Consider the following 576,716-nt stretch of genomic DNA (forward strand, 5'->3'; position numbering starts at 1 on the left):
ATTATATTAGGACCCTGCTTGTTGACTTGATCAAGAGACACACTGAGAGAGATTAGAGAAGGATTTGTGCCTCCTCCACTTCTGCTTCCTCCTTGGAGAAACATTGGTTTATATGTAAATGCTTGTAGCTTTCTGTAATACTGTTGAATAAGTGTGTTTTCTTATGCAGATTAAATTAACTGTTCAGTTAGGCACTCCCACATAACTACTGTACAAATACAGGAAATAGTAAATCTTGGGCCAAAAGAGAGAGAGAGAGTGTGTGTGATAAATTACATTATTTATATAACACACACACACACACACACACACACACACACACACACACACACACACACACGGTTTCTCAAACGAGAAATAATTGAAAGCAGCAAATAACACAAAGCAGAAACAAATACAGTGCGGGACAGAGGCCACAGCCTTAAGAGGTTGGTTCTGTTTCTTTAGGGGGTAACCTTCAATGAAAAGTTCCAGATAATTGAAAAAAATAATTCAGCACATTTTCAGTATGACTTAACTTTATCCTGTTTGACACCCATTTGAAGTAAGTATTAAACAGTCACTTTGCAAAACTGTAAAGCACAAAGACAAGTTTGCTTGAGAGATTTTGTTAGTAGGTGGACCCACAAAAAGTGGCATAACTGAACTGAATATGGGCTGAGTGAACGATGTATACCCTCACACATCAGCATAGATTGGAAAAATGTCATTCCTGCCCACCTTTCCCAGGTGTCTGATGTGATGTTAGTGTGGAAAGGAATTCTGTCTTTTCAAATCCACATGGATCCTCTTTACAGATGTTGCTTGTGCATAATGAGACCAAACTATGTGGAAGCTGCTCCCACACTAGAATAGTTATGTATCAATCTGGCCTCTGCTTGCAATGAAAGGGGCCAGATTTAGGCCAGAGGCTACTTCTTGGTAATCCTAACTTTGAAGTTTACAGTCTCTACTAATACTAGAATACCAGCCGATAAGCAAGGAACTTCACAACAGTTGGTGCTTTAAGTATGTTACTTCCATTTCTAGCTGCAGTTCAGCATCATTGATTGATATGGCCTTGGTCACCTCATTAAACTTACCATGTTCCAACGTAGCTGCACATTTGATTCCGCTATCAGTTAAAGATCTCCACTTCTTAGTGTAGAAAACATTAACAGCATCTGTAGCTTTTCTTTGTAGGCTGTAGTCTTATTTCCCTAAGCTGTTTTGTTCCAGCCTACTGGGTTGGCATATATTATAGCTAAAACAAATCAGTGTTGTGTCAGCTCTTGAGAATCACAAAATGGTTTAGAAAGATCCTTGCCTAATAAAAACTGCCAGGAAAGGTACAGGCAGGTGGTTGGAGGCTATAATCAATGCTTCATTAAGGGAGGGCAGGATGACACCCCCCCACCCACCCCCAAGTCCTGCTATGCTGCCGCCTCATGGTGGCGGGTGGGATGTTCCTGGGAGGGATTAGCGAAGTACGCCAGGAGGTATACTCCCAGTAGGGTCAACCAAAGTGTGAAGATCATCCCAGCTGCCCAGCTAAAGCAAGCAGACACCTATATTGGGCATTAGCGATATAGGAAGGTGCTGGAGGCAGACAATAACTTCAGTGACAATGACAAAGGCATCATTTCATACTGCACAGGAGAAAGCAATGGTAAACCACTCTTGTATTTTACCAAGAAAACCACATGGATAGACAAAATGGAATGACTGTCGAAGTAGTGCCGGATGATGGGCCCCTAAGGTCGGGGGGTACAACATGCTACTGAAGAAGAGCTGAGGATCTCCCAGAGTACCAATGGTGTTCATGACACGGTTAGACTAAAGCCTTTTGGACATCTAGCAGCTGATGTTGCCGTGCGGGAAAAGAAAACACAAAGCTAAGCTACAAAGACAGAATTACAATGGGAACATGGAATGTAAGAAGCATGAACATGGGAAAGCTCGGCACAGTGAAAGATGAAATGAATCAACTACAGATTGACATCTTGGGCATCAGTGAATTAAAATGGACGGGAATGGGATACTTTCAGTCAGAAAATCATACCGTTTACTACCTAGGACATGAAAACCAAAGAAGGAAAGATGTTGCTTTCATAGTCAGGAAGGATATAGCAATGACAGTACTTGGGTACAATGGCGTCAGTGACTGACTAATATCAATTAGATTTCATGGACAACCCTTTAACACGACTGTTCTTCAAGTCTATGCCCCAACAACTGATGCAGAAGAAGAGGAAGTTGATGAGTTTTAGGCTCAAGTTCAGTCTGAAATTTACAGAACATGCAAGCAAGATGTGATGCTGGCGGTTGGAGACTGGAATGCCAAAGGTGGAAAGGCTAAGGAGGAAAACACAGTTAGCCTGTATAGCCTAGGAAATAGAAACAAAGCAGGAGAACAACTTATTAGTTTCTAGAACTTAATAGGGAATTTCAGAAAGCTGTTAGAAGAGACAAGGAGCAATACTACAATGACATCTGTAAAGACATCTGTAAAGACCTTGAGGATGGAAATAGACATGGAAAACAAGGCAAGTTTCCCAAAAGATCTCTGAACCTCAAATTAGTATGTTAAGGGATGCCAAAGGACAGATAGTAACTGATTCAGAGAAGATCAAACGGAGATGGAAGGAGTATACTGAAAATCTGTACAACAGGGACATCAGCATCCAAGATACTCTAGAAGATATTCCCTACTTGCAAGAACCTCTAGTATGGGAAGATGAAGATCAGCACTCCGGTCATTACCAAGTCGGAAGGCTACAGGAATTAATGGAATAACTACAGAAATATGGCAGGCAACAGAAGAAGAATCAGTCAAGGCTCTAACCAAACTATGCCAGCAAATCTGGAGAATGACATAGTGGCCAACTGATTGGAAGAGGTCAGTCTATATCCCTATACCAAAGAAAGGAGACGTAACAAACTGTGCAAACCATCACACAATATCCTTATTTTCACATGCTAGCAAAATAATGCTCAGGATCACCCAATGCAGATTGATGGAAAGGGAAATGCCGGATGTTCAAGCTGGTTTCAGAAAAGGCCGAGGAACAGGAGACACCATTGCTGATGCACACTGGATAATGGAGAAAGCCAAAGAATACCAGAAAGAAGTAAATATGTGCTTTATTGACTACAGAAAAGCCTTCGATTGCATTGACCATGTCAAGTTGTGGAATATCCTTAGGAAAATGGGCATCCCAGAATATCTCATAGTTCTCAAGAGATACCTATACACAGGACAGGAAGCCACAGTCCAGACAGAACATGGTGAAACAGACTGGTTCCAGATCGGCAAACGAATAAGACAAGGCTGTATACGTTCTCCTTTATTCAGTTTATATGCTGAACATATACTGAAAGCAGCTGGATTGGAAGAAGATGAACGTGGTTTTAAAGTTGTTGGAAGAGACATCAATAACCTGCGCTACGCTGATGACACCACTCTGATAGCTGAGAATGAGGATGATCTACAAGCTCTAGTAGTTAAAATCAAGAAGCACAGTGGGGAAAATGGGACTACAATTAAATGTAAAGAAGATTAAACTAATGACATCGGGTACAGCAACCAGCCTCAGAATTGACAATGAAGATATCAAAGTGGTGGATAGCTTCTGCCTTTTAGGATCGACTGTCAACAGTAAAGGATCCAGCAGTCAAGAAATACGTGGCAGACTAGCAGTTGGTAGGGTTACAATGAAGGCCATATTTAGATGCCGTGATGTGTCTACACCTACAAAGATTATAATAGTTCAGACCATGGTTTTCCCCGTGACACTCTATGGATATGAAAACTGGACTTTGAAGAAGCAAGACAGAAAAAGCATTGACACTTTTGAACTTTGGTGCTGGAGAAGACTTTTGAGGATACCATGGGCAGCCAGGAAAACAAACAAATGGATCATAGGACAAATCAATCCAGAATTTTCACTTGAGGCACAAATGACCAGGCTCAAACTATCATATTTCAGATACATTATGCAAAAGACCCAGTTCCCTTGAGAAGTCTATAATGCGGGGGAGAGTTGAAGGAAAGAGAAGAAGACGACGACCAGCAGCAAGGCGGATGTACTCGATTACAACAGCAATGAATTCACCACTGAGAGACCCTAAAGGCCAAGTTGAAGACAGATCATCCTGGAGAGAATCTATCTATGTGGTCGTTAAGAGTCGACACCGACTTGACAGCACTTAATCAATCAATCACGATGCCATTGTGCCTCAAGGAGGCGGTGGTGAGATCACTATTTTAAAAGTCCTCCCTCGATCCCTCCAACCTGAACAATTACAGATCTATTTCTACTCTCCCGTTTTTGGGCAAAACAATAGAGCATGAGGTGGCATCTCAGCTGCAGAGGGTCTTGGATAATACAGGCTATCTAGATCCCTTTCAATCTGGCTTCAGAACTGGATATGGGACTGAAACTGCCTTGGTTGTCCTAGTGGATGACCTATGCTGAGAACTTGACAGGGGCAGTGTGTCCCTGTTAATTCTGTTGGATCTCTCAGCAGCATTCGATACCATTGACCATGGTATTCTTCTGGACCGCCTCTCGAGAATGGGGAATGAGGCACTGCTTTCAAGTGCCTTTGGTCCTTTATTGCGGGGAGGGTCCAGAAGGGGGTACTGGGGGACTACTACATATTACACCCATTCTGAAAGTGCTACACTGGCTACCAGTTTGTTTCTCGGTCCAATTAAAGGTGCTGGTTTTGACCTTTAAAACCCTTAACAGTTTGGTTCCTGGATATCTGCTTGGCTCCTTGGCCACTGGCTTGTGGGGTCCTGCAGGTTTCAGTCTTGTCCCCCATGCAGTTCAACATCTACATGAAACCACTGGGAGAGGTCATTCGGGGACTTGGGCTGAGTTGCCAACAATATGCAGATGACACTCAGCTCTCTCTTAGGCAGTGGATGACCTGAATCAGAGGCTGGAGGATGTGATGGGCTGGATGTGGGCTAGTAAACTGAGATTGAATCCAGACAAGATGGAGATGTTGTTGGTCAGTAAGAGAGCCAATTGGAATTTGACCATTCTGGATGGGGTTGCACTCCATTTCAAAGAGCAAGTGTACAGCTTGGGAGTGCTGCCGGACCTGGCTCTGCTTTTTGATGCTCAGGTGGAGACAGTGGCCAGAGATGATTTTGCATGGCTTCGGCTAGTGCACCAGCTGCATCCCTTTCTCAAGAAGGCAGATCTGACCACAGTTACCCATGCCCTAGTTATGTCACAGCTGGATTACTGTAATACACTCTACATGAGACTTCCCTTGAAGAATATTCGGAAACTGCAGCTAGTGCAAAATGCGGCAGCTATGATTTTATCTGGAGCTGTCTGTAGGGATCATGTTACACCCATTCTGAAAGAGCTGAACTGGCTACCAATTTGTTTCTGGGTCAAATTAAAGGTGCTGGTTTTGACCTTTAAAGCCCCTAAATGTTTGGGTCCTGGATATCTGAAGGACTACCTGCTCCCAAGGGTTTCTGCCTGCTTGACAAGATCATTGGAAGAGGCTCTGCTCCACGTGCCAATGGTGAGAGAGGCTCGACTATCAAGCAGGCAGGACATTGCCCCTAGGCTTTGGAATGGGATCCCGGGTAGCATCCGCTCCTCAGCATCCATCACTTTGTAGAAAACAAGTAGAGACATGGCTCTTCACCCAGGCTTTTAAATGAGAATATAGTTTTTACTGCTGCTGCTCTGCATTTTGTGTGTTACTGTTTTATATAGGTTATTTATTTATTTGATTTCTATACTGCCCTTCCAAAAATGGCTCAGGGCAGTTTACACAGAGAAATAATAAATAAATAAGATGGCTCCCTGTCCCCAAAGGGCTCACAATCTAAAAATAAACATAAGATAGACAACAGCAACCGTCAGTGGAGGTACTGTGCTGGGGGTGGATAGAGCCAGTTACTCTCCCCCTGCTAAATAAAGAGAATCACCACGTTAAAAGGTGCCTCTTTACCAAGTTAAACTTTTAAATAGAGATTTATATATTTATATATTTAATATATGTACTTTTTGTATTTTAATTGTGCATTGTTTTAATTATACTGTAAACCACATTGAGATTATTTTAATGAAAAGCGGTATAGAAATTGTTTTTTTTTTTTTAAAAGGAGATTGCTCAAGAGATGGCAAAGAAGGAAACTTTTAAGTAGGGATGAGCCTGAATGGGCTCGAGCAGATGCAGCCGGGACAGGGAGTGGTTCCCTTAAAAAGCAGGTCCTTGCCTGTTCCTGTGCAGACCCATCGCTTAGCACAGTGCTTGCTCTACAAATGGCTGTAGCACTGCTCCCTGCAGCCTGTGCGTGCCATCGGCATACACATGGCTGCCGCGCATGTGCTGCGGCCATGTACATGGTCAGTATGGTGTTGCTGGCCATGCAAACAGCCGCTGCGCATGTGCATACCAATGCTGTGCATACTGATGCACAAATTTAAGTGAAATTGATCAATTCAAAATTAGGTTAAAAACAGACTAAATGCTTAAGACTACACAAGTAAGCAAATTTATTGTAAGACAGAACAAACAGTGGCAAACAACAATATGCAAATTCAGTAATGGGGCAAGTAGACTTGTCAAACCGACATAAAAATATATATTTTTTCCTCCAAAAAGCAGCTCATTATTTAAAATTTCATCCCAGCAAAATAAAAATACTCTCTAATTAATGAGAATTTAGGAAATCTAATAGAGCAAGGATGTTTGCATCTTTAGCAAGTGCAGCAAGAGAGGAAAAAAGCATCATTTGGGGCTTTTTTTGTTTTAAAATGAGATCTCAGTTTTACTTGTTTACATTTTTTCTTATGCCTGCAAGCTATTTCCCCCCCTTTGTTTAGCTATTTGCCCAGGCACCTCAGGATGAGGAATATATAACTGTACATCATCTTTCACAGAATTAAGAACCACTTTTTTCTACACATGATGCAGAGAGAGGTGGTAGAATCCAGAACTGTATCATTTCAGATTGCAGGTGGGAGTGTATTGAGTGTTCATCTATATAATCTATCATAATAAATCATGCATGTAGTAAACAAGCACATCAGGAAAAATGGTTTGGTATCGCCTTCTCCCTGCTGTGTTAGTTCACTTTATTCACAGCAGTTTTTAAAAATGTGTGGTAGCATTCAAAAACATGACATCCCTCTTGCCATATGCAGTCAAACTATACAGTGTAATTTTTTTATCACTCTCTATCACTTAATTGTACATTATTATTTGCAGAATGGTTCTAACATCACTTGTTTTAATGTACTTCAGAGTAATTTAACCATTTCAGAAGCTATCTTGCGTGATACCATTAAATTTGTACCAGGTCCTGCATAATCTTTCCCCAACATCCACAGACTTGGACCATAATTCCTCTGCTTCTTCCTTGAATTTATCATCAGTGCTTTGCCTGCTGGCTCATTGCATTTCCAAGGCATCAGGAAATTCAGAGTTATCTGCATGCCAGTCTGTCCAACTGACAGGCCAGCCCTGGGCTATTTATAATGTTGAGTGTGTTTTTGTTGTTGTTGTTACAATACTTTACAAATCATCTTCCCCACATTTGGTTTTTAATTTGTCTAAATCCCTAAGTATTGCAATCAACATTTTTATCAATGACTTAGATGAAGGGATAGAGGGAATCCTCATCAAATTTGCTGATGACACAAAGTTGAGAGGGATAGTTAATGCCTGAGGTACACATAACATTCAGCATAACCTAACAGAATGGAAAACTCAAGTTGAAACTAACAACGTGAAATTTGAGAAAGACAAATGCAAAGTTCTGCATTTGATCACAAGTGGAACATGAGTCAACAGTGCAATACTAGTGCAGCCTAAAATTGCATTAACAGAATTACAGTTTCCAAGGGGACTTTGCAGTATTATGTCTATGATAGCCTATATTTGCTTGCTTGACCAAAAACCTGCTTATAAATTTCTTTAACTTCTTCAGTAGTTGGTGTTATTTTAAGACATCTTTGTTGGGGAAGAGGAGAAAGAGGAATGAGGCTAAGCCGTTATGAGAAGCCTTTGGGCAAAAAGGAGCAGTATACTAGTGGCCAGATTACACAATGGGAGAAGGAACCACCTTGTCAACAAATTTGTTTGCTGTCAGTACAACAAACGTATTTGTTGACAACTGTTGTCAGTTGTTTGTTGTCAGTAATTTGTTATCAGCAGAAACCTTACCTGTCAATTTGAAAATTAAGAGTTTGTCATTGTAACCAAGCTGCTGGCCAGACCACACATAGGAAGCTGCCTTATATAATTGGTCCATCTAGTCAGACCATTGGTTCATCTAGCTCAGTATTGTCTATATAGACTGGCAGCAGCTTCTCCAAGGTTGTAAGGCAAGAGTGTCTCTAAGCCCTATCTGGAGAAGCCAGGGAAGGAACTTGGACCCTTCTGCATACAAGCATGCAGATGCTCTTCCCAGAGCAGCACCATTCCCTAAGGGAAATATCTTACAGTGCTCAGATGTCTCCCATTCAAATGCAAGCCAGGGTGAACCCTGCTTAGCAAAGGGGACAATTCATGCTTGCGACCACAAGACCAGATCTCTTCCTTTGAACAACAGGTGTACTGTTGTGAATTATATTTGTGTTTTTTGTTTGTCAAATCTATATTTGTAATAACAATTTTAAAGTTGGTAAGATACAAATACACTTTTAAACTTTATTTTTGAGTCATCTGTGTTTCATCTCCCATTCAGTGGGCAATGAACCTGGACAAGAATCTGGCCCCTACTGCAAGAATCTGGCCCCTACTGCTAAGCTCTGGTCAGATAAGGCTAATCGGGAATTCATCATCATCATCATCATCATCATCAACAACCCCCAGGCAATAAATTCTCCAACGTTGGTAGTAAAAAGTAATAGTTCTACTTTATCTTGAACTAGTCAGACCTCATCTGGAGTACTGTGTCCAATGCTGGGTACTGCATTTTAAGAAGGATGTAGACAAAATGGAAAGAGTTCAAAAAGAGGACAAAGAAGATGGTCAGAGGCAGTGTTCCCTGTAACAGGGATTCCCAGATGTTGTTGACTACAACTCCCACAATCCCTGGCCAAAGGCCATTGCAGCTGGGGATGCTGGGAGTTGTAGCCAACAACATCAAGGAATTGAGCATGTTTGACCTGGAGAAGAGAATGAAGGGGGCATGACAGAACTCTTCAAATACCAAAAGGATTGTCACAAAGAAGAAGACAAGGATTTGTTCTCTGCTGCCCCATAGAGCAGGACTAGATCTAATCAGCTTAAGATAAAGGGGGATAAGATTCCAGCTGAACATTAGGAGAAACTTTTAATGATGAAAACAGTTTGACAATAGAACCAATTTTCAAGAGCTTTCCCTCGCTGGAGATCTTCAAACACAGGCAACAACCACCAGTTGGGAGTGTGCCAGGTCTGGAATTCCTGCATCAAGCAGGGGCTTGGCCTAGGAGGCCCTCTTCAGTCCTTGTAGGCTGAATAGTCTCTCTTATTACAGAACCTAGAATAATAGATTCTATTATTAGTTATGGTGTGATGATTAACTGCAGCTCCCTGCTGATTGTACATGCAGTAACAAACCCACACCTGATTTAGTGCAATCTGTGAAATGGCCCTGTGGTTTATTATAAGCAGGATGATCTGGGCTATCAGGTATGAGATACTGGAATATACAAGATCCTGCTTTTACACAGGTGTTTCAACAAGATCATCACCTTTTCAGGGCCTATGACTGTATGACAAAAGGGCAGAACTTAGTTGACAATTTTTCAAACTGCACAAGCAGGCTTAGGATCCACCTGATTCTAACAGATTCTGGGATAAGCAGTGACTAACAATTAAACATGGATAAACGGTTGCTGGGTGAAATACAGGCTCTTTCAAAGCAGAAATGATGAGAGCTGCTTTTTGAAGAATCAGCTGAAAAATCCAATAAAAAGTACATACATATAAAACACTGGATTGTCAATGGTACCGTGAAACAATTCAAGTTTAAATCACATTTTTGTTTTTGTATTTTTTACTTTTACAAACAGACAAATGAGACTTTTCAACTTCAAGCTTCCCCCCCCAGCATGTCAGCAGTTAGCATCCACAAAAGCACCATTGGATATGGAAGAGTTAGCACCACATAGTTTTAGGATCTAACTGGCAACATGCGTTACTGACAGACTTGGAACGTGGAAATCCGTGTGGTACTTGGTACAGTCTTATTATAAACAATACAAGGCAATCTATGATTATTCATACAGTACAATACAGTCACTGATCAATGAACCTTTGAGTACAGTACATGACAAGTCACATCTGAACACCCTGTTAATACTAGAGAATGCTGTACATTTTAGAAGCATCTTGAGTGTAACACAGGGACTCTGTTGGCAGGATTACTTCATACCTCTCTTTGAAATTCAGGGTCTGATATTTACATGGCCTCAGCAAACACATTCCAAGCATTTTATTGTTGGTTGAGACCACTACTGAATGCTTTGTTTGATCCGTTAAAAAAAACAAAACACTGCACACATTTAGAAGTGAAACTGCAACTTAAAATTGATAACAACCTACTTTTACTTAATAAGGGTCAGAATCTATAAACATTTTCACTTCATTGGCCAACACCCCTATTGCCCTCTAATCTTGCTTGTTCCTTTATCATCTTCCCTTTTATTGCCATTCAACCTTTCTCAGGGCCAAACTGCATATTATATTACATTAAACACACAGCTTTGGCCCTGTGAGCTTTGTTTTCTTTAAAGTTTAAAATCGCTCCTGTGGGGGAAGCTAATCAGGATTGGGCTTCTGGTCCGGTGGGAGGGGATATTTAAACCTTGCACTGCAATCCTGCCAAAGCAGTTATTAGCTCTGGGAGAAAAGTTCCCACTGGTATTAGTCTCCTTACCCACTATCATCTCCATAAGTCCCCATAAAATCTACATGTTCAACACTTCCCTCCTAATCTCGGAAACTATCTTCTTTAGTTCTTTGCCTGCCATTGCCCTCTGACTTGTCTTTGCTATCTATTATGGTCCTTTTCATTGAATTGCTTTGATAAGTGAAAAAGCAGCATTTCATCACTTTGAGGAGTTCACACATACACAAGTCATAACCAGCAGCACTTATTGTAACCACCATCACTGGTCAGACAGATCTTTCATATCACTTGACATTATCTCATACCCAATCTTTCAGTGGAGGCAGTTCACACATTCAAACTGTGTGCCATCACTTGTTGACTAATTCAGAGCTCATCCACATTAAAAAGAAAAGAAAAGAAGAAGAAGCATGTATCACAGTCTTTCTGCAACAATACTACTTCCAAAAGCAGGGACTGGAAGTTTGAATGTGTGGGAAATTCTCTGTTCGTAGAAAATGAGTATATTATGGAAAATACCATGATATAACCCTTTCCCCATGACATGCTAGCTTTCCATAGCCAGCAAGTGTTTTGATGTGAGAGAGCATTCAAACGTGCTCTGTAATGCAATACTGAACTAAGTACTAAGGCTCAATTCTGTACAAGCACAGCCAAAATCTATACAGCAAAATTTACTTATATTATTTCATCTTTGAATCTCCTTCCTCTAACCGATATCCTATACCTGTCCATACCCAGTACCCTGTCTTTGAAAAAATACTTGTCAGTCACCAGTATCTCCAGTCTTCAACATATTGATCTACTTGCATGCACCTTTGCTTCCATCTGTGCGATCATCTTACCTCAAGTCTACAAGGCTTTTGTTCATTTCTTACCCCGAAACAAGAACGGATAGCAAGATATATAATTTAAATTACCCGCTTCAGTGTTGCTATTACTTAGTATACTGCTTGAGAGGTCTCTTCACAAGAGTACACTCTATCTCATCTATTGTTTTGTATGTTTATAATTAGATTATGTGACTTTATTGTGTCGTGCACACTTTCTCAGGGTGAATTTGCATGTGCCTTTAATGTTCAAGTCCATTTTTGTACATATGGTGCACCCCACCATGCAGATCGACACATAAGTGAAGTGTTCATTCATAGTAATGCATGTAGGGATACATTCCAGTGGCATGATATCTCTATGTGTTTTACTATCAAAGATCATTTTCAGATGTGCATCTGTTTGATAGCGTGCATGGGGCCATATCCAAACCCCTATGTTAAAGGCATATGTGAATCCACCCTTCGGCTCAAATCTGAGTTTAAGGGCTCAAATGGATGATCCTACAAATCACCTATGTCTTAGGGTACACTTTTCTTGTAAGGCCAAATTTTGAATTGCATTAGATTTATTTTGGAAAAGAGAACATGTAAAGAGACCCTGAACTTTAAGTTGCTTAGAATTCTGGCACCCTGTAAGGTTATGGTATAGCCAGAGATTGACAGGATAGAAGGGTTTTTTGCACTTAAGATGATGTTTACAAAGATTAGTCTTGCACATCAAGGAAAGCAAAAACCCTAAAGTATTCATGCAGGCATGATTACATATTCCACATCTATGCCATTTCGTACCTCTAGTATAGTGAGAACAGGGTACATAGGAAAAAAGTGCTAAATTACAGTACATTTGCTTTTTTAAAAATATGTTAACTATAGAACAGTAAAACAGATTGTTTGAAAACAGAGTCAGTATCGTACAGTAAGTTCACATTTAATTCTTTACCATGTCTACATTTGTAACATGCATTTTATTTCTATTATTTTTATTCCATAGGACCAACATCCTTCAGAACAGTGATCTACCTTTAAAACAAAAGCTTCCTAAGGAAAATATTAAGCATCACATAAGTTTAAGGAAATTCCTTTAGTTAGCATTACACGTACTCATTTACATTTACGGTTTTTCATGCCATGACTTTAAAACACCTTTTGGTTAAGAATATTCTACTGAAAAATAGTACCATTGGGGAAGAATACACACACTGGATAAACTGCTACCTGCTATGCACATGGTTCTGATTAACCTGACTGTTGTAATGCTGTATTTTGATTATAGGTGCAGCTGTGAAATCACCTTTATACATTTATAATTATGCAAGGAAACAAAAAAGCAAAATTAAAGTGACTACATATGCTTTTAAAAGGAAAAAAAGAAAGAAAAGGCACAGACTATTGTTAAACACTGCCTGTGTGCCAATACAATTTCTTTCTGATTTTTTTTTTATGCAGCAAGTTATTCCAAGAATATTAGCACATTCCTTGGAAATATCTGTACATAAACATTTTACTTGCAGGTTTTAAAAAAGAGAATACTGTATTGGGAAAGAGATATCTAGTTGAAGAGGACTACTAATTCTCTTTATTTCTCTTCTACTAAACCTCCAAAATGAACACACATCCTGCAGACCATTTAACGTACCTCAGACATGATTAAACTATCATGGAGAGGATCCAAAGAGGCCCATACACATCCTCGTCTGGATGCAGCCCTTTGTGTTACATTGAATGCAGCTCTGGAGGGTCCCCTGACTTACAGGAGCAAACCTTTGAGGGGGCTGTGGCTGGACGAGGTCCCCCCAAAGCCTGTGTGCATGCAGAGGATCTCATGTGCTACTCTTTGGATCCTGTCCTTTCAATGTAATGCATCATCTTAAGCTATTTGTGGATCATACTTATTGTGTATTAGCTTTGGGAAGGGGACATTGCTACATTTTAAGACGATATCACACTAAAGCATTTGGCTGTATTATATATGGAGTAGCATCTGTTTTCAAATACCACAGATAGTGAAGCCGCTAAATGTGTGCCCGCGCATGTGTATGTGTATTAAGATAAAGACAATGAGACATAACTGAATGCTCAAAATATGGAAGGAATCTTTAAAAAGGATCGTTTCAAAAGACACCCCTGCTACAAGAGAATCGATGCAACGTATGGCCGATATAATGAATTCAAAATAGAAAAACTTAGGTATTTAAAGCTGTTTCAGAATTATTTCCGCTATGAAAATGTCATGTATAAAAACCAACAAACCTGTTATTTAGATTGAATGTACAACACAGGGCCTATTTAAACATTTTAAGAGTAAGGCTCCAACCAAGCTTTGTTCATAACTGATTATGATAGTCTGCATTCAGTCCGCCTTTATCCCTGAATGAACAAATGGTGCCATCAATAACCACCAATTGATCCCGGCTGCATTCACAGGCTCACATACACGGCGGAACCAGTGTAAGAGTTAGTGCAAGCAACTCTCAGTGCTGCTGCATCCCCTTTAGCATGCCAAAAAGGGGTTGCTGAAGGACAACATGGGGCTGTGTTGCAGGTGGCAACAACATGGGGCTGTGTTGCAGGTGGAGATTCGGAGGATTTGAAGGTGGAGATTCATAGAGGAAAGGGGGAGCTTAGAAACTGTGTGGAGGGCACATTTTGCTAGCAGAGTTTCATCCTGTTACTGGGCTCTCCCATCCATGAAGCCACTGGCAATGTGACCCTCAGAAAGACTTGGCTTAGGGAGCTGCAGCAGCATTCAGGGTCTCTTACAAGAATTCTCTTCCGTTAATGTCACTGTGTATGAGAGCCAATATTTCTCATACAATGGCACGAACTGTACAAGTGGCCTTAAAAGATAGATGCCGCTATGAATCCCACATGATTCTAAATCCAGTGATGCATGCACAGACATCACCTTCTGTATGTGCACTGTGGTAGTTGGATCAAGAGTACATTAAAGGGTATGAAGATTTGAATTCTTGATAAATGCGAATTTGATTATTTAAGGCCTGGAAAAATGAAACCCGGAATTTCACTTTTAAAGTTTTCAAATAATATCATAAATTTGATGGTTTGAAAAAATATCATTTTCAGATTACTTTCTTCTACAGCTGAATGAATACCAATGTTAATTTTTATAGCAGACAGGAATTTAACAATGGAAATTGTACAGAACTACTCCCTGCCTCAGTGAACTGTCCATAAGCTATGACTATTCCACAAATGTAGCAGTATGGATAGTGATTGCCATGTCTATTCGTCTAAATGCACTGCAGTTTTATCCTGCTTAAAAAAACCTTTACAATTGAAACTACAGTGCAGTAATGTCAAACTTTAATTCACAGGCACAATGCTGTGTTTATTGCAATAGCATTGTGATGCAGTGTCTGCACTGATGCAGATACAGAGTGAACTAACTTTTGATTGGTGTTTTCTCCCACCACCATTTTTTGCCTATCCATGAGAAGACCCATGGTAAAAATTTCCATTACCAAAAGTTACATGTACAAGACTCTATTTCTGAAATCATTTTCTGTCAGTCTAATGCTCTTGTGTTGTTCTGGTCAATTTTAAATGTTTTTCCTGTGTCTTTGGTGTTTTTGAAAGCTTGTGCACCTATGGGTGTGCATATGAGTTTGTTTGCTTTTTCAGATCAGATCTGTCTAGATGTCAGTAATTAAACGGTTATTTTTAAATGTCACAAAATATAGCTTGGATTGTTTTTTTCTCTTTTCAGCAGTGTATGAAATTCTTAAAGATATAATGAAGTCAAGAGGCACCAGGCAGTGGTCACATTCATGAAAAGCTCTCTTTATACAGCCACCACCTTTTAAAAACACACCCTGTAAAGACTACACAAAAATGGGGGAGGGACATGTTTTACACTTAGTGCTAGGAGTACTGTATTTATAAAAAGTGCGGTGCTCCATATAGTAAGAAGAAAAGTGACTACGAGTACTTAAAGTGCTTGCTTCGATCATGGTTTAGGTCAGTATCCCAAACCTAATTAGACTGATATGGTACCTAAGAGAGTAGAAGTAAGAACTGAGAGCACAAGTACTACACATGCCATGGAAAGTGTGCTCCACTTTACAATTCACTATGTTTAAATGAATATGCAGTGCTATCTTCCAGATTACAATTATGTACAAACAATTTACATTGCATATAGCTGTACAATACAATACAGGTCCATCAACTTAATTGGCAGAAGACAAATTTGGGAAGTAAAGTACCAGTGCTTATTTCAAGTCTTTCAGAACATGTTTTTTTTCTGAAATTTCTGTTACTATGAAGTCAGAAATTGAGCTGAAGTACGCCTGAACAGCCTGCAAACATGAGCAACAGGCTCTTTATAGGACCAGTCACAGACTGAAATAAACTGTATTCTCCTCTTACAGGCTTTACTGATGCATCAACATGCACTTTGCTGGGGAGTCGGTTTCAAAACAATGCTTCTTAAAACCAGATTCAAGACTATCCTTGCAAAATAGTTATTTGCCTATGTATTAAGCTCTCTTTGCTACGACCAGAGCAACAGAATATAACCTAATGAATTAAGAATATGAATACAGTATTACTGAACTTCATGTTAGATTTTCATTCATAAGAAAAAATGATGCTTTCTTGTATGCAGCTATTTTCTTTACACTTTACACTCTTCACTTCATAAAATGCTGAGAAGCTAAACAGACAATACACAGTAATATAAATTATATGAAGGCTTCAGGAAACCAGGTACTAGAAATGAAATATTTTAAATATTTAATGCTGTTTATGCAGAAACTCTCCACATTTTCATGTTTACTTATTTTGGAAGGAGCAGGGGTGAAAACAGTAGCCCCCTCTCTCCATGGTGGTGCAATGGAGACAAAGGAAGAAAAAAACAACACCCATGCTGCTAGAATCAAGAAGCCAGATTTTTTTTTGGGGGGGGGCTTGTTGATTTCACAGAACACTGTTTCCTAAAAGGGGCAACAAGCCAATGCCTGCTCTACATAAACCAAAGGAGGCTTGGTGCTGCAAAAATGCAATCACAGACTTCCTTCACAAACGGAGAAGGCTGCGATAATGATGCAGACTGCGGATCTATGATTGATGAAGCTGGCAGAAGTGCAGCTTTAATGTGGTGATGCCTGAGCAGAAAAGGCAAACAGCTAGATGAGACTCAGATCTAGGAAACTCAGACCAGCCTCTTCCAGAGACTCTGTCAGCAACAGCGGGGGCAGCTAAATTAAAAAATAATAATTAAAAAAAAAGACCTGCAGAGACTAAGATCAGAATACATCCAAAAAGAAGCAGTGTAGGATGTAGTGTGGATAGGAGAGGGAACATTATCTTACTGCTGAAGAAAAGTCTCTCCTAAGGATTATTGGGCGGTTGGGATCTATTGTTCTGGGTGGCCTGGTTGGACTCTCAGGAGTAGGAAGCAAGGATGTGACACACAACCCTTAACATGTGTACTAGGGCAGGCAGATGTTAGAGAGCATGACCCAATGTTGGCCTTCTTCACTGATGATGCAATGGGGATGCAATTATCTCAGAAGGTGAAGGAAAAGACCCTGCTCCCCTGCAAAACCACAGCTATACACCTGACTGCAATTACTTTCTTTTGCAAAGCCAATGGCTTTTCAGATCCATGCAGGCCCTATTGAATGTTTATGATGCAGGAGGGCTGAAGGTATGTCACCCTGAATAGGCCTGACTGCAAGTGTGCAGCCCTAGATAGGTTCAAAATGGTCTTGATTGACCAGTGCACTAATACAGGAGTTTGAGAACCAATATCAACTGAATATCCAGGTGTCCGGATAACCAAGAAAATGGGGATGCAAGCAAGCAAGCACAGCCAGCATATATTTTAATATACACATGTACTAGATCACATACTACCAAATACTGTAGGTATTATCAAAACTGATGGCTACACACAAGAAGTTCTTAAGCATAAAGACTTACCAGTAACCAACCACCAAAGCCTAAAATGGGAATATTTCAGCAAGCACTACTGCATATATTCTTCTTTTGAGACAGCTCTCTAGTTTGGTTATCCACCAGCAGCCCATCAGAGCTACAAACCTAGAAACTAGGCCTTACAACAAATTCTGGCCTGAACTGTCCCTACATCTACTCAAATGACACAATCATAGGACCAACATTATCAGCCATCAAGGGCTCATTTACGAGCACATCACCTAACATAACGTATAACATTATCTGCCAATAATTCTCTTCTGCCATAATAATAACCAAATAGGTTAGTCTCACCACAAGGGATACATTGATATACATCAGACACTTAGAACAACACTCAAATCCATGGAGGATCAAATCCAGGATATTGTGTAGAAGACTTCAAAAAGTCACTATATTACAATCAAAAAGTGTCAAAGGGAGACTCCAACATTAAGCTGCTAATGGGGAAATAGTTACCACATTTGACACTGTGGATCTTAGTTCCAACAATCCCTAGGAATGGCTAGCTCACTACAGAAAGTGGTTGTCCCTTTGTAGGAGTTCATGTAGCACTTACATTTATATACCGCTCTATAGCCGGAGCTCTCTAAGCGGTTTACAATGATTTTAGCACATTGCCCCCAACATTCTGGGTACTCATTTTACCGACCTCGGAAGGATGGAAGGCTGAGTCAACCTTGAGCCCCTGGTCAGGATCGAACTTGTAACCTTCTGGTTACAGGGCGGCAGTTTTACCACTGCGCCACCAGGGGCTCTTGTAAACTTGTGATCTTGCTATGTCTACTCATCACCAGCGGCTGCTAGTCTGGAATGGTCACACTGATTGGAACTTGTAATAATTTTATTGGATTGTGTAGTCATGTGTGTTCTGTGTAGTACTGTGACACATCTACAGCTATCTCCTCCTTTGGCCTCACTTAGTAAAAGTCAATTTTATAGGCTATCTCTACCTACCCACTGAAGCAACTACTTTTTGCATCTGGTGCAGCTCCATCTCACAAGTTTATACCACAATAAATGTGTTAGTCTTTCAGATACCACAGAATTCTATAACAAATATACAGAGCTACTACTCTGGAACTGTATATATTGACAGGAAGTTGAATTAAGCCTGAATAAAATCAGCACTAGACAAACCACTGTTTCTGGTGTCCAAAATAAAACTGGGGAAAAGGGGGGGAAATTCAGAAAAAAGTTATTCCATCTCTTTGTTTATAGTTCACAATATGAGGAAGGTAATTTTATCAAGAATCCTTAATGAAAAGCTATCTGACATTAGCATTTTCATCTACCATCTAGTGAAAAAAGCACCCCCCACCTAAAATAGCATATTAAAGTTTTTTAAAAATCTTTTTTAAAAGATGGGACATATTTAATAAACTTGCAGTGTGCTTTGCTGAGTCCCTGAAGGTGGTCCTCCACGCCTCTGGCATCAGGAAGACCCATGGCAACCATGTCACATTAAACACCCAGAGGAATGTTGCCACCATCTTCAAATTATTCTGTACAAGGGGGGACAATACATACCTGCAGCCCTTAAATTATTCAAAGTCAAGTTGCTGGCCCAACTCCTCTATGGCGCACAGCAGGGACCCTTCTCCAACTTTGCCCCTCTGGAACTTGCCCATTCCAAGTCCCTAAGAACAACATTTCAAGCACCCCGTTGTGTTTCTAATGCCAGTCTAAGGTGGGCCTGGTGAAAGTGGAGGCCAGAGTATGGCTGACAATACTCCGTTACTGGCTAAGACTATCCTTCCTCCCAATGGGCCTATCCCCGCTAATACTACAGGACAATTACCAATCCACAGGGAAACAAACTCTAGTGGCGAAAATAGCATCACTTGGGCTATTCCCTGCCCACCTCCTCTCCATGGGCCATGACCAGGCCAGAACACTCCTCAAACAGTGTTTAATGGACACAGAGAACCAAGATGGCTTCGGCAGGGTCCTGAACTTCCTTATCTCAAAAAGTCTTAATAGCAACATCTGCTGTTTACTTTACACAGCTTGAGGTCCCCAAGCACAGAAGGGCCTTCACCTTGGTCCACTCTGTGCCCTCCTCTTGGCTGTACTAGATGGAAGATACAGGAAGATCCCTTTCCAGGAACACTTGTGCCCATGCAACATCAGGCAAGTCGAAATCACAGAGCATGTCCTTCTTCATTGCACATTCTACAGAGACTCCAGCAATACCCTCATTCTCCCTGTCTAGGTTACCTGGCCACCCTCATCAATTCTACACCTCCCTATTACTCTCTGACTGCAATCCTTCTACTACAAACATTGCTAAGTTCTGCACAGCTGCGTGCAAGATTCACCAGACTCTGAGCACCAGTAAATGCTAACTAGACCTGATGCAGCACAGAGCCCCACCTATAATCTATGAATGTTTACAATTTTATAGTTTTCCATTTTAATTCTACAGTAACTCTATAGCCTTTACTTACAGATTTTAGCTATCCCACAAGTTTAACAAGTTTTAACCCATACAGTTCTAATCTCTTTTAGCTGCAAAACCTTTTACTCTCCTATAATGTTATACTGTAACTACTGATACAAGGTGCTTATACTTTCTGTGCTCCAGCTGCCATAATACAGTCTTTATAAGCCTTATAGGTTCTAACCATTTAGCAATTTTATAGCTTTCTTACTGTTTATACTCCCTTGATTTTAATAGCCTTCAACAGCTGCCAATGTTATGTTTTCTTGCCTTATGCTGGTCATTTTGGTCAAAGACCATAATGAAGTTATTGACTGATTGTAGGCTTGCTCAAATATCTCAGTAAGATGGTGTAAAATGCCAGGGCTCTGGTGCTTCACTCTCTCTGCCAGCAAGGTGGCTCACAGGGAGACGGACTAGCTGCCTTAAGTCTTGCTGACCCACAGTGTCCAAAAAGAAAGAAAAGAAAGAAAAGAAGCAAGCAGTCAGCAAGAATGACTAGGAAGAATGACTTGGAGAGCCTATAAGGGTCACAGGACCTGGGGAGCCTAATAGGATCCCTGCTGGCCCTATATAAAAAATCCTTTGGGCTTGGCTCCCCAGACTGAGCCTCCCTAGGAGAAGGTGCCAAAGGAACTTGTGTCTTGCTTTGTCCTCTTCTCTGACTGTTCTGGAACCCAATCACCAACCCATCCTTGAGCATATACCACATTCACAGCCCTGTGAATAAGGGGGACGGGGAAGGGAAGCAAATCAACCTCTTGCTTCTCCTACCTTCTGGATTTCACCACTGCCACCAAGTGTAAGTTTTTATTCCCTGGCCACCTCCACTAAACAGCTCACAGCATCCCCCACTCCCCAACAACTCAGGTAGATTAGGATAGCAAGTAAGCATGGATGGGGAACAACACTCAGAGATAACAAGACATCTCAACCAAGTTATGTTTTTACTTAAAAAGGAAAACAAAACAATCCAATGTATATTCTTAGATATTGTTTTCTGAATATTTTATTTTAAAAACCTTATGAGCAAAGGTTATAAACACACCCAGCTTTCTTGTCTAAGACTGTGTCCCTAACGCAGCCAGTCTCATAAGTTCCTTAGGCCTCCAGCAGTTTTCCTTTTTCCTGCCACACCTCTGATCCCTCTTCCTCTGGCTTTATTTTTTCAATCTCCCCCCACCCTCCCCGGTTTTCCAAACACTGCCTTTTATACTCTAAACCGACTCCTCCCTCCTCTAAAGTAACCAATCAGATTTTGCATTCTTGTCCGCAGTTTCCTGGGCTAACCTTTTCACTTCAAGCTGTAAATGATTTCCTAGGCTAACCTTTTGACCTTACACTGCCTTTTTAAAACATACAATACAACCATAACAGAAGACAAAATAGAGGAATTAAATTTCAGTCCCTCACATCATGGTATAAGCCTCTGGCCCTCAGATCCCTCAAAAAGATCCCATGATATGTTGATTACAATTCACACGTGTATCATGCACCACAACAACACACTCATACATTTTCATTATGCTTGCTCTGATGCATTGTTCCTTGGATTTATGTACCATTATATTTACAATCCTATTCAGAATGGGAGAAAATCTTCAAAACTGAGAATTTGACAGCACTAATGCAGAAGACTGTTATTCCTCATATGAACCTTCATATGAACGCTTCACATAAGAATCATGAAATCCAACAAAACTTTATTGGGAGTGATTATTTTAAAAAGAAGCCTAAGATCAAGAGCAGATGCATATACATAATAGAAAGCTCCTGGATCTCAGCTCTCATTTTTCTTAGTAAACAGTCTACATTAGATCCTAGAATAACTAAAAAAAGCCAACCCTTAAAGAAATAATAATCTTTCTACCACATATTCCATATACCAGAGAAGAATGGACCTTAAGCGTGTGGAGAGTTTTGCTCACTGCTGATTTTACTTCTCTCGTCCTACTTCTAGTAGGTCATGAACAACTGGACTACAGAAGCTGGCCAATTGGGGCAGACAGCTAAAGTCTTTTCTTCCTGAAAGCAGTGTCCTCTGCTTGTCTTAAGAGGCACAGAATAGCTTCTACGATAATAGGACTCTCTGGAAACCTTGGGTGTGCTAGACTGTCTGAATTAGCTGCTTTGTTGATTGGAGGGGTGTATGAATGGAGAGGAAAAGGGGATGTGAGAACACAACTTAGCTGTGCCTCTTTTCTGCCAGAAAGAAACATCTGCTAATGCCAATGCAGCTAGCGTCAATATGGTAGAGATGATCCTTGAAAATGTGAGTGGAGGAATCTAGTTATTACAACTCTGCTGATGTTCAAAGACCCTTTCCTCCAGCAAGTCTTATAAGTTCTGGACATCAACAGACAGAGAGAGAGAGAGAGAGAGAGAGAGAGAGAGAGAGAGAGAGAGAGAAAGGGAAATAAGTTTGCATAAACATCCTTAAGCATGATCTACTACAATTTAGATGCAGATTGTCATCAATAACTTTTTACACAAGTTAACATAAAACAACATGACCTGGATTTTTGAACTACACAAATGATCTTCTGGAACTGCACATTTTTTTCCTTGGAAACTGCATATTGTGTGTCTTGGCTGTACATAAAAAAGCCCTGCTTTATTAAATGAATCAAGAACAAATTATCACAGCTAACTAGGGAGCAGAAACAATAGTTAACCAGAGAGAACACCAACAATACATTGAGTCACATTGCTAGTGTTCTTCTATATTGAGTGCATTTCTTCTAATTGGTGCTCTCTGGGTGAACTCAGATTCTTATGCCCAATTCCCCAAGAAGAAAAGAACTGCTCTTCCCACAGGCAGAGCAGGTCTTTTGAGTCCCTGATAGGTGGATGGATTCCTCAGTAATGCATTGACCAGTCTTGTCAATCTGTTCTTCCCTCCCTCCAGTCTCCTCTTTCCCCTCCATCGTTTCTTCATAGACAAGGATTTTCACCTGAAGAGCCTTTCCTGCTTCTTATCTTTAAACACAACAGCAGCAGCTGCAAACAGCCGTGTGCTTTGCTGAGTCCCTATGAAGACAAGTCAGGGACTGACTGATCAAGCTGCCACTCTGTGAGTTTGCTGATACTATCAGGCAGCTGGTGGGGAGCAAGGCCCCCTTGGAAATCCTGGAGGAGGCCTGAGCATCTCTTCCTCCCCAAAGATAACCTCCTTGGCCCAGCCCCCACTGTATCCTGACAGATAGTTTCATTCACCAGTGGTTTGGCTTGACAAAACCACAAACTTAAATATTTTAAATATGAAGTGGCATTACTAGTGGAGTTGATTGTCCCATTATTTGTTACAGTACATCACTAGCATTCTTTACTGAATAGCCCCAAAGCATCACAAATTAACATCTCTTCTCTATCAAGCTGTTCTTCAAACATGAAGGAAAAAATATAAAGGACCCAAGCTTTTAAAATAAAAACTACAAAATGAGTATTTGCTCATTATTCACATCACCACAAGGCATGCCAATCCACGGGAAAGGGGATTAGATATATTGCATTTGTTTATAACAATCTTATATTAATCCCAAATGTGAAAAGTCTTGACAAAAAAACAATCAAAACCCCCATAGAAAATAAAAAACCCACATATTTGACTAAAACTGAAGCAAAAGACAATTTGGAATCTTAAATTTAAGTCTAGGCAGAGTTCAGGCTTCTTATATTTTACAAGCCTGTTGCCATTATGGCCCAACACAGTCATTGCACACTAACTCAGGATTAAGGGACTGGGTTGCAGATCAGCATTTCCTTCTCACATGGAAGCAACCACCCTATTCATTTTAACATCTGACCATTGCCAAACTTGATTAAAATGAAGCTGGGAATGCTAGGAACTCCCTTTCAAAGGATTCTGAAAGGCTGAGAAAATACTGGTTTGCTTAAGGTCATCTGTGTATTGAGATCTGAACTATACTTCCGGTTCACAGCTGGCACTCCTGGAGGTGCCTCCAATATAATTGAAGAAAGAAGAAAATTGGGGAAGCCCATATGTGAAAACTAAATGGCATTTTAACAAAAATGTCCAACTGAAATAAAATGTGTCAAGATATGTTATTGCATCTGACTCAGCGCTGGATGAATGATACTAGCAGCCTCTTCCAGCATTGCAGAAAGAAACAAAAAATGGAAAGCAACATCTGAGCACAAAGAAACTAAGCGACAAAAACAGGAGAGTTAAAGGATTGGATAGTGTGTACTGAACATATAATGGATGCATTCAAGCATTCAAAACAGATAGCACTTTTTCACCGCTCACTACTTTGCCTGATCACTTTACACTGACAAAGGACACCTATTTTCAGGTATCACATACCTACTTTTAGTAAAAACCACTCCCAAACATGTATATATTCTCCTTAGTCTTCACTTTCCTTAACACACTTCAGGTACTTTCTTATCCAGTTAATTTTATTTTAGATATTTTAAGGCTTGCAGAAGTTTGAATGCACGCTGAAACCCATGCTTCCTGGTCACATTCCTGGCCCCTTCGATGTGGAGCTGCCCCCTGTGGGAGTGGGGAGACAGGCTCTCACACACCCACACTTACTTATTAGCTACACAGGATTATAAAGGCACTATCAGTTCTGGAAAGTTGTCTAACTGGACACCAATTGTTTGTAGTTCAGCAAAAAGTGGTACTGTACAATCAGATGGAGGAACTGCAGAGAGTTGGATCAAGTCTGATTCCAGCAAGCATTTAGGAGGAACTCCTTTCATACTTGAAAAGCCATATGTTAAAATTATGCCTACAAATGGAAGAGATTCCATAGCCATTACCATTTATTTTGCCAACTGATCTGTGGAACTCAGTGACACTGGATACAGTAATGACATATTTTTCAATTACATTTGAGACAAAATAAACCGAGGTGGCATCTCTGACAAAAGCAGAGGAACAGAAGGGAATACTGAGTAACCAAGGCAGCAGCAGCCTGTTACTCCAATTGCAGCTAAGCCAAAGGGGTGGGAGCTGAAGAGCACAGTTCACAAACATTTTCAAGTCTTCCCCAGAAGCACCCTGGACATTTGCCATTTTGGGGGGAGGGAACATGTCAGCATGTGCTGAGGCAACCATGCAATGTTCCTGCCTTCTTGTTCTGTATTGGCAAGTATGGAAACGCAATGAAGTGCAGTGCACAAAGCCAGGCTAGAGTTGCAACCTGGTGATCCTTCTCTCCTGCTCCATTCAGGCTGAGGGTCCAGAAAGACCGTATATTGCCAGCAATCTGTAGAAAGGGGGAGAAAGGTTCACGGGAGGAGTGATAGAGGAAGCTGCAGCAGCTGCTGAACTTCTGCCTGGAATTTACTATTGCTATGTTGCATTTTGGGAAAGCACTGTGCATTGTAGAAATGCATCAAGCAGAAGTGTGTCTCTAAGTGATTGGGGAAGCTGCATCTGAAACTTTAACTGGTTGCATCCCTCCACAGCACAATATCGAGAACCAAAGCAAAGTGTGGGTGCATGGAGCCTAATTTGTAAAGTCAGAATAATATGAGACAGTGACCATCTTAACTTGCAATTTCCAAGCTTTTTACAGCACAAATGAACATTGTAAGCATCTTAGCTCTCATCTTAGACTGAAAGTTGATATTTTAATTTCCTTGCGTGTTTTTTTTTTTAAGGCACTAAAGTTTACACGAACAGAATATGTGTGAGTGTGCATGTTACCTTTATAATTTTACAGCTCTTTGAGATATGTAAGACACTTCACCTATATGATCTTGTTTAACATGCACCAGCTTGCATTCTGCAGGTTTAGCTATTTCTCGGACTTAAACAATATCTGGCAAAAGTGGCTAATTCCACTCCTGTATTAGAAAATGAAGACTAATCTTGGAAAATTCATGGATCCCCAAGAGTCCTATTTATGGCTGAATGGTACCTCCATGTTCATAGACAGTATACTTCTCAGTACCCGATGCTGGGGGCATACAATGGGAAGACCATGATCATAATCCTGTCATGCCCTCCAATCTATTCTCAGAAGTTTGCAAATGGAAGGTCAGAGAAAATTAAAGGTGAAAAATGACACTTAGTGAGGGCTAAGAACACTCCAGAAGCATTAGCGGAGCAATTTCTTCCATAGTTCTGCAATGCCGGTCATCAAAGAATCAACAGTTTCTACTTCATTCACACAGAAATCCTACTTCATATATTGCTCTCCTCATTAACTGGATTCAGAGGAATAGTTGGTAGATGCACTGCAGAAAGCTTTCAATGCAAACATGGATTAGTAACCTTTAAGAAGAGATTATAGATACCTCTAGCATATTGATATTAGGTTGCCACCTTTATTGTGTTTTACTAAAGTTGTGGCATATTTAATCATCCTGTTTGGTGTTTTCTCATTTTGGTCTTTCTCTTTCTGCTGTTTACAAAGTGACACATTTTAAAATATGTCAACAGAGATTACAGCCTTTGAGCATACACAGAGTACATATCTCTTCATTAAATCCTATGGGGAACAAGGTTATAAAGAGGTTACACCACTTACTGGTGTCTGTAGACAGCACAGAAAGACACAGAGTACTGTACTATATTGCAAACACTGTCAGAGGTCACAACCACTGAGCATACATAGAGTGTATATCTCTTCATTCAGTGCTAAGGGAGACCAAGTATAAGGAGGCTGCCATTTACAGGTATCTGTAGACAGCACAGGAACACAAAGTACTACACTGAACAAGCTGTCAGAGGGCACATACCAGAATGCATTTATCCTATTCCGTGACGGATGCTGTGGACAGAGCTGCATGAGCACAGTATGTGTTCCAAACCAGAGGGAGTTTATTCTTCTTCCCCCATTTTAAAAAGAAGAATTGCTTAACTAGAATTGCTTCACTATTGCCTCCCCTTTCCATTGTTCCCTCCTCCACATATTGTCAGAAGGATCCTCCTATTATTTCTCCCACATTTTGAACAGGAATCTTTCTATTTACCCCCTTTACATTTTTCAAAAGTATCTTTCCATTATTTCTCCCACTTTCTCTTTTTAATAGAAAATGGGGTCCATTTTCAAATTGTATCTTGATCACTTCTCAGCATATTTGTATCATGGTTGGACTAGTGGTAACACTTGTCACCTAATTACTTCAAGCCAAATTTCATGACAGATGGTTTGGAGCTTATGACCATTCAGAGCTTATAATGGTGAAGTGTCATTTTTATATCTCATCTTAACTATACAGGTATTATCACACGTGTATAATTTGCAAATGAAAATTGGATTCTCAAGCACAGATATCTTCCTGACTGCCACGAGTAATCCTCCCTACGTCCTGATCTAGAGCAAGCAGCTATGTGCTGGAGTACTACCCTCCATTAGGAGACATATCCAAAGCTTGGAGGAAGAGAGATTAAAATATGCCTATGTCAGACCTTTCTTTTTGCTAATCAAGGTGTATGGAACTACATGTATACCAAATTTCAGCCAACAACTTTGAAACCACCACCACCCCATCACTGAATAAGCAAATGAAGCTCAAGCATGTTTTTATACATATATTGATACAAACCATGGGGGTCTAAACTTGAGGCTTCAGACCATAATTTTGACCAATAACATTCACCCCATCAGACCAAATCCCTTCATTCCTGTACTCTACTTGTGCTTTCATTCCTCTTCTAGGCCCACTGTCCTTCTAATCTTCCTCTAGGTCAGGGCTGCTCAACTTCGGCCCTCCTGCAGATGTTGGCCTACAATTCCCGTAATCCCTGGCTATTGGCCACTGTGGCTGAGGATAATGGGAGTTGTAGTTCAAAACTAGTTGGGGGGCCTAAGTTGAGCAGGCCTGCTCTAGGTTCTGTGAAGAACTCTCTCACTCAGTCTTGGTCCTTGGTCACATTTGTGTAGGCCTCATACTATCTCCAATCCTAGGTCCTGCTTCTTCTTCTCTCCATCTTTCCTTAAGTATCTCATCTCTAACTGCCTCTTTTCCCACTTCCAGACCTCCTCCTTCTCCTCTTCCCATTTCCCCAGGATCCTGTTTTATGTCGGTCTACTCTCCTCCTTCCTTGTTAAACAATCCCAACTCAAAGCTCCCTGCTCCAAAATCACCTGTGCTGCTCAGCCTCTGCAACATCAACCCTGCTCAGAAAGTGTAGTGCCAGAGGCTTCATTGCTGCCACAAAACTGTTAGCATATTGTAATATGTATATATTTACTGTGCCTCCAGTGACTGTTGCTGGTGTCTGTCTAATGTTTCTTTTTAGAATGTGAGCCCTTTGGGGACAGGGAGCCATCTTATTTATTTATTATTTCTCTGTGTAAACCGCCCTGAGCCATTTTTGGAAGGGCGGTATAGAAATTGAAATAATAATAATAATAATATCAGTTCAATCACATTTTGCAAGGAGGTGATATTGACCAATGGCTAACAACTGGGAAAACTCATCTCATCATGAAAGACCCAGCAAAAGGTGCAGTTCCAAGTAATTATAGACCGATCACCTGCCTGCCAACCATGTTCAAATTATTAACTGGAATAATAGCAGATGAAGTCATGCAACACTTATTAACTAACAAACAGCTTCCAGTTGAACAGAAAGGAAATTGCCCGAACACCAGAGGCACAAAAGACCAGCTGCTGATTGACAAAATGATTTTAGAAAATTGTAAGAGAAGAAAAACAAATCTAAGTGTTGCATGGATTGACTACAAGAAAGCCTTCGATTCATTGCCTCACACATGGATACTAAAATGTTTAGAAACAACTGGTGTCAGCAAAAACATTCAGATATTTATAAAAAAAGGAATGAGCATGTGGAGTACACAGTTAACAATCAATGGCGAGACACTTGGACAAGTTAGCATTAGAAGAGGCATTTTCCAAGGGGACTCACTATCCCCTCTGTTGTTTGTAATCGCCATGACCCCACTTTCACAAATACTAAACAAAACAGGCCTCGGATACCAAACATCTAAAACATCAAGTCAAATCAACCATCTGCTGTACATGGACGATCTGAAGTTGTATGGAAAGTCCCAGTCAGAAATTGAATCACTGCTAAACACTGTCCATATAGTCAGTAGCGATATAGCAATGGAGTTTGGACTAGACAAGTGTGCTGCATTAATAATGAAAAGAGGAAAAATAACAAAAACAGAAGGAATAGAACTACCCAATGGAAGCAACATCAAGAACCTGGAAGAGAAAGAACATTACAAATACTTGGGCATTCTCCAGGCTGATAACATCGCACACACTGAAGTTAAAAGAAAAATAGGAAGTGAATATATCAGGAGAGTTAGAAAAATCCTAAAGTCCAAACTCAATGGCAGGAACACCATACAAGCCATAAACACCTGGGCTATACCTGTTATCAGATACACTGCAGGAATAATAGACTGGACCCAGGCAGAGCTAGAGACGCTAGATCGTAAGACCAGGAAAATCATGACCATCAATCATGCTCTGCACCCCCGGAGTGATGTATATAGGCTCTACCTCCCTTGCAGCTCAGGTGGAAGAGGAATGCTGCAAGTCCATCAAACAGTAGAGGAGGAGAAAAGAGGCCTTGAAGAATATATACAGTAAGGGACAGTGAAGAAGATGCACTTAAAATGGTCAAGAACGAGAAACTATTCAACACCAATGAAAGAAAGCAGGCCTACAAGAAAGAACAAGTCAAGAACTGAGCAGAAAAATGGAGAAATAAGCCCCTGCATGGTCAATATTTGCACAATATAAGTGGAAAATCAGACATCACCAAGACCTGGCAATGGCTTAAGAATGGCAACTTGAAGAAAGAAACAGAGGGTTTAATACTGGCTGCACAAGAACAGGCACTAAGAACAAATGCAATAAGAGCAAAAGTCAAAAAATCCACAACAAACAGCAAGTGCCGCCTTTGTAAAGAAGCAGATGAAACTGTGGACCACCTAATCAGCTGTTGTAAAAAGATTGCACAGACTGACTACAAACAAAGGCATGACAAGGTAGCAGGGATGATACACTGGAACATCTGCAAAAAATACAAGCTACCTGTAGCCAAGAATTGGTGGGACCATAAAACTGAATAAGTTAAAGAAAATGAAGATGTAAAAATATTATGGGACTTCCGACTACAAACAGACAAACATCTGCCACACAATACACCAGATATAACTGTAGTCGAGAAGAAAGAAAAACAAGTTAAAATAATCAACATAGCAATACCAGGTGATAGCAGAATAGAAAAAGAAATAGAAAAAATCACCAAATACAAAGATCTACAAATTGAAATTGAAAGGCTGTGGCAGAAAAAGACCCAAATAATCCCAGTGGTAATTGGCACCCTGGGTGCAGTTCCAAAAGACCTTGAAGAGCACCTCAACACCATAGGGGCCACAGAAATCACCATCAGCCAATTACAAAAAGCAGCTTTACTGGGAACAGCCTATATTCTGTGACGATATCTATAACAACAGCAACAACATTGACAATAAAATTCAGCCATCCTAGGTCCTTGGGAAGTACTCGATGTCTGGATAAAACAAACCAGTCAATAACACCTGTCTGACTGTGTAAATAAATAATAATACTGTGATCCAAAATGCTACGCACTCTATTGTGCACATGGGACAAAGCTGTGGAAGAATGCATCCAGGTTCATTTCAAAACTCAATTGCTTTCTCTTTTAGTTTTTGAAGTGGGGGAAAGACAGGTGGAAAATTAAGGAGGAGTTACTGTTTTTGCTTCACTGTGGTTTCCATTTATTTTACAAATCTAAGCCAGTATGAATTTGCCACTAAAGTCTTAGTATTTTCACCTTTTGCTCATAATTATTTTAGAATCTAAACTTAAAAGAATCCAGGTACACTGGTATGACACAACAGAGAGGACACTAAGTTCTAGTAACACCTGTTCAAAATGTTTGCTTAAATTGTATAGCCTTTGGTTAAACATGAAAGAAACCTAATCCTACATTATCACATAAGCAAGAAAAGTGCTAGAGGAAATCAGCTACAGACCCTAGCAACAGAAAAGAATATGAGCAGTAGAAAGTTTGTATTCACAACTTCTCCCTTTAAACACAATGACCTGATGTGCTCTCTCCTCCCTTTCCCCATGCAAATTCCTTCTCCACTTCCATGATTTGCCTTAACTATGGGATGTTATAAAGGTTATGTTCAGCTGGGAAATAAACTGCTTTGGAGAACCTTTGTTGAAAAGCAGTACATACAGTCCAAAAGTAATAATTTGAAATAGTTTTGCAAACCTTGGTTAAAAGGGAAGCTGGTTAGAAATAATCATAGTTAGTGCTAATATAGATCTAATGCTATGCTACAGCTAGCAGCAATGCAGATAGAAAAGAATGCCCATGGTTAAAGCAAACCATGGAAGACAGGAACAGAATTAATGCAGGTGAGGTAAGCAAGGGGAGGAGTTTATAAGCCCATCATGTTTCTGATCTCTGAAATATGAACGTTGTAGTTGCAGTAAGGTTTTTTCCATTGCTAATCAACTGCTTGGGTCTACAATTTCACATTACATGTCAAACACAAATGCTCTTTCAAGAATTGTATTAATGTTAAAAACAATAAAGCAACCATGAAAATATATCAGAAGTATAATATATGAATCTATCTTGTAAAGGAGACACACATTTGCCAAGAGCCAGAGTGCACAAACCTACAAAAGCCTTTGTTAAACAAATACAGGGTATAAAGTAACTAAAAACAAACAATATAGGATTGCTAAATTGAACTTTGGTTTCCAAGACTTCTGCAAAAACCAATTCACATAAAAAGCTTGGATGACACTAATAGAATAATTTCAGGAGTTGTGAAAGGAGTGGAAATTCCATGTATATACTGTATAAGAAGATCACTTGATTATCTGTTAAATGAACACATACAGGTCTGGGTAATAATTACTTGTGGAAACTTACTCAAGAATGCCTATTGCTAATAAGTCAAAGACTCTCACTGAAGCACTTAATAGCATCTTCAGCAAGAACCCCAAAATTGCTAAACAGGATCACTTGTTTTGCTGTAAAGTCATTTTAATCGGTTTATGGCCGATTAAAACTTTGCGATGGTTCAAATGAAACATTTCTGATGCTTCAAATTATTTTTGGAAGGATTGAGAACAAGTCACAGTGCCTGCATACTTCTTCCTCTCTTCACATATTTGTTTTAAGAGAGGTACTTCACTGTCTATCTAAAAAACTATAGTTTGTAGCTGCATTGGCACTGAAAAAAATCATGGTTTATATGAGCCTCCCAAACCAGAATCAAACTATTTCCTGAAAAACAGCAAGTTGCCTATTGCCAAGCACACAAGGGGAGCGATAACACATGAGCACAGGGTTTGTTCCTGATCCTCCAAACTATGGTTTGCAGGCTCAAAAAGGTTATCTCTGCATCAAGCCTATCTGCAGCAGGAGAGAAATGCTTAGAAAGAGGCCTACAAGCTAGCATATTATTAGTAACAGTGATGTTATACTGCCACCACAGCAGTGTTTTCCAGCTTGGAAAGTATTCTGGCAGAAATGCCCAAGTACTGTGTGTCACTGCAGTGACTTACTCCCAAAACTGGACCTCATTTGTTTGAGAACTACCGACTCTGTTTTCCGTCTAATTTAACCAAAAAAGATACTTTATTCCAGTTTTTAAAAATCAAATAATGTATTTAAGAAACAAAAGTGATTTTGAAAGCCATGACATGGAAAAACTGAGTTTCATTTCAGACAAATACAACAGAAAATAAAATGCAAAATGCTTAAAGTGCACATATGTATTTGTACCAGCATGGCAGGACTATAAAGAGTCTAATTTATTTTCCCAAACTGCAGGTAATCTACAGTGGAGCTAAACAATAAAATAAACATATTGCTACTGCACAAATTACTATTGTTTCAATTAACAAGGCTGTCACTAAATGAGTATTAGTCCTCTGAACCATGCTGGCTCACTTCCCTATGGAGGTTTTAAACCATTTTAATAACACAAAATAAAAAGCAGATAATTTCACTAACATGCATATAACATCAAAAACCTCCTTCAAACACCTTCGAACACTCACCTCAAGAAATACCACATGGATAATTTATACAAAAGGCCAGTTCTGAATTATTTGATACCGTTTTTGAGGTTAGATTTGTTTTACATAAATATCAGTAGTATTTTGAGACTTGCAATTCAAATATTACATGGAACACCATAGTATTCAATATTACACCTTCATTCTGCACTTTAACCTTTAGTTCACATTTTAAGAAGCCATTTTACTTTGACCTGCTGTTTTTCTTTCAACTCTACTGAGAGGCCTGCCTCTCTATGCTTTATAACAAATCAATAAAAATATTTTTAAATGCATAATTTTGAAAGTGTGGGGTAACTAATAGATTAAATAGCTCAGTGAACTAAACATGTATCTGATAAATCTGATTTTTAGACCCCATTGTTATACTGGGGAAGTCAGATGCTTAATATACAATAATATGAATACATTAAAGATACAGTCATTTAAACATTTATTTCTACATATAATCAAGTATATTAAATCTTAGGATTGGTTCACACTGTCCTTTTTTCCTACATGCAAGCAATCCCAAACTGCCCTGGGGTACACACTAATGTGGAGACAAGTACCATGTAAACAGGCCATACACAGAGTTAAACACAATTCTTGAGGTTATGTGGCTGAAAAAAAGTGATGCTATGAATACTGGCTGTGTTACTTCTCCCTTGGCAAGTACTGGCAGGTGCCAGGATGAGGATGAGTCAGGTGTTACCCATAATCAGCCTGCTTGCAAAAGTCTGAACCCAGCTTCAGCCATTTTCTTTTCCTTGGAGATGGAAGAGCATGCAGCAGATGAGTGGAAGAAGGAACGGTTAACAATTACATTGTGTGGGAACAATAAGGTAAAGGAGATGGTTCCCATAACATAAAGAAATGGCTTCTATAACATCTTAATTTCAAGCCTACCTAAACAGAAAAAATATTACAGAACATTTTCTGGAATATGATTAGTCAATTGCTTGGGCAAAAGAGACAACGCATGGTATAGTGAGCCCTAACTCTTCAGGAAGGAGTATTATAGAAGATTATGCTAATTTAACTTTGTATCCACTTGATGTTTTTAATATGCTATAAAAGTACAATTGCTCATATGTAAGACAAAAGGACAATGTGTACTGGCCCTTAGAAGAGTAGATGGTTAATGTTAAAGCATAGATCTTTTCTTAGTAAAGTACATATGTATGCTATTATTAATCCGAAACAGCATTCTATTTTCAGCTCTAGTTTTTAAACCTGTCAGGTTTTTTCAGCTAAAACTCCCTTGCTCTTCATAAAGTTGGTGTGATGCGCTATATAAGATACTTCCTAATCATTCTAACTGTACTACAGAACTTTCATATCTCTATTCTATTCAATAACTTTCTAAGTTTGTACATTAGCAACAAAACGATTACATTATAGAATCAGCACAAATGGCATATTACCAACTGTGTGCAAGCCACATAAATCCAGTCCCCTAAAACAGCCTTTTAGGAAAGGAGACAGATTATGTGACACCATTGCAAAATTACAGATAAGACAGAGTTATTTAACCGAGTTCTACATCAGTTGCAAGAATAAAATATTTAAGAATCTGTTTAACGTGTTGTAGCTTGAGTTTAAAAAAATGTTGACCACTTTCAATTTGTATTAGATCTGTACTCAACATTTCTGAAAAAGCTGATTTTTGATAACAGGCCTTTGATATTCTTAAATTAATGTCAGCACAGTGCCTGTTCTTCTCCACCATGCCAATGTAATTTGATCTAATTGTTTCAACAGATCACTGACAGACATGAATGCAGAAGGCCTTTTTATACTGATTTAGACTATATGTTATACTGAAACACATTGTACCGGGCCAAAAGCAGAAATGTGCTTCTATTATTTATAAAATATAAAGTGCATTATTATGAAATCACAAAACTGACAGACTTTCCGTCTGGACCATACAGTTTTAAAAGAGAGGTCAGGGCTTTAATGTAAAATTCTCTCATGAGAATAAATAATTCAAGAGGTACAGACTGATTTAATCCACCCTGCCCTCCTAGAATGGTTTTTGGCCACGCTTTTTAGTGCAAATATGCTTGTGTTTTTCTCAAGTTTAAGGGACATGGCATTTGGGGAATGCAAAGAATATTTCTTTACATTATAACAGACCCTTCTGCAAACACTCAACATGTTATTGCCACTCTCCGAAGATGGGAATTCACTGCCAGATGTAAAGAGAAACTCTTTCCCAAATTACCAGTTAAAATCATAGCTTTTTAAGTCTGCACTATATAACCCTTGGATTTGAAGATGTGAAAAAACCACTACTTCCAATGGATAAGCCAAAACCAGTAAATCTACTATACACAGCAGATGGCAACTTTAAGGCTCATGTGTAGTCAGTCTCAGATGCTCACATGTGCATTAGTTTATTTGAAGAATATGACAACCCACACCACATATAGGTGAAACTTGATCTTTTTTGGTGACAGAAATGGTGTGTTTGTGTGTGTGAATAATCACAACTGAATACTGGAAGTCTGGTTAAAAACAAAAAAGTTTTAGGAACAGTAGTGCAAACCTTTTCATGTCAGTGTGTGAACAAATATGCATTCTGACTGAAGTGGTAGAGATACCATTTCACAACTATTTGCTTTTTTAAAAACCTGGGGAGGAACAAATAAATCAATTAGTATACTTTTACTTTCATTACAGATTAATCAGTTAGTATACTTTAACCCATTAAGAGTCAATATGGAGAATGCAGGGTATTTCAGTGAAATACGTTTAGCAAGACAGAGTTACAGTGAAAGTATATGGACTAATACTAATATCACTTTAAAATGAAACATGTTGCATATGAAGGGGGTGGGGAAAATTCCTCTTAGCAAGACAGGAGTTGGGAGAATGTGAGCATCTGGAGTTCCTACATTCATGGATCCCATATTCTGGAACCTGACAATATAATGGTTACTACAGGCATTGGGATATGCAGCAGCAAATCAGCAATATGGTAATCCAGGTGTATTCAATTAATTATACAGGTGGGCCCTCATTACCCATGGTCCCGGCACCCGCAGTTTTGTGTATCCACAGTTGGATCACAGGAACCCAGTTTCATTAGTCACCGGGTGAAAATAGGGTAATTTTTGCCTATCCATGATTCTTGAGTGGCCAGAAATGACTTTTGACATAAATTTCTGCTGCCATTTTGTAGGGCTGAGCCATTTTATGGCTCTTTTCTGCAAAAGAAAAAACCTCAAAAATAAACAAAAATCAGAGGATTTGGAAGTTTGGGGTCATTGCTGGGGAGCAAGGTACTGTGCTTATTTCTGCTTCCCCTGCTTTTTCTTGTGATTTTCAACACACTTCAATGTGTTTAGGAACCTAACCACCCAATCCCCATAGGGTTAAGGTTTCTTTATTTGCAGAAATTGGCGGGAACGGAACCTCCAAATAATGTGGGCCACCTGTAATTATGCTATCAAACCAACAATACACTTTCATTCAAACTCTAATTTTTTTCTTCAGAACATTACTTTAAGTGCCTGAGCCAGAATATTTTGTACCATGATTAACTTATTTTTTCAAAAATGGATCATGGCCCAGTGGGTTATTGGTAATTAAAACAATCAAATAAGAAATCTTAGCTTTACATTAGACATTTTTCATTAATTGTTGTTTCTGGAATTAGACCGAATGCTCAGCAGGTCCAATTCCCTTATACTGGGCAAATCACCTAAAACAGTGAAATTAAAGTCCATACTTCTCTTTTTCATTGTCACAATTGTAACACACCATTCTAACATTCCTTTGGTGATTTTGGTGCAAGATAATGTTTTTTTCTTTTATTTGTAAATAAATATGTTTTGACAACTTTTGGCACAAAACTAATGCTCTCCACCTTCACATACAGCTCTGGGTAATATGAGGGAAAGATCAGACATTTGCTGTGATGTTGAAATAGATGTGATAAATAAAAAAAATTAAAACTAAAGACAATTTTGCTTGGATACCAGGACATGTGGATATGAAAAAATAATCAGCATTTAGTTATAAAAAGGCCAATACACACATGCAGCTTTTCTGATGGAAGGCAACTGTGGAGTGATGTTTCTGCACATGTAAACTAGAAGGCTCAAAAGACAGAAACAGTTACACAGTCTCAAGGACTAAAGCATATGTTATGGTGTTTGGAGACAAAAATCTTGGGCCCCGGATTAAAAACTGATTTAATTGAATGAAAAGCTTTTGCAAGATTAAAAAAACCCAAAATTCATATTCTGTGTCATGTTCAGGCAGTCAGAATGCTCGTCATAATGTTCCACAGCTTCCTCCAGCCATTACTTAAAAACAAAAACTCCCAGTACCTGTAGGTTAATTTTTAAATTAGAGCTCTCGTTTCTAGTTCTATTTCTGTAGATTAAGATGGAGGATTGTGGGTGATTTTTTAATTTATTTTTTAAACAGAAGAGGGACAAAATGGGGACTGTGGCATAGATGATAGTTTGGAATACTAGAAGATTAAAAGGCATTATTATAAAGGAAGCGCCGACAGTCATTACTGAATGCTTCAACTGCACAAATGTGAAAGTAGAGATGCACTCAATACCAATTAAGTGATGCACCAAAATCTCTCAAAGCATTTTCTCAAAAGTATAAAGATTAAAAAAAAGTTAGTCATAATTTCTATCATACACACGTTTAGCCTCTCTCTTTATAACTTCAGTCTCAACCATAACTCACCTATCAAATTCTCACACCACAGCAGCTTGCTGGAACCCCTTAACACCACAAATATAAAAATAGCTTTTGAAATTTCATAACACTATTTAAATAAACTCTCCTCACATGATGCACACTGTCCATAAACAATGGGCGATTAATGATCAACATTAATCTGAAGCAACCTATTAACTTAAACATGGATTGATGTTGTTGGGACACTCAAATTATTGGGTTATCATAAGAATAGGCAACCAGGAAATTAATTACTGGCCAATACATTAGAGGTTTGATTTTCCCCCTCCCTCAAGATATTTACCATAAAGTCACCAGCAGATACTTATTTAAGGTATTGTTCCCAATACAAGCATTTAAAAATTTAAAGATCAGTTTTGGTCATAAATGCTCTGTGGTTAATATTAGAAGATATTAATTCCATCCGGCTTATTTGTATCATGTTACAGTGCAACACAAACCTTATACAGATGCTTTAAAAGGTCACAACAACAGATTTAGTGTTATTATACATAATTCATAGTTTTGTAGAAGTTACGTATCAGACTCATTGGGTGGTTAACTAGAGATGTTGTTGGGTATAATTTAACATGATAACCAGACCCTTCATGTATTATATATATATATGAGTTATTTACTAACAGGGAAGAACTTACAAAAAGAAAGGCAACTTCTTCCAACTACAACATGTCGGTACCTCTAGCCACTTTTCTATTTTGCTTCTTGGTCTGCTGAAAATCAATCTAATCAAGACCCTCTTGTTCTTCACCACTGTCCCCTCTGATATCCATTCTTTTCTCTTTATGGCCGTTGTAAATTCTCCTCATTTCTTCTTCATACTTGATAAAGTTTTCCCCAAATCTTGTCCATGCTTTGTATGGGACAGTGATGGTATTACGGTATGGAGGCCTCACTTCACTTACCTTCAAAAAAATACCATACCTGTTGGACCCCACATCAAAGTAGAATCTCTTGTTGTCCACCCTGAAGGAAGTCCCCTCTGGAAGTTCAGGAGGCTCATCGCCTCCACTCCTCCGTTCTTCTAAATCTCCTTCACCATATTCTTCAATGAGCTGGACTAAAGCATCCCTGAACTCAATCATCCCCTGCGCTGGAAGGACAATAGTCTGTTCCTGTCCCAAACTGTGACCAAAATATCCTATCATGCCAGGTCCTCTAATTAAGGTCTGTCTAATCCTTAAGAAACGCCCACGTTGGTTTTCCTTCAGATCTAGGTAATACTTCCTATTGTCTCTTTCAATATACTCAGTTTTTAAGACGCTGTGAAGATGCTCTTCAGATCCAACTGATGCTGGAGGTGATGGCGGGTGATGGTGTTGCCGCCTTCTTGAATCTTGCTCTTTGCCATTAGTGTGCTCATTCCGATGACTCTGGCTGCCTTTCAAACCCAAATGGGCATAGTGCTCTATGAAATCTCCCAGACAATCCTTCAGCTCAGCAGCTACAGACAAGGAGAGAGTCAGCTTGCTTTTCCTGATATTGTCTTGCCTGCCTCTTCCTATCCAGACCTCTGCTATTTTCAGAAAGCGGCCTCGGGAACTCTGCTTCACATCCAGATAAAACCTCTTTTTTTGGATGTCTACTCTTTTGGAGGCCAGCTCCTGGATCTCCATGCAGCCCGCCTGAGAAGAGGAGGCAGGATAATGATACTGCTGCTGGGACTGGGAGTAAATGTTTCTGTGTAGGCCAGAGCCCCCCACACTCCTTCCTCCTCCTCCTCCTCTGCCTCTCTCCATCTTTACCAATCAACTGAAAACAACAAATATATAACAAAGATGCATAACACCATAGATATCAAATGGGCCTATTCTGCTTTCCCGGCAGTAGCCTCTCTGTATATAATTAGTTTTCCTAGAAAGATGCTCCACTAATGGTCTTGTTTTTTTACACAACAAATACAGGGAGTGGGGGGAAAATAAAGCTGATTCAACCTGTAGTGATTGGGTGTGTTATGGATAGCTGGGAACGTGAAGCTTTTCCTGGCCTGGAGGTTTTGTGGAAAAAGCTTCATCGGATATATTGCGGAGTATCAGACTAATATTAAAATATGCACAAGGGAAATTTTAAAGGGGTAGCTATAATATAGGACTGCCGTAGAAAATAAAAATTGACCATGCTCCTATGCCTTGCATCCCATACATGCTGAAGTTCTGCAGATGAAACCTTTCCTGATGGTAGGGCGTTTGCCTGCGAAGTTTCAGCATGTCAGGATGCCGTTCATGGCACAGGAGCAAGACCAGTAAAAGCATTAGCACTACAGCAGCCCTATATTATTGCCACTTTTTCAAAATTGGCCTTCCTCTTGTGCCTGTAACAGCCGACACGAACATTTAGGAGGTGAAGCTTTCCCCGTTCAGATCCCGCCGCCCCCGCAAACCATCTCCTCGCGCCAAGAAGAGCTTCAGGCTTAATAAATTTCTGCCTGTCAGGCAGCGGCTCAGGGTACTACAGGGTGGCAATCCTAGCGGGATGGGTGGGGAAAGCGAAGGTCAGGTGAGGTGGAATCGGTGCAAGGGGTTGCGAGAGACACACCACCGCCCTTCCCAATCGAGGGCCTTCGCGCCCCTTATAAGCCTGTTCCTATCCAGACCCCGCCACTACAACCCCCCCAGGGTCAAATAACGCCCCCCCCGCCCTGTTAATTTCTGGGAATCGCGTCTTTCTTCATCGCCCCACCCCGCCACCGCCCGACACTTGAGTGACTCTGGTGGCCCTCCCTATCTCTTCTTCAGCCCCATGGAGACAACCCTCTCGCCTTCTTCCTCCCCGCAAATGCTCCCCCTCACAAAGCTTACCACCCCCGCCGCTGCCGCCATGACACTCATGTGGGGCGGGGGAGGAAGAGAGGAAATCTAGAGGAGGAAGAGGGAAGCGGGAGGGAAGCACTTACTCCATCCTTCTCAGATGTCCCTCGCCAACTTCTTTCCTTGCCTGCCTGTCAGCCGCTGCAGCTGCCTGGCCTGGCCTGGCCCCCGCAGCGCTCGCCTTCTCCGCGCTGCCGCCGCCCGCAGGGAGCCGGATAGAGCATCACCGGCCGGGTAGGTCCTACTGCCGTCCGGTTCTGCACCCTCCCCCGGTCTCTTAAGTCCGGTTTTTTCTCAGGGAAGCTACAAAAATACGCGTCTCGCCCGCACGAGCGGGGTAAACGGAGCAGCGATGCGTGGGGAGAGATCAGATTCGTTTTCCGTTATAGGCGGTCAAGAAAAGTCCTCCCCTCCTACCTTTCCTCACAAAAGTACAAACTACAACCCCCAGAATGCCCGGCTGTGCCATCGTCCGACGGGCGCGGAAGCCTCTGTGCGCATGCGCTTCACCTCATTTCACCTTCTAGAGTTGACAGCAGCGGATAAAAAGGGAGAGGGAAGGTCTGAAGTGATGCGGACGCAATTGTAATGCGACGGGTGTTTGGGTTAGGAGTGACGGTTTTCAGGTGCGACTGGCGGGAAGATTTTTCTGAGCGGGGGAGGTGCGCGCTGAGAAGGACCCTGGGTAAAGCTTGTGTCAGGTCAGGTGAGTTTGCCTATGTCGCCCCCATCCTGAGGGGGGGTTGAGCCAGCAGGCTTGTGCTAATCTGCATGTCCTTGAATGTGTAAAGGAGTTTGTAGTAGTTCTTAAAGGGATAACAGCCTATCTCCAGCTCTCTCTGTGTAAAAGTAGTATAGTCTTTTTTCTTCTTCTTCCAGAGAAAGTGTGACTGACTGTACTGTAGAAACCAAAAGCAGAGAGACAGGCCTCAAGCTAGTTAGTGTTTAACTGAACGTTTATTCTAGCAGAATTCTAGCTTAAACAAGTTTCGTATAGAAATAATTTTAGGTGGTGATAGTAAAGAAGAATAAACTATATAAATGTTCAAAAATATCTCACTCATCAACTGAGGTATCTAAGCATTACCACAGCAGTGGAGAGATAAGAGATTTGGATAAGTCCCCCAAGTCTGTTTGCCCACTTGGTCCAAAAGAAAACTAAACAGACCAAGATGTGTGCATGTGCACACACACACACACACACACACACATTCTGTTTGGTTTCTCACCAAAAGATTCCCGTTACAGGAGTCTGCAGAGTAATGCAACTGCTTTTTGTGTTAACTGTTTCTTTTTAGATTGTGAGCCCTTTGGGGACAGGGTTCCATCTTGTTTGTTTGTTTGTTATTTCTCTGTGTAAACTGCCCTGAGCCATTTTTGGAAGGGTGGTATAGAAATTGAATGAATGAACGAATGAACTGAAGGTAACAAGAAAAAGAACACACTCAAGTCTCCTAAGAAGAGCTGGCCACCCCACCATTGTCGGTTTTCCTTTCTTATACCCTGTCCCATTGAACATGATTCCAATGAACTAATCATTGCAATCCACTAAACAGTACCAATGATATCATTATTGGAATTCAATTATTCCACTATACTACCATTGAACAGGATTCCAATAACAGGAATCCTGTTCAATGATGGTATAGTGTTGTTTTTTTAATGATTGGACTCTGTTCTAGGTCTCTGTTTCCAGCATACTTTTCATTGGCCATTTGTAATATCTACCAGCTTGTCTCGTGGTCTTTGTCATGGCCTCCCTTACCCTTGTCCAAATATGTGTAGCCTATCTTTATGTCTTGCTGATCCTTTCTACTTTGGTACCTGTAGGTTTTTATTTTTTTGAAGTGCTGTACAGTAAGACACTACACAATTCTGAGCAACAAATACAGGTGAAACTCGGAAAATTAGAATATCGTGCAAAAGTCCATTAATTTCAGTAATGCAAATTAAAAGGTGAAACTGATATATGAGACAGACGCATTACATGCAAAGCGAGATAAGTCAAGCCTTAATTTGTTATAATTGTGATGATCATGGCGTACAGCTCATGAAAACCCCAAATCCACAATCCCAGAAAATTAGAATATTACATGGAACCAAGAAGACAAGGATTGTAGAATAGAACAATATCGGACCTCCGAAAAGTATACACTGTACTGTGCTTGATTGGCCAGCAACTCGCCTGACCTGACCCCATAGAGAATCTATGGGGCATTGCCAAGAGAAGGATGAGAGACATGAGACCAAACAATGCAGAAGAGCTGAAGGCCGCTAATGAAGCATCCTGGTCTTCCATAACACCTCATCAGTGCCACAGGCTGATAGCATCCATGCCACACCGCATTGAGGCAGTAATTGCTGCAAAAGGGGCCCAAACCAAGTACTGAATACATATGCATGCTTATACTTTTCAGAAGTCCGATATTGTTCTATTCTACAATCCTTGTCTTCTTGGTTCCATGTAATATTCTAATTTCCGGGATTGTGGATTTGGGGTTTTCATGAGCTGTACGCCATGATCATCACAATTATAACAAATTAAGGCTTGACTTATCTCGCTTTGCATGTAATGCGTCTGTCTCATATATCAGTTTCACCTTTTAATTTGCATTACTGAAATTAATGGACTTTTGCACGATATTCTAATTTTTTGAGTTTCACCTGTATACCGCCCAAAACACAAGTTCTCTGGACGGTTTACAAAACAATAAAAATAGCCAATAAAATATTAAAACATTTCTAAAATTAAAATTTTAAACTATTAAAACACAATTAAAACAGTATCTAATTAAAAGCCTGGATGAACAAATGCATCTTGACTGCCCTTTTAAAAGTTGTAAGAGATGGGGAGGCTCTTATTTCAGCAGGAAGTGTGTTCCAAAGCCTCGGGGCAACAATGGAGAAAGCCCGTCCCTGAGTATCCACCATAGTGAGCCGAGCCGGTGGCAACTGCAGATGAACCTCTGCAGTGTTTAGATCACTTAGAAGCACTACGTTTTCCCAGTAATGATTAGCGGCTACAAAAGGGTGATTTAAATTATAAAGAAATAAAATTTGATCTTTACTAGTCTTCAAACAGAGGAATCTCTAGAAATCTTTAGGATTTAGAAGCAGTTCATTAATTCATTGAAGGAGATAGCCTTAAAATTAATACAAGGCAAAAGACAAGAGCCTTGCCTAATCAGGGAAGAACTCCAACTGAGAAACAAGCCCTCCTCAAGCTATTGTGAAGCTGTTAAAGCCAAACTATTCAAGAAAAATCAAATTATGCTCTATGCATTTTTTTACAAAGGGAATCTGGTTAAAAAGAGTGGGGGGAAGGAAGCGGGAAAGGCCTATTAAAAAGCTTTTCTTCTCCCCAGAATTTATTTGTAAAAGCTAAAGTATGCCCTACAGGAAAAGGTAGCTCCCAAATGTAGGCTCCTAGGCTTTTATACACCAACTCTGTTACCCCAACTTTTCAGGCCTCTCATTGATGGCAACCCAGCCGTCTTCATATTAATTAATAAAATAAGTTGTGCATTAGGTAATTATGACTCAGGTAATTTCATACACTACTTTCTAGTGTCATTTGTGCGAGGACTCAAGTAAGCCTGGTTCAGTACGGACAAAGTATCGAGATTACCTGGACCTTGTGATCGCTCCATGGTAGCTTATGTTCTGCTTGCAACAAGATAGCCAAGGCTTTTTCACTGGCTACAGTTGAAGCTTTCAATGTTTTCCATATACCAGTGTTAACCCAAAAGTAATGGATGGATTATATCCATTACTGGCTCCTAAGGACTTCATTCACTCTCGGCAATCTTTGGATTGCATAATATTTTTTAATAGTACTTCTAGATCTTTTCTCAGTTTGGGGTATTGTTAGTTTAAAGGTAAAATGTGTCATCAAGTCGATTTCAACTCCTGGTGCCCACAGAGCCCTGTGGCTTTCTTTGGTAGAATACAGGAAAGGTTTGCCATTGCTGCATCCTGTGCAGTATGAGATAATGACTTTCAGCATCTTCCTCTATCGCTTCTGCCCAATATAGTACCAGTGGAGATTCGAACCGGCTACCTTTTGCTTGTTAGTCAAGCATTTCTCCGCTGTGCCATTAGTTTTTATATATATGAGAGAGAATGAACAAACACTGTCTGTGAGTGACTAAAGGTCACAGACAGCCTTTATATTGTATAGTGTATAACATCAGTTCCTTATTCCTCTTCTAGTTATGTTTGTGACATTACTGAACTGGGGGCTGTGCATTTGGCAGTGTTGTGTTCAATTCCAGTTTTGGTATATGTGCTGCTGAAGCGAGCATGTGTGTTGTGTGCAAAAACAAAGTGTTGGGCTGGACATGATAGCAGTACATTTCTTGGGAGAGGGTCACATATTTCTGTGGGTAAGTGATTTATGGTGAGCCAAAACATATCTTGGGGTATACAGCATGACTTATTTTCTACATATATTTGGCATTCTTGGACTGTGGGCGGCGTGTTTGGCTGTGTTCAAACATGTGTCTAAAAGGTTGTGCAAAAGTCTCTTGATTAGATAGGTTCATGAGCTGAGGTGTCCTGAAGCTTATTTTGTGGTGTAGCATCCCCAGTTCTATATTTGTATGGGTTGTTAATGCGTTTTGTGCAAAAGCCATGTTTTGGGTCATGCTGAACCTTTGTGCATCTCATAGAGGACAGTCTTCTGGTGATGGGGTTATAGAAAATGTGTAACCTAAAGCTTCTTTTGGAGTGCAGTGGCTTCAAAACTTAGTTTCTTATTCAGGCTGCTCATACAGCTCTTTGTCTCTGTGATGAAGAAGGAACTGGGAACTAGGAGCCAGCTTCAGTGTTGTGGACTGCCCTTTGTTTTTAATGACTTTTTAATTGAGTGAATCTGTTAAGAGACTTCTGCAGTTTTGAAGAAAGTTATAAGTGGATAACTTTTAATCATCTCTTTTTTTTAGTTAACATACAAATCCAGATGAATAAATTAATGAGAACATGGTTTCTCCACCAAATAAACTTCCTCAGTGGATGACTGAACAGAACAAAGTGCATGCTCTGGTTGACACAAAGGTAGGGAATAAGAATGCATGTTTTGATTCTTGTATGAGAATAACAAGAACTGAAAAAGAGGTGAAGGGTGAGATGTCAATGCAGGGTGGACTGTGCAATATCTGTGTGTGATTTTCTGCAGCAAGACACATAGGTCAGGTTCACACATAATGTAGCACCTCAGGTTCATGTGAGGTGCTGCAGTCCCAGGACTGTGTACTGCCCCTGCTTCCAGTGTTGGTTCAAATATGCCAAGATTGATTGTATTGTGTGAACTTACCTGTCTTGGCATATCTTCCCCTACTTGCTCCAACCCAACATCTGTAACTTAGATCTGAAGTAAGTTACAGACTTTTCCTGCAGGAAGTAGGGTAGTGTCTGCTGAGATTGGTCGTGTCTTGCGAATCCACCAATCTTGAACCTGCACTGGAAATAGAGGCAGTGTGCACTCCCAGGGCTGCGGCACCATGCGCGAACCTGAGGTACCATATTATGTGTGAACCTGCCTATAGAAGTGTATGGATCCATTGCATGCAGTAGGTTTCCAGGTAGTGTAATGTGCCTAAAGGTGCTGCCATGCTTGCTTTGCAAAATGAAAATGTGCATTTGTTTCTAATTTAAGAGATTACACTCTATATCACTCTGGCCTAATTGTTACTGCACCGTCATACCTTTTCTCTGCCTACCTACAGCAATGAGTGTCTAAGATAATGTTTTTCAATGTGTATGCTGACAAAAGCACTGTGACTTATGCTTGTATGAGTGATCCTTTGAGCAATTTCTTCAATGTGCCTTCTAAAAGCTGTCTTGTACATTTTTATGGCACAGAAGAATCCAGTCCATCGGAGTGTTCTGGAAGACAACCTTCCTTTCTTAGAATTCCATGGTTCCATTGTTTACAGCTATAATGCCAGTGATTGTTCCTTACTCTCTGAAGATATTGTGTAAGAGACTGAAAATTTGCTTTATTCTTTGCAACCCTATCTTAGTATAAAAATAACATGCCTCATGCAAGTTTGCAGCCTGATGCTATGCATGATTACTTGGAAGTATGTTCCATTGAGTTCATTGTGAATTGCTTATGTTTTAAGCCTTAGTGATATTTTGGTATGTTTGAGCAGTCTTTCTGTTTCTCTTTATCTTCAAAAATTTTGTGTTCTTCCTCTTTCTTCTTTATGATTTGAATGGATATTGCAACATTTATAGTAGGTTGGTGATTCTTACATGTTGTGTTTAGGCCATTGTCCTGGTTTACTTGTTTTTGGTGGGCCATCACATTTGGTTTCTTTGTAGCTGCTAAGTGTGAAGCGGTGTTCCCTCTAATAGGTATTCCCAGATGATGTTGACTACGATTCCCAGCATTCCAAGCTGCAATAGCCTTTGCTTGGGGATTATGGGAGTCAACAACATCTGGGAATCCCTGTTAGAGGGAACACTGGTGTGAAGGTGCTGTTGGGGAAATATTCTTTTTTAATTTTTTTTTTAAAGGGAGCAGATTCAAACAGTTATTCTTTGATCCACTTATGTAGTCCTTTTCAGAAGCAAAAAGAGTTCAAAAACTACTTCTCAGTCAGAATTAAAGTTTTCTTGAATAAATTGCCAAGCAATAGCAAATGAATATTAAGTTAAATCTAAACAACCCTGTTGCAGTTTGGTTTCCCTAAACAGGCCAATCCTCAGATACCCAATGGTTGGTTAGGTGCCTTTGGATTTGGGCCAGCTTTCTTTCCAATCTGTAGAATGATCAGCACTCGGGTAAAAGACAGACCTTGACTGACCAGAGGTTTTCCCCTCCATGTTTACACCAAACTCTGGAGCGTTTCCACTGATCACTATCCCTTCTGGGTTTTTTTCCTGAGTCCAGAAGTATTTTCCATTTGATTTTTAAAAAACTATTTCCATAATGCATACATTAACTCCTCTTTATGTAAGATCAGATGTCCTGTTGTACTTGTCAATGTATTTGGTCTACAGCAGATGTTACACTAACTCCTGCAAATCATGGTTTGCAAATTGGGAGCCAGGCAGTTGGAGTCATGTACTCCTTCCCTCTCTGGTGGAAATTCCTCCTTTCTTCTCTTGTCTTAACTATAGTTTAGTGCAATATGTGCAGCAAAACAAATCATGGTTAATTCTAACCAGTTTTAGTTTCATACACAGTTTGCAAACCCACTTCAAATCCTGTTTTAAAACTGATTAAGAGGGGAATCTTGCTTATTAACTATAGCTAATGCAGTTGTAACACCAAACCATGGAGACAGCAAAAAAGGGAGGGAGGGATTTGTTCCAGACAAAGGGGTTGTATATGTCCCTGAGGCTGATTCCTGATTTGTCAACCCTGGTTTATCAGAGTCATTATTATGTTAGCACCAGATCTTCAGGTTAATTTGAAACAAAGCCTGAAATGCATTTTTATCTTTCAGTACAACCTTGCCTGATGGAGTTGTGCTAGGATTTGACATTGAATGGCCACCGTCCTATACAAAAGGGAAGGAAGGGAAAGTTGCTTTAATCCAGCTGTGCGAGTCTGAGAAGAAATGTTACCTGTTTCATGTCTCTTCGATGTCAAGTCAGTGATGTTCTAATTAATCTCTAAACACAATTAACTCATGAGGTTGTCCTTCCATAGAAGTTCTAGGACCATTCATTGCTTTTTCAAACAGATGTTGTTTTGTTCTATAGGAACAAATCTGTGTGTAGGTTTCACTGACAAGATTTAAACTTTGCACTCGGGCAATCCAGAATCAGGCACCAAGAAAAGCTGAATTTTGCAAACTGTTTAAATCATGCTAATTGAGAACCCACTCTTTGACGTGCTAGTCTTCTATGTATAGGGAAGATTTTGCACCATGGAGTAGCAGTCAAATATGCAATCTCCATTACGCTAGAAGAAACTACTTTGTGATATGTTCCATATGTAGATGGTCTACATGTTGAGCACAAGTCAGTGTTGAGCATGCTGCGAGAGTCAAGAGTGAGAAGCAGGAATGGTTGTGACCATATCAAGCTGCAAGTGGTGGCTTTATAAAGGATGACTAATCTTCATGTGTAGCCACCTAATGGCGCAGTGGAGAAACGGCTTGACTAGCAAACCAGAGGTTGCCTGTCCAAATCCTTGCTGGTATGTTTCCCAGACTATGGGAAACACCTATATTAGGCAGCAGCGATATAGGAAGATGCTGTTGGGCATCATCTCATACTACGCAGGAGGAGGCAATGGTAAACCCCTCCTGTATTCTACCACAGAAAACCACTGTGTTCGCCAGGAGTTGACACTGACTTGATGGCACACTTTATCTAATCTCCATGCACAGTAATCTCTTGCTGTAATGCACCTGACCAGGCAGCATGGGTTCTTGTAAAACAAAGTGTCTTTTTTTTTTTTTTGATAACATGAGATGAAAAGGCTGGTGTGTTGGTTTACTGCAGCAACCTGGGACTGGTTTGAACAATACAAACCAGCCCCAGACCACTTACTGAGTGATTAAGGATGATGTCCTGCTCGCAGCGGGAAAATGCTTGACTTAACAAGGAGGAGGTTGCCGGTTTGAATCCCTGCTGGTACTATTTCGGGCAGCAGCAATATAGGAAGATGCTGAAAGGCATCATCTCATACTGCGCGGGAGGAGGCAATGGTAAACCCGTCCTGTAATCTACCAAAGACAACCACAGGGCTCTGTGGGCGCCAGGAGTCAAAATCAACTTGTCGGCACACTTTACCTTTTACCTGCTCCTTCTCCCATTCACTTTCCCTTATTTGGAGTGGGGTGGTGGTGGAATTTAATTAATTAATTAATTAATTAATTAATTAATTAATTAATTAATTAATTATATTCATATACCACCCCAAACCTGCTTCTCCAGGTGGTTTAAAACAAATTCACAACTTTGCACATCTAGTTGAAAGCTTGGATGAACATATGCATTTTAAGAGTCTTTTAAAAAGCTATTGGAGATGGGGAGGCTCTTATTTCCAGCAGGGAGCACATTCCAAAGCCTCAAGGTGGCAATGGAAAAGCCCCATCCTTGAGAAGCCACCAGAGAAGCCAGTGGCAACTGTTGGCGGACTTCCCTGGATGATTTCTGTAGGCAGCAAGGCTCATAACAAAAGTGTTGTTCTCTTAAATATCCTGGACCTAAGCTGTTTAGGGCTTTATAGTTTATAACCAGCACTTTGTATTTTGCCCAGAAACGTATTGGTAGCTAGTGTAATTCTTTTAATATAGGAGTAATATGATCTCTTTGAGGAGACTCAGAAAGAAACCTGGCTACTACGATATGCATTTTGCACCACTTGCAGTTTCTGGACCACGGACAAAGGCAGCCTTGCATGGAGCACGTTTGTTGGAATTGTCCCCCCCCCCTCAGACGCAGTCTAAATACTATAATAACTTAGTACTTAGATTGTGTGCAAGGAGGCGGTTTGGATGAACCACATCTTGGTGAATTTAGGAGAAGGCTATCTGGGAGGGGGAGCAGGACATTCTTGTGCATATTTCTAATTGTGTGGTAGGCAGGCTGACTCAGATGTCTCCTCTGAACCAGCCCCATGATTGTTTAATTCTGGTTGGGAGGAGAAAGGGAAGGAAAATGGAATGTCTTTCTTCAGCCCAGCCATTCCATTCCGGAATTCTGTTTCTCAGCAGAGAAGGAAACACAATGAGAATGTGCTGTTACAGCGAATCTCTACCTGTACATTGCTGCCTCTTTTGAGCTCTCACATCAAAGGAAGTAGTGGCAGTGCATGGATACTTAACGTAGCCTTCTGTCCTTAAGGATAGTAGTGGTCCGCCAGCAACTGTTTTGAGTTCGTCTGGTGGCGATTTGGAGTTGAGCTTTCTCTGTAGCCACTGCTAGGCTCTGGAATGTGCTTCCAGCCAATATACAAGGTTTGCCCTAGCATGGATTTCCCCCACAATTTATAATGCCTCTGGGCCTTGATGCTGCTAAAGGGCTTATAAAACAATGTATAGCAGACACTGAAAAGCAGAGTGACCTGGCACGAATTTCTGCAAGAAACTTTATTGGTAGTTTTATGAATTACCCAAACCAGCCCACTGTTTAATGAATTTAACTACCTTGTCCCAGAGAAGGGCGCCTCTCTCACACAATTTAATGCACTTCCATCTGCTGTACTGGGGGGTAAAGGTAAAGTGTGCCGTCGAGTTGGTGTTGACTCCTGGCAACCACAGAGCCCTGTGGTTGTCTTTGGTAGAATACAGGAGGGGTTTACCATTGCCTCCTCCCATGCAATATGAGATGATGCCTTTCAGCATCTTCCTATATCGCTGCTGCCCAATATAGGTGTTTCCCATAGTGTGGGAAACATGCCAGCAACCTCTGGCTTGCTAGTTGGTACTGTAAAATCCCTGTTACCAGTTGAATCTGTCCTTGTGGGCAGTGTGTCGAAACTATGAAAAAACCCTCATATTTTTCTATATTGCTCGTTGTACAGAGATATTAGTTCTTCTCTTATCTCGCACCCCCCCCACCACATCAAACATCCCTGTTAGAATGGATGGTGGATATGCAACTTTTTAAACTAGTTGATCGCTAACACTGTGTGTGGCCAGCTTTTGTGCAGCCGCATGCAAGATCAGGTCTGAGCTTATTTGAGATCGGTGTTTTGTATTACTGTATTTTAATTGTGTTTTGTGTTGTTTCTGTGATGTTGGATCAATGACCGTAATAAAGCATTCATTCATTCATACAAGGCTTGCCCTCTCTGCAGGTCTTTTACGTGAGTTCGAAAGAGGCATCTCTTTAGCCAGACATTTTGATGGCTGTTTTAATGGTTTTAAACTGCTTTTAATTGGCTGTTTTGATTGATATTTTAATTCTTTGTTCTATTTTATAAACCACCTAGAGAGAAAACTTCACTAGGCAGTGTAAAAATGAAATAACTTACTGCTATGCAGGGAATATCTGCTCAGATTTCCTGCTGCTGCTTTCCTTGGATCTGGGAAACTGGTGGCAGTGGGCAGAGGAGACTTGCAGCTGTTGGTCTGGGCTCTCGGTTGGCTTCTGTCCTTAAGGGTAGAAGACAAAAAGCCCTGTCCACTGTGGCATCTAGGGAAGCTGTACTAGCATTCAGCATCCCCAAGGATGTGCCTGCAAGTCCTGCTCCAAGCATGGGCTTCAGAGCCCCACTCTCCACAGCATTTATTTGCAGAGAGAAATGCTTTACTTGTGGAGGGCTCCTTCCTGTGATGTGGGATGTTAGGGCACCCGGCCCTGCGATCATGGGAAGGATCTCTCCAAGAGTTTAGTGTTTGTCTCTGCAGACTAATGCTGTAATCGTGCAGGGCACAGGGTGGAATTTCAGAGCATATCAGTGTGGGGGTGAAACTTGTGGCCATGTGCAAATCCCTAGGGCTGTTGTATAGCATCCCTAGATTCTGTAACAATTGAACAGGGCTGAAGAGCAAGTGCAGGAAAAGTCACTAAGCTAATGTACCTACCTTCTCGGCTCCTCTCTGTCTTCTGTCTTTGAAAGTGAAAGTGTGCCATCAAGTCTGTTTCGACTCCTTGCGCCCACAGAGCCCTGTGCTTGTCTTTGGTAGAAACACAGGAGGGGTTTACCATTGCCTCCTCCCACACAGTATGAGATGATGGCCTTTCAGCATCTTACTATATCTCTGCTGCCTGATTATAGTACCAGCGGGGATTCAAACTGGCAACCTTCTGCTTGTTAGTCAAGCATTTCCCCGCTGCGCCACTTAAGGTGACCCTTATGGCTTTAGGCACAGAAAATGCAGAGAGGGAGGAGGAATAAGTCATCTAACTCCACAGAGCCAGTGTGGTGTTAACGACAGTGTTGAGTTTGGACCTGTGATACTTGGATTTAAATTCCTTTTCAGCCGTAAGGCTTGCTGGGTGATGTTTGGCGAGTCACTCTCGGTTTAACTTGCCCCATAGAGTTGTTGGAGAGATAACATGAGATACCCTTATGTATGCTACTCTGTGTTTCTTGGTGGAAGTATGGGGCAAAAATCTAATCAAATGTTTCCATTACACAGTGCAGTAGTGATTGTTTTGGTGGAGGGAGGTCACAGAGAGAGGTGCGCTACCACCACTCACTTTAGCAATTGCTTGCAAGACGGCTTGAGCAAAGTATGCTCTCTTGAGGGCTAAGGGCAGCGTTTTCTGTAACAGGGGTCCTCAGGTGTTGTTGACCACAGTACCTGTCTGGGAATCCCTGTTACAGGGAACATAGGTTGAGGGGCACTCTGGATCACTGATACGGGGCATGGGAGGGGAAAACTGGCAGAAATGGGAGGTGGCTACCTTGTGACTATGCCTTTCCATTCTTACAAGGCCTCTGGGATGCAGGCCCATTAGCTGGTTATTAATATTTGCATTTTATGGATCAAGAACTCAGTTGTGGGTTAGAGTGATAGAGCAGGAATTTGAACACAAGTCTTTCTGTTTCACTGACCTCTAGACCTCATTTGGGTCATTAATGCATTTTGCAGTTAGGCTCCTCCCTGCCCCTTTACAGTAGCTGTGTTATTGTTTTATGTTAAAATACATTATTGTATTGTATTGTAATTTTATTTACAGTCATTGACCAAACAGAGAATAAAGACTAATAAGCATTAAAATGTGTATACATATATATACAGTTTAAAATTGGGATGATGTCCCATTATACCTTTTAAAAGCAATATAACTAAACTTAGCTACAGAAATAGAAATTAAAGCATCTTTATCTGAAAGCAGATGTTTTACATTATTATTTTCATTATTTTAAGAAGCCTGCAGTTGATAATAAAACAAGCAGGACACACATTTAACTAAACGCATGTTTGCATGTTTGTTTAATATTTTCAGACTTTCCTGTGGGACTCAGAAGATTGCTGGAAGATAAACGGATTAAGAAGGCTGGGGTTGGTATTGAAGGAGATAAATGGAAGCTAATGCGAGATTTTGAAGTCAAGTTGGAAAACCTTGTCGAGTTGGCTGACCTTGCCAATGAAAAGGTAATGAGACACTCTGCATACTAAAGTGGATGCTCAATGGAGAACTCATAGAAGTTTGGTTGGGAAACAAGCCTCTGCTGGAGATGGAGAAGAGTATTGCTGAGTGATTCTCCTCCAGATACTGATTATATTTAATAATAATAGTACATTTAAACTTTAATAAATATGGTAATGTACATGTAATATATGTTGAAAGGGAAACCAATATCTCATATTGCAGGTTTCTAGGATCAGTGTGTTTGGTCTGATTGTGCCATGTACTTTCTTCTTCACTTTTGTGTCTGCTTATCAGACTTCTTAATTCCATGCTGTATAGCATGAAGCTTTGCAGCTTTAATAACCTGAATATTGAGGAACTGCTATTTGAAGTCAGCACAGAACACCTCCTAGCTTATTGGGCTGCGTGTCACTGACACTGGTGGCTATCAGTGGAAGCATAAATATCCTGTTGACATTTTGAAAAATTTAAGACACTACTTGTATGTCTGCTGAAGCTGGCTCCAGATCAGCCCAGCACACATTATTAATTTCCCAGTCACTGAAATCTATAAGCATTTGGAAAGATAGTAATTGGGCCCTGGTAGCTGAAAATTTAGCTTTCAGAAAATCTCGAATGATACTTCTTGCTTGCCACCTGATCATGTTCTTGCCTAATTTTTATTTTATTTTGCATGATATCCATTAGGATTTCCACTCACCTGCAAAGATACAGAACATGAGCACTCTATGACTACCTTTTTCAGCTAATTATACACATTCACTTGGGTGATAAATACTCATATGTTCAATCTGGCACCCATAGTTAAATTTTTACATACATGTATGTAAAAGGTACCTAAGGAAGTTTTGCATTATGAAACTCTTTCATAGGAGACAGCTCCAGTGAGACTTGGCTTAAACCAGGCTTGCTCAATTTAGGCCCCCCGGCTGTTTTTGGACTACAACTCCAATAACCCCCAGCTATGTGGCCAATAGCCAGGGATTATGGGAGTTGTAGGCCAACATCTGCAGGAGGGTGGAAGTTGAGCAGGCCTGGCTTAAACATTCAGTTTGTGCTTTGAACCCATGAGTCATTCCATCTCCACCCATAATAGATCACTATGAACTGATGCTTTGTAGTTTCAAAAAATAGTTTGTATGTAATTGTTGCAATCTTATTTTTAGCTAAAATGTAAAGAGATATGGAGTCTGAACGATCTAGTAAAGCATTTGTTCCACAATCAGCTTTTGAAAGACAAACAAGTTCGCTGTGGTAACTGGGAACAATTTCCACTTACTGAGGAGCAGAAGCTGTATGCAGCTACAGATGCTTATGTATGTACAAAGAAATGGTATCTTTCTAAGTTACGTCTATCAGTCTGAATTTTGCAAAACGTTTGGTGCTGCTGAAGTGTTCTGATGGTTGTGAGTAGCAACCTCTCCATTTTCTTTCTTTCATGAGCCCATATCCCAGAATTGCAAATTCACACTAGAATGGTACAAGAGATATGGGATTGAGTGTTGCCTCAGGATACTGTATTTGCTGATTGTGTCACACTTTTGTTGTTTAACAGTAGAGACCCCAAGCCAGAGGCTTCTAGGACTAAACTTCCCACTTGGTAGAAACCCAGGGTCCATATCCATATTTTTTCACCAACCACCCAACATTTTAAATGGGGGAAGAGGCCAGTCATTCTGCAAATGCCCCTTGTTATCCAGCCGTAATGTGCCATTCTTCCATATTTTGCCTGTCAAAATTTCCTTCATCAGTACCCTAATTGCCAGCCCCATAGTCCTTGGTATGCACCCATAGCTCGTAATTACACATCATCTAAGCCTTCTTCCCCTGTCTCCCTGCCTGCTTTCTGAAACTCTCTGCACTTTGAGAGATAGCTTGTATTAGCTCTGCATTAATTTTCATTAATGTTCATTCTTATGTGTCATAGGCTGGCTTCCTCATTTATCAAAAACTAGCAGCTATGAGTAGTCCCAAGCAGATGCTGCTCAATGTGGAAAAAGGTGAGCTTCAAAGGAAAGAATATATCCAACTTTTACCCTCTCTTTAATTAATTAATTAATTAATTAAATTAATTAATTAGAAACATTTACTATATTGCCCACTCCGGTATACAAAAGCGTACAGAGCAAGACAGCATTAAAATTACATTCTAAATTAAAGTAACTAACAAAGAGAAAAAACCAAATAGTTAAAGGGTAAAAGCCTGGCGAAAAGGAAAAGTCTTCAATAGAGATTTAAAAATCAATAAGGAAGGAGCTAAATGAATCTGAAGGGGAAGGGAGTTCCAGACAAGTGGGGCAGCAACCGAAAAGGCCCTTTCACGGGTCCTAGCACCCCGAACCTCTCAGAAATCAGGGACCGACCAAAGGGCCATTTGAGAAGATCTGACCAGATGGGATGTAACTGGATAGGAGAGGCGGGTCTGCAGGTAGACAGGTGCCAAACCCCACAAGGCTTTGAAGGTCAAAACCAGGACCTTAAGTTGAACTCGGTAGCGAATAGGCAACCAGTGCAATGACACTAAACTTGAATCTTCTCTTATTGTTTTTTTCTAACATGCACTGGCCTGCATGATAAACAAACCTTGTATGATGTGCTTTCTTGAACTATGGCAAGTTTATATTCTTTTTATCTTGGCTGAAAAAAATACAGTGAGCATGGTCATTTACTTGAGTAAAAAATGGGCTATCTGGTGTATGTACCATTGGTTTGCATGCCTCTAAAGAATGTTTAAGTACTAGTATTTCTTCCTGATAACCATATTTTACAAAGGCATTGGAGAATGTCTTCCAAGAGGCAGTGCATCACTTCTTAACTTCTTAACACTAAAGACTAGTTTCCTGTGGAATATAATCAGGACAGTGCATGGTGGTCCTGTGCATGGATGCATGTGACTCCTTCAGATCCTTGGATCCTGGCTATCTAGGGCTTTAAAGCTTGGCGTCAGTGCTTTGATTTGGGCCCCGAAACAAACTGATAATGGAGTAGCCTCTTTTTGAATAATCTCTTTGACTGGCTCCTTGAAGGAGCCTAATTAACAGCTGCATTTTGGGCAAGCTCTTCATATTTAGTCACTTGGAGATAGCTGCTTGTCTAATTAGTACTGTGATCTGTTCCAGAACTCCTAGGTGCCAGTCCTCTCCCTCAAAATCTCTCCCCAAAATTTACCTTTTCCATGAAACTTTGGGCTTATCTCTTTGTCCTTTTCAGCTATATCAGAGTACAAGTCATGTAACCAAATTGATGCTGTGCTGATTTGGATTGATTTCTGTTCTGTTGATCATATGCATCTTAATTGCTGCTGTGGCTTTATTGTGTCAATGATTGTTGTTAATGCTTGCTAGCTGCCTTGCATTTGCCTTTTTACAAAAAGTAAATCACTTAACTTGCATAATAACTCCCTTGACCCTCCCCTCCCCTCCTTGTTATTTGTGACCCTTCCATCCTCTTCCTTTGTGTCCCACACAGAATGTAGATTGAGGCAGGTACCATCTGTCTTTGCTTGTTTTCCTCTGTAAAGTGACATGTAGGACTGATAGATATAGGGCAGGATCCAGACTAAGTTATTCATGACCCTAATACCACTGAAATTAATGGGACTTTAAACCTAATTTCAGTGGTATTAGGTCATGACAATCTGGATCCAGATCAATAATCTTATTTACTCTTTTTTACCCCACTGAACTTAGCCACTCAGACTCTTGAAGTGACTTACATTAAGTTAAAACTTTCGAATAAAAACAGGATAAAAAACACAGCAAAATCTAATAACTCACCAACAAGAACAAGCAAGTAGTACATTCAAATAACCCTTACAAGTCTACCCCAAAGCTGCCTTAAAATAGCAAGTTCTTTACAAAGCATCCCAAAGATTGAGAAGGAGCCAGGCAGGATGCCCTTTTTGGGGAGGGAAATCCAGTGACAGATGCCACTTCTGGGAAGGCCAAAATTGTGCCAACATCAACCTGAAAAGGAAGGCACATGTGGCAAGAGTGTATAGGGATCTTGGAACGTTGGTGGGAAGCATATAGGAAGATTTCCTCCAGATGTTCCTTCAGATTCCTTTGATTTGGGCCAGGACCTTCAAGGTCAGCACTAGCATTGAATTTAACCTGGAGACAAATTGGCAACTAATGCACCCCCTTCAGACAGATATTTGGCTAGCATCTGAATTTTAGTCAAGTTGCAGTTTGGGGGCACTAGCCCTAGGTAGAGTGCATTGCACTAATCTAACATTGCCACTAAATACTTTTATAACAAATAAAAGGTTATTGGTTGTCATAAAAGGAGGGATATGATGGTTAAAAGTGACCCATGAGGTGTGTATAAAATATATTGGGATTCTTTGCCTATGTGAAAATATCCAAAGCAGTGTACCAATGTCACATCCACTACCTTGATGGCTCCAATCTTGTGAGAAAGCCCAAAATTTAAAAGGAAATTAGTCTTAGATCATAACTAATGAATCCATGATCCGCCCCCTACCTTCTAATTTTGTGCCAGATAACTAGAAGAGGATTGTGATTTGTAAAACACTATTAAGATTTTTTAAAAAAAACTTTTACAGATGGGGCACTAATGCCGAGTAAAATAAAGAAGGAGCTGGCTTCCTTATCAGAGGAGATGATGGATATGGCTAATTGTCTTCCAGGCAAATTTGAACACTCTACAAATATTCAAAGGTTAAGTGCTGCTCATTTTTCATTTCATTTGAAGCTATTCAGTGCAAATAAATAGCGTGTATCTTTCCAAATAGCATTAATAGCTAACCTAGTACATTATTTGTATGTTTATGGAACCGCATACAGTCATCCCTTGTCAACCGCGAGGGTTCCATTCTTGCAAAACCCCGTGGTTGGCAAAAGACTAAGAACTCAATGGGAATCAGGGTTAAGGGAGCTGCAGTTGCGAATGCACCTCAAGAACAAGGGGAGGAAGTTGAAAATCACTAAAAATCACCAGGTATCACTAAGAGTCACCAAGAAGAATGAGCAGATTGAACCTAAGGGAAAATTTGGAACCACCAAAAATTAACTTGAATTCTCCAAGAGTCACCACCACGAACAGATTGAAACTCAGGAAATAAAAAGGGAAAATTTGGAACTACTAGAAATTGCTTAAATTCACTTGAAAACCACCTAAATACAAGAAATCTGAATGAAGAATATAGGAAGCTGCCATATACTGAGTCAGACCATTGGTCTATCTAGCTCAGTATTGTCTTCACAGACTGGCAGCAGCCTCTCCAAAGTTGTAGGCAGAAATCTCTCTCAGCCCTATCTTGGAGATGTGAAAATCAAGGGTGTGTGTGTGTGTGTGTGCATGCGCAAGTGCGAACACCAGTGCTTGAGTGTACACTCGTTACTCTTAATTTTAGCCAGAAAGGAGGCCATCAATGTTATGTAGAGAGATCAAAGAATCAGTTACTTTTGCCCTCTTGGCTAACTTAAAATATGGGATTACATTTTCAAGATTTACAATATATTATATACACCAAGCATCTTTTGAGCTTACTCTGCCATTTCAACATTTTTTTCAACAGAGCTGTAGAAATATTGGCTGATGTATCAGAAAACATTGATGCCCTAAGAAAAGCATTGCATCTTGAGTCTAACTGTCAAGCAGAACCGGGAAATGTTGCCGATCCAGATACGATGTGTAGTAAAGAAGAGTTGCTTTCCGAAATCATGTGTGATTCAAATGATTTCACGGATCGTAATCTAGGTGGTGTTCAGACCAAGATGGAAGATGAAGGTGAAGATGAAGCAGAACTTAATCAGAAAGAACAGATTGATGGTGCTTCAGACAGAGGACCTAACAAAACTGCAGAAAAAGGATTTTTAATGTCACTAGATATAACTGAATATGAACTTCAAATGCTGGAGCATCAGGCTGAGGAAGAGCTGCTAAATGAAAGGACATATATATCTCAGGTAAATGTCTCTGTGGCTAATTAATTTTATTAGGAAAAGTGCTATTGTTCAATCAGCAGCCTGATTTTATCCCACATGTCAGCTGTGTTATGATGGCTAAGGTGGCATTGTATGTGAGGTGGATAGGATCCCTTTGCCTCCAGAAATCTTGAGCAACTCTGCAGTGTTCTTCCTAGGCAAACTGAGGCTACTTTCATGGCTCTTAGGATGTACTACCAGTAAAGCATATCCCCCCCCCACCTTCAAAACCCCTTTGTCCTGCATAAGAGCTTTTTGCTAGTGTTGTCACAGTAGCGCCAGTGGCTCTGGCTGTGGCTGCACAATTCAGTGGCAGCTCCCAGCTCTGGAGCAAGTGGATCAGGCATCTCCTTACAACAGTGCAAGGTCACTAGTCCCTAATCCTGTATTTTTACTTCTGTTGAGTGGTGAACAGGCTGATTTTAAAGTAAAATAAGGGAACAAATGCCCAGTTCTCTAACCAAGACTAAAAAGGAAGCATTACTGTTGAACAACTGCCATGAAATGCATCCTAGTAAGGTATTTATATTTTTAGACTTCCACTTTGTAAGTCATCATCATCAATTTTATTACAGCCATTGGCCAGCAAGTATAGCGGTAGCAAATACGTCCAATGCAACGATCAATAATCAATGCTAAAACACAATAAAACAAAATACAATCATTCATAATAAGTTACTTAAAAACAATAAGCAGCTCCCGCAATTAAGCGCTTAATTGAGATCTTACTTTTTAAATCAAGGACAGTCAGATGGGGACCTAACAGAGCCCCCAGTGGTTCCCCTCAGGCTCCAACTTAGACCTTTCTTCAAAGAATCTCCTTACCCCTTTTTAGTGGTCAACTGTCTTTTCCTGTGCTGATATTAGACTTTTCTCACACATGCATTCATGCACCCCAGTCTGAACAGCAGCAAGGCTGTGATCAAACCTTTATTATGCACCTTAGCCATAATTTCTGAGGTCTGGGCAATGGGACAAAACTTCTGTCGTTGTTGATCCCAAGAAGGGGGGGCGGGGTTTGAGGAGCCCTTTGCCTGTTTTTTGGTGCTGATAGAAATGAATTGATAGGTTGGCTATTTAGCCCTGGGCATTTCAAAATACAGGAGAACCTTATTATACACGGATTCTATATCTTCATTTTTGTGTATTCACGGGTGTCTAACACCCAATTTCAATATTCTGCAATACGAAAGGGTTAAAACTCACGTTTCCATGGTTTCTAGAGGACCAGAAGTGACTTCGGAGGTCACTTATGGTCACTATTTTGTTTGAAGAAGCCATTTTTGGGCTCATTTCAGTTAAAAAAAAAAAGGGGGGGGGCTTTGCAATTTTGGGGACCATTTTAGATTTGGGGATGGCATTGCTGGATGCCAGGAGACCCATGGAGCACAGTAGGGCACAATATTTGGTCCGTTTTGGTGGGTTTTTGGTTGTGTTTTTAGTCTGGAAGCCTAACCTCCACGTTCCCATAGACTAAATTAATCAATGGTTTCATTACCTGCGGTAGTCTGTGGGAATGGAACCCCCCGTGAATAATTAGGTCTGCCTGAATGGCCCTGATCAGAATTCTGTGTGGTTATTCTGACACATTGTTTTTGTTGCTAAAATTCACTAGCAACCTAGGTTCTTGTAATAAGCCCTCTGATATGCTTGCACAACTTTTTTTGGCAGGTTTGCCTGCGGGAAGGAGAACTTGTTCAGTTATTCTTGTGATTGTTGTCCTTTTTTCCAGCTTTTAGAGTGACATTTTTGCAATCTACATGCAAGGAATTTGATTCAGGTCAGGCCTATGTTACTTTCCCCCTCTAAATCTCTGTTATGTTGGGGAGATACTGAGAACATAGTTGCGAAATGTTAATTAAAACAAAGAGGGGGGGAGGAAGGCTCTGCTTTAGTAGTCTTTAAAGCAGGAGGATTAGAGCCATAATGAGAGAGACTAATACTAAAATTTTCCTTTTAGGATTTAAGCTTCACAGAGGATGAAGAGAATCCTCCCTGCACCATTGAAAGTGATGATGAACTTGAAATGGAGATGCTTAAAGTAGGTTTTCTAAGTATTCAGAACACTTAAAATATATAAAGAAGTTGATGTTTTGGGTGTTAATGCATATACAGTTTAGTAAATGATATCACTAATAAGAAGTTCATTGTCGGGGAATAACCCGTTGATATTCTTTGGGAACTACTGCTTTGTATATCAGTCAATTTTTTGTCTTGCAGTGCTATGATATTTTGATTCCCAGGTATTTTGTTTTCTCCTTTCATTCAATCCCTTTCATGTAGGCAAGATCAGCAGTTCCATAAGTTCTTTACTGCTTCTTTGGATGAGGGCAGGGGTGTATGGAGACTCATAGGTGGAACTATGGCACTGATCCAGGTGTTTGTGTACACAGCTGCCAGAGCTCTGCCAGCCTGTCTCTACTCTGGGCAGAGTGCAGAGACAGTGCTCCTTTGTGATCAGCTTTGAGCCTAGCCTAGCTGAGGACTAAAGGCGGACATTTCTTGGTAGTTGCAGAGTGACTTGGTGGCTGCTCTTTCCCATCCTTCTCACCTGCATTCATCTAGAAGTAGCTCCCTGAACCCAGTAGAGTGTATGTTGGTCCTCAGTAGGGGCCAGAGCTGCTCAGTGGCAGAGCACATACTTTGCATGCCCAGATCCAGCCCTTAGCGTTCTCAGCTTTAAAAAAATCTCAGATTGCAGGAGATCTGACTCAAACCTTGGGGAGCTGCTGCTAATCAGAGTCGGCAGTATTGGGCTATATGAACCAGCTCAGTTTAAGGCAACTTTATTGAGTTCAGGAAGTCAGTTATGGTGAAACAGTTGAGATGGGCAGTGTGGGAGGTGGAAATGTTTGGTGGGCAATGGGAAGAAACTGGGGGAGTTGGAAGTCAATATTGCCTACCTACTCAGCCTACCAAATTTGACATCAGTGTGCTAGTTTTTAATATTTTGCTCACTGGGACGTAAACAAAAGCATCTATAGTCTAGGGCCCCCCTTTTTGTTCCTCAGTTGGATGAGAACCAACAGTCAAAAGGTTGGCCCAGGGCATGAGCTGAAGGCCGATGTTGTAGCAACCTTGCTTAAGGTAACAGGCAGGTTTGAGTCTGGTCAGTGCCTGGGTGGGAGACCACATGTGGGCCCTATATCTTCAGCCTTGAGTTCCCTGAAAGGCAGGATAAAAATGTAATAAACAAAATAAACTGTGGCTAGGGACATTGCTTTACTCTTACTTAACTTCCTAGCTATTAGCAGACAAATCCTCGAATCATGTTGTATTGAGCTGAGAAGTTAATGTGCACAGGAGAACCTAGTTATTAGTGGAACTGCTGTTTGCGATTCCACGTATCCGTGGTGTGTCTAATAGACACCCGTTTCCAGTATCCGTGGATACAATAGGGTTAAATTCCATGTATCTATGGTTCCTAGAGGGCCAGAAGTGACCACTGAGATCACTTCAGTCCTCCATTTTGTCTCAAGCTACTTTGTGGCTTGTTGCTTCCAAAAATTGGACTACTTTCCGTGATTTTTTTGAGGCATTTCTTCTTTTGGGGGCCATTCCTGGGCACAAGGGGGACCTGTGGAGCATGCCACAATAAGTTCTGGGCCGTTTTGAGGCTTTTACAATTTTTTTCCCATCCACCCTGGAACCTAACCCCCCTTTCTCCATAGCTGTAGTGCCTTGTTACTCGCAGTTCCGTTACCCATGGTAGTAGGTGAGTAACGGATCCCCTGGGAGTAACAAGATTCTCCTGTACGTAAGAAAGAGAACAACTTGTTATGAGGCAGCTAGCAAAATATTAGTATTAGTACGGATAATAAATTGAAGCTGAATCTAAAAAAGACAGAGGTACTGATGGTGAGGGGTCATAATTCCTGAACTAATAATTTCAGAACTTCCTGTTCTGGATGGGGTTGCACCATCCCCTAAAGGAACAGGAATGTAGTTTGGGAGTGCTTCTGGTCCCAGGCCTCACCCAGGTGTCTCAGCTGGAGGCGATGGCCAGGAGTACTTTCTATTAACTTTGTTTGATATGACAGTTCCTTGAAGATAATGATCTCAAAACTGTGGTGCACTCACTAGTAACTTCTCGGCTTGACTACTGCAATGTGCTGTACGTGGGGCTGCCTTTGTATGTCGTTCGGAAACTTCAGTTAGTTCAAAATGCAGCAGCTGAATTGGTCTCTGGGGTTTCTCGTAGAGACCACATTATGCCTGTTTTAAAACAACTGCACTGGCTGCCAATATGTTTCCAGGCAAAATACAAGCGCTGGTAATTATCTTTAAAGCCCTAAATGGCTTTGGACTGGGTTACCTGGGAGAGCGCCTTCTTCAGTATGATCCCCACCACACTTTAAGGTCATCAGGAGAGGTCCATCTGGGGACCGGGCCTTCTCTGTAGCTGCTCCTGGGGTCCGGAACGCGCTCCCTGTGGATATTAGAGGCTTAAGAGCTTTAGAAGCTTTTAAAAGAGCCCTAAAAACGTATCTTTTAAGACTGGCCTTTAGTGAGTACTGAAATGATTTTAAACTGATTTTAATGAGTTGTTTTTTTTAAATCTGTTTTTGTAATTGTGAACCACCTAGAGCCATCTGGGTGAGGTGGTATACAAATCTAATAAGGATGATGCTCTGAAATTATATCTGGACTTTGAACTGGCTCTAACCTAATCCAGGCATGCGAGTATTGAGCTGAAATAGCGCACAAAAGGTGATGCTTGGGTCAGTGAATGAGACTACCTCTTGCTTTTATTTTCCTTAGAACAGGTTATTCTGACTTTCCTTAATGGAAAGATCATTCTCTCTCATAAATAAGAGCTAGGTGGTATTTCAGTTAAGGTTAAAGTACAGAGGCTCAGACTGCGTTCAGAAGTATATGTTGACCGCTCTGGCTAATCATACTCCATTCAGTTAGGATGACCTGATCCCATCCCTCTTCCTCGTGGTACCATCTGATGTGGTGTTCTTCACTGTAAGGCCTGGGGCCCAGTGGCGGCTGCCATCAACCCCAAGTGTGGCTCCTTGACTAATTGTTTATTGGGCATGTGTGAAGCTTCTGTGCAGTCCCCATGGCACCATGGGGTAGCAATCATTCTCACTGTGCAGTGTTGCACTTTGTCCAACTTTGTGGGGTGGGGGTGGGGGCTCATTTCCAAGAGCCCCTTGAGCCCCTGAACCGTGCACGCAGGCACAGAGTGCTGGGAAACATAATCCCTCCCAGTCCTTTCCTCCTAGAGCTTTTGAGAGAGGGCTCCTTCTCTGCTGGTGTAGGAGGGCACCCATTGTAAGTTATCCCCACCCACTTGCTCCAGAAGGCAGGGCTATTCAAATGACCTTTAAGAAGCCTCTGTTGGGTGGTCCCCTTTAGTCCATTAGTCCTTCCTTTACTCCAGAGAGCCATTCCTTTACTACTGCTTTTATTTGAGGCCTACCTTTTTTATTTGATTTTTCTACTCCAGTTATTCAAGAACTACACTTGATCCCCTTTTCTGTCCCTTCCATCTCCTTTTTCTCCTTTCAGCTAGCACTTATTTCTAATTTTTTAAAAAAAACCCTAAAACGTTCACTTGTCTGTCTTCTATTCTCCCCTTTTCCATTCTGGCCCCACCCCCATGGCTTCTGATCAGCATAGGCAGAGTGCTAGGAAGTCTAGCCCTTTCCAGTCCTTTCTTCCTAGAGCTCATAAGAGAGGGCTCTGTCTCTCTTAAATGGCCCTCCCAGCACTGACACAAGCACAGGACTCTGTGGAGGTCAGCACAATGGGAAATGGCCCCACTGTGCTAAAGTGGCCCCTGCTTGAAAAATAGTGCAGATCACTGGTTTAATGTATCTTTTGTGTTTTTAAATGGCTGTTATACACTCAGCTTTCATTATAGGGCAAAATAAAAAGGACAGCTTTGCTGATATAATCTCCCCACCCCCACCTCTGCTTCCGCCCTCCCCTCTCCCTCTTTTTTCCTTTGTGGAAGCAAGTTATTTTTTCTTAAAAGAAGAACAAAAGCAAAGGGCATAATCCATATCCTCCACAGGCACACCTAAGAATTGATGTAGGTCTTAATGAGCCCTTTTTCATGTGCAGGAGGCTGCCTTCTTTTTAATGAGATGCCCATGTGTGCTTCTCCTCTCCAGGACTCCAGCACTCCAAATGGACAAAATAATCAAACATGGGGTTTATAAAAGAGAGATTTGTGGGCAAATCTTAGCTTGTGTGTTTAATGTTTATGTGTATGCATGCACTGAAGTAGTAATTAACTTCCAGCAAGCAATACTGAGGAAAGGTGCTGTAGCATGATTCCAGTGTAGGCATCTGTTAATGAGACTAAAGCTGGGTGCTGGATCACTCTTTTTAAACCAAGCCTGGAACTTTTCTTCTTGTTTGCTTTGTTACCAATTGTCTGCATTTCTCTGGGAGATACCTTGTCACTGATGGGAATTGACATATCGTTTGAATTTAGATTGATTCACCACTTCCGTTCAGTAAAACCAGTGGTACTTGAGGGAGTATTCTGTTTCAATCATCCCATTTGGTATAAGATCGCATTAAAACTACTGTCTCTTCTCTTTCTGTTTCTTTACTTATACATACACACTTATATCCAACTCCTGCTCCTTTTAGACAGCTGAGAGCAGCTTACAGGGAGTTTTCAGCAGTCTCTTGTGTGGGCAGTGATCAATCTGCATCCATGTTGTTTCAACAAAGTTACAACACTGTGCTTCCCCACTATATTTCTGTGATTTTTATTACTTAGGTATTATAAACAACTAGATCAGACTCCTGAAAGAGGGAGGAATTAAAAATATACTAGTAGTTCAAGTGCTCCTTTATATCATTTTCCTCCATTGAAGAAATCTAGTATTTGGTATAGTCAGCGTGGTGTAGTGGTTAGAGTGCTGGACTAGGACCGGGGAGACCCGAGTTCAAATCCCCATTCAGCCATGAGACTTGCTGGGTGACTCTGGTCCAGTCACTTCTCTCTCAGCCTAACCTATTTCACAGGGTTGTTGTGGGGAGAGACCTAAGTATGTAGTACACCACTCTGGGCTCCTTGGAGGGAGAGCAGGATATAAAATGTTGATGATGATAATAATAATAATAATGTGGGTGTTTAAAAGGTGCCAGTACTCTTGCCTCAGTGGCATACTGGTGCTTTCAGAGCCTGGCTATGCCCCCCACGCATGTGATGCAAAGCAGCATGCGACATTGCTGTGATCCCTGGCAGGGGGTGAGTTTCTGGGTGCGGTGCTGGGTGTGTTAGAAGCTTGGTGACACTCCCTGTGCGTCGCGCACACACAGGGGACATGGCCAAGCTCTGAAAGTGGCCAGTGCGGCACTCAGAAACTCACTCCCCACCTGAGATTGCTGCTTCAGGACAAGGTGACAGTACTCGGTATCAGTACATACCGTTGCAAAAAAAGAACTGGGTATAGTACATTTTAACCGATCATCTGAAGAAAGGCTATAGAATAATGTGTTTGACAAGGAAGAATACACCATTAAAAATATACATACTGGTATTTTAAGTGAAAACAATTGAACGTTTTCCTCTTAAGTGGCTTTGCTAAATAGAGTTGCCACTTTTACTGACCCTGATCCTCTGTCCTTAAAAGTAATGTGACCCAAAGAAGCTTTTTCTGGCAAGATGATGAAGTGGTTGGTTTAATGGCAATTTTTCATAAGTTTGTTTTACATGTTCTATGCATTTAAAAAAGTAAGCTTAATTTACTATGGGACAGTACTTGCTTCTAATAACTTTTCTATGGACCTAAACATACAGTAATTCAATATCTCATCTCTCTCTCTCTCTCTCTCAGTCTTTAGAAGGTTTAGACAAGTGCAAGATGGGTTTGACTGATTCTAGTCTGCATAAAGCAAAGAGGCAAGATGACCTCATTGCAGATGACGAGGATGAAGATGAAGGCATTGAGGAGGAAGAGGAGCATTGGGGTAAATACTGAATTGTGAACTGAGGTTTGCTAACATTCATCCAAAAATCTTCTCTTAATTCTGCATGCCCAAGGAACTGATGTCTCTCAAATAGCAATCCCACCTGTCACAGGACAAATGTCTTTTGAAAGGAGAGGATTTCAAAAGTAATTTGTTATATGACATGAGGGAATATGTTGTTCAGGGAGTGATGGATGGTAGGTGGCCAAGCATGCAGATGCTGTTCCCAGAGTGGTCCCATTTCCTAAGCGGAATATCTTATAGTGCTCACACGTAGTTTTCCATTCAAATGCAAACCATGGCAGTCCCTGCTTAGCAAAGGGGAGCATTCATGCTTGCTATCACAAGACTAGCGCTCTTCCCATATCACTGATGTGACTAAAAGTTAATTTGATCCTACATAGCCCCCAGATTACAGATTATTTCACCCAGTTTGGGTGAAAATTATGGGAGCATAGTAGGTTATTAGCTATTCTACTCTCAAATAACTACCCACAGAAACTATTTCTTAGGGATTCCGTTATTTTTCCAACTTAAGTTAACATTAAATATTTATTTCCTGTTTCCTTAAAGATTCCTTTTTGCCTGGACCTAATGCTGAACAAATAGCATGCCTAAAGATGTATTTTGGCCATTCATGTTTTAAACCGTAAGTTTAGTTATATTTTGTATGTGTGGCAATAGGATAGAATAGTCAGTTGAAATCCTAAAATACCAAACATAAGGATCAGTCTGTTAATTTATCACATGTGTTGGCATTCCTGTGGTGAGTCCTTTGCCCCAACTGTATTGTTTAGATAAGTTCAGTAACTCCTGCTAACTGGGCAAAGAGGCACCTTCTGAAAGTGGTGATTCTCTGTATATTTAGCAGGGGGAGAGCAACTGTCCCTGTTCATCCCCAGCACAGCATTCCTTCCAGTGACTGTTGCTGGTTTGTTTGTTAGATTGTGAACCTTTTGAGGACAGGGAACCGTCGTCTTATACTTTTTCTGTGTGAACTGTTTGAAAACGTTATTTTGAAATGTAATTATAAATGGTGGTAGTAGTTGGCCACTGAATTAAGGCCATTGTGCATAGTGTGGTGGCTTTCAGATTCTATGCTTATGAGGAGTTCTGTAATGTCAAGAGTAGCAGTGGTGGAGAAATGTCCTTGGAAGACAACTTGCTCACCATTGCAACCATCTCCTGCAATGCACAGCCCCAAGGGGGTGTTGTGAGGTGTGTTCTAGGACATACTCTTGATCCAAATGAGGTGATAGTTGCTTGGCTGGTGCCCCATGTAAGCTGCCTGGGTGCCCTGTGAGAGGAAGCTTATAAAGGATAAATTAAGGTTGATATCTTTAAAAAATGTAGTCCACAAAGAACTAGAAATTGCATAGAGAAAGCAATCTGAGGAAGTAAATAGGAAGATTTTAGGGCTCATAAGATCTCAGTTTCTGTAAAAAGAAACCTGTATGTAGTACATGAGAGTTTGTATGTTGATTTGACTAAAAGCCAGTTATTGTCAGACCTTAGAGGTGAAATGGGATATTTTGTATTATGTTTTTTCTTTAATTACAAGGGTCCAGTGGAAAGTGATATCTTCAGTTTTGCAAGACAGAAGGGACAATCTTGTTGTGATGGCAACGGGTGAGTTCAATGTATTTATTGTGAACTATTGTTTAAGTGACTTCTAATAAACTCATGCAAGATGGTTTGCATGGTGGTGGAGGCCATTGTTGCTGTTTTGAACTCTGATAAAGAACTGGGAAATGGTTAGGATATCTGGTTGGACTAGGAGTATATAATAATAAAATACATATTTATACTATTCCATAAGTATAGTGTTTGGATAGTCAAATAAGCGTAGTGGAGATTTGAGGAAATTTAGGGGATGGGAGGGCATTCTCAAAACTTGAAACTACATAAAGAGCAGAGCCGGAAACCTGGAATGTAAATCTGAAAGACTAGAACTGGGAGTGGGAAACTGAAGATTGAAAGAGCAATCTCCTCACCACCACCACCACCACCACCCAAATTAAAGCAGAGGAAAAACCTGTATCCCTTGTCATTCCTTTCTGAGATTATTCTTGTGAGTGCAACTCTTTAGTTTTTTCTTTGACTTTCTCAAAGTTCCTTTTTTTTTTAAACTTAGTTGGATTTGGTGGCAGGTTGAAGCAATATCTAATAGATATTTGAGGTGATCCATGTTACCTCAAAACTTTTGTTCTGTGCCTGTGCAGTAACCCCTGCAGAAGAATTCCATCTCCATGAGGCCAGTGTTCTCTCTAATTTTTTTCATCTGTGTGCGGACTAAGTTTTGTTCTGGGCGGCAGTATCAAGGCAGTGTATGCGCATATGTATTCAGAGTGGGGCCTTCCTGATTCAACCTGAGTGGGATCTAAAATTTACTGAGCGGACATCAAAAAACTTGTGAGTGTGTGCACGACTTAGAGGGACCACTGCATGAGGCTCTCTTCGGCTCTGCCAAATCGTGCATGTGGCACGGCCGTTACTTTTGGTGGAAGAGTGCCTTTCTCCTCAGCTCCTTCTTGACGGCTGCACTGCTCGCATCGTGAAGGATTTGCTCTCATCCCAGTTCCTGTGTTCAAAAACTTTTCCTCTTGATTCTTTGGCTTGACTATGGACAGTTTTACGGCTGCTTCTTTGGATTTTGTTTCGGCTTTGTTCCTCTCTGTGACTTTTCTGGCTTCGGCAATGGTCTTTTTTTTTTTTTGTTTCCCCTTCATCTCACCCCTCTCTATTGGTCTGATGGACATTAGAAAAACCTTTAATAAGTGTGCCTCTTGGAGGTGTACTCTGCCGTCCTTTGAGAGGAACAACAAATGCTTAATTTGCCTAGTAGAGGAACATAAGGTGAAAGCCTGCAAAACGTGTTTAGCCTTTTCAAGGCAAACAAAAAACAGAGAACTTCATCTTAGAGTGGTACTCTACAAAACCACTCTCAGACCCCTGACTCTGATGCCAAAGCCTCCATTTCCATCAATGTTGATGGTATCGATGTCAGCCAACACCGCCCCTCGGGATCGAGGGTGACTTTGGGGGATTCCAATGCCTTTGCATCTTGAGCTTCTTTGAATAAAGAAGAAGGATACTTAAGCCTTTAAAAGCTGGATGCCCAACATTGACGCCATTAGAAACACAAATGTAATGGTCTGTCAGACTAAAATTTGTTGTGAGTACAATATCGAGGGCATCATTGACCAGTAAAGCGGACACCCCTTTTAAGAGTGTACCACTAGTCACATCACCTATTGTAATAGACCTTTCCAGACTCTTCAGCCCAATCTGTGCATTCCATCTCTAGCAAGGAAGGGCACCTCTCTTCTAGAGAGGCTTCCTCAATACCACAGGACAAATGGTCTCCACTGCTAGTACCCCATGAGGTTCTCCCTTTAAAGGTTTCCCTTTGCATGGATTAGACAAGGGTGATGATTTGGAATCTGTTCCAGTGCCATCGGCATCCCCTGCAAAGGTAATTCCATGTTGCTCTCCATCTTACCTCACAGAGAGAGATTTCATCACTGCGCTCCACACGTTGCATCCATGACATGACCAATGGACTACCGGAGCTCTCCAGGGGCCCTTGACCTGGGCTACATTAGGGGTCTCAGGCGTTAGAGGAATCCGTATTACTTGCCTTTTGCCTGTGTTACCATATTACTTTGCTAAATACAGGCTATGGAAATCTGTGAAATTCAAAGGTGATCCAGAAAAAGCCCCTGTAAAAGAACATGAGCTTATTCAGAGACTGGTGACAGCATCTCCTTGCAAGAAGCCAAAAGCTCCTTGCACCCCCACTGAAAGGTATTGTCTCCAGCTCCTACCCACCCAACTGAAACAGACCTGGAGGTCATCCACCATTCTCCTGTTCCACACAAATCTTCTGAAAGAGGAAAAGAGCACTCTGAGGGGGAATACAACTTTGGCTACTCTTCTGAGGGGAACCATTCGGAGAACCTTTCGGATCATTCCCCTGATGAAACTGGCACATCCTTCATCTAACCCGTCTACAGAGGAGACTAAGTCATACCGAATTCAAGTGGCAGACATGGCAAAAGCTTTAGGCTTGGAATGGCAAGTACCAATGCCTGAGATTAAGGACCTTGTGTATGACTTCATGGTCACTTCCTCAGCTGCCCAACCAGCATCTCTGCCAATGCTGCCTGTCCTTGCCAGTTCCACAAAAGGGTGCTGGAACGCTCCATCTCAGTCTCTATGACAACACCAAAGAGTGGGAAGTTTCTATAGGATACAAGAGGAGCCCTGCCCCTTCCTCTTTAAGCACTCTCCACCAAATTCACTGGTTGTACTGTTAGCAGTAAATCAAGAAGAATGCACTCGGCTCCAGTGGATAAGGAAGAGAAGAAACTGGATGCAGTGGGGTGCAGATTTTACTCTACATCATATTGGACATTAAAATATCCAGCTACATGGCTTGCATGGTGAAGTACCATTACTCCATCTGGAACACTCTTAAGGAGTTCTTAAAGGACATCCCAGAGGAGTACTGTGAGAAATTCAGAACAGCACTAGCTAAATCTGCCGCTGTCATCCTGCAACGTTTAAGCACGACAAAGCACCTAGAAAAGACAATCCATTGCAGGTGATGTGCCTCTCCAGAGACACTCTTGGTTGCGTTCTACATCTCTACGACATGGCATGAAGGATAAAGTCTAGAATCTGCCATTTGAAGGGGATGGTATGTTTAGTACACAGACAGACAAAACTATGGAGAAGATGAAGTCCCGTTATACGGCGAAGACCAATTCAAGCAGTCAGAGCGGAAAGACGATAAGAAGTCTTTTTTTTTTTTTTAGATACACACCTAAATGACAATACAACCCTAGACAAAGGCAATAGCAAAGGACCAAGCCCCAAGACTATTCCCAGAGGTGGTCTTACCCCTGGACTTCTGGACTGAAGACCAAATCCAAAACTTCTTTAGTCTGTCCCAGGTGGTGTGGTGCTGTGCTGCCAGCCTGTGCTGTGCTGTGTGGCCAAGTGTGACCTTTGCTTTAGAGATGGCGGGGGAGTGGGGGGGGATATGTGGGATGGGAATATGTTAAGTTGTGTTTTGAAATGTTTTTGCTAATGCATATTTGCATAAATATATCTATTTTATATTGTTATGTTCTTGTGAGTTCAGTTGCTGTTTATGCCCTACAGAACCCACATGTTAAAAATACTGCATGTGTCACAGGGGGATGGTGCTTAACTTGTGGTGGGTCGGGATGGAACTCCAAAGGCCTTTAGGTACAGGCTCCAAAATTACCTGAGTTCACCTCTGACCATGTCAAGCAGACTATCTGACGCTTTGGACCAGGAAGTGTCTTGAACGCAACTCCCTTCTCCCATACAACTTGCCACTTTTTCCTAAAGTGGAGGCCTCTGTCCCATTATGGACCTACGCAACCTAAACAAATTTGTAAAAGCCAAGAAATTCAGAATGACCTCCTCTCAAGGCATTCTTCCCCTGCCAACGAGGGAAGAATGGTTTGTGATGCTAGACCTGAAAGATGCCCATTTCCATGTTGGAATATGGACAGAACACAGGAAGTACTTAAGATTCACACTGGGTCCACGAATTACCAGTATTTGATCCTGGTGTTACGACTATCAACAGCACCCATTGTCCTTATGAAACGTGTCAGTGCCATCTAGCACACCTGAGGATATGGGCATCTCAATTTACTCTTATCTGGATGACTGGTTGCCAACTTCAAAATGCAAGTATACCCTAGTCTCTTAGGTTCAGTACATGATAGACCTGTAAGCAGAACTAGGAATCATAGTTAAAGAAATCAGTCCTAACATCACAAACATGAATCCAGTTTATCAGTGTGGTTCTGGACTCTCAAACAAAGAGATCATACCTTCTGAAAGACAGGAGACAGTTAATCTTAGATCTGAACTCCTCATTCTCCCTCAATCTGAAGCAAAGAGCTCGGACAGTGCAAAGACTGCTTGGCCTCATGCACAGCTACCATGCCCCATGCAAGACTTCAAATGCACAGACTCCAAAACTGGTTTCTACTAGTGTTCAAACCAAACTCTGACAGTCAGACTATGTGGCTGACACTTCCATCATTTGTACTAAAATCTCTACATTGCTGGGCCAGGATGGATTCCCTTCTCACTAAGTATGCCTTTCAAGCTTCCAACTCAGTCTTGAACAGTGACATCAGATGCCTCCCTAAAAGATTGGGGAGCCCACTGCAGAGGGTTCCGTGTCCAAGGCAAATGGGCACTACAAGAGTCTCTTCATATAAAATTCCTGGAAATACTAGCAGCACCCTTCATCAAGGGTACAGACAGTTCCCTGGTGGATGCACTCAGCAGAGACTTTCAACCCCTTCTAACAACACACGTGGGAGATAAACCCAGAACTTCTCCAAAACATCTTTTGGGACCTCTTTGCGACTCAGCGCGCACACACACACACACACACACACACACACACACAGAGAGAGAGAGAGAGAGAGAGAGAGAGAGAGAGAGAAAACTATACTGCTCCAGGGCAGGCATAGGAAAGAACTCCATTGGAGACACCTTCCAGATGCCCTGGACAAAGCAGTTCTACCTCTTCCCTCCCCTTCCCCCCCACCCCCAAGATCATGAGCAAAATCCTGCAGGAAAGGACTCAGCGCAGCCTACTCCCACTATGGCAGCCCCGACAGCTGTGGTTCCCTGTCCTTCTGCGTCTGTCTCAGGGTCATCATAATTAACACTTCCTGCTCTGCCAAAACCTTCTTTCACAGGGAGCAGGCCGTGTCTTCTACCCCAATCTCCAAGTGTTGAACCTGATGGCCTCGAAGCTCAACTTTTAGATACTATCCTCCTGAATGAAAGAATTGAGTCAACAGGGAGGATTGCATCCAAGGGCTTTGACCCTTACCATGTGTCAGTCCATCAGATCCTTCTATACCTAATTAGCAGTGCTCTCTGCAAGACACCAAGCAGTGCTCTTAGCACTTAGCACTTAACACTTAGCAGTGCTCTCTGCAAGCCACCAAGGCTGGGGCAGACACACAGTGTTCTCCCGTCCTCAAAGGAATAAATAACCTCTTGCCACCTGTCAGAGAACCCATTGAGCCATGGAATCTCTCAATGGTCTGGTCTTCTCTTACCGAAGCTTCATTTGAATCTCTCGTCTCTGCTTCCCTCAAATATTTGTCCTTAAAAGTTGCCATCCTTGTTGCCATAACATTGGCAAGGAGAGTCAGCTCTTTGTGCTGACTCTCCTTACAGCAAATTCTATCCAGACAAAGTCATTCTGAGGATACACCCCACCTTTAGACCAAAAGTAGTTTCTGAATGTCACCTAAATCAGGACATTGTACTACCTATCTTCTTCTTAAATCCATCCACTCCTCTGGAGAAATCCATGGATAGGACAACACTGTTTAGATAAACCAACAAACAGTTTGTCTCAACCTATTTCAAGATACAGACTATCCCAGTGGCTCATAGAACTCATCTTCATGTGCTGTAACCAGCAAGCGGTAAAGCTTCTCTCAGAGATCAAGGCACATTCTATTAGAACCATGGCCACATCATTGGCTCACTTGTCAGGCATCAGCATGAAAGACCTCTGTAAAGCAGCCACCTGGTCTACAGACCTTCCCTTCATCAGATACTATGCTATGGACATCTGTGCAGAACTGGAGGCCAACTTTGGTTAGGCAGTTCTTAAAAAGGTGCTCTAAACATATCCTAGCACCCACCACCTTTAAGTAGAGCTTGCTAATCACCCAGGTTGTGAGGGAACATGGATCATCTTGGAGATAAACGGGTTGCTTACCTGTAACAGGTGATCCATGTTCATTCACAACATTTGCCCCATCTATCCCACTCCTAGGATATTTCTACAGTAATAAAGACTTACCTGACTCCGTCAATCTACAGTCTTTGCTTATCACAGGGGCCAGTTGGGAACTGAGGAGAAAGGTGGTCTCCCGCCAAAAATAATGGTTGCACCACATGCACAATTTGGTGGTGCCAAAGAGTGCCTCATGGAGCTTGGAATTCTTCCGTGGGGGTTACTGGGTGCAGAACCCAAGTGGTGAGTGAACATGGATCACCAGAAAGATCACCTGTTACAGGTAAGCAACCTGTTTTTTTGGTATCTTGGACATCACCCAAGGAATTAAGTGTGTGTGTGTGTGTGTGTGTGTGTGAGAGAGAGAGAGAGAGAGAGAGAGAGAGAGAGAGAGAGAGAGAGAGAGAGAGAGTTTATTGAAGGGAGATGTCAGTTTTAGCCTTGATGTGACTTCCTTCATATCTTCAAAATCTAAATTTGACACATCACAAGGACATGCCTTAATGTGGTATCTTCACTGAGCTGGGAAGTTCCTTATTAGTATGTAGACAGACAGACACACACCTTTCATTAGAGATGTGCTTCTTTTCAGGATATGGGAAGAGTTTGTGCTTTCAATTTCCACCCATATACACTGGAGGTACTGGAATAGTGATCTCTCCTCTTATTTCTTTGATGGAGGACCAAGTACTGCAGCTTGAGTAAGTCTGAATTTGTCATGGGGTTGTGGCTTGTCCTAAAAGACTTTTGACTTTTTCTAGTCCCATGACAGCTTTGAGTATATGTTAATCTCCATATTGTTAACAGAAGCCCACAGAATGCAAAAACATCTCCTGTCCATGTATAAGAAACTTCACAGAAGTCTTGTTTAAGAAATACACTTGGAGCCAAACATATAGATGTTGCTTCTGGTAACCGATTCATCTTTTCATTTCATTTTTTAAAAAAAATTTACATTCTATATACCGCTCTTCCTCCAAGGAGCCCAGAGTGGTGTACTACATACTTAGGTTTCTCCTCACAACAACCTATAGTAGTGAAGTAGATTAGGCTGCGAGAGAAGTGACTGGCCCAGAATCACCCAGCAAGTCTCATGGCTGAACGGGGATTTGAACTTGGGTCTCCCCAGTCCTAGTCCAGCACTCTAACCACTACACCACGCTGGCTAACAGTTGGTGTACTGTTTTGGGGAACTGTTGGATGACACTTCCATCATTCTTAGATAATAATTTAGTTTTCTGAAGTCAGCTGAGAAGTTGATGCTGTAGAGAGAGGCTTGTTTTATGCTTGCACTTTATAGCTTGCACTATGCTTTTATAACTTTGCCAAATTACTGATCTGCCTTCTGCTGCTGCTGTTTGTAAATGCCTGTAGGCAAATGATACAAGTTTTTTTTAAAGTATTTATGAAGCACAAATGAATATACTTAGATGATGTGTTACATTTAGTTCATTATATTTCTTTAAGACCAAAGATACTATAAAATGGGCCATCGCAAATACATAGAATTCACAAATTGTCTAACACAGGGTTCACAAATTCCACGCACTTATACTAAATGACAATTTTCAGACTGTAGTTATGTGGGTCTGCTGCTGCAGAAGCAACAAAGAGTCTTGGGGTATCTTAAAACTCACAGATTTATTGTGGCATAAGCTTCCATGAGCTCAAGCCCAGTTCATTATGCTCAGTTGGCTGATTCTTGCTTTTTATACATAGAGGCATTTCAGTTCTGGTTAATGTAATGTTGCAGATTAGATTCAGGCTACATAGATGGTGCTATTCATTTATCCTTCATTTATTTGAAGTTCCATCAGTGTACATGGTATTTTTTGAAGTAACTTATACCAAAATGTCAGGTTCTTTCCCCAAGGACCTGTTTCAAAAATGGAGAGATGCAAGGGAAGGGAGGCAAAAGTAACAAGGCATAAATATGAGCAAATGCTGTTGCAGGTATTTAGGCTTGCTTTGTTTCTCTTTGTGTGTATCTCTAGGTGGTGCACACAGTTTTAAAACAGAGTAAAAACAACTAAAACCCATTTCACAGAATAAAAAGTTAAAACAATTTTATGGGATAAAAACAATTAAACAGATTAAAATGAATTTCAGCTAAAAGATCTTTCTAAAATCTTTCTAAAGGATCTTTCTAAAAGCAATCAGAGGTGGAGATGCTCTTATTTTGACAGAGAGCATGTTCCAAAGCCCCGGGGCAGTCACAGAGAAGGCCTGGTCCCGAGTGGCCATCAAACTGCTTGTTGTTTGCCATTGAGAATGAGGGAAAGCTGTTAAACTTGATTATTGTCAATACAGTATGTAAGCTGAGAGAGGGAGTGACAAAGATGGTTCCAAATCCCATTTAAATTTATACTAATACTTGTTAGCGCAAACTTAACAATATAGCACACTACTGAGGCACTCGTATATGTCAGCTGACTATAGGTGGCAGTTCTTAAAAGCTTTTCCTTTATTTCTCCTGGAGAAAAAGTCATGCAAAATGTAGTGAATTGTACACTTGTTCTCATAGTTTATATATATGCTCTTCTTAAAATGTGTGTGACCAAAGAATATTAGTCTTTGGAAAGACCAGTAGTAAAACTACCCTATACTGTAAAACAGATGCTGTACTTTATCAGCTAGTAGAGCTCTTATTTATTTATGGTAATGAAAAGTCCTTGGTTCTTTGCAAGTTTACTTGAAGGAGAATCAAAAGGGAATCAATAGAAAATCTGATATATTTGTGGCAATGGTGAAGAAAGCAAAAGACGCTTTCTGAATTAGAGTGGATATGGATGTCTTAAAGACCTTATTGGAGTGAAAGTGCACTTCCTCTTTGCATGCTTTAGGTGTAACATACAAATAGGGATTTGCATGCTAGGAATGTGTCTGTTGTTTCCACATCTAGAAACTGCCCGCTCACCCTCCCATCCTACTCCTAAATTCCTCTTTAGGTGTGAGCTTGGAACTTTGGTAAGAGGGAACAGTTTACATGTACATCCTTTCCAGTCATTTATTTAGAACATCCAAGGCCACACTGAGATGGGTGATGAGGCGGGGTCGGGGTGGGGGAAGTTGAATAAAACATTACTCACTTAAATAAAACAAGTTACTCAAATAAATAAAAGTTACTCAAATAAAACAAGTTGAATAAAACAAGTTACTCACTTTTGTAGTGAATTTCATGGTGAGGATCATAAAGAACAATGTTTAGTTTTGATGAACGTTGCTTTTGGTATTTCTTGCAGGATGTCAGGAATTAAAGCTTGCCTACTTGGATCAGCACAGTCAAAAAATGTCAGGGGGGAAATCAAAGCGTAAGCAACATCTCTTCTTAAAATAAAATATAAACACTATCATATTGTGAATGTACACACTGATCTTGTATGAATCTCTGGCTATTTTCAAAGAAGGTAATTTAGGCTGGCCAGTTTCCAAAGAGCTGCTTAGATTGTGCCTGATACCCTGGCTGTGCAAGTCCTGATGCTGTAGTCACTTCAAAGGATACAGGTACATCTGGGGATACAGCCCTCTGCAGTCTGTAGCACTCACAGACTGCATAGCAGAGTGAGAATCTTAAGGGGAAGGATTTCAAGAATGGAAGGTACCCACTGAGTGCTTCTCTGTCTGCCTTTGATTGTTCTGTGCTTGCCTGATCTCCAGAAATCAGAATGGGATACTTGAGAGTAGTGGTCCCTCTAATTTTTTTTCCATCTCTGTGGAATGAGTTTTGTTCTGGGCGGCAGTATCAAGGCAGTGTGTGCACATGTGCATCCAGAATGGGGCCTTCCTGATTCAACCTGAGTGGGATCTAAAATTAACTGAGTGGACATAAAAACAACAACAACAACAACTTGTGAGCATGTGCATGTGCACACACCTTAGATTATTGAGAGTTATATAGCTTAAGACCAGTGCCTTGAACTGTGCTTGAAATAGAATAGGGGATCTGTAGTGTGCTTCTGGTGATTCTTTGCTATTAGGAGGTGAGGTGCTTCATTCTGCAGTAGCTGCAGCTTCCTAGTATTTTGCAAGTATCTTCCTAGTATCTTGTTTAGCTGAGACTCAAAGCTATCCTCTTAAGCTTTTAAGTAAACATTAAGGTGTAGGAATAAAGTACATTTATATTTGAAAGAAAACATCAAAACGTCCAGTTTATATATGATGAATTCTTTGGTACTACTTCAGTTCTGGAGTAATGATGCTACTTTCTTTCATTTTTCAAAGGGGCCATTATAGAGTTATCTACATAACTCCAGAATTCTGTTCAGGAAACTTGTCATGGCTTGAAGAACTTGACCAAACAATTGGTATGTGGAAATAGTTAACAGCATGAAAATGCTCCGTAATCTTGTAGTTTTTCCAGTTGCTGGGGATTTTATCTATTCTAGGCCTTCCAAGTTGTGCTTCATATTTCTGTGCTTTTCTTGATAATTGCCAGGCAGTAAAAGCTGGAGGAGGTGGCATAGCAGTTCAGGGTTGAGGTCACATTTTTCCTGTGTATCTTTCTCTCCCCACAAATACCAAGATAAATCTGCAGTGAAATTGCAGGTGTTTGGATGAGTACCAACAAATCTATGTCAACATCAGTTCGCTAAAGGGAATTCTCATGGGAGATATGCTAACCCAAATTCTGTGACAAGAAGTGCTGAATTTTGCAATCTGTATGAATCTGCAGATTTGCACAACTGCTTTTATTTTGGTTCTGTTGTAAGAGCCAGAAACGTGCTTCAAAAAAATGGGGCCACCCATAGAGACCACATTACTCCTGTTTTAAAAGAACTACACTGACTGCCAATTTAGTTTCTGGGCAAAATACAAAGTGTTCGTTATTACCTATAAAGCCCTGGATGGCTTGGGCCCAGGGTATTCAAGAATAAGCGCCTTATTCATGAACCCTGCTACCTATTAAGATCTCCAGGAGAGGTCCAGTTGTGGTTTCCACCAGCTCACTTGGTGGTGACCCCAAACTGGGCCTTCTCTAGGGTTGCCTCGAGGCTCCAGAACACACTCCTTAATGAAATCAGAATCTTCCCATCTCTGGTAGTTTTTAAACAACTTTTGAAAACACACCTTTTATCAGGCTTTTAATTTATGGTTTTAATTTTTTTAAAAAAGTTTTATTTTTGGTAATTTTAATCTGTTTATATGGTTTTTAGGTTTTGGTGGTTGTTTGGATTGTAAACCGTGCTGAGGTTTTATATAGGGTGGTATATAAATGCAACAAATAAATATGCAAGGAAACAAAGTAAAAAGTGACCCTGATAACCCTAGTGTTGCAAAAGCATTGCGATCATATGGATCTGTTTTAATTTCCTCTTAGGTATCACACTGATAGCTGTTGATGAAGCTCACTGTATTTCTGAATGGGGACATGACTTCAGGAATTCATTCAGGTCTTTGGGATTGTTAAAGAAAACACTTCCTAAGGTAAAGTGGTGTTCTGTCTACAAAAACAGTTTAGGGATATAATCATTTTTGTGTGTTGCATTGGTACCCATCATGTGAGCAATACTTATTCAAAGGTTTTTAAGAGCTACTTCATAGGACTTGTAATGAAAAAGGCAGAAGAAAAAGAATTCTCTGAATGTGGTTCCTTTTTATTAGAATTTATCTATAAAAGTGGGCATGGTATACTGGCTGATCTCTTTTAGGGCTAGAACTGTTTCATTTTATCAGCAGTAATGAAGATTTGAAACTTAAAATTTTCATGAAGAGTGATGTTTTCAAAATTCTCACAGATCCAAGGGGCACACAGAAGAGTCATGGGCCACATACTGACTCATAACTTACCAAGGAGGTTAAACAATTATATTACTCTCGTACACAAGAACATACTTTATGTATGCACATCTGGGTGTACACACACACGGACACCTCCCCCTCCCACAATCAACAGTGATTGGTTATCCATTTTTTCCTTCATTCATTCCTTTCTCTCTCCATTTCCATGGTAGTATTCTGTTTTTTATTTTAAATTTCAGGTTCCTATTGTTGCATTAACTGCAACAGCAAGCCCATCCATCAGGGAGGACATAGTAGATTGTCTACATCTGAAGACTCCTCAGGTCACATGTACTAGTTTTGACCGGCCTAACCTATACTTGGAAGTTCAGTGGAAAAGTGGAAATATCATTCGGGATTTGCAGCAGTTTCTTTTGAAAAAGGATAGGTGAGTGTCTTCTGGCTTATTCTACCTATGGGCTACTTGTTCCAAAGCTCTTCCTTGAAAGAAATGTGTATAAACATTTATTTAAGTTCATAGCCTCCCTCTTCCTAAAGCCTAGGCCCTAGGGGATGGCAGCAACTTTGATGCATTTAGAAATTCAATTAAAGCTCATTAAAACAATATGATTTAAATACCAGAAGGAGTTTCCACTACCTACCTGAGCATGAACACCAAACATTTAAGTCTCTCAACAGGGCGGAGTTGGGGAAAGATACTCTTGGCCACCACTGCCACATGCTTTGAGAAGCATCCCAAAGTTGTGAACTATAGAGTGATGGGATGGGAATAGTCAAGGGCCAGTTCAGTCTTTAATGGGAGTTCTTGGCCCTTCCAGGTTAGATGCCACCTTCCAATCAGCCATAATTACTTCATTTTTGTAAAGATACAACTTCTGTTTGGGGGAAAGTGCTGTTGTGCTTCTCAAAAGCACCAGTAGCTTGCAAAAGAGTAGATCATATTTTTCCAAATGTTTTCAAACAAGCTGTTAGTTAAATAAAGCCAATTTTAAAGAAGGAAACTTTACAAGGGAAAATTGTCATAAATATAGCATAGTTCTAACTTTTTTATTTGCGCCATCAAATGTTCAAATCAGATATTTCACACACAGATGCTTTTTCTTTATTTTTGCAATTCTTAGATCTTATGAATTTGAAGGCCCCACTATTATTTACTGCCCTTCAAGGAAGACCACTGAACATGTAGCCAGAGAGCTGACAAAATTAAACCTTTCTTGCGGTACATATCATGCTGGCATGGGAATCAAAGCAAGGCGAGATGTCCACCATAGATTCATGAGAGATGAAATTCAGGTATGAGGGAAATTTAATTTGCATAGGATGATACATGGTGATTTTTATGCATATGCAAAAAATATGGAGAGGACTTTGCATATTATTCACTAATATACTGCAGGGTTTTTTTGAAGCACCTTCTGTGTTCATGCCTATACACAGTAGCCACAATCCAACAAAATTATGAAAGTTGCAGTGGTCCCTCTAATTTTTTCCATCTCTGTGCAGAATGAGTTTTGTTCTGGGCAGCAGTATCAAGACATGCATTCAAAATGGGGCCTTCTAGATTAAACCTAAGTGGGATCTAAAATGAACTGAGCGGACATCCAAAAACTTTTGAGTGTGCGCATGCCTAAAAGGGAACAGTGGTTGCAATCCTGAACACATAATAGAGTGTAAACCCCTTCAGTTCAATGAACCTTAATTATGAGTAAAGTTGCTTAAGGATTGCATAGTCACTTCCATTGAAATAAATGGGTTTTAATTTAAACAAAGGCTGTGATCCCCTACACAATTAATGGGATTAAATTCCGTTGAATTCAGACTAAGTACCACTGAGTACACACACAAGGTCTGGCTGCATATTTCAAGTTATTGCTTTCAATGGGACTTATCTATATTATTAATTCTCTAAGATGGGCCATGCTTGGGGACGTGGCAGAAAGGAGGCGATTGGCTGACAGAGGGGGTGGAGGTGATTGGCTGACAGAGTTCGCAAGCAGAAGCACCTGATTGGGCAGTGGGGATTCCATATGCAGATAGGGAAAAGGAGCCTGTGAGAGCAGAAGCACCATGGTGATTGGGCAGTGGGTATTTCCATATGCAGATAAGGAGGAGGAGCCTGTGATAGTTAAAGTCAGTTGTAATGCAACTGTTACTGGTCAGAAGATATTCTTGACTGTAGAGGAGAGGAATCTCTCTCTATATATAAAAGGATAGCAGGCAGGGGTCTGCAAAAAGACAAAAAGGAAAGAGCCCCTTCAGGTGAAGGAGGCTGCTGTTGTGTGAATTAGATGAGGAAACAAGATGAACAAAATCTGTTAACTCAGGCCTGTCAGTGGCCTGAGGGGAACAAGCGGCCATGGTGTTGGCAGCAGTGAGGAATGGCCCAGTCAACCATTGCTGCTGCTGCTCCTGGTGGGAGGAGCAGGAGTGGGGCTTGGGTAAGGGTGGGGAGATCTCTGGGGATAGGGGGCTGCAGCTTGGCCAATAGGCGGCAGCAATGCTGCAGCCACGACCAAGAAGAGTGAGGGGGATGGAAGCAACGAGATGGATGAGGAGCAGGAGTGCAGCTCAGGTGAGGGTGGGGAGATCTCTGAGGTGAGGGGAGCAATCAAGTACTAACGCGCAGATGCTCTAGAGCGCGCAAGAGTTCCAGCATTGGAGTGGAGAGAAATAATGGCGACGGCCAGGAAGCAGAGGTGGAGGGTTGGCGGGTGGACAGTGGGCAAAGCCCCACTGGCCAGGAAGAGGAGGCAGCGGGGAGAAATAATGGTGGCAGCGAGGAGGTGGGTGGACGGCAGGCAGTGCCCCACCACCTGGGAGGAGGAGGTGGGAGGCGGCGGGGGGGTGGCCTGGCCCTGGCCTGCCCACTGGGGTGAGGCGGTGGCAGCGCACCCTGGTCCGGCCGCATGGAGGAAGCGGCAGTGGGCCAGGCTAGTCTGGCCGGTGGCAGTGGGATGGCCTGGCCCAGGGGGGGCGGCGGTGGGGTGGGGAACGGCCGGTTGGCCAGCCAGAAAGCCAGGCATGCCAGCATGGGGAGGATGGCTGGGCCCAACTAGAGGCTCAGATGCTCTGTGTCCGGGCCCACTAGTTTACAACTATTGTAATATTTATTTGCTTGTAGTCAAAGGCACTATGAGAATAAAATACACGTCTCAACAGCGATGGAGAAAATAAAGCTGTTCAGAAAATATAAAATCCTTTGTACTTGCCAATATAAACCATGAAATAACACTTACTATAATAACATAAAATACAGGTAACAGAAAATAGAATATGAGCAAGACATCAAATGTGCCCAGCACCTTTACAGTTCATTGCAATCTTAATAAAGGTAGCCAGTACATAATTTCTGAGCAGCCACAGTGAACAACCAAACCAGGAAGATTCTGCATTTGAATGTGGGATATTCTTGACTCTGTATGATAGAGTGGGATCTGTCTTGCAGGTTCAGGGAGATCTCATGTACAGATAAATGTTAGATCTTCTCTCTTTTGGTGGGGAGAAGGGGAGATTACTTAAACACAAGACCTGTTTGTGATCTCACTATGGTTCGAATATTGGGGGCCAAGAAACAAGTGAACAGACCCACAGTTGAATGTTACAAGTTATTTTTACAACATTGCACTGTTCACAGTACAACAGTGAAAGCTTTTACAGTACTTTCAGTCCCCCTCACAACAAACCTGGGTTGTGCCTTGCTTTTCCTGTTTTACAGTTAGGAGTTGTGTGCTAAAGAGGAGATTTGAATCCTAGTCTCCAATGTCCAGATTTGGTGCTCACTATCATTGCTTTCCATTCAAATTCACTTTCACTTTCCTTTTCAGTTCAATATGGGTATCATGCCACCTTTGGATATTAGCAGAATTGTTAGCAGTGACAGGCTGCTACTTATGTTTGCAAGAAGAGATTTTGCCAATCTGGATCAAGATCCGTCGAGATCCATAAGAATGGGTTCTGTAGCCATGCCGTAGCTTGTCGAGGGGTCCTAGCCCCGCCCCTATGTTCTGAGCGTGCTATATAAAGGCGGGCTGGACACGACGTTCCTTAGTTCTTTTCTGACCGCTTTTGCATTTGGACCTTGGTCTGCCGCTAGTCGGGAAGTTCTTTGTGAGTTTTGTGAGTTCTCTTACTGTTTCGCTATCTTAGCGGACTGATTTTACGGTTTTGACCCATTTTGATGATTGACTCGAGTATTGGACGCATGTTTGATGGCTTTTAACGATTTTCAGATGCAGACCAGCTGATGAACATTCCCTCGTGGTTTTTTTTTTACCTCGGAACGGCTACTGACCCTTGACTAGCTCTGACCCCCGAAACGGACTTGACTATTCTGCTGTTGGTGTAATGGCTGAGGGAAAGAAGTCCTTCAAGAGATGTGAAGGCTGTACTGCCAAACTTCCCTCTAAGGACCTCCATGACCTGTGCCTGATCTGTTTGGGGGAGGAACACAATGTGTTCTCATGTAAAATTTGCCTATCGTTCTCCAAACAGACACGGAAGAATCGGGCACTTCGTCTTTGAGCAGCAGTTTACAATGATATGCTGAGCCCCTCGACACTGGGGATGCTGCGTCCTTCAAGTTTGGCAGCAAGAATTCTGCCTAAATCCGCCTCAGCTTCTACGTCGACCCCGCATAGGTCGAAGTCAATGTGTTGGACATTGAGACCAGCCTTGGCTCCAGTTTCTAAGAGTGGCTCGACATCAACCACTAAGCAAGACTTGTCATTGACCTCCAAATCTCCCTCGACATTGAGCATCAATCAGGGCACAGCATTGACCCCAACACATGGCTCTACATCGAAGTCGACATCGACTCATCCCAAGTCTCGGGGGCACTCTTCAGAGAAGTCGCCTCACTTGAAAGTTTCGGCATTGATGTCCTCTTCGGCATCCAAGTCTACATCGAAGCCATCGAGGCAGTCTACTGTGTTGACTCAGTTGAAGCGTCAGGGGTCTGAACCTCTCTCGACTCCTGTTGAAAAGTGCCAAGATTGTTGATCTGATTGAGGAACACACTCCTTCTCAATCTGCGGTGCAGCTTCCTCCTCCTCGGTCGGCTCCCTTGCGCTACCGACGGTCGAGGTTCCCTTGGCTTCACACACCCGCCCTTCCTCTGCTCTCTTGGCGGCTCATCTGCAAACCCCTCTCTCTTGGCATACATGTGGCTTCACCCATACTACGTCTGGCCAGGCTATAGGCTCCTCTTCACCTGCAGTACCTTATGTTTGCGACTCAGCCAGACCTTGGAAACACATTTCACCAGTTCCAGCGCCGGTGACGCTAGCGACTGTAACCCTTCCTTTGTATGTCTCTGCTTCCACTCAGACCAGTTCTCCATTTCTTGAACATCAAGCGTCTCAAACCAAGCCTACTGCGACACATTCGGTGGCTACCCAGACAGGGAAGACTGCGTCTTATGCTGCCACGGTAGAGACCCAAACAGTGGTTCCCACATCACCTTCTGATCTGTCTCTGAGCATTATGGCTCTTCAGATTTCAAATCTGATCCTGAGGAAGAGGACACCATTGTGGAGCCTTTGGCTGACGTGGCCCCTCCTACCTATGTGTCACCCAACGAGGAGATGAAGGCATATCACAGGCATGTCCATACCATGGTGGAAGCACTGGGCCTTGATCTTCGATCTGAACTAGCCACAATAGATGACCCCATCTATAACTTTATGATTAAGACTCAATCCACGGTACCAGTGGCCCTACCTATGCTCTCAGTTATAACGAGGGTGACTAAGTGCACCTGGGAGGTCTTACATACCTTCACCCCTACATCTAAGCGCCTCGAAAGCCTGTACTATATCCAGGACAAAGAACGCCTATCTCCTGAAACATCCTGCTCCCAACTCCTTGGTGATAGACTGCACCAACACCTCCACGTCTGGGAAACATCATACAGTACCACCTGAAAAAGGAGGTTGCAAACTGGATCTCCTTGGGATCAACCTCGTGTCTTTCCATCGCCAACTACTTCACCTGTACGGCCAAGTATAGTCATGGTCTCTGGGAAAATTTGCTTTTTGACCTCGATACTCTGTCTCCAGAGGAGTTTAAGAAGAAATTTCATCACACCTTGGAGAGGTCAGGAGACCTGACCAGACAACTGCTCAGCATCACCAAGCATTTCGCTGAGAGTGAGTCTCTGGCAATGACAGCTGCAGTTACTCTGCATAGGCATGCTTGATTGCGGTCTACCAATTTGCAATCTGATAGGAAGGACAAAATAGAGGGTCTTGCCTTTGGTGGCTCTGGGTTCTTCAGTGAAGCTACTGATACGACCATGAAGCAACTTAAGTCAAAATTCATAGCAAAGACTTTTACATCGCAGACTTTTACATTCACCAGCCCCTGGTGGCGCAGTGGTAAAACTGCCGCCCTGTAACCAGAAGGTTGCAAGTTCGATCCTGACCAGGGGCTCAAGGTTGACTCAGCCTTCCATCCTTCCGAGGTCGGTAAAATGAGTACCCAGAATGTTGGGGGCAATATGCTAAAAAAAAAAATCATTGTAAACTGCTTAGAGAGCTCCGGCTATAAAGCGGTATATAAATGTAAGTGCTATTGCTATTGCTATTGCTATTCTACTTTTTCCTCTTACCAGTCTAGATATCACTCCACTTATGCTAGGCAACAACCATCATTCCACTGCCAAGATCACAGTATTTCAGGAAGTCTTATCCAAATTATCAGAGGCAACCCTTCTAGGCCAAATCTAAATCAGTGCAGTCCCAGCATCTCAAGACCACGGACTCCCAGAAGCAGATCCTGAGACATCTGTCCGCTCACCGGCACCACCTCTCTCCCCATTCCTGCCAGCTGGGGTTCTACCATCTCTGCCAATGGATCGTCTCAACCATCTGTCTCCACCACCAAATTCCATCAAGCTTTCACGCCATGCCCTCGCATGGCACCGTATAACATCAGATTGCTCGGTCTTGAAGATCATATCTTCAGGATACACCATCAAATTCAAGTCGACCCCTGCGGTTCACAGGAATGAGGTTCATCCCTCCATTGGTTGCCTTACAGGAGGAGGTGAAGGAACTGTTAGAAAAGGGGGCGATTGCCCCGGTGCCGTGGGCGGGCAGGTGGGACGGGTCCTATTCCCACTACTTTTAAATCCCGAAGCGGGATGAGGGCATCCGCCCCATTATGGACCTGCACCACTTAAACAAGTTTATCCGCATCAAAAAGTTTCACATGATGGCATTGCAACAGATTCTTCCACTTCTCCAAGGGGAGAAGTGGCTTGCGACGCTGGATCTCAAAGACGCCTACTTTCATGTCAATATCAGGCCACAACACCAAAAGTTTCTGCGTTTCACCGTAGACCGCCAAGTATTCTAATACAATGTCTTGCCCTTCAGACTGTCTACCACCCCAAGGGTCTTCACAAAGTGTATGGTGGCAGTGATTGCACATTTGAGGACACTGGGTATTTCCATCTACCTCCTCCTACTTGGATGATTGGCTCCTGACCTCAAAAGACAAAGACGAGTTACTTTCACACATCCACTGTATGTTGGACATTCTTCAGGACCTGGGCATCCAGGTGAACTGGAAAAAATCACACCTGGAACCGGTTCTGGTCACCACCTACATAGGAGCAGTTCTGGACACAGAGAACCAAAGAGCATTCTTGCCAGAGGAGAGGTATGTTCGCATTCCAGATCTGGTGCAACTCTTCCAACTACACCCGGTACAGCCAGCGCTCGCAATTCAACGCCTTTTAGGCCTCATGGCCTCTTGTAATACATTCATCTGCTACAGTCTCCTGAAGATGAGGAAGCGGCAGATGTGGTTTCTGTCTGTTTTCCATCCTGTCTGGCACAGTCAGAGGAGGTGTCTAGAAATCCCGCTGAGATCACTCTCTTGGTGGGCAGAACTCAGGAATTTCCTTGAAGGAGTGCCTTTCCGGACCCAAGTCCCATCGGTCTGGTTGACATAGGCGTAACGATAGGGGGGGCAGGGGGGCACGTGCCCTGGGCGCCACCCTGTTCGATCACGTGGGGGGGGGGGCGCCAAAAGTGCCCCTGCCAAGCCCCTCCCTTCCGGAAAAAAAAATTTTTTGTTCGAAAAAAAATTTTTTTGGTGCACAGCAGCAGGCAGTGCGGGACGCATTGAGTCCCCCTCCCCCTCCCTGGGTCCCGGCGCCCCCCCCATTGCTCCTGGGCACCGCGGTGCGGACACCTAAAGTTGCAACTTGCAGTGCCTGCCTGCTCAGCGAATCGTCGTCGTCAACAGACCGTCATTCTTGATCATATATCACTCCGCTGCCTCTGAGCTCACTCCCCGCCCGCGGCGCCGCCCCCCCACCAGTCGCGCATGCGTGTCTGGCCTGGCGAGGAGGCCGCGCCTGGGGCACAGCCACAGGACAGGAGAATTTCCATCTCTCCCGGAGGAAGCGGAGGCGGGCAGGTTGGAGGTTGGTACTGCTTTAGCAGGGATCGGAGGATGCAGGCGGGGCCGGGCAGTTGCTGGCAGCAGATCTGGTTCCTTCCTTCACGCCCCCTCCCCACATTAGGAACCTTTTCATTGTTCTTTCTCGTGGCACCACAGCGTTCTCCCTGCCTTACCCCTTTTGCAGGTGGCGGGTGCTCAGCTGAACTGCCGTTTCCCTGGGCACTTTCTCCTCCTTTAGTCCCCCCAAACCCATCCATGCAGTCCTTTCCCTAGTGTCTCCACTCCCTCCTTTTTTTTGCAATCCGCTTTCCCAAGCTGCCAGCTTCTTTCTGCTCACTTCCCTTTTTTTCTCTCTGTGTGTAAGTAACCGTAATGGATTAGTGTGATCCGCCTCCCCGCTCCCCTTCCCCATAACACTGCATTGTGAGAGCTGTTGTCTTGCATTGGTGGCTACGGATAGTGTACCTCCGCCCGGCCATCGTACAGCCGCCGCCAGCCAAACACCCAGCAGCGGCAGCTCATGCCTCCCCAGCACACCTTGCGTCGCCGGCGGCGGCAAGGACCGGGCGGTGAGCGAACGGGAGCAACACAGGCATGGAGGATGCCGAAGAAACAAGCGTGCAAGCTGGGATTGGAAGGAAGAGAGGCCGGGCCTCTTTGTCTGCTCCCTGGCAGCGCTGGGTCGAGTGGGAGCCAGCCGACTCCAGCGGCCACTCTCTCGCCCCCTGGCGGAGGTGATCGCCTCAGCGAAACGAGGCCTGGCTCTACTAGGGAAGGTTCGGATGAACTGGGCTACCTGCTCTGCACACGTGGCACGGCTGAGCTTGAATAGTGTGGAAGTATCCCCCCACCCCCATCCACTGGCAGAAATGCAAACAGGTGTCACCTTTCGGGGGAGAGGGGCTAGTGGCAACATGTCCACTGTTGGATTACTGTGTGTCATGCAGCCGCTTAGGCACAGGAACCCTACCAGAAAACCATGCGGGTGCACACAAAAGAGTCTTAAGTTGTGGCACCTTAAAGTCTAGCAGATTTAGTAGTGTCCACTTTGCTTCGTCTGATGTAGGAAGTGTTAGTTCAGTTTACACACACGTGTACACGTGCATTTGCAGGGGTGCATATCCTCTTGTCCGTCCTTTAATTTCGCCAGTTTTCTGAATTATTTCGGTGCGGTGGTAGCGACGAGCAGGGGTGACAGCCTCTAGGTCTGTCTGTAGTGAGTGTCTTACTTCTGCATTGACTTCCCCTTTAATTTGACAGCAGTGGGTTTGCCCTGCATTACTGAAGGAGCTCCTTGTCTGGGGGTGGAGCCAACATGACCGAAGGATAGTTTGATTCCTCTCAGCTCCTCCTTGTCTCCTTACACACACCCTTATCATTCATCATGTCCCCTTTTGCTTTCACTAAAGACTAAAACTGTAGCTTTGCTGTCTGTTCTTGTGCATTACTGCTTTGCATGATTGCAAAGTGATCGGGCGGAGGCGCCTGCCGCTGCTCTTGCTTTCTGTGTTGTTGTTGTTGCTGCCGCTGCTTTGGGCAGACATTGCTGCCAAAGGAGAGGATCTACATGCCTGCAAAGAGGTACCGGGACAGAGTTTCATCTTCTTGTGTGGGCAGGGGGCATCCATGTCCTGTTAAGCAGGATCGGATCAGAGGACCCACATTTTAAACGCCCCCCCCCAATATCATTGCCTAATAATTGTATTTACTGTTCAAACTCCACGCCGAAGTAATTTAGACTGCTTGTAGGGCAAAAGGTACGTTTGAAGAACCCTTTACTCGCCTTCACATGAATGTAGACAGACAGGCAGAATCAATGGAAAGGTTTTGATCAAGGCAGGCAGGCAGAAACACCCCCTCTCCACCACCACCACTACAAAAGCACTTACCTGCCTTTTGCTCAGGTGTCTTGGTACCAGTACATTTGGCAAGCTGAAAACAGCAGGGATTGGAAGGCTGTCCTGTTATGATCAAAACCTACTTGGTTGGCTAGCAAACCTCTTGAGAAAATATGCTATTGGGGGGGAGGGAAAACTAACTTCAGGCTACTGCCTCAACTGATAAGGTTGGGGGAATAAGTAACATTTTAGAGCTGGAAGGAATTTTCTGCACCAGGCTAAAACAAGTGATGGGCTGATTTTCTAAACTCCTGCCCTCTTGGTTCCCTATACATTGGACCTGCTAATTGGTTTGTGGCTTGATGAGTGTTGCTTGTGCTCTGTAGTGCTAGATTCCAGAGGATAGACTTGTAGCAAAAACAATCGTACAGCACCTCAAGGAATCATAGGCTGATGCCACAATAAACTTGTCTGTTTTTAAGCTATCACAAGAGAGTATATATATTGTTTTACTGCCCCTTTTGCTGGTGACAGTCACTGCTGTATGTGCTAGTTTCAAAGTTGTCTTAAGCCCCTCCATCTGCACCACCCCCTTGCCTTGGCTTTAAGCAAGGGTAATAGTAAAGGACACGTTTCACAAAGCAGAAGAGAGACCCTGTTTGGTCTTTTAATTGGAGGAGCAGTGTTGCCCTACCTTCTGCTATTGTAATATTTGCTTTCTGCTGCCCCCTCGCCCCATTAACGGTTGACTGCAATCTACCATGGGGGAAAGTGTGCATGTGTGTGTTCTATGTAACGTGGCAGGTTGCCTGTGGGTCAGATGCCAGTAACTTTCTAATAGGTCAACAAGGAGTGACTTTAATTTCTTCTGGGCTTCTCTAGTGTTTGTTGTTGTTGTTAAACAAGTGGAAACTGGTATGAATAATATAGTTGATGGGAACAAAAATCAGACAATGAAACAAAACATAGAGAGATTGTCTTTTAAAGAGCTGCCAGGTACATGGGAGTTAACACTTTTGATCTCTGTTCACTGTGCGGACCATTGTTCCAATTCATGAGCTGAAATGGGCAAGGCAGTCCACATCTCTTAGGGTGAGACAAGATGTCAGTCCTTTAAAAAGGCGGGGGGGGCGCAATTTCAGTGTTTGCCCTGGGCGCCGTTTTCCCTAGTTACGCCTCTGTTGGTTGACAACCGATGCCTCCCTTGTAGGCTGGGGAGCACATTGCAGACATCACCAGGCCCAAGGGAAGGGGACTCCACAACAAGCTCAACTCCACATCAATTTCCTGGAGTTGTTGGCTGTCTTTTGTGCACTACAAGCCTTCCTGTCAGTTGTTCAGAACAGATCCGCCCAGATACGACTAGACAATACGACAGCTCTGGCGTACATCAACTGCCAGGGCAGAACTGTATCCCGCAGTCTATGTGCCCTAAGTCTTCAGATGTGGCACTGGTGCATCCATCACCAAGTCTCACCAGTGGCTGTGCACGTCAAAGGCCTGGTCAACATCCTGGCGGATGACCTCAGCCGGGTTTTCCTCTAAGACACACAACACGAGTGGGAGCTAAAGTCAAAATACACAACTTCCTTCTTCAACCACTGGATTCAACCATCAGTGGACCTGTTTGCAATCTCATCAAACTTGAAATGTGCCCGCTTCTGCTCCAGAGCGGGGCACAACCCCCGATCCTTAGGGGATGCTTTTCAAACGAACTGGACACAGGAAATACCATATATGTTCCCTCCTCAGCCGATAATCGCCAGGGTGGTGGCTCATCTTCTTTCAAATCTGATAGCCTGCGTCCTGGTAATGCCATGGTGGCCAAGGCAACCTTGGTTTCCACAGGTACACAAACTGTTCAGGAATCAATACCAACATCTGTCTCAGAAACTGGACCTTCTATCCCAGGACGACAGTCATGTCCTTCACCCAGACGTCCAGGCCCTCTGACTGACCACGTGACGAATAGGCTTCTAAATCATATTCTACTCAACCAGAGAAAAGCCTCGACCAGGCACAATTATGCGAGCAAGTGGCTCCGCTTCAAAGCCTATGCCAAGGACAGAGGATTTCTGCCTCGCCAAGTGTCTGTCTGGCAGGTGTTATCTCTCCATCTTAAAGTCACAAGGTCTGGCTAATGTTTCGCTACGAGTCCACCTGGCAGCTCTTTCATCAAAGCATCCAGGTTGTGATGGTAAAGCTTTATTTTCTCATCCAAAGAGTAAAGCCTTTTTGAAGGGCCTCACAAATGTCTATCCTCCAGTTAAAGCCCCAGTGGAGCCCTGGAGTCTCTCTTTAGTACTTTCGCCGCTCACCCAGGCGCCGTTTGAACCCATGACAACAGCATCGTTGAAGCTAGTCTCTTTGAAAACAGCCTTCTTAAGCACCATCACCACGGCTTGCCGAGTAAGTGAGCTCGCGGCTCTCAGGATCGACTTTTCATACACAAGTTTCTTCCAGGATAAAGTCCTGGTGCGCCTGGACCATTCCTTTCTGCCAAAAGTAGTGTCTAGCTTTCACCTAAATCAAGACATCATTCTTCCAACCAGGATCCCTTCTTCTGCTCTGGAAAGATCCATGAACTCACTCGATGTGCGCAGAGCACTCTTATTTTACCTGGTGCGCACGAAGGACTTCCGATCCTCCACACATGGTTTTTTGTGGCCTACAAAGGCCCCGCCAAGGGCTCATGTATATCATGACAATGCTTATCAAGATGGTTAGTAGAGCTCATCTTGTTCACCTATAAGCTTCAGAACAAGACCCCATTAAGGCCCATTCTACCAGGGCACATGCTTCCTCTTCTGCACATCTCTCCGGAGTGACCTTCATGGACATCTGCAAGGCAGCAACCTGGTCCTTGGAGTCTCCCTTTATAAGACAGTACTCAATAGACGTGCTCTCTGCTGCTGAGGCTAGCTTTGGGAGGAGTGTTTTGAAAAGGATGTTGCAATAACCACTACTGTACCTTCCTCCTTAAGGAGCTTGCTAAACACCCATTCTTATGTATCTCGACAGATCTCAATTCAGATAAACAGGTTGCCCACCTGTAACTGATGATCTGGTAGAGATCCGTCGACATCCATAAGACCCTCCCATCCTTCCCTCTGCAGTAGTGCTCTACTATGTGCGTAGCTATGTGTGCAGCTATGTGTGCATGCCATGGCCCTTGGCACTCTCTGTTGGACGTGAAAGAACTCATCTGCTCGACTGGATGGTCGTCCTCCACGGTGGACGTCCAAGAACTAGGGAATGTCGCGTCCAGCCCGCCTTTATATAGCACGCTCAGAGCGTGGGGGCAGGGCTAGGATGCCTCGACAAGATATGGCATGGCTACTGTGTGGTCCCTGCGCAGGCGCAGAACCCATTCTTATGGATGTTGGTGGATCTGTACCAGATTATCAGTTATAGGTGAGCAACCTGGTTTTTATTTCATTGCCTAATTGAGACTCTTGTGCACAGCAAACAGCTGAGAGAACTTGGTACTTCTGACAGATGTTATGTGCTGAGATGGGTAAACTAGACAAATCCACAGTATAAAATACTGAATGCAGTTGGACACATTAATACCTTTGGATGCTATCATTTAAAGTGCATTTAAACATTGATAGTATGTTATGGTTATTTTTCAGTGTGTAGTAGCAACTGTAGCCTTTGGAATGGGCATCAATAAAGCAGACATCCGGACAGTTATTCATTATGGAGCTCCAAAGGAAATGGAATCATACTACCAGGAAATTGGAAGGGCTGGTCGTGATGGGCTTCCTGCCTTTTGCTATGTATTGTGGACCCAGGCTGACATGAGTTTCAACAGGTATGACTGAATGAATGCTTTATTACGGTCATTGACCCAAGATCACAGCAACAAAACAAAACACAATAAAAATAGCACAAGTAATGCAAAACACTGATACTCAAATCAACTCAGATCTGATCTTACATGCGGCCGCACAAAATTTGGCCACACAGTGTTGTAGATACACAGCGATCAGCTAAAAAGGTTGTATATCCATCATCCATTCTAACAGGAATGTTTGACAGAAGGGGGAGTTTCAACAGGTAAACAAAAGTATTGGCCTATCTTAAAGGTAGAATTGCTCTTAAAGGTAGATGTAACTGCTCTCTGAATACTTGAGAATGTACCATATAAATATGTAGTCGTGGTGATTGTTACTAATATTATTTTGAGGCCCATGTATTATAAGTCCGGATGTTGTTGTGTAGGCTTTAGATAGGATCATTGTACATTGCTGAAGCTAGGAGCATATGTTAGAGCCCCTGGTGGCGCAGTGGTAAAACTGCCGCCCTGTAACCAGAAGGTTGCAAGTTCGATCCTGACCAGGGGCTCAAGGTTGACTCAGCCTTCCATCCTTCCGAGGTCGGTAAAATGAGTACCCAGAATGTTGGGGGCAATATGCTAAATCATTGTAAACCGCTTAGAGAGCTCCGGCTATAGAGCGGTATATAAATGTAAGTGCTATTGCTATTGCTATTGCTAGAGGCATTGTTGAATAGTGACAGGCTTAATGGCAAAATATAAAAGCTAACTGTCTAAGATTTGATCATGCAGTTCCTAGCATTTCTTTAGTGACTAAGTCTATAGTTATAGCAAATTTACACTGTGTGTTTATATGTGTATAGAATTCTGGGATGGGGCAAATTTGATAGTTCACTTCACTATTTGGCTTGATGAAAGTTTAGGCTTTGGGGCCTGTAAGAAAGTAGGCTCTCTTCTCTGTGTGTTTTTTACTGAACTGTCAGTTGACAGGAAGATGTATAGAACAGGTGTGGTTGAATGTATCAAGATAATTCGGGAAACATGCCCACCACAAAGCCCCAGTGTTGGGAGTAGATAGGCAATTGTTACTAAAGTGTTCTAAAAACAATGGCACAAGATACAGTAAAACTACAATGTGCGTAATTGTGACCCAAATTTTATGGGGTGATGTATCTGAACCACTGAGAGGGGCAACTTGGGGGGTACCAACCAATCATCGGAAAATAAACAAGGGGGTAGGTAATTAGGTGAAAGGTTACCCAAGATGGGGTACAATAATAAAGTGAAGGTTATACACGGGGCTTCTTGTTGCTCCTTTCTCTCTTTTCCTTGTGCCTCGTTAACTAACTTGCCGATACTTCAGTCAACCTGTGTGTTTCACTCAAGAGACTTGTTGGTGCCGACCTCAGGTTAATCTTGAGTGGTCATGAGACTGCCGTGGTGTTATCTGCTCCTGTCAAGTCTGATGAGAATACAATTCTTGTATTGATAACATGTGGATTGCCTTGCTTCCTTGGGTCAGTGGGCAACAAATGAGCACCCTAGACTTCTGATTCCATGTGGGATAAATTCCCTAAAAATGCCTTACATCTGTATAAATCAGTATACTTTATATTGTCTTGGAAGAGACAGGGAGAGAATGGGAAATGGTCAACATTTCAGCTTAAGGGTTTTCTTTTCTTTTTGTCTCCTTAAGACACTTGCTCAATGAGATACATAATGAAAGGTTTCGCTTGTACAAACTGAAGATGATGGCCAAGATTGAGAAGTACTTGAGCCTGAACAGCTGCCGGCGAAAGTGAGTGTTAGATTGTTTGTTTATTTTAGAAAATAAAAAACAGCAGCAAACACACATGAACATCTTTCAAAGCTGAGATCAATATTTTGAGAAATGTCACTTGAGTTCTAGGACATTTTTGTATCTGCATTAGGAATTTCATACTTAGAAAAAAATATGTCTGTCTCAGGATGATTCAAGGCTAGATAATTAGTTCCCTGGTGAATCAATTAATGATGATGATTTCAACTCATTGTTTTCTTCAATCAATTTAACATGTAAATGCTTGTTCTTTTATTTAATTCCCAATGTTCCCCTGGGTAGAATCATCTTGTCTCATTTTGAAGACAAACAACTCCGAAAGGCCTCGTTGGGCATCATGGGAACAGAAAAATGTTGTGATAATTGCAGATCCAGGTAAATGTTCCTTCCCAAAGATTAAAGGTTTAGAAGAACTATCTTCCCACCGCTTACATGACAAGTAACAATAAGTCTCTAATGGGTTTCTGCTAATGAAGTATTCTTAAAATGTTGTTGTACTTCTAATATGAAGTGTCTGTTGTGTGGTATGCCGTTGAGTAATTCTCAATCAAAAGTTAACTCTCAGAATGTAATCTTTGTTTGATGATAATAATAAACATTGGTATGCAAAGACTTTAGGGTGATGTGCCTGTGCTTAGCCCGTTTTATCTTCATTGCAGCGCTTTGCTGTAGCTTGGGCTGGGAAACAGAGAATGGCCCAGGGTCACTCGGTGAGCTTCCTATCAATTTGAATCCAGGTCTTTCCAGTCTAAGTCAAGCACTCTACCACTTTGGGAACTTTTGTTGAAAAGCGGTATATAAATATTTGTTGTCTACCACATGCCCCAAAAGATTTACCACTTCATGTTGAAATGATGATGCCTAGATAACGCTGCGTGACAATGACTCTTGTAGAATGTGAAATAAAATGTGAGACACTTCTAAAACTCTCTTATGAAGCATGAAGTAATGTCTTTAAATTCATCCTTAAAACATAAAGTAATAAAAATGAAAGGAACATCTTTCAATTTGTATCAGAATGTGACTGTGAGCATCAAATTCTGTTTGAAGATTTCCTGGGTTGCAGAGACAATTTTACATCTCCTTACATCCTTGTATCCTTGACAAAACAATAACTTTTTCTATAGTTCATGGGTAGACAGCTCACAGCATGGATGCTATAAGTGGCACAGGCACCAGTGGTTGGTGCACAGGCCTATCCTCCTGCCTGCCCTCCCTGTGTTGCTCTACACCCTGGCTCAGTAGTCAAAATTGTAGCCAGGGACAAGGGAAACTACTCATGCTCTGTCAAGCATGCTGTAGCATCACTAGTGCGTTGGTGTCACACTTGCCAATTTCACTTGATTTTTGGAACGCTTGCTAGAAAATTGGCCACTACAGTCAGAGTTGGTGCATGATGTGAGCAACATCCAGACTACGTTTGTCATGACTAAGTCTCACTGAAACACTAGTCCACATATAGATATTGGGGAGCTACTTGGAGTTGAACCTTTTTGTATTGCATGATTGCTTGGCCATGTACCTTAAGCAGTAGATATTTATCTTTAAGATATATAATGATACACAAGTATTAGAAAGGATTACTGTAATTCTAGAGGAGTGCCTGTCAATTTGGCATTCTGAATTTAGCCTACCTTTGCAAGAGAGTCCCCAGTTCCTCCTGCAGTAGAACCTGGAGCCTTCCAATAGCAGAGCAGAGCATTGGGGAGCAGTGATGGAAACGATTTTGACATGTGGGTAGAAGGTATGATGTGAACATTAGAAGAGCCTTGCTGGATCAGGCCCAAGGCCTATCTAGCCCAGTGACCCACCAAATGCTTTGGGAAGCCACACAACCAGGAGATGGAGGTATTCTTTCTCTCCAGCTGCTCCTCCTCTGCAACTGGTATTCAGAGGCATCCTGCCTCTGAACATGGAAATAGCTTATTGCCATCAAGACTAGTAGCCATTGATAGACTTGTCCTCCATGAATTTGTCTAAACCCCACTTAAAGCCTTCCAGGCTGGTGGCCATCGCCACTTCCTGTGAGCGTTTTTAGCTGCTGCCACTCACTGCAGTAATTCTGCCTAAGCCTGCTGAGTTACACATGGAGTAGAGAACTGGGCAGGCAGCTCAGGGATGTGATGGGTACATAGAGAGACCATTGCCTACCCCTCTACAGGGTCCTTGTCACGATCTTCTGGTGTGTGCACATCCCTTGCAGGAGAGAAGGGCACACTGCAACAGGGGAGACACTGAACAATGGAGGGAGAAATTACTTGCCAAATGCTTGTAATGATGAATGGGGGACAGAGTGGGTGTACTGCAGGAATGTGTATAGATACAAACTGCAGCCCCTTCATCATGTTCCTGTCAGTGGAGGTGGGCCCTCCAGTGCCAGGAGAGGAGTGGAGGCAAGTCTTGCTTCAGAGAAAGAGTTGGGAAGCCAAGTGCAGCACTTTCCTTTCTCAAATAGGAGTGAGGGTCAACCAGTCACTGATGTGTGGGATTCAAGGGTACTGCGTCCTTGGTGATCCCTGTTCTTTCAAAGGAATATCTTTTGAGCTTGCTCCTTTCATAGCCTAACGTTTTGGTTCTGTAAGCTGTGTGTAGAGGGAGGGCTTCTATGTTGCAAGGAATTGCTGAGAATGTTGCACATCTCTGTGTGCATACATGCACATTATGCTCTCTGTGGGATGCTGGTCAGAACAGACAGGGCCACCCATTGTTTTGGGGTTAATGGCAGGTTTTGTCCTCAGTCCTACAGTGTCAGCATGTGAAAGACTTTATCTCCTCTCCACCCCCTTGAGATGCATTTGGAGACATCCTTGAGATGTGGGCTAAACCTGATTCTCAGGGACCTCAGCTACTGGAAATTAAGCTTCATGGGATCAAGTTTAGCAGTCATGGGATAAGGGGAAAGGCACAGTTGTGGATTGGTAACTGGTTGAAGCATAAGGAACAGAGGGTAGGACCAAATGGACAGCTTTCAAAATGGAGGGAAGTAAGAAGTGGGTTCCCTCTGAGTGCTCAGAGTGGGACCAGTGCTCTTTTTAACTTGTTAATAAATGATCTAGGGGTAAAAAGCGAAGTGGCCAAATTTGTAGTGAGGAGCTCTAAAAGGATCTCTCTAAACTGGATGAGTGGCCAGTTCAATGTAAGCTAGTGTAAGGTGATGTATATAGAGGCAAAATACCCCAACTTCACATATACATTGATGGGGTCTGAGCTGTTGGCGATGGACCAGGAAAGAGAGGGTCATAGTGGACAGCTTGTTGAAAGTGTCAACTCAGTCACAGCAGCTGTGAAAAAGACAAATTCCATGCTTGGGATCCTTAGGAAGGAGACTGAAAAATAAAAATGCTAATGCCCTTATACAAATCTATGGTGTAGTCACATTTGGAGTATTGTGTGCAGTTCTGGTTACTGTATCTTAAGAAGGACACTGTAGAACTAGAAAAGGTGCAGAAGAGGGCAGCCAAGATGATCAGGGGCCTGGAGCACCTTATGAGGCAAGGCTACAGCATCTGAGGCTTTTTAGTTTGGAAAAGAGGCGACTACAGGGAGACATGGTAGAGGTTTATAAAATTATGCATGCTGTAGAGAGAGTGAAATTTTTCTTCCTCTCTCACAGCACTAGAACCAGGGTAATCCCATGAAACTGATGGCCAGGAAATTTAGGATCAACAAAAGGAAGTAGTTCTTCACACAGTGCATAATTAATCTGTGGAATTCTGTCATAGGATGTAGTGGTGGTCTCTAGGTTGGATGACTTTAGACAAATTCATGGAGGACAGGTCTATTAGTGGCTAGTAGTCTGGTGGTTATAGGCCACCTCCAGCCTCAGAGGCAAGATGCCTCTAAATACCAGTTGTAGGGGAGCGACAGCAGGAGAGAGGGCATGCACATACCTCTTGCCTGTGGGCTTCTCAGAGGCATCTGGTGGGCCATAGTGGGAAACAGGATGTTGGACTAGGTAGGCCTTGGGCCTGATACAGCAGGGTTGTTTTTATGCTCATCTTGGATTCTGTATATTGGTCACACTAAAATGTAATGCAAAAGTGTGAAGGAGTCTGCTCTTTATAAATATACAGCAATTAATGAATGAATGATGAATATTTATATACCACTTTTCAACAAAAGTTCCCAATGTGGTTTCTTACGCATTTGTGTGTGTGTGTGTTCACTTCTAGGAACATTCACAGTACTCCTGTGATTGACAAAGAAGATAGTTTGCAGGATTTTGGTCAGCAAGCATACCAACTGATGTCTGCAATATATGCCTTAAATGAGAAGTTTGGCATGGGTGTTCCAGTGCTGTTTCTCAGAGGATCTGTAAGTGCTAGTTTTATGGGCTGGATTGATAGAAGTTAAGTAATGCTTTCAGTGTGTGTGTGTGTGTGTGTTTGTGTGTGTGTGTGTTCCAGTGCCTTCTGGTTCTCATTGCAGAAATCAAGCTCTGTACCACTACTTATAAACCTTGGAGATTTCACTGTTTGACTATAGTTTATACCATGCCTTGACAAATTTTCTTTGGTATGCCTAACTTGTCCTTTTAATTTAATCGGGACTTTCTAGAGTAAATTTAATCAGGGTGTCGGTCATTGATTTTAAAATTCTTTGGCTGCTCTTTTGTAATTTACAGGTTGCTCTTACTTTATAACATATAGAGTTTATGTGGAAATTGAAGATTAATTCAAATCCAGTAGTATTCCAGCTGTAAATCTTAACTTGGCAGCTGTGTAATTTTTACTTTTGCATGAAAAGTGCTGAAGAGTTTGGCTGTATTGTACTATGGTTAGAAACAACTTTTGCCCTATTGCAGTTAAATAGATAAGATTGTATAAATATGCCATTTACAGTAAACAATTATGGAAGTTTTACCCATAGTTTATGAAGAATTATGTTATCTTCAGTTTTGTTCACCTGGCAGACTCTTTTGGTAACAAATAAGCACAGCTGTGCTCCTAGACAGGTTTCAGATGAATCGCAGGAGAGATCAGATTTCACCTGTTGTTTGAAATCTGAGTCCGTGTTCAGTGGTGAACAAGTTCTCCTGGGAGTTTTCAAATTAAGAAGTTGCCTTGGCTGAAATCTTATACTACCCCTGTTAAGACAAAGAAAGATACAAAACCTCTCATACATGCCTGCTGCAATTGTAGAGAGTGGTGCCTCCCGCTTCTTCTTTTTTTACACTTGCCAGATTTCTTTTTGGTTACATTTGAATCTCTATTTAAGATAACTATAATGACTTCTGATTTAAAAGGCCCTCAAGATAGCTTAATGTGTTTAAATGTATTTAAAACACAATCAAAATAAGAACTATAAAATAAGGCAGCAGGAAACAACATAACTGTAGTCCATGATCACCACCTAGAGATGTACATATCAGGTGGTATAAAAATATGATAGATACATAAATAAATAAAAACAGCAGCACGAGTGGTATAAAAACCAAGTACATGGGATCTTAAATGTTACTAAAAGCATACTTCTGCCCGGTGCCTAAAATATAAACATGATGGTGCCAGCTGAACCAGTCTAGGGAGATAATTCCATAATTTAGATGTTGCCACAAAAGAAGCCCTCTCTCCAGTAACCATCTAACTAACCTCAAAATGCAGGGACATTCAGAGATCAGCCTCTTAAAAACTCTCTTAGTTGGCAGGCAGGTTCAAAAGGAAGAAGGCAGTCCTTCTAGTATAGGGCTTTAAAAACCAGACCAGTCCTTTGAAATGAGAACACGTGAAGTTGCCTTATACTGAGTCTGAACACTGGTGTATCTGGCTCAGTCATGTCTGCACATTGCTACACCATTAATTGTGATTTGAAAATTGTCTTAATGGTTTTGTTATGCTGTATTTATTTATTATGTTGTATTTATTGTAAAATGCCCAAAGGCATACATTTGGGGTGTTATAGAAATACCCAAACTAAACTAAGATTAAACAGTATACTGACTAGCAGCATCTCTTCAGGGTTTCAGATAGTTCATCTTTCCTGGCCCTACCTCGAGATGCCAAGGATTGAACTTGAGAGGTTCTGCATGTGAAACATGTGCTCTGCTACTGAGTTACAATCCCTGTCCACTCATCAATTCAGACATATAACACTACCTTATACTGAGTCTGAACATTGGTTCGTCTAGCTCAGTATTGTCTACACAGACTGGCAGCGGCTTCTCCAAGGTTGCAGGCAGGAGTCTCTCTCTGCCCTAGCTTGGAGATGCCAGGGAGAGAACTTAAAACCTTCTGCATGCAAGCAGGCAGGTGCTCTTCTCAGAACGGCCTCATCTCCTAAGGGGAATATCTTACAGTGCTCACATGTAGACTCCCATTCAAATGCAACCAGGTGGACCCTGCTTAGCAAAGGGGACAATGCATGCTTGCTACCACAAGTCCAGCTCTTCTCCCCTCAGATGGGCATCTTTCCCAGCCCTTTCTGGAGATACAAGGGATTAAACTTGGGATCTTCCACACGCAAGGGATGGCCTGTCTCCATGAACAGCCTGAAAACAGTTTCCTTATTTGGTGTTCAGACCTAGGCTAAGGGAGTGATGAACAATGTAACTATTAACCACTGAGAACTGTGTGTGAGGGAATTCACAGTCCAGGATAGGGGGGACTTGGCAGGGGGATGAGTGCATGTTCATGTGGCAGGGTTATATTTGTACTAGCCATGGGTTGCCATGGGATATTGAGTTGCCATGGGATATTTCCTTTCCCTGCAGATGTGGTGTAATGAAAGAGATGATTTAGGTGTACTGTATGTAGTAACCATCTTATGGATTCATATTTTTTTTAATTGGAACTGGTTATTAGATAGAAATAGGCTTGCAGCCATGTATAACCTGCTCAGATATATCTTTGTGCCCCCGCTCCCCACTTCCCAGTAAAATAGTTTCTTCTTGGTCGATGCAGTCATGCTCAAAGCTGCCACCCCATTAAGAACATGCACAACTTGGGAGGAGAGATAAGAATCTGTTTTTCAAAAGCAACATTGTCATGCAGGAACAGGAGACACAGGGAACTATTCTTGAGTTGTTATATTTGTGAGATTATTTTTAATTTCAGAATTCTCAACGCCTCCCAGACAAATATCGAAATCATGCTCTCTATGGCAGTGGAAAGGACTGGCCAGAGAACTCATGGAAAGCATTGGGTCGACAGCTTATCATGGAGGGCTTTCTTAAAGAGGTTTCTGGTCAAAGCAAATTTGCAACCACAATCATGCTTACTAAGAAGGTAACTTTGCAACCAAAAAAGCTGCTTCTCTATTGGAGAGAGATTTTTGGAAACACAATATTAAATAACATTATTTGTCCCTCTCAGGGTAATGATTGGTTTAGTAACGCTAGAAAGGCGTCAGGACGAAGACTTCTGCTTCCGTCTGAGGAACTGTATGTAAGGAAATCTGTTGTAAGGTAATTATTATTCCTACTCCTGAAGGTACAGTGCTGTGAGGCAACAAAACATGATGAGTAGCATCCACACTGGTGCTCACAAAAGAACATCATGTTGTATGAAGAGTTCCCCATTTGAATGTGTAACAGTTGTGCAACAGTTTGCACAAGAACTAGCCTGGAACAGAAGTGAATGTTCTCGTGCAATTATTACATCTTTATGCAAGTTTGGTTGCTACCCTAGGTCTGTTTTGTTTAAGAACTTTCTATGGTAGTTTCTCATGTCAAAACTGAACATACTTATAGCCACTGGTGTAGAAAGGGTCGGAATACTAACCCTGGTTACGATGAGACTCTTTAATCCCCAAGGCAGGGAATCCAAATGGCACTCCTCTCCTCCCACAAATTAATATGAGTCACAGTCTACTAGGAAGTTCTCCTGCGCAAGCAAAGTTGAAATGAATGGGAGCTGTGCAAGAGCATCCCAGTTCCTTTAAATGAGGGGTTGCACTGTAGAACTTCAGACTATTCTTAAGGCTGTTAAGGAGATCTGAACATTCAAGAGCCAGTGGGCCATTTCACACATTAGCATGTTCTACGTAGAAACATTTTTCATGTCAGAAATTTCTTAATGTGTGAAGCAGCTTTTAGCAGTGCCTTAACTAGGGTTCTCTTTTCTTTACTTCCACTGTGACTCAGACATTTAACTTGTTGTATTGCCAATACCAGTGTGGCAGATAATTAGGTGTGTGTCTGTCTGCCTGCCTGCCTGCCTGCCTGCCTGCCTTGAGATCTTGGAGAGAGGAGCTGTTATGTATCACCTCACCCTGTAAAGCCTGGCCAGTAGTGACCTGTCAAGGGCTTCCCTACAATAGTACCTTCTTCAAGGAAAATGTGGCTAGGCAACTCACTTGAAGTATTTTAAAAAACACACCAAACTATTCTATAAAAACCAAACTTTTCTTGTTAGCTTTGACTGGGATGGGGGAGGACTTGTTTTAAAACACCATTATTTGTGTGCATTTTATTCGTTGTCTTTGCTGTTCTTTACTTTGTATCTGTTAAGCTGTCATATTCTAAGCGAGTCATTTTAGTTGTGGAATTCAGTAAATTCAGTTTTAATAGATGCTGTCATAAAAGTAAGAAAATGAAGAAATGATAAAAGGAACCAAAAGGATTCCTACTCTGGCCTTATAAAACTGTTAAATCTGACCTGCCTCCTCAGTCTGCCCATCATCCAACTGCAGCGTGAGCTACTCCTGGACTACTGCTCCTCATTCTCCTGCTTGGCCTCCTGCTTACCCCAGGCAACCCCTTGACTATAGACATGAGCCTCCTAAGTCTCAGTCAATGGCATATCCAAACTAACCCTGTGCCAACACATCAGGGTTTCCCATCCCAGAAGAGGCAGTGATTTTAGGTGATCCCCCTATCTTCTGCAGCCCACTCTGTCTCCTAAAACTATGTCCTTAAGGGCTAGGGGATCCTCAGGGACAGAATTTCTGGAAGAACAAAAGGCTACAAAGGGAAGGAGAAATTTCCAAAAATCATCCCATGTGGGATGAAAAATTTCTGGTGCATCAGTACAGGATTAGTTTGGACTTTGGCCAATGTTACATTTTCATGTCTATAGTCAAGGGGTTGCCTGGGAATGGCTTTTGATTTCAGTAAGGCTGAACTTTCTTTCCACCTCTTTCCAGCCATAAACAGACACCTTCAGCCACAGGACATTTCTCCAACACAACATTACCCAAGTTAACACCAGAAAAGCAGGTCTGTATTACAGAAAAATAACTTGTCATCACAAAGTTTTGGTATCATGAGTTTTGCTTTCCCTTCAAAGACAGTGGCCTGGTTTGAACAAATATCTAGGTGCTTAGAGGCTATATGCGGGGGGCATGGAAGGGACCAGTATTTTATCTGCTTGCCTGGTCCACTGGTCATCTCTGGCCTTCCTCTGGCACTGCTGGACGTAAAACATTTGCATAAGCCTACATGTATAAAATCCAGTGTGCATAACCCAGATCACACTGCCTTTGTATTGGCTATAGAATTTGGGGCTTATGTACATTGAACTTTATGCATGTAAGTCTTTGTGCAAATGTGCAGTCTGCATGTAATTGGTGGGTGGCATGATCTCTCTTCCTCAAGCATGCAACTTCTGCCCTTCTTGAAGGTCACCTGAACTGGTCCAGTCACTATTTTGAACTTTGAAGCAATCTTGAGTGAAACAGTAAAGCAACTGTTTTTTCATGTATTTTTATATGGTGATGAAAAGGTGTTTCTATTAAAATTTCTATTATGGTGTTTCTATTAAACAGTTCCAGATACTGAAAACTAAAGGTTTCTTGTGATGAGATGTATTCAGTTACATTCCTAGTTTCCCTATTATTATTTTAAAAGATGGGAGTCTTTTACTACTTGTAATTGTTCAAAGTAAATTTTGATATGTATATTAATTTAATTCTTCTGTCCTTATGATTTTGTATTTCTGAAGACATCTCTGAAAGAAACGTTCTCCTATAGAGAAGCAAGTAAAGTCTCTAAAGGGAGGACACTCTCAGATAAAAGGTGGTATTTCTTAAAGTTATCTTACTTCTCTCTTTCTGTATCTCTTCATGACTGTTCCATCCATTTTTCATATAATCTCTTGGGAGAATATTGGTTGGGACAGCAGTTAAGTGGAATTCTGCAGTTGTAAGAACTAGGGATGTGCATGAGTGGCTCGTGTGGGTGGGGCGGGGAGTGATTCCCTTAAGAAGCAGGTAAGCAGGTCCTTACCTACTCCGCTGCCACCCTGATATTTTTCCAGGCACGGTGCTCACACTAGCAAAGGCCATGGTAGCTGTGGCGCTGTTCCCTGCAGCCTGCGCATGCGGCATTGGCGCACATATGGTGCGGCAGCCATGTGTGTCCGGTTCGGCTGCAAATGCCCAAGCTGGTTTGGGCACTTTCCTTCGAAATGAGGTGCCAAACTGGCTTGTGCACATCCCTAGTAAGAGTGCTAGAATTGCTATTGTCATCAGATTTGTGTTTAATAGATTAATCTGCCTTTTTAAATTATTAATTGATTTAGTGACAAAATAAATGCATGTTACTAAAGGGTTAATATAAGTGTACTAATGAGAGATGGAAGCAAACATAAGATAATGTGAAGTATTTGAGGGAAAGTAGCTTTTTCTGTCTCTCAGTTGTTAGATATATTGCCCGAACATAAATTGGAACACCCTTTCCCCCCCCTCTTCTTTTAATAGTGCCATAGTGCAGTCACCATCTAAACTACTTCCTGTGCCCCTGAACCCTGAAGAATCTGCTGTATCGCGAAGGGAGAAAGAATTGCAAGTTAGTATGTCAGTTGAAGTGATTCAATATTTGATTTTGTGGCCTGGTTAGGATAATTCACAAAAACCATAGTTTATTGGCTTGTGAAAAAGCCATATGCCTGCATGCTTTTTCCTCCTTCCCTCACACACCTGGCTGAATTCAAAGTTGCTTGGTTCATTAAATCACCATTTCCTTCTCTGGGTGTCACAGGAAATTGTGGTTTAAACTATTCTAACAAACCAGGATTGCAAACCATAGTTTGATCCTGGTTTGCAATCCTGGTATGTAAGGATTCTTTAAACTACAGTTTCAGTTTGGACATCATGGGAAACTGGCTTAACAAATCAAGAAGCTTTTAATTCATCTAGATGGGCTAGAGGTGAGCGAATGGGAAGTGTGCAGGCATATGTTTTGTTCGCAATCCAACAAACTGGTTTGATTGTTTGAACCAAACCTATATGTTTATGAGGCCTGTAATTCAACTAACTAAATCTGAATCAGTGTATTGTATGAGTTTTATTCAATCTATTAATAAATAAAATTTGCATATATTTTGCATGTAATAAAATAAATCAGAAAGAAAAAGCATGTCTTTGTTTTTAGGTGTTACAGAAGACAGAGGTGTAACCAGGGTGGGGCAGGCAGGGCACGTGCCCTAGGCACCAGTTGCAGGGGGGCGCCAAGTACCTGCCATGCCCCACCCCCGCCCCAACCACCACAGTTGATTTTTTTTTTAAAATGAAAATTGCCCCCCCCCGGCGCCCGCTGCCATCCTCTCTGAGTCGGGGGACAGAGCACGCGCCCCCCAGGAGCCTCCCTGAGCACTGACTTTCCAATTAGTTTCAGGGAGCGTTTGCTGCCTGAAAGCGTCTATTCCGCTTTCTCTCCCTCCAGTTATCTGAAAGATGGGTGTCAGATATTTGGGGGGTGGGGAGCGCAATTTCAGTGCTTTCCCTAGGCGCTGTTTTCCCTAGATACGCCTCTGACAGAAGGTGCTATCTTAGGAGAGAGATACACTTCTGTGTGAGGGATGAGGAAGACTGCCTCTTCTAAGATGGTGCCTGTCACCTATGTTTTCCCCCAATATTTTGTATTAAAAATTATAAAACATACACACTGCCCAGTTAATCAGTGACATGTTTTAAATTGGACAAAGTCTTTTTGATCTCTTGTGACAGTACAGCTCTAATATTTACCTATGCTCTTTAAAATTAGGTCTGCATCCATCTGAAAATGTTAATCAGAGGGTAAGGTATTCAATGAAATAATTCTAAAAAATTATCTTTGCCTTTAACAGACAGTGCTGTACGGTAAATTGGTTGCAGCCAGGCAGAAGCTAGCCAATGAGAAGGACATCCCTCCAGCTGTATTAGCAACAAACAAAGTGCTGGTCAATATGACTATGACAAGGTAAATTTTTCAATTTGAATAAGTAGTACACCTAAGCTGATTATTTGCTTCTTGTCAGCAAGACTGGGGCTGGAGAGTGACAGTAGGTAGGGTTTTCAGAGTGCTAGGTGGCATGATGATAAAAATTGCCCTATAGTGTATAAACTCCAAAGTCGTGTGAGTTGAAGCACTACAAAATCCTGCAAAATTTTCTTAAGCAGAGACAGCAGTGGGACAGAAGGTGTGGTACACAAGCGATGATGGCACTTTCATGAGACAGATTACTTAGAATTCTATATTTATATTTGAATATGCCATTATAACTTAATTATTAGCAGAATGGCAGAACATAACTTGAAGGTTCTGGATGGGAAAACAAGAGTAGATACTAATGTTTTACATAAAGCAACAGAAGCAGGATGCAACAGAAGCCAGGACTTGACAAATCCCAGGTACCAGGGAGCCATGGAGCCTAGAAATTTAACTGTGACTCAACACAATATTCAGAGGTACAGTTGCCAATGTTGGGTTCCCTCCACCACTCCGCATTCCAGATATACAAATGGGCAAATGCCATGTGGCAGAGAGAACCTGTCATTGGCAACGCAACATTTCCGGGTTCAGACAGTAAGGAAAAGGTGGTAGTACCAGCAGTGCGCACTTGCTGGAAACCAGCGGTTCCCTTTGACTTACGTGTGTCCATTATGTATGAAGCTGCCCATACCACTTTCAAGATATTTTTTATTTGGGGGGAAGGATCCACTTCCAGCCTGGAAATTAAAAACTACAAGGATGCAATATTTCCCAAGAACAGTGATTTTTTTCCTGTGTTATAATAAGGTATAATTTCTCAATTCCTTCCTTTAATTGCTTTCAGCTAGTAAACATCTACATCCACATCTCTTCATTAGCTATAAATTTGAAGAACTGCCAACAAAACTGTCTTTTGATATATCCCCCATGCTAGCAAGATTTATATATTAAGATATACCCAAATGGGAAAGAGACTTGGAAGTACAATTCTCTGTGTGTGTGTGTGTGTGAGAGAGAGAGAGAGAGAGAGAGAACTGTCATTGTTTCGTTAAGCAAATGTCCTTTAAACTGATAGCCTTGAATTTGCACCAGCGATGTTTCACAGCCTGAATATGCTAAAATTGGATTAAACTTTTGCGGTAACTTTGTGAGAGGAATGGAGGTCAATTAAGGAGACTCAGCTGGGCCCAAGCACAGTTCAGTTGCTTCATTCTCACAACTTCTGCTGTTTAGACAAGCAAATGTGCAAAGTTGCCTATCGTTGCCTAACTGGGACAGATTCGATATAGGTTTTTTCTCAAGTATGGTCTAATGATAGACCATACCTTGTCTCCTTGTCGAAAGGAGGCATCTTTCCCTTCCAGAGAAGCATTTATGTTTACCAGACCCTCTCTCATAATCTGATAAAATAAGCCACGTTTGGCAAGGGTCAAGAGGACAGGTGGTAGGATGCACAGTCCAAAACAGCGTGTCCACATGCTTAGGAGTCACAGACTGAAAGTGATCCAATTTGACCACATAAGAGGAGTGGCTGGATACCTTCATAACAATCTCTGCCCTAATGGTAGAATCCAGTTCAGCCTAAATATGTGAGATTTTGTCCACGAAAAAAATCATTAGAAAAGTCAGTGGGTAACTGATGGTTCCAAATTCAAGGGGGAAGGGGCTCGTACTAGCCCTCTCACAACACTAGACAACTCTGCTGGATGTGAACCTGTGGATGCAAAGTGAGCAGAAAAGAAGAGCTTCTTTACTGTGTGCATTGCCAGAGCATAGATCTTCAGATGTGTTCTATATTGTAACCTGTCAGATTCGAGTCGAGTCTTTCTCCATTTGCGCTCTAGTAGTCTACCTTGTCACTTCAGCTCCCGTAATTCTTCTGACCACCATGGGGCTAATTTTGAAGCAGTTCAGAGAGGACACTTAGGAGTGATTGTGTCTAGTGTTGTAGTGAGTTTGTTGTTAAATCTGGATAAACTAAACTGAGCTCACCAATGCTTTCTCTTTTTCCTGTTCATATCCTTATGCTTTGGGGGGAAACACTGAGCAGCATCTAAATTAAGTCAAGTCCATTATTAATGGGGCTTTAGTCCTGACTAACGTGTCATTAGTTCCTGTGGTGCTTAGTCATGACTGGCGAGTCTGTAAGCCCCTAAAATTCCTTGGGCAGACTCCATCCATAGACTTTTGAGAGAAATTAAATAACTCTTAGCTATGATCGTAGTAATTTTGTGTACTTTTATTAGCTAAAACCAGAGGTATCTGCATATCCATAAAGCACCAGTAGCCAAGTCTGTACATTTACCAGTTGTTAAATCCCAGAATGACTTCACTATTTTTTTTCAGGCCTACAACTGTGGAAAATGTTAAGAGTGTTGATGGTGTTTCGGAAGCAAAATCTGTGATGTTGGTTCCCCTCCTGAACACAATCAAGGAGTTCTGCCAAGCAAATGGCCTGCAGGTCAGATTCAATTCAATATGTGTTGTTTCCCTCCTTAATTTAGCCCTTAAAAGATGATCCAGCATCTTCCATAGTCATCACATGATTTGCTTAGGTACTATAGCAATAGCAATAGCAATAGCACTTACATTTACGTATATACCGCTTTATAGCTGGAAGCTCTCTAAGCGGTTTACAATGATTTAGCATATTGCCCCCCAACATTCTGGGTACTCATTTTACCGACCTCGGAAGGATGGAAGGCTGAGTCAACCTTGAGCCCTTGGTCAGGATCGAACTTGCAACCTTCTGGTTACAGGGTGGCAGTTTTACCACTGCGCCACCAGGGCACTGGTACTGGCATCCCTTAGACTTAAATATTGCTTTTTGTTTATAATACCATAATAATAATAAGATAAAATATTGCTTGTTATATAGATGGATATCATCAAGACTTCCAGATCTAGAGATCATCCACAAATAGGTCTCCAGAAGGATGGTGGATGCGGCACCTTAACAGATTCAGAGCACATAACTTACACATTGTTTCAAGAAAAGAATATGTCCTTGGTAAGCTCTTGAACCTGCAGCTATAGTTCACGGCTGCACAACTTTAATGGATTATGACTTATGTAGATGATTTTATTTAGAGGAATAAAAGTTTATCAGAGCTGCTGCTGAATTGCATGCTACAGAATACAGGAATGGGTGAGCCCTATAGCTGGAGGAGAATTTTGAGTTTGGAATTGAGCTGAATATGTTGTTAGAGAGACAGATCACTAGGCTAAACAAGGTTTTGATTCTAAGTATTGCTTATCTGGAAGTGTAAACTCCCCTTAGTGCGACTGCATGTTACTTGACTGTTACCTATTTTCCAGGCAGGGTGGTGATTGGGTGAGAAAGATTCATGGAATTGACTTCACTCACATGGATGGTGTGGCAGATGCATACTGCAGCTATGTAGGAGTACTGCATAGGGAATTGGCTCCCACCTGGATCTGTATTTGTGTAAGAGGGAGAGAGAAAAGAGGAACTGTTCTACTGAAATGAGTGAGACTTGCTTCCAAGCAGATGTATTTGGGATGTACTAGGTTTACCACCTTTTTATGGGTCAAAGATCTAGAACCTTCATTGCTGAAGGCAGAAATCACCGGGTGAAGCATTTCCTAGCATTGTATCTTCATATAAGGAAAATAAGTAGCACTTGATAATTTACTAACATGCACCAGTTAAAGGCAGAAAGCCTCGATCCATGATTAAGGTGGCAAACCTAGAGTCATGTGTCTGAAGCATGCCATCTAATGCTTGGCCATATTAGTCTGTTGTAGCAACAGCTACAAAGAAGGTTAACAAATATATTTTGACATGAACGATTATAAAGTGGGCTTTGGCTCATGAAAGCTTATAATAGATTTTATTATCATTATGGTGCTATCAAATTGTATTTACTGCTAAATACTATACAGGCAAACCTCGGTATTCGCGGTTCTGCATATCCGTGGTTGAGTAATTGACACCTGACTATGGCATATGCTGGGGGTGGGGTTTAACAAAGGGTTAATTTCTGGTGGGTTTGGGGTGACTGGAAATGACCTCTGAGATAATTTCTGGTCATCATTTTGAGGAGAGGAGCCATTTGTTAAAATGTGTTTGTTTGTTTTTAACCCATGGTTTTTCACTTAAAAACTCTGGATTTAGCACTATTGGAGGGCATTGCTGGACACCAGGAGACCCATGGAGCATGGGTTTTTTGGGCCCTTTTTTGTCATTTGCCAAGACAACTCCCCGAGTCGCAGTGATTCAATGACTTACCATCCACGGTTCCATTTTCCTTGGTGTAGAGGCAAACGGAATTCCCTCAGAAAATGGGGCTCATCTGTATTTCTTAAACGGTTTTAAAATATATTTTTTTCTTAGGATTACATTGAATGCTTGTTGATTTTGTGTTGTGGAGAGGCTGAAATAGCGCCCCCCCCCCGAATAACATGAATGTTTGCCTTTTTTCATTACCAGTTTGCTGCCATTTCCCCTCCCTACTGCTTTGATACCATTTTTCTGGGTCTTTGTTTTTCTGGAAGCAGTCACTAGAATTCCAGCTAGTTGGGGAATATGACAGCATTATTATACTATGTAGCCAAGTGGGTTGGCTGTGTGAGGGCAAATGGACAAACAAAGCCAGCTGTGAGTAAGGGTAATACTTCTATTGGTCAGCATTGCACTCATTCTGAATAGGCAAACATGTCTGTCCCATTTCAGAACAACCTCTCAAAAATCACTAGAAAAGGGGGTGTACTTTTTGCCTCTGCCAAAAGTATTCACGAAAAGCACCTCTGCCCCCCCCCCTTGGGCTCAGTCCTATATTTTATTTTCCTAATTTTCACAGAGTGATTCAGTGCAATGATGCTGAGTTTGCTTCTTGTTCGACCCCCTCCTCTCAGGAGTATTTCTTGTTAGACAGCCAACAAATTTAAAATGCCCAAGGACCAATTAACAAGGAGCAATAATACAATTAGGTGTAGGTAATTTGATGCCTTGTATCAAATAACCATTGATTACCGTGTGTACCCTTGTGTCTACTGTCTGGTGGAGAGTCAGCAAACATAACATACAGCTATCTACTTTATAGGAAGAAAAAAATTGTCCAAGTGTACATAGGCAATGCATAAAAGATGACTCAATATGTGTAGTATGGAAAAGTTAAAAGAACTGAAATTGAATTCGTTCAGTAGCTTGAGCACTAATCTATAACCTGCAGTAAACTCAACATTTAGCTTTTGGATAACATTCCAGTGTTATGAGATGCTAACATGATTAATGTATTCCATACTTTTGGCCCACAAAATTAAACACAGCTGAACAGCCACTTATGGTAGTACACCAAATGTTAGACAGATCTGCTTTTGTTGTGTTCTTGGGACTATAAAAGTACAAGGGCTGTCAAACACTTGGGAAAGACCACAATACTTGGTTGGTGACCTGAGTTTGGCTTGGTGGGTCACAATTTCTGCTGGGCTGATGTAGTAAATATTTATTGAAATGGTCACTCAGTTTATAGTCCCAAGGTTATCATGAAACTGTCAGATGTTGCTGGCAGATCATTTAAGTTAGGGCTGTGTGTTCCTTTCTACACAGTGGCCCAACACTGTGGGAAGCCCAGAGGCAAGAGGTGAATCCATGCCTTTTCTCCTGCTGTTGCTCCCCTGAAACTGGTATCTGGAGGCAACCTGCCTCTGAACCTGGAGGTACCCTTTAGCCATCAAGACTAGTATCCATTGATAGACCTGTCCTCTATGAATTTGTTTAAGCCTCTTTTAAGGCCATCGAAGCTGGTGGCCATCCCCACATCCCATTGCAGAGAATTCTGTAGATTAATCATGCATTGTGTGAAAAACTACTTCGTTTTGTCAGTCCTAAACTTCTTGGCATTCATTTTCATGGGATGATCCCCTGGTTCTAGAGTTGTGAGAGAAAGAGAAAAAAATTCTCTCTCCATACCATGTGTAATTTATAGACTTCTATCATATCTCCCGCTATTGGTATTTTTTTCTAACTAAAAAGCCCCAAATGTGGTCTTTCTTCATAAGGAAGGTGCTCCAAGCCTGATCTTGGTTGCTCTTCTTTGCACACTTTCCAGTTCTGCAATGTCCCTTCTGAGATATGGTGTCCAGAACTGTACACAGTACTCCAAATGTGGCCACACCATATATTTGTGTAAGAGCATTATGATATTAGCAACTTTATTTTCAATCCCCTTTCTAATAATCCTGAACACAGAATTTGCCTTTTTCTCAGCTCTTGTACACTGAATTCAATGTATTAAATGAGCTGTTCACCACAGCCCCAAGATCCCTCTCTTGGTCAGTCGCTGACAGCTTAGACCCCTATTTACTAAACTGACAACATTGGGGTTGCTTCCGCTTACCCTGCTCAAAATGGAAGTATCACAAGCCCGTGCCTTGGTGAAACAGAAAATATTAGACATGGAGCGGCAGGAAGATTTATCTAAGTCTCTGGGTTTCTACTGTAACGATACCACAAGTTACCTTGTGGTACCTTGTTGCTCCTTTATCTTATCTGCAACAATTAGACATCCCCAGATATAGGTTGGCTTTTACACAGGCCAGATGTAGATGCCTTCCCTCTGCTGTCCTTGAAGGACTCGTTATGCGGAGCGTCTGTGCCCCTGTGGTGATGGGGAAGTTGAAACAATCGAACATGTTTTGCTTTATTGCTCCTTTTATAGGGACTTACGTTTAGAACTAATATCTCCACTGTTGGCTCGTTTCCCAGGAAATTCGCCTAGCCAACAAGTGGCTTTCCTGCTTGAGGACAGCATACCTGCTATTACTCGGAAAGTGGCGGGCTTTTGTGCAGCAGCTTGAAGAGTGCACCAGTTTTTAATTAACAGTCCTAGTGCTGCTCTATAACCTTTCAGTTATAATATTGTTGATGGGTTAGACTGTTGACTTTTCCCCCCTTTCAATTATTTATATTTTAATTGTATCCCCCCCCCTTGTTGTGCTGGTCATAGACCGTAATAAGCTTTGAATGAATGAAGACCCCATCAGTGCATATGTGAAGTTGGGTTATTTTGCCCCAATGTGCATCGCTTTGCACTTACTTACACTGAACTACATTTGCCATTTAGTTGCCCACTCACCCAGTTTGGAGACATCCTTTTGGAGCTTCTCACAATCAGTTTTCGATTTTACTACCCTAAATAGTATATGGGTTTGCCAGAGTGTACACATAACAGGGAGGTGCAGCTCATTCTGACTGATTAGTGTACCTGACTAATGGACATGTTTCCAAACGCAGTTGTGGTGTTCACACATTTTTGTTTTTAGTGTACACTTAAAAACATAATGTTTGAAGCAATGTTGAGAATGTTAAAAATAAATAAATTATTGTTGCTGTTTCCATGAAAGCAGATTTCAAGGGCAACTGGCTCTATCCAACCCCAGCACAGAATTCCTCCAGTAGCTGTTGCTGGTATCTGACTTACGTTTCTTTTTAGATTGTGAGCCCTTTTGGGGACAGGCAACCATCTTACTTATTTTTCTATGTAAACCGCTTTGAAAACTTTGAGCGGCATATAAATGTTCTTCATCATCATCAATGTTGTAAAATTCAGCATGCTAACTAGGAAAAGTCAGGCATATTGGTCTTTATTGATCTCTCTTCTTCTTGCTTCCCTAGAAAAGTATAAGTGAGAGTCGGTCTTTACCTCTTTCAGTGGTTGGAACACATTTATTTCAAGCTTTGAAAGCTGGATACCCAGTTAATTTAGAACGTGCTGGTCTGACTCATGAGGTACAAGAGATGATAACTAAAGTAATTCAAAATCCTCCCATCAACTCTGGTAAGATATTCAGCCTAACTCTGTAACCTTTAATGTAAGGAAGATACAAATAATAAAACTTACTTGTCAGTGAAAGGACCTTGTTCTTGGGCAAAGAGGTGCAATATCTAATTATGTTTGACATATATTGGAGGAGTATTGTCTTGAGTTTAAACAAACATATCTTGAGTATAAATGGGAAACAAGACAAATGGTTCTCTCTGTAGAAATTGCAGGCTTACCCGCCTGCTTGCTCTCCCCCTCCCCACCCGTGGGGGTTGGCAGGGAGAATTATGAATTTGAAAATGAGTGTAGCAGCTTCAAAGTCATATTTCCAATTCAGAAAACAATTATTTTCTTTTTCCCTCCAAGATATAACAAGAATACAAGATATTAGAACCCTGCTCCCAGCAAACATAGAACTGTATCATGTAAGAATGACAATTGCGCAGCTGGAGAAAGTGTACAGAAGTCAGCAGCTGGGCCAGCAGAATTATTCAGAGAAGCAAGGACCACCTCAAGAATCTGGATGTCTACAGCCAAGTACAGGATCCTCACAGAAGAACAGAGAAATCCTGTGGATTGAAACAAAGGTTTGTAAACCAAGTTGTTCTAGTAAGAACTAATCAGCCTACTTTCCTTTCACTGTCTCTACATCTGGACTAAATTTGGTGCAAATCGAGGTCCATAAGTTAGATCTCTTGCTCCTCTATTGTTCAAGTGTCCACCATCTTGGATCGGAGTGGGTGACATCATCACAAACTACACCATTGGGGCATGCCTACGTGTCCATTTAGCTGTAGCAAATTTGGTTCAAATCAGTTAGACTGTCCACAAGTTAGTGCACTTGCGCCTCTAAAGTTTATGTCCACCATCTTGAATTGGGGTGGATGATATCGTCACAATCTTCGCCGTTGAGGTTTCCCTATGTGTCCCTACAGCTGTAGCAAATTTGGTTCAAATTGATTAAGCAGTTCACAAGTTAGCTCACTTGCGCCTCAAAGGTTTATGCTTCTGCCATGAATCAGGGTGGATGACATCACGAACTACACCACTGAGGTGTCCCTGTGTGTCACTCATTGCAACTGTACCTAATCTTCTATATAATTAATTCCTGTAGATGGACTAGAGGGATGCGTGGGGGTGTGGCAAGCCCCATCCCTGCTGCCAGGGAGAAAGGAGAAAGGAAGGAGGAGGCAAAAAGGGCGGCGGGTGAAGCCCAGCTGTCCAGAGGAGGAGGAAGGGCGACGGGAGAAGGACAGGTGGCAAGGACGGGTGGCGGGCAAACCCCGCCACCCTCAGGAGGACGATGGGCGGTGGAGGGGGAGAAAAAGCGGCAGCAGGTGAGATAAAGTAGTGGCCGGAGGGGAGAGTAAGCAGTGGCTGGTGGGGGAGAGAACACCATGGGTCTTGAGAAAACGCCCAAATGGAAGCCCCACCGACCTTTGGAGGTGGGGTCGGCTAGTTTGGTTCAAATTGTGTAGACAGTCCACAAATTAGCTTGCTTGTGCCTCAGATGTTCGTGTGGCTGCCATCTTGAATTGGAGTGGATGACATCATCACACATCATGCCATTTGGGCATCCCTATGTGTATCTACAGCTGTAGCAAATTTGGTTCAAATCGGTTAGTTGGTTCACAAGTGAGCCCCCTTGCACCTCTAAAGTTTATGCATCCACCATCTTGGACTGGGGTGGATGACATCATCACAAACTATGCCATTGAGGTGTCTCTATGTGTCCCTACAACTGTACCCAATTTGATTCATATTGGTCCAGGCAATGTGAAGTTAATGTGGGGGACACATACTTGGACAGACACACACACAGAATGCCGGGTGATCTCATAAGCCTACTGGAAAGGAGGCTAAAAATGGGAAATTGTCAGTCTAACCTTGCAAGAAAATAATGGAAAGTATAATCCATTTGGGTTTTCAGTGTTCTCTTTCTTCCGTTCTTTGGTCAGTAGTCTTTTGACTTATTCTCATTGACTTATTCTTCACTGCAGCAAACTGTTATTAAATCCTCTTTGAGGGAGAATAGTGTTGGCCAAAATTACCCTATTCTTATGCTGTACATTCCTTGTGTACAGTGGCACAGGGATCATGCTGGGCTGCTATATCATATTTATGTTTGGAGCACCGTTGGTCACTGCAGGGAGCCTGCAGGTCAGGTAGTGATTTTCTGCTTCCTGCTCTGTTGGGGTTGCTAGTTGGAGAAGGCTGTGCTTCAAGCCAGGATACTAACATCACAGATTGGGATCCTTCTGATCTTAGGAGTCAGGTGATCCCAGAGAGTCGGTCCTATGCCACTGCCCACTACACAGTATCTATCTATCTATCTATCTATCTATCTATCATAGTTATGCCCCGTCCCTCAAATACATTACTGCTCGGAGCGGCTCACAACAATAAAATAGATACAATATACAATAGAAGTAATAAAATTAACCAAATCACGTAAACAAGTTAAAAGTCAGGTTAAAAACCAAAATTGGTATAAAGTTCAAATTAAAAACATTTTTAAAAGCTAAAATTAAAGAGAGTTATAAAAATTAAAGAATCTACCCGATATAACCAAAAATAGAGAACTAAAAAGTCTTCTTAAAAAGGTGTGTTTTTAAAAAAAAAACTGAGGGAGGGAGCATAGCAAAGCTCTTCAGGGAGGATGTTCCAAAGCCAAGGGGACATAGCTGAGGCCCTGTCTCTAGTCCCCACCAACCGGTTCTGTTAGTGGCGGGGCCATAAGCAAGGCCCGAGACAATGAACGGAGGGCCCTGGCAGATTCATATGGGCGAATGTCATCCGACAGGTACCCTGGCCCCAAGCCGTGTGGAGCTTTAAAGATCAAGACCAGCACCTTGAATCTAGCCTGGAAGTGGACCTGTAACTAATGCAGCTGCTGCAGGATGGGTGTGATACTCATGAAATGACTTTCACCCACTAGCATCCTTGCAGCAGCATTCTGGACCAGCTGAAGCTTCTGAACAATCTTCAAGGGCAGCCCCACGTAGAGCGCATTGCACTAGTCCAATCTGGATGTTACCAACGCATGAGTGACTGAGGTCAGGTCCGACTTCTCCAAGCAGAGTCACAGCTGGCGTACCAGCTGTAGTTGGTAAAAGGCGCTTTTGCACACTGCCGCCACCTGCGCCTCTAAGGACAACGTTGGGTCCAGAACTACCCCCAAGCTGCGGACTTTGTCTTTCAGAGGGAATGTGACCCCGTCCAAGACCAGATTTACCTTATTATTCAGATGATCAGTTCCACCAACCTAGAGCACTTCCATCTTATCTAGATTAAGTTTCACCTTGTTTGCCCCTATCCAGTCCAGCACAGCCTCCAAGCCCCGGTTCAGAGCATCCACTGCCTCCCTGGTGTCTGCTGACTTTAAAAGATAGGTAGAGCTGGATGTCATGAGCGTATTGATGGCACCGCAGCCCACACGGATGACCTCTCCCAAGGGATTCCTGTAAATGTTAAACAACATGGGGGACAGACTTGATCCTTGTGGCACCCCATAGGCCAAAGGCCAAGCGGTGGAGCAAGCATCACCCAGCACCACCTTCTGAGTATGATCCTCCAGGTAGGAGCGGAGCCACCATATAACCATGCCCCCAAGTCCCAACCTGGAGAGACGTCCCAGAAGGATACAATGGTTGATGGTATCGAAAGCCGCTGAGAGGTCCAGGAGGATCAACAGAGTCACACTTCCTCTGTCTATCTCCCAGTGTAGGTCATCCACCAGGGCGATCAAGGCAGTTTCAGTCCCATATCAAGGTCTGAAGCCAGATGTTTTGCATTCCTCTCCATTTGGGCAACTCATTACGAAGGGAAACCATTAGACTGTGCTTCCAGACCATTTTCTTGCCTGCTTTCCTGCTGCCTCCCTGCTTTCCTGTGGCCTCATCAGACTTCAAACCTCCAGTTTGTTGGTTTATTGGATTTATAAACCACATCTCCAGGCACTTTACACTAAAAAACAAAACAAAAACCAATTAAAACAAACACTTTTAAAAACTCTGTGTGTTTGTGTGTGTGTAGGTGCAAGCGCAAGCTAATTTAATAAACAAGAGCTGGCATTTCATGCTAGAAGGAATTGCCCTCTTTAATATTTCTTTTCCTAATTACTAAGACTGCAACTTTTAGTTGGTCAACTAGATATATTGATTTTAAAAACTTCTGATTAGAAAGATTGAGCAGCAGACTTCTAAAATATTTAATAGAAGTAGTTATAAAAACCACAGGTGACAGGAATGGTTTCTCTGTCTTAGAAGGAGTATTCTTCATTCTCTTGCACAGGAGTGAGGTGCTTGCTGTGACACATGGACATATCTTTTTTTAAAAGGGAAATCATTTTTCCAGAACAATTGTTCTATTTATATGGAAATTTATGCAGAATTAATCAGTTAAAATTCAAATAACTAAGATTTCTTTCTGTGACAGTCTTGCTTATTATTACAATATAGCAGAACCAAAATAGGGTCAAAAAATAAACAAGTATGCCTTTACCTTGTAGTTCCACTGATTAAAACTGGCTTTCATCGATTGATTAGCAAAAACTTTGTTTAAACAATCTACAGTTTGCTTACAGCCTATTTATGCATATGAAACACAAATGTGATCTTGTTTATACCTTCAGGGCATTAGGGAAGTGTGATTGCACTCCTGTTGCATTATTGGATTTATCACATTTTTAATGGATAAGCATATCAATGCGTATGTTCATGTTTATTTCACATAAAGCTAGTGTGAAATAGTGAATAGAGCATGGGCACACACGGGAGCACTTGGGTCAAATTCCAGTTTAGTCCCTGTGCGAACTTGGGCCACTCACATTCTCATAGGATTGCTGCAATGATAAAATGGTAAGGGGAGCATATATGCAAGAAGGCTGTAATCCACATTTAATAATGAAAAACAATAATGGTCTTCTAGAACGATTCCACAGCAGCATCTAGTGGTAGAAAAGAGGAGATACCAATTACTACTCTTCTTTAAAGTGGCCAATCAAGGGTGAGAAGAAGAAGAAAAATCTCACTTTACCAATCATACTTATGGATCTAATGCTTGAAGTACAATAACTACATAGTGCTGAGTACATAAGAAAAATACCTCACATATTTGAAAAAAGCTCTATTTATCCATATACACTCAAACTATCTTTTGTTCTTTGACATGCTATTTGCACGAAGACCTTGGAGAGCTGGTCTTGTGGTAGCAAGCATGACTTGTCACCTTAGCTAAGCAGGGTCTGCCCTGTTTGTATATGAATGGGAGACTTGATGTTTGAGCACTATAAGATATTCCCCTCAGGGGATAGAGCCACTCTGGGAAGAGCAGAAGGTTCCAGGCTTCCTCCCTGGCATCTCCAAGATAGCGCTGTGCAAGACTCCTGCCTGCAACCTTGGAGAAGCTGCTGCCAGTCTGTGTAGACATTACAATACTAAGCTGGAAGGACCTATTGTCCAACTCAGTATATGGCAGCCTCCTATGTTCCAATCATGTACACTCTAACAGCTGTTAAAATCAATATATTACTAGAATTCATGTTACTTTTCTAGGGAGATTCAATCAAGACAGCTATACATAAACCTGATTCTGGGTCCAATGAAAGTATAAAGCAAGATACCTCCTATACAGATTCTTCATCTTTGGTAACTATCTGTTAAATTATAGCATTGTATGTGATGGAAATGCAGGCGACCTAAATAGCCTAACTGTTTTTTTGTCATTAGCCCCTCACCTGTGCATCTTTCTACTATTTGGGAATACAACCAGTGTGCTTTTCCCTCCCCCCCACCCTCTGCTTTTCACTCTGTGTAGCTGAAATCTGGTGGGTAGGGGGAACTGACTGATGAAAGTATACTAGAAGTCTGGATGGAAGTCCTTTGGTCCAGTGGTCATCGTTTATGGAGACTAGTGCTAGAGGAGAATGTCACAGTGGTTGATGCCCATTGGGGCTGGTGGGGTTCAGTAAGTCCATATTTTTTTTAAAACCCATAACCATTTACTGATATGTCACTATAGGTAACACATAGTAAATAAATAATGCTAAGGTATATGTCACCCACCTTAAGTGGCGCAGCAGGGAAATGCTTGACTAACAAGCAGAAAGCTGCCAGTTTGAATAACCGCTGATACTACATCAGGTAGCAGCAATATAAGAAGATGCTGAAAGGCATCATCTCATACTGTGCAGGAAGAAGCAACGGTAAATCCCTCCTGTATTCTACCAAAGAAAACCACACGGCTCTGTGGGTGCCAGGAGTCGAAATTGACTTGACGGCACACTTCACCTTTAAGGTATATAGCTAATATTACAGAGGTAGAAATTTAGAACCTGGCAGATAAGAACATAAGAAAAGCCCTGCTAGATCAGACCCAAGGCCCATCTAGTCCAGCATCCTGCTTCACACAGTGGCCTACCACATGTGTCTGGGAAACCCACAGGCAAGAGCTAAGGGCTCTTGCAATTAATAAGTTCAGGGCTCAACACCCCCATTTCCTTTGCTCATATACATACAGTCTGTTTGCTTGTATTTCATCTTAAGCCATTTGCCTATATACACAGCATAAACAAGTTTTTTAAAAGTCTAATTAGCTAAGAAGAGAAAAATTGAAAGACTTGATGCTTGTCCACTTTCTGATGTCTAGTAATGAGAATTGTGAAGGGGAGGGAAAAAACTTATTTCTAAAAAGCCAATAAATTTAGCTCAAAGTTCAGGTAATTAAATATGCTTTCAAGTAGAGTCTCTCATTGACCTAATAAAGCAAGTTTTATGGAGATTCATTAGGGAGAGATTTTCTTATTAAAATGCTAGTTTTGAGGAGATGGTTTTAATGCACAATTTCTTGAACTAATAGTTCTAAAACCAAAGAGGTTTTGTACATATAAACATTTTAATTTCAATTTATCACTTCGCCACTCCCCAGTAAAACCTGTTAAAAACAGTGGAGAGTGAACGATGTTCTTTATTCCCTCTGGCTCTCCAGTTGGAAAGAGTGTGTGGAGAAGGCAAACTAGAAATATTGGCATTATTTTGCTGTTCACTAAAAGCTAGTCTAATGAAAGCTGAATGGAAAATAAAAAGATAAGAGAATGCTGTCAGTAAATATTTTGCCTCAGCAATGACCAGAACACACCACAAGCCGAGCTCAAAGGCAAACACTTCTTAGGCTTTTTCTTTCTCTGTAGCCAGGAAGAAGTGAGGAGAGAAGTGACATTGAAGGGATTTCTTTTTCTTCCCTTCTGTCTTTTCTCCTCAGCCAGTAATGAGTGTCTGAGCCTTTGAACTTTGGCGCTCAAGATGCTCATTACTGCACAGTGTTTTTCAGTCAGTTCACACATTCAGCTGGGAGTTAAGTGCTGAGACTTCAGCTGAGACTTCAAGTGACATACATGCGTGTGCAAACTGGCCTTGCATAATTACCACTCAAAAGATCAATGCATTTGTGTTTTGCCAAATAAACTATAATTTGAAAAGTAGGGAAGTAATGTGTGCGGGGTTAGAGGCAGTGTGGTATAGTGGTTAGTGTTGCACTGGGATAGGGAGACCTGGATTCAAATAGCTGTTCAGCCCAGAAGTTCACTGAAGTGACCTTGGACTAGTCAAATTCTCTCAGATTAACTCTACTTCACAAAGTTATTGTGAAAATAGAATGGGAGAGAGAGGAGCGAGCCATGGTATTCTGCATGAGCTCCTTGAAGGAAGGGCAGGATAAACATGCCATATATAAATAAAATAAAATGCCAAGATTGGCTTTAGTTTTATATTAAAGCATTTTCTACTTACACAATGTTTGTTTATCCAGCCCACGGAAGTATATTTGTAATTTTTAAAAATATTCGTTTAATATTTGTATTTAATTGTATAATATTTGTAAAGTATATTTTTGCTTCTTTAGAAGGCAAAGATCACAAAAAGCAATAGTGAAGAGCATTTCTCTGGTGCCAAACAGGATGTCCGGAGCCATCAGACCTCCATCAAATTGGCTTCTTGGAATCAGCCTTCACTTAGTCCCGAGGAAGAAGAACTCTTTACTGATTTTCAGTCACAGGTATTATTGGTCCATGAATAATCTGTAAGAGGTCAGGCAAGCCATATTTGGTATTCTAGAAATGTTCATTGGTGACTCTCATAAACCAGATGCTGCTACATTTGGTCCAGAATGCTCCTACAAGAATGGGTATGCAGAGCAAGATATTACTTGAGTATTGACACCCATCCTGTGGTAGTTTCACTGGCTACCAGTTTGTTCAGAACCAGATTCAAAGTGCTGGAATATATAGCCTGAGGCTGGTGCACCTGAAGGTATGCACCTTTAGCACATGGTCCTATATCTGTCTGAACCCTAAGATCATTGTCCACCATTGCCTTAAACTTGATAGCTATAATCGGATAGAGACATCTTGCCATTATAATGCTCTTCCTGACGAGAGCCATAAAGCTGTGTCCTAGCAGTGTTCAAAAGAACTTTAAAGGACCTCCTCGTTTGAGAAACCATTGACCTCTAGCTGGACTGTTTAAACCTTCTGCTTGGCTTTTATGTTTCCATCTGCTACTGTTTTCAAAAAGCTTATCTGCTGTATTAATAGTTTTAACAATATTTTAATTTTTTTAGTTTTTTATAACACTTTGTCAAGTATTGTATTTGTAAGGCGGGATATAAATTTGTTTGTTCAATAGCTATTATTATCTGCTTGTTTTTTTAGATGTCATAGCTCTTAGACCTCCATTATATATTAAATATGTTATCAACTGTTTCTTCATCAACCTAATCAAATATGTTTCTGAACTCCAGGTTTTCTTTGGAATAGCATTTGACTTGGCTGTGTTATGCTACCAGCTTTGTATAAGAGGGAACTATGGAAGCTTCTATTTCTAGGTTGCTGGGGGGAAACCCACTGGATTCCAAATAAATTTGGGAAAGATTGCCTTCGATCTTTGAGTGCTTCCTTTGGGAGAGCACCAGCTGGGGGAAAGTGGCGGGGCAGGTAAGGGCACCCTCCCTGCATCTTAAAGGAACTCCTGCCCCTGGCCTTCGAACTGGCTCGAATGCCGGACTTTTGAACCAGTTAGGCGCTCCATAAAAGGAGCGCCTAATATATAAATATAAAATACTGGTTTGTGCACATCCCTAGTAAAAGGTCAGGTGAATAAGAATCCAAACAGTTCTTAATGCAAGTACAAGACTCTGTGTGGGGGGGAAAATAATTGTTTTTCTTTTCCTTTCTAGACTTTATCACAGCCTTCAAAGAGAAAGTTACCAGAGTGGTTTGAAACTTCTAAGGGAACTGTTCCTCATGTTAATACTTCCAAGAAGTCCAAGGGTGGAGGAAGCAAAGGTCTCTTTGGTTGAATTTGGGAGGAGATACATAAAAAACTCTGGATCTACTCTTTTGAAGTTCATTTGCCAATTTTATTGAAACTCACGGAAATGTACAATATATTAAATGTATAACATATTGTACAATATATTAATACCTTTTTCAAAATAGAGATAATTGGCATGGGGGAAGGAAGCCTTTAGGTTTGGTTTTTTTTTTCATGTAAAAGCATTACTGGATAGAAGCTTTAAAAGTAGCTCTGAGCATCCAGTTCATATACATGTTGCATCAAGGCCTGAAACTTGAGCCCAAGCAAAGAAAGAAGCAAAAAGGAAAAGAAAAGATCAATAGACTGTCTGGTTATATTGTGTTGCAAGGTTTCTGTTAACCTGAGGTAAAGGACATTGTCTGAATATACTTTCAGTTATAGCTAAAGTCCAGGGAAGGTGAATGTATCATTTCATTCTTCCTCAGCTGCACTGCTGACAGGACTGTAGCTCCACATAGTTGTTCGTTGTTCTTTAAAGAAGCCATTCCTATGGAAAATATGATCAACAATAGGATATTGTAATTCATATGTAAACTGTCATTTTTCTTATTATGATTATGATTATTATTAACATTAGTTTCTTTAATTTCAATTGCTTTTGGCACCTTTAAAAATAAAAAATAAACTTGTTTATAATTAAAAGTTGTAGTTCAGTTGTTTTCAGTCATGCTTTATCATGGTTTGGTTTATAATGAGAAGTAGATAAGTCAAATAAGAATTTCAGGTAGCTCCTAAGAATTGCCTCTTAAAATGCAAGCCTGGATATTTTCTGTAGAACAAAGAAATAATTTCTTCCCTCACATCAAAACATACCAGCTCTGACTTTTTCTCTCATTATTCCCCAAACAGTTAATGGATATTTAAAGTAATGTATTTAAAACATGTACACTGCCTTAAACAGGTCTCTGTGGCAGCTGAACACAATTACAATAACATTAGTTTTGTTAGTCATGACTAAGCGCCATGGAAATCAATGAGGCGGGTTAAATTTATTTCACTGGAACTTAATTGTGATAGAACAACTTGTTTTGGATGAGGTTACACTCCCTCAGAAAGAACAGATTTGTAGCTTGGGAGTGCTCTTGGACCCGGGTCTCACCCTGTTGCCTCAGGTTGAGGCTGTGGCCAGGAGCGCATTCTACCACCTGTGATTGATTCAACAACTCTGCCTGTTCCTTGAGAATGACCTGAAAACAGTGGTACACCAGCTGGTAATCTCCAGGTTGGTCTACTGCTATATGTTCTATGTAGGGCTGCCTTTGTACATAGTTTGGAAACTTCAGTTGGTCCAAAATGCGGCAGCCAGATTGGTCTCAGGTATCCCGGAGAGAACACATTATGCCTGTTCTTTAAACAGTTGAGAGGCACCTTTTTAAAGTGGTTATTCTCTTCTATTTAGCAGGGGGAGAGCAATTTGCCCTGTTCAACCCCAGCACAGCATCCCTTCAGTGGCTGTTTCTGGTGTCAACCTTATGTTTCTTTTTAGATTGTGAGCCCTTTGGGGACAGGGGACCATCTTATTTACACACGTGGACACATCTGTTGGTACCCTTACAGCTCATTGAAAAAGTGTTTTATACCTCCTGAAAAGCAATTAAATGAAAAGCAATTGTCCCATTTATACTTGCATGCCTTTGATATATCATCGAGTAAAGCAAAGCAAGGGTGAAAAGAAATAAAGTATTGCTTATTCTACAAAGATATTCTAAAGTGGCCTGGACACATTTGTTGGTACCCCTAGAAAAGATCATAAATAATTGGATTAGAGTAATTTTTCAAATTAGCTGTTTTCTTTAATTAGTATCACACATGTCTCCAATCGTGCAATCAGTCATTCAGCCTATTGAAATGGAGAAAAGTGGTCACTCTGCTGTTTGGTATCATTGTGTGTCCCACAATGAACATGGACCAGAGAAAGCAAAGGAGAGAGTCGTCTGGGGAGATCAGAAAGAAATTATAGACAAGCATGTTCAAGGCAAAGGCTATAAGACCATCTCCAAGCAGTTTGATGTTCCTGTGACAACAGTTGCAAATATTATTTAAAAGTTTAAGGTCCATGGGATTGTATCCAACCTCCCTGGACGCAGCTGCAAGAGGAAAATTGACCCCAGAATGGGCAGAAGGATAGTGAGAATGGTAGACAAAAAGCCAAGGGCAATTTCCAAAGAGATACAAGCTGAACTCCAAGGTCAAGGTCCATCAGTGTCTGATCGCACTATCTGTCGCTTTTGGAGTGACAGTGGGCTCAATGGAAGAGGACCCAGGAGGACTCCACTGTTGGTAGGAAAACATTAAAAAGCCAGACTGGAATTTGTTGACAAGCCACAATGCTTCTGGCAGAATGTCCTTTGGACAGATGAGACAAAACTGGAACTTTTTGGCAAGTCACATCAGCTCTATGTCCAGACAAAAAAAATGAAGCTTTCCAAGAAAAGAACACCATACCTATTGTGAAACATGGAGGAGGCTCGGTTATGTTTTGGGGCTGCTTTGCTGCGTCTGGCACGGGGTGCCTTGAGTCTGCGCAGGGAACAATGAAATCTCAAAACTATCAAGACATTCTGGAGCGAAACGTACTGCCCAGTGTCAGAAAGCTCTGTCTCAGCCGCAGGTCATGGATCCTCCAACAGGATAATGACCCAAAATGCACAGCTAAAAGCACCCAAGAATGGCTAAGGACAAAACATTGGACTATTCTGAAGTGGCCTTCTATGAGCCCTGATTTGAATACTATCGAACATCTATGGAAAGAACTGAAACATGCAGTCTGGAGAAGGCACCCTTCAAACCTGACACAGCTGGAGCAGTTTGCTCAGGAAGAGTGGCCCAAACTACCTGTTGAGAGGCGCAGAAGTCTCACTGGGAGCTACAGGAATCGCTTGTTTGCAGTGATTGCCTCTAAAGGTTGTGCAACAAAATATTAGGTTAAGTGTCCCATCACTTTTGTCCATGCCATTTTCATTTGTGTTATTATTTGAAATATTTTGTTGCATCAAAACTCTGAAGCAAAGTCTGATTTTTGTTCAATGTGGAATAATCAATGATGAGTGCCCGTTATGTTTGTCAGTTTCAAGTTATTTCAGAGATAATTGTGGGTGGTTCTTCTTTTTGTGGAGGGCTACCAACACATTTGTCCCTCTGTGTGTGTGTGTGTGTGTGTATTTTTCTATGTAAACCGCTATGAGAACTTTGGCTGAAGAGTGGTGTATAAAAATTCGTCGTAGTAGTAGTTGCACTGGCTGCCAATATGTCTCTGGGCAAAATACAAAGTACTGGTTATTACCTTTTTAAAGCCTTGAATGGCTTAGGTCTGGGCCTTTCTCTAAAAGATTCCCTCACTCACTAAGATCATCAGGAGGAGTGCTACTCGTTCAGCTGATGGCATCTGAGAATGAGCCTTCTCACTTGTCGCCCCTAGGTTGTGGAATGCGCTCCCTGTGGATAAAATAATTCTCTTCCTTGGAGGCCTTCAAGAGAGCCTTGAAGGACCCATCTTTTTAGCCTGACTTGTAAGGTTATCTAGTTTTAATTTTAATCTGGTTTAAATATTTTCATTTTATTTTAATTGTTTTATGTGTGTTTGATTTTAATGTAAACTGCCCTGAGCCACTTTAGCCACTTTTCTCAAACAAATTATTAATTTGGGCTGAATGAAGAGTGCCATCAAGTCGGTTTTGACTCCTAGCAACCAGAGAGCCCTGTGGTTGTCTTTGGTAGAATACAGGAGGGGTTTACCATTGCCTCCTCCCTCTCAGTATGAGACGATGCTTTTTAGCATCTTCCTATATCGCTGCTGCCTAATATATTTCCCATAGTCTGGGGAACATACCAGCAGGGCTTCAAACTGGCAACCTCTGGCTTGATAATCAAGTCATTTCTGCACTGTGCCATTAGGTGGCTGGGTTTAGGCTGAATACTGCCCAAATATAATCTCAGTTCCTATTGTCATATTGGATCTGATTAGTATGGCATTTCTCCTCACGTGGGTAGGTTTGTTCAGAATTATAGCAACAGAGCAATCTTGTAGATAAAAGTTTCAGACACTACATAGGGAAGATTCCAGAGACAATGAGCTGACGGTCAGGACCAATCTGGTTGCTCTTCCAGAAATTAATGGAAACCTCCCCAAATGGTGCCTCTAACATCTGCCAGCTCCTACAATTACCTCATTTAATAAGTTGTAGACTATCCACTATATTTTATGTTTTGTTTAAATGTTTGTCCCAGTGGGGATCCTATAGAGTGTGTGGTGGGAGATTCAGAAAGGGAAAGGTAGGAGAAGGAGAAAATTGAGTTGTTTCTGAACAAACAAATATATACAAAATTACTTGGTATTTGTGAGAGAAGCAGCTAAAAAGCTATCCTAGAGATGCCAGGGAGGGAACTTGGAACCTTCTGCTCTTCCCAGAGCAGCTCCATCCCCTAAAGAGAATATCTTACAGTGCTCACACTTCTAGTCTCCCATTCATATGCAACTAAGGCAGACCCTGCTTCGCTAAGGAGACAAGTCATAGGAACATAGGAAGCTGCCATATACTGAGTCAGACCATTGGTCTGTCTACCCAGCTCTCCTCTCCTAGGATCTAGATCAAATAAAGGGAAGGGGGTATGTAGCACAGCCTGCGGTGTACAATGCTGATGTTTTAGGGATTTTTCGTAATGGGATTTTAAAAAATGGGTTTTAATGCAGTATCGGTCTTCTGCCTAACTCGCTTTAAGAGGGCTCTTAGTGTAGTGGAGTGTAACAGAGTAGAAACTAAAGCATACTAAGTTTATTGAACAAAGTTCCTAAGGTTACCAAATCAAACAATCTTACTCTGAGTGAAAGATCATCCTAAGGAAGGATAAGAGTCACAAGCGTCCAGTAAGAAACACAAACTGACCAATCAGTCTACAGGGCTGATGATTGACGCGAACATTCTAAACTATTCCAAGCCTATTCCTCCGTCACAGATATACATACATCAGCGGCAAGAACGAAGACAATGAATATACACATAAATCCCAACACTTAAGACGGTAGGGTTTTGCCCCTCTACTTCCTTTGGAAAAGAGCGTCTTACCATTGGTCTCAATCCTAACCAATAAGCTTCCCCATATATCATAGATACAGGGGAAAGGAACCTTTTGCGCATGCTCTCTTCAAAGGATGCTTCTTAAGTCGTTCTTTTCTCTCCGTTGCCGTAGTAACGGAGACCTGAACTTCCGGATTTTTTTTGTCTGTGACGCAAAATCGCGTCGACGAGCGACGGGAAGGATGGGAAATGTGGAAGCCCTGCCGTAGGAAGCTGAGCCAATAGGGAAGTAGGAGCCTCAGGGCTCCGCTGATTCTCCCACCCCTTTGCCCCTCGCCGTTGGAGTGGCCTCGTGCGCGAGGTGAGTGAGTGGGTGCGCGCGCGCGCGCAGCCCCGGGACGGGACGGGATTGGCGGGAGCAGGCAGGTTCCCTGTGGGGAGGGCGACGGTACTGTCGCGAGGAAGCTGCTGCCCCGTTCCAGGGGAAGGGGCTGTTCCCAGGCTCGGCCATTACAGGCAGACGGGACAGTCAGCCTCCCCCCGCAGACAGGAGAACACCCTTCCTCACGACCCCCCGGGGAAGAATTCCGGGTACTAGAAAGAGCCCGTTTGAGAGTGCAGACTTTGAACGGGAAGCCGTAGTTTTGTGAGGGGGGACACGACGCCAAGGACTGAGACTCTTAACAGACTGCTCAGCAGCTTCACCGAACCCCCGTTCCCAGGATTATTTAGGAAGAGGCTAAAGTAGTATAGAACTGATCTAAGGTTGCCGCGTGGGCATCTTTCCAGGAGCTTTGTTATGTCTTAAGAGCTGATGGAACGGTGCTCCCTTCAATATAAGCAACTTTCAGAGTTCACATGGAAATCGACCTTCTCCCATTCCTTGGAGCTTGTATATACGATCAGAGATTCTTCTTATGAGAATATTGATACTTTTGTGGCATGTCTACTCCATAGAACTAAAATGGTGTAAGCATTGTTTCCTCTCTCCTGGAAGTCCTGGGAAATGTAGTAGTTCTGGGATGAGAGCTGGGGATCACCAAAAGAAAGTTTTCAGCACTCAATAAACTAGGTTTCTTTGAGGGAGGCCATGGTAGATTTTACACTATTGTAAAACTGATATCAGTTTGTCGTGTAGGTACACCTTTGGTAACTTCAAAGCTGTTCACATATATTAGCTAAGATAATGTTTACTAGCCCTGTATGGTAGGCTACTACCATATTGCCCCATATTGTGGAAGAATGTTGAAGCGGTGAGAATATTTAACTTTTTTTAGCCCACTTTTCCTCCATGTAATGGGACTTTCTTTTTGTCCTCAACTCTGAGATAGAATAGTTCAAGCGGCAGTGATCGGTCCAAGCAGGCTTCATGGCTGAGTAGGGATTTGAACCCAGGTTGTCCTAGTCCAGTGCTCTACCCACTGCACCCTCCTGCAGCAGGATGCTGGATGCCTGCCTCTTACTGGTTTGTAAGGCCACTACATTAGATTTAGAGACATCTGTTTATGCTAATATTACAAGATGTTTCAGTCACTTGCCATGCCTAATCTTGTGGTGAAGTTAACTGTATAGGTTTTATATTAGAAAACATGCACTTAACTGTTGCCTGAAAGTGTGAGACCCTGGTGATCTAGAGAGTTGAATCTCACTATTCTGTTTATGCTAATATTACAAGATGTTTCAGTCACTTGCCATGCCTAACCTTGTGGTGAAGTTAACTGTATAGGTTTTATATTAGTAAACATGCACTTAACTGTTGCCTGAAAGTGTGAGACCCTGGTGATCTAGAGAGTTGAATCTCACTATATAATCTGCCTCACTCACTAGATGATCTCATGAAAAGAGAGTATCAGCCTCACACCTGCAATATGGGGATAATACTGATCGGATGATTGAGATAATGTACCTGTATATGAAGCATTTTGAACACTAAAGCTACAGTATATGAACAAAGCTATATGAAGTACTTCAAATACTAAATGCTATATGTTGTTATAAATTTCTCACTTTTCTTTGAAGAGTGTTTTAGGGTTTTTAATGTTCATATACTTTGATGTTCATATACTGTAGCTTTAGTGTTCAAAGTGCTTCATATACAGGTACATTATCTCAATCATCCAATCAGTATTATCCCCATATTGCAGGTGTGAGGCCGATACTCTTTTTAGCTGCTTCTGTATAATGCATTGCCATTTCCTGATACAGTCTAGTTCTTTATTCTCTTCCTAAGAGCTTGATAATGTAATGTTTTTGTTTTTGTTTTAAGATTTTCTAGCAGCAGCAACTTGACAAGAGCAATGTTCCCTCTAACAGGGATTCCCAGATGTTGATTACAACTCCCATAATCCCCAAGCAAAAGCCATTGCAGCTGGAGATTCTGGGAGTTGTAGTCAACAACATCTGGGAATCCCTGTTAGAGGGAACACTGGACAAGTGTATTATGTTTCTGTACCCCCACCCCACCTGCTTTTTTTGAAACCCCTGCATTGTTGTCTAGAGATGTTCTAATCCACAAGCTGTTGAAGGGTTAATGAATATGCCCTTTAATAGGCTGGTACAATTTAAAGAGAAAGTTCTGTATGTAGAAACAATATCCCAAAGTATGAGCCCCAACTATAGCTATTAATGTAATGAAAATACCCTTTCAAGGGTTTAACCTGACCACCTATTTCATTTTATGGTCATAAGTAAGAGCTGTTGCCTAGAAAGTAGTGACTGAAGAGTGTCACCAAATGCTTACTGAGAAAGACCAAGGAGACGGCAGGAAATTCTGCCTGAATAATCCTCTCATTATGTGGAAACCATGTTATTTCTGTTTCTAGTTCTTAATGTGATTTAATTGTTAGGATCTTTTGTAAGCCACTTTGAAAGCCCTTTGAGCTATAAAGCGGGGTATATGTTTCTTTCTTTTTTAAAGGGGTGTTTTTTTTGTCCCGTCCTCCTCTGAGCAAGGAAAAGAATGCTGGGCATTTGCTAATAAATTTGTACCTGATGTAGCCCAGTTTAAGAACGCTGGGATCCATTTACAGTAAGTACCTCTCTGTAAATCCTGCCCAAATGAAGAGCTATAATGCAGAAATTAAAATTAGCCTTAACCTGAACTTCTTCAAAATTTAAGTAGTAAAGTTTAAGCTAAGCAGTACTTTGGCCTACTAATGTGCATATCCCACCCCCCTTTATTTTTGCTTGGCAGAATTATGGATCCAAACTTGTTAAGAGAAAGAGAACTTTTCAAAAAACGAGCACTCTCTACTCCTGCTGTAGAAAAACGTCCCACACCTTCTTCTGATTCCTCATCTTCTAAAAAGAAGAAAGCAAAGGTAGAGCAGAGTGGATCATCAAGCTCAAAACAAAATGCAGGTTGGTGGGGGAAAATGTGGTTTTGGGGTTTGAGTGCACTCCTGTGTTTCTCCTTATGTCTTTGCTTTCCAGTGTATGGCCTCTAGTTATCCTCAGATGTGATTTTATTAGTTGATGTATTTTTCTCCAGTGGGACAAATAGCAGCTTTGGGATGGAAAATGGCATGAGAGAAAGGGTTATAGCCTGCTCCTGTGCTGTTCCCCTGATTCAATTCAAGGGCCCCTGCAACCACTAAGTAGAAATCTAACTAAAATTAGAAATCTCAGTCATGAATCTCCTGCATCTTGTGTAGTTTAGCTCTAAGAACATCACCCTAAGATCTTGGCTGCCTTGATGATATTGATAGAAGAGGGTTTTTTAAATCAAGATATGAACAATTAACTCTTGATAACAGCAATTGAGCAAATATGCTATTTTCCCCATATATTTTTCTAGAATTGTAGGCTTTTTTCCTGCAAGAATAACTAACCTTTTCTTAAGTTGTCATGCAGCACATCTGTCACTTAAGCAGTTCTAGCTTTCTTCCAGCACTCTTGGTGTGTTCTGGTCTCATACAGGCATTTATGAATATATAGTGAATATAATATATGAGAGCTGGTGTACATAGGTCAAACTAGATGGAGTAATGGCTACCCGTGTAAGCTAAGAAATCCTTGGTTAAAATATCATTTCAACCAAAATCTCACTAGGTGATCTTAGTGAAGCCACTATCTTTCTGCATCAGCCCCCATCTTTAATATGACAATTTGATTTAATACTGACTTACCTTACAGGGTTGTTGTGAGGATTATTGGGAGAATGTGTGTGAAGCATTTTGAATATTCCAAAATGCAAAGTATTAAACAACACAGTGCAAACCTGCTGTTTAAAATAACTTTACTTCCTAGAACCCATTTTTTGAAAGGGTGCTCTATGCTTTGCTGTAATTGTTTGAAAATAGTTGTCTGTCTTAAATGGCTAGGGAATGCTTTATAAATTGTATGTGGTATTGTTTATCAGCAAAAACTTGGGAAATGTGTTCGAGATTTCACAGAAATGTGCTTTTGGCTGTTGTTTTTGTAAAATGAGAGCATTTGATTTCTAGATTGGTGCCACTGGATCATATATCAATGTAGTTTTCTCTCTCTAGTCCAGATTACTACAAAACTGGGCTAACAGCACACTGTCATTTACTCTGGTACTATAGTTTTCAAAGTTTCCTTGCCTTTTGTGTACAATTTGGAGCATTTGCAAACTCAGCAGAAGAGGATGCTTCTGCATTGTCTGTTCCTTTGGATCTGCTGAAAAGATCTAGTTGTATGAATCTGACTACTGCGAATTTCTACTCTTGGAAGAAAATGTTTCTTTAGTATGAAGCCCATATCCTGCTTCTGGATTCTTATACTATTTGTTAAATCAAAGCACTGCTCAGAAATTAGAGATAACGAAGAAGTCCTTGAAGGAAAAGGTTTCTGTGATGCTCTCTCTCTCTCTTCTGGAGCTACCTAATCTGGAGATTTCTGGATTTGGGATGAGGATTTTTTGGAGCTGGTGGTAGGAGCCCAGGCAAACAGTATAGAAGCAGAGAGGCAAAGAATTCAGATGGATGCTCAGAATTGCACAAAGGGGTTGAGTAGCACTGTTGTGTCATATAACACAACGATAAAACAGTCTTTGGTATTCAGTCATTGTCTATTGAATAATTACGCTTTCTTTCTTCTTCCCCAACTCCCTTCTTCAAGCTAGTCATTATACACTTTCAGTGCTCTTAGCAAAAGAAGCACTGTAGGTGCTGCAGTTAATGGAGAAATCTATCAGCCCTCTGGATGGTTAACTCTACGCAGAGCTCAGCTGTGATTAGAAGATTGCTGCACCACTCAGCCTTTTTTTTCAGAACTAGCTCAGTTTTTGTCCCTCCAGTTCTGCCTCCCTAAGCCAAAGGGTGGAAGAAAATGTTAAATGGGAAAATGTTAAATGGCGATCTTGACACAGGATTGGCAATTTGGGTGGCAGCCCCTTGTTTCTTTTAATATTTATTTCTACCCAAAGTCAGAGGCAGGAAATGGGTTTTCTTTCATGTTAGCAGAGTTTGTCCCTTGTCTGTATTACACATGGAGAAATGTTTGCCTGAAAAACAAGGCACATGCTGTTACTTTTAACAAATTTAGACTCTTGCCTGTTCCTTAGTTCAGCTGACTTGTCAGCACCATGGTTGATAAATCTTGCTGTGATGCAGAGTTGATAAATATTGCTGTGATGATCCCTGAGAGCTAAGAATGCAAAGACTATCCTGAGTCAGAATGAATGTGAAGTGGTAGGGATGGGGCCTAGCTCGGTGGTAGAACACATGCCTTGCATGCAGGTACCAGGGTCAGTCTTTGGCATCTCCAGGTAGGCTGACAAAGACTTCTGTCTGAAATGCTAGAGAGTTGCTGCCCTGCAGAGTGAACTATACTGTACTAGATGGACTAATTGTCTAACTTGATATGACTGTTTCATACGTTCATATAGATGCTAGAATTGTGCTCTGTAACTGATAAGGATTATTATTATTGCATATCTATGTGATCAGGAGTGTGTAATTATTGTAAAAGTTCTGTGTTGATGTAGGGGGTTTTTTGGTTTGGGTTTGATAGACTGGCAAACAACTGTTATGACAATCAAATAGCAGGTAAATTAGTCAGAAGAGCAATGTTTTACTTGAGTAATTAGTTCTGATCAACAGCGATTTATGTAAAAACAAAAAATAACAATTTTCACATAACACTGTTACTGATAATCCATTTTAAGTGTTTTGTGAACTGTTCAAATTTCTATCCACCCGTGAACAAAAAATGGTGCTAATGATGATATTTAAGGCTAAGCAGGATCTGACTTGCTTGGTCCTAGGATGCAAGAGGCTTCATTATGATGTTGAACATTTGGATGTGGTGCTACTGATCAGTCCATCACTATACCTCTTCTGTTCCACGTTTCCTGAAGCTGTCCAGCATAGATCTAACAGGATTAGGTTCATTCTCCAAGTCTTTCATCGTCTTGTTTTTTGCACAACAGCAACAGTCAAGTAGCTCATATAAGAAAGCTAGCACCACCAAACATACTACAGTAAATATAAATATGATCAGAATGACAAAACAAGCAGTATTCCAATTGTCATGGAAAGGGTAAATCTTCTGGACTTGAAAACCAAGGATGGATGTAGTTTCATTCCAGTGACTAATATTCAAAGTTGCCATGTTTGGAGAGTCCTTTGTGTTCTTTCTGTAGCTCTATGTTGAAATACACAAACAGAAAAATAAAGCTGGTAATTTTCCTTTTGTTTTTAAAATTGCCTGCCTTTTCTTCCACCAACAAAATACAACTATTGCTTTGCAAAGTAATTCGTTTGAATTGGGCCATGTTCTTTACTTGGCTGGTTGTCACTGGGTACTTATTTTTTATAAGGATTTTTTTTTTTACAAAGACTTCCAGCTGAGGCTGCAATGTCAGTGACTGATCCAGAGAACTGCGAGAGTTATGTCATCCACAGAATGGGCTTTCTCATTACCTTTTCTATCTTGCAGCCCCCAGTTCTTCTCTGAGAAGCCAATCCTAAGAGCTGGGGACCCTCAGAAATAATGTAGAGTATGGTGTGAGCCATCTGTGTAGCCACCCAATGGTGCAGTGGGGAAATGACTTGACTAGCAAGCCAGAGGTTGCTGGTTCGAATCCCCACAGGTATGGGAAACACCTATATTGGGCAGCAGCAATACAGAAAGATGCTGAAAGGCATCATCACATACTGCACAGGAGATGACAATGGTAAATCCCTCCTGTATTCTACCAAAGACAACCACAGGGCTCAGTGGTTAGGAGTCAACACTGACTTGACAGCACACTTAGCCTTTACGGTGTGGTTAGCTTCCTATGGAAGGGGAAATCACATAAATCCCTTCCCTCACCTTTACTTGAGTGGCTGTGTTCTGCTCATGCTATGCTAGTTGGGATTCTGCCCAATTTTTCAGTTTCACTTCAATAAAATAAAGTTTTGTGCTGTAGTATTTCTTCATACTGCATTATATGCCTCATCTGTCGTCCCTTGATGTAGTGCTAGTTCATTTCTAGTTAAGAATATCATTCTTTGGCCTTAATTCAGAGAGCTCTTTTAGGTGCACACAAAAATTTATTCATGTTTAGTAAGATTCTTGATTTGTTTTAAAGAAAATGTCGGGTCCTCAGCTCTCTGGATTGAGCCAGTTCTTTGGTTAGAAAAATCTTATAGAAGCATATATGGATTGGTACAAACTTGATGCAGCAAACTTCTTAACCATCTGGCAATAAGCCATTAAAAAAAGGGTTCAGGGTTCCAAGCCAAAAAAAGAGTGAGACACCACTAAGAGTACATCTCTCTCTCTCACACACACACACTTTAAAGGTGTTGCTATGTTTGTAACTATCAAACTTTTGCATCCCATAACTCTTGTTAAGGGAATGGGAACAGGCTGTGGGGTTGCATGTTCTTGCCTTCTTATTCCTCATCTCTGTGACACAAATCTCTCTCTCCTTCTCTTTTTAGACCTTTAAATATGGTTAAACATTATGATTAAGAATAACCATAGGTAACACTAACCAGGGCATTGAAGCTTTAGCCTTAACCATGCTTAGCACACCCCCAACATTACCTCTCCTCTGGCCAAAAATGGCTTTTGAAACATTGTTTTTTATTCCAACTAGTATTTCTATAAATGGAAGACATTCTATTTGCACGGGGGTGGGGGTGGTGGATGGGGGGCAGGTTTAACTAATCCTGCCTTACTCTACTTCTTCCTGCATCTCCCCAGTATCTGTTTCTGAGCATCCCCGAACACTCAGTGATATATTTTTCCAACAGGCAGCTGTAGAGGGAAGGGGAGATAACTGAAAATTGCTCCTCTCTCCTTGTGTGAACAGAATTTATTCCATTCACAGAAGTACAAGTTGGGATCAAGCCCAATACTTTTTTTTTTAATGTTTAGATTTAGATTAGTTTAGAACACCATGCTGCTCATTGGAGACCCTCCATATGAACCTAAAGCATCTTTTGGAGCGTAGCAAAGTGTTACTAAATGTTGATCACTTATATAGCTCTAAGTGAAATTGCAACAAAGTAACTGCCTAGCATCAAAATCAGAGGGAACTCTTGTAGGTAATAGTCCTTTGAGCATAAAAGAAGGAATTACAGTACTTTGTATGTTGAACATTTATTGGAGATCTAGCAATAAAAATGTCACTTGTTTTTTCCAAAGAGCAAAACAATTTTCAAATGGATTCTAGAACATGTTTTTTACCTATAGAGTACTATTGTCTCAGCAGGGCCATTAAGGAGAATTTTATTTTAAGCTATTAGATTTTGATAGGCACAAGGGTTTGATAGGTACAAACATAGCAAAACAATTTTTAATACTTTCATATTCTTAATGGTGCCTCACCCTTTTTATTGCTTAGAATGCTTTAATTCTTTTATGACCTATTGCTAGAGCTAATGAGAGAAAAGTTAGAAAAGGTAACATAAATTACAAAAAAGCCTCTGTCAATTATTAAATAAGACTGTATTCTCAAGGGGAAGAAGACAGCTAATATGGGGAAATGCTTAACCCCCTGGGGCTAGGAAGGCAAGCTCTAGAACTGATCTGGACTGGAGGAGTGGATCCGTTCCACTCAGTGCTGTGAAACGTTCTACTTCCTTTGTGAGAGGCAGACTTCTATTGGGCACTGCTGCTCCACTTCCAGTGGTAGTGCCAGAGTGGGCACTGGGCAGAACAGGAAAAACCCCTTTCAACTCTTACTACACTGCAGTATATCGTTCCCCTAGCCCTTGGCTATCATACTCAATGGAAAGGACCTAAGAGAGTTCACTTGGGCTGCTATCACATTAGGGACATCTCCCAGCACTTTTCTAGCTCTGCTTCATCATCGTTGCCCCCACAAAAGGCAGGAAATGCCATGGACTCCAACCCTCCAGATTACCTCTTTCCAGCAAAGGGTTGGAAAAGGTTCCAGTCAATGTCTTGGGAAACATATGGCCTCTTGAGCTGCAGGTCAGCCCAACCATTGCAGGAAGTCTGATAATACCTGCAAAGGAGCCTCAGGCCACTACTGAGAGCTACCTATGTGCCTGATGCCTCTCCTCACTGGATGAACAAAGGGCCCAATGTCCTCCAAATTTGCCTCCCTGCTGAAGAAGGGTACAGTATCTATACTATCTTCATGATTTGGATTAAGACAGTACTGAACTACAGATTAGCCATGGTCCAATCAGCAACCTCAATCAGAATATCCCCCCCCCCCACAAAGGTGAGTGGACTTTGGAGAAACCTCACACTTAAGATAAAGCAACACCCAGCCGCTACTGCCATGTTAGATCATGCACTTACTTCAGGGGAAGGAGCCACCACTGGTGCTACTTACCATTTGTTTGCAAATGTAGGTACTGGGGGCAGCACACTATGGAAGCATAACTGTTACTATGTTTGCTCCTATTCCTGTTCCAAACATGACCAACCCATGGGTAGATGTCATCAGAGGGAGCCAGGCAGATCTCCCAAGAAGGAAAGGGACCCTATTCTTGGCAGTAGACAGATTCCCAAGAGGCCAAACTAGACCTTTCTCATAGTAGCAACTCTGGCTCTCAGCTATAATTAGTGATAGCTTAAGGAACCTGCCCCCAGCCCCACATATAATACCCAACTCTGTTTCCCAGCAATCTTCCTCACAGCTCAGAGCAACTTAGCCTCCTTCACTGGCTAGATCTGGCTACCACATCCTTTAACAAGGATGGAGAGCTTTCAGAGAAGGATACAAACAGGGAGAAAAACAATTTAGGAAAGACTTTCCTCCCAGCAGTGTTATCCTACGGTAGTTTCTTAACTAGAGCCATGAAAAGTCTACATTTGGGCCAAGAGGATGAACAGCAAATCCTCATTGCATTGTCAAGTCAAAGGCAGGTTCTTGACCGAGGGGAGAGATCCCATCTCTTTCAGATTAGTCCTGAAGTCTGCCACCCCAGGTCTTTCCCTTGCTTCCTGCCCTCCTTCCCTTGAGAACATCATTTTCTTGTCCTGTGAACATACTTGTGGGAGTGAGGCCAGAAAGAGAAGCACATAAAATAAGCAGAATATGGGGTTTTCAAAGAGAGCAGATGAGTCAGAATGGCCAAAGATTAAAGCAAATGGGAAGTCAGGCTTTGCAGGTATTATCATGTTATAAAGAGTAGGGAGCAGTGCAGTGGGCCTATTTGCAGCTAGTAGCCCTTTGCCAAATATATCAAAGGGGTGGGAATCATGAGGATTGCATTCCCAGAGCAGTTATTCACCCTCCAGAAATTTTATCTCACAGTGGATGTTCTTGCTATGTGAGAAATGACCTTTCCCCCCTGCTAACCCCCCTGCTAACTTGGCAAAGAGGCACCTTTTAACGTGGTGATTCTCTTTATTTAGCAGGGGGAGAGTAACTGGCCCTCTCCACCTCCAGTGCAATACCTTCAATGACTGTTGCTGGTGTTGATCTTATGTTTCTTTTAGATTGTGAGCCCTTTGGGGACAGGGATCCATCTTATTTATTTATTATTTCTCTGTGTAAACCGCCCTGAGACATTTTTGGAAGGGTGGTATAGAAATTGAATTATTATTATTATTTTCCACCTCAATGGCAACATTTTACGATTTGAGTATGGCGAAAATACAGTTTCCTTGTTAGGTTCAATAAGTTTATTGTTTAACTCATATGGTCATCGTAAAGAAAAATCAATATAACAGAAAGACAAAAAATTCAGATGTGTGTTCAACTGAACAATAAAGTGTGATTTATTTTTCGAGACAAGATATTAATATGTATATTTTGTTCAATGTATTTGCAACAACCAATGTGGAATATTGAACAGAGTGCAGGAGTTGGACCAATAAGACATATTCTACCATGAAAGTCACTGGATGATTCTGGCCAGTCACTGTTCCTTATTTCAAACTGCCTCATAGGTTGGCTGTGATTCTAAAATAGGATAAGCCCATATATACCACCCTGAATTCTTTGGAGAAAGGGTAGGATTCAAATGTGATAAAAGATGTCTGGATCAATTAACATGTGCAGAATTATTGCAAGAAATTGACTTTTAAGTGACCCCAATGGCACCTTGTGTGTTATTTATAATATGCATTGTTTTTATGTAACAGGGAGGTGTCCCTCCACCTTCCAAAATCAGTTGCAGCTGTTGAGATAATAAAAATCTTTTAGGTAGCAATCTGTTGTATTCTTTTGTTGTGGAGAATGTACACTGGCAGTCTAACAGGGAGGAACCAAAAGGTTGAAGATTTAATATGTTAATTGTAACTGCTTTGTTTTAAAACAATCCACAATATAGACAGGCACTCTTTCTATTTTTGAAGATGATGCCAGCTTTTGATATATTTATGCTAGAAGGTTTGTCATCTCGCCTGTCTTTGACTGAGTTTGTTTCGGTGCCTAAGAATCTATATTGCGCACCCTAGGGGTAATCTGCAAATTCAAAAAACTAATGAGTTGGGATTCACTGAGTTGTTTGGAAAGAATCACCATTATTTTAATTTTTAAACAGAGCCTCCCTATAATGTGCTTTAAATTTCAAGAGAAGAGGAAATAAACAAGGGCCACAGGAATTAGAGCATTTGGACTGCTATACACTCTAGTCCTGTTGAGTAACAGGAGTTGATATGGGGAAGGATCAGAACCCCTTTTGCGCGTTGCCCCTCTCAAGTTGTATCTTTGTCCAGTGCTTTCAATGGAATATGGTGAAGAAGTTTGGGCCATGCTTCCATAAACTAACGTTTAGCCTTAGGATTTGGTGCATTTGCTTTGTTTCTCTCAGGACATGAATATAGTATTGACACATAGGTAAATAAACTCAGGATGTCCTCCCCCCCCCAGTTAATTCAGGCAATGCTGAATGTTGAAATGGGTTGAGATGGAGTATATTTGAAGGGAGGAGAGTTGGGATACAAACTGAGCAAAATGTACAACCCAAATTATTAAAGAAATCTACCTTGTCAGATTTCTGCAGAGGAATTGTTGCCTATTCAGTTCTTTTCTGGGGAAGGAATCCCTGAGTGTTAAACATATAGTTGTCAAGGGCTTCCTTTTCTTTCTTTCTTTATTTAACCAGGCTGGAGGAATCAACATCCTGAAGTGTCCTTTGGGGGCATGGTTTAAAATTGAAACTGCATTTCATCTTAATTTATAGGTGGTCCATTGGTTTCTTGGGTTTGTGTGTATTTTTTCTGATTGGAATCAGATAATTGCATATTGAGGCAGGAGGGTTAGACCTAGTAGAATGCAATATTCACTTCTGATGATACAGTTCTTAATTATCAAATAACTGGTAAAATAATTAAGTGGATTTTTTTCCCACCTTAGCACAGATTAGGTTAACAAAAGTTATATGTATATACATGTATGCAATTATGCTTTGGAGGGGGCTCATGCTCTTAACTTGAAATTAGAATTTAGAAAGGAATGTTTTACTTTTTCAGTAAGATTAATGTATATGCATCTCATTGTATGCCCACACATCAAATGGCTGTTAAATATTTCATTATTTTGAGAGAGAGAGAGAATTAAAATGAATGAATTTAAAAACTGCTTTCTGCTTGGATTATGGCAATTAAATTTTGCGTAGCTATATGGAGAACAGAAAAAGCACATGACTTGCAAATTAGGTTCTCAGAGCCATATCAAAGAAGTTCAATAAGGAATAATGACAACTCAGTTTTGAGTAAGATCCAGAATCTTCTTATAGTTATTTTTTTAAAAATCAGCTAGTACAAGACAAACAGCCCATGTGCTGTAAGCACCACTGTTTTCAGTGGCATTACTCCTGAGTAAATGTACATAGGTTTGCAGCCCAAGGCAATAATCACTTAACTGACAGAGTCCCATTGACTTCAGTTAAGCTGTATTCATGTTAACAAATAACTTGATTCAGCCCTAAGATGTACAATTGCCAGATGTTGAGGTTTAGGTCTAGAGGGTTTTGTTAATAGCATTTTTCATGTGCAATTTAACCTTGTATTTAAATTTAGAGACACACAAATCCTGTTACGACTTCTGCATTAAAAAAAATCATATTTTAGTTTTTGCCTTACTACATTAGATTAACTATTAGGTTGCACAAAACATCAAGGAATTTGTTGACAGAACATTATCTGGGTGTATTGGGCTCCCTGTAAGATGGATGGTCATCAATTCTTCATGAATGCACATATGGTAATATTCTCTGTTAGCACAAGACAGACGTCTCTGCATTTAAGCAGCATACAGCCGAGCTTCATATAGGGGAAACTCTACTATTTTTAATATTTTTGAAAGGTGGAGGTCTTGCATGTTCTGATTCCTTAAAAAACAAACAAACAGCTTTCCTTTCAGATAATAATGGTAAGACAATTAAAAAAAAAAAAAGGTACAGACCTACCTCTTTTCAGAAACGATGCTGGAACAGTGCTGATCTGCTGTTTAATACAGCCTCTGGTACAGCTAAGATGGAGCTCTGCTGCTATTGGCTGAAGCAAAATGCAGCTGACAACTTCCTTTATGCTCATTTGCATCAGACCCCTACCCGAGGAGTAAATCATTCATACATTTGAAATGTATTGTATAGGATAGTAAACCAGAGCTTCCCCTTTTGTGCTAGGAGCTCTTTTAATAGTGAGATATATTTATAAATAATGCGACCCTTTGTGTTTTGATCTGGCAAACAGTCTGATTATGGTGGTAGTTGTATTAATACATCAGGTTTCTCACTCTTTCAGTAGTATGTTAAATTGCCATGAGCCATGTATAACTAGTCAGCTTCTTAATAAAACAGAATTACTGGCTTTGATTGAATTATATATTGTACATGAAAATATATGCACCTTTTTGACTTCCTGTTCTTTTTTGTCAACCATTTGTGGTATGAGCCACTGAAAGCAACTAAACTCTAGCAGTGAGTGGTTGTGAATTACCTCCATAAGGTTTCTTTTCCTATTTTTTACGGTCTTCTGGCCCATCTCCATGACTGTAGTAAGCAAGGGAATTGAGAAATAGTAATAAGAATAATTATATGTTTTGAGGTCTTGAAATTGTTTTGATTTTATTTTGCTTATTTATGTAAAATATGTATATGCTGCTTTTCCAGGAGCTCAAAGTGGCCAACAAAAGATCAAACATGAAGTGTAAAACATTTTGAAAAAACCCTTTAAAATAAACCAAAAACAGAATAGCCACTGAAAAACCGGAAAACCAGATTTGATCATTATTTTAAAAAAATAATTTTGAATATTCTGCTTTAATGGAACTCTCTTCTTCAGTAGTTAGGCAAGAAAATTTTATTTTTCCTTTCCCCTTTTTATTTTTCCTTTCCCCTGCTAACTGGTCAAAGAGGCACCTTTTACCGTGGTGATTCTCTTTACTTAACAGGGGGAGAGTAACTGGCCCTATCCACCCCCAGCACAGTACTTCCAGTGACTGTTGCTGGTGTCTATCTTATGTTTCGTTTTAGAATGTGAGCCCTTTGGGGACAGGGAGCCGTCTTATTTATTTATTGTTTCTCTTTGTAAACTGCCCTGAGCTATTTTTGGAAGGGCAGTATAGAAATCAAAATAATAATAATTATTATTGTTGTTGTTATTGTTATTGTTATAGATATCGTAGCAGAATATAGGCTGTTCCCAGTAAAGCTGCTTTTTGTAATTAGCTGATGGTGTTTTCTGTGACCCCTATGGTGTTGAGGTGCTCTTCAAGGTCTTTTGGAAAATTCAGCCATCCCAGGTCCTTCGGAAGGACTCGATGTCTGGATAAAACAAACCAGTCAATAACACCTGTCTGACTGTGTAAACAAGATGATGATGATGATAATAATAATAATAATAATAATAATAATAATAATAATTTTTGTCCGTTTGTCAATCTTAATTAGAATTTATTTGAAAGCCATTCTATGAGGTAGATGTGGCAATAAATTTTGACTTTCCTCCTTATATACAATGAACTCAAGGACAATGAAGATGAGTGACTTAATAGTTCTAGTCCAGAAAAGCTAATTTTTAATTTTCATTTGGAAAGAGCAACACTGGCCAATCACAATTAAAACAAATGTAGTTCCCTACACTCTTCCCAACATTTTCTCCACAATAAATACTGTACTGGAGATTTTTCTTTTTTTTCTTTTTAAATATTTTAAAATGGGCATTCTGAGTTAAGCTTTTCCCAAATGCCATTTGAAGCTCTTCCCCTGCCTGGACACAGTAAGTGGCTACTGACAGAAGTTGCATATTTTGTCTAGAAAGCAAATGGAAATGTGTTTACTTTCCACATTTTCATGCACATCCAGTCACTTCTTATTCATACAAAAGAGAGTTCTCTGGTTCTTCAGAAGTGGTGGTTGGTGCAGAACTGTTGTGAATTTCCATGGCTTTTGTATGGTGCAGTTCTGGCAAGATTATTTTAGTGACAGTCCCTTTCTCGCACATGAATCTAGATGAGCCTCTGTTAATGTGCTTTTTAGTGAATGGCTTTTTTTGATCTGAAAACTAGGGCAAGGGGTGTGTTGCACTGGCAGAAACCTTGTGGGCTGGATTTGTGAGTTTGGGGGGTATAAAGTGGACTGAAGAGTAGAGTAGAAATGAGTAGAGGGCTGTGTGTGCGTACGCGCGTGTGTGCACGCACACACACACACACACAGAGTATATGGCAGTTTCCTATGTTCCTATATATAAGTCAGACCGTTGGCCCATCTAGTTCATTATTGTCTACACAGACTGGCAGCGCCTTCTCCAAGGTTTCAGGCAGTATGTATGCATGTGCTGCTAAAATATATGGTCAGATGGTCAACAGCTGGATGATTCTTAAGCTGGCCAATTGCCAAATAGGTCTATCGGAGAAATCAGAAGGCAATTCAAGTCAATGTTTAGTGTTGATAGGGCATGTGACTCTTTGGGAGTCATGCAGATATGAGGAATACAGTCAGATTCACTGTTTATTTATTAATTTGATTTATTTACCGCCCTTCCAAAAATGGCTTAGGGTGGTTTACATCAAATAAACTGGCTGACTGAATCCTTTCTTGTTTGAGGTTTCTTCACATGCATTCGTGTGCCATGTGTGAGAAATAAGCTAATATGTGCATTTGATCCCAGTTGGCCCTGCCCACAAGGTTGCTTTATTCTCAGAAGCATGGTATTGCACTATGGGGAAGCAGCATGTGTACAGCTTCATATGCTGGGAGTCTTATTCATACAGTCTGTAAGGCCAGAGACTTCAGTCTAGTATTGTCTAAATATTTAGATTATCTCATTAACACTGACTACCAGATTTTTAAGAACTCCAAATGTGACACCATTTGTAAACAGATGCTATTCACACACAGTATGTAAATTAGAGTGCTCCTTTGATAGTTAATTGTGCTTTACAAAACAACTTTGCTGAGATGTCATGACACCTAGAAGAGCATGTGAAGATTGCTAGGTATTGTTGACAGCTTTTTGTTTGTGGTTAGGGTAAAAGAGGTCTGTGTCTGAAACTGATACCTGAGTGCAGAAGCAAATGTCTGTGTGAGAACTTGTTTTTTTTCCTTAACAGACCACAACAATGGATCTTTTAACTTGAAAGTCCTTTCTGGAGGCTCTGGTTACAAATTTGGAGTTCTTGCAAAGATAGTGAATTATATGAAGGTATAGTCATTTTGTTTCAAATGTCTAGAAAACCAAAGTATGCATTTTATATTACCATAATTTTAGCAGTGATAAAGGAAAGATGACAAGAAAAATTGTTGGATGCAAAAAACAGCTAATATTTCAGGCCTGTCTTCTGCCAGCTGGTGTCCATTGTTTTCTGCTTGATATTTTTTGGAGTGGAGGATGGGAGTAAAATTTCACTTAAGCTCTGCCTTGAACGCTTCTAATTTGAGCCCCAAACAGCTGACCATACCTGTCATCACACAGAAATAATCTATCATTATTTTTTGGTGATAGTTGGTGATCTGGGGATCTCATACCCTGCACAAAAATGACTGTCGAAAATGAAAGGATGTGATTTGTTTGTAGGCCCCTCCTGACCAATTAAAAATTGGATTTAAAGCATTGGCTTTAATGAGGAATAAGCTGGGAAATTATGTGGGCCATTTTACATTGGCTAATCGATCATGCCAAAAATTTAACAGCTTTGCAAATGTGAAGCATTGAAGTCAAAATTTAGACTCTTACATAGTCATAAATATTAAATATACTACTCACTGAAAAGGTACTATATTCTTACATAAGCACAGCACTTAAGATATAAATAGCCTATTATTCCTTTGTGACCTCATTGTTTACAGTATACACAAATATTATTGTAATGCTTGGCCTAGAATAATAATGGTATGCTAGTTAATTTATGGTGAGGACATTATTCATCCAAATTTATATATGCACCTTTGTTTATTACTTATGACTGACTGAACAACTGACTGACATTGTTGTGAGTGGAGGAGGTCTAGTCCCCAGTGGCCCAGGTGTAACCCAGAACACACTGCATCTGTATTTAGATGTTATGTTCTTTGATCCCCCTCTTCAAACCATCGTTTAGAGGATTGAGAACAAGCCTGGTACTCCCTCCTCCACTCACTCAATTACTTGGCTTAATAGAATACTTCATAACAACCTTTGATGCATCAAGCAGTATGGGTCTGCAATGACGGTGAACATAATAAACTGTATAATCGGTACACTTCTGGCAGAAAGCCTTGTCCAAGTTGTTTGGTACGATGACATCACAGCTCAGAATGATTGGGACTGTCTGCCCAAATGTGAACTTTGATGGGGTTAATCAAACTCAGTTCTGGCAAAAAAAACCCTGCCCATGTTGTATAGGAAGATAGCATCATGGTGCAGGATGCTTAGAGCTACTTGAGAATTTGCGCCCATTCCCACGAACTTAACTAGATCTTGGCTTCCTTCCTTATAAGCACGGGCATCATTTCAGGTTTGAGAGCAGTAGGGAGCCCCCAACAAAGATCAAAAGGCTAGCAATTAGCTCCTCTAATGGCAATGTAGTGTTGCTTCAAGGCTGGTGTAACACATCTGTGACACCTCACTACTATATTTGTTGGTGTACACAATCCTCTGCATTTACCTGCTGATATAAATAATCTTAGGTTCTACCATGGGCCAAATATGTAAATTGCTGGAGCTGTTATGCTATATGTCAGCTCTTTAATGAGTTTTCTGGGAAATTTCAAATTTAAATTTTTTTCAGAGCATTTCCCAATAAACATTTTCTCAGTTGCATAACATTTGAAATTTTTTCCAGAAAATGTTACAATGTGAATTTTTCTTATGCCCTAAATAGATTGTGATTTGATTTGGCCTATGTTATTTGACGCATTTATGTAATAACACCCCCCCAACCATATTAATTTCCCATACTTTATTTCAAAAGTTTTTCAAGTAGCCAAGTAGTTGAACTGAAATATTTTGTGAGTGGAGATGGCCATGGGAAATCAGTCAAAACTCTTAATGTGGTTCAGATGTTATACTGAAACAAATTCAGAGCTTTATGTGGAAAGAAGTTGTTTATTTTTGCATAGTAAATAAATTAATGAAAGATATTCACACACTTCCTATGGATAAGATATTATTTATTTACCATATTTTTATAGCACCTGATATGTACATCTCTAAGCGGTGTACAAAATTTACATTTAAAAGTCAAAACAGATTAAAATACATGACACAATACAAACAACATGAAATTTATTAAAACAATTTTTTAAAATGATTTAAAATTAATTCTAATTAAAAACCTGCAAAACACAGGAGAGTCTTGAGAGTTTTCCTGAAAACAAACAGAGAAGGAGATGCTCTTATTTCAGCAGGGAGAATATTCCAAAACCCTGGGGCAGCCACAGAGAAGGCCCAGTCCTGAGTTGCCACCAAACGGGATGGTGGCAACCATAACCGGACCTCTCCAGAAGATCGTAACTGGTGGCAGGGTTCGTGACAAAGGAGGCGCTCTCTTAAATAGCCTAGACCCAAGCCATTAAGGCCTTTATAGATAATGACCAGCACTTTGTATTTCACCCAGAAACATATCGGGGGCTAGTGCAATTCTTTGTGTTGTGTGGTCCCTTTGTGTTGTCCCAGAGACCATTCTGGCTACTGCATTCTGTTCCGGACTATGTACAAAGGCAGCCCCACATAGAGTGGATTACAGTAGTCAAGCCTGGAGGTCATCAGCATATGTACCACTGTTTTAAGGTCATTCACCTCAAATGGACGTAGCTGACATATCAGCTGAAGCTGATAAAAAGCGCTCCTGGCCACTGCCTCAACCTGAGAAACCAGGGAGAGTTTTGGGTCCAGGAGTACTCCCAAGCTACGTTCCTGATCTTTCAGTGGGAGTGTGACACCATCCATAACAGGCAGATCTAAATCTTCTCTTGGGTCCTGGACCCCCACAGTCAGTACCTCCATCTTATTTGGATTCAACTTCAGTTTGTTATCCCTCATTCAGCCCAGTAGCACTTCCAGGCAGGCATTTAGGGAAAATATGCCATTTCCTGATGAGATCAACATGGAGAAGTAGATCTGGGTGTCATCAGCATATTGATGACACCCAGCACCAAACCTCCTGATGATCACTCCCAGCGGTTTCATGTAGACAATAAAGAACATTGGAGACAGTATGGAACCTTGTAGAACTCCACACTTTAGTTCTCACTTAGCAGAACACCAGTCTCCAAGCGAAACAATCTGGAATCTACCGGAGAGGTAGGAGCAGAATCACTGTAAAACAGTGCCACCCAATCCCACCTCCCTCAGGCGGTCCAGAAGGATACCATGGTCAAAGGTATTGAAAGCCACAGAGAGATCCAAGGGGATCAGCAGAGTCACACTTCCTCTGTCCATAGCCAATTGGAGATCATTCATCAGGCCGACCAAGGCAGTCTCAACCCCATAGCCTACACGAAAGCCAGTTTGAAATGGGTCTAGATAATCTGCATCATCCATAACTGGAGCTGAGAGGCCACCACCTGCTCATTCACCTTGCCCAACCACCTTGCCTTCTCTGAGGGAGGGCAGGATGCCTCCTTGCCTTAAGGAGGCAATTATTAGACCACATCTGAAGAAGTCTGTCAGATTCCTCAGAGTTGAGCAACTATAGGCCTGTCTTTCCTTCCGTGGTTGGGCAAGGTAATTGAGAGGGTGATGGCTTCCCTACTCCATGCAGCCTTGGATGAAACTGATTATCTAGACCCGTTTCAGACTGACTTTCGGGTGGGCTATGGGGTGGATACTGCCTTGGTCGGCCTGATGGATGATCTCCAATTGGGAATTGACAGAGGGAGTGTGACTCTGTTGGTCCTTTTTGACCTCTCGGCGGCTTTCGATACTATCGACCATAGTATCCTTCTGGAGCATCTGTGGGGGTTGGGGATGGGGTGCACTGCTTTGTAGTGGTTCCATTCTTACCTCTCAGGCAGATTCCAGATGGTGTACCTCGGGAACTGTTGTTCTTCAAAAGCTGGACTTCAGTATGGTGTCCCTCAGGGCTCCATATTGTCTCTGGTGTTAAACATCTACATGAAACCACTGGGAGAGATCGTCAGGAGATTTGGTGCAGGGTGTTATCAGTATGCTGATGACACCCAAATCTTTTTCTCCATGTCAGCATCATCAGGAGAAGGCATAACCTCCCTAAATGCCTACCTGGAGGCAGTGATGGGCTGGATGAGAGGTAACAAGCTGAAGCTGAGTCCAGATAAGACGGAGGTACTTATTGTGTGGGATCAGGAGATGATTTTGATCTGCCAGTTCTGAATGAAGTCACACTTCCCCAGAAGGAACAGGTACGGAGTCTGGGGGTGGTTCTGCGTACAAACCTCTCCCTGGTGTCCCAGGTTGAGGCAGTGGCCAGAAGTGCCTTTTATCAGCTTCGGCTGATATGCCAGCTGCGTCAATTTCTTGAGTTAAATGACCTCAGAACAGTAGCACATTTGCTAGTCACCTCCAGACGTGACTACTGCAATGCACTCTATGTGGGGCTGCCTTTGTATGTAGTCCGGAAACTGCAGTTGGTACATAATGCTGCAGCCAGGTTGGTCTCTGGGTCATCTCGGGAGAGACCATATCACTCCTCTCTTAAAAGATCTACACTGGCTGTCGATAGGTTTCCAGGCAAAATACAAGGTCTTGATTATAACCTATAAAGCCCTAAACAGCTTGGGCCCTGGGTATTTAAGATAACTTCTTCTGCGCTATGAACCACACTGTCCATTGAGATCACCTGGACAGGTTCATCTGCAGTTGCCACTGGCTCGTCTGGTGGCTACTCAGGGATAGGTCTTCTCCATTGCTGCCCCAAGGCTTTTGAACACACTTCCTGCTGAAATAAGAGCCGCCTCATCTCTTACAGCTTCTAAAAAGGCAGTCAGGACCTATTTGTTCACTCAGGCTTTTAGTTAGGTATTGCTTTAATTGTGTTTTTAATAGTTTTAGCACTTTAAATTTTAATTGTTGTAATGTTTTAATGTTTAAATTTTTATTGTTTTGTTGTAAACCACCCAGAGACTTGCGTTTTGGGCAGTATACAAATGTGTTAGTTAAACAAACAAACAAACCAACAAACCATGGAAGATTAGAAACAGGTCTGTAATTAGCTAAATCTGAGGGATCCAGTGCAGCATTCTTCAAAAGTGGTCTAATAATAGTCTCCTTAAGACAAGGAGGCATCCTGCCCTCCCTCAGAGAAGCATTTATAATATTTACCAGACCCTCTCTGATAATATAATTATCAGATGAGATAAGCCAAGTTGGGCAAGGGCCAAAAGAACAGGTTGTAGGGCATACAGTCCGAAGCAGTTTGTCCACTTCCTCAGGAGCCACAAACTGATAATGATCCAATCTAATCTCATAAGAGGAGTTGTTGGACACCTCCACAGCAGACTCTGCAGTAACTGTGGAATCCAACTTGGCCTGAATATGAGAAATCTTATCTGCACAAAAGTCGTTAAAAACGTCACAGCGAGTAACCGATGGATCTGGATAGTGATCCAGTGACAGCCACAAAAGTGGGTTCTGCCCCTGCGCAAACCAACTTTGGGATAGATTCATTAGCTCCTTGATACGCCCTTCCCCACTGAATGCACATGCTCCATACCCAGTATTTTTGGCGGTTGGGCGCTATTTCCCTGCCAGTGTGATTGCTTCGGTGTTTTTGGTTCCTCAGAAAGTTAGTTTGGATGGTTCCCTCGTTACGGCTTGACCTAGGATTGGACTTACGACTACTCTTCTAATTGTAAAGTATTTTTGACTAAAATTTGTGGACTATTGTCATGGAATGGTTTAAGGAATATTCTTTAGTGTTTTTGGACTGCTTTTGTTAGCATCGGTAGATTATTTTGTAAGGGACTTCGAAAGATTGACTCAATATTCTTTGTTTAATGGACAAATTGTTGTAACTTATTGACGCTCATGAGTGGGAACTCCCCCAGAGGGGGAAAACCCACCTTTAAAAGGTCTGCTGACTGCAACAGCAAATTCCCATCGAGGAACAGACACGATATCTGTTTATCCTGTATGGAAGAGGGGCATAACACAGTTCGATCTGCTCTTCGTTTTCTAAGCAGACTTTAAAGAACCGCACAACAATTAAAAAGTGGCTCTCTGGAAGACACTTTAGCCCCCCCAAAATCAACCCAGTTTCTGTTGACGTCCAGTTCAGTATCAAGATCGAAGCTGGGAACTGCTCTGCCAATGCATTCTCAATCTCCAGCACCAAAGCCATCGTGTCGACCTTGGTGTTCAAGAAGCCGGAGTAGAGGTCTAGACACAAGACCTCTTACCGGGAGAAGGAGAAGCATAGAGCGGAGGAAGGGGCTACGGATTCTCCACCCACTAAAAAACACAAGGACAAGTCAGTGAAGCCCCATTGTCATTCCAGATCGAGTGAAACGATACCCTCCCCTACAGGGCTCCAGCGCTACTCTCCTCCTTTGACATCGACGCTTCGAGATTAGGCGACCTCACTCTCTCTGACATGGACTCATAGTTGTTCTTCGCCTGAGGCTCCATTGGATCTTTGACATTGAGCTGTGCCCTTGTCTCCCACTCCCATGCTTCGGGAATCGCCTTCGACACCGAGATCACTTTGGACCCAAAGTCGACTTAGAATATATTGGCCCTACTACTAGCGCACCCCAACCTTGTCCCAGTAGCAGACCCTGCATGATACGTCCAGACTTTATGACGTCCATGCAGGGTCTGCTACTGGGACGTGGTTAGGGTGCGGCTACAGCAGTCCCGTCTCCTGTTTACTTGGAGGACTATTTAGCGTATAGGGCCTGGAAAGTGAGGTGACAGGAGACTCTGCAGGTAGTACAAATGGCAACGAAAGTCTCCCCACCTCTGGTTCCCATACAAGATATGGTGGTACAAACTATTGTGCAATGAGCTGTGCCTCCTCAGCGTACTATCCCACACTTTGGACTTCAGGATGCAGCTGTTCAGGCTTACGTACCTACGCTGATTGCTCCTTCTGCTGTAACTAAATCTGTGTGTACTCAATCAGTCAACCAATATCCATGGCTACACAAACACGTTCTTCTATTACACTGGACAAGGCTATACCATTTTCAGAGTCTGGGACTTTGTCTGGTACGTTGACAAATGTGGACAAGCATCACCGTACTGTGAAGGCAAGAACTTCAAGTGCAGCACGCACTCCTATTAAAGTGGTCAGCCCTTCAACTGGAGTAAGGTCTTCGGAACTGGTCTCCTCTGATGACTATGAATCTGTCTCTTCGGAATCCGAATCTACTGGAAAGGCTTCAGAACCTGACTAAATATACTAGCTACTCCCTCCATATCTCCAAACAAGGAGATGCACTCCTACCATCAACAAGTAGTGGAGATGGCTACGGTGTTGGGTTTGGATCTGAAACAAAAAACTACAGACTTAGATGACCCAGTTTATAATTTTATGAAAAAGACTATGACTATTCAACCTGTGTACCTCTCCATGCTTCTGGTAATAACTAAGGCCACGAAGTCAATATGGGACATGCTGGTGACATTGATGCCTACTGCGAAGTGCCTGGAAACACTCTATAGGGTACAAGAGGAATAAAATGAATATCTGTTAAAGCACCCGATACCAAACTCCATCATTATCAACTGTGCCTCTTCTTCAAAAGGGGGCAGGAGGCATACTGCTCCAGCCGATAATGAGGGTCGCAAATTGGACCTTTTGGGACACAAGACATATGCTACAGCATGTCTATCGACAAAAGTAGCCAATTATATGGCATGTTTGTCCAAATATACTCACACGTTTTGGGACAGCCTTTTTGAGGAACGTATGAATTTGTCTTCGGCAGAATTCCTGAAGAAATTTGAAGAGATGTTTGCAAAGACAACTACGGCAATGAGGCAACAATTAAGTAAAGCCAAACATCTCACAGAATCAGAATCATGCTTACATCAGCCATAACACTCTGCCAATATACTTGGTTATGCTCCACCAGCCTTCAGCAAGACATGCACAACAGAATGGAGGCGTTACCTTTTGATGACAAAGGTCTGTTCTGTGATGACATAGACTCCATAATTGAGAAGTGGGAAAAATCGAAATATACTGCAAAGACTTTTACTACCATGACCTAGTGGTACTCTAATATTGGATAACAGCCTTATGGACGCCGTCAAGGCAGTTTTTGTCAAACACCAGAAGGACTATCACCGACCCTTCCAACGCTATAACAAAAAGCCTTTCAACATCAGGGCTAAAGGCAATCAAGCGACACAAAATAAGACAGCACAAACAACAAAACAGCACCTTTGATTGGTGTGCCAGCCCATTTGTACATTCAAGAGAGTTTCTACTGACACTTCCACCTGTCAGGGCCAGGACCACCATCTCCCTGGCCACAGCCAGCAATACCATCAAACTGGTGAGTCATGCTCAAGCATGGAGCCACATAACATCAGACTAGTGGGTTTTGAGGATTGTATAAAGTGGATATGTGATAGAATTCAATACCCTACTGGTTTACATGGGGGTGAAGTACACTCCTGCCTCAGAAACACTGATGGAAGAAATTCTCACATTGCTTGAAAAGGGAGCAATATCTCTGGTACAATGGGTATGCAGACACAATGGATTCTACTCCTGCTACTTTCACATCCCAAAGCGGGATGGAGGGATCAGACCCATAATGGATCTAAGGTGGCTTAACATGTATGTTGATGTGAAAATCTACTGGAGAACTACAGGAAGTTCCTTCGATTCATAGTGGGGCAGAGGATTCATCAGTACAACATACTGCCTTTCAGACACTCTGTGGTGCCAAGAGTGTTCATGAAGCGTATGGCAGTGGTGGTTGCATACCTTTGCGCAAAGGGCTTAGCCCTCTTCCTGTATTTGGATGACTGGCTGATGACCGCAAAGTCAAAAGGACAATTACTTTCTCAGATCAGCTGTGTCATGGATCTCCTGGAGGACCTAGGAATCCAAATCCTCCAGAAGGAGAAGTCGCACTCGACACCAATGAGGCGGCTGCAGTACATAGGGGCTGTGCTAGACATGGACCATCAAAAGGCATTCTTGCCAGAAGAACATTTTGACTGCCTGGTTCAGTTGGTGTGCACGTTCCAAGCGAATCCACTTCAACGAGCACAGACTGTTGAAGTGCTCTTGGGCCTCATGGCTTCATGTACTTCAGTTGTACAATATGCCAGACTGCGAATGTGCAAACTACAACTCTGTTATCTGTCCGCATTCAGACCGAATGGGACAGCCAGAACATGAGGCTGACTGTTCCAGAAACTGTGCTCCAGTCCCTAACCTGGTGGACTTGGGGAGGGCATCTTTTACAAGGGATGCCATTCAAGATACCACTGCCCACTCTGATGGTCATGACAGATGCCTCCCTCCTGGGCTGGGGGGCACACATGTTGGGACTCAAGGTGCAAGGTCTATGGACTGCACAGCAGCAAAAATATCATATCAGCTGGAACTGCTTGCAGTCTGTCTGGCCTTGAAATGGTTCCAAAATCAGCTGCTCGGGAGAGTGATTCAAATCCAAATAGACAAAATGACTTCAATGGCTTACATAAACAAGCAAGGTGGGATGGTATCCCAGTCCTAATGTCACTTGAGCCAGCAGATATGGAACTGGTGTATCGTCCGCGGGATCCACATGATGGTGATACATATCAAAGGCAAGGACAACACTCTGGCAGACGTGCTAAGCAGGTCACAAATCCTGATACAGCAGCATGAATGGGAATTGAACCCCCGCTACCTAGACACGATATTCGCGATATGGGGCACCCCATCGGTGGATTTGTTCACAACACAAGAAAACAGAAAGTGTGTGAGTAGAGCAGCAGTGGGAAAAGGCACCAAGGGCAATGCTTTCCAATATCAATGTACAGAGTGTTTATTTTACTTATACCCACCTTATCCACTACTCATAGGAACATAAGAAGCTGCCATATACTGAGTCAGACCATAGGTCCATCTAGCTCAGTATTGTTTACACAGACTGGCAGTGGCTTCTCCAAGGTTGCAGGCAGGAATTTCTCTCAGCCCTATCTTGGAGAAGCCAGGGAGGGAACTTGGAAGCTTCTGCTCTTCCCAGAGCAGCTCCATCCCCTAAGGGGAATATCTTACAGTACTCAACAGAGTGGTAGAAAAGGTGCTACAGAATGGGACCAGGTGCATTATGATTATGCCATGGTGGCCAAGGCAACCTTGATTTCTGCGGCTACTCAGACTGTCTAGAGAGAATCACAGGCGCCTCCTGATGCAGCCCAATCTACTCTGTCAGGAGGAGGGCAAACTAAAGGTAAAGTTGTGCCCTCTAGTGACTCTTGGTGACCACAGAGCGTTTTCTTTGGTGGAATACAGAGCGGTTTACCATTGCCTCCTCCCACGCAGTGTGAGATGATGCCTTTCAGCACCTTCCTATATTGCTGTTGCCCGATATAGGCTGTTCCACCCAAATTTAAACACACTAAACCTCACAGCTTGGAGGATAAGTTACTAAACAAAATCCTCCTGAACTACAAGAAAACCTCTGCTAGAAGGACCTATTTGGCTAAATGGAGGAGGTTTTGTGCGTTTGCTGGGTCTGAACCTTTTCATCCACATAAGGCCTCTATTCATGAGGTGCTTCTTTATCTTACTAGCCTGAAACAAGCTGGGGTAGCAGATGCATCTTTCAAGGTCCTCTTAGCTGTGATCTCATCGCATCACTCTGGTTGGAATAGGAAGATGGTGTTCTCTCATCCGACCTGTAAGAAATTTCTAAAAGGCATAAACAACTTGTTTCCTCTGGTGCGGAGATCTTTTGATAAATTGGTCCTTTCTACCTTGCCTGAAAAGCCCTTTGAGCCTATGGCTACAGTCTCTTTGAAACTAGTAGTTCTAAAGACAGTATTCTTCATAGCAATAACTATAGCAAAATGAGTCAGTGAGCTTAATGTGCTACGTATTGATGAGACTTATACTAAGTTCTACCAGGATAGACTGGTTATGAGTTTTGACCTGGATTTTCAACCCCAAAAAGTATCTGATTTTCACGTGAACAAGGATGTTGTACTCCCAAGTTTCTTCTGGGCTCCAACAATGCTGCTGGAAAAGTCTGGATGTCAGACGCGCTCTGCTGTTGTACTTGAAAAGGACAGCCAGGCTCAGAAAGATGAAAATACTTTTTTTGTGTTATAAAAGCAAGACTAAAGGTTTATCACCTTCAAGCCAACGGCTAGCCCACTGGCTGGTCGAAGTTATCTTTCTCGCCTATACGCTGCAAAAAGGGGATCCTCCGTCATCTGTTAAAGCCCATTCAACGGGGGCCTATGCGACATCTGCGGCCCGTCTTTTGGGCATTACATTTAGAGACATTTGCATGGCTGCCACTTGGGCCTCAAATCAAACTTTTGTGAAACACTATGCACTGGACCTCGGTTCAGCTGCTACAGCTTCTTTTGGACAGGCAGTACTTAAACGGGTGCTTCAGTTGCTTTCTTCTCCTGCCTCCATTCAGGGGAGTGAACTTTTGTGCCTGGCACTGGATCACTATCCAAATAAACAGTTTACTTACCTGTAACAGATGATCTGGTAGTGATCCACTGACAGTCACAAAACCCACCCATCCATCCCTGCTTCAAGAAGCAAGCATTGAGAAGCTTATCTTATTTGGACTGGAATAATACAACATTGTCAGCCTACAGAAACTGAGGGAAATGGTGGCCAACCGCCAAAAATAATGGGTGCGAAGCACGCACACTTGGTGGAGAGGGGTGCATCAAGGAGCTAACCAATCTATCACACAGTTGGTCTGTGCAGATGCAGAATCCACTTTTGTGACTGTCAGTGGATCACTACCAGATCATCTGTTACAGGTAAGCAACCTGTTTTTCCAAGTTTAAATTCAAGGGGGAGGGGGTACATACTAGCCCCCTCACACCCCAGACAACTCAGCTGGATGTAAATTTGTGGAAGCAATATGGGCAAGAAAGAACTGCTTCATTGCCACGTGCACTGCCAGAGCATAGCTCTTCAGATGTGCTCTGTGTTGTCCCCGATCAGACTCATGCTGAGTCTTCCTCCACTTGTGCTCTAGTCGTCTACTTCACCACTTCATCTCCCGTAGTTCATCTGAATACCACAGGGCTGTCTTTAAAGCAAGTCGGAGAGGATCCTTAGGAGCAATTGTGTCTACTGCTCTAGTGAGTTCATTATTCCATCTTTGTACCAGAACATCGACAGAATCATTAGCAAAGCCAATCTTAAACCCTTCCAAGGCTTCTTGGAATCCTATTGGATCCAATAACCTCCTCCCGTGGACCAATCTAATAGGTCCTTCACCCCTGCAGAGGTGGGCTGTGTCTGTATGTTCTACCTTAACCAGATGGTGATCCGTCCATGACAATGGGGAGATGGCAGGAGTCCCCACCCCAGGAACACCACCCTGATCAGAGCAAAAGACCAAATCAAGCAGGCCCACAGTCATTATGGTCGCTATGAACTTTTTAGCTGCTCCTTACAACCCAGTCCCAAAATGAACATTGAAGTCCCCCAACAACAACAACCTGGGCCACTCCAATGCCAACTCAGCAACCAGGTCCGTCAGCTCAATTAGGTACTCCACTGGTCAGCAGGGTGATCAGTACACCAGCAGAAGTCCCAGCCTCTCCCTGTTCCTTAGACTTAGGTACACACATTCAGTATAGGCAAAATCCCTGACAGGGATCTTGGTAAGGGAGATGGTATTCTTAGAAACCACAGTCACCCCACCTCCCCACCTACATCCTCTCACCTGCTCCACCATGGAGTAACCTTCTGGGAGAAGCTGGGACCAAAACTGGACCACTAGCCTTTCTGGACCAGGTCTCTGTGATACATACCAGGTCAGCTCCTTCATCCATAATCAAATTATGGACTACCTCAGATTTATTTTGAACTGACCTGGCATTACAGAGTAATAAGGTGAGGTTCTGTGGGTGGGTGGCATTGCTCTCCAGAATCAAAGAGGTGGTAAGCCTGCTGGAAGGGGAAACAGCAATTAAACTTCTGAATCCCCTTCCCCTATAATGGCCTGCTGGCCTACCAATGCCATATCTTTGTCGATTCCCCACCACCACTGGTATAGTTGCCCCAGGGTCATCTCCCACCTCCCCGTCTCTGTTCAGCCCAAAACACATATCTGTAGCAGGCCTAACTAAGTACTAGGCAACAATAAAGTGAGCAGGAGTCTTTTTTCCAGCCAATCCAAAAGCAGTAAGTCGGCCCTAGCCCTCAGTCCCACCCTTTAAGTCCCACCAAAAGCCATCCCCCTTCGGCAGCCACCTGCAGGCGACCTGTGCCAGTAGCTGCACCACTGGTTGCTTCCCACCCGAATAAGGGCCAGGAGATCAGAAGCCCAACGGGTTCGGCTCTCACCCCCACCAGTCAAGTAGCTTGGCCCAGGTGCAGGATATCAAAACACAATTAGAGTGAGCTCAGCCCCACATAACAAACAGGGTAAGTTCTAGACAATTGCTGCACTGTTGCTTGAGCAGGGGAAGGTGTGATTTTCACCAATCTCCCTTTCCCTCTGAAGCCCACTGTGTGTCGCCAAAATATGTCGCTGAAGGTCATGCAACCCTCAGGGAAATATTTTGGTGATACACAGTGTGCTTCATTTGAGTGACTATGTGACTATGCTACACATGCATAGTTCTGATTTCAGTGTCAACCAGTGAATTTTTAGAAATAATTTTTTTTTCACTGACAAGCAAAGTGGGGGAAATCTCTGGAAATTTTTCATTCCCACAGAAAATTTTCTACCTCACAACTCTGGCACCACGGCATGTTTAAAAAAAATTCACAATGATTATTATTTCTTTCCCTAGACACGACATCAGCGTGGAGATACACATCCATTAACTCTAGAAGAAATATTGGATGAAACACAACACCTAGATATTGGACTGAAACAGAAACAATGGTTGATGAGCGAGGTAGCATAAACAGCTTTTTAGTTCAAATAAAGTTTTATTAAGTATTAAGTGATCATTTGGTCATAAAAACCTACTATCAGCTTTCATACATAGAACTTTAATGCTGTACCAGTTGAAACAAACTTGTCAAGTGATAAGCTAATGGTTGCCTCAACTGATTGTATTTTAAGCTTTATGTAACTTTTGATATGCATGTTGATTTCCCTTCCCCATTACATTCTGAAAATAGGTTTTATGGGAGTAAATCACATGAAGAAAATATGGAAAACCCTAATACATTGGCTATATTCATGTTGTTTGTGCTAACTATGGAATGAATCTTATATTAATAAAAGCTCAGAAGATCAGAATTTATTTAAATGTCTACATTTTGTGGATTATAATAATAATAAAACAAGGTTATGGCAGTGGTTGAAATCCAGACTAACCTTATGCATATCAAATTACATTTTGTGCATGCAAATGGAGGAATGGTGACTTTTGCCATTCCCTCTGCAGCCCCCCCGTGCCTCTCAGAAATATGTCCCTGAAGCTCCTGCAGTCCACTAGGCCAAATGTTTGGGGAGATACAGGGGGCTGCAGAGGGATGGGGCAGATTTGGTAAAATTGCCCGTCCCTCATTGTATGTGCAAAATGTTGGTCTGGATGGCAACAAATACTTTTCTAAACTTTGGATAGCTGCAGCACACCTCCCCCCGCCCAGCCCCGAATTAAAATTGGAGGTGTACTTCACTCTTTATCTATAGCCTCTTGACATTTAAATGTGAAGGAAGCAACCATTTTAGATTATTAAATAACAATGAATTAATTTTGCAAAATCTGCCTATAAAAACACACTTTTAAAAGAGTGTCAGTGTGAAGGATGAGCTTGAAGTTGCATATATAAGAGGTGAAAGAGGTCTTTGTCAAATACAATATTGTCCATAGAACGCTCATGTTTGGTATTTTTATATAGTCTGCGGTGGATTGAAGTATTGTAAGGAGCAGAACCAGTACTAACACTTTTTGTTTCTTCATTTTGTTTTGTTTTTACTAAGAGTACATTTTGGTATGTTACAGACTGATCTGATCCTTTCCCCCTCAGTGCATTTTCCATAACTGGTGATGAGAAGTGCAGATGCAGCAGAATACCCTCAAAGGAACTCACCTTCTGTGTTCCTGCATGACTGGAAAAAGACAAGCCCAGAACAATAATTAATGCAGAAACACAACAGGCAACCTTCTCTGGAGACAGGTAATTCTACTATATCTCTGCACCAGGAGTGTTTGCCTGCTCCAGTTATACTTGATGCAGAGATATGGCATAGTTACCACACTCCAGGAGGAACTGCTTGGAAGTGAATTACGCAGGTTCCTACTTTGAGCCTTTTATCTTCTTGCGGCAGTTTGACAGGTGATATTTTATGGTACAGTAGTATGTCCTGGCACTCAGTTCAGCAATTACTGGTTTAGCAAAATGTATACATGGCAAATACATATCTTCTTCTATAAGCTGAGAACTTTTGTTTGTATTACAGGCCCTTGTCAACAATCCTAAAATAGAAGTTATAGATGGAAAATATGCATTCAAACCTAAATACAATTTGAAAGATAAAAAGGCCCTGCTCAGGCTTTTGGATAAACATGATCAGCGAGGGTTGGGAGGAATTCTTCTGGAAGATATTGAGGAAGGATTACCTAATGCACAGAAAGCCATAAAGGTAAACACTCATAGTTTCATATTATAGGAATTTGTAATCATTATTGCTTCCACGAAAGCAAGCTTGTTAATTGTTTATAAGGCACTTTGATGTCCACATTATTTTTCAGTAATCAGCTACAATCCAAAGAGACTAATACACACCATCTGTACATATATCCAATTTCTTCTAAGAGGTAAATGCTCTGAAGCTGCCTGCACAGTACCCCTCAAACTGTTCTTTCAATTCCCTTGAGTTCAAAAAGCAGTTTGGACTTTGGATGCAAGACCCATTTGAAGGGGGAAATGGAATAGAGTCGTGTGCACTCATGCCTTTTTCCTTTTAAGAAGCTTGGGTACAAAATCACCTCCTGCCTTTTCGAACTTTAAAGAACCATCTGGTGGCTTTGTGCTGGCAGCTTCTGAGATCTCGTGCTCTGAAAAAACAAAAAAACAAAAACAAAAAAACCCAGCTGTGTGTACACCTCTCTGAATTGTAGCTTTCATCTTATTCAAGATTATAGCAACTCTTGTTGCTTTAATGTGCCCCTTTTATAGATCCGGACTGATGCTGAGAAATAGCAGCTTCCTTGGGGTTACTATAATCACATCACAGTTGTGCTTGTGGTGAGAAGGGATTCTAAGTCTGGCTTTCCATGTCTAAGAATATGTTGGTACTTTTAATGGCAAAGCCACTGGATTAGCACACACTATTTTATTCACAAAATTCCATTAAGAAGTTGCACTGGAGATAAAAATAGAATTTTGATATTATTTATTTAATTTATTCGGTTGAGACCATGCTCCATCCTAAAGGCCCTGAGTAATTTGCATAGTATTTAAAATTTTACAATAAAAATTTTTTAAATGGGGGACCTCCCGCCCTGCCAAGAAATTGATTTCAAACAAACACCTGTTAACAACTCCACAAGTGTTCTTGCTCTGTGGCAATATTTGGACAGCCACTTATGAATATCTATACCTGTATGTGATTCAGCCGTGAAAGGTGCCAGTTTGTCCTTTTTTTTCCTCTGGAGCCACATGGCAACAAATTAGACACCTTAAAACTTACATTTCAAATGCAGAACCACTCTCCCTTCCCTTACTTGCAAGGGAGATGATAATTTGGAAATATGGATAAATAATGCATAATCTTTCAAAAACATGTATTAGAGTTCAAGATATTTTGCCTAGTCCCAAAATACTTTTGAACTATCTACATATTATGTTAATTATGTAACAGCACATGGAACTTAATGATAGGCCTCCATCTCATTTTGATACCAAAGAGGTTCTAGTGCTGGACATACTTCATGCTCTCACAAAACATTACCCTTTAGACAACTTAAGTAATCTCATATTTGTGTGTTTCCATTTGAGGCTTTAGGGGACCAGATCATCTTCATTACACGTCCGGATAAGAAGAAAATTCTTTTCTACAATGATAAGAGCTGTCAGTTTACAATGGATGAAGGTTGGTTTTTTTCGTTATCATTCTAAGAGCTCTCCAGAGAGCTTGCCTCGCCCTCCACTGTCTCTTACCTCCCTTCCACAGCCCCGTCAATTACTAGCCCCTTGTTTACAATCTGGCTCTGCAGCAGGGATGATTCCCTAACGCGTGTCACAAGTGGGGTTGAAGATAGGTCAAAGGGCTCACAAATTAATAAGAAAAGCACAAAGGAGACACCAGCAACACTGGGAGGGATACATACTGGGCTGGACAGTTGCTCTCCCCCTGTTAAATGTAAGAGAGCAACCACTTGAAAAGGTGCCTCCTTGCCCAGTTAGCAGGAGTAACTCATTCCCTGTCCCCTAGGGTATCACAATCTAAAAAGAAAAGTACACAGGAGAAACCAGCAACAACCACTTGGAGGAAAGCTGCTATGCTGGGCTGAACAGTGCTCCCTCTGCTAAACATGAGAGGGTCACTCACTGCTTCAAAGGCACCCCTATGATGCTGAAAGGCATCATCTCATACTGCATCGGAGGAGGCAATGGTAAACCTCTCCTATATGCTACCAAAAGAAAACCACGGGCTCTGTGGGCGCCAGGAGTCAAAATCGACTTGACGGCACACTTTATTTTATGCCAGTTAATAGGCGTGACTGCAGCAAATCATACTGCTGCTGAAGGGTTAAAAAATTGGCAACCTTAATTGCCTGTTCCTAGGCACAGTGACAGTTCTTCAGAGAGAGTGGCTTCCCATTTGGCCATCTAAAGAGTTCAACCAAGTGAGTTGCAATTCCTGGACAAGCCTGTGGGAATGAATGGATTGGAGGAGGAAGAGGAGGAGGGGGAAGTCCAGAGGGAAGGTGGATCCTTCCAGCCTTGAATGATTGAAGTTGCTTCATCAGAAAAAGTTAGGCTGGCGGAGACAGCATGTGGGGAAGCGGCTAAGTTCAAGAGGGGGCGGGAGCACTGATTCTGCAAAGAAAGCAAACACCATGACTGTTTTCTATGCTTTCCTCCCACGCCACTTCCAGCACCAGCTGCATTTGATCCGGGATGGAAAGACTTGGAGAGGCTGGAGACAGCCATGAAGCTGCCAAGCCTCTTTGAAGAGAGAGACTTTGCTTCTCACACTTCCCCAGCCAGCACGCATGGTGGCTGCTGGGAGCCGAGGCGGGCGCGTGGTGGCGCAAGGCTGCTGAGCAAGCGGAGAGACAGGCCGCTCGCTCGGCCACTGCTTGTGTGCTGTGTGTGTCGCCATTTCTCCCCCCAGCACACATGGCAGCTAGTTGCCGTGCCGCCGGCAGCCGAGGCAGGCCCTGCAGTGGTGGCCAGCAGTGGCGCCACTGTGAGCAGTGAGCATGCACGTGGCATGAAGCTGCCAAACAAGCAAGTGCTCGCTGCTCACAGTGGCGCCGCTGCCGCCACCATGGGGCCCGTCCAAGCATCGGGCCCAGGGCCATCGCACCAGTCGTCCCGCCCTAAGGATGGGCCTGTCCCTGAGTTTAAAAAGGTTCAGAAATGGTTGGAGCACCTACCTGATGAGACGCTAAAGCATTTGGGATTTCTTAATTAAAAAAAAAAAGACTGGATGCAAGGAGGAAATGATATGATTATTAAAATATGTATAGTGTAAAGAAGTGGCTAGAGAACTTCTTCATCTAATACTAGAACTAATACTCGAACCATTGTAGTTGATTATTTGTGGATTGAGCTCAGACAAGAAAAAAAGTACATCACACAATGCATAATATTTGAGATTTTCTGCCATGAGATATGGTGAGGGCTGCTAGCTTAATTAGCAATAGAGAATTAGTCAGACATGGAGAATAGGTCTGTGGATGTTCATCATGATGGCTATGGAACCTCCATTTAGAAAGAGTATGCCACTGAATGCCAGTTACTGGAGAGTGACAGCACGGAGCTGGGAAAAGGCTTCATGGCCTGCATCTGGCTGGCCACTGTGGGAAATAGGACTAGAATCAGAAGCACCTTCCAAGTTTGATGATTTTCTAGGAAAGGTCCCAGTTTGTCAACTAGGAATTCTTGCCATCTGTAGCTGAACCAGCATGCTTTCTGGAAGCCATAGGATAGTCTCCCTTAATAAACTCTGTCTCCAAATCAGAGCAAATTTGGGTTGTAACAAAATCCAAATAGTTCCAAACTTCATTTTGTAAGCCTTTTCTGATAAGTTTTTAGTTTTTAGATGATTAGAAGGTCATGGGCTTTTGTTCACCATATTACTAGGGATGTGTAGAATCTTTTGAGCTCAAAACTTTCCGAATCGAAACAGGCCATTTCGAGTGTTTCGAGCTCAAAACAGAACACCTTTCAAATGAAGAGCCTATTTCAAGCTCGGAATGACACAACTCCATTCTGAGTCAGAACGTTCTGAGTGTTCCAAACATCATTTTGGAGGCCTGTTTTTGCCTTGCTGACTGGTTTTGGCTCTTACTTAAGATTGGCTTGCGATCTCCTTGCTTCTTGGTTGATTTATTATTTGTATGATAACAAGCCAACCAAGAAGTAAGCAGATTACAAGCCATTTGGAAGCCAGTGCCAAAACCAGTCAGCAAGGGGAAAACAGGCCTCCAAAATGGTGCTTGGAACACTCAGAATGCTCCGAGCTTGTACCATTGGAACAACCAGCTTGAATGGTTGTTCCGACGGAATATTCCAGGGAATCCTGTTCCATGTACATCCCTAGAATTTACCTGAATCCAAGACTAGGGTCCCCCCACCAAGTTTTCTGACATTAGAAATCAGGAGGTAGTCTTAAATAAGTATTTCTGTGGATGAAAGGACACCAAGAAGCCTTTCCTAAATATATTAATGGTTGGTAGCTTCTCCAAAAAGCATTTTTTTCAGAAAGGTGTATAGGGTGAAAGTATAGCACTTTTGTTTAAAGTGAAAGAGGAAGTTTTATTGGAAGGTAAGGTCACCAAGAGTCAATGCTGACTCGGCCGCACACTTTACCTTTTAAGAGGATTCTTAGTTCATTCTGTAGATGGCAGTGTAATCTCACATTTGTAGTTTGCTTGCTCTGTTAATAATATTGTATATAAACTTTATTTTGATATCTAGATGGCAGGTTAATGAGTTCCACTTTATGAGTTGCCTTTTTTTAACCTGCTAAAAAGGCATACCTATATTATTTATTTACACAGTCAGACAGGTGTTATTGACTGGTTTTTTTCATCCAGACATCAAGTCCTTCTCAAAGACATGGGATAGCTGAATTTTATTGTCAATGTTGTTGCTGTTATAGATATCGTCGAAGAATATAAGCTGTTCCCAGTAAAGTTGCTTTTTGTAATTGGCTGATGGTGATTTCTGTGGCCCCTATGGTGTTGAGGTGCTCTTCAAGGTCTTTTGGAACTGCACCCAGGGCACCAATTACCACTGGGATTATTTTGGTCTTTTTCTGCCACAGCCTTTCAGTTTCAATTTGTAGATCTTTGTATTTTGTTGTGTCTTCTTCTATTTCTTTTTCTTCTATTCTGCTATCCCCTGGTATTACTATGTCTATTATTTTAACTTGTTTTTCTTTCTTCTCAACTACAGTTATATCTGGTGTATTGTGTGGCAGATGTTTGTCTGTTTGTAGTCGGAAGTCCCATAATATTTTTACATTTTCATTTTCTACCACTTTTTAAATTTTATGGTCCCACCAATTTTTGGCTACAGGTAGCTTGTATTTTTTTGCAGATGTTCCAGTGTATCATCCCTGCTACCTTGTCATGCTTTTGTTTGTAGTCACTCTGTGCAATCTTTTTACAATAGCTGATTAGGTGGTCCACGGTTTCATCTGCTTCTTTACAAAGGCGGCACTTGCTGTTTGTTGTGGATTTTTCAACTTTTGCTCTTATTGCATTTGTTCTTAGTGCCTGTTCTTGTGCAACCAGTATTAAACCCTCTGTTTCTTTCTTCAAGTTGCCATTCTTAAGCCATTGCCAGGTCTTGGTGATGTCTGATTTTCCACTTATATTGTGCAAATATTGACCATGCAGTGGCTTTTTCCCCCACCTTTCTGCTCGGTTCTTGACTTGTTCTTTCTTGTAGGCCTGCTTTGTTTCATTGGTGTTGAATAGTTTCTCGTTATTGACCATTTAAAGTGCATCTTCTTCGCTGTCCTTGATATATTCTTCAAGGCCTCTTTTCTCCTCCTCTACTGATGGACTTGCAGCATTCCTCTTCCACCTGAGCTGCGAGGGAGGTATAGCCTATCGACATCACTGCGGGGGTGCAGAGCATGACTGATAGTGGTTATTTTCCTGGTCTTCTGGAATCTCTAGCTCTGCCTGGGTCCAGTCTATTATTCCTGCAGTGTATCTGATAACAGGTATAGCCCAGGTGTTTATGGCTTGTATGGTGTTCCCGCCATTGAGTTTGGACTTTAGGATTTTTCTAACTCTCCTGATGTATTCACTTCCCATTTTTCTTTTAACTTCAGCATGTGCAATGTTATCAGCCTGGAGAATGCCCAAAGTTTTTGTAATGTTCTTTCTCTTCCAGGTTCTTGATCTTGCTTCCATTGGGCAGTTCTATTCCTTCTGTTTTTTTAATTTTTCCTCTGTTCATTATTAATGCAGCACACTTGTCTAGTCCAAACTCCATTGCTATATCGCTGCTGAATATACAGACAGTGTTTAGCAGTGATTCGATTTCTGACTGGGACTTTCCATACAACTTCAGATCGTCCATGTACAGCAGATGGTTGATTTGACTTGATGTTTTAGATGTTTGGTATCCGAGGCCTGTTTTGTTTAGTATTTGTGAAAGTGGGATCATGGCAATTACAAACAACAGAGGGGATAGTGAGTCCCCTTGGAAAATGCCTCTTCTAAAGCTAACCTGTCCAAGTGTCTCGCCATTGATTGTTAACTGTGTACTCCACATGCTCATTGCTTTTTAAATAAATATCTGAATGTTTTTGCTGACACCAGTTGTTTCTAAACATTTTAGTATCCATGTGTGAGGCAATGAATCGAAGGCTTTCTTGTAGTCAATCCATGCAACGCTTAGATTTGTTTTTCTTCTCTTGCAATTTTCTAAAATCATTTTGTCAATCAGCAGCTGGTCTTTTGTGCCTCTGGTGTTTGGGCAATTTCCTTTCTGTTCAACTATATTATGTTCACACCTATATTATTATTATTATTATTATTATTATTATTATTATTATTTTAATAAGATAAAACTAAATAGTCATTATTATTATTATTCTAAGAGCAAATGCTTCAGTAACCTACTCCTTTAGACCATTACAGAATATATAGATATTGATGGGTCTTGAGCATCCACAACTTTTGCACACTAGTATTCAAACAATATAATGCCACATGTGAATAATAACTATTTATAATTACTAAAATAATAACTGGGACCAGGTAAGCAGGACTAATGAGAACTTACTGAGGAAGTGGGACCTCTCCCAAGATCTCCAGATTTTCTTGCCTCCTTTTTGCTAAAACAAAGGAGGAAAGAAAAGACACAGCAGACCAGTAGTGAGAAAACAGTGTAAAACCCCAGCCAGAAGCTGGATGCCTTCTCTCTCCCTGCTCTTCATTTTGTTTGGCCTAGTTTTCAGGAAGGAACAGGGAGGTGACAAATGGGGAAACTATCGCTTGAGGGTTCCTTCTGCTGTTATCCCAGGAAAAATCCAACATCTTCAAAGTTCCCTTTGTCCATTGAATATCTTTCTATTGCTTGCCACTGGGGCCACAGTTGTTATATTCAAGTTTAGATGGGTGTGAAAAAAGACAGCCTGTGTCAAATGCCTTAATTTTCAAGCTAAATTTGTGAATGGTAATTTGAGAGTCATTTTCCCTTTTTTTGGTCATTTATTCTTCAATAGCTTTCCAAATGATTAAAGTGTCATTGGTATAGTTTTGGTGGAAGTGAGGCATTAGGGGGAAATTGCTGAGGAAATGGTGTTTAAATCAGCCATAAAATTGCTGGTGTGTTAAATAACTATGGATAGTTATGTAGGTTCCAATAGCAGTATCGTTGACCTGAAGATGTAGACTTTCTCAAAACTGAAACAGTTGTGACTAAGGACCACTTGGCATCCAGGTATGCTGTAGCATGTTCAGGGATGTGAAGTTTGGCTCACAAAAGCTTGTGCCATAATACATCTTAATCTTTGAGATGCCACAGGATCCTTTGTGTGTTTATCTCAACAGACTATATGCCTTTCCTCTAAAATTCTTCTTTAACAATAATACTTTGCATTTTTGTAGCAGTTCCGAGTGTTCAAAGTGCTTCATGCGTATAATCATCGTGTATGCTGTAAGATACGTAAGTATCTTCATATTGCAGCCAGGAGCTGAGGCTGAGAGCAAGTGGCTTGCTCAAGCCACCTAGTGAGTTTATGACAGAGGCAAGATTTGAACTGGGAACTCCTTTATAGTTGTAGAGTTACACCATATTTTCTCATTTCACTACCTCAAGTGAAATGTGAGTCACTTTTCTTTCTCATGTTTCAGCCATCTCTCAGACTTTGATTTTTTCCTTGGCTAAGAGGCCAACCCATTTAATCTCGCTGTATATGGCACATTCTCCATTTCTGTTCCAGTTTGAATTCATTTCTCTTGAAGAGGAATGACTAGAAGTGTACACAGGCATGACCCCTCTTATTAGCTTGTGCTAAACAGGGGTTCCCAACCTGTGGTACTCCAGATGTTGCTGAACTACAATTCCCATCATCCCCAGCAATAATAAATTTTAGCTGTGGTGATGGGAGTTGTAGTTCAGCAACATCTGGAGTACCACAGGTTGGGAACCCCTGCTTTAGATGATGCACACACCTCTTGCAGGCGGCACTGTTCGAAAAGAGGCTTTCCCTAGCTGTCATTTTTGTAAGTACTTGTATTAAAATGAACTAGCTGACCTGGCGCAGAGCATCTGTGCCCCTAGTTCTCCCTGTCTCTCCTCCCCCATCTTCATTTCTCCCCCCCACCGGCTTCAGCCCCATTTCTTTCTCTCCCCCGCAGCCCATTTTCCCTCGGCAGCCAGGCTGCTTTTCCTCAGTGGCTGGCCACTGCTTCTCTTCAGCCAGCCATCTGCCGCCCCGGCGGTGGCCGCTTCCCCTGCGCAGCTGCTTGCCATCCTGGCGGCAGCCACTTTTCCTGCACGGCTGGCCAGACTGGCGGCCGACACTTCTCCTCTGCGCCCGCTTCTCCCGTCCCCGTCACTAATCTGCAGCTCTCTCGCGAGAGCTGCCATACATGGGATTAGCGACCGGTACATTTAAGAGGTGAGCCACCTAATGGCACAGCAGAGAAATGCTTGTCTAAGAAGCAGAAGGTTGCCTGTTCAAATCCCTGCTGGTACTATATTGGGCAGCAGCGATATAGGAAGGTGCTGAAAGGCATCATCTCATGCTACGCAGGAGGAGGCAATGGTAAACACCTCCTGTATTCTACCAAAGACAACCACAGGGCTCTGTGGGCGCCAGGAGTCGAAATCGACTCGACTGCACACTTTACTTACTTACGTTTAAGAGAATTAAATAAATAGATAAATATAGAGATTTTTAAGTTTCAGGCAGATTAATTTGGAAGGGCCTTTCCAATCCATCAGAAGGTTCTTCACCAAGACAATTATTGGATTAATCTAACCCAGGGCTGCACAACTTGGGCCCTCCAGCTGTTGTGTCCAATAGCCACAGTGACCAATAGGGATGATGGGCATTGTAGTTCAACAGTGGGAGGGCTGAAGTTGTGCGGCCCTCATCTAACCAATTAAAGTGGCTATCTTAGGCACACATACCAGAGAGTAAGTTCCATGGAAGAAAGTGGCACTTACTTCTGAGTAAACATGCATAGGCTTGGGTTGTACAATACTGTACTGGATCAGTAGTGTACTGGAAGGGCGGGGCATAAATGTTTTAAATAAATAAAAAATCCTATGCCAATTGACAAGGGTGTAAGCCCTATTTGACTTGTTGGGCCTAAGCAAACATGGGCAGGATTGTACTCTAAATTGGGGGTTCCCAACCTTGGGTCCCATAATGTTGCTGGACTACAGTTCCCATCATCCACAGTGGCCAGGTCTAGGGAAACATGGGCAGGATTGTGCTCCACATTGGAGGTTTCCAACTTCTGGTCCCCAGATGTTGTTGGATTGCAATTCTCATCACAGCCACAATAGCGCATTGTTTCTTGGGATGATGGGAATTGTAGTCCAACAACATCTGGAGATGCAAGGTTGGTAACCCTTGTGCTAAAGTACCAGTATTTCCCTTTTCTTCAAAATAGTGTCTCCAGAAACAGATCCAATGATTGCACTGAGCATCTTTGCAGCTGCATGACCTTGTACTCTGCACTCTTGAATGTCATTCCCATTTCTTATTCCAATTCATGAGGTCATCTAGTTCTTCCTGCACAATGTCTCTATCCTTCTCTGCATATACATTACCTCCTTAATTGCTTGTGTGTGCAGAATGTATTAATACACTCCTTTTCGGCCTAGATTGCTAATCAAAATAGTATAAAACAAATGGAGACACTTTTTCTGCAAAAACCCTGCAGAATGCATTCTCTGCAGCATTCCCCCCCCCTCTCTCTCTCTCTCACACACACACAAGCACACACACATGCACACACACCCTCTATGTATTTGTTGAAAGTGTTTCTACCTTGTATTTTGGTCTGGGGATCCCCAAGGTGTCTTACGGTCAAATCGTACCTCAGTTACTCATGTATTGGTGACATCCAGATTGGATTACTGCAGTGTGTTTCACATGGAGCTAGAGAAGGATGGTTCAGAAGTTTCAGCTGGTCCAGAATAAGAACACAAGCATACTTGTAGGCACTAGTTGCTTCACTTCACTACACCCATCCTGTAGCAGTTTCACTGGTTACCAGTTTGCTTTTGGGCAAGATTTAAAGCACTGGTCTTCTCCTTTATCCTACACAGTTTGGGACTAGGGTATCTGTTAGACCACATTCGTACGTATGAACCTGCCAGGGCTCTTCATTCCACAACTTGGGGCCTGCTTGTGACCCCATTCTTGACTGAGATTCAGCTGGTGGGGGCCAGGGAGAGGGCCTTTTTGACCGTGGCCCCTTGGCTCTGGAATGTCCTCCCACAAGAGCTTTGCTATGCTCCCTCTCTTAGGGTTTTCAAGAGACGCTTGATGAAGATGCATTTCTTTAGGAAGACTTTTTAACTGTTATTTTTGTATCTGTTGGTTTTAAACTTCTGTAAATGTGGTTTTTAGCTGGGTTTTGTTCTTAATTGAATTTTGTAAGTCGAATCTTAGTAATTTTATTTGTTTTATTCTCCATGAGCTGCCCCAAGCTGTACTATATTAGAGGAGTGGAATATACATATTTTGAATAAAAATAAATGATATTTGCCTGGCAATTAGTTTGCCATCAGTGAAATGAAAAGCTTACACACATTAAAGTACTAGTTGGGCCAGTAAAACACTTACTTAGTGTATTTTAGTTACTCTATTTATCATATTTTCTTAATGAAATTCATATTTCACATTTGTAAGTGAGATATAAATATATTAAACATCAGCATCTTCTTCATCTCTTTCCTGTGGAATCAGCATGGCTATCAGTGTTGTGATTTATTTTTTGAGGAATATTCTCCCTAATTCAGTGCCTAGGAATAGTTGCTACTTTTCTTCCTATTTTTCAGGGAAATACAGCAATAATTTAATGTTGCTGAAGAGACCATAAATAGAAATGAAGTTTTGTACTGCTGCATTTAATTAAAACATGGACTGGGGAGATGTGTCTTGGAGAGCAGAAGAGTTGGGATGGTCTGTGGGTGGTGATTTCATGTGTAGTGGGCAGAGGGAGATATGGCAGTGGGAGCTGGGCAGGCCATTACAGGGGGAAACGGTCCAGGCAATTGAAGCTTGTTGCTTTTTCTGGCTCTTCTCCCAAACCTGTGGCCCCAGGGAGCTCTGGGAATACTCACTCTAGGATAGGGTGCTGCTGTTGAATACCAGGTCAGTAAATGGCAAAACATCTCTCATCCATGATCTGATTGGGGATGAGCATGCTGACCTGGTATGTGTGATGGAGACCTGATTGGATGAGCTGGGGGCGGGGGTTGGTCTGTCTCAGCTTTGCCCAGGCTTCTCCAGGTTTTCTGATCCTGCAGAAGCCCCGCCTTGAGGGTTGGGCGCGGGCATTGAGGTCATCTATCCTTAGACCTTTCCCTCTTCTAGGTGCCCGGATAGGCAATCTCAGAATTTTGAATGTTTGGCCTCCGAGATGGGCTGTGGATTCTCTTAGTGTACTGACCACCCTGCTGCACTTCAGTCTCCCTACCTGAGCTAGAGGGGGTGGTCTCGGAGGTGGCTTTGGGTTGCCCCAAGCTTATAGTCTTGGGGGACTTTGATGTCCATGCTGAGGCCCCCTTTGTAGGAGCAGCTCAGGATTTCATGGCCTTAGTGGCAATCATGGGCCTGTCTCAGCTGGTATTGGGCCCTACCCATGTGGCAGGGCATACTTTGGATCTGGTTTTTGCTGACCAAGGAATAAATGATCTGGAGGTGGGGGAGTTTGAGATATCTTCCTTGTCATGAACAAGTCATCATCTGGTGGGGTTTAGTTTCATTGCTTTGTCTACCCTCTGCAGGGGTAGTGGGCCAATTAGAATGCTCCACGCCCAGAGGCTTATGGATCTGCTCGGTTTCTAGACAGCCCTCAGGGAGTTTCCAGTGTCCAGAGCTGGCAACTCTGTCAAGACCATAGTGAATCTTGGGACTGTGGAGACAGCCTGGGCTATTGACACAGTTGCTCCTAAACGCCCTCTCCGGCTTGATGGAGCCTGTTCTGCTCCTTGGTTTTCTTCAGAGCTTAGGGCAATGAAACAACTTGGACGTCAGCTGGAACGATGCTGGAGGAAGAGTCATGATGAATCTGATTGAACACAGGCTAGAGCCCATTTTATGGACTATGTGGCAGTGTGCGCGGTGAAGAAACACTTTTTCTCCACCTCCATTGCATCTGCTCAGTGCAGACCAATGGAGCTGTCCAATGTAGCAAAGACATTGCTCTGCACTTCCCCCCTAGGTAATAGGGGAGGAGCCATCTACAGCCTGTTGTGATCAGTTTGCATGTCACTTTGCAGATAAAGTCGCTCTCATCCGTGTTGATCTGGACTCCAGGATTTTGGCAGTTCCATGCGTCAGGTACCATCTGGTACTATTGTGTTGTATTATTTTCAATTAATTCAGCCTGAGGATGTGGACAAGATTCTGGGCAGTGTATGAGCAACATCTTGTGCTCTTGACCCTTGTCCTCTGTGGCTAATAAAATCTGCCAGGGAGGATACAGGCAGGTGAACATAAGAACAGCCTTGCTGGATCAGGCCCACAGCTCATCTAGTCCAGCATCTTGTTTCACACAGTGGCCCACCAGATGCCATTGGGAGCCTACAGGCAGGAGTTGAGGGCATGCCCTCTCTCCTACTATTCCCCTGCAACTGGTATTCAGAGGCATCCTCTGATTGGTTGGAGGCTATCAGTACCTCATTAAGAGAAGGCAAGCTATCACCATGCCTCAAGGAGGCAATGGTAAGACCATTATTTTAAAAGCCCTCCCTTGATTCCTTCAACCTAGACAACTATAAACCAGTTTCTAACCTTCCCTTCTTGGGCAAGGTGATAGAGTGTGTGGTGGCGTCCCAGCCGCAGAGGGTTTCGGATGATACAAATTATCTAGACACTTTTCAATCTGGCTTCCATGAAGGAAGGCTTCCTTGACGGAGCAAGTATGCAGTTTGAGGGTATTGCTAGACTTGGCTCTGCTTTTGGAAGCTCGGGTTGAGGTGGTGGCCAGGGGTGCCTTTGCATGGCTTCAACAAATGTGCTAGCTGCGTCCCTTTCTCGAGAAGGCAAATCTGGCCACTGTTACCCATGCCTTAGTCACGTCACAGCTGGATTACTGTAATGCGCTCTATGTGCGGCTGCTCTGGAAGAGTATTCAGAAATGCAAAATGTGGCAGCTAGGATGTTATCTGGAGCTGCCCACTGGGACCATTTTGAAAGAGCTGCACTGGCTGCCAATCTGTTTCCGGGTCCAATTCAGGGTTCTCGTTTTGAGCTTTAAAGTCCTAAACAGTTTGGGCCCTGGATTCCTGAGGGAATGCCTGCTCCCAAGGGTTTCTACCCACTTGTTGAGGTCATCAGAGAGGGCCCTGTTCCCTGTGCCGACAATGAGGGAGGCTTGGCTGTCGTGTACAAGGGGCAGGGCCTTCTCAGTCATTGCCCCCAGACTTTGGAATGTTCTCCCGGTGGGTCTTCACTCCACAGTCTCCATCACAGTTTTTAGAAAGCAAGTAAAATTTTGGCTTTTTACCCAGGCTTTTAAATGACTGTTTTGTTTGCTGCTTCTTTGTATCTTATGGTTATATTCTATATGTTTTTTAAACTTGTAATCAGATTTGTATTTTTATATTCCATTTTAATTTATTGTGTAGCTTTAGGGTATATTTTGTTTTGTGTGTTGTAAACACTCTTGAGATTATTTTAATGAAAGGTGGTATAAAAATTTAGCAGTAAATTAATAAAATAAAATGTGCCTGCTACATAATATAGTAAATAATTAATTTAGAAATGCTACCTTTGCAGTTATTTATACACTCATATGTTGTACATGCCATTGTACTGTACAGAGTTTTACAGAAAAATAACAAATCCTTGCCCTGAAAATGTAAAATTGGCAGAGAGAAAGAATGGAGGGGAGGGAGAGAGGAGGGTTGTGAGGGATGACTGAGCCATGTTTATTAGGTCTTGGTTGCAGTTGGGGCTGAAGATTATGGCACTTGCTATGGTGGCCCCTTGAGTCTACTCAGTCACCCTCCAAAGTAATGGCCATGGATCTGCAGAATTCGCTTGCCAGATCTATCACCAGAGATGCTTTTACAGGTGATGCTGATGGATTCTTGAGTATTCTACATACAAAGCACATGATGTGTCAAGATTTAGATTTAGACAATAATGCTGTTAGTGCACCCATATTTTTTCCTGCATTGGATGTGAAATAATTACTTATTATTCAAAAACACCTTTGATTTTTATTTGGCAAAAAGTATAAAACAGATGTATTTGTATGAATGGAGGAAAAATATTAAAAGGACGGCAGCTCGGGGCATGGGGCATTCAACAAAAAGCCTTTTAATAAAATCAATGTCACCAGTGAACTTTCCAAAAGATAGTATCAGGCTTCAGCAGTTTTTCATAAATCAAGTCATGTTGCTAGGCTGAAACAGTGGTGCTACTGGAACCAGTTTGTCCCAAGGAGGAAATGTCATGGAGTATTCACTTGGTTAAGAGCACACTGCACAAATTATTTCTTGAATACATGAGAATTGCTGGAATACTTGGTGTACATGAGAATACCTTAAAAGGTTTCCTTGCTCTGTGTTCGTAGAGCTTTATTTATGGGTTGTGAGCCAGGCCTGTTGACAGGCTCCATCTCATTTAATGACTGTGGAATGAAGGGAAGTGGGATTGTACCAGTCGCAGCCTTGATAAAGGCATTCCAGGAAAACACTTAAAACGATAGCTGGAGGCAGGCTGCCTGCCGGTTATCGGACTGTTGATGCTCTTTTGAAGTGTTGGGCCTCTTCTTCATTTTAGGTGCCCAGTAGGCAAGACAGTTTTTGCCTTTGAAGCATTTAGGAGGGTTTTGTTTAAACATTGCTATATATTATAGTGCTGTTTTTAAGACTGGGTAGGAGCCTGCTGAAATCTTTGCATTAATGCATTAATAACATCTGAGGCCCAAACCAGACATATTGGGGATGGCTGTTGCTAGCCAATGTCTTCCCCAACAACATCTAGTGAAATGTGAGGTTATTTTGCTCGTTATTTCCTCGCTCCGCTGCCCCTCATTAGCTGCCGTTTGTGGGAGGTAGGGAAATGCTTAGTGTGCTAACATCACATCAAGTCATGTGTTGTCTTTCACTGTTACTGGGGTGACACTGGGAGATATAATTGGTAGTAGCGATCTAGCTTAGGTCTTGGCGCACTTAGAAATGTCAGGTGTGGTGGGTGTTTTATACCAGTCAACAGAGCATATTGAACTGATGTTCACAAAGCATTATAGAGTTCACATGAAGAACTGCACTGATCTCCAGGTAGGGTTGGGATAGACCCCTGTCTGGAACCCTGGCTAGCTGCAGCCATTAATGGAGTCAGACCATGGACTAATGGTCCAACCCAGTATAAGGCAGCTTCTTATCTATGATAAGGAATAGGAAAGCCCTGCAAGTTTGGAGTTCCTTTTCTGAAAGGGAATATGCTGCCATCAGTCTAACACAGGCCTTTCAGCTCACTGCTAGAATAGAACATCTGCCCTTGCAGTAGTTTTACTGGAATGTCCACAATTGTTGACACTATTTACTTTTTGTGGTGGTGTCATCATTTGGGCATATCAGTTTTCCACACTTAAAACTCTGTAGGCGGTCTCCAATGTGAAGTGCCATTGTGAATGCAATTAGGAATTTTTCATATGTGTATGTTCAGTGCTATCTCTCTCTCTATATATATATCTAATTAGTAAGTCTTTGGGCATTTTAGAGTTTCAGAAACTTTGGAGGAGTGTTCCTGTGGATTCCATGGATGAAGAGAAGATAGAAGAATATCTGAGGCGCCAGGGCATTTCTTCCATGCAGGAGGCTGGACCAAAGAAAAAAGTAAGACAACCCATTCATTTCGCCAGCTTTCTTTTGTTTAGTTTTGGTAGCTGACATCCTGACTACTCAAGTGTGCACATAAGCAGGGACTGGATGGACACCCCGGGGGCCTCCCTGCCACTCCCTCAGCCTCCCAGTGCGCATGCGCTCTTGTGCAAAAGCCATTCGAGTCCACTTCAGAGCCCTCTCTGTGTGCTCCGGGAATGCTTTGTAAGATCAGAAACACCTTGCTGACCAGCTGCCCTTCTCCTCCACCTACCACGGTGCCATTAGAAGCCTTTATGTGCCACTCTGCCATCAGTAGAGATTCCCTCTTGCTCATTCCTTCTGGATTGAGGAGGCTTCCAAGACCAGCAGTAGCCATGGTCAGCCCATGTTGGCTGCATGTGCAACTGACCACCCAGAAATCCATTTGTGTTCAAAGCTCTGTCTCTCCTTCCTCTCTTTAAAAAAAAAGAATTATCCTGGCATCCTGGAAATTGGTTTAATCCCTTAAGGAGCTGCTATACAGGCAACATTTTCCAATGAGGAGCTCTGTTGTTTGGCTTCCTTTCCAAATAGTGGAAATACTAGGGATGTGCAAAAAATTTTGGGCACAGAACGATCTGTGCCCGAAACGAACAATTTCGGGTGATTCGGGGCTGAACCGAATCACCCCCGATGTCCCCCGATATTTTTCGGGCACGAGCCAAATCACCTGAATTTCAGACCCGAAAAATTCGGGTGATTCGGTTCATGGTTGATTTTTGGCGATTTTTTAAAGTTTTCGTGACTTTGGGGCAGTTCGGGGGCATAGCATGGGATCTGGGCAAAAGGAGTGGGGTGGGGTGGTAGTGCCTAATGGGTGGAGGCTACCACCCCAATTTAAGGGGGATTGGACAAAGGGCTGATTTTTTGAGAATTTTTGAAGTTTTAGTGACTTTGGGGCAGTTTGGGGGCAGAAAGTGGATCTGCCCCAAAAGAGTGGGGTGGGGTGGTAGTGCCTAATGGGTGGAGGCTACCACCCCAATTTAAGGGGGATTGGACAAAGGGCTGATTTTTTGAGAATTTTTGAAGTTTTAGTGACTTTGGGGCAGTTTGGGGGCAGAAAGTGGATCTGCCCCAAAAGAGTGGGGTGGGGTGGTAGTGCCTAATGGGTGGAGGCTACCACCCCAATTTCAGGGGGATTGGGCAGAGGGCTGATTTTTTGGGAATATTTGAAGTTTGGGTGTCTTTGGGGCAGATTGGGGGCAGTAAGTGGATCTGCCCCAAAGGAGTGGGGTGGGCTGGTAGATAGTGCCTAATGGGTGGAGGCTACCACCCGTCCCCAATTTCAGAGTGATTGGGCAGAGGGGTGAATTTTGGTGAATTTATGAGGTTTGTCTTCATAAGGTGAAGTGTGCTAAATTGATTACTTCCTCATATTATTCATAGTAATTGAGGTGTGAAAAAGTGAAAGTGGGGTCATGAGAGTTGTTTAATTGAAAAAAATCTCATTTGCTATGATAGAATGAGAATTCACACCTCAGAAGTTTTTTTTGAGGTGTGAATTCTCATTCTATCATAGCAAATGAGATTTTTTTCAATTAAACAACTCTCATGACCCCACTTTCACTTTTTCACACCTCAATTACTATGAATAATATGAGGAAGTAATCAATTTAGCACACTTCACCTTATGAAGACAAACCTCATAAATTCACCAAAATTCACCCCTCTGCCCAATCACTCTGAAATTGGGGACGGGTGGTAGCCTCCACCCATTAGGCACTATCTACCAGCCCACCCCACTCCTTTGGGGCAGATCCACTTTCTGCCCCCAAACTGCCCCAAAGTCACTAAAACTTCAAAAATTCTCAAAAAATCAGCCCTTTGTCCAATCCCCCTGAAATTGGGGTGGTAGCCTCCACCCATTGGGCACTACCACCCCACCCCAAAATTTTGCCCCTGGGCCCCTTTTTACCCACCTGAATCGATTCAGATTCGGATTAAATCCGAATCCGAACCGAATCAAGGGTGATTCGGGTGACCCAGATTCGGGCACAAAACAGAACAGGGGTGATTCGGTTCGGGTCCGAGCCGAATCACCCGAAAACTCGAATTGCACACCCCTAGGAAATACTGTGAATAATCTGGCTCTTCTCTCTTTCTCTCAAACGGCACATGCAGCTGCCTTGGCTTCTCCTGGCCAAACTAGATGTTATGTGAGAAACACAAGTTTCCCAACCCCGTGTTTCCCTTGTAATGCTATTGTGGGGCGTTTGGATAGAAGCAGTATGTACCCCACCTGCTGATTCTCTCCTGCAAATGTTCCACATGCCTCTCCCAGACCAGGCTCCAAAACCAAAAGTGAGATCAGCTAGGGTGATATCTTTGCTGAGATGATGTCTAGTGCAGTCCTCCGTCATGTCGCATTAAAGAGCTATAAACCCTTTGGAGATGATGGAGGGAACAACTGCAAGTTGTTCAACTTCAATTCAGGGCAGAGCTGAGCAACCACATGGCTTGGTTTCACCCTCTTAAAGCACCAGTAGCATGCCAGCTTCACAATGAAGCCAAAATAGCACTGCAGAATTGTCAACTCAGGAGTGGCAAATGGCAAAGCTGGAATAGTAGCCTTGCAATTGGTGATGTCTATCCTCCCTCTGGCTTCTGTGCCTTCAGTAGATACTACTCACAATCTTCTCTGTGCAACCATGAAAGCTAGAAGCTTGGTTAACTTTTAAAATAAAAGCTGAATATTTCAGGATGTCATTTTAGATCAGGTTTTAGATTGTATGCATATGCAGTAATCAGTAGACATGAGTAACCCTAACAGTTTTGGTTTGCCTTTCCTTAGAAAGTTAGTTTGCCTTGCAAAAGCTGCTAGCAGTTTTTGCACACAAGCTCAAAAGGAGCTTCAGCTCCATTATCCTGCATTTATCAGGGAACAGGACTGATCCTTCTGGCGATCCAAGATCATTCCCAGCATGGGCAATGTGCCTGTGTAGTAGCCCCGCAGAAGGATTTCATAGCTCCTCTGAGCGCTCTGAAGCTCCGCCTTTCAGGGCCTGAGCGACAGGTGCTCTGCTGCCCAAGATACTGAGCGTGCCCCACACACCAAGGGCAGAGCTGCAGAGCACCTAGAGGAGCTATGAAATCCTTCCATGGGGCTACTGCGCAAGTGCGTTACCCATGTTGGGAATGATCCTGGATCACCCAAAGAACATCTGTTACAGATAAGCAACATATTTAACTCATGCACATCGTTTATAACCACCACATTTGGACAATATGAAGTTATCCAAAGAGGGGTTTGGATAACTTCATGGAGGAGAGGTCTACCAACGGCTACTAGTTGGAGAGCTATAGGCCACCTGCAGGCTCAAAGGCAGGATGCCTCTGAGTACCAGTTGCAGGGGAGCAACAGCAGGAGAGAGGGCATGCCCTCAACTCCTGCCTGTGGCTTCCAGCGGCATCTGGTGAGCCACTGTGCGAAACAGGATGCTGGACTAGATGGGCCTTCTTGGGCCTGATCCAGCAGGGCTGTTCTTATCTCTTTTCTCCTACTCATAAGCCATTTGTGGGAGGATTTGACTGTCTTTCGGGCAGGGGCCATGGTTTCATTCTAATGTCTGCTGGTCCATTGCAGGTAGTAAGTTTCATTCATTTTGCATGATGCAGTGACATCATATAGTCTGAGGGGTTATGGTTAGGCCTGCTGCTGGAAGCACGTCTTAGAGGATAGTTCTGGAAATATGCAGGCTGATCGGACACAAAGGAGTTTACTGTAGCAGGCTCAAAATGGGGCATTTGGTTCTTACACACACACACACACACACACACACACACACACCTCATTATAATAAAAATAAAGGTGAATTCACATTACGAGCTGAAACAGCCATTATGAAGCAGTATATTTTTGCTTTCATATTGCCCCTATTAATATGTGTTCACCTGATAAAGCTGCATTTATCTGTGATTGCTTATCTGTGATTGCTTTTTCACATAAAGTATTATTTATGCAGATTGGGCTTGTGTTGGGCTTGTATATTTGAGAGTGCATGCTGCTTAAGTTTTTTTTTTAAGCATTATTTCCCTTTCTGATATTTTTCATGTAGAATGTGTGTTGAATGTGGAACTTGGCTGTTTCAACAGGCACAATTAATGTATGGAATTCATTGGCACAAGATACGTGTATGGCCACCAACTTAGATATGAATATGACTAATATTTATATACAACTTTTCAACAAAAGTTCCCAAAGCAGTTTGCATAGAAATAAATAAATAAAATAGTTTTTCAAAAAGAATTATGAAGATTCATGGAGGGTTGATCCAGCAACACTTGTTAACCGTAACAGTGAAAAACACTGGCTGATATGATGGGGGGAATTACTCAAAGTAGTCCCATTGAAATTAAAAAGACAAGTTAGGCAATGCTTTACTTGTCTTTTTAATTTCACTGGGACTACTTTGAGTAATTCCCCCCATCATATCAGCCAGTATTCCATTCCAACTGTAGGTACCCTTCCAGTTATCAGGAGCTGGGTATAAGGGGATAGCTGTCACCATGGTCTTTTTCAGTGGTGGTCTCTAGTCCTTGGAATTGGTTACCAAGTCCAGTGACACAGATTCAGAAGACTGGCCATTTCAAACAAACTGCCAAGACCATTCTCTTTGAGCAAGCCTTTTATGGCTATGGTGATGATTTACTGCTGGCTCTTCTCTCCTCCCCCTGCCCCCCTTTCATCTTTCCTTCTGTGTTTTGTTGTTGCTGCAATTTTACTGACATTTTAGCCCTGTTCATACTAGGGGGTGATGGAAAAGGAATGCTCTACCCATGTACAGCATTCCTGAGCATGCCTCTTTCCTCTGGCAGTGATGTGCTGGGAAGCATCATCTTTGCCATGCAGGTCATAGTACTGGCATCTGTCTGAAGAGGCCGATGCCTTAAGTGTGGTGGTGAGCTTTTCTCTGTTTAGCAGGTTGGCCTTTACAGGCACCTCATGGCCGGGGGCGGGACATCTGGGCATGCATGGGAATGCTGTAGTTGGGCACAGTATTCCTCCTCCCACCCCCCCACCCCGTCCCAACAGGGCTTTTGTTTTTCTTAGTTGCAACCCACTGTTGAAAAGCAGGCTATACGTTTGCGAGAGAAAGAAACGATGAGCTTCTCACAGGCATTTGCCTAGTCACTGTTGTGGAACAACATGCTGGACTTGATGAACTCTTGGTCTGATCCTACAAGGCAGTTGTTAATGGCTTAGTTTTTAAAAACTTGGATGCAATCACCCATTGTTTTTTCCATTTAGGCTCCTATTCAGAGGAGAAAGAAACCTGCTTCTCAGAAGAAACGGCGGTTCAAGACTCACAATGATCATTTGGCTGGAGTGTTGAAGGATTATTCTGATGTGGTTCCTAGCAAATAGTGAGCCTTCCAGGCGGAACTGTTATGAGCTGTGATGCAGATGCTCAGTAGCTCTGAAGGACAAGTGTCCTTTGTACAATGTGATGTGGTTCTCCTCTCTCCCAGCCCTGCAGCGGCTGAAAAGAAACAGCTTTTGAGAGCAAAGATAAACTGTTCCTCTGAATACTTGTTTTATTGGCTAATGTGAACTTGGATCAGAACTGTTCACTGTCAGTAGACCTTTGATATTGGAGTAAAATATATTCAGCATGTAATGCCGAAGTCCTTATTCAAGTGTTTAAATATTCTTTGAACTGGGGTTTTGTGGGTATTTTCTTTTATTCATTGGGTGTTAACTTGAGATAAAACTGAGTCTTTGTTTTATCTATGTCAAGACAACATGTTTATAATAAAAATCATACTAGAAAGTTGAGATCTTTCTGCATGGGTATATCTCCTTGCCTGTCAGCTGAATTGTAATGAAAGCTGATGCTTTCTTTCTTGCAGAAATAGAAGAAAAAGTAGAGGTGAGGGGAAGGTGCTAGGAAGCATTTAACATGAGCTCCATATATTTTGAGTGTCAACCTCATCTTCAGGGGCAACTCTTCCTTGTTTAATTCTTTCACTGTTCTAGAGACCTTCATTAGTTTCAATGGAGCTGACATTTGGTGGATTGTGTCATTTATAGTAACATATTTCTTTGCCTGTGTTGAGAATCTGCAGCTTTGATCCCAGACATAATCACTGAAAGCACTTTTTCTATAGTGCCTCTCCTGGCCACATCCTTTGTAGTAATTATACATCCTTACATAAGGGCAATACAGTTCTAGGGTAACGCTTTGGGATGCTGATTCTCTCAGGCCTTGTTGGTGCCTGTTTTTTCCTTCCTTGGACTTGACCAAACAAAGAAAAAAGTTTGACAAGTTGACTTTATTTTTTATTGACCTATCCAAGGTCCAAGCAAAAATGTGCACACGCATGTATATGGAGAAGGAATCAGGTGGCATTTTGCCTTCCCTCACAATTGTTCTCACCACCTCAGAAAGGTGGTATGGAAGGAAGCTCTGCTGAGGATAGTATAAGGACAGTCACTCTCCCTCTGCTAAACATAAGAGAGTCCTCACATTAAAAGGTGAAATTTATTCCTTAACAGTGTGTTATTTAGGATTCAAAAAGAATTATTTTGATTTAGTCTTTTACAGCTTAGGATGTTGTACATGACTTTCTCAGAAGAGCCTGGTCTCTTTTCTGATTGATCAACATCTGGCCTTACTCCAGTTCTGGAACAGCTCCCTGATGGCTATGTAGGAACCATTTTTTTAAAAAGGGGTGTGTGTGTGTGTTCTCTTAATAATTTAAAAGTGGTGGGTAAAAATTAATGGGAATAAACTATGTGTGGGGCCCTTTTAAAACACACACACACACACACACACACACACACACACACACACATTAAAAGCAATGAGGCAAAACCTTCTCCATTCCAGAAGTGGTGTTTGTCATTGATAATGATGGTGATACTATCAATGTGTGTGATGTTTTACAACTTAATGTCATTCCTAGTGGGCCAGAAGGCAGCTTTGGTTTTGGCTTGTGGCCATGAGGAATTTCAGGTGTGTATTTGTGGGTGTACAATGACAGTTGACGCAGAATTCTAATTCTGTTTAAAACAATGTGAGGTATGTATCATAAACGGAACTACTTTGGAGCAATATCTCTTGAAACCAGTAGAACCTACTTCTGACTTAAATATTTTTGCAGCCTTTAGGTTCAGTGATTCAGCACATGGAGGAATTGAGATATGTTTTTCTGAGGGTTTTGAGGGTACATGCACTCCTGCGGCTTAAAATAAACCTATCTTATCCCTTTTCAAGGCAAGTGATGACAAATTGGGAACATTAGCTTATAAAAATATTTTAAATTGTGTGTTTATGAAACTTCTGATCCCCAATACATGGCTCAATAGAGTCTTAGGGAAGCTACAAAGTTTTCACTACCACAACCAAAAACAAATCAACCAGCAGCAACAAATAAAATAAGCCATTAATATCATTTGGGCCCAAGGCCTGATGCAGCAAAACATTCTTCAGAATCTTGAAGGGTCTGCAAGGACTGGGCATGTTAGGCTTCTCTTGGGAATTACACAAATATGGCAATACCCCTCAAAAGATCCAGTAGTTGCCAGTCGGGATGTGCACGGAACTGGCGACGACCAGTTCGGCGGTAGGGGGCAGGCTGCTCTTACCCTCTCCTGCCGCGTTTCCCTCACTAGCACTGTGATTAAAAAATGGTCCAGCGGGGCAGCAACATACCTCTTTGCCGCCTCAGTGCACATTGGACTGGAAGTGTGTGATGTGCATGCGTGCTGGGCACTTCCAGTCCAATGTGCTCTGGGGTGGCAAGGAGGTACGCTGCTGCCCCTTGGGACCGTTATTAATCACAGCACCAGCCGGTGGGGGGGGGAGCACCCTCTTGGCTCCTTAAATGTAACACACACACCCCACCCGCCATCAAAGCAGCCAAACCACTGGACCTTCGAACCGGTCCGGAGGTCCATAAAAGGGCCGGTTTGTGCACATCCTTAGTTGCCAGCCTAGCAGTAAGCAAAGATGAGAGACACACAGCAAGGCCTTTCTGGTTGTTTTTAGCATGAGGAGATTCATACCAGGTATGCTATGTCTAAGGTATGCAGCACCCAAGCCGTTTAGGGCTTTAACGGCTTCAGTTGTGCCTGGAAACAGATCTGCATTCCGTGGACCTATTTTAATGCAAGTGCCACATGCAGTCTATGGCTAGCACCACTTAAAAGCCTGGCTACCACAAACTGAGTAGTTTCTTTACTTTATCAGGTTGGCCCTAGAAATACAAACCTGTTGGATGTTGCTCTACAGATTGGTATAACAGAAGAATAATTTAATTTCTTCCCCTGATATTTATTACTATGGGCTGAGGGGAGGGGAATGAAAAGGAAGTACCAGCAGGATTTTGCATGGTTGCCTGAGAGAACTGACATGAAGCAGTTTGTAGTGCGTTTGATCTATAATTCATTACGATCCTTCCAGGCTTTTAGAGCATGGCGAAGAAAAAGGCAACTGAGCTTAGACAAATTGGGTAAAGAATGCCCATTTGGCCTTCCTTGTCACTTCCTATAAGTGCAGGCAGATGGTGGGAGGGCACTGGGGAGTGCAAGGCTCTTGATACCTGCTGATGGGAAGTGATTCAAAGGTAGGGATAACTGTGGAGAAAATGATGGCAATGACATCCAATTACTTCCAGCTTTGTGGGTCACATTCAGGTAGCTGCTAACATTATCGACTGGATTCCACGACATGCTGTTGTCTAGAGTTGACCAGCAGCAGACCTATTTTTGGCAGTTTAAAAAAATGTTTTTTCTTCCATCACTGGAACTTCAGTCAAATTTATGGGATTCCTCTTTCTACTACTAGCCATGCCAAGTAGTAGTACTGGCTTGCCTGTTAGTTTCAGATCTTGGAAATGGGAACCTTCATAATGGTTATCCTTGATTAAGATTGGTACAGCCATTTCCCTTCAGGATGCTTAAGCAGGAAGGAGGAATTCACTCCTGTGATGGCAGGAGGGACATATCCTACATCTGGTTCTCAGCGTCTTAAACAATGTGAAGAGGGAACAAATATTTTTACGTATGCACCAGCCCAGAAAGTGAATGTTCCCAAGACAGGGAGAAGCAAAGCGGCTGGCTTCAGCTAGAGCTTCACAGAATGTAGCAAGTTCCACTCGGTTAGGCTTGCACAACCTGTGACCCTAATGTCACCTCTGTGCTGCCCTACACTTGGGAACTGGGTATTAGTACTGTCCATAAGAGATTTGTGTGCTATTTGATAGGTTATTCTAACAGATTATTCATTACTATGGAAGAACTAATTCTACAAGAAATTGAGTATGTTGTTAAATTATTAATATTGAGCAGTTTGCACTGCAGACTAGTTTTCAGTTTGCAGAATATGTTCTGCCTGTGCAAGGGAGGAGAGATGGTCTGCTGGGCTCAATAAGGGCAATTGCTAAATTTATTTATTTTTAAACCCTTGCTAAATATATATATTTTTTAAACCCACCACTTTAAAAGATGCCTTGTTGAAATGTGGATGCAGAATTGGGAGGATTTGTCCTAATAGCTGTGAATGTTTTGTTCTTGGTATGTCTCATAAACAAGATGTCGTATACTTTGCTGATGAGACCTAGGAAGAAAGGTGCAGAGAGAAAGTTAAGTTGATACGATCAAGCTGGGGACAAAACTCTGAATAAAAGCTGGCAAAAGCAGATGGTGTGCATGGGCATCCACAGAAAATGTTCAGGGGGGAAGTGGCCAGCCAAGTATATACATACATAAAAGATGTAAATAGACTTCTAATTCAGCCATCAGGTCTGGGGCAGGGGGGACTGCCCTCCACCCGACCCTGAGACCAATGTTGTGAACTGCAGGTTGCTTACCTGTAACTGTAGTTCTTCTGGTGGTCATCTGTCCAGTCACACAGATAGGCTTCTCACATGTGGGAAGGACAGTCCGGAAAACTATCAAGCTGATTAGATATTTTCTGTCTGCCTTGACTAGGTAGCTAGGCACCTCCCCCCATGCACTTCCCCCCCATGTACCCATGTACCAGATGACTCAGACCCCCTCTCCTCAGTTCTGGAGTCCGCCGAGAAAAAACAGCTCTGGCAAGGGGCTAGATGGGCGGGTGTGTGACTGGACAGATGACCACCAGAAGAACTACAGTTACAGGTAAGCAAGCTGCAGTTCTTCTAAGTGGTCTCTGTCCATCACACAGATGGGCGCATAACAAGCTCAAGAACCAAGGAGGAGGGTCAGAGCCGTGGACCAAGGGGTTAACCCTAGTATTAGCCATTCACAATACCCAAAGGAATACAGAAAGCTTACAACCGAAGAAAAAACATTTATTAAAGTGGCAAAAACATACATTCATTGAACGTTCCAGAAAAATCGAAAAACACAACACGGGGAACAAGGGCTGGTTCGGAAGAATAAAACCGAATATCTAAGTTAGCCAAGTACTGACTGCAAAATTGACCTTCCAAATGAGGCATCTTGTCTAGCCCTAACATTCAAGGCAAATGCCGTAGAGGCAGCAACAGACCTGGTGGAATGGGCCTTCAAGGGGGCCGGCGGGGGATGGCCGGCAAGCTGGTAGGCCAGTTTAATAGTTTGAACCACCCACAAGGAAATGGACTGAGAGGAGGCCCCTCTGCCACTTGAAGGCATGCCATATGTAACGAACAAGGCTTTAGTCACCCTGAAAGGGGCAGTACGATCAACATAAAATGCTAAGGCCCGTCGAACATCGAGCCAATGTAAGGTGCATTCCAAAGGAATAGAAAGGTTACTGAAAAAGGGTTAGCGAGATGGGTTGGGATCTATGAAAGGAGGACACAACCTTGGGAAGAAAGGAAACATCAGTATGTAAAACAACTTTTTCCTTATAAAACTTAAGGAAAGGAGGGTCACATCTTAGAGCCCACAATTCTCCCACCCTCCTGGCCGATGTAATAGCAACTAAGAAAAACGTTTTAAAAGTTAAACGTCTCAAGTCGCAGGTGGCCATAGGTTCAAAGGGTTTCTGCATCAGGGCAGTCAAGACACACTGCACGTCCCAGGAGAGAGACATCACAGGCAGGTCCGGGTACAGGTAGGATAAGCCCTTCAAAAATGGTTTAACTTCCTTGTTTGCAAAAAGGGAAGAAGTAGAAATCTTATTGTCCCGGAATGCAGAGATCGCCACCAGGTGTACCCGAATGGATGAAAAAGATAGTCCAGATTGCTTCAAGGAGAGCAAATAAGATAATATCATGGGTAGAGGGGCATGGGTAGGGAGAGATTCACCGTGCGATAATACATAAGAGGAGAACCTCTTCCACTTAGAATCGTAAGACTTGGCCATGGACGGCTTCCTAGATGCCACTAATACGTCTCTTAAGTCCTAAGCCCAGAAAGTTGAATCTTCCATGCTGTTAGCCGCAGCATTTTGATGTCGGGGTGTAGGATCCAGCCTTCCTGCAGCGATAGAAGGGACAGTGATAAAGGGAGACACAGGAAAAGGTTGCCGGAGAGGATTCGAAGGCGAGGGAACCAGGGTCTCCTTGGCCACCAAGGGGCTATCAGGATGCCATTCGCTGATTCCTTCACCATCTTTTGGAGGACTCGTGCCATTAGAGGTACAGGAGGGAAGAGATATAAGAACTCTCCGGTTCAGGGAGTCGCAAAACATCCCTTTGGGACCCTCGTCCGACACCTGCCCTGGAACAAAAGCAGGGGCATTGGCAATTGGTTTCGCTGGCAAAAATGTCTATGGTCACATCTCCCCACTTGTCGAAGAGATGACAAACTATCAGAGGGTCCAGTCTCCACTCGTGGGAGACACTGTGCGTTTGACTCAGTTTGTCGGCCTGAATGTTGGAGAGGCCTCTGATGTGGATGGCTGACAGGTCCAAATGATGAGATAGGGCCCAGTGCCAAAGGCAAAGGGACAAGGAGTGAAGGGCTCGAGACCCAGTTCCACCCTGCCTGTTGATATAGGCCTTGGCTGTTGTATTGTCGGTTATAATTTGGATATGTTTTCCCCCAGAGTTCCGGGAGGAAGGCCCTTAGAGCTTTGTGTACAGCAAGGAGCTCTAGATAATTGATATGGTTTAAGGCCTCTTCACTGGACCAGTTACTGTTTACTTGTAGGGTGCCCATATGCGCTCCCCAACCTCTCTCTGATGCATCTGTAGTCACTCGTATCTGAGGCATGGATCGCTGGAACAGGGTTGATCGTCCCAAGTTTGAGAGAGATGCCCACCATCTCAGAGTTGTGCGAATTTCCAGTGGTATATGAAGTGTCTTGGAATTGTGGTCCCGGTGAGGGTGGAAAACATCTAGGAACCAACGTTGTAGGGGTCTCATATGTAGCCTGGCTGTGGAGAGGACCACAGTGGTTGAAGCCATGTAGCCCAACATGTGCTGTATCATCCTTGCAGAATGGGCAGGGCCCCTGAGCAGCACTTTTGCTAGCTGTTGCACATTGAGGATCCTGTTGTCTGGGGGTTTCACTACATCAGTGACTGAGTTGAACATCACTCCCCGGAACCGTATGCATTGGGTGGGAAGAAGGTGAGACTTTTTGTAATTGACATTCAATCTGAGATCTCCCAAGAGGTCTAAGGTAATGTGTAGATGAGCCGGCAGTGTCTGTGGAGAATCTGCTGCCAAAAGCCAGTCGTCTAAATACGGAAATTTGGATTCCCTTTTCCTGCAGGTGCCCCAACCACCACGATAATGCATTTTGTAAAAACTCATGGGGCCGAAGAAAGACCAAAGGGCATGGCCCGAAACTGGTATGAGACGTCTCCTAGCTGGAATCTGAGGTACTTTCTGTGCTGAGGCCGGATTGAGATATGATAGTAAGTGTCCTGCAAATCTATTGAGGTGAACCACATATCGTGAGACAGAAGGGCCATAATTTCCATAATGGTGAGCATCTTGAAGCAACGGTAGCGTACATAATCGTTCAGAAGACGGAGGTCCAAGATGGGTCTTAGCCCTCCGTCCCTCTTTGGTATGGTGAAGTACCTTGAATACAGTCTGTCCCCTAGGTGTGGGTGGACTCGCTCGATGGCACCTTTGGAGAGTAGGTTTGTCCCAGACTGAAGCAGGTTTGTCCCAGAAGCCCTTGACTATGTCTAGGAGGGCCTGGTTCATAGGAAGTGCAACAGATGTTGCAGACGTATCTGCCAGTACGTCAAATAAAGGGTTAGCTTTTGGGGTAGATGCCCAGAGCCTTGGCCATCATAGACACATAAGCAGAAAAAGACTTGAGATCTGCAGCAGGTGAGGATGGGAGTCTGTCCTTGTCCTTTTTCCTGCGTTTAGCTGCTGGAGTAGCTGGGCAGGAAGAAGTTATGGTGAAAGAATTAGAGTCAGAGTCCGATGAAGAATCTGAAGAGGCAGAGGATGCCAAGATCTTATTCGGAGGAGCTGTTCCCAGCAGGTCCAAAGGAGAGGGGGGAGCCGCAGGTTGAGCAGGTTGGGCTGGTGCCCTCTAAAGTTCACAGCCCTCTGTAGAGATGGGCACATCAGACGGTGGTGGCTGTGGCACAATCACAGGCTGCTTCCCACCATAGCCCCCACGGTCCTGAGCGGGGGTGGCACTGGGGACAGCATGGGTTTGAGTATGGAATCTGGCTTTGTGCCTGGGCATTGATTTATTGCTCACTGGGTGGGTGTAAGAAGAACGAACATATCTTTCCTCCCAACTCCGATATGGCCGATGGGGTGGGTGAGAGTAGTAGCGCTGGGGCAGTCCATAGCCCCTTACAATCTGAATACCTTGACGAGGAGCGAGACTGACGATGGTGATTTTGATCCAGCTCATAAGGGTCACGATCATATGGCCATTCATCAAAGAACTCAACATTGGAGTCTTCAGAAGGCGCGCACCCATAGGGGTAGTAAGACCCTGCCCTGTGTGGAGAATACGGTGACCACAGGGAGTGGTCGCGGTGGGCACTGTCCAGATCAGAGTCTTCTGATAAGGATTCATCTGGTTCAGAAGTATCAATGTGGGCAGAGCATCTTGTCTCGTCGCCCATGCTGACATCCAGGTCTGGACTGCAAGCCATGCTGGGCACCGGTTGGAGAGTTGAGCACTGCTTCCGAGTCCGGGAGCGCTGTGAAGGAACTTCCGACCGTGGCGGTGCCGGGGAGTTGGAGGGAGCTTGCCCAGGAGCCGATGCAGCAGGCTCTGAGTTTTGTTTTGTGTTTAGCTTTGGCGGGAAGTGCAGGCAGCTCCGAGAGAGAGGAAGAAGCAGAGGGACGGTGTGCATGCGTTGGAGCTAAAGTACTGCCGCTTGCGTTTGGTACCACCAGGGGTTGCGGTGCCGAGCGTGTTTGAGCCTTATCTTTCTTTGCTTTCTTCTTTTTAGACGCTGGGGGAGTCGGGGCTGTAGCGGATGAAGCAGGCAAAGCCCCAGAAGTAGTAGGCTGTGCCGGAATGGAGGATTTCAGTAGGGATGGGTCCGGACCGGTCCGGAGGCCATTGTAAAGGCCATTGTAAAGGCCTCCGGACCGGTTTGGACCTGGCCGCTCCGGTCCGGGTGGAGGGGGTTCCTTTAAGGGCGGGGAGGGTTTGCTTACCCCTCCCGCCGCTTTGCCCCCTCCAGCGCTTGTATTTACTGTAGAAATGCTCCTATAGAAATGCTCCTTGAAATGAAATGTAGAAATACTGTAGAAATGCTCCTTACTGCTCCTCAATGCAAAAGGCTCCGACAAGCCTTCTGCGCACGCGCACGCGGCGCACAAGTTTTACGTCTCCCCAACGCCGGAGGCCTGGTCTACCTGCCAGGACGACCGCAGCTGTGCGGTTCCGTGCACACCCCTAGATTTCAGGGCCGGTCCCTCTGAGGTAATCTCTAAAACAATTGGAGCGGATGGCACAACGGAGGCAGAGGGAGTCCTCAGGGGAGCTCCAGGCCCTCCTGGTGGCGGGGGAACCGCCATAGACAACTGCCCTGCCATAGTGAAAGTTTCTGAGGGCGTGTTTGGGCGCTCCATTGCCACCGCTGACAAGGCTCGTTCCAAGAGGAAATTTTGTAAGTGAGACTGCCTGTCATGCTGAGCCCGTCTGGAGAGCTTCTGGCATGTGGGCAAGAGGCTGAGAAATGGGTTTCTCCCAGGCAAAAAAGGCAGTGGGAATGCCCGTCCGAAGACAGCAAGGCTGAGCGGCAGGTCAGACAACGTTTGAAGGGCAGCATGCTGGCTGTAAAAGAAGAGAACAGCCTGAGAGCAGCGTGGGTAGCTCTAATGAGGTGAGGGAAGGAGCGACTTTGCTCCCCCTGAATTGCTCTTTCACTGTTGTCTCCTCTTTTTTTTTTTTTTAACTTAAACTGAGGAAAAGAAAATCGCAAAATGAGAAATAAATAAATATATGAATAAGGTGAGTCAGAATAAGAAATAAACAAGTAAAGGAAGCTAAAGAACAGCTTGACAGATTTCCTGGAGGATTACTTCTCTGGAGGACAAAAAATAACTGAGGAGAGGGGGTCTGAGTCATGTGACTAGGTACATGGGTGGGAGGTGCCTAGCTACCTAGTCAAGGCAGACAGAAAATATCTAATCAGCTTGATAGTTTTCCGGACTGTCCTTCCTGCATGCGAGAAGCCCATCTGTGTGATGGACAGAGACCACTTAGAAGAACAATGTTCCTATATAGCAGACCTACACACGTGGACAAGTTTGTTAGTACCCTTACAGCTCATTGAAAAAGTGTTTTATGCTTCCTGAAAAGCGATTGTCCTACGTATAACTGCATACTTTTGATATGTCATTGAGTAAAGCAAGGCAAGTGTGAAAAGAGATAAAGTAGCAGGGGGAGAGTAACTGGCCCTATCCACCCCCAGCACAGTACTTCCAGTGACTGTTGCTGGTGTGTGTCTTATGTTTCTTTTTAGAATGTGAGCCCTTTGGGGACAGGGAGCCATCTTATTTGTTTGTTATTTCTCTTTGTAAACTGCCCTGAGCCATCTTTGGAAGGGTGGTATAGAAATCGAATTATTATTATTATTAATAATAATAATAATAATATCACCAAGACCATCACCAAGACCTGGCAATGGCTTAAGAATGGCAACTTGAAGAAAAAAACAGAGGGTTTAATACTGGCTGCACAAGAGCAGGCACCAAGAACAAATGCAATAAGAGCCAAAGTCGAAAAATCCAACACAAACAGCAAGTGCCGCCTTTGTAAAGAAGCAGATGAAACCGTGGACCACCTGATCAGCTGTTGTAAAAAGATCGCACAGACTGACTACAAACAAAGGCATGACAAAGTAGCAGGGATGATACACTGGAACATCTGCAAAAAAATACAAGCTACCTGTAGCCAAATATTGGTGGGACCATAAAATTGAAAAAGTTGAAGAAAATGAAGATGTAAAAATATTATGGGACTTCTGACTACAAACAGACAAACATCTGCCACACAATACACCAGATATAACTGTAGTCGAGAAGAAAGAAAAACAAGTGAAAATAATCGACATAGCAATACCAGGGGATAGCAGAATAGAAGAAAAAGAAATAGAAAAAATCACCAAATACAAAGATCTACAAATTGAAATTGAAAGGCTGTGGTAGAAAAAGACCCAAATAATCCCAGTGGTCATTGGCGCCCTGGGTGCAGTTCCAAAAGACCTTGAAGAGCACCTCAACACCATAGGGGCCACAGAAATCACCATCAGCCAATTACAAAAAGCAGCTTTACTGGGAACAGCCTATATTCTGCGACGATATCTATAACAATTGACAATAAAATTCTGGCATCCCAGGTCCTTGGGAAGGACTCAATGTCTGGATAAAACAAACCAGTCAATAACACTTGTCTGACTGTGTAAACAAGAGATAATAATAATAATAATAATAATAATAATAATAATAATAATAATAATAATAATAATAATAAAGTATTGCTTATTCTACAAGATATTCTAAAGTGGCCTGGACACAATTGTTGGTACCCCTAGAAAAGATCATAAATAATTGGATTAGAGTAATTTTTCAAATTAGCTGTTTTCTTTAATTAGTATCAAACATGTCTCCAATCGTGCAATCAGTCATTCAGCCTATTGAAATGGAGAAAAGTGGTCACTCTGCTATGTGGTATCATCGTGTGTCCCCCAATGAACATGGAACAGAGAAAGCAAAGGAGAGAGTTGTCTGAGGAGATCAGAAAGAAAATGATAGACAAGCATGTTAAAGGCTATAAGACCATCTCCAAGCAGTTTGATGTTCCTGTGACAACAGTTGCAAATATTATTAAAAAGTTCAAGATCCATGGGACTGTATCCAACCTCCCTGCACATGGCTGCAAGAGGAAAATTGACCCCAGAATGGGCAGAAGGATAGTGAGAATGGTAGACAAAAAGCCAAGGGCAACTTCCAAAAAGATACAAGCTGAACTCCAAGGTCAAGGTCCATCAGTGTCTGATTGCACCATCCATCGCTTTTGGAATGACAGTGGGCTCAATGAAAGAGGACCCAGGAGGACTCCACTGTTGGTAGGAAAACATTAAAGAGCCAGACTGGAATTTGTTGACAAGCCACAATGCTTCTGGCAGAATGTCCTTTGGACAGATGAGACAAAACGAGCTTTTTGGCAAGTCACATCAGCTCTATGTCCACATATGAAAAAGTGAAGCTTTCCAAGAAAAGAACACCATACCTATTGTGAAACATGGAGGAGGCTCGGTTATGTTTGGGGCTGCTTTGCTGCGTCTGGCACGGGGTGCCTTGAGTCTGCGCAGGGAACAATGAAATCTCAAAACTATCAAGACATTCTGGAGCGAAACGTACTGCCCAGTGTCAGAAAGCTCTGTCTCAGCCGCAGGTCATGGATCCTCCAACAGGATAATGACCCAAAATGCACAGCTAAAAGCACCCAAGAATGGCTAAGGACAAAACATTGGACTATTCTGAAGTGGCCTTCTATGAGCCCTGATTTGAATACTATCGAACATCTATGGAAAGAACTGAAACATGCAGCCTGGAGAAGGCACCCTTCAAACCTGACACAGCTGGAGCAGTTTGCTCAGGAAGAGTGGGCCAAACTACCTGTTGACAGGCGCAGAAGTCTCACTGGGAGCTACAGGAATCGCTTGTTTGCAGTGATTGCCTCTAAAGGTTGTGCAACAAAATATTAGGTTAAGTGTCCCATCACTTTTGTCCATGCCATTTTCATTTGTGTTATTATTTGAAATATTCTGTTGCATCAAAACTCTGAAGCAAAGTCTGATTTTTGTTCAATGTGGAATAATCAATGATGGGTGCCAATTACGTTTGTCAGTTTCAAGTTATTTCAAAGACAATTGTGGGTGGTTCTTTTTTCATGGAGGGCTACCAACACATTTGTCCATGTGTGTAAACATGAGGCCTGGTGCTCCAGATCCAGCCCAGAAGATCTTTTTTTGCTGGCCCCGAGGTAGAAATTACCTGCAGCAACAGTAGGAGTCATGAGGAGCTCTTGGTTTGTCCCACTGACAAGCAGCAGTGGCAACCAGATGAGATGCATGGGGCAGCGATGGGCCAGTGAGAAAGTGAGCCTGCTGCTGCTGCTGGAGGAGGAGGAGGAGGAAGAGCAGCAGCAGCAGCAATGGATGGCGTGAGTAGGAGCAGTGATGGCAGCAGCAGCATCACGCGGTCACAGGCAAAGCACACCCCAGAAAGCCAGAAGGTAACTTTTTAGGTCAGTTTATTATCCTCTCAGGGGCCTATTCTCTGTTCTGCCCAGAAACTGCCTTACAGCACCATCCTGGGCACATTTACTCAGAGAAACTTCCCACAGTGTACCCAGTAAGGCTTACTCCCAATGGTAGTTTCTGTACTACATACAAAGGCAGCCCCATGTACAGTGCATTACAGTAGTCAAGTCTGGAGGTTACCAGCATATGTACCACCGTTTTAAGGTCACTTGTCTCCAGAAATGGATGTATCTGGTGTATCAGCTGAAGCTGATAAAAAGCACTCCTAGCCACAGCCTCAACCTGAGAAACCAAGGAGAGTTTGGGATCTAAGAGCACTCCCAGACTACGAACCTGATCTCTCTCTCTCTCTTTGTGTGTGTGTGTGTGGGGGGGGGTGTAACCCCATTCAGAAAAGGCAGATCTAAACCATCTCTTGTATCCCAATCCCCTAAAGACAGTACCCCCTTCTTGTTTAGGTTCAACTTCAGCCTGTTATCACTCATCCAGCCCACTATCACCTCCAGGCAGGCACTTGGGGGAGGGGGTCATGCCATTTCCTGATGAAGTTGGCATGGAGAAATAGATCTGGGTGACATTAGCATATTGATAGCATCCCAGACCAAACTTCCTGACAATCTCCCCCAGTGGTTTCATGTAGATGTTAAAAAGCATTGGAGACAGTATGGAGCCCTGTGGAACACCACACTTCATCCCTCGTTTTTCAGTCTCCAAGCGACACCATCTGGAATCTGCCAGACAGGTAAGAACAGAACCACTGTAAAACCATGCCATCCATTCCCACCTCCTTCAAGCTACCCATCAGGATACCATGGTCAATGGTATTGAAAGCCGCTGAGAGATCCAAAAGGATCAGCAGAGTCACACTCCCTCTGTCGATCGCCAATTGGAGATCATCCATCAGGCCAACCAAGGCAGTCTCAACCAATTATGGTGCAATGAACAGTGGAGGACCTGTCAGTTCTATTAGTTTCTATACCTGACTGTGCAGTAGTGTTGTTGCTTCCAACTGTATGTGGAGATGCATTATAACGGAGTTTCAAGCATTGCACACATGTTGCAATCAGTGTTCTAATTTTTTTCATCTGTGTGCCGAATATGAGTTTTGTTCTGGGCGGCAGTATCAAGGCAGTGTGCGTGCACATGCATTCAGAATAGGGCCTTCCTGATTAAACCTGAGCAGGATCTAAAATTAACTGAATGTACATCAAAAAACTTGTGGGCGCAGGCATGTGCACATGCCTTAGAGGGAACACTGAGCAATGTGTGTCATCAGAAGCAGAAATGGTTCATAGAAGTGCTTTGGGAGCTCCTGAAGTGTAGGAGTGCCAGAATGTGGTACTCCGCTTACGTCAGATTCATGCTTAGCAGATGGTGGTTTCAGATGTCCGTTAGGTGATTGCTCTGTGCCTAATGTTTCAATGGGAGAGAACCAGAACTCAATAGCGTTCTTAAAATTATATTTCCCCTACACCATGAGCTGTATTTTATTTCTTTTGATGTTGGTGTGTGCTCTTCATTAACTAAAGTACAGTGCAATCCAGACATCAGACTTTGACTAGAAAGAAAGCTGTCCCCATATGTATGTATGTATGTATGTTTGTTAAATTTATACCCCGCCCAAACTTAAGTCTCTGGGCGGCTGTTGATGGGACGGACGTTTTTGCAGTGTGACATTCCAAGGCTGCTGCTTGCTTCTTCACTGTGTTTGCTCCTTCTTAGTGGAAACTTTATGGAGAAGACCTACCATCTTGGTTCACTTTGACTTTGCATGGATGCAGTTTACATAAAATAGTTTTGGCCATGGCTGGTAGGCCTTAACATTTACCACAATCTAATTCACTTCCATTTCTGCCAACACATCAGTTGTTCCAATCCATTTGTAGCACAGCATCCATCCAGTGGCTGTTGCTGGTGTCTCCCTTGTTTTCCTTTTTAGACTGTGAGCCCTTTTAGGACAGGGCACCATCATTGTTGTTGTGTACACTACTTTGAGAATTTGAAAAACAGTATATAAATATTTGTAGTAGCAGTTAGGGATGTGCAGAATGTTTCACTGGCGAAACATTTTGACTCAAAACGGGCCATTTCAAGTGTTTAGAGCTTGAAACAGAATACCCTTTACATAAAGGGACTGTTTTGCACTCAGAACAGAACCCGTTTCGATCAAAATGTTCTGATGTTCCAAGAGCCATTTTGGAGGTCTGTTTTCCCCTTGCTGATTGGCTTTCTGGCACTGGCTTCCGATTGGCTTGCAATCTCCTTGCTTGGCTTGTTATACCAATCAAGTGTTGTCATGGGAAATATACCCCCATTGGCTGGAGGGAGGGAGGAGGGAATTTCAAATTCAAAATATATTCGAAGGGACTGGGAGGCAGAGAGAGCCCTTCTGCCTCTCTTGAAAACGATACAGCAGGAGAAGTGGTTTGATTCTGTGGCTTTCTTTTCTCAGCACTGAGTATAATATGCTGTGCCTATTGCTGCTAGAGTTATCTGGTTTTGATGGATCTCAGATTGACAAAGGCAGAACTTGGGTGCCCTCCTTACTTGAGTTGTGGTTTATTTAGTTTGTGAGATAAGTGTTGTGAGAAATGGACAGTGGCAGCTCAGTGTGTGTGTGTGTGTGTTGGTGATTGCTGTAATGAGTTGCATGTCTGGCCTTGAGACCAAGTTGTGTATCTGCTCTGCCATCTGTATAGCAAGATATACTTAGTCAAAATGTAGCTGAAGTTGCTCTAGTTGTGCTTATGACTATGCATGTTGCTAAGTAAGGGTGCTGCTGTGGAAACAGTAGTAAGTAACGTAAGCAATCATAATTGTGTGTGAGAGAGCAGCTTGTGCCAGTGATGTTACTGCAGTGTAGGCACTGTGGCTGGCAGTGGATTCTGGGTCAGTGATTCTTTTTTGACCACTTTTGGACTATGTTTGAGATGTGTTCTGTGTTGAGAGGGACAGATTCTCATTTACTGTGTGCTTCTGCAGTGTTTTTCAAGACAAGGTTGCAAATTGCAATGCAAAACTTGTTTGTGAATTCTGTGAATGCAGCTTGTTCCGGCCATAGGCAACAATGGGGAAGCCCGAAACACCCCACTGACCCCCATGGGTAGCTCCTAGGGGCATCGAAGTGGGTTGGGTGGTAGGGCATGATGGGTGCTACCACCTAACCCACAAAATAAATGGGCAAGTGGGCAATTTTTAACAAGTTTTTAACTTTCCCCCCAAACCCTCATAGGATTGGGGGGGGGTCCTATGAAAAATAAGTTGTCTTTAAATGAAAGCAACATTTACCTTTATCACTATGAAAAAACAAGCATAAAGCTTAGTAACTCAGTTGGCTAGGTTTTTCCTTTGTAACAGTGTATGTCTTTGAATATGCAATTGTATTATGCAAAGTCTTTCCTTCTCCCGCCGCCGCCGCAAAAAAAGAAAAGAACCACTTAGCCCCCAAATAAGTATCAAATTCAGGGTAGTATGAGTGTCTTGGCAAAAGGAAAAGGAAAAAATGGAATGACTCTTGTATAGGAGTTTTGTTATAAAAAGGGGTTTTACAAAAAAACCAAAAAAAACCCCAACCCCTAGCTAAAGAGAAGCATTAAAGAGACAAGTCTTAATAGCTTGACATTTCAGAGTGTCAGCACAGGATTATTCTACATAATTTGTATGCTGCTTTTTGGTTCACAATACCAGCTTTATAGGTGGATGATACTGCTCCCCCACACTGACAGAGCCGGAATACCAGGTACAGTTGATGGTATGCATCAGTGTAACGGTGGTGAAGGGGGTACGCGGCAGGGAATCTGGTCTCTCCCCATTCCACCACTGTTCTTGCCACTGCTGCTCCGAGTACCCTGAGCTCTTAGTATCCAGACACAACTGTTGGGGCCACTTTGGGGACAGAGGTGTATAAACTTGCCTTCCCAGTTGTGTTGCTGGTATTGCTGCCTCACCAGCTCCACAGTATTCACCATATTGAATGAGGTCTTCCCCCAGAGAATAGGCTAGCAGGCTTAGGTTTTTAATCGGCATCTTGTTTACGTGGCAAGGAGCCCAGGGGTAGGCACCCTCCTGTTCTGTCTTGGCCCCTGATGTGTGCTCATGCCAAGTGTTGACAGCTGACTGCTATACATCTAAGGTAATGGCCAAGAGCAGAGGTGAGAGAACAGGATTCTATGACCATTTTACAGGGACATGTCTCCTGTGCATGTTGCCTCAGCAAGTGATGGCTTGAGAATGGAAATGGGCCATCGCAGATGAATCACCATGGAGCGGGAGATTCGTCTGAGTGTCACCTGGTGCCGGGTCCGATACTTTTCAGCAGTGCATTCTCCAGTGCTGAATAACCAAGTGATGGCACATGAAGTTATGCACATGCCTGTGTGAGCCAGCCCAAAGATGAGATTTGGGTTTGCTGTTTTGAATTCCAGCCCGCATATGGCTCCACCAGTCACATGGCCACCAATCCTGACAAGCTTTTTTGTTCCCGCAAGACAATTATTCTTCAAGTGGGTGCAGTCAGACAACACACAGTAGCATGTAGGCAAGTTATAATCCATTGCTTTTATTTTTAGAAAACTACAATAGAAAAGTACCTGTTGAACAATTAAAAAAAAAGCATAGACAGTCGAAGCATCTTCTGTTTCTGCTATAGCCAACAGAAGGAGATACAGAAAAAATTTCTGCAGAATGAATCTCATTTCAGTACAGCTCTTTCTAGTGTTTAACCACATATCACATTTTAATTTTGTTCAAGTCACTGATTTATTTTTGGTTTTGTTTTAAAAGATGGCTATTTTTTTGTCCCATTTGTTCTGCCTCGTGCAAATTTTAAAGCCTTTGATCTCTTGAAAATTACTGTCTTCTACAACATACTGTATTCTCATTAAAAACACTGAAGTCACACCCTGAGCAGAAGCATAACCGTATTTGGTGGAGAAGCCTATGCATTAGCCATATTAAAATAGTTGGCCTTCTTGTTGAGCAAGCCAGCATAGTCAGACCTACTAGTGTCTTATGGAAGGAGTGACTTCTTTTCTATAGGAGAAACACCAATTGGGAAATAAAAAGATTGTAAGTGGAGAAAATAATCTAGTTTGGGGAAATAAAACAATAAATATTAGCAACACTGGCTTACGGTGATGGTTTCATTAAATGTATTCCCATTTGTAGGGACAGATGGAGAAGTTTCGGGGTCTTCCACCTGAGCATTTAGCTTCTATCAGGGGCCTTGCTGATGGTACTCAGCACCCTGGGAAGAGCAACAGTAGGCATCCGGCTCTACCAGGGTAACTCACATACTCTTCTTTAAGTTGCAAAAATCCATCTCAAGAAGGATGGACACGCCAAGTGGTTGAGTCCAGACCTCTCCAACCTTAGCTGTACAAGTGACCCAAGCAGCCACTCAGGCCATCAATGAAAGGAGCATCCCAGGGACGTCTGCCATGGCTGCTCAGCCGCAACTCACTCATGTGGTGGTCAAAGATGGCATCTCACCCCAGGTGCAATACAGCCTCTTAGGTCAGCAAAAGGGTTCCAGCCAGAGCTGTAGTTTCCTCTAGCCCACTGCCAGCCCCACAATGCCAAATGAGGTGCACAAGGACCATGGTACACCAGTGTTCACACCTGGGAAGGCAGTCCCAAATGGCAATGGTGTTGCCTTGGTTCTTTGGGGGGGAGGGCCTTCAGAGCCCAAATAGGCACCTTTACATGGACACAGTGGGGGCATTTGAAAAGCAGGACCTACCAGTAGGTAACTGTTTCACCTTTATTTGAGACTTCCTCTGGGAAGCAGTACATTTTGTAGCAAGGAGTTGGAAAGACGTTATTCATCTGAAAATCTGAGTTGAGCAAAAGGCTCTGGTTTGAATATGTACAGGGGGTGTTGGTATCAACTGAACTTAAGCTTTATTGATCAACAGTCCAGCCAGCCTTCTGCCTTCCCAACAAATATTAAGTTATGTTATTAAGCAGGTACTGGAACCAGTCCTCTGTCTATGTGGCGCAAAGCCATACCACCTAGGAATGCAACATATTACATGTCAAGTACACACCAATATATAGAGCTCTCTTTTTAAAATCATATTTCTTTTAAAGGTCTATTGCAGGGATGTGTATAAACTTGCTTTACAGACATTTCTGCATAGCTCTGACATTCAAGACTGGTTTTCATATACAAGTAGTTGCTTTTTCATTTTCTTTGTTGCCCAGTAAACTTATAATAGGGTGCACAACTGCATGTGAAGAAATGCTGAGTGAATGAAAGTGATAGGCAGAGAGAGCCACAGTCATTTTCTTAATTGTGGCTGTGCTTTCTTCAGCTATGGCAGTAACAAAAATGAATTTGGCTACCTCTATGGGCCCCTTTCCTTCAAACTATTGCTTCTCCGTGTGGTTATGCACCCAAATATATATGATCACATAGAGAAGATACAGCCACTCTGACAATATGCACTACAGCAAACTCGTAGAGTATTCCAAGAAGTTAAAGATTGTCTTTCTGATTGTCTTGCTCAATATAATTTGGCACAAAGGGAAGAAACATGTACCACAGGAACACTTCATATGTTCAACACACATCATCTCCGGCTCCCAGCCAGGATGACCAAAAATGTCTATAAACTTTAAACAATACACTTTTAAGAATTTCAACAAGATTCAAAAACATGCCTTGAACATGCAGCTTAAAAGGATGGAAAAAAGAAACCTTAATTACACTCATTCAAAAGTCAAGCACATAACCAGGGATCCAACCCAGTGTAAGATCCTTCTACTTGCAATGCTTGGTATAAAAATACTTGTTCTCTGTTGCTTGGTTTGAAAATACCTTTTCAAACCAGATGTTCATCCATGCTTTTCAGAAGTCACACACACTCTTCCTTACAATTTGTATACAGTGTAGAAGAGGAAAACATTATTCAATATTATTTTTATTTCTAGGAGAGCAGATGTGTGATAGAGGCTGTGGCAAAGTCTTGAAGGAATCCAAGCTTGTGTGAGGTTTTTCAAGCCTGTAAGACAGAGGAAGATGTACCAGTCAGGAAAAACAAACACACACGTTCTTGGAAAGGAGAGAGGGCAGCGTGTCTCTGGCTCCTCTATCTGCAACAGCTTAGCTTATGTGCCTGAGGTCTGTCACGTACACAGAAAGCAAGTCGATTAATCCTCTGGGCCAAAAGTGTCAATCTTATTTATTTATTTTTTATTTTATTTATTTAATACATTTCTATACCGCCCAAAACGCAAGTTCTCTGGGCAGTTTACAAACAATAAAATCAGCCAATAAAAGATTAAAACATTTCAGCAATTAAAATTAAAAAGTTAAAACTATTAAAACACAATTAGATCTTAAGGTTTGAGGGCCTCATCCTCTCACTAACCCAAGAAGAGCCTTGCGGAAATGAGATCAAGGCAATGTACGTCTCCTGGGGAATCTGGCACTTATAACATAAGATACCCCCCTCCCCCTTCTCTAGGCCTCCAAGAAGACAACAAACTCAGGCAATGTGTGAGCAGGTGGTGTGTGTGTAAACCCTACGTATGCATGTGCGCACACACTGTCAGTCCATATCAAAGATGGTAAATGTTACTGCACTGTGAACCTCTATTCCAATGTGTTTACATTTGGTTATATGGCCACTATATAAAATGCCATTCGAAAAGCTTCCAAATTAAATAATTTATTCTGCAGACTGGTGCAACTGTACCATGTGCTCCATCCAAAAATGTATGTGTGTATACACTCACTCATTCACACACACACACACACACACACACACACTCTCTCTCTCTGAGAAGTAAACAAATAGAATCAGCCTACTGGGGTGGGAGGAGAAGAAGTGTTGCTCTCAGAAGGTAGGCTGTGTTAGGGTTGCTTTACTGCCACCTTCACAAATTGCCATCAGAAGTCCTGCTGGATCAATTCAAGGGTCCATCTAATCCAGCATCCTGTTTCAAAGAGCAGCCCACCAAAATTTCTCACAGGCTCTGAGATCTGTAGGGAATTCTCTCTCAGACCATTTTGTACTTGTATCTTACCAGGCATATTTGCCCTTGGAGATCCACGGAACCACAGCATTCAGTGGCACATAGAGTGTGCATGTTGTTCATACATGATGGGTTTCCAGGATCTGTGGCTTTAAGAGAATGGTGCCTTAACCGTGGCTCCACTCACACCTGTCGCACTACAAGAATAACGCCCTGTAGACACAATCCTGGTGGCTGCATCCCTCCCCCACAGCGTTGGCAGTGAGAGACATGCCCCTCTCTTCATTCTCAATGAAGAGTGACACTGGGAGGGAGCAGCTTGCTCATTCAATAAGCTCCACTTCAGCTCAAGCCTAAGGCATGCTCTTAAGTCGGCCAAACCGAGGGGTTTTCAGGAGAGGTTGCAGGACCAACAAGTTTCAGTTTTTTCAGACTGAAGCAATGTTCTCTGTTAATAGCCAGCTGGTGGTGCACAATGCCTCTGGCAGAATGTCCTAATGCATGGCGCTCCTGACTAGCATGGCCACCTTGATTTGTGTAAAAAAATATACATACAGGCATCAGTGCCTCAGCAGTGGTGCCTGGATCAAAGACCTGAGCCGGGTGAAAATGGAGGGCTCAAGGCCTTTGGTTGCGCTGCTGAGCTACTAAGACATTGACAGCAGATATTTAAGTGACTCTCTTGACTTACCACACTGTACTGTTGCAGATGAAGGTAAGACACCAGTAGCGACTTAGGAAGAATGCATTAATACCCACAAGACAGATTGTAGCCGCCATCACACACCTGGTACCTGTGACAGGAAGAGACATGCACCCAAAGCCTTAATGGGGGATGAAATGGGCAATATGACCAGGAACAACTGCAAGGCTTTCAAAAGTAGATATGGAATAATTTATTTCAAATGGGAATAGGGTAGGTGCGTAACACAGGAAGGTTTATGTTGTCAAAAATATTTCTTTATTTTATTATTTTATTAGAAACATTTAATATACTGCCCACTCCAAAGACTCTGGGCGGTGTACAAAAACATGCAAAGCAAGACAGCATTAAAGTTACATTCTAAATTAAAAACTAAAGTAACTAACAAAAAAGAAAAAACCAAATACGTAAACTACAGGGCAAAAGCCTGGCAAAAAAAATAAATACTACCACACACAGCTTAATGCCCAAGAAAATGCCACTAAATACTATGTGCAGCAATTTTAGTATTTGCATTGACCTGTGGGAGGCTGCCTCTGAATACCAGTTGCAGGGCAGTAACAGCAAGAGAGAGGGCAGGCCCTCAGCTCCTGCCTGTGGGCTTCCCAGCAGCGTCCTGAAACAGGACGCTGGACTAGATGGGCCTTGGGCCTGAAACAGCAGGGCTGTTCTTATGTTCTTAAGCGTTGCCATCTCTCATAACTGAGACCATGAGAGTGAATTGCTGAATGCCATTCAGTAGGGGCCGCTTCATACATGAGATTTCTCTTCACACTGGAATGACTTCATAGGGAAAAAGTGGTAGATAACTCATGAAAGACCCTGCAAGGCTTTACTTTCTTTGAGTAAACACACTAGGAAACAGATACGTATACAGCTGACTCATCTATGTACCCACAATGAAATTAGCTCCACACACCATGCTGCTTGCTTGCTTGTGTACTCATTATGTGAAGGCTATCTCCATCTGGGGAACAAACTTATGCATGATTGTGCCAGAGGTTGGACTCAGAAGTTGCAGACACGTCTCTGAAATGACAACAGCTGTAGCTCAACTAGTTCTGTGTCGGAAGTGTAAGCACTGGCTTGTCTTGGAGACTAACTGCTTGTGAGCTACTATGATTTGGGGGACCAGGTCATTGTTTGGGACAATGGTTTCTGACAGTTCTGTCTTCGGACAATTCCTCCCCTTGGCTTTTCCATATTTTCCTTTCTTGTTCTCTTTGACTACATTACCCCTTTAGCGGTGTTCTGTTTTATTCTAACTTGAAAAGTACCAGGTGTACCCAATCATAGTAGCAGCAGTCCAGTCTTATGTGGGGCAGGACATAAGCGTTCAAAGTTCTGCTTAAGCTTGGCCTCATCTAATCCCTTACGCCATCTGGTGTTTCCAACCAACTGCAGGGTACCTTTGGTAACTCATCTTGCTTTAATGTTCCCTCCCATTTCCATGACCAGCCGCCCAATGGCGCAGTGGGAAATGACTTGGCTACCAAGCCAGAGGGTGCCGGTTTGAATCCCCGCTGTGGGAAACTCCTATATCGGGCAGCAGCGATATAGGAAGAAGCTGAAAGGCATCATCTCATACTGCACGGGAGATGGCAATGGTAAACCCCTCCTGTATTCTACCAAAGACAACCCCAGGGCTCTGTGGGCACCAGGAGTCGACACCGACTCGACAGCACACTCTACCCATTGCCACTAAAGCTAAGCCTGACTCCTAAAATCCCTCTTAAAAAAAAAAAAGGAAATTAGACACCACCCTTTACCCATCTGACTAGGAGCACACCACCACCACCACCACCACCACCACCACCACCAGTCTGTTTAGTCCAGCAATTTGTTTCCAACAATGGCCACCTCGATACTTCTGGAAAGCTCACAAGCAAGGTGTTAAGGCAATAGCCTTTCCCTATGGTTGGCCTCCTGCATCTGGAATTCAAAGATATTCTGTTTCTGAACACGGAGAGTTGCCATTTCCTGGCCATAGCTATTGATGAAATTCTCCTCTACAAATGTGTCTCGGCTTTCTAACTGATTCTCTCAGAGCGAAGACAGGAAGCTTGCTAAGGGCCATGCTGAACTGAGAGGCAAGGCTCCTGTCCCAACTGGTGGGTAATTCTGTCTTGCATGTCCTACCCTTTCTTTAGCTTCTCACGGTCGTCTGACACAGTGAGCCCAATCAAGCCAAAGTAAGAAGAACATTGCTGGGTCAGAGGAGAGGAGGTCCATCTAGCCCAGCATCCGGTTTCACACACTGCCAACCCCATGGGGCCTCTGGGAAGCCCAGAGCGCAACATCGAGGCAAACAGCCCTCTCCCACTGTTGCTTCTAGCCACTGCCTCTGAACCTGGAGGCACCACACGACTAGAAGCCCTTGATCGATGTGTCTTCCACATATGCCTTTAATCCTCCTTTAAAGCCATCTAGGCTATTGGCCATTGCCATATTCTGTGGCAATAAATTCCATAAACCAAAGGTGTTCTGTGGGAAGAAGTATTTCTGCGCCCCACACCTTTTAAGGAAGGAGCCTTAAAGTCAAAGCAGCAGCAACGCAACAGACACAGACACCGTGCTTGCCTGTGCCCTTGTTTGATGACTCAGCATGCTAACTCTGGTAAGTGCCCGCGTGTGTGTTGGGGCATGTGCAGAATGCTTACACCAGCAGGCACTGTACGCATCACATCTGTCTCGGCTCTTAAAAAAAGACCTTTGTTTTTTTTCCTATCCTTTGGCTCTTGCAGAACAGTGGGAAGTGACCTTTGGCTAGGAATGCTTATTTCGAAGCCATGGTTTTGCTCTTGCAGCAGCTAAGATCTATCTGTCTATCTAACATATTTATATACTGCCCCAAATGCAAGTCTCTGGGTGGTTTACAACAATACAATAAAAACAACAAATAAAAAGGTTAAAACCTGACAACAATTTAAAAACCTCAACACAATCCACAACATTGTATTACTATCCATGCACACTGTGGTCATGATTTTCTAATGCGATAAGACTAAATTAAAACGGATGTGATGAGGGGAGGAGAAGAGGCAGCTAAAAACAGAGAGCTGTCCCCGCTCGAAGGCCTCTTCTGCTTTCTTTGACATACCAACGATTGTCCTATGAAGTTAAACAATTGCACAATGTTCCCTTTGCGGGGCAGAGGTTCTGTTGTTATTGCTCAACTTAGACTGAGACGCAGGGCAGCTTGAGGCAGGCTGGATTAGCTATTATTCAACAACATCAACACAGTGCTGCAGTTAGTTGTCAGGCATCGCATGCACGTAGAATCTCTCTCTCTCCCTCTCCCCCCCCCCCCTCTGTTCTAGAGCCCTTTATCACACCACAGGATATCAGGAATTGCCATGATGCATAAAACTAAGGGCCATCTAATCTAGCATTCCATTTTCACGACAGCTAGGCAAAGGCCTCTAAGTGCTCACAAACATGGCATGAGGAAGGCGAGGGCTTCTCTATGTTTGTCTCTAACAACTGATATTCAAAGAAATACTACCTTTGCACATGGGGGCTCCATTGAGCCATCACTGGTAATTCCATAAGATGCAGTAGATACATTGTCACATAACTGGGAAGAGGTGGACAAATTCTTAGCTGTAGAAAAACAGAAAGTGATGGCCTACCAAGACAAGGATAACCATACTCTCCACCTTGTGGTAGATTTCAGATACAGACATACACAAGGGAAGGGCAGTATTAGACCCTGCTACTAAAGGCAGAGCCAACTAATGGTGCAGCGGGGAAACGATTTGACTAGCAAGCCAGAGCTTGCCGGTTCGAATCCCCGCTGGTATGTTTCCCAGACTATATGTTTCCCAGACTATGTTTCCCAGACTATGGGAAACACCTATATTGGGCAGCAGAGATATAGTAAGATGCCGAAAGGCATCATCTCAGACTGCATGGGAGGAGGCAATGATAAACCCCTCCTGTATTCTACCAAAGACAACCACAGGGCTTTGTGGGCGCCAGGAGTCGACACCAACTCGACGGCACACTTTACCTTACTAGAGGCAGAAAGTGAACCTTGTACCTGAAGACTAGCCTTTAGTGGCATAGACCATAATGGCTGGCCTTAACTGTAACAAGAGGAGGTGCCATGTATAAGAAATGGCAGAAGAGAGATAAGGCAAGAGTAAGAAAGGAAAACAACAACTTCAGAAAGATTTCCAAATGTTTCATCAGCTTATTAACAGGGATCTTGGAAGGTACAGTGGATGGGTTTGGAGAGGGACCATATAAGGTCAAATCTCAACTCGGCCATGAAGTCTGGGTCTTGGGCCAGTCATCATAACCCTGTTCAGGCAATCAAAGCCACTGTTGGAGTTGACGAAGCCTGCCTTGCTTGCCTTTGAACCTTCAGCCAGAGACCTTCTCTCAGCCTAGCCAACCTGACAGGGTTGTGAGAATAAAATGGGGGTGGGAACAATCATGTACATTGCCCTAAAAGAAATCGATAACTAGCTTGTGGCTAAGCAGAAGCTACATGAAAAATGCCCTCTCTCCCGTTCGTTCCAGGAGTCCCGGGGTTCTGTGGAAACTTGCCAGGGACTCCTCAATGAGAAGGCAGGGCACACTCTTCCATGAAAAAGCCAGCTCGCCTCCCCCTACAACAGGGAGGTGCAGACCGGTGTTGTGCCCGTTCTGAAGTCCATTCAATTCACACCGTCAAAGTGCAGCAAGTTCAACTCGTGCCCCAAGTCAAGAGAGTATACAACAGAGTACACGCCCCAGAAGCCTCTCATGTGGCTCCTGAACGAAGCCTTGCCTAAGCTGGGTCCAGCATACGGCAGAAGAACCAACTCCCTAGTTCCTTCCAGTTTTTGCGGCCACACAGCTTCTGTCTTTGCTAGCTCTATTTTTTTAAATTGCCACCCATCATCTGCAGCATTAGGCCCAGCATGCCCCTTTCTTGCCTTCTCCACCCCGTCCTTTAATCACCCTGTGTGTGCGCATACGCGATTCACAACTCTCTAACCTTGATCTGAGGCTGGCGGAAAAACTCCTCCTCTTCATCATTTAAAAAGGCAGATTTGTTTTATTGGGTTAAGAATGCCAAAAAGTGGGGAAGGAAGAGGATTCATGGCTTGCTCTGCTTTTAAAAAAAAAAGCAACAAGACGTTGGTTGCTTTTAGCTCCCGTGTCAGTATGGACCAGTCTGAGCATGAACCTCAGGCAAGGTCTGGAACGATCCACTCAGATTCCGGGCCAGTTCAGATGATGTTGGAAGAACCCTCAAACAGCACAGAGTCCCTGGCTATCACACATCCGTCCCCAAAATCACAAGAGGGGAAGTAACAAATGAACTGGGCTCTATACTGTGAAGGAACTCTCTTCCTGTTCAATTTGCCCTACTTTTTTAAAATGTCTCATTTTGCTGCATTCAACATGTATAATTTCACTGCATTATCCCTGTCAGACTCTATAGCCTGTCAATTATTCTAAGAAATAAATAGCTAAATAAGGTATGGCCCTGTTTCCCAGCTATTTTCTTCCCGCAGGGGAACCCAGACACATTTCCAAGGCACTCTCTCAAAAGTGGGGCAGACCCCAAGCTCACCTGAAGAGTTACTCAAGTGTAGCCGATGCTCACATGCACTTTGAAGACAGCTCTTGCCAAAAGGGGTTGAAGTGTTCATGTGAACACGGCCAGAAAGTTGAAAAATCTCCCTCATAAAACCACAAAGATCTCAGAGCTTTGGGGACAGCTGTTAATGACCTGAAAATAATTTCTTAAAGTATAGCCCAGGTGAGCATCGGCTGCTCTTTTTAGGAAAGAGAAGCTTGCAAACAAAGCCAAGGCACTAAAAGGCCCCTGCTGCTCGGTCTGAAGTTTAGAGTCCTCACACAGGAGTCAGTTGGGGGGGGTCCTAAAAAAGAAGAGGTGCAGACAGCACCCACCACACTGGTCCCACAAATCTGCAAAGCAGAGGGTCAGCAGGCTAAAACTTGCCACATGTGGACTAGCACTGTAAAAGAGAATCCCTGTAGACACACATCAATTCAATCCTAGGACAAGATTATCAGGCTGCCCACATAAGGGTCCTTAGGACAACAGACTTGCTTCAAACTCCTCACAGCCAGCTGGAGTGGATTCTACGCTCTTGGAAGTGCAACACTAAGAATATACAGAGACTTTTGGGGGCAAGGGGGTCAACCCAGGACCCTCTGTGTTTTCTTATTATACCAACTCAAATAGGCTGAAAAATTAAAAATTAGAACATCTAGACTAGAGTTGCCATATTCTGGCTTTCCAAATCCAGGTGCTTAATTTGCATATTATGTAAATAGGCTGGAAAATAATTTCTGAGCAGAGTAGTGACTGCACATTCTGCTCCATAACTCCGCTTCTACAAGGGCTAGAGCGTAGCTTTTTTCTTTTTCTTTTTTAAAAAGAAAGCTAGAATCTGGGTGGACTAAGCAAGCTGGGTGAGATGCTTAAAATCCGGGTGAAACCTGGAATTTCGGGGGACATGGCAACTCTAATCTAGACCCATCACCTTTGTTTTGAACCCAGCATGTCCTGGCTGAGAAGAAAAGGCACAACTAAGCTACCAACAGCAAAGTAGTGAGACCCAGACGTGAAACACTGCCTGTTTCAAGAGTGCATTTTAGGGAAAAGGTACATGCTCAGCAGAAAATGAGAACTCCAACAACCATGGGGACCAGGGCTGCCTCTCGAGCTGTAGGCAGTGTTCCTTGTGACACGGATGGCCCAGGTGTGGTGGGGAGGAGGAGGACGACATTGAGCAACCCGTCCAGAACAGCTAGACTGGGCCAAGTGGCGAAACCAGCCGAGGATGAAAGTAGTCACAAGCTTTCCGTCCCACAGCACAAAAAACAGAATGGCTCCTGCACTCCTGCTAGCAATAATCTGGAGCAGTGGTACGAGGGGCGTTTCCCATCGACTTACACAGTATTCAGCAGAACTGACGGGACTTCCAGCCCTGAGAAGTAGCCTCTGAGGGAGGGAGCCAGCGCATCTGAAAGAGAGAAAAGACACAAAATCCCGGAGGTGAGACAAGAACTGGAATGCACCAACGCCCTTAAGAACTGTGATCTTCTCCCTTTTCAGGTCTAGGACTCACCTTCCAATCCCAAACAGCAACGAAGAAGTCACTCTTGTTTTATAGTTTATACCCGTCTTTCCGCTCCTCTCTCTAGTGTGACCAGAGGCAAAGGAGGACAGGCCACCTTTAGGAGATACAGAGCAGAGAGAACTTCTGACAGATTTACCCTTGCCATGCAGGGGTGAAGGAAGCTACTGAAAGTCTCTCTTCTCTATAACCTAAGACAGGTTAAGGAGCCAATGTATGCTACTTCAAAGCTCAACAGAGCAAGAAGCCACACCTGGAATGCAAAAGAAAATGCAGGAACGGAAGAGAAACAGAATGTACTGGGGGTGGGGAGGGGACTCCAGAACTATTATGTTGTTTAACTTTCTATCCTACCCCACTCCAATCATCTTTGCGGCAGTCACTGCACCATTTCAAATGAGGTAAATGTTTCTTGTGAGAAATTTTGCCTCCCTAATTTTGTCAATCCCCCCTGCTGCATAAAAGTTGCTTCACGAGTTTCCGAAAGCTAGACTACACCATAGAATTAGTTCTAGCACAAGGCGATTAATTCCATTAAAAAAACAACAACTGAACTGAGTGGATTTCCTTTGAGCACAACTAAAAGCAAAGAGAAATTTGTTGATAGCAAATGAAGACTGTAGAGTTGTGCCTAGCTCTGCTTATCCCAGGAGGTCACTGTTCTATAATTGATGTGGAGTTCATAATTATGGAAAATTTCAGAATCGGAAGTGCAATCTTGCATATGTGATTTGCACTCCCCAGTTAAGATCACTGGGCACGCACAAGCACGTGCCTCCTCTCTAACGTCTGAGAGAGGAAAGTGCCTCAGGATACAATCTACCAAGTTGGAAATCAAGAGATGGTACAAAATTTGCCCATGGTTTCACTCATCAAACAAGCGTGTTTTAAATAGAAATTGAAAGATTCCATACTTTCTTTACATATAAAATCCAAAAGGAACATGTCATATTAATATTCTAGCTATAGATGGGAAGAGATGGCACCAATGTTTATAAGGGAACCACCCCACTTTGCAGCAAAATATGCTTCTGATCCACTGTCAGGAGAACAGAGTGGCCCTTGAGAATACAGACATTGGTATCTTTGGCCAAGACCATCTATCCCAATTGCCTGATAGCCCATCTGTGACTCAAATGGCACTTTCAATTACAGCATTTTACAGCAACTAAAATCAAATTTTCCATCAAAATAGTGTGGGAGTGTTGTTTTAAGTGAGAAAACAGATAAGATAAAATCAAGCCCTGGAGGCTACCCTGGTGGCGGTGATATGGCTATGCTAACATCAAAGTATGCTCATTTCTACCACCTACAAGGCATGTTATTTCTGCACACTCATCCATGTCCCGTCCTCCTCCCCCAGCATGGAAGTGGGTTTGGGCAAATGTACACTGAAATGTACACACATGCAAGGATTCCCCTCTTAATGACTGCAACACGAACCAAGGGGTTCGTTTTAATTTGCACGAGTGTGTTCATTCACAAATTCATCTGGATCAAACTGTGCATTCCTCTCTTCTCATAATAATCTCTCCATTCCAGTCAATATCTATGACTTTCTTCAACAATTCCAGAACAATTACACTTACTTGAAAAGTTAGTGCTCATCTGACTGAATGTTCAACAGTGTACTCTTCTAATTCCCCAGAATAGGGTGGGGAGAATGGGTGACAAATGTTTGGATTCTGAGAATCCAACTCCATGCCATGAGAACACAAGCAACAAAACTGCAGGCAGCTGCCTTAAGTCGAGCCTACTCAGTTCCTGCCCTTCAGGTCAATGCCTAGAACACCAAGCAAAAGCCGGGTCTCTACCTCCTGTGGCCTCTTCTCCCTCCCAATAGAGCAGCTGTCCAGTTCAGAGCTCAGTGGGCAAGTGAAAAGGACTAAAGCCAGGCAAAGGCAGGAATGAACGGTTGCTAAGATGACCTTCATTATCCTGTTGTGTGCAGCCCCCACGTCTTAGTAGTAAGGAAGTCTGGGATGCAACATTACTTGAATTCTAGCTTTCTCTGAAGGAGAGATCAACAGAGGCTTGTAATGTACATTTGGTCATCTACAAATGTACAAATTGAGCACTAGATTATATTTTATTTATTTAAAATATTTCTATATTGCCCAAAACTTGCGTCTCTGGGGTTCGTCTGCAGTAGATGGGGTTTGTCTGCGGTTGCCGCCAACTTGTTTGGTGGCTACTCGGGGACGGGCCTTCTCCATTGCTGCCCCTGGCCTTTGGAATGCGCTCCCTGTCGAAGTAAGAGCCACCCCATCTCTGGCAACTTTTTAAAAGGCACTGAAGATACATTTATTCACTCAGGCATTTAATTAGATTTATAACTTTATTTTTAAAAATGTTTTAAATTATTTTAATTGTTAATTGATTTGATGCTTTAAATGATTTTAATTGTAAACCGCCCAGAGACGCAAGTTTTGGGTGGTATAGAAATATTTTAAGTAAGTAAGTAAATAAAATAGCAGAGCAATCCTACAAAACGGAACAGATCCTCTGAGAAGAAACCCTGCATCCTAAAGTGCATCCAAGCAGTCTGCCCAGATCCTCCATTTCAGTGTCTTCAAAACTCAATCTATTTCTCTCTCTGGCTCACACAGAAGCTGACACTCCGCCGGGCCCACCCCCGGGTGGGAAAGGGCCATTTTACAGGGCTCTCGTGGCTTCTCCCTCCAGGGCAATAACCACTGGTTCAACTTAAGAAACATCTCCTGGCTTTCTGAACTACTATCCAGTGATCTGTCTTACAAAAGACTAGGCCAGCGAGCATTCCTGACTGCAAACCCCCTTTAGCCCGGTCCACAGATTATCATGCACACCCGTGAGATGCACACAGCACTGCACTAAACAGCCGTTGGGAGGACATTTAGAAAGGGCAGAGTTCAAAAGACTTGAGAAACACCACTATACTCTCAAACCTCCACAAAACCAAACATCTGAGCATTTCTTGCTCTGAAGCGGTAATGACAGAGCCCCTATAGATTTGTGACTGAATGTCTCAAACACACAGCATGAAGTTCAGCTCAAAATACCCTAGACCAGTCGTTCCCAAGCTGGCTTCCTCCAGATGTTGCTGAACTACAACTCCCAGTATCGTCAGCCATAATAAATTGTAGCTGGGGATGCTGGGAGTTGTAGTTCCGCAACACCTGGAGGAAGCCAGCTTGGGAAGCACTGTCTTAGACAAATGCAATACAAGTGGGCAAAAGAGAGCCCTCCTCCATCCTCAAAAAAGACAGGAAAAGGAAGAAGGGGGAGGAGGAGAAAGAAGAAGAAGAGGAGGAGGAGGAGGAGGAGGAAGAAGAGGAGGAGGAAGAGGAAGAAGAGGAAGAGAAGGAGAAGAGGAAGAGAAGGAGAAGAACAAAGACAGCAAGGATCTTAAATATTAACAACTTGGGTAAATGGGATAGATTGACGGGGAGCCTAAAAGAGAACAGAGGAGCAATGCACCAGGTGTGTCTCAGGAAAGTGTCCCCCAACTGGTTCTGAACATCCTGCAGCCCCTCCATCCTGACTTCACCCCCCACATCCTCCTTCTGCTGACAACCACACTCCTCAGAAAAAGCACATGGCACCACCTCTCCCTTTCCGACTGTAGGAGGCCACTCCCAATAGGCCTGCCAAACAACAAGCTTGAGCACCCAGGGGCCAAATGGCAGCAGGAAGACACAACGGCAGGTGAGCTGAAAAGCAAACCCATCCTTGACACACGGGTTGCGGGCTGCACTTCCACAACTCTGCTGCTTAGCAGGCCACGCTGGCTTGGGAGAGCAACAACAGGCTTTACTCCACAGAGAATGCAACCAATTGACTGAAACTGAACTTTAAAAAGAAATGAAGAAAGAGGAGACTTCTTCACCATGGTGGCAAAGCTTCTCCCAAAATTGGCAGATGGAACTGTACTTTGCATGCAGGAAGTGCCATGTTCAGTCCCTGTCATCTCCTTGAGCTTTTCCAGACGACTTTACCATAACTTTACCATAACTTTCCCAGGCGACTTTACCATAACTTTACTTGGGGAGGGTGGGTGTGCATTCACAGAGCAGCCAGATGTACCCCAAAGTCCGTGCAATATTTCAGAGAGCACTTCACACACGATTTGGGTTTCCCTCTCCATATTTCCATAGACCAATCTATGTCCGGGGTCAAAGCATCCTCTTTTTGCATGGGAGTATCTGTTATGCCCCAAACTCACAGTAAAGCCTTGGAGTAAAGTCACAGTAAAGCCTGCTGCCTGAAAAGGCTCCAGGTAGGGCTGGAAAAGACACACTCTCCTCCACCACCCCGCTCCCCGCTCTCACCTGAAACCCTGAAGAGTCACTGCCAGTCAGTGAAGACAATACTAAGGTTGAGGAAGCAATAGCCGGACTCCATATAAGGCGGCTTCATAGCGTGCCTTGACTTGCTCCAGACTAACAGGTTGTACAGAACCCAAATAACTCCCCAAAGGGAGGATGCTGCAACAAACCCAGGTTTGCCACTGAGCATACACTCAACTGAGAACTACATCTAATCCTGGCTCTCTGTTGAATGTATTGGCACGATACAAGTGTTCTAAAACATCCGTTTGCTGCATTCATATGGGCGGGGCGGTGGGGAGATAGTCAGTTTTTAATGTGTGTGAATCCATGCTGGCAGAAACGAAGCCTCCTCACCCAGCTAACCCTTTCCCCACCCAGTTTCACTGCAGAGAAGTAGAAGAAATAGAAAAAAGGAGCCACCTACCCCTTGCTCACAGCTTTGCGCCTCTGTGTCCGTCAGGCCATGACTGAAAAAGCAGTGCTGGTGCTGCCTGCCTCCTGGGGCTGGGTAATGGAGGAGAGGAGAGGAGGAAGGGGCAGCGCTTCTGGAGGAGGAGGAGGCGGGGTGAAGGGAGAACCGAGAGAGCAGAGTCACACTGGTACTACTTGGGTAGAACTGGTGTCAGAGTGTGGCACATGGAAATTGGTGCATCTGGTGGATCAGATGTGTGCGCTCAGTACTCTCTCTTGCCCCTGCCCAACAACTTAAGATATGCAATGGGGCTCTCACCCAGCTGAAGAAATCTTAGCCAATTTAATTGGATTAAATTGGAATAAATCCGTGTGTGAATAAAAACAGCTGTGAAAAATAATGCACACTTTGCTTTTAGGTTACACAGGTACATGTCATAGGCACCATTCTTAAAGAGGCATTCACTCCTGTGTGTGAAAAAGTGTGTGTGTTCGGGGTAGGGGACGGGGGGGGAATGCCTCTCGTAAGATGGCACATGTGGTTTTCGTAAGTGCCTGGACTGAAAATAATTAACATTTTTTAAATGTTGCCTGATTCAGCGGGGCACCTTTTCAGTCAATCAAAAGGTTTCCAACTAATCAACTAAACACTGCACACTCAATAATCTAGAGTTCTTTTTGTGGAAGAGAGGAGATAATATCAGAAGAGAAATAGGAAGGAGGCAGAAAGCAGCATGTCTGCTGGATCTGGAGTGAATCCTCATGCTTACTCATTAACCTGTCTAATTTCTTACAAGCTCAAAGCACACACTTCCACAGTCTCTGTTCTCCCTTTTTCCAAACTCATCCCTTTGCACCTGAGTCGCATCCCATAATGATGCATAAAGAACTAACCAATTAGTCAACTCTATTCATCAAGGCATAAACTGAATGATTCCAAGGAGCTGGCTCACACTTACATGTGCATCAAAGCACAGGATGGGTCATCTCAGATAGAACACCCAGACAGAATGCTCATGTCATCTCAAATACAAAGGATTTGGGTTCACACATTCAGATGCCAGCCCTCAAGGGTGGAGAATACAAATTACGTACCTGCACATGTGAACCAGCCCTAGACCTCTGCCAACGCAGTAAATGGACCATTCTGCTATATATCCTCTTGCTACTTTTCACTAGCAGAAACATAATTGTGCAAAATAAGAGTGCACCATGCAATTGGCTTACATCATATACTTTATACTGGTCAAAGAACGGAGTGTTACTGTCACTGGATTTGGGTTACCACAAGAACATAAGAGCCCTGCTAAATCAGACCAAGCATCCATCGAGATCAGTGTTCTGTTTCTAGCAGTGGCCAGCCACTCGCTGCCCAGAAGCAAAGTATGACGGCGACTGCCCTTGCCTCAATAGGGGTATGCTGCCCCTGAACCTGGAAGTTCTACTTAGCTAGCATGGCTAAGAGCTGTTAATGGACCTACCCTCTGTGATTCTGTGTAATCTACACTTAAAACCATTTAAGCCAATGGACATCATTGTATCTTGTGGCAGTTTATGCAGTACATAAGGTACTCTCTTTTCTCTGTCCTGAATCGAATGCTAAACAAATCAGTTCCACTGAACGACTCCATTCTAATACAAGAGTAGGAGAAATTGCTCTATCCACTTTCTCAACCGCATTCATAATTGTATGGTCTTCTATTATGCACCCCCTGCCCCTCAGTCATCTATTTTAAACTTTTTTTAAAAATCCCAAACATTTTCACTTTTCCTCACAAGGAAGGTGATCTCACCCTCTCATCATTAGGTTAAACTTTACTTGCGCTTTCTCCAGCTCCACAATACCCTTTTTGAAGTAGGGTGACCAGAACTGTACAAAAGATTCCAAATGTGGCCACACCCTAGATTTAAATAAGGGCATTATGACCCTGGCAATTTTCTTCTCAATCGGTTTCCTACTAATCCCTAGCAAGAAATTTGCTGCTCTACACCAAATACAGAGATCCATCACAACCCTTCCGGTTCTAGCCCTATCAGCACATACATTGTTTCCTGCGAGCACACGAGCCGCCCATGCGGCTATGACTTACTGGCTAACTTGGTGCAAGTCAAACCCTTCCTAACCTAAGTCTCCCACAGCGCTGTGGTAAGGATGCATAAGGGAAGAAGGGGGTGGAGGCCTACAAAGCATCTTGGGTCAGTGGGATGAAATATGTATGTACAGTATATGGCATGCAAAGCAATGCCTTTTACAGACCACTTTCAGCTCCCTTAACAATCAGCATCTCTAGCATATGTTAACTAGACTATAGTACTGTATTAGGATACACAAACCTTCATGGACAAAGAAGTGAAAATTCTCTAGCTGGAAAAGTCTGTTACTTGTTTTTAAGAGACCAGCAGAGTAAAATCAGAAAAACACTTATTCACATGATTTGTTTTGACTTTTTAAAAAAGAGACATCAGAATGCACATCTGTACTTTGATATGCTCAAACATCTGTTATTTGGGTTTCTCTACTCCTGCTTTTAGCTCCTTCTCTTGCATCCCTTCAGTGTCTCAGCTGCCTCCTGTCAGAAAGTGCTATGGGCGCCATTATTTGAATGCAGTTTTGAATCACTGAGTGACTGACCCTTCAATCCCGAACAGGCTTGCTCAGAAGTAAGTCCTACTACATTTGACAATATCTGCACAGGACTGCAGCCTTAGAAGATTAAAACAGACCAAACAGTCCTGTGGAAACTGCTGGAGATACATTCTTCCTGGACAGAGTTTCCAGAGGAGAGTTTGTCTAGAACTGCCAGCCACTCCTCAATGGCTCAGGAGCACTCAAGTAGCAGCATCCACATGCAACAGTGATCTCTGGTGGGAGAACTGTTACACACACACACACACTTGATATTTATATGTATTTATTTCCAAGGGCCTTCCTTGAGGTGGCTCCCAAGATGTGAATGCCATACTCAAAGGACCCACTTGACACTTGTCAAAGCCTGTTATTTCAGCACTCCTTAGAGATTAGTGGATCTGGAGTCCCGCCTGTTTGCTGGCTCTCTGGGGTGGTTTTTAGTTTTTCTGACTTTTAAAAACATTTTAAGGCCGTGCACAGGGACCATAACAGCTGGCAGGGCAGAGGCCTGGTGGCACGACAGGCTCCCCGCACGCCTGATCGTCGTGGTTCTTTTTTTTGCAGGCTCTGCTGCTCGCCACAGCACGTAAGCAGCAAGCTGGAGGAAGCCCTCCAGCATCCCTCAATGCCCCATGCCAGGAGGGATCCTTCCTCAGCCGGGCGCTCTTGCCACCCGGCTCTGTGTGTGCGTGGGCTGCCTGGAGCCACTGACCTGGGATAAATTCACGGGCTTGGAGCCGAGGCAGCGCCAGGATTGGGCTCGATCCCAGCACTTCACACGGGCAGCCACGCTTCAGCTGGGCAGCCCAAGCCTAGGCTTTGTTGCTCGTGTGAACAGACTCTTTATCTTGTATATTTAATTTTGTTTTATATCTTTTTGGAAATAGCCTTGAACTTTCTTTTGAAGCTAAAAAAGGGGATAAAAAGTAAATGTGTCTCTCTTCCACAATGATACCATATCTAAGCAGGCTAATTGAATACGTACTTTGATTACAGGAAGAGAGGACAGATCTCCCTGGGGGGACACTCCGACAAAGTGGCCCTATCTCTCCTATTCTCCCACGCTATATGACGGCTTGATGCCTCAGCAATACTCCAAAGCCCAAGTTAAGGCAAGAACAGGTTCATATGGGGGAAGGTGTTTCTTACAAAAGTACTTCACCAAAGGCTCTTTAGCGATGGGACAAGAGGGCAGGTCCTTTCGTGGACTCGCAATTGTTTAAACAACAGGAAGCATCGAGGAGGAATAAACGGATAATTTTCACAGTGGGAGGAAGAAAGAAGTGGGGTCCCTCTGTATTGATCTGGTGTCATGGGTTAGCAGCAAGGTGATCAAATTTGCAGATAATACCAAACTACTCTGGGTGACAAAAATCAAAACTGATTGTGAGAGGCTCCAGAAGGGCATCTCCAAACTGGGCGAATGGACAATAATATGGTAAATGTAGTTCATGCAAATAAATGTAAAGTGATGCAGACTGGAGCAAAAAATTTCAACTTCACATATTTACTGATGGGGTCTGAACTATCCGTGGCTAACCAGGAAAGAGAGCTTGGGGTTATGCTGGATGCCTCAATGGAAACATAGACCCAGTGTGCAGACAGAAAATAAGACTGATGTTTTTAAGGTATCCAAGCCCTAGGCCATTAGGGCTTGAAAAGGCCAATGCTGTCACTTTGAAATGAGCCTGAAAACAAACTGGTGGCCAACAGATTGGAGTTGTCTGGTCACCACATCTTAAAAAGGACATTGTTGAACTGGAGAACTTACAGAAGAGGGCAACCAAGATGATCAGGGGCCTAGAGCACCTTTCTTATGAGGCAAAACTACAACACCTGGGGCTTTTTAGTTTAGAAAAAAGACGACTGTGGGGAGACATGATAGAGGTCTATAAAATCATGCATAGTGTGGAGAAAGTGGAGAGAGAGAAATTCTTTTCCCTCTCACACAACACTAGAACCAGGGGTCACTCCATGAAATTGATTGCCAGGAGGTCTAGGACCAACAGACGGAAGTACTTTTTCACACAACGCGTGATCCACTTGTGGAACTCTCTGCCACAGGATGTGGTGACAGCCAGCAACCTGGATGGCTTTAAAAGGGGTTTGGATAACTTCATGGAGGAGAGGTCTATCAATGGCTACTAGTCGGAGGGCTGTGGGCCACCTCCAGCCTCAAAGGCAGGATGCCTCTGAGTACCAGTTGCAGGAGAGTAACAGCAGGAGAGAGGGCACGCCCTCAACTCCTGTCTGTGGCTTCCAGCGGCATCTGGTGGGCCACTGTGCGAAACAGGATGCTGGACTAGATGGGCCTTGGGCCTGATCCAGCAGGGCTGTTCTTATGTCTGGTCACAAATATTGGGGTGGTGTTAAAAAAGAGCAAAGAAGAATAATGAAGTACAAACCTACCTAAAGTATGGTATGTGTGTTAACTGCTACTATTCTGATTTTATCCCTGTGAAGAAAGTCTCATGTAGAATGGGCTCACCCCATTTGCACTTCTTACTAACATGCACATTATCTTCTGATATTTCTGACTCCTCCGGCTATCAATGTTTTTAGAACAAAATCTTTATCCCAGTTACCATTTGGTATCCCAATTTAGTGTAATCAAATCAATCATGTAAGAAAAGTACAGAATTTGAAATGTTTTCGAAGCACCTAAATGTGTGGCCAACCTTTTTCTGGGCTTAGAAGGGCTTACCAACTGTTGAGACTCAAGCATGGTTGGCTTTTTAAAGTTACTGGCTGCATTTATTAAGTTTAACACCCCAAAGATTATTACCTTTACTATTTGCTGACTCTTATGTGTCTCCTTTGACGAAAAGTTGGCAACTAAAGTTGAATACCATTGGTCCTCTCCAAGATTTGATGCTTTCTTTGAGATACCATAAAGCCAGAATATGTCAAAGGCAAAGGCTTCTAGATATAGCTAAACAATACACATTGGCCTCTGTCAGAAAATGATGTTCTCCTCTTTGTCCCAATTTTCCTTCTTCCTTATTCCCAGCACCTTATCTATCAAATCCAACAGAGATCAGACTTAGGAAAGCTTTTTTACTTGCTAGATTTAATGTTTTACCATTTGCTGTGTTGACAGGCCATATGGCTGGAATTCCTATTGCAGAACGTTTGTGTCCGTGTGGGTCTGGGGAAGTGGAAGATCTGATGCATGAATTTTCTGTTGTAACTTCTGTAACGGTTTATGTGATGTATTCATTCGGCCAGTACTTATGGTTTATCCTGGGAGGTCTTTGGGGTTCTATGCAAATATTGTACTAGCCGACACCAGCCCCATGCTACTAGAAAAGTAGCCAGCATTTTATTATTTATTTATTTATTCATTCATTCATTCATTCAATTTCTATACCGCCTTTCCAAAAATGGTTCAGGGCGGTTTACATAGAGAAATAATAAACAAATAAGATGGATCCCTGTCCCCAAAGGCCTCAGAAACTAAAAAGAAACATAAGATAGACACCAGCAACAGTCACTGGAGGTACTGTGCTGGGGGTGGATAGGGCCAGTTAGTTTCTGCCTTCAAAGTACATAGCAAACGGATATCATCCATACTGAATTATTCTGAGTCAACCTTTGCATTTCTGAGTGTCCTGTGATTTTCTTATATTGTTTTAACAACCCAATTTTTGAATCAAACATTTTTGTGACGGCTGTGCGTAAACAAATAATTGGGATTGATATTTCTGACTTGGGCCTTCATGCTGCATCCAGGTGAGCTCCCTGAGCACAACACCTTAGCACTTCTTCTACTTAAAACATTTCAGTCCAGGAGCTGGTGTTGTACACAGTGGTGATTCTCTTTATTTAGCAGGGGGAGAACACATTGGGACGAAAAAACCCATCTTCAAGTATATGCTGATGAGTGACTGACCATATGCTGTCGGTGACTGACCAGGAGAGGGATCTTGGGGTTGTGGTGGACAGTTAGTTGAAAGTGTTGACTCAATGTGCGGCAGCTGTGAAAAAGGCCAATTCCATGCTAGGGATCCTTAGGAAGGGGATTGAAAACAAAACTGCTAATATTATAATGCCTTTATACAAAACGATGGTGCGGTCACACCTGGAGTAGTGCATACAATTCTGGTCACCACATCTAGAAAAGGAACTGGAACCGGAAAAGGTGCAGAAGAGGGCAACCAAGATGGTCAGGGGCCTAGAGCACCTTCCTTATGAGGCAAGGCTAAAACACCTGGGGCTATTTAGTTTAGAAAAAAGGCGACTGCGGGAAGACATGATAAAATCAATGTCACCCCCCCCCCCAATAAATAAAATCAAGTCTATAAAATTATGCATGGTGTGGAGAAAGTAGACAGAGAGACATTCTTATCCCTCTCACATAACACTAGAACCAAGGGTCATCCAATGAAATTGATTCCCAGGAAATCTAGGACCAACAAACGGACGTACTTTTTCACACAACACATAATCAACTTGTGGAATTGTCTGCCACAAGATGTGGTGACAGCCAACAACCTGGATGGCTTTAAGAGGGGTTTGGATAACTTCATGGAGAAATCTATCAACGGCTACCAGTCAGAGGGCTAAAGGCCACCTCCAGCCTCGGAGGCAGGATGCTTCTGAGTACCAGTTGCATGGGAGTAACATGCATGCCCTCAACTCCTGCCTGTGGCTTCCAGCGGCAACTGGTGGGCCACTGTGCGAAACAGGATGCTGGACTAGATGGGCCTTGGGCCTGATCCAGCAGGGCTGTTCTTATGTTCTAAGTGGCCCTATCCATAGTATCCCTCCAGTGGCTGTTGCTGCTATATATTTCTTTTTAGATTGTGGGCCCTTTGGGGACAGGGAGCCATTATATTTTATCTATCTATCTATCTATCTATCTATCTATCTATCTTTATGTAAACGGCTTTGGAAACGTTTGTTGAAATGCAGTATATATTATACTATATAAATATTTGTTGTAGTTTATTGTGGACAGAAGTCTAATGCCCGGAAGCGACAGTGTTCAACTTGCTCACTATTATTTATTATTTATTTTTTACATTTATATCCCGCTCTTCCTCCAAGGAGCCCAGAGCGGTGTACTACATACTCGCGTTTCTCCTCACTACAACCCTGTGAGGTAGGTTAGGCTGAGAGATAAGTGACTGGCCCAGAGTCACCCAGCTAGTATCATGGCTGAATGGGGATTTGAACTTGGGTCTCCCCGGTCCTAATCCGGCACTCTAACCACTACACCACGCTGGCTCCGATATTAGGAGGGTGCAGGTAAGATGTAGCTAGCATACTGCTCACAGCAAAACTCCACGGGGATCCTTTCTTAGGTGCTAAAGTTGACGTTTACCCAGGTGCAAACACTGCTCAGCCAGCCAGATTCTTTGTCAGCTCTGCAAACCTGGGATGGGGGAAATTTGCCACCCAAAATATCCTGTATGCTGGCCTGTGGAAATCAGAAATACTAAACACAGTCATAGATGCTCTACATCACCTGGATACTTTGGAGTCCTTACAAACTGCAGGTTATGATCTAGATTTGTTAGCTTCTCTATCCATAATTATATTTTAAACTAGGGTTCAAATTCCTGCACCGCCATGAAGCTCAATGGGTGATTGTGGACCATTCACATCAGACTACAACTCACAGGGTTGTGGTAAGGATAAAAATGGGCTTGGGGAAAAGATGAATGAATGCCACCAAGGCTATTCACACAACTGGGTGGTGGGGACGGTGGGGGGGGGGAAGGCTGTGTAAAACATACTGCTCCCCACTCCCGCCAGATGATCCTCCCACAGTGGTGGGAAGTGCAGACTGTGTTCCCACATAATCTGTGCTTCTGCAGCACAGATCTCCGGAAGCTGGGACAATACTTCCTGGCCTCCACGTATCTCACAATACACTGCATGACCAGTGAGGTGCATTTGGGGGATATCCCCTGTGTGATGGGCACAGAGGCGCCCATCTCTGTGTCCACTGGGGCTGCAAGCAGCCCGTATACACACACACACACACACACACACACACACACACACACACACACACACACCCCAACCCCAGCACCAGGGTTAAGAGCGCACTCACACTCTTAACCTCGGCTAAAGGTTGGCATAAAAAGCTTGGCTGGGCAAGCATGCAGCACTGGGCAGCACTTCACACACACAGGCTAACCCAGGCTGGGCTGCCCAAGCTCGGGTTAGGCTGTGCATGTGAATGCCCTTACCCTCTGCTCCTGGGGGGGGAAGCGTGGGATAAAAATGAAATTTTAAATCAGATTTTTTTTTTAAAGATCTATTTCAAAAAGGGGAAAGAGTACAGGAAGAAAACAAGTCCACCACAAGGAAGCAAGGATCTGCAAGAGGGAGCTTTTAAACCCTCCAACAGGAGGAGTGTTTGCAACAAAAAAACAACCCTCTAATTGGAAACCACACATTCCCAAGATATGAAAGGGCTGTATTAAAAATAGCGGCAGGATCACCAAGGGGATCAGCCTAGGGTTTGCAATACCTCCGAGAGAATCCTTGCTTTGTGCCAAATGATGCAAAGGAGGGCTAGGCCTTTAATTCTGACTTCCTGCTCCATGATCCCCAACCCGCCTGCCACGACACACCAGCCAATGCCACAGGTGTCTCAACAAGTCCCCCTCTGAAAGCTCAGGCCATCCTGCATGTGCCCATTTCTACCGACAGCAGCCGCACAGCTGCCCTCCCCAAAGCTTCGCTAGGGCAACGCTTCCAGAGAAGCTGGCCACAAGCGTTTTTTCTGTACTTGCAGGATGCACCGCGTTACACGGGAGCGCCCAAGCGTGCAACGGTTCAGGCCAGACACAGTCCTCAGCGATTATTGCCATCCATATTTAATTACTTCTTTCCCTTTGTTTGTTAATTTTTAACAAGAGTGCGCCTGCTCTCAGGGGCCATTAGGAATCCCAGGCAGCAGGGTTCAGTGAGCAGAAAAAGTACTTGTGACAGGACATACATTACTTGGCATTCTTGCCTCCCACTTTGCCAGAGAGGTGTGGAGCTTTGGGGGATTATTTGCAGCCTGTCGCTCACAGTCCACCCCGCTGCAAGTCGTGAATAAAAGATAGCGTTCCATTTGAAGCTAATTTCCCTTTTCCTCCCTGTCAGAAGTGGTTTCCCTCAAGCTTTGGTTCATGTTCTCATTTATTTTGCCCAACTTTCCTGGCAGTAACTTTTATTTCTTTTAAAAGGGGGAAGCACAGCTCCATTCACTCCGGAATACCATCACACGCTCTTCTTCATGTCCAGCCCTGTGTCAGCAGGATAAACATCATGCTACCTCTGCAATGGCCAGGGCAACTGACTAGATCCCTAGAAGTCTTGTCCTCCAGCCCATCTCACTTCAGAGGCAACCTGGCCTATTCACTGTGTCAGCAAATCCAAGGCTAACCTCACTACGTGTGTACTATAGGCCAGGGGTGGTTAAAACTGTGGCAGTTAAAACGTGGATGACCAAAGGGCCTCTTATGCCTGTTTACGTCTCTGAAGCCACAATTAAATAAAGGATGCTGAAGAGGTAAGCTGCTGTATACATTTAAAACAAACGGGAAAGCGGTTTTACTCATCAGCAATGCAAGTAGCTTTCAAACAATGGAAGGATTGTGAATGGAAAGCATTTAGGAAGAGACAATTCAAGCATCCTGCTAGCTGATACCCAAATGACAAGAAGATGTGGCAGCCAACAAGAAAGAAGAAAACTAGAACAGTGATCCTCAATTTCAGCAAGCATGCAGAATCACTGCCGTAGATAATTTAAAAAAGAAAAAAAGATTAACTACTTCGGGGGCCAAACAGCAAAGGATTGAGAAGATTTGAAACAAAACCCTCACCCACATGCCCTGGCCCAGGCCTAGATTCCCAGGGACAATACCCAAAGGGCGAGCTCTTGGCTGTCAGGTGGTACACTGATTCAACAAAATGTGACACCCCAAAGCTACGAAGACACAATACCAATCCTCACCAAGCCACCAGGGGACTCGCCAGTGAAGTATGGGTGGCACCGTCAAGGCAGACAGAGAGCTCTTCCTCATGATGGCGGGAGAAGGCTTGAGGGCGGGTGAGGCAGCAGAAGCAGACAATCTGGCTGCTGGGTCAGGACACGCAGATTGCACACTCAGACAGTCTGCTGCTGCCCCAGGTAGCGTGGCAGTGTGGGGGTCAGGACGTGTTGCCCCAGCCCCCAGAAAGCCCACAATGCACTGCCCAAGTGTGCGGTCCATTGTGGGGATCCCCCTGGCCATGGCCGGGAGCCCAGTCCTATGCCAGCACCCGCTGGGAGCAGCTGGCACTCACATACGAGCAGTTAGCCCAAGTTAAAGGTGCACTCATGTCCTTAACCTCAGCTAACGGGAGGGCTCTGCAGGTGGTTTTGTGATTTCCCAAAACATGGCAGAGCTCGCAAAAGTATGACCTAATTTTTGCCAGTAAGAGTCAGAAAGGCAGCATTTTATATACTGGATAGTCACAAAGACAAAATCTCTCTTGTTTGTAATTGAATGTGGTCTACTAGAGTAGGCTAGTTGAGCAAAGCCTCCATTCCAGGCTTTTAAAATTATTATTTCTGAGAGCTCAGACTAGCTTATATGGACCTCCCAATCCAGGTCAAGAATATTATAGTACCGGGTGGTTCCAAACCATTCACAGATGATAGACCTGAGACAAGAAGTCTGCCTTGGATTAAAGGATGCACCACTCGATATTATACTTGCCTGTACAGTGGTCCCTCGACTTACAAACTACTCGACATAAGTATTTTTCGAGTTACAAACGGCAGTTTTAGATCCGGTTTTAGATGGGGTTTCCTCGACTTACAAATTTTTAGATGGGGTTTCCTAGACTTACGAATTTTACATGCGGTTTCCTTGACTTGCCTGCCTGTTTACTGCCTGTTTATTCTTGAAAAGAAATGTTCCTGTGCAGTTTGCAAGCCTTACTGAGGGTCTGGGTCTTTTTTCTAGGCTCCGGAACGCATTAATCCGTTCCCAATGCATTCCTATGGGAAACCGCTTTTCTACTTACGAATTTTTCGACTTACAAATGTGCATTCGGAACGGATTAATTTCGTAAGTAGAGGGACCACTGTACCAGAGGAGATCAGGCCAACTGATCATGATTTTTGTGGCCATAAAACACAAGGGTCCCTGAATCCAACCACTACAGAATTCAGAGCAGGCCATCCCTCCTGAGCCTAGAAGATACTATGACAATTATTTAGCCTAGATAAAGTGGATGTAATATTTATTTCAGTTCGCTTAATTTTTCTTTCAAATACAATATTTAATCCCTGTCTGAAAAGCTGCCCATTCCCCCTAGCTTCCGCTGTAAAACAATGCTGTACCCTATTCCTCTAAACTGGCCTAACATCTCACTACTGGTACTTAAAACTACCAGACTGGAGGGGGGAAAGTTCAATTTCCTTACAACAATCTACATATAGTTTTCCTCTGATCCATACACCATCTCTATAATTTGTCTAATGCTTATCTCAGGCTCCGTTTTTCATCAGATGTGTGACTGGTTCCTGCATTTGCAAAAACTGGAGTGTGAATGCACAACTGTTCCCTGATGGGTGAATGCAGGTAATTATTCATCAAATGGGCATTTACCACAGTGCACACATAATCTCTTGGCAAGATGTTACAAATAACTGCCTTACCAAGTAGCAATGAGGTTCCACTCCTGCTGTTTCCCCGACTTCTGTCTGGCTATGGCTCTGTGATAAAGTTGTCACACTTGGCAGGGCAGTTGTTTAAAAAAGTTATACTCTGCTTCATCAACCCTATCAGGTCCTTAAGTCATCACTGCAACACACACCAAGTAACAACAACAAACAGCAGTAGACTTAAAACAAACAGATCAGACCACTATGCAGGGAAAGACCACTATGCATTTCCGCTTCTACTCCAAGAAGCTCAAAGGCCTACCTAAAACAGGAAGGTTTTAAGAAGTTTTCTAAAAGCTGAAAGAGAGAGAGTGTGTGTGTGTGTCAGCCAGGTAGACCTCCCTGTAAGGAAACTCCAGTACCATGGTCCACGCCACCACCAGCTGAGATGGTACATAGAAGCAAGGCTTCTTCTGCAGTTATTAGGACACTGGGAAAGCATACAGGAGACTGTGCTCTTCCGAATATCCTGGGTCCAGGACATTTGGGCCTTTAAAAGGTTAGTAACAGCATTCTGACCTGAGTTTTGAAAGACTGGCAGCTTCTGAATAGGTGTAATATTAGGTGTTATCCCCCTGCTCGGTGAGCAAACGTGGGCAGCAAAGTGAATCACCTCTTAAAGTGGTGATTCACTTATATTTTCCAGGAGGAAGAGTAATCCCTGAACAGCCTCAGCACAGTGTATCTCCTCCAGTGGCTGTTTCTGGCATCTAACTTATGTTTCTGTCCCCTTTGGAGGCAGAGAACCCTCTTTATGTATTATTTCCCCCGCTCTGTAAGACACTTTAAGAACTTTGTTGAAAAGCAGTAAACACATTTCCGTAGTTGTTGTAGTGGTAGTGGTAGTAGTAGTAATAGACTCCTATCCAGTGTAAACTGAAGGAGAGTTATCTGCTGCATTCTGGACTCACTGTAATTCTCAAGTATTTGTCAAAAAGGCAGCCCCATGCAATCACGGCAGCAGCCATGATGAGAGCCAATTCTCTATTGCTGAGAAAACAGCACAGCTGGTGCAGCATCCAGCTGGGAAGAGGCAGCTCTTTTTTTGCCGCCACTTGAGAATCTAGTAGCAAAGGTAGGATCAAGCAGGATTTGCAAGCTGTGAACCTGCTCTTTCAGGGGGAGAGTGTAATCCATATCTGAAAAAGGTTGAACACCCATTCCTAAATCAACTGGCCCACTGTTAACACCTCTGTATTATCTGGATTCAGTATCCATTTGCAATCTCTCTTGCTGCCCATCATTACCTCCCAGCAGCCATCCATGGGATTTACGGATTCACCAGAACAAAGACAGATTCAGGCAATGGACTCAGTAAATGGCTACATGCACATCGCACTAAGTTGCCACTTGAGAATGGTCACCTGTATTCCTCCGATGACTGCTTCAAAGTATGCCGTCACTCATAAAGCAAGCATTCCCCATGACTCCCTTCCAGAATATGAAGACCTTGAATTTGTCCTTAGATGCGATCATTTGGTCTCCCTCTCTCTTCACTGGCTTCAGGCACACACTTGAAGACAAACACACCCTCACACACCCTATACTTATCCACTCCGAGACAATTTAGTCTTAGAGGTTAAACAAAAACATTGCAGAGGCAAGTCTCAGAAGCAGAGTTCATATATACAAGGGGGTATATATGCGTACAAAGACTCAGCAGGTATTTCTAACTGCCTCGTGTGAATGGAAGTGAAATTACTCAGGAAGAGAAAAGGTGTTCAGGGGTCTGTCAGGCAGTGGGGTGCTGTAATTTTTCGTAAGCCTGTCCCCAGTAGTCCCAGGAGGTTGTGTCAGCTTCATCGAGGTGTGATCATTAATTTCTCTCTGGTGTGCCTGTTAGCCAGACAGGTGTTAGTTGTACGGTGTGCACTGGAGAGGATCAGGTGGTAACGTGGGTGAAGTGGTGACTGATTGGTATCAATTACCTGGGCATGCAGTGAAGCGGGGTAGGTGAAAGCAGGCGGAGGTAGAGCAGGTGCTAACTCCGCTGGGTAGAGAGGGTACGGCGCCCACACTTCAGGGCTACTGGGGTAAAGTGCAGGCACTGTGAGCTCATCTGCAAGAGAAGAATAAGGAGAGTTCATGGTTATAAAAACAGCAAATGTACAGCACAAAAATGACCAGTACTTTCTCCCAAACCAAGCTATCCTGACCCCTCTGACCCATTCCACTGCATCCTGAAAGAAAGAAAAAGAAAAGTAGGAGAGAGCAGGCACATCATTCTGCTATGAAGCAGGATATGAGAAGAACAAGGTTATACAGCTGGAACTGGGTTTGGGGGCAGGAGGGAATGCAAACTCTCCGCCCCCCAGGAGTCGACTGCCATCATTAACAGAGGGAAACTGGATCACTGGGATAACAGCTAATGCGCCTTGTGGGTTAAGGAACCAGTTCTGAAACTACATTTCGGGGGGTGGGGTGGTCAAGAGCTCCACAGCAGAGATTCAAAAGCCAAATTTACACACAAAAAAGCCCAAACAAAACCTAAACAAAAACACCCAGCCAATCACTGTTTTAAGAGAACTGGTTGGGGTTATTTCATAATAACCATTTTTGTCATTGGACAATAAATCTGCATCTTCAGCTGATGCTAGAAGAGAGGCACAGATCAAGAGCCCTAGACGACTTGTTCTTGGCAAGATAGCTGCTACTGCTACGGAAGGTGGAAACAAGACAGTTATGCCTATAACTAGATGATACCTACAGGAATAACCAATAGTCAGCTGCGACAGGAAAAACATATAACAACCCTTGACTTGACACTCTCCTCACTTGGTGCAATCATGATGGTCCTTATTAAGGCCCAAACCAGAATTGTTTAGGTCAAAATAGACAAGATGCTCAGCGAGTGAATTTTCTCTCCAACACTTCCCTCTCTTACAAAATGCAGATGTGGATTTTCTGCACTACAAAATGCAGGCCACAGTCTGCAGCAAAAGACTCGTATGAGGCCGAGGAGAGGGAGAACAGATGGGTGGGATTTTTAGCCGGAAAAGCAAAATGGAGACACTACCCACAACTGAGCGCCACATGTAGTTTGGTCGCGAGGTGCTGAGACAGAAGCCTCAACCAGCTGGATCAACTTACAACCAGGGGCGTATCTATAATTGGATGGATGTGTTCAAATAACGCGTTGCCCCAGGGCCCCTAGAAGAGGGGTGCTGAGGGACCCTCACCTGCCTGCCTCCCTATCGCTGCTACCCTGCATGCCTCCCCCCACCCCAATTATCTGCCACTGCCACCAACTGCCAGCATGCCCCTGCTGCTGCCAGCCGCCTGTCCCTCTCCCTCCCTGGCACTGTTCGCCCACCCTGGTCAGATGACATCTCTTTGCCAGTGCCAATGAGGGAGGGGCAGGAGGTATGCGTGGGGGTGGGTGCCTGGCAGCAATGGAGCATGCAGGCAGCCATTGGTGGCGGGGCACACAAATGGCTGGCAGGAGCCACCAAGAAAATTAAGTGGAAAATTTTCAGCAGCACCTATAGTGCCGCAAAAAAAGAAAAGGGGGCAGTATTCAATTATGGAGCACAGGCCCCACCAGACCTTTTTACACCACTGCTTAGAAATAAGGGTTTCAACTTCCAGCCAGTGGATCAGGAAACCTCAACGTTAAGATCAGTAATGGCAGAGGAGATTCCCTGGGTGGATGGGGAATTGTTTACCATCACCGACTCTTCCTACAGTGTGGTTGTTTGAGTCTGGGATGCATTCGCAGCACATGTAGACACTCAGAAGACTCTGGAACGAATAAGCCCTAAATCATAGGAGATGAGCTTTTATAAACGTGGATGCAAAAAGTGACATTTTTCGCAATGGCAGAGAGGGTTAATTTGAATTCTACTGCAGTCTTACAGGATTCCTTTCTTAGAGAATTTCATACTGACAAATTCAAAGCCAGAGCGGAGGATTTTCTGTCACAGCTATTCTACCCTAACTTTGCCCTACAGTGTGGTAGTAGCTACTGAATCAAGTTGGTTACTCACTGACAGCCTCTTAAGCAATGATTTCCTAATTGTATGTCAGTGAACAAACTGTTACTGTGCCATGAGAAAGTAAGTTAAGAGTCCCAAGGGTCCAAAGGACACACTCTCAGAGGATTCTGCCCACTACAGCTCTGCGTGATCCTCTGGTCTGGCCTTCTTCCAAACAGCATCCACTGCGGACAGAGAGTTGCCTTACTTTTAACCTTTTCAAATTAGAAGAGTAAAGTGTGCCTTCAGTTTTAATTAAAAATAAATAAATAGGTATGCTTCAACCATGAGAAACCTGGAATAACTGCTCTATAAGAGATCAGTGGAAAAGAAAGGGAAATCCCTTTACAGCCATAAAGCCCTAGCAATTTATTCAAGTGTGAATTAAGGTCCTCAATCACATAAACACAACAGATTCAGCAAGCCATCCAGCAGAGGCACCTCTTTATTGGACTGCCTCACCGGAGGATGCATGGAGAGGAATGATAGCTTAGGACCCCCACATCAAGGCCTTCCAGCGCATGGAAAGGCTGAGCTACATGGCTATTCATATGGCATATGCACAGGCACAGAAGATGCCACCCCTGCTTCCCACAGCATCTTTAGGAAAGGTGGCACAGCCCCCTCATCAATTCTGAGCTGGTTCTCTCTGTTTAAGCTCCATGTTTCTCTTGATGCATGAAATCAGCATTATATTCCAGATCTGAAAAGTTTAATGTATTTTACAGCCAGAAACATAAAATTTACTTTCAACTACCACCTATATTTATCATGGCCAGGATCCAAAGAAATTGGTTTGTGGACTGCATAAGCACTTCAGAGCACAGTCCAAAGACTCCCTGATTTCTGCATAGAGACATGCAGTCAGGATGACAGTAGTGGGGGAATGCTCAGAGGCTGTGGCACTTTATTTCGGATCCTGGAGAGGAAAGAGGATCCTGCCCCCTCACCAGTTTTGGCATCATTCAGACATATGTTTATTCGTGGGTATATCCATGCTTCATTATAACATGCATATTGGAAATGCTTTGCACAGCTACAGGTCGAGAATCCTTCATCCGGACTGCTTGGGACCAGAGGTGTTCCGGATTTCAGATTCTTCTGGATTTTGGAATATGTTCATAAATGAGATATCTTGGGCATGAAGCGTTACCGTTTCCCCCCCTCTAACAACCCCTGAAGTTCCTTCCCGCCTTCCAGCCAAGCTCCTTCCTGCTTCCCCTCCTTCCCCTCTTGCAGACCGGAGTGGCAGTGCAATCCCATTCACAAAACTGGCTTGGCTCCGCCCCGGAGGAGGGCTCTACCTCCATTCGGAGCACCATTGCAGATGGAGACCCGGGTGCTGCTTTGCCTCCCTGGCCCCTGCCCTGCCTGCAAGTGCCCTTAAATGGCGCCAGCAAAGTGCCCGCCCATGCGGGAAGCGAAGAGGAGCTGAGGCTGAGGAGGGGCTGGGCAACCGCCATCGCAGACGGAGCCATGGGTGCTGCTTTGCCTCTCTGTGAGTTGCGGGTGCTGCTTAGTTTGGGGGCTTTTTGCTGCTTTGCCACTGCTAGCTGCTGAGTTGGGGCTGCGATTGGTTTGGGGGATTTGTGAGTAGTTGAAGCTACAGGTCGAGAATCCAAGTGGAAAATACAAGCGGGGTTTGGGTTTTTTCTCGGTGTGGTGTCTGCATTTTGGGAGTCCGGATAAAGGATTCTCGACCTGTATTGCATCTGGCCACATGAAGGGAAGAGGGATAATAAGGCGGTATGAATGATTCTGATCTGAAGGGGGGGCAGCGATTCTCAAAGGTGATGAGGAGTTTTCATAAACTGATTTATTCAGTATTGCCTGATGTGTTTCAAGCATGTATGTTAACTGACGTAACATTAATCAAAGTATCTTCTGCTTACTTTTGATTAATGTTATTTACTTAAGTTGCGCCTCTGAAGAAGAACGTTTACACTCGAAACACGTCAGGCAATATTGAATAAATCAATGTATGAAAACTCCCCCCACCCTCTTTGGTTCTGATGTGTTGGTGCTGCATCATTTTTATCTCCTCCCCCCAACTCTCGGTATTAATGACTCTCCAGTGAGTTCCAACAATCATGCATCCCACATGAAGATGCAACTGCTGATGTCATGTGTTCTTTTCTCTGCACCCTCTGAAAAAGCCATACTAAAGTTGTCAATGGGGAAGAGGAAGAAAATCACAGAAAGTATAGAATGAACTGGTTTAACACTAAAGAATATTAAAGACCATGAAAGCTAGAAATACATACTAGGATATATATTTTATTTATTTTTCCATTTATATCCCGCTCTTCCTCCAAGGAGCCCGGAGCCGTGTACATGGTTATGTCTATTCACACAACAACCCTGTGAGGTAGGTTAGGCTGAGAGATACGTGACTGGCCCAGAGTCTAACACTCTGACCACTACACATTACTGGCTGAACGGATACATGCCATTCAAAAGATTCTTCAACTATAACATGTAACATTTATCAAGTGCTTTGAAGCATTCAAAATGTTTCATATACACTAAGGCTGTCCTCTTACCCAGGCGGTGGGGAGGGGGTGGGTGGGCGGAGCGCCAGGCTCCTCCCTGCCTCCCCACAGACGATCGGAGGTTTCTGACCCCTCCGCTGCTCACATGCCCACACAGAGCTCAGGGCCGCGCTGGGTCTTCCAACAGACCCAGAAAAAGGCAGCGCGCGAGCAGAGGAGCAGCTGCTCTTAGTATTGCAGCCGCTCCACTCTTCATGGTCTCTCCTTCTGCCCGGCTTGCGGCCCAGGGCGATCGTCCACACGTGGTCGCCTACCAGCGTAGAACCAACTGGCAGTTCATTTCACTTCAGGAAAGAGCCAGGTAGCAAAGTCGGGCTCGGAAGGTCTGGAGCAGCTGGGACCGGAGGGCTCCCGGTGCTCCAGACAAAACTAGCTGCCTGGGGTAACCCACGTAGCTCATGTTTCTGTTGAAAACCGCCCAGAGACGTGAGTTTGGGCAGGACAGAAATATGTTAAATAAAATAAATATATAAATACATGTCATGAGGACAAGTCTACTGTCTTCTTGTAATCCTTAGAACCACCCGAAAAGGTAGACCAGCACGATGATGCCAACAGACCAGGGGAGGGGGCCGAGACAGAGAGAGGCTGGCCTAAGATCACCTGTTGAGTGTTTGGCAGAGCCAAGACCCTAACCAGGGACTTTCTGGTGTATAGTCCGATCTCAGGAGAGAGAAAGAAACTCCTCTTCTGAGAGAGGGAGGCACAGCATCCCATTCTGCGCAGCCCCTTTCAAAAAACGTTATGGAGCCCTGGAGATTACTCTCTCCCCCTCCGCTTCTGCAGCAGTTGCAAAGCCCTCCTGCACCTCCAAGGACAAGCACCTTACGAAAGTGGCTGCTCACAACTTCAGAGGACTCATCATCACACCAACAAGCTTCCCCACCTGCCTTCCTGCAGCGGGCAGCTGCTTCCCCAGAGGAAGCAGCAAAGGCAGCGGAGCCTCTACTAGGACCGCTCCCCTCCTCCCAGCTCTTTCAAGGGCAGCCAAGCATCCATCTGTGGCAGCCCGGCCGCTCCGCTCCTCTCCTAGACAACACTGACCTTGCTCCATAAGCCCCTGTTCCTCCTCTTTGCAGTCAGTGGTACTGTCCCCACAGAGAGAGACAGGGGGTGTCAGCACCCCTTGTGGCAGGGGTCTGTCTGTCTCGGATGTGCGAGGGGGTCGAGTGCTCACTCATCGGGAGGAAAGCCCAGTGTAGGTCTCCTGCCCGGAGCTGGCACCTGTTTCACTGCACCTTCCATCCCTTGGTAGGTTTTTAAATCCTCTCCTTCCCCTTTTCCACACCCTAGTCCAAGACACAATAGCAGAATAGACTCAAGAAAAGCCACCCCAAGAGTTAAACCTCAGCTGAGCTGAAAGGGGACGCATTCTAATTACACTGAGATTAAGTGTTTATACTGTCGATTTTAAAACTAAGAAAAACAGTCAAACTTGGCAAGCGCTAATGCAAACAACCCTCCCTTGTGCCATTCATTCCTAAGATTTGTGGTCATTCTCGGGGAAAGCAACAGGACTCTAAATGCGCACAGAGCATCCTAACCTCACTTGAAAGATGCATACCCGGAGGAGTCTGGTGAGAACACAAAGCCAAGGGATGTTTTCACAAAGCCAGGATCTCTCTCGGTCATCCACTCACCCTACCCAAATAAAGCTTTCTGGAAACAGCCTTACTGGTAATTTCACAACGCACAACTGCATTTGCACGTATTCTCCCATCTGTGCATCAGGCATTTCATCCACTCCACTTCCTCTATGGTCTCCCCTCTGCTGCCATGTAGGCTGTAAGCTCTTTGGGAGCAGGAACCCCATATTTTTGCTTACTGCTCTGCAAAGTGTCATGTGCATGATGGAATATTATAAAAATAACTATTGCCTCTGGTGCAATTTGGGGCAATTTTCCAACACAGAGAACATGTAAGCCAAAGGGAAACAAGGGGGCTGATGAACAAGATCATTTTGGGAAATTTGTATTGGCCCAGATAAAAAAATCACCACCTCGAGATCAATAAGCATGACCCACCATTATTATTATTATTATTATTATTATTATTATTATTATTATTATTATTATTATACACCATGTGAAGACATTGGAGACAATCATTTTTAAGATGCCCTAAGTTGGTATATTATAAAGCCATCTTCATTTGTGACATGTACACTTGCTTCTTTTGGCCCACTACTATCTCTGGTACATTCAATTTTCCAGATTTTTGAGGCACTAAAAACTGCAAGAGCAGTTTAAATAGAGACAATACTGTAAAAAAGAAACGAGTGTACATACTATGTGCAAAAATCATTGTCCAACTGCATCATTACAAATATGATAATCACATATATGCCCTTGTAAGACTGCAAATTTCCAATGTTTTACATTTCCATTATTTTTTCCAAAATACGCTTTTCATTATTTTAACTAACATGTAACATTGAAAAAATGCAAACTAATTGTACATAGCAAATATTACTTTTTCTCTACAAGACAGACACTTTTACCTCACCCCATCAAAACTAGGGAGATCAAGTCTGCTTTATAATATTCCAGCTAAGAGTAAGCCAAGACAAATATAGGATGTTATTTTATTGTTCTATCATGAACTTTATGGTTCTATAAGCAGGGCAGCAGAATAGGGACATCCACAGACAATGGAGGGGTTTCTGCACCGTTGGGGGTCTCCACAGATATGCAGAAAAAGGTTTGTAATTGAAAAAAACCAAAACACCAAGAGAGCTCAGTGAGAACTAAGCATGTTCTTTGCCTTTTAGAAGGCACAGAAAACAGGACAAGAGAGCATCAGTGGAAAGAAAAACAAACACACAAGAAAAAAACAGACAGGGGAATGAGTGAAAACTGGCCTACCCATCGCACCCATTCCAAATGACTTTTCCTGTTCAAAATAGGTCTGCCATGTTACTGTTATGTGCATTTGAGTGAAACATGTAGTCTGGGTCTCACCATGAATTTTATTAAGAGTGCCTTCATGCAACAACCTGAATTTGTGCCTGTACAGAATGCACTCACCCTCGGGAAGTATATGCAGCAAGATCAGAACCAGGTCTCTGACCCGCACATCCATCCACACATCCTGGGTGGGGGGCAGGTAGAGGCACCTGAATGAGACCCCCTTCCTATCTTGATGCACACACAGATTCCAGGTCTGTGGCGACAGAGAAGGAATTTAAGCTAAACAGGCCCCATCTGTCACAACTGGGTGCTTTCAAATTAACGTTTATTTTTTGGGGGGAGGGGGAACTCTCGAGGAATTGATGTGTTAGAAACGATGCCACATTTAATGGGATGCCACAATACATATCTTTCTGGCCTCAAAATCTGTGGCTTGTGTGTCACAGTCTGCTGCTTCAATAATTAATATTCCCCACAATTTTGAATATTTATAGTCTCCTATTTCCTTTCCTTAACCTGCTTTCACCATCCAATAAGGAACTCCCCCCCCCACCAGAGAATTTACGTTCCATTCATTAGAATTCAAAATACATCTAACCTAAAGCCTTAGGACAGCAACTAGTTAGCTGGAAGGTAGACCAAATGCTCTCCTTTTTCTTTACTAGATAGGAAAAGAGAAAGCGATGCACCTGGACGCCTTCTCATCCTGGCACTTTCTCTAATGCAATGCACACGGACTCTCCTCATCCCCAGCCCATGGCAGCTTGAAATTACAGTAAGGAATATGGGAGCAGAAAACAATATAGGAAGCTACCATATACTGAGTCAGACCTCTGGTCCATCTAGCTCAGTATTGTCTACACAGACTGGCAGCGGCTTCTCCAAGCTTGCAAGCAGGAATCTCTCTCAGCCCTATCTTGGAGAAGCCAGGGAGGGAACTTGAAACCTAGATGCTCTTCCCAGAGTGGCTCCATCCCCTAAGGGGACTATCTTACAGTGCGCACACTTCTAGTCTCCCATTCATATGCAACCAAGGCAGACCCTGCTTAGCTAAGGGGACAAGTCATGCTTGTTACCATAGGACCAGCTTGTCTCCTGTGGACAAGCAATCCAAAGGAGGAGAGGATGTACAATGCTACACATTCATGGACAAACCTCCCTGCCCAGTCCCTTAAACAGTCCTGGCAAACCAAGGAAGTGGAGCAGGAGACTTGTGCTGACCACTGAGAGCCCAGGCAGCATTCCCTCACAAGGCTGGATTTGATCCAAAGGGTGTCAGCCACTGACCCACATTCTGCGAGTATAGGGAGTCGCTCCTGAGTGCAGAAGGAACATAGGAAACTGTCATATACTGAGTCAGACCACTGGTCTATCTAGCTCAGTATTGTCTTCACAGACTGGCAGCGGCTTCTCCATGGTTGCAGGCAGGAGTCTCTCTCAGCCCACTCACATTTCTTAAGAGTGTGTTATAGCCAAAAGAGTGTGGCAGGGAGTAAGCAAGCTGTTAGAGTGGCCTGATTTGGAAAAACAGACTTGGGAAGAACTAACCTCGGGTTTGAGCGATAGAACCTCCTTTCGAGGTCCCAGAAAGAAATCTTCAAGGAAACGGGACGGAACGGGTGCCCTCATACTAGGGAATTGGAACGTTCCCCTTCTCGTAATCAGGTTAGTAAACCTGTATGTCATTTATGCAATGCTCGTGCATAGGAATAGGGAGGGAAGACACAACCAAGAGGTTCACGCAGATGAGACAGTAAATCTCTTCTGGAAAAGTTTGTATGGTTATGTGCAAAAAGACAAGAGTATCTCTTCTAAATAGCAATGGGACAAATTATGGAAATGGACGTTGGATGTAACCCCCCACCCCCCGATTACCTGATGTGCCTTGAAATCCCCCACCCCCGGGTTGCAGTACTACCTGCATATACCTCATAACCTTGTGCGTTTCCAAATCCTTGTGTGTAAATTTTTGTAGATATATCATGTACAAACAACCACTTTGTATACAATTGTGCTTTGGCAATGTACTGTATGCTTTGGTAGTTTGTTGGTTCAATAAAAAAATCTTGTCCTATTTTTTTTTTTTTTTTAATTCTTGTCCTATCTTCGAGAAGCCAGGGAGGGAACTTGAAACCTTCTGCTCTTCCCAGGGCGGCTCCATCCCCTGAGGGGAATATCTTCCAGGGCTCACACTTCTAGTCTCCCATTCATAGGCAACCAGGGTGGACCTTACTTAGCTAAGGGGACATGTCATGCTTGCTACCACAAGACCAGCTCTCCTCTCCTAACTAGGACAAGCCACGGACCCATCTCTTATCCAACAGTTGCAGTTCTTTGCCAAACAGCACAGAGCATGGACAGGCAAAGAGGAGGGTGGCTGCCCAATTCAAGAGTTCTTAGCTGACCAACCATTATTAGTTTCAGTCGAGAGGCTGATTAAAAGCTATGCAATTTTTGCACATTAAAAAAAACAATATAGTTCTGATGAAGAAAAAACAACACTTTCCTTCTTAGATGATGTAAGAATGTGTTGCGGTAGACACCATCTCAGAAGAGGCACTTCTGGGAAATGGGTGCCTCTTCTAAAATGCGGCTTGTCACACCCAGGCGTTTGTAAGTTCTTGTATTTTTTATTTTAAGCGTTTGTGAGTTCTTGGTTTTTTTTGTATTAAATGTGTTGCCTGATTAATCCGGGGCATTTTTTTTTAGTCAAACAGAAGTTTTTTCATTGATCAACAAACTAGATAACTGCTGCCCAGCAAAGGGGGAACTCGCATTGTCAATACTGGATTAAAGAACCAAGAGCAGCCCTGATGCAGGAGGCACATGGAAGTACGGACTTTTTAGCTCAACACTAATGTGGGCTCAGGGTGCGTTTGTGCAGGCAGCTTACGTGAGTGGCTTCTCTCGTAACAGATTCATAACAGATTTGTTCATAACAGACTTGTTATGGGGCGGCTAACAAATAAAGTTGTTTATTATTCATTCATTATTATTAATATCATCATCATCATCATCACCATTTTACTGCTAGATCCACGCTTACCGCTGTAGGGTTCACAACTAGCCGTCACTGCAGAAAGGCCTGGCTGTATTTTACTGCTATTTTCCTTCGAGTCCTTGAAAGAGACAGTATGGCGTGTCTGGAGAAGGACGTGCTCCTTCTGTCCTCTTGGACAGCAGCACGTGCTTTCAAAGGCAGGCTCCCCTACCCGCCCTCATTTATTGTAAGGGCCGCCATTACTTTTTGTAAGAAGACAAAGCAGAGAGGAAGACCAGTAGTGTACTCCCACCGAAGGGCTCGTATGGACATGACATGAGGATTCTGCTGCTGAAGTGACTCCTCGAGTAAAATTACTGCTGCCTAGAAACTCTCCTTTCTAAGGAAGACTCTGGAAGGCACATTCCTTAGCTTGCTTATCTATAATAACACACACACACACACAGAGAGACTTACAAGGCTCCCTGGTAATGAACTGAGGTACAGTGTTGGCGGTGGCAGGAGTGCTCGGATTTGGTGTCCCCACTAGTTTGCTCTTCGCCATCTTCGTGTTGGCTTTAGCAAACTCTAATCGAAGCGTCTGAGGGATTTCAGGGTCAAAGCGGATTCCCTTTTGCAAAGAGAAAAAAAGAAAAAGAATGAGTGTCAGTTTTGGCACAACTGTGAAACAGCAGGCAGGTTACACTCAAAACGGACAAGACTGCACACAGGTTCAGAGCGTAGTAGCAGACTCAAACAAAGCAAAGTAGTCCAGGAAGGAGGACCTGTCCCTCTCCTGAGAATTACAAACTAAGCGGGGGAGGGGGGGACACAGTGTAACAGACATACAATTGGGTGAAAATATGCATTCAAAATCTTAGTAAGACAATCCTCCCCAAAGAGAATGGTTCAGTAAATAATGTAGACAGTGCATATAGTAGGTTTTGTTTTGTTTGTTTTTAAATACTACAAATCAGAAAGGGTTTGCAAACATTGGGGATAGAGGACAAATAATATACATGCTATTTACACAGACAAAACCACTGTTAGCCAATGGGTGCTTTTATCCTTGTGTAGCTGGTCCATGCTGTGGTACAGGGAGGAGGATGGATCTGGATTTGGACCACAGCAGGATGTAAGGTTGAAGCCCTCCTGCCCCTCTGCCACAGACCCAATCCAGGTTGCATCTCCTGTGTTATTTGCACCAGAAAATACAAGCATGGTGTGACTGACATCCCATGTAGCTTGGCCCTGTTATAAATGGGGGGGAAATCAGCTTAACCAGAGAAGATGACTGTGGGAACAAAAGAAAACTTTGAAAAAGATAATTTGAAATAACAAACAGATAAAGTAAAGTAAAGTTGTGCCATCAAGTCGGTGTCGACTCCTGGCGCCCACAGAGCCCTGTGGTTGTCTTTGGTAGAATACAGGAGAGGTTTACCATTGCCATCTCCCACGCAATGTGAGATAATGCTTTTCAGCATCTTCCTACAACACTGCAGCCCGATATAGATGTTTCCCATAGTCTGGGAAACATACCAGTGGGGATTCGAACCAGCAACCTCTTGCTCCCCAGGCAAGTTACTTCCCCGCAGCGCCATTAGGTAGCTAACAAACAGATAAGAACCACACACATAGCTAGCCAGACAAGGGCACCTGATAAAGTGTTAGTTATTATTAGGTTTCTTACCCCACCTTTCAGACTGTGAGGGCTCACAAAATCACTTTTAAGTTTTAAAGAGGTACAACTTAACACATGGAAATAAAAACAAACCAGGTAAAAGCCAGCTAAAACAGCAGCCTGAAAACAACCTTAAAACAGCCTCCAGGAGAGTTACCACTACAAGAGCAGCAAGAGCCAACTAGCACCTCTTGGCAAAAGCCTGGCAAAACAGGAAGGCCTTAACAATTGCCAGTGTGGGAGCCTGGCATGTTTTCACGGATGGGCCTTCTACAGTTGTGGTGCCATCACAAAAAAGGCCCTGGTCACTGCCAAACAAGTGAGACAATTGGGTCAGATTGCAGGGCCTGTGGGGCTATTCTCAAAGCCTGGCCAGGTTCACGTGGACACGGGTAACCCCTAAGGTACCCTAATCTCAGGCCATACATGTTTTTTAAAAATTAAAACCAACACTTGGAATTGGGTTCCGAAATACACTGGTTTCAAATGGATATTATGTTGTCATGTTGTTGCATACCCACAAACGTTCTGACAACAGCATTCTGCACCAGCTGAAACTTCCAGACTATATTCAAAGGCAGCCTCACACACAAAGCATTACAGCAGTGCAGCTGGGAGGTAAGCAATGACAGGTTGACAGAGGTCAATTTGGTTTTCTCTGCATAGGATCCAGAAATACTCCCAAGGAGCAAACCTGGTCTTTCAGGCAGAGCACAATCCTATCCAGAACAAGTCCAGATCAGTATTCCTACCAACCCACACCATACACATGACACATTATCTTTATCTATCTATCTATCCATCCATCCATCTAATTCTCTAAGGCATACCCGTGGCTAATCCCATGCGTGGCAGCTCTCGTGAGATTTCCTGGCAGGGCAGAACAGAGCAGAGTACAACAGGGGGAGCCTCTCTCCGAGCCAGCCTGCCGAGGAGGGAGGGAGATTGAGGAGGAGGAGGAGGCGGTGCCAATGCTGTGCTGGCAGGAGAGCGCAGGTCGCTCCAACCACCAGCCTCCTCGCAAAGAGGACAACCAAACAGGCGGCACATGGGCAGGGGGAGAACGAACTGGCTGAAAGGATGTGCAGAGGGGGAGAATGAACTGGCCGAAGGGGTGGGTGGGTGGGGAAACTGAACTGACTGAAGGGATGTGGGGGGAGAATGAACTGACAAGGGATGGAGAAAAAATGAAGTCGGGGCAGGGAGCCAGATCAGTTGCGGGGCAGGTGGGGGGAGAGACAGGGAGAACTAGGGGTGCAGATGCTCTGCGCTGGATCAGCTAGTTACTATTATATATACTGTATACCCCACCTTCTTCCATGAGGAAACTAAAAGCATTAGTTTAGAGGAGTCCCCAGACACTCTCCCACGCAGACACTGTCAGGACCCAGACTTGTTTAAGTTCAGCAAGATGGTTGCTGCACCAAGCACCTTCAGACTATTAGAAAGCAGCAGCATTAACGCAGCTTAAAGCTCTTCATGTTCATTATTTCAAATACCCTTCCAACAACGCTGTAAGATAGGTCAGTATTAGTCCAAACTGCAGATGGCAAGGCCAAGAGAAGTAGCTAGTCTAGGCCACCTGGCAAGTTCACGGTCAGGACAGGATTTGAACCAGAACAGTCCCAGATCATATTCTTATCATCATGTCCACATTACAAACTTGTAGCAGTTTTATTTTGGGAAGATATTTACCATTTTTAAAAACAAAACAAAACACCAATCAGTCTTCATACTATCTCCCCCTTTCTCCCCAAAACTTATATTCTAGTGACATATGAATAAAGCCCATATTTCAACAAATTAATCTTGTGGTACTCCTTCTCTGAGCCACCTAACGGTACAATGGGGAAGTGACTTGACTAGCAAACCAGAGATTGCCAGTTCGAATCCCCACTGGTATGTTTCCCAGGCTATGGGGAACACCTATATTGGGCAGCAGCGATATAGGAAGATGCTGAAGGCATCATCTCACACTGCGCGGGAGGCGGCAATGGTAGACCCCTCCTGTATTCTACCAAAGAAAACCACAGGGCTCTGTGGGCACCAGGATTCAACACCGACTCGACACACACTTTACTCCTTCTCTAGCTTGGTTTCATATGCAAGTGACGTTAGATGTGCTTTAGGCCAAATCTGGCTATGCTAGTCACACATGGGTGGCAATGATCATGATTTCCATGAGGCACTCCTCAGCATGTTCTTGCTGAAGCAAGCAAAGAAGTTAATAAGTCAAGATCTTCATTCAAAATATGCCAAGGATCCTGGAAACTGTAGTGAGAGATGCTGGTAAAAAATTCCCTGCTTAGAGACCCTTAGCTTCATCTTACGGAACTAGAATTCCCTGGGAAGAGGTTATGTCTGTTAAAGCAGCGTTTAAATCTGAGGTATTAATATACCCCTGTACCTCTCCCTCATCCATCCTACTCCCTTTATTATATACCATAAGAGTCACCTTATGCTCTCACATCAGCCCCTTCCATCAAGTGAGATGTTACCATCAGGCACCATTTTACCCCGATGTTGATGGCTTTCCCATTTGGGTACTTCATGGCCATTAACATTCTCATTCAAATACATCCAGAATTCTGCCAAAGAAAGAGAGGGCCAAGTAGCCATTACTTAATCCGTAACAACTTGTTGACAAAGAATAGAAGTATACTTGGCAAATATAAGTATACATCCATCTGGTGTGCAGACTGGGATGGAATCAGAGTTAAATGCTATCGTCAGTATGTCTGTCCTAAACATAAAATGCAGAGGGCAATTATCAACTCGTATGTTTCAATTTATAATTTCAGAGGTTTATTTACGTTGGGCCCAGGAACAATGAACTACTAATGACATAAAGGTGGTGTTTGGATCCACTGTTTCCATGTGTTACTTTGCAGTGTTACCACAGGACTCTGGATCCTGATGTGGATGGGTAAGGAAGAATAGCACTGATCAATGTCAGGAATTCAATTAATAGGAGATGGGAGGAAGATAAACAAAGAGCTATAAAAATGTGAACCCTTAGCAGGGAGGGAGTCTTGGAAATTAAATATTTAGAGAAACTGTGTGTGTAGGGGGGAGGCAATAAATTAAACTTGAACACTCCACTCTCATTTTTAATTAAAAGCACCCACATTTCCGTCATCTAGGTTTTCAAATTCCTGAAATGAGCTAGAGACAAAAAGTCAGGGTCCAGTAAGGTGGAGGAAAAAATGCCAAGCGTAAGCTTTGAATTTCACGAAACAAAGAGAAAGAAAGAGTCAGAAGCCAAAGGTTCAGCTACAAAAGCTCAAACCCACATGTCTGTGTCCCTAACTCTGGAGAATTCTGCAACTGATCTGTGTTTTGTAGGCATGAGTAGTTTAAACAGGGTTCTGGAGTACATGTAGAGGGGTGATTTAGATGAACACCCCCCTCATGTGATTCAAGGATGCCCCATCAGGATGTCCTGCAGTGATGTCAGGGCAGGCACACTCTTGGTGTGTCCCTGTCCTGACTGTCCGAACCAGTCCAGTGTAAATCTATGCTTTTACAGAAGAAGAACCAGAAGTGGATCCTTGCTGCAGTTTGCGATTAAAGGTCGTCAGGTCTGAATAGGTGGACAGCTACGGCTCATGACACAAAAAGAACAAAAGAAGAAAATAAGCAATCCTAGGACAGTTTATGTACTATTCAGATGCAAAGACCAGCACTGGTGGGGGAGTATAATCCATTTGGGTTTTTGAAGTGCGAAGTGAAACCAATCTTTTAAAAAAAGAATCTTCACACTAGTTCTCCCACTAGTTGGCTATTACTCGGTTCAAGGATTTTTCAATGAGAGCCAGCATAGCATAGTGTTTAGAATGTTGGGATAGGAGTGGGAAGACCTGAGTTTGAATCCCCATTCAACCATGGAACACACTGGGTGACTCTGAGCCAGTCATGTATCTCTCAGCCTAACCTACCTCACAGGGTTGTTATGAGGATAAAAATAACCATGTATACCCCTCTGAGCTCCTCGGAGGAAGAGTGGGATATGTAAATGAATGGATGAATGAATGCATGAATGGCCATTAACAGAGTGCACTTTAGGAGTGAGGAGTCCAGTGGCAGGAGGTTCCAAGCAGGGAACCTGACCAAGGGGGAATCTTGATTTTGCCTCTCCCTCCAATGGCTAGCAGAGTAGCTTCTTCACTGGAATACTACCTCGCTAGATGCAGAGTTATTCCTCCCCTCCTGCTGTGTGCGCACATGCACACATACACAAAATGGGGAAGCATTCAAACATGCAATTGCCAGCGAATTTAGCTGAATTTGTGAGTGGTTCTCAGTCCTGGGCAAAAGTCCCAGAGCAGCAACAAATGTGCTGGAAAATTAGCCTGTCACAGCATAACTTCAACAGCACAACCTACCCTGAGTTGTATGGTGTACACACAGTAGAGCTGTGGGTGTCACTTGCATTGTATCCTAGGGCTAGTAATACTTTTAAGTGAGTCCCAAACTGATGTGATCCTTAGTAAACCTTCCCCAATCAACTCACATTTTCCTATTGATTTCAGTGGGGTAAAGATTGTACCCGGAAACTGGCAAGTACCGTCAAAAGCCAGAAACACTACAAGTCTATACTCCCTGGGACTCTCAGCCAGGGAACAAAAACAACACCACTTTTTTGTTCCAAATTAAAGTTCCAACATCCTTTTAAAACCTCAGAAGTTTAAATGACCTAATTTGTTTGGCAGAAAAATCTGGGGCCATAGGCTTTAGAGCAAGCCACATTCCTAAAACATCTTTAACATCAGCACCATATAAGGTAGTCTGTATCCTGCTCTGCTCTACTCTTATCCCTAGAGATTAGCAGAGCCAAAAATACATTGTACATAAAAAAATGAAGGCAGAAAAACAGAGTACTTGCTGCATGCTTTTATTCCAGCCTGAAAGGAACAATCCCTGAACTCAATTTCCAGAGGGGTAGCCATGTTACTCGGGGGCAGCAAGAACCTTAAAGACAAACCTCCCCGCAAAAAAACCAACAACAACAAAAGGATGCACATCTGACACAGTGAACTGTAATCCTTGAAAGGTTATGTTGAAAGAATTTGTTAGTCTTTTAAGGTAGCATGTAACACAGTGTTTTTCTGTGACCTCAAGATATTTTCACTCAGATTCCTCAGTAATAAGCTTAAACGCAGTACACATAGAGCCCGTTCTCATGACCAGCCGTACCTGGGCTAGCCCTGTCCGACCCAGATAGGGCTGGTTGTCTGGGCCCCCAGGATTGCTCCCTATCCCACCACTCTGCCCTTGGGTAGCCCTCATTGGCTACCGAGGCTTAAAGTGAGGTAGGAGGACAAGCACACGCTTCCAGCCTCCCTCACGGGTTGCCTGGAGTGCCAGCAGCCATCTTTATAATAGAGCCCCGGAGGTGGGGGGGGGGCTTGAAGGAGCAGCCAGGCAGCACAGTACACACCTGGCGGCCAGGGCTTGCTGCTCCCCTGGTCATCGCTGGGCTTGTTGCTGTGGTGCCCGTGTGGCAGAGCCCAGTGGAGGCTCCGATCATGCGAGAGGAATCAGGCAGGTTCCTGCCTCCCCTTTAGCCCACCCCCGTTGGTTCATGTGAAGGGGCTCATCGAAGACAACTGTACTAGGAACATAGGCAGCTGCAATATACCGAGTCAGACCATTGGTCTATCTAGCTCAGTATTGTCTTCACAGACTGGCAGCGGCTTCTCCAAGGCTGCAGGCAGGAGTCTCTCTCAGCCCTATCTTGGAGGTTCCCCCAAGGGGGGAACTTGGAATCTTTTGCATGTAAGTTATTTCCAGAACAGCCCCATCCCTTCAGGAGAATACCTTACAGTGCTCGCATGTGGTCTCCCATTCAAATGCAACCAGGGTGGACCTGCTTAGCAAAGGGGACAATGCATGCTTGCTACCACAAGACCAGCTCTCCTCCCATAATAAAGTTGTGCCCTCGAGTCAATGTCGACTCCTGGTGACCACAGAGCCATGTGGTTCTCTGGTAGAATACCGGAGGGATTTACCATTGCCACCCCCCACACAGTGCGAGTCGATGCCTTTCAGCACCTTCCTATAGTGCTGCTGCCCAATATAGGTGTTTCCCATATTCTGGGAAACTTACCAGTGGGGATTCGAACCAACAACCAACTCCCCAAGCAAGTCATTTCCCCACTGCGCCATTAGGTGGCTAGCTATATGAAACTAGTATGGCAGATATGGTGGGACTTCCTACTCTGAACGCTACTGCCCCTGTAGTACACAGGCCAGGATGTGGGTCATGTTTTATTATATTGTAACTTTTACAGGGATTCGCATGAATCATTAATTTTACCCTTGATTAAGGATCTACTAGGCAGAGGAGATGAAGAATACGTTTTATTTCTTTTATCAGATCATCAAGCCCATGTTACCCATAACGTGGCTAAATTTTGTTTAATAGCAATGAATATACGACAACAACTAATGACCACTGTAGTGGAATAATTTATCATGCCACTGTATATTCATAAAGCTACGCTGTTGTTATACTGCACATGTATGACACTGTGTTTTTTCTTCATGCTTCTGTACTGGTCAAAGACTGCAATGAAGTTTATCGATCTAACTAGTACATGTTTTTCCCCCCTTTTAGGGTATGAGAACTAAAACACCCTCCGTGCTAGAAATGCTTCTCCCTAGTGCCAGGTGTGGGAAGGCTAATAATGAAGAACATTCGTTCTACATTTGTTCAGAGGCAAACATGGGACTAACTGATGTCTTGGTACATCAGGTACCTGATAAAACAGGGTCTGGGCTAAGCCTTGGTACAAAACTGAAGAGCTGGGAATAAGCAATACCAATTTCCTTTAAGTCATATGGTGAGGATAAATATGCCTTATCATAACTTGATTGCAGCCACAGCAACGGAATGTTTTCACATGATACATCCACGACAGAGCTTTCACTCATACCCTCTTACACCTCAAATACACATTTTAATTGAGAAAATTTGCATATCAATTGTGCAGTCGAATAAGCAATCAAGTGACAAGATACCAAGTGACGTGGACACATGTGTGAATTAGTCCATAATCTGTAAACACATAAGAGGATTTTTTTTTCAATGCAAGGCTGCACTGCACCCATCAATGACCTGATAGTGACAAGATCAATATGACAACATATTTTATTTTCAACTCCAAATCAGGCAAAACAAGCAAACAAAACACACACCTTACATGGCAGCCTAGACAGTGGAACAAAAGCTTCTAGCAGTTCACAGACATGAAGCCATCTGTGCTTTTCATATGAAATCCTGAGCCAGAGAATGTAAGTACACATAAGACCTATTCAAAACAATGGCTTGGATCCAAAAGAACAGCAAGCAGCACGCTACTTGCAGAATGGGGCTTTCTTACCCCTCCTCTATCCTGCAACCTCCAGCGTCCCCGAAAAGCCAATCTTGAGGGACTGGGACCCCCAGAAATAGTGTGGGGCACAGGTGGGCTGCCAATGAGAGGCGATTCAGGGAAAATCCTGCCCACTCCCTGCACAAGTGGAAGTGCCATTCCATTTCCACAAATGCTAGCTGGTATTCATCCCAGAGAGACCAATCACATGGTAAACCTGTCTCATGTATTGTACTTGTGGTGATGAATCCTTGCCATGGACACCATGAGAGCCAGCGATGTGGAGGCCAGACTAATGGACAATGCATATATGGCAAGGCGGAGGAAGAGGGGGTAACACTCAGAACATGCACCAGAGGGAGACACACAGGAGCGCAAACCATATTCTCCTACAGTCAGCTGGTTGGGTAGCCAAGGAAGAGAGTTGTGCGCATTGGAATATATGTGCCAGAACTTTGGCTGAAGGCCCCTAGGGACTTAGCTGTGATTAACTACCTCCTGATCAGTGCCACTGTCTCTCTTCTCTTCTTCCTCCCCTCCCCACTTTAGTATTTTTTCTTTAATACAGCCTATTTAATACAGCTATTGCTATTGCTATTTAATACAGCCTACAAGCAGACAAAAGCTACTCGTGAACAAACATTTTTACTGGGCCTGCTTTTCCATACATACCTATATTAGTCATTTGTGGCATTCAAGAGAGGAGAACTAAAGAACAATCAACTTCAGAAATTTTTACCTGCCACAGGCAGTTAGCCAAATGGCTATTTTACAAGTGGGCTTTAGCATCATCGGTTTTGGAATGTAAACACGCAATTTCAAATGAAAGCAAGGCACAGGACCCGCCCTCTCCTCATACAGCAAAACTGACATGTGCGCAACTAGGTACTAATGCCGTGTACTCAGCTCCTAGTGGCAATGCCTACTATATTCAAAGCTGAAAGGAATTAAAAGGTCATCCAACCCAGCCTGCACTGCCTAAAAGCACTCACCTACCATTACACCGGAGACAGCACAATTCAGGAATTGTTCCTATTTACTCCTTAAGCAAGTCAAATTTACTCCTCAAATTTACTCTATTTACTCCTTAAGCATGTTGCAGGGGAAGTCAACCCTCCCCAAGCACATGATCCAATGCATAAAAGCAGTGGTCTAGCTGTAAACTAGTATGTCACGATGGGAAAGCAACAATGCAGAAAGAAGAGTCCAATTTTCAGCCCCATGGAGACATAGAGGTCATTGACACAATCAAAAACTCTGTTCTACCCGGGTTTGGGAGGTGTGTGTGCTCCCAATTTTTGGCTGTGTGGAAGCAAGGTAGGAGGAAAACCTGGGCAGAACTGATTGTGTGGAAGCAAGGTAGGAGGAAAACCTGGGTAGTTTTTCCTCCTACCTTGCTTCCATACAATCACTTCTACCCAGGTTTTCCTCCTACCTTGCTTCCACACAAATGAAAATCGGGAGCACACACAGCTCTCAAACACAGGTAGAACACAGTTTTCGATTATGTGCATGACCTCTAGATTTGCTTTGTTTAGCAGAGCACACCAGATCTGTGGGTATGCAAACTTGAAGGTGGCCCCACAAATCTTGACTAATTCAAAGCCATTTCAAAACATGATCATCATATTGTTATGACAGGGCAGTCTAGAAAGTGCGGTGCAGTAGTCTGGTAGCCAAATGGCAAGCAACTTCAGGCAAAATATGACTAGCGATTGTGACCTTATACCTGTTCTTGTCTGTCTGGAGGTACTTTCTGTGACTGCAAACATGCTATTTAGATTTGGGCCAATGTCTTGAGAGATTCTCTGTGAAAACATGTGCACCTCTCATAGATGGAAAGATGGTTCTCCCAACTCTGTGGTGCACCGCAGTTTGGGAAGTTTCACTATAAAGACTTCCGAAGTATGCTAAAAAAGAATCCCTTGCTAGAATATTTTGTACATTACAAGTTCAATGGAAACAAACACCATAAGGGACAGCATGTTCTTATCTTTACAGTTAACATCAGTCAGATATGAATCTTGACTTAACCCCTTTCTTTTGGAAAGCCACAAAAAGTATAAAGAGAATTAAACAGATCACCTGGCACAGGCTGCCACTGTACACCTTATTTTCTGCAACACACGCCTAATACAATATATATTAAGCCAAGATCAGGTGCTCTATAGAAGTATATACATACAGAAGCCAGTTCCTTAGCAGGGACTAGTTCAGGGACTCTCTTGGGGAACCCCTTCTATATTTATTTATCTGCTAAGGATGCCTTTGCATCTGAGGAGGAGTCCTCTGCACCAGATTCTGAGGCATGTTCTAAGACAGATTTAAGGCTTCTAGGAGCTACTCTGTTGGTTCTTTGCTTGCTAGCTAGGGCCTTGTGAGCTACCAGCATGAAACAGTGGCTTGGGGAGATGGAGCCAGTCAAAATAACAGCATGTACAAAAAGTTACAATTGACATGGGAAGAGATTTTAACAACAAAACTCCTGAATTCCAAGGGAATTTTGCTGTAGGACAGGAGGAGAACAAGAGGGGCTGCTTTGCTGGGGAAGAAACTGGACAGCAATTAATGGCACAGAAAATAAAAGCAACCCTGAGAGGGGGGAGAGGGGGGGAGAGAGAGAGAGAATGGTGTGGCCATGCGCCCCCATTAGGATTTGCAGTGATGGTTAGAAAGTAAGGGAAGGAGACGCAAAGCACAAAGTTTGGAGAGCTGCTTGTGATAAGTTGGGAGCTGCCGAATGCCCACCCCTAGCCTAAAAGGTACACTCTCCTGTTTACTAGCCCGACACTTTAGGCTTTTTAATTGTTCCACTCAAATTGAGAGTGCAGCCTAAAGCGTGTCCACCACTGCTCTGCAACCAAGCATAGTAGGGAAAGATTTCGTAATGGTGAGCATCAGTGAAGCTTGTCCTCTGTTACTGATCTTCTCGTGGAGGAGCCTATCGGAAGCCTCCAAGGAACCCCCAGGATTTCCCCGAACTGTCTGAAAACCACTCATCTGCGGTGTTCTTATAAGGGGCTTCCCAGAAGCATCCAACTGGCCATTACTGGAAGCAGAGTTAGCAAAACACAGTAAAAGTTGCCAACCAGAAATTCAAAGCAAAGCTTCCACGTCTCTTCCCATGGTTAGGATTTTATCTGGATGAACAGGCAGTCTGTAAAGCTTTTAGCCAAGGGTAGTAACCTATTTTTCTTCCCCACACTTAGGGTATCACACAGGCATCAGCAGGGGAAACACCTCAGCATAATGCACAGGGAGAGGCAAGCAGGACCACTAGGCAATCCGCTATATTTCTCCACTTAAGGTTCAGGAGCAAAATATTCACTCACTCCTACAGGAGAGAAAAGTGACTTCGCCCTACAGAAGGGACCATTCCATTTCTTAAACTAGGTTAGCCCATTTCTGAAGGAACGTGACACCTTTTTGCACGGAGTACCTAAAAACTCTCTAAGGCTGTTCATGTGACCTTCTGCTGGCTTGGGAAGGGTGGGTGGGAAAAAGGCAGGAGAGCACCGACCTTCCTCCCAGACGATCCAACGCCAATCCCAGCGGCCTGGTTCACACACCCAGAGCTGCATGCCGTGCGGCATTCTGGAGGCCAGGAAAATGCACCCTGGCCTCCAGGTATCACACCATGGACTGCCTGACAAGCGCAGTGCATCGGGGGATTCCCCCATGAATCGGATGCTCTAGCCCGGGCAGTCACACGACTAGGCAGCTGGGTAAAAGGACACACTCACATCCTTTAACCCAGGTAAAAGCCCAAGATAAATTCCTGGGCTACCTGGGGAGGCAGCAGCAGGATCGGCCTCGATTCCAACGCTTCACGTGAGCAGCCCTAACCAGGTAGGGCTGCCGAGCCTGGGTAGGGGCTGCTTGTGGGAAGAGCCTCTCTGTATTCCCAGTACAGAGATAACTGTGGGTTCTGTGTAACTGGACACTAAACTCCGCTGAACGTCCCATGCACCAATCTTCCTGGCACAAATGCAAAAGACGTCTGCTCCACTAATACCACCCGAAGACATGGGCGCTTATGTAACAGCACGACTGAAAGGGGACAGTGTGGGAGGAATACCCCTGCTCCTCAATCCTAGAATGGGAAGAGGTGTTTCTTCCTGCCCTTTTAAACCCTTCCCTTGGAAAATGGCCATCACTAGGATGCGCAGAGGGTGGAAGGAGGACAAGCTATTACAGGCAACAGTGGACCCCCTTGCAAGAGCCCCCTTTTCAGGGCCACCAAGCCGTTCAGTAGAAGGAGTGAAGGCAGAGGCTTTATTTCTCCCCATGGGAGCCAAAGCCACTCATTCACTGATAAAGGTGAAAGTATAGGTAAGCACTCGGGATGGCATGCGGCTTAAACCTTCCCCACTCCTTTGTCGCCACGATGTCTAAGGTGAGATTTCATCCCATCGCAACCCATTTCCTTTCTTCCGTGGGGCTCAATGGATCCACTGAGAACTAAGCCAGCCCCCCCATATCAGCCACAGTCCCATCCTGGGTTCTGTTCTTCTCCCTGACCTCCTGCTTTTCCAAAGTGCAGGGAGATTTTTATCCAAGACATTCACAGACAGGACTCTCACCTGCAGTCTCAAGTGACAGACAGAGAACACAAGCTGTGCCACACAGCTCTGCTGCTCTGTAACAAGCCAATACCTTTCCAGACAGCACGCATGTACTTACATTCAAAGCATTCTTAGCAGCTTCCGCTTCTGAGCGACTGTCAAAACTAACAAAGCCCACAGGCTGGAAGAAAAGAGAAAAAGGAAAGTTTGGGGTTTGTGAAGGATTGCAACAAGATTTAGGAACAGGAATATACGCATTAAATAATCAAATTTATTTTAAATAATCAAAATTTCAATCTTACTACAGCCGCAAATTTAATCCATCAATTAAACAGATCATTTATTCATGGGCGAGGGCCAATTTTAATTGGTGGATTACAAGTTAAAGATGAAACTTTTTTTTTTTTAGGCTTTTTTGTTTCTGGTGCATTTAAAGGAAATGAAAATGGACACATTCAAGCTGGCTTCTACTTCTGATAAAGAGCAGTTGCTTTTTGTTTATTAAGCTGGTAAGTTCTCTTACATTTCATTCAGTATCACAAAAAGGTACTTACAACACAGGACACCAGTTAATGCTTGTAGAACAGCTTATAAAGTCCATGGCCAGCCTCATTATAGCCCAGCCCTTCACTTTTTTGAAATTCTAGGACAGTGACCTTTACTGTTTTTCAAATGGGGCACTTTTTGCAAAAAACAAACACAAACAAAAATTCTATGTAAATATCAGTTCCCACCAAGCTGACTTCCATACAGTGCTGTGGTTTCCCTAGCCCCAGGCAGGATGTGTGTGCGTGTATGTGTGCGCGCGCTTAAGAGAAACGGAGCCCTGTTGAGCCCCAGCAGCACCACCTGGAAGGCGCGCACAGAGCACACTAGGAAATATCATCTTCCTAGTGCTTTCCCCACTGAGCTTTATGGAGCAAAATGCAGCTCTGTGTGGCAGGAATGATTGCCTCTACATTGTGCTGGGGGAACTATGCAGAGTATTCAGCTTTGCCTGGAGCTTTGCACAAACCTAAAAAAACCATTAGTCAAGGAGCCACACTTTAGGTCAATGGGAGCCACCACTGGCTTATGAGCCTTGCAATGAAGAACATTGTTTTAAGAGATTCTACCTCAATTCCATTTTAATATAGCCCTAAAGTACTGCAAGATATCAGGGGCATAATGAGGGTGGGGCAGGCAGGGCACATGCCCTGGGTGCCATTGCAGGGGCATAAAGTGCCTGCCATGCCCCCCCCCCCCGCCCCAACTGCAGTCCAGAGAGGCGCCCCTTTCCCAGCACTTGCCGTTTATTTCAGGCAGCATTTGCTGCCTGAAAGCGTCTAATCCCCGTTCTCTCCCTCCAGAGAAGGAGAGAAAGGAAGAATAGATGCTTTCAGGCAGAAAGCGCTGCCTGAAATGACGCCGAAGATCTTGCTCAGGCTCTTCGCAGCTCAAGGCCACGCCCTTTCTGCATGTGATGTCTGGGGGGGCAAGTGCTCACTGGGGGGGATGTGGATTGGGCAATCAGGTGTGGATTGGGCAATCAGGTGCTGGTGCAAGCACCTAATGTGTTGGTTTTTCCCATTGATATCCTGCTTTTACTCCAAGAAGCTCAGAGGACTGCATGGTTATGTTTATCCTTGCAACAACCCCATGAGAGAGGTTAGGCTGAGAGATAAGTGGCTGACACAGAGTGGCTTGAATGGGGATCTGAACTTGGGTCTCCCCAGCCCAATCCAACCCTCTAAGCACTACACGCAACCATTTTCCTCAACCACCTTCCTCCCCCACCCACACTGCTCCTGGGTAAATTAAAAGAATTTTTTTTTCAACTGTTTTTTTTTCAACTGAGAGCCCCTGGTGGCGCAGTGGTAAAACTGCCGCCCTGTAACCAGAAGGTTGCAAGTTCGATCCTGACCAGGGGCTCAAGGTTGACTCAGCCTTCCATCCTTCCGAGGTCGGTAAAATGAGTACCCAGAATGTTGGGGGCAATATGCTACATCATTGTAAACCGCTTAGAGAGCTCCGGCTATAGAGCGGTATATAAATGTAAGTGCTATTGCTATTGCTATTGCTATTGTATCAGTTGATCTGCTACAACATGGATGGGGATACTGACTGTTCATTTGCAAAAGAAATATTCAATTTATTATTATTATTTCTTGTTTACACAGTCAGACAGGTGCCACCGACTGGTTTGTTTTATCCAGACATTGAGTCCTTCCCAAGGACCTGGGATGGCTGAATTTTATCATCAATACTGCTGGTTATTATAGATATCGTCGCAAAATATAGGCTGTTCCCAGTAAAGCTGCTTTTTGTAATTGGCTGATGGTGATTTCTGTGGCCCTGATGGTGTTGAGTTGCTCTTCAAGGTCTTTTGAAACTGCACCCAGGGCACCAATGACCACTGGGATTATTTTGGTCTTTTTCTGCCACAGCCTTTCAATTTCAATTTGTAGATCTTTGTATTTTGTGATTTTTTCTATTTCTTTTTCTTCTATTCTGCTATCCCCTGGTATTGCTATGTCGATTATTTTAACTTGTTTTTCTTTCTTCTCCACTACAGTTATATCTGGTGTATTGTGTGGCAGATGTTTGTCTGTTTGTAGTCAGAAGTCCCACAATATTTTTACATCTTCATTTTCTTCTTCATTTTCTTATTTATTATTATTATTATTATATTTATTTATTTATTTATTTTACATTTATATCCTGCTCTTCCTCCAAGGAGCCCAGAGTGGTGTACTACATACTTGAGTTTCTCCTCACAACAACCCTGTGAAGTAGGTTAGGATGAGAGAGAAGTGACTGGCCCAGAGTCACCCAGCTAGTATCATGGCTGAATGGGGATTTGAACTCAGGTCTCCCCGGTCCAAGTCCAGCACTCTAACCACTACACCACGCTGGCTCTCTTCACCGAGAAGCCATATAATAGTGAACAGAAATCAATATTTCTTTTGTAATGGATGTACTCATGCCTGATAAATCTTTACTCTGTACTCATGCCTGATAAATCTTTAACACAATACAAGTATTTCACCTTCCATTGAAAGATGGGTGTCAGATGTTTGGATGGGGCGGGGGGCGCAATTTCAGTGCTTGCCCTAGGCGCTATTTTCCCTAGATACGCCCCTGCAAGGCATTTGTCACAATTCCTGAGAGTCTAGAACCCATCAAAAGAACAAACATAACAGAAGAGGTTAAAAAAAACCCACAGTGGGCAGATTATCCAACTTTTCCCAAGTGCCAGTGTTAAATGTGACTGGGATGGAATATAATCCTTAGGGGGGGAGGGCACCATGCCATTGTTTCATTCTCATTGTAGAATCAATAGAACAAGGGAAATGCAACATTTGTACCACTAAAATAACTAGAATTCAAATCAATCACTAGAAATCAAAATCACTAGAATAAAATCACTAGTAGCAGCCCACCCTTACTTGCAGGGATTTTAACATATAAACATACACACACACCCGGTAAAGTTATACAATCAGATCTGTGGACCAGTGTTTGTTAAAGAGCAATTTCAAATACCTCTTTATCAAGCATGACCGGTGTTTGTTAAAGAGCAATTTCAAATAGCTCTGTGTGTGCGTGCGGAGGCCATTTGAAGGGACAGCTCAGTGTTTCTTTGCTTACACATAGGTGCTTCTGCACAAAAGCACCATTGTGTAAGCAAAGAAACACCAGGCTATCCCTTCAAATAGCCTCCATGTCCATGCATGGAGGCCATTTAAAGGATAGCCTGGTCCCAACGCGAGCACTGAGTGGCTGCTGGTCTCAGGGAGGGATGACAGTTCAGGTTGCTGTCACCACCTCCCCACCACCCCCACTGCACACTCTCCAGTTATTGCTCTGATGAGCGGTTCAAGGGTGCCTCTGCACCTCTTCTTTTGGGAAAAAGAGTGGTCAAGTGCAGTCATGACCCAGCCAAGCAATGGCAAGTGCAGAAGCCTCCAAAATGGCCTCCACCAGTGCAGAAAGAGCCAAAATGACTATCTGTAGACCAGGGGTGGGGAGGCCGGCAGGGGGAGAAGGAACTGCCAGAGAGCCCCCATGGCCACAGCAGTACCCCCAGAGGCGGTAATTTAAAAGAAATATTTGCAGAACCCCCGAACCAGCCCCGAGCCAGTCCAGGGGGTTTAGCTCAACCTCGAGCTGAACTGGGCCCAGCTCAAGGGCGAGCCCTGGAACTGAGTAAGCTCGATGTCAAACTGGCTCGAGGTCAAGCCAGTTCACACATCCCTATTCACTAGAAGCACAGGAGAGAGGGAATGAAATCATCCTCCAATTCCCACATACTCAGTAGAAGTGCAAACAGAGCCCTATGAGCTTATAACAGTATGCATATAAGCCTTTTCACATGACCTAAGCAAAAGGCAACCCTCTCATCCAAAGATGCACACAATGGTAGCTGCACAAGGCTCCATTCACACCATGCAGGTCAGGGTAGGGTGAATAGGTACAATCCTACTCCTTCCAGGATGTTCAATGGATGAATTTTATTTTATTTTATTTATTTATTCGATTTCTATACCGCCTCCCAAAAATGGCTCAGGGAAATTTACACAGAGAAATAATAAATAAATAAATAAATAAATAAGATAAGATGGAACCCTGCCCCCAAAGGGCTCACAATCTAAAAGAAACATAAGATAGATACCAGCAACAGTCACTGGAGGTACTGTGCTGGGGGTGAATAGGACCAGTTACTCTCCCCCAGCTAAATAAATGGAACACCACATTAAAAGGTGCCTCTTTGTCAAGTTAGCAGGTGTGAACAGGACTTGAAATATTTACACTATATTACACACTTCCAAAGCTATAGAGGCTTTAGTAGTATATGGATTTATTCATTCACTGCATTGGTTAAAAGGCAGAGATAATAAGAAAATAAAACCTAAAGGGTTAGTGATTTATATGTTGACAGCGGCCAGAATGGTGATAACAAAAAATTTGTTTAGAGGGTGCCCCGCTTTCCAACCGTTATTCTAAAGATAAATTCATCAACCCATCAGGAGCACGACTGCTATATTTATCTAAGAAACATGAGCTGACCATTTTAAACGGTACTATATCCCCGGATATTCCTGGGGAATTTACGTTTCTTTCCTCGCGGGGAAATAGTGTTGTGGATTATGCTATTGCTTCTAAATATATTCTTCCCTATGTATCTTTTTTTGAAGTGGGTGAGCAAATTTTTAGCGATCACCTTCCTATCAACATTCATTTAGATCTTCCTCAGGAAAGGAAGGGTAATCTGTTCCCCTGTGATTTTGAGGACAGTTCTGCCAATCCATGCTGCAAAATAAAATGGTCAAGGATGGTAGAAAATGAGATATCCAGGTTTTATTATTCTCCCGAAGGTAGAGTCTTATTTAATTCCATTGTGCAAGCACACCTGGGACAGCATATAATTGTGGCCTATGAAAAATTAGAAACTGCTCTTATGCAAAAGTTTTTATACTGTAGTAAGCTGCACTCTTTACATGCCTACCATAAAAGAGCAGCTAATAATTGGTTTGATTTGCGTTGCAAATCAAGTGCTTAACTGTGGGAGCTGTTTATGCTTTTTAAACTATTTTTTTTAATGAATGACTGTATTTTGTTTTATTGTGTTTTAGTATTGTTGTATTGGATATGTATGTTGTTTCTATTTCTGCTGGCCAATGGCTGTAATAAAGATGATGATGATAACAAAAAATTGGAAGCATGGAACATTATCTGTAGATAAATTATTATTATTATTATTATTATTACATATATATCCCGCTCTTCCTCCAAGGAACCCAGAGCGGTGTACTACATACTTGAGTTTCTCTTTCACAACAACCCTGTGAAGTAGGTTAGGCTGAGAGAGAAGTGACTGGCCCAGAGTCACCCAGCTAGTTTTATGGCTGAATGGGGATTTGAACTCGGGTCTCCCCAGTCCTAGTCCAGCACTCTAACCACTACACCACGCTGGCTCTCAATAAATGGTACAAGCAGCTTTGGTTTATTGCTACTGCAGAGAGATTAACCCATTTGTTGTATCTTAGAAAAGGACAATCAAAACTACATTCTTTCTTTGAGATCTGGCAAGATTTAATACTTTTTATCCATCAAAGAAATTATGGTGAAGTATTACCTGCTTGTTACACTCAGATATGGAAAGATGTGTATTATTCATACAGTGCTCAGATTTGTTTGGGTTAATGTTTTGGATTGGTAACGTCTTTAATAATAATTGAGAACTGATCTCTGGGAAAATAAAGTGTAAGAGGTTTTTTTAATGTATTGTGTTCTGTGAAATACTATGTATTGTTCTGCCTTTATTAATTAATAAATACATTTTTAAAAAGAAGAAAAAGGCAGAGATCAATCAACTATAAATTCTTTAATCTATTGACAGACATGTAACATCATAAAGGGCAATGTCCAGACTGAGAAGTGTGCAAATGGAATTATTTGCTAATCCTCTATTCCTGAGGGTAAGAGTACCCTCAGGAGCAGATTTCTAGGGGCACGAGGGACTGCAGAAGGAAGTGACTGAAAAAACTCCCCCCACCCTCTTGCACTGGGTAGCACTGTGGAAGAATTCCATTTTGAAAACTCGAGTCTAGATACTACCCAGTGGGGCTGTTCACACAAGCAGTCCTACCCAGGCCTGAACAGCTGTACCTGGGTAGGGCTGCTCATGTGGAGTGTTGGCATCGATCCTGATCCCAATGCTGCCCCACCAAGTAGCCCAGGATTTTTCCCCAGTCGTGTGGCAGCACAGACTGCCTGCAGACCTGTTTGGCTGCTGGCAGCTCATCCTACCATAGAGGCTGGGGGAAGGAGCACCCCAGCCTCTAGACTGCCTTTAAAGCACTAGCATGAGCAGTGTATTGTGGGATTTCTGGAGGCCAGGCTTCCTTCCCCTGGCCTCCCTGTTGTTGCGCCACTTGCTGAAGCGGCAATTGTGTGGCCATGCAGCATGGCAAGAGTCAAACTAACAGCCAGTCGTGTGGGGGGAAGTAAGAATGCTCTTGCTTCCCTCCCCCACTCTCCCATCCTCCCTGATCCCAAAATTTACAGTTGTGTAGATGACCTCAGTATGCTACTTTTGAAAATCATTATGTGGTAGAAATCAAGATGTAGCAGCATCTTCCACTTGACTTTGCCAACATTCTTCAACTCCAACCCTAAACATTACTGACCTCTTTGGACACTGCCTGTATGAGAGGTTTCAAAACTGCAAAAATGTGCACAGGTACAAAGAGTTGCTGAAAGATTTTCTTATCCTTGGCTACTATGATAATGTTGACCTGTGGATGGCCCATCCACAGGTCCATCAACGGCTACTAGTCTGAGGGCTACAAGCCACCTCCAGCCTCAAAGGCAGGATGCCTCTGAGTACCAGTTGCACGGGAGTAGCAGCAGGAGAGAGGGCATGCCCTCAACTCCTGCCTGTGGGCTTCCAGCAGCATCTGGTGGGCCACTTTGTGAAACAGGATGTTGGACTAGATGGGCCTTGGGCCTGATCCCGCAGGGCTGTTCTTCTGTTCATATCAGAGGGTGCTAATCAAGTGAGTCTTTCCTTCCCAGTGGGAAGCCACTTCCATGCTTAGGACCCGTGCAATCATCTCCACCCATGCATGGGCGTCGGCGGGGGGAGGGGAGGTAATTGCCCCCCCCCCATTGAGCCAGTCTCATTGAATTCAATGAGGCTTAATCCCAGGCAAGTGAGTACGGTATAAGATTTCTGCCTCCCCCACCCCAACTCGCAGAAAAAGTCCTGTAGAAGCCATGTACCCATACAGCTGCTTCATTAAACATTCTCCCTACTGCATGGGAACCACTCATGCATAATCTGATTCCAGGCTGTTGGACAAATGTCTAAACTGTACCTACATTTGTGGTATAACCACAAGACAATCTGATGGCACACAAAGGCTCTTCCCTCAACTCGTGCTCTAGCTCCAGCGACTATACATTCACATACCCTGTTCTGCCACCAGCACCAATTTTTTCCACTCTTCAACTTGGACACCTTCAGTCCCATGGTTTCTTTGTCCTTGCTTTTTTTCTCCCTATTATTATTATTATTATTATTATTATTATTATTATTATTATTATTATTTCTTGTTTACACAGTCAAACAGGTGTTATTGACTGGTTAGTTTTATCCAGACATCGAGTCCTTCCCAAGGGCCCGGGATGCCAGAATTTTATCATCAATACTGTTGGTTATTATAGATATCGTCGCAAAATATAGGCTCTTCCCAGTAAAGCTGCTTTTTGTAATTGGCTGATGGTGATTTCTGTGGCCCCTATGGTGTTGAGGTGCTCTTCAAGGTCTTTTGGAACTGCACCCAGGGCGCCAATGACCACTGGGATTATTTTGGTCTTTTTCTGCCACAGCCTTTCAATTTCAATTTGTAGATCTTTGTATTTGGTGGTTTTTTCTATTTCTTTTTCTTCTATTCTGCTAACCCCTGGTATTGCTATGTTGATTATTTTAACTTGTTTTTCTTTCTTCTCGACTACAGTTATATCTGGTGTATTGTGTGGCAGATGTTTGTCTGTTTCTAGTCGGAAGTCCCATAATATTTTTGCATCTTTGTTTTCTACCACTTTTTCAATGTTATGGTCCCACCAATTTTTGGCTACAGGTAGCTTGTATTTTTTGCAAATGTTCCAGTGTATCATCCCTGCTACCTTGTCATGCCTTTGTAGTCAGTTTGTGCAATCTTTTTACAACAGCTGATTAGGTGGTCCACGGTTTCATCTGCTTCTTTACAAAGGCGGCACTTGCTGTTTGTGGTGGATTTTTTGACTTTTGCTCTTATTGCATTTGTTCTTAGTGCCTGTTCTTGTGCAGCCAGTATTAAACCCTCTGTTACTTTCTTCAAGTTGCCATTCTTAAGCCATTGCCAGGTCTTGGTGATGTCTGATTTTCCACTTATATTGTGCAAATATTGACCATGCAGTGGCTTCTTTTTCCATTTTTCTGCTCAGTTCTTGACTTGTTCTTTCTTGTAGGCCTGCTTTGTTTCATTGGTGTTGAATAGTTTCTCGTTATTGACCATTTAAAGTGCATCTTCTTCACTGTCCTTGATATATTCTTCAAGGCCTCTTTTCTCCTCCTCTACTGCTTGATGGACTTGCAGCATTCCTCTTCCACCTGAGCTGCGAGGGAGGTATAGCCTATCTACATCACTGCGGAGATGCAGAGCATGATTGATAGTCATTATTTTCCTGGTCTTACGATCTAGCATCTCTAGCTCTGCCTGGGTCCAGTCTATTATTCCTGCAGTGTATCTGATAACAGGTATAGCCCAAGTGTTTATGGCTTTGTATGGTGTTCCCACCATTGAGTTTGGACTTTAGGATTTTTCTAACTCTCCTGATGTATTCACTTCCAATTTTTCTTTTAACTGCAGCGTGTACAATGTTATCAGCCTGGAGAATGCCCAAGTATTTGTAATGTTCTTTCTCTTCCAGGTTCTTGATATTGCTTTTTGCTGACACCAGTTGTTTCTAAACATTTCAGTATCCATGTGTGAGGCAATGAGTCGAAGGCTTTCTTGTAGTCAATCCATGCAACACTTAGATTTGTTTTTCTTCTCTTGCAATTTTCTAAAATCATTTTGTCAATCAGCAGCTGGTCTTTTGTGCCTCTGGTGTTTGGACAATTTCCTTTCTGTTCAACTGGAAGCAGTTTGTTAGTTAATAAGTGTTGCCTCACTTCATCTGCTATTATTCCAGTTAATAATTTGAACATGGTTGGCAGACAGGTTATCGGTCTATAATTACTTGGAACTGGACCTTTGGCTGGGTCTTTCATGATGAGATGAGTTTTCCCAGTTGTTAGCCATTGTTCAATATCACCTCCTTGCAACATGTGATCGAACTGTTTTGACAGTTGTTTATGAAGGCTTGTTAGGTGTTTAAGCCAAAAGCCATGCAGTTCATCGTCACCTGGTGCAGTCCAATTTTTAATTTTCTTTGCTCTTTCACTTATTAATTCTGGTGTTATTATTAGATCTTGCATTTGTTGGTTACATTTTTTGACCTCTTTCATCCAGCCTGCTTTTTAAATTATAATCTATTGGATTGTCCCATAATTTTCCCCAGAACTGCACTGTTTCTTCTTTATTTGGTGTTTCTATGTTTCTTGCAGTTTCTCCTTCTATGCTTTGGTAGAAATGTCTCTGATTTGACTGGAACTGGAGATTCTGCCTGTGTTGTGCGATTCTGGCTTCGTATCTGTTAATCTTCTTTGACACTGCTGTTATTTGCTGTTTTATTATTTCCAGGAAGTCTCTAATTTTCCTTGAATCTAGGTGGTATTTTTGGATCAAATACTGTTTGGTGTTTTCATTCTTCAGCTTCTTGTCTTTCATATCTTTCAATTAACTAGCATCTGATCTAAGCCTGGAGATTTTATTTTCTAATCTAATCTTCCATTTAGGTGATGTACTACTTTCTTTTTTACAGGTCCATTGATCTTATATCCGAGCTCTTGTGTTGTTATTGTTGCTGCACTGTACATTAGTTGGTTTGTTTCTTGCAAATTATTGGTTGTTATTTCTGCAAGTGCAGCATTGACATCTTTTAATGCCTGAGCAAGTTGTTTTTTGGCAACTGTTTTTAGTGCTGGAAGTCGAACCCTGGTGGTTGTTTGGTTCATGTGGTCAGTTATTTTTTGCTTTAGTTCTTGTTGCTTTTCTGTTAAATGGCATTTGAGTTTTTGAGGTGAAGGCAAAGGGGAGGTTGCCTGGTTTTGATTTTGAAACAGTTCAGCAACAGTGGCATCCTCTATTATTATTATTACTATTATTATTATTTATTCGATTTCTATACTGCCCTTTCAAAAATGGCTCAGGGTGGTTTACACAGAGAAATAATAAATAAATAAGATGGATCCCTGTCCCCAAAGGGCTCACAATCTAAAAAGAAACACAAGATAGACACCAGCAACAGTCACTGGAGGGATGCTGTGCCGGGAGTGGATAGGGCTAGTTGCTCTGCCCCACTCAATAAAGAGAACCACCACTTTTTAAAGGGTGCCTCTTTGCCCAGTGAGCAGGGGCCCAAACCAGAGCTTAGCTACATCTGCATTCACTTCTCCCAGTTCCCAAGCCTAGAAAGAGAGAGGAGGAGAAAGAAGGAAAGCAGAAAGGTGGGCCAGATATGGTCTTCAACCAATATCAGAGAGAAGAATTCAAACTTTGCTTTTTCCTTTCCGTGTTAACTTTCTCCTGCACAGACACATACCTTCACTGCTGCCCTCTACTTTGTCTCCATTGGACAATCTACACAGGACTCACAAGGGTGCCAATTTGAACTCCTAACATCCTAATTTTAATAATGCTATACCAGATATGCTGCACCTCATGTAGGGGAACGGGATCAACAAATTTGATATGGGGCATGATGCATGCAAGGTAACCAATCTGTTATCTGCAACATCTGAACTGTAAACATCACATGGCTAAGTGTTAATTCAAGTTTCAGAAAAAAATCATTTTGCCAAGTTAAAACAGGATAAGCTGAACTCCACATAAATCCAAATGATGTACCGTATTTTTCGGACCATAAGACGCACCGGACCATAAGACGCACCCAGTTTTTAGACTGACCGCCCGCCCGCCCGGATTAGGGGCCGAATCGGCCCAAGCTACTGTACTGCTGCTGTGGCCGCCACCGCCGGCCCGCCCAAATTGGGGGCCGAATCAGCCCAAGCTACCGTACTGCTGCTGCGGCCGCCGCCGCCAACCGCCCGCCCACCCTCCCAGCTGCCCGAGTCCTCACCACCACGTGGGCCGATCAGGGACCCGCAATTGGAGAAGGAGAGAGGAGCTCGCAAACAGAGCTCCTCTCTCTGCAAAGCCTCGGTCCAAACTGCCGCTTTAGGCGCAAAGGACGCCTGGGAGTTCCCAGGCGTCCTTTGCGCCCAAAGCGCCTGGGAGTTCCCAGGCGTCCTTTGCGCCCAAAGCGCCAGTTCGGGCCGAGGCTTTGCAGAGAGAGGAGCTCTGTTTGTGAGCTCCTCTCTCCTTCTCCAATTGCGGGTCCCTGATCGGCCCGCGTGGTGGTGAGGACTCGGGCAGCTGGGAGGGCGGGTGGCGGCAGTACGGTAGCTTGGGCCGATTCGGCCCCCAATCCGGGCGGGCGGGCGACAGCATTCGGACCATAAGACGCACCCTCATTTCCCCCCCACTTTTTTTGGGGGGGGGGAGTGCGTCTTATGGTCTGAAAAATACGGTATATCAGGGCCACAAACTGGTAAGAGATGAATCAAGATTGAGAACTATCAAGAGATTTGTGGTGCTTGAAGCTTTGCACCAAAGTTTCACACTAGCCCCACTGATCAACATCCTGACTAATGGTGTGCACATGTAGACACCCCCTCCCCCCAAAAAGTGCACATATAGTACTAGTGTCCACACTTCTAAAATGTAGATGCTCAAACAGGTGAGGGGGATGCTTTTCGTCGATCCCACTGCCGTCACCCCACAAGTAGGTCCCTCAAAGGTGCACAACCCTCAGGGACTTACTTCTGGGTCAACAGAGAGTTTCTGGGGGATACGGGGGGGGCGGTTTCCAGCAAAAATCACCTTCTCACACCTGCGCAAGCACCCATGCTTCAGATTCATGGATGATAGCACAGCATGTACGCTTTGTTAGTGAAGAAGTTGGCCATTGTTTATAAAATGTCTCATATTTATTTATTATATCTCTCTCATATTCTTCCTTCAGAGAGCTCAGTATAAATGCACATGGTTATCCACGTAACCATGATTTTAGCCTCGCAACTATTCTGTGAAGTAGATGAGGCTGAATGTGTGTGAGTGGCCCAAAGTCATTCAGTAAGCTTCACAGATGAGTGGAAATTTGAAACTACATCTTCTAGTCTGATATTGTAGTCACTATACAATACTGTATATTTTAGTCACTATATAACACTATATATGCCTGCAAATATATTTTGGAGAGGCTTCTATATTCAAGTTTTGAATGCAGATTAGACTTACCTGCTTAGACGTGAGTTTAATAAGAGAACCTTCATACCCCTGCATGAAGAAATAAAAAAGTTATACTCTGGTCAAGATTTGCACACTAGCAGCCACTTCAGATAATTAGGTTTTCTTGACCCATCAAATGTCCCTATGCCAAATCTTCAATCAGAGGCTCAAGTGCTGCCAAATATACCATGAAGGCAAGATTACCACCACATAGGTGGCAGCTTTCCTCTTTTTAATTTCAGTATTGTGTCATTTGTTCATGCAGGCTATTTGCCCGCTACCCCTATAGCAGTTGGGGCAAACCTAGCAGAACCACTGCAAGCATCTCCAACCAGAGCAGAACACAAGCGGATCACTGTCTAGGACTGCTTATGATGACTCTATTTTGCTTGCTGCAGTAACCAGGGCATATCCCTTCCATGCAATCTGGCTCTTTGCTCTGAAACCTGCAGTAAGAGTCTAGAAAAACATAGCCATTCCAAGAACGGAAAGCTCTGGGCGGTTTACAATGAAACAAAAACTGGGAAAGATGTAAAAAATGTCAAAAAAAAAAACCATTAATTTTTTCAAAAGAAAGAAAGAAAAAGTTAACACATTACAACAATTTAAAATTTAAAAACAATGTTAAAATGATTAAAACAGTATTTAATTAAAAGCCTGGGTAAACAAATGTGTCTTTAAAAACTTTTTTAAAGTTGTCAGAGATGCAGAGGTTCTTATTTCAGCAGGGAACGCATTCCAAAGCTTCGGGGCAGCAGCAGAGAAGGACCGTTCCTGAGTAGCCACCAGACAAAATGGGGGCAACTGCAGACAGACCTCTCCTGATAATCTCAATGGGCGGTGGGGTTCATGACTGTAGTGACCAGCCTCCCCTCCTCCTAAAGAGTTAACAGGAAGTGAACCCTGTCTTGACTGAGAGGCTGGTGAACTCCAGGGCTCAGCCAATTAGCATAGTAGGTGGGTGGGACCTAGAGAATTGTTGCCAGGAAGAAGAGAGTTCTTTATTAGAAGAAACTAGGCTGGCGGTGCACAGGAAGACATGTGGTCATGGAGATTGGCTGCAGGAGAATAACTCTGCAGGTCCTTGAAAGACAGAAAGGCAGGAAGCTTGAATTCTCATCAGGCATCTGGTGAGTTCAAGGCAAGGAGCCAGGGCTTATGGTTTCGAGAAGGTTAGCATAGGGAAAAGTTTGTTTAGTCAGACTTTGCATTAGGGATGTTATATTTCTTTGGTGTGTGTGCTTTTGCATATTCCGGATACTGTTCTATTATAGTTTACCTGCAACATAATTGAAATAAGAAACACTAGCCTATCCTACCTAGGGCACTGCAAAAGCTTCTGTAAACATTTAAGAGTGCATTAAGAGAACCTATTTTTGTAATCTTACTAAGTATTCTTAACTGTATCTAAAAGCTGAGAAAGCCTCAGATGGAAGCAATCTGTAGTAAATGAATAAAACCGTTTGGGTTTTTTTTAGTTCTTTTCTTTTTACAAGCCTCTCTGAGTTAGTTTTTAACTTAGGAAAAGGGACGGGCGAAAGGGGATTTATCTGGTGCAAACATATCCTCAAATGTTCAGCAGCTATCAGTTTTCTCACCATGTGTAGGCTTGCACATGGAAGATTTTTGTACTTATCCAAGAGCCAAATTAAGAGAGGTTTTTTCTGGGTTATCCCAACCGAAGCCCAGAAAGTTTCTGTAAACAAGAGGGGTGGTGGCAGCAGCATTTTGAACCTTCCAATAATACAGAATAGTTTTAGGAAAAGCCTAGCCAGGCAGCTCAGCAAGGACAATTCAGCATTTCTTTCCCTCACGTAAGTTTGCTCTGAGACAAAGGCTTTAATCCGCTACAATGATGAAGAAGGAATTCTCTTAAATAACCAAGCCCAAGCCATTTAAAGCTTCATAGGTTATAACCAGACCTTGTATTTTGCCCAGAAACCTACTGAAAGAGCTACACTGGCTGGTGATAAGGGAGTAATATGGTCTCTCCGAGATGACCCAGAGACTAACCTGGCTGCCGCATTCTGGACCAACTGTAGATTCTGGACTACATGCAAAGGCAGCCCCACATAGAGCGCATTGCAGCAATCCGGTCTGGAGGTTACCAGCATACAGGTGAAACTCAAAAAATTAGAATATCGTGCAAAAGTTCATTAATTTCAGTAATGCAAATTAAAAGGTGAAACTGATATATGAGATAGACGCATTACATGCAAAGCGAGATAAGTCAAGCCTTAATTTGTTATAATTGTGATGATCATGGCGTACAGCTCATGAGAACCCCAAATCCACAATCCCAGAAAATTAGAATATTACATGAGACCAATAAAACAAGGATTGTAAATAGAACAATATTGGACCTCTGAAAAGTATAAGCATGCATATGTATTCAGTACTTGGTTTGGGCCCCTTTTGCAGCAATTACTGCCTCAATGCGGCGTGGCATGGATGCTATCAGCCTGTGGCACTGCTGAGGTGTTATGGAAGACCAGGATGCTTCAATAGCGGCCTTCAGCTCTTCTGCATTGTTTGGTCTCATGTCTCTCATCCTTCTCTTGGCAATGCCCCATAGATTCTCTATGGGGTTCAGGTCAGGCGAGTTTGCTGGCCAGTCAAGCACAGTAATCCCATGGTCACTGAACCAGGTTTTGGTACTTTTGGCAGTGTGGGCAGGTGCCAAGTCCTGCTGGAAAATGAAGTCAACATCCCCATACAGCTCGTCTGCGGAAGGAAGCATGAAGTGCTCCAAAATCTCCTGATAGACGGCTGCGTTGACCCTGGACTTAATGAAGCACAGTGGACCAACACCAGCAGATGACATGGCTCCCCAAATCAACACAGACTGTGGAAACTTCACACTGGACTTCAAGCATCTTGCATTGTGTGCCTCTCCATTCTTCCTCCAGACTCTGGGTCCTTGGTTTCCAAATGAGATGCAAAAGTTGCTCTCACCAGAAAAGAGGACTTTGGACCACTGAGCAACAGACCAGTTCTTTTTTTCTTGAGCCCAGGTAAGACGCTTCTGACGTTGTTTGTTGTTCAGGAGCGGCTTGACAAGAGGAATACGACATTTGAAGCCCATGTCCAGGATCCGTCTGTGTGTGGTGGCTCTTGATGCACTAACTCCAGCCTCAGTCCACTCCTTGTGAAAGTCCCCAACACTTTTGAATGGCCTTTTCCTGACAATCCTCTCCAGGCTGTGGTCATCCCTGCTGCTTGTGCACCTTTTTCTTCCACACTTTCCCCTTCCACATAACTTTCTATTGATGTGCTTTGATACAGCACTTTGGGAACATCCAACTTCTTTTGCAATTACCTTTTGAGGCTTTCCCTCCTTATGGAGGGTGTCAATGATGGTTTTCTGCACAACTGTCAAGTCAGCAGTCTTTCCCATGATTGTGATTCCTAATGAACCAGACTGAGAGACCATTTAAAGGCTCAGGAACCCTTTGCAGGTGTTATGGATTGATTAGCTGATTGGAGTGAGACACCTGGAGCCTAGACTGTTGAACCTTTTCACAATATTCTAATTTTCTGGGATTGTGGATTTGGGGTTCTCATGAGCTGTACGCCATGATCATCACAATTATAACAAATTAAGGCTTGACTTATCTCGCTTTGCATGTAATGCGTCTATCTCATATATCAGTTTCACCTTTTAATTTGCATTACTGAAATTAATGAACTTTTGCACGATATTCTAATTTTTTGAGTTTCACCTATATGTGCCACTGTTCTGAGGTCATTTATCTCAAGAAACAGACGCAGCTGGCGTATCGGCCCAAGCTGATAGAAGGCATTCTGGCCACAACCTCAACCTGGGACATCAGGGAGAGGTTTGTGTCCAGAAGCACCCCCAGACTTCGTACCTGTTCCTTCTGGGCAAGTGTGACCCTATCCAGAACCAGCAGATCAAACTCATCTCCTGAGTACCAACCCCACACAATGAGCACCTCCAACTTATCTGGATTCAGTTTCAGTTTGTTATCCCTCATCCAGCCCATCACCACCTCCAGGCAGGCATTTAGGGAAGTTATGCCTTCTCCTAATGATGTTGACATGGAAAAAAAGATTTGGGTGTCATCAGCAAACTGATAGCACCCTTCACCAAATCTCCTGATGATCTCTCCAAGAGGTTTCATGTAGATGTTAAACAACATCGGATACAATATGGAGCCCTGAGGGACACCACACAAAAGTTAAGATTTTGAATAACAGTCTCCAAGGGACATAATACTGAAGCTGCCTGAGAAGTAGGAGTGGGACTGTTGCAAAGCAGTGCCTCCCACTCCCAACTCCTTGAGACGCTCCAGAAGGATACTATAGTTGATAGTATCAAAAACCACTGAGAGGTCCAAAAGGACCAACAGAATCACACTTCCTCTGTCAATTGCCAGTTGGAGATCATCCATCAGGCCCATCAAGGCAGTCGCCTACCCAGAAATCAGTCTGAAAGGAATCTAGATAACCAGTTTCCTCCAAGACTGTTTGCCACTGAGGTGCCACCACCCTCTCAATTATGTATGACCACATTCATTCCTGACTTTTGCTTCTAGACCTGCTAAAAACATGGCAAGCTCTCCTCCTTTGCTTATGAAGAGGTGCATTTCTTGCAAATATTTCTGAGAGGGAGGGTGGAGACTAGAACGATGGTTGATGTCACAAAGACACTGATTTTTCCTTAAAGTGGTGTGGATGGGACATATATGCCACTCTAAGTGCTAACAGATGAGTAAATAAAAATTAAAAATTAAATTAAATTAAATTAAATTAGGGAAAAGCTTTATTTCCTTATACAATTCTGTGAGGAGGAACATTTAGGGGTCCCAGGAAGTAAAAATAAATAGACTCACTCACAGTTATGGTTATGTCCACATGACCTAGAAAGTTCAAATTTGGTATATCTCAACTATTGGAAGCATCTGAACATGGGCTATGTACACCTCTTAAATAGGGATATATACTTGTTCTCCAAGGTAGTTAAAAGAGATCACCAAGAAAGTTGGAACTTTGCTATGTGCCCTGATTTTTGGAAAGGTGTAAAAGGGGAACAAATATTTGCACTTTTCTTCTCAAAAAGGGGCTTATGGTAGTTAAGACACTTCAACTTTAGCTAGAAAGCTGGACTTTGGTACACATCTAGGTCAAGATATCCTGAGCCTTTTCTCACGATCCATTAGAAGGGCTCGAAGGGGTTAGGGGAGGAAACCACAAAAAGCTTACCTCTCCCGCAGACAATCCTTTTCTTGTTGCTGGGTGGCCAGATTGGCCTCCCAGACAATTTCCGGCTTCTGCTGGCAGCTCCGAGTGTTGGGGTGCCTGGACGTGTCATCCCATCCCCGGAACTCCTATAATGCACCACCTGAGCATGTGGTGCATTATGGGGATCCTCCCTCCCCTCCTGGAAGCCATCTAGGAGCCCGGAGTCTGTCAGTCCCAGCCAGCAGGCAGACGATCAGTAAAACAGGGTTATGAGGGCTGCTGGGATTGGGCACGAACACACACACACACACACACACACACACACACACACACACACACAAAGCCGGGCTGGGCTTCCTTAGCCCGGTTTTGCCCACGCGTGTGAATAGCTTCTAGGGAAGTCTGAAGATGGAACGTTTTATATCTAATGGCTAACCTTGAGACATGTTATGTCCTTAGTTTATGTCCTTAGGATGACCAGGGCACAGCAAACCAAGTTCACATGGGAAGGGATGCTGGGCTAGGGCTGTTCAATGGCCTCTACTCAAGGACCTTCAGTCCTGTAAAGATAGATGTATGCCCCTGATTCGTTATGCATCTATCTTTACAGGATGCAAGTGTGTGGTGTGTACGATTAAGTCTACACACATCACCCAAAGGTTATATGAATCCTACTCCAAGTCTATATCATAATTAAAAGGTTAGTATTTATAACTTTCAGCCTTGATCACATCACAATGTTATTTATAATCACTCTCTAGTCAGGCTCTTGGCCAAATTTCAGTTCATGGGAAAGTCCTCCTAGCCAAGTTTTTATTTCAAATTAGATATCATGATAGACTGCATCCTAATGTTTTTAAAAATCTGGATACTGGGAATATCTTCTGAACTTCTGTCTAACTTTCCAGAAGAGCCAGTCACATATCATTGTGGCAACAGCAACAGAAACCAAACACATTCATATAAATGAAGCACATTGGCACATCAATCCCAGCATTTTTGCAGAACTAGTCAATGTAGGCAGACTACCTTGAATGGTCTGAACAAGAGATAGAGCTCCCGAGGTTTGATGTCCAGAGGTAGGCCACTGACAAAGAGCGTCCGTACCTTTAAAAGAAAAAGAAAAGAGCCATCTGTCAAGAAAATGAAGGTAATTTTGAGTGTTCAGCACTCCCACTCACATCCCAAATAGCCTTATAAATAAGTCCACAAAAATTACTAGACTACCTATACACACATATAGATGTATTACAAATGGTTAACAGTCAGCCTAAAAGGAGATACGGTAAACGCTCTCCCAATTTATAAAAGCTTCCTGGTTTGCTTACCTAAAATCAATTCTTGCACAGTCACTAGTGACTAGATATGTATAAACCTGAGCTTCTTTTTAGCACACATTACAAAAATCACAACACTGCCGACATTTTATTTAGTACTAGTATTTTTCAGCCTGTTAAATTAACGGGCGCTAGTAGCCTTCTCCGCCCTCCCGCAAATAACTTTCAGGGGGGGGGGGGGCTGCTCCCTGGGTGGTGCTGGGAGGGAGTTGACCTGAATTGGACATGACCACCAGCAAAAGAAGGGCAGAAGGGAAAGCAGGAACCCTTCACTTCCTGCAAAGCGCATGCCCAGAAGTGGCGTGCACGCTCATAAAAGCAAAGCGCTCCGCTTTGCTTGTTCTTCTTGCCTGGCAGCAGCTCCCTGCTGGGCCCGATGCTGCTGCTTGAGGGAGGTGGAATGCTCCGAGTGTGCCAGGATGGGCGGGGTGAAGGGAGTAGGGGGGAGGCGGGGCCTGTGCAGGGAGGGGGGGCCTTTAAGTTGGCGGCGGCAGCGACGGCGGCCAGGCCAGGATGTGCTTGGCATCGTCCTGCGGTGGCAGCAGCTGCGGCACCAGCAGGACAGGAGGCAATCGCAGCAGCACCAGGGACTTGCCCGCCTCCTCCTCCCTGTTCCTGCCACAGCCGCGCTAGCACCTGCCGCTCATCCCACCGCCGCACTCCGTCTCGCCGCCTGCCTGGCTCTGCCGCCGGCCCCTCCTCTCTCGCCCGCAGAGGGTCCAGGCTGCTGCTGAGCCTCGCGGTCCCCTCCCTTCAGTCCTTGCTTCTTTCTCCTTCGCGGCGGCGGCTGCGCTTCCTCTTGGGCTTCCACGGCGGCCCCGGGCAACATCGTGTCCGTTATGGCGAGCAAAACCAAGACCAAGAAGAAGCATTTCGTGGCCCAGGAAGTCATTCCCCTCCTCTGGCTGAGGCCGCGGCTCCGCCGCTGCCTGACCCCCCCCCACCTCGGCCGTTCTGTGTCTTCTGGCCGAGGCCGCGGCTCCGCCGCCGCCTCGGCCACACCGCATCCTGTGGTCGAGGCCGCGGCTCCGCTGCCACCTCAGCCGGCTTCCCTTGCCGCCTCCTCTCCCTGCCCGGCTTCGGCGGCAGCTGCTTCTCCTCAGCCCGCCACTTCTCCTCCTCCTGGCCAACATGGCCGCCTGGTGCCTGCGGTCGTGTCTCCCTCGGCATGTTCTGGGCATGCACTCCGCACATGCCCAGAACAGCCGAGGGAGACACGGACGCAGACACCAGAGACACGGGCGCACACTCTAGGGCTTTATTATATAGGATGGTTTTGAAAGTCTCTATACCAAGATCTAAATATGCCCCACCCTATACATTAATTTTAGTACAGTGGCTGTTTCATTCGAGTTCACAAACACTATCCTGATACCTAAAGAGGTGTTTCTCTTGCAAAGCACATAGATAATACCAGAGCAAACAGTGAGGATCATGGTCTAAGCTTTTATAATACACTGCAGCTATTATTTCAAGCTTCTCTCAACAGGCATTAAGCCAGAAAGAAAGTCATTTTAAGTGCTTACAAGTGAAAGTGATGTCAACTCTCAACCTTAAACAGCTGACTCCAAACCCATCACAAAAACTGGCTTCCCTCCAATTGCATATGAAGCAATGCAGACTTTTGCAAATCCAGAAAATGTATACCTATAACAATGCAAAGAGTTTCCCCAATATCTATGGATTAGGTTGTGGGGTGGGGGGGAATCACTTAAAAGTTGTGCAGGAAGAAACAGAACACTCACACCATACACTCCATTAACGAATGGCCTGAGGCTGAGCTCAGTATATCTGCGGGAACATCTACATCAACCTCCCTGTGGCCTCAGAACATCTGGGGAGGCACTGCTCCAGGTGTACATCTTTGTGTTGCCAAGTTTATGGGCCGAGATAGGGCTCTTTCGGACGCGATGACAGAATTGTGGCATTTCTCTCCAGAGAGGTTAGTCAAATTACATCATTATTGGAATTTAGGCGGCCAGTGAAAACCTACCTATTCTATCAATGTTTAAATGTAGGGTTAATTCAGGATTGTAAGGATATTTGTATCACATGATGTATAAGCAGATCCTCTGAAGAAACTATTCTGTTACCCCGAAAAGTCTCCAAACTATGTTAGGCCCAAATGAATGGAGGCATTGTTGCCAGAATGGGTATACTCATGGGTCAAATGGGCCGTAACCCAGAATTTGGCTTTTAAAAAGCCAAATCTGGCAACAGAGGCTCCCCTGCACCTTTGATCCCTCCTCTTCTCCCCCCCCCCCGCTAATTTGGCCTTATTTGCAAGACTGAGTTGATTACATTAAGATACCATTTTAAAATGAACATTTAACAGGATTGTTTGGTTTGTATTTTAGTAATTCTTTCGTTGAATGACACCTTGAGCATTGCTTGTCACACAAGAGCGACTCTCAGTATTTTTACATCACTTCCTTCTCCTCCTACCTTGTTTTTTACTCACAGACCACTGGAAAAGAGGAGTGTGAACAGTTCCTAAACTTGGGTAGGATGCATCCCCTACCCTAATGAGAATTGTGAGTATGGCCCTCAAGGGAGTACTTATTTTAGGGCTGATCTATGCATCATGCTGAATGTTTTCACCTCACTGGTAGGGCTTCCCATGCAAGATGTACAGCTTTCTGGAGGGAAGCAGCACCAAAAGGTTGCTTATTTCAACTCCCTACAGGGAAGCAGGCAGTGCAGAACTCATGCAATGCTTTTGATTCAGATGGCTACCTCACAGGAAGTGAGTGCCTCCTTCCACTTTCTATGAACCTACCTCATAAAAGGAGGAGAAGCAGCAACACATTCCCTTTGCTAACAGACCTTAAGGCCTCTACACAGTCATTGACCCAAAGCTATCGGGGGCGGGGGGGGGATCGATTACTGAGAAGAGTCCTATATGCCTTCTTTGCATGTTATTGTATTTCTTACATTAAATGTACTTGTGTGCATGGAGAAGCTCCACCACGCCCACAATGTACTAAGCATGTACACTTTGCACCTGTGCAGGCGAATGCCTGCGCAGCAGGAGTAGAACTGGACACCACAATGCTACCCTAATGTATTCAGTGCACAAGGAAAGCGTCAACATTGAAGAGGGCTATAGACGCTCAACCCCTCTAGAAACCCTCTTGCACACACACTTTTCACATTGTCAACTACTCTGCCTTTCGCAAAACCGAGGACCCAGGTCACCACAAAAAAGCAATCTGGTGGCTCAAGGCAGACTTTTGTCCTCCCCCTTCCCAGAGCTGGAAGTGGTCTGAAAGAGTGACTCTTTCAGTATGTACACACTTATTCTGCCTGCACCTCTGGTAAACAGGTTTGGCAAGTATTTGTAATTTTCTTAAAAAAAAAAAAAAAAAGTGTTCGACCCCAAGAGAATTGTGTGTCACCAGCCCTGCAATCAGCAGGGCCCTTTCAAGTCAGGTATAATCCAAATATGCAAACAGTGGATCAAAACCAGTTCTTTCTAAGAGGAAACTCCAAAGATAAGGACTTGCAGTTTTCAGTTGGGAGCTTTCATCTTCTCTCTTATTTTCTGTGCTAGTTAAACAGGATATTTGCATTTAACCCAAGCCCATATTTCAGTCAAATAATGGGTAGAGCCCTTAAACGGAGTGACAAATGGTCCCTTCTGATTTGAAGTAATCATGGTCCAAAAGAGCAACCTAAGTAACGGAGACATTCTGTTCTCTGTAAATAAATTATACAGTGCAAAGGTGAAATTCAAGCTTAACCTCGCTTTAAAGAAAAAGAAAAAGAAGAAAAAGAAAGAAACCCTGAGAGTTTAATGGCAGAATATCAAAAGAGATGAGAACAGCAATTAAGAGTCTTTCTATGTGATGAAAACCACTGCCCTTCTTCTCCTTAGAGCTTTACTTATGCACTGCCCAGGTTTTTATATTTGATGAATATTCAAAGAACTGCGCTGAATCATATCAAGGAACCATCTGGTCTAGGATTCTGTTTCCAACAGCGGCCAGCTTCTGGGAAGGTTGTGAACAAAGACAACATACTTCTCCTGTTGCTGGTCCCCAAGCATTTGGCATCTAGGAAGTACATGGACGCTCCATTAGGTCTCATGGTGGTGGACTGGTATTGATAGATCTTTCTTCCATTAATTTGTCTAACAATTATTTTCAGGCCATCTAGGGGGGGTGTTGTTCATCCAAATCATCCCTTTATGCCTGCTCCAAGTGCCTGTTTACACAGGTATCTGGAGCACACATCCCTCCCTCATGTGATAAAGAGATGTACCAGGAGGGTATCAGGACATCCACAAAGGATGTTCTGATCGCATACGAAGTGTGTAGTGTTGTCCAAACCCACCGCTGGTTTAAACTAAAAAAAACTAGTGGTAAAAATTATGTGGGACTGCAAGGTCTATAGTCTTGAATCCCCAGTACTCCACACTCTAAGAATCAAGGCACACAGATCATGAGGTTACTTCTACAAACTCGAAGTGTATCCTCAGAAATACACCTGCCCTTCCTGTTGGAGCCGCAGGCAAGTAATTTCAAACTGTAATCGGAGGTTTGCCAGCAACTGAAACCCACCTCATGACTTGATTCCCCCACTGAGTTAATTTCATAGTGTTCAACATTATTTATGACAAGGTGGGGATGGAGCCTGTCACAAATTCCTCAATTAGTGGAGGGAAGAACAACAGAGAATTCAAAACCCTCCAAATACTAATACCCTTTCCTGCAACTTAAAGCATTCTTGCTCTTCACTCTCTACCCTCCCTCATCTCATATTATACTTTCTGGTATACATGTAGTACTCTGGCCAAGGGCAGCACTCTGCCCTCCATACCTAGCACCACAATAGTCCAGAACACATTTTTCAATATGTTGTTTTCTAGAAAGCAATAACAGAGTGACAGAAACAAGGAGTTACAATGCCTTTGGTCATTTCCAATGATGTCTTCTTTAAAAGGAAATTCTCCTTGTTATCATAACAAATTTTACTTCAATGAAAACACCGAAGGACTTGCCTGGCCTGCATTATATGAATGACAGTTTCAGAAATTGCCCTGGATTTTACTCACTATGTCAAGATGCCTCAAACCCCACATTCACCTGTATGCTTCCACCAAATCAAAAATGAAAAACTAACAATTTGGTGTACAGGCGATTGTTCGTAAACAAGCCATAGAGGTTTAACAACAGACTCTCTTCAGTTCAATGATTTACCTCAATTCAGAACACATCAGCTAATTTTTAAACTCTAGTCAATAATTAACTGCTGTCAGCAAGTCCAAATAACCCAGCATGAGCTTGATGGATGGCGAAGATTCAAAGACTATTTCTAAGTTTGGTACTTTTCAGAGAGCAGTGCACACACCCTTCACCTAGAGGGCAACACAGGGAACAAAGAATGTTTTCATCTCATCTGCCTCTCCCACTACTTGATGGGACTTTGTTGTTGTTAATTATCTTCTCAAAATTAAAACTTACATCATGTTGACAAAAAGAAAAAGGAAATGGAATCAGTTTTTTTGCTACAGAATCACAACAATAAGACATGGTCTAGTACATAACATCTCAGTTCATTTCAATAAGATACAAAAAAGGCAGAATTCTTTTTATCAAATGACTGCTTTGTGTTTCTTGACACATATGAATATTTTCATTCTGTCATCTACATAAAACTGGGTTTGACAATTCCCAGGTGCCAGGGTGCCTAGAATTTAACATAAGCACCTAGCCTAGGATATTCAGAGGTAGAATTACTTAATAAAATATGTATTTGTTCCAGATAGCCCTGTTTCTGTTCTAAGTGTGTTATCTGTAAAGGGGAGAAATAGAAGCCCATTTACTCTCCTCCAGCTCCTCTACAATGCCCATAACTTAGTCTGGTAATTTTGTTAAGTGTACATTGTCTGGTTCCCAAAATTGGGGGCTGGCTCCTAGATCCAAAGAAAATCTGTCGAGGCCTAACATAAAACCATGATGGTGGATGCCATTTGTGTGATCAGCAACACCAGGCTGACCATACAAATGGCACCTGTGCAGATGCCATGTGCATGCTGATGGCACACAGAGCTTTTTGAGACACGCACCACCCTAGCAGGAAGCTGGAAGGGGCGGTGGAAAGCAGGTAAGCACCTGCTCTCCATTTTCTTAAAATTCCCTTTCTAATTTCCTTTAAAGTGCTCAAACAGTGCTTCGAACCGCAGTTTGGGCACATCCCTATTGTGAGGGAGTTGGAGAGAAACAACTGGGAAATTCCCTGCCTCCAAATAAGCAGAGTGTGGCCTCCATCATCCAGCTCTTGCAGGATGACAGATCAGCCCTCACCAGGTTGTTTGTGGTCCCCCACTTTGTCAAGTTTGCCATGCAGCAAACTTATGCAATGCCGAGCGAGAGCGAGAGAGAGCGCAATGAAGTAAGAGGTCAAGAACACAAATCTCACCCCTGCCATGATCTCAGTAGCTGATCTGAGCAAGCTTCTCCCAGCCCCATTCCTAATGTTGACCCACCTTTTGTGGCTGTTGTAAAGATTAATGTATAGTGGAGAGAGGTAACAGTTTTTAAGGAAGTTGCAAGGGGCTTAAGAGGCAAGCCCATGATGAACATAGAAGACTCTGGTTTTGCTTCCCATAATGAACATACAAGACTCTGGTTTCAAACTCTCACCACATCTATTTACAGAGATTAAAGTGGAATGAGTGCACACCCCATAATATCACCATCACCATCTATATAGCACTTTTTGAGTTTTTAAGGCGCTTCACAAATATTATACGTCAGGAGTGGTCTCCGGCTGAACTCCTGGCCGTCATCTCTCTCAATTGATTGAGGTCGGGGATGATGGGATTTGTAGTCCAACAACAGCTGGAGAGCCTCAGGTTGGCCACCCCTCCTGTTATATGTGAATGTGCTCAAAGAATTTGTCTCCTCATGACCGAGGCAATCGTAGCTAAGGAGTTAACTAAGATTGGTGAGCCAGGAATGCGCCAGTGAAATGTGATGCCGATCATAGTCCCGGTGCGCCGGCAAACTAGGATTAAACTACAACTGTTAAGTACGAATGGATTGAAATTTACTGGTTGTAGTTTAATCCTAGCTAACCATGGTGGCAGGACTACAATCAGCACTAAAACATGGGTTCCTCCCCACATCACTTTCTGCAGGAGCACACCCAGCCCCAGCTCGCTGATCATAGTTGACCCTTTAGCTACAATGGTGCAGGTTATGAGAACACAGAGTTATAGTCATGATGTAATCCTTATAGTCATGATGTAATCCTTACAACAACCCTGAAAGTAAAGTAAAGTTATGGCCCCCCATCTCACAGAGAGGGACTGAGAGGGAGTGGCTTGCCTAAGGCTACATAGCAAGTTCATAGCAGAGGCAAGATTTAGCCTGAGAAGGTCCTGATTCACAGCTCAATCCCCTAGCCACTACACGACACCAACTCTCTGAGCAACAATTCTTCTTTCAAACTGCCTTCAGCTCTCTGAAAAAGCTAAAATATATCTCCATACAAGTGCCTTGAATGCTCTGAAGTGCTAAATAGATGCTATTAATATTATGATTATTATTTATTGGTATTTATAGATCAGTTTATTGATATAAAACCAGCATATTACTAGACTAAATATGCCGTACATATGGAGGCCTGAGCCAGCTCTGTCCATATATGATTAGAAACATAAATGAGCACGTCCCACTTCTCTCCCTCTGGCCTGCTGTTCTGGTTTTAATAACTGAGTGGGAGGGTAGTTCATCTAAACACTGGATTAACTGCCCCCCCGCCACCAATTATTAATTCATGTCCTCAATAGCATGTGGGCAGGGCCGGCTTGGAAGTATCCTCTGAACCAGTTTTCCATTTAAGGTATGCGCATGCGTGCATGCTCACAAGTTTTTTAATGTCCACTCAGTTAATTTTGGATCCCGCTCAGGTTGAATCAGAAAGGCCACATTCTGAATACACATGTGCACACACTGCCTTGATGCTTTCCAGAACAAAACTCATTCTGCACACAGATGAAAAAAAATTAGAGAGGACACTGCTCTGAACTGCCCCACTATCATTTCCTCCAGTACTGGGTACTGTTCTCTATGCAAACCTTAATCAAGTGCAGTACACAAAGCTAAAACGAAGCGTCAGAACTACTTGTCCATGGCTGCCAAAGTGAGCCAATTGCAAAGATCTCCATTAAAGTTCACCAGGGGACAGTGGAAACAAACCCCTAGCAGAGAGATTCCTGAGACTAAGGGAAGCTGGAGCCATGTAATCTCTTATAATTTCTTTGGCCAGGTTCCAGAACCTTAGGACAAGATGTCAAAATCCCCTTAAATGGAGAAAGGAGCCGATGCCAGTGCATCTGTATCAGTGCTGATCTGGATGTTGTGTTTCCAAGGGCTATGCACACTGAGCCAAGTCATTTTAACCTGCATTTCGACCCCCATCCCCACGTCAGCTACCCAACACTATGACATACAATGCCTGGGGCCTCTGTTTATTTGCAATATTTCAATGTGGTTTCTGTTTCCACTAATGCGCTTATGTACATGAAAGTTAGTTTTACAAACAATTCCCTTAATGATCTGCACTACAGTATTTGACAGAGAGCCCTGAGCCGCAGACTTCACTGAAAACCAGCTTGTGTGTGCCTGAATAAAACCAGAGACATATCCCGCTAACATGAAATCGGCATACATACAGGAACTAGTTTCATGTGCTGCAGTAAATATGGAAGCTAAATATTAACTAGGCAACAAGCACTCCTGATATTAATGCTCACTGATAGGCTGCACAGCTCAATGCAGGTGGAGAGGAGAGCTGGTCTTGTGGTAGCAAGCATGACTTGTCCCCATAGCTAAGCAGGGTCTGCCCTGGTTGCATATGAATGGGAGACTTGATGTGTGAACACTGCAAGATATTCCCCTCAGGGGATGAAGCAGCTCTGGGAAGAGCAGAAGGTTTCAAGTTCCCTCCCTGGCTTCTCCAAGATAGGGCCTAGAGAGATTCCTGCCTGCAACCTTGGAGAAGCCGCTGCCAGTCTGTGAAGACAATACTGAGCTAGATAGACCAATGGTCTGACTCAGTACATGGCAGTTTCCTATGTTCCTATGGTTGGGGTGCCATTCGTGCTGCTGTGTATATGTCAATGCCACCAATGGCGCTGTGGAACAAGGCAGTTCTGCCCCATCTCAAAGTTGCACAGATGCAGTTATGCGATGAGACACTCACTGGAAATAATGGTTGTCACGCCACGCAACTGCATTTGTGCAACTTTAAGAAAGAGTCAGACTGCCCTGATCCACAACACCATTGGCCATGTTTACTTACACACATGCTGCAGTGTGGGTGTTGCTCCAACTGCTGCACAGTATGTCAGCAGCTGTTTAATGCTTTTTGTTAAATGGATCCAAGATAGCTTTGCAAAAGAGGCCACAAAAATTATTAATCTGCAAAAGCTTTTGCTAGCCTGGCTTCCCTTACATACCTATCAGTCATTTTTGGTCTCAAAGGGGCGGGGGGGGGGGATGGAACAGAAGTTCTCTGCCTGATTGATTGCCAAATTCAAACAACTGAAGTAGCAAGTAGCGATTTAAAAGCCAATTTTAAGAGTTTGCCACACTGCAAGCATTCTAAAGCAAGAAATGTTAGAAAGCCACCATACTCTTTCAGGGACAACTCACATACAGTGGAGGAAAAAGTCATAGTTGACAAAACATAGCAACTTCAATTGTTGCTCATTTCAGAATGCCACATCAGAACCACTTGAAATATGGGCAAATTCAATTGCTGATGAAAGAGAATAGAGGTTAAGTCAGCAGGAGGCTTTACACCCAGGGCTTTTGCCCCAAATCTCCTTCAGAAGGGAATGTGTGCATTCACCAACCAACCTTACCTTGAAGTCGGTTGGAGAATTTTGGACCCACTCTACTCACAAACTAGGCTTTGTGATGCGAATTCTAGCTTATCTCAAGGTATGTCAGGTAAGAGGCATGCTCTCTTCAGAAATGCAGATCTATCTCTGCAGGAACTCCCACCGCCCCCAACTGGCTCCGCCCCCAAAGGAAAACACAGAGCATGCCACGTGGACTTGTTCCAAAAGAAAACCGAGAGCAGAGGGGAGGGGCTGCTTCCCTCAATGCCACGAGTGTACTTCAAAGTGGCTTCACTCAGCATTTACCCCAAAGCCTGAAGCCAAGTGCGAATAACTCCCAGGTCAAGCTCAGTCCACTTTTATTTACAGGGCACATACCTCATCTCAAAAATCCTTACATCAGACCTGTAAGCTGCATCAGGATTCTTCCCCCCACATTACAGACTGGGAGGCTGGGAGAGAGGGGCTTGCCTAAGGTCTTTTATAAGTTCAGGTCTGAGGTGAGACTTTCTGACTCACACACTTAGGGGATGTACTCGACATGATAACGCGCACACACAACCACTACCCAAAATAACGACCCCATGTCAAGTTTCCCCTCATCTTGCCTGCAACATGTGGCAACAGAAATGTGAAGTCACCCATTATGCATTTTCCCACCTACAGCCCAATGGTAGTCAATAGTAGCCAACGGTAACATGTGGGGAAAGAGGAATGAATGATCAATCAAACATGTCATGCATTTTTATAACTACACTTTATGGGATGAAGAGTTGGAAATGAACAAAAGGTTGCCATTTTTAACACCACCCCTACTGGTTGCCACAACTAGTTCCAACCTTGACTACTACACTAAGATTTCACCCCAATGCCCACCTACGCCACATGATAGGTTTCAGTTATGTTCATAACTCAGTGAACAAACATAGCAACCGGTGTACATGTAGACACAACCACAGCAATAGAATGAGACTGCAATGGTTTGCTTTGCATTAATGCAACGTTCAAGAACCTGCCTTACTGGAACCATTCCCCAAATACTCAGAGAGTATGAGCAGCTGTTGCGTCACATGAGATTGTGAGTACAATTAATATACTGCACTAATTCTGTACTTAAAAGTACCTTTGCACCTACAGTAAATCTGACTTTCATGTCTCCGTATCATACAATGTCAAAACATGTGCATGTTTTTTCAAAGTATTCATTTTCCCTTGGCAGATGCTGTAGATGGCAGCAGTTTCTAAATGGCCATCTATTTCATTATCCCACCAGTTTCTAAGCCATCTCAAGTTATACTAAGTTCTAGAAGGCATCATCCAACATTGGTCCCCACTCCATGTCTCTGCACAACGTAATACTACCATCTTCTATACTGGATTGCAAGTCAACAATGTTTGGTGCATATTCAGTGGCAGACCTAGGTCTTAGAAAGCAGCTCTCCACAAAACTCCTGTAAAATGGGGTGGGAGCGGAGAGAGGTTTCAAATGGAGAAGTGTTGGGCAGAAAAGGGGTGCTAAATCCCAATTCCAACTGCTGCTCCCCCTGTCCAACCACTTTCTTCCTGCTGCTTCTCTCCTGAGTTCTCAAATCAGAAGTGAGCCCATCAAGAGTGGGGTGCAATAAAGCAAGGAGAGAGGAAGGAATGAGTTTCTCTCTCCTGCCCACTGCTTCTCTGCTAGAATCCTCACTGCTTTGCTTTACAGCTACTGAGTGCAGAGTCTGGGGTCCACCCCATCACATCCTCCTCAGTCTTCACTCTCATCCACACAGGGTATTTTGCACACTGATTGGTCCTAATGAAGGTATCTGGCAGACTCTGGATTTTATTCTAACAGCTCAACACTTTTGATCTCAGTTTCTTTATCACCACCGCACTGATTGCTAATTATGCACCCCAAATAATCAGACGTTCAATCTCTCTGCCTTTTGGCCAACCACAATAGGACATTTTGAGCCTCTCTCCTAGAAATGTCCACTATCGTATTTCATTACCTCAGACACCTTGCTGAGGTAAAAGTGAAACATTTCTCCACCTCCAACTAGATTCTTTGCCCTAGTGCTTATACAGTCTGCACTACACAGTCCAATTCTTTATTCTGTTTTTATTCTTTGCAAGAGGAAAGCTTTTATTGACTTGCATTTCAATCAAACATTTACTTGAATAAAGGCTCATATAGGCAGTTTTCCACATGACTGGTTCAATGGTTTTCATGCTGTCTTCCTAAGACCCACAGGGTTCTTCAGAGGCTGGTTAGGGATTTGTGAATGAGAAGATCAATAAAAAGACAGCTTGCCCATTATTTCCGCTCTCCCCCTGCAATATGCAGCTCCAGTGATGTGGGCACCTTCTAGAATCATGGAATGTTAGAGTTCGAAGGGATTTTAGGGGTCTTCTAATCCAGGCCCCTGCTGCTCCATGCAGGAAACGTCTGCAGCCTCCATGACAGATAATCATCCAGTCTCCATTGGAAAACCTCTAGAAAAGGGAAGCCCACCACTGCGTGAAACAGACTGTTTCACAGTTTAAATTTTTAAAAATCCAAGGTGATCGGGTTTGCACATGGCAAGAGCTATGCTCAACAGCCTAGCCAGTGGGTCCATGAGTACTGGGAATACATCCTAAAATGCACCAAAGAACCATCAACTGCAGACAGTCCCAACCTTGGGTTATCAGATGTTGTTAGACAATCCTCATCATCCCTATCCACAATGACTAAACCCACTGCAGCTGGGGACGATGGGAGATATAGTCTAGCAACGTCTGGGGACCAAAGTTGGGCACCCCCTGCTCTACTGCACACACAGCTTCCATGCAAGATGCTCCCTGGCAGGTAAATAGATGTGAAAAGAAGTTATAGAGGGCGGGTTTGCACACTAATATTGTAGCACAATCAAAGCGGATAGAAGCCCTATTCTTCTTCTTCTTCTTCTTCATCATCATCATCATCATCATCATCCTCATACGATTTCTATACCGCCCTTCTAAAAATGGCTCAGGGCGGTTTACACAGAGAAATAACAAACAAATAAGATGGCTCCCTGTCCCCAAAGGGCTCACATTCTAAAAACAAAAAACAAGATAGACCCCAGCAACAGTCACTGGAGGTACTGTGCTGGGGGTGGATAGGGCCAGTTACTCTCCCCCTGCTAAATAAAGAGAATCACCACGGTAAAAGGTGCCTCTTTGCCCAGTTAGCAGGGGTAGTTATGTTCAACACGTGTACAGTCTTGTACAGTGTACACAGGTAGTTCTGTACACAGGGAATGTTACTGGCATGTTATACTGAACACAGCTGCAGCAGTACACTTCCTATCTGTACCCTGCATTTCAGAGGACCTCTACCCAGGTTCCCTTTTAAAATGAACACATGTACAGTCATTCACAGAGGAATTTAATGGCACAGTGGGGAAATGACTTGACTAGCAAGCCAGAAGTTGCCGGTTCGAATCCCCGCTGGTAAGTTTGCCAGACTATGGGAAATACACCTATATCGGGCAGCAGTGATATGGGAAGATGCTGAAAGGCATTATCACATACTGCGTGGGAGGAGGCAATGGCAAACCCCTCCTGTATTCTACCAAAGACAACCACAGGACTCTGTGGGCGCCAGGAGTTGACACCGACTCGATGGCACACTTTACCTTTACAGTCATTCACACAAAACATGTGCATGTGTGCAGACATCTGAATGCAGGCACAGCATTCTGAAGAGGGCTATATGTCTGAAGAGGGCTATAATGTCAAAGAGAGGCAGGTTATCTTTGCCCCACAACACCTTTGAACAGCTCAGTGACCACACAACAAGCACTGGTCCCTTGCCTGCTCCTGTCAGCCATAGACTGGTGAAGATCTGCACAGGCAGAAGCAATCCACACATCCAGACTGCAGAAGTCAGGAGCTCAGACACCATGCTCTCCATTGACAAAATCAGAGCCAAGCTACACCTTCAGCAAATCACAAGGTGCAGCTCTTCACAGAATCACTTCAGACTATACACTGTAGGTGTAAATAACGGGAAGAGCATTCAAAACCCACTGCATTTAGAGACCTAGTACATCAGAGATAAGGGTTCTACACTTAGCTTTCTCGCTGAAACGAAACATTTCTATGTAGAAAGAATTTTGTCTGGTGGGGGAATGCTGTGTACTGTCTTTTGAAGATGCATAACCAGAAAGCCTCTGGTTGAGACAGGTCATGTGAGAGGAACTGAAGGAAACAGTTCAACATTTGCAGCAGAGGTCTGTGTGAGTGGTTGGGCCTGCTTCATCTTTTCAGGTGAGGCCCAGATGGGCCAATAAAATGAGATAGCCCTCAGTCAGATAAGTTATATACTTATAAAACAAATCTGAGTTTTTCTGCCCTGATCCTTTCCTGTGAGTTGCAATGAACAAACAGTCGAGTGATTAGGGGTCTGGAGTGTGCTGCTGTTCTCACATATTCAATAGGGTGCATTCAAATATGCAATCCTCATCTATACTATGAAGTAATGCACCACACGAGCTCAAAATCTGTAAACCCTCCACCACCACAATGCAAAACACAAGACATGTTCTTCGGCCTCAGTCAAGTAAAAAAAAAAAAGCCCTAGAAGTGCGTGCTTAATTTAGAAATATTCTGACATTCAAGTACCAATTTTTAAAAATAAAATGTTGGGGGAAGGGAAGAGGAAAGGACGAACACGACAATGAGACCACAGGTACTGAACATAAATGACCTGAGGGGGTGAACTGAAAGCAGGACTTGAAGAGAGAAATGTCATCTCTTTAAGAAATTACTCTTGTTTTCTTTAGAGGTTCAACCTTAGGTCAGCCAACCTTAAAACTGTAAAACATTACTCTTGTTTTAGTCGTCAAGAGTGAGTTGAGGCATGAGCTGGGGAGGGGCATTCCCCCAAGAATCCTCTTATTTGGTTTTGATATTGAAAGACAAGTTCTATTTTTGCGTCACATGAATAGGAGAGGACAAATACGAACAACCAATTTTTAAACATCTCTTCAAGTTTCCCTCTGTGGAGGCTCATGAAGGTGTCAGGCCAAACCAAAGACTTCAGGGAGTCTTCCAGTGGTTTTACGAAGCCTTCAAGATAGGAAAATGCATCAGAGGCAATAAAAAAATATGTGAGGACTGAAGAATTAGCTATGCCTCTTGTTAGTCTTGAACAGCAGACAAGGAATATTGTACTACAACAATATTCCAAGAAGAAGCACAACAGAGTGATAATAAAAAGATTAAGCAGCATTTTTAAGAGTCACCCTTTTCCCCCCAGCTCTCAGATCCCAGTAAACCAGAAGTAAACACCAAAATCACACAACCCCCTACCTCGAGGCCAATTTCCACATTCCCACACTCCAGCCGACCTTCTCAGGCATTGCCACAGACTAAAAGGCAGCTGAGGAAACTTGGACTAAAGCCTCTCAAAAGCCTCTTCCTGTTCTTCTGGAAAAAGAGAAGACGACGAAAAAAAGGTCTACCCAAAAACGTGGGACCCACCAAGCAGAACACAGCCCATCAGTGACTCAATGAATCTTCCTTGTTTTGCTGCCTGCCTCAGATTCCAAAACAAAGCGGAAGGAGGGGGTCAAATATCTGGTAGGTCACAAGCCTTGTAGATCTGTCCTAACATGAAAGAAACCAAGTCTTTCTCTGACAGCCAATAAAGAGGTTCACAAGGGCTCTCATATCCCCTTATTAGGATCAACCAATGTTCACAATGTGGTATGGCAGCTTTTGAGTTCCAGAACTCCTCCTTCTGGAAGCTAAACATTTTAAAACATAGGGTAGGGGAAAAGAGAGATTTCTGGGTGAAGGTTCATTTCAGTCTTAAACTGGCAGAGGAAGGAAATCCTTGCAGGCTCATTTGGTGAGAACTGCCATCTTGTACTACTGCAAGGCACTGGGGGAAGAGGTCTCAACTGGGGGCTCCAGCAGCCAGGCTCCAACGGCTTACTTCTGTACCATCAAGCCACATTTCTGTCACAGGTTTTGTAGACTGAACTGCATTCCCCAGCAGCACTATCTGAGTCAGGCAGTATGAACAGATTCAGAACTTAGACCCCCACAAACCAGGCTCCACCATGCCTTATAAAATCTCAGCCTCAGAAGACCAGTCTCAGTAACGTGTCGCACGGAAGAGGGTCCTAGTCAGGCTTGATGGAGAATTCAGCCTCAATTGGAGTAACTGCTTGGAGGGTGGGCCTCTATAAATAAGGAAGGCAGCCCAGGAGAATCAAATCCCTGTGGCCCAGTCCAGAGTGAGGGGCAGGGTTTACTGGACAACAGCCTATAGAGGAGTAGGGGAGGGGTGTGTTCAGTTCTTCCCTGGAAGCCTCCGAAGGAGGTCTGATCAGCAGCTACTGTAGGAAAAAGGGAATCTAACAGCCTTGGGCTGGAAATCAACTGGGAGTTCCTTACCTGGAAATACGTAGGAAGGATAGGGACCAGTTTATCTAGATGCGTAAATAAAAACAGAATTTATTTTTGTTTAGGTGCTTGAATCCGACTGCATGGTGGGGAAGGGTTTTACAGGAGAACCTCGTTACTTGTAGGGGTTCCATTCCTCACCTACTGCCACGACTAACAGAACCACAAGTAATGACGACTTACAGCTATGGGGAAAGGGGGGTTAGGTTCCAGGGTGGAGGGGAAAAGCCAAGAAAGCAACCCAAAACACTGAAAATACTTACAGTGAAGTGCTCTACTAGTCCCCCATGTGCCCAGGAATGCCTCCTGAAGGATGAAATGGCTACAAACCCTGTGAAAAATTGCAGGGGAAAGTCCAATTTTTTGAAGAAACGAGCCACAAAATGGCTCCTTTAAACAAAATGGAGGGCGGAAGTCACTTCTGGCTCTCTAGGGACCGCAGATACATGGGTTTTTAACCCTACCACATCCATGGATACTGAAAATGGGTATCTATTAGAGACCGCACGGATATGCGGAACCGTGAATAGCGGTTCCGCAAATAACAATGTTCTCTTGTACTTGAACAGAAGCAGCAATTGTCAATGCCTCTATAACTTTCCTTATCATCCAATTATTAATAAATCCTTTTTGCTGTTATAGAGTGTCACTCCTTATTGGGTCCTGCCCTAGTCACATGCTTCTGAAAGCCTAAGACTGCTCAAGCTTTACTTTAGGGAGGGGACTTCCCTACAGAAGTTCCACTTTACCCTCCCAAAATAACCCCTTTGAAGGGTGAATCTGCTCATATTAAAAAGTGGATTGTGACAACCTACTTGGGACTCATCAGAGCTAGAGGAGCCTGTTCTTACGACCAGCCTAAGCCAGCCTGGGGCAGCCCAGATGCCAGAACAACAAGTTCTGGCCCCAGATCCCTCCACCCTGCCTCATACTTCACGGAGCAGGGCTGCTCATGTGGGAGCATGAAGTGCACTCCCTCCACCAAGCCTTGGATAGTCTGCGGGGAAAGGAAGCTTTTTGGAGCCTTCCCCACCACCCGCTCTCGGCGATCGTGAGAATCGCCCCACTGGAGGGAGTTTGTATTTCCCTCCGCCCCTTTTGACTGTTACACAACCTCAGAAGATCAGTCCCAGTAACTTGTCTCATGGAAAAAGGTCCTGCCTGAGCAGGCCAGCCCTAACATGCAGTCAATTCAGGTGGTGAATTTGGAGAAGTGACAGTTTTAGAGCCGTTATTCCTCGACTCACTCACCTTTGCTGTAGCCAGTAGAAACAGAGCCACTGGCCTCACTCCTGGCCCCACTCTCAGCAGTCAGATTCTATGGTGGTACCACTCTAGCCCAACTCTAGAGGCAGAAATCCTTCCTCCTCAGCCTGTCTCCTTTTCCTATTCCATGACTGCTGCTGGGCACAGCAGGCTTCTAATTCACCACCAACCTAGCAGCAAAGCACAGGGGCAGCATGGCAGGAACAACCAGGTAAGAGAGCAGGGGAGGAATGTTCATATGGGGGCAGCATTTGACACCCCACTTCTGGAGTCAAAAGGTCTTGGGCTTAGCTGTCTGGTCCTTTCCTCCACACAGATGACTTTAAAATTTGACCTCCCGCTTGTCTGGCCCTTCTGATCTTCAGCTGCTGCTTTTGAACACTGACCCTTGTCTGCTCTGAACTGTGCCATTTGTCTCTCTGGCTGACAGTCAGCTATCTCCTGGACCCTGAAGGCTGCCTGCTTGGAGACCAAAGCTGGGCTTTAATAGCAAAAGATCTCAAGTTACACAAATGCTGGGATGGAGGAGCAAGATGAGGACTCGCTTTTGTAAACAGAAAACAACCCCAAATACATAGTAGACAGACTAGGCTTGCTCTCATGCTAAATAAAGCACACACACACACACACACACACACACACACACATTGAGGTCTTTATATTACTAAAGGTAAAAATTAAATTTTGGAAAGTATGCCAGGTACAGAATCACAATACAGCAAATTTGTATACTGTGGCCCTGTGGTTGAAAGCATACATGCCTCATACGTGGAAAGACTTTACTGTTAGGTTGGAGCTTGGCCACCAATGAGAGAGAGATTGCCCATCATCTGCTAACAATGGCAGGGGCAAAGGGCCCCTTTCTCCTCAGCTTACAAGAGCGAGTCACACAGACACAGACAGTCCTCCTTTAGGATCTCGCAACTCCATAGAGCTTCTGCTCTTTCCTCTCCCAACCGCCACATGGCCTAAGTCCTCCAAACTGGAACACAAGATACACACACACACACACACACACACAGTGAATGGGAGGAGGTGAGGAGAAGGACCTCTGCAACCAGGCAAATGGGGTTGCACCCTCTTCCCACCCAGAAAGACCACTACGGCAAGGAGAAGACCAGCCAGCCTGGCCCCCAGCTATCAGCCTGAAAATAAGCAGGGAACTTGCTTCTCTCTCTACCCAAAAATAATGCTCTGCTCCAGATGCCAGCTGCCCTGGACTTCAGGAGCAAGGGAAAGAGCGCACGGGTCTCTGCCACTGGTCAGAGGATTGAAGGCCTCTGAAGAGTTGCTCTACTTCTGTCAAATCAAGAACACCAGCAAGGGAAGGGAAAGGCAGCTCAGCTCTTGCATACAAAATCCAAATGTTAGCCAAATTTGACGTAAACAGGTAACTTGATGCTTGCTAAAACTTAAAACTTGCTTAAAATCTGCACTTTAACACACATACTTCTTACTTTAAAGCAGAACTCAGAGTTTTAAATGTGTTAAGATATTGTTTTGATGCATTTTCCCCTAGAGTGTTTTTTTGCTATTTTTTAATGCAGATAAATCTGCAAACCCAGAGTAGAGCCCAAGCCTCTCTCCTTCAGTCAAATGATTCCCTGCCTCTCACAGGCAGTGAAATAAATAAACAAACAAACAAAGAAACAAACAAACTTGATTGATTTCTATACTGCCCTTCCAAAAATGGCTCAGGGCAGTTTACGCAGAGAAATAGTAAATAAGTAAGATGGATCCCTGTCCCCAAAGGGCTCACAATGGCCTAAAATAAATGGCCTAAATAGGGCAGGCTATGGTACAGGGAACTATTATACTTCAGACACATTATGCGAAGATCCAGCTCCCTTGAGAAGTCCATAATGCTGGGGAAAGTTGAAGGAAAGAGAAGAAGATGACGACCAGCAGCAAGGTGGATGGACTCAATTACGACAGCAATGAATGAACCACTGAGCGATCTTAAAGGCCAAGTTGAAGACAGATCATCCTGGAGAGAATCTATCTATCTATGTGGTCGCTAAGAGTCGACACCGACTTGACGGCACTTAATCAATCAATCAATCAATCAATGGTACAGGGCAGCAACAGATATGACAATCTATGGTTGGGCAAGGGACCAAGGCACTCTGCTCAGGTTCTTATACATTGTGAGATATTTCTATTAGAATACACATGCTCAAAGGCAGCTGGCCCTAGGTGCCAGAACTTTTGTAAACAAAAGGGGGCAACCATAAACAAGTCGCATAAGTCGCATAGGAACATAGGAAGCTGCCATATACTGAGTCAGACCATTGGTCTATCTAGCTCAGCATTGTCTTCACAGACTGGCAGCGGCTTCTCCAAGGTTGCAGGCAGGAGTCTCTCTCAGCCCTATCTTGGTGTGTAAATCTTTGTAGATATATCATGTACAAACAACCACTTTGTATATAATTGTGCTTTGGCATCGTACTGTATGCTTTGGTAGTTTGTTGGTTCAATAAAAAAATCTTGTCCTATCTTGGAGAAGCCAGGGAGGGAACTTGAAACCTAGATGCTCTTCCCAGAGTGGCTCCATCCCCTAAGGGGACTATCTTACAGTGCGCACACTTCTAGTCTCCCTTTCATATGCAACCAGGGCAGACCCTGCTTAGCTAAGGGGACAAAAGTCATGCTTGCTACCACAAGACCAGCTCTCCTCTCCCTAGGAATCAGAATTATTAATGTAATTTAATATTCCTAATGCGGAGGGGCCTCCATGTTTTGTAAAACTTGTGGGAGGGGTAAAATTTTGAAGGCTTTTAGAAAACAATAGTTTATATAATTTATAATAATCCTCTGCCTTGCTTTAAATGCTTGACCAATATTTGACCGGTCAAAGACCATTTCCACAATGAATAGCTACTTAACAACTGTAACCTTCTTGCTAGAGAAGCACTGAAGCTACTTCTAGCATAAGCATACTGTCACTTGCAAGACAGAGCAGGTTCTCATTAATGAATCCCTTACAGAAGGAAAAAGACAACACTCCTCGGGCTTAAACACTCAATATGACTAAATAAAAATAGTTTACAGTAAGTTTTCTTTAATGCCTCATTCACTTATTTGCCTTCATCAAGGAGTATTTTACAGTAGCTAGGGGAGAGCACCTGTGACAAACGGAGACCTCCCATCATCTTGAAGGGAGAGTTCACCAATTTCCTAATCTGATCTGACACAGGAGATAGGGCCACTTTGCATCTCACCACCCAGAGGGAAGGAAATTAGCATACTCTTTGAACTACGGACTGTTGTGAAACGGACTGTGTGTGTGACACCCACAGTTGCTGAAGCCAGACCACCCCCTCCCTCATGGCTTTAAAGCTAGAAGGCAAAGGCCTGGCCAGTGTTCACCTTTTTGCATCTGCAAATGGGTGTTCCATAGAGCCCTGTGGTTGTCTTTGGTAGAATACAGGAGGGGTTTACCATTGCCATCTCCCGCGCAGTAGGAGATGATGCCTTTCAACATCTTCCCATATTGCTGCTGCCCAATATAGGTGATTCCCATAGTCTGGGAAACATACCAGCGGGGATTTGAACCGGCAACCTCTGGCTTGCTAGTCAAGTCATTTCCCTGCTGTGCCACTTAAGGTGATGCTAGTCAGTTAGTAAATGCCCTTTTGTATTTTCTTTTGAATTCCTGTATTCCTTTCTTTACTCCCAGTTTCACCCTATTTTCCCCCAATTCCTTATTCTGTGTGCAACCCCTGTTTCTTAATAATGTTCATACACTTCGAAGTGGCTTCAGTTTGATTTAACAGGTTCTGGGGGGTTACTTGCAAAATTCTTCCCCATGTGCCACGTAAGGTTAGTCACTACTGTTGAGTTGTTTTCAGAATAAAATCTTGTTGTCTAAGCTGGGTTGTGCGGACTCTGGCTGCACAGTGCCTGTAAGTCCCAAGCCAGACAGTTTTAGGTTGTTGAAGCCATGTCTAAGCCTGGTCAGTGGCTTTAGATCAGTCTTCAACTGGTGGCAGCCTACTTTGAAGGAGCAGCATGCTCCTAGATTTGGGATCAGAGCAATCTCTCTACTGAGGGTAGATCCCAGGCAAGCATAGAGGCACCCCTGTTTCATCACAGCACCACTCCAAGGGTGGCAGTGAGGATGGGGAAATACAACTTTAAATGGTGGCAAACGTACCCATCACTGGTGCCCAGTATGCTCTACACAGCGGCGTCAGCCAATTAAGCAACCCGCGTGGAGGCTGCCCCGCCCCTCGGTTGTGCTGTGCTAACCCCTCAAATGGCTTCTGCACATACGCTGAGGTGGGACAGCCTCTCCGTGGGGTGCTCGATTGGCCCAACTGCCGTGTAGGGGAAACCAGGTACTGGCAGCAGGTAAGTTTGCCGCTGTTTAAAGCTTTATTCCCCTGCCCTCACCACCATAAAAACATAAAAACAGCCCTGCTGGATCAAGCTCATGGCCCATCTAGTCCAGCATCCTGTTTCAAACAGTGGCCCATCAGATGCCGCTGGAAGCCACAGGCAGGAGTTGAGGGCATGCCCTCTCTTCTGCTGTTACTCCCCTGCAACTGGTACTCAGAGGAATCCTGCCTTTGAGGCTGGAGGTGGCCTATAGCCCTCCGACTAGTAGCTGACGATAGACCTCTACTCCATGAAGTTATCCAAACCCCTCTAAAAGCCACCCAGGTTGTTGGCTGTCACCACATCTTGTGGCAGAGAATTCAACAAGTTGGTAATGGTTTGTGTGAAAAAGTACTTCCGTTTGTAGGTTCTAAATTTCTTGGCAATCAATTTCATGAGATGACTGCTGGTTCTAGAATTATGTGAGGGAGAAAGATTTATCTCCCTCCACTTCCTCCACACCACGCATGCTTTTATAGACCTCTATCATGTCTCCCCACAGTCGTCTTTTTTCTAAACTAAATAGCCCAGGTGTAATAGCCCAGGTGTTGTAGTCTTGCCTCATAAGGAAGGTGCTCTAGGCCCCTGATCATCTTGGGTGCCCTCTTCTGACCTTTTCCAGTTCCTACAAGGTCCTTTAGATGTGGTGACCAGAATAGTACACAATACTCCAAGTGTGGCCACACCATAGTTTTGCATAAGGGCATTATAATATTATCAGTTTAATTTCCAATCCCCTTCCTAATGATCCCTAGCACGGAATTGGCCTTTTTCACAGCGGCCGCACATTGAGTCAACACTTTCAACGAGCTGTCCACCACGACCCCAAGATCCCTCTCCTGGTCAGTCACCGACAGCTCAGATCTCATCAGCGTATTTTCATCCCAATGTGCATCACTTTACACTTGCCAACACTGAACCTCATTTGCCATTTTGTCGCCCACTCACCAAGTCAGGAGAGATCCTTCTGGAGCTGCTCACAATCCGTTTTGGATTTTGCTACCCAAAAGAATTTGGTATCATCTGCAAATCTGGGCACATTGCTGCTTACACCCCTACTTCTAGATCATTTATGAATAAATTAAAAGTTTCTTGTCCCAGTACAGATCCTTGGGGGACCCCAATTCTTACTTCCCTCCATTGTGAAAACTCTCCATTTATCTCTACCCTCTGTTTCCTGTCTTTCAACCAGTTAGCAATCCACACATGTACTTGTCCCCTTATCCCATGACTGCTAAGTTTCCTCAGGAGTCTTTGATGAGGAACTTTGTCGAAAGCTTTTTGGAAGTCCAGGTAAACTATGTCAACTGGATCACCCTGATCCACACACTTGTTGACACTCACAAAAAACTCCAAAAGGTTCATGAGGCAAGATTTCCCTTTGCCAAAGCCATGCTAGTTCTCTCCTAGCATGGCCTGTTGTTCTATGTGCTTTACAGTTTTATCATTTTATCCTTAACTACCCCTGGAGCAGGTAGGGGGCTACTGGCTACACAGCATGGAGTACAGGGTTTGCTGGTGCACTCCCATGGGTGCAGTACCTGCATGCAGCATTCATACTTTTCACAACATCTGAAGGAGGTTTGCGTGAAACGGGTTTCTTTATCACCTGCTCTAAAGCACACAGAAGTTCTACATATTCAGCAACAAGACATCAACTTTACAGATCAACTTTATAAAACAAGCCTGCAGCCTAAATGTGTGATTGATTCAGCCTGCCTCACTAAAGTTGTTGTTTTTAGTGCACATTGATTAGGATTTCAAAATATGGTCTGTTTACGCAGAATTTTTTATTCTCTAAAGATGCAGGAGTGGTCTACAATACAATTGAATATCTGCAAGGTAACTGGCCAAGGTTTCATTGCCCTAGATATATCATCACATAACTAAAATGAAATTCACTGTCACAAGACATTAAATGGCTACTAGCATAGACAGCTGCTGATGGGGGATAAATCTTTGGATCTGTCCAAGGTTCCTGCCCCCACCCGCCCCTTGAAAACTATCAGCCATCATAGTTAGATGGAACTTCCAGATTCTGGGGGCAGGTGCCCAGCCTATAAGCTTCCTAAAGGTATCTGGCTGGACATTATTAGAAACAGAATGCTAGATTACCTGGAACTTTGGTCTGATCCAGAAAAATTCTTCTTATGTTATCATTACTGTAGAAGCAATTAAACAACGAGGCGAGTCTCACGATTGGTGAGACTCTTCTGAAATGAGGTCAGCAGGGAGAGCGGACTTAGCCCGCTCTTCCCGCAGATGATTGCCCACGGAGCCCAGGGCAGCCGGACTGGCCACCCACATGACTGCCGGCTCCGTCACAGAGCTGGCGGGGGCTGTGGGGATTGGGGGCCACGTGGTCCCCGGAAGTTCCAGGATACCCCGCGCAAGCATGCACAGCATCCTGGAGAGACCCCTGGGGCTGGGAGGCTTGTTCCGGCCTCCCGGCGGGGGTCTCCTCATGTGTTGCCACGGGGCAGAGGCACACCGTGGCAACACACAATCAAAAAGACGAGGTTAACGGAGCACTCACTCAGTTAACCTCGGCTAAGGGGAGGGGTACTTTAGGAGGTTTGCTACTGGGAGCCGTGTAGCTCCCGTTGCAGCACATGATCGGCAAAAAATGGGCTAGGCTCCCTTAGCCCATTTTCCCCTGATCATGAGAATCTCCTCAACATCTGTATTCCCTTCACTGTAGGCCTACTGCCTGGGCTTATTTTTTTAGGTCCTATAGCATTCATCTGAAACAGGATTCTGGATGTTCATAGTATTCATATCTTTCTGCACCAAAACCTCAAAGACCGGAGGGGACAGTATTCACACAAAGTGCTCTCTCTGTGCACCAAAACTTTTTCCTTCAACTTTGTTCCAAACATCTGGCCACTCCTATGCACATATCTACCCTATTTCCCCTCCACCATACAGTGCTATATTCCATGCAACAACATGAATAGTTTTACCACGGGCATTAAGTATCTTTCTCAAATGTGGCCAATTGCACAAGGCTGTCTTCCTACATTAATGTAGGAATGTTCCTACACTGGTGTGACTGCACACAGACCATGAATGAATAAGATGAAATCAATCAATCAATACTTTATGGCGGTCTTTGACCAGCTAAAACAATAGTACAGTACATCACAGCTAAGAAGTATACAGAACCAAGCTCAGAATAGCACAAATAATTCAAAGTTACCAGCAGTCTTACAGTCCAAACTTAACTGCAGTTAACTCATGCAGAGGCACAACATTTGGCATCACTAAATGTAATGGTTGGGTTCTGATCAGAAAGTTCAGAAGGTGGGTGATATAAAATTCATCAGACCTATCTGGGAAGGTCAATAAAAAAGTATTACCGGTATCCCCAAAGAAGATGCAATACAAAAGGACATGAGCCACTGTCTCAGCTTCGCCTGATCCACATGGATAGGTACCCTGAAGAAGAATAAGAACTTCATCTCTGTATATAATTATAACCTAGCAGCTTGGTCTTAAAGGCTTTTTAAAACACACATTCCATGTGTTCTTTCCGAAATAAAAGTACATGGCAAAATCAAGTTGCACCTAATCAGACTTGATACACTTCCTCCAATGCAACTGCTTGATTACTCTGCATTTTTACATCCTTCTCCACTTGTACCAAAATCCTCATTCAATTGCCAGAGACATCCCTACACCTGAGGTCACCAAGTGTACAGATGTTTATATCCTTACCCCACAGTGCCCATGTTATTCCAATTATCCACTTTTGAACACCTATGCAAATTACCTAAAAGTGAGGATCAAAGTAGATCCTCTAGACCAGAGATTCTCAACGTTGGGTCCCCAGATGTTATTGGACTTCAACTCCCATGATCCCCAACCAAAGGCCACTGGGACTGGGGATTATGGGAGTTGAAGTTCAATAACGTCTGGGGACCCAAAATTGAGAATCCCTGCTCTAGACTCCTCTGGAGTTGCTGCATTGTAGTAAATGAGGATAGAATTCAATGTCTAGAATCCAACCCATTATGCTATTTTAAAAGGGCGAATTAGAAACTATGCCGAAAAAAAGTACCTACCCTCTTGGCATGGGAAACCAAGAGGGCAGAGCGAAACATTTCCAGAAGATACTCAAAATAGAAAAATGTATTGACTCTGCCTACAGCAAACCCATTCCACATTCCATGCCATAGAACCCTTGCATGTCAGTCAGGGAACTGCAGCACAGTGCAGAGAATCTAGATCAGCTTTTAGGGTTCACACAATGTAGCGGGGCTAGCCAGGCCTTTGGGGCCTCACTGCTTGCTTGTGCAAATAAACCGTGTCCTAGGCCTAGACACTCTCAACAAACTCTGTGGCTACATACTGCAGAGGAATACAGATAGTGGCGGGCAAGCTGGTCAGTCATTGCTGAGCTTCTCAGCAAAAGTCCCTAGTAACCTTCCAAGGAGCCCTGGCATTTCCTGAAGCACAGTCTGAAAACATAGATTTAGAGCAGGCCTGCTCAACTTTGCCCCACCCCCATTAGCTGTTTTTGAACCACAACTCCCATAATCCCCAGCCACAGTGACCAATAGTCAGGGATTGTGGGAGTTGTAGGCCACCATCTGTAGGAGGGCCAAAGTTGAGCATGCCTGGTCTAGACTAATTGAGGGTAATATGAAGGAACTGCACATTAGAGGAAGAAGTTTGAATCTTGGAGCAATGTGTGTGCTTCACTTTCCACAGCTTTCCCCCTTGAGCTTGTGCCATCTTGGCAGAGGCGTAACTAGGGAAAACGGCGCCCGGGGCAAGAACTGAAATGGCGCCCCCCCCGCGCCCCCGCCCCCCCCCAACATACTATATTATACTTAGGTTTTTCCTCACAAGCGCCCGCTGCTACCGCCAAGCCAGGCCACTGACTGGCCGCCAGGTGCCAGCAAAGCAATGGGGGGGCCCGCGGGCGGCGCGGAAGGGACTGCTCGTGGGGGAGGGGGCACCTACGCGCTCCCTTGACTGCTGCAGCGCTGCTGCACTGAGCAGGAAACATTTGTATTAACAAAAATTTTTAAAAAAAATTGTCATGGCGGCGCCCCCACGTGACCAGAAAAGATGGCGCCCGGGGCATGTGCCCCCCCTGCCCCCCCTATAGTTACGCCTCTGCATCTTGGCTCCTAACAAATCAAGCAAATTTATATGCAGCAATAAAGCATAATCAATTACACACTAGGTTGAAATAGGTTGAATTTGGGGAATCGGATGTATTTGTGGCAATCGTATATTTACAAATGGGGCCAATTCATACACACTGGGGACTCATTGATTTGAGGCAGTATGGAAGTTCTACAATAGCTGTTTCACACATGCAAGTCATCACCTGCTATTGCCATCATCAAGAGATGGACATGCATGGGTGGATAAACCCACAGCGGCACAAGAACATGAAACACGAACTTTTTGATTTAAGCTGAGGCACTATTTGGACTGTTTGATTAATAAGTTAATGAAGCTGCAATTTAACAGCTCAGCTCTCAAGGAAGAAGTTGCAAGCATCAGGCCTCCTTGGCATCAGAGCTTTCCTCAGCACATTCTGAGCCAAAAGTAAGCAATGGCAAGTATTCTAATGTCCTTGGCAAAACACATTTGACACCTGATTGACCGCATGGTTAACTCCCTTCTTATAGACTATTCTGCATTTTTTTAAACCTACGAGAATATTTCCGTTTAGATACACTCTTGTCGAGCTTTTTCAAATTTATTGTCTTCTGAAGGTTCCCAGTACAAAAGACAAGATCAAATCAAGAGGTCATTTTTGCTCCCTAATGTTTCTCCATAGGATCAGTCTATAAACAACAAGGCAGCCACCTCAGGTGGTTGACTGGCAGAAGTGATAGATTGGCGCTGGTGTTTCACATCTGCCTCTGCTCACTGTGTTATCACTTCAGTGCTCCCTTTATCCAGCAATGTAAGGAGAACATAAGAACAGCCCTGATGGATCAGGCCCAAGGCCCATCTAGTCCAGCATCCTGTTTCACACAGTGGCCCACCAGATGCCGTTGGAAGTCTACAGGCAGGAGTTGAGGGTATGCCCTCTCTCCTGCTGTTACTCCCCTAAAACTGGTACTCAGAGGCATCCTGCCTTTGAGGCTGGAGGTGGCCCTCCGACTAGTAGCTGTTGACAGACCACTCCTCCATGAAGTCATCCAAACCCCTCTTGAAGCCATCCAGGTTGTTGGCTGTCACTACATCTCGTGGCAGGTAATTCCACAAGTTGATTATGTGTTGTGTGAAAAGGTACTTCCGTTTGTTGGACCTAAATTTCATAGAATGACCCCTGGTTCTAGTGGTATGTGTGAGAAATTTCTATCCACTTTCTCTACACCATGCATGATTTTTATACCTCTATCATGTCTCTCCACAGTAATCTTTTGCTAAACTAAAAAGCCTCAGGTGTTGTAGTCTTGCCTCATAAGAAAGGTGCTCTAGGCCCCTGATCATCTTGGGTGCCCTCTTCTGCACCTTTTCCAGTTCTATAATGTCCTTCTTTAGATGTGGCAGCCAGAATTGTACACAGTACTCCAAGTGTGGCCACACCATAGTTTTGTATAAGGGCATTATAATATTATCAGTTTAATTTCCAGTCCCCTTCCTAATGATCCCTAGCATGGAACTGGCCTTTTTCACAGCTGCCGCACACTGAGTCAACACTTTCAATGAGCTGTCCATTATGACCCCAAGATCCCTCTCCTGGTCAGTCACTGACAGCTCAGATCCCATCAATGTATACTTGAAGTTGGAAATTTTCATCCCAATGTGCATCACTTTACACTTGCCAACACTGAACCGCATATGCCACTTTGTCGCCCACTCCCCCAGTTTGGAGAGATCCTCTTGGAGCTCCTCACAATCTGTTTTGGATTTCACTACCCGAAAGAGTTTGGTATCATCTGCAACTCTGGCCATCTCACTGCTTACCCCTACTTCTAGATCATTTATGAAGAAATTAAAAAGCACCAGTCCCAATACAGACCCCTGGGGGACCCCACTTCTTACTTCCCTACATTGTAAAAACTTTCAGTTTATACCTACCCTCTGTTTCCTGTCCTTCAACCAGTTAGCAATCCACACATGTACTTGTCCCCTTATCCCATGACTGCTAAGGAGCATGTAGCTCTTTTCACCACCCAAAGCTGGTGGGGAAATTCTAGCTTAGTACTCTGCTCTCCTCCACGCTTCCTTCTGTTCTGATTGTTTTTCTCTGCCTTGAAAGGTTAGTGAATGGAAGGAGGAGGAATAGGAGTAGCTGGCATACCACCAGGAGCTTTCCCAAACAGCAGGCTTTACCGCAGGCTTATTCCAAGGCTTTACAGCAAACTCCAAGTTGTCCCAAAAACCAAGACACAAAATGTGGATTTTTTAACCCTGGATCAGGGGTATAGCTATAATTGAGCAAATGGGTTCAATGAACCTGGGGCCCCCAGCTCCTGAGGGCCCAGCAGTTCCACCCCTCCCTAGCGTGGTGTAGTGGTTAGAGTGCTGGACTAGGACCGGGGAGACCCGAGTTCAAATCCCCATTCATCCATAAAACTAGCTGGGTGACTCTGGGCCAGTCACTTCTCTCTCAGCCTAACCTACTTCACAGGGTTGTTGTGAAAGAGAAACTCAAGTATGTAGTACACCGCTCTGGGCTCCTCGGAGGAAGAGTGGGATATAAATGTTTTTTTTAAAAAATGTAAATGTAAAAATAATTTTCTTCATTATCTCCCTCAGTCTGAGGGGATATAAATTTATATCCTGCCCCAGATGTAAATCACTCTTAATGCGCAGTGAAAAACCCGAATTGTGCATGAAGTTCTCTCCGACAGCTCTCAGGGACTTTGGGGTAAATCTGCCTGATATGTGAACACACATCCTCCATTTCAGAGGAGATGTGAGCTAAGGGGCTTAGCCCTGTGTGGGGGGAAAAACCCAGGTAAGCATTTGTGGGAAGTGATGCGCCCTGTGAGGAGAAGAGTAGCAAGTGGCATGTTCTGCCTGTTACGGGGAACTGGAGGGGCACCTCATGGCTAAGGTGCCCGGGGGGGGGGGGGGGGACGGGACCAAGTCAGCCCCTATTTTCCAAAAAAAAACTATTTGCTTAGCAACTTTTAAAAGGTAAAGTGTGCCTTCGAGTCAACGTCGACTCCTGGTGACCACAGAACCCTGTGGTTTTTATTTGGTAAAATACAGGAGAGGTTTACCATTGCCATCTCCTGCGCAGTAGGAGATGATGCCCTTTCAGCATCTTCCTATATTGCTGCTGCCCAATATAGGTGTTTCCCATAGTCTGGGAAACATACCAGTGGGGATTCAAACCAGCAACTTCTTGGCTTGCTATTTACCAAGCACTTAATAACTAACTCTGGGTTCATACTGAAAAAGTCTTCGCTATTCCCAATGCTCCATAGAGTTTGCTCAGTTTTCCATTAGAAGATCAAAAGGGGGCTTAACATAGTCCAAATTTTGGTTTGGTAGTGAACTATTGTTGGTACTAAACTACTGTTTCACAAGAAACAATGAAGAAACCTTCATTCTGTATTACCCTTACCTCTCCCATTCCTCCTCTCTCACCTAGCACTAAAGCTCATCCCTTTCCAAGCAAACATTGCAAAGACAGGGATGCACATGGAAAGTACAATGAAAGCTTATGAAGATCTGCCTTGTTTCACTGGAATGCCCAAAGTGAGTAGGAAAAAACACAGGATTTAAAAGAGGGAGAAGTTTAAAAGTTCAGGAAATATCTGTTGTGGTTGAGGAACGGGAAGAGTGAAAGGATACAACAGAATCATCAAGGATAAAACAGAAACACACACACACACACACACACACAGAGTGTGCGGGCATGAAGCATGAACTCCCAAGTAGTGCCAAATTACTTCTTGAGGAAAATGGAATTTTACCACAAAAGCCAAACAACGCACAACATACCATAACACAAGCAGCATGGGAGGTAAATAAAATAGCTGTGTGTGTCATTGCTTTCTTCAAGCAGGGTACATTCCGTTTCTTTTGGAATACATCCACATAAATACTCTCTATTAATGGAGGGTTCCCCCCACCCTCTCGTTCGTTTAGATTATCAAGATCTGTTTATGCTTGCTGGAAACCCACAAATCCACTTGACGCAAACAAAAACCCCTAATCAAAGGACGCTGACAAGACCACCAACATAACGTCATCATCACAAGCCTCCCTTTTTGGTCCCTCACCATCTCTTCACCATGACCACAAATGTTTTGTACCAAGCATTCACCCATGTTTAAAAAGCAGTTTTTCCAAATTTCTGCCTGTAGGTATTAAGAAAGTTAAAAGACAATGGGGTGACAAACATATTTTATGTCATCAGGCAGTCTGGGAAGATATGTCAGATATCACTGGTTTTTAGGCCCAACTTACTGGTTTCAATTTATATCCTGTCTCTTCCAAAGATTCAAGACAGCTAAAGTAACTTTTTAAAAAATCAATTCTTGACAATTTTCAGGTGCCAAGTAGCCATGGTGCCAAGAAATGTATAACCATGGTGCCTAGATGAGGATATTAAGTAGTACAGTTATTTAATACTTAATATTTATTGGTCCCGGGCAGCCCTTTTTCTGTCCTAAGTATATTATTTGTAAAGGAGATAAAGAAAAGCCCATTCACCCACCCCTCCCACAGTGCCTGTCACAAAGTTCTGAAATGTTGCCAAGTGTCCATTGTCTGGCTCCTAAATTTTTGAGTTGGCTCCTAGATTTGAAGAAAAATTGTCAAGGCCTGTTTTAAACAGTGTTCATGTATGTATACACACACACACACACATTTCATGTCAAATTGTATGGAATTATTTTACTGTCAAGATTTACAAAATAAAATATTTTAAGAAGCATTTACCCTTGCTTTCTTAACACAGTCTAAATGGCAGAGGCATATCTAGGGAAAATGGCACCAAGGGCAAGCACTGAAATTGCGCCCCTGTCCAAACATCTGACACCCATCTTTCAGATAACTTTACCATAATATCAGCTCAAAAATACAAGTTCTGACACTTTCAGGAGAAACAGGTTGTAAGCAACACACACATGCATACACACACACACAACCACACATGTGGCACATCTGTGCCAATCGCCTTCCCAAGGAAACACAGCACATCCATGTGCTGGGCATGCCTCCACAGAGCTAAGCAGTGAAAGCTCTCTTTAGCAAATGCTCTGCCACCTCAGCACACCGCACTACAGGTTACTGCCTCCAAGAAATGCAGGGATGGGTTTTTTTCTGTCCAAACAGCTTTTGCCTTAAAGGGAGATAGTTGCAATGGGAAATCCCAGGGGCCTCAAACAATCTGAAATTATCCAGCAGCTTACAATAGGCTTGGATCCAGCAGCCTGATCAGGAAGAAGGTGGAAGTTGCAGCTAGCCACAGAACAGCAAAACGGTGTGATACTCAGTTGTTGTTTTTCAAAGCACCACACAAGTTAAAGGCAGGCACTTTCCAAGTTTGAAATCCCACAAACCTTATATAATCAGATTGCTTGACAAATATTCAGATAAAGATAGAGCTCTGTATAGAGAATTAAACAGCATGTGAGTGAATATTTCCATTTTATTCCTTGCCTCTCCCCCACATCCTTCAGTTTTGCCAGCTTACAAGGTATTAAACTAAAATTTTCTTTTTAAGGGATGTTTTGTCCACTTGCTTTTGTGACATTTATATCTGTTTTTTAAATGCTCGGGTCCCTTGCCAACAGGGTGGATTTGATTTAAATCAAACTGATTTAAATCACGATTTAAATCACCAGCAGGGTGGATAAAAATAAAAAAAATCCAATTTAAATCAAAAAAATCTGATTTAAATTTAAAAAATCCAATTTTTTTGATTTAAATCAGATTTTTTTTATTTTTATCCACCCTGCTAGTGATTTAAATTGTGATTTAAATCAGTTTGATTTAAATCAAATCCACCCTGCTTGCCAACAACTTTGCATTCTTTTGACTCCCTAGATCAAGGAAAAATCTAGACTTGGGTCTTGCAGAGGCCATTTGAGCATGTGCAGTGGCCATTTTTGTTTTCAGCAACCTTTTTTTTATTTTTTAAAAATGGCCGCCACACATGTACAAATGGTCCCTGGGAGGTCCTATGCCTTGCCAGTGGCCACCGCACTAATCTTTGTATGCCTAAACAGGCCTGAAAATCAGCCTGGGACAGGCTGCAGCAATGATTTAAGAGGCCAGCGGTGGGAGGGGAAACCTTTGCAGACCCCCCCCCCACGGCCCTTAGAAATCCCCCCGAAGGGGTTACAGGCTAATAAACAAACAAACAAACAAATAAATAATGGGGGGGGAATTAAAAATCTGCGATTTGGGAAGGGGGTGGGAGGGCAGCATGGCATTGCCCCCCCCCAGTGGTGCCTAGGGCACATGCCCTGGCTGCCCCTCATAGTTTCGCCTATGCTAAATGGGAAGTTCTTACAGCATTTCAGGAGGAAGTGCACAGATCTAGACTTCATAGATCAATGAAGAGCAAGGGGAGGAGAGCTGATTTGTGGTAGCAAGCGTGAATTGTCCCCTTTGCTAAGCAGGGTCCGCCCTCATTGCATTTGAATGGGCAACTACATGTGAACACTGTAAGGTATGGATGGGGCTGCTCTGGGAAGAGCATCTGCATGCTTGCATGCAGAAGATTCCAAGTTCCCTCCCTGGCATCTCCAAAATAGGGCTAAGAGAGACTCCTGCCTGCAACCTTGGAGAACCTGCTGCCAGTTTGTGTAGACAATATTGCAGTAGATGGACCAATGGTCTGACTTGGTATATGGCAGCTGCCCAGGTGCGGAGCCAGCTGAGCGGCGGCCTGCATCCAGCCCCGCTCAGCGGTCCCCTCCAATACGCTTGTGTGCGTGACATCACACACACCGGGGCATGGCTTGGGCTCCGGAGGAGCCCATAGCGAACTCCCCCCTCCCATGCGCGGGCCGCCAAGAGGCTCCCCCTCCCACACCCCGGCGGCCAAAAGCCCGGGCGAACTCTTCGCCAATTATTTCAGGCAGTTCTGCCTGCCCAATAGAACGTTTTCAACAGCAGCCCAGGCCACGCCCCCTTGTCACATGCAAAGGGGACGTGGCCTGGGCTGCCGAGAGCCCGAATGAGCTCTCCCCTCGTCATTTAAGGCAGCATCAGCTGCCCGATAGGACGTTTCCCCCTTTCTCTTCCTCGAGAGAGGGAGAGGAAGGGGAAAACGTTATATCAGGCAATCAGAACTGCCTGAAGTAATTGACGAAGAGTTCGCCCGGGCTCTTGGCGGCCGGGGTGTGGGAGGGGGAGGCTTTTGGCGGCCCGCGCGTGGGAAATTCACTATGGGCTCCTATGGCGCCCGAGTCATGGGGCTCGGTGGCCTTTTCCCTTTGGCAGCTTGGGTTCTTTGAACCCGTTCGCCCAATGGTGGCTCCGCCCCTGCAGCTGCCTATGTCTCTTCACAATGCCAGGGCATAGAGAGAATCAATTCAATTCATTATGCCAATAAAGGAAATTATTTGGCACCTCCTTTTGTTTTTCTGTTGTTCTGGTCTTGAATACACTCAGCTAAAGAAATGGCTTAGTCATTTACACATGTCCTTAAGAGCAGTACTATTACAGAGCACATAACGGTGGAGTAATTCCAAAACTGGTCTCCGAAACTCTTCCCATGAGAGCCCTCCAGTGTTACCACATCTGTCTGCATCTTTTCCTCTCGTTCATTTTAACAGCTATAATCCTGTATCCATAAATCTTAGCAACTCCTATCATGTGTATGAGCTGAATCGTAGTTTTTTAAAGTTTACACATAAGCAAACAGGCCACATTGTGAAACAAAAGAGAAGTAGTGCCTTTTTAATCCCAAGTAGCACCGCCCCCCAACTCTCCACATGAGCAGAGGAGCTAAATTAGTTGAATTCTTCAGAAGCAGCAATGCGTGTCCTGTACCACTGGTGCTTCTTTGGTATGGATGTCAGTCAGTGGCTTTAATGGACTTACTACCATATATATCCACAACCCTACAATATAGATGAGCAAGCCTCATTTTGAATAAGTAATCATTGAATATGTCATACTATCTAAAATACTAGCATGCAGCATTTGTCTTCTATATACTTATTTCTCGTGCTGGAAAAAATCCATGGCAGAAATCTCGCAAGAGCTCCGGACAGAGCTCTCATGCATTGGATGGGCAAGCGGTGAAGTCGCACGGTGGCTGGTGGAGCCGTGCCAGCAGGCAGAGGGGGCCAACGGGCAGAGGCACACCGGTGGGCAGAGGCAGCCAGCTGGCGGGAGGAGCCAGCAGCAAAGCCACGCCGGCGGGAGGAGGCAGCCAGCCAGCAGAGCCGCACCGGCCGACTGGAGAAGGAGGCAGGCGAGCAGGAGGAAACGGGCCAACTGGATGAGGAGGCAGTCGGCCGGTGGCTGACAGGCAGCTGGGCCAAACTAGGGGTGCAGATGCCAGTTGGCAGGGACAACTAGTTATATCTATTGTCTAAAGAATTGAAAATGTTGTGATCCTTATCTACGCATAGAGGGAGCACCTGCGGGTGAGAGATAGGCAGCAGCAAGCTTGGGGTAACCTGCAGAGACATCAGTCTCACAGAAATCTGAAGGAAAAAAACCCCACCCAAACTGTCCCAACGTTAACTCAGTGGAGCAGAATGCTTGCAGAGTCAGAGGGCACTCAACAGACAACCAGATGGGCAAAGCTAATGCAACTCAGTGGCGAGGAGTGTGGGGAGGAGGGCCTGAACAAGAAGAATGGGAAATTTCTCAGCCTTGGTGTAGGCAAGTGTGTAAGTATGCAGCTGGCCTCAGATAACTAGAGAAGCCAAGATAATTATATCTAGACAGGGGTGTAACTATAATTAGGCAGGGGGAGGCAATTGTCTGGGGGGCCCCCCAAAGACAAGTCACATGACTCCCCCTAGCCTTTCATTCATTATTTGTTTGTTCAACAAAAATACTGATCAATTTTCCTTTAATTTTACCCGTCAGTGTCGTCCTTCTCCCTCCTTCCACCACCCTTTTGCCGCTGCATCCAATCAGCAGTAGGCTCCTCTCCTCCTCCCTTTCCAGAGAGAGGCTCTCTCATTGGCTGGCTGGGAGCACATGTGCTACAGGGGCCGGAGTGGGAACGAGCAACAGAACAGAGTCTGAGAAAGAGATCACCACCGCAGCCTCTGAGTCTGAGCCTCTCAAGTCTGCCCAACCACTCGTGTTCCCTCCCGGCTGCACTGTAGTTTTAACGGGGTGGGGGTGTTGGCTCAGCGGCACTGCCGCTGGCACCTAACCTTCCTTGCTGTGCTGCTGCATGCTGCCCATGGGGTATGTGTGTGTGTATTGTTGGTAACAAACTTAGCCACGGCGCGCCGCTCCCCAACTTAGTGCTGCAACAGGCTTTTGCTCGGCTGCTGCTGCCCCCAGCACCGGCACTGGCCATGACCACATGGTCCACCATGGTGCGCCCCCTCTCCTCTCTCAAGTGTGTGTGTTTGGTGGCAGCCCTCCCCAACTGCTGCTGTTGTTTCTTGCTTGGCCACGCGGGCTCCTGGTCCCCCCACTGGTTCAGCCGCCAGCCCTGGGCATGACTGCATGGTCCGCAGAGACGCACTCCTTGCCTCTCCTATTTCCTCAAGAGTGCGTGTGTGGCACTCAACTTTAGTGCTGTTGCTTGCTCAGCTCCTTCTGCTGCCCCCGGCGCAGATGCGAGCCCCAGCCATGACCACATGTTCAGCAGCAGCATGCCATGCACCCCCTCTTCTCTCTCCTCAAGTGTGCCCAATTAGTGCTGTTGCTTGCTCGGCTCCTGCTGCCCCTGGCGCAGCTGCCACACATCATGTAAAAATCCAGGAAATGGGGGCTGGCAGTCGGTGGCACTCAGTGCCCTGAAAACTTCCCTGCCCCCTGTTTTTGGGGGCCGATTTTAAAATGTTGTCTCTGGGCCCACTCCAACCTTGTTATGCCCCTGTATCTAGAAGAAATCAGGGTAAGATCACTCTGCTTTTCTATGTCTCTTCCTCTCTGTGTAATGATTTATTTTGCCAGGTCATAATTTAATAATTGTGTATATTGCTCCGAAAAGCCACAATTACCCAAGGTATCATGTACATTTCTCCGCCAAGTGGAACGAAAATCATCCCTCAAAGTTTGTGGATCTAGCCTTTGGAGACAGCTGTTAAGTTTAAGCCAGTATAGAACCACTTGCATGCAAGCCTGGGCAGTTAATCTAATAACGCCTGATTCCATACACAAAACTGCATTCGGGACGCAGCTGAGCAGTTGGAAGACGTTCCATATAAACCTTGACTGAACAACTTCAAGTGATTGTAAGTTCCCAGCTGAAAAAATCTGGGCACCCTACAGCATCTGAGCCCGAGGTTTCGCCTGATATACCGTTAGCGCTGCCAGGATGTTCTGAGCGCCTTTAGAGTAGAACATTTTTTAATAGCTACAATAGATCTTTGAGCATTTGCAGTCACAAACTCACAATGTGGTCTCCAGGAATTTCTCTAGTGAAATGTGAGGCCAAGATACTTATATGTTTGGACTTGCTGAAGGCTCCTACCATTGATTGACCATTTGTTAGATCTCCTATGCTTACTAAAAACCATCATTTTTGTTTTTTGAATATTAATGGACAGCGCCTCCGCTTCACAAAACTTAGCAAGAGCTCTTAAAGCACGTCTCATTCCTACTGGCGTGAGGGATACAATCGCTGCATCATCAGTGTACAATAAAATAGAAATGGTTCTTCCGGCTATTCTTGGTTGATGGAAAGTAGGGTCATCAAGGCAGAAAAAACTAAAACGTTTATATAAAAATTAAACAAAAAGGGGGCCAAAATACAACCCTGCTTTACCACCCACCACCACCCCGTGAAGAGACCAGATTTGAAAGATGTCCTTGGATGTCACGTTTAATTCTTTAAAAAGTATTTTCATATAATGAACGAATCAAGAATAGCAGATGGGGATCTAATGAAGTTTTAGCGAGTTTACACCATAGACAGGTTCTGGGTATTGAATCGAATGCAGCCTTAAAATCTATAAAGGCTACATATACGGGCACATTCCTACTGAAGTGTTTGTCTACTAGATGTGAAAGCATCAAAATCTGATCCAACGTGGACCGGCCTGAGCAAAAGTCAGCTTGTTCATCCCTTATGATAGCATTTTGTTTTGCCCAGTCTATTAATTTATGGCATAAATGCCTCGCGTACAATTTGCTGATGACACACAAGAGGCTGATTGGTCGATAATTGGCTGGGTCTGACCGTAATCCATTTTTATATATTGGAACAATTATGGCCATGTACCAATCCTTCGGGATGCAACCCGCATGGTCTATGTAGGTGAAAAGCTTGGCCAGAACCAGGGCCCACCAATCAGACTCCGCTTTCAGTAATTCCCCAGAAATCAGATCTATGCCAGGAGCCTTACCAGGTCGTAATTGGGAGATTAATTTATAAATTTCACATTCTGTGACCAGAGGCCATGGGGGAAGACAGTCTAAATGATGTAAGCAAGGGGAAGGGTCCGGCACAGCAGCTGTATATAATAATTTAAAATGGGCCACTCAGCAATCCACAGTAATATAACTATCCAAGGGGGGGTGCATAAGAACATAAGAACAGCCCTGCTGGATCAGGCCCAAGGCCCATCTAGTCCAGCATCCTGTTTCGCACAGTGGCCCACCAGATGCCGCTGGAAGCCACAGACAGGAGTTGAGGGCATGCCCTCTCTCCTGCCATTACTCCCCTGCAACTGATATTCAGAGGCATCCTGCCTTTGAGGCTGGAGGTGGCCCACAGCCCTCCGACTAGTAGCCATTGATAGACCTCTCCTCCATGAAGTTATCCAAACCCCTCTTAAAGCCATCCAGGTTGTTGGCTGTCACCACATCCTGTGGCAGAGAGTTCCACAAGTGGATCACGCGTTGTGTGAAAAAGTACTTCCGTCTGTTGGTCCTAGACCTCCTGGCAATCAATTTCATGGAGTGACCCCTGGTTCTAGTGTTGTGTGAGAGGGAAAAGAAATTCTCTCTCTCCACTTTCTCCACACCATGCATGATTTTATAGACCTCTATCATGTCTCCCCGCAGTCGTCTTTTTTCTAAACTAAAAAGCCCCAGGTGTTGTAGTTTTGCCTCATAAGAAAGGTGCTCTAGGCCCCTGATCATCTTGGTTGCCCTCTTCTGTACCTTCTCCAGTTCAACAATGTCCTTTTTAAGATGTGGTGACCAGAATTGTACGCAGTACTCCAAGTGTGGTCACACCATAGTTTTGTATAAGGGCATTATAATGTTAGCCGTTTTATTTTCAATCCCATTCCTAATGATCCCTAGCATGGAATTGGCCTTTTTAACAGCTGCTGCACATTGAGTCGCACATTGAGGAGTTCTTTCATACCAGATGCCAAATTCATGCCAAATTCCCAAATTCATGCCAAATTCCCAAAATAATCTAGAATCCTTTTGTTTAGCTGCAGCAAGAAAGCGTTCCCATGCTCCTCTCATCATCTCCCGTTTCTTCACTTTAATAAGCTTTTTATATTCTTTCTTAAGCTCTATTAGTTCTTGGGCTAATTCAACATCTAAGTTGAGTCTATACTGGTTAGGTTTTGCGACCAACAGCTTCTTAGCTGTAATACAGTCATGGTCAGACCAATTGCGGGATCTATGTCTCCTGGTCACCTTCATCTGGATGTTGCCTCAAAAGGGGTTGGAATACCTGAATAAGGTTCTCAAATTTAATGTATCTGGCAGATCTCCTTGCTCTAAAACAGTAGCACGAAGAGAGGAAACTTCCTCTGATCTCAGGAGTGTTCTAATTTGATTTGCCAGACATGGTGACCATTTCATTCTCTTATAGCTGGCTTCATCCTGAGAGGAGGATCTCATACTCAGTGACTTCAGAGAAAGTGAGAGTGGGAGGTGATCGCTCTCTATACGGCCCTCTACATCGAAGCATAAGAAGATTTTGAGTACCACTCAGGAAACATAAATGTAATCCAACACACTTGTTCTTGCACCCGACCAACGAGTAAATTCCCCTTCCATATCATCGGGAGTTGTCCCATTCAAGCCAAATAAATCTAATGAATACATCATTTGATCCAGTAAAAATCCAGCCAGATTATAACCACAATCTTTAGATCGTCGCAAATGTACGCCATTTCGCACCTCTGTGTTCCTGAAAGGGAAGGGGTTTGACAGATTTAAACTCTTGGTGTGAGGGGTCAACCTTTCCAAAATAACATAAAATCAACTGTATATGTGTGGATTCTCCTGAGGAATGAAATTATGCACTAAATCTGTTAATCTCCTGATCATTGTATGTATTCACACTCACACAGAGTATCATGATAAACTCACAACATTCACCTTTTCCCCCACACCAGGAATATACTGCAACATTTTGTTGTGGGTCCGTACCTGTTTTACCTGAATTGCTGTTGAACAGCAATGTGTATCAAGGCACTTATTCCAATATGAATAATATTTCTCCCTCAAATGCCAATATGAAAAGTTTTGGCATAGCAGCTCAAAATATACCAAGAGCAAACATGCAGGTAAGTCAGAAAGCATTTTGAAAAGGGACTGGGATAAGAGAAGAGAAAACAGTGTATGCCAGCAAAAAGATGCACACTCTAAATGTCTAACAAAAACACAAAAGCATAACAAAAATTCAAGAGGAAAATATCCAAAAGGTGGGGTAAAAGGAGAGTTTAATTGGGCTGATGCATTTAATTAATTAATTAATTAATTAAGCATATTTGTATATCACCGACTACCAAAGTCTCTAGGTGGTTTACAGCATGTCAAGCTTCATTTATTTTAAAATATTTCCCCCTGCCTTTCACACAGGTTCAAGGTGGCTTTCATAAAGCACAGCCATGTAAAAAACAATTAAAACCCCCAATCACTTGCAATTTTCCCTCAAAAATAGTTCCCATTAACAAACAGAAAAAGGAAGAGTCATTTCTCTTCCCCCCCCCATTTACTCTGGTTGCAATCCTATGCACACTTATCCCGAAGTAAGTCACATTGAATAAAGTAGAGCTTGCTTCCGAATAAGCCTCCACAAGATTACAGTGTTAGTCTTTTAGGAAATTTTTATTTTATTCTCAAACTTTTACAGTATCTTTGGATATTTCCGTTTTTGTCATGGAGAGGCATAGCTTTCTAGAACATATGATCAGAGTTGCTCTTAACCCTGGACTTGCGGACTGAAGTCCAGGGCCTTGACAGCCCTTGCTCCTCCCCCCCAATCCTCTTTCGTCTGTCCCATGTGGTGTGATCACCCGGCCAAGCATGATGATGCTTCATTTTGCAGGGGAGGGGGGCCTCCAAAGGCCTTTAGGTCCAGGCTCCAAAATTATCAAGGTGCACTTCTGCATATGATAAGGTTTGGGAACTAGAGGGCAGCTCAGTTGTTTCTAACAAACTATATTTAGTTCACAAATGCTTTTCCTGAAGTTGGAGTTCTACTTACAGAACACAATGCCACCTACGTTTTACTCATGCAGTTGCTAAGAGCAGGAGCCAGGAAGTCTCCCATTTAAACCTTAAAGGTAAAGTGTGCCGTTGAGTTGGTGTCGACTCCTGGCAACCACAGAGCCCTGGGGTTGTCTTTGGTAAAATACAGGAGGGGTTTACCATTGCCATCTCCCGCGCAGTATGAGATGATGCCTTTCAGCATCTTCCTATATCACTGCTGCTCGATATAGGGGTTTCCCATAGTCTGGGAAACATACTAGTGGGGATTCAAACTGGCAACCTCTGGCTTGTTAGTCAAGTCATTTCCCCACTGTTCAAACCTTACCTCCAACATAAAAACCTCACTTGATGGCTTTAGGCAAGCGAGTTTCCTCTCAGCCTCAGCCCTTCTATCTGCAACATGGAGATAATACTCACCTTCCTTATAGGGCACCAGATAACTGAGATAATATTTGTGCCTTAAATGCCAAGTATTATTTTTTGATGTGCATTTAATATAATACACATTTAATACACATTGACCACCCAAAAAGGTAAATACCGAATGGCAAAAAGCTACATTTTTAAAAAAAATCTTTATAATCGATTGTCATGTACAGCATGAAAAATGTGGGGAAAAGTCTAAACAAAGCCAAAAAAACCCTCACGGACAGCTTTTATTCCGCTCTACTGGATAAGTACAAGTCTTATCTGGTCACTGTCTTCACAGCATCCAAAGAGAGGGATAGAATTAAACTGGTTTTAGGTCAATTATTTGTAGAATGAAGTTTTCTGCTGCTTAGTTTTATTACGTTGAATACTCTCATGTGGCAATTTAACAGAGAATAGAGATAACCCTTGTTAAAGCAAGATCTGCAATTCTGCAGCTTGAAAATGTCACACTGTAAAACATTAAACAGTCTCCTGCATCTGGTATGAGATTCTTAATCATCATCAACTATTGTTTCTCCTCAGTCATCCAAAGTAAACTAAAACTTTAAACATGCATACAAGTGCAAAGCAAACTTTCAGCATTCTTTGAGTTCAGGGAGGAAGTTTACATCTTATCTCTGGAAGAATTTTGTCAACCTGTTTCTGCAACAACATTATGTAAGAACCAGATAAAAGTCTGAAGAAGTAATCTAATGCCACCTAGAGCTCAGACACTACCATCCAACCTATTCTTTTTAAAAGAAGAGCTATGAGCTAATGTCCATATGTAGGCTTTGTGGATGATCTCTTTGTTAAAAAAACAAAAAAAAGATACTCATGGAACGGCCTTTTTGCAACAAGCTACAAGGTATGCATCCGGAGTGTACATCCTACGCAATGCAAAATTATGTTAAGGCATTAAAATCACGATAAAATATTTATTATAAATGCATTTCCCCAAAGCTATTAAGAGTCCCAAATACACGAAACCATATACAGTCCCAACTGCCTTGCAATCTTAAGTTCTTTGGAAGTAAATGATTTGCAAGGCTGAATTGTGAGATCTGGTAACATTAGACATACAGTGCAGCTAATAAGAATAGTAAAGGCTTGTGTATCCTCAGCATGCATAGCGTGGGTAGAAGGGGTGACACCCCTACTCTCACACCCCACCACATGCCATCTGCTCCTGAGACCACATGCCTTGCAGCACCCAAACGTTATGGGGGGGTGGGGTGCAGAAGGGAGAAATTAGTTTTAAAAACATCAAAAAACCTGACCCTCCTCCTTCCATGAGCGGAATTTCATTTATGCACACTACAGTACAGTCATCAAAGAAACAACCTAATAACCGCAGCAGCTACCATGTAGTTATGTGCCATAATTGGTACTGCTACTGAACATGAATACAAGTTCTCCTTTCTTCACACCCGTTTCTGAAATAATTTTTCAGTTGCCAGGGCCAGCCCAAGACATTTCAGTACGTTCTACACATATTATTACTTTTTGTCTTCAGGAGGTTGGCTTTGCTCTGGGTCCTTTTCTTTCAGAGGATAAACTGCTGGGGATCCAAAGCAAGGCCTGCCCAGCAACCACATCAGCTCTTTGGAACTCCCTGCCCAAAGAAATTTGTTTTACAGCATCTGTACATACTTTTCCTTCTATAATTATAACCTGACTGTTTGAGAAAGCTTTGCTTGGGGCTAACGGGTGTTATTTTTGTGTGACTGTTGCTGTCAAGCAACATTTATTTTGTGGCTGAACTGTTGCTTTTATTTTTTTATGGTGTTTGATTTTACTGGGAGAAACTTGGGAGTCTAAATGACTGCCTTCTCTCATTGAGGCCTTTCTTTAGGTCCCACCAACATGAGGCACATTTGGTTGGGACACAGAGAGGGCCTTCTCAGCGGCTGTGCCTTGACTATGGAACTCCCTACCAAGGGAGGACCCACTTTGCTCCTTCTCTATCACCAGGTAAAAACTGCTGTCCCATTTCTGGTTTTGATATTACTTATATCAGGCCTTGATCAACTTTCTTTAGATCTAGGAGCCAGTCCAAAAATTTAGGAGCCAGACACTCCTAAATTGAGCTGATACTTGACAAATCTGCCGGACCAAGTGACAGACACTGTGGAGGGGGAGAGTTAATAGGCTTCTCTTTATCTCCTTTACAAGAAACAGAGAACACAAACAGGGCTGCTTGGGACAAATAAAGATTGTGTACGCGCACAGAGAGCCCCCAAATGGCCCGAAAATGGCCCGACCTGTCATTTGGAATAAATGACTTTGGAGACCCGAATCCAAATCCCCATTCAGCCATGAAACTAGCTGGGTGGCTCTGGGCCAGTCACTTCTCTCTCAGGGTTGTTGTGAGGAGAAACCTAAGTATGTAGTACACCGCTCTGGGCTCCTTGGAGGAAGAGCGGGGTATAAAATGTATAAATAAATAAATAAATAAATAAAGAAGCTTCCCGCTGAAAATAAGAGCATCTCCTTCTCTGCTTGTTTCCAGGAAGAATCTCAAGACCCTCCTGTTCTTTCAGGCTTTTAATTAGAATTAATTTTGATAATTTTACTATATTGTTTTTTGTCATATATTTTAATTTGTGACTTTTAAATATGTAAACCGCCTAGAGATATGCATATCAGGCGGTATAAACATATGATTGATTGATTGATTGATAGATAGATTTGGGTGGCAGATGGGCCCATGGAAGAAGCTTTCGCCGCCTCCACCACCATTCCCACCTCGGTTTCCCCTCTCCGTCACCAGCACCATGGCCCACCAGCCACATTCCCCACCTCAGTCTCCCTTCTCTGCTTTCCACGCCACTGGAGCATCGCGCCCCGCCAGCCGCATCTCCACCGCTGCCATCCCACCCACTGTGGCTGCTTGCTATCTGTGTCTCCTCCTCCAGGCACAGGCCCCCATTTTCACTGGTTGCGGCTGTGGCGGGGCTCGCCATATACAGCCTAAGCCTTTACACACACACATAAATGTATGACCCATCTCGCCTAGTCCTGCCTTCTTGACCGGGAGCAGCTACCCAGGTTCTCAGACAGAGGTCTTTCCCCATCTTGTCCCTACAGGACCACATAACAGGAGATTCTGGGAATTAAACCCAGGACCTTGAACGTGTGTTCTACACCACTGAGCTCTGCTCCTTCTCCTAGTTTATCTCCCTTCAGTGGGGAAAACAAAAGGGCAGGGGGTTGTACCCTGTACCCACTTTTCATTCAAGCTCCCCTCGCTGCCTAACACACACTCAAACAGCTTTAAAGAACAGCCCTACCTGGAAAAACTGTGAAGGGGATTCCCAAAGTCATTAAGTTACCAAGTAAGGCAGCTGCAAAGTCATTCAAATGTCATTACAAATCTGCAGTTGAGCATTTTCAGTCTCAAAGAGTTAACTTCTAGAGATCTTCACACTGCATTTCTTGCTGGAGGGCCGGCTGCCTCAGCCAAATATTAATTGCAGCCACAAGGTCTCCAAAACAAGCAAACAAACAAACCACACACAAAACTACTACAAATATTTATAGCATCTTTATAATTATAAATATAGTTATATTTATACAAGCCACCGAATGACCTTAGCCAACAAAAACCTTAGGGGTGGACAACCCTACCTGATGGGGACATTGAGCTGAGCTTGGTGACTTGTCGTTGTTGAGCATAGTGTCTGGACTGAGCTGGGGGGGGGAAGCAGAACCAGGAAATAACTTTCTCTGCCTAATTTCTTTCTTATGGTAAGAGTGAGAGAGAGCTACGTTGCAAAAAGGACAGAGGGAAAGACCTAGAGCAGGCCTGCTTGTCTTCAGCTCTCCTGTAGATCTTGGCCTACAACTCCCATAATCCCTGGCTACTGGCCACTGTGGCTGGGGATTATGGGAGTTGTAGTCCAAAAACAGCTGGGGGGGCCAAAGTTGAGCAGGCCTGACCTAGATAGAGGAAAGGAGATAGAAGAAGACGCTGCAGAAAGGCCTGTGAGGCTTCAGCAGGATCCCAGAACTGGAGCAGGAGAGCACTGGCAGCAAACTGATAACTGCAAAGGGTTCAAGCACCTGGTACGACGACGCCAATTGGGTCCTTTTCATAGGCATTGCCAGGAAAGGCAGGGAACAAGAGGGCCTGTTACACTATAGCGTTTACAATCCTGCACAAGCCACACAACTTGTGGCAACACTGATAAACTAATCATGGGGTTGGGTGTGGGGTACTGAAGGCACTCCTTGCCCAGGGCATTATTTCTCCCAGGGACAGCCTTGGATGTAGATGTCAAAAAGCATGAGACACAAGAGGGAACCTTGTGACATCCCACAACCAAAGGCCATAGAGTGCATTAGCGGTCTCCCAAACCTCCTTCTGGGATCAACCTTCTAAGAATGACTGGAACCTCTGAAGAACAATGCCCCATCCCTACAAGGCAAACCTGAAGGATACCATGGTCAATGTTATCAGAACTACCACTTCACGATACTAAACTTCTCAGTGGCAAATCTACCATGCCTAAGTGAACAATGAGATGTAGTGAGGCCAGATGAAAAAGGACTGTCACCCTAGTCGTGCTCCCATGCCTTTAACAGTAGGACACACACAAATTCCCCACTCTTATCTCCATGTTGAGGAAAGATCCATATGCTTAATTTCTGTCTATCGCGCTGTTGTTAAAAAGCAATCTTGCAAACAAACAAACAAATGTTATTAGCCCCTCACCCACCCTTCCAAAAAACCACCAGCCCAGAAATATTTATCTGAGCAATATTTATCTGAGCAGGGAAGAATCAATACTTCCTATTATTTATTTATTTAGTAGACCGCCCCAAACGTCCGTCTCTGGGCAGTTATCAAATTTATCAAAGTTTCCATATTTGATTGTTCAAAGGAAATTCTTACTTGCCACAGGCCTGTCTTGATACCAGATCTCACTTGTTGCCACAAGAAGAGACTCACAAAAAGAGGTGCTCACATGCGGTCCCCAGATACTGTTCCTCAATCAAAAGAACAAAAGGATTATGTGGGCCACTACCACTCAATCTCTGTATGTACCAACCAAGAAGTGAGCTCAGCTATACAATGTCTACTACATGACTGTAATAGTGGCAGGAGAAATGCATGCACACTATAAAGTTATGACATCAAACCCATACCACTAACAGATGACCAACATTTTGATACAGTATTGCTTTGTACTCCTTTAGACCTACAGGACACAACCTCATTCTAGCCCTACATCTTCCGTACTGATTTCATTAAACTTCCAAGCAGTTTTAAATGTTCTTATATGTTCTCTAACAGCAGCCAAAACTATGACTACTTCAATATACTGACACCAGAGTTCTTACAGACAAGAGCAATGGAGGTTTCAAAACTGCAACCATTGATTACCGCAGGGTTCTACTCTGTCCCCTACTTTTTAGAGTTTCTAATTTGGGGGATGAATTTATTTATTTATTTATTTGTTTGTTTGATTGATTTTTATGCCGCCTTCCAAAATTGGCTCAATTTACAAATTGGGCGGTTTACAAATAAAACAGAAAATTAAAATCAATTAAAAATTAAAAGGTATAAAATACCATAAAACAGTTAAACAATAAAACAGTTTAAAAACCCTGAAAAACAGGTACACTTAAAACCCTTTACAACAATTTAAAAACCCTGGAAGGCCAGGCCAAACAGATAGGTCTTTAGGGCTCTCCTAAAAACCAATAAAGAGTTCAAATTACGGATTTCTGCCGGGAGTCCTTTCTACAGTCCAGGAGTGGCTACAGAGAAGGCCCACCTCTGAGTCGCCACCAGACATACTGGGTAACTGGAGACGGACCTCCTCAGATTACCTTAACGTGTGGTGGGGATCATACAGAAGAAGGCACTCTCTAAGGTAATTGACAAAAGTTGTCAATAAGAACATGTAGACTTATAAGTCTACATGTTCTGTGATTAAACCTCTCATTTGTCTTTCTCCAAACATAGGAAGCTACTTACTAAATCATCATCTGAAGTTGACTTTATTTCAAAAACAGATAACCAGTGGCATTCTGTTTTTGGAGAACTTAGCTCAAGTTTCTGTACTAAGGAATGTTAAGGCAGGGCTTGACAAATCCCAGGTTCCAAGGAATCTAGAAATTTAGGCAGAGGCAAAGTTGTTTTTTTAAATCTTCATTTGTCACAAGCAGCCCTTTTTCTGTTCTAAGTATGTCACTTGTAAGAGAAGCCCATTTACCTTCCTTTCCACAATGTCCGGGACTATGGCTGGTAATCTTGTCAAGTGTCTATTGTCTGGCTCCTACATCCAAAGAAAATTTGTCAAGGCCTATGTTAAGGGACTTAACATTTCATACTAAGATCATTCATTACCTGTTCAGCTCTGCTAGGCAGAGTTGAAGAAACCTCCACAGGGGCTAGACACATTTCAAACTGCCTTTCAGGCAGGCTATGTGGTGGAGACTGCCTTGGTCAGCCTGATGGATGATCCTCAACTGGGAATTGACATAGGGAGTGTAACTCTGTTGGTCCTTTTGGATCTCTCGGCAGCTTTCAATGCTATTGACCACAGTATCCTCCTGGAAAGTCTGGGGGGCACTGGGGGTGGGAGGGACTGCTTTGCTGTGGTTCTGCTCCTACCTCTCAGGCAGATTCCAGATGGTGTCTCTTGGAGACTGTTGTTCTTCAAAATCTGAACTTTCCTATGGTGTCCCTCAGGGCTCCATATTGTCTCCGATGTTGTTTAACATCTACATGAAACCGCTGGGAAAGATCATCAGGAGATTTGGTGCAGGGTGATATCAGTATGTTGATGACACCCAAATTTATTTCTCCATGTCAACATCATCAGGAGAAGGTATAATCTACCTAAATGCCTGCCTGGAAGCAGTAATGGGCTGGATAAGGGATAACAAACAGAAGCTGAATCCAAATAAGATGGAGGTACTTATTGTACTGGGTCAGAACTCGGGAGACGATTTTGATCTGCCGGTTCTGGATGGGGTCACGCTCCCTCGGAAGGAACAGGAACGCAGTCTGGGGAGCTTCTGGATCTGAATCTCTCCCTGGTATCCCAGGTTGAGGCGGTGGCCAGAGGTGCTTTTTATTGGCTTCGGCTGATATGCCATCTGCATACATTTCTTGAGATGAACAGCCTCAAAACGGTAGTACATAGGCTGGAAACCTCTAGGCTGGATTACTGTAATGTGCTCTATGTGGGGCTGCCTTTATATGTAGTCCAAAAACTGCAGTTGGTTCAAAATGCGGCAGCCAGGTTGGTCTCTGGGTCATCTAGGAGAGACCATATTACTCCTGTGTTGAAAGAACTACACTGGCTGCCGATACATTTGCAGGCAAAATACAAGGTGAGGGTTATTACCTATAAAGCCCTAAAAAGCTGAGGTCCTGGGTATTTGATAACATCTTCTTCGCCATGAGCCCCACCGCCTGTTAAGATCATCTGGAGAGGTTCGTCTGCGGATGCCGCCAACCCATCTGGCAGCTACTTGGGAACGGGCCTTCTCCATTGCTGCGCCTGGACTTTGGAATGCACTCCCTGTTGAGATCAGAGCCTCCTCATCTCTGGCAACTTTTAAAAAGGCACTGAAGACGCATTTATTCATCCTTATTAATTACGAGAAGACAAAGGTCTTAATGTTTGCCAGGAAACCCACCATGTATAAATGGCAAATTAATGGGGTTAGTGTAGCACAGACAATGCAGTATAAAAACTTGGGGGTCATCTTCCAGGCTACAGGTAGCTGGAAAGAGCAAACTAACTCCATTGTAACAAATGCACAGAGATCAACTATTGCAATTTTGAGATTTTTCTTCTCCTCGGGGGGTAGATATGTTCCAGCTGCCATTAAGGTCTTTCAAACTAAGGTGATTGTACAGCTTCTTTATGGCTCCCAGATTTAGTGGCTTTCGACCACTTGAGAGGGTCCAATCTAAATTTAGAGGGCTATTTTCTCAACCCACTCTTGTGTGTCTAATGCAAAGTTGCGTCTGGAAGTGGGCCTGTTAAGTTTGGAGATCTGTGCCTGGACCTATACCTTCAACTTCTGGTTGACGCTGATCTATTTTCCTTCTGGCCTAGCTCCCTTAATTTTTAAGGATGAATATCCCTCTGATTGGATGAATCTAATAACCGAAAAGTTAAAATTATTTGGGTTATTGATGGACTATCTGCTCCCTTTTGGTTATGACAACGCCAAGGTGATCCTCAAGCTGTGTATCATTGATATGGAACACCAAGTTGATCTAAGCAGGACAAGTTTTGGAGCTGTTAAATCTTTACAAAAACCAGCCAAATATTTGTATAACCTGACAAACCTAATGCACAAAAGTGCCCCGATACTGGCTCGGCTGGATGTACTGCCCTCTACAGTAATTAATGGAGGGAAGGTTCAGGAGAGCCCACAATCTGGTGAGGTTGTGCCCCTGTGGGAATGGGGATGTTGAGACAGTTGGCCATGTGTTCCTTTACTGCTCTTTTTCTTGTGATCTCCGTTTTAGTTATATTACCCCTTTTGTTTTAAGATATCCAAATAACTCTGATGAGTTTTACATAAATTTACTTCTTTCTGACATTCACACCGCTGTTTTGCAACAGGTAGTACGGCTGCAATTAAGATCTGCACATGGTGTGTTGGTAATGGTTAATTTAGGTCTAGAGGTTGTCTCACCTTCTTTTATTCTTCTGTAATAGCTTCTATATATGTATTCTTATATATCTGTATTAATATTTACTCTTAAGGTTTTTTTAATCTGGGTCTTAGTTGTAATCTGTTTTTCTGGTCAAAGATCGTAATAAGCTGTTAACTATCAGCTACGCCAATTTCTGGAGGAAGATGACCTTAAAACAATGGTACACATGATGTTAATCTCCAGGCTTGACTACTGTAATGCACCCTATGTGGGGCTGCCTTTGTATGTAGTCCAAAAACTACAGCTGGTGCAGAATGCAGCAGCCAGACTGGTCTCCGAGATAACCCGAAGGGACCATATAAGCTGCAATGCACATTTTCTTACACCAGAACATGCTCAAGGAAAGCTAGAAATTTTTTTCTGGTATTCTTAGAAGAAATTCTGAATAAGATACTTTCCACTGACGTGCACATACCACATTCTGCATGGACAGATCTGCCACTTAAATTAGCTGAATGAACTATTATTTACACCAGAACATAATCAGGGGAAGCTGGAAACGTGGTTTTTTTAAAAAAGAAGAAATTATTAATACTTCCCATTAGCCTGCACATGCCTTAGCTGCTGCAGAAGCAGGCTGCTACAGGATGGCCACAAGCAGGCCTGCTCAGCCTCAGCAACCCCCAGCTGTGCACAACAGGAGTTCAGTGGGTAGGCTGTGAGCAGGCCACAGGCTGGCCACAGCTACCCTCAGAGTCACCTGCTTGGCCGCCCACTGCAAGCCAGCAGCGTGGCCCCCTGGTGTGGAGGACTGGACTTCTGCCCAGAAGTCTGGTCCAAATGGTGCCACTGGAACCGCACTAGCTGCCGATATGTTTCTGAGCAAAATACAAAGTGCTGGTTATTACATATAAATCCCTGAACAGCTTGAATCCAGGTTATTTAAGAGAGTGCCTTCTTTATCGTGAACCCTCCCCACCTATTAAGATCATCTGGGGAGGTCCAGTTACAGATACCACCAGCTTGTTTGGTGGCTACTCAGAACCAGGTCTTCTCTGTGGCTGCTCTGGGGCTCTAGAACACACTCCATGTTAAAATCAAAGTTTCTCCATCTCTAGTTTTTTTTAAAAGACCCTTAAGAAGCACCCTTCCTCTCAGGCTTTTAATTAATTTTTAATTGGTTTTATATAATAATTGTTTTAATAATGTTATTCTGTTTTTATATTGTATTTTAACTTATGTACACCACCTAGGGAGGCATATGTCATATTTGACATGTTTCAAATATGCAGGGCTGCAGAAGTCCACCTGTATATTCATCTGAGACAAGCGAAAAATGTTCCCCAAGTAGAAAAATCAGAGCCGAGCGCCCCTCCTTGCGTACACATCCAGCACCTTATCCCTGCCGCCTTTCCCCTCCCGCCGCCACCTTATCCCTGCCCCAGGGCCCGCGCAGCTCCTTCCTCCAGCCCTCTGACCTTCCTTCCTTCTATCTGCCCGGCTGCACTGCTCCTTCCTTGCCCCTCCTCCCATCTTGCACTGAAGTGTCAAAGCACCAGCCAGCTTCCTTCCCCACAACATTCACAAATAGCATTGTGCCTCCCTCCCTCCAGCCATCTAATCGGTAGCATCCAAAGTGCCGGCCAGCTTCCTTCTTCCCCTCGAGTCGCTCCTTCCTTTCCCCTCATCCCCCACTGCACACTGAAGCACCAGTCAGCTTCCTTGTTTCCCCCACTGCCACCAGTATTTATTTCCCCCTCTTCCATCCCTTTCCCCAGAATCTCTCTCACTCTCACTTACTCTCATCAAGCCTGCCACATCACCTTCCCCCCACTCTTTCCCTCCCTCCCTCATCAAGCCTCCTCATCCCCTTTCTCTTTCTCTTGTCTCCCACACTTGTACGGTTCGGTTCGTGGTGAAGGATAAAAAGTGTGTGGATCCATTGGAATGCTGGCAATTGTACTCCTCCTCCTGCATCCTCATGGCAGACTCTTCAACACAGAAAGTGCTAGCCCAGGAGATGAAGAGGGGAAAGAAAGCAGAGAGAGGAGGAAGTCAAAGTCAGTAGATGGAGGGAGAAAGAAGGGAGGGAGGGTGTGAGAGAAAGAAAGTGGAGGAGGAGGAGGAAGAGGAAGAAAGAAGGGTTAGTGGAGGGTAACGGATGAGGGAAGAGGGGTTCTGCTTTCCTTGGGATAGTGGACATAACTCCTAAAAGTTTAAAATCTGTTGAGAACAATAACAGTTAAAATATGATGGTTATGTTCAGAATTACTTCTTAAATTTAAAAAAAAAATTATTTCCCTGAGCATATTCTGGTGATTGGGAAGGATATACAGAATTTCTTCCAAAAACTATCCAAGAATAATTTAAAATTTTCCTGAGCATATAATGGAGTAAAGAGTAGTGCATTCTGGTATCTGCAGCTCTGTGGGAAGCATGTTTAGAATTTTGTCTAAAAGTACCACCCCACCCCAAAAAATCCACCTTTCCCTGAGCATATTCTGGAGCAAAGTGTAGGGCATTCAACTAATATATTTGACAGGATTGTCCATGCAAAAGCTGGTCTGCTGGTCTTGTGGTAGCGAGCATGACTTGTCCCCTTAGCTAAGCAGGGTCTACCCTGGTTGCATATGAATGGGAGACTAGAAGTGTGAGGACTGTCAAATATTCCCCTCGGGGGGTGGAGCCGCTCTGGGAAATGCAGAAAGTTTCAAGTTCCCTCCCTGTCTTCTCCAAGATAGGGTTGAGAGAGATTCCTACCTGCAACCATGGAGAAGCCGCTGTCAGGCTGTGAAGACAATACTGAGCTAGATAGACCAATGGTCTGACTCAGTATATGGCAGCTTTCGATCTTCCTATGTACATAAAACATGATGTTGGGTCATTTTATAAGAAGTCTTGAGAAACATAATAATTATGCATGTGTATGCATGTATAATCATCACTGATTGTATTTATACAATGTGGCAGACTGGTGTAACTTCTTTTCAATAGCAAGTGTACTGCCATAGCTCGAGGAGTCATCAGAGATCTGACTAGTAAAAAAATTTTCCGGCTGGTGAACTGATCCAACATTTCTGCACCCCTAGAAATATGATGAATCCATAAATAAATAGCAGTATTTAAACAGCTAATGTAACAAAAGCAACCACTTCTACAACACCCCCAGCAATTCACCAATCAAAACATTTCCTGACAAAACCTCCATATTTTCCAGAAATGAAAGGCACCAATCAACACATAGCAATGATAGCAATGCAAAGATAACACGATATAACCCAGTGGTTCCCAAACTGGGAGCCTCCAGAAGTTGCTGAACTATAACTCCCATCAGCCCCAGCTACAATTTATTGTGGCTGGGGATTATGGAAGCAGTAGTTCAGTAACATCTGGAGGCTCCCAGTTTGGGAACCACTGATATAAGCCATTCCATAACCATGATGTATACTCCCATATACAACATACAATCAGGCTGCCAGGAAAAACTCACAGCATCCCCACCATCACAGATTTCCACAGCTGAGGAGACAGAAGGCTTACACATAGGACCATAGGCAACTGCTTCCTAGGAGAGGGGTTAAAGTCCTTTCACGATACCAATGCTTTCCCAAAGACAATAGTCACATAACTGCACCGAAACGGTCTGTACTGGTATTTGTGTAAAGGGGAATGTTTTGCAAGGGTAGGGAATGGGAGCCAGGTACACTAAAGAGCAAGGTCACAGTAAGCAAGACCGGCCAACATTCAGATTAATGTCACACTAGTGCAACAGCGTTTTCCAATGTGTGAGTGGTGGGCCACAGTTTTCAGCAATCACCCCTTCCTGCTGCAGTCTTCGGCCTCCTGAAAATATGTCCCTGAGGATCCCCAGCCCTCAGCGACCTGTTTTCAGGAAACACCACTGGCTGTACATGAAAGGGGGCATCACTGGAAACTGCTCAGCCCACTGCGGAAAGGAAAACACTCTTGCACCAGCATTGCACTGACATGGATGCCTGCCACTATGGCCAGGGTAGTAGCTCAATGAGCTACCATACAAAATTGCAAGGGATTGCAAACACGCTGGAGGAGAGACTAAAAATTCAAAAATATTGCTATGAGCCAAGAAATAGAAAGGGACCAAATGAAATTCAACAAGGTCAAAAGTAAAGTCTTACACAGAGGAAGGACTCCAAGTGCACAAGTATAAAACTGGGGAAGATAATAATTGATGAGACAACAGCCATTCAAGAAAGATTTCGAAGCAATGGTAAAATGACACTAGGCTGTGGCCCAGTGCCATTTCAGATTGTATCAACAGGAAGATTGATACCAACCCTGGCATCCATATCTTGAAGCACTGAGTTCTGTTCCAAACACAGTTTAAGAAGAATGTCAACAAGAGCTTCAGCAATTGTGAAAGCTGAATACAAACCCAATGGCAGCAGTCTAAAAGACCTGGATACATCAGCCCAAAGAGTAGGTTAAAAAGGGACATGCTGTACTGACATTAAAAAAGAAGCTCAAAGAATGGGAAGTCAGGATAGAGCAAAAGGCAATGCCTTTGAAGTACATCAGCCTTGAAAACAGCCACTTGTGGCCACCCATGGAGAGCAAGAATTGGCAAGGGAAGGGAACCTTTACAGATGTTGGTTCTTTCACAACAAATGCTTCAGTCTTAAGCACATTTGCCTGAAAGTAAGCCCTATTGAACACAGTGAGGGTATTCACACACGGAGCCTGATCCCAGTGCTACCCTGCACCAAGCCTGAGTTTTTTACCCAGGCCTGCTCAACTGAGCACCCCTCACAGCTGTTTTTGAACTACAACTCCCATCATTCCCAGCCACAGTGGCCAACAGTCAGGAATTATGGGAGTTGTAGGCCAACATCCGCAGGAGGGCCAAAGTTGAGCAGCCCTGTTTTAACCCGACATTTAGACGAGGTTAAGTGAACCTATGGTATGCTTAACCTCGGCTGGCCGTCATCCTAGTGATAGCCTCCTGATTTAACAGTTCCCCCCCAGCGCGGCCCCATTTCCGGCAGCAAGCTGGGGGGAGGGAGGAGCAGCTGCACAGAGAGCGGCGGCTGCTCTAACAAGAGCAGCCGCCACACTTGTGCCCCAGGGCACCCTGGGATGCGGGAATGGGGAGGTTTTCCTGCTCCCAGCATCTCCCTCTGTGTCACTGCTGCTCATGTGGGCACACGGTGTAGAGGACAGTGGTTGCTTGTCTGTTGGGGAAGGCAGGCAAGCTCCTGTCTTCCCTGCAGCTCACCCGCCCACCCCAGCAAGGTCATGTGCATGACCTCATTTTAAGCAAGTATACTGGGCTGTAACACAGATACAAGTGGCCAGGTAAAGATTTGTGAACTGATTAATTTTCTTGACATAGAGCCTTTCCAGATGTGAGTAAAGTTCAGGCTTTTCAAAAGCTTCTGCACAAGTTTCTATCTCACTCACGTTCCAGCCTCTTTCACAGAAAGCTGTAGGCTCTCCTGCTTCCTCACAGCACATTTTGACTCTGTGGCCACAACCCGAGCAGAGCACTCACAGGATTTTGACAGCACCACCTGCTGGCCAGTGCTTGCAAACAGGGTTTGCAAGTGCTGGCCAGCAGGTGGCGCTGTCAAAATCCCATGAGCTCCATGCTGTGTGAGTGGCCACAGAATCAAATCGCGCTGCAAGGGAGCATGAGAACTTAAGAGCTTTCTACTTAAAAGTCTGGACTGTGAGTGAGCTGTCAGTGACTGACCTGGAGAAGGATCTTTGGGGTTGTGGTGAATAGCTCATTGAAAATGCTGACTCAGTGCACAGTAGCTATGAAAAGGGCAATTCCATGCTAGGGATTATGAGGAAGGAGCCGGAAAATACAGCTGTTAATATTATAATGCCCTTATAAAAATCTATGATGCAACCACATTTGGAGGATTGTGTGCAGTTCTGGTCACTATATCTTAAGAAGGATATCCCCACCCTGGCTGCCTCGTTCTGCCTCATTTTGCCCACTGCCACATTAACCCTAAGCACACAGGCTGGTTATTAACTCAGTCGGGGAACTGGGCAAACAACCTGCATGGCTGGCATTAACTCCGTGATGGGCAAAATGAGGCAGAGCAAGGCAGCTGGGGAGAGGAGAGTGCACATGAGCCACACCTGCAGCTGGTTTACCACCAGCACCCACCTCACTCGTACGGGTCGGTCCTGTTATACAACTGGGAAAGGTGCAGAAGAGGGCAACCGAAACCATCAGGGGTCTAAAGCACCTTCCTTACCAAGAACGCCCCACTGCTGCCACTCCATATCTCCCTCCTCTCCCCTGGCAACATAAACATACTGGGTGATGTGAGTGTGCTCTGATTGCCTTGTCTCTACTCAGCATTATTAGCTGGTTTCAAAATGACGTATTTATTTTTCTATTGAAATATAATCATGTTTTTATTTTTAATCCGTATCACGTGCCCCCGGCCACCTGGGGCTAGAGTTTCTCATAGCCAAAGGGGGCGACTGGTCACTTCCCCAGAGCCCCCTTATCCAAGTCCCAGGGCTCACACCAACAGATGACCTCCTCGGTAAAAGGCCCCCCATCACTGGCCGGTCTGTCCTTATATAGGACAGCCTGGGCTAGTCTCACAAAATTTCAGGCCGAGCCAAGATCTCAACCGGAGATCCTGCGAAAGTCCCCAGGGACCACACAAGACTTCACAATCACCCGAAATGGCAGGCAATCTTCCCTGCCCAGGTCACAATGGCCCCATATCCACTGCGACAGCAGCGCCACCTCCACAAAGGTGGGATGCCAGGCAAAGCACATGATGCACCACCCGGGCACATCTCGATCTTGGGGTAAGTATGGCCCCATCCCCTTCCCCGTCTCCCACCATATCCCGACAATCACTTTCATAGTTTCAGCAACCTCTCTCTCTCTCTCTCTCTTAATTTGAAGTAATAAGTTTTGAGGGTTTGATTGTTTTCATTCTTTAAATTTAAAAAAATAGTATTTTTAAAAGACAGAGAAGTCTGGGGTCCCCTCCCCCCACTCAGATCTGCTTCCTATGGTATTGATTAAAACTGCTTTATGATCATGGGTTCACCATTAATATTAGCTCTCAAAGTACCAGTAGAAAATAATCAGAATTCACAGATATCAACCATCTCGCTAGCTCCTCCGCCGCCGCCGCCACTTTGGTGGCGCGTCCCCTACACTCACCCTGGGCAGCTCCTGCCACCCTCGCTGATGCTCCTACCACGCTCAGCTCTCCTGCTGCCTTCAGCATCGCTTGCCAGTGGCTCTCCAGGCCTCTCAGAAGCAGGAAGGCCCCATTCATGTCTGTAGAAACGAACGGGGCCTTTTCCACTTCTGAGAGGCCAAAGAGCGACTGGAAAATGGCAGCGAGGGCAGCAAGAGCTGCAGTGTGTAGGGGCAGGCTAGTGAGATGGCCCCAGATGGCACTCATTTGAGCATTTTGACTCATGTGGGGCACTCTTACAAATGTTTACCACTTATGTGAATCCCTGTTTATGTTCTTGTTGATAAGACATGTTTGCCGTAGTACTGATGAGTTTCGGTGCATTATTATATACTAGTAAAGGGGTTGCAAGCATTCCTCCTGTACCACAAAATGACCACACACTCTCCTTTAACTCTTTGCTAGTTGAGCACCAGAAGAGCTGTTTTGTTCTGAGCATGTAATAAGTGTTGCTGCCGGGAATCCCTAAAAGGACAAGTTCTAGGAGATTGAATGAGACAGACAAAGGTAAGCAGTACAAAATTTTTCATGTTTTTCCATTTCTTAAGCGGGTTTCGTGGAAATCTGACACAGACAGTGAACTGAAACATTATAACTTGTTTGTTTCTTCATCATTCTGTAAAAGTCCAGACTTAGTCTGGAAAAGCACCCGAAAAGATTGCCAAAGTTTGTCAGAAGGCATCATTTCCCATGCATTTCCAACGGGAGAAATTTTCAGCATTTCTGAAAAATTAATGAATTTTTCTAGGGTTTTTTAATTTTCTGCTAGTGTGGGCGAGATCTGGAATCTACCTGTAAAAGGAGGGGTGGAAGATGTCTATATAAAATGTAGTGGCTCAATGTGCATCCAACTGATGCCTGTTCTTGCTTATCCAGTTAAGAAGACCCTTAGCTGGACTGGAACCCATTATCTTTCCTTTGCACCTTGCTGAATTATTAAAACACATATCCCCCTATACCACAACTGAGAACGTATTTGTTTTCTTATTTTTAAAAGCTCCACACGGACAAATCCATGCATGTGTACACATGCATGCACACACACCCAAATACCCTAAACAAAACTGCAAATATTGAGATCACTTCAACTCAGGGCCGGTGCAAGGTACTGCTGTGCCTGAGGCAAAGTGTAAAATGCTATCTTATCCCACATCTCCGGTGGGGGACAGGATCCTTTCAAAACCAACTCTTGCAAGCTTTTTAAGTGCATGGGGAGCAGGGAGGATGGAAGGTTGTTAACAGCCTCCTCGTCTCTCTTCATGCTTCTTGCAAGCTTTGCAAGGAGCGTGAGGAGAGGTGCTCCTTGAAAAGTTTGCAAGGGTTAGATCAGTCCCAAAGAGCGGCTCTGATATCAACAGCAGGGGACACCAATAAATTGCCACCTGAGGTCAATGCCTTGCCTCATGAAAGGGCTGTCTCTGCTTCAAATATTAATGGAACTTGAAATTCTAAAAAATCCAACACCATTAACCACAGTTTGGCAACACAGACAATCATCCCACCATATCGAAAATGCAGAGAATTCTTACCACTTGGAACACAACCCCTCACTATACAGCAAAATACACCACATGTAAAGAAATACACCACACATAGTAATATAGATAGCAAAGTAATCTAGTGATAGAAAATGTGAATATATGAGTAAGTAAGTAATAATTTATTATGGTCAGTGACCAGTCAACATACACACCAAAATACAAATCAGCATAAAACAAAACAAAATCAACTCAGTAAAACTAAATAACAAAGCACCAAGGTATACAAAAATCTCAGTTACAGCTACTCAGTTGTTTGTTAAGATATATATATATGATAAAGCTGTTAACCTGTACTGATAGGCAGACCTTAGGCCTGCAGGATCTACTTTGGCTTTTACTAGGCTCCCAAGTCCACCAGCCAGAGTCAAGTGCAAAATAGTGGCCCAGTTCAGACATAATGGTAAACTACAGTTTACTGCTATATGAATGAGCCTCTACAAACAAGGGGTCCTTCCCCCAATCTTCCTTTCCCTTGAACATGAGGTTTCAAACCTCCATTTTTATTTCCACAACCATAGTTTATGTTGCATATGAACTCAGAACTGTGGTTTGTTGGAACTATAGCTAATGAAAACAAACTACAATCAAATTGTAGTTTGATATCCTGGTTCATCAGCAATCCACAATTCTCCAAGTTCATACATCACACACAACTGCAGCTTGCTCTAAAGTTAGGTGGAAGCTTTAAATCTCCTCTTCTCACGTGCAGAAGGTTGGGGGGAGAAGAGTATGCAAGTGGGTTGCGCTTGGCCCCTGGGGCAGAAGACTATACCAGACCTACCCATCCCAACTCCCAGGCTACCAGGCAGAGGAAATGGAATTCCCAATCTCTGGGAGTGAACAAACTCATCATCAAACAATTGGGAACTGCAATGACAACTCTTTTCTCTCTCAAAGGCCTCCCACATACATTTCTCCCATAGGCTCCCTCCTACCAGGGCCTTTGGAAGCAAGCCTATATACCCGTGGAGAGGGTGGATGAAGCTGTCACATGGGTCTCTTGCAAACTGGTGCCAGGGGCGGAGCCACCATTGGGTGAACAGGTTCAAAGAACTTGGGCCACGCCCAATCAGGGGCCACAAGCACGGACCCAGACACGCCCCTGTGTCTGACGTCAGACGCGGGGGTGTTACTTTGAGCCGAAATTTGCCGAGATGCGTTGGCAGCATGGCCAGAGCGACTCTCCAGGGAGCAGCAGCAGCAGTGGGGAGGCGGCGGGGACTGCTGCTTGTTGCTTGTAGCAGACGCACCGCCTTGGCGGAGAAGCACCAGAACAGCAGCAGCAGCCCGCAGGGTGGCAGTCTCCTCGGGAGAAGCAGGCTGGCGTGGCTCGGAAGTCCAGTGAATAAGTGGCGGTGGAGGGATGTTTGGGGGGAGGGCAGAGAGAGGCAAGCAGGCTGGGCACCCACACGGCCCATCTCCAATTCAAACGGGCTGTGCGGCCCCAGGGAGACCAGGCCCCCGTGTCCGACGTCAGACACGGGGGGCGGGGCCAAGGGACCACAGCAGTGGCCGCACACAGGCCGCTGACAGCCTGGTTCTACTCCTGACTGGTGCAGTGGCTCCTTCTCTCATACTTCCCTTCAGACAATGGGAGTGTCTCTCGGGCTCCGCAATGACACAGGGGCCTGGGAGATGCTCCTATTAAACTATGGGGAGTGCCCAGCTGCAGAAGAGGCAGCGGCCGTGCAACTTGATCAGCCAGCACTATTGCCAGCACAAAGGAGTCAGCCAGGTGGGAGGGGGCCATCAGGCCTAAGCCCAACTTGGTCCACTCATGACGCTGGCCCTACATGTGAGTCTATGGCTTGTAGAGGCCCGCAACTTTGGCCCTCCAGCTATTTTTGGACTACAACTCCATCATCTCCAGTCACAATGGCCAATAGTCAGGGATGATGGGAGTTGCAGTCCAGCTGAGGGCCAAGGTTGTGCAGTGCAGATGTAGAATTAAACCATGGTTTGGCATTACATCTTCACCGGGTCACTATTTTGCACCTGGTTGCAGTTGGTGGACTTTGGAATTCACAGAGCTGGTGGCTCAAAGTGGTGCACATTTAGAATTAAGGAATAGGGTGCCTCTAATCACATGCTCATCCCAGGAATTTTTCAGTACCAGAACTGAGTTCACAGTCCTTTCACACAAAAATCCACTCCTATTCCCCCCACCGCAAGCTTTCTTTATGTCAGCATTCTAATCTGGAATACAAAAAAACATGTTGCAGCTAGTGTTAAACAACTGGGAGTCAGAAACTCTTAGCGATCTACTATACCATCCAGATATCTATAAGTAGATTCCAATCTACCTTCTGCTCATCCCTGCATTAGAAAACAGCGAGGCTGTTCTAACGTGCAGGCTAAGGAAGCCCAGCCCAGTTTTGCCTGTGCGTGAGAAACGCCAGGAATCACGTGGCTCCCAGTGGCAGCAAATCTACAAAAGAGCCCCGGCTGTTAGCCTGGGTTAAGAGTGCAAATGCACCATTAGCCCAGGCTAACTGATCGTGTGACGGTGCCATGTGACTCCATGCGGCACTCACACACCAGGAGCCTCCAAGCCAGCGTACGCGCACCATGCATTATGGGAGTGCGGAAGGCCTCCTAGCCCCGAAACCTCCCTGCTGCTGGCAGAAGCCGGCGATCATCTGGACAGGTGATCCGCCCACCCGCCCAGCAATAAGGAGAGGATCGTCTGCGGGGGAGGTAGGCTTTTCGAGGCTTCCTCCCCTCGCCCCCTCAAGCCTTTCTCACAGATTGTGAGAAAGGGCTCAGTGAGTTTGCCCAGACACCACAAGAATCAGTTCATCGTAAGATCTGCCTTCTTCAGATATTCTAAAACAAAGGGACGCTGTATTGCACACAGCAGCCAGAGAGTACACCTCAAGCCCTGCTTCCATAAAGACACACTCAGAAGCCCCACCAGCCTCCTGCCCATGCTTACAGCATTTGTCTGAAGAGACCAGTGCTGTAACCATAGGCAGTTTCTTTCCATAACCGGAAGGCTGGGTCACTTGTCTCTTCACATGAACGCTGTGAGTGTGGATAGTGGGCAAGTGGGGCGTCTGAGTGTGTCAGTGTGGGAGCAGTGCTTGCTTCTTCTCTTAATGACATTATTTATTTATTTATTATTATTATTATTATTATTATTAATATCCCAATCTTCCTCCAAGGAGCCCAGAGCAGTGTACTACATTCTTAGGTTTCTCCTCACAACAACAACCCTGTGAAGTAGGCTAGGCTGAGAGAGAAGTGACTGGCCCAGAGTCACCCAGCTAGTTTCATGGCTGAATGGGGATTTGAACTCGGGTCTCCCCGGTCCTAGTCCAGCACTCTAACCACTACACCATGCTGGCCCTCTGAAGAGGGTTCTGGTCTTTCTGCTAAGTAAGCATGCAATCCAAACCGCCACAAATTACTAAATCAGTTCCCTCAAGGAATGGTCAGTCAACACTTTTCCTTCTGACACAACCCTCTACTTACTGATATAGTTAACAGAAATGACCAGTCTCTTCTTGAGTCAGACCGAGAGGGCTTTAGAACACAGTAAGGAGGTGCACACGAGCAGCCCTACCCAGGCTAACGCAGCCTACCCGGGTAGGTTTGCTTGTGTGGACCACCAGGATTAGTCCCAATCCTGGTGCTCTTCACTGGGGTAGCCCAGCTTTTGTACCTGGGCTTATAAATGAGGTAGAAGGGCACGGACACGCTCTTCCAACCCACCCCCTGGTTCTGTGGATGCTTGGGCTACCTGCAGCCCAGAAAGCTGGGCAGTCCACAGAGCTGGGCAGCAGTGGGGAGTGCTCAGCAGCAGGGATATCCCCCAATGCACCACACTCCTGCCACAGCGCATTGTGGGATGCTGGAGGTCTTCCTCCTCTGGCTCCCGGCTCTGCCACTCACGGGGGCACTGCTCTTGTGCTGCACGAGCGGCACAGCCTACCGCAATTGTGTGCAGGGAGGCAGGTCCCGTTGGTCACGCGGACAGCCTTAGTGTCTGAAATACATCTCAAATGAATTTGGGGAATTTCATGGATGATCATCATAACACTCATGTGTCATTCAAATCTAATCTTAGGCACGGACTCATGGAGTAGTCTTTGTAAGAGCTACAGCCAAGCTAGGCAAGTTGTAGGAGATCAGTGACTGGATTGTACAAGCGTCTTTTTCTTGCTTGATAGCAGCCACAGGGGACTTCTAGTCTGATCAGGGAAACAGCGCTGCAGGAGGTGGTCTTTAACCTACAGATTAGGAGCCCCCTCTCCAAGCTGATATGAAGTGAAGAAAAAGACATTGAGAGATCCAGATCTCCTGTGTCACATGTAGTTTAGCCCTCAACCTCCATCACCATCTGTTAAACAGAAGTAGTAACGATTGACCTGACAGTCTTTTAAAATGAATATTTTTTAAAAAAAAACAAGCCTCAGACAATTAACTATTATTAATGTTTTAATGGTTTTTATATTGTGAACTGCCCAGGGACTTTTTTATATTTAGTACAAATGTACTAAATAAAATAAATAAATAAATTCTGTATAAAGTAAATGATAAAGTATGTCAATACATTAAAATAATAAATGCATGTGAATTACAGTATAGAAGCATAGCATGGAAGCATGCATATGAATGAAACCAACTGGTCTGCATATCAGAGAAAGAGTTAGCAAGAATCCAGTCCCTTGTTAACAATATTCCTGAATTTTACTTTCACTGACTCCACTTCCAATAATTTCTATTTACTATGAATTAACATCAGATTGCCTTCAATCTACAAAGTTAAGTATGAACACATGCTTCACTTTACAAGTAAAACTTAGAATATGACAGTGCAGAATTTAAGACAGAATTCGGATATGGTATAGTGAACATTTACAGAAAGCCTGAAGCACCACTCACTTTCTGCATGGCTACCATCAAATTTCAGACTGGAAATTCCTTTCAACAAAGACGTATCCATTTTTGTAGTTTATGCTGCAAAAAGCCACGCACATAGAGACAGTACTGAAATAGCTGACTGATCCATGGTCGCACTGCAATACATCTCAAATGGAGAATTGAAGATGCCAAGATTCAAGTCAAGCTTATGTAAACCAACTGTGAATTGTAGGGTTGGAAAGGGGCCTGAAGGTTAGCTAGTATAATCCTACACATCTGTGCCTGACACTCCTAACTGGCCCTTATAATATTAATTTTAGCACACAAGTGGCAAACAGGTGGTAGTAAGGTACACAGAAGTGTCTGCAGGCTCCTTTTCCTTGCTTCTCCCCTCAAATTATCTTCCCACCCACTTGCTCCCTACTGCTAAGGAAGTGGTAAGGACCCGTGTTCAGGTAGGAGAACCTCTCTTACTCCAGTCAGGAGGAGAGCTGGTCTCGTGGTAGCATACATGAATTGTCCCCTTTGCTAAGCAGGGTCCGCCCTAGTTGCATTTGAATGGGAGACTAGAAGTGTGAGCACTGCAAGATATTCCCCTTAGGGGATGGGGCCACTCTGGGAAGAGCACCCGCATACTTGCATGCAGAAGGCTCCAAGTCCCCTCCCTGGCATCTCCAAGATAGGGCTGAGAGAGATCCCTGCCTGCAACCTTGGAGAAGCCGCTGCCTGTCTGTGTAGACAATCCTGAGCTAGATGGACCAATGGTCTGATTTGGTATATGTCAGCTCCCTATGTTCCTAAGATAGTTCTTGGAGAAGCTGGTGTGCTTCTGCCCTGATTAGGGTTACCAATGGTCTCTTAATGGCAGGGATGTCTTTATTTCAGCCCCAAATTGTCCCTTACAAGATGCCATTTGTCCCTTATTTTCAGCTAGTGGGAAGAACCTATGGCTTAGATCAAACCAGTTATTTTCACTAAAATAATTAATGAGCACCAACTCTTTTCCCTTCTTCCTCCCTACCAGAGTACTCTGACGTTCTGAAGGGCTGCAGGCGTAAGATTCCTAACAGTCCCATATTGGGGACATCAACAAAAACATTAACATTAACAGCTATCAATGATTGACTACCTTAGCATTATCCAGGTATCTGGATCATGAAAATCATGCAGGCGATGACTACTAGATAGTGCTCATGTGGGAAACCTATTTTTAATGGCTAACAATGCTTCTCTTAATGGAAAACAAATTTACATCACACCCAGTTGGGCTAATAATGGTTATATCAATAAGCAGAGGAGAAGCAACTGAAGTTGTAACTTATACTGTAGTTTAAGCTGAAAGTGGTAGAAACACACAAAGTACTCAGGCTCCCAATGACTCCCGTATCATCCCTGCCTCATGTCCCTTATTGGGGCAGTGAGATGTTGGCAACCCTAGCCCTGATCCTAGGCTCTATGAAAGAGTTTTTCCACTTGCACTCCGAAAGCCAAAGCACGCTTGACACCAAAGCCATGTGTGAATGCAACTGCTACAATATCTCACTGCATAAGTGCACAGGACTGAGTGTTTCACATTCAAATCTCCCCAGAGTCACTAGACTTCCCCATACTATAACGAAATTCTATAAAACTTTATATCAAATGAAAAAAGGAAAGATTCTCAATGACCTACTCCCAAAACATATGACGTGCCCCCTGCCACATCTGAAACATTTCCTTTACCTGTAGTTTTAAAGTGTTACAGAGATACATATCTCATTTTCTGTATTATATATACTACCTGGTTAGTACTTACCATTTGCATTGTTTCTCATATTGCTGTAAGTATTAACCATCTAATGGTGCAGCGGGAAATGATTTGCCTAGCAAGCATGAGGTTGACGGTTCGAATTCCTGCTGTTATGTTTCCCAGACTATGGGGAAAACCTATTATCAGGCAGCAGCGATATAGGAAGATGCTGAGAGGCATCATCTCCTACTGCGCGGGAGATGGCAATGGTAAACCCCTCCTGTATTATACCAAAGAAAAAGGCTGTGTGGTCGCCAGGAGTCAACACCAACTCGAAGGCACACACACACATAATAGTTCACTCTTCCTTAAACAAAGACATGATAGCTGGTTAATGCTTAGAAATCCATCTTAACAGATGAAGACGCCTACAGATTAATTTTTCTAAAGTTTTTTTTTAAAACAAATGGCAGAAAAGATTCCCTCAGACAGGGTGAACTCCAATATACAGGAAACAATTTTTCTTTCTAGGAAAGACTTATGGGTTTGATTCCAGTCAATATGCAAACATCATTCATCCAGTAAGATCTGCATATCAGTAGTGTTTGGTGGATCATGACCACATCATTAAATCTGAGCAGTTACTAAAAACTACCTTAAGTATTCCCAAAATATACACTCAAAAACAGAAGTTTTGATTCCCTCTACATGGTCCCAAGGAAAAATAAGGTTTCTCCAACCCAGTGCCTTCAGTTTCACATCCTATTACATTGGAATTTTGAACATTTATCACCTACAAAGTTTCAACAACACTGTGTTTTTAGCAGTCAGGTACCTACCCTGATTTTTCAGTGGGGTTGTATGATCTACACACTTACACACACACATGGATTTCAGTTTCAGAGTGTACACAAAACTATAAAAGTCATGAAGTATAAAAGTTTTGAGTTCAGCATCTTAAAGTAAAATAAATAAAATTGTTTGGACTCCACATACTGCAACAATATTAAGTGGAAAACATAATATGTTGGACCCTGGAAACTACTTGCATAGTTTTATAATGGTCTCTGAAACCATTAAAGTATTGCTAAACCATAGCTGCGTTTGGACAGCTATCCCTGCAGGGCAGGAATCCCATGCTGCCTCCCAGTTACTTAACTTGCTAAAAAAAAAAGTAAGACGTTTAGAAAAATCTCAAAGTCACACTTGACTAGCACTCTCCCCACCTCGCATCTTTTATTAGGACCTTTTCTGAATGGTGGCCCCGAACGAAGATTCATCCACATTACTGTACAAGCGAATGCTATCCGCATCTTAACTCATCGGAGAAGAATGCGCTCGATACGTTATCTATTAATCTGAATGCCTGACTTTTTAAAGGAGTCTGCTGTTTTTATGGGTGGTTTAAACTGAGGGATACAGTAGGCTTGGAGAAGACGGGGGTGGGGGAGAGACAGACACACACACTCAGGGCTGCTTTAAAAAATAAAAAAATCAAGTCTTCAATATTTCGCCCCTCTCCAGCTAACTTTTGAGATTCAGACAGAGGCCAACTTAAGCGATGCTTCTGAGACGCGTCCGAAACTCCTTTCCTTTTCCACGCGTTGCGCAATCTCTCTCGCCCTAAAGCGGACCGAGGGCGCCAAGAATCAACGCACTTCGAGGGAGGGTGTCGCAACGCGCCCCGTCTCCTCGGCTGCCTGCTTGGAAGAGCTGCTCTCTTTCTCCCCCGTCCCCCCAAACTGTCCGAGGGGGCTTCCCTCCCTGCCCAAGGCGCGCGGAAAGGCGCTCAGCAGGGCTCGGCAGAGGAGGAGGGCGGTGGCGGCGGGGTGGGGGAGCCCTGGAGGCAACAACCACGGAGCCGCCTCCTTCCCTTGGCCAGGTACCTCTTCCTCCTGCAGGTTCGGCTCAGCCGGGCTGTGCTCCTGCTCGCTCTTCGCGCTGTTGTTCATGGTCTCCTCTGCCTGTCCGCAGCGCTCCCCTCGCCTCTCTGCGGCGCGTCTGAGCTAAGGTGGTCGCACTCGCAGGCAGGCAGGCGCGCCAGCAGGGAGGCGCGAGGCGAGGCGAGGGAGGGGAAGCCGCGGCGGGGCTCTCGCCCTGGGCACCAGCAGCAGCCTCAGCGGCATGCAGCGCCGCGGTCTCCGGGAGGGGCCACGCGAGACGACCCCGAGCGAGGGACGGAGGAGAGCGGCGGCAGCAGCAGCTTCTTCCTCGCCTGCAAGGAGACGGCGAGGTGGGGAAGAGTCCCTCCCGAAGCCTTGCCTGCGCGCCCGGCTCTGGTTGGCGGGGAAGGCAACTCCCTCACCAGGCGCCCTGTCCCTGGGACGACGGGGGAGGGAGCAGCTCTCCGGAGGGGACTAGGGCGGGGGGGGGGAGAGAACCCACGAGGGGGGGGGAAGGACGCCCCTCTGAAGCCGGAGCACGTGAATGGGGGCGGGCAGAAAGGCGACATCCAGAGTCTGGAAGGGAACATGGGTGGGTGGAGCTTAGAGGGGTGAGAACTGAACTCCCTGAAGCTGGGAAAGGGGTTATGGGGCATTTAGGGTTATTGTCTGCTTAGTGGAACAAAACTTTTGGCGGAAGCACCGTTTCTTTCGCAACTGCTAGGAGGGTTAGACGTTCAGCCGCCTCCCCGCCCCCCCCCCATCTCTGCAGCTGTGTTAATGGCTGTTAGTGGTGACAGCTAATCGAACCTCCATGTACAGAGCTAGTATACCTCTGAACACCAGAGTCCAGAGATATCCTGTTGACCGTGACGTTTGAAAGGAATACTGCCATTAGGACCCGTCCGGATTGTATCCTTGGAGCTTAACTGAGCGTCGGGGCAACTAGTGGAAGGGCGCATGCTTTGCATGCGTATGTTTCGGGTCCTCCAATCCCCAGCAGCGTCGACAAGGATCGCGAGTGATCAGTCAGTCAGTTCTTCATTATGGTCTATGATCAGCAACAAACAAAAAATAAACAATGAGGCAAGTGATAGGACTTGCCAGACCCTTTGGAGAACTGCTTGTGGTCAGACTAGGCAGTAGCTTCGCTCTGGGGAAAGCATGAGCCTTTGTTTAAAAAAAAAATGTAGGCAGGTCCATACAAAGAGTGTCCTTCACAATTTTATTATGGTACATGAAGAGATCTATATAATTTACTAGTAAACTCAGCTTGCATATACCCTTAGGTTCTGCTGGTGCAGCGCCTCATTCTGTTAAGGTATTACCAATGTCTTCGTCTGCTGCTCTCAAAGTTATTTGAAAGAAGTTGAGGGGTACCTTTCTTGACTGCCAACAATAATCTTTCCTCTTCATCTGCTAACTGAGCAAAGAGGCACCTTTTTAAAGTGATGACTCTTTTTATTGAGCAGGGGGAGAGCAGCTGACCCTATCCATCCCCAGCACAGCGTCCCTCCAGTGGTGTCTATCTTATGTTTTTTTTTAGCTTGTGAGCCCTTTGGGGACAGGGAGCCATTTTATTTATTTCTATCTATCTGTCTATCTACAGGTGAAACTCAAAAAATTAGGATATCGTGCAAAAGTTCATTAATTTCAGTAATGCAAATTAAAAGGTGAAACTGATATATGAGATAGACGCATTACATGCAAAGCGAGATAAGTCAAGCCTTAATTTGTTATAATTGTGATGATCATGGCGTACAGCTCATGAGAACCCCAAATCCACAATCCCAGAAAATTAGAATATTGTGAAAAGGTTCAACAGTCTAGGCTCCAGGTGTCTCACTCCAATCAGCTAATCAATCCATAACACCTGCAAAGGGTTCCTGAGCCTTTAAATGGTCTCTCAGTCTGGTTCATTAGGAATCACAATCATGGGAAAGACTGCTGACTTGACAGTTGTGCAGAAAACCATCATTGACACCCTCCATAAGGAGGGAAAGCCTCAAAAGGTAATTGCAAAAGAAGTTGGATGTTCCCAAAGTGCTGTATCAAAGCACATTAATAGAAAGTTAAGTGGAAGGGAAAAGTGTGGAAGAAAAAGGTGCACAAGCAGCAGGGATGACCACAGCCTGGAGAGGATTGTCAGGAAAAGGCCATTCAAAAGTGTTGGGGACTTTCACAAGGAGTGGACTGAGGCTGGAGTTAGTGCATCAAGAGCCACCACACACAGACGGATCCTGGACATGGGCTTCAAATGTCGTATTCCTCTTGTCAAGCCGCTCCTGAACAACAAACAACGTCAGAAGCGTCTTACCTGGGCTCAAGAAAAAAAGAACTGGTCTGTTGCTCAGTGGTCCAAAGTCCTCTTTTCTGGTGAGAGCAACCTTTGCATCTCATTTGGAAACCAAGGACCCAGAGTCTGGAGGAAGAATGGAGAGGCACACAATGCAAGATGCTTGAAGTCCAGTGTGAAGTTTCCACAGTCTGTGTTGATTTGGGGAGCCATGTCATCTGCTGGTGTTGGTCCACTGTGCTTCATTAAGTCTAGGGTCAACGCAGCCGTCTATCAGGAGATTTTGGAGCACTTCATGCTTCCTTCCGCAGACGAGCTGTATGGGGATGCTGACTTCATTTTCCAGCAGGACTTGGCACCTGCCCACACTGCCAAAAGTACCAAAACCTGGTTCAATGACCATGGGATTGCTGTGCTTGATTGGCCAGCAAACTCGCCTGACCTGAACCCCATAGAGAATCTATGGGGCATTGCCAAGAGAAGGATGAGAGACATGAGACCAAACAATGCAGAAGAGCTGAAGGCCGCTATTGAAGCATCCTGGTCTTCCATAACACCTCAGCAGTGCCACAGGCTGATAGCATCCATGCCACGCCGCATTGAGGCAGTAATTGCTGCAAAAGGGGCCCAAACCAAGTACTGAATACATATGCATGCTTATGCTTTTCAGAGGTCCGATATTGTTCTATTTACAATCCTTGTTTTATTGGTTTCATGTAATATTCTGATTTTCTGGGATTGTGGATTTGGGGTTCTCATGAGCTGTATGCCATGATCATCACAATTATAACAAATTAAGGCTTGACTTATCTCGCTTTGCATGTAATGCGTCTATCTCATATATCAGTTTCACCTTTTAATTTGCATTACTGAAATTAATGAACTTTTGCACGATATTCTAATTTTTCGAGTTTCACCTGTATGTAAACCACTTTGTGAACTTTTGTTGAATGGTGGTATATAAATATTCCTATTCGTATTCATCTGAACCATGCTTGAGTCAGAAAGTCAGTCAGTCAGCTGGTGCCCTTGACTGTGATTGTGAGATAATCTGTTATGAGATTAGTGTGAAAATATTCTAACCATGTTGATTAACTTTGTGTTCCACATGTTGAGGGTGAGATATACAAATTAAGTCTTTGGAGAGTTTTCTTAGGATCTCTGACTAATACATACCACATCTCATGTTTCTAGAATATGTGGAGGTGTCAGTACTGGGTCTGGGTGCCTTGTGAGAATATACAGGTGAAACTCGGAAAATTAGAATATCGTGCAAAAGTCCATTAATTTCAGTAATGCAAATTAAAAGGTGAAACTGATATATGAGACAGACGCATTACATGCAAAGCGAGATAAGTCAAGCCTTAATTTGTTATAATTGTGATGATCATGGCGTACAGCTCATGAAAACCCCAAATCCACAATCCCAGAAAATTAGAATATTACATGGAACCAAGAAGACAAAGATTGTAGAATAGAACAATATCGGACCTCTGAAAAGTATACAGTGTACTGTGCTTGATTGGCCAGCAAACTTGCCTGACCTGAACCCCATAGAGAATCTATGGGGCATTGCCAAGAGAAGGATGAGAGACATGAGACCAAACAATGCAGAAGAGCTGAAGGCCGCTTTTGAAGCATCCTGGTCTTCCATAATACCTCATCAGTGCCACAGGCTGATAGCATCCATGCCACGCCGCATTGAGGCAGTAATTGCTGCAAAAGGGGCCCAAACCAAGTACTGAATACATATGCATGCTTATACTTTTCAGAGGTCCGATATTGTTCTATTCTACAATCCTTGTCTTCTTGGTTCCATGTAATATTCTAATTTTCTGAGATTGTGGATTTGGGGTTTTCATGAGCTGTACGCCATGATCATCACAATTATAACAAATTAAGGCTTGACTTATCTCGCTTTGCATGTAATGCGTCTGTCTCATATATCAGTTTCACCTTTTAATTTGCATTACTGAAATTAATGGACTTTTGCACGATATTCTAATTTTCCGAGTTTCACCTGTATTTCAGGGTGCAGACTGATAGTTGTATAGAAGTGGGCTAGTAAATATGTTTATAAATTAGTAACTTTTGTGGACTTAATTGTAAAGTTGGTATTCTGATTAATATATCTCACGCTCATCCTTAAAAGAAGCAGCAACATGTCTGCCTCAAATACTAGCATGACTTCATTATGTAAGACAGAGGTTCTCATTGTAAGGGGGTCATACCTGAAGGATGGGATAGAACTTCCTGTTCTGGATGGGTTATGCTCACTTTCCCAGAAAGAACAGGTACACAGTTTGGGAGTGCTCTTGGATCCTGGTCTCACCCTGGTACCTCAGGTGGAGGCTACAGCTAAGAGCTCTTTTTATCAACTTCCACTGATAGCTGTGCTCAACCGCTCATTCCTTGAAAAGAATGACTTCAAATCAGTGTTGCATCAGCTGGTTACCTCCAGGTTTGACTACTGAAATGCGCTCTATGTGGAACTGCCTTTGTGTCATCTGGAAACCTCTCTCTCTCTCTCTCTCTCTCTCTCTCTCTCTCTCTCTTCATGTGTCTTCTCCAATTGGGGGGTTAGTGGCCAGCTAAAAGCATAGATCGCGGTCCCTAGACTTGTGGATGATATATTCTGTGTCCAGTTCTAGCCATTCTTTCAGGTCAGCAATCCATCCCTTCTTTCTCCTTCCTCTTGCCCTTTTTCCTTCTAGCATTAGTTGTGGTATTTGGTAATTTACTTCTCTGAGGATATGTCCACAACACGCCAGTTTATGTTTTTTGATTGTGTGTATTATTTGTTTATGTGTTTTTGCTTTTCAAAGTACTTCTTCCTTTAAACTTCAGTTAGTTCAAAACGCAAAAGCTGGATTGGTCTCCAAGATAACCCAGAGGGACCTATTAAGCTGATTCTGAAGCTGTTGTACTGACTGCCAATATGTTTTCAGGTGCTGTGCCAGTTGGTCTGATGGTGACTCGAGGTCGGGTCTTCTTAGTAGCCACTTCTGGGTTATGGATCACACTCATACTCCCAGTGGAAATATGAGGTTTGTCGTCTCTAGATATGTTCAAGAGACCCATAAAGACTGATTTTTAAGCTTGACTTTTACCAGTATTTAAATGGATTTTAATGGGTTTTAATGAGTTATATATACTTTTGAAAATTGTAATTGTTTTAATTTTGACTGTGAGCCACCCTTGGCCATTTTTGATTGGTCTGTATATAAATAAATTAAATACATACATACATACATACATACATACATACATAAAAGTATTTATGATATTTTCATTGATATGTTCCATAACTAAGCACTAAACATTTGGTATTATTTGTAATGGAGTATTTATTGCTCATGTAGGAAGTCGTGGAAAATAACAGACAATTTTTAAAGATCAAATTAGAGACCAAAGCTAGCGGTGTAGATTTCTCAGCTCCGTTAATGTGCTGCTTTTTCTTACAGGTAAATACAGTGCCAAATCCAAGTGAAGCATACATCAAAAAATGATCTAATGTAGTGATTTTCAAAACTCTGTGTGAGGCACACAAAACTAGTGTGCCATTAAGAGTATATTAAACAATTAAGGCTGCTGTGAACCTGGCCGCACAGATTATGCCACCCACCGCATCTCTGCATGAGTTACTGCTCTGACCTTGCTTCCTACCAATCAGCTTCCAGTGGGGATGGGTAATTCTGCTGAGTCTCTGCATCAGTTGTAAATGGTTCATTCAAATCTTTTGCAATGCAAAGACAGAGTACAATTACTCACCCTCAGAGGAGGCTGTCCGTTGGATCACTGTTTGAGCCCCTGTTCTGGTCATGCTTCTGTGGGTGCATCTTAACTTTGCACATTATAAATGTAAACCTTTTCAGGGGTGAGAATGAAGTGTGACTCCAATTTTAATTTAGAAAAATAACAAATATACTTCCAAGTTTGGAAAACACTGATTTGATTACACCTAATAGTTTATACAAAGGATTTCCCATCTTATCTTAATCTTTATTATTGTTTCTATAAACACAGATAAATAAATAACTTCATCAATTTGCATCAAGAGCAGAAGTCTTTAGATCTGGGTAGACCTCATGCTGAGATTCATCAACATGATACCTGCCTCCTCTCTGTCACTAAAAATAAGTCTGATGATCAGAAAGGATTTATAATGGTTCTTCATTTCTAAGGGACTCCCTAAAGCAAGGCACACTGACAGCCCAGAACACAGGCAGCTCCTTTGAAGCTGCTACAGTCAGTTGATTCTGGGGGGTGTGGTGGGGGGGGGCGGGCTGATTCTTAATATCTTTTGACTTCTTTTTTTTAAAACAGCAGCCGTTAATGTTCAAGATCTACATTCCCAAATGAAATCATTTGGATATCTATGTTAACATTAAACAAAACAGAACAAAACTCTGCAATATTTTGACATTATGGACCCAAAAAGTTTTAAAATAAGCTATTTTAGGCTGTGTTCTGGAGTGCTTGTTGTGATGATGTGAGTTAAGGAAAACACATTATGTTCAAAAGCGCAGGGGGGAAGGAATAGAAAGTACAGTGTAAACTTTGACTCAAACCAGAGTAGGCATGCTCGAGGCATGCACACTGCAGAAAGGAATTTGCAGTAGAATATAGAACAGACTCTGTTAGGATAGAATAGAATAGTGTCTAGTCTGCAGTTTAAACAGAGGCCATTTTTTATCTTGAGAAAGGACTGAAAGGGCATAAACATCAACGCTGTTCATTGGGGGTGACAGAGAAAGGGTGTGAGTAACTAAGATGGTTCTGATGTGACATAACATCTGATGATGATGACACTGGAGAGGGAGGGGTTAAAGAACTCTTTGTGTCTGGTCCAGATAAGGAGCCCATCACATGATAAAACTGTTCTCGGAGAGTCAAAACGTGTCTGTCCATACGTTTTGCCCTCTCTGAGAGCAGACGGCTTGCCCTTCAGCTCCCATCCTCCATTGCAATATGCAGATACTAGATGTGTGTGAGGCCATGCTCTCAGTTTATGTGGCTCAATGGTGAGGCCCGATAGGCCAGCTTCCTCTAATCCCATGCAGTACGATGTGTGAGGAATCTATGGCAAATGTTCCTTAGAAGGCAGTTTTATGTAAACAGTGTTATCTTGAGGTGGAATTTTGTAGGTATCACATTATTGTTGTTGTCATTCCATGGATGTTGAAGACAAGCCTTTTTTCTTATACGTGCGTCTCAGTGTAAATGGAGCTTTATAAATGAGTGTAAATGAGCAAAAAAAGAGGCAAGTCTCTATGCCGTTCATCTAAATTTTCACAGTGAAAGGAGGAAAGAAAAAGGAGAGGTAGGAGTAACATGGGCTGTGTGAGCAAATGCTGTTACACATAGTTTGGCTTCATTTTGGTTGAGGATGTACCCAAGGGATTAGTCCAAAGGTTTCTTAGGAAAGCAGGGTGGAGTCCACATGAAACTGGGTAGAAGGTGTGAAATAAACTCTGGGACCACCATGCTGTCAACAAGCAAGTTTTCTTGAGCTTATGAAGTGTTGTGGGTTTCCTTCAGACGAGCCACTTCTTCCACATAAACCTGCACAGCAAATGTAACATGCATCACAACACATGTCACACACTCAGTGCTGTGGTTTCAGCACAGCAGGACAGAATAACAGAGGGCTTAAGTGTGTGGAGGCAGGAAAGACTTTGACCATCAGTGAGGAGCAACTGAGTGGCTTCTGGAAATGACGCTGAAGACTGAACAGCAACAACAGGCCCTGCTGGGTGGGTGGGTGCGTGCACTGCACACACATGAAGTAAGAAATGACTGGCTCCTCCTGGTCACCTGATTCCCAGGGCAAAAACTTAAGGATTCTGCCCAGAGATTTCTGCAAGCTTTAAAGGCCAGCAGTTCTCCCTTTTCTGATTAGCGACCCTGGGAGTACAATCCATAAAGACAAAGTGCCTGGCAAGATGATGTGAAAAAAAAAGCATATCATTCCACTGTTAGCAAGGAGGGGAGATCCCCGCCACTGCACATGTAATTTTTCTTTTCAGGAATGAGATGTGGCATTCTGGAAAGCAAACAGCAATCTTGAGGAGTAGTCCATATAAGGCAGTAAAGACCAGAAAGAGGCAGGGGGTTTTCTTAATAGCTGTAAGGCAACTTCTCTCCATTCTAAGTTGTTAGGTCTGCTTAGCTATTGCCAATATTTATATAATTGCCAAACACTTGTCTAGTAAGTTATGGTATTTACCTTAAAAGAACTGGGAAACTTTCCAGGCTTTCTCGGAACAAACGTCCACTCAATCTACTTTCCTCATCTCCCTGCAGCTGTGCTGCTTGATTAGGTGCTAGTGGTACCCTGTATCCATGCCCTCCCCTAATCGCAGCTACAAATGCAACAGCAGTTGAGATATGGGGTAAGGCCCACCTGCATACGGCACTCACCAGAGTTTCTAGAGTAGGAGTGGTGCCTGGTGCAGTAATTTCCAGAGGGGTACAAGACTAAAGTGGAATAAGATTATTGGTGAGGCCGTGATTCTCAGTATTGCTGTTTTAATTATTTAAGCATTTATTAGACTTTCATTTATTACACTCTCTGCCCCAACACCCCCCAAAAATGGTCCCCGGAGCATTGCACATAGTAAGACAAAGATTCTAAGACCACTAGTGACACAAAAAAGCAACAAAACTACAGAAAACATCAATAAAACCCACAATCAGTACATCCGGATAAGATACCCACACCAGATTAGAACAAATACAGCTGTTAAAGCACATCCAGTGAGCTGGCAGGAAACGCCTATTGAAAAAGCCAATTTTTAACATGGCACTGAAAGTGAAAGGTATTGGTGTGGTGTGGTGGGGGTCAGCCAAACCCCATGAAAGGAGGACATTCTTTAATGTAGGTGTCTCTCTGGGAAAAGCCCAGCTTCGTGCACCCACAGTCGTCCCTTCTCCAGTGGTTGAGACACAGAGCAGAGCCCCTTCCATGAATCTCAGAAGGAGTAGGAAAGTACTTATGAGTTGCTATTTCTCTCTCCTTTCTTTTCGTCCCACCAGTGTACAGCCTGCCCTACACCATAGGGCAAGTTCAGGATGGATAACACAAGAAAATTCTGTAGAACAGAATAAGATTTTATCTAAATCAATAACATGTTCCTCCTCTTTCCCAGCTTAATGAGCTGAGCCTTACAGGCCAAACCAAACAGGTAGGCCTCAGAACACATTCAAAATATCCTCAGGTTGGACTTCAGCAGGTCTGCAGTGGGAGAGGGGTCCTGTGTGGAGAGTGTCCCCAAGAACACCTCCCTCCTTACCCTCGCGGACTGAACCTGGCACACACTGATTGAATGAGAGGTCATGTTCTGAAAGAAGGAGAGAGTTTGTCACATAAGAAGCACCTTGCTGGATCGGCCCAAGGCCTATCTCGTCCAGAATTCCGTTTCCCACAGTGGCCCATTGTGGCCTCTGGGTAGGTTGGCCCTAGACTTTTAGAACTCTGCCGGTTGAAACCACACCTTGAATCGTGCCAACAGGGATCCGGTGCTGCAAACGTCAGACTGCTGTGATGCATTCCCTGTGTCCCATCCTCATCAGGGAATTATATATTTGGGGGAGAGGTGCAGGAAGGGCCTGTCACGGTGGCAGTTGCTAGCCTACAAAAATGGAGCTACTCATAGGAAGCTGCCATATACCGAGTCAGACCATTGGTCCATCTAGCTCAGTACTGTCTGCACAGACTGGCTGCAGCTTTTCCAAGGTTACAGGCAGGAGTCTCTCTCAGCCCTATCTTGGAGATGTCAGGGAGGGAACTTGGAACCTGGAAGCTCTTCCAGAGCAGCCCCATCCCTAAGGATAATATCTTACAGTGTGCACATGTAGTCTCCCATTCAAACGTAAACCAGGGTGGACCCTGCTTAGCAAAGGGAACAATGCATGCTTGCTACCACAAGTCCAGCTCTCCTCCATCCCTTCCTCTTGCTTTCTGTCTGGTCCGCTGAAAAGATTCTAGTCCACATTGGGAGGTTGGCCTCCCAAAACCTAAAGCATACTTTGTGTGAATCAGCCCTTGCACTTTCATCTGAGCAACGTCTCTCCACAGCAGTCAGGATTTTTCTGCAAAGTATTGCTGCTTAAGAAGGGAGCTTTATTCTTCTCATGTGCCTATGAGTAGGTGATGACAGATAGGCTCTTTGTACAAGCAGACTCATTTCAGGTTTCCAACTGGATCGCTCTAGTTTTGCTTATCTGTGCCCCAAGTTCAAGGAGATGCTAGGGAGGATTCTATTTAAGTTTGGAAACTGAGTGGGGAACATTTTCCTTCTTTCCTTGTCTGGTTTTGCTGATTGTTTTGCTTTTTAAAGTTGAGTCCGTCTTTCAATCCTTATTGCCTCGGGTAGGAAGTTGGGGAGTTACTATACAGACATATTCCTAGAATAAGGGATAGGAGGGAGGAGTTAATGCTGTTGGAAGGGTTCAGGCCGTGGGAGGTATGGTGGTGGGAAGAAAATGGACCTTTACAGGGGATGGTCATCCAGTTATGGCTGTCCCTGATCAGATTCTCTTTCTAACCAGCGGATTCTTGTAGCTGTATTGTAAGCCCCTATGGATTGAAGGTGATGCTCCCTTTAATGCCAGATTGTCCTATACTAAATATCTAGCCATCCAGGACTTGATGCTGGATGAGCAAGGCAAACTGTCTTGTATCACTGAGACCTGTTCAGATGGAGCAGGAAGGATTGCTGTTTCTCAGTTCTGTCCATTGGATTTTGGAACACTTCAGCAAGGACGGAGAGGGGGAGTCGTAATTGTCTAGCATGAGTCCACTCCCCATCAAGGTGTCCTGTTTCGCTGTCCCTTGATCTGAAGTGTCTGCTTTTGAAGGTGGATGCACAAAATGGGACAGGTAATCTGTTGATATACTGCCAACCCTACTGCTGCCCAGCAGTCTCCCTGCCTGGGCTGACAAAGGCGATTGCTGATATGGCCGTTGAAGAAAAGGGTCTTGGAAGATTTCAGTGTCCATGTTGAGGTGCTTGCCTTTGGGGTGGCCCAAGGATTTCATGACCATCTTGAGAACAATGAGCCTGTCTCTCAGCTTATATCTGCACCCACGCATACAGCAGGACACACACTTGATTTGGTATTTACTGCTGGGCTGGGATATGAGAATCTGGAGGCGAAGGAGATGAACATCGGTCATGACCAGCTCCAGGGGGGTCGGGAGCTTGGCCATAGCTGGAGGAAAAGGTCCTTCAGCGGCTCCCCCATCCCCGAGGCTTCACAATCACATGCACAAAGCGTGCTTTCGAAGCCGTGAGTGCCTGCCTCTGGCGTCAGACACAAGTGGTGGGGCCAATCCTGAGGTTGGGGCCCATCAGCCCTGGCAGAGCTTCCCTTCCCCAGTCAGCAATTCCAGGAACCACTGACTGGGGAAGGGAAGCTCTTCTGGGGCTGATGCATGGGGCAGGGCCACTGTCCAGGAAAGAATCCATTTGGACCCTCTCCCATCCCTCCCCAGTCAGCATTTCATTGAAGAGCTGGCTGGCTGGGCTTTCCCCCCAGCACAGCCAGTGTTTCAGTGAAACTCTGGCTGGGGAGGAGAAGGGTGTGCTACGCGCTTCCAGCCAGTGAGCGCTTCATTCACCTGCTGAGTGCAGGAGGGGGCAAGGGGGCACCCTGGCCAAGAGCAAGGAGGTGACTTGGTGCCCACCCCCGGATCCTGGTGTCCGGGTAGGGGGATTTCCCCGCTTGCTCCACGGTCCCTACACCCCTGGTCAGATCATTACCTGATAGAGTTTAGACTTATCCTTACCTCGGCAAAGATGCTGGGACCTCTTAGGATGGTCTGCTCCCAGAAACATATGGGTCCAGATAGATTCTTGGGCACTGGACAGAGCCTCAGGCACCAATCCCCAGATATACTTTACAAAGTTAAAAATATTTCAGGGGTTCTTTTGCTTGTGTGTTTTATAAAGGGGAAGATGAGCATTAAAGCAAATCTATGACACTTTACAAATACTAGTAGTAAGACAGTCAAAGCCTGAAGCATGGCAGGAGGAGCAAGACTGAAATCTGAGCTGGTGTTCCGATTGATAGGATGCCCATGTGTCATGCAAGCTGTGAAGTACTCGCTGTGAATTAACTTTCCACATTTTGTCTGACTTCATCCTTAAATATTGAATTTCCTAACGAGAGAGAGATTGGATACAGATGACCATTTACCAAGTGGCAACTTATCATGCTGGGTGCAAAACCATTGGGTAAGCGAGCTGTCTGTGTCATCCTGCTGCATGATTAGGATCAGTTCACACTCTCCTTACCACTCGACAGAATGATGGACTTCTTCTATGAACATATGAAGGGTACCATCAGACCCATCTAGCTGAGTATCATCTGGTAGCAGCTGTCCAGAATCTCCCAGCCTTACCTGGAGGTGCCAGGGATTGCACTTGGGACTTTCGGCAAGCAAAGCACGCGTGCTCTACCAGCAAGTGATGGTCTTTTCCCTATTCATGATAGAGAGGAAGGTCTTGCCAGAACGTTGCAGTGAACAGTGTGGCAAGAGGCAGCTTGGTCAACTGTTGCCTGTATTCATCCCGAGAGAAGCAGCAGAAAAGACAGCTCCCGCATGTTTAAAAATACATTTCCAAACAACCAGATCGCACAGATTCACAGAATATGATGAGGTTTTGCTGAAGCTGGGTTCAGGTGGTAGATTCCAGGAAACCACTTATCCAGGGAGCTCCTGATGAACACATAATAGTAGGTATTTAAAGCAGAGACTCCAAATCCTCTTTAAAATGTATAGAGATATTCCAATGGATGGTGTTATCAACAATATGGAAAGACCAAACTCAAAAAGGATGATGGCATAAGGAGAGCCCAAGAGTGGCTTTCGATAGGGCTACCAATCTTTTATCAGCAACTCTGGCTAGGCCAGCCATTCCCAAATCGTGTGTCAGAAGAGGCCTGAGGTGTGCTTTGAAAATGTAAGCCAAGATGTTGGAAGCATCGACCACTCTATGCCCCTCCGAGCGAGGAGACTCCCTGCAGCATTGCTCCCTCATCTCTCTATCGATATATTTCAATTAATTAATTAATTACTTCAATTTCTATACTGCCTTTCCAAAAATGGCTCAGGGCAGTTTTCACAGAGAAATAACAAACAAATAAGATGGATCCCTGTCCCCAAAGGGCTCACAATCTAAAAAGAAACATAAGACACACACCAGCAACAGTCACTGGAGGTACTGTGCTGGCGGTGGATAGGGCCAGTTACTCTCCCCCTGCTAAATAAAGAGAATCACCACATTAAAAGGTTCCTCTTTGCCAAGTTAGCAGGGGATATAGTAGCAGGGGTGGCCCTTTCAGGAGACTGGGCGTGGTGGTGTGGGGAGGGGTACAGAGGATATCAAGGGCTGGGCCCCTACCACCAAAGCCACACCGCGGCCAACTGTTGCTGCTGCTGCTGCTGGAGCACACACCATGGAGCACCACTGCTTAGCTTTCATGGCATATTCTGAGAGTGCTTGCACGTCACTGCCTCAGTGGCACGGCCTGGGAATACTGAGCACCCACCTGCAGGGAAGGGGGCATCATATTGTCCTTCACGCCAGGCAGCAAAATGTCTCGGATGGCCCATGGTGCCCAGTGTTCCCTCTAAGAGGGATTCCCAAAGGTTGTCAACGACAACTCCCATAATCCCCAAGCAAAAACCACTGCAGCTGTGGATTCTAGGAGTTGTAGTCAACAACATCTGGGAATCCCTCTTAGAGGGAACAGTGCTGGTGACATGATTCTGAGGAAGGGTAGAAGGATGCACCAGGATTCCCTGGCGGCACAGCCAGCAGTACAACAGGAAGGCCCCAGGGAATCACAGAAGCAACGTCAGCTGGGCAAATGGAAGGATGGAGTGTTGAGAGGAAACAGTATTTGCCAGGATGACTGTCCCTATCCTTTTTAAAATGTATTGCAGCTGGGGATTATGGGAACTGTAGTCCAACAACGGCTGGAGAGCCTCAGGAGTGAAGTGATTGGAAAACTGCTCCAACGAGCAACATTTGGGAAATGCTAGCCAGAGGTATGATTCCTATTATACAGCAGTTTCCTTACAATCAAAAGCACTTGCTGAAGCAATGATGTTTGGTTACTCCATTCACTGCTGCACAGTCCTCATGGGAGGACGCGACAGAGAGGCGCTACAGGAATTTGGCTAATGGCAGCAAGCTTCTATTTCTGAGAATAATCAGGGTAGCGGAATGGAAATCCATGCATGGAGACGGTCCCCTACCCCCGCCCCCCAAAATGGGTGGGGATGGAGACTCTTCTTAGTTGCCAGAGACATTTCTGACACACACTGCTGCACACTCTTGTTTTCTTGAAGAGAGAGTCCAGAGGCACAATTCATCTCCAGTGGAGATACAGGCTTGGGAAGCCATGGGTCTGCTTGCCTCAAGACGCCGGCCTGAAGACAGTAACAGAGACAGAGGAGCACTGAGTGCAAGAGGTTGCAGGAGTCGATAAGGGAGATGAAAAGCAGCTGTTGGCTGCCTCACTGGAGAGCAGCTTGCTGCTAGGGGGAGGCTGATGGTGCATCATGTCCAACTCTCCAGCTGGGTCCAACGACAGGGCCTCTTAGTTGGGGGGGGCAGGGGGCGGGGGGGCAGGGGGTAAGTGTTGGTATAGTAGACAAAGGTGGACTTCATCTGTCCATCTGCACAACAATTGCCGTCCTCTTGCTACATTGATATTGCAAAAGGGGGAATCTACACACAGCTCAGCAACACGACAAAGCAGCACCAGTAAGTTAATAATGATGATGTGAGGGATATTCACATAAAATAAATAATTATGTGAGGAGTATTTCACCCCGAGTGCTGAAGCTGGCTTGTCACAGCCAAGATCAGATGAGGTTTTATTTATTTTAATGTAACGTTTTGTGAAAACATATCCTGCTCTTGCCCTTTGACTAATCGTTTGAAAATGATGGGTGACAGGGAGATGTTGAAAGCCCGTGGGCAAGGCACCCTCAGTAGGAGCATCTTTACCCTGCTGTTCCTCCTCCTTCTCAGTGCCACAGTCAGAGGGCTGTTGGGTTTTGTATCTGCCTCCCGTATAAACACAAAGCATCTGTCTTAGGTTTAATTAAGAACCTTGTTGAGGAACATTTCACTCCTCTCCTCCTCTGTCCCTCTGCACTTCTGACTTCCCCACACAGGATCCCACACTACGACAAACTTCAGTGGTGAAGAAGATAAGATTCAACGGAGGGATTGCAGGAGAAGGAAGAAGAGCAAAGGTAGCTGATGCGGCATGCTTCCTTGACCAACATTTTAATCAGGGATATTTGTTTTCTTGTAAGGGTCTACGAAAATCTCCCATAATAACACCATCCCAGCAGGAGAGAGTGGGTGAGTGGCTGGCAGCTGCTGCTGAGTATTCCTCCTCCTCACCACTAGTACAATATCAGAGGCTGCATCAAGTGGGGGGTGGCCCGCTGGAGCTGGGCTGTAGCACATACCCAATCATCACACCACCAGCCATTGACGCCCAGTGATCTATTTTCTGGGCGATCTATTCTCTTCAGGGTACTTCACACATTACAATTTGTAAGTATACAATACACCCAAGTTTTTCAAAGTATAAATTGAAAACGTAATCTGTGGATGAAATAAGTGTTTGGTACACATAGTGTAAGCCACCTAATGGTGCAGCAGGGAAATGACTTGACTAGCAAGCCAGAGGTTGCTGGTTCAAATCCTCGCTGGTATGTTTCCCAGACTATGGGAAACTCCTATATCGGGCACCAGCGATATTGGAAGATGCTGAAAGGCATCATCTCATACTGTGCGAGAGGAGGTAATAAATGGTAAACCCCTCCTGTATTCTACCAAAGAAAACTTCAGGGCTCTGTGGGTGCCAGGAGTCGACACCGACTCAACGGCACACTCTACCTTACCTTCTTCACCATGAGCCCCATCATCCATTGAGACCGTTCAGAGAGGTTCGTCTACAGTTGCCACCTGTCTGGTGGCTACACAGGGACGGGCCTTCTCCATTGCTACCCCAAGACTCTAGAATGTGCTCCCTGCTTCAATAAGCGCCTCTGCATCTATGAGAACTTTAAAAAATCCTTAAAGACTTATTTTTTCACCCAAGCTTTTAAACTTTATTGTGGTTTTAAATTGTTTTAAGATTTTCATGTTTGTCTTAATTTGTTTTATGTTGTTGTAAAGTGTCCAGAGACGGAGGTTTGGGGAAGTCTACAAATTTGATAAATAAAATAAATACATAATAAAATAAATTGAACACAGTGGGATTTACTTCCAAGTAGACATGCATAGGACTGCATTGCAAAGTGTTCACAGATCACCGGGGATCTAGCTATAGTTATGGGAAATTAGTTACATGTTAACAACTGATGGTCCTAGGTACTGATGCACATCTCCATCTTGTTAGCAGAGTTGGTTCTGAAGAATCCAGAGTGTGTAGCTGCAAGTTTATGTAAGCTCACATAAAATAAGAAAAATTTAGACTGGGTACACATTATCTCAAGGATCCTGGTTAAAAAGGTAATCAGGATTAGTGAACCCTATGGAACTGGTTGTGAGAACCCAGAATTCCAAGGCAATCCTGGTCAAACCACTCCAGTTAGCCAGCATTTAACTTGATTACCTACCCTGGTTAAATGCTAGTTAACTGGAGTGGTTTAACCAGGATTGTCCTGAAAAGCTTCTAGCCAGTTCAGTAGGACTTGGATGAGCATTGCTATGAAGATGGGGACAGGCAACACACAGGGGCATAGCTAGGGGAGAAGGGGCCGTGTTCATCCCTGTCTCTGCCCTCTCCCCCAAGCAAGGGAGATAATGAAGATAATAGGGAGGGATGGAGCTGGAGGACCCTCAAGAGCTGGGGGCCCGTATTCTTTGAACCTTTTTGCTCAATTATAGCTACGCCCCTGCCCCCCCCCCCCACACACCAGGTTGCTCTCACATATGAATATTGCTTGTTTCTAATAATAATAATAATTATTATTATTAATTTGATTTCTATACTGCCCTTCCAAAAATGGCTCAGGGCGGTTTACACAGAGAAATAACAAATAAATAAGATGGATCCCTGTCCCCAAAGGGTTCACAATCTAAAAAAGAAACATAAGATAGACATCAGCAACAGTCACTGGATGTACTGTGCTGGGGCTGGATAGGGCCAGTTACTCTCCCCTTGCTAAATAAAGAGAAACACCACATTAAAAGGTGCCTCTTTGCCAAGTTAACAGGGGTAACATATGCCCTCCCATTCACACTAAGACCAAGACACAATGTAGTACACAACCAGCAGCTTCTATGTTGCAACTGGTACAGTTAATTATGATGTGTTGGGACAATTATGTTTTTTCGGAGTATAGCTTTACATTTAAAAAAACAAAAACAAATGTTCTTTGCTTCTAAATCAGTGCAGGAGACAGGACAGGCTGCTGCAAAGAAAATGGATACAGCATACAACTGGCTGGGATGTAGTGTGCATGTGTGTGCACATGTGCCTTTGCTCAAGCAGTGATCCTCCATGCAATAATGAGGGTGTGCCAAAGAGGAAGGTCAGGTATCATCAAACCAGATGGGAAAGCTTGGGCCAAAAGTTGCAGTGACCGAGAAGATAGTTGTTTTGCATAGAATGAGTGTATGCATATGAAAGGACTTTCATTGTGACATACAGAAACTTGAACTATCACCCCAAATGCTAGCTGTGTAATAAACTTTCATTTGGCTGAACTGTCCATTTCCCGACAGCATTTCCCTCCCTTGTTATTCTAGCTACTGTAGTACTGTTCTCTTTCCAGTGGGGAATGGGCCTCCCGCTGGTATGTATAGAAGATAAACAATTGAGGAATTGAGCTGTTAATCATAGCAGCTCTGAGACACAGAGACCTTGGGTTGAGAGCTGAAGGAGTGGACCCTGAAGAGCATGGGCTGCATAGCTGGGAAGAAGAAAACAAAAAACAAAAAACTGCCACATTGTCATCAACCCTAGATTTGTTCAGCTTCAGGAAGGGACCATAGTTCAGTGTCAGAGCACATGCTACGAACACAGAGGAGCCCAGGTTCAATCCTATCTTCAGGAGCTTTTTCAGACGGCCACTTTACTGCAACTTTATTTTTGGGGGGTGGGCATGCGTTCACATATCAGCCAGATTTATATGGAATAATTCATTTATCCCATGTGATATTTCAGAGAGCACTTCACACACGATTCGAGTTTTCTTCTCCGTATTGGAACCTAGCCTAGTTTATGTCCAGGGTAAATAAATCCTTTCCCCCCTTTTTTTCTTTTTGTATTGGATTATCTGTTATGCCTTGAACTCGCAGTAAAGCCTCGCAGTAAACCTGTGATAAAGTCTGTTATCTGAAGAGCTTCCAGGCAGGGCTGAGAAATACCTCTCCGAAACCCTGGAGAGCAGCTGCCTGTCAGTATAGACCAGGGATTCTCAACATTGGGTCCCCAAGATGTTATTGGACTTCAACTCCCATAATTCCCGGCCAAACACCACTGGGCCTGGGGATTATGGGAGCTGAAGTCCAATAACATCTGGGAACCCAACGTTGAGAATCCCTGGTGTAGACAATACTGAGCTAGATGGACCAATGGTCTGACTTGATATAAGGCAGCTTCCTATGTCACTTTTTATTTCAACAATTTGGGTCAGGGAAGAGAGTCGTGGACAGATTAAATCAGGGCAGAATCTGGCAGGTCGTGGTTGAACCAGGGTGGGACCTGAAAAGAGATTGGTGGAGTCTTGCACTTGGTGGCTCACCTGGCAGTATCTGGAGTTTGCTAGGTTTTAAAATCCCAATACTACTGATTTTACATGGTTTCCACTTCCCAGTATGAACAGAACATGATTGTATTGGTTGGATGAGTAAATTACAAGTTGACCGGCACTCCTAGCTAGGTTCTGCAGTAATTAACAGATTTCCCCATCCTTTCTTCTTCTTCATCATGAGGTTCTCATGTCATCATGCTGCTGCTGGGGAGGCCTGCAGGGAAGACAGAAGCTCTCCTGCCTTCCCTGGCAGACAAGTGCTGCCATCTTGCCTTCGCCGCACTTGCCCACACGAGCACCAGCGCGGTGAAGGCAAAAGCTGGGAGCGGGAGGACTTTCCCCTCCCACATCCCAGAGTGCCTCACGCCACGAGCACCGCTGCCCGTCTCATTAGAGCGGCCCCACACTCCGTGCAGCCGCTCTTCTCTCCCAGTTCACTGTCAGAAATGGTGGTGGGCCGGGCAGAAGCCTTTTGACCTGGGGACAACGGTTCACATGCTGGGTTACCCTCTTTTGGAGCAGTCAAGAGCCTTCTGCTCCTGGTGCTCCAGATGACCTGAGCTACTTGGGATAACCTAGGCAGCTCGTGTTGTGCGAACAGCCTCAATATATAAATGACTAACACTTGATAACGGGCATAGTCATCTGCCTATGCAAATATCAAGCAACAGAACTATGGGAAGGGCAATGCCTTAACTGGGCACACTTATTTTGGTAAAGGAGTATCACAACCTTTTAAGTTACACAGAACTCTTCATCAGGCAAAACGAGAATAGATTTGTACAGAGAACAAAGGTGGTTACAAATAGGGATTTGCAGAATCCTCCTGAGAATTTTTATAAGGCATATTGAAAACCTTTTGGCTTTTCTTTAAATCTCTCAGATGTACTTGAGGAAGGAAGAAACCCCTGTATTCACTTAAAATTTTGCTTTTTAATCTGCCTCCCCGCCCCTCACATTTTTGGTGGCATCTCTATTTACAAACACCAGCATTTTACTCAGGACAGATAGTGGCCTAATTATAACATTTCCAGCACTTCAACACATAATACAGAAAGGTCATTCACATGACCGCTGGGCCTGGGGCTGGGGAGCAATGGCGGGGGGAGGCAGGAGGCTATCTCCCTTCCCCCGCATGACCCATGTAGCTCCCAGGCTCTGCTCATTGCGGACCCATATGATCAGCACTGCGGCGAGCCCAACGGCAATAGGGAGCTGGGGGGAAGGAAGCTGGGCCGCCGGGTATCCCACAATGCACCACATGAGAAGCATGGTGCACTGGGATGCCTCCATGTTGCCAGGCAGCTCCTTCCCCACAGCTCTATGGGTAAGATGTCTGCCACTAACCCACACGACTGGACATTGGGTTAGGAGGTACACATGCATCCTACTCCTACCTCACATTTAGCCCAGGTTTCAAATCTGGGCAGCTACCTGGTGGAGGTGTGCCAGGATTGGGAGTGATACCTGCGGTTCTCACAACCAGCCCTACCTGAGCTAGTATTGCCTTACCCAGGTAGGGCTGGTCATGAGAACAACCTCAGTGAGTAACAGACTCTTAAGATTGTTATAAGGACCTAGGAAGCAAGGCAGACTGGATTCAATTCCATTATCCAACTTGTTCCCAGTCTGTAGATTCCACGGTCACAACTTGAATTTAAATCAATATGATTTAAAATTCTCTGTGGGATCATGGCCATGTGAACAAAGTACAAACTAACATGAATAAAGCCAGAGCAAAGGAAAATGGCACCAGTTCGCCTTCAGGCAAGCATATTCTCCCTTGATTGATGATGTTCAGAACTATAAGCCTCTGCAGCAAATTTCATTTCCTATGTGGCAATAGCATTCTGTAAGAAACAATACTATGGGACCTTGTCATCCATACTAAATTTTACACAAGAAAAGCAAAAAAAAAATTAAATTTAGTTTTATCTTGACCATAGCTCTTTGCAGAAATAAAAAACATAGCCAGAGGTAAAGAAATATACCATCAAATTACTTCTCTGTATAAAATAATATGCAGTCAGAAAGGAAAACACATGGCCAAATTCCCAGTTATCGATCTGGCAATATATTACATGAGTTTTGTCAACACAAAAGCACTTTTTCTGTTGTTATCCTGTTACTACCGGCAAGCAGAAGTTCAGTTTTAGTTGACTGGACCAACAATTGTCCAGCTAAAACTAAGCCCAATGTTTAGATCTTGGTTCCTTGTAAATGCAGCAATTAAACAAGAAGATGAAAAGTATCCAGTTCTGGTCACTTCATTCATACAAAGATACCATAGAGCTGGAAGAGGTGTAGAAGAGGGCAACCAAAACGATCACGGAGACACAGGACCAGCCTTCCTGTAATTCCCGGTGAGATGATCACCTCAGGCAGTAGGACAGCCCCTGCTGCTATCACCTCCCCTGCTTTACCTAACCCCCCTTTGGCTGCTGCCTGCTGCCTTTCACTAACACTCCTCATAGGGACATAGGAAGCTGCCATATACTGAGTCAGACCATAGGTTCATCTAGCTCAGTATTGTCTACACAGACTGGCAGCGGCTTCTCCAAGGTTGCAGGCAGGAATTTCTCTCAGCCCTATCTTGGAGATGCTGCCAGGGAGGGAACTTGGAACCTTCTTCTGCTCTTCCCAGAGCGTCTCCCTCCCCTGAGGAGAATATCTTAGAGTGCTCACACTTCTAGTATCCCATTCATAGATATGCAACCAGGCCAGACCCTGTTTAGCTCAGGGGACAAGTCATGCTTGCTACCACAAGACCTCCATCCCCCACCTCCTCTGTGGCAGTGGTAGCCTCTGCCTGTCCCAGTGCATGCCTCCTCCTTTTTTGCATCTGCCACCTGTGGTGTTTTTGGTTAATCCTTTTCTTGACCCATTCCTTGATCCATTCCATTCCTTGATCCAGGCCAGCTTTTGAATGGGGCTTTCGTTATTTGCATTACAGTGCCGGAGTAGAGGCGGGGCTAACAATCAGCCAGCAGCAAGAGCACTGAAATCAGGCTGCACTCGCCTCTCTGTAAATAATATCTATTTAAATAAACCATTAATATTCCTGATTCTACTCCACTGCCTTGTCCTTGCAGGCCACAAGTCCTTCCTCTGGGCGCTACACCACCACCCATGAAAAGGGGGAGGGAGCAGAAGAGAACATGAGAGGAGAGGAGAGGAGGAGAGGAGAGGAGCGGACTGAAAGATGCTCCACCTCCTCTCCGCTTCACATTTTCTCTTCCTCTCCTTCCTTCTTTTCAACACTGGCGGTCATCACGGAGGAGGAGGTAGAGAAGGGTGTGTGCTGAGTCCAGTGGCTGATGCTGCAAAGGAGGTCGAGGAAGAGGACACACACCACATCAGCTGGTAGCAGCTAATGCCACTGTTGCCACCAATTAAAAGGAGAAGGGCATGTGTGAGAAAGATGGAGAGGTGGCAGAAGGCCTTTGTGGCTGAGGATGATGGGAACTGTAGTCCAACAACATCTGAGTATCCAAGTTTGAGAACCTCTGGATGAACCGGTCTTCTGCCCTCATAACTCATCAGAAACAGTGGCTCAAAAGTCCCCTGGTGCCGTCCAACATAAAAACAGATCAACAGGTCTCTCTTTCTCTCTAGTTCGAGAACAGGGCTTCCATTGTTTTAGGATTCCTTAGAGCGACACAGCTTCTGCTGGGCACATTCCTTTCTCTTCTACAGTGAGGTGCCTGGGAACTCCTCTGCTTGAAGGCAGAAAGGGCAACCTTAAAAAAAATTAAACTAGCAAAAGCCATCTTGATGCCCAAGGGGCACCTGTAGTTCTAGCTACCATTCTTTTTATGGCTTCTGGCACTTTTGTCTGGAGGCGTCCTGTTTAAGACCAACTCCTTTCCCTCTCAATAGCTCTGGTCTCTTGGCTGTCCTCCTGCTGTCTGGATATAAGCCCAGTTGCCTTAATCCACTTTGGCCACAGTCTCTCCAACTGGCAGGCACAAGCAAGCACACTAACTTCCACTGACTGAAAAATTTGCTTTTTCTGTTCTAGGAGACAGTAGTCACCTAACCGCAGGTCTTTGAGGGTAACCCATTTAAAGTGTTAGGCCTTATCTGCAACACAGCTTAATATGAGGGGTTTTTAAATGCCCCCTTAACCATCATGGCTTCCTGCAAATAATCCTAGGAACTGTATTTTAGTGAGGAGCTGAGAACTCTGTTAGCATGGGCAGCATTCCTGAATCATCCCTTCATTAGTTAGTTCCTGTTACCCGTTAGGGTTGCCAATTCTGACTGAGGCTATTCCTGGATACTTGCTGGTTTGCTTTCAATTTTTGTCCACAGTATCAAGCCATTAAAATCTCCAGGTTTGCATTCAATAGTCTCCTGGAGATGGATGTCTATTTCTGGATACTATTTTTAAAGTGGTGATTCTCTAATATCTAGCAGGGGGAGAGCAACTGGCCCTATCCAGACCCAGCACAGCATCCCTCCAGGGGCTGTTGTTGGTATCTGCCTCATGTTTCTTTTTAAAGTGTGAGCCCTTTGGGGACAGAAGACTATCTTATTTATGTATTATTTATTTTTCTATGTAAACTGTTTTGAGAGCTTTGGTTGAAGAGCGGTAAATAAATATCTGTAGTAGTAGTACAGGCCAATCCTAGTAGTAGTAGTACAGGCCTAGCAACCCTATCCCCAGTGTGCATGTTAGTTATTAATGGTATCCTTTTGCAGCCGCAGCAATTATTAATTTATCTTTATCTTCATCATCATCTTCATCATGTCAGTTGTGCAAGAAGAAGAAAATACTAATGAGCAATTGCTCTGGCTGCAAAAGGAAACCTTAAAGCTCCCCACAATTCCAAGAACAGGAACTGATCAATTAAATGCCGGTTCGAGAATGATGATCCTGTCAGGAAACAAGAAACAAATAATTATTGTTGTGGCAGAAGTTGTGATGCAAGAAAGGGACAAGGAGGAAAAGTAAAGAGATAATAGCCCTGGAGAACCTTTATAGCACTTTGCCAGTCCACACTGGACAGGCTGGCACCACAGTCATGTTTTGATTTAAAACCACCACCACCACCACGTGCTCTAAAACAGGACAAAAAGATGTATAATAAATGGACAATTTATTCAAATGTTAATGTAAAATTACAGGTTCTTTCCACTGTAATAATTGCTTTCTGAAAACAAACAGGTATTACAGTGGGGAGAACTTGTTGATATATTTATGTATTTATTCGATTTCTATACTGCCCTTCCAAAAATGGCTCAATATATACACTGTTAAAAAATGTGATTATTGAAAGGAAAGCAGTTGTTACAGTGAACTGGATGCAAGGAGTGAGGTTTGTTGGATACAAACCCAAAGCAGAGGAGGGGTGTTTGTAGATTCCTATCCGGATCATTAATTGGGCCACTGAGGAAGACTGGGAGAGATTGAAATGTGTCTGAATGAGTTTTTTAAATCACTGGCAAACAAGCCTACCTGGGGTTTGGATCGGACCTTTCCATTTTCTTATATTTATTCATCATCTTCAGGTCTTGTAGTTTTATACATCGTATATGTGATATTTTATATTATATGTTCTGAAAAAAATGTTTTTGCTCTTGTGAATTTAGAGCAACTTTATTCCATCTAATTGTTCTTGAATATTTCACTATGTCATTTGAATAAATATCATTGTCTATTTATTATACATCTTTTTGTCCTGGTTTAGAGCACTTCATTCATTGTATTAAGCTAGGTTGGTACTGCTATTGCTCTTAATTGTTTAAAATCACCACAAATCAGGTCTGAAAAAAAGATGGGCAGGGGACAAGACAGAAGATATGGGAATGCAACCAGCTGGCAATAATGTTATTTGGATTATTCATAAAAACTGAATGAATAAATAATGCCCATTCCAGATGAAACAGTTAAGTATGGGAGCAACCAGTGTTTGAGTGGCTGCCCCCACTCCTACACTTTAAGCTATGTGCCCAGTGTGTGTAGTTTAATGGCTGGCTAAACATGTCATAATATAGCCAACCAATGCCCAGAGAAAGAATATTAATATAACTGTGTGAGATGAAGGAGGAGTGTACAAGATACCAGTGCTAACAAAGCCCAGCCTTTGATAGCTTAGGAGGCAGTAGCAGAAAGGCCAATGAGCAGCCTAGCAGGGCAGCCTATTCAGGTTGCCCAGATTCCATGAGTGCAGTGGGTTTTGAACTTTTGCGAATAGCATGGAATTGGCTCTCCAGGATCACTTCTAACAGGGATTCCCAGATGATGTTGACTACAACTCCCAGAATCCCCAATTGCAATGGCTTTTGCTTGCCTCAGAATTGATAATGAAGACATTGAAGTGGTGGATAGCTTCTGCCTTTTAGGATCAACCATCAACAGTAAAGGATCCAGCAGTCAAGAAATACGCCACAGACTAGCTCTTGGTAGGGTTGCAATGAAGGCCTTGGAAAGGATATTTAGATGCCATTACGTGTCTATACCTACAAAGATTAGAAGCGTTCGGACAATGTTTTTTCCCATGACACTCTATGGATGCGAAAGCTGGACTTTGAAGAAACAAGATAGATAAAGTATTGACGCTTTTGAACTTTGGTGCTGGAGAATACTTTTGAGGATAACGTGGACAACCAGGAAAGCAAATAAATGGATCATAGAACAAATCAATCCAGAATTTTCGTTTGAGGCACAAATTACCAGGCTCAAATTATCATACTTTGGACACATTATGCGAAAACCCAGCTCCCTTGAGAAGCCCATAATGCTGGGGAAAGTTGAAGGAAAGAGAAGAAGAGGACAACCAGCAGCAAGGTGGATGGACTCGATTTCGACAACAATGAATGCACCACTGAGAGACCTTAAAGGCCAAGTTGATCATCCTGGAGAGAATCTACAGTATCTATGTGGTTGCTAAGAGTCGACAATGACTTGACAGCACTTAATCAATCAATCAATCAATCAATCAAGTCAACAACATCTGGGAATCACTCTTAGAAATAACACTGAATGGGACTAGGAAGATTCTGGACCAAGGTGTTAGTATCCTGGCTTGAACTGCCTGCAGTTTCCTCTTCTGATCAGCCATATGATGCCAGAGAGAACAGAGAATTGGTTGGTGGCCCATGGTGCTTCTGGTATGAGCCCTGTGGTGTTTGACAAGGCGATCCAAAGAGCGGCAAGCTGTTTAGCTTTGTAAAGGAAGTCAACCACATAAACAGCATGTTGAGATGTCCCAAATCAAGCCAATTTAGACCAAAAAAGGGAAAAAAAATCAGATAGCGCAGGGATGAAAAGCCTTCTTGGCAGGCAGACAAGCTGTCAATGTGACGCGGAACACACCAGAACTCTGGCAGTGGGCTGGTAAAAGTTAAGATTACTAATGATAGTGCAGCAAGTAATATCAGCAACAGGCAGCTGGATGTAACAACAGACCAGTGGGAACACCCCAGAGATCTTCCTTTGAAGGGGGACCAAAATGTCTAGGCTGCCCCCCCTCAGCTTGTATACAGACCATACCCTTTCAAAGACATCAAGTTGGTATGATAGAGTCATAGTTGCCTGCATGCACACATCCCCCCCCCCATCCCATCCCACTATGGTCTCTGTTCAAATAGACTCCGTTCAAGTCTGCAAAATCAATTTAACCAGGAAGAACACAGATGAGAAACTGTCTGAGACAGCATAGTTGAATCTACTTCTAAGTAAACATGCACAAGATTCTGCTGTCAATATTTGTTGTAGACAATTCATATTTTACATTGGTTTTACAGAGAGATTTAACCCAAACTCATGGTCTTGTGGTAGCAAGCATGACATGTCCCCTTAGCTAAGCAGGGTCTGCCCTGGTTGCATATGAATGGGAGACTTGATGTGTGAGCACTGCAAGATATTCCCCTCAGGGGATGAAGCCATTCTGGGAAGAGCAGAAGGTTTCAAGTTCCCTCCCTGGCTTCTCCAAGATAGGGCTGGGAGAGAGATTCCTGCCTGCAACCTTGGAAAAGCTGCTGCCAGTCTGTGAAGACAATAATGAGCTAGATAGACCAATGGTCTGACTCAGTATATGGCAGTTTCCCATGTTCCTATGTTCTAGCAAGAATGGACGACCCACACTTTGCCTTGATCTTTCAGCTGGACATTGGATTGGGGAGGGATGCATCCAGGCAGACATTTAACAGGTACAGTTTCCCTAATCACTTGCTAGATATGCCCTGATGAACTTCTGCCTGATGCATCTCTGATCAAGGCAAAGTGTGGGTGCATGGAGCCTCATTTCTAAAGCCATCATCATATACCAGACTGTACAAAGTTTTTACAGCTTATATGGCGTGGAGGTTCAGATGGGCACTTTGATTTGCAATTTCTGTTCTTTTTAGAGCACGAGTGAAAATGAAAAGCATCAACTCTCATCTTAAACCGGAGGTTTTTGGATTGCTGAATTTTTTTAATTAACTGGGAGATTATATATAAAGGAATTAGAATAACTAACAGGAATTATCCTCCAGAGTGTACCCCTTCCATGAGGAGTGATTGGTAAAATCTTGGATGAATTAAAACTGGATGTGGGTCTTTCAGTGTACAAGTGCAGAAATCCCAAGTTTCCACTGCTCTGCAATGAGTAATCTCAGAAGCTGTTGTGCCAAAAACTCTGCTGCTGCTGCTGCTGCTGTCCAATCAGCAATAGCTGGTGCTGGTCAGAGTCAAATGACTCCATTTTCTCATCCCACCTGAGCAGCAGTATTCAATGGATGACGTGCATTAGTATGTTAGCCTGCAGGCCCAAAGACAATGAGAAGAAATCGGGCCACTGTCTCAATAGTTTCCTCACTAAACCTCTGTGCAAACTGACAGCTGGCTTTTCACTGATCACCTTGAAACATACATAATTGTTCCAAGAAGAAGAAGAAAATGTGACATAATTTAGTATGGTATTAATAAATGTAAATGTATTACATGGTATTTATGCTCAGTTTCCATTCCACCCCACACCTCAGGTAGCACCCAGGGCAGCTGCTCTCCTCTCCCCACCCGTTCTCCCTACCCCCTCTTCCCACCCCAAACCCTTAATAGTTTAGGCCCTGGATACCTGAGGGACTGCTTGTTCCCAAGGGTTTCTGCCCACTTGACAAGGTCATTGGAGGGGGCACTGCTCCACGTGCCGACAATGAGGGAGGCTCAGCTGTCTTGCACACGGGACAAGGCCTTCTCAGTCATGGCCCCGAGGCTTTGGAATGCTCTCCCGGTGGGCTTCTGCTCCTCCGTCTCCGTCCATTTTTAGAAAGCCAGTGAAATCTTGGCTTCTCACCCAGGCTTTTATATGAGAGTGCAGTTTTTGTTGCTGCTGCTCTATATCTTGTGGTCCTATTGTGTATGCTCTTTTAATTAGATTTGAATTTTTATATTCCAATTTAATATTTCTGTTGTGTTTTATAATCTTATATCGTTTTAAATGTTTTGTAAACTGCCTTCCGATTGCTTTAATGAAAGGCAGCATAAAAATTTAACGACGGATAATCAAATAAATAAAGAATGCTCTGAGCACCTCAGAGCCAGGCTAGGCCAGGCTAGTCTTAGGAAAGGCTTTTCGGGCCCCCAGGCCATTCCTATGGCATCTCAGGGCTACTCCATTGCAGTCTAATTTCCTGAGCTTTGCTCAGCATTGTTTAATATATTTACCTCTGTCTTTTCTAAGCTCTTGGGCCTCTCAAGGGTCCAGCTATACCAGCTCTCTTATCAGAGCAATTTTGACTCATTAGCCTTTCCTCTAATGACTTTTTACCATTGGAATGCAGGGAGGGAGATGTTACCCTGTGCTCATTTGATAACTCCGAACCATTGTTGCAAGCCTTAACAAGTTCCTTGAGAAATCATTAAGATTAATGGGCAAGTGGGGTTGTTGGAAAGATAAAATGAGGTCACTGCAGAGAGAGAGTGAGTGTGTGTGTGTGTTTGGCTATTGCTGTTTTGAGGAAGTATTTGCTTGTGTCCCTAAAGAATGTGGCCAGGCGCCAAAGAACCACACAACTAGTTTCATGCAGTCAAGGGAGCTTTGAGATTGCATTGCTCAGTCAGAAGCCTCTGTCCTGGGCCACATCAGGAAAACCCTGCTGAATCTGTCCATGGGTCCATTTAGCCCAGCATCCTATTTCAAATCATGGCCATTCAACTGCCTCTGCAAGGTCACAAGCAGGACATCAAGTTGTTGCCTGTCCCTTGTTTTTCTTACAGGAAGGGTTCCCAACCTTTGGTTTGGTCCCCAACCTTCAGTTTCAAGGGTTCCTGTCATTTGGTCCCCAGCGACAACTCCTATAATGACCACATCTGGAAACCCAAATTTAGAAACCCTGTCTTATAACAGAGAGAGGAGTTTTAAAAATGTATGTTATGGCATAGGGGTCCACTCTTCACATATGGAAGTAAAAATGTCACTGGAATCTGGGTGTAACTAAAGCAGCTCTTGGAACCTACTTGGTATTATTGTTTACAACAGTGGCCTATATATTTTTACGAGTAGATTTCATAGTAAAGACATTGTTTTCCTCATCTCCTCCTCACCTGACCCAAGAATTAAAAACTAATGTAGCACTCCTGTCTTGTGAGGAGAGCTGGTCTTGTGGTAGCAAGCATGACTTGTCCCCTTAGCTAAGCAGGGTCTGCCCTGGTTGCATAAGAATGGGAGACGTGTGAGCACTGTAAGATATTCCCCTCAGGGGATGGGGGCCTCTCTGGGAAGAGCATCTAGGTTCCAAGTTCCCTCCCTGGCACCTCCCAGATAGGGCAAAGAGAGACTCCTGCCTACAGCCTTGGAGAAGCCGCTGCCAGTCTGTGTAGACAACCCTGAGCTAGATGGACCAATGGTCTGATTCAGTAGAAGGCAGCTTCCTATGTTCCTGTGTTCCCTACAACATACAGACTGTCTTTAAGAAGTGCTGTGAGGTTTCTTCTTAACTATCTCTAACCTCAGTGTCTTTTCTCTTCTGCTCTTTTTCTCATTTACCTTGTTCTCAGTTAATTGCCTACTTTGGACCATTCCTTCAGCCACCTTCCTTCTGGGCTCTCAGAGTCCACTCCTTACCTATTGGAAATTCTACCCAATCCTCAGCATGCCTCACGAAGTTACTCCTGTGTAGGACCTGTATAGGTCCTGTATGAGGTTTTACTTCCAGTCAGAGTGACAACTCTCCCTTCACAGGATCTGGACTGCAAACCCTCTAACAAACTCTGTTCCAGTAGTTGAAATATTTGGGAACAGAGTCTCATGCCATCACACAGCACAGCCAATCAGCCTCAGAGATTATGCATGTGCAAAACAATGTAGATGAAACTGCTATGTTGCTTTGTTGGCAAAGATTCTGTCATATTTAACATGTCCGACGATGACTAATATTTATATACCGCTTTTCAACAAAAGTCCCCAAAGTGGTTTCCATAGAAATAAATGGAAAATATCCATCTGCTGTTATCCCTTCCAGATACATTTCCCATATTACTAAAAAAAAAAAAATAATCCCAGTAAAAGCTTGTATTACTGATATTAATTTATCGTTTGTATTCTGCCATTCTTCCATGGACCTCAGGGTGACATACATGATGGGACTAGGTTCTTGCTAGGGTTGAATCGGGTTACTGGACCTGTATTATAAAGGTTTGGTTAAAACTGGTTTTTGCCAATGTAGGCCTGGCTCCTTTGGTAATGACTGATGACTTTAATTATAAGTGGAAGACCTTGGTTAAAAATAAACTTCTTCAATTTGGGTTCTCCCATGAGGAAATTCTTAGATTAGGACATGATCAGGCCTGGCAGGTTATTAAGCAGCGTATTTCCGATACAGAATTACAAGTGGATACAGCCTTTCTAAGGAGTGGATTCTATCTGGGGAAACAACTTTTTAATTCCAAACCAGTAGCATATTTAGATAATATTCTTATCCCTAAATGTAGGCGTCCATTTACTCTTGTCCACCTAAACGCCCTTCCAATGGCTGTTAGGGATGGTAGATATAAAGGGATTCAGTTTAATTTAAGGATTTGCCCCTGTGGAATGGGTGCCCTAGAAACTACCCCTCATGTTATTTTATATTGTAAATTTTATGGTGATGTCCGTTTAAAACTAATTACTCCCCTTTTGGGGAAGTTTCCAGGTTACTCCGATGAATTTTATTTAGAGTTTTTGTTATCCAACTTTTGTAAAGATATCACTTTCAAGGTGGCTAGGTTTTGCTACATTGTTTGTATTATACGCTCTAGTCTTATGTAATGTTTTTTGTTGTACAGTCTGATCTACGATCATAATAAAGTTTATCTATCTATCTGGGACTATCTCATTTTATCCTCAGTGTGCCTCATGAACTCAGGGAAATATTTAATAGGTTCTAGAGTGCAACACAATACAACTTAGGAATGGTGCAAACTATATTAACTGAACTTTTTAAACATTAGAACTTATGGGAAAATACTAGTCTAACTTTCTAAAAGTTTCTGCCCTAACAACCATGTGTTGGAGGCTTGTAGTGCGTTAGGAGGAAACAGAAATAGTGAGAAAAATCCAGGATTGGATTTGCCAAACTGTGCATGACCAAATTTTAGGATTCTTCAGCTTAGCCCGTTTTAGGGGTCCAAGCCTATTGCCCAAACTTTCTCCACCAAAAACGGTTAATGGAACTGGCCCTGGGGTGTTTGGTCCTCACCGCAATGTCCAGGTTGTGGGAGGAAGTAACTCTTTAAGGGGGCCAGCTCCACCAGTTTTAATTTGTGCAAACAAAATTTTCTTGGACTCAGGAAATTACTGGATTGAGACAAGGGCTATAGTTTCAAAATATTATAGAAAAATCTATTTTAGTGTGAGGTATACAGGAAGAGAATTGTATGGTTAAAGCAATTAAAATATGTTTCTAGATAAGTCTACTACTATGAGGCATTTTAAATATGTATTTCCAGGTAAACCAACTGCAATGAGGTGTTTTAGCTTAAAGTCTCGTTTGTATGAGATCCCATGTGGGCAAGAGAACAGAGGCTTGAGAGATTAATGTGGATGGGGTTGGATTTAAGAAAGGGGAGCAGAGAGAGTTTTGGGGCCCAAGGAGGGGCAAAGGCTCATATTCACCTGATCTGGATGACGAAACCCAGGGGCTCCTGCAGGGACTGCAGAGTCTTGCTCCTCAGCATGATGGGAAGCAGGAAGGGTGTAGAGATTAATAGAGGGAGAGATGCCCACAAGAAATGTTTCACCATGGGTCTAACTTCCTATGGGTCTAAGGCAAGCTGGATGGATTGGCACAAGGACCGATCCAGATAGTGATTTCTTTAAGCTCTTTGTTGCTTGCAGGAGGGCAAAAGCAGTGCCCAATGGAATCCCAAGTATAGCATACGAGAGAGCACGAAGGTTGCTGGTTGGAGTCCCCAGTATAGAACACGATGGAGTATAGAAGGAAGCACGAAGACTGCTTGCTGGGGTCCTTAGAGTCTCCAGTGTATAGCACGGGAGAGCACACTGGGTCACGGAACTGGGGAGACTTATATCCCAAAACGTGATTTGGGGCACATTCCTGCTGTCGTACTTTGCTAATCAGAAGGGCCAGGGTGTACCTGGATGGAATGCATTGTCTGATCGTTCTTCGTGACAATGTGGGGATCGCCTTTTGTGTGCAAGGCTGATTGTGATGAAAATCAGAATACGCAGGTACGCCAGAGAGTATCTGTGCCAGGATGGGCTCTCCAGTAGTCCTATCAATAATTTTAATGGGTACACCTCTAGGTCTATGTCACTGACTCATCTCCTTTGTGATGGGGAGAACGTTGTCTCACTGCCTTATTTACTTTTCTTCCTGGTTGGCATAATTGGCTCCTTAGTGTGTGATTATCTCCTGTGAAAGGAGAGAGGGGAGTGAGGTAGTTCACCCTAAGTTTAGAGTGGCCTTGGATGTTAACTCGCTATAGTTAACTCTTGAGCCTACTTAGCTGGGGCTCCCACATGGGGAGAGTGGGTGCATCTTATCCCTTCTAATTCACTTTGTTTGCAGCAAAATCAAGAGGCGACTAGTCCACTGCCAACTAAATGAAATGTCCCCATGTGTACCATAAACTGAGAGATCACATTGCAGTGCAGCTCCTGAGCATACCCAAAGTGCAATCCCCAAGCCTGGAGATGCAGCTGCAAACAGGGAGGCTCCTGGGAGCTGGGTAGAATACATGTAGGTGGTAACATTAACTCCAGGGTTCCCTGGAGCATAGTTTGAAAACTGCTGGACCTGGACTTTGAATCTGTGGTCTTTAGCTAAATAATGTTAGACAAATCTGGTTGATGATCTCAAGGAAGTTAGAGGATGTTGCTGGATAAGGCATTAATGGCCTTACCCACTGAGGGGGAAGCCATCAGGAATCTTACACTGGTTGAGGGGAGGGCTTGGTGTGAGGTGATGTAACTCCTCCCCTCCCCGTGTGTGTGTGTGTGTGTGTGTGTGTGTGTGTGCTGAGTAAGTGGGGTGGGGGGGGAGGCCGCTTTTGTATGTGAAACAGACAAGAGATTTTAGGAACTGCAATGATGCTGGCAGGAGCTGTATCATCTTAAGATGCAAGGGCTGCTCTCTGGGAACTGATGTAACATTTTCCATTCCTGACTCTTAGGAATGCTCTGCTAACTTCATCCAGTGCTCAGCCTGTGTGTGTGTGTGTGTGTGTGTATACATTTTATTTTATTTTATTTTATTACATTTTATATCCCACTCTTCCTCCAAGGAACCCAGAAGTTTCTCCTCACAACAACCCTGTGAAGTAGGTTAGGCATGGACAAAATTATCAGATCTGATTCTGATCCAATGCAAGTGATTATTAAATCATATGGCCAATAATTGTACCAGCCTGGATCAGATAGTTTAATGCATTGTTATTGGGTCGATGCATTGTCCCATTCTAAAAGATATTCCCTTCTGGCAAGAACCTCTAGTACGGGAAGATGAAGTTAGATCAGCACTCCGGTCATTACCAAGTCGGAAGGCTATAGGAATTGATGGAATAGCTACAGAAATATGGCAGGCAACAGAAGAAGAATCAGTCAAGGCTCTAACCAAACTATGCCAGCAAATTTGGAGAATGACACAGTGGCCAAGAGATTAGAAGAGGCCAGTCTACATACCCATACCAAAGAAAGGAGACTTAAAAGATTGTACAAACCATTGCACAATATCCTTAATTTCACATGCTAGCAAAAAAATGCTCAGGATCATCCAATGCAGATTAGAGCCCTACGTGGAAAGGGAAATGCCAGATGTTCAAGCTAGTTTCAGGAAAGGCCGAGGAACAAGAGACATGATTGCTGATGCACACTGGATAACAGAGAAAGCCAAAGAATACCAGAAAAAAGTCAATATGTGCTTCATTGACTACAAAAAGGCCTTTGATTACGTCGACCATGGCAAGTTGTGGAATATCCTTAGGAAAATGGGCATCCCAGAACATCTCATTCTTCTCATGAGAAACCTATACACAGGACAGAAAGCCACAGTCCAGCTGGAACATGGTGAAACAGACTGGTTCCAGATCGGAAAGGAGTAAGACAAGGCTGTATACGTTCTCCTTATTTATTCCATTTATATGCTGAACATAAACTGAGAGTAGTGAATTGGAAGAAGATAAGTGTGGTTTTAAAGTTGGAGGAAGAAACATCAATAACCTGCGCTATGCTGATGACACCACTCTGATAGCTGAGAATGCAGATGATCTGAAAACTCTAGTAATGAAAGTCAAGGAGCACAGTGGAAAAAAATGGGACTACGACGAAATGTAAAGACTAAACTAATGACAACTGGTACAGCAACCTGCCTCAGAATTGACAATGAAGACACTGAAGTGGTGGATAGCTTGTGCCTTTTAGGATCGACCATCAACAGTAAAGGATCCAGCAGTCAAGAAGTACACCGCAGACTAGCTCTTGGTAGGGTTGCAAAGAAGGCCTTGGAAAGGATATTTAAATGTTCTGACATGTTTAGATGTTGTGACTGATCTACAAAGATCAGAATCATTCAGACAATGGTTTTCCCCATGACATTCTATGGATGCGAAAGCTGGGCTTTGAAGAAGCAAGATAGAAAAAGTATTGACACTTTTGAACTCTGGTGCTGGAGAAGACTTTTGAGGATACCATGGACAGCCAGGAAAACAAACAAATGGATCATAGAACAAATCAATCCAGAATTTCAACTCGAGGCACAAATGACCAGGCTCAAACTATCATACTTCGGACACATTATGCGAAAACCCAGCTCCCTTGAGAAGCCCATAATGCTGGGGCAAGTTGAAGGAAAGAGAAGAAGAGGACGACCAACCAGCAGCAAGGTGGATGGACTCGATTATGACAGCAGTGAATGCACCACTGAGAGACCTTAAAGGCCAAGTTGAAGATAGATCATCCTGGAGAGAATCTATCTATGTGGTCGCTAAGAATCGACACTGACGTGACAGAACTTAATCAATCCATCAATCGGCCCATTGGATAAAATGGCAAAACACAAAATATCTATAAAGATGCTATTGTAAGTCAGAATGGGATGAAACTTTAACGCATGGTAGAATTGATGACAGACCTTTGTTAGGACTTGATATCATCCCCCTTTCATGCAGAACTGTTAGGGTTTCAGGGAAGCAGGGAGACCTCCCCTGCATTACTACCAGTACATATACATATAGCTGTTCAATAATTTTCACACCTATGCTTTGAATGTATACATTCAGGTGAGGCCAACAATTTTCAATGCAATCTCCTTTGGCATATAGTACTTTCCCAATTACATTCCTCTGCTCTGTAGACTTGCTCACAGAAGAGAGAAGTTTTGGTGCCCTTATAATATACAATTTTACGTCCATCTCCTCAAGCACTCTGTCTGAAAGGGAGATAAACCAATTGCAGCATGCCTGGAACAGCTGCAAGCCTAAGGTGTTGAAGCAGAGATGTCAGTCACACTATTGCTCTCTTCCGGGCTGCCTGCTCAGTGTTTTCCATATATGGCACATCACCAGATCTGACGATGACAAGCAAGTTTTGTGATTTCATCAGCAACAGAAAAAAGCACGCAAACAGCCATCTGATCATTGGATGGAGTTCAATACAGACTGATAAGATACAGAAAGTATTATACTAGGTGTTGCCAATATTAGCAATTTTGCATCAAAAACAATACGATGAAAATATTGCCTATAGAGTCTGTATGGAATTGGATCCAATTTGATACACAGCTCTAGTATATCTGTGTAAAGAAGCCAAATACTACAAAGATACCATAAATCTCCAGTAATCTTCCTTCAAAGGAATCCAGAAGATTACTGGAGATTTATGGTATCTTTGTAGTATTTGGCTTCTTTACACAGATATACTAGAGCTGTGCATCAAAGTGCATCAAGTAATGCAATACCCCTGAATGTCACAGTCTCACTGCTCAGAGAAGTGGTTTGTAGGGTGTGTTACAATCCTCTCTCTTTTTCTTTTCCAGAGAAACAAAAAAACAGGCTGCCCACTAGATGGCAGTGAAATATTATCAGGCAGAGGTTTTGCCAGCAGGAGGGAGCCCTACATTTTAACCATTGTCTGTTCAGTTGTGGTTGGAATTGACATAAAGAAAATAAAATTGAACAAGACTCATTAGGCTAAAACCCATCCTTGTTCAACTAAAACCAAGGAAATGTCAAGGAGAATGTCAGCCCACAGGCAACTGTGGTTTGGTGTATGAGTATCTGTGCTTTGTGACTCAAGGCCATTAATCTGCATGCCTCCCCCCCCCACCCCCGCCCTTCATGTTGGTTAGATTGTGAAACTAGAAATTGCCTTTTGGAGTGGTGGTGAAGATGTGCCACTTCAGCTTGAATACTATCATATGTTTTTAGACTGAATCTCAGTAATTCCAAGCCTAAACATTAGGCTTGTGCTTCTCAAAATGTTGTGGTGGTCTGCTAGCATAGAGATAAGTAGATGTTGTGGACTTAACTTGTGCTGAGTTAATAAAGTTTGTTGACTAGGCAGTGCAAAATATATGTGGCAAAAGGCACATGCTGATGAATGTGAAAGGATACTTGAGAGAGATTCAACCTTAATTTTTCAGTTAAAACAGTGCCCCCCCCCCCCGCGCCACTGTCGTGGGTAACTTGTAATCCTCAACAGCATTACCAGTTAGAAAAGCTGGATTGGAGACCTGCTATGTTTCTTCCTGGCTTCTCTAATGTGGCCTTCTTCCATCTCTCTGTAAGCCTATTGGTAATATTATATACTAGTGGGCCCGGGCACAGAGCATCTGTGCCTCTAGTGCGGCCGGGCCCACTGCCGCCTGCGCTTGGCCGCCACCACGGCCGGTCCCGAGGGTGCCGCCGCTGCCGGGCCCGCCACCTCGCCTCCGCGGCCGGGCCCGCCTGGCTCCCCGGCCATGGCCGCCGCCGTTCTCCTGGGTGCGCCAGGACCAATCAGGCGCCCCCGCAGCCCAGCCAATCAGCTGGGCTGCCGGGACGCATTTCTCCTGGGCACACCCAGGAGAAATATATATATAGATAAAACACTTTATTTCAGATTCATGCCACCTAATTGCGCAGTGGAAGTAACTTGCCTAGAGAGCAAGAGGTTGCTGGTTTGAATCCCCACTGGTCACCTATATCGGGCAGCAGAGATATAGGAAGATCCTGAAAGGCATAATCTCATACCTTATAGGAGATGGCCATGGTAAACCCCTCCTGTATTCTACCAAAGACAACCACAGGGTTCTGTGGGCGCCAGGAACTGACACCTACTTGACAGCACAACTTTACTTACTCCAGATTCAGAGTAAAGCATAGTACAATAGTAGTTCCCCAATTGTCGGCCACGAGGGAACTGCTAGAGTAAATAATAATAAAAATATCCAGCTCCTGTGAGCCCAACGTTCCAACCACAGAGGGGTTGCCTGGTGTGTCTCTGCATGCTTTGCCTAACCTTTCAATCAGCTTCTAATGCAGGGTGAGTAATTCTGGTGAGATTCCAGTGAATTCCTACCTGTGTTTTAAACCCAGTCTAGACACTGCAAGTGCTCAAGGGATCGGCATCTCCTCCCTATCATCGTCTCCCGCTCCACCTGCTGTATTCGATCTTACAACATGGATTCTACAGATCACAAAATAGGTTTCCCTGTCAGCAGCTGACAAAAGTGGAGGCTCCTAGAGCTGCGAGTGGAGGAAAGGAAGCTCACTATATGATGGGCAAGATCCATGTTGTGAGCTCTACTGAATGAAAGAGTAGGGTTGGGAATGTGCCATCTGGATGCTGATTCAAGCAGTGAGTGAAATGTCTAGTCTGGCTCGTAGTTAAGGCAGAACGCCCCAGAGCAGACCACCTTTGCTCCAGCATGGGCAAAGCACAATCCTAAGCATGTTTGTTTTTAATTTTGTGGATGTATATTCCACCTCAACTTGTGTCTTGGGGGTTTCTATCTTAAAATGTTTACTCAGAAGTACCTCTCAATGAGTTCAGTGAGGGTTACTCCTAAGTAAGGGCCAGTGTACACATGACATTTAAAGCACTATTAGCCCCAACAGCAGGAGCAGCTCATCCTAGCGGCATGTGGTGTGTGTGTACGTGTACAGTTGCTTCTCCTTCCCAGAGCTCTGTTTGCTTCTCTCTCTCCCATCCCACTAGGGTTGCCAACTGTCCCTCATTTCAAGGATGAAATGTTGGTCCCTATAGGGAGAGCATTTGTCCCTCATTTATTCAGTAGCATATAATTCAATTACATATACATCAATGATACTCAGGCTCTTGATTACCACTGCATACACCTCCCAGCCCCTCCCCCCCAGCCAGCCCCCACAAATTTGTGTCCCTCATTCTGGCAATGAAATGTTGGCAACCCTACATCCCACCCCGTCTCAGTGTTAACGAGAGCCACACAGCATCATTAACGCCGAGATGGTTAACCACACAACTCTACCTAAGGAATGGCCACCCTGAAGGCTGCACAGTGGGATGACGGTAAAAGGTACAGCTGTGCTGACTCCTGGCGCCCAGAGCCCTGTGCTTGTCTTTGGTAGAATACAGAAGCGGTTTACCATTGCCATCTCCCCCCCGCAGTATGAGATGCCTTTCAGCATCTTCCTATATTGCTGCTGCCCAATATAGGTGTTCCCCATAGTCTGGAAAACATACCAGCAGGGATACAAACTGAGGTTTATGCAAAAACAATTAAAATTAGCTTCTATGAGGTGCAAGACAGATTTGCATTTGTAACTCGCTGCTTTATTTTCATTTTACTTCAAAAGACACAGTATAAGCAGTCATTCAGATGTGTCTCCACCACACAGATTCCTTGAGAGACAGAGAGCAGCAGCAATAGTTTCAGCAGTGCTGCAACTCCAGGAGCTCCCAGACACTGGGCCGTTTAATCCAGAGGAATTTAAGCACACACAATTAAGAGCTCAAGTCCTTTACAAGCAACAGGTTTAAGGATGCTTAGCTTTTTCCAGGCTGCACTTTTTGTGCCACTGAAAGAAACTGAGATAAGAGACTTATGGGCTTACTATCACTTTACACACCCTTTCACTAGAGCAAAAGTGTTTTTAACTAAGTTATCTAGAGTATATACAATGGATATCTGGAGAGAGCCTGCAAGATGCCACAATAAAAGCAAGGAGAGATAAGCAATTCCAGCTGGTTTATTTAGGGGCTTAACCTTACAGGACAGACTAGTACCTTTACATTACAGTTCTAATACACATGCAACACAATGCTGGCAAAGTTAAGCATGTTTAAATATCTTCCATTGATTTCAGCAGCACAAGCCACAGTCAGACACATGATTACTTGGGAGTAAGCTGAATTGAGCACAGTAGGACTTGCTCAGAAGTGCTTAATTTTGCCTGGATTGCACCCAGTGTATCTAGATACTACTGGAAGCCTTTCCTCTTGTGTAATGTGTAAGACACATTATCTAGGAATAATAATAGATACAGATAACCAAGTCAACTGAAAGGAATATAAGCAGTTTTTATTATTTCTAAGTTTAATAAATAAAAATTAAATTGTGCAATGGAATGAATGAGCTCGTAAATTAAACAGAACAAATTACTTCTTGCTATCATGAAGTATAAGGGAACACCTCCACAGCAATTTTAATACTTGTGCAGAGAGGTCCTTCAGCTTTTTACAGGAGTAGAAGTAGAAGGTGCTTTCATGGTCTTCTTAAGATGGTGGTAGTTGGGCAGGATTTTCATGAGGAAGTCCAATTGCAGCGTTTGTGGCTAAGAAGACAGCATAGTGTTGGGAAAAGCACAAGACCGGAGAGAACACTGGCAGTCTGAGCCCATGCACTGCTCTATTAGCAACAGGACACACTGATCAAGAACCACAGCACTGCTGAAGACCCTGGGTATGGAAAGGCAGTGGGTGGCCCAGCCTAGCCTCCAGAAGCTTCCGGTCCAGTCCCTCCACCTCCTACACAGCCCTCAATCATGCACACTGGTAGTTTCACCATTCTCACGTGAGAGTTTTTCAAATCTGAACTACAATGGAGGCTTTAGCAGCATGCTCTCCTTCTGCGCCACTCCCATGCATAAGTGAAGACAAAGTCACTGTGTTCATGCCAAGGAGGAAGGGATTCAAGAGTCCCTTGCTGGCATCAATACTTGAATTGAGTCAGCCATTCACTACTGCTGGCCTTCAACAAGCCCTAGTTTGAATCAACTGGCAAACCAGATTAAGAAAAGAGCCATGGTTTCAAGCAAGTTTCGTTTGGCACGTCTGAAATGACAAACCATTGTTAGGGCAGTCCATTTACTTCCAGAGACCCCTGCTGAGCAGACAGGAAACCAGAAGTAGGCAGACAAGCATGAGATGGCTTTATGTTCCGAGGCACAAGCTGCAGCTTGGTGCTGTGTCTGAACTGGTACAACTTAGCAGATTGTGTGTGGCATCTTCACAGGGAATATCAGATTGACTGATTAGTAGTCTACAAAAATGTGGTGAGCTGAAGAGCAAACTGAGGTGACTGAGCCCTCTTCTGACCCAGCTGGAACCTCAGACCAGAGTACTAGATCACAGCCTCCTCTCTCAGGAGCAAAGGCAACCAAAGGCAGAGTTCCTCCTTTAGCTGAACTGCTTCCCCGGTTTAACTTTTACACTTGGGACTCAGGCAGGCAGCTAGCCATCCCTCATCAAGCAGATGCAACTTTTATGCAGATCTATATATTTTTCAGAGCTCCCCATTCTGACAGGCTAGCTGACCCATGCCATCTTCACAGAGAAGATTGGGTTGCACTGTTGCAAAGGAAGGACAGAATGGTGATAAGTCATGGGTTGACCTCTGCTCATACACCCACCTGTGGCCGCTCTGTCTGCACTCGACGAAGACAGTCTGCTCCATAGATTACAGTGTTCTCAGGGATGACTTCATAGGTGTTGACATTGCAACAGGCTCCAATGATGCAGCCACTGGTCAAGAACACATTTCTTCCCACAAATGCTAGAGAACACACAAGAAGATCTTTAAGACTACATTACCAAATAGAGGGAAAAAATTAACATCATCAAGAGAGAGATAGGGCCCTGCCTCAAGGAACTTGCAATCTAAATTTCAAATGGGGGGCGGGGGAGGCCGAGGGAGGGAAGAAGTGTAGAGGGGGAAGGGTAACAAGGGATGAATGTAGCCAACACAGTTCCATGTACTTAGGCTTCAACTTGTGCATTAAAATGTTAAGTCACTCCTGTGTCTGAAAATGCTGTATTAAAGTGGTTTTTCAAGTGTCTGACTCTTCTGCAGAGAAACCACGGCCACAGAAGCCCAGCACACTGCAGAGGATTCAGGGTCATCCTGGATCTCACTGTTACTTCACATGAAGCAGCAGCACAGAATACACCACCCAGTACTCTCTCCATGGCTGTGTATTTCAGGGGAAGATCAGCAGGGCGGGGGGAGATGTCCGAGTTCCCTTAACATTCTAGAGCACAGCTGGAAGAGCACTGTTTTACTGGAATGCAGACCTCCAAGGCAGCAATCCTGAATGTGCTGCTAAAGACTTACTTCCAAGTATACAGGTTTGAGGCTGGACTGGAAGCAAGATGTGTGGTACAGAGCTACTGCCAAGTCTTACATTATCTGCAGACAAAGCCAGATTTATAGAAACTATTCCAATATTATCAGGGAAGGGAATGGGGCAAGCAAACATTGAGCACAGAGCACAATGCAAGAGAGGGCAACAAAATACTCAGTTATGAGATTTTCCACCTAACCATCACACTTACCTTTGGACTCAATTACATTGTTGTCTCCAATTTTCATTGCCTGTGAACCTACGGAGTCAGTGTTAAGATGATTACTTCAAGTTTTGTTCCCACAGCCTGGATCCCTCCTAAAGAGTCCTTTGCAGCATTCCCATATCCAGAAAATGCACCCTGGGCAAGTACACTGCTGTTCTTAATAGCACTGGGGAAGCATGCAAGAACTTGACTGCTTGTCAAGAGTTAAATGCAGATCTTACTTTATAAGCACTGAGTGAAGTCTATCCCTTTTGGCAAGACACTCTGAGTGCAAATAAAATTGGGAAGTCCCCAGAACATACATACAGTGTAGTTTAGCTAAAATCAGCCCCTAGAGTACACAGATTCAAAGTCTTCCCCATTGCCTCAAGGCACTCAGCTGTGTGGCTCTGGGCTGGCCAGGCCATGGCGCCACAGAAGCCAAACCAATGGCAGCCAGAAGGTGCCAAATCTGGGCAGCTGACTCACTTCCAAGAATAATCACCAACTCCGGTTGTCAAGTCTGTGACATCAGGAGCTGGTTGGGGAGCGCAAGTGATTTCAAAACAGATTAAGTGTACTTAGGAACTGGAGAAAGAGAAGACCATCAGGGAAGTAGTGCTCTTCCTGGGATGATGTGTATACCCCAAGTCAGGTCAAAAACAAAAAAGGCTGCCAAAGAAGAGACATGATGCACTGAATAACTCCCAGCAAGTCAGCTAAAGATATTGGCTGAGAAGTTATTTATGAAAAGATAGAAAATGGCCAATCCCTTCCACAATTGCAAAAAAATCCAAAAGCTTATTTATCTCAGTGATGTAAGCAGTTCTAAAATGTGGTTAAAATAGGCAGAAGAGGGAGATCCGGTATATAGACTCAGAGCTCATCATACAAAGAAGCCCTCAGTCTCCATGCACGATACGAGGATCAGAACCAATGAATAAAATACTACTTTGTTAAAAGACTGTATACCATCCCTAGGTTTTGTTACTTGAGTCTGGAACACAACTAACAAATAATCTCCTCTGTCTCAATAGAACAAATCTATAGACCTTTTAATTCAGGAAACAGAATAAGATAGAGACTACTAGCCACAATTTCTGTTTCTCTTCACACTAGGGAATCCAGCATGTTTGCTATTCTTTTTGTTGTTAAGTCTGCCACACACTAAGCAAACACACATATTTCACTGCAGAATTCACATGCATAATTAGATGATGTGGCATGTTTTTGCAGCTGAATAAGTGGATATAGTGATCTCAGATGCCACTAGTTTTCACTGTAAACATCCACCATTATTAGGAAGATCTACTGAATGTAAATAATAACCACTAGTGGAAGTTTATGCCTAAAAAACCCAAGATATGAGGAATCACACTCCATGCACTGAAACTTTTTTTTAAAAACTATTCTTGCTATTTTAATTATGCAATCAAAGCCATTTCTAACTCCTCATACATGTGTATTATGGCATCCTTGATATGTTCAAAGCAACTGTTTGGATGGGTTTTTTTGTGTGAAGTCTAGCCTGGAACACTTGTCCTTGCCATTTTAGCAAAGATGGCATTTGAAGGAATAGCAAGCCTTCAAGAGCAATATTTCAAAAAGAACAGTATTTCTAAACAGAATTTAGCAACTTGCCACAAGAACTGTGGCTGATAAAAGCAAACACAAAACAAGATGCTGTTTTTGCAGGTGCAATGTCTAAAATGGCAAGTATAAAACTAACTGCACTTTGACCTGTTGTAGATCGTCCATGTTATGAAGAAGTGAGTTTGCGGGCAAGAACAAAAATAGTTTATTCTATCTATTTATTGTTCCAATTTTCTTCCACCTTTCATAAGATACCCCAAGGCATTTTATAAAAATTAAAATACAATAAAACTCCATAAAACTCACATTTAATACTTTAAAATCAGTTAAACAGTAGAAGCCATAGCACACCAAAAACAATTTTAAAAAAAAGAAAACAGAAGCAGGAAAGCTGAGAGACATGGTAGTCTAAGGGGTAAAAGCCTGAAAAAAATGTTTTTAAAGGGTCCTTAATTGTTTGTTTATGAATAGTCAAAAGTCAGCGAAAGAAGTTAAAAGGGAATTACTAAAGTTGGGAGTAAATTATTATATCTTTGAAGATTTCTGGTGCCTGAGGACAACTAAGCCCGGCTGCAACATGCTAGAAAACTGGGATATAGAAGATCTTACCACTGCTGGAAAAATTCATTTATGCAGCATCCTGAGCAAGGATTCCAGGCAATGTTCAACAACAGAACAATGTTCAACAATATATTCAAAGGATATATAAAGGATATATACCATGGAATGACTCTTTGTGAAATGCATGTTGCGACAGTATTTGTTTCTAAACTGGGAACTAAATGCGGCAGCCAGGTTGGTCTCTGGGTCATCTCGGAGAGACCATATTACTCCTATACTAAGAGAGCTATACTGGCTACCAATATGTTTCCAGGCAAAATACAAGATGCTGGTTATAACCTATAAAACCCTAAACAGCTTAGACCCCGAGTATTGAGGAGAATGTCTTATCTGCCATGTGCCCCACCGCCCATTGAGATCATCCAGAGAGGTTCATCTGCAGTTGCCAACAGCTCATCTGGTGGCTACACAGGGACAGGACTTCTCTGTTGCTGCCCTGAGACTCTGGAATGAAATAAGAGCCTCCCTATCTCTGACAACTTTTAAAGAGCCCTTAAAGACTAATTTTTTCACCCAAGATTTTTAAATGGACTGTGGTTTTAAGATAGTTTAAGATTTTCATAATCCGTTTTATGTTGTAAACCACCCAGAAGTGGAAGTTTGGGGCAGTCTACACATTTGAATAAAATAAACTTTTTAAAGCATCTCTCTGAATTTCTTGTTCAAATATTAAAAATTTGATATTTGTACTGTTTAACTGTTTAGTAGTTTTATATTGTTTTAAATTTTTGGAAACTGCTTTGGGGTTGTTTTATACTGCCTTTCATTAAAACAAGCAGTTATTAGCAATACATGTGCAATTGTGGAAAAGGCATGCATCCCAGATAACTCCGCCTTGAGCAAAACAGGGGTGTAAAGAATTGCTTTAACAGGATTGAAGTTTCCAGTACTTCAGTATCCCAAGCCTTACTTGTCCTGGGTGAACATACAACTTTCTGATATTTAAATACTGTTTTTCAGAAGGATACAACAGCCAACTTCAAATACGTTGTTGGTGCCAATAATCATTGGCTTGGCTCCCACATCCTCTGTATCAGGGGTAATATTTTCAGGATAGCTGTAGAAGGAAATGTTTTTACATTAGAAAAAGACATACACTTGTGAAGAGCTTGAAAACTGCCTTTATCTTTGTTTGTTTTTCTTTTCTTCTAATTATGTATTCTTTACTTATTAATCAGTGCTACAATTTCCTCTGACATTTAACATACATACATTATTTTCATTCATTCCACAAGTTAGTAATTCACTGTATCACTATACACATGGCAAAGACATTGCAAATGTAAATAAAATGTAGGCATATCGGGTTTAACCTCTGCTCTCAGAAATCTCTTTTTGAATGTGGTATAACTTGTAATCAAACCGAATGTCATCACAACCTCAGAGAGAATGGGCAAGTTTTCATACAAAATAAAAAAATTCACACCCACACCCCTCCAAAATCCTGGCATTTGTGCAAAAATAATGAAGTCTCCAAAACTACAGAAAGAGGAATGCAACTAATAACTGTATTTATGTTCTTATGTGCAGCTTTTCATTGACTCAGAATAGCATGGCTATTAAATAAATATACTAATTGGCCCTTGCAGATGCAAGTTTCAAAAACAATATTTAATGCTGAATAAGATGCATTACAAGAAACAGCTTTGCAGATGCACTGACTAAGAGTTTAGTTATAAATTCAGATGTGTTGAACAGGTTGGCATAATTTCAGGTACCAGTGGATTTAGGAGGTTTGCCAAACTGTGAGAAGTGCAGGAATATTCAAAGAGCATTGTTCTTAAGTGTTTTTCTCCCCTTTCACGTATTCCCGCCTTTATCTTTGGTGGTTGCAGAGCTTTCACAATTAAGCTTCAGTATTGGCACAGATGGCACAGACTCCATTTGTCTTTCCTTGCCACAGTCCTACTGCTAGAAAACAACTCTGGAGGGGGGAGGGGGGGGAAAGAGTACTGGAACAGATGAAAGCACTTGTAAGAAGAATGTTTTGGCAAAACGTGTGATAAAATGCATTTTCATCCTACAGGTAACTGGGGGAAATTCTCACATTTGTAATTTTTTGGATCTGAACTCTGGAGCTATTCCTAACCCCATCTACTTGTTTTTTCATATTTTAGAATCAGATTACTCAAATTCAGCTGGCCTCATCCCCACTAGGAACAGAGCCAGGAAAACTGTTCGTATGCCAAGGTCTAAGCCACTGTCTTTTGCAAAAGCTAGCTGACCAAGAGCACACAGCTTATAGCAGATGCCAGGCAAATATTTCCAGAAGCTTCAGGACCCTAGAGGGTGGTGGTAAACAGAGAAAAGGTGTAGAAGGGAATGTGCCGTTTTTTGTCTTTGAGATTTCCCTTTGTTTCTTCTCGTCATGAGAATGGAGAGGCAGCCTCCAGGACAAGAATTTCTGAGAATTCCTAGGAATGCACAGACACATCCAGGCTTCATTAAGGCTGGCCAGGTTCAAATCCTGAATGAACGGTAACAAGGGGTCTACTTCTGGAAACATCTATGGATATATTAGTATGGGACAAAAAGAACACACATCCAGTCTTTCACTCACAAGCTTATAAACTATAGCTCTTTTAATTATTTTGTAGTCTTAGTGCAAGCATTTACACAGTAAGTTGTTTTTTTTTAAAGGACAGACATCCAGTTTGTAGAATTCATTCAATTTTATGCTCTTCCCTAAATAAGCCATGTGTATACATAAAGCTACTCTATGAAAAGGCGAAAGTAATGCTTGTGTTGTAATTGCTTTAGCCTGGTGAAGCCTCCAGGAGCTGGAGCTTTGTCTAGAGACTACCTAGTATCATTTAGGAGGTGATTATATTTACATGATAATTTAATTGGGAACACCTCTAATATCCTGCTAGGAATAGAAGCTCTGATCTTTAGTTGGCTAATAAGGAATGCCTGGGGGGCGGGGGATGGAAAGCGGAGAAAATCCTGCTTGGTGAAATCTAGCAATTTGTGACTTCTACCTGATGAGGGAAATGCCAGACACATTGAACTTATTTTACTGCCACACACAAAATTTATATAGCACCTTAAAAGTGTTCAAATGTATGCCAGAAGATTAAAGGCATGTCTGCAGAACAGCTTCCAACAATATCCGCTAATACCACTCTTAATTTCACCCAAAGAGAGAGGGAGCCATCTTAACAGAAGTGCAGGTGAATCACTGTCAGAGTGAAAAAAGAAGGTGGCCTAGAGGTCTGAGGAAGATTTAGCAGCTTTGGGAATATGGCCCTAGGGAGCTGCCTTGTACAGAGTTAAATCAAAAAGGCATCTAGCCCAATACTACTTTCTATGACATCAGCTTGTCACAGTGCCAGGCAAGGGCTTTTCCCAGGCCCACCAGAAGCTCTCTTACTGGAAATGCAGGGAATCAAAACTGGGGTTTTCTGCATGCAAGGGATATGCTCTTTACATTGAACTATGGCCCTTCTGCAGTCACATATATGGAATATGGTGAATCTGCAAGGGCAGGAAATTATGACACGTATACAAGGGAGACACTATATACAAGCTTCTCTTTATATTTCAAAAGTTGGTTGCAATTTTAATCTGCTAAGCAGCGGAAGCCAAGTTGATTGGTGAAAGACGTTTTTGATCAGCAGAGCTGCAAATTAAGGGCATTTATTTATTTATTGACACTACTTTGGTTCTGGTGTGTTGAGGTAAACACCACCACTAGAAGATTAACTTCCCTACTAACAGTGAGCGATAGCTTTTAAGATAGTGAGGCTGTTCTCATGGGCAGCTGAGCCTGGGCTTGGCTGCCCATGAGAATGGTCGGGATCTGCACAGATCCCAATGGTGCTGCAGTGCTAAGTCCAACACTCAACAGAGGTTAAGGGTGCAAATGTGCCCTGAACCCCGGCTCCGGGATCGTGCGTCAGTGACACAGAGACGGGCGCCTAGAGTGCCCACCCCCTGGGGGAATCCCCCAGTGCACTGCACTTGGCACACTGTGGGATTCTTGGAGGGTGGGGCAACGAGTTTACCTACATTGTTGGGGGTAATGCGGATAGACATCTGCACTGCTCCTGGCAGTGCTGGTCGTGTGGGCATGCGGCTTGCATGCCACCCAGGCTCAGAGTGGTCGTCTGGGGGAAGGTAAGTTGAACCCTGCCTTCTCCCCACCTGCACATGCAGTCACGTGAGTAGCCCCATGGTATCTCAAAAAGGCACCAATATTGAGATTTTGGTATTAAGCAAAATATAAACATAATGGTTAAAAGGCAAATTATCAACGAAGAACTCCTAACTGGTAAGTAGTCCTATTAAAAAAAATAAGTGTTATCAGTTACAGCAGTATACTGATGTAGCCCTACAGCCCTCAGGAGCAATTCCTGCATCAAAACTGGTTCCTTGGCAATGCCCTATATCATGCCACCAATGCACAACATATTGGTCAAAGAAAGCTCAGTGTACTGAATCACACTAACACGTTTTTGATAGTTGCCTGTTCTTCGATGAGGTTACCTTCCCCAATCACAATTGGTCCAGCTTCTGCAATGATTCGGGCTTTGGGGTGAATAACTGTCCTCGGCCCTGTGAAGACAACAAAAGTTTCCTATTAGCACACTAATATGATTCAATCCCCCCCATCCCGGAGCATCATCTGAAGACACCAAATTGTCTCCATCAGTACATGGTATACGGAGTCAGACTATAAGTCCATCTTGCTCAGTATTGTCCATAGACTAGCAGCGTCTCCAAGGTTGCAGGCAGGAATCTCTCTCAGCCCTATCTTGGGGATGCTGCCAGGGAGGGAACTTGGAACATAGATGCTCTTCCCAGAGTGGCTCCATCCCCTGAGGGGAATATCTTACAGAAGTGCTCAGACTTCTAGTTTCCATTTCATACGCAACTAGGGCAGACTCTGCTTAGCTAAGGGGACAAAGTCATGCTTGTTCCCACAAGACCAGCTCTCTTCCATATTCATTATTGTACATTAAACCAAGAGCAAGTTCTGCAGATTTTTCATTGCAGCACCCCAAAGAAATAAATTATACTCAAGCAGTGGACCAACTATCTAGAACTCATTCAGCGCTTCTGCAGGGGAACAGCAGGGGGTATTTCATACCCCATATGATTATTTCCATCAAAAACACCATTATTTCTAATCAACTCCCTGTTTCTAACTACTGAGTGATTACTGGTCTGTTCAGATCTTCTCTTGGGGAGCATAAAGTGCAATGAGGGAACAAGACTTTACCTTCCCACCCTGCCCATTGGACTTGTCTGCCCCCCAACCTTTGTAATTGAGCCTAAACACCACAAGTGATTCCCAAATAGTATTAGGATATCAACTATATTATTTTAAGTCAATGCTTATTGGATTTTGAACCCATACACACACCTATTTGAGAGTTATAGCCATGTGCAGATGGCAGTGGGCAGGCATGAACTTGCTCTCACTGCATGTAGGAAGATCATCATCCAATCTGCCCAGTGAAAAGGGGCCACTGTACTGCTTTCTTTCAGTTTTGTCTTTAAATTTAATCTTGGACATGTTATAGTGTTGCTGGAAATCTTTTACCTTGACATCTCAAATATAATTCCTGCCCCTACTCAGCTTATGCATTCAACTAATCTGGAGACATTTTAAAGATATTTCCTAGTATCCATGACATGCTCAGTTCTAGTTGGTCTATAGCAGGGCTGCTCAACTTCGGCCCTCTTGCAGATCAGTGTTCTCTAATTTTTTTCATCTGTGTGTGGAATGAGTTTTGTTCTGGGCGACAGTATCAAGGAAGTGTGTGTGCACACATGCATTCAGAGTGGGGCCTTCCTGATTCAACCTGAGCAGGATCTAAACTTAACTGAGCGGACATCAGGAAATGTGTGAGCGTGTGCACACCTTAGAGGGAACTGTGCTGCAGATGTTGGCCTACGGCAGATGTTGGCCTACAACTCCCATAATCCCTAACTATTGGCCACTATGGTTGGGGATTATGGGAGCTGTAGTCCAAAAAGAACTGGAGGGCCTAAATTGAGCAGCCCTGGTCTATAGCAATAAGTGGAATTAAGAGAGTCCAGTAGATTAACTTCCAGGTTCAAATTGACCCTCAAAGTGAGCCAACAGTTACAGTGGCACACAATAGGTTCTCTTAAATAACAATAACAATAACAATACTTACCAATTGTTACATCTCCCTTGATTTCACTCTCCACACAGACAACTGCTCCAGGAGCAATCTTTACACTGGAAAAAGAGAACATTATCAAAAATAATGCCTTGCATCTCCATCCACATATATGTGAAAGTAAAGTTGTGTCGTTGAGTCCATGTCGACCCCTGGCAACCACAGAATCATGTAAGCCCAACTTATTTCAAGGGAGCATACTTTCAAGCAACTGTGCTTAGAATACTTAAGCTGTATGGAAGATAATTTTTAGAAAACTACAAGTAGTTGTCCATGTCCCAATTTTAAGTGGATCATCTCATAAGAAGCCTCACAAACATGTTCAGTATACTAAACACTGCAGTAAAACAGAAAGCAGCTGACAGCAAAAAATAAAAAATAAAAAATTAGCAGCAGCACACATTCACTTGGTTTTCCTTTTCACACTTGCAGCAAAGGTTTGAGGAAGATCAGAACAGAACCAGGCAGTAATAACTAACTTTGCAAAATGACAAAAAAGTTGTTTTCAATATCATTTTAGTACATGTAGGCAAAACTATATAAGGGCAGAAGCGATATAGGAAGATGCTGAAAGGCATCATCTCACACTGCACGGAAGGAGGCAATGGTAACTCCTTCTGTAGTCTACCAAAGAAAACCACAGGGCGCCAGGAGTCAAAATAGACTTGATGGTACACTTTACCTAGGCAAAAATTAACAACAACCTGACCAGCAGCCTATCCACATAACCAATAATACTTAGAACCAAAGTGTTCAAAACAAGTTACAAACATTTTCCAGGGCCACATCACATGCTACATGTTTTAGGAGCACAGTTAAGATTTTTATTATATGTGGGTCTCATCTACACATTTGGAAATATATGCACCACTGAGATACATTCATAAAATAGTCAGATGTGGCTGTGGCTTCCTAGCAAACCAGGTAAAGTGTCTGTGTGTGTGTTTGTGTGCATATGTGTATATAAGTGTCTGTGCGCGCGCATACACTTGGTTTTCAAATCTCTCCCAATTCATCCTCCCAAGATAAAAGGGAGGAAATGGAAGGAGTGGCAGTGTTATTCAAAGCTATAAAGAAAAAACTTCCAGATGTTGACTTTCAAGCTTGGCTCCCCTCCCCACACATTATTTATTAAAACCCGCATGAAAGCTAGAACACAAAGGCTTGTAAAGTGTGCCATTGAGTCAGTATTGACATACTTTTTTTAAAAAAGCATAGGCTTTTGCAGACTAAAGCCAACTTTATCAAGTGCATGAAGTGTTACCCTCAGTTGGCAGAAACTGCACATAAAATTACATTAACAGCGGGGCCAGAAGTCCATAATACGGAAGAGGCAGCAGTGCGCCTGTGTCACTCCTATGCAGAGTCAAACCACATAGAAAAAGAAGAACAGACTGACTCTACACACAACCAGAGAGCCAGCATGGTATAGTGGTTAAGAGTGCTGGACTAGGACCGGGGAAACCCAAGTTCAAATCCCCTTTCAGCCATGAAACTAGCTGGGTGACTCTGGGCCAGTCACTTCTCTCTCAGCCTAACCTACTTCACAGGGCTGTTGTGAGGAGAAACTCAAGTATGTATACACTGCTCTGGGCTCCTTGGAGGAAGAGCAGGATGTAAAATGTAAATGTAAATATAAATCACAGAAATGGTTGAAAGACCCTCTTAATCACTAGGCTAGTTTAACTTCTGTGATGAGCAAGAAAGCTAGGCGCTTTGTGCAACCAGGAGTGTAGCTATAATTAAGCAGATGAGTTCATAGAACCCAGACCCCCCCCCCAGCTCCACCCCTATTTTCTTCATTATGTCTCTCACTCCGAGGGGCCGCCAAGGAAAGGAGCAAACACAGACCCCCCCCCCCTCTTCCCTAGCTACGCCCCTGTGTGCAACTGATAAGAGACAGGAGCTCGGACTCAACACTTTCAATCTCACAGCCGCCCACGCAGCTTCCCAGCCCAAAGCCTAAGCCTCAGGCCAGGCCGTCCTCCCTCCAAAAGCTGAGTTCAACACAAGACAGCCTGGCCTGGCCCACCTCACCTCTTCTGGACTTTTTCCGCCATCTTCTCCATCCCTTCATCCATTGCTCGGTCTGCGACGCTGCAGGCTGCTTATCAAGCCGAGTCAAAGAACGAGCGAAAAGGGGAGGAGGGGCCGACCAGTCCATCCGGAATATGGCATCCATTCCTCAGCCTCGCACTCGATTGGGGAAGCCTGGAGCCAACCTGTAGAACCCGGGCTTGGTGTGGAGCTGGGCGGACCCGCGCGCTCTTCGGAGCCAATGACAACAGGAGGGCGGGACTCTCGAGCGAGATTTCGGCTTCCCCGCGGGAAAATGGGCTAACCTGGAAGATATCGCGGTGTTTCCAGGCAGTTTCATTCTTACGGTGACGGCGGGGGATTGGAAACCGCAAAGCGGTTGCAAGGTTGTTGTGATCATTGCTAGACCACTAATTATATAACAATATCCGCCTGAAACGGAGACCTTTGTGGGGCAAGTCATTATCAACCCGTGCAGATTCTTTTGGCGTAGAGGAGCAACGCTGGGGAAGGATGCCTCTGTTGGATTTCGACCTGTCACATTACAGCCAGTCCTACCTGCGATGCCATGTGTTTCCATATAACATACGCGTTCTAGTTCTCCCCAAACGAGTATTTTCGATAAAATAATGAGAGCTGTAGTGAGACGACTGCTGGACCTGAACCAACAAGACCTGGGTTTGAATGCCTGCCTACTGGTTGGCCTTGGGCTAGTCGCTTCTACTCAGCCTAACCTATAGGCTTGGTACGAGGATACCATAAGAGACCCCCCTAAGTATGATTTCTTGAGTTCCTTGGAGGAATGATGTGATCAATACATAGTGAAACATTAAATACACAAGGAGCAGTTATTCCACAAATGTGGGCTCTGAATCTACTTTAATGAAAAGAATAAGAAGCAACAGCTGCTGCTGCCTTTGATCAGGACTTCCCTCAGGTCCATGAGATGCTCCAACTATTATTGCCATATTGTCCTGTTTGGAGGGGAAGGAAAATATCCCCCTATTTTCAACCCGTAAATAGAGGCTCACTTACTATACAAACAAGTGTTTGCCACCCTTTTAAAAACTCAGCACCAACCAACAGTGAAATCAAAGAGCGTGATACCCCAGGACACCAGGATATCAATTCCATGTACTCCAACAGTCTCTGTATTCTAGGGACATATTCTGTCACCTGTAACCTATCCCTGAAATCCAATGTTTCTCTTTTGTCCCTGTTTTTGCAAAACAGAGGCAACAAACATTGCAACAAATGTTTAGTGTGCAGAACAATACATTAGACTTTATTCTTCTTGAGGTTTCACACACATACACACACACACACGTCTGTAGAAGTTAAATATGAGTGGGAGACCAATGCATCTTGACTCTTATGCACATGCTTGGACACTAAGGGGTTAACTGCACATTGCATGGAAACATGTATGATAGTCCTGACACCACACACACAGACAGAGAGAGAATTTGGAATGGAGAAGTGACAAAGGGAGGAAAAATCCAACCCTTCCTTTGCTCACAGCTCTGCTCCAAATTTCCCCCCCCTCAAATTGCTTTTCCCCTTTCAGTGTCAAAATGCATGTTTGCTATTTTTCTTTAAAATGCAACAGTTAATTCTGACGGCGCTGTCCAATGCACAATTGAAATGTTTCACTGTTTGCAGATGAGGTTCATTTGAACTGTTAGCATCCTAGGAAAATATTGATTTTTTTTCCACCTGGCACAACACACTTTTCTTTTTACATGATGTTGCCAGATTAAGGTGCTAGTGGATAGGTTATCTCTTCTCTAAACACAACATGCTGCACACTGCTTCCTCTGTATCCCCTGGAAGTTTTTCACACAGGGCTTTTAAAGCCCTTTAGCTTGTATCTCTTCCAGAATGGAGGGAGTGCATTCACATATAGGGCAACTTTACCCCAAAGTCCCTGCAAGCTATCAGGGAGCACTTCGCACACAATTTGAGTTTTTCACTGCATGTTGGAGTGTAGCCCGATTTATATCCAAGGTTAAAAAATCCACTTTTTGCATCGGGCTTTTGGGATATCTTTTAGTTTGCAGTAAAGCCTTGCAGAAAACTCAAGGTAGAGCCTGCTGTGTGGTAAACTCCCTGCATAACGACCTACCAAGACACTATATGTTACTGTGTGTTTCAGTTGCAGCCATTACTATAATTACTACCAACATTTACATACTGCTTTTCAACAAAAGTTCTCAAAACAGTTTACTTAGAAAAATCAATAAATAAGATGGTTCCCTGTCGGAGGGCTCAAAATCTTAAAAAAACAAAATAGAACAAAAAAACCACAAGGTCACCTTAAGTGGCGCAGCGGGGAAATGCTTGACTAACATGCAGAAGGTTGCCCGTTCTAATCCTTGCTGGTACAATACTGGGCAGCAACGATATAGGAAGATGCTGAAAGGCATCATCTCATACTGCGCGAGAGGAGGCAATGGTAAGCCCCTCCTGTATTCTACCAAAGACAACCACAGGGCTCTGTGGGCACCAGGAGTTGAAATCAATTTGACAGCACACTTTACCTTTTCCTAGAGGTTGCCACTAGCAACAATCACAAGGGAATGCTGTGCTGGGGTTTGATAGGAATAGTTGCTCTCCTGCTAAATATAAGACAATCACCACTTTAAAAAAATGCTTCATAGGAACATAGGAAGCTGCCATATACTGAGTCAGACCATAGGTCCATCTCTCTCAGTATTGTCTACACAGGCAGGAATCTCTGCATCCCCGAGTTACAGTACTGCCTGCATATACTTTATAACCCTGTGGGTTTCCAAATCCTTGTGTGTAAATCTTTGTAGATATATGATGTACAAACAACCACTTTGTATATAATTGTGCTTTGGCAACGTACTGTATGCTTTGGTAGTTTGTTGGTTCAATAAAAAAATCTTGTCCTATCTTGGAAAAGCCAGGGAAGGAACTTGGAGCCTAGATGCTCTTCCCAGAGCGGCTCCATCCCCTAAGGGGTATATCTTACAGTGCTCACGCTTCTAGTCTCCCTTTCATATGCAATCAGGGCAGATCCTGCTTGGCTTAAGGGGACAAGTCATGCTTGCTACCACAAGACCAGCTCTCTTCCCAAACCCCTGCCTCTTTGCTCAGTTAGCAGAGGTTCTAATTCAGTTTGGTCCTAATCAGGTGCGGCTCGTGAACTCTCCTGCGGGGGGCGGGCTGCTTCTTTAAGGTAAACGGAGCTCTCTGATCAGTAGCATCTCATTGAGCAGAGTTTCTGATCAATAGCATCTCTAATCAGTAGCATCAGTAGCATTTCATTGAGCAGAGTTTCTGATCAATAGCATCTCTGATCAGTAGCATCAGTAGCATCTCATCGAGCAGAGTTTCTGATCAGTAGCATCTCATACCTTCCAGTACTTCACAAGGGAACATAGGACCACTTGTTACTGGTGATGTACATTTGAGACAGGAAAAACCTGTCCTATCTATCAGCTACATAATGAACAGGTAGGGAGAGAGAGAGATGTTTCTATCTTCTCTCTAGGAGGAAAAGGAAGAGGACTGACTCACAACAGGAAGTACCTGAGGAGGAGTCAAGGCAGGGGTCATAGAGCAGAGACAAGCAGGTACAGGTAAAGAGACCCTCACTAACTACCTCTACTCCCAATGCCCCTAGTGGACATTAGGATAGTTGGTGCAAAAGATCGATGCACTGGAACTCCATCTCCAACAGTTCTCACGACCTTAGTTGTGGGGCTGGAGAGGGCTGGGGCTGGAGGGAAGGGAGCAGCTTACCTTTCTTCCCGAGTCCACACAAGTGGCAGCCATACCACACTCCCACACGGTCAGTGTTCAGCAGCATCTGTCTGGATAGGCAGCTATGAGGATGGATGGAGAGGAAAGAGTCCACTTGACTGATTCTGTGCCTGTATTTACATAGGCAGAGTCTAGATGCGTCTGCCCCTAATATTTAATGGGTAGGAATGCGGGAAATTCAAAGGAGGCTAAAACCTCCAGTGCATGTGTATTTCTGTGCACACTAGGACATTTTTAAAAGCATTCCCAGCATCTCACCAAAGACAACATAAGGGCAAAATAGGAACTATGGCCAACATGACATGCAGCCTAATGCTGGCATTTCACATGCTATGCATGTAAAGTGAAGTAAATGGAGTTGTGCAAGAGTGCAGTTGTGCTATGCTTCGGAAATGCACACCCGCACTTGCACAACATAGCTTTCATTGTTTTCAATGGAAGCTCTCTGTCATTGTGCAGCTGCACTCTTGCACAATTCTGTCAGGGCTAGATTTTATGTACATGGCAGTCCTGGCAGAAAGGAAGCACCAGCGTTAGGTTACGTATCATTTTGGCTGGTGGCTTATTAGGGTGAGTACCAAAAAATCTTTGACAGCTTCAAAGAGTCTGAAGAGACGTACAGCATCCACAGCCACAATTGTTGGGTGCTTTTCAGAATACTGTGCCAAAATGAGAAGAAAGCAACAGTTGTTTTACAGCTGCAAACACAGATTTGCCAGATTTGCCTAAAATAAATATTAAATTAAATTATTACATCAAATTAATAATTATTAGCTTTAATTAATTTTAATTAATGATCATTAAATCTGATTAATAATTAATTAAATAATTAAATAGTCTGCTTGGAAAGCACACTGCTGTGCCAATACATCCAGACAGAGGCGTAACTATAGGGGGGGCAGGGGGGGCATGTGCCCCGGGCACCATCTTTTCTGGTCACGTGGGGGGCGCCGCCATGACCAATTTTTAATTTTTTTTTAAATTTTTTGTTAATACAAATGTTTCCTGCTCAGTGCAGCAGCGCTGCAGCAGTCAAGGGAGCACGTTGGTGCCCCCTTCCCCATGAGCGGTCCCTTCCGCGCCGCCTGCGCCCCCCCCTTGCTTTGCTGGCGCCTGGCGGCCAGTCAGTGGCCTGGCTTGGCGGCGGGCGCTTGTGAGGAAAAAACCTAAGTATAATGTAGTATGTTGGGGGGGGGGGCGGGGGGGCACGGGGGGGCGCCATTTCAGTGCTTGCCCCGGGCGCTGTTTTCCCTAGTTACGCCTCTGCATCCAGAGGCTCTGGTAGATTAAAAAGTGCAGGGACCTTATCTGGATTGGGTTGGATTCCCTTGTCACTAATGTTATGGCCTACAAACTTGAGGCTTGTTTTCCCAAAAGGTTTGGGTGGCACTCACAGATTGGGGATGTGGGGAGATGCATTGGCTTTTTGTGCAGCTGCGGGAGTGGACTTAGAAAAACCGTGTGTGTGTGTATGTGGTATTTGACTGATTATGTATTTGACCTCTATATACACAGCCAATAAATATACAAAGATAATTTTCCATGCCTACCACATATGCCATTATTTATGCTGTACTGTGTGTACTCCTCATACAACCAGCATTTCAACATGATGGTAACTGCTGGGGAAAGTACATAAGAACAAGCTTCTGCTCCTTTCATTCTTTCAAAGTGTGACAATTGTTGAAGCCATTTCCTGTGTCACTGAGGTAGGAATATAGCTGGTATTTAGGCTCTTATCTCTGCATTCACTTGTTCATGTCATCGGTATTCAGAAGGAACTCAGCAGAACAAGCATGTAATGTGTCAGTCCAAGTCTCATGGCAGAGAAGCTCAGCAGAAATGGCATTTGGGCAAACAAAGAATATATTTTAATGTGTCTTTGATAGTACCTTTCAGGAAACCCGGGACAGATAGCCAGGTTTCCTTAGCACACTTGCTTTCAGCTCTGAAAGACTGACTGACCTTGGTTATCAAGGTTATTGATTATTCAGCTCTGAAAGACTGACTGACTGACCTAGGTGACCTCTGCTACTGACACACCCCAATATAGAGGAAAGGCAGTTGTATGGGGAAGATCTTGATTTAGGTAAGACAGGAGCAGAAGACCACCAGCAAACCAGCCTTTTGACGAGCCTCAATGGATTGGGAAGCCCCAGTCTTATTTCATGCTACGGCTTTATATCAGCTGGCTGCTTTCCCTTTTGCCATTTTGTTTCAATATCTGTGCACCTTCAGGTATCTATCTATACATGCAAGGTATGTATGCTTATTTTATACTATGCTTATATTTGTGAGGCTCTTTTCTTCACTGAGGAGCATCCCAAGCAGCAAGGCTTTAAAAAGCTAAAATAAAACAATGGCATTGTTAAAAACAGATAATATAATACATGTGTGTGTGTGTACACACGCACACAAATTTTGTCAGTATATATGTATACCTGAATTTTTTCAGGTGTGTGTGTGTGTGTGTGTGTGTGTGTGTGTGTGTGTACACATGCACACAATTGTGTGCATGTGTACACACACATATATACCTGAAAAAATTCAGAAACACATGATCTGATCTTGTATTAAGGCCTAGGAATAGCCTTTGAGAGTGTCCTGCTGATGGGAAGGAGAATAGGGAACTGGAACGTAGGAAGCTGCCATATACGGTACCAAGTCAGACCTTTAGTCTATCTAGCTCACAGACTAGACAGACTGGCAGCGGCTTCTTCAAGGTTGCAGGCAGCAGTCTCTCTCAGCCCTATCTTGGAGAAGCCAGGGAGGGAACTTGGAACCTTCTGCTCTTCCCAGACCGGCTCCATCCCGAGGGGAATATCTTACAGTGCTCACACTTCTAGTCTCCCATTCAAATGCAACCAGGGTGGACCCTGCTTAGGTAAGGGGACAATTCATGCGTGCTATCACAAGACCAGCTCTCCTCTCTGGCAGGTCTCCTTAGTAGAAAGGAGATCCAAACTGATTCAGTGCCATTGTGAAGAAATCCCTGCTCTATAACTGAACCACTCTCTTCTCGATAGAAGAGTTGTGTATATGAAGTAGGGCCTCTTCTCCTGATCCAAAAGGAAAGGGAGATGGGCATTCCTTGAGATAAGCAATGCCTGGGCATTTATGGCTTTAAAGTCCACCACTTTGAATGAGCTGAAAAGCAAACAGGAAGTAGGATTGGAGCTATATGTCTGCATCCTGTTCTCCCTCTGAGAACAGTGAACTTGTGTTCTGTTCTGTAATTTCACAGCTACTTTGGAGCCTCCATAAGAAATATTAGCCATGTATCCTGAAATGTACTACAGCACAAAAGTTCACACATTAAAAGACTGCCTAATTGACTCTGGAAAATGTCTGGTTCCTTGCAGATACACTTTCCTCCTGATAGGAGGTATCCTCCTGGCCTGTGCTGCTATGGGGTGTTATGCCCTGCTGATATTCATATCTGTCTTCTGCACCGTCACTATAATATGTGTAGCCAGCCCACAGCAAGTCCACAAATGGGTATTCTTCTTTCAGATGACCTGGCAGACACTGTGCCACCTTGGGCTACAGTATAAAGAATATTATCTACAGGAAGATGCATGTGTCGGGTAAGGTGTGATTGTTCCAGTTTTTTAACCTGCAACACAGCTGACATAGCCAATTATATAATACACACTTTTTAGAGCAGTTTGTTTCGGGGCTATTTACTTTGCCTAATTTTAATACGCATAGGAAGAGCAGACACAATATACAGGATGCTTTGCAAGTTAGTTTCATGTTTCAGCATAATCCAGACCAACAGTGACCTTTCTTAGGCTACAGATTCTGTCTTAAATGTTATTGTAAATGTTTGTGTGTTTGTTTTGTGGTGCCAATCCGAGATCAGTGAAAAATCTTGAGTTCTCCGCACAATTCAAGCCAGCATGGTTAGAGTGCTGGACTAGGACCAGGGAGACCCGAGTTCAAATCCCCATTCAGCCATGAGACTTGCTGGGTGACTCTGGGCCAGTCACCTTTCTCTCAGCCTAACCTACTTCACAGGGTTGTTGTGAGGAGAAACATAAGTATGTCGTACACTGCTCTGGGCTCCTTAGAGGAAGAGCGGGATATAAAAAATGATTGTATATTTTTTAAAAGTCCATGTACCACCTGGATCTCTGGTTTTTGTTTACTGGACATTAGATCGATCATGTGAACCAGGCCTTATCTATTGTCATCGATCGGCATGACTCTTTACTGAATAACAACAAATCGTCAGTTCTCTGTCAAGAGCTGCTTACAATCTAAAGTTCAGCAAAGAGGATTGCTGAAGGAGAACTACAAGGAGGAAAGAAAAGGGAGGGTAAACCGGAAGAATATGAGGCTATTCTTACCAGCAGCTTAACTCCGGCTAGGGCAGCCCAGCCTGGATTAGGCTGCTCATGTGGAGCATCGGGATCGATTCAAGGCCAATCCCAGTGCTGCTGACATTGGTAAATCCGGAGGGTCTGGTGCACGACGATATCCAATTAGCCCGACGTCAGAGAGACCTTTAAAAAAGTGCTATTTTACTTCTGCCGAGTAAAAATTAGCGTGGACTCCCCTGGGAATCAATTCGTGGCAGGGAAGTCACAAGATGGGGAATTCCCAGGGTTTATATAACAAACAGATACAAAATGAATGCCTAGGCGTAGTTAACAACAACCTGGCTAGGTAGTCCACAATACATCATTGTATTAGTGCATTAGGAATACAACCCTACATTGTTAGAGACCTAAACTGTTAGCTTGTCTTCTAGACTACCCTTATCAGAAGTTTTCCCATCTCTAATCAACCAATAGGGTGAGAGAGGCTCACTGTGGTGGTGGTTGAAAGTATCTCAAGGATAAGGTAGGAGGGAGTGAAGAGAGAATTATTGCTGACAAACATTGTTTTACAGCCTACCTAAAAGGGCAGACTAATTCCTGCCCTAAGCAGGGATCTAAAATGGCGTGACTATTGCCAAGTATTACTGATTTTCAGAGATCACTGCCACCCTTCCTAACCCACCTTTTAACCCCAGCCTTTAGCCAGGGTTAAGGGCGTGAGAGCGCCCTTAACCCCAACACCAGCGCTTCAGGCAGCCCGAGCACACACAGAGTTGGACAGCAAGAGTGCCTGACTGAGGGAGGATCCCTCGATGCACTGCATACCTGGAATGGTGCATTGAGGGATGCTGGAGGACTTCCTCCTCTGGTTCCCTGCTTTGCCGGAGGCAGGCAGAAGCCTTTCTCCCCATCAGCCCTCCGCCCCGCCAGCATTTTTGGTCATGTGAACAACCTTGATGTGCTTAGTTCAGTTATACACATGTAAGCTTGAAACTGTAGGAGGGGTGAGGACTTAGGGGGCTGGAGATTTAACACTGCAATCCTAAATTTGTTTACTAAGAAGTAAGCCCCACTCACTTCAGTAGAGAGAGTACAGTACTCTTTAGTAATGGTATTCATGATTACAGCCTAATTGTTTCCTGTGTAAGAGATCACAGGTTGCATCAAGATATTCTGGGGAAAGAAGCAAAGGTTTTTCTTTTAATTTTTTCTAATGGATCAACATAAGCTGTGTTCATGACCTGAGCAACTGCAGTTAAAGAGTTAACTACATTTGGCAAGCCAGGCACCTTCCCGTGGAGTGTGATGTGAGAACCTGCACTTAATTGTGAACCTGCACTTAATTGTGATTAAGCTAATTGGTTGTTATGATCTGATCATAGTTACTGATTGTACTGTTGTTTAACCCTAGTTAACTGCAGCAGACTATGACCAGCACTAAAGCATGGGTTATCACATCAAGCTCCACAATAGTGTTCCCAGCTCGCTGATCATAGCTAACCTTTTAACTACAATTAAGTGAGTTGTAAGGACATAGGGACATAGGAAGCTGCCATATACTGAGTCAGACTATTGGTCTATCTAGCTCAGTATTGTCTGCACAAACTGGCAGCGGCTTCTCCAAGGTTGGCCAAAACTGTCTGAATTTTTTGTCGGCATCTCATATAGGCTGCATTATACATAACATTGGATTGAGTACATAGTGAATGATGTCCAGGCTAAAAGTTGCAGGTGGGGAGCACTTCTGTTCGTTCGCGGAGGGGAGGCATGATTTCTGAGGACTCCATCTTTCCAGCTGCAGCTCCCTGTGACTTCCAAATGTATGTCTTTGGATGCGGCAGTTTATAAATGTAATAAAGAATAAATAAATAAATAATAAAATGTCCCTGAGGGTTGGCTGCAGAGTGAAGGGGAGGTTGACCAGAAGTGTTTTCCATGCACAGCACTCACTCTGGATGTTGACCAGTGTTACTTCTGTGTATACCTTAACACACTAAAAAGGCTGTCTCAAAGGAGAACCCTTGAAAACTTGTCTGTGCCAGACAGACTGGTTTAATAGACATTGGGTTTAAGATCAATTTTCCCCTTCTGGGGCTGATTCCCCTTGTGTTGTCTGATGGGTTTCAGTCTTCCTGGACACAAGCACTGCTGGTCAAACTTTCATCACTTGGCTTCTCTCTAGAATATCTGTCCCTATCGGAATATAGTCAAACCAACAGGGGTGTAACTATAATAGGGCAAGGGGAGACAGTTGTCTGGGGGCCCACTGCCTTGGGGGGCCCCCAGAGGCAAGTCACATGACAGACTCCCCCAGCCACGCACCCGCCCAGGCTTCCTTCAGTTGGATTTATCCTCCGAAATTGATGTGAGTGTAAGACCTGGAGCTACCAGAACAGCATGTCTTTATCTAGTACCATTAAATGACTTTCATTGTCCATCTCTCTCTCTCTCTCTCTCTCTCTCTCTCTCTCTCTCTCTCTCTCTCTCTCTCTTCTGCCTTCAGATCTGCCTTTGTGGTTCAAGTGAGGTTGAATCTGTTCACCATGTGCTGCTATATTGTCCTTTTTATAATGATAGTCAACATAGTCTTATTACTCTTGCCCTGGCCGAAATGATGAATTTTATGTCACACTTCTCCTTGCTGATAAGAAAGCTTCTATCGCATACAAGGTTGCTAAATTTTGTGCAGCTGCTGTTAAGATCCGTCAACAATTAACTTCTACTCTCTAGATCTCACCATAAAATGTTTACTTTGTTGGTGTACAGTATGATAGATCTCTTACCTGAATGCTGTATAGTTGGTTTTGTTTATGTCTGATCTATGATCATATTAAAGCTATTCATTCATTCATTCTTTCATTCATAGTCATTGGGCCAGTTCGACAATATGTCTGACAGGCTCCAGAATGCAATGAGGGATGTGAGTGTGCATGTCCCTCCCTCCTAGCACACTGTCCCACAACGACAAAATCTGAACCACCCTTCAGATGTGATTTAAATTCTGCTTTAATGTCATATGTGGGAGTGGCTCAGCTTTATTTAATTATTGTTAAATTTGTATACCGCCTTTCATTAAAACAATCCCAAGGCAGTTCACACAAAACTTAAAACAAGACTATAAAAATTACACAATTACAATATTAATCTAAAATACAAAAACATAGATCTGACTTAAAAGATTTAAAATTTAAGCACAAGCATAAGATAAACTGCCCTGCCATGCAATTATGAGGCAATAGGAGGATGTGCCGGTAAGTGGGTAGCAGAATGTTCTTGTTCATCTCCCACATCATGTGGTGGGTATGGCCGGTTAGACCAATCATCTGAACCAACCCATTCCTGCTTTCTAGAGAACTCTGCGGACTGTAATTCTTTGAGAGGGCTAGGGATCTCAAACAGATAATTTACTATGAATGTTTATATATTGCTCTTCAAGCAAAGTTCTCAAAGCGGTTTACATAGAAAAATAAATAATACATAAATAGGATGGTCCCGTGTCCCCAAAGGACTCACAGCCTAAAAAGAAACATAAGGTAGAAACCAGCAACAGCTCCTGAAGGAATGCTCTGTTGGGATTGGATAGGGCCAGCTGCTCTCCCCCTGCTAAATATAAGAGAATCACAACGATAAAAGATGCCTTTTTTTGTTCAGTTAGCAGGGGTTCCGCATCTTCACCAAACTCCATTTCCCAAGATTCTTTTGTACAGTTAAACTATTGTAATGTAAAAACAGTTAATGTAAAATAATATATACACTTCTAGACTGAAACTAGGGTCTCATAGATGTAAGGTTCCTCCACTGAACCGCTCTCTTTCTGCTCTGTTTCAGATTTTCCATCACCGTTTCTGCCCTCATGCTGATGACACAGAAGGTCACCTCACTGGCTTTGGATATCCATGAAAGAAAAGTGAGGATGGGGTTGCCGAGTGACGGGAGGAGGAGCCTCTGGCGCCATCTGCTCCAGGCCCTGCCATTTTGTGCTTATCTGCTGTCTTTTCCTACCTTGCTGGGAGGGCCCCTGTGCTCTTTCTACAGATTCCAGGCATGGCTAAAGCGCACCAGTTCTCCATCTCCTGCAAGCCCCCTTTGGACTGCCACACAAAAAGCCTTAGGTGCTCTGATGGTGGGCTTCTTGAAACCTATTGTGAGGGTATGCCTTTGCCCTCAGGACGATCTGTTTACTTGCACTCACTCTGGCTGCATTTATGTGGTGTGGACTTCAGCCCTGCTCTTCAGGCTGACTTATTACTCTCACTGGATGCTGGATGAGTCGCTCTTCCTTGCAGCTGGTTTGGGGCTGGCGCTTGGTCACGGTCAATATGAAGGAGCTGCTGATGTCCTCCTGGACACAGACATTTGGACACTGGAAACAACTCACCGGCTTGCTGTCTTCACCCGGTCATGGAACAAGAGTACGGCTCAGTGGCTGAGAAGGCTCATATTCCAACGGAGCAGTTTCCACCCACTGCTGGCCACCTTTGCTTTCTCCGCTTGGTGGCATGGCCTCTATCCAGGCCAAGTTTTTGGTTTCCTGTGCTGGGCTGTGGGGGTGGAAGCCGACTACCGTATTCACCACTTTTTTAGTTCCACTGTGAAGTCTCCATCTCAGAGACTGCTGTATCAAACCCTGACGTGGTGCCATACCCAGCTAATTATGGCATACATTATGATTGCTATTGAAATGAGGAGTCTCTGCATGGTCTGCTGTCTGTCCTCTTCGTACAATAGCTTCTTCCCACTAGTCTATGCCCTTTCACTCCTACTGTTAAAGAAGAAAGAGAGAGAGAGAAGAGAAAGAGAAAAGTGAGCATTGCACACCTTCTATCCATAGGAACATCACAGTACCCTGTTATGAATCACTGACAAGTTGCGGGGCAGGAAGATGAGGGATTCTAAAGTGTCACAGTGGGTTCTTCAGCTGCAGTACAAGCTGTACAATTTGAAAGCTTTACAGTTTGCTCTGAGGCCACCTCCAGCCTCAGAGGCAAGATGCCTCTATATACCAGTTGCCAGGAAGCAACAGCAAGAGAGAGGGCATGCCCTCACCTCTTGCCTGTAGACTTCTCAGAGGCATCTAGTGGGCCACTGTGTGAAACAGGATGCTGGACTAAAACAGGATGATAGGCCTTTGGCCTGATCCAGCTGGGCTGTTCTTGTGTTCTTATGCAATACAGACATCCATCATCAGCAATTTGAAAATTGAATGTAGGTCAGTCTTTTGCCTTGGTTCTTTCCTAATGCCTCAGATGGGCTGTCTGTCTTTAAAAAATTGCACTAGTACATGTATTCATATCGACATTAACCTTTTGCCTATGTATGTATGTACGTGTGTGTGTGTGTGTGTGTGTGTTTGTACACACACACACACACCTCTCTCCCTAGAAAACAGTTGACTGCTCCAAGGACTGGGAATGAAGAAGCTGAGTTAGTGATATTATGGGCACTAGCTAGTAGGTGCCTTCCATAGTTGCCTTTTCCCTATTCAAGCTGAACTATTCTGATTACCTGCAGAACCTGTTGACTGACAAACTGTGCAATGGTACAACAGCCCAGTAATGTTGTATGCTGGCAAACTGTGCAAAATTTCACACATGATTTACATAGGAGTAAGCTAATTATTTCCAGTTAGCTTGCTCTTGTGTAACATCATTTGTGCGAATGTTGCATTTGTGCGAATTCCATAACTTCCATGTATCAACATTACTGAGCTGACATATCCTTGCGTGGTATGTCAGCTACCATTTCCCAGAATTTGCACGAGATTGGAACTAAGTGGTATATAAATACTCGTCATATTCGTATTCGTATTACAACAAAGCAATAGAGGCGCTATCACACACCTTTCACCACTCATAAGATGTTGTATCTATCTTCACTCTAAACATGTCCAGTTAAGGATTAATGCCTGGTTATGACAAGTAAGCAACCTGTACCTCTCATAAGACTCCATTACCATTATTAGTTTTCAACTTTGCATTCAATATAAGCACAAGGATTCTCTCCCAAGCACATTGGCACAAATATTTTCAGTCCGTATTTGAGAGTTCCAAGTTAGTACCTACCACAGCTCTCCTTAATATGTTCCAGCGTCACCTTGTTATAAAACACTGGCTGCCAATCCTATACAGAATTAGATGCACCTGGACCAGCCCTGCACGACATAAGGCCTAGGGGCCAGATCTGGCCCACAGGGACATGTTTGATGGCCCAGGTAGCCAGCAACAGCTGGAGCCCCAAAATCTGGCATTTGTGTGGGGCTCAAGCAGTCAGGTGCTCACTGAATGAGCCAGGACAGGGCTTATTTTCTGTCCACTCAGAAAATTTTGGGCCCGTGGGAGGGAGGGAAGGACACCACTTACTAGTAATTGCTGTAATACCAATTAATTAGACATTGTTTTAATTGTGTTTTTAATAGTTTTTAGATTTTAATGGTTGTAATCTTTTTATCTGCTGTTTTTATGGTTTTGTTGTAAACCGCCCAGAGACTTGCATTTTGGGCAGTATACAAATGTGTTAAACAAATAAATAATAAATACATACATATTTATCTTTACGATTAATTTTACTGCAATAATCAATGCACTGAAAATTGACTTTGCCCCTGCCCCCCATACATCATCATGGTTGTTTCTGGCCTATTGGGACATTTGAGTTGTGTACCCCTGACCTAGAATCATTTATTTCAATGGACTTCGGTACATCCAACTCTACATTGGAGCGGGCTGAGGTTTTATGTGGACACAACACACTAAGGCTGTTCTCACGAGCAGCCTAGCCAAGCTAGGGCAGCCTAGCTGGACTAGGCTGCTAGTGTGGAGCACCGGGATCCATGCGGGTCCCGGCACTCCCACCCAGCCTAACCCCAAGCCCAGCTGAGCCGGCTCTTAGCTGAGGTTAAGGGTGCAAGCACACCCTTAACCCGGCTCGGGTCGTGTGTCTCCTCGGGCTGCAGAGACAGGCACCTAAAGCGTCCTGATGGGGGAATCCTCCAAGGCACTGCCTTGTGGGATATCCAGAGGCCGGGAATAATGAATCCCGGTTTCTGTTGATCGGTGCTGCTGGGAGCAGCATGAATAGTGATCTGCGCTGCTCCCAGCATTGTGGATTAGAGTTGTCATGCCCCCCGGAATTCTGGGTTTCATATAGATTTGAAGCATCTCACCTGTATTACTTAGTCCCCCCAGATTCACCAGGATTTCAGCTTTCATAAAAAAAAAAAAAAGAGTGATGGAGCAAAACGTGCAGACACTATTCTGCTCAACTGCGGGACTTGGCTAAAGAGAGGTAACACAGGAGGCTTGCTTGGAGAGTTTCACTTTCACAAGTACAGGAATCCCCTGAGGAATGTTGCCTTTAAAAAAAAAAATCAGCAGAGGATCTCTATTGGGCAGTTGAGATGATAGTTTGCTTTTGATGTAAATCACTGCCTGCCTACCAGGCTGTGTATTGTAATGTTTAAGGCTTTACATTCAATGCATGCCTACTTAGAAGTAAGCACCGTTGGTTTCAATCAGAGCTTCTCTCAAATAAGTGTGTACAGAATTGCAGCCTGAATTAAAAAGCTGTGCTTTTTTTGTTGTTGTTCTATTGCTGCTAACATGTCAAGCAAAATGGTCAGGCAAAGATATCTCCCCCAACGATTGTTGCTAGATATCCAGAGCAAATACAAGTCAACTGGAAAGTGCAGCAGCTAATTCGCATATGCAAAATGATTTTCAAACCAATTTACATAATATGCAAATTAGACACCTGGATTTGGAAAGCCAGAATACGGCAACCCTATTGTGGATCATGTGGGCGTGCGGCTCTCTCATTGAAGACATTCAGACCGATCATCTGGAGGAAGGTAGGTTGAACCCTGCCTTCTCCCCCGCTCTGGTTTTGGCCAAGAGAATGGCCTCATAGATTTTTTTAAACATACAAAAAAGGGAAATTGTGTTTTTTTTACTGGACATTTGGCCTGTGGACCTCACGCCAACAGAGAAGCTTGCTTTGCTTAGCTGCTGGGTGCCAGCTGTCTGGATAGAGCAAGAGTTGTTTTTCTGTTGGTTTGCAAACATTGTTTTAGAAGAGAAACAGCCGCATGATGCAGGAGACGTAGTCCAGGCAGGCCTGCCTCTAGGTCTCAGCGAGACCTATAAGCCCTCCTGCTCCCGACTAGATGTGCCACACACTCTTGTTGCCTGCACCACAGCAGGCTATCCATCTCAGCTTTAAAGCTGCAAATTCTTTTAAGATCAGCCTGGAGTCTCTAGGGATTGGCATCCATTTTCAGAGGGCTACTAAAAGCCATCCTGGAGATTTTAATGGCTTGATATTGGGAAAATATTGGAACAAATATGGGGTGGAGGCGAGGCAAGAAATCTCCATGAATCGCTTCAGAAAGAATTGAGAAGCCCAAGTAAGGACATCCTGATCCTGACTCTGATAGCATCTTTAGAAAAATGGCTGGCTGTATTCTATTAAAATTTCACAAGATGGCAGCATCGTCCAATGTTACAACTCAGTCCTGCATTGGTGTCCAGATATCATTTATCTGGGCCTGGTATACACTTCTAACAATATGGATCTCACACACACCTTTTTGGCACTATTCCCTGTCCCTGGTATCTACTGTTCTTTTGTGTACTCTGGAGACTAAAGGCTTAGCTCATTGAGTCATCCTGGGATCTGTAGATCCTATCAGCAGCACTGGGTCTCACTGTCCCCAGTTATTATGGTGCTTATCTTATCCTCTTACTTTCGTCTGTATGCCACACCCTGTTGGTTCCTCTGGTATATGCACAGAAAATGTCAGCATGTACTATGGCACTCTGGGACTTATGGTTCTTGAGTGAATATGTCAAGTAGAGTGGCACCCTTTTCTCTGTCTCTCATACTGATGTCTCTGCAGAGCATTAAACCAAGCCTCTAATTGATTCCCACTGTGTCTGTTTGATTGGCTTAAGGCGGACCCAGGGACGAACTGAATTCACATCAATACTACAAGCCCTAGAGTTCCTTGAAGAAGAAGTGCTCTCTCTCTCTCTCTTCCCTCACACTCTCCACACTCACACAAGGAGGGTCTGACCTGGCTGGCACCTCAGAATCCTCCATGTTCACTTTCAACACTGCTTGTGATCAGCTCCAGCAAGTCCTACAAGGTCTGGACAGTTCAGCTAAGCTTCACATAAACATTCTCAAGCATGATCTACAACTTAATCTTATTTCCTCCCTTCATAGTACTGGCTGGTCCTCCCTGGACCCCTGGACCCTAAAAGGATGCATTTGTTTCTCCCCAAAGTGGCCTCCATATTTGAAGGGCAGTGGCTGAGTGTCAGTAGCATCTGTGCTAGAAGCTAAGTAAGTTAGGAAGAAACCCTAACCCTAATTATTGTCGTGGAGTGTAAGAGATGTTCCCTCTTTTTCCTCCTCACTGAGTGTACATAATTGTAGCATTTGTACGCAAAACCTTGTCAATAGATTTATGTCCATATAAAGCTGCACTCATGCCCTTATGTGCCTTTGAAGGCTTTGTGTTATTGCCCCCCCCCATCAACAGGCATTTTAAAATGTCATGATAAACAAAACTATGAGGCTATTCTCACGATCAAAGAAAATCGGGCTAGTCTTCGCTAGCCCGATTTTCTTTGATCGTGAGAACCACAGGGCTTGGCTGCGAGCCCGGTGGTTCTAGAGCGGGTAACCCGCTCAAAACCCCTTGCCCTAAAACCAGGTTTGCGGCCGCCCAGGGCTCTGTCTCCACTCATGTGTGGGGAGAGCAGGCTTAGCCCACTCTCCCCGCTCACCGCCCCAAACCGGGTCTCACTGATCGTGAGACCCGGTCCCCCGTCTTTAAAGAAAACGACTAAAAGAAACACTTTTAAATCATCAGGCTCATCTTTAGCTATAATGGTTGGGAAAGCAATGCAAAAGATGTGTTGATGGCCACTAGCTTGGATGGGTTTAAAAAGGGATTGGACACGTTTATGGAGGACTGGTCTATCTAGGGCTTTCGGGTGAGCTAATGTTTCCCAGACTATGGGAAACACCTATATCAGGCCACAGCGATAATAGGAAGATGCTGAAAGGCATCTCATACTGCATGGGAGGAGGCAATGGTAAGCCCCTCCCAGTTGGGAGCTCTGAGCAGAACTACGACCCCCCCCCAGATGCCTGCCTGTCCTCCCAGCCGCTGCACGGGCTTCCCAGGTTGCCCAGCATCACTCCCTGCCTGCCCCTGAAGCTCCTGGGAATTGCCACGCTGCCCAGCCACCCCCTACCAGCACTGAGTGGGCAGTTAAAGGGCCACCACAACCACCCATGGCACTTGCCTCACATTCTGCTGCCTCCCGGTAGTGGGGGCAGGGATTCCCTTCATAAGAAATCTGATTTGATCAGAGCACAGTCCTGAGGGGAGGCCCCTTTGCCATCATTACTGGCTTGTCAGCGTTCCAAAAATAAATGGCAGGCTATTTTGGGGGGGCAGGATGCGGGACCCTTCCTCTCATCTAGAAGGGCTCTTCTTACAGTCTTTTCTCCACTGCTCCTCTGCCCAAAATCATTGTGTGATTTCTTTTATTTAAAGAAAAGAAAGACAGAAGCAAAACAACCCCCCCAACAGACAGCTCCATTGCACACATGACATTTCTTCCTAAGTAGGAAAAAATGTAGGTGCTGTCTGTGGACCTTGGCTTGTATAGACTTGTCCTCTTATAACTACACTCATTCAGACCACTCCCTCCCATTTTCGGTCATGCCCCTTTTGATAGAAATAGATATTAATAAATAAATAAAATCACTTCCAAACATGTATAGAGTGCTTTCCCTTACCATCCAATATTTGCAGCATGTCCTTGCACACAAACAGTGGAAGAGTTTTAGGATGCTAAAAGGCACCAGGCCACGTGTAGGATGTTTTAGATTCTGAATCAGCTGTGGAAGGAGCCAGAGATGAATCCTGCTTGCAAAGCAGTATGGCCCTCAGCTGACAATTCAGAGCTGAGTGTGTGGAGGGAGTGACAACGGAGTTTGTTGGCAGTCCACTCTGGGCAATGGGGGAACCTGGCACTCTACTCTCTATTCCCTCCTCAAAGGGTCTCTTCATATGTTCAGGGGTGGAGCCACCAATTGTGCAAATGGGTTGAAAGAACCCGGGCCACCAATGAAAAAGGCCACCGCCCACAGGAGGGCGTGGCTCGGGCTCCAGAAGAGCCCCAAGAGAACTCTCCCCCATCCATTTCAGGCAGTGTTTGTTGTCTAACAGCCTTCATTTCCCTTTCTCTCCCTCCAGCGAGGGAGAGAAAGAGAAATAAATGCTGTCAAATACTATGCAGCTGAGATAGTTTCCTATAAGTAAATTCTTGGTGTCCAGCAACTGTGCAATATATATATATTAAAAAAAGAGCCCAGGACAATCCTCCTGAAAAAGCGGTTGCTAATCGGGGACTCTAAGGAAGGGAGAGATGCCCTTCTTCCCATCTCCATGCCCCCTAAAGCACACAGAAAAAAGCAGCTTAGGAATGGTAGGGACATGTCCAGACTGCCTACTGCCAGGGGATATGTGCAAAAGGGTGTGTCATGGTCCTCGTTCTTGGCATGGGTTGGATCAAGCAAGTTGTTGTAACACAGAAATCTGTCCCAGCAGTTGTTTATCTCCCACTGGTTCTCCTTTAGCCTGCAGGGAGAGACCTTTGGTAAGGATGTTGTGCAACTATTTGAACTTTGCCCGACGATCAGAGTGAATACAATCGCTACCTTTTTTGTGTCCCATCCAAATATTTCCTTTGAGAACAATATGACTCGCCCATTTCTAATTACTTCCTATGCTAAGTTATGTGAGCAAACAACATCTATCCGCACACAGCCTAGATATCAGGTTCCCAGCTGTCGCCAGACTGGGTAAACTGTAACCATGTTGATTTCCTAACAACCTTCCATTAAATATTAATGTACACCAGTTGTCACTGCACGGTGTAGGAGGTCAAAGAGAAAGTCTTTCAGTGGGGTCTCTTTTGGATAGTTCCTGGCTCAAAACCCGCCAGATCCATTGTGGGCAGTATCTTGGTCTGAAAGGATAACACAAACCAGTTTTTATGTCCTTCCCAGCAACAGAGAACTACTTCATTGTCTGGGACGCCATGACTTGAACTAAGGATCCTGTCCCCAGCAGAATGGCTTCAAAGAGCTCTGATACAGTGATATAGTTGTTTTGCATAGCTTTCATCTTCCCCAAGTCAGGTGACTGACCCCACCTGGGTATAGAAGCTTCAGTCCAGCCTGCAGATGGAGCAGCAACTTAGCCAAGTCTTCAATTCCTGATTTATTATGTCTCAATCTAAGGCTGGTCAACCAAGTGGCAGTGCCACCATGTTCTTGTTAATGTGTTTAAAGATAAGAGGGGGGAAATGGAGAGTGTGGCCTGATGTAAAGGAGATTGGGCGCCTGTGCATGTAGACAGCATTTCATCAGGTGCAGCTGGTCTCCATTCTGCATAACAAGTGACATCTGCTGAAATCACCTTGTCTCTGCAGCTGTTACAGTACAGGAACCCTGTCCTTTCCTGTGACTACACATTACCCTGAGGTTCTTGGGAAATGTGGGATACAAATATGATGGACAGGTACTGGCTTGGCTCCTGTAACTCTAAAGTAAAGTGTGCCATCGAGTCGGTGTCAGCTCCTGGCAGCCACAGAGCCGTGGTTGTCTTTGGTAGAACACAGGAGGGGTTTACCATTGCCATCTCCATCCCATCATCTGTATGATACCTTTCAGCACTTTCCTATATTGCTGAGGCCCAATATAGGTGTTTTCCATACTCTGGGAAACATACCAGCAAGGATTTGAACCTGCAACCTCTGGCTTGCTAGTCAAGCCATTTCCCCCGCTGTGCCATACGGGGAAATGTTACAGGCTTTCCTGTAACTCTAACATGGGGCAATTTAGGCAGTGAAGATACTCCCCACCCTGTCCCCCAGTTGTATCTCCATGCCAGAAAAAGCTTAACTGGGTGCTTTCCAGACTAGACCCTACAAAGGATCAGGATGAATCTCGAAAGTGTGCTTCCACACTTCCTGTGTCATGACGCCGCAGTCCCTACGTGGACAGCAGGGTGCTGTTCACATTTCCAATGCCTTGTTGCGAATTTAATCGCTGCAATATAGAGCAAGGGCATCGTATATCCGGCGTGAAAAAGTTGCTGGTTTTTTCGGGTTGTTAGTTGCTGTGTGACTGCTCCCCCTGCTGTTTATGTCCTGAATGCGATTTACCCGAACGGAAGCATTTTGCTGCTGATGAGCAGCTAGTCTGGAAAGTGCCCGGGCTAAATTTACATTAGGTTGGCTTCTATTGAAGGCATGGGAAGCTGGGTCAGTAATAATTGGTAAACTTACATATATCCAGTGACTACAGTCTCTTTTCAGAAGCAAAATAGGGACGCTGTAGTTGGTAAAGTTGGTAGGAAAGAAAAAAATGAATGGGCTGGTGGAACAGCATGGGCATGGATTTAACACTGCTTGACACACCCAGGATTAGCACCAAATACGATATGTGGTATACGCTGAAACTCTATCGGTAAATCTTTCCCCATTTTATTTCCATACCAGGAAAAGCTTCACCTGTTTAATTTCAAAGTGCCAAGCTGTTAGCTTAGGAACAGGGCCAGAAAGACCTGGCAACTCTGCTGAGGAACTGCTCTCAATTCTTTCAACTCACTGCATTTTTTCATTCATCGGTGTTAAGTTAAAACAAATAGAAGGTTGAGCTAAGTTAAGGGGTTAGGATGCGGGCACAAGTCATCATGTAAAGCAGGAGTCAGCACCAACGGCTTCTGGGCTCAATCCAACCCATATAGTGCCATCTATCCCCACAATTTCAACCTCAGGGGTTGCAAGAGGGTTGTGAACGAGCAGCCCTTATGGCAACAGGTCTTGGCAGCAGGCCGCTTGGGAAGGGGATTAGGCACACAGTGAAACTGAATATTAAATCTCTCCTACAAATCTCTCCAATCTGGCAGCTTTCCCCAGTTTCTTCCAGTGCTGAATTCTTTAAGAACATCCACCTCCCTTTGGCTATCAGCTTTGTATGGGAAAGTGGAAAGATAGCCAAGCCAGTTATCAGATGACTAAATAAGCCAGATGCTGCTGCTCTTATGCATGGCACAAAGCCTGTAATGTAAAGGCTCAATTGTTCTGCTCCTTCCGCTACAGACAATTTGGCTGGTAGGATTTTAACACTTCCTTGATTGCCCCAATGCGAGTTTAGTGGAAGGAAGGGATGTTTATCAGATCAGGGGCCCTACCTCACTCCAGAGTGCCAAGGTTTTCACGTTATTCATATTAGTCACAGCACACACACACACACCTACCTTTGCTCATTATGAAATACATGCATTTTCCAGCATGGAGGATCATCTCTTTAAAAAGCCCTTTATAAAGCAGCTCTCATGAATTTAGGAACATAGGAAGCTGCCATATACTGAGTCAGACCATTGGTCGGTTTGGTCCATCCTGCTCAGTATTGTCTCCACAGACTGGCAGTGGCTCCTCTAAGTTTGCGGGCAGGAATCTCAGAGTGTGGCAGGGAGTAAGCAAGCTGTTAGAGTGGCCTGATTTGGAAAAACAGACTTGGGAAGAACTAACCTCGGGTTTGAGCGATAGAACCTCCTTTCGAGGTCCCAGAAAGAAATCTTCAAGGAAACGGGACGGAACGGGTGCCCTCATACTAGGGAATTAGAACGTTCCCCTTCTCGTAATCAGGTTAGTAAACCTGTATGTCATTTATGCAATGCTCCTGCATAGGAATAGGGAGGGAAGACGCGACCAAGAGGTTCACGCAGATGAGACAGTAAATCTTTTCTGGAAAAGTTTGTATGGTTATGTGCAAAAAGACAAGCGTATCTCTTCTAAACAGCAATGGGACAAATTATGGAAATGGATGTTGGACGTAAACCCCCCCCCCCGCCCGATTACCTGATGTGCCTTGTAATCCCCCACCCCCGAGTTACAGTACTACCTGCATATACCTCATAACCTTGTGGGTTTCCAAATCCTTGTGTGTAAATCTTTGTAGATATATCATGTACAAACAACCACTTTGTATATAATTGTGCGTTGGAAACGTACTGTATGCTTTGGTAGTTTGTTGGTTCAATAAAAAAAATCTTGCCCTATTAAAAATAAAATAAAAAATCTTGTCCTATCTTGGAGAAGCCAGGGAGGGAACTTGGAACCTTCTGCTCTTATTCATCCCCTAAGGAGAATATCTTACAGTGCTCACACATCAAGTCTCCCATTCATATGCCACCAGGGTGGACCCTGCTTAGCTAAGGGGACGTCATGCTTGCTACCACAAGACCAGCTCTCCTCTCCTTTCCTGTAAATGTTATAGGGTAGAATGAAGGGAGGGAGAAGCTTACTTGAGCCACTAAGCTTTGCTGCAGATGCTGTTGTCCATGGAAAAGCTCCTAACCTTTCCTGAAAGCAATCTTGAAAAGTTTCTGGAAGACAGCAAACTGCTGCTCACTGCATAGAAAATGATTCAAATTATTATGCATGGTGATGATCTAGGCTATTCATATTCTTGGGGGTAAACCACATATTACATGCTGAGACATGTAAAGGTACTCCAGTGCCTTTTTAGAAAGAAAGGTTGATCAGGGAGTGGGGTAAGAAAGTGGCTGTGGAAGGAGGGTGCTTAAACACTCCCCCATGCCAAAGAGCCCAGGTAGCTTCTCCCCACCCTGTAGGGTTTCCAATCTATCCTTGCCCTTGGGAGGGTGGAGTGATGGGAGGGAGGGATTTGAACTGTAAAACAGGCGAGGAAAGGGTTAAGTGCCTCCTCCTCCCCCTACAACTTCCCACTCTCAATCCCTTCCCTGCTAACACAGCTTTGCTTTTTCCTTCTTCTTTCTGCCTTTTAAAAGTGTAGTTTGCTCTGCCCACTCAACAGCTATGTGCAAAGATCGGGGAAATTTCTAGTGGAAATGCCACTTTCTCCCAATCAGTTCTAGAGTTTCTTGGTTGCTTTAAAACATGAAAACTGATTGAAAGTCTCAACTGCCGTATCTATCATGTCTGCAAAGAAGAGGAGGTCACCTAGTCAGAGGGGAAGGGGCGAAGGGAGAAAAGCGTGCACAGTACTTTTTCCTGAAAGCATGAAGGACATTCTAGTAGAGCTTCAAAAGCCACCCTGCTAACTGAGCAAAGAGGCACCTTTTAAAGTGCAGACGCCCCACAGCGCAGCATGATCCCTCCGTAATGGTGTGCATCATGTCAGCCATTCGTTTTCTTTACAACCCTGTAATGAAAGTTCCAAGAGGGATCATAGCAATCCTGAAAGTAAGAAAAACATCTAACCAGAGAAAAATGACCCATATTAGGAAACTCACATTTGTTTTAATTTACTCCAAGAGTCACTCAGAAAGCAAAACAGTGGCGGTTGGATCCCAAATACTCTTACCATTTGCAGCACGCACAATGACATTCACCCTGAAATGTACACGGCGTTTGATCTGCTTTAATGTGTTTGTATGTTAAACTTGGAAATGTAGTTATTCTTAATTCATCATGATTTTACAAAGGAAATTGTGATGGGCACCATTTTCTATAAATACCTCTCCCTCTCTCAACCCCCCGCCCCCAAATTTCATTTTCCTTAGAACCTGTGACATGTTTTAAATGCTATAGATCTTAAAGGAGCTGAAGAAGCTTCAAAGACTTTGAGAGAGAAGTGGGATCGGCAGAGGCTAAATACTGACAGCAGAGCCAGTCCTCCAGCTCAACGTTTCGCTCTGCATCCACTGCCCTCTCTGCAAATTTCATCATTAGCAATGCCCGCTTCATGTCAATCCAGTTGTGAAGGACATTGTGAAGAGCTTCCTCGTGGTTTAGAGGCTGATCTATTAAGTCCTTCCTGGGACCCCAGAGCAGGCACTGTAGGATCCGCTTTGCCTCTGTGATGCCGATGCGTTTGATGGGGTCTGCTTCTAGCAGCAAGTGAGCAAGCTGCTGGAGCCCCCGAGAATAAATGGAAAGGTGGGGGAGTGGGGGAAGGTCGTCCTGACTATATTCCTGTTCTCGGAGGTGGGACTTCACTTCAAATGGGTTGGGCTGGTGTAGAAGCTCGTAGATGAGGATGCCGGTTTGGAATTCGTCAAACTTCTTGTACTGGGAAGCAGACACAATCTCAGGAGCCAGCCGGGCCTGGTTCTTTCTCACTTTGGACTCAGCGGTGCCAGACTTCTGCTTGGCTTTCAAGAAGTTGCTGATGATGAGCCTGGGCAGGTGCTTGTCCTCTTTGGTTTTACTGCAGGTGGCTGGAGGTCTGCAGTGTACCAGTAGCAAGTTCTCTAGGCAAAGATCTCTGTGAATGATGCTATGCTCCTTGAGGTGCTCCAGCCCATTGCAGAGCTGCAGGAGCAGGAAACACACCCGCCTCTCATACAGCTCTGGCTTGGCTTTGTGGGAAGGCCCAGCGTCCCTCACAAAGTCGGCGGCAGTCTGGTGTGGCACCTCCCGGGTGATGACGACCACACAGTCTTGTTCGGTAGCTGTGCGGGAAGGGCACTGGCCCTCCACAGAAGCATTTCTCAACATGCTGGAGGGCACCGAGGCGACAAAGTGCCCACAGTCCTGCTGGATGTTGAAGTGGACAGGAACAGAAGGGCTGCAGCAGGATGTGGCGGCTTTAGTGTCTTGGGACTTGCAAATCTGTGAACAGAAAAGCAGGAGAATGACAGGAAGAGCAAGAGCCGAGAGGGCAATTTCATTTGGGGAACGGGGCAAGGGGAGACGGGCAGCCAAGAATGGTCTCTGGAGAAGTATGGACCAGCAGCTTCGTAGCAAGCAGGTACTGACCAGGCAGGCAGTCAAGCAGTTGGCTAATCAAGCTCCTCAGTGGGGAGGAAGAGGAATAGAGGGGCTCAGTTGCTGCTATACTATAAGGAAGCAAAATGAACATTATCCAGCAGCAAGAGCTCCGGAGAGTTGGTCAAAATTGTTTTTTGGGGGGTGCCTGGGGGTGGGGTTGAGAGTGAGGGGGGCGACCCCCTTGCTAATTGCTGGTCCGGGAAACTGCGCACGAATAATGTACCGGTCCATGACTCCAAAAACGTTGAGAAACACTGCTTTACATGACCAAGCAGAATGTTATTGGTCCTTTAAATCACCTGACTCCTGCTTAGCTGGTAACTGCAATATTACTCTCTCTGGCCATTTGCAGAGGCAATACTTAGTAAGGCATCAAGGTCAAATTTCTCTTATAATCCCCCTAAGAATAAGATGGATTTCATCAAATACCTTTGGGCAGTTGCTTTCATTGCTTTTTACACTCTCCTTCAAATGCACATCAACGAATTGCTTTGTTCTGTTTTTCAAAGTTGCATAATGTGACTTTTATTACCTTTAAATTCCAACCTTTTCGCCAGGAAAAGCTCTCAGAGGGACTTACAATTTAGAATAATAATGTTAAGTTAGTAAAATATATATTAGGTGGATGTGTCTATGGGAGTCTGGCTACAGATGGACTTGGGGGCTAGCTGGTGTTAGATGCTATCCCAAAGAAAGAGCCCCTTCACTGCTCTGATGAGTCTTTGGGAGCATTTGCAGAAAAACAGGCTTGTTCTATTAGAAACCCATTCGGTCAGCTACACCACAACTCCTCTCGACATTCTCTTTACAAATGCTTTTACTAGAGGATTTATTTATACCTGATCCTGGGCTGGAAATTAGCCCAACGACAAATCAGCCTTGCTGTTAGCAAAAAGAAATACAAGAGAGAGAGAAACAGCCTTCTTTGCATACTTTGTCATCCAGGTCATTAACTGTCCTGGACTGAATATTAGGAAAGAAAGAAATTTTGTTTAAGACAGAAAAGGGAGATCAAATATTAAGTGGGATGACCTGACACCCCTTGAGCATTTATTTCTCTCTCCATGTAAAATAAATTAAATTGTTTAAATAAAGCAACAGAGAGAATCTGAAGAAGTTAAAAAACAACAACAACCCAGTGAGCAAAGACTTATATAAAGTGATCTATATCTGAAGTCAATGTTATTTCTCTCGGAGTCATAAAACATCATCCCTCAGAGGCTGGGCAGGAGCAAAGGGCTGTTTGAATGCATCTCCGAATGGCAGAGGTTTTAAAACTATTTTATATTGAAATTTTATTTATTAATGGTTTCTAAATGCTATTGCCTGCTTGGAGATTTTGTGAATGGGGTGCTTCAAGGCATCTGAATATTATACAAAGTGCTATCTGCTATTGTTCTCTAGGGCTAACACTCCATGCACAGTTAGGCAGTTAAAAGCCCATTGATTTCAATGGGACAAAGAGCTAAACTGTGCACAAGAGTCCAGTCCAAATTTCCTACCCAGTGTTGCGAAGAAATAACAAATCAAAACAAAATTAGGGGCTGATCTTGCAATCAAATTACAGGTGCGCTTATATGGCTACTATGAGAAATATCTCTGACTAGGGGTTCTGCACCAGACTGGGGGCGTTTACCAACAAAACTGCACAGTGGGAGAGATTTGGGGGCAGCCAGAAGAGTAGGCCCCACCTACTGTTCCTGCCAGTTTTAATTAATTAATTTTACACGTATATCTGCCCTGCTAACTGGGCAAAGAGGCACCTTTTACCATGGTGATTCTCTTTATTTAGCAGGGAGAGAGTAACTGGCCCTCTCCACCCCCAGCACAATACCTCCAGTGACTGTGGCTGGTGTCTATCTTGTGTTTTTTAGAATGTGAGCCCTTTGGGGACAGGGAGCCATCTTATTTATTTATTATTTCTCTGTGTAAACCACCCTGAGCCATTTTTGGAAGGGCAGTATAGAAATCGAATTAATAATAATAATAATAATAATAATAATAATAATAATAATAATAATAATATCCCGCTCTTCCTACGAGGAGCTTAGAGCAGTGTACATGCTTATTTTTTATCCTCACAACAACCCTGTGAGGTAGGTTAGGTTGAGAGATACATGACTGGCCCAGAGTCACCCAGTGAGTTTCATGGCTGAATGGGGATTTGAACCAGGGTCTTCCCGATCCTAGTCCAACACTCTAACCACTACGCTATGCTGGTTCTAGAGAAACAAGGAGGCAATTGTGAAAGGGCAGAAATAGCAGGCTGGAAAGGAGTTAAACCTTCCTCCCCTGCCTTCCACTTCCCCCCTCCAAATCATGCCTTCCCCCGTCTCTTATTAAGAGTCTTTTTTCCTGGTGAAGGTTCATGTTCTCAACCTTGTTCTGCACATCCTCCCCTGGTCCAGTCATGAGTAGGAGGGATGGAAGCAAGACTGTTTTAACGACTCCGCCTTCAATTATGCTCCTCGTTCTGTGTGAGAGAAGGATGGCTAGCAGCATCTTGGCTCTGACAGGATCCTCGTCTTAGCTCAAACTTTCAAAGTCAAGCCTGTTGAAGCCTGTCTTTAGGCAACTATCTGATCTATAACTGCTTTCATGTCTGAAACCCATATCAAAGTTCTGGGGGAGAAGAAGAAGAAAAAGAGAGATTATTCCACTGCTAAGCCCCGAAACTATTGTCTATCAAAAATATTCCAACAATGAAAATGAAAGCATTCCTGAACATTGCCTAGCTACACTTCTCCACTGAGAACTTGTGCACAGCAGCCAGGCTTGTATCTTCGTTCTTTGGCTCAGCTTCAATGTGCCACAGTCTGCCAGCATCAGACAAAGGCACATTTTGTAATGGATGGACACACATGTGCTCTGCAATTGGGGAAACTGGGGGGGGGAGACGGTGTTCCATCCCTGGCAGTCACTCCTTTCTGTAGTAAGTGTCTACTCAGAGTCCAAACGCAGTAAAAAGTAACCCAAGCGACGAGGAGGCAGGCCTCCTTTTGTGAGTCCGTGTCAGTGCAGACGGCCCTCCGTGCGATGCATTGGAAATGAGTGCCCCAGCTCACAGAGGGTCGATAAAGAGATGGTGGAACTAAGAATTGTGCAGGTTTCCGACACCCCAAGCTACAGCGAGGGTTTATTGAAAGGAATCTGCAGCCATGTGTAGTCTCTCAAATTATCTCAAAAGGCAAGGGGTGGGCAAATACAGTCACTGGGGCAATTGGTATTGTCCCACTCAATCTTCTTAATATCCTGAAAAGGTCAGATTTTTTTTTGAAAGGAATAAGTTTCTAGCCCTCATTACGGAAGCAAAGCAAGAAAAACTGATGGCCAAAACATCACGCCCTAAAGGTTCACAGAAACGAAGGCTGTAATTCCACACACACTGAACTCAGTAGGATTTACTTCCAACTAAACATGCATAGAATTGGGCGGCAATTATATTGTGTGTTGTGAACATGCAAAAGGCTCATTAACTAGTATTAAAGGGTATCTTTATAAGGAGAGTTCAGGGATGCCCTGGCTGTTCCTCAGTGAAAACAGACATGAGAGATGTGGATCAACTGGAAATTTCTCCTGCACGAGTGAAATGAATGGGAGCTGCAAAAGGACTCAACAGATTAACCACTTTCCCCCTTTTTTTGAATTGACCCTGTTCTTGTGCCTTTAACAGCAGCCCTGCACACAGGAAGCAGTGGAAGCTTTTCTCATCAATTATCTCAGCCTTGCAAACACATCTACAAGGGTTACTATGCTAAGAAAAGTTCTCTTCTTTTAAATTTTGGTAGATCACGCTGCTTTTAAAAAGGGACAGGAGCATGGCTGAGGGGTGGGGGAAGGCACTAACTTTATGTGCAGTGCCCATTTTGGTGGGGCTTGTGTGAAGGAAATCTCTAGTGACACATCCTGTGTGTCACAACATTATTTTGCTAGTGATTTGTGCCCACATGACACCCCATGGATTACAGGGAGATACATCTTGCCCGATGTTGGCACTTCTTCGATAGGGAGGATACACAAGTGACAAGAGTCACTTCCAGCCTGTCGCTACTATACCTCCGGCTGCAATGGTCACCATGGCAACCAGGCACAGCCGCACCCTATTGGCTCAGTTCCAGTCTCCCAGCAGTCCAATGGAAGGGAAGGAGGCTGCCAGCACGTTGGAAGATGTTGAAAACTTTGATTTTCTTACTTGGTAACTTTTAGACACAGTGACTCCTGGCTTGATTTTGGATTTCTGCTTGCTTTGACTAGACAGATGTATCTGACTGGTTTCATTTATAGAATGCGACCTCGAATATTTCTAGGCAACTCCCTTCTGTATTGGTTCCTGCAAGGTGCTACTAAAAATTTCCCTGCAGTGGAATTTAGAGTGAATTTGTTTTGCTCCTCAGGCAAAACATCTAAGAAGTTTCCATAGAAGTAAAAACATTTGTTGATCAGACTAGCAACATTTCTCTCTCTCTCTCTCTTTCTGTTCTCAAATGTTAAGCACATTTCCCCTAAAGTGAACCTTGAGAAGGTCCCTGCTCAAGCAAAACAAAAACTTCAAAGGAATTTTGGAGAAAGCAAAAATAAAATTAAAAACATTGGCTGACATGATGAGGAAAATCATTCAGAGTAATCACACTGCATTAAAAAAAAGACCACCAGTCAGGGGTTGGGGGGAGACCACCATCAGGGGAACTCGGCTCTTCTCTAGCTTGACCTAGATTTCACCAAAAGCAAATGAGGAGGTGGTTCCTCAGATAACGTATCAAAAGAATTTTTTGAGGGAAGAGTTTCCGTAAGAATTATGAAATTTCTCAGAGACAGATAGGTTGTGGATCCCTGTGAGGAGCCTTAGTTGGCCTGGTTTCTGACAGCAGATCAGGGAAAAGTTGGAGCAAGTCATCATGAAAGGTGTTCTGCAACTACATACCTTCACTGCATAGGAGCTGCAGGGATCCTTGGAGCAGGTCGCACAGTAATAAATGGCATCCCCCGAATCACAACAGGGCTTGTTGCATGTCAGTTTGAAGAAAGACCAGCTGTTTTCGCTGAAATGCAACTCACTCTTCTGGTCGCGCATAAAGCAATCTTCACATTTTGAAACCAGGCGGCGTAGGGATTCTGCATAGAGCCCTCCTAATTTGGCATATACCCCCTCCTTGTTGTCAATGTTGCTGAGGAGGTTGTGGAGCTGAAGGCTGGATCCTGAGGAAACCTGGGCGGACATATTATGCTGGGAAAAAGAACGAGGGGGCAAGTTTTTGTTCTGGGTGCAGACGCTGCCGTTCTTACCAGAATGCAGAAATGGGGAAGGGGATCCTTTGAAGGCCTTTTCTAGAGATTCGGAGGAAGAAAATGTCCGGTGGTTAAGTCCCAAAGTGGTGCCAAATGGAGGCTCCTCACGGATACATACGTTACTTTCTGACTGACTGAAGTTCAACTTGGGGCTTGTGGGAATGGCTACTCTAGCTGGAGAGGCTGGGCCCCAGTAAAAACCATCTGGGGAGGACACAGCTCTGCTGACCGTTTTCTTTTGCGGCAGAGGGGGTGGCTGCAAAGGTGTGCAGTGTGGCCTGTCTTTGTTGGAACATGCAGGGAAATTAGCCAAAGGAAAGACAGGCCTCCCAGTTTTGGGGGGAGAATGAGCACTCGTTTTGCTTGACTGTCCTGAAACACACAAAGATAGCAAGCAGATGACAAGTCAGAGAGAGCCAAACACCCAGCCAGCATGGATAAAAAAAGGACATTTTACAACATGAGGCCTAGTATCAAGTTCCATCTAAACAGGTAAGCATACAAGCAAGGGATAATGAAACTTATTAAGGACTGAGGACCTTGTGTCTGAGGGCTGAGCCAAATGTGGCATGGGAGCAGCTGTGCCAAGGTCTCATAACATTCATAAAGAAGGGCCATGTCTATTCAGAAATAGTTGAGTTCAGCTGAACTGACTTGCTCCCTAGTGAGCTTTTTAAAGAATTAAAATGTATATTAAGCCTTTCTTGTGACAATAAGTGCCATTTCCCTCAGAATTCTCTCCAGCCATTGCATTCTAAGGCTCAGGGGTGTAGTGGAGCGGGGGATGCATAGAGATGAAGAACTGGTACTTCTCAGCTTCTCTGGCTGTTAGGGTGGACATGGCCATGGGGGCTGTCATGGAGAGCACCCTCTGCACTTCTGAACTGGCAACGACATCACTGCTAAGGACTATCACCTTGACTGCTACTACCCGTTTTGAAATCTAACAACTCTGTGTTACTGATGAAAGCAGAAGCTAAAATGTAGAAATCCATAATTTGATGCTGGTATGTGTTGTTGGTCAGTTAAACTGAAATCTTAAGCACACTTATTAGGGAGTAAATCCCACTGAACTCAGTAGAACTTCCTTCTAAACAGACATGCAGAGTATCACAGTTATTTATTTACAAATGTGTGGCTGACATCCAGTAGTGTGGGCAGGAAGACGTGCCTGCATGCATGATGGAGAACTTTCCTGGCTTGCTCTGGATGCACAGCAGAAGGGAGCAAATTCTGATGCTTTACACTTCCACCAGAAGTGCCCCGTATCACCTGAAAATATGTCCCTGACCCATGTAGCCCTCAGGGATATATATATATATTTAATGACACAAGGCACTTCTGGAGGCAGTGCGAAGCGTTAAAATTCACTCACCCCTGCTGCACTGAGGCTGCACGGTGGGAGCGCTGGTGGGGAAGCTCTCCATCCTCCTGCTGCATTACCAATGGGCTGCGCTGGATGTCAGCCACTGAATCCTACTAAAGGTTCAGAGCCCAGTTTAATGCAGTGCTGCTCAGCTGTTCTTCACATTGTTTCAGTGTATATGAGTGTGACAGAAATGGGCTGAGACCTTATGGTTTATTTACCTTAACTTGACAAGCACTTTATTTCTAAGGTCTAAACCTCTTGTTGTAAATAGCTTGCTTGATTATCAGGGAAGATGTTTAATTCCTTTCTGCATCAGAGACTGTCAGAGGGCTGCATGATGACCTCAGGGACATAAGTGTGCGCTGTGCAGAGTGCTTCTGGTGAAGGGGGAGCTCGGGAAAAATCGCCCACCTCCCGCATACAATGTGGGCATGAAGCCACTGTATGTTTACTTCTTCTGCTGCACACATGCAGTGTTAGTCAGGATGTCGGTCTATGATGGTGCAGAATGCAGCAGCCAGACTGATACCTGGAGCAGCTCATTGTGTGCACATTACACCTATCTTGAAGACACTGCACTGGTTTGCCAATCAGTTCCAAGTACAATTAAAGGTGCTGGCCATCACCTTTAAAGCTCTAAACAACTTGGACCCCAGGTTCCTTAAGGGCTGCCTGCTCCCAGCTGCATCTACCCAATCAGCTAGGAGGGCTCTGCTCCATATGCCAACACACCGACACCCATGTGCTGATACCCTGCTGCAGCTCACTTGCCAAGCAAATGGACAGAGCCTTCTCGGTCACTGCCCCCAGGTTGTGGAACTTGCTCTTAGATGTGATTTGCAGGGCTCCACCATCTTTTGGTGGAGACTGAGGACTGCCCTTGTCACTCAAGCCTGAGGTAAATGAGTACATTTGTTTTAATGTAAACCACCCTGAGCCATTTTTGGAAGGGTAGTATAGAAATTGAATGAATGAATGAATGAATGAATGAATGAATGAATGAATGAATGAATGAATAGCTGTTCTCTGATCCCCCCATAGTTGTAGCTATGTTTGTTTGTTTTTAGTGTAGTTAAATTTTGTGCTTGTTTTATTAGTTTGTCGTTTTTAATATTTTGTTCACCACTCTGGGGTCCCAGGACAAAGGGGGTGTTTGTGTGAATAAAAATGTAAATAATAAATAAATAATCAGAAGGAACCCTCAAACTGAACATAACACAGTTTAAGACTTGGACCTAGACACTAGAAACTAAGCACAATGCAACCTGTATATCTATGCTGTAAATGAATCCTTCCAGTTAGGTAAAGAATGTTATTGGAAGATTGTTATTGGAAGATGGAGTCAATGTTGCACAGTGTTATGAAGAAAACATGGCTGTCTTCCATGGTACTGGGTGGGCACTGGTTGCCAAAGAGTTGTGAAGCTGGTACAGAGTAAATATTTAAGCAGTGTGGTAAGCCCTGCAAGGACTGAAGGGGGGGGGGGGGGGCGGGGAAGCATACTTCCTAGGAAACAAATATGAGAAAGAATGCTTGTTTAGCTGCAGTATGGCAATCTTTAACAGGATAAGCAAGATTCTCCTGAGCAGGGTTTCCCAAAATGAAATACGTATTCTCAACGAGGTTCTCAGTCTGCAACCGCGAGGCCCAACAGGCCTGTGAGTGGCACTCTGCATGAACTGTTTGTGTACCCTAGGACATGCCCCCCAGTGCTCTGCAACAGGGCAGGAATTGGATGCTTTTGCGTTTATAATCCCTTTCCCAACACTGAGTTAGCCTTTTTCACTGCTGCCTGCAGCACACTCGATAAGGCAAAGAGACCTGTTCAAGGGACAGCTGCTGATTTTTCTGTGGCTCACTTGATTCCCAGCAAATCACCCTGGCTAATTTCTGCAGCTCTTGCCTGAAAGGGGCCTGCTCTCAGTAGCTACTGATAATCACAGGAAATGGGCTCTGCATTTCAGTGACTGCAAAGGGACTAGGCCAGGGCTGCTCAACTTCGACCCTCCTGCAGATTTCGGCCTACAGTTCCCATAATCCCTAGCTACTGGGCACTGTGGCAGGGGATTATGGGAGTTGTGGTACAGCTGGTAGGGCCTAAATTGAGCAGGCCTGGACTAGACGCTATACTAGATTCCCCTAGTGAGCTGTTCATTCTATAGTTAATCCACAAACCAACAAGTTTGTGAATGTTCAATCAACAGATTACTGTTCTGGGCTGGGCGCTCCTATGATTCAAACCTTCCCTTTAGCTTTGGAATGGTCTGGCCACTCAAAACAAACACTAATTCATTCCCACTTTGAGCTTTTTCTTTTTAAGTGGACAGGCAGGCTATAAACACTAATCCTAACAAAATAATTAATGGGCAATCAAAGCAGTGGACCACCATGGGCATTCAAGACAGGTCACATCCACCTCATGTGTGTGCGGGGCAGAAATGTAACACTGCTGTTTGTGGTTTTAAATGAATGGGAATTTGTCATTGCATCCAAGCCTGGCAAATTCCAGCTCATTCTAACTGCAGTTTGTGAACATGTCAGGATAGCAAACCGAGAGTAGATCCTGAAACAAGCTGGGATTTTCTGGTTTTGGGTGCAAAGGCAATTCCTCATTTGTTTAATCCACAAAGAGAAGCAGCAAATTTCCTGCCCGCGGCTGCGTGCTTTAAGGGAAGCCGGGCAGGTGAGCCCAAAATGTGTGCTAGTAGCACTAAAAACCATGGTTAAGCATTATGTCTGAATGTGGCCATTACAGAACATGGGTTGCTTCTTACGCAAGCACAGCAATCACACACTAATAGACAAAACTTAACTACCTCCATTGCTGAACGTCTTTGTGTCCACATTTAAACTGTCCGCAGAGCCGGTTGTGAAAGTAACGTGGATCCCCTGGAAAGGTGGGATGAGATTTTCTCTAGAGTCACTGTTGAGCTTCTCCAACTCAGAATTACTCTTGTTCATTTTTAAAAAATGCCTAGAGGTTGGAAAAACAACAACAACATGAGAATGCAGTGAATGCATACAAGAGACACATTGCAGCAGGCTTTGAAGATGGTGGGTGGATGTCTACACCATAGCCCCTGTAATCCAGTTAATTTTGTTTCAGTGTGTTCTTCCCCTTTTCTCTTATCCCTATATGGTTTTGGGGGGTACATTTGGAATACATACATGCAATGTGTTGTATAGGAGCAACAAGGAGAGAGAGGAGAAAAGGCAAATCATAAAGTGGTGTAAGCACATTAAGGGGCTGAGTTGTCTGTCTGTCCTAAGCAGGTCTCAACACAATCACTGTCCGTAAAGGTGAACACCCAGAAGAACTATGTAAGTTGCTCTGAGCATTCTAAAAGAAAAGCAGGAATGTGTACAAAATAAAGAACACAATTTATTTCTGAGTAGGCAAACCAGCACACCACTTCTGGTGAGAAGTTGGCACTCTTACTTCTAAGTATCCCCCCTGCTGCCACCCCACCCCCGCAACTACAGCAATGAAAATTAGCATTTGGAATGCATGTTGAACTGTCTACTTGCAAGTAAAGGTAAAGTGTGCCATCGAGTTGGTGTCGACTCCTGGTGCCCACAGAGCCCTGTGGTTGTCTTTGGTAGAATACAGGAGGGGTTTACCATTGCCATCTCCCATGCAGTTTGAGATGATGCTTTTCAGCATCTTCCTATATTGCTGCTGCCCGATATAGGTGCTTCCTGTAGTCTGGGAAACTACCAGCGGGGATTTGAACTGGAAACCTCTGGCTTGCTAGTCACGTCATTTCCCCACTGCGTCATTAGGTGGCATGTAAGTACATTCACTCAAAGGCAGATTTCCAAGTTGCCTCAAGGTTGGGACAATGGCCCACATCTTCCACAGTGCTACGAGGGTGCAAAAAGGGGCAGCACACACACCAAATGGCTGGAGAATAACTCAGTTAAAGAATTATTCTGGAGCCCAGTGCAGACAGAAGAGAAAGCAATCTTTGCTTCTCTCCCTTCTCCAGAAGGCCCTTCTGTCACCAGGAATATGCCCCTGAGAGCTGCATGACTATCAGGGACATATTTCTACAAGTGAAAAGGACTTTTGGGAGGGAGGGAAAAAAAGCAAAAATCATTTCCTCTCCCATCTGTTCTGGGCCAACGTGATGTGTCTGATGTGTGAACATGTGGGCCAACGTGATGTTTGTCCACTGTTAATTTAGAGATATGCATTCACTCCTGCATTGTTCGCTGTTTGCATGTCATCTGCATTATGCTCATTTCAACATATGCAACAAAACTGAGCTGCAGATCCAATCTATCAATCCACACAGGATTTCTCCATTTCCTGAATGGTTTTTTGTACATGTAGAAGGCAGACCAATGGACTTGTGTTTCTTCCCCCACATACAGCATAACAGTCTTCCTGTTTGCAGAAGGTGACTAGAGCAGCAGGCTGATAACTTGTGAAAGAAGAATTATTTCAAAGACGCAAGCTGCCTTATTAAAAACAAACTTTTATCTATCAAACTTTTCTTTATCTGGCAGCTGAAGATCATAACAAAAGCTTGCATGAATTACATTCCTACCAAGTTGCTGTTCACTGAGACAATGATTGGAATTCCATTTTTCCACTCCACCAACAATGCAATCACAGGAGATTGCAATGCTATTTTCTTACATTATGTCTCTTCAGTTATGAATTGTTCTTTATGAAAGAACTTATTTCCCAGTCTCAAACACATTTATGCCAGACTTGTTTATTTCAGTGGAACTTACTTCCAAGTAAATACGCTGTGAATTGCAGCCTCAGACTTGCTGGGTATCGCTACAGCAGGCCTGCTCAACTTTGGGGCCCCCAACTGTTTTTGGACTACAACTCCCATAATCCTCAGACACAGTGGCCAATAGCCAGGGATTATGGGAGTTGTAGGCCAACATCTTCAGGAGGGCCGAAGTTGAGCAGGCCTGTGCTACAGTAATAGGCAATATTTTTACGGCACTCTTCCAAATGCTCCAAGCATTTCAAATCAGTAATCCACACAACTCCTCTGTAAGGTAGACTAGTATAATACTCACATTAGAAATGGGAGGTGAGGAAGCAGCTAAGACTGAGAGAATAGTGGCTTGCTATTACAACACAATGAATTCATGTCAGAGGCAATATTTGAACTCAGGACTTCTGAGCTTACAGTTCATTTTCTTAACTGCTACACTGCAGCTAGCCGTCTGATCTTCTACCTGTAGATCTTCTTGGCCAATCAAAACAATCTAAATAAAAACTATTAGCCTGGTTGTGTTCTTTTGCTTGTTTATTTCTCTCTCCTTGCTGAGAGAAGGTAGGAACACCCCAGATCCTTCTCTTCATTCAACTCTGCTGAGAGGAGAGTAAGGAAAATGTGGCAAGATAGGTGCTCCATCTTTCACGGGTAGGCACATTTACCCCCCTCCCCCAAGAGTCACAAACAAAATGTTAGAATCAGGGGCCAATTCCGCACAGCCAAATGCCAGCATTAAGAACCTGCTGGGGTTGCTATGCAATGTGAAAGGCAGCCCCAGTGATGCTGTGGAAGCAGGAAGTTGTGCAATAGGGATCTTCATGAATGGGTTTGGTGCTCCCTTTCTGGAGTGCTGAACCTGTTCAAATGCCAGCGTTCAAGCCAGCTCGACGGCCTTTAAAAAAACAGGTAAGGCGCTCCTTACCTGTTTGCCCCTTCCCTGCCGCTTTCCCCCCGCTGGCGCTCAATTTTGAAAGAGACATGCAGGGCTGCAGCGTTCCTCCTTGCAGCGCCACTTGGTGTCGGCACGCACATGGCTGGCGTGTGTGGGCACCAGCCATTTGCATGGTCAGCAGACCATGCATATGCGCCGGCCATGTGTGTGCCGTCACTGATCGAGGCTGCAGGAAGGAAAACCACAGCCCCGCATGTCTCTTTCAAAATGGAGCGCCAGTGGGGGTAAAGCGGCAGGGAGGGGGCGAACAGGTAAGGAGCGTCCATACCTGCTCACTTAAAAGGCACACACACCCCTCGCTGCCCCAGGGAATGCACAAACTGTCTGTGCACATCCCTATTGTGCAATAACCTAAAACAGCTCATGGGCACTTCCTCAGTGCTCAGGACAAAATGGAAGTAGGATGACACAAATGTCCATGCGCTGTTTTCGGTCCTGTTGCACAGCAGCCCTGGCGGGTCCCTAGCACCAGTGTTCTGCTGTGCAGAACGTTGGCCGGAGTGCAGAGTGACTCACAGAGACAAATTCACAGAAGACACTGAAATGCTCCCTCATCGGTTTCATCGTTTGGCACTATCATAGACTATTTCATGTAACCCCCGCCCCCCGGCTTAACTTCTGCGTATTTTCCCTTTCATCTGCACCCCACTCCCAATGTGCAGTTCTCAAGGCTTCTGACCCATAAAGCAGCTTCTTTGCGCTGTGATGGGGCACTTAGGGGGCTGCAGCTGGGAGATGGGAGCAAAAATATATTTTGCGTAAGCATCATTCTGCTCCTTCAAGTCTGTATCCAAGCCATTGATTCCAAAGGGGTGGGGCGGGGGACATGACACTGAGTCAAGGATTGTTGTTTTATAATACGTGGTACAACTGTACAGGGGAGGCATTTTGTATCAATACTGTGAATTCCTATGGAGTCTTATAAATCCTTATACATGCACATTTTCCCCCAGCTCAAAACCTCCTGGATGTCTGAATGAAAAACATTTTTAATGATTAATATTTACTTATCCTAATTGCTACATTGATATAAAGTAGCTATTTCATTGATATATAAGAGTTTTCTCCACGCTGGGATCATTAGACCCCTCTACCCATATCTAAGACATGAAGTGCTTTGTTTTCCTCCATTCATTTTAGTTTAATTCACGGTGCTTACACAAGTCTGGATTCAATATACTGGCGAATACACTTCATGTTTCTTTTTCAAAAATTATGACTAAATTTGAGTATATGTGAACCCAGTATCTGATTACTAAAGTGCTTCTTACAAATACAGGTGGGTTATGATAGAGATGTCGGTTATCTGCATAGGACACACACACACACACTCAATATCCAATAACACTTCCCCTTTCACACACACAAATCACTATTTTAAAACTAATTCACAGAAATTATTTTAAAGTCCAAAAACACGTTATCTGCTGATTTTTAAGGAGTTAATATAAACATTGAAGTCATTTTGTCAAAACTTATTCACCCAGGGACTACTTAAGCCACTAAACTTCCACTGATTTGTGCAGAAACATTACAATATGTTGTTGTTCTGGCCTTTTGATCTAAAGGCAGCTAACAATTTCACAATACATATTTTTAAGAAGTGTAGTAACAAAAGCAATACAAACATCAACAACTAATCAAGCAGCAGAAACCAGCAGTAGCACAAACATGGTATAGCCATAGGTTCCTTACCATCCTACCAAACGGTGTAAAACCAGAAGATCAAACTTTTGTTCAGAAGGGTCTGACATCCTAACAGTCAGGGTAATAGTGGCAGAATATAAGCATTTGGTGGCATCATTTCAGGACTGGGAACTCTTTTCAAAAGCTAGCTAGATGCATTTGCAAAATGCAGCATTGATTGCTGGGAAGTCATATGTGAGGAGAGTTCTCTCTTTATTCCCACTGCCCGTGTGCATTATGCAAAATGCACTTTCTGAATAGGGAAAAAACTGAAAGAGAAATCATGGTTGCTTAGCGAAAAGTAGCTCGGTCTCAGAAATTACTGCCATGCCAGAGAATAACCTCCAGCGCTCTCTGCAAACAGTATTTATTTTTTAAAGAACAGCACCATCAATGCACATGGCACTTCACAGAGTAACGTGAGTGAGAGCACAGTCAGGTCCTTGCCCAGAGGAACTTGCAGCCTAAAATTTGACAGTGGGGGAGACAATGAAAGGAGGGGAGGGAGAAAACTGAAAGGCAAAGAATGAAGGCAAGCAAATGCAGTTGTACATATTTGGATTTCCTTTTAGTTGGGGATGTGCACTAAGGAGTTAAGCCAAAAAGCTTCAGGGGGAAAATGGGCTGAAGATGTATTTGAAGAAAGGGAAAGAAGAGTCATTATGCAGGCATTCTGGGAGAGAATTCTAGCCATGAGGGGCAGCAAAGAAGCATGTTTAAGAGACAAGAAGATCTCTGGGAGAATGAAGGTGGTAGAGTTGGAGGCTTGAAAGTAATTGGCAGGAAGACACAAGGCCAGAGAGACAGAGAGGTCATTCACAAGACCTCACACTACTGCTTGAGAGGGCTATGGGGAAGGCAGGAGAATGCCTGCCTTCCCTGGCAGATCAGCAGCGGCCATCTTTGCCTTCACTGCACACCCATCCAAGAGGCGGCACAGGGGAAGGCCAAAGCTGCGATCGGGAGGAGGAAGTCCCCCCGCCACCCAGAGAGGGATGCAGGAGCACAACGGCTGCTTTCATTGGGGCAGCCACTGCATTCGGCATGGCCAATCCTCCCCACCCCACCTGACTCACTGCATAAAACGGTGGCAGGTCGGGGGGAAGCCATCTACCCGGCGTCAGTCACCCAGACGATACCTGTTGAGATAGCATGAACCCACGGTTTGTTCTACCTTGGTAAAATGTGGAGTAGAAGAACAGGGCTACTCTCAGCTGGAGCAGAAGGCTCCTGGCGCTCCAGACAACATGGCTCATTTGGTGAGAATAGCCTCAGCGTGTGGCACAGTCGTGTTGAGCCTTAAGAGAAGGACACCGAATTTGTGATGGATGCAGAATGGGAAGGGAAGAGAGGAAGGGCATCAACTCCTTCGAGTGCTGAGAGGTGACTGATTTTGGTAGGGAGTTTCGGATAGCAGGGAGAAGACTGAAAGCTGGAAGGGAAGATGAGAAGAGAAGACTGAAGTAGTTAAAGCTGAGCTTGGAAATGAACAGAGCATGAAGTGTGCTTGTCAAGGTGTGGAAAAGAAGGGTCAATGAAGTACATCTGTACCTTTTTATACTGGGATTGAAAATAGGAAACATCAAATAATACATGAGCTGTCTCTGGCCCATGAAGCAATTTTACGTACTCCCTAGTGGCCATTCCAAATTTTAATCACGTGGTCAGATTTTTGCTCATGGGTTTATTGTAGGGAAAGGAAACTGATTTCAAGAGTTGTCTGATATGTATTCTACACTGGAATGTTGATGCTCCACGCAAAACCACATTTCCAGTACCAGGACCACTGTGTGGAGAACTAAGTGACTCCTCGACACTACAGAAGCTGGCTATCCCTAGCATAATCTATACAAATGTACTTGGCAAGAAACTTCATGCTTAATGTAATTGTTATTTGGGACTGAGCTCCATCATGGACACAAACCTGTGCACAGGTGACAGAAAATGCAATAAGAGAGTGGGGGGAGAAGAGAGAAATAAAGATTCTCTATGGTCTCCTGACTTGGTGGGATGAGAGGTGAGGCACTGTGATCTGACAGCCAAAATGCTGGTCACCGGCCTCATCTACTTCTCACAATGATATATATGAAGAAGCTCAGCATCTCATTTCGACTGTGTGCTCTTTTAGGACAGGGAACAATTTTCTCTTTCCCTTTGCTATGTAAACAGCTTTGAAAACATTTTTGTTGAAAAGTGGTACATCCATTTATATCTTTATATAGAAAAGCCTTAGGATGGATGTAGCAAATCACGTGGTATGTGGCACATCTTGCAAGAGCTGAGATAGAGAGTTGTCAAGAGGACAGAGATGGCATGGAGTAGGGCTGAGTGGCGGACGGAGGGGCAAGGCTATCAAGGAGGTGGTGGCAAAGGGGGAGAAAAAAAACACTGAGCAGCGGCATCCATCACCCCACTGAGCCTTCTCACTAGGAGGGCGGCTGAGCTGGGGCGGAAGAGCGAACCGAGGGCTATCCGTGCAGGCCAGAAGGGAAGTACCAGCTCAGCTGTTCTCCTCGCAAGGAGACTCAGCAGGCTGATGGAGGCTGTCCTCCTTGTGAGGAGACTGGGCAGGCTGACGTGACAGAGCCTGGTGGTAGCAGCCAACTTATGCCGCCGATGCCACTCTGGCTGGTGGGGGGGGAGAACTGACTGAGTGCGGGGGCGGGATGGAGACCGACTGACTGAGCGCGGGACGGGGGGGAGACTGGCTGAGTGAGGGGAGAGAATGGGAGAGGTTTTGCTGCCTCCGCTGCCATCCCAGATGGAAGGGGGTGGCCTAAGGCGGGGGTGGGAGACAGGGCAGGAAGCTGGATTATCCAGGGACAGGTGAGAGATGGAGAACTAGGACACAGATGTTCTGTGCAGGGCCAGCTAGTGTATGTGTGATATAACTTGTCTCCAAGTTTTACACAGTTCTTCTTTCTTCATTTAAGGAAAATGTTCCTTCCCATATCTGGAAAAGAATGTAAAAACATCTACATCTGCAGCAGGGAGTAAGTCCAACAGATGAGGATCTTGTATTACAAACCTAACTTCAAAAGAATGCAATGAAACTAACAGCAGCCCTTAGTCTCTTTGTCATAGCCACTAAAAGAAATGACGCACTCAGCTAAGAAATCTTTCTCACCTCAAAACATTAACAGTTTTCTTAGGTTACAATCAACAGAAGTGTATAACCTATTTAAAGAGCAGAAACCAAAATAAAATAGGTTTCTTTCTACCAATTTGCTTCCCTTTGCTCCCGCATTTTTCTGACTTCAAATGCGGTGGAGAGGTGCACTGCATGTTTTACCTATAAAGCAAAAATTAGAACAATGTACATTTTGTTTGCTCAGCGTGGAGACAAAGATTTCAGTCAACTATGATTCTTGAAACAGGCAGAGCTGCTGGCAGCTTTTAAGTGAGGCAGGTGCAAATTATAAAATGCGCCTAATTTGGATTCATAACCTCCACCCGCAACCTTCCACACCAATGGATGGAAGTACAACATTGCTCCAGATCAAAATGTGGAAAGTGTGCTAAATTTTCCTGTTACATTTATAATTGCATTCAGAAGGAAGACAGAAGACATGCCAAATATATACAGCCTGAGGGTGTCCAGGAAAATCTGGAAGAGACGGTGCCAGGTCTAACACTTTTGCAGAGCCTAAGAAACCTGCACAATTACATTCCTACATTTTCCAAAGTACATAAGAGAACCAGTCCCCACTAACCAAGGCCAATTATTTTACACAAATATGGACATTTCTAGACCAAACTATTTTTACATATGAATAAAGCAAAAGTCCATTTCGAAAGTACAGAGCCCTCATTTGGCAAGAAAGCAAAAATCGAACTATAGTTGCCACTGAAAGACATTCTTTACCCTTTCTGAAAAGTTCTAGCCTGTGGGGTTTCACAAAATTGAACAATCCAGAAATTTGCTTTATACACAGCTATTTACTAGGGATAGTAAATGCCAAACAAAAATTTAAGATGTGTATATAATAAAACAGAACCCCCAAAATTACAATCTCCACATCTCAGATTTCAGTAAAAACAGAGAGAACACAATTAAATATTAATACTTTAATACAGTTCTAGTTTCAATGACTTAAAACAACTATAAGGCTCGATATGAAGGATTGCTGTGAAAGGATTCAGATGAACAACTTCATAAACAGAAACTAGGTTTGGACAAGAAGATATTCAGGTGTCCTTGCAAGGGCCAATGGACATAATCCCATAGTGCACTGGTGGATGATGGAACTGAAAAGCAGTTACTGTTGCACTAGGCATCAAATTCTTTTACAGGCCCAAACTGCAGAGTATCTCTGTTAAGGAACAAGGCCTAGACCTCTTGGGTTTCTGTAAATAAGCCCTTTTATTGTATCATGTATTAATATTCCCAAACCTCTTCTTGTAAATAAAGGTAAAGTGTGCCATCAAGTCAATTTCAGCTCCCGGTGCCCACAGAGCCCTTTTGGTAGAATACAGGAGGGGTTTGCCATTGCCTGCTCCCATGCAGTATGAGATGATGCCTTTCAGCATCTTCCTATATCGCTGCTGCCCGATATAGTATCAGCGGGGATTCAAACCGGCAACCTTCTGCTTGTTAGTCAAGCATAAATAAGCCCTGATTAATGAATTGTGTTATATTATATTTTAAAAAAACTCTGCAGTATTGTAAATAGGATTTCTGTGCTTGCAAATCCCTGTACATGGAGAAGGACGGCATGGCAAAAAGTTCATTCTTAGTTTTCTGTAGTTTCACTTTTGGTTTAGCATTCTGACAGTGGATTTTGGAGGGAAAGGAGATTTCAAGAAATGGAGGGAATTTTTGTTTGTTCTGATGTGTTTAGAAAACCAAAGAAACTCCATTTTTGCCTAGAAGACCTCATTCTAACTTAAAGTAACCTAGCCCAAACTCAGGGACATCACTGCCTCTCATGATTAACGTCATTATCTCTCTCCAGATAAATTGTATCTATGAAACTTGCTACTGTGTTTCCCCGAAAATAAGACAGTGTCTTATATTAATTTTAGCCTCAAAAAATGCACTAGGGCAATTAGTGGTACATCAGAAATTACTGCTAGGTCTTACTTTCAGGGTAGGTCTTACTTTCAGGGAAACAGTGCTAAGGTTCCCACTGCTAGAAAACAGGATCTAACCAAATAAGGATTAATCACCCGATGAACAATGAATCAGGCATTCGCATCCGTACTAGATACCTAGACCACCATACTGTGTCTAGGGTGTCAGCACCATTTAGATTGTTTGTATAAATGTAAGGTGCAACTGTAACCAAACTGTAATCAGTTTGAGAGCATGAGCCTACTGATTTCCTATTGCTATCTGCAGAAGCAATAAACCTCAATTAATAATTCCCAATCTTTGTGTCTGACTGATTGGTTAAGCAGACCCAGGAACGAGTCCCATCCACATAAGTTCCAATTGGATGGCTTAAAAAATTGTTGGGCCAGAGAATCTGTATATATTGGGAGTGTTTTGAGAGGGAAGGGAGTGAAGTCAACAGAGTCCTAAGAGTCAGAGTCCTGGAAGGAGAAGTCAAGAAAGTCTGCTGGAGTAAGTCTGAGCTGGAGGTTGCAGAAGGAGGAAGAGAGTCTGGAAGTCTGCTAGAGTGAATCTATGCAGAGAGTGAGCAGCTAGCAAGAAGAGCAGCTTTCTAGCTGAAATCGCTGGAAGAAAAAGAAGAGCCCAGCCGGATTGAGCCCCAGACCTGTGCTGTAATCAGAACAAAGAGTCTGCCCAGCAAGCCTGAAGCTGAAAAGAAAGTACAAGAGGACTCTGAGTAGGCACCAGTATAAAGCCAGGTAGTGATTATGTTTCTTTGGCTTTTTATTTTCCGTGACCTGCTGTGTAAGTAACTGTTATGAGTATGGGTTTTTCCCCCTGTAAAAGAAATGTTTTAATTGAACAGATTTTCCCCCAAAAGTAAACTTTCTTGTTAAAAAAAATTAAAAGCTTGTTGTTGATTTGTCTCCACCCCACACCTATAAGCCTTTCCACACTACTGAGGTTTCTTTTTGGTAATTTTTGATAAACGTGAAGGGTTGTTGTAGCGGGTCTAACCACACCAAAAGTCCACTTGATGGCAGTGGTAAAAAGGTTAGGAGGAATAGAGGGCTGTTCTTCCACAATCTCATAACCTTTGGCAAATCTCTCTGCTGGGACTGTACAAATCCTTACTCATTGCTGCTGTGGTATTCACATGCAAGCTGCAAAGATGAAGGTATGCTATGCAGCATTTGATAAGGTCCATTTAAGCAGAGACCAAATTTAGGCTATGGAAAGTTAAGACATTATAAACATAGCCTCAAAAATATAACAAAATGGTCACCCAATATAGCTGGCCACTACACATTATTATTATTATTATTTAATTCGATTTCTATACCGCTCTTCCAAAAATGGCTCAGGGCGGTTTACAAAGAGATATAACAAACAAATAAGATGGCTCCCTGTCCCAAAAGGGCTCACATTCTAAAAAGAAACATAAGATAGACACCAGCAACAGTCACTGGAGGTACTGTGCTGGGGGTGGATAGGGCCAGTTACTCTCCCCCTGCTCAATAAAGAGAATCACCACATTAAAAGGTGCCTCTTTGCCCAGTTAGCAGGAAGACATTTTTTAAAACCCAACCACCTTAAACACAAGCTTCCTGTCAATGAAAGAAATACCAAATCAGAACACTAGATCAGAAAAGGAGATAAAACAGTACATGAAATCTTGCAAGTCCTCTTTTTCTTGGTTGAGGGGCTCTTTACTGATCTAAACAGATGTTCAGTCTACTCTGTTTATCTTTCTTGTCTGAAAAATAAAAGAGAGGACCCCTGCTACAGCAGTTCTTTTACTTGCATGTATAGACACTCCAACGTCATGCAGATAGGGTGACCAAATGCAAAGGAGACCAATGCTCACATACGTTAATATTCTGCTTTAATACTATAATACTTTAATGTTCTAAGCAACTGCCTTTTAGGGAGTTAGATTTTGGGTTGGTCCAGCTTGGCACTTTCTATTATGACTGGTAGCAGTTTTCCAAGGTCCCAGGGAGAGGTCTTTCCTAGCAACAACAACAAAAAAGGAGAGATCAAAGCAGTTGCAACGCTGAAGAAAAAGAACAGCTGCTAGAACTGTCACAGAACTAGTCTATTAAACATTTTCATATTCTCTTGAAAATTTTTTTCATTCAAAACTAATTGGGAACATCAATAAAAGGAATCACAGAGGCAAGTCTCACGATTGCCCAAAAGTGGGCTAAGGAAACCTAGCCCGCTTTGGGGGCAATCGTGTGCTGCAACGGGAGTTGTGTGGCTCCTGGCAGCTAACTGCCCTAAGTACCCCACCCCTAAGACGAGGTTAACAGAGCCATCCGTTTTGCTTGTGTGTCGCCGCGGTGTGTGGCGACACACAGGTAGAACCCCGACCGAGAGGCTGCAAGCAGGCTCCCGGGCTTGGGGGTCTCTCCAGGATACCCCACGCACTCGTGTGGGGGATCCTGGAACTTCCAAGGGCTGCGCAGCCCCCAATCCCCGCAGCCCCTGCCACTTCCCCGCAAACCCCCTTATGGCTCTTCTCACTGATCGTGAGAAGAGCTTCATACGTTCCTACCAGGGTGCTCTCCTAGGCCCAGAGTTCATTTGCCAGTAGTGGCCAGGGATTTGAAGATGTGCCCTTATTTTGTCCAAACTAGACATTCTTCAAAGGAAATGGTTTCCAGACCCCTCACCATCTTTGTTGCCCTCTTCATAAGGACAGCCCAGCTGGATCAGGCCCAAGGCCAATCGAGTTCAGCATCCTGTTTCACATGCCCGCACTTCAGACCACAGGCAAGAGGTGAGGGTTTGCTCTCTCTCCCGGTGTTGCTTCCCTGCAACTGGGATTGGGACTGAGCCTGTTCTAGCTTATCAGTGTTTTTATTAAAATGTGGTGCCCCACACTGGACACAGTATTCCAAGAGAAGTTTAACCCAGTGCAGAACAGGGTGGAATAATTATTTCTCATGAACTGAGCACTGTGCCTCTGTTAATGCAGCTTTTTTTTTAGCAGCTGCATCACACTGCTAGATCATGTTTAACTTGTGATCCACTGAGATCCTTTTTCTAATGTATTGCTGCCGAGCCAGGTGCCCCATCCTATACTTGTGCAGCATTTGATTTTTCTTGCTCAAATGTAAGACTTTACATGTTTTGAATGTCATCTTGTTGGCTTTGGACCAATGTATCCTGATCTGGACAGTGGATACATTGGTCCAAAGCCAACAAGATTGAATCTTCTTTCTGTCTTCTAAGTTAAACGCTAAAGACATCCTATGTTGGCAACTATTATGATTTTATATGGCAGTTCTAGAATTCCCTTTTCAGAGGGGTCATGGCTTTACGCAAAAAAAGCAAGAACAAAAAAACCTAAAATGACAGTCAATTGTGGTTGCCTCTCTTAGTCAACTCTCTTTCTCCACTTTTAAGTGTTGCCTGCAGCATGTTTCTGGGTAATAAGCAAAGGCCTGTTTCCCCCACATAACACAAAGTAGATGATCACATTTTGTGAGGTAACTTGCTCACTGACCATTAATGGAAATAAACATTCTTTCACAACACCCCCTCTGCTGCTCCATCACGACGCGACAGTTTAGAAAATCAGAACTATTCCGTTATATTATAGACACTAGAAATGCAGGCTATAATTTCAATTGAGTCAAATGCCCCTGGAATTCACTTTGGAGGAGACAGAAGTGGCAACCCATCAGCTCAGACAGAACATGTGGAGCCCAGCTTGCACGTAGGCAGTAAGACTAAATACTGTAATAGTTTCTCCTTTTTAGTCGCCTTTTCAGCCGGCTTATGAGATCACCTGGCATTCCATGTGTCCGTGTGTGTGTCCCCCTATCAACTTCACAATGCCTGGACCAATATGAACCAACCAAATTGGGTACAGTTGTAGGGACACCTCAATGGCATAGTTTGTGATGATGTCATCCACCCCAATTCAAGATGGCAGACATGTAAACATTTGAGACGCAAGTGGGCTAACTTGTCAACTGCCTAACCAATTTGAACCAAATTTGCTACAGCTGTAGGGGCACATGGGGAAAACTCAATGGCATAGTTTGTGATGATCTCATCTACCCCAGTCCAAGATGGCAGATGCATTAATGTTTGAGGGACAAGTGGGCTAACTTGTGAACTGTCTAACTGATTTGAACCAAATTAGGTACAGTTGCAGTGACTGACACACAGGGACACCTCAATGGCATAGTTTGTGATTATGTCATCCACCCTGATTCAAGATGGCAGACATGTGAACTTTGGAGGCACAAGTGGGTTAACTTGTGAATCGCTTAACCAATTTGAACCAAATTTGCTACAGCTGTAGGGACACATAGGGACACCTGAACTACATAGTTTGTGACAATGTCATCCACCCTGATTCAAGATGGTAGACACACAAACTTTTGAGGCACAAATGGGCTAACTTGTAAACGACCTAACAGACTTGGAACAAATTTGCTACAGCTGTAGGGACACATAGGGATGCCCCAATGGTGTAGTTTGTGATGATGCCTTCTACCCCGATCCAAGATGGTGGACGTGTGAACCTTTGAGGCACAAGTGCACTAACTTGAGGACTGTAACCGGTGTGGACCAAATTTGGTACAGTTGTAATGAGTGATACACAGGGACACCTCAATGGTGTAGTTAGTAGGGATGTCATCCACCCTGCTCCAAGATGGCAGATGCATGAACATTTGAGGTACAAGAGATCTAACTTGTGGACCTCGATTTGAACCAAATTTAGTTCAGCTGTAGAGTTAGTGAAAGGTAAGTAGCCAGATTAGTTTTCACTAGAACAACTTGTTAAAGTGGGCCAGTGCACATGCAATGCGATGGGGTGGGATTGAGCTTTCTCTCCCCATATTCTCTCTCATCAGGGGCATATCTACCATTGTGTGGCCACGTTCAAACAACATGGGCTGCCGGGATTGCAGAATTCCAAAGGAATTCCCATAGGAAACAAAGAAGAGCAGAATTTGTGTGCAAATGTAGCATATTCATTCTTCTCAGTCATATTCACTTCTCTCCCCCAAGAACAACATCCTTTTAATCACAGTTTATCTTTGATCTCCCAAATAAATAACCACAGGCCTTTCACGATGACCTCTCCCTAGCCTCTGGAGATGAAGGAGCTCAGCAGGATCAGTGTTTTAAATGGCTGTCTTCAGAGAAGTGTAATGACGTTCTTGTTAGAGCACTGAGGGTTTTAGATACACATCTGTTTTTTTCCTGACCAACAATGTGTTTTTGCTTTCACTGGAGGGAGTGTATTCCGGAAAAAGTTATTGATTCACTGCTAAGTCATTTAAAGCAGCCGTTTTATCTATCAGCTACACTGAAAAGAAAGATGCAGAATCCACACAACTGAGGCTTGACTCAAACATTACAAATGCAGCATAGAACACTATGGACACGGTTTGATGTGCAATTCTGTCAACCACTACCCTGTGGAGTCCTTCCGGATGGCATTAAGCTGCATGACGTGAGAAGCTTGCCTCTCTCCACACATTCCCGCAGTCTTCTTTCTTCCCAGTGTTAATTAATGCGCTGTTCAGATGTGGACTACAGTCTTCACACGATTTCTGTCACTCCACCTGCTGACAAGTGCCTGTTTTCCAGCAAATGGAGAAGAAAGGCTGGTTCTTTTTGGAAAGCAAGAGCTGGATGGCAGGCGGCACTGCAAAAATTGCACAAGGACCATGCTCAGCATCTGAACGCAGAACACATTCACACTGGGAAGGAGGATGGTATCCTATGGGTGTGTGTGGGAGGTGAGTAGACTCATTGGAACTTACACACAAGTGTCGGACATCACACCACTTATTGCCATCTGGAAAGACCTGTGGTGTTGGAGAGAATTGTGATGGCTTGGTTAAAATTGGTGGAGGAAACCAGAGAGGAGACTAGCTTGACAAGGACAGATTTGTATTTGTAAACCACAATGAACTATTTACAGTGTGTTCTCATTTGGGGGGGGGGGCTCAAAGCTTAGCAGGGCTGAGTGTATGTGCTAAAAATACATACAGGTTTATGAAACTCTAGCCCTATTCAGACATTATACTGTACAAGTGTACACTCATACATGCTTGTGTGTGAATGACTATACCTGCATTTGTTTGAAAAGTGAACCTAGGTACAGGTCCCTTGAATTGCAAAGTACAGACAGGAAGTGTACTGCTGTACCTGTGTTCACCATAACATGTGAATAACTGTACTTGTGTACACTGTACACCCACTGGGCTTCAGTGTCAAGGCAGTCTAGGTTCTGCCCCATGGAAAAGCTGAGTTCTGCAACTGGTATCAACTATGCAAATGAAACATATCTGCATAATATTATTTTAAGCTGAATAATACACCTGCAGTTTTGCATTAATCATTCTGTTTTTGTCAGTGTGCTGAAATCTCAAAGTAGAAGGATGCCTACAAGTAAAATATCTTGTTACTGAGGGCCTGGCTTCCCTACCCCAGATATCTCTCACCCTTCCCTCAACTGGGGCAGGAAAATCAATTCCCCAACAACTAGTCACCCCTCTACTTTGAAATTTCAGCACATATTACCTGCACACTCTTAAGCCTATCTTGGCAGCCTTAAGCCTATCTTGGCAGCCATAAAGCCTAGAAATTTGCTTCTTGTTTTCAAATGAAACCTGAGATTTTCAGTAAGCTGAATTATGTGCCTGATATTACATTATTTGCTTCTGCAGAATCACAGCATTCATACTGTTTATTAGTTGCAGATTGTATTCCTTTTCACTACTATTCCTCCCTGCAAAAAGCATGACGAAACATATCCAGATCTGCTTGATCTGGAACAAATATTTTGGAAGCATAACTATCCAGAATCTTGTGCCTAGCTCTGAATCTGTGCTCAGTAAAATAATCTACATTTGCTTCAGTAGCTTTTCTACCTATTGATTCATACTGGCTGTCATTTACTACTTTAAAGGGCCAGGCCTGTTCTTAACATCCTCAGGCTGGGCTTCAGAGGTGATTTCAGTTAGGGCTACATATACTTACTGGTTTAATCAGTTAGATTACTGTAATGCCCACTATGTGGAGATACCCTTGAAGAGTGTTTGGAAGCTCCAACTGGTTCAAAATGCAGTTTCCAGGGTTCTGACGAGCACTCATCAGTTGGCTCACATCACACAGATCCTCTATCAATTTTGCTGGTTTCCATCTTGCTTCCGAGCTCCATTCAAAGTGCTGGCTCTAACCTTCAAAACCCTAAATGTGTGGGACCAGAATACCTCAAGAATTGTATCCCCACATAGAAGCCTGCCTTTGAACACTGCTGTACATTGGAAGCTCTTATTTTGCTCCACCTGCCATTATGCGGCAAGTGGTACTCTAGAGGGGGACTTCCAGTTGCAGTGCCCAAGATTTGGAACAGGCATCACTTTCTGTTTAGTAGGTCTTCTTAGATCTGTGTTTTAATCAAATCTAGAACTGTTGTCTGGCCTGACATGTTTCATGCTGCTGTATAGTTCTTATAATTTTTGTTCTGATTTTTTATTTTCCGTATATTGTTTATTGGAAACTGGGTGTTTTTTTAAACTGATTGTTAGCCATCTTTAATACTTTGTGGAAAGGCAAAATATAAATGAGTAATATTAGCAATAAATCAATCAAAGCTTCAGTTAATTAGTTGCAGGGGGAATTGTAATCTATGAGCTCAGATTGAAGTACATACTCGTGTATTTTGCTTTTATTGAGAGCTGATGTGGCATAATGGCTAAGAGAATAAGCTGTGGGCTAGAACCGAGATTCTCAACGTTGGGTCCCCAGATGTTACTGGACTTCAGTTCCCATAATCCCCAGTCCCAGTGGCCTTTGGTTGGGGATTAAGGGAGTTGAGCCAGCGTGGTGTAGTGGATAGAGTGCTGGTCTAGGACCGGGGAGACCCGAGTTCAAATCCCCATTCAGCCATGATACTTGCTGGGTGACTCTGGGCCAGTCACTTCTCTCTCAGCCTAACCTACTTCACAAGGTTGTTGTGAAAGAGAAACTCAAGTATGTAGTACACCGCTCTGGGCTCCTTGGAGGAAGAGCAGGACATAAATGTAAAAATAATAATAACAAAAATAATAACAACAACGTTGAGAATCCCTGGGTTAGAATGCCCCCTGCGGTTCAAATTTTGCCTCAGGTGTGAACTCACTAGGTAAGGTAAAGTGTGCCGTCGAGTTGGTGTCGACTCCTGGCGACCACAGAGCCCTATGGTTGTCTGGTAGAATACAGGAGCAGTTTACCATTGCCTCCTCCTGCGCACTGTGAGATGATGCTTTTCAGCATCTTCCTATATTGCTGCCGCCGGATATAGGTGTTTCCCATAGTCTGGGAAACAAACCAGCGGGGATTCAAACCGTCAACCTCTGGCTTTCTAGTCAAGTCATTTCCCCACTGCACCATTAGGTGGCTGAACTCACTAGGAAGCATTAGGCAAATCACTCTTGCCTCAGCCCAGTACTCCCCACCCCCCACCAACTCCCTCATTGTGGGAACAATACAGGGCTCTTGTAACCATTGTATGTTAAACACTTTGAACACATGAAACAAGTATATAAATGCTAAGGACTATTATTACTGAGGCTGTTTTGGCTCTGGTGGGTTATGGCAGCAGAAAACAAAATATTAAAGATAGCGTTTTCTTTTTAAAAGCAACAATGATATTTGCTTTTTAATTAACTTATACTTTCTTCAATATACTCAAAAGGATAAATTATAAGGCTATGGGGAAATGCAAATTTGGTTAAAAGGAAGAAGATTAACCAACTAAAAGACTTTAATTAGAAGATAGCCCTTGTTCTGGCAAATGAGTACACATGAAAACATTTTGTCAGAATCAGTCATCTATGCAATTTGCTTAAAGGCAATTCCACAAACTGGATAGGGTTTTTTAAAAAATTACTGCTATTATTTTAAATCTAGCTTCAGGTCATGGAAGTGAAAAAGCTGTGTCTTTGAGCCAGTTGCCTGGATGCCTGAGGGCCAAACGAATTCCCAGTCCGCCCCCACCCCCCTTTCAAAAAGCATCCACAGCACAGGAGGGATTCAGACTGGAACCACTGCATGAGGCTGCGTCTGGGTGTTTAACCCTTTACAACTGTGCTGATTCCCCAACTTAAATTGCTTCTCAGAGCTAGTACTATTAGCCTCGGAAGGGAGAACTTGGGGATGTGTAATCTTCTCTTCTATGACTAATAGCAGCAGCTAGGGGCTATTTGGATCAGGACTGGAGCACAGGGAGGAAGGAAGGGAGGGAGGGAGGGAGGGAGACCTCCTCCTCCCCTGAGCTCCTCATCCACCCCTACCCCCCCCCCCCCCGCCCGCTGCAGCTGCTTTTTGAAAAAGACAAAAGATATCTGGTCACAGCATATCATAAGCATGGAATGAGTTGGGCCCTCATTCCAGCTATACAATTTTCACATGTGTGTATCAGGTGTCACTCCAAAGGCATGAGGTTACATCTGACTCTCAGCTGAGTATTGATTTGTAAATAGTTTATTATGCCCTAGAATGGGGAGATAGATGAGCACCAGCAAGCTGGTCAACTGAAAGATCAAGTAAAAGGGGAAGATGCCAAGGACAGCTGATGCAATTGTGTGCACAATCACATGCTCAAACACAAAAAATGTGCCATTTCTTAATGCACACAGGAACTTGTGCGCATGGCTTAGCTGAAGGGGGAAAGCCCTGTGATTAATAGGGGGTGGGGGGGACACAGAAAGCTATGGCCAGAGCACTAGGAATGCACAGCAGTCTTTACAAATCCCAGAAATTGAGGCTGGGCAGATGGCAGAAAGCAAATTAACTGGTGCTGCTCTGTAAGAAAGAAGAGAAATATCAAGATCAATAATCCAAATTTCTTAAATCCAGAGGGAAATTTGGAGGCAGGGAATTTGGAAGGCAATTCCAGCAGTGACTAAAGAATTATTTTCCGTTGTGACCCAATTCCTGACTCTACTCCTTCTTCCACTTCCTGCAAGTTCATAGGACAAATTATAAACTGCAGGATTTATGAACAGACACAGTGGAATTCAGTGCCTCTGGTCCTCTAGGACAGAGATGCTCAACGTTGGGTCCCCAGATGTGATTGGACTTCAGCTCCCATAATCCCCAGCCCCAGTGGCCTTTGGTTGGGGATTATGGGAGTTGAAGTCCAATAACATCTGGGGACCCAACGTTGAGAATCCCTGCTCTAGGAAGACACAAGCCTCAGAGTCAGACAACAAAATGTTCTTTAATCTCCTTCAACTTGCACCTGACTATGTGGCAAAGTTATTATCTGACTGCTCCTTCACACAGCCAGATCAATTTGCAGCATTTTATGACAGGGTAATTTTTACAGCGTATCCCACTACACCCTGAAAACTGATCAGGTCACATAACAGAGCAATTAAGATGACCGTGTCACGACCATTTGCAAAACACACCAGATACATTACGTGCCCTCAAGGCTACTTTACGTTGCATGAACTGTCTTGCTCATGAATAAATAAATATTGCTTCTCATGTTAATTTTTAACAACATTCTAGTGTGTTGGCCCTTGCTTATCTCTAGGGACTGGTAAAGATTAAAATGAAGAAAGCTTGCTTTGAATTTTGTCTCTCTGGTCATGGGTCTTCTGGAGTCAGATGTGTATACTTTTCATATCAACACTTCCACAGGTCTGAAGACAAGGGCTCCTCTGCACTTTCACAAACAGCACCAAGAACCATTTCACACATTATATTGTAGAATGAGGCAGGAGAATGACGTGGTAGAGATCGGGACTGCAAGAAGGGGAGGGTCATATTTCTGAAGACTCCCATATGAAAATATCCCTGCATGTAGCAAGTCAGGACATCACAGAGAAAGGTTTTGTATAATCTTGTTGTGCAATATATAGACTAGCATATCTGGAGAGATTAACAGATCGTATAGCAGGGTTTATTTTTTAATGTGCAACCAGACGCAAAATGTGCAGTTCCCCCCAAAAGTGAAGTTATTCAGTTCAAAAATTCAAGTCATGCAAAAGTTGTATTATGTTAGTTGATGTAAACAGTGACTGATAATGAGAAAAACAAAATGAATAGGTACAGGCTTCTCTAGAACCCAGGCCCTGATCAGGCACACCCATTTCTCTCCCTGCTGCCAAAGATGCTTCCTGCAGTAACACTCTTCTCCAATAGTGCTGTCAAATTTCCAGTTCTGACGACTCATCCCCACTCTATGTAAACTTCTAAATGTCATGGAACATGACTCTAGGCAAAGTATATGCGCCTAGACAAAGCAAATTGATGTAAAACATGGGTCTGTTTTAGAGATGCACACGTGTACAAATTACCTGTATATACCATTGTGCAGTTTTGAATTTCCCTAAGAAGAAAAAGAAGAAAAAGCAGCAGCCCTGCTGTACAGCTACATCGACACAAATTTCAACCAATTTGAAAGTGGTATAACTATCACTGCTAAATTATTACTTGCAAACAACTGGAAGCAGCCACAAGTTCCACCAGTTCACACTTGGTCAATAAAGGTTTGGGACACAGCCAATGTAATTAAACTGTCATATCTGATTAGACTGTGGGAACAAAAAGTTAAGAATATAGATGTACCAAGACAATGGAAAAAAATTATGATTTCTGTGCTGAGTACAAGGTGACTAATGTCTGAAACTTCAGTATAATAAATTGGTCAGCTTCATAACTGTGCTTTCCATAAGATCAAGGCCATTGAGTATAGATTCTTAGGAAAGATAATAAAATGGAAAGAAAGAGGCATAATAAATCATAGTTCCTGCTAGGAACTCTGGGAACTAGCTTGTAAGAATGCTGAAAATGTCCTGCTAGCACCCCTTACAGCACTGTCAGTTCTGTAACTGACAGTTCAACTCACACTGGCTGAAGGTTCCATACCTAAACTGGTTGAAGTCTGTGATGTAGATAATCCCCTGGAGTCAATCGGTGGTGGTAGTAGTATTTTGCCGCTCTCAAACTGTTCATTTAGCACAAATGCTCAAATCTCCATTTCCATTACATGAAAATTTTTCAGCCTAAAGAATGTGTCATCGGGCAGAAAATTAGACTCCTAAAATGAAACTTCCACTGAGGGAACAAATTTATTTCTGCCAGAGGACAGGGAAGTGGCATTGGATGTAATACGTCTTAATGGTGTAACACTGCAAATGGGATTTGAAATGTTATATCCATCTACTTACCTATGGCTACATACAAGCAAGCACACAAAACATGCATTTCTGTACCTGGATTGTTTCTTTGGAGGAGGAGGAGGTGGAGGCGAGAATTCCTCAATCCCATTCCTGTCTTTAGGGAACTCAAAGGCAAAAGATGCCGATTTGCTCATTCCTCCAGTCTTGTTCTCTTGACCGGAGCCTTTTTTCCCCTGGTGGTGACTGGATGTACTTGGAGGACTGACTGTCCCATTCTCCAGTTCTGTCTCCTGTGTACGTTTCAGAAGTCCCTGCTCTTCTTCCTCTTCCTCCTCTATCCTGCACTGCCTGCTCCAGGCCAGATTGTAGTATTTGTGTCTTCTCTCAGAACTAGAGGATGCTGGGCCCCTGATGGACTCCTCTGGAGAGTTTCTATTCACATGAGAACCCAGGAAGGATGAGGGCCCAAAGACAGTGCTGTCTGTACCATTCCTTGGAATGTCATCATCCTCGTGGCCATCAGAGATCCCTGCCACAGGACAACTGATCGATTGTGTGAGAGACTTCTCACCTGTAGGAGAGCTCCCTTTGGACAACTTTGGGGGAATAGCAGGACTCTCACCCATCACATTCCTGCTAGCTGTCTGAAGACTGGATCCATTCCCCCTTGAACCGGTCTCAACCTTGGCTTGTGGCCCCTCTACATGCTCAAAGAAAGGCGAGGGTTTTCCATTCTCTGGATGAGAGGCGGGGCTAACACACGGCCACTGAACCCCAACGGCCGAGTCTGGGCTGCTAAGAAAGATTGTCCGGTTGTCGTCTTCTGTGTGGGTTGCCATAATGGTAATAGTTGTTGATGTCCGTGCAGCAGAATCGTGAAGCTCCCTTTCACAACTCAAGTGGGTCACCCCCTCTCTCCAGAGGCCATCCGCTTGATCTTTACAGGGGCTATATGCTAAGACATCACTCCTTGCATGTGTGCTGGAATGACTTAGCGGCCCTTTTTTCCTCTTTGTGCTCTCAGCATAAATAGGCTCATCCTGAGAAGGGCCCATGGGACCGGCAAGCTGTGGCTCTGCAGAACTGCTGAAGTTTTCTGTTGGCTTGCTTTCAATTGGATTCGATTCCCTGACCAGAAGACAGCAATAATTTCCCTGGGCCACACCAAAGGGGCTGCTGCTATTTACCACAGCATCTGATGAAAATGTTAATGTTTCAGTCTCAGAGCATAAGTGGTTATATACAAAATCATGTGGAGAATGCTTCTCCCTTTGAAAAACTGAATCTGAATTCAAAACGCTACTATCTCCATCACTGAAATTCACACCCCTGGACTTGGTTCTTACATTCCCTGCCACATCCTGCCCCAGAAATTTGGGAATGGTGTTTTCACTCTCAGGCCATGCCACTTTGGTTCTGGTATTGCCCGAGTCCTGGTGAAGAGGAGTATCACCACAGTAATCTGCAATGGAGCAGTATTCCCCACCTTCACTTTCCAAGTCAGAAGAGTGGGATAAACTGGCGGTCTCTGAAAGCGAGGCCTTCCCCTTTTGGTGGATGGAAGGGCATCCTACAGAGTCTATGGCACAGCCAACATGTCTGTCACTAAAAGTGGGTGACTTGTGACAAAGGCTTAAAAGGGGCAAAGTCAGCTTCTCCTTGCTGGGCATTGCAGTGCCTTTATCCTCCTGTGCAACCACATCACCTGTATATGTCATATTAGTGAAGGAGACATTTCTCTCCCCCCTGCTTTCAACCCCAAAGGGGCCAACCAATGAAGGATCCTGAGGACTGTGCCGAGTACAATCATTTGGAGTATTCCGAATGAGAGGCTTCCTTACAATGTTGTTGCTGAAACTGTCACTGCATGTTCTTTGTTCTTCTGCAGATTTCATCAAGACATGCTTTCCAGATGCTGTCCTCTTGCTGATCTGCATTGGTTAAAGATAATAAGTACGTATGTACATACGTATATTTATACATACATACATAGACAGACACACACTTTCTATACTGCAGATTAAAATGTTCTAAAAGGCACAATACCTTGCCACCATCATGCTGCTGCTCCAGCAGCCATGGCGGCCTCACTCACTTGCCTACCCACTGCTCTTTGGCTGGCCCAGTTCCCCAGCAGCACCAGCACCACACGTGTCCACTTCAGCCAGAAAGTGGCTGGCTAGTTTGCTTAGCTGAGTCTGCTGCTCTTTGGCTGTCCCTGTCTCCCCAACAGGGAGACCGAGTGGAAAAGGGCAGTGCTGCTGGGGGCGGCCGCCACCAGAGAGTGGAGGGTGAGCAAGGCAATGGTGTGAGCTGATGAAGCGGCAGCTTAGTGGCAGTGAGGGGCCCCAGGGGTGAAGCCCAATGTATACTACAGTAGCAGCCAGTGACAGGGCTGTGGTGACGTAGGGCCACTGAAGCAAGGTGAGGTGAGGCTGCAAATTGTCCCTTGTCTCAGCTCTTTGAGCTGCCTCAGCACGTGCATGACAGAGAAAGAGAGGACAGGTCCCTGTCATAGGTGTTTTGCAATCCAGATATCAACACAAGGAAGGGGAGGGAAATGTAGGCAGGGCAATCATTCATTCATTCATTCATGCAATTTCTATACCGCCCTTCCAAAAATGGCTCAGGGCAGTTTACACAGAGAAATAATAAATAAATAAGATGGATCCCTGTCCCCAAAGGCCTCACAATTATGGATATGGAATTATTTCAGTAAAACAAAATTTAAGCTTAGGAGAGAAATCGGTTGTGCCAAATACTCAGGGGACTCCTAGGTATAAGAAAAGCATATTTCTTTGTAAATTAAGAGAGGAACTATCCAAATAACTCAAAACAATCTTGTACACTTCCAGGATCTGATGGAATGTTGAGAGAAGAGGGATTTTAAAAAATACGAGAGCAACTTGTCTCTCTTTCCCTTTGGAAAAAGAGACAGAGAGTACAACCCATCTCATTGTTGAGGAGGGAGAACTCTTGACTTTGCTGCTACCTTTTGTGTGTGCAGAGTGGGGCGGGGATATGCCGCTGCTGCTCATTCACAGCTATGCTAAAATGCTGGATTCCTCCACTCTTTTCTACAGATAGCTATCACTTCTACTGGGGGGGGGAGGTGGCTAAAGGAACCAGAAGGGCAAGCTATCAATAGCTGAGAAGTGAACAATGGAGACACACAAAATGCTGAACATGTCAGCTGGAAAACAACAGAGGAACAAAGGATAGGAGGGAGAACTGGCCTACTCAACCCCTAACTGCTTCTATTAAGTATTCCAGAGGAGGGGTATAAGGGTTAGGGGATACATAAAGGTAAAGTGTGCTGTTGAGTCAGTGTCCACTCCTGGCACCCACACAACCCTGTGGTTTTCTTTGGTAGAATACAGGAGGGGTTTACCATTGCCTCCTCCCATGCAGTATGAGATGATGCCTTTCAGCATCTTCCTATATTGCTGCTGCCTGATTTAAAGGCATTGAATCTGAATACCAGCGGGGATTTGAACCGGCACCCTTCTGCTTGTTAGTCAAGCATTTCCCTGCTGCGCCACTTAAGGTGACTTGCGGGATGCATACCATGAGTTGAAGTCCCCTCCCTGCATTATAGAGGGATGCTTCTAGAGCAGGGCTGCACAACTCAAATGCCCTAGTGGGCTGGAACCATCCACAGCTTGGCATGCAGGCGCCAAGGTCAATTTTTCGCACATTATTACATTAAATTTAAATATATCATTAGTTACTTGTGGATCTGTTCCTCCTATCAATGGACTCATAGTTTTAAACAAGGATAGTGGCCAGAAAATAGGTCCTGTCCCTGCTCAATCAGTGGAGCCCCTAGAGTGCACGCTAGCCCCAAACAAATGCCAAGTCCTCTCCTCTCCCTGAATTGTCGTTGCTTTCAGGCTGCAATCCTAGGCATGCTTACAGGGAGTAAAGCTCACTGGGTACACCATGGAACATATTTCTGAGAAAACATGCTTAGGATTGCGCTATAAGGCAGTTTCCAGCTCCTGTGTTGCTGCAGGATACTTAAAGGTAAAGTGTGCCATCAAGTCGGTTTTGACTCCTGGCGCCCACAGAGCCCTGTGGTTTTCTTTTGGTAGAATACAGGAGGGGTTTACCATTGCCTCCTCCCATGCAGTATGAGATGATGCCTTTCAGCATCTTCCTATATTGCTGCTGCCCGATATAGTACCTGCAGGGATTCGAACGGGCAACCTTCTGCTTGCTAGTCAAGCATTTCCCCGCTGCGTCGCCCAAGGTGCTCACGGGATACCTGGGGACCAGTAAAATAGTCCCTGTGGGCCAAATCTGGGACATGACAGAGGTGCTACTGGTCAGCAGAAAAGCCAATCAGGACAGGGTGATTCAACCAGCTCTGGATGGGGTTGTACTTCCCTTGAAAGAGCAAGTGCGCAGCTTGGTGTTGCTGGACCCAGCTCTGCTTTTAGATGCTCAGGTGGAGGTGGTGGCCAGGGATGCCTTTGCACAGCTTCAGCTAGTACGCCAGTTGCATCCCTTTCTTAAAAAGCAGATCTGGCCATGCCTTATTTAGCAGGGGGAGAGTAACTGGCCCTATCCACCTCCAGCTCAGTACTTCCAGTAATTGTTGCTGGTGTCTATCTTCTGTTTCTTTTTAGATTGTGAGCCCTTTGGGGTCAGGGATCCATCTTATTTCTTTGTTATTTCTCTATGTAAACCGCTTAGGAAAGGTTTGTTGAAAAGCAGTATATAAATAGTTGTTGTTGTTAGTCACATCACAACTGGATTACTGCACTGCACTTTACACAGAGCTGCCCTTGAAGAATATTGGGAAACTTCCATTGGTGTAGAATGCAGCTGCCAGGGTTCTTTCTGGAACTGCTTGCTTGGAGCATATTACATCTATTTTGAAAGAGCTGCACTGGCTGCCAAATTTCCCCCCAGGTCCAATTCACGGTGTTGGTTATTACCTTTAAAGCCTTTAATGGTTTGTGCCCTGGATACATGAAGGACCCCCTGCTCTCAAAGGCTTCTGCTGACCAGTGGTCCCTCTAATTTTTTTCATCTGTGTGCAGAATGAGTTTTCTTCTGGGCAGCAGTATCAAGGCAGTGTGTGCACATGTGCATTCAGAATGGGGCCTTCCCAATTCAACCTGAGCGGGATCTAAATTAACTGAGTGGATATCAAAAAACGTGCGAGTGTGTGCATGTGCACATGCCTTAGAAGGAACACCGCTGCCCACCCAACAAGGTCCCTGCTAGGGGTGTGCACGGATCCGTCTGGCCCGGTTCGGTTCGAGGCTGGACCGGCCTCGAACGGAACCGGGCCAGTTTGGTCCAGCCCCCCATCAACCCCCCCCCCCGGTCTGGTCCCGGACCGGTCCGTGAACTTAATTTTTTTTTATTTTTTTTAGAAGTCAAGGAAGTACCTGTAGCCCCTTTGGGGGGCTTGCTGAAGCTGTGTGTGTGTGTGTGTGTGTGTGTGTGTGTGTGTGTGTGTGTGTGTCCACGCAGGTTCCCTCTCCCCCCGCCGGCCTTCCTCAACACTGCCGCGGCTGGGTAAGTGAAGCCTTTTGGTCCTTTCGGGCCTCCGTAAGGCTGTGGCCTGGCAGAGGGCATTTGCGCATGTGCGACAGCCGCCAAAATGGCAGCTGCTCACTCTTATGGAGGCCCAAAAGGGCCAAAAAGGCTTCACTTACCCGGCAGCGGCAGTGATGAGGAAGGCTGGCGGGGGGAGAGGGAACCCGCGTGGACACATACCCCCCCGCCCCCGCGGCTTCAGCAAGCCCCCCGAAGGGGCTACAGGTACTTCCTTGACTAAAAAAAAAATTCTTAAAAAAAGTTCGTGGACCTGCCGGACTGTACCCGGCGCTCTGGTTCCGGTCCGACAGAACCAGGGGGTGGTTCGGTTCAACCATGAACCCACGAACCGAACCCCTGGACCAGTCCGCACATCCCTAGTCCCTGCTAACTTGGCAAAGAGTCACCTTTTAAATGTGGTGATTCTCTTTATTTAGCAGGGGGAGAGTAACTGGCCCTATCCACCCCCAACACAATACCACCAGTGACTGTTGCTGGTGTCTATTTTGTGTTTCTTTTTAGATTGTGAGCCCTTTGGGGACAGGGTTCCATCTTATTTGTTTGTTATTTCTTTGTGTAAACCGCCCTGAGCCATTTTTTGAAGGGCGGTATAGAAATCAAATGAATGAATGAATGAATGGATGGATGAAGGTCATTAGGGGGCCTTTGCTCCGTGTGCCGACATTGAGAGAGGCTAAATTGTCCTACACGTGGGACAGGGCCTTCTCTGTTGTTGCTCCCAAGCTCTGGAATGCTCTCCTAGTGAAATGTCTGCTCGTTGACATTGTATCTATCTATCTATCACATTTTTATACCACCCAAAACACGAGTTCTCTGGGCAGTTAACAAAACATCTGTGGCTGCTTTAAAAAAACAACTAAAGACCTTTTTGTTTGTTCAGGCTTTTACCCCTTAGGGGTTGCCAGGCCTCTCAGCTCTCCTGCTTCTGTTTTATTTATTATTTATTTATTGTCTTTTTATGATGCTTTTATGTTTTGTTGTCTTTTTATGGTGGTTGTTTTTTCAAGTATACCATCTTATGGTTTTTATTGTTTAACAGATTTTAAGATTTTAAATGATTTTCTTGGAATCTTTCCATATTTTAACTTTTGTAAAAAGTTAATGGGATGTTTTATGAAAGGCGGTATAAAAATGGAACAATAAAATAAATAAATATAGCACAGCAGAGGAAAGCCTCAAGAGAATGGGAAAGAAATAAAAGTATTCGTTTCCCTTCACCTCTGCTCCACAAGGCCTGAACAGCACTATAAGGCTCTTGTTCCAGGCTGTCTGGTGTACTTAATGAGTTCATCTCTCAGGGAATGAGAATACACAGCAACATTTTGCTGCTGGCTCAGCTTGTACAATAAAATAGTTATTCTTCTAGGTACATGAGCGGTTCAGGTTTACTATATTGGTCCTTTCCAAAGTATTTGCAATAATTTTATATGAGACATGAGCCAACCAAAGCTAAGCACATTTACATTTCAGTTATTTCAAGGGAATTAAACATGTGCTTAAATCTCTCTCACTGAAAACAGTGAGATTTAACAATGCCTAAATTTGGCTGGATGAGCCTAAGTATATTGTATAAGCTAGGCATTATCTTGTCTCAAGATTGCTAACAATCAGGTATCTTGCCCGGTCTACTCAGCAATTTGGGCTAAAGTTCTATTTCAGATAGTCTTTTGAATATACTAGGCATTTTGAGACAGATTTTACTCCCCCTGCACTCTACTGATCCCACACCTGATCTACTAAACTCTGCCCCTGATGTGCCAAATTCAGTTAAACTCTACCAGCCTGACCCACCAAAGCCTAAAAAGCTTTGCCCCGGCTTGCCCCAAGCTGCCAGGTTTCACCCTCTAACCAGGTAGTTTTAAATTCATAAGTTGGCAACCCTATCTCTTCCTCATCCTTGGTCTCGAGGCAATCTTGAAAACAAGTCACACCTAGATTTCTCATAATTCAAGGTACATTCAGGTTCAAGTCATCTAATGGAGGCATAAAGTACTCACCGAGGAAATGTAAGAAGGTTGCACATTATGGGAAGTTATTTATTATTATTTCTTGTTTACACAGTCAGACAGGTGTTATTGACTGGTTTGTTTTATCCAGACATCGAGTCCTTCCCAAGGACCTGGAATGGCTGAATTTTATTGCCAATGTTGCTGCTGCTGCTGTTGCTGTTATTATTATTATTTCAATTTCTATACCGCCTTTCCAAAAATAGCTCAGGGCAGTTTATACAGAGAAATAATAAATAAATAAATAAGATGGCTCCCTGTCCCCAAAAGGCTCACATTCTAAAATGAAACATAAGATGGACACCAGCAACAGTCACTGGAAGTACTGTGCTGGGGGTGGATAGGGCCAGTTACTCTCCCCCTGCTAAATAAACTAAATAAAGTTTTCCAAGTAAAGAATTAAATGCCCTCTTCCTGTGCACCAGGGTCCCAATAACCCCTTCTCCATGGTTAATTTCAGTGGGAAAAAACAAAACAAAGATTAATTTAGCAGCACAATCTGGTTTGATCTTGAAGTAGTACAGTCCAGAATTCCACCACCTCAATCTATCCTCTCGTTCTGCATCATAGGTAGAACTGCTCCGAGTGTATTTACAACTTAAGCCTAATTCTTACTGAGGTGGTATACTTGAATCTGTACTGTACCACTGGAGATGCAGGCTCAAGCGACTGAATCACCATCCATGCCCCCACCCCTAAAATCCCTGCACATAGACATTAAAGAGATGGGTTCTAGCTTTAGCCTTCTCCCCGATATACTATTATTCTATACAAAGCAATTTTTTTAGCATACTTTCAAGTAGGCTTATGAGATCACCAAATATTCCATGCATCTGTCTGTGTGTCCATCTCTGTGTGTGTGTCCCCCATCCCGCCATCAACTTCGCAGTGCCGGGACCAATATGAACCAAATTGAGTTGTAGGGACACCTCAACAGTATAATTTGTGGTGATGTCATCCACACCAATTCAAGATGGTGGGTGCGTAAATGTTTCAGGCACGTGGGCTAACCTGTGGACTGTCTAACCGATATGAACCAAATTTGGTACAGTTGTAGTCAGTGACAGAAGGGACACCTCAACGGCATGGTTTGTGATGATGTCATCCACCCTGATTCAAGATGGCGGACACGTGAACTTTTAATGTGCAATTGGGCTAACTTGTGAACTGCCTAACTGATTTGAACCAAATTTGCTATAGCTGTAGGGACATATAGGGACACCTCAACAGCGTAGATTGTGACAATGTCATCCAATCCAATTCAAGATGGCAGACACAAACTTTTGAGGCACATGTGGGCTAACTTGTGAACTTCCTAACCCATTTGGACCAAATTTAGTCCAGTTGTAGGGATAGTGAAAGGAAAGTAGGCAGATTAATTCTTACTAGAATTTGTTCCTGTATGGAAGAGCATTCAATTATGTGAACCCCCATCTGCAGCCTGAACTGGTATCGTCCATGCACAGATTTACCACCTGTGAGAACTCTGCCTAAATAAAGGGGATTAAACTGAATACAGTTAAGTGGGGAAGGAAGAGTGGAGGAGACAGTACAATAGCTTAGCAAAAAAGAAATTGTGCACTTTGTGGTAAAAGTACACATCTTGGTACAGGCACTCCCTGACTTACAAAGCAAGCTCCATAACATATTACATTAAGCAAGTCCCCAGTTTACAAATGCCAACCCACACATACGAACAAGTCATCCCTCTTGGGAACTATATATGTTCCAAGTTATGAACATCCAATTTACGAAAGCGCACTGGAACACAACCAGTTTTTAAGTGTGGGACTTCCTGTATATTTAAAGGGTACCTTATGAAGCTCAGATTAAAGATGGAAGCATTCCTAATACTTTTGGAAGTCTCAGAGTTCAGTGGGGCAGACTCCCGCATCAGTTTGCTTATCTAAGTGTTAGCTCCATTGACTTGCTTCTGAAATTATTAGCAAGGCTTACTTCCAAGAATATAAGAAATGCCTCCCTATTTTAACTTCAGCTTCATAGGGTACCCCTGGAATTTACCAAGTTCTGTGCTTTTATGATGAAGTGCATAGTTTTCTTTATCAAGGCTTAGCAACTGCACTCATGAGAGGAAAAGCATTCATTGAAGGAACTGATCAGATACAGGCCATTTTTATTTAATCACTGTGGTAAGGAACTTTCCCCTGAGTTCAGGGTGATTAATAATTTCCTCTCTCTCTCTATGTTATAAAATGGAGTATCCTTATCACTGCTCTCATCTGTTATGAGCATTACAAGGGCGTGGGTGTCATTCTCTGTAAAGGGGCATATGGTTTATTCAGAAGCAAATAACAACATTCAGAAGCCTAGCCTCAACATAAATAGTTCCCATTAAGGAAAACCTATGCCTCAGAAAAAAGTTAAAGAAGAATAGTGGCCATCTTCCTATGAATTACAGCAATTATTGACTGTGCCTTGAAAATATAATAATTGATCAGTAATTGGTCATTTCGCTCTCACCGCTGACAACAAAGGAGACATCCACTGTTAATGAACACATTCATCCATGTTTACAACTTTTGCATCCAAAACAACATTATAATCCTGCTCACACTTAGTTGGGAGCAAGTTCCATTAACTCTAAAGTTCCATTCTCTAGAAAGATGAAGAGAATCAGTTTGTTAGACTGATGGGACAGTTTATTTTCTTTGTGCAAGTATTTCAATGAGTAAAACAGAGCACCTCGGTGGGAAATGTATTCATTGCCACTTGGAAATTACTGGCTAAACAGAAAATGGCTAGAGAGAATAATGAGGCCAGAAACATTGGCATACTTGGCTTATGAACAAGTTGATTATTTTAAGCATCTTTGAGACAGAATGAAGTATGCAGGAGAAGACTCTCTTTCGGAGCAATGGTACCTTTTCCTTTTGTTCCAGAATTAGGTCAGACCAAACAGAAATGTTAGACAAGAAACATTAGCTATGGTTTGAATATGTTATATTACCTACCGTACTATTATTCCTATTTTTCTTATATTATTTACTACATTTAAAATCATTTACTAATTTAAATTATTGTTTACTACATTTAAATTCAGAAGGGAATTAATTCTTTGATATTTGACGCTATCTCCTCCCTTTATTGTCACATAGTGTGCCGTCATAACATTCAGTGGCTGAACACTAGAGGCAATGTGAAAAACCTGTCAGCCGTGAAAAGACAGCAACTAATTTGCATATTTATCTAACCGACTTCATATTTCATTAACGCATAATTAACATATTTTGCATAAAATCCAGACTTGATTGACACTAGGCTACAGCCGGTAGACATACAGCACTGCAGCAAGGCCATTCAGGCAATGTGTGAGATTAAACGTGCAAAATGTTGGGGTATATATTACAGTTGAAGAAGGCCTGTCAACTGATTGAGAGATTTTGTTCACGAATTGTCTGCCTTTTAAGTGATCAATTACATTTAATTGAATTATTACCAAAATCTCAATATTGGCGTCATTTCAAGGAAATAAAGGTGGTGTGCCACACTGACTGAGTCTGCGCCAAAATAAGGGAATTTCCTGGCCTTTCCAAGTGAGTCACCCTGTAATAATTCACCAGGAGTGCCCCGTACCTCCCAGTACATAACAACCAAATAAAAATTCCACAGCCACTCAAAGCAAAAAACAAAAAACAAAAACAAAAGAGGTGTGTGTATGTATCTGTATTGTCCCCTGCTAACTGGGCAAAGAGGCACCTTTTTAACATGGTGGCTCTCTTTATTTAGCAGGGGGAGAGTAATTGGCCCTATCCACCCTCAGCACAGTACCTCCAGTGACTGTTGCTGGTGTCTATCTTGTGTTTCTTTTTAGATTGTGAGCCCTTTGGGGACAGGGAGCCATCTTATTTATTTATTATTTCTCTGTGTAAACAGATTTGGAAACTTTTGCTGAACAGCGGTATATTATAAATAGTTGTTGTTGTTGCTACTGGGGGTGGGGCTAGGGAAGGCAATGTCAATTTTCTTTCTTTCTTTTGTTTAAAGTGTGCCTCAGTCAAAAAAAATAGCTTGGGAAACTCTGCCTTATTATACCATCACATCAGGACGCAATAGCTGTGAGAAGTAAGTCAAACCCCCACCAATTCCTATTGGCCCTCACCAGTTAATCAACTAAAAATGTCCATTGATTAATCTGCTGGATCAAAACTTACAGCTCTAATTCCTTGATTCAAACTGAGCAGAGAAAATGGCCGTGCTTACTTTTGGGGTGGGGGTGGGGAATTTCATGTATGCTGAAAAGCGTGACAACTCCCTGCCTGAGCTACTCATCCTAGAAGTGCAAAATCACAGGCCACGCTTCCACAAACATCGAAGAGATTTCAAAATCATGATATCTGAAAGCATAATATATGGAGAGCCCTGTATATATCTCCTTTTTCTCTTTCAGTTTTTTGTGGCTTTGGGGCAGACGGCTGTCACAGTTTCCCATTCTCTCTACAACAAAAAGGGCCAGAGAATTGCTTTTAAAAATGAATGGGAGAAAGAAATCTCTTGGATTCTAGAAGAAGCCCTTAGGCAGCACAAAACCATTTCCCCCCTCTCTACTCCACACTATCCAATATGATTAATTCACTGACTGCCTGAAAAGCCATTCAGTTACACATGTAGATGAAGTTTCACAAGACACCAAACTCTGTTTTAACTGATTCCGATTAAATTCTGCTCATTAGTAACTGACCGAAATTAGTGACACTAGTACTCTCAACTTAGCAAATGAAATAAATTGCTAGTTCTGGTATTTTCTGTACTTAAATAGTCTTATCTAAAACATTAGAGTTGCCTTCAAATTTTGCCTAATGCAAACACCGAAAGTTAAATTGGATGTTCCTGATCCTGCAATACACCCAGGAAACTACACGTAAAGTGAAAAAAGGAGTTTTGAGAAAACTAGCACAATGTATTGGAGCTGGGTCGAGGGATTATGCACCTCGCTTTGAAATCTTTCTTGCCACCAACTGTAGCCTCCTTTGCATCGTAAGGGATGTTTGCACCGATTTTTCTAACCCAGCATATGGCAAGTGGTGACACTGACTAGTACGCCACTCCCAGGCCTACTTATGGGATATCAAGTTCTATGCAATGTCTGCATGCACGTTGCAAGGAACAACTCCTTGCCAGCAGATCTGAGGAGCACCCTCTTGCAGTTCCTTACCCTCACTGTCATGTCACTGTCCAGGGTTATCCTGGGTTTTGAGGAGTTTAACTCATGCTCCTTCTGTTTTAAATCTGCCCCGTGACTATATTCTGCTGTGAGAGCCAGCGTGGTGTAGTGGTTAGAGTGCTGGACTAGGACCGGGGAGACCCGAGTTCAAATCCCCATTCAGCCATGAGACTAGCTGGGTGACTCTGGGCCAGTCACTTCTCTCTCAGCCTAGCCTACTTCACAGGGTTGTTGTGAAAGAGAAACTTAAGTATGTAGTACACCGCTCTGGGCTCCTTGGAGGAAGAGCGGCATATAAATATAACAATAACAATAATGCTTTAAATGGATTATTTTCATATAAAATCTCTTGTATCCAGACTGACTTGGATTCAACTATTTCTGCAGAGCCTATTAAGCGGGTGTCTAGCAATTCCTCTTGCAGTATTAGACTGGATCAGTTTCAATCCCAAGGATGTGGACAAGCTGTGGCCTACCACTTGTTCTTTGGATCCTTGCCCAACTTGGCTGCTTTCATCTTGTAGGGAAATGTTGGAGGCAGCCTAATTGACATCATTAATGCATCGTTGAGGGAGGGCAGAATGCCTCCTTGTTTGAAGGAGGCAATGGTTAGACTACTTCTTAAAGAAGCCTACTTTGGATGATGGATAGTTATAGGCCTGCCTCCAATCTCCCATGGTTGGGCAAGGTGATAGAAAGTGGTAGCTAATCAACTCCAAGTGGTTTTGGAGGAAATGGATTATCTAGACCCATTTCAAACTGGCTTTAGAGCTGGCTATGGGGTTGAGATGGCCTTGGTCTGCCTAATGGATGACCTCTACTGGGGAATCGACAGAGGGAGTGTGACTCTACTCGTTCTTTTGGATCTCTTGGCAGATTTTACCATTGACCATGGTATCCTTCTGGATCGCCTAGGGGACTTGAGGACTGGAAGCACTGCTTTGCATTGGTTCCGCTGCTATATCTCAGGTAGATTCCATATGGTGGCACTTGGTGAAAGTTGCTCTTCCAAACAGGAGCTATTATATGGGAGTCCCTCAGGGCTCCCTGTCACCAATGCTTTTTAATATCTACATGAAACCGCTGGGTGAGGTCATCAGGTGATTTGGTGCAGGGTGTTATCAGTATGCTGACGACACGCAAATCTATTTCTCCTTATCAGCAGGTAATGATATTCATTCCCTAAACGTAGGCAGTAAAGGGCTGGATGAGGGATAACAAATTGAAGCTGAATCCAAACAAGACGGAAGTACTCATTGTCTGGGATTGGAATTTGAGGGATGGGATAGATCTTCCTGTTATGGACGGGGTTACCCTCCCCCAGAAGGAACAGATACGCAGCTTGGGAGTACTCTTGGATCCAGGCCTCACCCTGGTATCTCAGGTGGAGACTGTGACCTGGAGCCACAGCTTTGGCTAATTCGACAGCTGCTTGAAGAGAACAATCTCAAAACAGTGGTGCACCAGCCGGTAACCTCCAGGCTTGACTACTGCAATGCGCTCTATGTGGGGCTGCCTTTGTACGTAGTTTACAAATGAGTTAGTTCAAAATGTGGCAGCCAGATTGGTCTCTGGGGTAACCCGGAGGGACCATATTATGTCTGTACTTAAACAGCTGCACTTGCTGCCAATATATTTCTGGGCAAAATACAAAGTGTTGGTTATTACCTTTAAAGCCCTGAATGGCTTAGGTTCAGGTTACCTTATAGAACACCTTTTTCTGTATGATCCCCACCACATGTTGAGGTCATCTGGAGAGGTCGGTCTCCAGCTGCCACTGGTGCATAAGGTGGCCACTCGGGACTGGGCTCTCTCTGTAGCTGGTCCTGAGTTGTGGAATGCACTCTGCACAGCCTTTAGGAGAGCCCTTAAAACTGCTTTTGGTCTGGCCTTCCAGAGGTTTTTAATTGTTTCCATCGTTTTATCTGTTTTAAACTGTGTTTGAATTGTTTAGATTTTATATGGTTTTAAATTTGATTTTTAAAATGATTGTATTTTGTTTGGTTTTGTAATGAAGAGGTATAGAAATGTAATAATCAATCTCCATCTTTTCTTGCCTTTTAGTTTCACCTCGCATACTGACATTAAAACAAGTGACCCGATCACACACAGTCCTAGTAAGGTATTTACCTGCTACAATTGTCAGTCATAATGGATCTACTGATAGATAGATGGATGAGAAATATATAGAGAAGCCTTTAGGGTGTGGTTAAACAACAACAACATTTGCTTTAAGTTATTAACTTAGCAATTGCCGGGGGTAGGCACAGTGGCCACCTGGACTGGGAATGCTGCAGATGATGTAGCAATAGAGTAAGGATTTGGAAACCTTTCCATTTCTTCTAAACAGGCAGAGATTTATTTGAAATCAGCAGGGTTTTGCCCACCATGAATGCCTAGGAACATGTCTTGAAATTGTGCGACTGTTTCCAGTGTCACCAATAAGCAGGAGAATGCCAGGCATTCAATGTGCAGCAGCTGTGAAAAAGGCCAATTCCATGCTAGGGATCATTAGGAAGGGGACTCAAAAGAAAACTGCTAATATTATAATGCCCTTATACAAAACTACAGTGCGGCTACACCTGGAATACCGTGTACAAGTCTGGTCACCACATCTAAAAAAGGACATTGTAGAACTGGAAAAGGTGCAGAAGAAAGCAACCAAGATGATCAGGGGCCTAGAGCACCTTTCTTATGAGGCAAGGCTACAACACCTGGGGCTATTTAGTTTAGAAAAAAGTCGACTGCGGGGAGACATGATAGAGGTCTATTAAATCATGCATGGTGTGGAGAAAGTGGATAGAGAGAAATTCTTCTCCCTCTCACTTAACACTAGAACCAGGGGTCATCCCATGAAATTGATTGCCAGGAAATCTAGGACCAACAAACAGAAGTATTTTTTCACAAAACGCATAATCAACTTGTGGAATTCTCTGCCACAAGATGCAGTGACAGCCAATAACGTGGATTTCTTTAAAAGGGGTTTGGATAACTGCATGGAGGAGAGGTCTATCATCGGCTACTAGTTGGAGGGCTATAGGCCACCTCCAGCCTCAAAAGGCAGGATGCCTCTGAGTATTTGCAGGGGAGTGACAGCAGGAGAGAGGGCAACCCCTCAGCTCCTGCCTGTAGGCTCCCAGCAGCATCTGGTGGGCCACTGTGTGAAACAGGATGCTGGACTAGATGGGTCTTGGGCGTGATCCAGCAGGGCTGTTCTTAGGTTCTTATTCACAAAATGAAGAGAAACACATTTACAGGAGTCTTACTGTAATGAACAGCAGGACTGCTCCAAGGGAAATGCAAATGTTACAACAGAAGAAATCTTGTAAAATATACCACACCCTTTGTTAATCATTACCTGTGGGGTTTCTGCACTCAGGTTCCCATCCGCCCACAAATCAGAAGCATCCGAGTTTATCATTGTTGGCTTCACAGCAATCGTTGGCTTTGAGTAAGGCAAGGAAATTACGCCGTCATCCTCCAGGGGTGTATTGTCAGCTTTGGCTCCAAGCCCACTGCTGCCTCCCAGGTCAAGGGCCTGCGTCTGCAGGTGGTGGAAGTTTCTGGGGCAGAAGCAGTTCTTGCAGGAGCCAGGCTTCCAGATGTGTTCCACAAAGTCACTGCACGCAGACATTTTCAAGCCCTCTCGCTTCACTTCCACTGCCCTCTGCATCTTGCGAATTGAGCGTCGCTGCTCATTTTGCGCCCCTCTTCTTTGTCACTGGTCTTACCAATCGGGCTTGTCCTGTAACTGAGCTATCTGGAAAGACAGAACTGCTATTAATTGTAGACACGAGGATGGACCTGAAGGTGTACTTCACACTAGGCACAGCTTTCAGACTTTGTGAATTCCAGCCCTTCTCCAAATGGGACCCCTTCAGTTCTTAGCCAACCACAAGGGAAGAGCAATGCCACTTACAGTCATGTCTGCTGCAAATGGGACAGTGCTGAGCTACGTATTCCCACTGCAAGCATATGAAATATGTAAACAACAAATAACGAGAGTTCTTAAACAGTCATGAGCACGTACCAAGGATGCATCTCTTTCATTCACAGTCTGTGTTTGCTGTAGGAAACCCATAAGTAGGGATGTGCACGAGCTGGTTTGGCGCCTCCTCTGGGAAGCGCCGAACCAGTTTGGGGCCTGGCATTCGATGGGGCGGGGAGTGGTTCCCTTAAAAGGCAGGTAAGGAGCTCCTTCCCTGCTTGTCTTTGCCCTGCTGCTTTTCTGCCAGTGACGCGCATCCTAGCACCAGCTGGGTGGGGCTGTGGCGCTGATCCCTGCAGCCTCCATGCAGCATTGGCATGCACATGGCCGGCGCGCATGTGCCACAGTCCCACACGGCCGTTGCTAGGTCAGCGCCACTGCCAGAAAGAGAAGTGCTCCCTACCCTAACAGCTCATGCACATCTCTAGCCATAAGCACATAAAGCATGGAGGTGCCCTGAGTGCACTGTTCCCTCTAAGGCGTGTGCACATGTGCGTGCTCACACTTTTTTCTGATGTCCGCTTAGTTACTTTAAGATCCCGCTCAGGTTGAATTAGGAAGGTTCCACTCTGAATGCAGGTGCACACACAGTGCCTAGATACTGCCGCCCAGAACAAAACTCATTCTGCACAGAGATGAAAAAAATTAGAGGGACCACTGCCTGAGTGCATGGAAATTCTTTCTGTACATCAATGTGCACCCTGCTGTTGCATAAGAGAATCTACAGATCAAGGTGATCAGATATTAAAGATGATCCTAGTATGAGTGCTGCCCACCTCTTCATTGCTCCTGTCAACTTCACTCTCTTGCAACCTGGCTGATCTAGGCACTGACCCGAAGGACAGAAGTGAAGAAATTCCTTCTTCTAGAAGCTGCTTGCAGAGTTCCTACTCAAGGTTTCAAAGGAAAGGAGAAAAAGGACGCTACAGCTGCTATTTGTCTTAGAAACATAGGAACATAGGAAACTCCCATATACTGAGTCAGACCATTGGTCTATCTAGCTCAGTATTGTCTTCACAGACTGGCAGCAGCTTCTCCAAGGTTGCAGGCAGGAATCTCTCTCAGCCCTACCTTGGAGAAGCCAGGGAGGGAACTTGGAACCTTCTGCTCTTCCCAGAGCAGCTTCATCCCCTGAGGGGAATACCTTGCAGTGCTCACACATCAAGTCTCCCATTCAGATGCAACCAGGGCAGACCCTGCTTAGCTATGGGGACAAGTCATGCTTGCTACCACAAGACCAGCTCTCCTCTCCTTGATGCAGCAGCAAATCAAGCCACAGAATTCGAGCACTCTCAGGTATCTCAAGTAATAACCCCACCACAGACATCCCAATTGACAGTCTGAGAAACTATTTCAGGGGTGGCCAGTCTGAGGCTCTCCAGCTGTCACTGGGGACTACAGCTCTCATAGTCTCCAGTCAAAATGTGTCTGGGAGTGATGTGAGTTGAGAGTCTGCAACACTAAAGACCTTCAAATTGGCCACCACGGGCTGAACTAGAGACTATGCCCTAATTAGAAAGGTTCACTGTTCACAATGCTTTTTCAGGACATTTATAAAAGACACATGGTGCAATCCATCCTTTTAGGGCCTATTGAAATCAAGGGGTGGGGGAGCTAAGCACATAGTTAAGGGTGTGTGTGTGTGTGTGTGTGTGTGTGTGTGTGTGTGTGTGTGTGTGTAACGAGTTACCAACATTTCATCTTACTCCTGCACAACTTTGGCCCTCCAGATGTTTTTGGGACTACAACTCCCATAATCCCCAGACACCATGGCCAATAGTCAGGGATGATGGGAATTGTAGACCAACATCTACAGGAGGGCCAAAGTTGTGCAGCCCTCCTCTAGTGTGACAGGACACAGAACCTAGGATAGGGCTATGCAGACAGGAGTAGCCTTGATAATCATGTGGTGCCGGAGGGATGCAAGGGGCTTTGGCTCCCCATCCAACCACCACTGCTGGACCTGTTGCTGAATCACAGACTAGAAGTAAATATAAGGCTGAAATCCTAAGCATGCTGACATGAACGTTAACCCTATTAAAATCAATACCAGAAATGACCTCTGTCCTTTCTGTGTCTCTCCACTCAGTATTCCCCACCCCCACCCCGGTGCTATCAGAGTCCCTGAAGTTCTCTAAATCGGAACACAGTTAAGCGGAGATAAAACTTGCTCCTTTCCTCTGGACCAGATGTTATCATCCTTGGTCCCCAGATGTGGTTGAACAACAACTCCCATCATCCCCTTTTGGCTGCTGCATGGAGAGGAGCAAGTTCTGAGCTGCACAGGGGTGGAGCCACCAATGAGCGAACAGGTTCAAAGAACCCAGGCAGCCAATGAAAAGGGCTGCTGGAGCCTCCACTGCACGTGATGCAGTGGCGGCGTGGCCCATGCAATGGAGGCGTGGCCCAATTGCCAGAAGCTCCCCTCTCATTTCCAGGCAGTGCTTGCTGCCTGCATGCATTTATTTCCCTTCCTCCCCAGCGAAGGAGGGAAAGGGAAATAAACGCTGTCAGGCAGCAAACGCTGCCTGAAATGAGAGGAGGAAAGCTTGCTTGAGGCCCTCCAGAGCCCAGGAATGCCCACATGCATGTGATGTCACAATCACAGGGCATCACTGGCGGGCCACCGGGCAGGGTGGGACACAGGCCGCCGTTCGGCTGACTCCGCCACTGGAGCTGTGTGTTCTTTCCACACTCGGAAATGGCTTCTGCCCCTTTCTTTCCTGCCTCTGCGGTGTGCTCTGGCAATTATCATTGCTGCTACTCCAGGTTGCACACCATGACCCATGGGTACAGGCCAGTGTTCCCTCTAAGGCGTGCGCATGTGCATGCGCTGACAAGCTTTTTGATGTCCACTCAGTAAATTTCAGATCCCGCTCAGGTTGAATCAGGAAGGCCCCACTCCAAACGCATGTGTGCACGCACAGCCTTGATACTGCCGCCCAGAACAAAACTCCTTCTGCACACAGACACTGGTGCAGGCACCACTGCCGTCTGCTCACAGGACTGTGTCCTGCTACCGCCATCTTCCCAGCAACACAGTTCCCTGGTGGGCTGGTTTGTTTCCAGCCAGGAAAGGCACTGTTGGGTGGTAAGGTGTGTGAAGCTGGAACAGCAAGAGCTGCAATGGCAGTAATGGCAACAGTTGTCCGGAAGGAGGGATAAGCAGGAAGGAAAAAGGAGGGAGATTTCTTAACTAAGATGCAATAATTCTTTTGCTGAAGCTGAGTCAGACATGTGAACACTTTCCCCCATGGATAGAAGATGCTTTCCCCTAACCTTTCCCAGGGTGGTGGTGTTTTTTAAAGCTTTCTGAGGGAGGGAGGCTTAAATATGATATATATTTATAGAACTATGAGGCTTTTCTCACAACTTGAGTCATGTTCCCAACCTGCAGAGCCTGACGTCTCTACCCAGCTGTTTCCTGAGCTTGAACGAACTGACAGTTTGCTCTACCTTGGCTCTGCTGTCGCCCCCAAAGCCCACCGCCATTTTAGGCTGCAAAGGGGTGGGCGGGGTGGGAGTGGCTGTGCAGAGTGGAGAAGCAGCTTTACTGAGAGAGCAGCCCCTCCACGGCTCCTGCAGTGCACTCTGGGATGCGGGACTCTGCTTGGGACTTTGTTGCCACACTGACCATGTAGACGGACAGCACAGCAGAGTCTGAGAGGGCAGCTGCTTGCGGGGGCGGAAGGCAAGTAAGCACCTCCCTTCTCCCCAGCCCCACAGCTAAGGTCATGAGAACAACCCTTTTATATACACGATACATATTTATCTAAATATGACATGTAGTTTCGAACTTCTCCAAGATAGGGCTGATTCCTGCCTGCAACCTTGGAGAAGCCGCTGCCAGTCTGGGAAGACAATACTGAGCAAGATGGACCTATGGTCTGACTCAGTATATGGCAGCTTCCTATGTTCCTATATAAATTCTTATGTTGTTAAAAAAGCATGAAGAGAGGTGTGTGTATGTGTCCCCCGCCCTCAACCTTTCTTCATATGGAATGTGCTAACACTAGTACTCCTGACTAGGAGATTCAGAGGCAGAGTTACTTAATAAAATCTTTATTTGCCCCAGGCAGCTGTGCTTCTGTTCCAAATTGGTTACTTGTAAATGGAATAGAGAAAAGCCCATTTACTAACTCCCCCCCTGCTACAATGTCCATCACTAAGTCTAGTAATTTTGTCCAGTGTCCACTGTTCATTGTGAATTTTTGGACTGGCTCCTAGATCCAAAGAATATGTGTTACAGCCTGGTCTAAGTATGCATAACTCCCATTCCTACCTTCTCTTTGTTGTGGGTTATCCTTGTCTGTCCCTCCTCCTCCTCCTGTCTCCACCCACTGTCTTAACTCACTGTAGGGTCATTGGAATAGGGCCTGTTTTTCAATGGGAAAGATTTGAGTATGGGCTTAACTTTTCTATTCAAATAAATGGGACCTCTAAGTGCTTAACTTCAATGGAAATGTGCTCAAAGCATTTAGATTATTTTAAAATAAAACTCCACAACTATGACCTTCAACAATGAGTATCTGGAACATACAAGGCCTATTGTCAATTTGGAGATAAGTTTCATATCTCCCGGTTCTCCACCCCCAATACAAAATATTTCATTCTGGGAACTGCTCATGCTGCCTTTATAAATATAGTGGAAAAGAAAAGAGCATGCAGGAATGGGTGGGGTGACTGAAGAAATAGCTCTCGAATGAATCAAGCAAGAACTTGATACACATAAGCGTTACTGCCACTAAAGAAAGCCAGTTTACCAATGGGTTAAAACACCCAGCAACCATCAGAAAAATCAGTTATGAGCATGATATATGCATGTACACACTCCACATCCACCAGCACCCTTCATCTGGCCAGAACTTATTCCCAGACATTCACGACCATTTAACATAGGATGCAGGAAAAATAAAATCTTTTTTAAAAATTAAATTTGGATTTTTAAAAAGTTAGCTAGATTTTTTTAACAACTCCAGGATATATTAAATATCCACAGGGCGGGGGAAACAGTGTAACCTATGTAACACAATATATCATGTATTATTTTGGCAAATTACATAGGAATATAGGAAGCTGCCATATACTGAGTCTGACCATAGGTCTATCTAGCTCAGTATTATCTACACAGACAAATATGTAGAACTAGCTGGCCCTGCGCAGAACATTTGCTCACTCTCCTTAAAGTCTCACCACAGCCCCTGCTTTATTGCTCAGTGTCAGCCACCCCACTTGCAGCCACCCCCACCACTCCCCTCCCCCACTCTCAAGCCACTCCCCTATCAGCCAGCCTCCCCTCCCCCACTCTCTACCACCTCATTCACAGTCACCCCTCTCCTCCCCTCTCCCACACCATCTCCACGCTCCCACTTTCAGCCACCCCACTCGCAGCCCCTCTCTCTTCCTCTCCACCACTTTCAGCCACCCCACTCGCTGCCGCCCCATCCCCTCCACTCCATTCCCCCACTCTCAGCCACCCCTCTCCTCCCCACCACTTTCAGCCACCCTTCACGCAACCACCCCCTCTCCTCCACTCTCAGCCACCCCTCCCCTCCACCACCCCTCTGACAGCCACCCCTCCCCTTCACTCCCCCACTCTCTCAGCTCAGCCAACCACCGCTCCCTCCCTCAGCTCCAACCACCCCGGCCTCTGACACCCTGCCCGCCCTGCTGAGTCTCCTCACAAGGAGGGTAGCCAAGCTGGGGCGGGAGAGTACCGAGGGCCACCCGTGCAGGCTGGATGGGAAGCCCTGGCTCAGCTGTCCTCCTTGTGAGGAGACTCGGCAAGGTGTCAGAGGCCGGCGGTTGGAGCTGAGGGGGTGAGCTGCGGCTGAGTGAGCTGAAGGAGGAAGGGAGCGATGTTGCTGCTCTTTCTTCAGCCCTCCTGCTCCTCCTTGGCAGCAGCTGCTCCTCCATCTGCTCCTCAGTCGCCACCTCCGTGCATGCCTTCTCTCTCTCTCTCCCCAGAGGTGTCTCGCGAGGTGTGTCTCGCGAGGTGTGTCACGTACCACAGGATTTGCTACATACCTCCTAAGGCTTTTATATATAAAGAAGATTCTGTCAACCAAGCATCTAGGCATTTGCTTTCGATCTCATAAACAAGCCCTGTACTAACCAGTGACTACTAGTCTTGGTTTGGGTACTTGGGGCAGGTCCAGACGTTGTGCAGAACCTCAGCTGCCAAAATGATGGCAACCTCCTGAGATTGGTCACAACGTCCAAACCCAACAATCTCAGCTTATTCTAACCTAGAAAGGAAGTGGGCACTCCTGTGAGGATGGGAGGAGGAAGCACATGCTCCCGGGGCTGAGGGCAGTCCTATCCTAACTAAGAAAGGAAATAGGACTCTCGTGCAGGGATGGGAAGGAGGAGCAAACACTCCCAGGAGGTTGCACTGAGCCTGGCTGCAACCTATGTTCTGCCTGACATCTGAACCCATCCTCTATCTTCTTACATCTTTTTGTGGCCATTCTTCAGAGGAACTCAAGATAATCTTCCCCACCACCATCTAATCCCCATTCAGCCATGATACTAGCTGGGTGACTCTGGGCCAGTCACTTCTCTCTCAGCCTAATCTATTTCACAGGGTTGTTGTGAGGAGAAACCTAAGTATGTAGTACAACCGCTCTGGGCTCCTTGGAGGAAGAGCGGGATAGAAAAATGTAAAATAAAATCATCATCATCATCATCATCATCATCTTATCAGCACAGCAATCCTATGAAGCAGATTAGACTGAGAGATAGCAACTGATCCAAAGTCACCTAGTGACGCTTATGGCAAGCAAAGATTAGAACCCAGATCTCCCAATTTGCAGTCCGACACCCTAAGTCTATTCACACGAGCACCTAGTCCAGGTTAGGCAGCCCAGTCTGGGCTAGGCTGCTCATTTGCAGCACTCAGATCGTGGCTGATGCCGGCATTGCCAGCCTGCCTAATCCTGCTTTTAACCCTGGCCTTTAGCCAGGGTTAAGGGTACGAACACATCCTTAACCCCAGCCCCAGGATCATGTGGGTGCTTGGGCTGCCTGTAGCCTGAGCATGCGCAGAGTCAAGTGCCTAGTGTGCCTGACCCCCGCATGATTCCCTCAATGCACCATGCTCGTTGTGCAATGCATTGTGGGATATGTGGGGCCTATCCACTACTTGTTTCTGTGCAATGTGCAGTGCAAACCTATGAATGTTTACTCCAAAGTAAATCCTACTATATTCAATGGGGCTAACTCCCAAAGTGATCTTATTTAGCATTCTTGCGTGTGTATAAAGAGAAATCCATTAATGAATTACCCATGGTTTCCAAGCACATAATTTTGTAGTATGGGCTGCTGGTTCAAAGGCTTTACTTTATCGTTCTGGGCAGTATAAAGGCTTTTATAGCTGCAACACTATTGTTACAGCAACCTATTACTATTCATGCTCGTTCAGGAAATAATGTGAATGACAAAGCAGGAAACCTTATTTAAATCTGCTTTGGGCCATCCCAACAAGAAGCAAGAGTGCAGTATAAGTTATATTACAAGAAAATAAATGTGATATAGTATAAATGAAAAGTTAATTTTTGCTTTAGTTTCTTAAGCATAGAAATACTGGATCTAGGCAACACATAGAGCAGTCGGAGAACATTTTCTCTTTCTCATCATTCTCAGTTCAAGAAATCACTGTTTGATTTAGGTTATATATGTGGGAAATTCTCCTTTTTACTTCTAAATTTCTAATTTAGCTTATTTTGGATGCATTCCAAACATAGTAAATAAGGGGAAAGCTACAATTTTAATTAAGAAGGGGGTGGTATAGTGCCACAGTTATATTTTACAAAGCTCTCTAAAATATTCTTTGTTTGCTTTTGCTCCCTTCAGTTTCCCCCCCCCCCAATATTAAGCTCTTGGTCCACAGTCTAGCAGTTAATTATTTTACATTTTTGACAGTCTGTGGCCTCAGCAGGGTCAAAATTCTCTTTTTATACTAATAATTGGATCAAAAAGCAGACAAAAGGATTATAATGGAAAATGTTAATTGCCCTCATTTAAAAAACTAGCCACACTGCTAATAATAAAATCACATGATGATTAATAAGAAAAATAATGTACTGACACTACTGCACAAAGAAAGAGTAAAAAAGAAGGGGCAAAAAAGGTAATCAATTTATTTTCCAACTGAGCTAATCCACTGTAAAATAAGGAGATAGATGGATTATCTATTTGGAATTAAATTTCACTTGTTACCACCATTATTCTGGAATAAGTGTTCTAAAGCCTGCGGTCTCCAATTTCTACTTGCAAATCGTTTAAGAATTTTAGACCACTCTTCAAAGAACAGAGCATAAGTGATTGCCAACCACACACCCCATGTCTGTCTCCCAGGATCTCTGCTGTACGGAATACACAGATTTCCCCTTAATATTATTGTGTGTGTACAAACATACATTAGGGGAGTGGCAGGCCCATAGCAGAATTTCCCACTGCGGTTTGTCCAAACATACAATCTTCTCAAGGAAACTGAACGCTGCAAAGCCAATTCTGTATGTATGCAGTAGAACTTCACTGCACCACAATGCTAATTGAATGGTAGACACTTACAGTGTCACAAAAGTACATAATCACCCCACCTGCGGAGGAATTTTACAACTTTTTTTTTTAAAGTATGTATATCTGTGTTTTAAATAAGGAGATGAATGAACTTTAAATTGCACAAAAATAGTTTTTTTGAGAGGCAGAAAGCCTACCGAAGCATGGGGGAGAGGGAAACTAATGACTAAATTAGTATATGATCTGGATTTGCATGCATTGTGAAGGCAGAGGGAAGGTGGGCTAATTCAGCTGAAGAAACCACAGTGATTACTTAGGCAAGTTTGGCCATATTCGAAAATAATATTGTATGTACTTTTGAATATCTGAAAGATCAAAAAAATTCCCAAACAAATAATATTGTTATAATTATATTAATAAAATATTATATTTATGTTATTATTAATATAAAAAATAAACCGCCCTGAGCCATTTTTGGAAGGGCGGTATAGAAATAGAATGAATGAATGAATTGAATCAATCCATCAGGTTCTGAGACACCAACTCACTCTTAAGAACTAAGGTTAGGCCTTTCTGAACCACTGAAAGCTACAACTGACTTTCCACCCAGGGCTCCATTAGAAACGCTTCCCTTTGAAGAAAATTCACCCTCCAAATCTACTTCTCTGCTCTGTTTTTAAAAATCCATTCAGTATAGCAGAGGTGACTAACCCGAGACACTCCAGATATTGTTGGACTACAACTCCCATCATCCCACAGGAAGCTGCCTTATACCAAGTCAGACCATTGGTCCCTCTAGCTCAGCACTGTCTACTCTGACTGGCAGTGGCTGTCCAAGGTTTCAGACAGGAGTCTTTCCCTGTCCTATCTGGGCGCTTTCCAGTTTAGTGGCTCAGCAAATTGCATTTGAAACGTAAAGAGCAGGGGGAGCAGTCTCGCGGAAACTAACAACCCGAAAACACAGCAACCTTTTTACGCTGGACACACAACGTCACAGCACTATAGTGCAGTGGTTAAATCCGAAACAAGGCATCGGAAATGTGAACGGCACCCTGCTGTCAGCATAGGGACTGCGGTGTCACAACACAGGAAGTGTGGAAGACCCTTCAGAGATCTGCCGTGACCCCGTTGCAGGCTGTAATCTGGAAAGCGCCCTGGAGATGCCACCAGGGATTGAACCTGTGGACTTTCTGCATGCTCTACCACTGAGCTACAGCCATATCCCCAGTAGCTATGCGTTGCAATTTATTTGTTTTATGGGAGCTGGAGTCCAACAACTGGAGAGTCTCAGCCCTATAATATAGGATTTACTGCAGGCCTGCATACAAGTCATCCAGGATTACAGGCCCACAGACATTGAACCAGCCCACTCATCCTCATACTAGCCATTGTGACCGAAATAGAAAAAGGAAACCAACTTTTGAAAAGCTTTCCTGCCTAGTTGCCCAGAGGCAATTCTTCCTCCCCACAGATGATGTGTAAGTTACTATTACAAACCTGATTTATTGCTATTGTGTAGTGTCAATCATTTCCCTAACAATATATATCACATATTACATCAGTCCGATCTGGTCCGAACCACCTGCATCAGGGCATCCATCTGTAATTAACAGCATATTGTTGCTGCAATGCCAACACAGCTTCATGCTCTGATAAATACCTGTACCTATGCAATGTGTACATGATGTCTTTGTACCACCTTTCTATGAAACATTCAAAGTACCGTACAGTAAACCACTACAGCATGCTGAACCTTAGGCGTTTATTTATATTATTATTATTATTATTACATTTACATTTTTACATTTACATTGTTATTTTTTACATTTACAGTTTACATGCTGGTGTAGCCTTAAGACCTGGTTGCCAAGATAAGACGACTAGAGCTCATAAAAGGTTTTTGCTATGTACCGAAGGAGTTTCATATTGATTATTTCAGTATTGTATTCATAACCACGACCCTGCAAGGTAGACCAGTAGAATCAAATCCTGTGGCTGCAGATGCAAGGCGGTGGATATTAAGTGGTGAGTTGCCAACAGTCATGAGTGAGTTCCTAATGGGCAAGGTAAGATTTGAAGCAGGGACCTTTTGGCTCCCAGCTGGTGGAAAGCAGTGTTTAAAACAGGCCTGCACAACATAAGGCCCAGGGGCCAGATTTGGCCCACAAGGACTATTTTACTCGCCCCCAGGTCTCCTGCAGCAACACAGGAGCTGGAAACTGCCTTATAGTGCCATCCAATGCATGTTTTCTCAGAAATATGTTCCATGGTGCACCCAGTGAGGTTTACTCCCATATAAGCATGCCTAGGACTGCAGCCTGAAAGCAACAACAATTTAGGAAGAGGAGAGGACTTGGCATTTGTTTGGGACTGGCATGCACTCTAGGGGCCCCACTGATTGAGCAGGGACAGGACCTATTTTCTGGCCACTATTCTTGGTTGAAACTATGAGTCCATTGATAGGAGGAACAGATCCACAAGTAACTAATACTTTTTAAAATTTTAATGTTATGTGCTAAAAATTGACCTCAGCCCCCACATGACAAGTTGTGGATGGTTCCGCCCCACTAGGGCATTGGAGTTGTGCAGCCCTGGGTTAAAAGCGTGACCAAGGAAGATGCTCGTACCAACAGCAATTCTAATCATTTTGGGTCTTTATGTATTTCTTGTTCTAGGTGCTCAAAGCGCTTCACACACATTCACTTAGGAATCTTTGCAAGAACTCAGTGCTGCAGGTCAGTGGGGTTATCCCAGTGTCACAGATGGGGGAGGAAGCTGAGGCCAGGAGGCGGTGGTCAGGAGGAGGTGGAGGCCGTGACCAGGAGTGCTTTTGATCAGCTTTGACCGGTTTGCCAACTGCACCCTTTCCTGGAAGTGAGTGACCTTAAGACAGTGGTGCACATGCTGGTAACCACCAGGCTTGACGATTGCAATGCACTCTACGTAGGGCTGCCTTTGCACATAGTCCGGAAGCTGCAATTGGTGCAGAATGCTGCTGCCAGATTGGGTCTCCAAGATGACCCTAAAGACCATATTACTCCGATTCTAAAAGATCTACACTGGTTACCAATAGGTTTCCGGGCAAAATACAAAGTGCTAATTATTACCTATAAAGCCCTTATCAGCTTGGGCCCACGGTATTTAAGAGAACGCCTTCTTCGTTATGAACCCTGCTGCCTATAAAGATCTTCTAGGGAGGTTTGTCTGAGGGTACTGCCAGCTCATCTGGTGGTGACTCAAAGGCATGCCTTCTCTGTAGTTTCCCCAGGACTGTGGAATGCCGATTCGGAGGCCCTTTATAGGCCTCCGAACTGGGTCAAATGACCGGTGGTTTGGCCGGCTCGAAGGCAGTGGGCATACCTTTAAGGGTGGTGGAGGGTGTCCTTACCCCTCCTGCCACTTCCCCCACCCCCCAACGGCACTCCATTTAAAAAGTGTCCATCAGGGCAGCAGTGTACCTCCCTGCCACTCTGGTGCCCTCCTCAACCGGAAGTACCTAGAAGTACCTTGCATGTGCACACACCGCGCTCACTCACACACCCAAATGACGTGCATGTGCACTGGGTTCTTCTGGCTGAGGAGGACACCGTGGTGGCAGGGAGGTACACCGCCGCCCTGATGGACACTTTTTAAACGGAGCGCCAGCGGGGGGAAAGTGGTGAGGGGGGGAAGTGGTGAGAGAGGTAAGGGCACCCTCCCCCACCCTTAAAGGTATGCCCCCCCTCCTTCAAACCTCCCCCCCCGCCACTGGTTCCATGCACATCCCTAGTATGTACTTCCTGCTGAGCTTAGAGCTGCTCCATCCCTGTTGGCTTTTAGGAAACTGAAGACACATCTCTTCAGCCAAGCTAGTTGGTGTGTTTTTATGGGTATTTTAATCTGGTTTTTATATGTTTTGACGGTTAAATTCTTGGTTTGTTATATTTTGTATACTGCCTAGAGACTTTGGCAGTGGGTGGCATACAAATTTATTAAATAAATAATAAATAAGAGAAAGTCCCTTTTCCTAAGGCCATCCTGTGAGTTTGGGGCTGAGCTGCTATTGGTTCAACCAGGTCTTAAGGACACACCAGCAAGTAAATGTCTAGGATCTGGTATGCCATGATTTACTGTACAGTACTTTAAATATCTGATAGAAGTATGGTACAAAAACTTCATAAACAAACGCTTATCAAGACCTGTTTCCCATCAAATAGTGGTTCACACTGGATCACATTACTTTACTCACTTCTGAATGAGTGAACTGACTCCATTTAAAAGTACTGCATTAGAGCTTACATCAGGTGATATGGAAGGTCCATGGGTGGTGTTGGATCTGTTGAAGCTCATTCACACAATGCGAATCACCACTTGATGTTCCAGTCATCAGGTAAAAAATACAACTGTGCAAACCAACCCTAAAGTGACTAACAATAATACTAATCTTTAGAACCCATTTTAGTTTTTATGCCATTCTTTATTTTATTTATTTATTAAAAATATGTATACCCCACCCCTCTGGTACAATACTGCTTGGGGCGGCTCTCAACAGTAAAAGTAGCATAAAGTTTAAAACAACAAAACACATAAAACACAGCATAGAATAAAACCAATCAAAACAAACTCAGTTAAAAGCAAGTGAATGAAAATTAAAAGTCCATCAATTTATCATTAACGTATTTTTAAAGCCTCTCTAAACAGATGGGTTTTAAGATATATATATGTTTTTAAAAACACCCTAAGGGAGGGAATGTGGCAAAGTTATTCTTGGGAGGGCATTCCATAGCAGAGGGGCCACAACCGAGAAGGCCCCATCTCTTGCCCCTGCCAACTGAATCTCAGTCACGCAGGGCTCAAGATGATGAATGAAGGGCGAATGCGGTCTGACAGATACCCTGGCCCCAAGCTGTGTAGGCTTTATTGCTCTCAGGATTGAGCTCAGGCTATCTGACTTTTCATTACCGGGTCATCTTGCCTACCATCACTAAATTCCAACCCTCCTTTTCAAGGTTTGTTAAAATCAGCATCAAGAAGCCAGAGATTATCCCAGTCTGCTCTCTTACGACATCTGTTATACAGACCTATTGATTTTAAAACATGCATTTCATTAGTGCATGCAATTTAATGTTTTTGGATCCTCCTTACACAATGTCCATACACTCTGAAAGCCAGTGGCGAAGTTGCCAATGATCTGAATTAATCAAGGATGTTCACCTCGGAAAAGCTAATGCAATTCATCTTTCTGTTTTCTTCCAAATACAGAACAGAAGCATTCACTCATTGTAAGAACATGCAACAGGATTGCACTGCTGGGGGGAAATCATGATCCGGCATTCAGCACCAGCCAGCCAGATGCCTCTGAAAGCTGACAAAGAGAGCATGAGGATGATAGCCACATCCAGATTATCCCTAGCATCTGACACACTCAGACCTACTGCCTTTGTACATGGAAGTTCTATCTAGCTATTTAGGCCAGGGGTTCCCAAACTGTGGTATTCCAGATGTTGCTGAACTATAACACCCATCATCCCCAGCTGTTGGGGATGATGGGAGTTGTAGTTCAGCAACATCTGCGTGCCACAGGTTGGGAACCCCTGATTTAGTCTAATAGCCACTCATCACTAGTTTCTTCTATATACCATTAAATATTTTATCACCTTTGCCCAGCAACCAAACTTTCCCGATTGTTCTTAATTCCATCATATATTATGATCCACTCATGGAGGCCCAGTGAAAATTACCACTTTTCTATACATAGAGATTCATTTCTGATTGTTGACAACCTCTGCTTGTGTTAATGTTATTTGTCTTGGCCCACATCTTGCATTTTAACTGTAATAATCTATATGCCAAATCTGCACAATCAGGATATTTTGGAGTCGATAATAAAATGAAACCCATACTTTACATGTAAATTTATGCTGTTTCAAAATATAGATTATGCAGTGGGTAATATGTAATTGAGACGCTAGCTCCATTTCTGTCCCTGCAGTTTAATTAAACTCACATCCTGCAGAAAACAGAATTTTTGAATCATTTGGGAGGTTCTGAACTCCCACACAGAGCATCTTCCATAACCAGCCTATAATGCAACCACAAACAACTCATTAGTTCCTAAAGACTGAATATTTAAAAGTCAGTCAAAACTAGTGACGTTTGTAAAGTAAATGATCCATCAACATCACAAGTTCAGCATAATATCACAAGAAGTGCAATTCTCAAGGAAACTCTTTGGCATATGTTGCATGGAAATTAATGGGAACTGCACAAGTGCATATGTGTGTGTCTTGCATAGCTTCCATTCATTTCAATGAGGCACGCACAGGAGAACTTCACAGAGGATTGTGCTTGCCTATGCCTGGTAGTACGAAGAATCAGAAGGTGCAGACCATGCTAGATTTTATGCGAAGCGGCAAGATCCACTGTGGAACTTGAACTTGAATCTTAAGCATTCTGCTCAGGAATATCTAGCCAACAGGTGGTCTTCTCAGGTAGGACACCAGAACTAAGAGCTGACATTCAGACTATATTATGCAACAGAGTAATTCCTGAGTAGTACTATTGCATAACATAGTCTGATTACTCAATTTGATCACTCAGTTTCAGTAGGGCTTCTGACAAGTAATTTAGTCAGAATATCAGCCACTGTTAAGGAACATTAGCCAACCAAACTTCCAGAGCATTCTTCTTGGAAGGAAGCCCCACTGGGTTCAATGGGGACTGCTCCCAGCTAAGTACAGTATGTATGAACATCTCAATATAATAATAATAATAATAATAATAATTATTATTATTATTATTATTATTATTCAATTTCTATACCGCCCTTCCAAAAATGCCTCAGGGCAGTTTACAAAGAGAAATAACAAATAAGATTCCCTGTCCCCAAAGGGCTCACATTCTAAAAAGAAACATAAGACACACACCAGCAACAGTCACTGGAAGTACTGTGCTGGGGGTGGATAGGGCCAGTTACTCTCCCCCTGCTAAATAAAGAGAATCACCATGGTAAAAGGTGCCTCTTTGCCCAGTTAGCAGGGGTATTATCCATTAAACACAGTGGGACTTACTTCCAAAGAGATATTATTATTATTTATTCGTTTTCTATACCGCCCTTTCAAATATGGCTCAGGGCGGTTTACACAGAGAAATAATACATAAATAAGATGGATCCCTGTCCCCAAAGGGCTCACAATCTAAAAAGAAACATGATAGACACCAGCAACAGTCACTGGAGGTACTGTGCTGGGGGTGCATAGGGCTAGTTACTCTCTAGATATGCATAAGATTGCTTTGTAACAGTGATTTTTGTCCTTATTAACAATTTACTCATAAATATGTTTCCAATTACATTTTAAATTGTTAATTGCCTGTGCAAGAAATAAAACAATACACAGAATAATTTACAGAGAAACGTAATCATGATTAAGTGCCACTGAACCATCTAACTTAAGCCTCACTGATTTCAATGGGACATAAGCAGGACTAATTTTTGTTGGGCTGGAGACACAGTGTAAAAAATTAAGTCCAGAATCAAAATGCATACTCAGTTAAACAGATAACATCTGGATCCTAAACATATGGACGCATCCTCGCCAAAGCTAAGGAATTCAATTGAGTTCAACAGAAGAAATTTAAGCATATGCTTAATTGATTGATTCTTCCACTGAAATAACTGAAAGTCTTAGCATCGGCTAGACCATGCCCATTGATGAAACTGACAGAAATATAGACACACACACACATCATTAGGATCAGTGTACCTACTTCAAAGCACTGGATTTCAGATCAAAGTGTAGCACAGGCTTGCACAACCAGTTGACTCTCCCACCCAAAGGGGGTCCACCAGCCATGCACTGTAGCCTGCCAGATGCTTAACCTCACTCCCAGGCAGACAGCAAAAACAAGGTCGATCAGGCCCCGGTTAAAGTAAAATGTGCCGTGGAGTCAGTGTCGACCACAGGGCCCTGTGATTGTCTTTGACAGAATACAGGAGGGCTTTACCATTGCCTCCTCCTGTGCAGTATGAGATTATGTCTTTCAGCATCTTCTTATACTAGGCCACCTTATATGAAATCCATACATGGTGGACTCCATTTGGCTTGGTGAGTTGTAAACTGAAAAGGCCTACTGCAAGATGAAACACTGACATCTAGCTCTTCTTTGACAATTGACATCTTGACAATTTATCATAATGAACAGGAGCGGAGGAAAGACTTGCAAACAAGTCGACAAAAGTGACCAGCCCTCTTTTACTAGTCTGCTTCCCTGAACATAGCAGTGTGAGTAATTTCTCGGGAGCCCAAAGAAATAAAGAACCGACTTTTGTAAAGTACCTTGAACAATTCTTTATGATTTCAGAAACAGATTTAACACTACAGCTGCAATCCTACGCACATTTTCCTGGGAGTAAACCCCACTGAACATTGCGGAACCTACTTCTGAGTATACACATCAGGACTGGGCTGCAGAGCTGCAGTCATATGCACACTTACCAAGGAGAAAACCCCATTAAACAGAGCGGGAATTGCTCTCAAGGAAAAGGCATAGAGTTCAGCTGTACAGCAATGACAGACACAACATCGCAAGATGTGTCTAGAACAACTATACAGAGTTTTAAGGACAACAGACAACTTTAAAATGACTAAATCAGCAAGGAGTTGTATATCCAGTCCAAAGTGAACGTATATACTATAAACCAGCATATTACAGGCAAAAGCATCAAGGTTTGAAATCTTGCCTAGGCTAAAGCAACATGGAAAATGGTTATTTAATTACACTCAAGACTAGTTGCCCAGCTTTTAAGTAAAATTCCCTCCTGTTGCCTTTTACATAGCTTATGTAGGTATCTGGAGACATCTGGCTTTAAAAGCTCGGAAAACTGAAAAGATCAAGGTCCAGTAGGGAGCCGGGGCAGTGCTATGATGACTCTTTGCTTTGTAAGAAGCCATGTGCTTCCGTGAGAACGATTATGTCCTACTCATCCCAGTAAAAGGGCCACAATCGAACAGCTGATCCGTGTCAGTCTCGCACATTCCAACTCACAAGGAATGTCCTGGAACTTCTTTTGGTGAACTGTGAACACACACTGCTGCTGCAGGCGACGTTTAATTAAAGCGCGTTGCACTGAGTTCACTTCAATGCAATTCTCTGGAAGCCAAACAAAGAATACCATTTGATCGCTCGCTCTTTTTTTTTTTTTTTTTTAAGTATACGTTTGCACCGTTAACCTCACACACGCACGGACTCGAGTTACTACTGAGCACCACATGTGTGCATGGGATGGCGCACAAGCTAGAGCAAGCGTCCATTTCCTATACCAATCTTTACAAAAAGAGATCGGTATTGCCAATTCCATTCACATACTGCTTTTGCAGTAAGGGAAATCAGGAGGTCCGGCCGCTTCTTTTGTACAAGCCGCCGAGTTCCTGGCCGCTCTCACGCGTTCTCGGCCTCTAATGGGCGCTCAGAGCGGCCGATTTCCCAGTCCAGATCAGCTGCGGGGAGTTTTGCCCTCTTGGCGGCTTGGTTTCGGTACCAAGCGGAAGCACACACACACACACACCACGCAACCCCCTGTATCTGCACAGAATGAATGAGCGTCTGTAGTTGTCTTGCAAACGTCACTTTGGGAAACAACCCCCGACCACTAACCAGTGCACGGAGAGACGACTCCGTTTTACCTTCGCACTGCCGCAGCCGGATCGCGCAGATGCTTGCGCTGCTCACTCTGCGCCCCACCAGGATGGATTAAAGCAGCGATAGCCAGGAAGGAAACTTACCTCCCAGGCTCTTCGCCGCAGCGCCATGAACCAATCATCCCCGGTGGCAGGCAGGCAAGCAAGCGAGACGGACCTCCTTCCTTTTCCTCCACCAGCTAGAGATCAGCAAGCAGGCAGGAGACAAGGAACCCGCGCAAGCCCCGGCAGGCAGCGCGACGCCGCTGCAAGCTTTGTGTGTATGTGCAAGCAAGGCTTGCGCGGCTGCAGCCTCCGTCCCGGCAGCGGCAGCAACGGCTCCAGCTCCGCCTCCTCCTGCCGCAAAATTGAACCTCCTTCCAGTGGCCTGCCCCCTCCCCTTCTCTCCCTAGATATCCCACAGTCCAGAGCAGGGGTGTTCCACTCCAAGCCCTCTGAAGGCCACGCTGGCATTCAGCAAGGCCACAGAGGCATCGCTGCATTGACACTCGGAAGGCACGTTTGTTACCGTTTTAACTCGGTGCTTTCTTTTTAACCTGTTTTCTGTGACCCTCCTTCGCTCTCTCTCTGCTGCACCATCACAGGTCTCTCTGGAGAGAGAGAGAGTCTGAATATATATATATATACTATATATATATATATATAGTCTCTTTTTCTCCACCCCACCACTCTCATACTTCTTTTCTGCATGCTCCTCTGTTACCTCCTCTTCCCCCCCCCCCATTCCACAGGTCATAGGAACATAGGAAGCTGCCATATACTGAGTCAGACCATTGGTCTATCTAGCTCAGCATTGTCTTCCCAGACTGGCAGCGGCTTCTCCAAGGTTGCAGGCAGGAATCTCTCTCAGCCCTATCCTGGAGATGCCAGGAAGGGAACGTGGAACCTAGATGCTCTTCCCAGAGTGGCTCCATCCCCTGAGAGGAATATCTTACAGTGCTGACACTTCTAGTCTCCCATTCATATGCAACCAGGATGGACCCTGCTTAGCTAAGGAGACAAGTCATGCTTGAAAGACCAGCTCTCCTTTCCTGCATCTTCATCTCTCGGTGCCCCATTTTTTTCTTCCTTTCGTCTCTGTTTTTTGCCATTTTCTTCACTCCAGTTGGCAGCAAGAGTGCACAAGGCTTTCATCCTCCCAGCAACTCACACAGTCTGGTCAGGGAGTCTCGAGGACAAACCAGACATCTTTGCAATTGTTTCAGAGCGGCCCCCACCTCAGATGAAATCTGAAACGGCATTTCTGCTCACAGGTGACTAGAAGACCAATAGACATGTGTGTGCACAGCCCAACTGGGTGCACAGGCTATAAAAATATGCCAGTCTTTTCATTATTAAGGGGCAAATTTCTAAAGTGGCAGTGCCTAACTGTGTGTGCATGTATGCACTGTATTTGAGCAAAGGGGCACATGAGTGAAAGCAGGTATCTACAAGTCCACTTGCCAGCTCACCAGGGAGTGGGACAAGTGCCTCCAGCCCAGAGGCAGAGGGGGCTTACCTGAGGCTGGGGCAGGGGCGGAGCCACCGTGGGGCAAACAGGTTCAAAGAATCCGGGCTGCTGCCAATCAGGGGCCATGCCTCGCGGCTCCGACACCTCCCCCCCAGCATCTGACGTCAGACGTGGGGGTGCTGGTTTAGCTCCCGAGTGGGGGCCGCGCGGCCCCCGTTCGGGAGTGAAATGGCCGCTGCGTTTACGGTGTGGCCAGGAGTGGCTTTCCCCTGCCTTTCCCCGACTTTGTCCTTCAGCTCAGGCGTGGAGCCAGACCGCCAGTGGCCTGTGTCTGGCTGCAGCGGCCCTCTCATCCCGCCCCGCCCCCCGTGTCAGATGTCAGACGTGGGGGCATGGCTAGTCCCCACGTCTGATGTCAGATGCGGGGGCGGGGTGAGAGGGTATGCCGCTGCAGCCAGACACTGGCGGTCAGGCTCCACGCCTGAGCTGGAGGACAAAGTCCTGCTGGAGGCTCCCCTGCCGCTTTTGATTTTTAACCACACCCACAAAATGTCTGTGCACCCCAAGCCACGCCCCCAGCATCTGATACCAGATGCAGGGGGTGTGGCCAATACCAGGGGGTGTGGCCAGGCAGCCCCTGCAGAGTTCCCCCAGTCAGTGGAATTGCTGATTAGGAGCTCCTTTCCCTGCCTCAGCAACCGCTGACTGGGGAAACTCTGCATGCGCTGACTGGCCATGCCCCCGGGCATTTGACTTCGCACTCAGTGGGCATGGCTATTGCCTGGGAGGGGGTCTGTTCAGACCGTCTCCCAAGTCAACGTTTCACTGAAGCGATTCCATGAAACACTGACTGGCTGGTCTTCCCCGCCCCCCAACCCAGCCAGTGTTTCCTTGAAATACTGGCCGGGGAGGAGAGGGGCGCACCTCATGCTCCCAGCCAGTGAGCACTTTGTTCGCTGGCTGGGTGTGGGAGGGGGCAAGGGAGTACCTTGGCCAAAGGCGAGGAGATGCCGTGGCGGTGCCCCCCCCGATCCTGGTGGCCAAGAAACAGTTGTCCCCCTCTTTCTCCGTTGCCCCCACGCCCCTTCTCCAGCCCTCTGGCCAACCGAGCAAGACCCCCAGCACAATGCAGCTCTCCTCACTTGAGGTCTCATTTCAACTGCCACTTTTGAGAGGGTAGGAAACAGCAGGAATCCTTTCTGAACAGTAGGAGAAGGTTCCCTGCTGTTTCTGGCCATCTCCCTATCCCCGTGCAAGCGACAGGAGTCCCCCTTCTCTCCCGCCTGTGGCCCAGAAAAAAAAATATGAGGGAAGAAAGGACATTAGTGGTGACCACAAATGATGGCTGACTTGTGAGCTAAGCCTAAGTTTGTAGATCCCTAAGGAGCAGGGCTGTCCTAAGAGAGAGTCCTGGAGGGGTGCAGGGCCTGGGGCAAATCAGCTCGTGCAGCCCCCCCCCCACTCCAGGTAATTTTAATAGGGGTTAAAAGAGTGGGGCCTGGGCCTGTCACCTTGCTTGCCCTGCCCTAAGCTTCTCCAAACCTGACTGAATCTTCTTCATAGCTGCTGCTTTCCCAGGGGCATAGCAAGGTTGGAGTGGGCCCAGATTTTAAAATGCCCCCCCTCACTGAAGCTCAGCTCATAAAGTAAAGAAATCTTATTTATTTTATTTTATTTTATTTTATTTCTATACCGCCCTTCCAAAATGGCTCAGGGCAGTTTACAATTAAATGAGGCTGTTTTTAAAAAGGTTTTAAAATTGTGGACGATGCAAGTCATTTAATGGTACTAGAGAAAGACATACTGACCTGGTAGCTCCGGGTCTTAACACTCACATCAATTTCGCCGGATGAATACAACTGAAGGAAGCCCGGGCAGGGGCCCCAGGTGGGGAGTCAGTCATGTGACTTGCCTCTGGGGCCCCCCCCAAGGCAGTGGGCCCCCAGACAACTGTCTCCCCTTGCCCTATTATCATTATGCCCCCGTACTTTCCTCCTTGTAGCCTCTCCCCTACCAGCACGTTTCTCCCAACTGAGATCACTTCTGGTGAAGAGAAAAGTGTCAGGGGCAGCTTGCCGAATTGTAAACTGCAGGATGTGGGGAAAGCATTCCCTTGGGCTTTAAACCTTTGACACACACAGTGCTTTATACATGACTGGAGTAGACTCAGGTGTAAACAAACAGCTCTGCCCCTATCACATTTACTTTGGCTCTAAAAAGAGTTACAGTAAACACCTTTACACGAATAAACCTGTAAATAAGAAAAATAACCAGAGAATCAAAATAGACCCTCACATCAAAGACCATCAAACCAAAGAAGAATATTGGACTCCTCTGATATAGCACTGACTGCACTCGCAATTAGGCCCCCCTCACATGAGCAGTTATTGGCACGAGTGGACCTGCTACTGAATTGGCTGTCAGTCGGTGCCAGAGGCTTCATCACCGCATCTGCCACAAAACCCCCTAGCCCATTATAATATAGATGTAGGGAGACAGGACATCCTGCATTTCCGTGGAAATCTGGTTGCTCAATTTGCTTCCTGTATGACACACTGACAGTCCAGATGTCCTCTTTCTGTACTGCTGGTGGTGTGATGACCTTGATGATATCACCACTGGTTTTGCCAGGGTTGCACTCTAACTCACGCAAGCGTGAAGCATTTTTAAGGTGTTGAAGGCAATGGGAGACCACATTCAACAGATTTGCAGACAACTTTAACTGGGTGTCATTTCCAGAAGGCCCTGAAATTAAGCTTAGTTCTCTCAGGCAGCCTGGAGGAGTCTGAAGTTAGCCAGCAATTCTCTCCCCCCTGAAAATTGAGGGCAGTTTAAGGGATTGCAGCTCATAGTGTGTACATTCATACCACTTGCACTTCTAGTAAAAAGTTTTGGAGGGGTTTTATGTTTTTTCAAAGCCCTGGAAAAACATTTTGACCAGAGGCAACAAACAACGGGACAAAGGAAATGGTGTGTGTGTGTGTGTATGTGTGTGTGTGTGAGACCTCCTTTCAAACCACTTCCAACACTCTTGTCAATTAATCCAGGAGTTCTCAAACTTGGGTCCCCAGATGTTGTATGAAGGCCATTGTTTGAGAAGTTTGAGAAACCCAGGATTAGCAATTGCGGCTGGGGATGGGTGGGAGCTGTAGTCCAACAATAGCTGGAGAGAATCAAGTTGGCCACTTCAGACCTAATTTTTCACATCTAAATGGCAGCAGCACCCTACACTCTCAAGTTGTAACAAATGTCCCAGGAAAAGGCAGGTACTTGGCTTGAGAACAAGTGAGGTTGGCACAGCCGCCAACATTTTTCAGATGAAAATAGACACTCTCTTTTGTAACCACACTCATCCTAAGGATTACTGCCTGAGCAATCCCTCCCGGATACTATTACCCATGGCTGAAGGCTCTTTCCTGCCTGCCATATGCTGCATTCATCTATCTAGGCTGATCTGTACTGGCTTCTGAAACAGGTATGTCAGTAAACTGACCACAACCATTTGCATTTTAAAAACTTAAGTATCTTTACTGATCCCTAGTTGCCCTTATGCTGCAACTCAAACATATTCAGCAATATTTACAGTCTCTAGATAGGCAGTTATGAGAGGAATAGAAGGGAAGTTAGTCGTGCACACTAGCGACAATTTTGAAACAAAAGCACAGAAAGCGACAAAGGGAGAAAGTAGGGACAGTGTTTTCCAGGGACAGGTACCAGAAAATAAGAACTGCCCTGCTAAGTATGCATGGTTGAAGAGTATGGATGGGTCACCAGTTGTTGCTGGATTATCAACTATGGATGTAATGTAAATGCTAAAGGGATAATTTAGGGCAGGGTATGAAACTGCATCCACATGCTATGGTCTGAGGATACTTAGCTGTAGCTAAGTAGGTCTCGGTCTGGCCAATGCCCGGATGGAAGACTGTCTAGGAACCCAAGTACCAGGGCTGTGTACAGGCCAAATGATTGGCCAATCATGATCCAGCAACCCATTCATGTATCATGCACATGATGCAGGGGATGGTCTGGATCATATCAAACCGAGAATTGGTCTTGGCTTGATGCATTGATGCATACCTTTTAATGAAAATCTGGCTTCTCCTAAGAAATTGGCTACCTTCCTTGCAGGCTCTCAGCGGTGGTATTTCAAATTGCCGCCCGCCTTCCCTTCCCTGGTTTCACCTATAATGCACCTGAATAAGACGCAAAGTTGTGGTGGTGTATCCATTTCCTGGTGTATTACTGGTGGGGGGGGGGCGTGATGGCCACACTCTGTAACGGTAGGGCACAGCCTTTTCTGCCCCTATAATTCACCAGGAAAAGGATGCAACATCATAACGATGCTTCCTTCCCTGGTGCGTTATATATGACGAATATGAATATGACAAATATTTATATACCGCTTTTCAACAAATGTTCCCAAAATGGTTTACATAGATATACATAAATATATCTATTATTTACATAGATATAAATAATGGCTCCCTGTCCCCAAAGGACTCACAATCTAAAAAAGAAACATAAGATAGACACCAGCAACAGCCGCTGGAGGATGCTGTACTGGGGGTGGTTTATAGAGTGAGATCAGGGAAGGGAAGGTGGCCATCTGAAATGTTGCTGCTGCAGCTGCCCAAAAGGCAGCCAATTTCTTTGGAGAAGCCAGACTTTCATTAAAAGCCCTCAGCCTTCCAGTACTATTTGATACAATGCCAATAAGGTTCAGTACTGTATCTATTGGTAATTGTCTACCAACATTGGAGAAATTTTCCAACTTCCATCAGAATAGTTTCTGATTAAAAATGCCCTGATAGGGCTTGTATTGCCTTAGATGGACCTGATTATCAGTCCAATGTGATGTTCAGCCCTATCAAGTACACAATGTTGTTGTTGTTGTTGTTGTTGTTACTAATTCGATTTCTATACTGCCCTTCCAAAAATGGCTCAAGGCGGTTTACACAGAGAAATAACAAACAAATAAGATGGATCCCTGTCCCCAAAGGGCTCACAATCTAAAAAGAAACATAAGATAGACATCAGCAACAGTACTGGAGATACTGTGCTGGGGGTGGATAGGGCTAGTTACTCTCCCCCTGCTGAATAAAGAGAATCACCATGTTAAAAAGTGCCTCTTTGCTAAGTTAGCAGGGGTTAACAATGTTGAGTTTCATAATGGAGAAAAGGTGAGATATAAATGTAATATTTTTAGAAATCCATTGGAGAAGTCCTTTAGTAAATGGTAACTATCTTCTCTTGCAGCAGGAAAATGTATAGTAGAGGCTGTAGATTGCTTTTCTCTTTCTACCCTCTCTTTCTGCAGTTATGTTTGATTCGAACACAGCAATGGTGGAGGTGAGTGACTATATAGAGTTCCAGCTCTGTGTATAGAGTACACCAGACTCCGAAGTACACTGTACACATAGCTCATCAGGGAAAAATCAGGGAATGTGTTCATTTTTATAACAAAATATTTTTTTTAAACCAGGGCTGCTCAACTTCGGCCTTCCTGCAGATGTATAATTCGGCCTTCCTGCAGCACCCATAATTCCTGGCTATTGGCCACTGTGACTGGGAATTATGGGAGTTGTAGGAAGTAACTTGCCTAGGGAGCAAGAGGTTGCCGGTTTGAATCCCCGCTGGTATGTTTCCCAGACTATGGGAAACACCTATAATGGGCAGCAGCGATATAGGAAGATACTGAAAGGCATAATCTCATACTGCATGGGAGATGGCAATGGTAAAACTCTCCTGTATCCTACCAAAGAAAAACCACAGGGCTCTGGTCGCCAGGAGTTGACACTGACTCGATGGTACAACTTTACTTTAGTCCAAAAACAGCTGGGGGGCCTAGGTCTGTGATCTTAGAATATCTGTGTTCTTAGAATATTGTCGAGGGTGGAGGGGGCAGTGCGTCACTTTTAAAAAGAGAAGTGGCCAGTTTTCAGGTCTGTGAGAGAACCCAGCCATTCACCCTGCAAAGACTACAGAGTCATGTGGTTTTCTTCTGGTAGAATACATGAGAGGTTTACCACTGCCTTCTCCCATGAGTAAGAGATGATGCCTTTCAGCACCGTCCTATATCGCTGCTGCCCGATATAGGAGTTTCCCATATTCTGGGAAACACACCAGCGGGGATTTGAACCAACAGCCTCCTGCTCTCTAGGCAGGTTGCTTCCCCGCTGAGTCATTAGTTGACCAAGTGCTAACTGGGGGTGGCTAAAGAGAGAAGGGGTGGGACTGCAGGACCAAGACCAGTAGGTCCCGTAAGAGCTTGTTTTCCATTGTGCATCACTGAAATGAGGCTGCAAAGAGAGCACACGATACATTAGAGATGTTTGTGCATCAGCCTTATGTAGCTCTATCCAAACATATGTTGTCATTTTATTTTGATGACAATTGTAACTATTAACAATTATAAACGCTCACATCTTCATTAAAAATAGCATTCTTCCCTTCTTAAACTTGAAAATAGGAGCTACTTCTGAAACTGTAGTTTTCACATTTAAAAATGTATGCCACTATAAATGTGCATTTCTTCTGTTTCCTCCTAGAAACAGGAAGGAAAAGGGCACGTTGGTAGCAAGGGAAGAGGGAAAGTTTGCTTGTTTTAGCAAACCCCAAAAATAAATGTATCAGATTAATATATAGTTCCTCAGGAAGACACAATCACATGGGATTGGGAACTGAATACCTTGTTATTTTTGTACTTCATTCTCTGCAGAAGAAAATGTTGAGAGCCAATGCAAACTGACATAATAAAAGGGCAGGAGCAAAAGAAAGGCAAAGGAGGCTCCAGCTGCCTCTTGAGATTACAAATTTAACCCAGTTTCAAATCCGTCTACACTCCAAACCAAGGACTCCTGGAAATTGTAGTTCTGTGATGGGCCTAGGGCCGTAATTCCCAAACTATATATGCTGGCACACTCGCTAGTGTGCCACCCACGAGCTTCTTGTATGCCATGGGAAATAAATAAAATAAGAAATTAAAGGTTCCTATGAGCCTAAGTACAGCGACCTAATGGTGCAGTGGGGAAACAACCTGCCTAGAGAGCAGGAGGCTGTTGGTTCAAATCCCTGCTGATGTGTTTCCCAGAATATGGGAAACTCCTATATCAGGCAGTAGTGATATAGGAAAGTGCCGAAAGGTGTCATCTCATACTGCGCAGGAGAAGGTAATGGTAAACCACTCCTATATTCTGCCAAGAAAACCACATGGCTCTGTGGTCACCAGGAGTTGACACCGACTCAACAGCACAATCTTTCCTTTCCTATGAGCCTAAGTACTTGCCCACAGAGGAGGCTGCATCTCTGTATGATGAAGTACTCTGGCTGTGTCTCATTTTTTCCTAGTCAACTTCTACTATGGGTGGGTAGTTCTGCCCTATTTTCTGCATTTGGTATAATCAGAGCATTCAGTCATTCTAAATACAGAGATGTGGCAGTATTACTTGCTTTCCGAGAAGACTGCCTTTGCGTCCATGTATGAGCCTCTTTTCTAAGTTTCATTGGGGAGGCATCCCTGCAACAATGGCTTATCCCTCTGCAGTGACTCAGGAGACATCCCTGTAACAGTCACCCAACAGTGTGGACTCCACTGGTGGTAGGTAATTCTTATTCTTCCACTTCAAAAAAGCAAACCTTTTCCAGGTATAAGAATGATGTATACCTCCAATTTTAATTTGGCGCGAGTGGGAGTGTGACTCAGCTATCTGGGAAACACTGGCCTAAGAAGATGCAATAAGACAGGGGTTCTCAACCTTGGGTCCCCAGATGTTGGTGGACTTCAACTCCCATAACCTCCGACCACAATGGCATGTGGCCATTATGGCTGGGGATTATGAGAGTTGAAGTCCACCAACATCTGGGGACCCAAGGTTGAGGACCCCTGCAATAAGGGATTCTCCTAATCACATAGTTACAATTCCCAGAAATACTGGGGAGGGAGCCAAGACCATTTGGTGTCTCCAACCTGTTTATTTGTAGTACTAGAGCTGGGAGCTCTGACAGAATTCCCTTAACAAAACCTCAGATCCCAGGGCACTCTGCAGGGAGCCATGACAGATTAATCAGCGGCAATGTCTTATTTATCCCCATTAACCTCAAGAAGACCCTAATCTGTACTGTAATTAAATAATGGAATCTATGTCGGAAGTTTCTTAATCCCTTCTCACTCTTCATGATTTGGCTCTAGCAGTTATGATGGACTAACAACTACAACAAATCTTGACACAACCTCTCATTAAAAGGATGCTGAAACACACCTATTCAAGTTATTTTTCCCTTTTCTTTATTTCCCCAGCTAAATGGTTGAATAACTGGTCGCAAAAGTGTTACTGTGTTGTTAAGATGGGAATCTTTTATTTACTAAATTCTTGACGCAACTTTCTGCTGGCTTCTGCATCTTCTCCAACAAAGGTAATTCTCTTGTTACATGCTAGCACCACAGCAGCCAACCAATTAATCACCACAGTCTTTCTCTAACATCTGTGTGTGGAAAGCTCTATGCATATTAAATAGTTCATCTCTATGGAGTCCTGTGAGATGTGATGATATGTTTTCTCCCCATTATAGAGATGGGGCAAAATGAAATGTGTAGACTGAGTCTCATTTTTTAAAAGTGCTTTAATTATTAAAAGCTTGCTTGTACTCATATAGGGTTTAATAACAAATACTTTAATTACAGTGTATGTCCCTTTTTGGGTGCAATCTCCTAGGTTTGAGGAAAAGCTGAGATTCATAAACCATTCTTGTCCTTGACCTAACTTTGTGGAGTTCAGGCAGTGGAGTGTAATAGAGCATAAAACTTGGTCCTGAGTTCAAACCATTGCTCAGCTATGAAGTTCACTGAGTGACCATGGAAAAGTCATTGTCAAGCCAACCTGCCTCACTGTTGTGTGGAATAACCTCCTGTATTATTATTATTATTATATTTATATCCCGCTCTTCCTCCAAGGAGCCCAGAGCAGTGTACTACATACTTAAGTTTCTCTTTCACAACAACCCTGTGAAGTAGGCTAGGCTGAGAGAGAAGTGACTGGCCCAGAGTCACCCAGCTAGTCTCATGGCTGAAGGGGATTTGAACTCGGGTCTCCCTGATCCTAGTCCAGCACTCTAACCACTACACCACGCTGGCTGATCTGAGCTCTTTGGAGGAAGGACAGGATGGACATGTGATAAATAAGTGTGCCTTTCAGAACACGTGCAAAATAATTTTACTGAAAATGCATATTGGGGCACATTCACACACATTGTGCATAATTTCAAAGATTAGATGCACCCAGACATCACTTCCATTTACAACAGTGCTTCTTGCACCCATTCCGGTTTCAGTCTGTGTCCCCAGGAGGCTTTTCACACGGAGCTTTTGAAGCTAACTCGCATCTCCTCCAGAACGGAGGGGGTGCATTCACATATCGGCTAGATTTAGCCCGAAGTCCCTGCGAGTTATCGGGGAGCAGTTCACACACAATTTGAGTTTTTCACTGTGCATTAGAGTGTAACTCGATTTATATCCAGGGTAAAAAAATCGATTATTTGTGTTGGGGGTTTTGGACAACTTTGAGTTCTCCAGGATAAAACCCAGGGTAAAGCCTGCTGTGTGTAAAAGGCTCAGGTAGACATTATGAAGGAAACTGTGGGTTAAGCCTGGGTTGTACAGTCACTTGATGTATGGATATTACTTTCCTGGAAATGCTTCCCTTCTACCCAGCTATGCCCTGCAAGGCTCAAATAGGCATCTGCTGTCAAATACGCCTTTCCCCCTATATACTGATTTATTTTGCTTTACCATCTACCTGATAGCCACCTAATGGTGCAGCGGGGAATGACTTGACTTAGCAAGCCAGAGGTCACTGGTTCAAATCCCCGATGGTATGTTTCCCAGACTATAGGAAACACCTCTATCGGGCAGCAGCGATATAGGAAGATGCTGAAAGGCATCATCTCATACTGCTTGGGAGGAGGCAATGGTAAACCCCTCCTGTATTTTACCAAAGACAACCACAGGGCTCTGTGGTCACCAGGAATCGATACCAACTCGATGGCACACTTTACTTTACCATCTACTTGGCAAGTGCATTTTGTGTCTGCCTATAGCAGGGACTTCTCTGTGGTGGCAACTAGTTTTTGGAACACTCTACCTAAGCAAGTTAGCAAGTTAAGACATCCTATTTGGCTTGATCTATAGCACTGCTTGAATGGCTTGATTTTGAACTATTTTTCGGCTGACTCTGCTGTGACTAATGCCATGTAATTGTTTTATTATGGTGATCTAAGACTTTACTGTTTTTTAACTTTCTGTTTTTAGAAAGGTAGATAATAAGTAATAGCCAGTGTCGTGTAGTGCTTATAGCGAAGGTCCTCCCCAAAGGTCGAAGAAGTTGTAGTCCATCAACATCTGGGGATCCAAGTTTGAGAACCCCCGGCTTATAGTGTTGGACTTAATTGCAGAATTTTCTGTTCAATTCTCCATTCAGTCATAAAGCTTACTGGGTGACCTTTGATACTTACTGTGTCTCAGTCTCCCCTGCTTCACACAGTTGTTGTGAAGATAAGTGGGGTTGGAAGTCATCTATGACACCATGAATTCATTGGAGGGAGAAAAATGAATTATGTATTACATTAAAATGTAATACATAAAATACTGTCCATGTAAATACTAATAACCATGCCGTGCAGCATTAGGCACTTTATAAAAGTAGTGCCAGCTCCTGCAATCTGTCCTTTCTAGGAGCAGGGCTGTTACTACCATGATACTAGCTGGGTGACTCTGGGCCGGTCACTTGTCTCTCAGCCTAACCTACTTCACAGGGTTGTTGTGAAAGAGAAACTCAAGTATGTAGTACACTGCTCTGGGCTCCTTGGAGGAAGAGCGGGATATAAATGCAAAATAATAATAATAATAATAATAATAATAATAATAATAATAATAATAATAGTTAAAACCAAGCCAGATACATCTGAAAGTGTTTTGAGGGTGGCATCTTATGTTTTAAAGGACTGAAAGGAAACCCTCCCCTCCTGCTTCTTAATGCTACCATGGTCTGCCAGCCCTTAAATGACTGCTTTAATCCATGTGATGGATGACAAGTGTATTAATTTTTGTCTCTGCGTAGAGTCTTTAAATGAATCTTCAGGCTGGCCAAGAGCCAGAGGGATGACCTCTTAGTTCTGGGCACTGGGTCAAAGACAGACTCCTGCTTTACACACACATGAGGGACAGTAGTTGCTAAGAAATTCTTGGAGAATAGCTCTTTTGACCGAATGTGTAGGTTTTGCTTTTGAAGGCAGTGGTGGTGGCTGGAGAAGGGGACCACAGGCCATGTGACACAGCTGATTCACAAATGGGCTTTGTCATGTGTCCCTGCCAGGACACCTGCAGCTGCTCCAGCGTGCCTCTCACAATAGGGGTTCTTTGTTAGGAGAACAGCCTCCAAAAGATGGAGCAAATGAGCATAAAAGGGGAAAGTTTTTATCTATTAAGTCATTCAGTCTCCCCCAAATAAAGCTGTGTCATGTAAGAAAGCGCCTCGTGTGTTAACTTGTAAGTGCCGAAGGGACTGGATCATAACAGATGAGCCCTTTTTGTGGCATATTTCCCTTCTGAAAAGGGAAGGGAAATCGGACGATATCTGAAAAGGAACCGGCTATTTTGTAAATCTCAGTGATTTTAATTTGCTTCAGACAGCATTCCAGATCACAGCTGGCAAATAGTCCTTGAATACAATGATGCGGAACTAGTGTGAAAATAAAATGTGTCTTTAAAAATCGGTATACAGTACTGCTTTTGTCTAGTATTCAATAACAAAAATAATCGTATTTTCTTCTGACAGCATCATCATTCATTGCTCTTTATGTATAAAAAGGAATTAAGATAGCAATTTGTATGCACACCTTTTGGGAAGTAAGGCCCAGCAAGCTCAGTGGGGCTTGCTTCTGTTTTAAATTGTTGTTTAAATGCTTAAATGATTTTAAATTGTGATTTTAACGGCTGTTTTGTTTGTGTGTGTGTATTTTTGTGTGTGAACCACCTAGAGCCTTTGGAGTCAGGCGGTATATAAATTAAAGGAATGAATTAATAAACCATGGGCTGCTTTACTACTGTGTCCTGTCTGGTGGTGTGGTGGGGAGGCATATTATGGTCTGAGAACCTAGGGCCTGTATGCAGTTCCCATGGAGAGCAGCTGCAACATGTATCTGTGTTTTAGCTTGGCAAAGAAGCAATTCCTGCCCTCTCTTCTAGATTGCGACACAGTCCTGTTGAATAATAGCTGCTTTTATGCGGAGAGCAGAGGTGCTACTTCACTGAAGGCCTTTAGCAGTCCTGAGGCTTACTTTTCAGTTTTCCACAATCAGCAGCTTCAAGTAGAATCAAAACAGAGGTCCCACACGGCACTGAATATGGTGCTATATTATTCACCACCCCATGACCATTGTTCCCTCTAACAGGGATTCCCAGATATTGTTCACCACAACTCCCAGAATCCCCAGCTGCAATGGCTTTTGCTTGGGGATGATGGAAGTTGTACTCAACTGCATCTGGGAATACCACCCCCCAGCGTGGTGTACACCAGCGTGGTGTAGCGGTTAGAGTGCTGGACTAGGACCGGGGAGACCCGAATTCAAATCTCCATTCATCCGCGATACTAGCTGGGTGATTCTGGGCCAGTCACTTCTCTCTCAGCCTAACCTACTTCACAGGGTTGTTGTGAGAATAAACTCAAGTATGTAGTACACCGCTCTGGGCTCCTTGGAGGAAGAGCGGGATATAAATGTAAAAATAAATAAAATAAATAAATGCCTCCCATTGATCACACATTCTAGGCTACGCTGAAACTCACCCCACATTTTCACTAAAATGAATTTCATTTTTTCATGGGCTGCAAAAATGGGAGTGGGAATTCCAATGCTTTTGCGGTGGGCCCACAAAGGTTTTGTGAAATTTGATGAAAGAGCAGAAAGAAAGTAAAGCCCCACCAAGTGACAGGGGTTTCTAACCTCTATTGAAACCTGCCCCCAAATCACCAAAATTTCAGCTCTAGTGGAATAAATTGTCCCTTTAATAGCTTCTAAATTGCCCCTTTAATAGCTTCTTAGTGAATTGCCCCATGTCGTTTCTGTTCCTGTGGTGGTGGTGGTGGAAGTATTTGCTTATTAATTTCCTCTCATTGTTCTTTTATTTTTTAATAGCAAAACCGTGCTATTTATAGTATGGTACTGTTTTGCTATTAAAAAAGAAAGAAAGAAAATGAAAGAAGAAATTATTACCCCACCCCACCCCCCAGAAAAGTACCATACAAGGGGCAATTCACAGAAAAACTATTCAAGGGGCAATTACTAATGAGTTCAATAGAAGCAATAAAATGGACTGAACCTATGAAGAAGATTTAATATAAAGCTACACAGGCTCCTGAAAGGCTTTAATTGTGCTTTCTTTGTTTGCTGTTCACAAGCTGGAGCTGCAATTTATGTTTTATTACATAAAATAAAATCACAAATCAGATTTGGGGGAAAAACAGGACGAGAATGCAAAAAAAAAAAAAAAAAGGAAGGAAGGAAGGAAGGAAGGAAGGAAGGAAGGAAAGGAAAAAAAAAAAGACTGAAAGTCAACTATCTGGAAACTCCAGCTATAAAAAGTGGGTGGATAAAGGGTAGCAATTCCAGAAGAAAGGACAGAATCAGTTTCTTGTCAGTAAATGAAGGAACTGAAGTGAATTCCGTTCCCTCAATTTACTGACCAATTCTGATGTAATTGGCTAGTTGAATTTACTTCAGTAGAGTTACTTCTGCTTTCTACCAGGATAAGGCCTATATGCAAACAGAAATGGACTTCAAGGTGCTTTCAGTCCATTACCAAAGGAATTCCTGTAATTCTGATAATTGCACAATTTATTAATAACAAAGAATCAACACAGTTGTTAAGAGACACCTGACCAAAAGAAGCAGTGGTTTTTGCAGAAATTGTTTCCACAACCTGTCATCATCAAAAGAATGGTATGTGTAAACTACCTGGGTGGTGCTGATAATTTCAACAAAGATCTCTTTATCTAAACCAGATTACAAGCACTTTGTCAGCAATACAGGTTCAGGTTTTTCAAATAAGGCAGCACTTCTGTGGGTCTTTGCTATGTTAGTGCCACATTCTGAACCACAGTTACTTCACTGTAAAATGACTAATTATTTTCTGTAACAGTTTTTAAAATGGAAAGTCAATCATATAAAATCAGATGCTCAGCATGAGGCTTTTGTGGACTTAATTTCATTCTCTTTCACTCTCGCTCTCATCCGAGAGGACTTTCCGGCATGTCTGAGATAGTGGCAATGATGGGGAGCTATCAATCATTTTGAGTGGTGATAATGTGAGAGCTTGCAAAGGAGGATTCTGGCAGGAGAACAGATGGCACAGCCAGGAAGTGACTTGACTAGCAAGCCAGAGGTTGCCAGTTTGAATCCCTGCTAGTATGTTTCCCAGACTATGGGGAAAACCTATATCGGGCAGCAGCGATATAGGAAGGTGCTGAAAGAAAGGCATCATCTCATACTGCGTGGGAGATGGCAATGGTAAACCCCTCCTGTATTCTACCAAAGACAACCACAGGGCTCTGTGGTCACCAGGAGTAGACACCGACTCAACGGCACACCTTAACTTTATTGAGGTTAAGTGAATATACTACAACTGTATACGACTGTAACATTTTAACATTTTATGTACAATTTGGAAATCATTACTAATGGTGTATAAGAACATAAGAAAAGCATTGCAGGATCAGCCCAAGGGTACATTTAGTACAGCATTTTCAGCATCCAACAGCAGTCAGATAAATGATTTTGGAAGCATGTAAGCAGGGCATAAATGTGGTGACTATCCAATTTGGCCCCAGCATCTGGTTCTTAGAGGTATATTGCTTTTGAACATGGAGGTTCTGTTTCGCTATCAAGGCTAATAATTGAAGATAGGGTCATCCTCCATTAATTAATGGTTGTGTTTTAAATTTCTTGTTTGTGTTTTTAATTACTGTTTTATTTTCTGTTTTTATTTTGTTGTAAACCGCCTAGAGACATGAGTTTTGGGCGGTATAAAAATATGTTTAAATAAATAAATAAATAAATAAATAAATTTCTATTTATTAAAACATTTTTATACCGCCCAAAACTTACTTTTTTGGACGGTTTACAACAGAACAAAAACAAAGTAAAACATTTGTTAAGACAAAAAGGGGGGGGCACACACAAATGGCGGGGGGACACACACACAAATAAATAAATAGATTTGTCTAACCTGGGTTAGACGGCTTGTGTGGAGTGCTGGGATCGCTCCTGATCCTAGTGCTTCTGCCCCACCTAGTCCGACTTTTTGCCCTGACCTTTAGCCAGCATTAAGGGTGCGAGCATGCCCTTCACCCTGGTGCTGGGGTCATGTGTACAGGCCGCCCACGCACACACACAGCCAGGCAGCAAAAACGCCCAGCTGAGGGAGGATCCCTTAACGCACCACACTCCTAGCGCAATGCATCCAGCGATGCCAGAGGACTTCCTTCCTCCTCCAGCTCCCTGCTCTGCCGCTTGCTGCAGCACAGCTTGTGTGCTGTGTGAGCGGCATAGCCTGTAGACAAAAATCGGCCTCATCCTGGCCTCTGGAGCTGCACGCTGCAGGCACGCAGTGCTGCTTGCCTGGGAGCGCGGTCCGCATTCTCATAAACAAGTCATTGTTCATCTGGGGGGGAGATAAACTTAATTCGCCGTCCCCACCACCGCCCCCGCCCCACCCCAACTGCCCGGTCGTGTGAACCACCTCATTGCATTTTATTATGGTACTGTTGTAAGCTGCCTTGGCAACTACGGTTGGGAGGCAGGGTCTAAACGTTTTAAATAGAGACATGCATTTTGCACGTCAAGCCTGGCCGGTGTGTGTCGACAGCCCAGCACTCAGAAACAAGCTCCACCCAGTTCTCTGGGACTGACTCCCCTCCATGTAATGTGCATAATATTGCTGCCAGTATAAAATAACACCTAGTTTTGCACAGCCCCTGTCTTCAATATTCTTTCTTGGATTCTAAAGTAAATATCATTTAAAAGGGGAAGGAAATCAGCATAAACAAAACAAGTATCTTAACCTCTTTCTCACTTCCTGAAGAACAAGTAAAGGAATTCTACTGGCCTGGCCTGCTGAAGAGTTCCCAGGCAGAGTGTTAATTCTGTCAAGTGAAAAGGGATGAGCAAGGACTTGTTGAGTCCCTTGAAGAACTGACTCTGCTTTGATTGCCTCAAATGAAGCTGCAGACCACATCAAAGTCTTTTCACATTATTAAAAATGTGTTACATAAAGTCCTAGGTGGTAAAGCATCACTTGTCAAAGGTAGATTTGCAAGGCGAGTGAATGACAAACAGGAGTCAGCAATCCGGTTGTATAAACAATATTTATCACTAAAATAACTGGCAATTTAAAACTTGCATTGAGTAGAACTGTCTAGAGGCGGGGATTCCAACCTTGCATCAGCATGTGTGCTTGCATGTGCATACCCATAAACACACACACACAACTAGAAAGTGGTCCTTCAGAGAGAGTGCTAATTTTTTGAGCTGCTTCGTACATCACATTTTCATTGTGAAACTGTAACTTCACAAAAAAGATGCACATGGCCTTGGCACTCTGTGATATGTACCTGAAATGGAAGATTTGTGGAGTTTGTTGGTATCACGTGAAGCAGCGTAAAGATCCTTCACACATTAAGTTTTTATATGTATACACAACATAAGGATTCCTTTCCATTTCCTGTGGCCTCTGTGGCATATCATCTCCAAGAGATGAAGGAAATGTTATGGCTGGGTAGGAAATGCCTCCTGTCTGCATTTCTTGCAGAATATGCTCGGCTAAAGATGTCAGCCAGCAGTATCCTCCTGGTGAGAAAACATATTTAGGAAATTCCACAGGCTAGGACCAGCTTGACAACTGTTAGCAGGAATGACACCTAATCCTACTTAACCACTCCTTCTGAAGATATGCTAACAACCTCAACAACTCCAGCACAGCAGGGCTGCTAACTAGCAGCTCTGGCAAATGAAGAAATGTGTAAATGGCAAAAGGAAAAAAGAAAGAAACAAAGAAAGAAAAAGGTGGCAGCGGGGTGGTGGTGGTGTGGTAATATGTAAGCCCCAGTCTGAAATCTCATTGCATACCTTATGATAGTTAGCTATAGCAGTAAGTAAAAAGCTTTTCTGCTTCCTAAATCTCTGCAAGTGAGAAAAAACATTTAGAGATGTGAGAGCCACTCAGAATAGAAATTGTGGGCAGCATTAATCACAGCAGCGAACCCCACCTGAAGTGGCATGTGCGCATTGATTGATCGATTATATTTATAGGCCACTCATCCTCCAGGGAGCTCAGGCAACATGCATAACTTACCTGCTGTCCATTTTATCCTCATAACAACAACCCTATGAGGTCAGGCTGAGAGGCTGGTCAGGCTGAAGGGCTCTCGCTCGGCTGCATGGAGATTTGAGGACAGGTCTCCCCAGCTCATCCATCACTCTGTCCACTATGCCACACTAGTTCCATATATGCAGAATCTATCCCAGCTGTACCAGTCAATGATATGACAAAGGGGAGCAAATGCCCATTGTAAGGAAATGGGAAATTGTTTTTTAAAAAAATCATTAAAAAACCCATTTGTAACAGGGGAAATGGTAAAGAAGAAACAGCGGGAATAGAATGACACATCTGAAGGGCTTCTTGTAGGCCACCAGTCCAATCTCCTGCTCAACATAGGAAATCTAGAGCTAGAGCATTCCCAAGAGTTGGCTGTCTAGCCTCCTTGTCCAGCGAGAAAAAGCCCATCAACCGGCCCCCAGGGAATCTGTTGTTCTATTGTCAAACTGCTCTTACCATTAAAACACTTGTCCTAATGTTAAAAAAAACACACAACTACCCTTCTGTAAAGAAGCAGACTAGATGAGAGAATGGGCAGAGGGGAGAGTTGTACAGGATCGGGAGCTGAAGAAGGCTGAATCAGGGGCCTAGAGCACCTTCCTTATGAGGCAAGGCTACAACACCTGGGGCTTTTTAGTTTAGAAAAAAAGATGACTGCAGGGAGACATGATAGAGGTCTATAAAATCATGCATGGTGTGGAGAAAGTGGATAGAGAGAAATTCTTCTCCCTCTCACTTAACACTAGAACCAGGGGTCATCCCATGAAATTGGTTGCCAGGAAGTCTAGGACCAACAAACGGAAGTAGTTTTTCATACAACGCATAATCAACTTGTGGGATTCTCTGCCACAAGATGTGGTGACAGCCAACAACCTGGATGGCTTGAAGAGGGGGTTGGATAACTTCATGGAGGAGATGTCTATCAACGGTTACTAGTTGGAGGGCTATAGGCCACCTCCAGCCTTAAAAGCAGAATGCCTCTGAGTACCAGCTGCAGAGGAGTAACAGCAGGAGAGAGGGCATGCCCTCAACTTCTGCCTGTAGGCTTCCAGCGGCATCTAGTGGGCCACTGTGTGAAACAGGATGATGGACTAGATGGGCCTTGGGCCGGATCCAGCAGGGCTGTTCTAATGTTCTTAATTTGGCATTTTGGTTTTAAATAACCAGCCCAATGTTGGACGGTAGGCCTCTAGTTCATCTTTTGTGAGCATCCAAGTATTGGCAAAGATATGCTGCATTTCAGGCCTTGATTTGCAGACTGCCCAGCTAGATCTTTGCACACTGGCAGTCTTGTCCCAAAGATATTTCCCCACAACACACTTTCCACCTCATGTGATACTCCTTAAAAGTCCTTTTGATTTGATTTCCCTGTTAAGTTTCTTATGCAGCCTGCACAGGTGCATGTACGAGAACATGGGTGCTTTTTACATCCAGTAGGCTGTCTCCTTTGAAGACTCGGCATTTCTGCTTTATGTTTTTTTTAACACAGCACGAATGCTTCAAAGAGAATATTTCCTCTTGATTCTCTGCGCTGTGGGGCACCAGGATGCCAGAAACAGACTCCGTGATTGTTGGCAGCCAAAGGGAAGGACAAAAGCAGCGATTTTCATCAGAATTCTTGGTCACGTCTTGTCATAACCCTGAGAGGCTCTGGAGGAGAGAGATGAATGATCTTTCCATCTTATGCGCAGACCTTCTGAATTGGCATCAAGCAGTCATTCAAAAAGCCCCTCTGCAAACCCGAATATCTCTATGTACCTCGTATATATTAATTACTGGCTTCTCCTTTAAAAAATACATAGTAAAAATAACTTGGTCACAGCATGTTTATCTTATTACACTTAAATAATATTAGGTAGGGTTATTATACTGTAATTCAGTGTTAGAAGTATTGGTCTTGGCAGTGATGCAAGCGGATGGCGCTGGTCTGCTCAAGGAGGCTAAGAGTGGAGCCTGGAACATCATGAGTAGTGATGGGTTAGCTCCCTGGCTCATTTTGATGTGTACCTTGGAATAAGCTGAGTTACTTCCTCAGAACTTGGGTATTGGTTTGATTTCTTTCAGAGGCAATACAAATTCCATTCCCTCCACCTCTAGAACCCCCAAACTCCCTTCCTCCCACTGATCTACCCCTGTCTATTTCTCCAGATCTCCCAAACTCTCACCCCCTAGGCTGGTGATGCTGCTGAAGTAGTGGCACGGCAGTGGCAGTGGCAGTGGTGGCCCTTTCATGAGGCGAGGTGAAGTGGTTGCCTCGGGTGGCAGGTTATTGGGGTGGCAGCAGGGCAGCAAGAAGCCTCCTGCTGCTGCCATCAGGCCCGCTCTATGGGATTGGTCTGACCTTCGTGAGCTCTGCAAGGAGCGCTTCTCCTCCCACCCCTTGCAAAAAGCACAAGGAGAAAAGAGGAGGCTGCTGGCAACCTTCCCTCCTCCCTGAGCCACTTTCAAAGTGTGCACGGGTTGGTTTTCAAAGGGAGTTGGCTCCCACCAGAGGCATGGGGCATGGCAGCATCTGGCACCGTACCTCAGGCCCCTCGGTCACTTGAGCCACCTCTGGGGAGTGGCAGGGAGAGAGATTTTTCTTCCTGCCCTCTCCAGAGCCTGTCACTCTGCATAGCAGAGCATAAGGCTGCCACCTTATATATCCCTGGGGAATGTATTTCCCCTAATACTGCTGCATGTTATCCAGCAAATACAGTCAAGAACTAAAAACTGATTTGGACAGTCAACTATCAAATACTATCATCAAACTGTCGACCTCCCTAGTTTGTTGAAGCAAGCCAATCTGCCCTACTTGGACATAATTGCAAACAGTGGTTTGTCACTAACCAGAAACAGAAGCTGCTGTTCTCCTCACATCATGCATGGAGGAAGGGGAAGGAGGCGGCCGGGGAGAGCATGTGAGCTCAAGACTTGTGCCTGCTCAGGGACGGACATAATCTGACTTGTGTCCTACTGGTTCAGAATAACCAGCCAAAAGCTTGGCTGAAGGACCCTAGTGTGCACATGTTTTCTCAGATATGCATGAATATTCATCCCATAACTGGGACAGGATCTGGAGAATGTTCTGGATGCAATTGGGGCAGTTTTAGTACTTAGGAACATAGGAACATAGGAAGCTGCCATATACTGAGTCAGACCATTGGTCTATCTAGCTCAGTATTGTCTTCCCAGACTGGCAGCGGCTTCTCCAAGGCTGCAGGCAGGAATCTCTCAGTCCTCTCTTGGAGAAGCCAGGGAGGGAAATTGAAACCTTCTGCTCTTCCCAGAGCAGCTCCATCCCCTAAGGGGAATATCTTACAGTGAGTGCTCACACTTCTAGCCTCCCATTCATATGCAAGCAGGGCGGACCCTGCTTAGCTAAGGGGACAAGTCATGCTTGCTACCACAAGGCCAGCTCTCCTCTCTATCCACAAGACCAGCTCTCCTCTTGAACAAAGTGGATCTAGTCCTGTAAGCTACCTGTGTGGGAAATTACCTGGACTCCATATATGCTCCTTGGAAGACAAGTGGCATTTCCCTATAATAAGATTAATAAATACAGTGGACCCTCGTCTTACGAACTACTCGACCTCCGATGTTTTCGACTTACGAACGACAAAAATGGCCGCACGCTTACGAATTTTTCGAGCTACGAACGGAAACCTTTGGCGGTTTAGATGCGGTTTCCTCGACTTACGAATTTTTAGATGCGGCTTACTCGACTTACGAATTTTTTTAAACCTCCGTGGGTGCGCTTTTCGACTTACGAAATTTTCAACCTCCGAACGTGCATTCGGAACGGATTAACTTCGTAAGTCGAGGGACCACTGTACAATTTGCTCTCCTCCTTGTTCATGGATTTCAAAGACAAAGATGGTGCTTACCCAAACCCCAGAAGTTTCAACATTAATGTTAGCTGCCTTCTCCTTTGTAAAAGATTGCAGATGACAAGCTCCCCCAGAGAGAGATGTTGGCATTGCCTACCAGGTTTGGAACGAGATGGCTCCCTCAGCTCACACATGATTGTGGGCGTTATGGACTGCAGGCTGCAGGGGGAGAGGTGCCTGAGAGCGGAATCTTCTGATTTGAGACTGGGTAGGTATCCCGTTCAGGAATGTATTCCACATGAAAGCAATCTGCAATCCACAGACTTAAGGAAGGGGAACAATGAACCAATGCATCCAGAAGCCTGTCTTACATTTGTGTATGTTAGCATTTAGTAAATGTTTACTCATAAAGCAGAATTTTCTGAGCCCAGAACAAAATTTGTACGCAGGCCAACCTGTTTTATCCTTAGGAGTTCCACAAAATCTGCATGTGAACTCACATTTTTTAAAAACATGGGGGTGGGTGGGTTAACAGGTGGTCCCTCCACAATCTGCTGCAAACCCGCCCTGCCCCCTGCCGAGTTCTATATGCTTTTCCATGTCTGGGGGCTGCCATTACATATTCGTATTACAGCCAATTCCAGGAATGCACACTCGAAAAGGTGATATTATAGATAGGGGTTGCCATTTGGGGCACAATGCAAAAGCAAGCAAGACCATGCCTTTCATTGAAATCGCTTGTGTTACTCAAAAGAATATGCAGACTTCCTAATTACACAGCACGAGGCGGAACAGAATGGTAACCCCACAGACACATTCACACAGCCGTCTTGTGACCTCCAGTGCAGATGTCGACATACTGAACTGGTCTTGTTAAGTGCCGCCTCAGTCATGACTCACCTCCTCCGCGTTCAAGGCAGCTCTTTTCTGAAGATATTTCCTAATAGGGCAAGATGCCATCTGGACACATTAAGACAAGCCCAGATATGACCAGTTGCATTGACTTCAGCTCATGAAAGACATTAAAGCTAAATAGTTCTATCTGTTTCCTGCCCTTCCTTCAAGGAGCTCAGGGTGATGTGCATGTGGTTTTACATCTCATCCTCTCTGGAATCCTTGGGAGATGGGCTTGTTGATGCCCGGCCTCAGGTCGCTAGTGAGCTTCGTGTCTGAGCAGGAATTCGAATCCAGGGCTCCTCCCTGGTCTAAACTCAGCACTCTAGGCACTGCATCACATTGGCATTCAGTAGGCTATATTCGTATCCGTATTCGTATACATCATCAGGCAGAATGGGAATGAAGGGAGAGGAAAGGGAGAGCAAGATAGTAATGCTGCATCATCATCATCATCATCATCATCAATAATTAATAATAATAATCAATAATGGTGGTTGGCATATTGTGCAGCACACTGCTGATTGGAGAGCCGAGCGCCCCTCCTTGCTGGTAGCAGAGGAGAAGGGAGAGGCTCTGTGCAGCCATGCAGAGTCCCTGCTCCACTGCTAATTAATTAATTAATAATTCGATTTCTATACTGCCCTTCCAAAACTGGCTCAGGGCGGTTTACAAAGAGAAATAACAAATAAATAAGACGGCTCCCTGTCCCCAAAGAGCTCACAATCCAAAAAGAAACATAAAATAGACACCGGCAACAGTCACTGGAGGTACTGTGCTGGGGGTGGAGAGGGCCAGTTACTCTCCCCCTGCTAAATAAAGAGAATCACCACGGTGAAAGGTGCCTCTTTGCCCAGTTAGCAGGGGTAACTGCTAGTGCCATTACCCCCAATGGCAGCAGCAGCACAGCACTGACTACACACTGAGTGTGCACGGAGCCTCCCCCGCCTCCGCTGCCAGCCCGGACGGGCTCTTGGCTGGCTCACAAGCCACATACGCTCATCCCTCTTCAACAGGCGGTGCACCGCCCGATACATCAGCCAATATCGTTAGTCTCAGATCGGAAATGAGAGCCAGTGATGGAGTGGTGGGTGTCTAGGATGACGCGTGGGTCAACAGGGGTTCAAATCCGTGTTCAGCGATGAAGCTGGGTGACCTTGGGCCAGTTACCCTCTCTCACCTAACTCACCTCACAGGGTTGTTGTGACGATAGAAAGTGGGAGGGGAGCGGGAAGAACCATGTCAGCCAGTCTGAGCTCCTTGAAGGAGGAGGGCGATATAAATAAATCTTCACTGCCGTCAATTTGGTCATCCTCTTTCTTTCTTATTTATTTATTTATTTATTTATTTATTTATTTAACATATTTTTATACCACCCAAAACTTACGTCTCTGGGCAGTTTACAACAGATAAAAACAATATTAAAACATTAGTTAAAAATAAAACAAGAAATTTAAAACACAACAATTATTTTTTTAAAAAAACAACAATGCTCTAAAACAACATTAAAAACAATCAAAACAGTATCAGTTAAAAGCCTGGGTGAACAGATGCATCTTTAAAGACTTTTTAAAAGCTGTCATGATCTAACTTTGTTAGATCATGTTCTGTTTTTCAGGGTCCTATTAGGATTAACTCCTTAACCACAAGGAGAGCTGGGCTGGTGGTTGCAAGCATGAGTTGTCCCCTTTGCTAAGCAGGGTCCACCGTGGTTTGCATTTGAATGGGAGACATGTGTGAGCACTGCAAGATATTCCCCTTAGAGGATGGGGCCACAGCCCTGTAGAAGAGCACCTGCCTGCTTGCATGAAGAAGGTTCCAAGTTCCCTCCTTGGCATCTGGAAGATAGGACTGAGAGAGACTCCTGCCTGCAAGCTCGGAGAAGCTGCTGCCAGTTTGTGTAGACAATACTAAGCCAGAGGGACCAATTGTCTGACTCAGTATAAGGAAGCTTTCTATGTTCCTATTAATGGTACGGGTATGCATCTTTCATACTCTTTTATACTCTTAACTTTCATAGGATCTTAAAAAATGGGGCAAGATCTAGCAAAAGTATATGAGAATCATTAAAGCCTGGATGGGCAATGTAATCAGAATAGCAAAAGGTACAAACAAGAGACAGAGACAAAACAAGGGAACAGTAAAAGCACTTTAGATACAAAAGGAGAACAATAGAAACTTCCTTGAGGTGGGAGAGTTATTGACAAGATACACAAAGGCTGTGGACCAATAGGGTTTCCCACCTACCCGCCAAAGGTTTTTAAATAGCATAATGAAGACATTGGTGCTATAGTGAGCATGTTTATCCCACAATTGCCTCTATTCATACGTGTTACAGGTTTGTTGCAGTGCTCCAAAAACCTGGGGGGAAATCAGTTGGAATAGAGAGAGCGGTAAGACAACAGAAATGCATATGCACGCCACAGGAAATGATGTCTATCTTCTCATCAACTGTCTTTAAAACTATAGTTTGCTATGCTTAGCCAGGTTGGTTAGGCGAGGCTGCAAGGAACCTAGAGGCGCATGCTCAACAAAGTGAGCAAACGGCTGGTCCCAACGGAAGATGTTCTATAGCCAGTGACAGCCTCACCCCCTTCTCGATCTTCAGGCCAGCCCTGTTCTAGAGGAGGTGCCTGAGTTGGTCTCTGCCTCTCCTGGGTGCTTTCCAAATTACACGCTTACAAGAGGGGTAAAATGTTTCGGCTTGGTAGGATCGTATCTAAAACGATCCCCAGAATCTCAAACTCCTACAAGCAGAAAACACCGCTATTTTCCTGCAATGGACTTGCAACGATGTAGCACTATAACACCGAGATAGAACCCGAAATGAGGCATCGGAAATATGAACGGCACCTCACTGTCAGCGCAGGGACTGCGGTGTCACAACACAGGCAGTACGGAGGCACACTTAGCAGATCCGGAGTGACCCTGTGGTCTAGTTTAATCTGGAAAGCGCCCTGTGTAGGTCCATCAGGAGGGAAGCCTGGAGCAGCCAGGCAAGCAGCACTCCACCTTCTGAGCTGGAGCTCAACCCTGGGGCAGCACTGCCTCCATCCTTGGGGACTCGGGGGCAACGGAGGGCATTCTGGGGCAGGAGGGGACAGAGGGTCCCCAGTGCTCCAGGACTCCTCAAGGGGGAGCCCAGCTACTGTGGCTGCTCTGGGTGGGATTCCTGGGTGAGGAATCTAGACCCCTGCTCACTGGGCAAAGAGGCACCTTTTTAAAAGTGGTGGTTCTCTTTACTGAGCAGGGGCAGAGCAACTGGCCCTATCCACTCCTGGCACAGCATCCCTCCAGTGGCTGTTGCTGGTGTCTGTCTTATGTTTCCTTTTAGACTGTGAGCCCTTTGGGGACAGGGATCCATCTTATTTATTTGTTATTTCTCTGTGTAAACCGCCCTGAGCCATTTTTGGAAGGGCGGTATAGAAATGTAATAAATAAATAAATAAATAAGAAGGGGGAAAAATAGAGGGCTCTTGTTGAGACTGGAGATCCAGGCTGGGGCAGGATCCACACCCCTCCAATTTGGTCTCCTATGGGTCAGAGCCCAGATGAAACCTGACCTCTGTCTCCAGGCAAAGAAAGGTAAAAACTGTGCAGTGCCTTGGACTGTTTAACCGGCAATGCTGCAAACACCTTGTAGCCTTCCGTGTGCCACTTCTGAATGTTGCTAGTGCACCACTGGAAGCGGATGTGGCTCTCATGGGTTCCCTCAGCCATGAGAACAACCAACAACTGGCACTCACATGACCCTGTTCCAAGGGGTGTAGCTATAATTGAGCGGATGGGTTCAAAGAACCCGGGGCCCCCAGTTCTACCCCTCCCTATTTTCTCCATTATCCCTCTCACTCCATGGGGCTGCCGGGGAGAGGGGTGAACATGCCCCCCCGCTCTGTTCTAGCTACACCCCTGCCCTGTTCTCTCCCTTCCACAGCATGGCTCCCCACATTGTCACGGCCAGACTGACTGCTTCCTTCCAAGTTCCCAGCCATGCCTTCCTGACCACATAGGTGAGGCTGTGCCCAGCCGTTTGATGCTGCACATCAAACTCCCCACAATGGAAAACACTCTTTCACACACACACACACACATCACACCCTGATCACTGTGGTTCCTTCATCTGCTTTGCAAACTTGGAACATTCTAAAGCCATTCTGAAGGTGCCTTGCAAAACTGCTTTCTGTTTTCACAGCAAACAAAGATTGTGAACCAGGTGCTTGTTAATACAGATAAAAGATAAGTGTCATAAACTTTACAAATGCTGAATCTCAGGCATCTATGGCTTTGATGGAGATGAGGAAAAGGAGCATATCTGATCTACACACACCCCAGCCACCCTAGAAACATGCAGACATGCTTTTAGAAGGTATTTTTTGCCTGTTACTTATGATGCCATTTGTTCTAGGCAGCTTCCTTGCCCTTGATCATCCTTCGAACACAATGTTGGCCATCCTTTTTGTCCAAAGGGTGACAAATCATAATCAATATGAGAGAATGCCTCTCTAGTACATATGCACTGTACAGGAGAACCCCGTTATCCACGGGGGTTCCGTTCCACAGGGGGGCTGTGGATAGCGAAACTTCAGACAACAAGGCATCAGGGCAATGGGAACCGGGGGTTAGGTTCCTGGGGAGCAAATAAAGGGACAAAACAGACTGAAAGCGGGGGGAATGGGGCAGAGGTGGACTCAGTCACGGACCTTGAGGATTTGGTCGGTGGCCTCCGGTCTCCGGGGCAGCTTCCAAATGTTCTGGGGGACCTCCCCAGAGCCCCACGGCCGCTCTGCTCCCGCTGCCCTGCACCCAGTGCCCCGTCATACAAGTTAAATCTTTTTTTTAAAAAAACTTTTTCAACTGCCACTGTGTGGGGGGTCAGCAGCAGCCGGCAGGGAACGCAAGCACTTTGTCGAGGGGAGACCAAGGCAGGGGAGGCGTGGCAGAGCCCTGAAATGGGCCCAAATCATGTTTTTCCCCATGAAAAATCATTCCCCCCCACCAAATGAGCCACAAAATGGCTCCTGCCCTCAAAATGGTGGGCAGAAATGTCCTTGGAGGTCATTTCTGCTCATCCCCAACCCACAGATATGCAAGTCTTAACCTTTTAATTGTGGGATTTCCCGTGTCTACCAAGGTCAGGTGGCAATTACCTTACCGCAGATACACAAAACCATGGATGCCGGGTCCATGATTAACAAGGTTTGCCTGTGGTACATATGCAGCCTCCACTTTGCCTCGTTGGGGTTTTGCCTCCAGTTCCACTGACCATGGTAGCAATGCATTGTGGAAGAGTCAGGCAAGCAGTGCTGCTGGGCCATGATGTTTTGCTGCCCTGACGCAGAGCATCAAATGGCACTCGCTCTCTGTCCCCCTCACTTTTAAACTTTGATTAAAGATCACCCCCACCTGTTCCTTCTTTCTTTAGCATAGCTCCTCCTTTCTTCCTTTTCTGTTAGGAAAGGGAGAGGAAAAACATTGTATGACCTATTTCACCTTCTTTCCTCTGAAAGTCATCCATGGCAAAAGCACTGGGAGGGCTGCCCCATGCTGCCCCTGAGAACTGGCCCACAGTCTACATTACCCTGCTTCACGGTAGGGCCCACCTTGCAAAAAAGGGGGTAGGCCGCACTATTTATTAATTGTTAGATTTCTATTCCACCTTTCATTAAAACAATCTCCAGGTGGGTTTACAAAACAGTTAAAACCATATAAAACTATATAACAGTAACACAATAAGGATATTCAATTGGAATATAAAAATACAAACCTAATTAAGTGTTTAAAAAACATACACAATGAGACCATGAAATACAGAGCAGCAGCAACAAAAGCAACACTCGTATAAAAGCCTGGGTGACAAGCCAAGATTTCACTTGCTTTCTAAAAACTGTTTATAAAAAGATTGAGGAACGGATGCAAGCCAGGAGAGCATTCCAAAGCCTGGGGGCCATGACTGAGAAGGCTCTGTCCTATTTACTTGACAGCCAAGCCTCTCTCACTGTTGGCACGCGCAGCAAAGCCCCCTCCAATACCATGTCAAGTAGTCACTTGCGAGCAGGTGGTCCCTCAGATATCCAGGGCGCAAACCCTTAAGGGCTTTAAAGGTCAAAACCAGCACCTTGAATTGGACCCAGAAACAAATTGGCAGTTGTAGCTAAAATGGGTGTTATATGATCTCAGCAGGAAGCTCTGGCTAAAATCCTAGCTGCTGCATTTTGCACTAGCAGTTTCTGAATATTCTTCAAGGGCAGCCCCACATAGGGCATCTTACAGTAATCAAGCCATGACATGACTAAGGTGTGGGTAACTGTGGCCAGATCTGCCTTCTCGAGAAAGGGGCACAGGTGGCACACTAGCCAGAGCTGTACAAATGCACCCCCTGGCCACCACCTCGACCTGAGCTTCCAAAAGCAGAGCTGGGTCCAGCAGCACCCTCAAGCTGTGGACTTGCTCTTTCAAATGGAGTGCAACCCCACCCAGAGCCAGTCGAATCCCCTCGTACCTGGCTCTCCTACTGACCAATAGCACCAGTTGAATACTGACAGGTCGAATCCCCTCACCAACTGGCTCTCTTACTAACTAACAGCACCTCCATCTTGCCCAGATTCAATCTGAGTTTTTACTCCACATCCAACCCATCACAGCCTCCAGCCCCCAACTCAGGACATCCACTGCCTCCCTAGGATCAGGTGATAAGGAGAGAGAGAGAGCTGAGTGTTGTCGGCATGTTGCTGACAATTCAGCCCAAGTCCCCAAATGATCTCGCCCAGCAGTTTCATGTAGATGTTGAACAGCATGGGGGACAAAACCAAACCCTGCAGGACTCCACAGGCCTGTGGCCAAGAAGCCGAAAAGTAGTCTTCCAGCACCTTCTGGACCCTCCTCCCGAGAAAGGACTGAAGCCACTCTAAAGCAGTGCTTCCATTCCCCATACTCAAGAGGCAGTCCAGAAGGATACCATGGCCGATGGTATTGAACGCTGTGAGAGGTCCAGCAAAACCAACAGGGATGCACTTCCTGTCAAGCTCCTGGCATAGGTCATCCACTAGAACAATCAAGACAGCTTCAGCCCCATATCCAGGATGGAAGTCAGACTGAAAGGCGTCTAGATAATCCATATCATCCAAGACCCTTTGCAGCTGGGATGCCACCAATGCTCTGTCACATTGCCCAAAAAGCATAGGTTAGAAACAGATCTATAGCTGTCCAGGTTGGAGGGATCAAGGGAGGGCTTTTTAAATAATGGTCTTACCATCGCCTTCTTGAAGCATGGTGGTATCTTGCCTTCCATTAATGAAGCATTGATTATAGCCTTCAACCATCTGCCTGTACCCTCCCTGGCAGATTTTATTAGCCATGAAGGGCAAGGGTCAAGAGCGCACAATGTTGCCTGCACACTGCCTAGGATCTTGTCCAGTTCCTTGTGCTGCACTAACTGAAAAGAATCCAACACAACAGGACCAGTTGATACCTGAGGTACATCTGCCGGAAATGCCCAAACCCTGGTGTCCAAATCAGCATGGATGCGAATGACTTTATTTTAAAGTAACGTGCAAACTGATCACAATGGGCTATAGAAGGTTCCTCCCCCATTACTGGAGGTGGGGGGAACTATGGAGCAATACCTTTGCTCCATGGAACAGTTCTGTTGGTCTACACTGAGCAGATGCAATGGAGGCAGAGAAAAAGTGTTTCTTCACCACCAACTCCACCCACCACATAGGAGTCCCTAAAATGGGCTCATGCCCATGTTCGGTTGGATTCATCACGACTCTTCCTCCAGCATTGTTCCAGCCAGGGGCGTAACTATAATTGGGCAAGGGGAGACAGTTGTCTCAGGGCCTGCTGCCTCCAGGGTCCCCCCAGAGACATGTCACATGACTCCCCTTTACTGAATTTGTTCAGAATTCTGAGAAAACATACACAGGCTCACACTGCATGGCTGAAAGTCTCCTTTGCTAATCAGCAGCGAGGAGCCGATTTTAATAATTAGTATTTCTAGTGTGTTCTAGGCATTAAAAGTAGCACAGATATACAGTATTCAATGTATATCACTAGATATTGTGAAGTGTGCATGTGTGTATTCAGTGAAATGTATTTCCAGGCAGCATACTTATTTTGAAATATCAGACTTAAATCCTTGGGGGCCTGGGGTGTGCGGAGGCCCTGGACTTTGAGGGGCTGGGGGTCCATTTTAAAATCTCATCTCTGGGCCCACTCCAACTTTGCTACGCCCCTGGTTCCAGCCGTCATCTGAGTTGTTTCATTGTCCATTTGATGGGATGGTCCAGTGTTCTTTTTGCTAGAACATACTGGTGTTCTAGCAAAAAAAAACCCCACTCGGCTATCCCTTCAAATGGCCTCCTTGTGTGTGTGAGGAGGCCATTTAAAGGGATAGTCCTGTGTGAGCAACTGGTGGGCCATGGAGAGGGATGGTGGGTTGGGTTGCCATCTCTCCGCTCTGCATGCTCTGCTCCCCTGAGTGGTTCAAAGGTGCTTCAGACTCTCTTGTTTTTAAAAGCAGCGGTTCGTGGGCCACAGGGGGATGGCAGGTCTGGTCACCGCCTCTGCCCCCCACATGCTCAGGGCTCTGCACATCAAAGGTAATTTCCCACCTGGAGTGTGAGGTAATTTCCCAGCACCCTGACACCTCTTTCTCTTTTTAAAAAAATGCTAAAAAACCCTCCCCTCCCCCATACAGGTCATATTGATTCGGAGTGATTTGATTCAAGTTGGGCTGATTCAATTCAAATTCAAATCTAATCACCGTTTTTAGGTAATTCGCATTAGGTGAATCAGTTGGCACATCCCTAGTGGAAGAGAGATGTTTTGACATTTAGTGATCTGGCATTCAACAGCAGCACCCTAATCCTAGAGGGAGTGTTTCCAGAGCTCCCTGGGGCTGCAGAATTGGGAGAAGAGCCAGAAAAAGGATCAGCCTCAATTGCCTGTGCCGTTTCCCCCTGTAACGGCCTGCCCAGCTCCCACCACCATATCTCCCTCTACCTGTTACCTGTGAAATCACCACCCCCAGACCCAGGGGTGGAGCCACCATTGGGCGAATGGGTTCAAAGAACCTGGGCCACGCCCAATCTGGGGCCACGCCTCACCGACACACTGACAATGAAAGTTTGGGGTGGTGTACAAATTCAATAAACAAACAGACAGACAGACAGACAGACAGAGACAAATAAACAAACAAATATATGGCAAACCCACCCACACGCAGGAATGCTCACACCAATCCTGGGCTGAGTGATCCCCCCCACAATAATCCAACACCAGCTGCAGCTGGAGGAGGGAAGACTGGAAGCAGGGCTGGAGGAATTTTACTCCCACCCCACCCCCGCTTTCTGTTTGTTTGTTTGTTTGTTTGTTTGTTTGTTTGTTTGTTTGTTATTTCGCCTGCCAGAACATCTAGAAAACTGTCAGATCAGTTGGCAACACAGGCTCTGTTCTGCCGTTTGTTGGTGTCTCTTGTCCTGGTCTGTGGCCTCTCCCCTCTCCTGGCTGATTGCAAGACCTTTTCCAGCTGATTCTTTTGGCTGGAGGGGAAGCCACTACTGCAGAGAGGCTGTGGGTGGGGAGGAGGAGCGGCTGTGGCCCATAAGAATAATATCTCCCGTACCTGGATCCATCAGGGAATTAGCCTATATCGAATGTGTGTACCTATGTCTGGGGACCAGGGACAGATGGGGTCTTCTGTTGGTATACTGTTTACCCTGCTGCCCAACATAATCTCTAACTGAGCTGACTGACTTGGTTGCAGAGTGGGCATTGGAGTAACACAGGTTGAAGGTGGTTGGAGATTTCAGTGTTCACTTTGGGACCACATTGTCCGGAGCAGCTCAGGAGTCTGTAGCGGCCATGACAATTATGGGCCTGTCCCAAGTGGTCTCAGGACCAACACACATTGCTGGTCACACACTCAATACTGGTCACACAACCTATACCCAGGTTCACCTTTAAAAAGAACAGTCGTTCACACCAAAATGTACATGTGTATAGACACCTGTATACACATGCAACATCATGTCTGAATAGGGCTATGGTATTGGGCAGAAGCCTGAACATGTTCCCAAACTGGGGCAGGAACAACTGAGGAAGCAGTGGCACTGTGCTGGCAAGGAAACATGGTAAGGAAACATATGCTGGTAAGGAGGCAGTGGGACTGTGCTGGTGAGGAAACATGTGAAGGAAACATGTGCTGGTAAGGAAGCAGCAGTGGCATTATGCTGGTGAGGATTCCGTAAAGGGAATCTAAATCTTCTGCATATGTAAAATGAAAATAGTAGAACCCTACCTCACAGGGTTACTCTGAGGATTAGTGAGATAAGGGCATGGCCCATTAAGAGAGCCATAGAAATGAGTAATAATGCAGCAAAGGATTAGAGTGGCAATTTCCTCCCCAACAGTAATTCAAGCAACCAGCCTAATTCTGTGGACATTTGTTCTGTGAATGTTTGTTCCCCTTCTAGTCTCCAGTGGATAATATACAGAGAGCAATTTCATTTCTGCATGAAACCTCAGCATTATCTCTATTTTTTTTTTCACCTTCTGTTAGGAAACATGTAGAGAAAAGAACCCCCAAGCTGGCAGTGTTTGCTTTTCTCTGTTCTTATCATGTTTAATTAAAACTCTTTAGAATGTTTCTGATAAAGTAGCGAGAAGTCAATGATGTGCCTTCTGCAAACAACCACCCTCCCACAGCCAATGCCTCTGAAAGCCTCAGCAAGGGGGCAAGCACTGAATCCGAAGTGGACAAATGGAGCGAAGTCGTCTTGTCACTTTGTGGCCATTATGATAATCCTTCAAGGTTGGCTTCTGCTGAAATGTTTCTCATTCTTGACGTTCCTGCCCTCGCCCTTTCAGTCAGCGATTGCTGGCTTTCAGCTGCATCAGCCTGTGGTAGAATCTCTGACCTTTAAAATACCGTCCTCCTGAGGCAGGGTAGGTGCAAAATCTGGCGACTCAAGGGAAGGGTCTAATGGAACCTGGTGGATTGGGGCAGAGCCAGAAAGAAAATGGATGATTCAGGAGTGGAGCCTGACACATTTGGAGGAAGATGAATTGCAGCTGTTGTGCTGCCATGTTTAAACAGGTCAGTGCAGTGTGAGGTCTGAGGGCCAATTGCAGCCCCCCTCCTAGGGGAATTAGAAATATCCATTCTTTGTGACCCCTTTAAACACTTTTGTGGGAACATCCAAGACCCTCCAAGTCCACCAAAATTGGAAGTGAGGATAGGAGAATGCCTGCATCACTAAATCTGCACTGCTCCTCCTCTTCCTGGGTTCACATAGGGGAGTTGGTGCTATTTTTTTAGCCTGTTGCAGCCATGCTCCATGGCCTGCCAGTGCCTGAGATTCTTTCAGTGGTGTCAGAAATGTGGAGGGATGGGAAAGGATGTAACTGATAGACATGTGTGTGTGTGCAGAGAGACCTCTGGTGGTGTTGGCGAGGACATAGGGAGTTCATAGAGAAAGAGAGAGGGTAACTGGGAAATGGAGCCGCAGAGTGACTTGTGAGTAGGGAAACTGGAAAACAAGGTGTGGAGCAAGAACGGGGATGGAGTGGAGATCTGTGGCAGTTCAGGGAGAGAAGAGACAGCAGATATACCAAGATGCAGTGAGAGAGTGATATGGAGCGGAGAGGGGAAAGGAGAGAGAGTTGCAGTGGGTGTCTGGAATTGTGGAATTGGAGGCCACAAGTAGTCAGGGAAGGGGCTGAAACTGGCCCTTAGGCTCACAAGGCAAGGCACGAGACAGGGTTGCAGGACCCTAGAGAGCTCCAAATGAGCAACTTGCTCCAACAAGGGCCGGAAGTAGAACAAGGTATTTAAAACCTCAGGTTCAGATGACCCCTGTCAGGAGAGCCTGGAGTCCAGCACTTCTCCTCTGCTCCATCAAGTCCCTCTTGGCCCATTGACAGAGTGAAGTGTGCAGGCTTGGGGAAGCATGAAGCACTTGGAGTGGAAGAGGTCAGTGCGTTGAGAGGCTTCTTCGGCTCAGGTTCAGCGAGTGCTGGTTCCATGGACTCCAGTTTCAGGCTCTCCCAACTGGAAGGCTCAGGCTGCAGATTGGTGTCAGGCTTGCGGCTGGGCCTGGCTCCCTCGGCCTGACTACTCCCCACTCCTGAGGGACAGACTCTGTGTTACTGCTCAAGGCTGGGGATGTAACAGTTAATATATGGCTTCCAAGAAATATCTGGTGCCACAGGGGAAAAAACCTGGCTCTTTAATTGGTCATCTCCTGGTATTCCAAGCTACAATCAACTGTTTCTTATTTGAACCCCAAGCAATTGCACCACTTGCTTGTTAATTTTTTTTTTCTTACCACAATTCTGTAATAGAAATAATAAAAATAAAATACACGATTAGCAAGCAAATGATAAGATTGTTTGAACTGCAAATAGGGAACGGCTAATTAAATGAGCCAATTGCTCCTGGGAGGTACCAGGAAATGACTAATTAAAGAGCGAGTAGAACGGAGAAATGGAATCTTTGCTGAACAGGACTTAGTAAGCATATATTAAGATCCTATCCATGGCAGCCAGCAATGATATTCCCCAATGATGTTATGGAGAATATAGGACTATATTAAGTGCCACCAACATGAAACCTCCGTTTTAATGCTGCTTTCAGATTACTGTGAAAGAGCAATGCCTCAGTAGCACTCAAAGGCCCTCATGTGGAAGTAGTTTTACTTCTACCTGCTCCCTCTTTCCACTGTTCCAGCCACTGAGTTCAAAGGTTCTGGAATATTGGGCAAGCACTTGGCAGACACATTTAAAAAACTAATGTGCAATGTTATATATTTTTAAAAAGTTGTATGCATAAAATCACTAAGCATACAAACAGGATTTAATACATGACAAAGTAGCAGGGATGATACACTGGAACATCTGCAAAAAATACAAGCTACCTGTAGCCAAAAATTGGTGGGACCATAAAATTGAAAAAGTTGAAGAAAATGAAGATGTAAAAATATTATGGGACTTCCAACTACAAACAGACAAACATCTGCCACACAATACACCAGATATAACTGTAGTCGAGAAGAAAGGAAAACAAGTCAAAATAATCGACATAGCAGTATCAGGGGATAGCAGAATAGAAGAAAAAGAAACAGAAAAAATCACCAAATACAAAGATCTACAAATTGAAATTGAAAGGCTGTGGCAGAAAAAGACCAAAATAATCCCAGTGGTCATTGGCGCCCTGGGTGCAGTTCCAAAGGACCTTGAAGAGCACCTCAACACCATAGAGGCCACAGAAATCACCATCAACCAATTACAAAAAGCAGCTTTACTGGGAACAGCCTATATTCTGCGACGATATCTATAACAGCAGCAACAACATTGACAATAAAATTCAGCCTTCCCAGGTCCTTGGGAAGGACTCAATGTCTGGATGAAACAAAGCAGTCAATAACACCTGTCTGACTGTGTAAATAATAAATAATAATAATAAATAACAATCTGGAATCCGCGTTTTGACGGGTCCGATTTAAAGTAACAAATAATTTCTCAATTTTCTGCAACTGTATTCTTTCGAAGTTGAGTTTGTTCTTCCAGTAGCTCTACAGTCACCAGCCCTGGTTGCTCAGCTAAAGATCCTGAGTCTTGCAACTCATTTTTCGACAAGTGCCTAGGTACTCTAGCACTCGACGTGGCCCTTGTTGACCTGGGCAATGACCAATCAGGTATAGAATTTGTTTTTCTTGTTCTCACCATGGTTATGGGATTAGGCACATTTAGTCTGGCTTCTCAGCAGAGGCCTGTCTGATTTGGGTGACCCTCCAGCATAGCCCTCTGCATCCTCAAAGCTCGCAAGCCCCTCTACCTCATCAAGGTAGTGCCTGGTAGTGTTTAAATAACTTATTATTATTTCTTGTTTACACAGTCAGACAGGTGTTATTGACTGGTTTGTTTTATCCAGACATCGAGTCCTTCCCAAGGACCCAGGATGGCTGAATTTTATTGTCAATTGTTATAGATATCGTCGCAGAATATAGGCTGTTCCCAGTAAAGCTGCTTTTTGTAATTGGCTGATGGTGATTTCTGTGGCCCCTATGGTGTTGAGGTGCAGCATTATTATTATTGTTGTTGTTGTTGTTGTTGTCGTCGTCATCATCATCATCATCATGATCTATATATTTAATTCTCCAAGACTTGCCAGAAAAAATGTGTGGCGGAAATCTCATGAGAGTTTGCAAGCAGGACAGAAAATAACAAATAACAATGGCTGCCAGTGGAGCTGCACTGGGATGAAGGTGGCTGACAGGCGCAGGTGGTGAGTGGAGTCATGCTGGCGGGCAGAGGAGTAGGCCAGCTGGCAGAGGCGGCCAGCGGGAGGAGGTGGCCAGCCGGCAGAGCTGTGCCGGCCGACTGGAGGAGGAGGCGGGTGAGCAGGAGAAAACGGGCTGGCGGGAGGAGCCGGCCGGCCGACTGGAGGAGGAGGAGGTGGCTGGCCAGCCAGAGGTGGCTGACGGCTGGCCCAAACTAGGGCCGCAGATGCTCTGCACCCGGGCCAACTAGTTATTATTATTATTGCAGTTTCTAAATCTCTGGCTATGGGTCTGCTGCACTAGTGGAAGTGACCATTAGAGTGAAGAAAGCAGAAGAGAACAAAAACAGGTTGAGGCTCAAACATGGGTCTTGCTCTCCCTACTAAGCCCTGTCTACATTCTGAGGCCCAGTGTCAGTCAGCTGATTATCATATATGAATTAAACCTTTGAACTTTTACAATTTGGTACTTGGCAAGGCCGCTAAACGAGATCCCTGTTCAAAAGCACTGAAAACCCCTTTCACATGCTTTATAGGGATATTCGGTTGGCACTTTTGTTACCTATTTTGTCTGAAATCCCAGGCAGGCCATCAGCCTTTTATGTGTCTCTTCTTACTGTCTGACAGTAATATGAATTTTTCTGTCACAGTGGCAACATTTTGTTATATCGCAAGCTCTGTAAGGAAGCAACTGGTAAAATCATGAGTGTTGGTAGCATTATATATTGTTATATTCTGAACTGTGTTCTGTAAGGAAGCACAGGTAAAATCACAATTGCTATAGATTATTACTTATTGTGCTATATTTTTGTCGGGTTGATGACTGTAATAAAGATTCCATTCCATTCCCTTTCACAAGCAAGGGCTTCCCCTCTACTGTATTTTTATTATAAGTGTTATTAAGCCTTGGCTGAGGTTTTCTACAGGGCCTATTTTCTTTTTTCCTTCAACGATTTCGAGGCCCCTAAATACTTGAGCTATAAACACACATGCCTAGTCTGCCTATGGTGAATCTGACCCTATTCAAATATATGGGATGTGTTCCAGAAATTCAATGAGATTCCAATTCTTATCACGCTGACAGCCCTCCCCATGCGCCTGAATCAAAACCTAGTGGGCTCCTGCTAGAGGCACAATAGAAAGTTGTTCATGGGTACAATCACACTTTTTTTTTAACCGGATGAATGCCTCAGGAGCTGCTTTGACGCCGTTTCTTTAGCCTATTCATTACAATGCAAACTGCACGAGTGGCTGTGTATATCAACATGGCAACAGGCAAATCCTTTACAAAAAGGTCTGCATTCTAGTTCAGTGCTGGTCGTTGGCTTTTCCAGGTCCAGGACTTTCATGTGAAAACACACACACACACACACACACACACACACACACACACACCCCTTCAACAAGGGAGCAGCTCTTAATGTTTTGTTTGTTTGTTTGTTTGTTTGTTTGTTTATATTCCGCTTTTCATTCATGAACAACAAAGTGGCGTATGGTGTGGTGAAAAAAGATGGCTGACAATCTGAGCAGTGTTACAAGTATGTGACAGGAACTGCGTCTGTGGAAGACTCTGCAACGGACCCCAGCCCGGCGTGTGACTGAGCAGGCAAACACAAGCAGAGGAGGAAGGGGGTAGCTATTTTTGCTTCGCTCCTCTCCCTCTAAAAGTACTTTTTGACTTCAGAAATAGGTCCCCGAGGGCCCGGCCAGGCGGGGGCAGCTGTACTCCAATCTGGACTTGGACAGTGTATTCCTGAAGTCAGTGGCAAGAAGCTATAGACAGCTCCATGAATCAGACTAGAGTAAGAGGGCAGGTAGTTCCTGCCATGGCCTGGCCAGCACAGAGGCTCCATACCTCTTGCCCATGGCGGAGGATGATGGCACACACCCTTTGATTGTGCCTGAAGAGGGCTTCAAGGTCTGAGCCTACACAGTCCATGGGAGTCTCAGGAGACGAGGCTTCTAGTTCAAGTCCCTTGACTGTTCACAACCCATTTGAGTCTTCCAGCCCAGAGTGGATAGGATGCTGCAAAGTCCCTGCCATGTGATAAGAGGAAATACAGGTTTGCGAAGGGAAACTGGAGAGCCTTGAAACTGGGGGTCACTGAGGAGGATGGCTGAAAACTTGTGAATGTTCATAGAATATATAACTGGAAGGTTGATAAGGGAGCTCTTGCAGCTTGTCATCCCACACGCCCAATGTTCAGACTAAAATAAATGCATGGCTGTGAAATATTAACCTAAATTACCTTAATAAATCACAGAACAATGTCTGGACCTTGACTCAACCAAGTGACCACAAATCCTCAGCTCAGGGTATTTGCAGGTCACCCACTTGTGCCTTTATTGCAGGTTTCAGGCAAGAGTCGGGTGCGAGTGTTTTCTGAGTAAGATAGCCAGGTGCAAAGGAGAACAGAACGACTCCTGTGCCTTTAAATAGTTGTGTAGAAGAGCGAGTGTGGGAGTCATGACCCTATATAAGGAGGTAACACTGAGGGCTGGCAAGGAATGGAATGGCAGTGAAATGCTCCAAGTGATCTCCTCTGGCTCTCACTTCTAGCAGCTAGAATCTAATCTATTACAAGGTATCTGATGCCTGCTGTGTCTCCATTGCTACATCTTTCCACCAGCTAATTTCTTCCCCCCACCCTCCACAGCTGGTCTATGGGAGGAGATCCGGTCTTGTGGTAACAAGCATGATTTGTCCCATTTGCTAAGCTGGGTTCACCCTGGTTTGCATTTGAATGGGAGACATGTGTAAGCACTTGTACTGACCAGCCTCCCCTCCCTCTAAAGAGTTAACAGGAAGGGAACCCTTATCTTGATTGACAGGCTGGTGAACTCCAGGGCTCAACCAATCAGTATGCCAGGTGGGTGGGACCTAGAGTGCTGTTGCTGGGAATTCTGGGAAGAAGAAAGGAAGTTCTGTGCTGGAGAAGCGTGTGTGGAAAGGCTTAGTGAGAGGCATGGAGTTTTGCTCCCTCATGGTCAAAGCTAGCATGGAGGCTTCTCTCATGGAATAACTCTGCAGATCCTTGAAAGATAGGATTGCAGAAAGCTTGATTCCCAGCAGGAGTTTTGGTGAGTTTTCAAGGAAAAGGGAATTCAGCATAGCATAATTCAGAATTCAGCATAGTTCATTGAGTCAGACTGTATGTTAGGAATTTATATTTCTTTGTGTGTATGCTTTGTATATCCCTGATACGGTTCTATTATGTATGTCCCTGATACGGTTCTATTATTGTTTACCATAATTAAAATAAGAAACATTAGTCTATGCTCAACCCAACTTGGGCATTGCAAAAGACTCTGTATACATGTAAGCATGCCTTAAGGCAATCTAAACCTGAAGCCTAAGACAACCAATATTTGTAACCTACTAAGTATTTTTGAGTGTATCTAAAGCTAAAAGCCTCAGACGGAAGCAGTCTGTAGTAACTTAATAAAACTGGGGTGGGTTTTTTGTTTTTTGTTTAACAAGCCTCTCAGAGTTGGTTTTTAACTTAGGAAAAGTGGGGGCAGAAAAGGGAATTTCTCTGATGCAAAAGCATCCACAAGTGCTCAGCAGCTATCAGTTTTCTCACCATATGTAGGTATACTCATGGAAGGTTTTTGTACTTATCCAATAGCAAAATTAAGAGAGTTTTCCCGGGGATAGTCTACCCCAAGCTCAGGGAGGTTCAGGCTCTGCCAATAAGTGGGGGGTGGTGGCAGCATTTTAAATCTACTGGAAATAAAGAATAGTTCTATGAGAAGCCCAGCCAGGCAGCTCACCAGGGAGGACTTGGCATTTCTTGTCCCCATGTGAGCTAGCCTTGAGACAAAGGCTGCAATCTCTTACAGCACTGTAAGATATTCCTCTTAGGGGATGGGCCGCTCTGGAAAGAGCACCTGCATGCTTGCATGCAATAGGTTCAAGTTCCCTCCCAGGCATCTCCAAGATAGGGCTGAGAGAGATTCCTGCCTGCAACCTTGGAGAAGCCGCTGCCAGTCTGTGAAGGCAATACTGAGCTAGATAGACCAATGGTCTGACTCGCTATAAGGCAGCTTCCTCTGTTCCTATGTCCCACAGGGTCCAGATGTGTGTGAGGGATGCATGTGACACATTTTCCATCTGTGTATTTGCATGTAACATCAGTCCTATCAAAGAGACAGAATGATGAAAAGCTGCTATTGTATCAGATAAATAGAAAATGGATTCTACTAGCAGTGGACATGATTTTTCTCACTGCGTATGAGAGCAGCAACAACCTAGACGTATACAGAAATTTCTCCTGTTCCTCAGCCCTGTGGCTGTATCTGCCTCACTCCTTCTCTAGTTACATCTACAGTACATGACTTGGGGGAAGCCAGCAAGCAGAACCTATAATCGTACGAGACTGAGCCTCTTTCTGACCCCTGGAAAAATCATGTGAACCAGACGACTTCATCTCGCTAATTCCTGCCTGAAGTGAAGCATACCTTTTTGAATCCCAGCTGGTGACAGCTCTGCTTGCAAAATCAAATACCGTCCAGGCAGCAGCTAATCACTTTGTAAATCACGGAGGAGAGCGATAAAGTGTTTTGCAAACCTGGATTTGTCCAGCACAGGTCTTGCTTTGTTTCATTCTTATCTCATTCTCCGGGGGGGGGTGTGTGTGTTCTGCTCCTCAGTTCGTTAACTGGCACAGTTCTTCAAGAATCTGCCTCAGCGGCTATTTTGTGTGCTACATGTTGCAGCTTGGTGGGTCTTTCTTCTAACGATGGTGATGATGCCACCCAGGCAAACTGGCAAGTTCCAACCAGCTAATTCAGTATCAGGAAAATCCACATCGCCACCATTCCACAGGCAGCAGTTTCTCAAATCTGCACACTTTGTTAAGGTGAATACAAATGTGCATAATTGTTACAGACTGCAGAATTCAACTTTTTTTGTCGCAGAATATGGGTTACATGGAAGCAGAATTTGTGCCTGTAGGGTTTAGTGCCCACAGCCCTGCTTAAATGTTCTAACATTGGCTAGATAGTGCCTAAGATGTATTAATGCCCAGCCTGTATACGGAAGTAACCACAGCAATTTCAAAGCGATTCTAAGGCATGGCAAGCCTCTGGAATGTGTGCAGAGGCGTTCTTTTTGCACAGCTTATCAGCACCTCTGTTACAGGAGTCTAGCTTTTTGTATCCTCTCTGTCGTCATGGAGATGTTTGATTTTGGCCAAACACATGAAACCTGCCTTAGAACGTGATGTCTTCTAAAACCAGTGGAGGCTGAGTATACCAGACAGGTAGCTTTGCTTGTTTGCATTGCCTGCAGGTTAATTCTTCTCCTGCAGAAAGATCAGGATAAGGCGGAGCCTCAAATGGGAGTATGAAAGACACGACTGTATACTAGGCAAGGAGCCAGAGCATAGAGTCATAGGAGGGAGGGCTGTACTTTCAGAAAAGAACGTCATTACAACTGAACACAAAGGAAGTCATTTTATTTATTTATTTATTTATTTTTGCATTTATATACCGCCTTTCGTTAAAAAGATAACCCCAAGGCGGTTTACAAAAGTTAAAAACATACAATAAAAAGACAATAAAAACAGAATGTTAAAAGTATAAAAACATATAAAAACAGGCATAAAAACAATACAACAAATACAACAAATAAAAACACAGAGAAGCCGCAGTAGAAAACGATCATGTAAAAGCCTGGGTAAAAAGCCAAGTCTTTAAAAGCTTTCTAAAAGCCGTGATGGAGTCCGAGGAATGAATGGCCACTGGGAGAGCATTCCAGAGTCTGGGGGCAGCAACAGAGAAGGCTCTGTCCCGAGTGCACGACAGCCGGGCCTCCCTCATTGTCGGCACCCGGAGCAGGGCCCCCTTAGATGTCCTTGTCAAGCGGGCAGCAACCCTTGGGAGCAGGCGGTCCCTCAAATACCCCGGGCCCAAACCGTTTAGGGCTTTAAAGGTCAAAACCAGCACCTTGAATTGGACCCAGAAACGAACTGGCAGCCAGTGCAGCTCTTTCAAAATGGGGGTGATATGTTCCCAACGGGAAGCTCCGGATAAAACCCTCGCTGCCGTGTTTTGCACTAGCTGCAGTTTCCGGATATTCTTCAAGGGCAGCCCCACGTAGAGCGTGTTACAGTAATCCAGCCGCGACGTGACTAAGGCGTGGGTAACCGTGGCCAGATCTGCCTTCTCGAGAAAGGGACGCAGCTGGCGCACCAGCCGAAGCCGTGCGAAGGCACCCCTGGCCACCGCCTCCACCTGAGCTTCCCGAAGCAGAGCCGGGTCCAGTAGTACCCCCAAGCTGCGTACTTGCTCCTTCAAGGGGAGTGCAACCCCATCCAGAACCGGTAAAATCTCCTCATCCCGATTGGCTCTCCTACTGACCAACAGTACCTCCATCTTATCCGGATTCAATTTCAGTTTGTTAGCCCACATCCAACCCATCACAGCCTCCAGCCCCCGGTTCAGGACATCTACCGCCTCCCTAGGATCATATGACAAGGAGAGATAGAGCTGAGTGTCATCTGCATATTGCTGACAACTCAGTCCAAATCTCCGGATGACCTCTCCCAGCAGCTTCATGTAGATGTTAAACAGCATGGGGGACAAGACCGATCCCTGTGGGACCCCACAGGCCAACGGCCACGGGCCCCAGCACCACCTTCTGAACCCTCCCCTCAAGAAAGGACCGGAACCACTGCAATGCAGTGCCTCCGATTCCCATACTCGAGAGGCGGCCCAGAAGGATACCATGGTCGATGGTATCGAACGCTGCCGAGAGGTCCAGCAGAACCAACAGGGACGCACTCCCCCTGTCTAGTTCCCGGCGTAGGTCATCCACTAGAGCGACCAAGGCAGTCTCAGTCCCATATCCGGGGCGGAAGCCAGATTGAAAAGGATCCAGATAATCCGTATCATCCAAGACCCTCTGCAGCTGGGACGCCACCACACGCTCTATCACCTTGCCCAAAAAGGGGAGGTTAGACACAGGTCTATAGTTGTCCAGGTTGGAGGGATCAAGGGAGGGCTTTTTTAATAGAGGTCTTACCACCGCCTCCTTAAGGCACGATGGCATCCTGCCCTCCCTTAATGAAGCATTAATGATCACCTCCAGCCATCTGCCTGTCCCCTCCCTGGCAGCTTTTATTAGCCATGAAGGGCAAGGGTCAAGAGCGCACGAAGTCGCCCGCACACTGCCCAGGATCTTGTCCACACCCTCAGGCTGCACTAACCAAAAAGAATCCAACACAACGGGACCAGATGGTACCAAAGGCACATTTGCTGGAAATGCCAAAACTCTGGAGTCCAGGTCAGCACAGATGCAAGCGACTTTATCTGCAAAGCGACAGGCAAACCGATCACAAAGAGCTGTAGATGGCTCCTCCCCCATTGTCCGGGGGGATGTGTGGAGCAAGGTTTTCACCACACGAAACAGCTCTGTTTGTCTGCACTGAGCAGACGCAATGGAGGTGCAGAAAAAGCATTTCTTCGCCGCCCCCACCGCCACGGAGTAGTCCCTAAAATGGGCTCTAGCCCGTGTTCGGTTGGATTCGTGACGACTCTTCCTCCAGCGTCGTTCTAGCCGTCGTCTGAGTTGCTTCATCGCCCTAAGCTCCAAGGAAAACCAAGGAGCAGAATGGGCTCCACCAAGCTGGAGAGGGCGTTTAGGAGCAACCGTGTCAACAGCCCGGGCCATCTCTCCATTCCAGAGATCAACCAAGGCCTCGACAGGGTCACCAGCTCTGGACACTGGAAACTCCCCGAGGGCCGTCTGAAATCCAAGCGGATCCATAAGCCTCCGGGGGCGGACCATCTTAATTGGCCCACCACCCCTGCAGAGGGCAGACGGAGCAGTCAAACTAAACCCCACCAGGTGATGATCTGTCCATGACAAGGGAGTGGTCTCAAATTCCCCCACCTCCAGATCATTTATTTCCCGGTCGGCAAAAACCAGATCCAGAGTGTGTCCCACCACGTGGGTAGGGCCCGATACCAATTGAGACAGGCCCATGGTTGCCATGGAGGCCATGAAATCCTGAGCCGCACCCACTAGGGGGGCCTCAGCGTGGACATTGAAATCCCCCAAAACAATAAGCCTGGGGGAACCCAAGGCCACCTCCGAGACCACCCCCGCCAGCTCAGGTAGGGAGACTGAAGTGCAGCGGGGTGGTCGGTACACCAGCAGAATCCCCAGCCTATCTCGGAGGCCCACCCTCAAGGACAAACACTCAAAATTCTGAGATTGCCTGACCAGGCACCTGGAAACGGGGAGGGTCTCTTGAAAGATGACCGCAACGCCTCCTCCCCGACCCTCGAGGCGGGGCTGCTGCACGATCTGGAAACCTGGAGGACAAAGCTGAGAGAGACCAACCCCGCCCAGCGCATCCAACCAGGTCTCCGTCACGCATACCAGGTCAGCACGCTCATCCAGAATCAAATCGTGGATGAGAGATGTTTTTGCGTTAACTGACCTGGCATTCAGCAGCAGCACCCTAATCCTTGAAGGAGTGTTCACAGAGCTCCCTAGGGTCAGAAGGTTGGGAGAAGGGCCGGAAAAAGGAACAGGCCTCAATTGCCTGGACCATTTTCCCCTGTAACGGCCTGCCCAACTCCCACCGCCATATCTCCCTCTGCCCGCTACCTGTGATATTGCTGCCCCCACTCCAGACCCACTTTTTTGCTCTCCCAGACACATCCCCCCAGACTAATCCACCACAGCTTCTTGGCTTAATTTAAAACCAAGACCAGACTTATACAGTCTCTGCTGACTTCTTGCTTGGAGGAAGATGGATCTTCAAGGCAGGAGGAAAAGGTCTTCAGGGCCCCAGGCAGCTAGCCCCACGGCTGAGAGCCACAAGGACGAGAGCCCTTGTGCCCTCGCCCTTCGGCTCACGCCCCTGGCCCAGCCCCAGCTTTAAAGCAGCAGAGGCTGAGGGTAGATGGCACACACCTGGAGAAGAGGTGGGGCAGAAGCCCAAACACAGTCACTGCCTTGCCCAAGATGTTCCCTCTTCCCTTCCTCAGTCCCTGGCCCATTTGAGCAGTCTGACCCATATCTGATGGAGGTGACATCCGTGGCTATGTTATCCCCAAACTGGCAGAAGTGACTCCATTCTGTGGGCATTAGGCTGATGTCTGCCTCATGTCAGTTGTTAAAGAATCCCTGCTGCTGACCTGAGCCCTGTCCAGACATGATGCTGTAATTGATAGGCTTATGTGTGTACACACGGGCAGGCTTTGGTGTGAATGTTCAGTTTAAAAGTGAACCAGAGTACAGGCCTCCTCAAATGCAGGGTACAGACTGGAAGCGTTCTCCTGCTGTACATGTTGAACACAGTGTGGTGGATCAGTGTGCGTGCATAGATCAGTAGATCCGTACACTGTACACAGATGGTATGTGTGGGGGACAGAATGTATGGATAGGGCTCTATAGTCTTTTTAAATTATTATTTAATGGTGGAATTCTACGAGTAATTCCTAGTGCTCTCAGGGTGCTTTCAGTATGCACATTCCAGGAGCACAAAGAATGCTGCACGTGGTTCCCACACATGGCCACAGCAGCATCCTGCCCTCATGCTGAACGTGTAGGAGAAAAAGCATTCACAGCATGTATACATGTGGGTGGAAGAGGACAATGGTCATGTCAAGGGATGAAAGCACAGGAACCTTATGCTATGATTGGAAATGAGCAGCACTGCTCAGACCTCCAGGGCCATAATGCCGGCTCTTGCAATGGGCCCATAAAAGCTCCATAAATCACACTGCCCCATCTCTAACAGGCACATTCATAAGCCTTCTGTTCTTTCTCAAGTCACTATTCCAACTATGTCAAAACCGATATCTGTCTTCATCACAAGTCAAAGGGTCACCTACCATTCTGAAGGGACACCTTCCCCCTGCTATACAAAAAGGGTTTGGATATGTTTTGTTTTCAGAGCAGAGAAACAAGTGCTGTGTGAGATCTAGAAGGTCCATATGCCCAAGCTTTTGTGTGTGTGTGTGGGGGGGGGCTAGTAAAAGCAAAGTGTCATTTTTTGTATTTCTGAAAAAGAGACTTAAATGTTTCAAAAATTCTGGCAATCATCTCACTGCTTGAAATTATTATGAATGAACCTGCCCTTCTCTTACGGGCATAGCTAGGGGAGAGGGGGCCTGTGTTTGCCTTTCTCCCCAGGGGCCCCTCGGAGTGAGGGAGATAATGAAGAAATTAGGGAGGGGTGGAGCTGGGGGGCTCTCAGGAGCTGGGGGTCCTGGGTTCTTTCAACCTATCCACTCAATTATAGCTATACCCCTGCCTTCTCTAGAGTTCACCCATTCCCTCCTCTTCTCTCCTCCTCCTTCACACACCAGAGGAGGCTGAGAGCTGCTGTTTTTGCTTTTGTACCAACCACAGTTCCCAGTTACAAACAAACCTGGGAAACTGCTATTTGTTAAAACAAACCAGACTGTGATCAGACTGTGACTTGATATCTATCCTCCTTGACAAATCACAGTTTGAACAAACCACAGTTCCCTGAGTGAGGATGTAATGGGGAACTATGGTCAGTTCAAAAGCAAAAGCTCTGATCTCCTCCTCTGGTGCACAAAGGAGGAGGAGGGGAGCGAGTGTATGAGGCTGAAGGGAGGGTGGGCTCATTTATGACCATCTAAGAAAAAATCAAAGAAAGCTGTAGCTGTAGCAAAGAAAAAATCTTTTTTTAAGATTTTTTTTGTTGGGTATTTTAGCAATTTTAGGATTTTTTATTTGGGCTTACAGGAGTTGTAGTTCAACAACAACACATGTTAGTCTCTCAGGGCCAAACTATACCGTACGCCTGTGGTGTGACTGGAGCCTGCATGTTTGATTTTGCAAATGTGGACAGCCGCTCAGGATCAATATTGAGGTGCGGGAGGAGGGGTATTTTGTCCCACTGCCCTGCCACCTTCCAGATCAGCCCTGATCTGCCACCCCACAGCTACTATTTGACTTGGGAGAGAAACCCGTATTAGTGCCAATGATGTGTATTATGACATTTTATAACAATGATACTTTTACTTACAATATCTCCATAAGTTAAAGGACTAGAAATTTGCTCTTTAAAATGAAAACTGCACACTTGGGGAAGGGGCCTGGACTTTCTTCACACAGCAGCTTTTACTGCAAGTTTACTGTGAGGCTTTGCTGAGAACTCAAAGCTGCCCCCCCCCCAAAAAAATGCCAAAAAGTGAATTTCTTAACCCCCGATATAGATTGGGCTATACTCTTAACATGCAATAAAAAACCTGAATTGGGTGTGAAGCGCTCCCTGATAGCTCGCAGGGGCTTCGGGGTAAATTTGGCCAATATGTGAACGTACCCCCTCCATTCTGGAGAAGATGCAATCTAAAGGGCTTTAAAAGCCCTGTGTGAAATACACCCTAGTATAACCACAAAGGGAACAGGTCCATCTGGGGAGGGGTGTCAGTATGAGGCCATGTCCATAGACATGAATTCATGCTTTATTTACTGCTTTTGAAGTACAGAACAAAGGCAGACATCTAAACACTCACATTCTCCTTTTCTTTTTTGTACAATCATAGGAGGCTCATCAATACACAATACAGTATACATAAAAAACGTGAGGCTCTACATACGATCAGTGTGTAGAGCTGAAAGGGGTTCCGTGGGGAGAGCTCCCCCCCCAGACAATCCGCTCTCCCCGCAGATGATCATGGAACCCTCCTCGGGCGGATCACCTGCCCAGAGGAGCCATGGCTTTGCTCCAGAGCTCCTGCGCCCGGCCACAGCTCGGCCAGCAGCACCCTCTCTGAGTGTGTCCGCCGTGGCTGCAGAAATAGAAACACTGTAAAACAATAAACAATGTAAAACATTGTTATTGGTTTTAATGGCTTGGTTTTAATTGTAAACCGCCCGGAGCCATTTTGGAAGGGCGGTATACAAATCAAATGAATGAATGAATGAATAATAAATAAACAGCTGCAGCAGATACAAAGCCAGGAAAACAGGGTTAACGGAGTACTCAACCTCATTTAAGGGGGAGGGTACGCTGGGAGCAGCAGAAACTGGGCTGGGCTCCCTTAGCCTGGTTTTTAATGCACATGAGAATCGCCTCAATAAGTACTTGTAAGTAATGAATCAGTCACTCACTCATCCCTCCCTCCCTCCCCCTGAAAAGGTTTGAGTCTACATCCATCATGTCCCTGTTTGTGAACCGACTGCAGTTTTTTGCAATTCCCCTCTTGTATTGTTAAATTTGCGCTGCTCTTTCCTCCCATGCTGTGTGTGTGTGTGTGTGTGTGTGTGTGTGTGTGTGTGTGAGCATTAACCTTGGCAACATGAATTCTAGCCACACTTGTTGGTGGAAGTCTGTACCTATAATGAGAGTTGTTTGGGTTCAGATCTAGTATGATGGAGACATCACAGCTCCTTGGCTTTGAAGGAGCCCAAACACTATGATAAAGAATTGAAAGCATTACAAAGACTGGGTGCCAAGTGGGGTAAAGTTTACAGATGACAACAGTAGCTGGCATTTATAATTCAGATTAAATGTCTAATTCTTGCAGCATGTCCCAGGCTACCTCTCTTAGTGCCTCTAATGATTTACTTTGATCCATTTGTTTCAGTAACTCAGTTGGGTAAGATACTTGACTGGAGAGATACATAATTATTTTGGTTGGATTGTGTTAGAGAATGCTGAGCGTAATATCACTCTTTGAAAGAGCCCCCACCCTGCCTGTGCTAAGATAAAGTGAGACTCCAGATACCTTCATCATCAGAGCAGGGCTGGTTCTAAGTTTTTGCAAGATCCTGCACAAAGGCCCTATAAGTCTACCCCCAAATCTACCTTTTGCTTCACCTCATTCTATTTTGCAATGGGAGTTTGCCACATAGTGACAAGATCTTACAAATCTGGAACCCGCATACAGATATAGGGATATAAGTTTGCATAAACATCCTCAAGCATGATCTACAATTGAACCTCAATTGTTTCTCACAGTAATGGGCAGTGGCGGCCCTTTCATGAGGCTGGGTGAAGCAATCACCTCAGGTGGCAGATTACTGGGAGACCAGCAGGACAGCAATATGCATCTATCACTGCCATCAGAGCAGCTTTCTGGGGAGCCATTTGCAAGGAGCCTCTCTAATCATACTCCTTGCAAAGCTTGCAAAGAAGGATGAGGAGAGACAAAGAAGCAGCTGGCAACCTTTCCTCTTGCCTATGTGACTTTCAAACTTGCAAGGCTCAGCCTTATAGGGAGAAACTAGCCCCCATCAGAATTGTGGAGAAAGGCAACATTTGGTGCCTTGTCTCAAGATTCTGCAAGACCTTGCAACTCCATAAACTCCTGGTAATGGCTGGGGGGCCCCTTGGCTTCTGGGTTCTTCCCCTGCTGCCGCCCCCCAGCACTGCTGGAACCTTGCCTGTTACAGCTATATATGTTTGTTCTACAGCAGCTGCACTTTGCCCCAGGAGAGAAGCTCCCATGGGAACTGCTCTCCCAGGGCAAACAGCAGCCAGAGAGGAGGGCTGATCCAGGTGAGACAACAGCAGAGGCAAAGCAGCAATAGGCCACCTTCCCCACATCACAGCTCTGAGATGCATTTAAGGCATCATTTGGCCCATAAGTACATCAAGCAGGCTATCTATCTATCTATCTATCTATCTATCTATCTATCTATCTATCTATCTATCTATCTATCTATCTAATTAAGTCTATTTGGATTGGCAATTATTAAAGCAGGGAAGATGAAAGGAAAGCTTAGGCACTTAGTGCACAGTTGACATGCTTAAAAAGTCACACCTACCCATCCACCCAATCTTCCCAAAAGGCAAAACAGAGATAAAATAAGGATGGTGATTTACTAGGGATAAGTATCAGAAAACAGTGTCTGTGCTTGGTAAACAGAGACAGATGGAACGTAGGCACTCGCCTCTTTCTCCCTCCACCTTGCAAGGTGCGTGTCACCGTAGGGGAGGGGTGAGAAGATGAGAGAAAAGAAGGAGAGTTTTCACTGCAGACAGAGTCAGTGTCTCCAGAGAGAAACAGCCCTGTGATCCTTCCTCCTGAGCCAAGCCGAAATGCATGTGGAGAAAGGCAAAAGGCTGTGGTTTCTAGGGTAGGTAGGCTCCCATTGTTTTCGGTAATGATTGCAAAGTGCACTTCTCCTGCCTCCTTGAGTCATACAGGCTTTGCCTTTGGGGCCAAATATGAGCATTGACTTTGGAATTAGGAAATTATCAGAAAAGATAAGGAGTTTCTCAATAATAGCCAAACCAGTTCTTAAAGTTTCCCCCCAGATGATTAATTGTGCCTCTCATGGCTCCCCTTTAACATTCTTCCTTGTACGTGTGATAATGTGCATTTATTTAGTTTGCTTGCGGCTCGATAAATCAGAGTGCCCAGCTACTCCCATGACAGTTTTAGCTATTTATTTTGCTTTTTGGCTGAGGTCACAGGAGTTGCAAAGTAGCTCTGCAGGTGATCCTCTTGATGCCCTGGTGGAGAATTGGAGCAGCAAACTCACCAGGGCAGTAGACATGATTGCTCCTAAATGTCCTTTCTGACCTGCTTCAAAAGTGGTCCCTTGGTATACGGAAGAACTACGGGGGCTAAAGCGGCAAGGTAGACGACTGGAGCGCAAGTGGAGGAAGACTTGACGCGAATCTGTCAGATTACAACATAGAGCACGTTTGAAAATCTATGCTCTGGCAATACGGGTGGCAAAGAAGCAATTCTTTTCAGCTCATATTGCATCCACAAGTTCATATCCAATGGAGTTGTTCAGGGTTGTGAAAGGGCCAGTAAGTGTCCCTCTTCCCTTGAATCAGAACTTGGAATTATCTATTACCCACTGTGATGTGTTTAATGAGTTTTTTGTGGATAAAATCTCTCATATTCAGGCCGACTTGGATTTAGACCCTACAATTACTGCAGTGTCTAAATTGGAGGTGCCCAGTGACTCCTCTTATGTGGTCAGGCTGGATCAGTTCCAGTTTGTGACTCCTAAGGATGTGGGCAAGCTGCTTAAAATGGTGTGGCTTACCACCTGTTCTCTTGACCCTTGCTCGACATGGCTTATACTATCTGGCAGGAGGGTTGTTGTAGAAGGCCTAGTAGAGCTAATAAATGCTTCTCTGAGGGAGGGCAGGATGCCTCCTTGCCTTAAGGAGGCAGTTATTAGACCACTTCTAAAGAACCCTGCATTGGATCCCTCTGAGTTAAGCAACTATAGGCCTGTCTCTAACCTTCCGTGGCTGGGCAAGGTAATTGAGAGGGTGGTGGCCTCCCAACTCCAGGCAGTCTTGGATGAAACTGATTATCTAGGCCTGTTTCAGACTGGCTTTCAGGTTGGCTATGGGGTGGAGACTGCCTTGGTTGGCCTGATGGATGATCTCCAATTCGGAATTGAAAGAGGAAGTGTGACTCTGTTGGTCCTTTTGGACCTCTTGGCGGTTTCTGATACTATCGACCGTAGTATCCTTCTGGAGCGTCTGAGGGGGTTGGGGGTGGGAGGCACTGCTTTGCAGTGGTTCCACTCCTACATCTTTGGCAGATTCTTGATGGTGTCCCTCAGGGACTATTGTTTTGCAAAATCTGAACTTAGGTATGGTGTCCCTCAGGGCTCGATATTGTCTTCGATGTTGTTTAACATCTACATGAAACCACTGGGAGAGATCATCAGGAGATTTGGTGCAGGATGTTATCAGTATGCTGATGACACCCAAATCTTTTTCTCCATGTCAACATCATCAGGAGAAGGCATAATCTCCCTAAATGCCTGCCTAGAGGTGGTGATGGGCTGGATGAGAGGTAACAAACTGAGACTGAATCCAGATAAGATGGAGGTACTTACTGTGCGGGATTGGAACTCGAGATAATTTTGATCTGCCTGTTCTGGATGGGGTCACACTTCCCCAGAAGGAACAGGTACATAGTCTGGGGGTGCTTCAGGACACAAACCTCTCCCTGGTTCCCAGGTTGAGGCAGTGGCCAGAGGTGCCTTTTATCAGCTTCGGCTGATATTCCAGCTGCGTCCATTTCTTGAGATAAATGACCTCAGAACAGTAGTACATCTGCTGGTCACCTCCAGACTTGACTACTGCAATGCGCTCTATGTGGGGCTGCCTTTGTATGTAGTCCGGAAACTACAGTTGGTTCAGAATCAGGCAGCCAGGTTGGTCTCTGGGTCATCTCAGAGAGACCGTATCACTCCTATCTTAAAAGATCTACACTGGCTGCTGATAAATTTCCAGGTTTTGGTTATATATAACCTATAAAGCCCTAAACAGCTTGGGCCCTGGGTATTTAAGAGAACGTCTTCTTTGCTATGAACCACACTGCCCATTGAGATCATCTGGAGAGGTTCATCTGCTGTTGTCACCAGCTCATCTGGTGGCTACTCAGAGATGGGCCTTCTCCATTGCTGCCCCGAGGCTTTGGAATGTGCTCCCTGCTGAAATAAGAGCCTTTCCATCTCTTGCAACTTTTAAAAAGTCAGTCAAGACACATTTGTTCACCCAAGCTTTTAATTAGATACTGTTTTAATAGTTTGATTATTTTAAATAGTTTTAATGTTGTTTGAAGTTTTAAATTGATGTAATATTTTAACCTTTTTACTGGTTTTCTTTATTGTTTTGTTGTAAATCGCACAGAGGCTTGCGTTTTGGGCAGTATATAAATACGCCAAACAAACAAACAAAAATCACCACCTCCGGGTGGTGCAGCCTGGGGGAGTGCTCTTCAGCAGTCCCCCCTTTGCTGGCCTCCCCCAGTCTTCCCCAGCACCTTTTAGGGCTGTTTCTGTTGCCCCCTACCAGGAAGTGGCTAAATTCCCTCCCCCCCGCTTCCTCCCCTGCAGTGCAACAATGCTCAGAGGGAGGGGGCTAGATGATAGACACCCACTCAAGGCAATTGTATGGAAAGGCAGCTGACTGGCTGGGATGCTCTCTGCTCCCTTCTCCTATGGCTAGAGATCTTTACTGTCCCAGGAGCTTTTTCAGACGGTGACTTTACCATGACTTTATTTTGGGAGGGTGTAGGTGTGTTCACTTATTGGCCAGATTTACCCTGAAGTCCCTGAGAAATTTCAGAGTACTTCACACATGACTCGGGTTTTTCCTTCCATATTGGAACCTAGACTGATTTATGTGCGGGGTAAAAAAATCTTCTTTTTGCCTCCGAGTATAACCTGTGGTAAAGCCTGCTGTTTGAAAAGCCTCCGGGGCCAAGGCAGGAAGGAGCCCAGTGGCCTTTCGTTTAGCAATAGCAATAGCAATAGCACTTACATTTATATACCGCTCTATAGCCGAAGCTCTCTAAGCGGTTTACAATGATTTAGCATATTGCCCCCAACATTCTGGGTACTCATTTTACCGACCTCGGAAGGATGGAAGGCTGAGTCAACCTTGAGCCCCTGGTCAGGATTGAACTTGTAACCTTCTGGTTACAGGGCGGCAGTTTTACCACTGCGCCACCAGGGGCTCTTTGTGGTGCCTTCCTTTAAAAGCAGAATAGCAGGTGCAGTGGATTATAGCTAATGTTTACAATGGTCTAGGAAAATAAAAAGTCTTCGCCTGGCAGTGAATAAACAGGAGGGTCTGTGCCAGAAGAGCCTCCCTGGAGACAGCACTTCACAACTGGAGTGCCACAACTAACAAGTCTCTCCCCCTCTTGTTTCCCGCCAAACCTAACAACAAGAAGACCCAGAGAAGGGCCTCTGATGATCACCTTATTGCATGGGTAGGTACAACTGACAGCGAAGATATTTCAGAACTGGCAAGATCTGTTCCTTACAGACAGTCCTAGTTAGTAGTCTACCAGCAGTTCGTAGTCTACTACCAGTCTGTCTGAAGCAAAATCAAGTGGCAGCCCAAGGATGTGCAGAAGCTATCCTGACCATTTCCACAAATCTTAGTGAAACCTGAAATGCTCTTTGCTTCCAGAAGAAGCGAAGAGGGAAAGAATGCTCTTTGCTTCCTCAGAATGCCTCAGATGTTTCTCCTGAGGAAGAACACACACATTTGTTTTGGAAGTTTGCTTTGGGCAAAATGGCAATGACAACTCTAGAACTTTGGTTCGTCCTGATAAAAGTGTTACTCTACTGGCCCAGTAGACTGTGAGGCTCTTCACACGCATGGAGGAAGCTGGGCTAAAGGAGCCCAGCCCACTTTCCCCACATGTGTGAACCATCAGAAGCCATGTGGCTCCCGGCGGCTAGCTTGCCTAATGACCCCACCTCGTTTTGGCAATCGTGAGTCGCTGGGGCGTGGCTCCGCGGCACGTCTCCTCATCATGGCGAGTAGACCCCCCAACCAGGAGGCTGCAGAAAGCCTCCCGGCCTCGGGGGTCTCCCCAGAATGCCCCATGCACTTGCGTGGGGCATCCTGGGATTTCCCAGGGCCTATTGGCTCTGGTAGCTGTGTGGGTGGTAGATCTGGCCTCCCAAGGCTAACCTGGGGATCGTCTGTGGGGAGAGCAGGCTTGACCCACTCTCTCTGCAGAACTCTATTAGGCTCTACACATTGATAGTGTGTAGAGCCTCTGTGAATGACCTGAGATGGCAGTGAGCAAGAGTGTGTGGTGGAAACACCTTGAGTTTCCTTTTCTAATGTACAGTTTATGGTGAGGTTTGTCCATTAAAACATCACTCAGCCTCCTCTGTCTTTCTAATACAAATTCTCCGAATGAAAACATTTAGTTTTACATCAAAAACGTCATCATTTTAGATAGTTTTAAAACAACTCACATTGCTGTTCAATTCCTAATATAAACAACAATAAATTATTTCCAGCGTTAAAGGGAAATATTGTACTATTTTATACCTTCTAGGATGGATATATTGTTGGGAATTCTCTCTGGTAGGAGAAAGCCTTTTTCATTATAGCAGAGTGCACAGAGGCACAACACAGCGGAATTTAGCTAGGCATGCGTGTATGCTGAGAGTAAAGTAACTTGGAGGCAGTTCATAGTTTCAAATCAATATACATTGTATTTATTAGAGAACTCCATTCTAGATAGGAAAGTGAGGAGTTAGGATCTCTAATCTATCTATCTAGCTGGATGCAGATGGATTCTGCATCTCTGCACACATGGTGCAGGGAGAGGTGCTTGCATGTTGCAAGGTAGAAGGAACAGGAAGAGAAGGGGAGGAGGAAGTGCAAAGCAGGAAGGAAGTTAGTCTCTAAGAGTAGCAATCTACATTCCAAAGGGATAGTGTCAGAGCAGTAGAGAAGGGATGACCAATGTCTTGACTCTCTAGCCCTCTGACTCCCTAGTCTGTCCTCCACTGTCTTTGAGACAAGAGACAGCGCAAAGTCCTTAACTTCCAACATATATAACTCATCAGTTTCGAGGATAAACATATTCCATAGTAAACTAGTTCTGAATATTTAATTGTTGTTTTATGATGTTTTTAATTGTTAATTATTGTTTTATGTTTTATAATTTTTGTTTTAATGATTAATTATTTTAATGGTGTTTTAATGTAAACCGCCCTGAGCCTTTTGGAAGGGCGGTATAAAAGTTTTAATAATAATAATAATAATAATAATAATAATAATAATAATAATAATAAATGAACTGAACTAGATTCCAGACAGAGGGAAGTGCTGTTGGTCAGTAGAAGAGCCAATTGGAATGAGGGGATTTAACTGGCCCTACAGGCGCGTAACAATGATAGGGCAAGGGGAGACAGTTGTCTGGGGGCCCCACTGCCTGGAGGGGCCCCCCAGAGGCACCTCACGTGACTCCCCATTGCCCCCTGCCCAGCCCCATAGCCTCTCAGCCACTTGCCCTCTTCGCCGTCTCTCCTGCTTGTTCTGCTGGCTGCAATCGAAGCAGCAGGCAAGAGCTCCTTTTCTCCCGCCTCTCAGCTGATCGGCGGGTGGGCGGGGCTTCCACGGAGGCCTCCGTGTAGGCCGCAGTGAAGCCTGAACTCGAGTAGGGCCCAAGCAACCCAGGAAGGAGGAGGCAGCCAGAGTGTTCTCTGCAGCAGAAGACCCCTTGCTGCCCTGCTTAACCCAGACCAGCATTTGCCAGGTAGAGTGTGAACTCCTTTTTGTGGTTACCTTTCCCGCCCCCCCCCCATATATAGGGATCTGCTTGCCATAGGGCTTGGATATGGGGGGGGGAGGGACCGAGAAGTCTCTGAATATTTATTTTGAAACAGCTTGGAAAATTTGCTGACTTAAAAAAACTATCTAAAAAGTCCTATAAGTGGCTTGTTTCATGGCAGAAAATTGCAAAAACTTCTGGAACAGTATTTTATTAATTTTATTTATTCATTCATTCATTTATAAATGCACTTATGTTCAAGTTGTTTTGCAACCCAGAAGGTCTGAGTGAGAACTGTGAAGCATGTGTGGTGCTTTTATTTTATTTTTCTTGTGTGTGAACTGCTCCCCAATAACTTGCAGGGACTTCAGGGTAAATCTGGCCAACATGTGAATGCAGCACCTCCATTCCAGAGGAGATGTGTCTTAAAGGGCTTTAAAAGCCTCCTGTGAAAAACCTCCTGCAATCAAACTTGACTGAATTTGTTCAGAATTCTGAGAAAACAGACATAGGCTCACCCTGCATGGTTGAAAGTCTCCTTTGCTAATCTGCAGCGAGGGGCCCATTTTAATAATTCATCTTTCTAGTGTGTTCTAGGCATTAAAAGTAATACAAATGTATAGTACTTAATGTATATCACTATATATTGTGACGTGTGTGTGTGTATTCAGTGAAATGTATTTGCAGGCAGCATACTTATTTTGGAATATCAGACTTAAATCCTTGGGGGCCTGGGGTGTGCAGAGGCCCTGGACTTTTTTGGGGGGGGCATTTTAAAATCTTGTCTCTGGGCCCACTCCAACCTTGCTACGCCCCTGTGGCCCTAGATGGGTTTGCACGTGCCTTGAAAGAGCAGGTGCACAGTCTGGGGGTACTGCTGAAGATGGCTTTACCTTTGGACGCTCAGGTGAAGGCATTGGTCAGGGGTACCTTTGCATAGCTTTGGCTGGTGCGCCCGCTGTATCCATTTCTTGAGAAGGCAGATGTGGCCACAGTTACCCCTGCCTTAGTCCTGTCACAGCTTGATTACTGCAACAAATTCCACTTGGGCTGCCCTTGAAGAATATTCTGAAACTGCATCTGGTGCAAAACATGGCAGCAAGGGTTCCGTCTGCAGCTGCACTGGGAGCATATTATGCCCATTTTGAAAGAGCAGCACTGGCTGCCAATTTGCTTCCAAATCCAATTCAAGGTGTCAGTTATCTTTAAAGCCTTAATGGTTTGGGGCCTGGGTGAAGGACTGCCTGCTCCTGAATGGGTCTGTCTCACTGACATGAACATTAGAGGGGGCTCTGCCTCATGTGCTGAACTTGAAAGAAGCTCAGTCGTCATGCACACTGGACAGGAATGCTCTTCTGGTAGATGTGCCTTCCCTGGCTTCTTTTGCTTCCTTTAAGAAGCAAGACAAGACCTTGCTATTTGTTCAGGCCTTTGTCCTTTATGGGGTGCTGATTTTTCTATTCTCTTGCTGCTCTGTCTATTACATTATATTTGTACTGTTAGTTTTATTGTGATTTTATGGGTTTTGCTGTTGTATTTTAACCTTGTAAATTGCCTGAGGATAGATTTATGAAAGACGGTATAGAAACCTAACTAAACATAAATATTTCCACATCACAGCTCCAATCCAACAGGGAGAAAGCCAAGCCATATACAGTGCACGCCTTTCTGAAAACTACAGTTCGGTTGTACATGGGGACTGTGCACAATCAGTTCCAGGCAAAATGTCTTGGATAATATTGCTGATGATCAGTTTGGAAGAAGAGAGGGGAGGGCTGGATTCAGTCCACCATCCTTACCCAGAGCAGATGGTTGGCACAATTCAAGACAATTTACAACCCCAGCTCCTGGGTTGGGTTTTTCAGCCTCAGGAAACATACATGAAGCTCCTGTTTGTGCATTTCTCCTGTTGGATCAGGGTGGTTGTCTGGCCGTCATTTTATTCCTGGTATCTTAATTTGTCGCAAGTATTTTTCACATAGAAGCCTGGCAACAGTTACTACAAATGAGACTAGGGCTGCAATCCTATGCACACTTACTTGAGAGGAAATCTCATTGAATTACGTGGAACATTCTTCTGAGTAAACAGGCGTAGGATTGAAATATGCCAAGTAATATGTAAACTGCAAATATAAATGGGCTTAAGAATCATTTCCTCTCCCCAAGGAACCCTAGAAAGGGAGGTGTGGCAAAGAGGATGCTAGAAGCAGGGCTAGGGAATCCTTTGCAGATTTCTCAGCATCCTCATCAGTCTACAGTTCCCAAGATTCTTTGGGGGAAGCTATTCTAGATAAACTGATATAACACCAGTAGCTTTCCCAGATGGGCAGCTTTTCTGTGGCAGGAAATGCCTAAAGTTAAGCCATTTTGAGTACTGCAACGACTGCTACTTTTTAAGAACACATACAGGTGAAACTCAGAAAATTAGAATATCGTGCAAAAGTCCATTAATTTCAGTAATGCAAATTAAAAGGTGAAACTGATATATGAGACAGACGCATAACATGCAAAGCGAGATAAGTCAAGCCTTAATTTGTTATAATTGTGATGATCATGGCGTACAGCTCATGAAAAACAATCTCAGAAAATTAGAATATTACATGGAACCAAGAAGACAAGGATTGTAGAATAGAACAATATCGGACCTCTGAAAAGTATAAGCATGCATATGTATTCAGTACTTGGTTTGGGCCCCTTTTGCAGCAATTACTGCCTCAATGCGGCATGGCATGGATGCTATCAGCCTGTGGCACTGATGAGGTATTATGGAAGACCAGGATGCTTCATTAGCGGCCTTCAGCAATTCTGCATTGTTTGGTCTCATGTCTCTCATCCTTCTCTTGGCAATGCCCCATAGATTCTCTATGATTCTCTATGGGGTCAGGTCAGGCGAGTTTGCTGGCCAATCAAGCACAGTACACTGTATACTTTTCAGAGGTCCGATATTGTTCTATTCTACAATCCTTGTCTTCTTGGTTCCATGAGCTGTACGCCATGATCATCACAATTATAACAAATTAAGGCTTGACTTATCTCGCTTTGCATGTAATGCGTCTATCTCATATATCAGTTTCACCTTTTAATTTGCATTACTGAAATTAATGGACTTTTGCACGATATTCTAATTTTCCGAGTTTCACCTGTATAATGTGCAGTAACGGCGAATCGTCGGGAGCAAAGCTGAATAATGCGATTGGCTGTATGAACGGCATTTTCTGTTGCCATCCTGACGTCGCTGTAAATGCTTCCCTTGTATGAACTCCTTCCCAGCCTGAGTGTAGAGAAGTTGCATTTAATTGCCATTTGGAAAAGCTCCAGTTTAGCTTTTCTAATTCGGATATATTTTAGCTCTTTGCCTTTGGGTGTTGCAGAACTTCTTATATAGTCAACAAGAATAGAAGGGATGCCAGCTAGGGTTAAGTGGTATTTGGACACTACATCGTACGTGTGTACAGGTGTCTGTACACATGAACATGTTTGTGTAGATGACTATATATGGCATTTCTTTTAACAATGAACCTGGGTACAGGCCCCCTCAAGTGCAGGCTACGGATAGGATTTGTGCTGCTGTACATATGTTGAACATGTGTGAATAATTGTACATGTGTAGAGATCTGTACATGCCTACACTGTACACAGTAGTCTATTCAGACATTATGTTGTACATGTGTACAGCTGTTGGTACACATGCACACGTTTTTGTGTGAATGACTGCACCTGCATTAGTTTTAAAAGTGAACTTGGGCACATACTTCTTCAAATACAGAGTATATGATTCGAATACGACAAATATTTATATACCACTTTCCAACTAAAGTTCACAAAGTGGATTACATAAATATAGGAAGTTCAGAACTGGAAGTGTGCTACTGTGTGTGTGTGTGTGTGTGTGTGTGTGTGTGTGTGTGTGTGTGTGTGTGCTGAACCTAATGTGTGGATATGGCTTTGTTGTTGTCTCCGGCTAGCCACTCTGAGACATTTCCGAACCGAGCCCAAGTACTTCGGTTGCAGTATAGAGCTCTAGTGCTGCACAGAAGCATCTTACACATCCACATTCGTTCAAATAAAGTGAGATGCTTCTTTGTAGCTGTGAAAGGGAAGTTGCCCACCCCTCCTTCTGCCCCAGCGCACCCTTCCTCCTCCTTCCTCCTTCAGTCAGCTGCTTGCCTATCAAGATATATGTTTTTGAAGCATCTGTCAGACTTGGCTGGAGAATGATCAGATGTCGGAAGGTGATTGAATTACCAGTTCACAGTCACTGCTCAGACGGCTGACCCAGTCACATTCCTCCCCCTGCCATGGCTGTGCCTCCAGCCATAGTCAGGTTTCCTCTTGGCTTTTTTTAAAAAAACAAGAACTCGGGACTCAGGAGTGAGTTTCTTCAGATACCAAAGGCTTCGTCCCACTGATCAAAGTAATAGCCAGAACATTCCTTGCATGTTCGGAAGCTGTGATGGCATTTCGTTGTGGAAACCCTATTGTGACTGGCTGCATTGCACACACACACACAGCTGACACACATTTGGAATCATAGGATTTTAGGGTTGGAAGGAGCCTTGGAAGTCTTCTATCCCAGCCCCCTGCTCAGTGCCGGAAACGTTACAGTATCCCTGACAGATTACCATCCAGCCTCTGACTGAAAACCTCTAGGAAAGAAGAGCTCGCCAGAGCGTGAATTTCATAAACACATCTACCAATGCTTCATAGCCATGATAATTTAATGGAATCTCTGTGTTCCATCTGCCCCATTGACAAAATCAGGGGCAGCTCCAGGTTTTAGGGGTCTCGAGAGTCACTTCACTGTCACCACAGATAGGCAATGAGGGCAAAGATGGTGTCAAGAATTAGCAGTGGGCCTTTTGGAGGGCCCAGGGCTGCTGCCAGTGAGTCCAACTCCGGATGGAAAAGTACTTCCTTTTGTCAGTCCTAAATTTCTTGATAATTAGTTTCATGGGATGACCTCTGGTTCTAGTGTTATGCAAGAGGGAGAAAAATTCTCTCTGTCTACTCTCTCCATACCATGCATAATTTTATAGACCTCTATCATGTCACCCCTCAGTTGTCTTTTTTCTAAACTAAAAAGCCCCAAGTATTGTAGCCTTACCTCATAAAGAAGGTGCGATAGGCCCCTGATCATTTTGGTTGTCGCCTTCTGCACCTTCCCCAGTTCTATAATGTCCTTTTTGAGGTATGGTGATGAGAACTGTACACAGTACTCCAAATGTGGCCGCACCATTGTTTTGTATAAGGACATTATAATATTAGCAGTTTTATTTTCAGTCCCCAACCTGATTCCAAGCATGGAATTTGTCTTTTTCACAGCTGTCGCACATTGTGTTGACACTTTCAACAAGCTGCCCACCATGACACAAGATCTCTCTCTTGGTCAATCAGAGATAGCTCAGACCCCATCAGCATATATGTGAACTTGGGGTTTCTTGCCCCAATATGCATCACTTTTACACTTGCTAACACTGAACCGCATCTGCCATTTTGTTGCCCACTCCCCCAGTTTGAAGAGAGCCTTTTGGAGCTCCTTGCAATCTGTTTTGGATTCCACTACCCTAAATAGTTTGGTGTTATCCATTAATTTGGCCATCTCGCTGCTTACCCCAACTTTGTTGAAAGCTTTTTGAAAGTCCAAGTATACTATATCAACTAGATCTTCTTTATCCACACAGCTGTTGACCTTCTCAAAGAACTCCAAAAGGTTGGTGAAGCAAGATATACTTTTGCAGAAGCCATCCTTAGCCTGTTCTTCTATATGTTTAACAATTTTATCCTTGGGAATGCTTTCCATCAATTTGCCTGGAACAGATGTTAACAGGCCTGATGCTAACAGGCCTGTTATTTCCCACATACCCCCTGGATCCCTTTTTGAAAATCCCTTTTTGAAAATCGGTGTTACATTGGCTACTTTCCAGTCCTCTGCTATGGAGCCTGATTGTAGGGATAAGTTACATATTTTTACAAAGAGTTTGGCAATTTCACATTTGAGTTCCTTAAGTACTCTTGGGTGGATGCCATTTGGCCCTAGCAATTTAATTTTTAATTTTTACAGGCAGTTTAGAACATCATCTTGCATCACCTCTATCGGACTCAGTCCTTTAGCCTCTGTCCCTGAGAAGCTCGGTTCAGGCACAGGTATATACTCAGTATCCTTGCTGTGAAGACAGATGCAAAGAACTAATTTAGCTTCTCTGCATTCTCCATATCTTCCTTAATAATCCCTTTCACTCCTCATTATCTAATGGACTGGCAGGTTTCCTGCTTTGATGTATTCCCCTTGATGCTTTTAGCTAAATGTTCCTCGAAATCTCTTTTCACTTCCCTCATTGTCTCCTTGCATTTCTTTTGCCAGAGTTGGTGTGCCTCTCTGTTCTCTCCATTTGGGCAGGCCTTCTAATTTATTCTTCCCTTTTACATCTTCCTTGACTTTACTTGTTAGCCATGCACACATTATTCTGGGCTTGGTGGTGGTACCTTTCCTCCTTTTTGGTATACATTCTACCTGGGCTTCTATTATTGTGATTTTAAATAAACTCCTTGCATTCTGGAGCGAAGTGACTCTCTTGATTTTCCCTTTCAGTTTCCTTTTCACCAAACTCCTCATTTTAGAGAAGTTTCCTCTTCTGAAGTTGGATTCATGGAGTTGGAATGTGTTTGCTAGTCCTGCACCAACCTCTTTGCATACATCTGGGGGTCTGAACAGCGCCTACCTATTGTGAACCCTGCCTTTTCCAGGGTAGGCTGGAGAGTCTATACATGTACAACTTGTTTCTGTTCAGATCTCCAGATGAACATATGGCTGAGTAGGGGGAGCAGTGGACATGATCACACTGTATAATTAACATAAACATTCTAGAGTTAGTATAACAGTTGAGGGTCTGGCAAGATTAACTGAAACTGCAGAGAAGGATTCTCTCTTAAGTGTCTGCCAATTACATTATTGCTGTAAACAGCAGACCTGAACATTTCCTGTAGCCATGCTGCCAACAGTGTGATATTTGCTTCATAGCAGGCTCAGCTATGGCCTTTCATCTCCCCCAGGCTTTGATCACGCTGTTCCTTGGGTCCTCCTGGGTCAGTTTTCCTTCGCGGCTGAGATGCCAAATCAATATACTGTTAATAATCTGGTGATCCAATTAAGGCAAAGTTAACAAGATAAAATCATTGCACAAAGCAGCTAAGGAACGAGCAGAAACACGACCGTGAGCTCTGCTAATGTGTTGGCACCCCAGAATTCTTAATCACAGGGAGGATCTTTCCCCAAGTATAGCGTTTCTCTCCTCAGTGTGGCAAGCAGGGAGTTTTCCACACATGACAGTACAGGGATGGGGCTTGCAAGTGTGCATGAAAGGCTGTTGAACCTGGGTACAGCATCCATGGACAATAGAATGCCTAAGCAGGGCTTAATTAAGGGCTGATCCAGGAGTATTGGCCACGAGTGTGAATGGATAGCAGGTAATTAAAGATGAAGAAGAGTGCATTTTAAGAGCATTCATTGGGATTGTTTCCCTTTTTAGACCTCTCAGTGATTTGAGCAATGTTATAAACACAAGACAATCCAGAAAAGGACAATCCTTTAGAAAATAAAAGGAGTTGTGCCTTAGCATGCATAGGAACATAGGAAGCTGCCATATACTGAGTCAGACCATTGGTCCATCTAGCTCAGTATTGTCTTCACAGACTGGCAGCGGCTTCTCCAAGGTTGCAGGCAGGAATCTCTCTCAGCCCTATCTTGGAGAAGCCAGGGAGGGAACTTGAAACCTTCTGCTCTTCCCAGAGCGGCTCCATCCCCTGAGGGGAATATCTTGCAGTGCTCACACTTCTAGTCTCCCATTCATATGCATCCAGAGTGGACCCTGCTTAGCTAAGGGGACAGGTCATGCTTGCTACCACAAGATCAGCTCTCCTATATATACCGCATATTAGTATATAGGCCCATTGAATTGTTTATAGAGATTGCCTCTCACTGTATACAACCAGTGAATTGGCCAGAGGTATCAGTGCTCCTTACGGGGCAGGATTGTGTGGTATGGGTAATGCAGGACTATGTGCTCCATGATAATGGTGAAAACGAAGCATGTTACCCTTGACTTTATAGACAAGGGGCCCTTTCTCATGATCACGGAGCAGGGGTTCCATGCTGCAGGGGATGAAACCTTAAAACGCTCACCTCCCCTGCAGATAATCCTGGTCTTCTTGCTGGGAGAGCAGATTGCTTGCCCAGATGTTCGCTGGCGACTATTGGCAGCCAAGAGGTTTGGGGGCCGGGAGGCCACCACAACTCCCATAATGCATCGCGGAAGTGCACGGCGCATTGTGGGGAGCCTTCCAACGCTGGCCGGGAGCCCCGCAGTCTCCCAGCTGGGGCTGACAGTCGATCAGCCAAACGGGGTTAAGAGGAGTGCTTGCTCTATTAACCCCATTTAAGAGGGTGGCTGGCTCCGATAGCCCAGTTTTGCCTGCGTGTGAGAACAGCCTCAACAGAAACACAGAAGCAAGCAGAACACATGTCCAGATAGAGAGCCAAAAAGAAAACGTGCCACTTCAACCACACGGCTGTGCCCCACACATCAGGAATCACTCAGTTACTGTAATGCCGAGTGTCACTCTAAGGAACAATAGCACGGGTCTGAAACATGGGAGCAGGGGGTGCAGGACGAGGACTGCCCTCCTTATCTTCCCTAAATGGTGCCCCCCCCCACACCGATTGCCTGAGACATTGGCTGGCAACCAGACAAAATCTCTGATGAGCAGATGAGATTTCTGATGATGACTGGCATCCAGATGAAATTTCCGACAATGGAGAAATTCAACAACAGACTCCATTTATGACAATTGGTGTTTTTTAAATGGTACCCAAAATCTGCTACTAGAGACTCCCCCCACACACACACACACACTTGCCCTACCTAGGACGAAAGACAGTCATATCATACAGCAGCAATCTCTGAGGGAGTTTTCGAAATGTCTTGTGTGTGGTGGGAGAATAAAGCTTTGGTGTGATTTCAAACCAATGTTAGCATCTGGCTTTTCACTCCTAGGGGTTCAGCTGCCAAGGGCACTCAGCTGCATACCAGAACACAACCTTATCTGCAGGCATCAAACTTGAGGCTGCATTATGTGCTTGTTCCATTACTCTATCAGAAGAAACATGAAGCGACGAATAAATAACTCTTGTTTGGGGTCTGTATGTGCCCCATTCAAGTCCACACACAAAAGGAACACTATGCAAAGGAAGGAAGTTGGCGTGTGAAGGCAACAGGCAGCAAAGGCGATATAGTCCAACAATGCAGTTTGTTTCCTGTTTGTATTTCTCCAAGAGGATTGGGTCTTTAAGCATGGCAAGGCACGAAGGACCACGTTAATGTGCTATAGATGCTCCAATGGATGGTTCCTGTTTTCTGGTACCTGGCCATGGTCAACTATCCCAGTTTGGCCTTCTGGTGCAGATGTTGGGTGTTGTTAGAGTGCGCATGTGCACTAAAGTTCTTCAGGTTCCACCCCCGCTACAGGCATCTAGAAATTATATGTATATAAATGAACATACATGGGCACAAAAGGAATGCAATGTAGGGCTAAACACCACATTATGTTATATGTGGAACTCGGACCTGTATGTTTGTTAATTTCTGTGTGTGTTAAATATCAGCTGCAAAGGAATCTAGATGGGATGGATGTGGAGGTAGGCTTTAACCCTTTCCCTCTGCCACAGCCCCACAACTGCTTTCCCCTGGGATGGAAGCTCCCAACAGCACCAGTAGGATATTATATTACTCAACCCCAATGCTTTCCACTGGAGTCAGTTCAGACACTCAGTAAAGAATCGTGTGCTGATTGGCTGAGGCACACCCAGGAGGCACACCCAGGATGCATGTGTGAATCATCCTACAATGTTAGGTAATTCTTTAAATAACTGTACTTTACCAGAAATCCCTAAACCTGTTCCACCTAGAAGATTTTTTCCCCCATTTACAAATTTTCACTTGCTCCACAGATATCAGTTACCAAATGGAATGGTTGGCAAGAGCCAGATTTACTGAATCAATGAACTGAAGAATACTCACGAGTCAGGGAGATGTCTTGCTGAAACCCATTCTGATTACTATTAGTTCAAACTAGCCGACCCCGCATAGAGCATCTGTGTGATCTTTGGGGCCGGTGGTTACCTCCCCCCCCCACCTTCTGCCCCAGTCTCCGCTTCTGGCCCCAGCTGCATCTCCTCCCCACTACCACTTCTGCTCTCCCCACACTTTCTTCCCTCCCTCCTGGGCCTTGCCTCCATGGCCGGGGTGGGCCCACCGCCGCCTCTGGCCTCCACGGCCAGGCCCACCGCCACCATGGTGACCAATCCTCCTAGGTGTGACTCAGCCAATCAGGCGCATCCACCGCCAAGCCAATCAGCTGGGTGCTGGGGATGCACATTCCAAGGCACACCCAGGAGAATTAATAATATAGATAGCGCAGGTGGTACAGTTCCAAGTGGTAGTTCCAAGCCAATCATCGCACCAAATATCTGCAGGAGAAAGTACTTACTTGAGCGACTTCCTGTTTACTACCTCTATTACTTATATACAGTTTTTCAACAAAAAAGTTCTCAAAGTGGTTTACATAGAAAAATATGATGGTTCCCAATCCACAGAGGGCTAATAGTCTGAAAAGAAACAAGGGAAACACCATCAACAGTCACTGTAAGAGATGCTGTGCTGTAGTTGAATAGGGCTAGTTGTTCTCTCCCTGCTTAATATAAAGAGAATCACCACTCTGAAAGGGGCCTCTTTGCCCAGTTAGAAGGGACCTGCTATTGCAAGTTGTGTGTTGGCTGCTCTGGTCATTGGAAGAGTTGTTATCTGGAAACCCTTTAGGAGCCTCAACTCAACTGACAAGACAAATATGACATGTTTTATTACGTCTGCACCACCTGAAACTGGCGTCTGCCCAGGAGAGTCCAACAGGTGACAGGAGTATTCATTTCATGACAGACACACACCCCTGGTTTAAAGTTTACATAGAAAGCGGCAAGCATTTTAATTGAGAGAACATAGTCAAGATTCACATGATCACCTGCTGCAGGATAGAATTTTAAGATAAAGTATTTATTTGACACACTGGAAACTTGACTCCTGGAAGGAATCCGTATGCAATGTGCATGTCTGCTATTAGAAGTATCAAATTAATTCCTTTTAATTGCTGACATCAGGCTCCTGTCATCTGTTTTAGGTAGGTTTGTCAATTCTGACTGAAGTTGTTCCTGGGGATTTCCACCCCCCTATTTTTAACAATATCTAGCCATTAACATTTCCTAGGTTTCTTTCAGTAATCATGTGGAGATTTATGCCAATTCCTGGAGATTCCAAGCCAGTCCTGGATGGTTGGCAATCACCTGATGTGAGCATCAGATTGCAGGTGTGTGAATGTGGGGGCTGTCATCAAAATGCCTGAATACTTTCAGTGAAAAGTTGACTGTTGAATGACCACCAAAATGCTCGTCTCATGCAGTTCTGTATATCTGGAAGTAATCAGTGCATGCCACGATCACACACTGCAACAGGACCATGTCATGTGAATGGCATCATGAGATTCTTCCATAGGACATTTACAGATTCCAAATTCCCACCTATAAACCTGCCTACTTTTTGTACACTAATTGTGTGACTGGGGCATAGCTTGAAGCCCCACACCCAGGGGTGCACTTAGGTAATTTTGGAGCCTGGACCTAAAGGCCTTTGGAGCCCCCCCACCCTGGAGGCCCCCCTCCTACTGCAAGTTAAGCATCATTCCCCTACACACACACACACACACACACACACACACACACACACACACACACACCCTAGGTAATTTTGGAGACTGGACCTAAAGGCCTTTAGAGGCCTCCCACTGCAAGTTAAGCATCATTTCTTAACATGTAGGTTCTTGAGGGTACAAACCATACCACCTAGGACAGACTAAAGAGGATTTAGGGGCCACCAGGGGTGTGGAGGCCCTGGACTTCAGCCTGAAGTCCTGGGGTAAGAGCACCACTGCATACACACACACACACATCGTGACAAACACAGTATTTTTAACACATGGAGTATATTTATGCAAGTATGCAGTAGTAGAAACATTTCATCACACAACTTAACATATTCCCATTCCACATATTTATTTCCCCACTCCCCCTTCTGTCTCTAAAGCACCTGGCACAGGTCATAATCACACTCGGCCTCCCGGCACAGTACAGGTCAGCAGCGAGCACACCACCCGGGACACTCTAATGTGGATTTGGGGACCCCCAAAGGGTGTGGAGGCCCTGGACTTCGGCCCCAAAGTCCAGGGGTTAGAGCAGGCTTCCCCAAACTGCGGCCCTCCAGATGTTGCTGAACTACAACCCCCAGCATACCCAGCCACAATAAATTGTGGCTCGGGATGCTGGGAGTTGTAGTTCAGCAACATGTGGAGGGCCGCAGTTTGGGGACGCCTGGGTTAGAGCATCACTGCCCATGCTCCCTAACTCTGAGCACTCCTACTTAGATCATACCTTCCACCTTTTGCCCTCAGGCACTACTGCCCACTAACCCAGCTCTACTGACTTCCCAAATACTGTTGCTACCACCATCACAGATAAGTCTTTGGCTTGGAAATTCTTCTAGGTAGGCAATGAGAAGTAGTAACCCCCAGAACAGAAGTGGTTACGACAGTAGTTCCTAACCTATGTAGTGGGGCAGAAAAGCTTACCATGCTAGTGTGCTGTGAGAAGCAAATTCAAGTGTTTTGAGAGTCCAAAATATCCAACAGAAGAAGGCGGTCATACTCTGGTCTTGCCTTTTTCTAGCTGACCTTTGCTGAGTGTGGCTGACATACCGCGCAAGGGTACATCAGCCCAGTCGCATGCTTGCAAGTTGTGCAACTGTGCAAATCACACAAATGCAAAAATTGCACAAATATTACACAAGAGCAAGCCCATTACTTCCATTGTGATTACATCACTTGCTCAATTTTTGCATTTGCTCAGTTGCATAACTTGTGTGCGCACATTACAAGGCTGATGGACCCTTGCACGGCATATCAGCCACTATAATTCTGCCCCATAACTGTACTGGATGTGTTTGGAAGATTAGTCACTTCTGACAGGGCAGAATTGCTCATCTTCAGAGAAAGCTGCTTCTTTGCATGAATCACTGCTTTGGCTTTCCCTACCTAGGGTACATAGGAAGCTGATCAGTACTGAACTGGTCTATCTAGATCAGTACTATCTACTACACGGCCTAGCAGTGGCTCTACGGGGCTTTTACATAGGGGTCTTTGCCTTCCTGGAGATGCCAGCTCTACTATTGAACTATAGCCCTTCCTGTCATCTAGATTTCATGGCTCTTCAAGGTAAGACCCATCACAGTTCATTGCATAATTCCCTCCTTTCCATCAGGAGACTTCCCTGGCACAGCAACTCCTGCAGAAATATCTGGAAGAATGGGTGAGTAATTCTTTCTTAGAAATGTGCTCAAAGTAATATTGCATTCAAATTGGAAAACTTGCATTACAATGAGGTCATTCACACAATCAAAAACTGTGTTCTACATGGGTTTGGGAGCTCTATGTGCTCCCGATTTTCATTTGTGTGGAAGCAAGGTAGGAGCAAAACCTGAGTAGAAGTGATTGAGGCTATTCTCACTATTTTCCCGGGGGGAAACCGGGCTAAAGAAGCCCAGCCCAGTTTTTTCCCATTGTGAGAACCAGCAGGTTTGCGGGCGAGTACAGTGGGTCTCTGGCGGCCAGCCCACCAAAGTAGCCCTCCCCTTAACCCAGGTTAGAGGAGCGAGCACTCTGCTAACCTTGGTTTTCTGATTGTGTGCCACCACAGTGTGGTTCCGCGCCATGGTGACACATGAGGAGACCCACGCCGGGAGGCTGCAAGGTTTGGGGGTCTCTCCAGGATGCCCTGTGTACTCGTGCAGGGCATTCTGGAACGTCCGGGGGGCACACGACGCCTGATCCCCGCTGCCCCGTCGGCTCTGTGACGGAGCCGGCAGTTGTGTGGGCGGCTGATCTGGCTGCCCAGCTACAAGCTGCTGTTCATCTGCGGAGAGAGTGGGCTAAGTCCACTTTCCCCCAAGAGCCCCATCAGGTGCTTCACACCGATTGTGCGAAGTGCCGCATTGTGTGGTAGCAAGGTAGGCGGAAAAGCTATCCAGGTTTTCCTCCTACCTTGCTTCTACACCATCACTTCTACCCAGGTTTTCCTCTTACTTTGCTTACACACAACCAAAAATTGGGATCACACACAGCTACCAAACTCGTGTAGAACAGTTTTTGATTGTGTGAATTGTTGGGAATTCTCTCTGGTAAGAGATACCCTTCTATCACAGCAGAGTGCACAGAGGCACAACACAGCGGAGCCTGCCTAGGCATGCGTGTATGCTAAGAGTAAAAGAAACTTGGAGCCAGTTCATAGTTTCAAATCAATATAAGGAGTCGTTATTAGTGAACTCCATTCTAGATAGTAAAGTGGAGAGATAGGATCTCTACTCTAGCTAGCTAGCTGGATGCAGACAGATGGTTTCTGCATCTCTGCACACACGGTGCAGGGAGAGAGGAGCATGTATGTTGCAAGGGAGAAGAAAGGGAAAGAGGAAGTGGAAGGCAGGAAGGAAGGGAGTCCCTAAGAGTAGCATTCTACATATCAAAGGGATAGTGTCAAAGAAGTAAAGAAGGGATGACCAGTGTCTTGACCTCTCTAGCCCTCTGACTAACTAATCTGTCCCCCTCTGTCACTGAGACATGAGACAGCGCAGAGTCCTTCACTTCCAGCATGAATGACCTTAATATTTTAAACAGACATTCTCAAAGTCAACCTTCTGAGGACAGGCCTAAATGTGCCTCTAATTTTAATCAGAAAAAGTTTGTCTCCACTATCAGAAGTCTAGGAAAGGTTTCACCATTGCCCTACCTTCACATTCCTCCTCACATGTACACCAAACATACAGAGGGGGAGCTAGCCACACACCCCAACATCCGTATGTGCTTGTTCTGCAAGGCGTTCACCATATGTGGCTCTTTCTAGACTTCAGGACTTTTCCATGGAAGAAAAGCCACCTCCATTTATTGCATAGAAAACCTGAAGTTTCAGGCCACTGATTGAAACTACCCTCGTGGGCAGGGCAGTGGCATAAATGAGTCCCTGACCCACAGCAGGTGACTAGGTTGTGCTTGTCAAGCATAACACATGAATCTTGTCTTCCTGCAATTGCTGAGATCTAAGCTTTCACATTCCTAAGTGGCTGCCAGTGTTTTGTTACCCTCCCCCCAATAACTTCCTTTTTTATTTTAGGATTATAAATAGCAGGAATTCCTCTGTGTGTTTCAGAGCAGAAGAGTTCTCAGCATGCATTTCCATAAATCCATAAAGCATGTCTTCTGAAGAAATGCTATTGCTGGGCATGATCCTTCACCTTCTTTTTACAAGCTTAGGGGATGGGGGGGCTCTGATGGAGGAACAGCGCTCTCCCTACCGTCAAGAAAACAGATTGGTTACTGGCACCTCCCTTATTGTTTGTGGAGATGTGGGAAGCAAAAGCACCCTCCAACATTTCACAACTGAAAATTGGGACACACTTATGTGTAACACTCACACACCACACTGATGCAGGTTCTTCTCTTCCTGCTGTATCTTCTTTAAATTTCCTTTGCAATTAAGGGAGCAACTAGATGAAACAATGTTATTAAGCAAGGTGAGTTATCAGATCCCGCCTGCCCGCACCACACTTCTTCAGAGGGCAAGTTTTGTTATAGGGTCTACCAGTTTAGACTGGGGCCATGACATTGGGGGGAAGAAAGGGTTTGTTTTTTTAACCCTTTCCCCAGTCTGATTAGTTGCACCCCACCACACCCCAGCTGCTATTTGCCCCTATAGGGCAAAACATACAGGAACTCCCCAGTGGATTGTGTCCCCTGTTCATTATCAGGAGGGGGAGCTACAAGCACCAACATGCCTTGGACGAGCTCTTCTCTGGTTTAGCACTGGGATTCAAAATGGCAGCCCGGCAGGGCTAGGTTATCCTTGGGGCTGCCAGCTGCTGGCCCTTTGCCAAGAGTACACCATAAGACATTACCTCATCCCCAAAAAACTTAAAGGGCACAATCTTTTCAACATGAAAGCAATGTTCAGTCCTAGTGAGTTCAACAGGAGAGACTGAAGCATCTGCCTAACTCTCCCACGGTAATAATTGGGACTTTAAAAAGCTTTGTGGAGTGTGACTTAACTGGCAGACAAAAGCTCTCTCTTCTGCTGTCCCTATTTCAGCCTAGGAAAAGACCCTGTCTTTTAGCACCTGTTCCTGGTAAAACACTTGTCCCTAGCTTGCCTTATGAGGAGATACTGAAGAAGCATTAAGTCCCTCTGCTGTGTCTCTTGAACTTAAGTATCTGAGTGGTCAGAGTGAGATTAGTTCATCTTGACTCAAGTATGCATATTGCTAATGCCAAGGTACCGCTGGCATATTAATTCCTGCGTGCCAGGAAATGCCAGCGTATTGCTTCATACAACAGGCTAGTTAGACAATGAATGTTGCTGAATATGCTGGAGTGGCAATTAGTTTATAATATGTACTACTTGATTAATTGTAGGATTAAGCAGTGGTTGTGGTTAGTTTAACACTATAGCTCCATTCACACATAACGGGAAACCGGAGTTGAAGGGGTCTGAGGTCAAATTTTTGGTATGTCCGAACATGTGCAACTGCGGTTCAGACACAAAAGCGACCTGAGGTTTCCCATCTGAAACTTCAATTTTAACTTTCTGTTTGTAGTGGGTTTCACCACTCCTACCTGAAGTTAGACAGTGCCAGCGTTATGTCCAAACAGTCCCACTGACCTCAAAGCGGAGTTGAGAGAGGAAGCTCCTCCCTCGCTCTGGCTCCGATTGGCCGCTGGGGCTGTCCTTCATTCCAGGGCTGTCCTTCATTCGTTCCCCCTCCTCTCTGCAATCTCCCTGATTGCACTAGAGCAGGGGTTCTCAGCGTTGGGTCTCCAGATATTATTGGACTTCAGCTCCCATAATCCTCTGCCCCAGTGGCCTTTAGTTGGGAATTATGGGAGTTGAAGTCCAATAACATCTGAGAACCCAACGCTGAGAATCCCTGCGCTAGAGGTCCTGCTGGTTACGTCTGAACCCGGACAGGTAACCATGCAGGGAGGGGGAGGGTGGACCCACAGCTCCACATTACATGCTTATGCAGCCACTGCCTCAGAAGCAAATACAAGAGAGGGGCTATCACCATCCCCAGCCTGCTCAGTGGCCCTGCTCCTTGCTGCCCCTTGTGGCAGCCTGCTCTCATTCAAGCAGACTTCTGGGTTTCTGAAGCCCCAAGCCAGTCCCGCCCTAGGGAATCACCCATTGCCCTTCTCTTTGTATCAGGAAATAGAAGAGGCTTCCTGGCTGAGGCAGGCCCTACCTCAGTGTCAAAGTCTGTTCGCTTTACTACTTGGGCTGGTTTGTTGTTGATGCCTGATTGCCTGCCTAATCTTCTGGCCTTTGACTTGTTTCTGACTCCTGGCTCTTCTTCTGGCCCTTTGGCTTTTGGCTACTGCTTGGCTTGGCCTCCAGTGTGTTCCTGGCTTCTGTCTGATCCTCTGGCTCTGATCACTGCTACTTGCTTTGACCCTTGGTGGTGCGTTCCTCCTGACTCCTAGCTTCTGTCTTGATCCAACTGACTGCCTTTAATGCAGGGCTGCTCAGCTTTGGCCCTCCTGCAGATGTTGGCCTGCAATTGCCATAATCCTTGGCTATTGACTTCTGTGGCTGGGGATTATGGGAGTTGTAGTCCAGAAAGAACTGGAGGGCCAGAGTTGAGCGGCCCTGTATTTATTTATTTATTTATTTATTAGAAACATTTAATATACTGCCCACTCCAAAGACTCTGGGCGGTGCACAAAAACATGCAAACAAGGCAACATTAAAAATTACATTCTAAATTAAAAACTAAAGTAAATAACAAAAAACAAATTGGTAAACTACAGGGCAAAAGCCTGGCAAAAAAGAAAAGTCTTCAATAGAGATTTGAAGATCAGTAAGGAAGGGGCTAGACAAATCTAGAGGGGGAGAGAGTTCCAAAGAAGTGGGGCAACAACTGAAAAGGCCCTTTCGCGAGTCCGAGAGCCCCGAACATCTCAGAAATCAGGGACCGTCAGAAGGGCCATCTGAGCTGATCTAACCGGACAGGATGTAACTGGATGGGAGAGGCGGGTCTGTAGGTAGACAGGCACCAAGCCCCGTAAGGCTTTGAAGGTCAGAACCAGGACCTTAAATTGAACTTGGAAGCGAATAGGCAACCAGTGCAATGACTGCAGGAGAGGTGTTACCCTGTCATATTTTCTGGCACCCATGAGTAGGCGAGCCGCTGCATTCTTGACCCGTTGTAGCTTCCTGATTGTCCTCAAAGGTAACCCTAGATAGAGCATTACAATAATCTAGGCGTGAGATAACAAGGGCATGGGTCACTGTCATTAATGCCTGCCGGTCAAGGTAAGGGCGTAATTGGCGAACCAGATGAAGCTGGACAAAAGCACTTCTGGCTGCAGCCTCCACCTGCTGTTCAAGCAGGAGGCGCGAGTCCAAAAGGATCCCCAAATCCCAAACAAGCTCATTAATGGCAGGCACCCACTGCTTTGTGAGGTGGTGGCAGAGGCGTAACTAGGGAAAATGGCGCCCGGGGCAAGCACTGAAATGGCGCCCCCCCGCGCCCCCAACATACTACATTATACTTAGGTTTTTCCTCACAAGCGCCCACCGCCGCCGCCAGGCCAGGCCACTGACTGGCCGCCAGGCGCCAGCAAAGCAGTGGGGGGGCGCGGGCGGCGCGGAAGGGATCGCTCGTGGGGGAGGGGGCACTGACGTGCTCCCTTGACTTGCTGCAGCGCTGCTGCACTGAGCAGGAAACATTTGTATTAACAAAATTTTTTAAAAAAATTAAAAAAAATTTTTTTGTTATGGCGGCGCCCCCCATGTGACCAGAAAAGATGGCGCCCGGGGCACGTGCCCCCCCTGCCCCCCTATAGTTACGCCTCTGGGTGGTGGCCTCTCTTAATCTCTTTGCAGAGCTGCCTCTGAACTAGAGGAGGTGTTTATAGGTTGGAAGTCACAGTTGCAGCCATAGGACTGGTCAGCAGTCCTCTTCTTCTGGCTGCAGACATCCTGGCCCACCATCCACCATCCTAGCCTTAAGGAGACTGTCTATTAAAAAAATAGTCGCTGATCACAGTCCTAGGCTGAAATTACCAGTTTTGCCAGGACATGTTTCAGAACAAAAGGCTTTCCTTCTGCAGCAAACATCTCCACCCTCTGGAAGGCGTCCCCAATGTATCCTTGCAACTTGATGAAGGCCTGTCCCCAGGGACAAAGTTACATAAACAGGAATTGCAAGGTACATAGTCCTGCTGAACAATCTCTGTCGCTCCACATCACACATCTAATCTTTCCAGGAAAAAGACAGGAAGTATGTTAATAGGTTGCCTGAAGGATATAGACTTGCTATTATATGGGGACGAGGAGGGAGGAAGAGATGGAATATACGAGCCTAAACCAAAGGTCCGTCTAAAGGTCCAGTATTTTGTTTCCAAAAACAGCCAGCAAGATACCTCTAAAAACTCACAAGAAAATTATGAATGAAATAGCCTTGCCACTGTTTGGATCCAGAATCTAATATTCAGGGATAGACTGCTTCTGAACATGGAGGATTGTCCCCAGCATCATTTGTCCTCCAGTATTTAGGGGTATACTGCTTCTGAATATGAATGTTCCATTTAACTGTTCTGGTCAGTAGCCTTTAATAGACTGATCCTCCATATGGAATACATTTTTTAAAAACCATCTGATCGAGCAGCTATCATATAAGAATTAATTATGTGCTGTGTGAGGAAATACTTTCTTATATGTCTCTCCTGAACTACTGCTCAACCATTTCACTGGGTGACTTCCGCTGCTGAGCACTAGTACTTTGAAAGCGGGAGAATGTCTTTCTATCTGCTTTCTCAACATGGTTCATAATTTGGGGTTCTGCTCTCATCTCTCCCTTTTGTAATATTTTTTGCTTAACAAAAAAAGTCCCACATACACAGAGCTGCATACACTATGCATTAAAAATAAATAAATAATATTTAAAAACCCATAACCCCAGTAGCCTACATTCTGAAATAAAATTAGCAAGTTTTAGTATATGTGCATAGATTTGCTTTTTTGTATGAATCATCTTACTTCAGGCTAGCCATCTGGGAGGACATTTCCTGGCTTTCCCCTTAATTCCACCCCAGTCAGATATAGACATTAAGGTATATATATATTAAAATTTGCCATTACCTTGAGCTCCTAAAATGCCTTTGGTATGAATTTAAGGGAAACAAGGTTATTATATGGTGATCAATCATATGTTAGTTATGCGCGATATCCTTGCACCTGAACTTAAAAACCACAATAAACAGGAAACAGGAGAAAAAGCAGAGAGAGAAAACAATAGTCTGTATAATCCCAGCTAATGTTTTTCCCTTTCCTTCTGGTGTCACATTGGACAAGCAAGGATTTTGCTCTTCAGTGCAGAATTCAGAATCCTGAGAGAAAAGAAATCTCTTCCGCCCCTCCCCCACCCCAGCAAAACATGTTTCTAGCCCCTATTGTCATAAAGGTAAGTTTGAAAAACCTGTGGGCACTCACTGGTGAAATGAAATTGCTGGGGGCAGATTTGAATTGGACTCAAGCTGAAGAGGTGAGGCTTCGGGTCTTCGCCTAGTTCAGGATTGTAAGTTTTTTAACTGGCCTGATCCCTATGCCTTTAATGGCAGCCTGGTATGCAGGGCTTAGGCCGGTGAAGCTTTTGTTGACATGGAGATAAAATGAGAGGGGAAGCTATGAAGGCAGCCATGGAGGCGTCAGGTAATCCAGGGTGGTAGGGGTGGGCAGACAGGTATGGGGAAGGGCAACAGGTGAGGGGCCCACAGCAGCCCCTCTTCTCAGAGGGCCCAAGGCAGCGTGTGTTCTTAAAACACATCTGCCCAATTACATATATGCCCCGATGGGAAGAATACGTGTATTGTCTGGGTGTTTGTGTGGGGCGACGAAATTGTCTCATCATCTGTTCTAGCCATGCAGATTGCAGATGAGTCTGACCTGCAAGCAAAGTAATTATGGCAGCCAGCGTGGTATAGTGGTTAGAGTACTGGACTAGGACCAGGGAGACCCAAGTTCAAATCCCCATTCAGCCATGAAACTAGCTGGGTGATTCTGGGCCAGTCACTTCTCTCTCAGCCTAGCCTACTTCACAAGGTTGTTGTGAAAGAGAAACTCAAGTATGTAGTACACCGCTCTGGGCTCCTTGGAGGAAGAGTGGGATATAAATGTAATAATAATAATAATAATAATCCCGCTAGAAATAATGGGACTGAAGCCTCAGAGGTTGAAATCCTAAACATGCCAAGGAGGGAGTATGTCCCACTGAATCCAGTGGGACTTACTGCTGAGTAAACACACCTTGGAATGGCCTGTAGCCACTAGCCAGCAAATCAAACCACTTTGAAGAGGGGAGGCTGCTCGCCAGCCCAAGCCCACAACCGCTGTTCTTTCCACATCGCCCTCTTGCTTCCAGGTTGGCAAATGTGAGCTAAATGATCTGTCTCTCAGGGTTGCAGGCTTGGCCCAAAGGCTGCCTGTTGCTGATATCTTCTCTGGCTTTCTCGACGACCACAGATTTCCGAAGCTCCCCGCAAGGATCATCATGCTCTCAAACATTCATCATGTTGTCCACTAGTTTAATTCTGGGACCACAAGTGTAGGTTATCTTGGTTTGAGCCAAGGCACTGGACTTTCTTCTGTGCTCTTTTAATTCCGTTTTAGGTTCGAGAGCTGGCAGAATGCCAGAGACAAATTATTTGATGGAGATCACTGATTGTCCCTGAACAATTAATTTAACAAATACTATCAACAAGCCACAGATATTTATTTATTTTTTAATTCTTTTTTTCCGTAGGCCACCAAGAAATATTCACTGAATAAATCACTAGAGGAAACCTGGCAACCTTCCAAAACAGGATATCCATCAGAGCGTGTTTGGGCAGCACTGCTGCTCTCCGAGTTTACCTATTAGTTAGTGCCTATTAATTTGATTTCCATTTTTAATTCACCATTGCTTTACTTTCAGGAGTCACAGAGGGATGCTGATGTTCAAGAACCAAAGCTACGACAACTTTCCACTTCTGTGATAGAAAAGCAAAATGAAGTGGAATGTGCACGAGGCTGAAACATAAATGTGAGGAAATGTCTGGAGAAAAGGATCAGTTGCTATACTTCCATTCTTAATCTTGCTATTTAAAGTTGCTATTAAAAAAAAAAAGAACACAAATTCATAGCAAGTTGAAATTTATGGTCAATACTGTGGCCATTCTGTAGTTTTTCTGCAGTTCTGCAGAATCATGGCCTGCCTACAGCCCCAGAAGTGCACCTAGGTAATATTGGAGCCTGGACCTAAAGGCCTTTGGAGGCCCCCCCTCCCCTGTAAATTAAGCATCATCATGCTCGGCTGGGTGACCACATCACCTGGGACAGACTAAAGGAGATTTGGGGGCCCCCAGAGGCTGTGGTGGTCCTGGACTTCGGCCCCCAAGTCCAGGGGTAAGAGTGTCTCTGTACAGCCCTGACAAATACCTTCAGTGTCTAATTAGCAAGTGCTGGGAAGGAAGCAGTATTATTGATTGATTGGTTGGTTGATTTGATTTGATTTTTATAGCTCCCTTCCAAAATGGCTCAGGGCAGGTAGGGAGTGGTCCTGTCTATCATGCTTTGCACATGAACTCCCTAGAGGCATTCTATTGGCTATTGCGGGAGAGACAGTGGTGGGTCCTCAGTCCTTGATCCACCATATGCAGGTCTCACGTTCTTAAGATCTTGGAAGCAATGGGGGAAAACTGTGATTCAACTAATGTTTGGGACTTGTGATGACTTTTTGAAGTGGCTCCTGAGAACATGCTTACTTGCTGAAAGATTAGGACAGAAGAGTTGTACACATAACAATTTGGAAGATAGCCCCTTGAGGAGAATATGGGGTCTTGCTCATGGAAGCATACCTAGAAAAGGTTATGCAGATAACCCATTCCAACCTGCATCCATGTGCATACATCATGAGATTGCTTGTAAAGATCAAGCTTATGGAATTCTGGTGTGTGTGTGTGTGTGTGTGTGTGTGTGTGTGTGTGTGTTTGTGTGTACACACGTGTACCCCAGTATAAGGTTTATGGTGACCCTGAGGAAAAGGAATGCGATAGGACAAGTGGAATGGAGCTGTTGCCTTATCTATGTTCCACGCTGGCACCAGGAGTGGGGGTTGGCAGCTCTCAAGCAAGCCCCCTTTGGTGGAGCCCATTAGCTTGGAAAAGGCAGTCTGTACAACCCAGGAATACTCCCATGCAGCCATTAGCTTTCTGGGCACTTTCCAGATTAACCCCTACAACAGTGTCACAACATATCTGCTAAGTGTGCTTCCATGCTTCCTGTACTGTGACACCACAGTCCCTTCTCTGTCAACAGGGTGCCGTTCACATTTCCAATGCCTTGTTTCGGGTTTTATCACTACGATTCAGTGCTACATACAACGTTGTATGTCTGTTGCAAAAAAGTAGCTGTATTTTCCATTGTAGATTCTGGGGGTCGTTTTCAATTCGATCCTGCCAACCCGAAGCATTTCACCATGGTCGTAGCAGGTAATCTGGAAAGTGCCCTGGAGTGGTCTATACAAATGAGAGCATAAACACTGTTCGGGAGCAAGGGGTGGTGGGGGTCTTATTTGCTGGTCTTGGTGCCCTGGCAGGTTCCCGACTGGAGGAAGCCCTGGCTCTGTCCAAGATGCAAGATTCTTTCCTGCGAGGGGCATTGTGTTCAGACAACAAGGGAGAGTTTTGTTTTTAGTGCTTTCCTGGCTCTAGCTCCAGGGTAGGCAACGTGTGGCTCTTCAGGTATTTCTGAACCTCAACTCCCTTCATTCCAGCTGGATGATGGGAGTTGTAGTTCAGCAACATCTGAAGAGCCACGTTTGGCCTGCCTCTGATCTAGTCCTTGTTTAGACCCAACTGTACACTGTCTGGGTTGTGCACAATGGACAGTTTTCTGCAAAGGGGACAGGGGGAACTTTCCACTTCAAGGGTGCAGCAAGTAATGGTCATGGCTGAGAGTGCACGCTGTCTAGACTGAAGGAGTCTGAGTCTGCAGTGGGAAGGGGGGAAGGGGGGCTGCTGCTGCCTCAACCCCCTTATCCCTGAACCCTAGCAGCTCTTGGCTACCCAAGTATGCCGCTGGTGTACCCTACAGTGCCTCTTGGATGGATTATCCATCCACTCACCCACACTTCTCTTCTTACCCAGCAACCAGCAACTCCACTGCTGCCTCCACTGCTAGGGTAGTTACTGGTGAATTTCATGTTTCAAAAGGACAAATGTGTGCCCTCCAGCACTGGAGACAGGTGTGTGTGTGTGTGTGTGTGTGTGTGTGTGTGTGTGTGTGTGTGTGTAAAAGAAAAGAGAAACATTTGAGCTGACTAATTCTGCACTGGGGCTCTGATTTGTAACAGATCGAAAGTGGTGATATGGGCACTAGCCAATAAGTGCCCAGCTGCAGCCCATGCCGCTTCCACAACCGCAATCAATGGTGCACACATTCTGTAACAAAAGCAGTAGTTGGTGTGTGTTTCTCTCTGTGTGTTATGGTGTGTGTGGTGGGGGAATGGCATTTGCCAAACAACTGAATATTGTAGATGTTTGCTTAGAAAATATAATTCTGCCACAACAGAAACGCTGCTTTCTAAAAAGTTGATTTCATCTCCTTTACTAATTTGGAAACAATGACATGTTCCAAGTGCAAAAATCCCCTCATTCGGAAATCCCCTCGAAGAAAGGAATGCAATATTGTGTGATTATGGAGAGGAGAGAGCTGCTTTTGTACTTCACCAAATTGCAGGTAGTTGGCTTGCCTTGTTTCTCTGTTTCTCCTTGCCTGATTTATTCACTAGTGATTGCTGCCCTCTGCTGGACAATGAAGAAATCTATGACATCAGAAGGTTTAATACGAAAACTGGTACCCATGACTCATATTTGAACATGTAGCCAAAAGACAGTATTCAATCGTGTATACTTTGTGAGTATTTAGAAAAGGATATTGGCAAAAGGATATTCTCTTCAAGCTCGCTTATTGCAACAAGAACAGAATGGAAGAAAAATATGACCTCTATTCACATGTTCAATGCATGTACAACCTGTATACTCTGTATGCATGTACAGATTTGTATATATGTACAGTTGTTCATATGTTACATTCAGTACACATACAGTACTATACTTCCTGTCTGTACCCTGCATTTATGGAGGCCTGTATTCAGATTCACTTTTAAAGTGAATATGTTTACAGTCACCCACACAAAGTCATGTATGCGTATAACATAATGCCTGCATGGAAATCTATTGAATTCTCCAGATTTACTATCACTGATAGACAGATGGATTACTAGAAACACTTTAAACAAACTGGTGATTTGGTTATATATATTATATATAGTTTTAATTCAAACAAACTGCATATTAGAATACATTTTATGGAGGCAATGATAATATTAATTATTTGTTCTCTCCATGAAGGTAATTGCAGCTGACTCAAATTCCACAGAGCATATGTGGAGAAACTGGGGCTGCATGTGGATCGCTCTTTAAATAAAGCAAAAATACTACGGATCAGCTGTGGGGCAAAGGGTGGGGGCTGATAAATCCAGATCTTGGCTTTCCTTCCGGAAACACCAGTTGGTGGGATTTCATCGATTTCATAATAAAAAGGATTGCCTGTGCCATCCCCGGCAGTAGGACTTGGGAGAGGAACTACAGGGCAGGTGTGTGCAGCACCTGCTTTCACCTGTGTTTCCCCATCCAACCAGATTTGTGCATATGGAAGCCTGGTTCTGTGCATTGGCCTCCAGCTGGACTGGGGTGGGCACTTATGAAAATCTTCTAGCATAACATGATTTGAATGTGAACGAGAAACATAAAACCAGCGTGGCTTTAATAAGCGTTCTAATTTATTTAATATATTGTTTACAGCCATCTTATTTGTTTTATTTCTCTTTGTAAACCACGCTGAGCCATTTTTGGAAGGGCGGTATAGAAATTGAATTATTAATAATAATAATAATAATAATAATAATAATACAGTGAATATGGAATGAGCAAAGTGTCTAATGCGTTCTATATATTTTCTTTTCAAAATAAACATTTAGAAATAAGTTATCATGGATCTTCTTTGGGGCCCAGTGTTTGGAAATGAAGCTGAGTGCAATGGCACAGATTCAATGAACAGGGGGCAGTGGGGTAGCAATAGGTATAAGGCCGAACAATGGAAAGTCTTAAAAGGCATCTGTGGTTGAAAACAACCATCTTCATTTGCCCCAATGAACTATTCCAATGGGAGAATGATTTAGCTAAAAACAACACTGCTAAAGCAAAAATCATTGACATACTGGTTATACTGAAATGAATTTAACAGTGCCTTATTAAAGCATTGGAGACTATACATAAGCAGTGGGATATAAAATACCATAAATGATTCAAATCTAAAGCATGAAAAATCAAGTTATGTAAAACATGGGAAATCAGGCCATATTTATTTTATTTATTTTTATTTTATTTATTTTTGCATTTATATACCGCCTTTCGTTAAAAAGATAACCCCAAGGCGGTTTACAAAAGTTAAAAACATACAATAAAAAGACAATAAAAACATCATGTTAAAAATATAAAAACAGACATAAATACAATACAACAAATACAACAAATAAAAACACAGAGAGGCTGCAGTAGAAAACGATCATGTAAAAGCCTGGGTAAAAAGCCAAGTCTTTAAAAGCTTTAATTATAATTATATATAATTATAAAGCATATCATTTACAAATTGTATTTTAAACTCCATGAATTAATGGGGAAAACACATAACCACTCATTTAAAATGCACAGATAACACAAGCAACAACATAACAATCTCCTCGGAACATCTACTTATTACAAGAAATTCCCTATTAACTCCAAAGTTGACGCCATAAAAGTCTAAAAGCTAGGTTAAAAATAAAGATTCATTACCTCCCACTCAATGGTGCTTGATATCCCCCGGAAGAGTTTACAAAAATGGAGGAAACTATCTTAATAATAATCCACACAAAAATAATATATAAAAATATTTAGATTCACTTAGGAAAAGAGGGAGGGAGAGAAAGCCCAAAACTTCCTCCAACCCCCTCAAAAGATAGAAGAGAAAGCAATCATCATCATCATCAGCAGCAGAACCATGAATAAAGTGAAATTAAAATGTGTGTATTTGTGAAAGGCAGAAGGTATTTTAGATAAAGGAAAATAAGATTTTATGAGGAAAGACAGGGAAGACAAGGGAAAAGTTATTTTCTTCTACAAGAGCATCAAAAGGAAATTGTAGAGCATAAAAGAAAAATAAGGAGAATAAGCAGAAAAAGAATAGCTCCAACTGCGATTTTTCTGAAGTTACATAATCATTATGTATACGTAGCCCCGCCCCCATGCTGTTTTTTATGAGATCACCTGGCATTCCATGTGTCCGTGTGTGTGTTCCCCTATCAACTTTGCAATGCCTGGACCAATATGAACCAAATTGGGTACAGTTGTAGAGACACATAGGGAACCTCAATGGCATAGTTCGTGATGATGTCATCCACTCCAATTCAAGATAACGGATGTATAAATGTCAGAAGCACAATTGGGCTAACTTGTGAACTGCCTGACCGATTTTAACCAAATTTGCTACAGCTAGGCACATGGTGAAACCTCAATGGCATAGTTCGTGATGATGTCATTTACCACAATCCAAGATGGCAGACGCATGAACTTTTGAGGTGCAAGAGATCTAACTTGTGGACCTCGATTTGAACCAAATTTAGTCCAGTTGTAGAGATAGTGAAAGGAAAGTAGGCTGATTAGTTCTTTATACTCCAAAATCCAAAATTAGTTCTTTAAACTCCAAAAGTACTGTTCTTTATACTCCAAAATCCACCCAATCTTTCTTCTGTGGTTCTCACTGGCTATTTCTTACTTATCCAATTGTTTATTTGCATACTAATTAGAAAACCCAGATCTGTACTGATTAATAGTGACTCCCAACTCTTCAACCATAAATCTTTCTCAATGCATGTACTCCTTTCCTTTGTCTATAAATTTTGTTTGTGGGAACCTGACAGTTTCTGAATTTACACAGGTAGCCCTGTTAACTAATGGCCCTGTTATCTGGTCACTGAGATTCTTCCTAGCACTTTGTTATCAATAGATATCTGGTCAAGGCCCTTCGCTAGCATATTTATGGATTTTATAGTCTACCATCCTTCAGTGTACAGCAAGCCATGTGTTCTTCCTCCCATGTTCTAGGATTGGCATTTACAAGGCCCGTCATGGTTCCTTCAATTAACCAAACATTCCAAAGTGCACAGTGAAAATTGGACTCTGCATTGCCATGCTTGGCTCTGGCTCAGTGCTGCCCAATATATTCCAGCAAGCCAGAAGACTTTCCCAGTCTACCTGTGGTCTCAACACTGGACCTGGCTAGCCTTATGGGATTACTTTTGGCAGCTAATGCATACATGGCAGAGGCAAGATGTAGATGTGAATATCCTGCCAAATTACACGTTATGATACACATGTCATTAAGAGATGGTAAAAGGTAAAGTGTGCCGTCGAGTCGGTGTCAACTCCTGGCGACCACAGAGCCCTGTGGTTGTCTTTGGTAGAATACAGGAGGGCTCAACAGCAAAAGTGGACTCAGTCAAAAACAGCCATGGCTGGGGAACATGATAGCAATAGCAATAGCACTTACATTTATATACCGCTCTATAGCCAGAGCTCTCTAAGCGGTTTACAATGATTTAGCATATTGCCCCCAACATTCTGGGTATGATCCAAATCAGGGCTGCTGTGTGCAGGAAAGGGGAGTAGTAACACTCTCCCTTTGTGTCATTTCCATGCTGAAATTTTCCCAAAGTAGCTATGCAATTAATAGATACTTGAGAGGGGGACTTTCAGTGGGGAAATGACACAAGGGGACTGTATTAAAAGCCCCCTCCGTGCAGTACTGATCTGGATTCCTCTACCCCACACCATGGCTGCTTTATGACAAAAAAGAGCTGAATTTCTGTTTTTACGCTCATCTCCCAATGACAGATTTCTTATAACCTGTACTGTGGACTCCAGCTTTTCCATTAAAAACAAAAAAGAGCCATGGTTCTCTGTCATTGTAGCCTTGGGCA

At 44.1% G+C, this 576,716-nt stretch overlaps 8 protein-coding genes and 4 long non-coding RNA genes across 52 annotated transcripts; 5 read left to right on the forward strand and 7 right to left on the reverse strand.

Annotated features, from left to right (window-relative positions):
* Positions 1-6,491: 6,491 nt before the first annotated feature.
* On the reverse strand, positions 6,492-41,143 carry PURG (purine rich element binding protein G). 4 transcript variants are annotated; one of them, XR_008315420.1, is made up of 3 exons: positions 40,746-41,143; positions 38,491-39,604; positions 6,492-22,447 (listed from the first exon to the last, which is right to left on the reverse strand). XR_008315420.1 is itself a non-coding variant. In XM_053292055.1 (2 exons), the coding sequence occupies exon 2, from the start codon at positions 39,466-39,468 to the stop codon at positions 38,578-38,580; it is 891 nt and encodes a 296-aa protein (XP_053148030.1). In that variant the 5' UTR covers positions 39,469-39,477; positions 40,746-41,143; the 3' UTR covers positions 32,678-38,577. The 4 variants fall into 4 exon arrangements, 3 of the variants coding, with proteins under 3 accessions (XP_053148030.1, XP_053148028.1, XP_053148029.1); XM_053292055.1 differs by lacking the exon at positions 6,492-22,447 and having other exon boundaries at positions 32,678-39,477; XM_053292053.1 differs by lacking the exon at positions 6,492-22,447 and having other exon boundaries at positions 32,678-39,604.
* On the forward strand, positions 40,363-126,906 carry WRN (WRN RecQ like helicase). 9 transcript variants are annotated; one of them, XM_053292034.1, is made up of 36 exons: positions 40,363-40,893; positions 45,603-45,714; positions 46,522-46,637; positions 48,117-48,262; positions 53,527-53,675; positions 54,840-54,989; positions 55,601-55,673; positions 58,241-58,355; positions 59,216-59,606; positions 61,585-61,665; positions 67,436-67,568; positions 68,142-68,217; positions 69,130-69,197; positions 75,983-76,091; positions 78,633-78,701; positions 79,612-79,694; positions 80,708-80,814; positions 81,369-81,556; positions 82,251-82,422; positions 95,015-95,196; positions 96,857-96,958; positions 97,262-97,354; positions 101,152-101,293; positions 104,032-104,202; positions 104,290-104,381; positions 106,061-106,133; positions 106,858-106,931; positions 107,615-107,702; positions 108,982-109,094; positions 111,453-111,567; positions 111,985-112,116; positions 116,746-116,908; positions 117,260-117,480; positions 122,449-122,541; positions 124,793-124,945; positions 126,125-126,906. In XM_053292034.1, exons 2-36 carry the CDS (start codon positions 45,640-45,642, stop codon positions 126,245-126,247), a joined length of 4,431 nt encoding a protein of 1,476 aa, XP_053148009.1. In that variant the 5' UTR covers positions 40,363-40,893; positions 45,603-45,639; the 3' UTR covers positions 126,248-126,906. The 9 variants fall into 9 exon arrangements, with proteins under 9 accessions (XP_053148009.1, XP_053148015.1, XP_053148017.1 ...); XM_053292033.1 differs by lacking the exon at positions 40,363-40,893 and adding an exon at positions 41,228-41,365; XM_053292037.1 differs by lacking the exon at positions 40,363-40,893 and adding an exon at positions 41,244-41,360.
* LOC128343270 (uncharacterized) lies at positions 116,905-120,351 on the reverse strand. The gene is made up of 2 exons (XR_008315430.1): positions 120,129-120,351; positions 116,905-117,462 (listed from the first exon to the last, which is right to left on the reverse strand). It is a non-coding gene; the product is annotated as an uncharacterized LOC128343270 (long non-coding RNA).
* On the reverse strand, positions 120,755-131,462 carry LOC128343269 (uncharacterized). The gene is made up of 4 exons (XR_008315429.1): positions 131,328-131,462; positions 126,605-126,751; positions 121,722-121,841; positions 120,755-120,859 (listed from the first exon to the last, which is right to left on the reverse strand). It is a non-coding gene; the product is annotated as an uncharacterized LOC128343269 (long non-coding RNA).
* Positions 131,463-131,498: 36 nt separating this feature from the next.
* On the forward strand, positions 131,499-185,728 carry GTF2E2 (general transcription factor IIE subunit 2). 8 transcript variants are annotated; one of them, XM_053292047.1, is made up of 10 exons: positions 131,664-132,248; positions 132,611-132,744; positions 134,197-134,307; positions 134,473-134,639; positions 148,222-148,313; positions 162,021-162,128; positions 163,646-163,828; positions 165,187-165,280; positions 179,810-179,925; positions 185,201-185,728. In XM_053292047.1, the coding sequence occupies exons 2-10, from the start codon at positions 132,728-132,730 to the stop codon at positions 185,315-185,317; spliced, it is 1,005 nt and encodes a 334-aa protein (XP_053148022.1). In that variant the 5' UTR covers positions 131,664-132,248; positions 132,611-132,727; the 3' UTR covers positions 185,318-185,728. The 8 variants fall into 8 exon arrangements, with proteins under 8 accessions (XP_053148025.1, XP_053148022.1, XP_053148023.1 ...); XM_053292048.1 differs by having other exon boundaries at positions 131,664-131,870; XM_053292044.1 differs by lacking the exon at positions 132,611-132,744.
* Positions 137,296-137,855, reverse strand: SMIM18 (small integral membrane protein 18). The gene has a single exon (XM_053292060.1). The coding sequence runs from the start codon at positions 137,853-137,855 to the stop codon at positions 137,571-137,573; it is 285 nt and encodes a 94-aa protein (XP_053148035.1). The 3' UTR covers positions 137,296-137,570.
* On the reverse strand, positions 137,749-345,116 carry RBPMS (RNA binding protein, mRNA processing factor). 12 transcript variants are annotated; one of them, XR_008315422.1, is made up of 9 exons: positions 344,654-345,116; positions 276,637-276,710; positions 270,412-270,450; positions 257,538-257,600; positions 244,275-244,428; positions 233,311-233,441; positions 214,188-214,257; positions 207,254-207,356; positions 205,552-205,586 (listed from the first exon to the last, which is right to left on the reverse strand). XR_008315422.1 is itself a non-coding variant. In XM_053292057.1 (8 exons), the coding sequence occupies exons 1-7, from the start codon at positions 344,082-344,084 to the stop codon at positions 214,195-214,197; spliced, it is 615 nt and encodes a 204-aa protein (XP_053148032.1). In that variant the 5' UTR covers positions 344,085-344,347; the 3' UTR covers positions 137,749-137,888; positions 214,188-214,194. The 12 variants fall into 12 exon arrangements, 4 of the variants coding, with proteins under 4 accessions (XP_053148032.1, XP_053148034.1, XP_053148033.1 ...); XR_008315421.1 differs by lacking the exon at positions 344,654-345,116 and adding an exon at positions 343,998-344,335 and having other exon boundaries at positions 276,637-276,714; XR_008315423.1 differs by lacking the exon at positions 344,654-345,116 and adding an exon at positions 332,849-332,923 and having other exon boundaries at positions 276,637-276,714.
* LOC128343271 (uncharacterized) lies at positions 320,659-362,673 on the forward strand. Of its 2 annotated transcripts, XR_008315431.1 has the most exons (5): positions 320,659-320,748; positions 335,041-335,142; positions 349,899-349,997; positions 360,149-360,229; positions 362,387-362,673. It is a non-coding gene; the product is annotated as an uncharacterized LOC128343271 (long non-coding RNA). The 2 variants fall into 2 exon arrangements; XR_008315432.1 differs by lacking the exon at positions 349,899-349,997.
* A 22,024-nt stretch (positions 362,674-384,697) lies between these two features.
* On the reverse strand, positions 384,698-397,499 carry DCTN6 (dynactin subunit 6). Its single transcript, XM_053303343.1, has 7 exons — positions 397,371-397,499; positions 395,328-395,392; positions 393,630-393,735; positions 390,147-390,235; positions 386,971-387,018; positions 386,049-386,191; positions 384,698-384,971 (listed from the first exon to the last, which is right to left on the reverse strand). Exons 1-7 carry the CDS (start codon positions 397,412-397,414, stop codon positions 384,867-384,869), a joined length of 600 nt encoding a protein of 199 aa, XP_053159318.1. The 5' UTR covers positions 397,415-397,499; the 3' UTR covers positions 384,698-384,866.
* A 5,803-nt stretch (positions 397,500-403,302) lies between these two features.
* Positions 403,303-410,354, forward strand: MBOAT4 (membrane bound O-acyltransferase domain containing 4). Its single transcript, XM_053293108.1, has 3 exons — positions 403,303-403,421; positions 404,525-404,749; positions 409,316-410,354. The coding sequence occupies exons 1-3, from the start codon at positions 403,303-403,305 to the stop codon at positions 410,292-410,294; spliced, it is 1,323 nt and encodes a 440-aa protein (XP_053149083.1). The 3' UTR covers positions 410,295-410,354.
* Positions 410,355-421,840: 11,486 nt separating this feature from the next.
* On the reverse strand, positions 421,841-492,811 carry PRAG1 (PEAK1 related, kinase-activating pseudokinase 1). 9 transcript variants are annotated; one of them, XM_053299481.1, is made up of 7 exons: positions 489,617-489,896; positions 488,880-488,984; positions 470,703-471,104; positions 454,676-456,513; positions 432,805-432,962; positions 428,255-428,991; positions 421,841-423,174 (listed from the first exon to the last, which is right to left on the reverse strand). In XM_053299481.1, exons 3-7 carry the CDS (start codon positions 471,015-471,017, stop codon positions 422,155-422,157), a joined length of 4,068 nt encoding a protein of 1,355 aa, XP_053155456.1. In that variant the 5' UTR covers positions 471,018-471,104; positions 488,880-488,984; positions 489,617-489,896; the 3' UTR covers positions 421,841-422,154. The 9 variants fall into 9 exon arrangements, with proteins under 9 accessions (XP_053155456.1, XP_053155459.1, XP_053155455.1 ...); XM_053299484.1 differs by lacking the exons at positions 488,880-488,984; positions 489,617-489,896 and adding an exon at positions 492,791-492,811; XM_053299480.1 differs by lacking the exon at positions 488,880-488,984.
* On the forward strand, positions 465,887-485,741 carry LOC128346317 (uncharacterized). Of its 3 annotated transcripts, XR_008316895.1 has the most exons (6): positions 465,887-466,245; positions 468,221-468,313; positions 469,409-469,466; positions 481,689-481,880; positions 482,531-482,729; positions 485,097-485,741. It is a non-coding gene; the product is annotated as an uncharacterized LOC128346317 (long non-coding RNA). The 3 variants fall into 3 exon arrangements; XR_008316894.1 differs by having other exon boundaries at positions 481,689-482,729; XR_008316896.1 differs by lacking the exon at positions 468,221-468,313 and having other exon boundaries at positions 481,689-482,729.
* Positions 492,812-576,716: the final 83,905 nt, after the last annotated feature.

This window comes from Hemicordylus capensis, chromosome 2, assembly GCF_027244095.1.
Source record: "Hemicordylus capensis ecotype Gifberg chromosome 2, rHemCap1.1.pri, whole genome shotgun sequence".
NCBI lineage: Eukaryota > Metazoa > Chordata > Lepidosauria > Squamata > Cordylidae > Hemicordylus > Hemicordylus capensis.

Bases quoted from the DNA above. Each gene is read 5' to 3' on its own strand.
- SMIM18 (XM_053292060.1), bottom strand. From the start codon at position 137,855: ATGGCAACTTTGAATATTAGTCACTGGAATGAAACTACATCCATCCTT.
- RBPMS (XM_053292057.1), bottom strand. From the start codon at position 344,084: ATGCGGATAGCATTCGCTTGTACAGTAATGTGGATGAATCTTCGTTCG. The intron at 257,601-270,411 runs GTAAGTCTAATC...CTTTTCTTCCAG, and splicing joins TTAAACTCACGTCTAAGCAG to CCTGTGGGCTTTGTTAGTTT. The intron at 244,429-257,537 runs GTAAGTACATGC...TCTTTGCAAAAG, and splicing joins CTGCTAAGAATGCTTTGAAT to GGAATCCGCTTTGACCCTGA.
- GTF2E2 (XM_053292044.1), top strand. From the start codon at position 132,094: ATGGAACGGTGCTCCCTTCAATATAAGCAACTTTCAGAGTTCACATGG. The intron at 134,640-148,221 runs GTTGGTGGGGGA...TTTCCTTAACAG, and splicing joins AAGCTCAAAACAAAATGCAG to ACCACAACAATGGATCTTTT. The intron at 165,281-179,809 runs GTTGGTTTTTTT...TGGGCATTTTAG, and splicing joins TCAGTTTACAATGGATGAAG to AGTTTCAGAAACTTTGGAGG.
- WRN (XM_053292034.1), top strand. From the start codon at position 45,640: ATGGTTTCTCCACCAAATAAACTTCCTCAGTGGATGACTGAACAGAAC. The intron at 61,666-67,435 runs GTAGGTTTTCTA...TCTCTCTCTCAG, and splicing joins TTGAAATGGAGATGCTTAAA to TCTTTAGAAGGTTTAGACAA. The intron at 101,294-104,031 runs GTAAGTGCTAGT...TTTTAATTTCAG, and splicing joins TGCTGTTTCTCAGAGGATCT to AATTCTCAACGCCTCCCAGA.
- PRAG1 (XM_053299484.1), bottom strand. From the start codon at position 471,017: ATGCAGAGGGCAGTGGAAGTGAAGCGAGAGGGCTTGAAAATGTCTGCG. The intron at 432,963-454,675 runs GTACAGAAATGC...TCCAACCTCTAG, and splicing joins CCTCCAAAGAAACAATCCAG to GCATTTTTTAAAAATGAACA. The intron at 428,992-432,804 runs GTAGTTAAGTTT...TGTGTGTTTCAG, and splicing joins AAAGACGTTCAGCAATGGAG to GACAGTCAAGCAAAACGAGT.
- DCTN6 (XM_053303343.1), bottom strand. From the start codon at position 397,414: ATGGATGAAGGGATGGAGAAGATGGCGGAAAAAGTCCAGAAGAG. The intron at 390,236-393,629 runs GTTAGTGTGATT...TTCCTTCTACAG, and splicing joins CAGGCAACTATCAAAAACGT to CTATCCTGAAAATATTACCC. The intron at 387,019-390,146 runs GTATCCTTCTGA...CTGACTCCGTAG, and splicing joins CGTATTTGAAGTTGGCTGTT to GTTCACAGGCAATGAAAATT.
- PURG (XM_053292053.1), bottom strand. From the start codon at position 39,591: ATGGAGAGAGGCAGAGGAGGAGGAGGAGGAAGGAGTGTGGGGGGCTCT.
- MBOAT4 (XM_053293108.1), top strand. From the start codon at position 403,303: ATGGATTGGGAAGCCCCAGTCTTATTTCATGCTACGGCTTTATATCAG. The intron at 403,422-404,524 runs GTATGTATGCTT...GGTTCCTTGCAG, and splicing joins TATCTATCTATACATGCAAG to ATACACTTTCCTCCTGATAG. The intron at 404,750-409,315 runs GTAAGGTGTGAT...GCTCTGTTTCAG, and splicing joins CAGGAAGATGCATGTGTCGG to ATTTTCCATCACCGTTTCTG.